This window comes from Harmonia axyridis, chromosome 3 (genome assembly GCF_914767665.1).
Source record: "Harmonia axyridis chromosome 3, icHarAxyr1.1, whole genome shotgun sequence".
Lineage (NCBI taxonomy): Eukaryota > Metazoa > Arthropoda > Insecta > Coleoptera > Coccinellidae > Harmonia > Harmonia axyridis.
In genome coordinates, this window is record NC_059503.1 from 30,632,784 (window position 1) to 31,176,008 (window position 543,225).

A 543,225-nucleotide genomic window follows, 5' to 3' on the forward strand; every position below is an offset into this window, starting at 1 on the left:
TCGACAAGCTGAAAAAAAAAGTATGAGAGTTTGAAGGCGGATTCAGATGGAAGAGAAAAACTAAGACAAAACGAACGCAATCAATATTTGGAGAAAAAGGAACACAAAATCATATGACCTATTAACGAACTGAGTAAAAGGGAACAAAGTTTTAAAAGAAGACAATGGCGTCAGAACTCTGAAATCCTATTGTATCTATTTTTTTAAATTCTCGAAAAATCTCACTAAACTAAAAAAAACTTGTCTGATCCTGTTATTATTTCGCATCAGGACAATGAATACAATTTATCTAAATTTTATCATCATACAACTCAAAGCTATAGTTTGCGTAGAATGACCTATTTATACACTGTGTCCGTTAAGTATGGAACAAATTCATTTTTAGCTAAACACACCATTTTAAGAAATAATCCTGTAACACGTCGATTTTTTTATTTTAATTTGCCGTATTTTAAATTAATAATCTAATATACAGGGTGAATTACTTTCAAGTAACGACATCACCGTCATTTTTTTTAAATTGAACACCCCCATTTTGTCGCAATTTTACAATTACTCTAGCTGAGTTGATTCCAAAAATGTATCACATGTTGATTTCAATTGGTTGTATTGGTAAAGTATCGCGTAACATTCTGTATTAGTTAAGTTAACAATATTATCAAAAATAAGTGTAGTCTAGCGGCAATAAACAAATAATGACATTTCACAAAAAACTGGAGGACATATTTTTTTTTCAAATTGATAAGAATTAATTTCTTTCATATTCTGTCTGCTGGACCACAATTACCAAACATGTTTGTAAACAGCTCATTTTTATTAAGTAATCTAAAGTGTAACAAACTACAGGGTGTAACATTCAAACCAATTGCCGCTAGACAATAAGTATTTTTGATAATATTGTTAATTTAACTAATAAAAAATGTTACGCGTTACTTTATGAGCACACACAAAACTATTGTATTTTTGTCCACCCTGTACCAATTGGAATCAACATGTGATACATTTTTTAAATCAGCTCAACTAGAGTAATCCGAAAATTGAGACAATTTAAAAAAAATGACGGTGACGTCATTACTCGAAAGAAATTCACCCTGTATATTAGATTATTATTTTAAAATACGGTAAATAATAATAATAAGAGAGTTTATTCAGAAAATTACATAAATACATTCTATAATACTGTAGAGTTAAGTTTAAAATATAAACTGTGCAAAGCAAATTAATAGTATATTCTAAAACAAGTTGCAGAATGAGATTCTATTCCAACACGAATGTAAAATTGTTGAGTGTTGGAATTGGCTTCTGCAACAAGTATTAGACGATATTTCAGTCAAGTTTTGTGAAATATTGTCAAAATTCAATGAAAAATTCAGATTATATATCCTAGTGACTTTTGTATTTTATCTTGGCAGTTGGTATGAATGTTGCGAAAATTGACAGATTACGGAATTTGGATATGAATCTTACGTTTCGAATTCTGAAATAATTTACAATTACGCATTAAATTAGTGATTTATGTCGAAATCAATTCAGCACCACCAGAATCAAGAGAAATTGCGAATAATGTTGCAAATCATTTCACTATATCCAAATTATATTATATTGACAATTATTGACGTTTGTTGAAATTTGATAGGATTGGAAGACAGTATAGACAACCACAAAACGAAAAATATAACTGAAAACGATGCTGTAATGAGTTCATTACAGCACTGTTTTTAGAACTGTAATGAACTCATTACGATACTGAAATAGAGAAAATCAAAAATCGACGTGTTTCAGGATTATGTCTTGAAACGGTCTGTTTAGCTAAAAAAGAATTTGTTCCATACTTTACGGACACAATGTTTATTTCTACCCATAAATTCACATACCGAAATTACTGACTTTAATAGTAGAGGCGAAATGTCAGAAATAGCATTCAGAACAATTCCGGTGACATATACGTTACAGCCCCATTTTTTTCTTCGTAGCTTTATCGACCACCCCTTCCTCCTATCCCTAGCCTGATGCTTTTGCAAAAAAAAAAACAAGGTCCGATTGTTGCTTCCAGGAATCCAGGTAATTCCTGGGTCTGGGACCCAAGAATCCATTGGCAACGGTCTAAATATAAACAGGAGAACGTCCGCTGACGCTGCGTCTGCGTCCGACCGGAGATGATGGGTCTTGGGCAAATTTCTGCGCGACCTCCGATTCGTCGGTCCGGCCTACAAGGCGCGAGGCACGTGGTGGTAAATCAATGAATCGGATAGGAAAAAATTTTTTTTTAAAAAAAAAAACACAAACCTCCCTCTAGCAAGATCAGAGTCGATTTTTTCCCAGGGGCGGGATGCAGTTATCCCAGGTGCCGGAGGGCTCTATAGCGTTTAAAAAAAAATGGATCGATTCTTCAGCGCCCCCGAACCGAGCGCCACGTACTGCATCGTGCATCGTATTTTTCAACACTGTATAGCAAGGTGTCTTTTCTTTGACAATGAAGTCGTTATTTGCAACTACATGATGGGGAAGTTGATTTGCAGCGTTAAAAATTATTCGTCTCAACAATAAACACACTCAAAAGATTTACCAGGTAAATGCACTGGTTCTCGACCAGTTAACAGAAACATCAATTTCGAGCACGATTTTTTCACACATAAAGTTATCAAATTTTAATGGTGTTGGTTTTCATCGATTCTTTGGCGAGTTTTAAATGATTTGTCATATAATTTTAAACCTTTGAAATGTGAAAACATAGAAAATCTCAATAACTTTCGGTTCTCGACCACGCCGCAGAGTTCTCGACCATTTTTGTTTGTTTTCGACCACTAATAATAGTGGCCGCTCCACTTAAAAATTTTATAAAAAACTTGATGAGTGATTAGTACTTACTTTCGTACCGTACCATCGACATCACTACCTATCACTCAGATGGGTTTCAGATGAGGTAATCAAGTAGGAAAACTAGGGGTGGAGGTACAGCCATATTCATACGAGATGATATTAAACATGACGCTATATATAGTTATCATGAAAATTTTGTAAACATTGTTGGTATAAAAATACATCGATATAAATTGAATCTATATTCAGTATACAGATCCCAAAAAAATCAGACGGAATGTTTTTTTCCCATACTTGAAAAACTATTGAGTAGAAGAAACAACATCATAATAGGAGATATCAACTTGGATATCAAGAGCCATAATAATACGACAACCAATTATAAAGAAACTGTTCTATCTAATACTTATAAATTTTTAAATACCAAACAATATACAAGAGTACAAAACGATTCGAAAACAAATATTGATCATATAATAATACCCCAAAAATTAACTGCATCATGTAAACTGTATGACACTCCGATATCTGATCACAAAAAAATTGTTGTAAATCTGCAAACGAAAAAGAAATCCTCCAACCATAAAGAATCTATTACTACAAAAATCTTGGATAAATCGAAATTCGTGAATATTGTAAAAGAAAAATTGGAAACTTCAAAAATGGACACGGAATTTAATGGAGAAACTTTTATTAATATAATCAAACAAGCAAAATCAGAGGCAACGATCATCAAAAAGTTCAAAAATATTGAAAATAACAAATGGTATAATAGAAGTATTGCAAAGGTAGTTGAAAAAAGAGATAGAGCCTATAAAAAATTCAAAAAACAACCGACAAACACGAAGAATAAGGAAAAATTCCTCGAACTTAAGAGAGCTGTATTCAAAGTCATCAGGAAATCTAAACAGAAATATTTTTGTAAAAAATTTATGAGTGCAAGCTCAAGTACAAAAAAACTTTGGAATACAATCAAGGAATTAATAAACACAAGAAATATAAATCGAAATATCATCCAAAAACTAAAAATAAATGGAAGAGAATATAAAGAACCAAATGAAATTTGTGATAGATTGAACAAATTATTCATACATGTTGAATCGGACATTAAATGGAGTCCAATAAAAAGTGGTGAGACTGAGTTGAACTGCGTTGATAGGTCCATATATTTGAAAAAATGCTCAGAAAGTGAATTGAAGAAGATACTACAAAATCTCAAGAAAAATGCATCTCCAGGAAATGACCAAATTACAGCTAATGAGTTAATTCTTTTATATCCAGTTATGAATGAACACCTGTTATATTATATAAACAATGCACTTAAATCAGGGATAATACCGACACAATGCCTAGAAAGCAAAATTATCCCAATATATAAAAAAGGAGATAAAACTGATCCCAACAATTATCGACCTATAGCACTTACATCAGTATTTTCTAAACTACTAGAGACAGTAATTAAAAACAGAATCTGCTCATACTTCAATTTTTCCAACTATCAATATGGCTTTCAGAGTAATAGCTCAACCCTTGGTGCCACAACAGATCTAGTACAAAGAATAAGTACAGGTATAGATGCGAGAAATTATGTGATAGTAGTGTTTATAGATTTGAGAAAGGCCTTTGACATGGTTGATCACGATTTACTGTTGGGGAAACTGAAAAAGATGGGAATAAACAATAAAGCCCATACCCTTATAGAAACCTTTCTAGGGAACAGAAGACATCACACAGTAATAGAAACGACAAGAAGCTCAGAGGAAAGGGTATTGAAGGGAGTACCGCAGGGATCAGTGATTGGTCCATTGTTGTATCTTCTGTTCGTAGAGGATCTCGAGACTGCGGGATTGGAGGCTCTGTACTATATGTTTGCTGACGACACAGCGTTGTTCTACGAGGGTAGGGATTTAGACACTTTACAGCAGCGAGTTGAAGTTGACCTTAGAAAGTTTCAGAAATGGCTGACTGAAAACAGACTTATCTTGAATGTGGAAAAAACGGTTGCTCTCCTTTTCAAACAAAAAAATAAACCCTCAAAGCCGCTAAACATCAAAATAAATGGAATCAAAATCAATCAAAAAAATTTGCACACCTACCTCGGATTGAATATCGATACAAAACTGGAATGGACCGAACATATAGAATATTTGTCACGTAAACTTACACCTCTTATTGGAGCATTGAGAACAGTTAGTCCCTATCTTAGTAAGCAAGCAAAAAAAACATTATATTACTCGAATATTCATTCTGTGCTGGCGTACTTGATTAGTGTGTGGTCGAATACATCAGTCAGCAATTTACAGAGGGTACAAAGATTGCAAAATCGAGCTTTGAAGGCAATATATAATCTACCATATGATACTCCAACAACTGAGTTATATGACACACTAAAGATACCCAACATGAAGGTCACAAAGGTCGTTGAGCAGTGTAAACTGATATACAAGATGGAGCATGGCCTGCTTAAATTCAACACAGAACTCAAAAAAAGATTAGACGTACATAATTACCAGACAAGACAAATAAACAATTACCATTTAGATAATATAAGAACAAATAGAGCCAAAAATTCACCGATCTACCAGGCTGTAATGGAATATAACAACTTACCAGAAGAAGTAAAGAAGAAAAATTCATTAAAATTATTTATAAGATCACTCAAATGTTATAAAATGACATATTCATAATGTGGGTTTTTTACTTTTGCATTGTACTAATTTTTAAAAATGAAACATATTCATTCTATGGGAACATCAATGTAATGATGATTTGTAGAATTAATGTATTAAATAAATAAAAATAAATAAATAAAAGTAAGAAACACTCGGAACGTAAAAAAAAAATATTTTGCAAAAGTTTCCACTTTCTATAAATATTTCAAAATAGCAACTCATACAACATTATTTGGTTATTTTGCACTTAATATCTATTTAAAAACTAATGAGTAAATAAAATATAAAACACAGACAACCAGTGGTCGAGAATTAAGTACAATCAAATTGATTCTCGACCGCGGTCCGCGAATAAATAAAGGGTAGAAATAAGTGTTTCAACGTTAATTCGGAATTCGGTGGTCGCAAACTAATATGCAGAAAGTAGATATATAAATGAATCAGGTTATCGAAAAAAACGAAAATGATCCAACAGGAATATATCGGTTGAAATTAACAATTATTGAAGTAACATATTGGTTCTCGACCACTTTGGTCGAGAAATAAAAGATACAAATTTTCCAATACCAGTTCGCGACCGCCGAATAATTAACAAAAAAATATACATTTATTTGCTTCTTGATTGAAATACACTCAAAAATATATCTTATAGTTGATATGGAACGTAATATACACACATAATTCATTTAAAATAAGAAATAATTACTATTTTCTGGTCATATATCACGAAGCACTTTTCTAAGACAGGACGAGAAAGAACCCTTTTCTATGATAGACGATTATAAACTAATATTTAGCGCAAAAACTTTGACCTATACCACTACTATGCAAACTATCTTGGAAGGGTAGAATGGTCGAGAACCAGTGCCGGTCGGCTAACCAGTGCTTTTATCCTATACAACAGGAACTCGGCGATTTCTACAGGAAATTCGCCCTATATAAGCGATGGCAGTAGGGATTCATCAAGCCAAGCAGCTTGACATTTCAACCAACTACTTGACTTGAAAATCGAGCTCCTCACAAATTACATACTTGAGCTTGGCTTGATCTTAGGTATTTATTGCTTGACTTGATATCAAGCTACTTGATATTACTTGAGCTTGGTATGCACACGTCGCAAGGCATATAATAGATATACACTAGGGGAATAAATCAAAGGATCAAAATAAAATTCGAAATATTTAGCGGTTTTTCAAATGGCTGTATTTTCGATAACATTGGTCGTATCTTAATTTGAAAAAAAAATTTTTTGAAGCTTGAAGTTTATAGTTTGAAGATCTCATGATGAAAACATTTTTCAAGCAACGCCGGGTACCGCTTAATCCTAATGAATACAGTATCTAAAATCATGGGCGCCCGCAGAAATTTTTCTCAGGGGGGGGCAAAATGAAAATTATTGAAAAACGATAAGGCGTCCATGATTGTCATTGAAAACCGGAAAATTGTTGAGAATCCATTACTTTCCTTTTTTCCATGCCCTTTGGATTGAGAAAGTAATATTGAGGGTGTTGTGCTGAAAAATGAGGCAATAAAAATCTCAGGGGGGGCCATGACAACTTCGTTCTAACTAAATCTAGCGTCATAGTGACAATAACACACTACAAAAAAATATAACATGTACAGCATGAAACAATGAAGTACAGCATGTCCCAACACTAATCCTGAAACACGTCGATTTTTTATTTCAATTTACCATATTTTAAAATAATAATCTAATATACAGGGTGAATTACTTCCGAGCAATGACGTCACCGTCATTTTTTTTAAATGAAACACCCCCATTTTGTCTCAATTTATTCTATTATTTTAGCTGAGCTGATCCCAAAAATGTATCACATGTTGATTTCAATTGGTATGATACAAGATGGAAAAAATACAATAGTTTTATGTGTGCTCATAAAGTAACGCGTAACATTCTTCAATAGTTAAATTAACAATATTATCAAAAATACTTATTGTCTAGCGGCAATCGGTTTGAATGTAACACCCTGTAGTTTGTTACATTTTTAGATTACTAAAAATGAGCTGTTTTCAAACATGTTTGGCACTTGTGGTCTAGCAGACAGAAAAATAAAAAAATTATTCTTATCAATTTAAAAAAACATAGTCGTCTAGTTTTTTGTGAAATGATAATTTTTGATAATATTGTTAATTTAAAATACGGTAAATTAAAATAAAAAATTGACGTGTTTCAGGATTATTTTTTCAAATGGTCTGTTTAGCTAAAAATTAATTTGTTCCATATTTCATGGACGCAGTGTATAATTCCATATAATAACTGTAATATATTTCCATATATTTATTATAATAAATATATGGAAAATTCACCCCCGATTTCAGATACCTCTATTCGTGTCAAGAAGTTCACTCACTATAGTTACAGGAATTCATTATACCGGAAATTCCAGGATTTCGCTTTTTTCAGTGCATCTAAAAATAAAACGGTTAGGATATTCGATATTTTGTTGCCAATAAGAATGCAGCTAATTCTTCATTATTCAAATTGAAATTCTTCGAATTTATCTACTCCATACTTTTTATCGACAGCGAAACTTTGCAAAAATCCGATTTCAGAGGCAATTAAAATGATTTCTCAAATAAAAAAAATTAAGCCGCTTTAGTCGCAATGAATGCTCGTTATAATAGCCTAATAATGCTTTATTATCGGTCGATCGAAAAATACTGTTTTGGCGGACATCTAGCGGTCTCGTTATACACTTTTAATTTTTGAAAATATAAAATAATGTTTTTTTCACAAACCTACGATTTTTATTTGTTATTTAAATGTTTCAGTTTGAGAGAAAATGCCATACTATTTTAACGGTTGCCTGTATCTGCCACAATACATACATCAATATTGTCATACAGTGGGATAGTTTGCAGTTCATTATTTGATTAACTTGCACTTCCAACAAAGGTATAGAAAATAATTCTAATATATGTTATTATTTACATAGGTTTTAGTGAGAACAAAATTTGCCATACCATTGACTAACCCATTTCCAACAACCGGCGTGAACTTGGCAGCCACTTTTCAGCAGCCGAATTCATTCTAGCAGCCAAACGACCAGTGGCGTCGGTAGAATTTAAAACTAACGAATCGATCTGTTTTTGGGGTGCAACGCAAGAATTTGCTTTTTGAGTTCACTTGGACGACTTTAGTCAAGTTTTGATGACATTTCAATGCACAAAATAATATTATAGATGAACTTGAATTATGCTGATCAATGAAACGACGAGGTACCTATATAAAAGTATTTTCACGAATGAAACCTTGAAAAATGTTTAGCCAAGTTGATATTTGGAATACTTACTCTTCAATAGAAACAGAATAACATATCCGAAGCACATTGATTTGCTGGCCGTCTAAGGGGTAGTTTACACTTGTGAATTTTTCGAAATTTTCGAGAATGACCCAGTCAGAAATGTTTAGCCAAGTTAATATTTTACCAAATATTAACTTGGCTAAACATTTAAGAGTAATAATACCTTATTACTCTTAAATAGCTACAGAATAACATATCCGAAGGATATTGATTTGCAGGCCGTCTAAGGGGTAGTTTACCCTTGTGAATTTTTCGAAATTTTTGAGAATGACCCTGTCAAAAATGTTTAGCTATTTAAGAGTAATAATACCAAATATCAACTTGGCTAAACATTTTTGACAGGGTCATTCTCAGAAATTTCGAAAAATTCACAAGTGTAAACTATCCCTTAGACGGCCTGCAAATCAATATCCTCCGGATATGTTATTCTGTAGCTATTTAAGAATAATAATACCAAATATCAACTTGGCTAAACATTTTTGACAGGGTCATCCTCAAAAATTTCGAAAAATTCACAAGTGTAAACTACCCCTTAGACGGCCTGCAAATCAATGTGCTTCGGATATGTTATTCTGTTTCTATTGAAGAGTAAGTATTCCAAATATCAACTTGGCTAAACATTTTTCAAGGTTTCATTCGTGAAAATACTTTTATATAGGTACCTCGTCGTTTCATTGATCAGCATGATTCAAGTTCATCTATAATATTATTTTGTGCATTGAAATGTCATAACAACTTGACTAAAGTCGTTCTAGTGAACTCAAAAAGGAAATTCTTGCGTTCCACCCCAAAACCAGATCGATTCGTTAGTTTTAAATTCTACCGACGCCACTGGTCGTTTGGCTGCTGGAATAAAAACGGCTGCTGAAAAGTGGCTGCCAAGTTCACGCCGGTTTTCCAACAAAGCTAGAAATTTTTTGAATAATAATTATATTATCGTTTAATTAATGAAATATTGTCCTAGCAATCTATACTAGCATCTACAATCTAGGGATTGTGTTATTCACATTTGAATTATTGAAAATGTCATACATCCAAAAAGCTAAATTTTGAGATAATATCCTTTAGATAGTTTAAAACGTATAGGTTTCTAGGAGATTCGGGATAGAAAACAGAAATAACCAGCCTCTTCTGGTTGCTGCTATTCTTTACCAGTAGACCTTTACAGCGTGCTTGTAAAAACAGGTATAGAAACTGCTGCTTGAAATCAGTAAATTTAGGGATCGAATCGGTAAATAGAATTGAAAATGTAAAGGACATATTACTTTTTGAAAGTGCTTCGTTTTAGGGGGCTACGGTAACATATGGTATGAAACCGCCACTAACAAATTTGAAAATCATTAATGATTTTGTCGCCAAATGTGATTTTGAGAACATTGTTGAACTATTATTTTCAGTGAATCCTAGCACACCTAGCTCAGCTATTTTTTTTATGCTAAAACAACGATTCATCGAACAATGACGTTGAGTTGAGAAAAACAACTAGAGAAGAGAGAGAGAAACAACTAGATTTAAAATCAAATAATTGGTTATTATTATTCAACCAAAATGAATTTATCTTCCCCTCAGAGTAATAAACATAGATAGAGGGGGCATATATCATTTACAGTATAAGCAAGTTTTGTCTCCAACATGAATTATCATATTTGACATGAAGCGTGCGGAAATGAAAACATATCAGTGATACGATATTTCACTCAATTCGCGAGTTTCTCCACGAAAAACTCACTTCTTATGTCCCATAGTGTATCAACGTTTCATATTAACTCAAAATACATTGAAATGAATACCTAAATATATCAGAAATTCAGAAAACAAACTTCAAGCGTGTCAATCAACGAGAAACAACCGATGACACTAGGATAGCAAAAGTTGCCAAAGATTGGCAAGAATTTCAGCAGGTAGATACCAGGGCCGTAGCCAGGGGGGGGCATTATGGGGCAATGCCCTACCTTTAATTTTCAATGCCCTACCTTAAAAAATAGTAACAATTTAAATAATATTCAAAGGAAATTTCATTATGTGACGTGAGGAAAAAATTATCACTCGCAAATCAATTCTGAATTAATCACGAGTTGTTAGAGATTGCGAACTACATCAATAGAGTGCACCGTGGTCATTGTATATATACAGCACGCTGTATTTTCAGAAGCACCTCATGTGCTTATTTTCTTGATTCCGCACATAGATGGCATTTGAAGTATGTATGGGACCTGTACTGGAATATACGCCCCTTGGTAGGGGGATCCCCATATAACCCAAAATAGAGTTTAGCGAAATAATTGTTTGTTTATTGAAGTGAAGTGAAGTGTTGATTGACTCATTTAGCGATGGATATAAGGACTTTCTTTACCAAAAAACGAAGAGTTGAAGAGGGAATTCATCACGATGAACCCCATTGCTCAAAACCCACTCCTAGTTCTATGGAAACTAGTTTGGCAAAACAGGTTGGTAGAAATAGAATTAACTATGGTATTCCTTCGGATATTGCACGAATCGGAGAACCGATAAAACAAATTATTTTAAATATATATCCCAAAGAAAATAATAGGGCCTTTGTTGCGGATTGGTTTAAGCGATATAAATGGTTGCAGTATTCGGTCGAGAGAGATGCTGCTTTTTGCTATCCTTGTCAACAATTTTTACCCCATGGAAGCAAACAAAGTTCTTATACTTCCACAGGATTCAGAAACTGGAAAAATGCCAGTGATACAAGAACTGGGTTTCCAAAACATGAGAAATCAATTCCTCATACACAAGCCATGGCGATGTGGCAAGACAAACTACGCAGAATATCTACAGGTAGCAGTGTCGAAACTTTGATAAATCATGAAGTTTTAGAAAAAAACCGGTATTACATGAAATCAATTGTTGAAGTTATACAATTTTTAGTTGTCAACGAGTTAGCTTTGCGAGGAAATTATGTTTTGGAGGAAAAAAAAGAACAAGGATTATTTCAGAATTTATTTGAATACACGTGCATGAAAGATCCGAATTTGAAGGAGGCTTTCAGCCATATACCACAAAATGCGACATATCATTCACCGGAAATTCAAAACCAAATAATTCAAGCAATGGTTCAAGTAGTACAGAACTCCATTGTCAAAGATATCAAGGAATCTGACGTGAATTGGTTCACTCTAATGGAAGATGGAACGAGGGATAAGAATAATCGTGAAAATATTGCTATAGCAATACGTTACGTTAAGGATGGAATCGTCAATGAGTCGTTGCTGACAGTTACAACAACTGAACATCTTGATGCAGCAACATTTACCGAATTAACTTTAAACACTCTTACGAAAAATGGCATTGATCTCTCCCGTATGCTAAGCCAATGCTATGATGGAGCAAGTGTTATGAGCGGAAAAGTTTCAGGAGTTGCGACTAGAATAGAGAATCAATTGGGCCGAAAAATTCCTTATGTCCACTGTTATAACCACCGCTTACATTTAATAGTTATCAGGACTATCTCTGAAATGACTTTCATCCGTTTATTTTTTGATCAATGCATCATGTTACATGAGTTCTTTCATCATGGAAAAATAGCTGCAATGTATGGTGGAAAAATAATTGGCAGATTACTCGAACAACGTTGGTCAGGACACTTGGCGGTTACAAAAGTTGTAAACGATAATTATTCAGAGATTTTGCTAACTTTAGATAAAATGAAAAATGACAGATTCAATGGTGACGACGTTGCCAAGAGTGTCGGCATCAAAAAAATTATGCTTAATTTGGAATTCCGAATGGCTATGGTTGTGGCCAAAAAAATACTATCCATGCTTCAGCCTGCAGATGCAAGTTTACAAGCCCGAAGCGCAGGATTGAAAGACGCCCTAATAATCATAAATTGCGTCCAAAATGAAATCACAAAATTGAGAACAGATGAAATGTATCATCAAATTTTGGAAGAAGCTAAATCTATGACAAGCATTGATTCTGAAAATAGGACTCACACCCAAAAAAGGCAAGTCAGAAGATCTAATCGCATGGATGACTACTTGATGTTTGACTCTTCCTGTTCCTCAACGAAACAAAATGAAGAAGATCAACCATTTAAATCTGAGTATTTCGAAACATTGGACATACTAGTTGCTGAATTACAGAGAAGGTTTTCAGACAACGATGATCTGTTAAATTCTGTAGCGAGTCTCGATGAGTTGGATGTGAACAAAATGGAACCTTTGAAAAATTTAGGTGAGTGTAAGGCAATTAACAAAATGATGTTGCTGCTTCTAAAATATTACGCTTGTTTATTCATATTCAATTCACAATTTAAATTAACTTTTCAGGTATAACAATTCCATCAAATGAAGAGGCTACAGTGGTTAAAGCTTATTTGAGTCGTCGTGAGGATAAAACAGAAGACATAGTGCAAGTTTTGTACAGACAGCGAGAGGCTTTCAAAGATACATATGAACTCTTTGCATCTGTGGCGACCATAGGATGTAGCACTGCTGTTTGTGAATCTACTTTTTCAACCTTAACTGCAATCAATAGACCTCAGAGGCTGTCAATGAGTCACGAAAGAATGGCAGGCATGGTATTTCTGGCCTTTGAAAAGAGAAGGACTCAGTCTGTTGATCTGAATGAAGTCCTTCGCATATTTAATAATATGACAAATCGAAGGATTCAGCTGTTTTGAGGAAGTTTTTTATCATCATTATATTAATCACAACATGTTGAAAGAAATAATATAAACTGAAGAAATAAATATTTTTATATATACATACTACCATACACTCAAAAGTAGGTACGATGAAAATTGATTCATCAGATCACATCGAGTACAATTTTTTACTTCTGCCCTACCTGTAACCTTCATTGCCCTACCTTAAATTCATTTCTAGCTACGGCCCTGGTAGATACAGAAAATAATAAATATTCTGCTCATTATAAATTCGTCAATTGAGACGAATATCTGATTTCAAATATTCAAATTTGCATATTGAATCGAGAATCACTCAAATAAATATATATCATTCAATATAATATACATTCATAATGATATAGAAAAATTGTGAATTTGTGGAATAAATCACAATCCGACAACGTTATTTAACCACGTTGGAGACATGTAAAAATTGCGTATACTCCCTCTATATTTGTTTATTACTCTATGATCTGCCACAATGAGTTTTCAAAACCACAAATGATGGTAGAGTTCCAATGACGCAACCCTGCGGAACCCCAGGTACCAAGAAGCCACCCGGTTTGCCTCCAACCTCTAACGCAGGTAGCCGCTCAATAGTCCCAAAGATCGGCCATGTTTTATGCGTGAACGCACGTGCGTAGGCCCCGTCAGTGCGTTTGCCGTCGTAGGACCAATGACCGTTGAGGAGAACGAAAAATATTTGAATGGCAAGCACCGGGACGCTTCTCCCCACCCCTCGGCGTCCTAGAGAAGGAGCCCTCACCCCACTCGAATAGTCGAATGTGCGTGCACGCTTTTGGAAATGTTGAAGAGAGGGCTTCAGTGTCGATTATTTTAAATATTAAAAATTTCTAGCAGACTTCGAAGTAATTTATTTTTATCATATTTAATCGGTAGCTATGCCTATAAAAAAGGGTGATAGAGAATTATTTTAAACAGAAGTATGTTGATCTTATATGCCCTAATAAACTACATCTGATGAAATGGCTTCGAAGTGGATGTTTCAAATTTTATGATGGGATCCAATATCAAGAAAGAATATCCAAAGCCAAGGACAAAAAAAAGGACACTAGATTTTTTATTTATTATGTCGCGTGATAAAAGGTGTCAACATCAGATTCTAATTATATTGCTTTATCAAAAGAGTTAAAAAAGAACAATTAAGAATAGGAGTAAATTATACTGACGTGTTGGGTGGTCATTCATTAATGCGCCAATTGCATCATTGGAGACCAAATAACACATAGGTATATATGTGGTCTCCAAGGGTACAATAGAAGCATAAATTAACGAGCGCTGAAAAATCTTCTGACTTCACGTCAGTGCTATTTTTTTTCGATATTCGATTCTGTTGTCACTGATGAAATGAATTAAATATCCTATATGCTTCTGATGATGCGATCAACACAAAATTCTGCATGGAGCTTGTCATAGGTATTCCATATATAGGTGAAATTGTTGTGTTACAAACAGTTACTAACGAGTAACGATGGACTTTTAAACCGAATTTTATTTTTCGAGAAGAATCGAAAAAATTCGTGAAGTTGGCACCCAGCGGAATGCACTATTTTTCTACCAGTATCCTCGAGGTACAAACCGAAATTTTTGTGTTACAAATAGTTACTAACGAACGCAAAAAAAAAATGGGCGCTAACTTCACGGACACATTTTCGGAGCTATTTTACATAATAAGTTAAATAAAAACTGAATTTTAGCTTAGTCGGATCTGTTGTTCGAGAAAGAAGGTTTTTTTTTCGTCATTCTGCTTGAATTTTATGCTTCTGGTGACGCGATCAATAAGAGTGTTTGCATATACGCTCGAGATCTAAAAGTAAAATGTCAACTCGGTCAGGTCGGTTGGCACTGAAATATTGAGTTTTTCTTTTCGATATGCTTGTGATCTTATATCGACAAACATAAAGGGCCGAACAGAAGAACTATCTCGAATTTGAATCTGAACTCAAAATCCTATCGTTTGAGACCATTTCCAATATATGTATTTTCCAATTGTATTGTATTGTATTTTCCAATACAACATTGTGAAGGAATTATGGAGCGATGTGTCCAGGCAACGAGAGCTCGAAAACTTCAAAGCCTATTGTCAGAGCAAAAGTAAAGCGCTCAACCACTTCATCCGCGCTTTCAGTTTTCCTATAGGTACCAACTACTAATAAATTTTTTTTTTCAAGCGATCACATTTTCTTTCAGCATAACAATTCTTATTCTGCATAAGATTTTCAGGAGAGGCTTACTGAAAATACAACTCAGAGACACGAATATGATGCTGACAACAGATACGAAGATTTGCACAGGAAGGGGATGACTCTTCTCTTCTTTCTTATAAGAATTTTATTGTTTGTGGAAGGAAATACTCTCTAACGATATAGTCCTTTTCTTTTTTGCATGTTTGCATCAGCAGAACTTTATGCTGACATAACGTTTTCAATAAATGCTAAATGTCCTAATGTAGATTCTAGAATGAATCCGTCATAGTAATGGAAACAGGAAATAACCCCTTTCATGTTATAGACAATGTTTGCTTTAAAGAACAATAAATGAATTGATCTTCGTTGGACACAGTAACTGAAATCAGCAGTTTTATTGAAAAATGTATGTGTGCTAATTCTTAGGAAATAGAACGTTAACAAATTAATAAACAGAATATATTTTACCTGGCCTGAGATAATATCAAATGATTGTTTTTCCAGTTTTTGATATTCAATTTTCAAAATTCTGACAATGATTTGATATAACTTATCTACTACATCTAATGAAATAATTTTTAGTAGTTATTTCTAAATGTTAACATAGCAATCGGAATAGGTAAGGTTCAAAGTTTCAGTCAGTACAGATTCAGCAAAGAGGAATTTTTTAAGTAAAAATTGATTAAGACCTATTCAAGAACCATATGATAAGCAAAGAGACAATCTGCGTTGTCAATTCTGTCTGATATTAATTTACATATATCGTAATATAAATTTGAAACCAAAGACATAGATTCGTTAGTTTTAATATAATTATATAGGTACCTATATAATTTTAATTAAAATGAAACTCAGAAGCATGAGTGTAGGTACTTCTATTTATAGTTTTCTTTCCGAATGGGAAAAAAAGGCTCTCAAAGCTGATGTTGTCGACGTCTACATTTGGTCTACGCCGCCACTGTATCAAAAAAATATTTGCCAAAGAATACTGCACACTTTATTAGAGAAAGAGGCCTCCTGTGATATTGGCTGAATTTTTGATATATTCAAAAGCTTTTCTATAAGCTAGTTTTGACCGAGGTTTTGAAGCTTTAGACCCCCTGAAATTCTCATCAGTTCTCCATTCCAATACAAAACGTTATTATCCAGAGGTAATCATCACTATTCTGAGTAATAAAGATACAATAATAAGTAGGGGTGCAACGAAACGCCATTTTCAAACCGAACCGAATTTTTCGATCCGGCTGTATTGGCCGGACCGAACCGAATTTGTAGGCCGAATCACAAACCGAACCGTTGGCCGGATCGCAGATCGAAACTCCTTCAAAGAAGCTTCAGAAAAAGGACTAGAGGGCGTTGCAAAAATCTAGTTTTTAATAAAAACTATTCCATAGCTACCTTCATCGACCCGAGATATAAAAATTTGTTTTTTTAACACATCGGAAAAAAATCAATTATTTCCATTGTGATCAAGGAAATAACTTCTATAAGTAGACTTACTGGAGGAAGCGATTCGGAAACGAATAACTCAGATGACGAACCATTAATAAAAAAAAAGAAGGCCAGTAACGAGACTTCAACTTTATGGCAATGCTTTGAAGACATTGCCAATTCCTCTAAAGAAAACAAAAACTTCGATGTTAAAAATCCATCACGGATGAAATTGGTGAAATCCTCCAAAAACCCATTTTAGATCGGAATTCGTGTCCTCTCGAATTTTGGAAGACACAGAATAAAAACTTTCCTTACATTTTCAAACTTGTACCGAAATTTCTTTTATGTCCTGGAACAAGTGTTCCAAGCGAACGCTTATTCTCAGAAATGAGGAACATTTTCGAAGATAAGAGAAGTTCGTTGGATCCCGAAATGGCCAAAAAAATAGTGTTCATTCATGAAAATGTTTAGTTGTTTTATTTGACTACTCTATAGAATCAGAAATATTTTTGTTTTCATCCTGATGTTATTAATTATGAATTATGTTATGATCCTTTTCGTGAAGAGTATTTTTTATGTTTTCAGCTGTGATAATTATGAATTACGTTCCTTTTCTAGAAGACTTTTATTTTTTAATCTGTGATATTTAGGATTGATATATCATATTTCTAGAAGACTTTATATTTTTATTATGCGAATAAATTATCAAAATTATCTCCTGTTTTTCTTTCAATTTTCACTTGGAAAAATTCGGCCGAATCGAATTGGAATTCGGCCTAGGCCGGAATTCCGGCCGAGCAGCCGAATCGGCCGGAATTGGTAGTTCGGTTCGGTTTCGGTTGCAGCCCTAATAATAAGATTACAATTTTTTTAAGGTCAATTATTCGAAAATGGTTACAAATCACCTTATCGATCTACATTCAAAAAATGTTTATGAATCCTATTCTACACCTTATTCTACATCACATTCGAAAAAATATATGGAGTGTTCCTTTCAAATGAAAATGAAAGTTACATTCGAAATGTTCCCTACTGAAAAATCCATTCATTTACAAAGGGGCACTTACTGAACGAAAAGTAAAATATATGTGCATAAGATTAAGTACTTAAGTAAGTATTTAATCGATTAATCTGATATAAAAAAATTAAAATTGAAAACATAAAACTTATTGTAGATATTGAACCATATTCGATATTGAGGAATTCATGGAATATATATAAAATATTAAAAAAAAAAAAATTTTGCAAGGACGTTTTATAAACGGATTTGTAATATTTCTTATCCTTTCTCATGCCTTGAAATTATTTTTTTTAAAGGAACACATATTTTCGAGTGTGATGTTAAATAAGGTATAGAATAGGATTCAAAATCATTTTTTGATTGTAGATCGCTAAGGCGATTTGTAACCATTTTGAACTTATTGAACCTTGAAAATTGTAAGTGTATGGGACACTCTGTATAATTGAACAAATGTAACAACACGAAAGGACAATACTTTTAATAGTATACCTATCTTATATTAATGACTGTTCACATCTTGATGATTACTCAGAATAGTGATGATTATCCAGGATAACGTTTTGTATTGTTTAACAATGGAGAACAAATGAGTTGTCATGGGATTCTAGCGTCAAATCTAGCCTATAGAAAATTTTTTACATATTACATAAAACGAGTTAACAAAAAATTTAACGCTTTTGCTATTTCGGGTGACATAACAGTTTTTTTTTCTGCCAGTACTTTTTGCTATTTTTTTTACTGTTTTAAATCAATTGATCGAAAGCTATCATTTTGTAATTAAATATCTATACTGGTGAGAGAATTCTTCTGTTCTGTGTTCTGTCGTTTGAGATATTGTCACAAAGTGTGATTTTTTTTTGTGTTTTTGAAGAGTATTTAAAATTGTATAGTAAATATTGTATTTATTTTTTTGTGTTTAAAAGAGTATTTGAAATATATTTATTGTAAGATCTGAAGTAGGATAATTTTTTTAGACTTGAGAATGGTTACAAACAATAGCCGAAACGTCGTCATTGCTGAATAAAAATAAAGAGTATTTCACTGGAATAAATTTGGTCACCTATACCCAATAACTCAATATATATTAAAGTAATTTTAGTGCAATAGACATCATTCAACTATGAAACAGTCTGTATAGTATTCTAATTATTGTTGTGCGATATAGGTAGCATGGAAATATACTTTTCATGTTATCATTTGCCACGGTAGGTACCTATCGATAAAATATTTCATGGTGCCTTGTAAATGCCTCACACTCAATAGATTACACAGAAATTGTTTTTCACTTCAGTTAAGTGTTTTTTGAATTATACGTTTTCTTATAGGTAGGTATATCTAAATATAATTTGATTTACTGGGAATTATTTTTTTTTTCATTTCTTCTAGTACTAATTCTTCATTTAATTGGCTAAGAAAAGTTATACATAATGAAAACCAGACCATAGAACTAAGGTAAATTCAAAGTATTGTCAAACGAAGAGAATAAAAATTAAAAGGAAAGCACTGGAAAACACTGTACTCGGAATTGTTCGATCGCCAATTGCGTTTTCGGAGACCCCATATATACCTATATGCAGTACTTTGGTCCCCACCAAGGGCACAATTGGCGAATGGATGAACTAGTGCTCGAAAACTCCCCACTTCACGTCAGTGCTTTCCTCTTCTTTTCCAAATTATGCTGGAAATTTCTGTGGTTCTGATTCAGCTATTAATACGAATTTTGGAATTTATATCCTACTAGCTGCCCGCACCGGCTCCTCACCAGTGGTGTAACTTCTTCTATGTAATCTTTTTTCTTTATCACTCGATTTCGAGAAACCTGAACTATGTGTTCGATAATTTATTCTCGCAATTAACAGAATTATGTGTTCCTAAATGCTTTTTATATCAATAATCCTCATAATAAAATAAAAGTAAAATTTTTTGTTTCAATTCAACCATCTAGTTTCTGTGAGGCAACTACAAATACATCCTTCGAGGTGTCAAATTATACTCTATGAATGTACGCCCGGTCGGAAGAAAAGGAATAGTTATTGATAATACAAGTGCAGAAGGCATTGATATTCTTCCACGATTTCAACATTCAAAAACGAGCCACGAAGTGGCGAGTTTTTGAATGAACGAGTGGTAGAATGAGCCTTCTGTACGAGTATTATACATTATTTTCTCTAATTCATTGCATTCTTATTGAAATTAATGAAATATTTCCATAAATACTTATCATTTAGTGATTTTTGGCTTGAAAAATGTTGGTTGGCAGAACTGATTTCTTTAAGGCAAATTGATGAATTGGCAGATAAAGCCGTGGCGGAAAGTTCGAAGTACCAACATAGAATAATAAAATATAACCATGAAAACTGTGCGTTTCTGATATATTCTCGCACGATTTTGTTCTACAAGATGTGGAAGAATGAACGGAGTAACCACAGAATTAGAGAAAAGACTTTTTTCTTTTCCGTGCAATTTTTTCGAAAATATTTTGTTGTACAAACCTTTTCATGATAGTAATGAACACAACAAAGAAGAAATCCAATGTGGGCAGTCTATTTCAGAAATGGAATAATTTTCTAAAAAAAAAAAATAAACAGTGGCCTAGATTTTCAGTAGAAAAGGGATAAACGCATCCCTATATCTACGCTTATGGATAATTTTGGCAGGAGATTATTACCTGATTCGAAACAATACATTATATAGACTTCAATACCCAAATAAAAAAAAAAAATGAATGTATAATAATACTAGAGTTATAGGTGAAAAACTGATTTTTTTTCAAATTATAACACCCTGTATCATGTTTATATGAACTTTTTTCATGAAACAAGTTGTTTTATCCGACGCCAAAGTTATTGAATTAAAATCTGGAACAACCGATAGTCTGATGACGTGACCAGCTTGACATTATTTTATATAAATACCGGAATACTCAACATCGTAAGTTTTGTGGTCTCGAAAATAGGTAAAGGGTTCTTTTTTCAATATTCTTCTCGAATATTCTATGGTTCTGGTTACGCTGTCCACGCGAAATTTTGCACAAAAAAGCTTGAAATTGTTATTTTATATATACAGGCAAAATCTCAACCTAATGTAATCATTGGAATCTCTGAAATATTTAGTATTTATTTTCCAATTCATTTGATTTTTCTATGATTCTGATGATGCGAACAGCTTGAAATTTTGCACGAAGCTTGAAATTGTTATTTTATATAAACAACCAGAAATCTAAACTCTGTTGGATTTGTGGTCGCCGAAGTATTGAGTTAATTTTTTTCGATATACTTCTTCTTGAATTTAGAGTGAAGCGATTAACATGATATTTCGTACAAATGCTTTAAATTGTTATTCTATACTACAAATCCAAATTTTCATCTCGATCGAATGTATGGTTTTAAAATGAACAGAAACACAAAATTTCGAACATTTTAGTGAAGGAAGCACGTTTTTGGGCTCATAAAATGGATTCTTCATTATAAATTGAGTATTCAACGGATCCATGTATCTATATCGCACATACTATATGTAGTATAGTATATGCAAAGCCACTTGAACTAGTCAATAAAAACGCTTGGCCATAGATGTCCCTGTGAAGTGGATACCGCGATCCGCTAAATACTAGGGTCTATTTGAAAGTATTGTTAGGCAATAAATTCACTGGCTCCAAGAGAATTTCTGGAAACTTGGACAACCTTTGCCTAATCAAAATATTCTGGTTTCCTCCAAGTGACTTTGGATGTATTATACCTATAAGCCCCTAGATCTACTTTTTTTGGAGTTTATTTTGGCGAAATCATGATAGGATATAGACATAGTTTATTTTCTCTCTACAATTCCACAAGCCAAATTTCTTTTGAATACCTCCAACAAAATGAACTTAATCAGAATCATCCTTCTGTATGAAATAGAGCCAAAGGAAAGGATACCCGAGTAGCAGAATACAGATGTCTAATATTATACAATCATCTACCAAATCACACAAAGAACATCACAAACTACAAAATATTTAAGAAGAGAATATTCTCGATGTTGGTGGATAAGGAACCCTATTGCCTACAAGATTATTTAGGAAATAACTAAGAATTATACTATTTTTTTTTACACTATTTCATTTCATTCTGTAAACTTGAGACGATTCTGAAATAAAGAGTATTTATTATTATTATTATTAATGAAAAGAGAACAAGATTAAGATGTCATGATGGTCAAGAGCAGCGAATCATTTCCATTACTGGAGAAGATCACCGAATTCTTCTCACTGCCTTATCTGCTCCAATCCTGCATTCTTCTCATTCATTCAAATAATAGGCATAGGAAATTCTTTTTCTACATGCTGTACGTGGATGTATCACCATCTCTGCATCTTTTGGGATCGGATAAGGGAAGATGTAGCAAGTTTACAAAAAAATCCCTAGTTTTTCAGAGATATTGGACTTCTTCATAGATCTTGAATAATTTTACGCCCCAAATAGCTAGAATTGATGAGAGATTCATCGTGAGATACCGGGCATTTCTCACTGTAATGGCTAAGCATCAATGCCAGCTTGACTCCAAAGCAGCCAAGTATTACTACCCCTTCAGAACTTATCTGCAGATACTCACGTGGGTAGGGAACTAGGTGAGCTATTTAATAAACGAATTAGAATTATAATCCAAATCATTTATACCGTACTTTTCCAATTTTCAATAACTTGATAGTTCATGTTAAACAGTAGGTAAGTCATAATTTGTTTGAAGGTGTCCATACTCATATCAACTACCGGGGACGCGACACTCCTGGGAGACTTTTGCGAACCATAAGTTGCAAGTGTACAACTGGTTTTGTCTCAGCAGGGTGCTTTTGCAAATAGACTGGGCTAAATGCACTGCTTTATGCAAGACTACGTGGATACCGCGTGCGAATATTCCCGACAATGACAATGATGCGACAACATTGATGACGAAGACGCCAACGGCCTGCTTGACAGACTATGCATGGGGAAAAGAGAACGAACGTAGATGCTGATAAGTATAGCTGGTTGAAGATAATCAAGATGAAGGAGAGGATACTGAGACAGTACGCACTAAGAAACTAAAAATGGTTTGAATCATTATCTCATGTATATATAAGCTTTATCATTGTAAAAGTATTTTCTCTATTTCTGTATCGTAATGAGTTCATTACAGTTCTAAAAAACAGTGCTGTAATGAACTCATTACAGCATCGTTTTCAGATATATTTTTCGTTTTGTGGTTGTCTATGCTGACTTCCAATCCTATCAAATTTCAACAAACGTCAATAATTGTCAATATAATATAATTTGGGGGTATAGAGAAATGATTTGCTACATATTCGCAAATTCTCATAATTCTGGTAGTGTTAAATCGATTTAGTCAGACATAATTCACGAATTTAATGTGTAATTGTAAATTATGTCTAAATTCGAAACATACGATTCATATTCAAATTCCGTAATCTGTCAATTTTCGTAACAGTCACACCAACAGCCAAGATACAATACAAAAGTCACTAGGATATATAATCTGAATTTTTTATTGAATTTCGACAATATTTCGCAAAACTCGTCTGAAATAGAGAAAATATCGTCTAATACTCGTTGCAGAAGGCAATTCCAACACTCATGCGTTCCAAAACTCGCTCCTTCGTCGCTCGTTTTCGAATTTCGCATTCGTGTTGGAATGGGAGCCCATTCTGCAACTTGTTTTAGAATATACTATTCTCCAATTCTGTGGTTATTCTGTTCATTCTTCCACATCTTGTAGAACAAAATCGTGCGAGAATATATCAGAAACGCACAGTTTTCATGGTTATATTTTATTATTCTATGTTGGCACTCCGAACTTTCCGCCACGGCTTTATCTGTCAAATTTGAAATTTGCCTTAAAGAAATCAGTTCTGCCAACCAACATTTTTCAATGCAAAAATCACTAAATGATATTTATGGAAATATTTCATTAATTTCAATGAAAATGCAATGAATTAGAGAAAATAATGTATAATACTCATACAGAAGGCTCATTCTACCACTCGTTCATTCGAAAACTCGCCACTTCGTGGCTCGTTTTTAAATTTTGAACTCGTGGAAGAATATCAATGCCTTCTGCACTTGTATTATAAATAACTATTCCGCTTCACAGAGGACTCCTGATTAACAATAAAAATTTCATGAATTTCAAAATACTTTTCACCTCAAACTACCTGGCGCTTGGACAATAATCCCGAAAACAAAGAGAAGGCAACGCAATTGGACAATTTAGTTATTACACAAAGACTCAAGATCAAAGTTCGTAATAATTTGAAATCGTTGATCTCTTATAAACAAATACAAAGATATCCCCATAACAAAAACAATGTGTGATAGCCGGCCTTAATCATCCTATGAAATATAAAAAACAATTTTATTCGATCGATTCTATTTTTGAGCGCTCGTTCCCTTAACAAATCGCATTATAATTTCGTCGATAAGGTTCGACTGGCTGATTATATGAATTCATGGTCAGGTTCAAGAAAGTCCGGCCGGCCAGTCGTAAACACGATAAATCTCGAACGAAAAGCTTTACAAGGTTGAAATTTTCAGCGCAGGGTAGGTTCTCGAATTGGGGCTCGAAATTTTGATTTCCTGTTAATTTTAAAACTGCAGATTCGATCGAGATGAAATTTGGTGTTTCGATGTAAAATGACAATTTCAAGCTTCACGCAAAATTTCTTGTTTATAGCGACATCAGAATCATAAAAAATTCAAGCAAAATATGGAAACTTTTAAGCGCATGTATCTACAACTGGATCTTTGGATAGGTATATTTATATACAGTTCTGTGGTCTCCAAGCCGTATTAATGAACGAACGCTTAAAAGCTTCTGACTTGAACTCAGTAAATCTATCCTCATTTTTGAGCGCTTGTTCTACCTACCTAATAATAAAATTCAATTAGTCTAAAGTCATTTTGACTGAAACAACTATTGTTTTGCCAAAATGTGCATGATGGTTTCATCAGGTTTTACATTAACCTCGAATTTCGTTTCATTGATAATTGAGACTGAAATTATATTTTCCAACTTTTCCCAAGTGAAAAACAATTTGTTTGAAACATGATTTAATTCTAATCAATGAGTTATCGGAAAAACGTTTCATGCTGTTTTTACTGTTTATATTCTGTTTAGGACACGTGAGAATTTTGATGCTATATTTGGAGATTTCAACGACCGATAAGATTCGAAGACAGGACCTTTTCCCCTTTTTTTTTCGAAAAAATTCCAACTGCCAACGTCGGATACCAGAAAAATTGGAATGAGTAACACAACTATGATACATTATTGAATACAAACTGGATCCTTTCACTGCTTAGTTCGAGAAATATTTGTATAAATTTCAAATGCTGATGAAAATAGACGAATAAAATAATGTCTGTCAAACACAATTATTGTGTTATTGCAGTAGGGACGTTTGAAAAGGAGAAATATGTATACCATAAATCGTTGTATATCTGTATTCATTTCTTTTCAACTTTATGAAAATGTATTTCAAAAGAGAAAAATGAATAGGTAGGTATATTTTGTCCGTCAACCTCCTTCGAGAAATTTCGTCTTCCCAAAACATCTCAACTATAGGTACGTTTATACTTACGAGGTATATATTTTAACTCGTTTCTTGGATCTCTCTATCATTTAATCACAAGTTCGGTCTTTGTAAAGCCGAAAATGGGCTCAAGGACTAAATAATGATGAACCCATGATAAAATTCAAGTAGGTATGTCCTTCCGGCCGCCCGTAAGCACATTAACTACCAAACGAAAAGACCTGGAAACTTGAAATTTTCATAGTTAGTTTGGATCTCGAATGCCGTGGTTGAATTCATTAGTACCTATAGTATTCCCATTAACGAACTTAACCATAGCATTCAATCAGATTGAAGGTTCCATAAATATCGCATTTCTGAATTTTGGTTTCTTGTTAAATTCATCAAAACAGCATATTCGATCGAGATGAAATATTGCATTTAGATGTATAATAACTATTTCAAACTCAATGCAAAATTTTATGTTGATCGCGTGACCAGAGCATCAAGAAAAAAATCAAGAGCTATCAAAAAAAATTACTCAATATTTCCATGGCCACAAAACCGACAGAAAGCTTTTTCGTGAAAAATTTCAAGCTGGTCACATCATCAGAATATATAAGAGAAAATTCAATAATACTGGCGAACAAATACCCTGTCCGTGACAAAAGATCTGATCTAAATGAGATTTTCCGAGTATACCAGTTAAAAATATCAATTAAAAGAAGTTTCGTGCAGTATTTCGTATCAATAGCATCATTAGCACCAATAAAAATTTCTTAAAGAATATAATAAAATACTTCAGTAACGACAGATCTGACCGAGATTTTACCGTATAATACCTGCAATTTTTTTTTTTAAGGCTATCGCAAGATTTCGTGCAAATAGCATCAGCAGAATCATAAAAAATCCAAGAACCATATCGAAAAAAAATTGGAAATCACCGACGCCGACGTGAAGTTAGATGTATTTGAGCGCTCGTTCATTAATTCGCCAATTGCAACCTTCGATATATATATATGGTTTATGCGCGGTTTTGCTATTTTCAATGGTTCAATTTGCTCATGAATGGGCAGGCGCTCAAAACCTCCTGTCTTCTGCCATGTCAGTGTTTTGCTCATTTTTTTTTTTACACAAAAAGCAAGATGTGTGTACCTACCGAATTTGAAACGTTTTCTTAGACGAATCGCGATGCAGTAATCTTTGGGAAACACCCATCTAGCCAGTTTTATTATAATAAAAATTCTCGGCATTTCTCATAAATGGATTAAATAATGAAAAAATAATGTGGTAATGTTATGTAGCATTATATTTCATCTGAGAAAAAGTTTCAAGAATGTTACCTGTTATTGAATGAAATTGGAAACAATATATAAATTTTTAAGTTCAAATTGACCAAATGAAATAGTTTTGGTGCTCTGTGAAGTCGGTACTATACTTGGAAGCTGCAGTTACCATCAAACTCTTATACGCGAGATTTTTCTATCAACTTTTGACGCGCGGTGCAACAACAAATTCAACATCTACAACTTTAATTTTCTGGTGATGACAACTTTGTCGTCAAAAGTCGCTTCAAACGGTAATTAGAAAACCCAGGTGGACAAGGGTATGATTACTTCAGCTTTGAACTCTTTGAAATAAACCTAGTTTGATGGCTTTCATCAATTGAGCTCACCTGAAAAATTAGTCAGAATATTGGAGGTTCAAATAATGAATAAATAAAACGTAACATACCTACATCTAACTGGATGTACTAATATTTGTCTATTTATCAAAAATGATCACGTAAATATAATATTTAATTATCAATTGGGCTCCAATACATATAGACTTGACAGGAAATGTTTTACAACGGTGGATGAAAAATGCGACCATAGTAGATCTAGCTATTTATTATTAGTATTTATGTATAATGCTGAAGGTATATTCTTGCAAGAGTACACATACACAATTCAAAAACGAACCACAAAGTGGCAAGTTTTGAATGAACGAGTGTTAAAATGAGTCTTCTGTACGAGTATTATATACACTTTTTTCTATAATTCACTGAATTTTTATTATAATAAATAGAATATTTCTATAAATGTCGTTTAGTGGTTTTTGCAATATGAAATGTGTAGAACAATTTTCTGAATCTCAAATTCGACAGATAATGTATAAATCCGTGACATGAGAGATTCCGAGTACCAACACAGGTGTACCTAATGATGAATTTAATCTGTGTGAATCTGAAATATTTTAGCTCGATATTGTTCAAGAAGATATACCTAGTAAAATGAACGGATTCACCACAGAATGAGAGAAAACATTATTTTTAATCTCTAGGCTGAAATCATCTAGAATCCTACATTAAATAGGTAAGGTATGATATTTGTTAAGCAATTGATGTTGCCAATTGAGTTCATGAATTTATTAAAACTATAGCTCTATATCCATAATACCTACATACAAACAAATACCGAATATATAGAAACATATTATTTCATTTGTTTTTTTTACGATTTGTTGGTCAGTTTTTCGAGACCTGTAGCACATATTTCGAAGCCATGCCTTTTTTATAAGATATTAATGGAATATTATTCTGATACTGGCAGATAAAAAACAGTGCAGTATTTAAGTTATTCATATATCATTAGATTACGAAAATAGGTAAAAGCAAATAGCGGGATGATGGTTTTGGCATTGCAGATATTGAAATCAACGATTGTTTCCACTCAGAGTTCATAAACATTTATACTTATTTATCGTTTAGGTATGAGAAAGTCAATGGGTTTTTATATCAGACTGATATTACCCGATTTTAGTTGATCGAAATATGGTATAGTTTTAGTAGTACCTACCTACATTAACTGAGATATCTACTTAGAATTTTCCTTTCTTTTCAATGTGCCCCTTCATCCTACTTCGATCTTTATCAAATGTAAATCGTTGCAAGATCTAAGTTTGGACGTGATTCTATGTAGAAATTGAACATAGAAAGTTACGAAGTGATTTTTTTCTTGATACCTATAACAAAAAAGCTGCAATCGGTACAATATATTTTTTATATTTTCATCAGATTTATCTGCTATATTCTCAAAAAGTAAACAGCGTCGGATAGCCGCGTTTTTATCAATTCCTACAAACAAAAGTAGGAAAAATAGCTCTATTTATCTTTATCGAGTGAATTACACGTCTCATGATAAAATGGCTAAAATGGCCGACATCCTATCACAGATCGAGCCAGTCGGGGACTTTCATGGCTTCTGCCACTTCGACAGGAGTTTTTGAAAATATTAAATACGTGCGTTAAAAATCGAATTTATTGATTGTTTATGAATTTTCATCCTACAATCGGAATATCGAACAACGTACAAAAATTTAAAATATATTATGATAGTGACAGATATTGTTGTAAAAAATCGAACGACCGTATGTTAAGGAAGGTTCGAAGTGATGATGTCGCAATTTTCGAAATCTCGAGGTCACAAAATATCGGATTACTCACCTATTCTATGCACATCGGCTCCTAATACCGCGTGAACGAAAGCACCACTTCTCTCCCGTTTGTCCCTGTATTCTATGAACCCAATGATCACCCCAACGACCGTTCCCTGCGACACCACCGAAAAATCTTGGAAAAATCACAGAGAACACGACATGTAAACGTTCATATTAACATTTACCCAAACTGTGCCTCGATTACACTGAACATAAGAGCCCGAAGGACTATCAACGCTTGCCCAGTGATCACGAAACGGACATTTTGTTTTTTTTTCGTGGTGTACGAAGGCAGAAATGAAGTACGGAGTTGCATTTCCAAGTGCAACGAAAATGCAATTCCCGATGAGACGTACGTCGATTCTATGACCATCCGACGGCGATGGGCGACATCTGCAGCGTTCGACGGCGAGTTAGGGCCCGATCGTACAAGAATTTGAAATCGACTATAAATCAGCGCGTGCCGTAACTGATGATCTCGCTTCTTCGAGTAAATGCCAGTTTATCACGGTTCTGACGTGAATGACAAGACATATGTAATTTTTATTCTGCTGCTTTTAAGGGAACGAAGATTGAAAATATGTTTGCTTTCATTCATTCTAAATGACACAACTTAATAACAATTTTTATTGTTATTATTATCATCAATTATGATTTCCAATTTGTGTTCACAATTTTTTGAAAATGAAAAAAACCAATTTTTCGGAATCTTATAGGATGTCCAGGATCCCAAATGATACACATTTACTTTTTTCTTGTTTCTAGGGAGATTTGTAAATTTGCGAGATCGATATCAACTGTAAACGAACGGAATCGGTTAGGTCCGTTACTTCTCGGCAATAAACAAAGGTAGCGTGTTAATTTCAAACCATGCAACGTTTTGATCGAAGATTTCCATTTGAACTTCTTGACACAAACTTTGATTTAATTCTTACTTCGAGCGAATATCTCGATAACACAGTTGAGGACAGAATTTAGACGAGATTCGTACGATTGTACGAACAAGAGCAACACGAGAGCTCTTTGAACTTCCAATGCTCCGAAATTTCTGATCTTGCTAATTCGTGAAAACGTGCATTGAGATGAACGACTTATGATCTTTGATCCAAACGTTTTTCGATCGACTTTTAAAAAAAGGTATTTTAGGAAAAAGAAAAACTTGACTCAATTTTCAAGCCCTTTAAGATTCGAATATTTGAAGAATTTTGGTTTGGTATTTGATGAAGTACCTATTGGTTGTTATGTTTTGTAAGTAGGTCAATAGGTAAGGGTCGAATATGAAGTTTTTCGAGTCAACAGTGGACATAGTATCTATTCTACTGAAGACCTAAAGTTATAGAGGCCACACAGAATCTTTACAAGGTTTCGAATATGATGTTGTCAAAAAGCTGGACGTTTTCGTTTCTGGAGATGAAAACATTGTTGTCGAACTATTAAAAATAAAAAATCGTGTAAAAATTAATAAGATTCTGAAGTAAAAGCTCCAAACTATTCGAATTGAAAATAAATCTCAAGAAGTGTCTGTAAATTCAAAGGACATCGGAAACGAATAATCAAAGTTTTTTTTATCCCCCTCCCCTCCAAATCTTATGTCTGAGTACGCCACTGGTCATGATATCCGTCATTTTCGAATTTTGAGCCGGGAAAGGTGTCAAAAGATAAGGACACAGTCCGACTACATCTTTTCCAATGGTAGTTCAGAAAATAAAAGGACATCAATTTCAGAAAAAGAATTATGTACCTATTTCAGAAAAGAAAATGTGATTCAGAAAAAAATTGGATTTGAGAATAGTTATAATTTAATTTCAAAAAAACGAAATTCAGATTAGCTATAGTTGGAAAAGTTGGAATTCAGAAAAACAAAGTTGTAATTCAGAATAATAAATTGAAATTCAGAAACAGCAAATTATATTTGAGAAAGAAAAATTGTATTTCAGATAATGTAATATCTTGTAATTCACTGAATTCAGAACAGCACCGAATGTGAGGTGGGTATACTGGTAAGTACAATATACAACGAAGGTATTACAAGATATGGATATTCATTTTTATTAATTCTGGAGTACATGTAATGTAACCAATTCTGAAATACCTATCGGATGTCCCAAATTCGTTTTCTACTGGGGGGATCTCAAAATCCCTTCTACCTAGAAAAAAATAAAATTCTTCACCTAGAAAAAATAAATGGCACATTTTCGGGCTCGATTTTTGAGAGAATTATATATTCAACTGTTTTCAAGCTATAAGGGATTATTATTGGAAAATGGCATGAACTGAAAAGTTCTCAAAACTTCTTTATTATTAGTGATATTAACATGAAACTAAAATATCCTGCAGGCTTTTTTTAGTAGAATCCATTGGTGTAATTTATTTTTTATCACAATTAGTTTTGAAGTCACAATACAAACTTGTGTTTTTTTTTAATGTAAACCATCCATAACAATTTCTATAATAAATAAAATCACCTTTTTCCTTTTCAAAAATATATAGATAATATGATAAATTTTCTATCAAACTACAAAAAATAATCAATAAGTTTCAGTTTCACAGGGCATATCAACCAAGTGCCTATCTATAATAATCTGTGAACTTCAGATAATCGAAATATTCGGTGGCCACCAAGGTCTCCGGATTCCACGACGTTAGATTTTTTCAACGTTTCTTCTTCTTCCTTTATCTAGGGAATTATCCCTGTTTGTTAGACCTTGGCTTCTATTCAGTAGATGAGCCTGTAGGATGTTTTTAGTCTAGTTTATTTAGTAATACAGCATCGACTGCAACTATAAGGTCATTAGCTGAGTAGGATGTTTTTGTTTCATGTTAATATCACCAATAATAAAGAGAACTAATAATATGAGGACTTTTCATTCGAGATGAACATTTTAATTTGAATGTGAAATAAAAACCTCGTGAAAAATTTCTCATTGATCGCCCAACCTTAGACAAAATCCAAAAAGAATATCGAAAAGAAACACCCGATATCTCCGTTATTTCGGTAGGTATTCATACAAAATAACAATTTCAAGCCCCGTGCAAAACTTCAAGCTGATCACATTATCAAAACCTTAGAAAATACATAATACATAGAGAATATCGAATGAAAAACCTAATACTTCAGTGATTACAGTTCTTATCGAGTTGAAATTCTGCGTGTATGTATACGGGGTGTGTCTGAAAAGGTGCTGAAGTTTTCAGAGGGGAGGGGATTTATATACGTGGACAAAAGCTCTAAGACCTTTTCTTGAAGAGTTATAAGCACTTCCCCAAATGACGAAAATCATTTTTTGAATTTATGTTTTAATTGATGAAAAACTGAAGGAATGGCGTTCTGTGATCGAGTTGTACTCAAAACGATTAAAAATATTTTATTTATTTATTATTACATTGAATCTACAAATCAACTTAGTTACCATGCTGGATTTAATTTTTTTATTATTTTATATTGCTTTAACTGACACTACACAAGAGTGAAAAAATATTTTCAAGTTGATAAATTTAGTTTCATTAAAAAATTGTGCAATAGGCGTTTCGTGTTTCGCCCCTTCAGAAAAACACAACAAATAAATAAAAAAATATCGATATGTAGCCTTTTCATTCGTGAAAGGTCCCACAAAATGTCATTTCTTCTATTTTCAGCATATTTAAGAAAAATTAAAACTTTTTTTTTGCTTCTCTTGGAACCGTGAAACTTTTCTAGGAAAAGCCTAGAAGCTTTCGCTGAAATATCCCTCTACTTTTCGACAAAGAGTAACCTCTTAAAAACTGTACCACTTATTTTGACACACCCTGTTTATGGAATACCAATTCCAAATTTCGTGTCAACAGCGGCGTCAAAATAATAAAAAATTAAAGCAGAATATCAATAAAAAATTAGGAAAGCACTGAATCGATGTCCAGGAGCTTTTGAGTGCTCAATCATCATTCATGATCCAATTACCCCTTGTACTTGTAGACCACAGAATTGTATAAAGGTATATTCAGTGCAATTTTATTTTTTTCCTGTTTACTTAATTTCTGAACTGTCCTATATGAATGTATATTTGTCTCATGGGATGTGATATAAATCATTATGATTTTGGGGTCTTCGAGGATGCAATTATTGCGTGAATGATCAAGCGCTCAAAAACTCCCGACTTCACATCAAAGTTTTCTTAATTTTTTTTTTAATTATATCTCGAAACAGGATGGTGTAACAGGCCAATTGAAAAGTCCCCGGTCTACACATTTTTTTGGCAAAATTCGATTTTATTATTCAACATAGTGGCCTTCAAGGGCGATACAGCGATTATAGCCTTCCAACTTTTCGATACCATTTTTGTAGTAGTCTTTCGCTTCAAAATAGACCTCAGTTTCAGCGATTACTTCTTCATTGGCGCTAAATTTCTTTCCAGCGAGCATTCTTTTCAGGTCTGAGAATATGAAAAAGTCGCTGGGGTCAGATCTGGCGAATACGGTGGATGCAGAAGCAATTCGAAATCCAATTCATGCAATTTTGCCATTGTTTTCATTGATTCGTGACACGGCGCATTGTCTTGATGACACAGCACTTTTTTTTTCTTCAAATGGGGCCATTTTTTAACGATTTCATCCTTCAAACGCGATATAATAATCGCTATTGATGGTCTGGCCCTTTTGGTGGTAATCAATGAATCTTATACCTTGCGCATCCCAGAATACTGATGCCAGAACCTTACCAGCTGACTGTTGTGTTTTTCCTCGCTTTGGATTCGGTTTATCGTGTGCAGTCCACTCAGCTGACTGTTGATTGGATTCCGGAGTGAAATGATGGAGCCATGTTTCAGCCATTGTCACATATCGACGCAAAAATTCAAGTTTATTGCAGTGAAACTGCCTCAAACACTGCTCAGAATCATTAACACGTTGTTGCTTTTGATCGATTGTGAGCTCGCGCGGCACCCATTTTGCGCACAGCTTTCTCATATACAAATATTCATGAATGATGTACACGTTCAGATGATATCTTCACAATATCTGCTATCTCGATCAACTTCACTTTACGGTCATTCAAAATTATTTTGTAAACTTTTTTGATTTTATCGTCGGTGACAGCCTCTTTTGGGCGTTCATTGCATTCGCCGTCTTCGGTGCTTATTTCACCACGTTTGAACTTAGCATACCAATCAATGATTGTTGATTTTCCTGGTGCAGACCCCGGAAACTCTTCATCAAGCCAAGATTTTGCTTCAACTGTATTTTTTTCCCTTCAAAAAGCAATATTTTATCAACACAAGAAATTCTTTTTTTCCATCTTTTTTCAAATAACAAAAGTAGCTTCACTCACAACGAAATATCTCACAAACTAATGGTCGGATAGCTGTCAAATTTTGACACGTAGATATCGTTTGAAGGTTGGTACTAACTAAAAATCATATATGGATTTGATACTAGCACCGCCAATAGCCTAATATTGTCAATACAAAAATTGATATTCATATTCTAGCTGATTTTATTGGAATATTCTATTGTGCTAATATGGAATAATAATTCAAAAAAAAAAAAAAGATTTTATATTTTGACGCAAAAGATTGAATTTCACTAATTTTGAAAATGTTTCCCATTGATTTTTTCCACTTGAATCATCCCTGATATCGTCAGTTGAGTGCAAATTCCAGCATGTAGGGGTCGTCTATCACCCCTCATCAGAATCACAAATATCCACGCAAAGGGTTCAAAGACCTCGACTTGCATAATTTCACGTTTTCTGAATGAACCAACGAAGAGGGAATTGTTACATAACTCCCAAATGCCGTGAATTTGGGCAATTTATATATTTCTTCGTGCAAATTGAAGGGGTGTCTAACATTCCGTTTAGTTAAGATTTCGTTCATCATAAAATCGTAAATTAATTTTATTTTCTTTTTTTTAGCGATCTTTCCCCAAACAGAGCGCCAAATGTATATGATTTCGTCACGATTCCTGTAACTTTGAAAGTCAAATTCAATTATGTCCGTCCGTAAACCCGATAAGTCTCGATTATGATCATGAGATGCGGAACTACCAAATCTGATACACAGCAAATGCGTGCGAATTTTTTAGGAAGTGAATATTTGTCGAAAATTGAAGGAAGTCTTTCATATAAACAAAAGATCTTAGGCCGTTCCTTAAAAAACTACAAATTGATAAAAGAAATATTTTCATTTTTTTTCTTGGAACTGCTGAAGAGTTGAAGGAAAGGCATTTTATCGGCATGTTTCATCAATGAAATATGAATATAGTTCAAATTCGTTGTGATCTTTTGAATAATAATAATAATAATAATAATAAATACTCTTTATTTCAGAATCGTCTCAAGTTCACAACATGAAATGAAATGAAATAGTGTCAAAAAAGTAGTATATTTTCTAGTTATTCCCTAAATAATCTTGTAGGCAATAGGGTTCCATATCCATCAACATCGAGAATATTTTCTTCTTAAATATTTTGTAGTTTGTGATGTTCTTTGTTTCATTTGGTATATGATAGTATAATGGGTGAAACATACAGAGCATAGCATTTTTTGACTCTAAAACTTTCTCAATTTGGAAATATATGTTGAAATTGAAGATTCACTGTAAAGAAAATTCAATAATTGAGTTGGGTCAGTGAACTAAATGGTTCCTAAAGAAAAAATAAAATAAAACTTAGTGCGTGAACGGATCTTCTGTAAATGGAATCGAATAAATCTGGTAGGTGAGAGTGTTTAGGTTTTTTTTGGTGGAACTCTTTAGTAAATTGTCTAAACTTTCGCACTTATTTGGTAACACCCTTTATATGAACTAATCTGTAGGATGGAACTGCACTCCCTTTTTACTGGTATTTCAACTATATATATATATAGGGTGTTTTTTTCGAGGTATATAACTTCAAGTTGGCATTACTGTTCAAGATGACGACCGATTTAACAGCTGTCAAGTGATTTATTTTCTCAGTTTGGTTTGGCAATTCATCATGAATAGACTCACGCCTGAACAACGCTTGCAAAAAGTGCAATTTTATTTCGAAAATAATGGTTCTGTGCAGAATACGTATCGCGCACAACGTCCATTTTATTTTGTTTAGCGATGAAGCGCACTTCTGGTTGAATGGCTAGGTCAACAAACAAAACTGCCGCATTTGGAGTGAAGCTAATCCTCAAGTGTATGTCGAAACACCATTACATCCAGAAAAACTGACTGTTTGGTGCGCTTTATGGGCTGGTCGAATCATTGGTCCGTACTTCTTCAAATGCGATGATGGCCAATACAGTCAATGGTGATCGGTATAGAGCCATCATTACTAACTTTTTCATTCCTGAATTGAACAACCATGATGTCCAGGAGCTGTGAACCCAACAAGACGGCGTAACATGTCACACAGCTCGTGCCACAATCGATTTATTGAAAGACACGTTTGGTGACCGCCTTATTCCACGTTTTGGACCTGTGAATTGGCCTCCAAGATCTTGTGATTTAACACCGCTAGACTACTTTCTGTGGGGCTATGTAAAGTCATTGGTCTATGCGGATAATCCACAAACCCTTGACCATTTGGAAGACAACATTCGCCGTGTTATTGCCGATATACGGCCACAAATGTTGGAAAAAGTCATCGAAAATTGGACGTCCAGATTGGACTACATCCGAGCCAGCCGTGGCGATCATATGCCAGAAATCATATTTAAAATGTAAGGCCACAAGATTATTTTGCGGATAAATAAAATTCATGTCAATCGAATAATCCATCGTTGTTTTATTGCAATTTAAAGTCCAATAGCTCTAAAAACATCCTTTACAAGTCCTCACTGGGAGGGGGTGTTTAATAAACCTGAACGACCATTGTTTGTCCCCCCTAATTTTGATCCTGGGTACGCCCTTGCCTTCCATTCAATTCCCCCTTGTGGAGGTACGGGGGGTCAAATTTGAAATTTTAAATGGGAATAACACCTGTTTTTTATTGCAGATTCGAGTTCTGCGGCGAAAATATAAAAGTGTTGTACGAACAATTTTTAACAAATTGAAACAGATAGCTCAGGGGGGGGGCAGGGCCCCCCCTGCGATTTAGATTGCCCCATTTTTCAGCACAACACCCTCAATATTACTTTATCAATCCAAAGGATATGGAAAGAAGGAAAGTAAAGGATTCTCAACAATTTTCTGGTTTTCAATGACAATCATGGACGCCTTATCGTTTTTCAATAATTTTCATTTTGCCCCCCCTGAGAAAAATTTCTGCGGGCGCCCATGGTTTGCATCATGTTATATGCTAATTTTGAATGCAAATCCACAGGGTGATATTTTTTTCTGGAAAGATGCCTGATTCATTCCTTCAGAACAATTTTTTGGTGAACCGCTGGTAGTTTAGAAAAATGTAAAAAGAAACTCTGGTCCAGCACTACACTTTTTGGTTTGTTATAGTTTTATCGTATCTGCTATAGATTTCAGAAAAAAAAAATTCAATCAGCTCTCTTATAATCCTCAGGAAAATCCAAATTATTATAAAGATCTAGCTAGTAAACTGTAATGAATGAATTAATTATAAGTATTTACCCACTTTGTGGCGAAGATTAATAAAGATTTGATAAACTGATATAAGCATCACTAAAAAGTACGACACACGACACACTAGAAACAACCTGTATCTTGAAAACAAATCGTTTGCTTAAATTTAATTCTTAAAAATTACCCAAGGAATCTCTTATTCTCCTCCGTAACTCTAATTCCAGTATAAGGTTAAGGACAACCGAATTGGTGATAAAAAAAATTATCTCGAGTAATTTGGTTCAAACTTCGTCATCAAACTTCTTCTTCTTACATAACAGATATTAGTAAACGTTGTCGTCAAAACATTTTTTCGATTTAGAAATAAAGTATATTATTACTAATATTACTGCATCAACCAGGGTATACCACAAGGAAGCATATTGGGTTGCATTACATTCTTATTGTATATAGATGATCTAACAGGCATAACTGATATGGGACAACCGATGGTATTGTTTGCTGATGATACAAATTTGTTGCTCTGGGATGAAAAATTTCAAAAGTTGTTGACCAACACAGCAAAGATACTTTCGTCAAGATAGAACAGTGGTTACAATGTCTTAAATTGAAACTTAATGCAGAGAAAACCCACATAATGTGCTTCAGAACTTACCATTCAAGACAGAGTATACCAGAGGAAATTAAAATCAAAGAATCGAACTTTAAGCTACAGAAAACAACTAAGTTCTAAGGAATAACACTTGATGAACACCTAACATGGAAAGAACATATGGAAACTCGAAATAACAACCTTAATTCAGTATGCTATTCCATCAGGGCATTATCCAAATACCTAAGCAAGACTTCATTAAAAAATGTATATTTTGCCAACTTTGGGTCGAGAATGAGATATGGTATGATTTTTATGGATCTGATAGGAACATCAACAACATATTCTTGAGGATTATATTCGGTCGCAAATATATAGAGAATCTTGTTGAGGTTTATTGAGAGACAATAAAATCCTTACAATCTATTTTTTTTCCGAGGCATCGACTACCATGGTCATTAGCCTGAAATATCTCATATTTCACATCGCCTTTCATTTAAAACAAGTAAAACAACAGAGAGAACATGAAAACAAAAAACAATCACAAAATAGAAATATAAATAGTGTAAAATAAAATGATTACAATCATTATGCAGTGTAACGGGTTTTTCACCTTAATTTGACCCCCTCCTTTATCTTTGTTACTACAAGAGGAACAAAAAAATGTTTTCTACAAAAGTTTCACGAAATCGACTAGTGTTTTTAAAATGATTTCACAAAACGAAATATATACAGAGTGGGCAACATATTGATTGCAACTTCATTTTTTCAAATGGAACACCCTGTATATTTTTCTATCTTTGAGTAGCTCTTTTTCCCTGATTTCGAATATATAATATATGTTTGGCCTATCTCTCTAATGCAGAGTACCACACACAGAGTTTCAAAGTTTAAGAACCACCTAGCATGCTCAGTAATCAGTTTTCAAGTGGTAGGCTGCGATAACTCAAAATGCCCTTTTTTGAATTATCTCGTTGGCAGCGATATGACATACGTTTTTCACTATAAATTGGAATTCGATGATTTGGATGCAACTCCATATATTCTCTCCTTGTAGCTTTCTTATTTTTTTGTTCTTCATATAAAGTGAAAATATTTCAAATTTTTCCGCTTCTGTGTAGTCCATATTTAATGAATATTTTCATTCAATAACAAACGTATGTCATAAATCGTTGACAACGAGATAACTCAAAAAAGGGCATTTTGAATTATCGCATCAACCTTTCACCTGAAAACTGAATACTTAGCTTGACGGGTGGTTCACTAATGATTCACAAAATGAATGCGGCTAGCGAAATGGTTTTAAGATGGGAATTATCGTTTTGTCTAATAATATCAAATAGCTTAGTGGTGTCGATTGAGTGGTGCTAACCCGTGATTATCATGATAATCACGGGTTTCACGGGTTCACAACCCAGCGCACTTTTTTCTTTTTACTGTCTTATTTTGCTATTATTAACAAAATATTGTCATTCGTATAAGTACAAAAAATGGTTGTTTGGGCAATCATGAGGTTTATTCGCCAAAACAAATAAAATTTTTGTACTAGTGAAAGAAATAAATATTTCAAAATAAGTCGCTCATTTTCCACTTTAGGAAGAAAGATGATATGAGCTTTGTTGTTGGGAATGTTATTACGAATCGAAATGCATGAAAAAATATAGGGTGTTCCATTGAAAAAAATATCATTTCATGAAATATTTTGACAACGCGACTGTCAATTTTTGTTTTGTCTTCGGCATCGAGAAGACCACTTAAAATGCTACTAGTTTGCCCATTGTTGTAGTACCCAAAAATAAAGATATAATCTTTTCTATATTATTAGGGTAAATGCACTGGTTCTCGACCAGTTAACAGAAACATCAATTTCGAGCACGATTTTTTCACACATGAAGTTATCAAATTTTAATGGTGTTGGTGTTCATCGATTCTTTGGCGAGTTTTAAATGATTTGTCATATAATTTTAAGCGTTCTTTCCGCAGATAACCTTTGAAATGTGAAAACATATTTAAATCTCAATAACTTTCGGTTCTCGACCACGCCGCAGAGTTCTCGACCATTTTTGTGTTTTTTTTCGACCACAAATAATAGTGGCCGGAGTAGCATTTTTAGTGGTCTTCTCGATGCCGAAAACAAAACAAAAATTGACAGTCGCGTTGTCAAAATATTTCATGAAATTATATTTTTTTCAATGGAACAGCCTATATTTTTTCATTCATTTCGATTCGTAATAACATTCCCAACAACAAAGCTCATATCATCTTTCTTCCTAATGTGGAAAATGAGCGACTTATTTTGAAATATTTATTTCTTTCACTAGTACAAAAAATTTATTTTTGGCGAATAAACCTCATGATTGTCCAAACAACCATTTTTTGTACTTATACGAATGACAATATTTTGTTAATAATAACAAAATAAGACAGTTAAAAGAAAAAAGTGCGCTGGGTTGTGAACTCGTGAAACCCGTGATCATCATGTAGCACCACTCAATCGACACCACTAAGCTATTTGATATTAATAGACAAAACGATAATTCCCATCTTAAAACCATTCCGCTAGCCGCATTCATTTTGTGAATCAATAGTGTCAATAAAAGGGATCAAATATGTGCTCAACAAGAAGGCGGTGTTTTTGACCATTTACTCGATATTTTATAGCGCTTTATCAAATCCGTTTGTTATAATATGTTTCCTATTAATACCACTGTCTGTATATTTTTCTATCTTTGAGTAGCTCTTTTTCCCCTGATTTCGAATATATAACATATGTTTGGCCTATCTCGCTTATTCAGAGTACCACAGATTTTCAAATTTTAAGAACCACCTGGCAAGCTTAGTAATATCAATTTATTCCCTGACATCCATATTTCGTGAAATCCACGTATAGACACCGTTCCCAAAGTTCATCGACACCGCATTTTCCCCCTTCAAGAACCATCTTCGTGGAGGGATTTCTTCTCCGCCGACGTTCCAGCGACGCGTCGGGCGCCGAGGGGTGAAGAGAGACGGGGGCACAGACGTTACGGGACGTCTGGACGTCGTCTAGACGCTGCCGGGATCTGTCTGTGCGCGTTGCTGCGAGACGATCAATACATTCACGCGCGCCCCCTTTTCACAACCGCCAGGGAATCCCCGCAACAAAGGGTTAGTTAGTTTCACGCTACGGCAGACGAGAAAAAATACACCTAATTTTCTTACCGATTTTATCACAAAATAATTGTCTGAATAAAATTATTTGGTGAATATCGAAAACAAATTTTCAAGAAATCATAGCTCCAAAACTAGATACTGAGTTTAGAAAAATTTGGTATGATCGTAGCACTATATTATATTCTTAATTTCATGTGTTAAGGCTTACACAGGAAGAATTTTATCTGTGGTTCTACTCTATGATTACTCGCACCATGCTCTCACCTCTAGAGAGTGCTTCCATGATTCAGTATTAATTAAAACAAGTATTCATTCATTAACTAAGTATCAATTCATAAGTTATCCATTCAGTATTCAATAAGTATTCAGTATTCATTAGTCATTACTATTATAACAATTACAGTGCTATTCAGTGTTCTCTCGCTTAACATATTAAACAAGTAAAAATCTTTAGCGTATTTTCCTTCATCCACAAATCAAGCAACATACAATTGTTCATCATGATTTTATGTAATCAAGTTTTCGAGATTCTCAATTTTCATCCTTTAAAATTCATGGATCATATAGGTAGTCGATCTAATATAGGATGATTGATGGTTCTATTTTTGTACCCAATCTCAAGAAAATAACTCTTGGATTTAGGTACTTGGAACATTTTGGATGGTGTACATTGATTTATAATATCATTGAATATTAACTCCAGAACTTATATTTCAGAATGTACACACTTAAAAAAATTTTAAAAAATGTTTTTTTCCCCTCGTGATACAAAAACCTGTTCGTTTCTGCCCTCTCGAACTAGGTTAACTTTTAGGGTTCAAAATCAAAAAATTAAATTGAAGATATTACCTGCGAATATCTTCGGTGAAAAACTTATAAGGATATTGAAGGAAGGATTTTTTCCATTCGATTTCTTAATTTTATGCCTGAATTATAAAATATAAAATGATAAAATTTCAGGGGGTTGAAATTTTTTCTATTATTGATATTTTTAAACCAAATCCGTGAGCTTTTATAAAAAAATGAAAGAATTATTCGCATTGTGTAGAAAAATCAGTGACTATATATTCCTCCTTGATTTACCAATAAAGAACTCAATCCACGATTTCAAACGTTCAAAACCAGGTAGGTAATCGAATTGTTCACATCAATTTCTCGTGAACTTGAAGAAATCCGATCATAAGAAAATGAATTTCTATACGAACTGAACACAATATTTTTCATACAAAGTCCTTACCTTGATAGTTCCGAAGTACTAAATTTTAGAAAAAATTTGATTCGGATATCTTTTATAAATTTTATAAATAGCACGTGAGCTGAAGTAATCTGTGGTATCAAAGAAAATAATAAACAAAAAGTATAGTGTTTTTCATTCAACTTTCCAATCCTTCATATTCCAATATGAAAAAAATTTCCTCCAACAATTCCCAAAACACTGGGAAAAACGAAATAAAATAAATAATGAATAGAAACGATAAATATTAAAAAAAGCCGATACCAATTTTAATGGACAGATGGGAGCATTTCTCAGAATACTTTCAATAAGTATTTATGTCAAGAAAGAATCAACAATTATTTCAATGTTTTTTAAAAATTACTTAAAGATTTCGAAAATATAGGTACCTGACACTGAGTAAGACTGTAAGTCACACAACACCCAGAACATATTTACACAAAATATATCTAAAACAGTCAGCAAAATTCAACTATACGCACTCAAAAAAGGTTGTGACGTTCCACTTTTGGAAAACAGGGCTAAAAGGTATCATGTCTTCAGAAATAAGAAATAACCTCGGATATAACAGAACATTTCGTTTCGTTTGTTAGGCAGAAGTATCATGCAGATGCCACCAACTTATTCGAAATTACTGGAATTATGAATTGGGTACGTTGTTTTTTTTCAGATATTTACAATAGTTCAGACAAGTATTGTTTTTATCAAAAAAAAATCTCACACGATATTTTATTATTTCCAAATTAATCGAAGTACTTAAAACTTTATGAATTAACAAAATGTATTCTGCGGCAAATATTGAATACAGATCAGTGAAAAAGCTCTGAACAAATGATGTCATAGATATTTATTTAATTGTGATATGAAACACTAGCTATGAAAATTGTTTAATCAAAACAGTTATTTAAATTCTCATCGAATCTGAATATGATGAAATAATTATACGATCAAAGGACGGCTGTGATACTTGCTTTTCAAAAGAAGTTCCCTTTCAACCCCCATTCTACGAAGACTGCATAAAAGTCATATGTAAAAAACGGCCCCTTCTAACTTCTCATTTTCGTTGAAAAATCAATACAATTCCCCTGAAAAGTATGAGCACCCTAAGCAAGTAGCCAATTCTCTACTCGCACCTGTATTGAATTATTTCTAAAGCCAAAAATGTAGATTCTGTTGAAACCCCTATAACAAACCCGTCCATTTTTAGTTTACCATAAAAATTACAGAAAGATATCTATCCAATGGGGCAACTTTGTCTAAAGCCTTAGGGGACGCATCCCATTTTTAGAACTACATTGGGTGGGGTGGGATACAAGTTCTATTGGGTCTAGATCTGGTCTGGTGTGTTGAATAGCCTGTAAAATGGCTGCATCGCCTCAATACTTAGGGATTATGTATCCAAAATAATAACAATTAAATAACTGACAAATGAAGGGATTACAATAATAGACAAAAATTCTTGAACTTTGCAATTGGGGTTGATTACAAGTTTGCCTCTAATTCAATTATGAAAAGAAAAACAAAGAGTTATTATTTGATTATAAATGGAAGGTATTAAATGCCTTTACCATCTAATTACCTCATAGAATTTGTTGCATATGACTGCTAATAAACTTTAGAAAAATATATTTAATTTTCAGTAATGAAGTATTTATTATATATAACAAAAAACATTTATTGTTACGAAATATTCATCTTAATTAACGAAATTAATTGATTCTATTACAAAATCAAATCAAATTTGATTTGTTACAACACAAGAAAAATAGCTAGGTAGGTATCTCAGAGCTATGTATGTATGTATCATGAGATAAAACAATATTTTTTAGTGTTAAATAGCCTATTCCAATTGGTAGAATCTCAGTGAATGGTGAGCTTGAAGGAAAACTATACTGTATAACTTTAATAATATATAAACACTTCGAGATTTCAATTAAAACTCACTGAGAATTTATTAAAAACCGTTGGCAAGTCAGTCAAATCCTCCATTGCTTAGCCATTGCAAGCTTTATGGAGTAGAATTCAATTTCCAACAAATACAGAATTTCAAGAAAATCGTTTGCCTGAGCATTAAATAATCGTCTTATGAACCTGGTGTTCAAATTGAATAAATTATTATTATTATATAACTAAATTCCGACAATATCAACATCAGTTATACCCACTGGTATGTAAAATGTTGACGAGAAATATGAAAATATAGGCCTGGCTTGGTGACTGTCTTCAATAAAGCATTTGAGCAATTTACGCCCAAAAATTCAGATCCCAAGCATCGAGAACACGCTGTATACCCCTAAAAATTCCTTCTAAAAATAACCTATAAAGCTCCAGAAAATATCAATATAGGAATATAGGGGGTAACATTCCACTATCCCAAAAGGATTTTGGAACAATATAAAGCCTTCGTTTTAATTCGCTTCGTCTGTAGACGTTAGAGAATTATATTTCGAATAGATTTCATAAAACTAGGTCACTTATTTTGCCATACCTTAAGAATTCGCCAAGGAGTTGTTAAAATCCTCATTATGAATCCTATCAATTGGCACACATGTCCCCACTCGTTTTATGAATGTTTTTTTTTCAAAATTCAGCTCAATTCCACAAGAAAATCGACTAGAATCGCGAAATTTGCAGAAAATCGCGGACACGGTTCTGCTGGCCTACTGAATTCGCGAATCGGACATATGCGCCACCTGCAGAATTCAACTCGTACTGAAATTCGCAAATAAACGCGGGAAGATTTCGAATTCTAAATTCAAATCAATATTTGAGAAATCTCTGAAGAAAAGTTATTAAACTTGAAGAACTAGAAATACTTAATGAAGTACGAATAAATACAATTATTAGTTTGAAGAATATGAAGCTAATAAGAAATTTTCTTCAAAAATTTACTTGTGAAGAAAAAAATCAACATAAGCTTATTCTACTCAAAAAAGCATCATGAAGTTCTTATCCACAAAATATCGCCACGTCAACTGGAAAAAAGGAGAATATTCGATTTTCTCATTAAATATGAAAAATATATCAATAGAATTTCACGGACTCATAAAATGTTATAAATATTATTTTGTGCAGTAAAAATTGGAAAAGGTATTAGATGAAGAAACGATTTCAAAGAATTTCCCTAAATATATGAATTATCAATTATGTGAAACAAAATAATTTTTTTGAAAAAATAGAATTCTTTATTTACTGAGACCTTGTACACTCATCTGTCGCTAGAGAACTCGTATGTCTAAAATCAACCAGAGACCTAACTTATTACCTATATTATTCTAACTCTATGAAATCGACACGTAAATTGTCTTTTATCTGTCAATCTGATCTGAACTCTGAACCGAAGTGACAGAAGACCATACCGACGTTGCCAAATTCTTATTTGGTTTTTCATTTTATTAAAAAAATATATTTTTAAACTACTTTTTTGAAAAATATTCAACCCAATCTAAATCCCAAATAGGATTATTAGGTATACCGACTATTAGTAATCTTGTATATTCTCTAATGACAGTTCCGAATTTGGTTAACCGACAACATCGTTCCAGTCACCAGTGGCTGAAAAATAAGCTATTTATAATAGAAAACTTATTTTAGAATTAAACTTTTGAAGGAAGAAATGGCAGAAAATCAGGAATTAAAGAACACAAAAGAAGACAAAGAATTGGCGGATTTGTTAGATAGTAAGTAGATAATTTTCATTACATTATATTATGGAGTCTATTTTTTATTGTATATTATTGAGGTATTCCATCAGTTCATAAAAATGCAGTCACATTTGCTGTACAAAATTGTTTCTTACATAAATTCTATTATATCTTCAAATCCTAAATAATCAAGATTAGTGTGGCCTAGGTTTTTGAATTCTACTTATCTTATTTTTAAACTGAAGGGTAATAAATGATTATGTGCAGGTGCTCTAAAAGATTTCTCAAGTTGTGGACAAAAAAAAGATGAAGCAGAATCCTGTTCAAGTAATAGTCAAAAGTCAGAAGATATCAAGCTAGAGACTGAATGGAATGAGGAACTCATTAAACAACTAACACAGTGTTATAATTCGGATATGATGAAAATCTTCAATCAGAATGCACCTACAGTATCGCAGGAGAACGTTGAAGATGTAATTAAACAAATAACAGGTACTAGTCAATCATTTCATCAATAAAGTTTTCATAATATTGATGATCAATTCAATAAGAAAATTTTCTATTTAGCTAATGGTCAAGTGTTTTTGAACCAAGATGGTGGTGAACTCTTACCTGATTTTGAAGAAACTATTTCACAAGCAGTACAAGAGCTAACTCAGGGTCTTGATCAGACTAAATTAAATGATATAATGGCTGGAGGTGATCCAAATGCATTGTTTTCATCATTTAATCAGAATATGATGGAATGTTTACTGTCAAAGGAGGTAAATCTGTTAAAGCTAAATTAAAGATATGAATAGCCTTTATTATCTTATGTAGGTACTTTATCCTGCTCTTAAAGAGATTTTGGATCAGTTTCCTGATTGGTTAAAGAACAATAAGGAAAAATTAAGTGCGGAAGATTACCAAAGGTATGAAACCCAAGAAAAATTGATTAGGCAAGTATGTTCTGTATTAGAAAAGGAGCAAGAGTCAGACACTTCGGAAGAGAAAAAGAAGAGATATGAGCAAGTTTTAGAATTAATGATCAAGGTGGGTAAAGTTTGAATTTTTTTAGTAGAATAGATAATGTATATACAAGGTGTCTCAGGAACAAACGAAAATCATAAACAGAGGTCATCAAGGTTGAATCATATCAAAATGTTTGAATCTCCTCAGAGCCTGGGTTCAGGATATACAGATGTTATTTTGATAATGAGTTATATTTCTAATTTCATTGAATCTTGAAGTATCTACAAATTTTGTAGTTGCATTATTCTTTTTGACTGCAACCATATAACATTTCTGAAATTGAAAAAATCAGCATAGGGAAATAAATGACTTCACCTATTTCCATTAATATCAGATGAACAGGATAATCTGTGTTCATGTGAATACTATTAAATTTCTTCATTTTTGTGACCCTAAAAAAGCAATTCCCTGTTACGGAAATACAAAAACTGTTTGAAATCAGTCTAGTGTTTAATTGCAGACTAATAAAAACTTTCAAATTAAAGCGATCGAAACCTTTCGACCTCAATTTATGGTTTATGTTTACCGCATTTCCAAAACACACTGTATACACATATTATGATCTTCTGAATAATACTAAGGTTGTTCAAATAATACTTTTTTTTCTACAAAATACTCAAATTTTATTTCAGCTTCAAGATTATGGTCAGCCTCCAGTTGAATTAGTAGGAGAAATGAATCAAATTGATACAAAAAATTGTGTTTTGATGTAATAATATTATTATTATTATTAAGCGAAATTTATATGAATAGATATTCTGAATTAGAGGAAACTGTGTGGGAAAACAACAAGGACTTTTTTTGAACAAAAACAAAATTTAATTTATCTTATTTATTACTTTTTCAATATTCATCATAATCTTGAAATGATTCGACAGATTTTCTGAAAAAAAATTGAAGGGTGTAATACAGTGAGTCCAAGATGAGGATAGGGTAACATTAAAATGAAAAAAATGCCAGTTAACCCGTTAACTGCCATCAAAATAGAAACTTAGTTGCTGACCCTGTAAACTACAATTGAGAGCAACATACATGCCAATAGGCATATTACTCTTTTTGGACTTATGGGTCCTAAAATAATAAAATTCACAATATCAGGAGTCTATTGCCAAAATCGAGAGGAATCATAGGAAGTGATTCAATATGACCACTGTCATCTTATGGGTCAGTCTATCAGAAAATTCAAGGTAGGTAGTTTAAGAATTTCCCCAAAAAAAAAATTTTAAAATGTATCATTTCCAATTGATGTCTGTTATATTCAATTCTTAAGTCAGTAGTGGTCTCAAACAATAAGTTTTGACTCACTAATGACAAATTCGATTCAGTTCGGCCAACCGTCACTTTTGAACAGAAGGACCTATAACCTGAAATTTTAGAGAATGATAATTTCAAGCCTTGTGCAAAATTTCATGTTGATCGTTTGACCAGAATCATAGAAAATTTCAAGAGAACATTGAAAAAAATTACCCAAATTTTTAAGTAGTCGTAACATGTCTGCAGTTTTCGAATTTTCTGCCGAAAGATAAGTTATGACTCACTGCTGCTGAATCCATTATCAAATTCGATTCTCCCCTCCGTAAACCCTTTAACCCTCAAACAGAAAATCTATGAACGTCAGGGTATTTTTTTAAAATAAAATTCAGTACTAGAAAATAATAAAACATTCACCAATTAAGATACTTTGAAGTTCAATATTATCTTCATATTTTGTATACAGTGCTGGCAAGTATGTAGGATGTCATATGTGTTACAAAGAATTGAATAAAGAATTCCGAATGTCAGATCCATCTGACTCACAACAGAGAAAGTCCAATATTATTATTAAATGATTTTGGAAAGCTTACAACGTGAATGAAGTGATTGGGTGATTTATTTCTGCTTACCCTGGTCTGGTCAACAAATTTCTTCTGTTCGAACAATTTTGAATATATATAATTATTTCAAAAAATTTGGTTGCAAGGTATATAATAAATTCTATCATGACGATAAAGGATCCATCCCAGGGATTGCAATGTATGTCCCTCCAAGCAATATTAAATATTTTGAAGAAACATGGCTATAAATCCTGTACATTGAAAACAAACCAAGAAAATTTTCCAAAGATTGTATCAGACGAATTCAATGAGATGTCATATCAGCTTTAATAAAAATTTAAAAAAATTAGCTTCAGTAGGATGAATGCTCTGCTCTAATATCTCGCGCCTTTTTGTTTTTAAACCATTACAAAAATATCTCAGATTTTTTGACCTCCAAAATCACCTGATCGGACACACCTTTGGGATACATCACAAACTTTGTATGTCAACATAAACGCCAAATGTGGTAATAATTAATCCACTGATTTCAGAAACACTTCAATTAATTACAGATGTGCTCAACAATCTTTAACTTTCCCGAGCTTTGAAAATGAAGATCATATCTTGCAATCACTGTAAGGGTCAACAATAAAGATTATTATTATTATTAAGCATTATTAACTAGAAGTATTGAAACATTTCTAAACTTTTTTGAATCATTGATCATATTTTATATTTACTCCCAATAGTAGTACTCAGGAAAACATCTTTGATGATAGCAAAAAAACACAAAAGTATCATCTTCTTATACAGAATATAAATAATAATAATAGTTTATTGTGACATAAACATAAATCGCAGAGGCTGAAGCCTGTACACGATATACAATTAACATATGAACAATTGTCCATTGCTGAAGAGACAAGAGGTTAGCCTCCAAAACCCATTAATTATGGATTTATAATTAAAGCTAAGAAAATATTACAATGGCCACATTTGAAATAAAATCTAATTCTGAATAAATAATGGAATTGATCGAATCATATCAAAATGAGGATAACTTGAAGTGTCGAGAACTCAGTGATGACTCTGTAGTGTTGTAACCTTGGTGACATGCAGTTGAGGATTACCGGTGGATCATCTAGAGGCCGATCTAAGGTAGGCAGGAATTCTTGGATAAAACTACTTTAGACTTTGTTTTTCATTATGTATACTAGATGAATAATTGGTTTCACGTCTGTATATTAATAAATAACAAATTAAATTCTCGGCGCTCAGACAATTTTTCAATTCTGGAAAAAGTACCTCCCCGAGATTCAGATATCTGAATCGAGTTGAAGTCGCGATATGTCGACGATGCGAGAAGAAAGGTTAGATGAATCGTAATGATCACTGACGCTGTTGTTATTATGTTATTTTCCATCAATTTCATCAACCCGTAAGGTGTATTAACACTCAATTCTGGGATTAGTGGTTCCTCGTTGTGGAGAATCTTCAGCTTCCCCGGTAGCTCAACGGCTAGAGCATCGGATATGTAATTCGGAGGTTGCGGGTTCGAGCCCCGCTCAGGGAGGTACTTTTTCCAAAATTGAAAAATTATCTGAACGCCGTGAATTTAATTTGATATTATGTACTATATTAATTGACGAAGAAACTGCAACACCCAGAAGGAGCAGTTTAAAATTGAAATTTTTTCTGGTAATACACAGAAAGTGTAACGAGGAGTAAGTGATTGAATTTGGAGAAAACAAACGTTGAGGGTTTTTTTATGTAAACAATTTTTGTTACTTTAATATTGTAGTCGTTTTTTGCAAGTTTTTTGACAAACCAGCTTTTTGAGGAGATCCAAAGTCGACGTTTAGTTGTTATTAAAATGTCTAGAGCACGTGTACGCGGAATTTATCGCCAGCTAAGTGAATTTGGAAGAGGTCGAATTATTGGTCTATAGTCTACGGTATAGACCTAATAAGTACTCTCCAGTCAGATGCCTGTCACCCGGGGCTCGGCGCATTAGGCCGGCCATCCACGTACAGTTGAAACTGTCAGTTTCGACTGAACAGTTAAAACTGTCAGTTTTAACTGTGAACTGATATGTGCACACATGTGCAGTTCAAAGCTTCAGTTTGTTCCATGATGGATTCGAGAAGGTCCGACGATCTGGCGGTCCTCGGTTTAATTTTTGCAATTTTACCAAAAATAAAGAAGAGAAAGCATAAACAGTGGTGCAAGCAGTGGCTACAAAAAAGAAATTTATCTTCACACATAAATTTATTGAGAGAATTAGGAGAAGAACCATTAGATTTTCTCAATTATTTGCGCATGACTGAAACAGTGTACCAAAAATTACTATTGTTGGTTTTTCCTTTAATTGTGAAAAAAGATACAGTCATGAGAACTGCAATATCTCCACATGAAAGATTAGCTGCTACTCTGAGATTTTTAGCCACAGCCACAGGACGCTCGATTTCTTGGTCGTACCAGGTTCCATTTCTTCCAACTTTTTCGCCAGTCTGCTGTATGCCGCATCTTTTTTGGCGCGATCGTGATAATCAGCCGATGTCACTTGCCATAAACAAGGTTCCGACCTATATAGTTCGATAAAATCGACTATAATCTGGTTATGTTTACGCGACATTGTGATGCGCACCCTTGCTCGACGCGAAATCAACTGAGAACTCCACAGTTGAACCCCCACACACTGTCAGTTCAGTTAAACCTTTCAGTTAAAAATATGAACAATTTCATTTCTCTCAGTTGAACTGTTCAGTTGAAAAATTCGAGTTGAACTGAGACTGAAATACCCACTCACGTAGAGTTTCGACTGACAGTTTTAACTGTTCAGTCGAAACTGACAGTTTCAACTGTACGTGGATGGCCGGCCTTAGAGCGTCGAGCCCTTGCTATGAGTGGAACGCGCCTAAATCAAACTGTCAAATTAAACGTAAACAAACCAGCGTTCTACAGCTGTTTCGTAGTTTATGCAAAGTAATGGTCTTCTTTCTCACACTAGTCCGGGGGTAACGCGAGGATCACACTGGTACGCTTGGAAGCTTCGAACGGTGGCTGGAAAGCAGCAATATTCATAATTTCATGTGAAATTTGAGCTAATATTACATTTTCCAAGCTTCTCTTACATCTAAACAGATGTAATTCAACATATCAAAAGCTATTAACATGAGAAATATTATTTATTTTGAACATTGTGAAAGAAAATTTAATATTCAATCCTTTGAACAGTATGAATGGATCTTATCAATTTGAAAATTTATGATATATTTAATGAATTAGGTGATCGTTTCCAAAAGATTTTTTTTTTTAAAGTTTATATTACAATTCCATAATAGTACATATGGAAAAAAGTTGAATAATTGTTTAAAGAATTTAGAGGTGGGAAAAAATAGAATCAATAAAATTGATGATTTTAATTTGAAATTATCAATATGAAAATAGCTATTAAAAAATTACATTTTTTTTTTTTCAGAAATAATATAATCAAATATACATAACTGTTTATGTACAACTTTCCAATGAAAGCAAGTCCTTCATAATATATACAAAGAATATGTTCAAATTCTTCACTGAAACATAATTAAAATTGCAGAATCTACGTAGATTCATAAATATCCATTTCTTCCATAGCAATGTCATTCCTCGTGTATCCATTTTCAATATTTTCTATCACAACCTCCTGTCCATATATAAACTCTGAACTCTGATCGGAACTTTCAGAATCGGTCCTTTCTCGTATTATTATATTTGAATTATTTTCTTCCTCTTCTAACTTCATTATATGTTCCTGTAGAACTACCTCTTCAAAAACGAGTTCATCATCATCTTCTTCTTCAACCACCACAGTTTTCACAGCTGTATTTTTCAAAATAACTGTGTCATGTCCATCTGTTTTAGTGTCATCTCTTGAAACCTTTCCTTCGCATTCGTGTTGATGGATACGATTGAAATAATTTAATTCGAAGCTGGCACTACAGTGGGAACACCATTTAATAAAATCCTTAGCATGAGTTTTTTTGTGTTTCTCTAATTTAGGTAAGGAATTGAATTTTTCATCACACTGATTGCAAGAATACGTCAGAAGAGTTTCTGGGTGATACTCAGCTCTATGCAAAGCAATCTCTCCTTTTTTATTGAATCTTTTATTGCACTGAAATAAGTAAATTCTATATGATTAATCTGCAGTAATTCATCACTGTAAAAAACGATTCTTTTTTTATCAATATCAAATTGACAAAAAACAAAATCGATTTAAGTATTGGAGTTAATTTCTTGATTGTTTCAGTCTCTACTTGACAGAAATTTATCTTTATATGATTAAAAAGTAAAACACTTCATTTCCGCTTATATTTATTGATTACACAACCGTTGTTTCGGCAAATTAAATTTTGACTTCTTCAGGTGAGTATGGTATCTAAATATAAACGGAAATAGAATGTTTTACTTTTTAAGCATATTGGAGTCAATTTATCAGGGAAATGTTTTTTTATTTAATTCCAATAAGTATGAGAGTGAAGTTAAATAATTACTATTGAAAATTGAACATACCAATTCGCACTTAACAGTTGCTTTGAGATATTCCCTATGTGATCTCATGTGATTTGACAAATGTGCTTGTTTGGAAAATGATCTGTCGCATATTTCACAGTTCAAAACTTTTTGATCCTTTTTCAATGCTTTCTTTTTAAAGCATTTATGACTTGTTCCTACTTTGAAGGATTTTTCACAATAGTCGCATACCACCATGGTAGGTACTATCCTGGTTTCTCTCATGACCTCCTCATGTTCTTCAACTTCATCCTGATCATCACGAGATTTTCTAGTTCCGAGAAGAAAATAAAAAATTATTGTTAAAACTGTGATTGAGATGAGGAATATGAAATATATGATAAGAAATATAGCTTCTTGTTAACAAATTTTTTTGTTGAGCTCTGCAAATCTATGCAATGCTCGATAATACTTACAAGTCATTTTTAAGCTTCTTACAGCCATTGTTATTTTGGTAGCTACATCCAGTTTGAACACCAGTAACTTGAGAGATCTCAGAATGTTCCATTGTCATAAATTTACGTTTTAAGCCTTTACTACCTGGTGGCCTACCCCTTTTCCTAACTGGTGGGGCGCCATTCACAGGGAAAAGGCCAGTGTTGGGAGAAGAGGTGGAACTCTTAGCTACAAAGCTTGATGAGGACTTTAAAAATTGCTCCAAATTGGAAGATGTTTTATTGATGGCTCTCTGCACATCCTCTAACACCATTTCTTGTGGGAGATAATATAGACGGGAAGGTTGAGCAGTACGAGGAACAAACAAGTGGCCAGCTATCGCAGTAGAAGGAGGAATGTAAAGTGGGACTGTTTTCATTCCCGGGATGCTGGGTATAATAGGTCCGCCACATTCGGATCCTTGAGAAGATACCTTCTTAATGAACTGGATTTCTTGAATTAAGTTTTCGGGCAAATCCTCCAACATCAAATTGCTGAGTATGTTCTTACTTGGAGGCTGAATTGCCTTAGGAGAGCTTTCATTGGTGATATCCAAACGCTCAGGAAGGTGTGAAGCAGAAGAATCTGAAACAAAAATGATTCAGCTCAAGAGGCATCGAGTCTAACTGAAAATAAATCAAAGAAAGAGTGCGATTTTTCTCCATGAATACAGAAAATACACGAGAAGAGGAAATTAAAACTTCAAACCAACATCATCAAAATATAATAAATACAGTACTATTTTGTAGTAAATACAGGGAAGGAAATATTTTTTTCTCTAATTCTGTGGTTATTCCGTTCATTCTTCCACATCTTGTAGAACAAAATCGTGCGAGAATATATCAGAAACGCACAGTTTTCATGGTTATATTTTATTATTCTATGTTGGTACTCCGAACTTTCCGCCACGGCTTTATCTGTCAAATAATCAATTCTGCCAACCAACATTTTTCCATGCAAAAATCACTAAATTATATTTATGGAAATATTTCATTAATTTCAATGAAAATGCAATGAATTAGAGAAAATAATGTATAATACTCATACAGTTTCGGTCGATAGCCGTTTGATGTGTAGTCAATAAAGTTTTCTCTCTCACTCTCTACTCATACAGAAGGCTCATTCTATCACTCGTTCATTCCAAAACTCGCCACTTCGTGGCTCGTTTTTGAATTTTGAACTCGTGGAAGAATATCAATGCCTTCTGCACTTGTATTATAAATAACTATTACATGTTGACACAATTTCACTTGTTTTTCAAGTAAAGATCATTCGAAATAAAGATTGTTATTAGTTAGTTAATATTTGCAACAAAATGTGAAATTCATTTATCCGGATAAAACTTGGTTAGTTGAAATGGACTCTAGAAAGAAGAAACCAAAAGGTTTGCCAAGTATATTCAAGGGTAAAGGTAGAAGGTACACTATTATGAATGCTGAATTTTTAGCTGGATGTTTTGACAGTGATGATCACAAGGATTACTATAAATCTGTGAATGGAGAATTATTCTATAATTGGGTTGTTAAATTGATACCTTCTCTGTCGATAAAATGTATTCATAGCTCAGATGATGAATTTCAAAAATTCTTTGGTGAATAACCGAATGGTATAAAAGCATTCCAATAAAAGATAGAATACTTGAATGAAAAAATCATATCTATATTTTTCATACAGGTTTAATCAATCATTTTCAACAGTTTCAATAAATAGTGACTTAAAAGTATTTTACAAACTGGCTGCTAAATTGGTTCCAATTCTGTAAACTACAGTACAACTGCAACGTTAAAATTCTTCATATACAAAATGGATTCTTTAATTTTTATTTATGTGTTATTTATTCACTTCATTTCTTCCATTCACTTAGCTACACTATTTAAATTTATCAACCAGTTTTTTCAGTTTTCTCCACTAGTTTAGCTACCACAGTTAAAATGATCCATAAAAGTTATATGATTAAAATCTTACAAGCAGGTTGATATCCAGTGTCCATCAAAAATGCAACAATTATTGAAGAGCCTTTGACGAAAAGAAATATGCATGTTTTAATGATCTTCAATGGGATTTTTCATGGGCGACTCTTAAAGGAATAGATATCTCTCAATTGGATTCCTTGAAATATGATAGCATTCCACTATTTATTTACGTTATAGAAGCTGAATTCCATTATATGAAATCATGATGTTGTATGCCTCCCTTCGTAAGTTAAAAATTTGGGATTTTTGTGATAAAAAAATCATGAAAATAATAATATATACTGTTATTTCTATGATGAAACCATAGCAATTTTTTTTGATTTTGTAACCAGAACAGCAGTCGGGCTGTTCAAGGCTTACTTCGATGTCAATAATTCCTGAATGGACCATAGTAAAACAGGCTTCAAATGAGAAAACTTAACATTATATAGGTTCCAATTCACTGATAAATAGTTATAGTCAGAAGAAGGTTTAAAATCAACAATACAGAAGTTGTAGGAATAACATCAAGATAACATCAAGCTGCGGTCCAGCTATGGGAGTTGAACAGTAGGACAATCCACTGGACTAACACTCCTAGACTTGCTCAGGCAAAGAAATTCGTGAAGATTTCACCTACTTACACCGAAAACTCCTGAAGCTGTCGCGAGCGGAGTTTCGGGTGATGGTGGGACTGCTGACGGGGCACTGTCGGTACAAACATCATTTGTACCGTATGGGAAAGTCAGCAGACGAGATTTGCAGGCTCTGTGGATGGGAAGTAGAAACTTCTGAACACTTGATATGCAAGTGTCCAGAGCTGGCTGGCCTAAGAACCATTCATGGGCAAGCCGGTCCTGGATACCAGAGAGGTAATGGCCAAGGCCCCTAGGGAGGTTGTCAATTTTATTAACGTCGTTGACGACCTCCCTGGGTTTCTATGAATGAGTAGGGTAGTGAACAAAAGATCTGCATTGTCGCAGTTCCCGGAAGGCTCACCGAAGCAAAACGACCCCAGTTCAAATAATAATAATAATAGTCAGAAGAAGGTTTAAAATCAACAATACAGAAGTTGTAGGAATAACATCAAGATTGGGGAGTAACTGTTAAAATATTAATATATCAAATGGAAAGAAGAAAAACCATATATGTCAAAATGATTAAAAAATGGCTATGAAAATGGATCCATCACGAAAAACAAGTAGGTGTAAACGTTGGAAATAATGCTGGTTTTTTTAAGTAAAAATAATGAACCAGCAAGTATATCTCCGAAAACGCGTAACGAAAAATGTATCGTTTCCAAGAGCAACTGATTACCTTGCCACTATTTTGATTCCTGGAAATTCTGGTTTCTGTAAGAGTTGCTTGAACCACAGCACTTAATTGAATTTCAAATAGGTTTTTCATTGATGAAGATGAAGAATTTCGATAGCACTATAAGGTAAACGTATTTCCGAAGTAAGAATGTCCCATATGTCCGCACAGACATCAGATGCTGACCTTTCAGATGTGCACCCTGCAGTACCCGTGAAATTTTAATTTGAACAATTGAAAAATAATTTAATTTGGCTCTTGAAAATAAGGAAAAAAATTAAATAAAAACTATTACAAATTCGGTAATTGAGATTCCCAAACAGTAAGAATATCAAGACCAGGACGGAGAACAAATGAATATGTCAAAGACTATATTCATAGTGTATTCGACTGGCTGCACCTGTGCAAATTAATTCGAGTTTTTGGCGAGCTAATTATGTTTGACTCTTTGTGAACTTAAAAAACACAGTCTAAATCTATGCTTGGCTGATCACGCATAATCTCACGACAGAGCAAAAAATGAAATAGAAATAACTAACATGGTATAGCATGTTCGCAAAATTAGTGAAAAGCGGAAAAACAAGAAAAAATTTCTTATGGAACATCAACAAGACCATGAGTGAAAAGAACATAGGAAAACAACTGTCAAAATAAGAAAAATGGAAGATAGATATAGAAAAAAAAAATATATATATATATATATAACTTACTATTCGTCATATCAATACTTCTAGAACTGCATAAACTTGATGGATGGCTATCAACAGAAACATATTCGATTTCCCTTTCAACTCCCAATTCTTTTATCAATTTATCCCTGCAATGAAAAAAAATCTTATAAGGAGATCAATGTATCAAATTGACTGAATCAGATGAAATTTGTCGCATTTACATTGGAATCCATTTTATTTGTTGTTTTTCCTTGGTGAACTATTCTATTTTTATATTTTGTTGAAGATTCTCCGAATCATGAACAATTTTTTATAATTATATGAATATAATAAATTCTAAATGCCCCCTCACTAATAATTTTGTCCCAAAATTTTTCTGCTGCTTTTTTATCCTTTGCATTTTATATCAACTTGTGTTTGCTGATTTTTTTAATTTTTCCTTAATTTGTATAATAATTACTTAAATAAATACTGAGGTCTATAGATAATATTTTTCAAAATAATATAAATTGATGCACTGCATAGTTGCCACAAATCCTATTCAGAGGACTAGGAGTGCTGGGATAAAAAACATTGAACAATTGTTGGATATAACTGAAATATATTATCTTATCCAACTTACTTGTAAGACTTCTGACCTTCCAGTAGAAAATCTCTAATAGTTGGCTCTTCACAATAAATATCATTGTTTTTGATGGACACTACGCTAACCTCCTTTGAATCATCATTTGTCAATGGAGTCAGAAGAATTTGGCATTCATCAACCTTATATCTTTTATTGTTCACTCTAATTATCATTCTCATCAAGTCTCTCTCAATGAAATTCAAACATCGCCCCATTTCTTCCTGTAAAAATAGTATTAATATGAATGAAAGCAAGTAGTGAAAAACATTATTATATAAACTTAGATAGAATTATTATATAATCATTATAAGAAATAATCATAATTTTTCACATATTATCTAATTCCAATTTATAATTTGTTTTCATGGTATTTATATTCAGTTTATATTCTGCAGTACCACGTCACTTAGAAATCCTGGGACTGGCGCACAGATTGCACACCACTTTTTTTTCTTGTAGGTACCCAATTTCAAAAGATGTGTATCAAAATTTTGGGAGAGTCTGTATTTATAAGTGACGCTACATTTGATGTTTGAAAAATGGATAAAACAAGTTTTGTGTATCAACAAAATATTTTATTTTGATGGGAAAAAATACTGTTCAAGTAGAGCAATGGATGAAAAGTATTATTCATACTCTGCTTCATGGACAACAACGGCTAAAAGGAAGAATGCTGACTTTGAACGTGAAGAACCATCGACAATGCCTGAAATCGGTATTTGTTTCAGAAAACATAAACAAAGGTTTCGAAATAGTTTTGAGCGATCGTAAATTGAAGTTGCGTGAAGAGCGTTAGAGTTGAAGATATCAGAAGGCACTGTATTCACTATTTTGCGGAATATTTGTTCATGGGAGAGCTTTTCTCGAAATTGGTGCTCGGAATAATGCTAGCAATTGGACAAGAACAACAATTCACATATCTGGGGGTAAAAATCGACAACAATGGAAAACAAGAACCTGACATAGGAGATAGAATCGACAAAGCGGGTAAACTATATCATCCATTGAATAGGAAATTCTTGAGGAAGAAGGAAATTAGCAATAAAACGAAGATGACAGTACATAAAACAACATTCAGACCTGTTCTGAAATACGGATGCGAATCATGGAACACAAGGAGAAGAACTAAAAGTCACCTACAGACAATGGAGATGAAACTTTTGAGGGGAATAAAGGGAATTACAAGAGCGAAGAGCTGGAGGTGAATTCACTAGAATCATATGTAGGAGAGAGAGACAGATGGGATGGTGGGGACACTTACAGCGTATGGAAGATGATAGACAAGTTGAAAAGGTATGAGAGGCGAGAATAGAAAAGAAGCCAAAAAGAGGAAGACCACAACAGACTTGGGATGGGGCAATAATGAGAGAAATACAGAGGAGAGGAAAGAACCTAAAAGAAGCAAAAGAGTTAGCAGAATGGAAGAAATTCATTAGATCATAGTTCAAGTTTTATTTATTGGAATGTATTTTTATATCAAACCCTAACACTGAAAGGTAAAATGGATATAGATTATATATAATAACGCTTGCTCAGCCCTGATCAAAAGCAGAAACGTATTGTCGATTCCAGCAGAATAAACAGGATTTTCGATATGTGACAATTAATGAAACATGGATTCATCACTATACTCCTTTCAAGTCAAAGAGAGCACCTGCTGAGGGGAAAGCAGTTGGTGAAAGCCGTCCAAAGCGATCAAAATCTCAAACATAAGTTGGTTAGTGTAAGGCAAGTCCATTTTGAGACATGCATGGTATATTGTTCACTGACGATCTTGACAAAGGTTAACCCATCAACACTGAATATTACATTAAGTTATTGTATCAATTGAGTGCAGAAATTAGAAAAAATACAATCTCATATGCAAAAGAAAAAATTCTCTTTTGCCAAGACAAAGTTCCTTGAGACAAATCAATAAAATCCATGGTAAAATTGAACGAATTGCACTTCACATTGCTCGACAACCCGCTCAATCTCCAGACCTCGCCCTCAGACTGACAGACCTCAAATCATCAGGGAAAGAAATTTGGCTCTGATAAAGAAGTGATTGCTGAGATTAAAGCATATTTAGAAAGCAATGACAAATCTTACTATAGAAGAGGTATAAGTTAGAGGAGCATTGGAGTACAAGTATCACTCTTGAAGTTGACTAAGTTGAAGAATCAAGTAGAATTTTTTACAAAAAATGTGTTTTTACTGGTTCGGCCTGAGACATCAGAAGTGAAATACTATATTGGCAACTGGTGCAAATGCATAGAGGTCCAAGTCTAGGTACTGCTTCTTAGATGCTCCAATCTTTACTTGCTGAGGGGCTTGGGGAAGCCTGCCATTGACCCCGTTCAGCATTATTTAGAAATGAGAACATGCAAAGCAGTTAAACAATAAATTACCTTATTATCTTTATGATCTTCACCATGGGAATATAGACTTTTCGACATTACAACTTTCTCTGAGAAGACTGAAAATTTTTCATCCTCTTGATGTGCTTCTACCACATTTTCATCCTTTTCTTCAATTTTTTTTTCATCAGAATTTTTGAAACCATTATTAATTATTGAAGAGTTTTCAGGGGTGTCCAATTTTTCTTCATCCTGATTTCTATTTAATGGAAATTCTGAACAATCCTAAAAAAAAAAATTAAATGAATTATAGTTATATTAGTTTCTTGATCAGTAGCAATGGCAGGAGCGGTATTAGGCGTCAGCATTGTCATCTAGGGCCTCCCGCCTGAAGGGGACCCCCAAAAAAATTGAAGTTATTATTTAGTTTAATCATAATTTGTATATATTTTCGTTTGCACGAGATATATTCCAGAATCACCGATTGATCTAGCAATACTACAAAAATAGACAATATCACAAATGATACTCTGGGAATCCACCAGTAAATTCGAAGCGATTTTTGATATTTCATCTAACTTGCTTCGTAACTTTAGTTTGACAAACAGCGGTCTGGAATTTAATATTTATAAAAACAAAAGCAATTCATCATATTGCATTATATGTATTAATAAAATAATTACGATGAGCATAATTAAAAGTTAAATAAACATCAGTTTCATGCATTTTTTCTTCATAACTAGCTATTCTGCTTCCAAAGGTATCTTTGTATGAACACTCCAACTGTCCAGTTACTAATCAATTAATTATACAAGCTGTTCCTAAATTGGAGGTAGGTAAAGTGGAGGCAAAAGAACTCATCTCTTGTTCTGCCATGCTTAACCAAACTGTTGTATCTGAAATGTTCTCTTTTGTTGTTTTCTTAGGTACGTTTTTATTAGCTTATGACATAGTTGAATTGTTGTATTATTAAGTTAACAAGATAATCTAACTCAAATTAGCTAAAAAATGTCTCCAAGGACCCCTATAAAAACGAAAACCCCAAAAGTAAAAATTTCAGATACAGCATTCTCATTTAGAATGGCAATGTTTGCATATTACATATATGATTGCAAGAAGATAGACCATGCAGAGATCCCATATTCAGAGGAATCTTTGAATAGGAGCAGTATATTCTAAAACAAGTTGCAGAATGGGCTCCATTACAACACGCATGCCAAATTCGAAAACGAGCGACGAAGGATCGGAATGAGTGTTGGAATTGCCTTCTGCAAGAGTATTAGACAATATTTTCCCTATTTCAGTCAAGTTTTGTGAAATATTGTCGAGATTCAATGCAAAATTCAGATTATACATCCTAGTGATTTTTGTATTGTATAATGGCAGTTTGTGTAACTGTTACGAAAATTGACAGTTTACAGAATTTGAATAGTATGTGTCGAATTTTGAAATAATTTATAATTACGCATTAAATTCGTGAATTATGTATGAAGAAATCGATCCAACACCACCAGTATCAAGAGAAATTGCAAATGAAGTTGCAAATCATTTCACTGGATCCAAATTATATTATATTGACATTCGAAGTATGTTGAAATTTGATAGGATCGGAATTCGGATGTCAGTCAATATAACCACAAAACGAAAAATATAACCGAAAACAATACTGTAATGAGTTCATTCCAGCACTGCTTTTAGAACTGTAATGAACTCATTATGACACTGAAATAGAGAAAAAAATGTTATTATTATTAATATCACACACATCAGTTGCGATCATAGAAGTGTAATATAAAATAAATCTCAGAACAATTGAAAATCTGAAAAAACAAATAACCCAGCCGAGAAAAACAAGGCTGAAAGCTTGAATAAAAACAAAAAAGAATATTAAAAAATGTAAAATCCCAATATAATTCACTAAGTTTTTTTTTTAACTATATATATTTCAGATCTCGAATTAATTCAAAAACTGGTAGCCAATTTATAGCAAGAGAAAAATTATATAGACATGAGTGGTTGTGCACTGTAGGAAATCTAACGTATTGCCCTTATCCTTATTATATCGACAAAGATGGTTATACACATTAAGAAAAATAACGTTTCCTTGTTATGCTTATTGTTTCATCGGTTATAAAAACTCAAGAAGCGAGTGATTAATTTACCTATGGAATATGTATTTTATTGCGTATAACATTAGCTTGTTTCAATTCATCCAAGTTTAACTACTTACTATGTAACATAATATATAAAACTCATACAAAATATGCATTACATATGGTTTTCTCCATGAGAAATACCAATTAATCAAATTTACAAGTAGAACTTCATCAAAAATGTATCTGTCAAGAAAAATCGAAGCAATTAATTATAGAACTCACCATTTCAGCAATAATATCTAAGTTCGATAATGATTTTGTTTTTCGAATTTTGAAGATTTCATTTTTTACTCCAATGGAACCTTCTGTAGATGAGCTCCTTTTCCATGATTTACTGACCTTTTGTGTCAAAGGACTAGTTTCTTTGATATGACAATTTTGTTCCAAAGTTGGCAGAAAAACATTCCTGTCCATTAATATATTACTATCCATACTATCAGCGTTAGAACAATTACCTATAAAAAATATAAGAATAAATATTAAGGATAAACAGAAATATACAAATAACCACCATAAAAGATATAAACAATATAATCACCTCTATTTGAACAGTCCTAACGTTTAGAACATAGCCGAATTTCTTGATAACCTGTTCAATTGAAGTGTGATAATTCACTAAGTTGAATTTTCGTCAATTTACTATCATATAAACACAAAAGTCGCAGTATAAGCACACTTAAAATGTTATTGAATACAGTATAAACAACGCCATTAAAACATCTTTGAAATTTTATTATACATAACCTGCAATTCAATTTTATATTCATTGAATATTTTTCTTCTTCTTTACACTACGTCGCATCATAGAATTAATAAAACCATGGAAGGAGTCTAGAGAGAGACTTACGGTAACGTGAATGAGATGGACAATAATCAGCTGTAAAGGGGCAAAACATTGCCTGCAGTGGCTAAATATCACTGCTGATGAACATATTTTGTTCCGTATGCAACAATTTAAGATTATTAGGATCATATTTTTTATTTTTCATCATGGTTAAATCCTGTTCTGTATATAGTCCGGTCAATTTAGACATTCGAAGTTACATAAAGTCCCAACAAGCTGAATTTCTGTGAAGTTGTTCAAAACATAATTATAAACAATGTCTAGAAGTTCCCCATCATTCCTCTGTGAGGAAAAAATTTAATTCAAGGTCAAATGTCAAAAAATGAGTTTTTCGCGATTTTCAGCAAAACGGTAAGTTCTATCATAAAAATACCTTAGACAAAAATTGTAGATCATAAAATTATCTATAAAAAAAAGTATCAATACTTTTTTTCTTACGAGCCACCGTTTCTGAGATATAACGATTCAAAAAGTTATAAAAGTTGTTATCGTCATAATATGCACACGTTTCCACGCCACCTATGAGGTAGTTTACTTAGCGCGTTTTTTCAACGTGGTTTCCCCAGTAGGCCTACTCCACGGGTCAGTTGTGATCCTGTTTAATGTAAAACTATCGCAAAATAACGAAAATTTTCAAAGATTGGGAAAGATAAAAGCGATGAAAATGAAAAAAAAGTGTTGAAGTTTATTCGTCTTATTCGTAAGTTTCAAATTCTTGTTCTTCTTCTCCTGCTTCTTCTTCATCTTCATTTTGGATGCAAGTAAATTGCGTCAATACCGATGTATCGCATGATACTTCGTCGGAGTCAAACGAATCCTCCATTCGTTGTTCTGCAGCTTTGATATTTCTCGTGCAATCGTCATAGCCATCAAATAATAATAATAAATATATTATATAGAATATTACAACTCTAGATGTATATACGTGGCGTACTCATGCATATTATGACGATAACAACTTTTATAACTTTTTGAATCGTTATATCTCAGAAACGGTGGCTCGTAAGAAAAAAAGTATTGATACATTTTTTATAGATAATTTTATGATCTACAATTTTTGTCTGAGGTACTTTTATGATAAAACTCACCGTTTTGCTGAAAATCGCGAAAAACTAATTTTTTTGACCTTTGACCTTGAATTAAATTTTTTCCTTACAGGGGAATGATGGGGAACTTCTAGACATTGTTTATAATTATATTTTGAACAATTCCACTGAAATTCAGCTTGTTGGGACTTTATGTAACTTCACTCTCATTTTTTGGTCTAAATTGACCGGACTAATAATTGTACGGAAAGGTTCAAGAAAGGTAGTGGAATATATTTTTTCTCGTAAGTACTTTCGCAGAAATAATACGTAAATATATTATGCAGTACTTACATACTTAATTCTACAGATTTCCCAGTGATTCAAAATTGAGATCTCAGTGGTCGTTAGCTATGAAAAAAAAAAATTCCAGCCGTCAAAATTCACTTCGTTATGCAGTAAACATTTTATTGACAGTGATATTGTGCATGATTTTGGACAGATAAAACTCAGAGAAGGTTGCATTCCCTCAATATATTGATTTTCCAGAACATTTGAAAAAGAAGACTTCCTTACCTAGATCTCATAGAAAAAGACCTATGAAGACTATGGAAGATCAAAATGAACCTAGTGATGATAAAAGGCTCTATCTTGAAAGTGTATTTTACTAGCACCAAATTTTTGGGTATGACTCTTGATTGCTGTCTGAGCTGCAACTGCCATGTTGAGAGGACTATTGAGAAATTGAATAGGGTAAGCTACTGCATAGGTACGTATTCTGAGGAGATATGTAGATGAAACAACGATTAAAATGGTATACCATGTTGACTTCGAATCAGTCTTCCGCTGTGGGATACTTTTTTATGGAAATAGCAGAGACAATGAACAAATCTTTGTCGTGCAAAAACGGGTCATTAGAATCATGGCAGGAATAGGATACAGAGATTCATGCAGAGGGTATTTTAGAAGAGCAAAAATCCTGACCCTGAGTGGAGTGTACATCCAGGAATGCTTGATGTTCTATAAGAATAGGGAACTTATTACGGAATATGAACCCCAACATTTTTATGGAACTAAAACAACTATTCATACCCAATCCATTACCTAACAATGACGAAAAAGACTGCCCTGTATAGCTGTTTAAAGTTGTTCAACAGATTGCCAGATAAAATAAAATAGCTGGTCCTATTAATAGGTTTAAAAAAGAAGTCCATACGTTGCTGATGGACCTAGAACCATATACAGTGGAAGAGTATTTATTGCATATATAGCATAGCGCTCACCGATTCTAGATTTTTGACATAAAAAATTTTAATAATTTGCTTATTTATGTATTCAGGTTATTCCTCAGAATGAAGATTATTATTACTTTAAGAAAACATCACAAAAGTAAATCTACTCTTGAAAATGAAGAGCATATTCGACAAAAGTACACAAAATTAATTCCTTTCAAAGGACAATAACTAATATTTTAAAATTTTTAATACGGTACATTAAATCTCAAAATCTGATGTATTAATTTTTTAAATCTTCATTAAATTAACTCTGTTGAATTTGTATTTTTTTTCAAATCCCTTCACTTTCCTACCATATTCATTCATTATGTTAACAATTGTTTTATGCGATTTTTATTCGCATTTACCAACATCTTGTGTGAATTTATATCATTTGCAAAATTCAATAAGAATTGAAAAAGTAATTTTATCGACGTTTCCAATTTAAAAAAATATTTTGTCCAAATTTGTATTTTACCAAGAGGAATTTTAATGAATAAATCGATAATTTTAAGCAATATTGCAGAAGTAGTAATGTTGAATTATCGAATTAGGAAGTCTTAATATGAATATCATGATTTAATTCTCCTAAAGTACCTATGATATTCAAAAATTACAAATTATCCTGTGGCGACCGTAACTCCGGTTCAAAAACCCGATGTTTTGCCCCGTATCACGTGGACTCCGATTGTTCATCTTTGTCAAACTAGTGCAATGCGTATTAGCTCTATTTCTCTCTAATGCGCGTTTCCATTCCTAACACCAAAATAGAAGCATAGACATGTGTTATTAGTTCAATGCGTCGCATATTTCGGCAAATCCACACCGGTGCAGAGCGTGCGGTGTAAGGTGTGAAAGAATGATACATCACCTGAGGAGCGAGCATGTTGAACGATGATGGTATCGAATAATAAATGTGTTTTGTGATAAAAAAAGAACAATTTCGTCGATTGAAATAGGCATCTGAAATTAAGAATGCAGCGCCAAGGTGAGCAGACGTAGAACTATAAATGTTGACATTGTCCGAATTGATCATACCACGTTACCCTTAAATTATTACAGTCCCAATAAAATATTACAAATGCTAATGTACTGAATATTTTTAGGGATACTACAGAAAGTCATATGTCCTTTTTTATTTATTTAAATATATAATAAATGAAATAAATTTATATATAACTATGCTTTTTAAAACTAATCATATTGATACCTATTTATCCAATTATATTATGGTTTGACTAATGAAAATTCAATTGAAAATATTTCACTTATGAAATGCATTCATTTCATTCAGTAATTCATCTTGAAAATATATTCCGCATATTATACCACTATTCTGAAATAAAAGAGTAGAGAAGTATTGTTTTTTTTTTTATCTTGTAAACTGAAAAGGTTAAGAGTTTAAGAGTAGCTTTAGCTAATCTTCGCCTTTTCGTTGCAAATGTATGTACATTTGTTGAATAAAGCCGATTTATTATTATTATTATTATCATCAGTATGCCTTGGAAAAAATATTTAGAATTTCATAGTACATGTCCTATTTCTAAGGAATTTTTCCAATATTGTGTAAAGGTACATTAGTTTTGAAGACTTCAAAATAAAAAATTCAGCATGATCTTTTGATTAACTATTATAAATTATTTTTTTGAGAAATCAATTTATAAACAACTAGACCATTTGCTGCTACTAATTGGGAAATGTTGTATTATTTTCAAATAATCTAATTCCTTAAAAATCTGTGTTCTGCAAATAATTCTAATATGTGAAAACATTCAAAACATTTTGGCATGTTTTTCTGTATTTTAGGAAAATCATCTCAGAACTCTACTCAAAATGGGTAGCATTTCATAAATGTATCTTTGGCACAATTCTTGTGAAATGCCAAAAAAAAAGAGATAATGTCACATATTATGTAAGATCACATTTCAATTTTGTTAGTACTAAAACAATACGCTGATTGTTGAACGATGTGATCTTTTATCACTGTAAACAGATTGTAATGCTTCTACTTTTGTATCTGATAACTTTATATTATTGAGACCAGTAAAACTGTTTAGAGCACTATCTGTTGTTATCAGGTCACACAAAGAAAAAACTTTAGGAGTATTCATTTGCACTTCAAAATTCTTTGAAAGTTTTAGGCTCATTTTAATCAGGCTGTAATAGACCTGCAACTTCGATTTCAACTTGGGAAGAAGTTTGTACAGCAGGTTTGATTTCTTCACAAGAGCATTCTTCAACAAGTTTTCTTTGTTGATACTTCTTTGTCTGAATCTTTCAGATCTACTAATAGAACATTCAGGTTCTTCCTTTGTGGTAGTAGATCCATAAGGAAGATTTCTGGAAGGCACATCAGTCTTTTTCAAAAACTTTCTTTGTGTAGAACTGGAATCTGTAAACGATTATCACCATGAATATAACCTAAAATTTCATGTATAATCCGTGCTTACCTCGATAAAATGCAGGGAATATACTTTTAAATCTCATGTCACTGGTTTACCGATTTTGAATTTCAGTTGCCAAGCTTTTTGTCGATCTATCAGCACTTTACTCCCTAATTTCCCTTCCACACAAACATGATAGTTATTACCAGTTTGAGAAAAAGCATGGAAATTAATATTTGAACTTTGTTTTTCCCAGGAAGAACACCGAGGAAATGAACAATAGTGATTCGAATCTCTCATAACCTTTAAAATGATTTAAAAATTTGTAGAATATCACACAAACACAAAGCAGAATGCAAGAACCTCAGAGGAATGAAAAGGACTGACTACCTCTGAGGCAAGAACCATGTCAACATTTTCAGTAACTCTGATTGTCACCAGGTGGCGTAGCGCTTTTATTGATTCGTCTATTGGGTATGATCAGACTAGATTTAATTTGGCTCCTCATGGTATCAGGATGTATTCTACATAATGTGTTCATCTTGGAAGGAGATAATACTGAAGATATTCTTAATAAAGAAGTTGGAAATTTTGATGACATCAAAAATATGCATAATGATTCGTAGAACCAATTAGAAGAGAAAAAGTAGTTTTTTTTCCAAAAGTCTCAGATTCATGCATGGTGCTCAAAGACAACCAATGCATGTACTTATTTTCAAACCAATCCTTAATTTCTAATTTCTTGATTCAAAGCTAAATACGATCTACCGGATTTCAAGAGAAATTTAATATAATCAAAAAAGTCATGAATTCTAATATCTGTAATTCCCAGTTCAATCTGCTCTATAAAGATATATTCATTTCATTTTGAGAAGACTCCAATTTTCATTTGTATTGTCCCGAATATAAAACTTGTCTGTGTTCGATATAACCTCGAAATCAAAAATTCCTATCCCACAGAATTCGGCTTACTTATTTTGTTCGTTTTCATGTTAATATTATTGTGATCTATGGTCCACAGTTCGCACCGTTTTCCGCCTATCTAGACGGTGTGAAAGGTTGAGCACCGGTGTAATCGGTTAACATTTACCGAAAGCAGAACAGTGCAGACGGTGTGATTTGAGGAACGCTTAGGGAGCTTGAGGTGGAAATGGTGCGAACCATAGACAAATAAAGATCTTTCATTTCTCTATGGTGCGAACCGTGTGGCATATACCGAACGCAGTAATGGTGGATTTAAGCACCACTCCTAAGAACTAAGACTAAACCAAGAACTAAGAATTGAACGCTAACAAATCAATGGGGGCGTTTATGCGCGTTTCCTAAGAACTAACACAAGCAGGTCAACTTTTAACTGAGAACTAGGGGCTCAGGTAAAATATAGAAGTGCGCGTGCACCGCATAGAATTTCAATATTAACGAGTACCAGTTTCTATCATTTTATGTTCCTTTATACGTTTATCGATGAAAAGTATTAGGTGTATTTGAGAATATTAAATTTAATTTTTTCACAGTCAATATCATTGTAAAACATCAAAGTATAGAACGAATAGAAAGTAGTTCGAGTACGTGCGCATGCCTTAACTAAGAACTAACAAGAGAGTGCATAAACGCAACTGAATTCTTAGGTTTAGTTCTTAGCACATCTTAGTTCGTAGTTCTTAGGAATGGTGCATAAACATAAACCCACCATAAGTGGCGACATAATTCACGAATTCAATGAGTAATTATAAATTATTTTAAAATTCGAAACGTACGATTCAAATTCCGTTATCTGTCAATTTTCGTAACAGTCACACCAACTGCCATGATATAATAGAAAAATCACTAGGATGTATAATCTGAATTATTCATTGAATTTCGACAATATTTTACAAAACTTGACTGAAATAGAGAAAATATCGTCTAATACTCGTTGCAGAAGGCAATTCCAACACGAATACAACACTCATTCCGCTCCCTCGTCGCTCGTTTTCGAATTTCGCATTTGTGTTGTAATAGGATCCCATTCTGCAACTTCTTTTAGAATAAACTACTATGCTCCTATTCAAAGATTCCTCTGAATATGGGATCTCTACATGGTCTATCTTTATTTGGAACTTTGTTAGGAATGAATAGACACACCAGTTAACATTTCAAATAAAATCATATTAGAATATCTTTATGAATGAAATCATATATGCAGGCTTGGTTAATCGATCGTCTAGAGGTATGATTCGATTACCTGGCCTTTCGTCTTTTTCTCCGTGACTTTGTTGGATTTGTAATAATTAAACTCTTTTTGAATTATTTACATCTTTTTACAAAGCCACAATTATACAGTACAAACTCAGTATTGAGAAGATCCTAATAACGTCCTAATTACAAGTTTCTCACTACGGTACTGAATTTCGTCTTTAACTCTAGTTTTAATTACCCGAAACGTCTTCGATTATCACGTCTTTGTCGTACTTCAAGTTTTCGGTAGTCTCGTCTTTGATTTGTTCGCGACTCTTCTTAATCTAGTTCGCGAACCGTCTTTTCGTCTTAAGTTTCAACCGACAGAACTTACTCTTACTTCGACTTAGACCGAACTTTTCTCGTCTACGTCTTAACTTGAACTCTACCCGTCTTCGACTTAATTTGAACTGACACTCTGACGATTGGAACTTACCCTGTCTCGAATATCGACCTCCCTTCTTTCGGCTTGACCACACCCTTAGGGAAAGTACCATCCCCTAGTCCAATAAGAATTTTGCCGTACCGCCCACAAAGATCTTCGCGGATTCCTGGAAATCGAATATTCTCGAAGGACAAGAACCTCATACACAGATGTGACACATCTGGTACGACCGTGTTGTCTTCGAACTTTCTCAACCCCCCAATAAATCTCTTCAAGATTTACAACTCCATGACATATCTTCGACACCTCGAAGAATTACACATCCTTTTTACATTATATGTACAATAACAATTCGTTCCCTGTAAATTCATTGAAACTGTCATGCCCTTGACACTTGAAAAAACTAATAGGTCTCCAAGCATCCGGTTGACCATCGCAATTATTTACAGGGAACAATAACTGGATCCTACATATATTTTTCAATATCTCTCTATTGAACAAAATACTACTTTTTAAATGATTCTTAGTGTAGTGGCTCTGTCTGCCTGAGATGTCGTTATGGGCTTCACGTCACAATTTAGTGGTGCCCCGGGGAGTATATAGAATCCTTAGAACGAAGGCGCACCTTCAAATTTGACTCGAGAACGACTCACATCTACATGTGTGAAATCATTCAGTCAGTTTGAGAGAAAACATTAAAATAAAAAATCATGTTATAAATACATTTTTTAGAATCTTCATTATCTTTTTCATCGAGGCATGTTATCCAAATTTACTACCCTGCTGGGCTCATGAAATTTCGTGACCCTGATTGAAATAAATACATACCTGAAATTAGGTCATCTTCCATACAGGTGATCGTACTGCTACTTCGTGTAGGATGATACTGAAAAAGTTTCGATAAATTAAATTGCCGAATTTAATTTCAAAAGTGAAACTAAATAATTAATTATTTGAAAATTAATTCGCACCATTTGGCTTGTAGGGAATCTATCGATTCCCTCGAAAATATTCCGTCCGAGAACGAAAATCTTAAAAACAGAAGAACTCGGTGTAAAAACTTGGAATAATCAAAGCCACACCCCTTAGGGATCCGTAGAAAGGCGTTGTGAATGGCGAATAGAAAACAGCCTGAATGCCCATAAAACTCGGCATTTCAGGGAGAATAATTAAACAGAGTTCAGACCATTCTACAAGAAACTACGACTTCCACAGATGTTCCACACTTGCACCGACAACAAGAAGATTGAAGAATATCACATCTGTTCCCGACCGGCGAAAAAAACTACCTGCGACCGAGCCACAACGACCCAAGCGTCCAGCGACCCTAAGAATCTAGACAAATACTCATCTTCTTCAAACGCTTTTAGTGGGTTGAAATAAATCGAATACGTATTTTTTATCCCGTTCTTTTATTTCCCTAAATTCCTTGGCAGTGAACTACTTGATAGTCACCGTATAAGGACTACAACCCACAAATTGGTGACCCCGACGTGATTTGAAGAAGAAGCGAATCCCGAAGAAAAATGCCACAAGAAACCGAAGTATCAAGAGTCGCCGTCCGGATGCCAGAATTTGTCGTCACCGATCCTGAGTTATGGTTCGCTATGGCTGAAGGAAGTTTCCACAGCGCGGGGGTGACACAGGACCGGACTAAGTTTGGATATATTGTGGGTGCCCTACCAGCTAAGTACGCAACGGAGGTGAAGGACATTATATTGAATCCACCTACCGACGAGGCCTTCCACAAATTGAAGACGGAGCTAATTCGACGTCTAAGTGCCACACAAGAGGAGAAGACCCGACGCCTCCTGGAGCGAGAAGAAATGGGAGACTGTAAGCCCTCACAGTTTCTTCGTCATTTACAGAGCCTTGCTGATCCAGCCGTTCCGGAGAGCCTCATGAAATCCCTCTGGATGAACCGTCTACCCAGAAGTGTCCAGGTGTCGTTGGCCATTGTGCAAGACAGCAGCCTCCAAGAGTTAGCTGTCCATGCAGACCACATCATGGAAGCAATCCGACCCCCCGTACAACGGGTGAACGAGACAACCAGCATCGAGGCCATCCTCAGTGCCAAGTTTGCCCAGCTCACACTCAGACTCAACCAGGAGATAGCAACCCTGAGAGCTGAACTGGCAGCCCAAGCAGTCCGATCCCGGAGAGACAGGAGCAGAGGCCACTCCCAGCATCGTCCAAGAAGTCTTAGTCGAGGCCGACAGCCAATCGACGGTAAGTGCTGGTATCATTGGAGATTTGGAGCCAGGTCCACTAGATGCAGACAGCCCTGTAACTACGCCTCGGGAAACGAGGGGGGCCTTCACTAGGAGCGACCAGTGATCCCAGCCCATCGACGCGCCGCCTGTTCATCACCGATAGGGACTCCAAGCTGCAGTTCCTGGTCGACACTGGAGCAGATCTGTGCGTCTTCCAACGAAGTGCAGTCCACGGTACTATGATGGGGATTTCGTCATCGCCGCTGCTGAATTTATTTTTTATAGATTGCTGGGAAGTAATATGTGCATAGTCCAAGGAGGTTATTCCAATTCAATTGATTTATTTTGATATAATCTGATGTTCAGCTCTATTCTGTAACTTTAAATCGAATAGAGATAGATGGTATATTTCGAATAGAAATACACCCGTCGATTCTCAATTGCTATTCTGTAACTCAAGTTGATTACGATCATCGAAATACGAGGCGTGTATTTAACGTAAGGTCTCCTTTTATTTTTTTCACATTAAATAACATTTATTTACTAAGTTTTGTACATTGCTGTAAAGCTTGAAATCTAAGCTATTTTTCTACGTAATCGCTATTCACTTCGATGATCTTCCTCATTCGTACGACAAACTTTTGTATCCCCCCCTCGAAGCACGATCCCGCCGCCTCGCGCAAGAACGAAATTTCATTCCTCCTAGATGTTTTTTAAGAGCAGGAAACATGTGGAAGTCACTAGGGGCGACGTCAGGACTGTAAGGAGGGTGGTCCAACACATCCCAACTAAATTCCGTAATGAGTGACGTTGTTTTGTTGGCCACATGAGGACGCGCGTTGTCGTGACAATTTTAGGTATAGCAGGTTATTCACCAAAATTGAATGAATAGAGTCTCTACTGCACACATCTTGGAGTTTTTCGGCCAACTCATTGAAAATTCACAGAAAATTCTCCACACCATTTTCGAACGTTTTTCACGTCCATACATTTCTCACCATACACTTCTTCCAATTGACGATGAATTTCTATAGGTGGAGTTTTTTTTTAGTGCAAAAACTTAATGACTGAACGTAAAAAGGATTATGACAACATATTAAAAGAAGAAAAACAAAAAAAAATTGAATGCAGACTACAGGCTTCAGAAAATAAAAATATATGCCTTTGGCAAACAGTGAAAGAATTAAGTGGACAGAACACAGGAACAGTTAAAATGCCAAATTCTCAAAATATGGATGATTTGGCAGAAAAGTTCAATGAATATTTCTCAACTATGGCAAGAAACCAAGTTGAAGACAAGGCAAAGATGAAATTCCAACATAATATTCCATACCAGGAAAATTCCTTTAAATTGCGTCAAATAAACAGCGAAGGACTACTGTCAACTGTCCGCCAATTGAAAAACAAGAGCAGTAGTGGCATCGATGGTGTACCGATGTATGTTGTAAAAGAGTGCATGACTGAGATAGCTGAGGCATTAACTTACATAATTAACAACTCTCTGAAATATTATGTTTTTCCTGACCAACTGAAGCAAGCCAAAGTAAAACCAATTTATAAGAGGGGACGAAGATAATATGGAGAACTACAGGCCCATAAGTGTTTTGCCATCTTTTTCTAAAATATTTGAACTAGTCGTATGCAAGCAACTAACAACATTCTTACTTAAAGAGGACATTTTATCGTCTACTCAGCATGGGTTTATGAAAGGAAAGTCTACTGCAACCGCTGTATTCAACTTCATCAAAATCATACTGGAGTCCTTAGAAGAAACAAACAGTGTAATGGCACTGTTGCTTGACCTATCAAAGGCTTTCGACACATTAAGCCAGTACGTTCTAAGAAAATTGGAGGCATATGGTATAAGAGAAGTGGAGTTGGAATGGTTCAGATCCTACCTCTCATCTAGAACCCAGAGAGTCAAATCCAATCGAGATCGATCTGGCCATACCCCAGGGTAGTATATTGGGTCCCATCATTTTATCCTTTTCATAAATGACCTCCACAATGAATATAACTGCCAAGCGGAAGTTGATGTGATAAACTATACTGATGATACAGATATTATTGTAAAAGGAAACACATACCAAGAAGCTGTCAAACTAGCAGAATGCAGCCTTAAAAGAGCAGAAGATTGGTTTTGTTCGAACAAACTGTGTATGAACACAAATAAGACAACAGCAATTTTATTCAAGACTCCCCAAAGTAGATTTGACACTCCACAGAATATGAACTTGGGACATCTGACGCTAGATTTTACCAAACACTCAAATCTTTTGGGACTTTAGATAGACGACACCTTGAATTGGTCTGAACACATTACAGTTTTGTGTGGCAAATTGAGCAATATCTGCTACTCTCTACTGCTGCTCAATAAAAACTATTCATCATGCTGTATTTGAGTCGAAACTCCGGTATGGCATCATGTTCTATGGATCATCTGCCCAGATCGAGAGAGTACTATGTCTGCAAAAAAGAGCCCTCAGAAAAATGCTGAAAATATATAGCAGAGAATCCTGCAGGGGAAGGTTCAATGAATTTGGAGTTCTGACGACACCAGCTATTTACATCCAGGAGTGCCTCATCTTTGTCCACAAAAATAAACACCTCTTTGAAACCAAAACCTGCGGCCCATATGATACCAGAACAACACAATTAAAATATCCCCGCCATAGATTAACCATCACTGAAAAGGGTCCCGAGTACAGATGCGTGAGATTTTACAATAGTTTACCAGCCCAACTAAGAACCATACCTGACTTAAAAAATTTTAAGAAGAGCATATATGAAATTCTATTAGACATTGAGCCATATTGTATTGAGGAATTTCTCGAGTATGTTTCAAAGTAAATTTGACTCAATTTCATTTCAAGTTTGTGAACTTTATTTCAAATAAAGATTATTATTATTATAACTCCCACCTGGAGGGAGCGACAACCGGCACTTCCATTGCAAATGGCTGCTACGTCAAGACTGAGCGTCCTAATGAGCTCTACCAGGTGTCGATTGGTGAAGGGGGGCCTAACGTATACAACAGTGTTGCCGGATTTCATCTAGCGCTACTTGCGGCGATACAATGGCCTTGAAGACCATACTTTGAATACACGCCTCGTATGTGATAGTTATCGAATAGAGATGGTTCCGATTGCCTAGACCCAGTCGGAGTTCCATTCCAAGATCGTAATTTTCAGGGGGGCGTGCGTTTTGTCACTGAAGTCATTCGTTACATTCAAATTCTGATGAATTCTGATTCTTGATAGATAATTACTGTGAATATCAATTACTAATTACATTTGGCGATAGAAGAAGAATTGGAATAGTAACAGTTCAAAATAGAAAGTCGCGAACTTAGGGAAACTAGTAATTGAGAAGTCTAAAACATTTTAGACTTCACACATGTCGTCCTGATCAGTTGCTGTAAATGAAGACGGATCTTTCGGAAATGCAAACATTTCTCACATTCTTCTGAGCATCCCAGGGGAGCATGCCCGCCTCGTTAGTTAGTCTTACTATAGATACTAAACCAGACTAAACAGACTTCATTTTTATGCTAAAATTTTAAATAAAACAGAAATTATTACTTGGAAATTTTATTGATGAATGGCAGGTCAAAAATAACTTAATTCTTCAATATTGAAGACTTCAACTATCTCATAATAAACTACCTAATAAATAATTATGAATTGATACATTTGCACTACATAGCATTTGTATTTCAATTTCTATACATACAAGAGCGTTGAAATAAAGTTTGGGATTGGTCGAGTTGACTTATCTATCCAAATTTCTTCCACAAGGGCTCATTTTTGGTCTGGAACAAATCTGCTCTGGTACCTACCTTTATTAATTTACTTCGACAATTTATTTTTCCTCTCGCCTTCTGAGATGTCATAAAAGACCAGCCCTGTTGCCTCCAAAAGCGAATTAGGTCAACAAGAACACAAAAGCTACAAATGTCAAATCTGTGCATGTCTCAAAATTTTATTTTTCGGTTCCTTCAATTTTAACTAATTCTTGCAATAATTGATTGGAATAGATACTGTATTCAGTCACCCTAAACTTTCAAAAATTAGAAAACTATAAAAAAAATCCACAAACTACACTTCACAAAAGCCAATATTTTGCTTCCAGCAACCATTTTTTTTTTTAAATTAGAAGGTTTAACAGCCTTTTCTGTATTTTATATCAGGGCGACTTTAGTAATTATTCAGAGTAAGCCTGGGAAATATCGCTCTGATCGAGATGACATTTTCCAGACTTACCAAATTTGAGGTGTAGCTTACGAATCAGCTGTGAAAAAACTGCAATCGCGTTAGGTTTTCCAAAAACAATTTTTTCACCATGGTGACTCACTTATTTCTTATATATGTACAGTGCATCCCATTTTGGGTGAGACAGCCAGGTTTCTCGCTTGTTATTTAAGATAGAGCCTTGCGATATTCACGTTCCTGTCCTACTTTTTCGTGAAACTCAAGTTGGTCTAATCAGATTTTGCATAACTGTTTCCGTTCAAGAGATACAGGGTGATTTTGGAAATTGATACTTTTCGGACCCCTCCTTTATCTCCGAAGTTATCAGAAATAATGCTGAGGTAAAAACTACGTCTGAATCAGAATTCTGCGTAGAATCCAGTGGCGTACTCAATTTTTTTTTTCGGGGTATGGTCTTAAAGATTCAACACAAACCTATATTTTTTTTTAATGGAACACCATGTATATCATTACTTCCTTGAATTCGTTATTTTTTTCCCTTCAAAATGATGTATGATACTATGTAGGTAGGAGGTTCAAAAATGTTAAAAAAACACTAAAACATCAAATAATGAAGATTTTTTGTTAATGGGCAATGGATTTCCTATATAAAAGAAGAATCAATAATAGTAACAATAATTCATAGCGATGACGGCTAGATCAGATTGGTTTTTTCCCTCCAATACCTACTTGATAAAATATTGCTCCCAAAGGCATAGTAGCCATAATAACAACAAAGATGTTTGTATCATCAATGACCTACTACTTTTAAAAATCGAAAGTAGTAATCCTCTTATTGATACATAGGAAATTCATGGCCCATTTACAAAAAATCCTCATTATTTGATGTTTTAGTGTTTTTTATCATTTCTGAACATCCTACTTACATAGTCTTATACATCATTTAGAAGGGAAAAAATATCGAATTCAACGAAGTAATGATATATAGGGTGTTCCATTAAAAAAAATATAGGTTTGTGTTGAATCTTCAAAACCATACCCCGAAAAAAAATATTGAGTACGCCACTGGATTCTACGCAGAATTCTGATTCAGACGTAGTTTTTACCTCAGCTTTATTTCTAATAACTTCGGAGATAAAGGAGACGTCCGAAAAGTATCAATTTCCAAAATCACCCTGTATCTCTTGAACGGAAACAGTTGTGCAAAATCTGATTAGACCAACTTGAGTTTCACGAAAAAGTAGGACAGGAACGTGAAAGCCGCAAGGCTCTATCTTAAATAACAAGCGAGAAACCTGGCAGTCTCACCCAAAATGGGATGCACTGTACACTGTTGATTTGTGGAGATATTCGCCCAACATTTAATATCAATTATGTTTTACGCAATTTCCAACATCATTATATCCAAAAAACCTAAGGAATTGTTATTTATTTTCGTTCGAATTCGCCCATGTGAATTTCCATAATGACATATAGGATACGATCCGTTTGCGCTATTGCCGATTCCAACAGATTTCAGATGGTCTAAGAATGTCAAAGATTGACAAAAATATATGTGTCATAGGTATCAACTTGTAAAATGAATTTACTTATTCATTAAAATTATAATTTATATGAGAAGCTTAGGTTACATTAGGTTTGGTTCATTTATCACGAAAAGTCTTAGCACTTCTTTGTTAACTTTTTCCAACACATTACGTAATGTATTTATATCGAAAACAGCTGATTTGACCATATCCTTTCCTGTCAAAGGTGGCTAGTGGTCTTTGCTGGCTAACTTTTCCAACTACATATATTATTTGTATTATTTGTAATTAAAATAGTAGAACAAAGCATGACGTAATGGAATATGTGTTGGAAAAAGTTAACAAAGATGGGCCTAATAATTTTATTAATACATTAACCTAACCTTCTCCTATGAATTAAAATTTTAATGAATAAGAAAATTTATTATAAAAGTTGATATGACATATATTTATCTGTTGGAACTGGCAACAACGCTAACGAATGGCGAGTTGATCGCATCTTATATGCTATTATGGAAATTCAAGATGGACGACTTCAAAGGAAAATATATGTTGGAAAATGCGTAAAATATGATTGATAGTAAATATTGCGCCTTGCAAATAAACCACAAATCAACAGTGTTTAAGGGGAATGAGCGGGTGAAAAATATCAATTTTTTTATTTTGGAAAAATCAAATACGATTGCGTTTTTTTTTAAGTGGATTCGTAATCTACACCTCAAATTCGGTATGTGTGAAAATAGTATATTGTGAAACAAGTGGGGAAAGTCCAACTTTTCTCGCGAGTGTGGAAGTTTGTGGCACGAGCCTAAAAGGCTAGTGCCGCAAACACACGAGCGAGAAAAGGAATTTTCCTACAACTGCTATGGAAAGTAGCGTATTCTCCACAGCTTACTCAATTTCAAAACTATTTGTTGCTCATACTGTGGGAAATATTATTCCCCACGGCACTTTGCCCACACCTCGCTTGGTAGACCAATGAAATTGGGCTTTTGAGTCGTTTCTATGGAAACGCAATAAATTAGCACATACTGTCAACGGAGGCCATTTTGATTTGAATCAAGTCCATTACTTGAATTATTGAAATTTGTGCAGTTGTAGGAAAAGGAAAGTGTGCAACATGTGGAGAAAGTCCTTTTCTCGCTCGTGTGTTTGCGGCACTCTCCTTTCAGGCTCGTGCCACAAACTTCCACACTCGCGAGAAAAGCTGGACTTTCCCCACTTGCACAATATACTTTTCCTATAACTGCACGAATTTCAATAATTCAAGTTATGGACTTGATTCCAATCAAAATGGCCTTCGTTGACAGTACGTGCTTATTTATTGCGTTTCCATAGAAACAACTATCAAAAGCCCAATTTCATTGGTCTACCAAGCGAGGTGTGGGCAAAGTGCCGTGGGGAATAATATTGGGCAAAGTGCCGTGGGGAATAATATTGGGCAAAGTGCCGTGGGGAATAATATTTCCCACAGTTTGGGCAATACATAGTTTTGAAATTAAGTAAGCTATGAAGAATACGCTACTTTCCATAGCAGTTGTAGGAAAACTTCATTTCAATCAGAGCATTATTTGTCATTAATGGCTTACTCTGAATAATTCCCGCGATTTTCATTATGACCAACCTTCTTGGATTCAAAGGACATTGACAATACTTCAGTTGTTTACCACATCATTTCCTATGGCGGTACCATGAAATTAAAGTAGTTGATTAAATACGGGGATTAATCATCATTTTATACCTTTTCAGTAATTTGAAGTTTCTTCCTATTCCTTCCTCTATTGAATCTTCCTATATCTGACGCCGTTTTTGTATATCCCATACTTATAGACGGTACCCAGTCAGGATTGCGATCATCTTCCAAACCTGCTGGTTTTCCTGAGAGAATTTATGAATATTGAATCAGTAAACTTTCAAATAATAGATGCCTTTACCTGTAACGAAATGCTTTGAACATACTACAGCATTTTTCAATTTCTTTTCCGTTAAATCAGCTCTTCTGATAGCTGATAGCCATTTTTCTCTCCGTAACTTTGAAAGCTCATTCAAAACCTTTTTATGGGTAAAATTGAGTATGGCAGGTATTCTAAAGAATTTAACATTGTCACGAGGTCTTCTATTACCACAATCAACCACGCAACAAAACGATGGCATATTGATCTAGAAAAAAAAAAAGAAGAAATACTGAAATAATTATTTGAAACCCAGTTTGTTTGCACCACAGCCTCCATAATTCAGCATCAGCTGATCGTGACCATAGAGACATACTTAGACCACAGAATCACAGACTCTTTCCTTTCTTTGTCTATGGTCTCTGCTATGGAACGAACGAAGGATTATAGACAAAGGAAGGAAAAGACTGACGACTATACAGAATGATTGTAAAGTGCTTTGACAAACTTCAGGAGGTGCCTCCTCCTGGTTAATATTTTAATATGATTGTCCAAATAAATATATGTGCGGAAATGTTTCGTTTCCAAGATACAAGTACTGCGTTCTGGAAGTTCCTAACGTTTGCACCGTGCGAACCAGGGAGTTGAAACTGTGGATTCTATAACCAATTGACTTTCTGCCTTAATTCTATCACATTCTTCAAACACCTGATTAATTTTCCGAACTGGCAACATAGCTACGAATTCGACGTAAAGCTCAATAATCTCTCAAGGTCACTTGTAGATTCGGCATGGCAATATTACCATTTTCAGTTTCAGAAATTAAGTTATTTCAAATTTAATGATTTTCGTGTTCTGATTACAATTTATGAAAAATATACAAATAATAACAAATAAAATATTCTACTTACATTTAATAATGCATTTACCATATCTTCTTCCACCAGGAAATTGTGTTGAATATTTTTCATCACTTCTTGTAATTTTGTCATGGGTGATTTAAGGCGTTTCACTTGATTTGTTAATAGTTTATTTTTGGTCTTCAAATCGGACAGAATTCTTTGAGATAATTCAAAGTATTTTTTTCGCAGCATAGGGTTTTCCAAATGACGATGTGTATAGTCTCCCATATAGCGGGGATTTGAGAAAAACCGTTTCTTCCTAGAAAAGTAGAATTTGAAAATGGATTCTAGTTTTTTTTTTCAAAATATCTTACTCTATTTTAGAGATTCTGTGTTCTCCAGGGAAAGAAGTGGCACTAGAGCTAAATGATGCACATTTTGAAGGAGAGGTTGAAGCCAGCACTTCTTCTGAATCATTGGTAGTTAGAGTGTCAAATCGCAATAGTTTTTTTGATGTAGATTGTATTTTAAAATCAGATAGAGATTCTGTAGAGTCATGTTCTTCAATACTTCCATTCCCTTCTGAGTAAGTCCTACAAATTGCTTTATGTTATATAGTAATATTATGAAGAAGATTTTCATTACAAGGAATTAATGAATATCACAAACTATGAAGAAAAGTTTTCGTTACAACTTACTGAGGTATTTCCAATTCAATTGCAGAAGGCAAACCTTCTTGGATAATCCTCTTCCTTATGTTCTTAGTGCCACAAGAGCTAGATGATGCACATTTTGAAGGAGAGGTTAAAGTAGTTGAAGTGTCAAATCCCAATCGTTTTTTTGATGGTGATTGTGTTGTTGTTGAGTGCTGTTCTTCAATACTTCCATTGCCTACTGAGTAGGTCCTACAAATTGCTTTATGTTATATTGTAATATTCTGAAGAAGATTTTCATTGCAAGGAATTAATGAATATCACAAACTATGAAGAAAAGTTTTCGTTACAACTTACTGAGGTATTTCCAATTCAATTGCAGAAGGCAAACCTTCTTGAATAAGCCTCTCCTTTATGTTCTTAGTGCCACTAGAGCTAGATGATGCACATTTTGAAGGAGAGCTTAAAGTAGTTGAAGTGTCAAATCCCAATCGTTTTTTTGATGGTGATTGTGTTGTTGTTGAGTGCTGTTCTTCAATACTTCCATTCCCTACTGAGTAGGTCCTACAAATTGCCCTATGTTATATGATATTCTGAGGAAGATTTCCATTGCAAGGAAACATAATAAATATTACAAATTATGAAAAAAAGTTTTCGTTTCAACTTACAGAGGTATTTCCAATTTTAGTGCAGAAGTAGAAGGCAAACTTCCTTGGATAAGCCTCTTCCTTAGGTTTATTATTCGAAAGCAATCTTCAGGAAAGTGATTTGAGCAAAGAAAATATTTTTTTTTCTCTAACATCGGTTGGTTCCAAGAAATTCTCTGCAACCATTTTTCTCGTTCGAGTTGATTCGATGGAAGTCTTAAAAAACATTTATAAGTCTTAAAATAACATATATGTTATTTTATTCAGTTATAATATATTATAACTGAATATATGTTTAAAGGAAAAAATCTGGATTCTGCACGCCTATGGATGGAACTCACCTGTGAAGACTAACTTCACCTCCCGCAATATAAGTGAAACCACACAAAAAACACTTGCTAGGCATGTCTCATATAACTTCTTGTTTTAATTATTTTCATTTATAACCGTTAAAGGTAAACATTAAACATGTAGAATAGGTATATGACCTTGAGCTCCTCGAATCCGCTACGTCAAAATGGTAGCTACGTTGCCAGGTCGAAAAATTAATCAGGTATTTAAAGAAAAGTAAGAAATATTTCACTAATTCTCGCCATCGGTCACGCCAAAAGAGTTTTACAGGGTGCACTCTAACAGGATATAATCTTTCTTCACTAACTTGATAAAAAAATTTATTGGAAAAATGAAACATCCAACAAACTGATATCTACATAATACTGTTTTAGGTCTATGGATACGATACGTTGTGTGTTCTGTGGTGTGCACAATCTGGCGACAAAAACTGTAAAATGACATTATCAACGCATGCTCATTTTATGTAAACATTGTAAACAAATCCACTTGTAGATTCGGCAAGATTAATTAGGAATAACGATGCACGATTACGAATTACATTTAAAGAAAAATTGGGACAGCAACTGTTGAAAATGAAACGTCATGGCAAGAAGAAAACGTCTCCGGAACAACTCACCATTTTGGTGAACTTTATATCGAAAAATAAGGTATTGGTACCTGGTAAAACCAAACCGTTGGAAGATGAGAAGAAGATCTTTGACAATTTGTGGGAAGATTTAACTAAACAGTTAAATTCCATTGGCCAAGGACCTTCAAAAACCTCATCTCAATGGAGAAAGGTACAATTGGTAGTGATTCAAATTCATTTCAATCTATTTACATATGGTTCGTTTATGTACCATTCCTAAGGACTAAGAACTAACAATTGAACGCTAACAAATCAATGAGGGCGTTTATGCATTTTACCTAAGGACTAAGAACTAACACTTTGACTAGAAAGTTGGCCAATTTTTAACTAAGAATTAAGCTCCTAGTTAAAATAATGAAGTTGGCATGTGCCGCATAGATTTTAAATATTAACAAGTACTAGTTTCTATCGTTTCATGTTCCATTATTCGTTTTTATCGATGAAAAGTATTCAGTGTATCTGAAAAAATTTTATTTTATTTTTTCACAATCAATATCAATGTCGAACATCAAAGTATAGAACAAATAGAAAGTAGTTCGAGCATGTGCGCTTTCCTTCACTAAGAACTAACAAGAGAGTGCATAAACGCCACTGAATTCTTGGGTAGAGTTCTTAGTTATTGATTCTAAGTTCATAATTCTTATGAATGGTGCTTAAACCAACTATTAATTATTTTATTTTTCAGACATTTATTGACTGGAAATGTCATACAAAAAAAAAAGCTAGGGATCTTCAAAAAGACAAACAAAAAACAGAAGGGGGAAGTTTCATTACCAAAGGGTTGACTCCAACTGAAGAAAAATTGATTTCTTTTTTAACTTGTATCTCTGAGGAAGGAGCAGACGTTGATGAAGTAGGATTAGGAAATGAAACTGTTGATGTTGAATTTCAGACTGCACATGTATTCGCAGAAATGCCCATTAATCAACAGTCTTCAAAAAGGCCCCATAGTCCTCCTGTTGTTGAGAGAAAAAGGTTATGTACTGATAGTGAAACGCCAAGGACTGAGGAAAAAACAGGTTGGTTTTTCTTCTCTCGATAAAAGAGCTTGAAGTTACTGTATTCAGAACTAGACTGAGGCAGTTATTGTGAATAAGGCTCATTATAGTATGAATGAGTATTTGAGAGATACTCAATACTTGTTTATTTTTGTTCTTCTTAAGTACCTACTTGCACATACATATAGATTGTATTTTTGTTTGTTGTAGTAGTGGCTGAGGTAATAATTTACCTATGTACGGAAAATTTCATCACTATCAGATCATTATGTTTTCTTGTAAATAATTACCGAGAAAACTCCCCTCGCAGTCAATTTTTCACTCCCCGCTATTATTATTATTATTTGAACTGGGGTCGTTTTGCTTCGGTGAGCCTTCCGGGAACTGCGACCATGCAGATCTTTTGTTCACTACCCTACTCATTCATAGAAACCCAGGGAGGTCGTCAACGACGTTAATAAAATTGACAACCTCCCTAGGGGCCTTGGCCATTACCTCTCTGGTATCCAGGACCGGCTTGCCCATGTGAATGGTTCTTAGGCCAGCCAGCTCTGGACACTTGCATATCAAGTGTTCAGAAGTTTCTACTTCCGATCCACAGAGTCTGCAAGTCTCGTCTGCTGACTTACCCATACGGTACAAATGATGTTTGTACCGACAGTGCCCCGTCAGCAGTCCCACCATCACCCGAAGCTCCGCTCGTGACACCCGAAGCTCCGCTCGCTAAGAAAACTTTCACTTAATCCTGGACATTTAAAATATCTGAAGGATAGAGCTTGATCTTGTCCATTTCTTGTGGTCCTTCTGTTATTATTATTATCATTATAAACATTGTATTAGGATTGTTTTATTTGAATATTCTATTTATTCTAGGTAAAGCAAGTAATTTGCAGAAAGCAGATGATGCTTTTCAAGCTGTCAATAAAAACAAGGACAAAAGAATAGAAAAAATATGGCAGACCAATTTTTTGGATGCTATGATAGAATTAGAATTGAAAGAAGTCGAATTGAAAAGGCGTCTCCTAGAAGCTAGGAATAAAACAAAAGAGTTGGAACTTCTAGAAAGGAAATTGAAGCTAGAAGAGGCCAAGTTTACGTCTGAACAAAAAACTTGAATGAAATATCATTACAGAAAGAGTTAAAAGAAATACAATATCTATGGTTAGAACTATTTAGAGGGGGACTACTGAGATTTCAAAAACTGTTAGAAATACAAGGTGGCTTGAATTACAAAAAAAGTTGGTTTGAGAGATAAGTGTGTTGGTGTAAACAGATCCAAAATATCTCCAATGGTTCCGGAGATATCTCCAAAAAACTAAAAATCGAGTTTTATTTTTTTCTTTATAATTAATCTGCTTCTGGAGATAACTTCAAAAAATCCGGTTTGGAACCATTATCAAATATATTTCGTGAAGTTATCTCCAGAAACAAATGAGTTACTCATAAATAAAAACAAGATATCTCGGGAACCATTGAAGATATATTGGATCTTCTTACACCAACCCACTCATCCCTAAATAACGCAACTTTTTTGTAATTTAAGTTTAAGCCACCCTGTACTTCTAATGGTTTTCGATATCCTTGTAGTGCCCTTCTGAATAGTTCTAACCCTAATTCAATTAAAAAACAAATTCTTCATTCTTATAGTAAGCTGATCTAATAATAATAATGTTTATTCAACATAAATAAATATGGTGAGTTACAGAGGTTTTCAATTCTAGAATTAACTATCTGTGCGTAACTGCTCCAATACTTAATAAGGATTTTGGTGTTTATTCACTCCGTGTCATGTGAATTAATTTTACTCTTATTGAATATTCTTTGTGAATAAATAAATAGAAAGTTATTATATTAGTAACATCTTTTCAGTAGAAACTGTTTTTTTATATTTGGCAATTATTTATTCATGATTTAAATAAAACTATTTTATTTACATTGCGTGTTGGTTAATTTCAAGACTTGATTATCACCTAGTGGCAAGAACGTTCATCCAAGTTTAATTTAATTTTTAAATAACGTGTATGAAATATTTCTGGTACCTTCTGAATAGTTACAATGTTTGGCGAGACATACTCGAACCAAGCCAATTTTTTGAGGGGATTGCGTTGTTCCATACTGAGATCACTAATGGAATCGTCAGTTTGGCCAATTGATCTTTGCCAATTTCACATTCCTGAATTTCTATAGCGGAGGACTTTGCCAGAAGGAAATCAACTTCAAGTTCTGCACGCGGTGGTACCAAGCGGTCACCCATCCAATTCCTAACCACGCTCGAAGCTTCTCGACTTCAGTGTTCCAAACGTGAACTGACAATTTCAACGTGTTATGGGCGACTTTGCTGGACTGGATACTATTGAAACCTCATAATATGATATTTAAAATATGAGGTTATATTATTCAAATATTTACGATGAAAATAATTTTTGAAATGTTCCAAAATATATGATTCGAAGATGTAAATGACTGAAATGTAAAGTCTAATGTTTTGAATATTCCTATTGAATTCATTTTGAAACGTTTCAAATCTTGACGATAATTATTTTTAAATGTTTCCGACAGTATATAAGATGTTTCAAAGGTTATAGAACTATTGTAAAATGTACGTAACAATACAAACTTCCAAATATTCACAATTGAGGTAATTTTTAAATATCTCATGCTCACTCTTACTGGGTTGGATGTCTAGAATTGGTGCATTAGGTATACATCCATTAGACGTGCACTGGACATCCAGAACAGAACACCATTTTGGACGTACAATGCAAGTCCAATATGGATTTATACTTTGTGCTTATCCTGTATGAATGTTCACTATTAGTTATACAAAATCGTCTAACGATCAATAAAATGCACGATTCATCAGATTTTATTTCAAGATTGTGTTTGAAAATACTATTGATTTTCAGTTGGATCAGTGAAAGTAGATGGGATTTGAATAGAAAAATTCATTTATATTTGTGGACATTGTATAATGGACGTAAATTCGTACTAACCGGTGGACGTCAACAATTGTATGTATACATTCAATGTCCATGGACGTTTGGACTTGAGATGGTCGTAAAATGGACGTCCGATGGATGTGTGCTCTATGAGATTATCTATTGTACTATCATTTTTTGTTCTAGTCATTTATTTTATGTGTTCGCATCTATTCATTTACACATCATGATTTTTTTTTAATATACATCCTGAGGGAAACTGAACTCGATATTAATACTGTGATAAAAAGGTTTCTGTGATAGAATATGAAGAGGAGATTCTTGGAATTAATAATAATAATAATAATAAGTAGATATATTTCAGAGAATGTTACAGTGTCATACAGATGTTAATATGGTAACATTAAATGAAACAATGTCACATAACCAAAAACAAAACAAAAAAACCGATCATCCTCACAATGCATATACTATACGCGCACAAAGTCCTCTATAGAATAAGGCTCTAAATCAATCAATAATTCCTTAATTTTTTTCTTGAACACTTTCATACTATTACACATTTTTAGGTTCTCTGGAAGTTCATTAAACAATCTAATACCCGAATAAGAAGGGTGTTTCTCCGTTATTGTGAGTCTATGTATCGGATAACTGATATTGAAATTTCTCGTACCATAGTTGTGCATAGAACCGCACTGCTCATAATGTTCCAAATTCTTAAACATAAAAACTAGCACTTCGTAAATGTAGAGAGCATAAACAGTGAGAATATGGTTCCCTTTGAAGACGCCTCTGCATGATTGACGGTAATCCAGACCAAATATAGTTCTGATAACCCTCTTCTGAATACGAAAAATCTCCAGAGTGTTTGAGTTGACACCATAGAACATCAAACCAAACCTCATCAAGCTCTCAAAGTTGGCGAAATAAAAAATCTTGAGTGAATTCACGTCTAAGTATCGACCTATTATTCTCAAACTATATGCGACAGAATTCAATTTCTTTCCCAAACCAATTATATGGTGGTGCCAATTCATGTGTTCATCTATGGAGATGCCTAAAAACTTAGTAGTCCGATCAGTGTTCAGATCTCTATTCAACAACCTCACAGTGGTTGGTGTCTCCATTCTCTGTTGTGGTGTTCTGAACAGTATCAGCTTAGTTTTATCTGGGTTCAAAGCCAAGCCATTCCTTTCAAACCATTGCTCCACTCTATTCAAACACATAGAAGCAGTACTGATCAGTTGGGGATAGTTTGAGCCAGACACTAGCAGGTTGGTGTCATCTGCATAATTTATGATGTGACAATTGGCCAGATTTTCAGAAACAGCTTCCCCGGTCACAGATTTCTCACATTCAAGAACATTAACAATATCGTTCATAAAGAGAACAAATAATATGGGTCCTAACATGCTACCCTGAGCTACACCCCAGGGGTTTTCTTTTATTTCTGATTTTATAAATTTCCCATTTTGTTTCACCATAGTTCTTTGTCTCCTTCTGATTAAGTAAGATTCGAACCAGTTCAGCACATTTCCTCGAATTCCGTATCTTTCCATTTTGATCAGTAAAGATTCATGATTAAGTGAATCGAAAGCTTTCGACAGATCCAAGAATATACCCAGCAAAATCTCATTATCTTCAAATGACCTGACAACGTTTTTTGTGAACTCTGTTATGGCGGTTAGTACAGATTTTCCTCTTATGTAGCCATGTTGATTGCTACTCAGTACACTGCATGAAGTCATAAAGTCAACCAGCCTACTGCACATAGCCATCTCGAAAATCTTAGAGAATGATGGCAAGATACTAATAGGTCTATAATTTTCAAACGAACTATGGTCCCCCTTCTTGTATATAGGAACTATTACTGCTAATTTTAGTTGTTCCGGAAAAATTCCATACTTGAAGGAATTATTCATTACATAGCAAAGGACCTCAGATATGGCATTTATGCATTGCTTGATGATCTTCACTGGTATTTCATCCTCTCCGCTGGTGTACTTATTCTTCAATTTACTTCCCATCAATTGGATTTCCTCTGTTGTTATGGGTTTCAGAAACATTGAGCGTTGATTATAACGAATCTTACAATCAGAGACAGGCCTTACACTGTTCAATAAGCTAGGAATCACATTGAGAAGAAAATCATTGTACTTGTTAGCCACATCTGAAGGGTTCCCCTCAAAAAAAGCACTGTCATGGTAATCCTCACCAACAACATCTCTGTAAATTCCCCACATGCATTTCATCTTGTTGTCAGATAGAGAAATCTTCTCACGGTAAATTTCGGAGCGCTTTCTTGCCAATAAATTGTTGTATTCTTTCTTGAATGCATGATAAATGTTTTTCGCCTCCGGACAAAACTGTTGAACCAACTGGAGTGCAGAGAGTTTATTCCTATAATTGTCTACATCCAAATCACATACTTCATTCCTTCTATGTTTCCTTGAGGTAACCAATCTTAGCGGAAAGCATTCCTGAAACAATCTCAAAAACAACCCTATGAAACAATTCCACTGAGAGTTCACCTCATCCTCTTCAACATCATATACATCAGACCAATCTTGTTCCACTAGTTTCGAGATGAAAATATTTATATTTTCAGATGTATAAAATCTCTTGTAAGATGTAACAGGTGAAACACCTCCTCTCAAAGAGAAGGAGAGCTTAAGGCCCAAGTGGTCAGAAATAGCAGTATATAAAATATGGGTGGTAAACACTTTCTTAAAATTTGTGATTATGTTATCAATACAAGTGCTTGATGTAGCAGTTACTCTTGTTGATTCACTGAAAGTTAAGTTGAATGAGTAGGAATTCAGTAGAAAATTTACCCTGACAATATTCCTGTGGTCCTTGAAGTCAATATTGTAATCACCCGCTATGAAAGCTAGTTTATTCTCAGAAATGATAATTTCCAAAATATCTTGTAGTTTCTTGTAAAATTCCTCCAATGTAGTACTATATGGTGGTCTGTACACACTGATAATGATAAAGTTTTCAACGCCCAAAAAACACTCGACAGCGGCACACTCGAGCACTTTATCTTTGGATAACTTGTTTATTTGATGGTGGACCCTCCCAGCAAACACAAATACGTATCATAGACATAACATATATATTACAACGATCTATGTTACATAACAATGTAACATACATGCGCCTTTCTAGTACCGCTCAACGACCGCTCTATGTCCGCCTTCCGTTACATAACATGTAACAAAATTGCCATGTATCATGTACAGATCATGTAACATACATGATACATCGCTGGTATATTACATCTGTAATATTTATGGTACATCCTTTATGTATCATATACGTAGCTTTTACATTTCATGTAACATACATGATACATCGCTGGTATATTACATCTGTAATATTTATGGTACATCCTTTATGTATCATATACGTAGCTGTTACATTTCTGTATAGATGATGTACCTTACATGATACATTGAAAGATATTGCTGGTTCATTACATCTGTAATATCCTTTATGTATCATTTACGTACCTGATATATTGCTGTTATATAATAATTTACATAGATAATACGTACCTTTCATATAACATTCAGATATCTGTTATGTTACTTTTATATATCATGTTTGTAGCTGATATATATCTCTAATATATCTCACACAGAACTGAGATATTGTTTTATATTGCATGGAGAATTTTTTACTGCGATTTTATGTAATATAAATATATACAGGCTGGCTCAGTTTTTTGTAGAATAACAGTTGTGAGAGTTTTCAGTTTTTAAGATGAAAACATAATATGAATATGGGTCGTAATTTCATCATAAGGAAGTTATATCGAGGTTGTTCAAGTTACCAGATTTATCAATAAAATCTTTAATTTTGAACAACCTGATGTCAATAACCTCCTTATGTTTTTGTGAATTTATTGACCTATAAAGTGACTATGACGCTTTCATCCTAAAAATGAATACACCAAGTTACTCTACAAGAACTGGGCCAACCTGTATATGGTTATATTACATAATATATACTCAGTAAAAAGTTCACCATGCAATATAAAAAAAATTATCCGTTCTATGTGATACAACCAAAAGAAATATATCTGCTACAAACAAGAGACATAAGAAAAATGTAATAGTTATCTGAATGTTTATATTACATATAGGTACTCAGAAGTAATTTCTCTATGCAATTCAAAAACAATACATACCTGTACAATTCTTTCTGGAGGAAAAACTAATCAAACTACAAATAAAAAATCTAAATATGCTGACACCACACAAATTATGTTTTAGTGAATTTGTTGGAATTTTTTTCAATACCTTCCAAACAAAAATATAACAAATGATACACAATACCAATTGAAACTAAAACTGCTGGTATCTAGCCAACATCAATTAATAAGAGATATATCACTTATAAATTACATGAAAAGAGATACTTATGAATTAAGGTGCATTCCAAAAATATATATTTAAACTCCATCTTTCATTTTTTGCTAGAAAGATATTTTTTAGTCAACAATATTATTATTTTGAACCTAAAAAATTCAACAAAAACCAGATTCCTACGTTTGGTATGCACCACATTTGAAATATTACAAATAATTTATGAATAGTAAAACAGGATTCAATAATTTAACAATTGGGTGTTTGTTAAATGAAAGATCATAGAATTATTGAAAATTTTTAATGTAATCAAAGTACCTACATCAACCAAAACTTATTTTTGTCTCTTGATCCTCAATGTGGCCAGCCTTATCCACTCGGCTGATATCTATCTTCCCAAAGTCTGCACATTGGATAAAAGACTGAGATGCAAAACCTAAACATATTAGAATGTTATTAAAAAATGGTATTTACAATTAAAATTCTCAGTAACGAGGTTTCCTGATTGGATAAATAACAAATTTCTTACATAATATAAAGTTATGAAAGTTTTGAATACATGAGTAAACTTCAGGAGGTGATTCCTCACTCTGAAACAGCAAAATTATTTATATCATACTAAAACATTTGATTAAACTTATCAGAATCTATTTCTCAAAAAGCATCCTTATGTGATCTGACATTGGTCATTAATAATGATGGAAGAAAAGTGTATTGTGCATATATGAAATCTAGATGTTTTAATTTCACGAATAGCAGAGAATAACATAGGTACATACATCACAAACATAAATAAAATATAGCAGAAAAATAGTCTAAGTAGTAAAAACTAGCGCACTATTCAGATAGGTACTTCTTATTTAGATGATAAAACAATTGTGGTATTACTTCAGAACTATATACACCCAAATGCAAATTACCATAAAAAGGAAAAATATCAAAATGCATATAATTTGAATGAAGAAGACAGAAACCATGCACACATTCCATTAACGATCCACAAAAACATGCAGCAAATATACCTATGCTATTAACAGGCATGCAAGTACAAAAGCAAAATGAAAGGCACATACAACAGCATTTATATATCTAAATGTAGTTACGTTGTCGAAGTATACTTATATTCACTTACCTCACATATTTTCACTATGAAACTAATCTGGAATTGGTGAAAAATCATCGAATGTTGAATATTATTATTACAGTTTTTCACTTCTTATCTCACATATTTCTACGATGAAAGTAATCCGGAATTGATGAAAAATCAAAGAATATTGAATATTATTATTATTATAGTTCATCACTTCTATCTAACAATCAAAAGTTAGAAAATGCATATCACTTTTCACTGCACTAGTCCTGGCAAAAATCTCTAAACAGTTCAACTTTAATAAAGGTTATGTATTATAAGAGTACTTGTATAGATCTGAGTAATATATCATGAATATGCTATATTTACATAGCTTTTACATAATATTAGCAATGTAAAATATATATTGCGAATGTTACATATATGATATGTAACTATATTACACACTAGTAGATATCAGAGTAATATTGTTTTTAGGGATGCTGGAAGATGTATCATATACGTAACTTCAGTAATATAACAATGTTACATATATGATATATGAATAAGTCAAATAATTTCATGGATATATGAAATGTTATGTATCAGATACATTAGTTTGAGATGTATCAGGTATATACCTCATTTCTTAGGGATGTTATGTAACGGGAAGGCGCATATAACAACATGGTTTGCTGGGCTGTATTTTGTACCATTCTTGATGTAAACTGCAGTTCCGCCGTGTTGACCTTCCTGTCTGCAATGAAAGGCGGCTAGTTTGAAACCAGTTAATTTATATTTTTGGAGTTGTGTAGCAGTTTTCCAATGTTCCGAGAGTGCCAGGAAATAGCATTCTGGGTTATCTCCGAGCATTGCATTCAGTTCATTCACACTATTTCCTATGGATTGGACATTCTGTGAAATAAGGCTCACTGAAAGCTGATACCTATTCTCCACTTTGAAAAGATTGTCCTCGTCCAAGGAATCGAAATCTCCTCACCAGAACACCTTGAGGCCACATTTCCGGCTTTTGTAATTCTTCCATCAATGAAAAATCAGCCGCGACTTTGAAGGCAATGCTAATAGCGTTTTCTCTTTTTGGCAACATTTCGACCCTGAATTCTCTATTGGGGAACTTTCGGGTGAGAAAGTTTTTTATGTTAGATTCGGTAGCCTTTAAATCCACTCTTCCCACATAAAGCCATGCTTTCCTTTCAGCACTAGTGAAACTAGCATTCTCTGGTAAACTTGTGATATCACTGTTTCCTTCTATCACGTTCTGCTTTTTTGTTTTTCTTTTTTTAGCCTCCACTGTTGTCCAAGCTTCATGTTGTATGTGTTCACTTGAGAGTCTATCTTTTTGTGGTGTATTCTTACGAGTTGGTTGTGTTGGTTCCTTGAACTCGTCTATAATTATTTTTGGAATTGTGCTTACATCTTTTGAATTATCTCTTTCTGTGCTATTTCCATCCCTACTTACTACATTTTTCATTATTACATCTGAGTATTTGAGAGTTTTAGAATCTTTTCTGGTTTTTCTATTGATGTCTGTAGCATGGTGCTCTATTGATGGTTTCATTTTTGGGTCGGTTTCTGATATTAAGCTCTCTTTTATTTGAACTAATAGTCTGCTGAATAATTTGCTCTCTAGTTTTGTGAATACCTCATCTGAAATTTCATTCTCATCTGCATTGCCTTTTTTTTGTGATTCTTTTCCATCTTCATTGTGGGAAATTTTCTTAGCAGATTTCTGCTGTTCTTTCTTCAATTCCTCAATTTTTTCCTTCAGTATACGATTTTCTTCAGTTATAATTTTTATTTTATCCTTTTCTTCTTCGTTCTCCTTATTGAGAGTCTCTACCATTGATACAAGGTTCTCATTTTCTTTTTTCAAATTTTTAACTTCCTCTCTAAGATCCTTCACGACATTCTCACTACAATTCAATTCCTCTTGCTTATTAGCGATCTTACACTCTAAATTCTTCACTAATTTCTTTGATTTCCTTTCGCTTTCTTCCAAGTTTTTTAACCTTTCCTCATATTCACTCTCTGATAGAAAAACATCGTTTTCGAAAGTTTCACTATGTCTTCTCAGGGTTCTTATTTGATGTTCTTTCTCAATGTTCAACAGACTCATCGTATCCATCTTCTTTATCAAATCCTTCTCTTTTATCTCCCTCTCTTCCTCAACCTGAATAATCTTCTCCTCTAACATTTGAATTTTCTCAGTATATTGCTGCAATTTCTTCCTCTGCAATATATTCTCTTCTTCTTCACGCTTATAGCTTTTTTGACATTCCACTGAGCATAGACAATTACCACCCTCTGTAATCTTTACTGATTTCCTTCTCTCTAGGCAACTCAAATGGAAATGGCCGAAACATTTTATGCACACAACATGACTGCTCTCCTTTTTTTTGCAGCACTCATAGGTGGCATTCATACTATGTTAGTACTTGATATCAATAATGCTTCCTTCCCCTGATTCCCAATGAAACACCATGAAAATAATTCAGAATGAACTGAAGTTCATTACCAATCCTGTCGGTGTATGTGAACCTTTATCCACTGCCAACCTTATCACCATCTGTCCCCAGATAATGAAGGATGGGGAAAAAAAAAGGATTATTCCAAGACGATTCTGAAATCTCCAGTAATTTGATCTGCTATTTTTCAATCTCAGAATTTCAATTTTACACCATCACATTTAGAAAGTCTTGTTTTCTTATCTGTACAAAATTCAAAACAAAAATTAACCATTAACGCGCTGATTTTCAGAGCTCAAATCGACACATCCGTTCACCAAAAAAAATCTTAGTATTATAAAAAACACAAACAAGGACAAGGACAAACTATATTATGAGTAAATGATTTTATTTCCTTTTCGCAACAATTGTTTTTGAGTCGTTATAGTTTATAAGCATGAAGGCATGGTATATTAAATTTATATTTTTTCTGTTTATTATGATCACAAATTTATTGAATGTTTTCTTAAGGAAAAAGGAGTTTGTTGTTTTTAAAATGTTCCTTGTTGTGTATATACATTTTTCCTACAACTGCTATGAAAAGTAGTGTATTCTTCATAGCTTATTCAATTTCAAAACTATGTATTGCTCATACTGTGGGAAATATTATTTCTCACGGCACTCTGCCCACACCTCGCTTGGTAGACCAATGAAATTGGGCTTTTGAGTCGGTTCTATGGAAACGTAATAAATTTTAGCCCATACTGTCAACGAAGGCTATTTTGATTTTAATCAAGTCCATTAATTGAATTATTGAAATTTGTGCAGTTGTAGGAGAGGTATAGTGTGTGGAGAAAGACCTTTTCTCGCTCGTGTGTTTGCGGCACTCGCCTTTCAGGCTTTATTTGTGATAAAATAATTTGTTCGATTACCGATCCCATGAGAAAGTAATGTTTATTCATCTTCCAAATTAATTTGATTCGTCACGAATAACTCAAACTTTTCTATTTATTTACGGCTTAGATGTTTTTCGGTGATATCACTACTGAAATAATTTTCATGAACTAATAAGTTTTTTCCAACTAGTTCAACTACAAATTACTATTCTAGAAAATGATTGGCGTAATAACTATACCTATATAGGTATAGTTATTACGCCAATCATTTTCTGGAATAGTAATTTGTAGTTGAATTAGTTGGAAAAAACTTATTATATTTGCTTTACATCATTTTTAGTTTTGAATATAATTTTTTATAGAATTATAACTGTGAAAAAAGTAGTGCTGATTTTATTATTTTTTTTTATCGTTTATTTATAGATGTTTCTAAGAATCTTAATTTTTGGAAGAACCATTTGTTCTTTCCTTGTTTGTATCGTTCTTCAAACTTGACTCTAGTTTGGAATCTCACCTTCTTCCTCTTCATTGGATCTTTAAGATCTTTAGGTGTCACTTTAAGGTCAGAGGTCAAATCAACACTGTACCTAGTTGGTATGATGTGATTGTAATTTATTGTCGAAAAGCCTTTATTTTGACGAAAGCCTTTATTTTGGATCTCTTGTAAATTTTTCCCATTCTGCTGTGTACCTTTCTGGGATATCTGTCAATACCTGCAACTAGTGCATGTCCGTATTGTTTTTCGGAAGTTCCATCATCATAGTTTTTTACGATAACGGCTTTCCTTCCCGCGTAACGACCTCCAAGGATCAGTACGACTTTACCAGATTTCATTATTTTACCCATTTTGATTGTTGATGTTAACTTGTTACCATAACCAACAATCCCCGACTAAAAAATGATGAATCTAATCGGTCGGAGTCATGGACCGGAAGGCGCATTGGTCGATAGATTGACCACCCCACAAACAACTGTAAATTAAAATCAATTAAGAAGATCTCCATAGCGCCATAGCGGTGCATGGTGACTCTGTAGTAGCATCGTTGGGTTTATATCTCATGCTGCCCGATTTGTCAAGAGATGCGCAGCTCACGACGCTATCTTTCGGACAAGCAGAGAGTAACTACAAGTATTTCTTCGAAAAAAAAAATAGTTATATGCATTATAAAGAAAATTCATTTAGATCCAATAGCTCTCAGGTTTTCAATTGATTGATGTTTTTATTTTACACCTCTCATTATATTTCCTCCATTATATCAATTTCAGGATAAGCATCATTCATTTTTATATTCGATTGTTACTTTGTATTGCTTTCTGTCAATTGAAAATTGAAAGTCCTTTTCATAGATTCTCCAGATTGTCTTTTTTTTACATTTCTATGTCGAAATTTGTCCTTTAATTCGACCTCTAATTGACATTTCGAATTTGAATCTTTTAGTTTTCATTGAAATTGAAGCCGTTTATATCATTCCTTTTTAACATGGCCTTAAACAAATTATCAATAGATAAAGTCGATATAAGTGGAAAGAGAATTTTTATGAGGTAAGTATTAAAATAAGCAATTCTATTACATTGATGGAAGTCCATATATATCTCCAATTGAAGCTATTTTTTAGAGTCGATTTCAATGTACCTCTGAAAGACGGTGTTATAACGAACAATCAAAGAATAGTCGCTGCCTTGGATACCATCAAATATGCTATAGAAAAAGGTGCTAAAAGTGTAGTACTAGGCTCCCATTTAGGAAGGCCTGATGGTTCTGCAATTCCAAAGTATTCCATGCAACCAGTGGCCGATGAATTGAAGAAATTACTCAACAAGTTCGTATTTATAAAATCAATCGGGTATATACTTATTTAGAATAATATTTCTAGGGATGTTACTTTCTTGAAAGATTGTGTTGGTCCTGAAGTTGAAAGTGCTTGTGCTAATCCTGTTGCGGGTTCTGTAATTCTGTTAGAAAATCTTCGTTATCATGTTGAAGAAGAAGGAAAGGGTGTAGATTCAGCTGGAAAAAAAATTAAAGCTGATCCTGCCAAAGTGAAGGCTTTTAGAGAAAGTTTAAGAAAATTAGGAGACATCTATGTAAATGATGCATTTGGTACTGCACATCGTGCTCATTCTTCGATGATGGGTGAAGGTATGTTTCAAACAATGTCTCTTAATCAATTACTTTTAACAAATATATTTAGGCTATGAACAGAGGTGTGCTGGTTTTCTACTAAAGAAAGAGTTAACTTATTTCGCAAAGGCTTTAACAAACCCTGAGAGGTGAGTTTCTTTACAGTTATGAAATATTTCTTTGTGGATTCAGTACTATACGTAAAAGTTGAAATGACCATATTACATGTCCACAGACAAAATTAAAAATTCCATCAATAAGATTGTGGTTACTTCATCTTTCATGATGGTTAATTGATATTTTATTTTTATTTGAATTTCTATTATAGACCGTTCTTGGCCATTCTTGGTGGTGCAAAAGTGGCAGATAAAATTCAGCTCATTGAAAATTTATTAGACAAAGTGAATGAGATGATTATTGGAGGAGGTATGGCTTATACATTCCTTAAAGTTACGGAAAATATGAAAGTAAGTCTATTTTTTGTTCCTATTTCCTTCAATTTTCAATTGATTAAAAAAAAATTGGTAGTGACCAAAATATGCTAGTAGTTTAGTGGTAGAATACATTTTATTGAAGCCACCAACAAATATTTCTTCTTGATCAGTAGTATGTCGGTAATGGATGTTCATTACTATGAGCGATTTCAAGCGAATAACGTTGTTATCGTTGGTAATTACCAAAAATAACCAACTGCATTCAAGCGCTTTTGGTCATTGTTATGTCACTTGACTTCATGAACTAGCTCTTTAACATTACCGATTTGGACCGGATTACCAAAGGTAACCAAACTCGAGAGCAGGGTTAAACTTCTGGTATTTAAGGAAGTTAGGTTAAATTTCATCGAAATAAGGCTTGATGAATTCCATACTCAAAAATATGCAATCCTACAAAATTCTCTTTTGATGGCGGGTTTTGTTTTATTAAAACAGACTATTCATACAGAAGGATATTAAAATAAAAATTGGTTGAGTTTGTTTTGATTACAGTATCCTGACCTACATTAACAAAAATTTGGTCATTCGAGGTTATTCCTAAAGGGCTAAAACCAAGAGCAAGACCCACAATAACCACAGTTATTAATGGTTATTCACTTGAAATCCTTTTATATCATATACTTTTAGATCTTCGAATTAATTGATTGGCTTCTAGAGCCAGTGCATATAGCAATTGCAGTACATATTTGGAAAAAAAAACATTGGACAAAGAGTTATGAAGAAACACTTTTAATTTCATTTTTAAGAATTTACACCATTCAAAACATTAATTGGACAATTAATATAAATATAATAAATTGATTTTACTCATGAAAATGTTACGCAATCCATTTTTAATAATTTGGGAGCGATAAGATGTGAATCCATTATTATTTAGAAAAAGTCATTCCTAGTTTTACTCATGTTGAATCATTTTTAAATATTTATTTCCTCCATTTTTGCTGCAGTAAGTAATTTATTTTTAAATGATTATCTTTAGTAGGGCTATCGCAAATGATAATAGCATTGAATTAACATACTTGAATTTATTGACATTACACTTGTATATTTACTATTATAAATAATTTTCTTGATACTTGCAAGAGAAATTCATTGATGTCATGCAAAAGTACACAAAGGCATAAAAAATAAGATAAAAATATTTCAAAATATTAGAATATCTGTCATCTTTCAGCATAATGATAGTTCTTTTGTGATCTAAGCTTGTGGTTTCTTTTTTCGTTTTGTTCTTTAAAGATATTTTTTTGTTAGATATAGATATAAGTTGCACTTCAGAAAACACCAATTTCACTTTTTTGTAATCTTGCTCTTTGTTTTTTTGCATTTCTGGTATTGATTGGTATATGGCTTTTGATTCCCTCAGGATATCTTCGGTGTTTTCCATTGTAGTTCGTTTTTTCTGTTCATCGTTTCGATGATACAGTCCTTCTTTAATGTCGTCAATTGAAGAATCAAGGTCTGTTCGTTTTTCTTCAATACCTTTATGGAATAGGAGATCCGAGAAGCTCGAAGTTGGGGTTTGGACGATTGAATGTTCTACAAGTAAAAAAATTAACTCAGTGACCTTTGACACTGTTCGATGTAGTTGAGTATTATAATACATAATAAATTCTATTCCTCCAATTACCTGAAATAGCTTTTGTGTTCTTCCTGAACCGAAGTTTGGTAGATCCTGCAATAGAACTGTGAAAGCTGCATCTTTTCTCAGGGTTCCACATTAACTGAACGTCCTTCATTGTAGTCTGATTGAAAGTCTCTTTCACCTTAGAAAGGCCCTCTAGGAAATCCAGGAGTTTTCTGAAGTTTGGGGAGGTATCTTCTATCGGAAGCAATTGGTGACGTTTCTCAAAGAGTCTGCCAGCCTTTAGATTCTTCAGAGCCTTCATGAAGGGCGTTAGATCGTGGGAGATATCTCCTTTTAAGGAGCATGCAGAGCATTGAAATTCCATTGGTTGAGATCTGTAATATCACCAAGGATAAGTTTTTGTTTTTAAACTAAGTTTGGTGATTCAAGGTTCCAAAAAATTACTTACAATTCAATCTTTCTCCAAGTGTAGCTCTCTGAACCGCTAAAACTGGTAATACTTCTTTCTGCGCAGCCGTTGGCGAATTCCGAAATTTCCGTTGTTGCAGCGCTCAGTGCTTCAGCACTTGCGTTCAATATACTCTCGAACGGCGCTTGATGGACGCTCACTATGGACGAAACGGTAGTGCTCATCAGGTCTGCCGTGGTTTTGGGTTTATGTATGGTAGTGATAACTGGTAGTTTGGCACCAGCCAGGATCGCTTGAAGAAGGTGTATTTCAATTAGGATAAGTTTTGCGATGGGTTTCAATAAGTTACCTGGTAGCGCCGACGTTATCTTGGGATTAGGCAGCATGTTACCATCGTCAACGTTTATTCGTTCTGTCATATCGATTATTAATCTTGTTTTTGTCTTGACCACGTCGGCGAATTTACCAAAGGCTTCCTTCGACATCTTCCTCAAGACCCTCTTGGTTTTTTGGCTCAGACTGGTGAAGGATGTTTTTGGAGTAGGACATCTCAAAATTGGACACAGGGGAATATCTCCCTCTTCACTTGCTATATGAGATGGGTAAAGTTCCAAATCTCTGAGGGAAAAGTATCGATTACAGTTAAACTCGTTTAAAAAAGGTAACATGCAAAAGAGCCAGGAAAAATACCAACTTTCTCTTCAACTCCTGTTCGGTTTTAATTTGATCTTTCAATTGGCAGTTATGTGTTTCTTCATTTTTATTTCCGTTTCCCTCGTTTATCTTGAACAGTTCTAGTTCTTCTGGTATGTCGAAACTTCTTTCTTCTTCTACAGTACTTGGTCTGCTGTGGAACTTCATTATTCTTGATATAGATCGTTTTTTGGGAGGTTTAGGCATCTTGAAACTGACAGCTGGAGTTATGAGGGCCTTCGTCGTACTAGAAATAATAAATTTGTCTATTCATCATTTTGAGTTAAAAACTACTCTACCAACCTTTCTTCCTCTGGTTCTTGCTTTGGTCTAACAATATCGCTTTTTGATGAGATCTTTCGAACGTTAGAACTTTCTGTGTCATCGACATTTTTGTTTTGTTTAGTATTTTGTTCATTTATCATCTTTAGTACTTTATTGATTTCTTTTTCCATCTTATCTATTGTCTTTTTCTTATAGATATGGTCATTTGTTGACAATACGTCCACCATTTTCTCTTCGATAATATTTATAGCTTTTTGAATGTTGCCTTGGAGCTTGGTGTTGCGGTTTCTTAGCATGTGGAGATGATCAACCATTACTTTCTGACTTGGACTCAACGGACGACATCTGTGTATTGGCGTTGAAGGTGTGGAGTTTATATTTATAAACTTAGGGTTTTTATGTTGTTTTTGTTCCGTCAAATCCATGTCGTAGAAAACTTTCATAGGATTAATTTCGAATCGGAGTTTCTTCTCCTTGTTGACCAGCGTTTGCATCTGCGGTTGCTCTTTGGTTTCTTGCATCGATCTTTGCCTTGGGGAGATCCTTCCGGTAGAAGAAGTCTTAGATAGATTTTGAATATTGTTCCTTTCGATATATCGCATGCCGATTGGCGATTTTGGCAACAGTGGGGTTTTTGGTGTTCTTGGACGTCTGGATGCCGGTTTCCAAGGATTCGGATTACTTAATTTCTTGCTCTGACATTGGAAACCTAAAAGAGATAGTTGATGAAAAGACGTTGGATACTGAAATTTTCTTCACCTGTATTATCGCTTTCCGTCGATTTTTCTAGGCTTTCTGATCTCCTGTATCTATTTTTTCTAGAAGAAAACTTAGAAAAATTTTCCTGGGTTTCGCCATCGATGATTTCCCGACTCTTTCGAGTGAGACTCACGTCGACGTGGCGAGTTTTTGTATTCTGAGGAAGATTGACGAATTTATTTGGATTCTGCCTTGATCCGAAGTTAGGAGTTTTGGGTGTACCTGTGTTAATTTGGTGATAATATCAACGGAAAATCTTGGGAAATCGTCCAACTTACCGACGCGCCTTCTACCGGCCGTTTTCTTCTTGGATTTCCTGTCGCCTGCAGTGGAAGGCCTTACATTTTCAACGGTGGATACCTCGAGTTCGTCGGTTTCCGACAAAGAGGTGATGTTTATAGGAGATCGTTCTAGATCCACAACTTCCTCTAATATTTTGTTCTCTGAATAATGTTTGAGCGGGTCGAAATCATAGAATACCTTCACTGGAAGAACAGTTATGTTTTGGAAGACCTTATTTTCCGGATCGTGTATGTACGGAAACAACTTGGCAGCTGTCGATCTTCTTCCTGTTGCCCTAAGGTAAAGTTCTGGCACCTTCAGAACCTTTTGCATTTGGTCAACACCTTTGAATACACACGTCTTCGGTGCCGTGGTCTTGGCCACGATATTTACGATTGGAACATGTTGGTTGAAGAAGGTCTTTTTGACCAAGTTCTCTTCGATCCTCTGGTGAACTGCTGATTTGGAATCTTGTGCTAGCACCTTTCTCGAATTCTTTCTCAGGCTTCGTTTAGACTTAGTCTCCTTTTGCTTGACAAGATTTTTATCGCTCGACTGTGATTTCGTCGAACTCTTTTTCGACTTGATTTCTCCGATGTTCTGAATTAACAGCTGGGTAGCGGCTTTGGGCGTCAAGTTCTGAAGTTCGTTGGTTTTCGTTGACGTGACAGAGTCATCATCTCCGGATTTTTTGGCACTTCTGATTTTTCTCGTTGATTTTTTGTCGTTTTTCTGTAACATAAGCTTAGGTGGTTCTTGTTTTTTATTATGTTGCTCACTTACCGATTTGAATCGGCAGAATTTGCAGTCGTTTTGCGTGCAGCTCAGCTTAGGTGCCACGAGTTCCATCAAGGTTCCGTCAGCATCTCCCTTATGTCCTCCGCATGCAAGTTTGTACAATAGGCTGCCCTGCAAACTTTCTGGTATATTCCTTTCGTCGTTTCTGGGGTATTCGGCGTTGAAAGGGGCCAAATCTTTGAGGGTTAAGTCGTCTAGTATGTCGCAATGGTGCAGTCGGGGCCTTTGAGAGTGCCCTCCGGCCGCCGATGGAGGTCTCAGCTGGATCCAACGTCTTGGGGTGTTAGGTCTTCTACCTAAAGGCGTGCCACTGCGCACTAAAATGCTGTAGTTGGAGGCTAGAAAAGTGAATTTCATAATCAGTATAGTGTGAAGCCACTATATTAAAAAACTTACCCTTCTTTCCTTCCTTAGAGGTCACTTCTCCGCATTTACATTTCGGTATCATAGGACCTTTGTGCAATGATTGGCAGTACATCTCCATTCTCTTCCTATTAAATATTCTGCTGTTCCTCCTCAGTTTGAAGTCTTTTGGGGAAAACCATAAACTGTTGATGAACTTCTTCTCGGGATCCTGCAAAACTCGACGTTAGAACCGTTCGAAAACTGGGAACGACGCAACCTTCTTCTCCTTGGACCTGTCGTACGCTGGTGGTACTGAGGCGGTCACCACTCTGAATGGATAGCGTTTCCTCAAGCAAGTCTTCATTTGACACCTCAAATTGTGGTCCTGCCTTTCAGCCTGTTTGATCAAAGCCTTTCCTGAAACAACAGAGTTAGTGTTTAGAAGTGAAATTTTGTGCTACTGTTACTCCTAGTTTTGTTCATCAGATTGAGAAAGCCGTCGAAGCTGTCAGTCTGTCTTATTTGAAACTCCATGCGCTCGTGAAGGTCTGACACTGCCTTCTTACGGTGGACTTCGGGTACTATTGACCTCAAGTCAGGGTCTTGGATGGGTGTATGGATTCTTACTGAGCGGGGTCTTTTTGGTCTACCAACAAGGCTTCGGATTAAGGTAGAATTGAAGTATCCATTCATGATCTGAAAAAGGACCATTGAAAATCGAAAAGATTGAGTTTGTGGCTTACATTTTGTAGGCTGACGTCTTCCACCACTACTAGATCGCCTATGAGTTTCTTGCACTGTATGGAAACCTGCTTCATGGGATCAATGGGTTTGACTTCCTCAGCTTTTGGAATCTCCTTGGCCCAGAACATGCTGTCTTCTAGGCTTGAGACGCTGGAATAACTTGAATCCTCACTGAAATTGCTCTCCAACTTCTTTATCTCTTTTATATCTTTTGGGCCTATAGGGAGGATTTCTATGGTAGGTTGGACAAGTTTCTTCGATTTTCTCTTTAATTTTGGTTTTATTTTGTTCTTGGGGGTGTCACCCGTGGAGTCTTCAGCGCTCTCTTTCTTGTCAATGTCTATGTAGTTTGCGTTATCGATTTCTTTTTCAGGTTGAAGGTGTTCTACTTCTTTCAGTTGAGATTTAGGTGTTTTTACTGATGAAAGTGTGGAATATAGAATCACATAATTTAATTAGAAATCTTTTTACCTTTTTCCTTGTTGATCGGTTTTGCCGATTTTTTATCCTTAATTTTCTTTTTTTGTTGCTTCCTGAGGGACCTTTCTTGTCTACGGTTGGCATCAAAGTCCCCAAGTTCACTTTCCGAAACTGCTGGCTCGGCTACATGTTTCTTAGTATTATCGCAAATGTTTTCTTCTTTATTATCTTTGGAGTCACCCTTGAGCGTTACCGTTATTTGCAGAGTTTCGTCATCCAGCTGTTCTGTGTCCACTTCTTGTATGTTTGGGACAAAATCCCTAGATTTTCTGAAAGAACTGAAAATCAAAAACGGTTATTATTCTCTATAATATTTCTGAAAATTTGGTTGCTTACTTTTTGATCTCTTTTTCCCCAGGTAGAGAAATTGTGATGATCTGTTCATTTTCTTCACAGTCATGGATGTTTTCTATTCTCGTGGGGACTAGTGCTTCCATCACTGCATAGTTTGGTTTTTCTTTTCCCACATCTTGTTTTAATTTACTGTTTCCTGTTTTATCGGAGGCGTTTTGATCTACTTCCTTTTCTTCAGTTGTTTTCACTGACAAATCAACGTTGCTACTAGATATTGTAGGAGGATTTTTCAGGAACTTACAATCGAAACTCATAGGATCCAGCTTATTCCAACTGGAATCGTTGAATATTTCCTCGTGTAGCTGATCGAAGGAGTTCTTCTTCGAAACGTCCTGATCTCTTTCTTCAGCTGAAAGAGATTTCCTAATCGTTGTACTCGTTTGGTGGAGTGACCACTTACCTTTGGTTTTTGTAGGTTTCTTTTTCTTTTCGGAAGTTTCCTGCTTAATCTTTTTCACGTAGGATTCCTTCAATTCCTGAAAAGATTTCGATATCTCGAACTTATCGGATTCTTCGCCGAAAAGAGCGTTTTCACTGTCTAAGGAAGTCGTAGAGCTTAAACATAGAAAAGAAAAATATTGCAAATATTTTGCAGACAATAGGAAGATCGAACCTCGTGACAAGTTTAAACTCGTCATGTAGAGTTTGTGCTCCTTCTTCAGATGTTAGCTTGAAACTAGCATCGGAGCTGCCCTGGGAAATGTCGAAATCGCTGGAAACCAAATTACCCAGTTCCATTACAGCATTATCGATCAGTGCGTCGATGTCGGATAGGCTGTCATTTATTTTAATCCTAGACAGAGGATTCTACGAAAAAGACTTTTAGATTTAATGAAGATCTATAAGGTTTATATATACCAAAGCTCGCTGCTGTTCGGCTTTACTCCTGGTATTGTTGATCGCCTTTTTATTCAGATCTTCAACCTGTTTAAACTGCTTGATAAGTTCTTCGTCCACACATTTCTCCAAATTTTTTTTGCAATCAGATTTTTCTTCAATTTGGCTAACTTCCTTCGCATCTTTCTTAGTTCTTCGTGGGACGTCTTTGGTTTCTTTCGGGGAGGTCCTGTCTACAATTTTCTTATCCCCTTTGATCTTTGCCGAGCTGTCGGCCCCTTCGGATTCGTTCGTTGATGTGAATTCTCCGTTAGATGCTTGTTTTGCCGCTTTAGCCTTTTGCTCGTACGATTTTTGTAATTTATTCTTACTTTTAGGCTGATCGCAGTGTTTCTCTACACTGCCTACTGTCTCCATAGAATTTCGATCTCCCTTATTCTTCTGATTCATAATCCTTTCGTTAACGCAAGCCATCATGCGTTCCACCATGCCGAGGTTTTCCACTACCTTTTGGTAGTCTCGTTCAATCTGTCCTAATCTCTTTTTGGCGCAAGCTGGCTCGGTCTTCTCGTCTTCCGCCACAACCGTCCTCTTCTTAGTCTTAGTCTTAGGCACCTTGATCTTCTCCGAACTCTTTTTGCCTTCGGATGTCTTTACAGTCTCGTTGAAAGATCTCGATGTGAGTCTCGGCGTACTGCACTTAGGATCGCTCTTTTTGACTTTAAGGCTCTTAGAGGTGGGCCTTGAGCGGGGTTTCATTCGTTTTGAAAGGGGGGGTAGGTTGTCATCTTTGGTGTCAGGGTTCTCTAGCACGCTCTGTACGGTAAATATACTGTTCTCGGTATTTCGGTGGAACTCTTTGATTTTCTCGTAGTTCATGATGAATATGGCATCTTGCGACAGGCCTGTGACTGTATTAAAGGTTAGGTTTGAACTTATTATTGATTCGACTCGTGATTGCTTATATGTTTAGGATACAAAGTCATACACAATATAGAAAGTTTTGGATCTCCCAATTATACTATGATATCTCTATAATTAGTCAATTCAACACAAAATATGTGCTATTCTTCCTAATATATTGCTTCGTATAGGTATCGGTAGTGCCTTACCGGAACTTGAACAAACGAGTAATTTAACAATTGAAAGTGCTGCAAAGTAATCCGAACGCTGTTATGGTTTTCAATCCAGATAGGCTGAAATACATTGGAAGTAATGGGGCAATGCACATGGGACGCCTTTAACTATTTTGTACACTCACCAACATATTTATGAGAACGCTAACTAGAGCATTGGAGATCATCACAGATCTCACACCTCTTAATCTTTTGATAGGAAGAGTAGCTTAGGAGGCCATTTTAAGACTATCCAGGGAAGGTACCGGCCATGAGGAAATTAGGAATCAGAGAGCCTGGTCCTCCCTGACCAATTATATACCATCAGCGAACCTTCCCAATGACGAGATGATTAGGAAAATTAGCATCGAAGAAAACTCAATAAAATTGGCCAGAATAACAAGGTCTTTTTAGTCTGGGTTTCCGGTCACTCGGGAGTTTAAGGAATGAAGAGGCCTACACACTTCCCATAAAAGGAGCAAAAACTCCTTTCATTGTCCCGGAACTTTTCTGTGTTATAGACAAATGAACCTATAAGAAAGAGTTTCAGGAGAAGAAAAAACCGAAAGAGAAACATTCTGACAGAATCTTCCTGGGTTGAATCATTCCAAAAAGAGACTTCGAAACTTTGATATTACGAGATCCAAGAAGTATCTGGATCTTAGCAAGAATATACTACACTCCTCCTTGGATTATTCACAGGGCATTGTCGCCTCAGGAAACATCTCCTAAGAATGAGTCTAGATGATGAGTGCAGATTCTGTGGTGAAGTGAAAGAAACTCCGGATCACCTGGTGACGGAATGTCTCGCCATCAATAGCCAACGCAAAATCTGCTTTGATCAAGAACCTTGTAGAAGTGAGGAAGTAGCCTCCTTGAAGCCACCCCAGATATTGGAGTTCATCAGAACTCTGGAACTGTAAGGCAAACTATCGATGACGTAATGGCGAGAATAGCTCTGAATGGGGGCATAAAAACCATTAGGTCGCAGTGCAACGTTGCGTAATTTCAAATCTACTTGTTGGGATGTGTTTACCTGAAGAATTATATTTTTTTTCATCGCTACAATGTAATATGTCTCCCGTTGCACACTTTTCCATGTAATTTCCTGTTCTAATCGTTTTGGTATCGTCGCGTATGGAACCTTTCACTTGCTTGCAGATATTGTCAACACAACCTAGACCATCTTGAAGTAGGTCGCTCATTCTACAGTTGAAATTTTTGAGGTTTTCGTTCACTTTACGTTTGAAGGATTCCACTGTAGTTTTTAGAGGTGCTGTAATTCAGTTTGTTAACATTACGTGTTTAATAGATCGTTTCATTCTTTCACTTACATTTTGTCGATATGTTCTCCATATTTGGGGAGTCTAATTCGTCGTCGGTGTCTATAATATGACCGGAAAAAGTTTTTTTTTCCTTCTCGTCTATGTCAGGGTCCAAGTACGGTATGTAAGAATACAGAGGCATTATTTTACCATGTATGGTTTGACTTAAGACAATTAATTTGATTTTTTTTCAATTGATTTTCGTGATTCTATCATTTCTCGTGTCTTCAAATTTTGGTTGATGATCGAAAGTTTTTTGCATGAATAACCGTTTTTTATTTTACGACAGCTTATGGTTGACGTTCTGGGCTTTCTATTTTTTTTTCTTAAAAACGTCACGAGAGTAAAGAGATGTCTTGATCTTTCAAAAATGATTTTTCGACTTTGAACCTTTATGTAAAACTTCTTGCAGATTGGTAATTCTCTATTTGATGAAGAAGGTGCGAAGATTGTTCCTAACTTAATGGCGAAAGCTAAAAAGAACAACGTGCAGATTCATCTACCAGTAGATTTCATCACTGGGGATAAGTTCGACGAAAAGGCTCAGGCAAGAACTTTTTTTTGAAAACTTTGCTTTTTGGCTTCATTTCATATTCATGAACTATTCTCAAAACAGTATGAACATTCTTTAGGTTGGCCAAGCTGATGGAAAGTGTGGAATTCCAGATGGTTGGATGGGTTTGGACGTCGGCCCCAAAACAAACGAATTGTTCAAGGCTCCCATACAAAGAGCAAAAGTCATTGTTTGGAACGGGTAAGATTTGGTTCATATGAATTGAATTTCTTGTTTAGAGCATAAAAGGCCATAAATTAGTTTTGGTATAGTTTGTTAACCTAAGTGATTAAGGAGAAACTTGCTGGTATTATATACAAGGTATATGTATTAGGCAATCCAGAAATCTATCCACAAATTACGGATTATCGGTAATCTGTGAATCTATCAAAAATAATGTTCAATATGGCGGGATTGTCATAAAAGTAGATACTGCTATTTTTGTTTATACTATACATGTTTGAATTGTATTTTTAACTTTTTAAGAGAATAATTTAATCTCAAACTAAACATGAATGCCTATTCCATGCATTAGTTGGCTGTGGATCTCATCATGGCTAAGATAGTGTCAGACTATGTATACCATACATTTTTATGGGGTTAAAACAGCACAAAACCAACTGAAAAAAATCAAGCTGAAAAGTTACAAATCGTCACAACATAAATTATGTTTTTATGACAATAACAAGTTGTTGTGCAAACCGAAACCATTAAAAAGTCCGTGATTTGGACTCTTTAATATAAATGCCGCTGTGAAAAGCTTGTATTATGTGTTCTTCTTCTTATTGGCTTTTATTCCTTTTAGGCCTGCTGGAGTATTTGAATTTGATAGTTTCGCAAAGGGTACTAAATCTCTCATGGATGAAGTTGTTAAAGCAACACAGAAAGGATGTATAACTATCATAGGTGAGAGTTCTTTGAAATTTCGGTTAATATGAGCACGCTTAATATATCATACTTGTCATTAAGGTTCAGTTACTCTCACTGAAGGAATTAAATGAGTTCTAAAAATTTCTATAGGTGGTGGTGATACAGCCACCTGCTGTGCTAAATGGAACACTGAAGACAAGGTGTCTCATGTATCGACTGGTGGTGGTGCTAGTCTGGAGCTTCTGGAAGGAAAGGAATTGCCAGGTGTTGCTGCTCTCTCCCCAGCCTAAAGTGAAAGTGAATACTAGGCATAAACCAAATTTTATGTTATATAAATTATTACTTTTTTGTTCGATTTTATAAAAGATATTTATCATTTCCTGGAAAACAATGTATAATAAAGATTAAATTTCATGTGAAATTTCTCGAAAGTACCTGATAACCAAACCTATAGTATATATATTTTAGCAATAGCATATAGTCACAGATGGCGAATTGGAGATGCTAACTGTACCCACCTTGAAAACGCATGGGAAATTCCTAAAGTTTGTGTTGCCAAACCTTTGCTATGTTGTCAATGTACTTATTCATTTTTTTCAATAATTGAGTTTGGTTGGTTCCAATTCAATATTCATGTTTATCAGCATTTATAAAATATTGATCTTATGAGAATTTGAATGAATCATAAATAATCTTAAAGTATACAATGGAACATTCAGAAAAGAATCTCGAAATTTGTTTTGAAAGTCCAGCAACAACATTTGATCAGTAAAGTCTTGTCCTTACTAATATACAGGATGGCCATTTGAAAACGAAACAGACGAGATTACGGACGAAATAAAGTTTTTCGATAGAAATGCTCGGACAGGTCGATTTCTGTTTCGAGGGGGACAACTTAAGATGTAGGTTACGGACGCATAGCGCTTCAACCCTTGCTACTACAACCCTCACCCCCAAATTTTGAATAGGGAAGATGGGGTGAGTGATACCTCATTTGAAAGGTATTTTTATACTGATTTCAGCACAGTAATTGTTTTTTCATTTTATGCATTAGTTCTCGAAATATTCTTAACTAAGTATTTGAAAATGAAGTAGTGTTTTCATGGCACTTGTAGTGTTTTGTGAAAAATCGACATTTTGAGCTTCAAAACAACCATGACTGTGGCTTCCTTCCTAACTAACTAACGCATGAATATTTCGAGAACTAATGCATAAAATGAAAAAACAATTACTGTGCTGAAATCAGTATAAATATACCTTTAAATTGAGGTATCACTCACCCCATCTTCCCTATTCAAAAATTGGGGGTGGGGGTTGTAGCAGCAAGGGTTGAAGCGCTATGCGTCCGTAACCTACATCTTAAGTTGTCCCCCTCGAAACAGAAATCGCCCTGTCCGAGCATTTCTATCGAAAAACTTTATTTCGTCTGTTTCATTTTCAAATGGCCACCCTGTATATTGACTGTACCACATACATACCAAAAGCTGGAAAGAGAGCTGGAGTTATATTTTGCAGGAAACTAAATATAATTTTTCTAGATTAAGACAACTTTTGTGCTATGGTATATTAATTTTATTATTTCAATTACATAAATTTCAATCCAATTACATTTCATTTGTATAAATAACAAATACATATTAATATTATAAATATAAAAACGGACGAACAACTATCAGAACAAATATAAAAAGCATGTTCCAACAAATATTTTGATCCTGCTCAAGACATAGCATTTAAAATAGTCTAGATTGTACACTATAATTGGTGTTTTTCACTAAATAGAAATCATCTTTAGTTATGACTCCTCTTTAAAACATAATTTGGCACCTATTGCACTTTTTCAGAATATGTAAAGCTTATAAAAATATTTCTATAAAATATAGCAAGGCAAGTTCTAAGTCTCTATGTTTATCTAGCTTATTATCTCCTTTCGTACATTAAATATATATATATAAAAAATCATCAAAAGTTATTAATAAAAAATATTCCAGTATCAAGATTAGTCAAAAAACAATGTCACAGATGTTAAAAAATGAAATTAATAAATACTAGTTTGTTACTTCCTTTTTAGCGTTAAAATTACATGTGAACACTTTTGAAAATTTTTGTTGATAATTTTTATATTTCATATGTGAAAAATAACTTAATGAAATTATCAAATATTGAACACATTAAACCCGAAATTCTTCTGATACCAATCGAACTAGAGAATATTTATTGTTTTTTCAACATTATGGACCTTAATTGATAATTTAACATAAAAATTAAAAAGAATATGATCCTTACATTGAATTCCGCATATATATGTTCAAAAATCTTGTGAACGGTTAAAAAAAATGTTAACAATATATGTTTTTGCTTAATATAATGTTCAATTGGTTCGAAAAAGATTTCTCTTATAGTCTTATTTTAAGCATAAGCGTACCATGGTTGTCTTCTGACCCATCTTAAACGACCGTGAGTTTGGGCATGAATCTTTACACTTGCTCCCTCAGCAGCCCTCACCGTCTCCTTTACACTTTGCATTAGATTCTGTGCATTTCCTTCCAACATTTCTGTGGCTTCTCTATCTTCTTCTGAACCTGTAAATATAAAGGAAATGTAGATGGCTCTACGCTAATATAAATAATACAGTGGCTATATAGAGTCACCATATTTTTATATATTGATAATCTAACAGTTTATTTATTGTATTGATAATTTAAATAAAATAATATACATCTGAGAATTTTGACATAAAAAAATATATAATAAAAAAATTGAAACCTGATTACAATTACGATTAATATGAATAATGAGAGAGCACTTAAGATATATTTTATTGGTGTTCCCTTAAAGTTGTAACGGTGTAGCTTTTTCTACCTCTTACAGCTATATGGGAAAACCTGAAAAATATTTGTCTGGTCGTTCACAGAATATGTTAGTTTAATTTAATTTTTATGGAGCTTTATCTGAACAGGTGTTGGTGAAATAATTTGTTTTTGAATAAGAACAAGATCTAATTACATCTTGTGTAATTATGAAGGTTAGAGGATTTGTGCGAGATTTTGTTGATGTTTTTATACACTATACTCCCATTATCAATAAGAAGTGTAAAAAAACAATGTTTTCAATTGTTGGAAAGCTATTTATAATAAATAAATTAACTATTTTTATTATAGTCTTTAATGTTTCTCACCTTTGAATGGTATTCCTCTTACTAAGGCATGCAAGAATTTATAAGAATTCAATAGTTAATTACAACATAGAGACAATGGAAAGCTATCTTACCTTGTGCACCCAACATTGTAGCTTTAACAGTACTCAGAATCTTCAACTGAGTAGCGATCGTTGGTATTCTTTCACATACTTGTAGCAAATTAGTACGAATCCTTTTATCAGTACATTCTCTAGCTAACTGCTTGGCTATTCTGGTGACATCGGCGCTAGCATCAGCTATAGCCTTAGCTGTGGCTATCAGTTCCCTCTTGCTCCCTATAAAGAAATTACCATAATTGTAGTTATGAGTGGAGGACAGTCGTCTTTCCACTGAATTGTTGCAGGCTATTGTGACTCAAAGAAAATAATACAAGTTTAAATGGTCAGAGTTTTAGAGTGTTTGATTGTCTCAGTCTTTACTTGTCGGAAATTCATCTTGATGATTAAAAAGTAAAATAACTTATTTCCGCTTTATATATTTATTTTCACAACAATTCTTTCGTCATGATAACATGACTTCGTCAGGTGAGCATGGTAACTAACTACATATTTGGGATACTGTATCCCAAATATGTAGTTAGTTACCATGCTCACCTGACGAAGTCATGTTATCATGACGAAACAATTGTTGTGAAAATAAATATACAGGGTGGCCATTTGAAAACGAAACAGACGAAATAAAGTTTTTCGATAGAAATGCTCGGACAGGTCGATTTCTGTTTCGAGGGGGACAACTTAAGATGTAGGTTACGGACGCATAGCGCTTCAACCCTTGCTACTACAACCCTCACCCCCAAATTTTGAATAGGGAAGATGGGGTGAGTGATACCTCATTTGAAAGGTATTTTTATACTGATTTCAGCACAGTAATTGTTTTTTCATTTTATGCATTAGTTCTCGAAATATTCTTAACTAAGTATTTGAAAATGAAGTGGTGTTTTCATGGCACTTGTAGTGTTTTGTGAAAAATCGACATTTTGAGCTTCAAAACAACCATGACTGCGTCCGTAACCTACATCTTAAGTTGTCCCCCTCGAAACAGAAATCGACCTGTCCGAGCATTTCTATCGAAAAACTTTATTTCGTCTGTAATCTCGTCTGTTTCGTTTTCAAATTTCAAGCGGAAATAAGTTATTTTACTTTTTAATCATCAAGAGTTTTAGAGGTTTGGTTTTATTGACTCTTAAGAAAGACCTTAAAATTTTTCCATCTGGTGTGGATGCACTATAAATTCAGTTTATCTCCCACTGAAATCTCTCATATTATAGTTTCATTTGAGATACCCATAAAAATACCCAAAAAATTTGGTCCCACTAGGCCTACGGGAATCCTTGCTCCGATGTGTGCCAATTTGGCCTACTTCTTCAATTCCTGAGAAGCCTGAATGACTTGGTATCCATGTAAGTTTAAGTTTATATCCAGACCAAGGGTCTCCCAACAATTCCAACTGATTTCAATGTATAGCAGTTGGATTCAGGTGCTGTTGAAGCAGAATAATTATCACTAAAAATTTTGATTTTATTGCCCGCCTTTCTATAGCCAGTGCCCAGCAGTTCTAATGGCAATGTAATATTGTTTTCTATATGCTCACTCAGTGATGACTTGTTGATTTTGGCTTCATTTTGCGGTACCGAAATCTATATATTAAAGTCATTCTAAAGTTGTCAGGAGCAATGCTAATCAAGCAATAATTTGTATTCGTTACCTTTGTCATCGTTGTGAACCAGTTCTGACAACCTGGCCATAAGAACCGCCATTCTTCTGGCTCCACCAATAAGTTCGTTATCTTTAGCAGACCACTGTCTCACCTCTCTATGTAGGTTATGCGCTGCAACCTGAAATCAAGATCGAAGTTTCAATTTAATTGAATTGATGAATCTAACAGTTTGAGCATCACCATTATTGGTTGACTGGAACTGGGAGCGTTCTTGAAAACATCGTCTTCATCATCAGTTTCAGGAGGTGGTGGACGAACTGGAGCTCCATCGCTGGGAAGAGGTGGCCTTGGAGGTGCCTCATCTATCAAGAGAGATATTTTTGAGAATATATAAAATATAAGAAACGTGAATTCTTGAAATGTTAAAATCATCATATTGAGAATGAAGCAAACATCTTATGACAACAATATGAAACAAGAAAATTACCATCTTCCAAAATATATTCCGGAATAAACTTATAACATCCTAAGCAAGCATGAAATCAATGAAAGATAATTACACCACCTTGAAATATATATATTCTGTCATCTTCAGATAAAAGATCAAGGATAGCAAAAGGGACAATCTTTTGAATCTTTGAAAACCCAGAAATGTTAGTCATTAGCATACTAGCAAAAAGCCATCAAGAATTTACCTGGTATAAGTGTTGACATGCAATGGTTAAAAAAATGGCATTTTAGTATTTAGAACAAAGATGCACTCTGAGAAGTTTTTACACAATTACCTCTTTCATTTTGATTGGGTAAAAGTTCTTGGTAGAGCAAATCTGAATTATCTCCTGATTTGTAAAAAAAATATATATAAATGAAAAGATAATTAAATCAATTGATATCAAATATGAAATGAAACTTTTTGAAATTGAAAAATGAAAAATCTTCCGAAAGATATTCAAAAATTCTCTTATACCTCTGGCCCATTTTGGCAATGGGCTAACCCTGCCCTGTTGGTGATGAGTGGGACTAAGTGTCCCCAAATTTCTGTCTCCTGGTGTAGGCGTTCTCCTTAATAGTTCTCCCACTAAAAAATTTTAGGCAAGTGCTAAGTTATAAGCGTTAAGAATCTAGAGCAAAGTAAGACTAATTTACAAGGCAAAAGACGATAGAAATGTTTTGTAAAAGAATACTTTTTCTGACATCTTTTTGGCATTGTATTAAAACAATTACAAAAGCAACATTGAAATACCTTTATCGACAAAGTATGTATGTGCAGGGGGTTCTGTAAGAAATATAAAAAAAAATTATTTGTCGGAAATTGCATTCTAAATTCATGGAAAATTGCCTTAAAAGAAATTTATATTCAAAGAAATGTTTATCAGTTAAGTAGAAAGCTCAATATGTAATGCATCTTTGAAGCAAAATTTATCTTCCACCAAAAGTATGTCCAGAGAAGTATGTCTTACCTAAATGAAGAGAATTCATATCGGGTAAAGGTGGTAACTCTGGATTGATCAGAACAGCCTTACGAACAACTTCCACTGCATTTAACAACTGCAAAAAATTTTCAATTATTTATTTACATTTACACAAGGCATTTGAAATGAACATAAATCAGTCAAATTAGTAGAAAAAAATTTTGTATAGAAATGTTGAAAGAAATTTTCTTTTGAAGATGACACAGTATTGTGTATTTTGGAAAGTTGTTTGTTTTTCCTCTAAAGAGGAGTTCCAGCTTTTAGCGTTCTTCTTCCTTCTCAGCATTGCCAATCCTGGCTGAACTGAAACCAACTGGAATGGCCCAAGTCTAGGTCTAGGGAGGAGTTCGCCTCAGCATATGTATATATAGAAGGTATTGTGTTGTCCTTAACACAGTAAGGTTAGCTCTGGCAAACAGAATATGATTCCCAGTTTCATCCACATTTCTGCACTAGTGGCACAAGGGGCAACATTAATTGATATTTAATATTTATTAAACAGGTGGCCAGTTAGCGCAGCAGTCATCAGACTTGGTTATCTCAAGGCTTTTTTTTTAAATCTCAGGCTTAGAGGACGGCCTCCCAATAAGAAGTTCTGATTGCCTGAGATAGTTATTCTCCATTTGAAGAACAATTTGCTGTCTAGCCATCTCATACAAATGTTCCTGACAGATGTAAGGCAACTTTTAGGTATAGATTTTCAGAGAAAAGATTTTCTCTATTGCCACTGGGATTTCTCTTTTTTTCAAACAGCTATAGCTCAAGGGTCCAAAATGACATGTAATTCGCCCCATCTTCCTAATTGAAATTATAAAAAGGGTGGCAACTCCTCTGTAGTGGGAAAACTTATGATGTAGAAATATATGTTTTGGTCATTTTTGGATATGAATTTTATTCTAATTTGACTGATATCCTTTCATATGAAACAAAATGAATGACAATGAATTTATGTGCACTGCTTCTATCAAAACTATCATTTTCTTCATTGGATAATAGGTGATTCTACCTATTCCTCATTTGGTCCTTATCAGCATAAAGAAAATTATATTGCACATTTGCCTTGATAGGGTTAATAATGTGTTTTTATATGAAAATTTTGAACATTCCAGATACTCACCATTTTGTTAGATTCTCTCCACCTTGAAGCAGCACCTACATCAGAAGGGTTTATGGCAACCAATTTTGCATCTTGTACCATTGGCGGAACACCTTCAACAGATTTTAAAAAACTTGTTCAAGTTTCATCCGAAAGTAGGGATCAGAAAATACATCAATTTATTGATTATACTCACAATTTTGCAAGTAATCAGATGCACGGTTCACGTCATCGATGAAATTAGGATCTTCAGAATTGTCACTCTCCTGTTTGGCTACCAACAACACCCTGTTTGCAAGACGAGCAATAGCAGAGGTATTGTCCACCATCTTTTGGGGTTGCTTGTTCTTAATAGCTTCTTCGCATAAGAATGTATGCTTTCTCATTTGTTCCTCTAGAACAAATGGTAAGCATTAGAATTTTGGCAAGAAAAAGAAGGATTGATTGACATAAGTTCCTTTCCAGTTACTGGATGGGGAAAAGTTGTTGCGCCCTCCTCATTTTTGCAGTTTTGGTATGGAGAGCATCGGACACCTTCCGAAACTCCAAACTGTCCATATACAAACTGACATAGAAACTTAATTGTAATGAATTTATTACAACCATTTTTTCTGGACATATCTTTTGAAGTTAGGTTGACGATTGATCAAAATTCAGAAAAATCTAACCGTTGAAAAAGATTTTATTTTCTTCATTAAATCTATCTTTATTATTTCTGAATAATTCAAAGATCTAAAGGATATTGTATGATTAAATTTTCTTCTCAAGTATTTAGCAACTTTTTTCTGAGATAATATTTATATGAGTTTATGAAAGAAAGTTTTTATTGATATTATATTTTACCAGAGGGTAATGTTTGTTTTATTTGTATATTAATAAAAATCTTAACAATAACACATGAGTCCTAACCTTTATTCACTGCGATTCGTTTGATTAAATTCAATTCTATACCAAAATTATCATGATTCATGGGTATATTGATTAATCTATGAATCATACAGGTATATCCGGCCATTTTATAACATGTGATGAGAAGTAGCATTGATCACTATGTGTTGGTTTCCTGAAAATATTGAAAGTATGCAAGATGTTTAACTTTTCAGGAAACCTAAACTTACTAATATTGCTATCCATGCTAATTCTCATCAAACAAATGGCAGTGAATAAGAGTTACAACCCATGTGTCATTGATAAGATTTTTATTAATAAACAAAGAAATCAAGCATTATGTCTAACGTACCCTATAGTAAAATATAATATCTATTAAAACTTTCTTTCATTAACTTATATGAATATTATCTCAGAAAAAATTACTAAATATTTGAAAAGAAGATTTAATCGCAAAATATCCTTTAGAACTATGAATAATTTAGAAATTTTTATCAAAAATAATAAACATAGAACTAATAAAGAAAATAAATCTGGTATCTACAAGTTGACTTGCAATGATTGTCCTTTGGTTTTTATTGGATAAACAGGAAGATCTTTCAAGAAGAGGATATAAAAACATCAAAGAAGTTATTCATCTGGTAGTTCATTTTCAACATATGCAAATCATATGGGACCATACTTCTAATATTTAATTCGAAATTCTTTATATGGAAAAGACACAAAATTAACAACCTTAGAATACCTTGCAATCAACAGGTATATTTCCCAAAAAATTCTTTTGAATGAAGAAGCAGATGTAAACTCATTCCTTTTATTAAATATCGTCAAATAATTTGGAGGTCCTCGGCGGCAAATGTCCGATATACCTGTAAAGTTTTAGTAATCATGTTTTATCGGTCAATGTTTATATTTTTGTCCTTATATCAGTTTGTCTTCAAGCTATGTTTTGGTCTAATCGATTAAACCTGATGAAGCAATAGTGTTGGCGAAACAATTTTTGAAAACATTAAAAAATTATTTTATTTTATTTCACCCCATCAAGCGGATGAGGCACTGTTGAGGCCCAAGAGGGTGTTACTTACTTCTATGTTACTTAGTTTGGCGTTTCGTTTATTGGCGTATTACTTTGACAGCGTTAAATTAGTTACCTGAAGCTTTGATGAAGTCTGCGGAGTCTGTTGCTTCGTCGCAGAGGTTTCTGACTTTGGTCAGGGTGTCAGCGTACTGATTTTTAAGGTTCTCAAAGTGTTCATCAGCCGCCTTGGATGAAGGATAGTTCATCCTGATACTTCCAGCTGAGGTCAGTTGAGGGGTTAAACTCTCCACTTGATTGGCAGCACTCTGTAAGGATTCAGCAATCTTTTTGTTGCCTCCACTGCCGCCTTGAAGATAAGATAAAAATATTCATTAAATTATGCTTTCCATATTGAGAAAATAAATTCTTGTAGAGAAATCACAATGTTTTTGGAAGTATTTTGACAGATTTCTGTAACATTTTTCTATTTTCATAAAATATTGAGAGTTTCACAATTTTGATTCTGAAACCTCTACATATAAAATTTTTATGCAATCTCACTGTTTGGCAAAAGTTTCTAGTTTAAAAAATTTAATTATTTTTATTATTTTCAAATTATTCCAAGGCCCTATATGCCAAAGTAATCCTTGAACCATAGGATATTGACTAGAAGGGGAATAGTCATGACTATTTCATTATATATTAATCAATTTTATTTTTGTACTCAAATCTGTAGTTAGAGTTGTTGATGTTGACTGATATTTACCATCATTATTTCCACTATTGATATTATTTTCACTATTATTTTGATCCAATTGCCAAGTTTAAGATAGCATTTAAAGACATTCTGAATCATGAGGTGCATTCCGAAATGAACACGTTAATATTAAATATTTCAAATTACCTGCAGCCACCATTTTAGCCGTCTTGACAGCTCTGTTAGAGAACTGCTGCAAGTTCGCTGCTTTGTCTGAAAAATTCTGATCCCTGTTGGGGGTGCCCTCCGGAACCATCACAGCTTCAGTGAACTGTTTCAACGGAGTGACGATGTCGATGAAATCCTCCACAACCCTATTTACAACTGCCTGATTGATCTTCTCCTTCAATTCATGCAGCTTTTGAGAGAGCCTCTTTGCCACTTCATGAGCCTGTGGACTGTCCCCTCGCCCTTGAGCGCAGAGGTCTGAGAGTTGATGCGACAAACCCTCCACCTCGTCACAAAGCTGGAGGACCTCGGTTTTTTGTATGCCGGGCAGACCGTTTGCCACCTGGAGAGTGAAAAAATTAACAAAACAGAACTGTACCACTATTTAGGTGAGTATTATCATTGTATATACAATGGCTTATGGATTGCTCTATATAAAACACTTCAATTGTCTGAAGTATTCTCAACTAAACATTCACCAAGATTTTTTAAATAAAATGAGAATAATTTATATATTCCCTCAAGTAAGTAACGGGAATTTATCATTCAAAAATACTACTTGAGGGGATTTTCCCTACTCATCAACATCTTCAACTGAACTTAAAACCAGCGTTTAATGAAATACTGACTAAATATTGTTGTGTTAGTTTAAGAGAAATAGTCGCTTAAATTTCTTTATGTACCTCACAAATTAGTTCCTACCAATAAATTAGTCGAACCAACACATTCAGTAAAATACCTGGGAATTCAAATTGATAATAAAGCTAGCCTAAAAATACATGCAAATAATACAAAGAAGAAAATTATCAGCAGAGCCAAACACTTCAGAACATTGACATACAGGAACGAAGGAATCAACATGAAAACAGCATCCATCATTTATAAATCCATATGCAGACCACTAATTGAATATGGACATCCCCTTTATGCTAACTGCAAAGAATCCGTGATGAAAATTTTAAAGGTGGCTGAGACAACATCCCTCAGAGCTATTACCAAAATGAGACACCCAAATAACAGACCCAACAAACTCCTTTACCAGATAACCAGGATAGAACCTATTGAAGACCGAATCAAGAAACTGAACACGAAATTTAAGCAGTACCTTGACGAACTCGAGGACATCAAGATTCTCATGCACAATGAACCGGTAGAACATCCCCGAAGAAAATTCCCAACCCAAACGTTAATACAGAAATTGAACTCCTATTAAAACTAATACCTTGTAAAATTGCAAAATGATGATTTTTTTTTTTTGTAAATCTGTTTAAATATTATTTTGATAACTTGTTATCAATAAAGATCTGTTATTATTATTATTAGTTCCTACCATGTCAAACAATTAAGCCTTTCAAGTGGTATCAAATGGTAAAGGACACTTAAGCATACAGGAATGAGTCAATTCACAAAACATTATATCTGGTGATGAGAAAACAAGCTTCGAGATAAACCAAAACCGAAAAAGCTTGTCAAAAATAAAAGTGATATTTAAGTATATGAGGAAAATTATCTGATAAAGAAAAACACAAAACAGCAACGTTTTTCACTGAAATATGTTCTTCCTGTTCTGATCATTGAATATTCAAGAGAATTTCCACTAACAGTGGTTGTCCCAAATGACATCTTCCTATTTTACCTTCTTATTTTATTTTTATGATTAATACTCACTTTTCTTCCTTCTTCTGCTATTAGAGCTATCGCTCTTTGTCCTAAACCTTTATCGTCCTGACCAGGATTGGACAACCATTTCCTTGCTTGCTCCAACCTGGAGATTCAAAATTAATGTGGTTATAATGTTATCTTGAAAATTAAAAGTTTATAGTTTACTATGTTCTAATAATATATTGTATTTCTTTTACTTTGAAATTTTATAATTCTGAAATGGTAAATAAGTTTTTCTCTGTGAGTATTGAATAGAGTGCAGTATTCAATAATTGAAATATCACTATATCCCTTAATATCTCGTATATTATTTTGATGTATGTACCTAATATTTATGATTAACTATACGTGTTTTCTTATTATAATCAGAATGTCTAACTGATTACTTGTATTTGAATCAGTGTTTTTGTTTTCAATGATGAAAGATAATGAATTTATTTATATTTTCAACAGAATTCAACCAATGAATTTTCAATTACTAATCCAAATTACGAAACTGATTATAACTTTGTAATTCAATGCAAAATTTTTTTTTATATACATATATTTAGTAGTATTGAAACAATAATGTATTAGATGTATGAGTATGTATTGCAATTGCTTAATTATATGTTTTATTAGAAAGTGTGTCAATTAAGATTATAATATACAGATTATCTTTTAAATTTCTGAATTTCAACAATATAGTTTATTCCTCACTCAAATTATCAATAATAATCATATGAAGAACAAAATATTTCCAAAACAAAATTGCTCCATATATTGAAATTGAAAAGTCCCCGATCTGATGCACAGATGGCGGTGCTAGTATTGAATCCATATGATTTTTAGTTAGTACCAACCTTCAAACGATACGTGTCAAAAAAGATATTTGAAAAAAGATGGAAAAAAAGAATTTCGTGTGCTGATAAAATATTGCTTTTTAAAGGGAAAAATACAATTGAAGCAAAATCTTGGCTTGATGAAAAGTTTCAGGGGTCTGCACCAGGAAAATCAAGCATCATTGATTGGTATGCTAAGTTTAAACGTGGTGAAATGAGCACCAAAGACGGCGAACGCAGTGGACGCCCAAAAGAGGCTGTCACCGACGAAAAAATCAAAAAAGTGCACAAAATAATTTTGAATGATCGTAAAGTGAAGTTGATTGAGATAACAGAGATTGTGAAGATATCATAGCGCGAGCTCACAATCGATGAAAAGCGTGTTAATTATTCTGAGCAGTGTTTGAAGCTGTTTAAGTGCAATAAACCTGAATTTTTGCTACGATATGTGACAATGGATGAAACATGGCTCGATCATTTCACTCCGGAGTCCAATTGACAGTTAGTTATTGGGTGGACTGCACACGATGAACCGAATCCAAAGCGAGAAAAAACATAACAGTCAGCTGGCAAGGTTATGGCATCAGTATTCTGGGATGCGCAAGGTATAATATTCATTCATTACCTCCAAAAGGGCCAGCGATCATTAGCGTTATTGGACAGTTTGAAGGACGAAATCGTCAAAAAACGGCCCCATTTGAAAAAAAAAAGGTGCTGTTTCATCAAGACAATGCGCCCTGTCACAAATCAATGAAAACAATGGCAAAATTGCATGAATTGGGCTTCGAATTTCTTCTGCATCCACCGTATTCGCCAGATCTGGCCCCCCAGCGACTTTTTCCTGTTCTCAGGTCTCAAAAGAATGCTCGTTGAAAGAAATTTAGTGCCAATGAAGAAGTAATCGCCGAAACTGAGGCCTATTTTGAAGCAAAAGACAAATCATCCTACAAAAATGGTATCGAAAAGTTGTAAGATCGCTATAATCGCTGTATCGCCCTCGAAGGCAACAATGTTAAATAATAAAATCGAATTTTTCCAAACAAACGTATTTTACTATGGTAGACTGGGGACTTTTCAATTGGCCTTTTATATGTATTCCTTTTATGCAGAAACTCATACTAAACGTGCAGTTAGATCAGTCTGATTTAAGCCAAGATAATAAATAAAAACACTTTAATCTTTCATAAGGGTTGAGATAGTAGTACATAAATCTTTTCAATTTTATCATAAAAACTCACCTTCCTTGTACAGTATGCGCTGTTTGTTGGAGACCAGTTTTATCAACTGCAACAACAGCATGAAGAACAGCTTGCTGTAAGTCGGTGAGTTTTTCCCTAATTCCTCTAGCTAGAGACTCTGCTTGGGGTGTATTTCCCTTGCCTTCTTGTCTCAATTCACACAAGGCATCTGTCATTGTAGTCAGATCTGAACAGAATTTGTTGATCATATTGGAATCGTGAGGTAAACATCTGAAAAAGCTACACCTTTGAATGTTATCAAAATTAAAAACTGGAAGATGTTACCTTTGTGATACTTTTTGTGCATCCTCTATAATTTGTCTTAGAGATTTTTCTCCTATTCCTCCTTTCACCGCATTTGAATCCTACAAAATCACAATAAGATTAGTATTGAATTCGGGTGAATTTAAAACTTTAATTTGATCAAAATAACTTTAGAATAGAGCAATCCATTGACAAAATAAGCGAATCTCAGAGTAATTTTGCTAATTGTTTTTCATTTGCAAAGTGCTAATTTTCATACAAACTAGATGCCATATCATTTACTGCTTCTCTGAACTGCTCTATAGTTAAATCAAGGTAACCAAAATGTAGGTATTTTCCTCTAGTATTTGAATTGGATTTTTTTAGTAATTTAACTGTGATTTTCTAGTTACGTTTTTCTATTTTTCTTATATATGAAAAAATGTAGCCTTTTTTACAGTTCAATCATGAAACCACACACAACTCAATATCAAATCAAACATATTCAATATTCAATGTGAACTTACCAGTAACCAATCATTAGCGGTGTTGATTTTGTTCTGAATAGCGTTCTGCAATTTTTTCAGTACAGTTAAATTGTCAAGTTCTGAAGTTTCCTCATCATAACTTGTTAGCTGAAGGACTCTTATTATCTCATTTATCTCATCAGTCATCCTCATAGCCAGGTAATTTCTATTTTCTGCTGCTTCTTCAGCCCCCTTTCCGCCTTGTGATACGATGTGAATGTAGATTTTCATGGAACAAATTAAGATCGGAGCCAGGGTTTTGATTTGCTCCAAACATCTGACGAGTATTTCGGCATGCACCTGTTATAATTATTATTAGTTAAATATAAAAGTGAATAATCAAAACCTCAAAAAAGAGAGGGTTCAGTCAATACTCTCATTAAGATTAATTTTTACCTGATGAGTGAGCTCTTTTTCTCTAGCGCTAACTTCTCTGGATACACGACTCAGGCACGGACTCAGATCTCTCAAAAACTGAACCAGTTCATCTAAAGTTTCAATAACTTCAGCAACAGCGAGGTAGTCTAATACTCTGTGACATTCCCTTATAATTTTTCTAACTTCAGATTCATCAAAGCACAACAATAAGGCAGAAGTGGCCTAAAAATAAAAATGATCATTAAAACTTCGTAATATATCATTGAATGGTGCTTCTACTAACCTGTAAAATGCCTCCACTTCCATCTATCAGTCGTTTTCTGGCTGGTGAACTATATGGATCATCTTTCAGCATACAGGAAGCTTCTTCTAATAATTTGGAAGACCTTTCTACTCGTACCAATGCACCTGGCATGTCTTGTTTCAAAATTTGATCATCTGAACTGTTTATTGTTTCCCTTCCAACCTGAAATAATTAGTGAACTGTGTCTTGCTTTTTTTATTGATTTGAAATCTAACCTTCACTAAATTGAGGACCGCATTGCTAACGGATCTAACTGGTTGTTGAAGATCGGGCATGGGGAGGCCATCTTCAGCTTCTTCATGTAAAATAACCAATTTTGATACCTGAAAAAGTTAATGACCACTAATGAAGTTTTATAATTTTTTGGTGACTATCTCACGTTAAGATTAAAGTAAAAATTGATAACAAATTCAATATTTGCATTATGGACTTTAACTATACTCAGAAAAAAAATATTATTGGCTACATATTCATCCTTCCCAATTTCTTAATTTGCCAAATTTCACAATTATTTTAAATAATGAATAGTTATTCATTCCTAACTCCAATTGAAATGTTCAAAAAGTTATAATTCTTAACTTATCAGGGAAATTGTATTTGTTATTTTTATACTTTTCAATTTCATGAATGTATTTTGCATAGTTTTCAAGGCCTAATTTTATTTACATTTTAATCTGTCCAACCATTTGCTTCAGTTAAACAATTAATAGAATGTGGCTGTAGTGATGATGAGACACAATAAAAGAGCCTACACAGAAGGTGTAGCTTCTCAGAGGTCTTATAGGCCTAGAAGAGTTAAGTTCAAACATTTTTCATTTTAAAACACTATTAAAATTAATAAAAAATTATAAAAATTATCATGTGTTTCAATGAAAGCTCTGAACATCATTTTAAAGCAAATAATACACACAAAAAAATCGTATTTCAGCGATTTTTTTCACAAACATGAATTTATACAAAAATTAATTGATTTAATAGAAAAATCATTTCGCAAAAATGACACTAAAACAATGAGACTGAAAATGTGATAACATGAATAGATGTTCTTCACCCAGTCTTGGCCTATAATTTCAAAAATATAGTATATTCTACTTGGAAATGGAAAAGAATTTTCAAGTCCTATTACAAAATATTCTGTTGAAATGTGTGAAATTTTCAGTGTTTTTGAAAATTTACATTTTATGTTGTCCTTTGATTACTAATTGAAGAAAAATGTTCTTAAAACTTTCCATCTATAGATCGAAAAGTAGTTCATGTAGGTGTTAAATATTCGCATAAATGATTTATAAATCAATTGAGTGGGTAGAAGTCTGAAGAAATAAGTTCATGTGATCCATATAAAGACAGGAAGAAATATAAACAATCGCTTATCTTTAAACAGTAAAGAAAGTGATTGAAATCCTTGCTAAATACAGTAAAGGCGTGATGAAATTTTCATAATAATCGATGTGTGTTTCCAGTGAAACAAATGTAAACAAAGTATTGGTCAATTTTCATGACCAAATGAAAATTTAATTTTATTAGGCATGATATTTAACATGACAACGCCTACATTTTCCGAAGAAATAATGAGAATTCTAAATGCGGTTTTGAAATAGAATGACAAATCCCTTATCTTGGGAAATTTTCCTGTTCATGTCTTAGAAGAGTCAGAATTCAAAGGTTTCCAAATCTACATATCAAGTACGAAAATAGATCATTTTTATTTATACGGTTACGGTGTATATGTAATAATTAGTCAGAAACAATAAAATTTGAGTTACCTGTTGTGCAACTGGGTCTAAAATAGACTCAATTGTCTTGGTATGAAACACTGGCATATTTATAGGATAATCCAAAAAAATTAAACACAATACCCGAAATCGTCAAACTTCACTATATTAAATTCGATGATATCTAAGGAATTCGATGTTCATAAATAGTATTTCATTCAAACCCGAGCCGAATTTTAATTCTTGAAACTTGTTGAAAGGCGGAAAACGGAAGAATATTGGGAAAATTATAAATGACAAATCAGCTCAGAAATGTTAAATTTAGAAGTGACTTGAAAACTGAAAGGTTTGCTGCCTATCTTACCTGTCATCCCGTTGAAGCGCCACCTCGTAATGATATATAGTATCACAGTTTCCCATCGAATTCAAATACATTTTATTATAAGAAATCTTAGATTTTCGATTTTCCAATTGTTCCCCCTGGGATAAACGAACTGGGTTTCTAATCATTCAAATGACAAATGGTTATACAGAATCTGCAACGAGATTGTATTGTTATAATGATAACTATTTCCGCTGGAAGTCGAATTGATAATATCGAAATTTTAAGGATACCACTCGCTTCTCTTCTAGTTCTTGTAGGCTTGTGCGAGGACTGAGCTTTTTATTTATAAAATTTTAAATTTGTACGAAAATGAAGTTATCATTCAGTATCTGTTTACTATTGTGTTTCTCTTTGCAGATGATAGAATCGAGGATTAGTTGTGAGTAATTTATCTGAAATCATATTGAGTTCGTATTTGAATCAACTCAAAAATGATTTAATTCTTAATTTTTGAAAATTTTCTAAACATTCGAATCAAAAATTTGCAGATTGTCCAACTCCAAAAATAACGAACGGAAAATTTAAATACCGACTTAAAGCAAAATTCGTTAAATATACCTGTAACCCAGGATTCATTCTATTTGGGGACAAATACAATAACTGCGAGCATGGCAAATGGGATGGCCCTCCACCAAAATGTGTCCGTAAGTTAAATTTTTATTTTTTCTGAGGCGAAAAGTTTTTGAATGATTTCTGATGACATTACTGAAAGTATGAGTAAAGAAAGTGTAAAGATGTCTAGAAATATTTTTATATAGACATCTTACTCATAGACCTATTCTCATAAAACGTTGAAGTGTTATAATACTTTAAAATCAACATCTACAATTTCTTAGACTATTTTCCTAATAATAATTAAGTCTATAGTTTTACTTTTTACTCAGGGTCCAGGGACAATCTGTCTCTGGTTTTACTGCCAGAGCCATATTGTTGTTAAGTTACATATCAACTTTGATTTCAATCATTTTCGCAATCTTTTTCAAGGAAATATATTCTGGTAATATAAATATTCTACCCAATCTTACTTAATCTGACTTAAAATGGATATTTCTCCTAGGTTTATTATTTTCCTTCATCTACCCCCTTTGTCAGCGTCCCCCTTGTTTTTCCCTCTGTGATTATTGCATTTGTCATCGGTAAACACTTACACGTTGTTCTCGGTTTTATATCATTTTCGTCACAAAATTTTAATACTGCAGATATCAAAGAAGTAAAGAACTGAACTGAGTTATTCGCATCGAAAAATTGTCTGTGCCGTGTTTTACATTTAATGTGTTTCATTCAAATTGCAAGACATCAGTTTTGAATTGACTACGCAGGGTGTTCCTAAATTGGAGGTACAAATGAAAATGACATATTCCTCGGATCATTTCAAGAAATAAAGTCCTATTACATGGGTTCGCAAACAATTTTTTTCCGAGATACAGATGTTAATGTTTAAGTTTTTTCCTCATAGCACTTTCCCTTCACAAGATATTCAACATAAATTTGGCATAGATATTCCATTTCGAAGTTTTCATCATGTGATGTGCTAATTTTGAATGCAAATCTACAAGGTAATATATTTTTTCTGGAGGAGTGCCCGTTTCTTTCCACCAGAACTTTTTTTTGGTAGGTAAACCACTGGTAGTTCAGAAAAATGTAAAAAAAAACTCGGGTCCAGTTCTACACTTATTGGTTTCTTGTCGGTTCTTGTCAAACAATTCTTCAGTAATCCTCGAAAAAATTCCAATATTTATATGATCCATTAGCTGTGATTAAGGAATAATTAATTATAAGTTTTGGTACTTATTCACCCAATCTATAGAGAAGAGTACTAAGGATTCAATAAACTTTTATAAGCACCACAAAAAAGTATGACTACAAAAAACACCCCGAATTTCGAAAATAAAGGGTTTGCGGGCCCATATATTATAGTACATTCTATTCTCAAAATTATTAAAGAAATTTCCCATTTTTCTTCGTACCTCCAATTTAGGAACACCCTGTATAAGGTAAGAATAATAAAATATGCTATTATTTCGAGTAATTTTTGGTTCAAATTTCGTTATCAAACCTTTCTTTCTCACATGGCAGATATGAGTAAACGTTGTCGTAAAAAATTTTTTTTTCGATTACCTACCCCTAAGAAAAAGAAAGATCTACGTCCTTGCTCCCAAAGATAACAAATGTTGTTATCTCAGGCTAGTCCCTTCAAAACTCGCCAGTTTCAGGTAAGATGTCTAAAAACATGGTGTATGCACTCGTCAATTTTTGAATAGAATGAAATTCGACCAAATTGAAAATATTAATAACAAGAATATGCCATAACTTGTTGATAGCGCTACCTACAGTTGACTTAACGAAATTTAACTTATATTCTCAAATTGGCAAAACAAAATCTAATCAGTCAATGCACTAGGTTTTTAGACATCTTAGTTTTAGCCAAAGAACCTGTATTATTTACTTACTTTATTTTATGGGTATATCCTGAACTTTTTGATTGAGTGGGCACACTACACCAGTGCACACCGTGTTTCTAGACCTTTCATGCGACTAATCGTAGATGCGATAGATAAGCTGTTCTATTATCAAGGCACTGTGAACCTTTTTTTATCGCCAATTTTCAGGTACCTTATTCATTTGCAGATTGGAAGTTTATCTCGTTTCATTCATTTAGGAAGCCAAATTTAGTTGATCCATAGACAATAGCGTCAGTGATACTGATAACAAAAACGCTTTTTATTGAATAATTGACATACAACATACAATGTGTATCATAAATAATAATTGGAAATATTTCAACTATAGAATCTTGAGCATAAAATATGAAGATTTCACTCAAATTACTTTGAAAAAAGCATTTGACACAAAAGAATTTTGACAACTGATGCATGTATAAAGTGCGCTCAAAAGATCTTGACTTTACTTTTGTGCTTTCCTCATTTTGTTTCAAATTTTATTCAAATCTCTGTTTATTCTAAGAAAATTTCTGACGGCTTACAATCGATAGACAAAATTTTCAAATCAGATTTTTCCATTTACGAAATACATATAAAATTTATTCTTATTTGAACTTCATGAACCCACCAGCAATAATTAAAAACTTCAATTTGTAATTTAGGACCAGGCTGTAAGAAAGTGAATGCACCAAACAATGGAATTATATACCCAACGCATTCAGGGGCAGTTTTACATTTCCATTGCAAATATGGCTTCCAGGTACATGGGCCGAATATGACCCTTTGCAATGGTACGATGTGGAGTTCTCATTTGCCCATATGTTTGCGTGAGTACCATATAAATGTAGAATTCTATAACTAGAATAGGTTAACTGCTATTTTTAGATAAAATAAAACGAAGTAATTTCCACTATATTATTTAATTGTTAGCAACAATTGTTTCGCCATACTGTGGCTTCATCAGGCTACATTTCTGAACTGATAAGAGTACAATATAAAAAAAACATATTCTTGCTTTTCAGCGTTTTATTATAAATTTTCCTAAACTATACATACAAGTCTATTTACAAGGGGAAATATACAAGAGGTAATCGCTTAAGTAATAGGTTACGTATTAGCACCTGATCATTGATCTTATCTAATATTATAATTATGTACAATGTTTTGGTTTCTAAATTTATTTGTGATTAATTTTTTTACAAGAGGTGTGTGGAGTCAATAAAAAACATATTCATCTCCGGTAGGATAAATGTTGATAGATTAGTCGTTTGGTCATGTAAGTATTAAATGATGTATCAGTCTATGTTTCAATTTAATGTTGGTGTTTTGAGACGTTGTCGTTCCTAAGTATTTTGTTTTGTCTAGTTTATTTGTTGTAAGGTTGAAAAACTTTTTAGTTTGTTTAGTTATTGTTTCCTGAATGGTTTCAGTTTGTCCGAGTTCATGGAGTTGTTTGATTGATGTGTATCTATTTTTGTTGAGTATGATTCTCAAAAATTTGTTTTGTAGTCGTTGAAGTTTTTTGTAATTTGTATCTGAAATTTTGCTCCAAATTGGATTTGCATACAAGAATGCTGACCTAATTCCTTGTTTAAAAACCCGAAGTTTGGATTTCCGGCTGAGTTTGCTGTTTTTACTGATCAATGGGAAAATTTTGTTGAGGATTGTGTAACATTTTCGTGAAATGTTACCTAAATGCTCATTGCTCATTTTATCTAGGGTGACCCCAAGATATTTAACCGAATTTTGAATGTGGATTAACTCGCCGTTGAATTTTACCTTGATGCTGATTGGTGGAGTTTTCCTTTTTTGGGTGAAGTGAGTTAGAGTTGTTTTTTTGGCGTTTATTTTAATTTTCCATTTATTATAATATTTTTCTAGTTCATTTACATGAGCTTGAATATATTTGTTGGCATAGTTTGGGTCTGATGATTCCGAAAGTATAGCCGTGTCATCTGCGAAAATTTTTATTTTTGTCTGGGGTGTTTTTGGAATGTCATTAATGTAGTAATTGAATAGGGTTGGAGATAACAATCCTCCCTGTGGAACTCCTGCAGAAATTGAATATTTGGTTGAAAGAATTTTTTCTACTCTTACTTGGTATGTTCGACCCTGCAAATAGGAGTGGATAATTTTGATTATATGAGGAGGGAGTTTGGTCATAAGAAGCTTGTAAATGAGACCATTATGCCACACAGTGTCAAAAGCTTTTTCAATGTCTAAATTCAGCATAGCAGTGATCTTTTTATAATGGAAATTTTTTGTTATTAGGTCTGTGATAGTTGCTAGTTGTAGAACCGTGCTATGGGATGTTCTAAATCCGTATTGTTCGTCTATTATTTCGTTATAATCATTTTCGTGGTTTTTAATGTTATTCAAAATAATTTTTTCAAAAACTTTTGACATTGTTGGCAATAAGCTTATGGGGCGGTAGTTGGATGCAAATTTTGGGTCCTTTTTAGGTTTAGGAAAGGAGAGGACTATCGCGTTTTTCCAGGAGTTCGGAAAATAACATAGTTTTAGACAGCTATTAAAGATATAGTTGAGCTGTGCTATAGCTTTCCTCGGAAGATGTTTCAGAGCTAGATTACTGATTTTATCTTCTCCGGGTGCTTTTTTATTTTTTAATGCCTTAATTATTTGTCTTATTTCATTGGGGGAAGTTGAATGATCTGGGGGAGTGTCTAAATTAGAGTTAATAAATGAGAGAACTCTTTCATCAACTGTTCTTTCAGTTTGACGGTCGGACATACCACGTGTTGAATTATGAATTTTTGCATAATTTTCTGCTAGATGTTCAGCCTTACTTTCTTCGTCGAAAATCAAACCATGAGGTCCGTGCAATGTGGAAATTCCACTGGGATTAGAGTTGTTTTTCAACGATCGAGCAATCCTCCACATTTCATCTGAATTGGTTAAATTTTTTGTAAATTTTTCCCATTCTTCGGTTTTCAGCGAGTTTAGCGTTGCCCTCACAAGATTCACTGAGTCCTTATACTGTTGAAACAAGCTCATACTATGATTTCGCTGGAGTCTTTTGCGTAATTTATTTTTAATTTTAATTAGTTCTTGAACGTGAGGTGGAATCTTTAAATAGTGGTATTTCTGCGTGTTAGTTGTAATCGTGGAATGGTGTAAACATTGTTTGATGATTTTGGTTAGTTGCCTAATGCAATTGTCGATGTCGTCCGTTGTGTGGAGGTTGTTATTCATTTTTACGTTTTGATTAATTAGTTCTTTGAATTTCTTCCAGTCTGTAAAGTATGTAGCTTTAGGTTTTGGTAGAGAAGAAGAGTTAGATTTGGGTATGGTCGTTAATACGGGAAAGTGATCAGAGTCTAATTCTTGAATTGTGAAGGGTTGGGTTATTGTTATGTTTTTGGTTGTCATTAGGTCTATTGTTGACGGTGTATTGTTATTTGTAGGATAATACGTATATGAATTTCTTGGAAAATTTAAGATGTAATTTGTACTATCCAAGTATCTTTTCAGAAGATTGCCGTTGGTGTTGGAAGTAGTACAATTCCAGGAACTATTTCGACAGTTGTAGTCACCGGCTATTATTACCCTTTCGTCAAGGTTCATCAGGTAGTCTAGTTCGTCAGTGTCTAATGGAGTTTGGTGACCGTTATAGAAATTTACAATTGTTAGATCGTTTATCTTAATTGCTTGGGACTCGGAATTCACAGTATGAGTTTGTATTTCAATAGGTTTCAAATGTTTCTTGTAGTAAATAATGAGGCCTCCACCGATATTTTTCGGTTTATTGATATACCTAGTAAAAGTTTCGGATTTTAGGAGGTTTACGTTTATTCAATTTGGATTCTTGTATGCAAATTATTTCGACCTTAATTTCGTTAGTTAGGGCTTCCAGTTCATTAACTTTATTAGTAATACCGTTGGCATTCCATGATATAAGATTAATATCTTTGAATAAGGCTTTAAAAGCCATATTTTTCTGATAAATTTAGAATTATTGCCACCTTATCCATAGGGGATGTGCAATTTTTAAGTTTAATTTTCAGCTCTCTAACTAACGAAATGAGTTGTGTTAAATTACAGATAGAATTTAGTTCGTTTAATTCATTCAGAAGAGTTTGGAAGTCGTCTAGGTTGTCTGTTTTAGTGATTGGTTTTGTCGTCGGAAATTGGTCATTTGTGACCGCACTTGAATAAGGCCCGGTGCACACATCCGATTTTTGTAGTTACGACACCGTCGTCGTGTCGTACTTGCGGCCTGTGGTACAAAGAATCAAATGGGAGCATGCACACTACCCGCCGTGCTGTTGCGACGTCGTAACTGCCAGCCTACGGTCGTTTTTTGGTAGCATGTCCCTCTAGGCCGCAACTGTGCCGCAGTCGTAGATGCGATCTCTCAGTACTCTATTCCAAATTGGCCCGCGCACACATACGACGTTTGTCGTGAGTTCGCATAAAATGGCGGAGAGGGAATTGGATATTGAGCTATTCATTGAACTTATAAATTTCTTATAAAATTATGTTTCTGTATCAAAAGATTGAATCTTTTTGTCAGAGATAACAAACTGGTAGAAATAAGACGTTTTTGTGTTACCTACTCGATTATTATTGTGAAAATTAAATTGTTCTCCGAAAATTCAATTAATGCAAATATCGCATTAGATTTATGTAAGCGATAATAAACGACGATAATTGGCAATCACTTATCAAGTCTAGACAAATTTTAGGGTTGAATATTCTCGAATGACCTATGTCCTATACCAAACAAAACGAACGAAATTTTTAATGAATTTTTTTAATTCTGTTGAAGGAGTTGAAGTTCGTTATAATTATTTTTCTGATGCCATGATAATACGAATAATTACTGAATCTCTTTTTGATCTTTGACTGGAATGATTTTCAGGATATTTTGCCTTCTTGTCGTGTTTTAACAACTATTCGAATGAATATTTATTTTTCCAGTTATTAGAAATACAAATTTTCAGATGGTGTTAACTTGGATCATTAAACGTAAATATTTGATTAGTTAATGAACTTAATTGGCGCAATTAGACCTCACACGCACATTTTAAATATCAAATCTCCTTTCATTTCGTTTTGAAAATTATGGTGCTAATGAAAGGACCGCTAACACCAAGGATTACACGAGTGCAAAACTCCTTTTATTCAGCATTAAGTATTGAAAATCGGCACTTCAATATCTTTGAATTTTTATCGAGGATATGGAAATTGAATTATAAGTATGTGAAACATGTCTCTTGTGGAAATATACAGAGTGGCCACTTTTTTAATGGGATTGTATTGGTAACTTTAAAACCATAAGAGTTAGAAGGTCGGTCAAATAGAGATGAAGTTGCATTCATAGAAGCATTATCAAGCAGTTCATTGAACAATTTTTTTGCGATGGTCGTCCATTATAATATAACTATATATAATTATATATTATATTATATAATAATATCGAGCGCCGATCGCACACACACACACTGGCAGTGTGAACTAGTGAATTGATCCGACTCCGCAACCACGCCGGTGTCGTATGTAGTGTGCATTGAATAGGTACGACACCGCAACGGGTGTCGTAACTGCAAAAGTCGGATGTGTGCACCGGGCCTAAGGGAATTTGTTTGATTCTATAATAGTCTTGGGGGGAAGTCTGGGGAAATCTTTTGAAGTAAATCGCGGTGTGTTTATTTGTTTTAAGGTTGTTGATTTGTCGGTGCTTTTTATTGATTCCACATACCTTATTAGCACAGGACATTTAGAGTAATTGGCCGTATGAGGCCCGTTACAATTCGCACACTGAATTTGATCTCGATCAATAAACTTCGCGCTACACTCCGAGGTTAGGTGGTTTTTCCCGCACTTAACGCACCTTGGCTTAATGTTACAATTTGCCGATCCGTGTCCGAATTTTTGGCAACGGTGACACTGCGTGACACTTTGTTTTTTTGTGAAGTCCTGCCACTGTACACGAACGTTGTCAATTACTTGGATTGAATTCAGATCCTGGGGGTTAGTTTTTTTGGGGTAATAGACTAAAAATGAATGGGGGTTTGGTCCTTTCCTTCTCAATTTGCCTACTTTGATTTCTTCGGGTTTGATTCTGCCTCCTTTTGATAGTTCCTCTGCCAGCATCGACTCCGTCATAAATGGGGCGGCTTTTATAACCAGTTTTTTCTTTGCATCCTCCTTGGCGGTGTGAGAGAAGTATTCAATGTCTTCAATCTTCAAGGTATTGATAAGCGATTTGTAGTCGTTCACGTCAGTTGTATGAATTATTGTTGCATTGGTGTTATACTTCACCGAATATTTGTTTTTAAGGATTGATTTAATTTTTGAATGGAACTGCTTATAGCATTCGATTTTTTGTATAATAGTTATAGGGGGGCATCTTACAGGTTTGTTCGTTTTAATTATTGGATTATTAATCGTCACGGGCGTACAATCCGTTTCCATCGCAACCTCTGACTCTAAAATCCCGAAGGTATTCTTCGTTTTTGGTGGAATAATTTCTTGTGGTCTTGGGGCACGTACCGTTTTTTTCGGAGATGTGAATTCTAGATCACTATACACATACGCCGTTGAAGCCATCTCGTCTTCGTGTGGAATAGTTTTTTGATTTTTACTAGATCGCAATAGGCGATTAATAAAATCACTTGAGACACATCCGCCTCGGTTAGTTTTTAATCTTTTCACTGAACACTGTTTAATTTTGCTGTTTAACCAAAACACTTTGCTAAAATTCAGAATGAATATCAGCAAACACACTGAATAAAACTTACGCTCAAGATATCTACTCAAGATCGTTCCGGTCGACTCTCGCTTTCCGGTGAACTCTGCACTACCTATTATATCTCCAGCCTCCGATAAGAGTACAGAGGTTTTCGGAATCTTATATAGGAACAAAATTGACAGAAAAATATTCGAAAGGGTATCATAAATTACAAAGTTATATTGGACAATTTACCACCTGGGATTTCCAAACTATAGGAAGAAATTCAATAAAGGGGATGAGTTTACATCCGTTTGTTCGTTTAACAGAATATTTTGGGTATTATACCTGTTTATTTCTAGGGATTCTAAGAGTGTTAGTCTTAAGCTCTTGTTTTCTAAATGAAGAATTTCAAAGTTATTATTGAAGGTATGGTCCCATTCTTTCAAGTGATTCGCGTAGGTTGAAAAAGAAATATCAGATGTATAACTCTTTTGGTGTTCCTTTATCCTTTTATTGAAAGATCTTCCTTTTTGTCCAATATAAACCATAGGGCAATCATTACAGGTTAACTTGTAGACACCGGATTTAGTTTCTTTATCTGTTTTGTCTTTATTGTTTTTAATGAACATCTCTAAGTTGTTACTTGTTTTGAAGGATATTGTGTAATTGAATTTTGTCTTTAAATAATATAGTGGAAATTACTTCGTTTTATTTTATTTATAATGAATTTCCGCCAAGTAAGGACCGAATCCATTAAATGCTATTTTTAGCTTCCAACACAAAGCCACCCTTGACCTGTGACTTTGAAAATCCTGATCTATGCGGCTGGACCCACGACCTTAATCACGACTTTGATTGGAGAAGGATGCAATTTTATACACCAAGTGGGGCGATTGGCACTGGTCCTTCTCACGATCACACCCTAGGAAAAGGAAAAAATGGCAAGTATAGACCAATATGTTACATTTGGAATTTCGATGTGCCTCTATATAGCGCCCGTAAAATATCATTGTATAGGTTCTCAAAGATATAAAGTAGTTACGACCTTTAACTATTTTGCCGTTTTAATGAGTTTATTGAGGCCCTATTATAAAATTATCCCTAAACACTTGGTCCGCACGCGCCAGCTGTTCAAGATCGTATTTTTTGAAATTTTGGACCAATTGTTTTGGGATAGTTTTATGATCCTCAATTTTTAATTTTTTGTTGAAAACTAAATACAATCTACCGGATTTTAAGAGAAATTTAATATAATGAAAAAAGGCATCAATACGCTCTATTAGTGATGACGTCACACACCGCAATTTTAGTTCTCCTGTCAGTGTTCGGAATCCAAACAAACAAATTGTCATTCAAATTAGTACGGTGTCGTTGAAGAAATTGGCTTATTTTGATAAATAAGATCATTTAAGGGACGATTTTACTATTAATTGATAGACAAAAGGCACGAGTGCCAGTACGTTCGAACTTGAAGTTCAACTAATAAACACGGCTTTTTACAAAATCTGGGGAATGATACAGGATTCAAACTTACTGGTATTAACCTCGTTCCTTCTGTCTATCAATTAATTCTGAAATCGTTCCTCAAACCTACTCTTATTTATGAAAATAAGCCAATTCCTTCACCGATACCGTACTAATTTTAATGACAATTCATTGGTTTGGATTCCGAACACTGACAGGAGAACCAAAAATGGCGGTGTGTGACCAGTGGCGTACCCAGACATAAGACTTGGGGGGGGGATAAAGACAAAATTTTTTCAATTTTTCCTTCTTTTGAAGAAGTTTTCCAAAGAATTTTGCTTACTCATAATAAGATTGTGATATACAGGGTGTTTCCTAAACATGCGGCAAAAATTCAGGGGGTTGTTCCTTGGACTATTCTAAGAATATTTTGTCCTTTGATGATTTTTGAAAAACCTATTTGTTTCGAAGATATAGGGGAAACAAAATTTCAGATAATAACATTTTATTATGAAAAATTACATGAAAATTCAACTCAACCTACAAAAACTGTTGAAAATGACCACCTCTAGCCAGCATACAAGCATCCAATCTTCTCCTCATTGACTGCCGAACCCTTTCAAAAACACCAGGATCATTTCTTATTAAGTTACACCCAGCAATGATCCGATTTCGCAACTCTTCCACATTTTCTACTGGAGTGTTTAATCTGTATTCCTTTACCATCTGCACTTATCAATTTTTAGTCAAAAAACTGGCCGTTTTTAGTAATTGGAATGTTGTTGAACAAATTTAAAAATAAATTGTACCTACTTAGTAAACACAGTGCGGTACGCATTTTTATTTAAACTATTATTAATTTTAAAAATATGAAAAATGTTGTTCGCCCTGTATCTTCGAAACAAAGAGGTTTTTCAAAAATCATCCAAGGACAAAACATGCTTAAAATAGTCCAAGGAACAACCCCCTGAATTTTTGCTGCATGTTTAGGAAACACCCTATATAAGGTTGTAACATATAATGGATATTCCTTCTAGGGGGATATATCCCCCTTATCCCCCCGTTGGGTACACCACTGTGTGTGACTTCATACTAATAGAGCGTATTGTAATACATATTTGGATTGGCGATTTTAGTCTCTTCTATAGAAATATACTCTGGCGGCGACCCTGTCTATAGACTATAGTTGTAGGACTTGTAGGTATCTACTGTGATCATAAATATTTTCATATTCTTTCAGGTTACTACATGTACATAGAATCTTCTTCGAGAAATGAGAATGACACGGCCAGACTGATCTCACCCGTCTATGAAAAGACTAACAACAACACTTGCTTCATCTTCTTCTACCATATGTACGGAACAACTATAGGTACTCTGAGGGTTTACCTGAAAAAGATTAATGAAAAATGGGATTTTAATCCCTCTGCTGCTTTTTTCCAGCAACATGGCGACCAAGGAAACGTATGGATCAGGTCCATTCATCTATTCAACCCCATACCGAATGACTTTCAGGTGAGAATGGGATAAATGTAAAATGTCTACAACCCTGGTGTGCTCACTCACTCCTGAAAAACCTTGAAATTAAAGTGGCGACTTTTGAAAGGATCAGCCCTCTTGGATTTTAATGGTATTGGTCCCTTTTTACTTGATTTCTGTTCCGTTTCTTATAGCGCTCAGGTCGTTCTGTAGTTTTGAGGTTAACTCAAAAGTCGATCAACTTTTGACAGAACAATTGATGAAAATTTCAAAATGATGGCGTTGATTGGTCAATTCACAGTGACTTTATTAATAAATTAATATATATAGGTCAATTCTTTGTATGGCGCCACCTTAAGGAAGAAAAAAGAAAAGGGACCTTTGCCCTTCCAAGTCGAACACACCAGTATTTTAGACATCTCAAATGAATGTAATTGATCCACATTAGTTTAAAAAAGCGGGAAAATCACTGACTAGATGTCTGGAGCTTTTGAGCTATCAATGGTACAGAGACTTAATGTGGCTGAGCCTAAATATGGTGGCTTTTTGTTTACATTCTCCATTTACCTGATTTTTGGGATTTATTCATTTTATTCAGTTACTGTAGTATTCTTCAGTTAAATAAATACAATATACAATCAAATAATATCAGGCTCAATAATTTTGATTTTGACGTGTGTCAGTTCAGTTCAGTGAATTGTATTCTTAATTTGTTTAGTTCTATGTCCATGGTCGCCATTTTTAGGTTCAATTTGAACGAATTGTCGCCACTGTGTATTATTAAGTCACTATAATCAATGGCACACGAGATCCGAACCTAACCCCTTAAATTTCAAGTTTCTGGGTTTTTCCGTTCGAGATTTATCGTGTTTACGGCTGACTAGAATCGAATTTGAGGACGGATTTTTCATAAGTGAGTCGAACCTTATCGTTTTAAACCATTTCCGACTCAAAATTCGAAAATGACAATGACGAAATTATACATAGAGCGGTCTGTTCTCACAAATTTTAGATCTCAAGATGTACCATCAATTGATAATTTTTTTCTAACAGATTGTCATAGAAGGAGCAAGGGGGGACGGCTACTTAAGTGACATAGCGATAGACGATGTATCGATAGTACATAATTGCAATTTAGCAGATTACGAAGATGCCGAATTGTCCACCACAACTGAGTAAGTATGTTTTTTGATTGTATGTTTAGGTATACATATATTAATTTTGTCCCTTTCAATAATCTTTTGACTACTGAGGTGGCGCAACAATCATGTATACTTACGCGGAGTTTGAGAATCATAGTTTATGAAAAAGTTTGTTTGGGCAAAGAGCTTTATTTTGTCCGTTCATTTCAGGGTTTTGCTACTTTTACAATAAATGAAATATTGTTCACAAACGGAACAAATGCCAATGGTGAAAAATTAAAAATCGTCGGTCATGTCTGAGAAAGATAGTCGCTGAAATTTCTCTACCTCACGAATAAATTCGTATCATTTGAAACAATACGCTCTATTAGTGATGACGTCACATACCACAATTTTAGTTCTAATGTCAGTGTTTGGAATCCAAACAAACAAATTGTCATTCAAATTAGTACGGTGTCGTTGAAGAAATTGGCTTATTTTGATAAATAAGATTATTTAAGGGACGATTTTACTATTAATTAATAGACAGAAGGCATGAGATTAATGCCAGTAAGTTCGAACTTGAAGTTCAACTAATAAACACGGCTTTTTACAAAATCTGGGGAATAATACAGGATTCAAACTTACTGGTATTAACCTCGTTCCTTCTGTCTATCAATTAATACTGAAATCGTTCCTCAAATACTCTTATTTATGAAAATAAGCCAATTCCTTCAACGACACCGTACTAATTTGAATGACAATTCATTTGTTTGGATTCCGGACACTGACAGGAGAACCAAAAATGGCGGTGTGTGAGGTCACACTAATAGAGCGTATTGTTCGAGCATGAAACGCGTAGACGTTAGTCTATGGTCCGTTCAAATATAAGACGGAGCAATATAAACAGAATAAATCGCATGGTTTACGCTTAGAGCAACTATTATTGGTCGAACAGTCGAAAATCCTATCACTCCTTCGTCCCTAACAAAGTGCCAAGATCATACTCGCAACAAAATTTGGATATCAATTGTGAATTGATGATTTATTGTTAGTTATTCATTATTATTGTAGTTTTAATACCCTTTTTTGCAGAGAGATCAGCAGTACAGATTTTTTACCAGACAACGTCTTTTCTTGTGAGGGAAGATGCTTTTCCGATGAAATACCGATAGGCAATCACAGGATGTGTTCTTGCCATGAAACTTGCTACTACAGAAGTGACTGTTGTCCTGACTTCGTAGATATTTGTGTATTAGGTAAATTTCAGTTTTGTTGTAAGTGTTTATGTAGGAGAGAATAATGGAGTTCGAGTGATCGCGAAATTTCATAAGCTTGCGCGTAAACAATGTCAACACTGATGACTCGGTCACAACACAACGCAAGATTATACATATGAATTCAATATAGATTTGATGATTGATTCATACATACTTCGCTAAAATTGTGCTAGACTTTCCCTGTTATTATACTGACTTTCCGCTTTATTTTCTTGAACTTTTATACGTTTTTGAATCACCCGCATTATTCATCGCTTTTGTCTTTTCGCTTACGCATTCTGGTAGTGTTTTTCCTACACCGTTTTTTGAAACCAGAGAGTTACCCTCACGTAGGACACAGCGATATGTCCTACGTGAGCGACTAATGTTACAACGCGAGCGACGCCAATTTTATGTACTACGCGAGCGATGTGAGCAGCGCGACTTTTTTTGTCCTACGTAGAAATCTACAAACGCGACATAAATATGGTTGGGTTGGGTTGGGATTGTGCATTGCGGAAGATCAGTCCGTTGTCATACGCTTGTAGAGAAACAGTTATAATGAAGTGGTCAAGAAAACGTAAATTATTCATATATGAAAATGTGGCTTCAAAAATGCTAATTGTAAGACGCAGAAAAATGGGAAGAAAGAGAAATCCAACAAATTAAATTTTTTTGGAACGAATGAATTTCACGAGTTTCACCACTTATATAAACAATTAAGGACTTCTCCAAAATTATTCCACAGTTATTGTAGATTGCTTCCTACAACATTTAACTATATAGAAACAACCAAAAAAAATCTAAGAAATACGTAAACCATTACTGAATTGAAATTTTTTTTTCAATCTGCATGGATACCTACGTATTACATATAAATAAGGTTTATTTATTATTACTCAATGATATATTAACCTCAACTATATTTATTTCCTTCAAATGAATATTTCTTCAGCATTAGTAATATAAGTTATGCGTAAATAAATGAAGTGGAATAATAAATGATGATTATTGGTGGGATTTCAAATAAATTATTTATTTCCATGAAACTAATATTTGTTTGACCATAGATCCAATAAATGATTCATTAAGTATACTGCATTTTCGATAATATCAAATAAACACTTCTCTCAGTGTATATAATACTATAGTTAATTTGTCAATCTCACTTGTTTCCCCCAGTTCATCGGCAATTCTACTCCATTCTCTATCCACCAACAGTCGATTATGATATCTTTTATCAGTCTTGTCCCAGAGTATACTGGAATTTCTAACAGCCAGTATTAAAACACTTCGTTTAAATCATTCATTGAAGAGCGGCCGAAGTAAACCTGCCTGCATCAACAAGAACTACTGAAGTTCGCGCGAATTCCGCTTGGAAATATCAAATAATTTGATCGCCGACAGAGCGCGAAATTTGCCTGAAACAGTTTTACGACCGATACGACTGCACGTAGGACAGCGCTATTATTTTCCAAGGTTTGATAAATCGCGTTTGGTCGCGTTGCCCTCATCGCTCGCAATAAATCGCTCACGTAGGACACAGCGTTAGAGCTGATAACCCGCACCAAAAGGGCCCTGTGAAGACCTGGGATTTGTACCTGATGGTCCTGATGGCCCATTTGGCAAAATCCAAGGGCGGCATTTCAAACTTGATAAAAAAAATTTGCATGTGTAGAAATTCAAAGTACCAAATTAATTCAGTCAGCAACAACAGGAAGGAATACCGACAAATTCTTTTAACATCAAAAACCATCTAAGGGGCCGCATTATACTCATAGATATCCAGATGTGGCGTGATCCCCGCATAGTGATGTTTACGAGTTATTGACGCTAAAAAAAACACATGCAGTCATTAGGCTTGTCGGCGTTCGCTTTGCGTTGCCGAATTTTATTGCCACTTGTGGTCCTGGATTATTTTCATTTCAATTCTCTAATCAGAATGTTGATTCCTCAGAATGGAATGCAAAATATAAGAAAACAATTCCATTTCATCTCTTCCAACTGATCCTTCTCGAGAAATATAAGAAGTTTTATTATTTCATACCACATTTCATTATTTTATACTATTCTTGATTTTTTAAATCAAATTATCTAGTGTTGGGTATGGGCGCATTCGAATTAAATTCGGTTCATCCGCATTATCCGATTATTTTACTCGATAGTCTCAAACAAACAAAAAAAAACAAATTTTCAAGCATTTTCTAAAATCGAAACTGAGCTAGGAACCTGAAACTGCAGGGCCCACTCTAGAGGGGCGGCAACTAATGAAGGGCGGCATTATCTACTTTTTCTGGTAAATCTGGATTAGTGGAAGAACGAATTAAATATATTTTTTTTTTAAACGAATTTCACTATTGATTTTTTTTATTAAATTCAATAATCTCAAACACTTTTGCATCGTGAATATCTATAACATGTATTCGAATTCAAAATAATTGTTCATTCGCATCATCCGGTTGTTCAATTCAATCATATCAAAGAAAAAAAAACGAATTTGTTGTTTGCCGAGGCGGTAGAAACGCTTGAGCAGACGCTGGACCCCTATCATCCAATATTAATATTTAGCATTCTGCAGAGTAAGCTTCTGTTAAGGCGGAAAAATGGGTCTCTGCTTATAGCGCCAAAATAGGTATCTGTCTAGGGCGGCAGTTTGGCTAGCAACGGCCCTGCATTTGGTAAACCATCATTGTTGACCACAATTTTTACAGTATTATTTTACATCATTATCGAATATTTCTCTGTCGCTCCAGCTTCACACGCACGCATATACAGTCCATTTTTCTCTATTTTACTGAGTTATCGCACTTAACAGTAAGAGTTAAAATAAATACACACAAAACGTACACCCATAGAATTAATATAACATAATTAATTACAGCATTATTTGACCCATTGGAAGGAACAACAATGGATTCATCTACTATTCCATCCACAACGACTACTCGAAAATTAACCTCTCCAACAACCACATCTGAAACAGATCAGACAACAAAAATGCCAACTTCAGCATACACAGAATACACTACAAATATAATATCTGAAACAAAAACGTTCGATATTTCAAAATCAGCTACTACAATTATAATTAAGACTACAGAAGAAAACGAAATAGATGAAATAACAGATAATCAAAGAACCGAATCTGAATGGAAACCATCTACTGAATTCTTCAAAAAAGTCCCCAACTATTTCGATGAGGACGTCTCAGAGAAGGATGTTGCCCGCCTGAAGAAAGGATATTCTAAGAAAAAAATAGTTATTTCGAATTTTGAAGATGAGGGCACTTCATTTGTTACTTATATCTTGTTAACGTTTGGAATTATTTTGATATGTTGCATTTTTATTCTTGTTATGACAAAGAAAGGTAACCGATCTAGGAAATTTAGATCAGGTTCTCACGGAGGCAGCGCTAGTGATGTTAGATTCTTGACCAGTGATGAACTTTTGGATCTTAACTTAGCCTATGAATGAATTATGAATTATGTGAATCAATTCAATTATACCAAATAAAATAATTTACTTATTTGTTAGTGAGTCCGTTCAACTCTATAGGAGTCGATGATTAAGACAGGAGTTTTGGATTATTATTTTCAATAGTAAAAGTTTGGAATCGTTCGAGAAAGACGAAAATTTTAACTCCCCTGGAAATTTCCTCAGTTTTCGTGTTTGCATCTAAAATTCGAATAAATTCCAATAAAAAAAAAGATTCTGCCATGTGCCGTCAGAACCTCTAAAACTATTAGAGCTATTTATTAAAATTTGTAGAAAAAATCGTTTGCTACAGCGCATAATCCATGATTTTTCAGGCAAACAGTGAAAAAATCATTTCTCGAGAACTTAACAAAACATAATCATTAAACTGAGAAAATTCGATGTTACGGTGATACTGAATAGTTATAATTTTTTTACCGTAAAGTCCTAACAAGTTTTTGCATATGTTAAGACCCTTTTTTCATTTTAATTCAGATCTCGAGTTTCAAGTCCGCAGCTGGATATTCGCTGAATAAGATCGATTCGCTTAAAGAATCGAAATTTTAATTTTTTTTTCACATGTCGAGAAATTCTATGTTGAAAGAGGAAATAATAAACGAAAAGGTAAAGTTTGGACTGTTGTCTAATTTTGTTCAAACAATCATTTCTAACCATTGTCTAATATAGTATGTATAAAGAATGGATTACACTATGCTAATATAAAGAGTGTTACTTAATTGGAGGTAGAAACGAAAATGGCAGATTCCTTGGATAGTTTTGGTACTTATTCACCCACTCTGTACTGAAGATTAATAAAGATTTGATAAACTGATAATTGATATAAGCATCGCTAAAAAGTACGACACTCTAGAAACACACCGTATCTCGAAAACAAAGCGTTTCATGGGATTTTTATTCCTAAAATTATCCATTTTCCTTCGTAACTCTAATTTAGTAACATCCAGTATAAGGTAAGAACAACCGAATTGGTAATAAAAAAATTATTTCGAGTAATTTGGTTCAAACTTCGTTATCAAACTTTTTCTATCACATTACAGATATGAGCTCGGATATGAGTAACCGTTGTCGTCAAAAAAATTTTTTCGATTAATTTTTTTTTTAATTCGATCGAATGAAAAAAAACCGCTCCATGGATTGAATTGAAATTCTTTGGGATTTTTGTGGTGATATCGAACTGTAAAACGCACACTCAACATTGATGGTTTTTTCGATATTTTCAATTCAGCGCTTGATTTGCCAAAAAGCCTCTAAAAGCTTTTCAAATTAATGTGGAGAATGAAAAGAAATTCTTTCCGAAAATCCTATAGCTACTTCCTGTAGAGAATTCATTCAAGATTTCAAAACATCCCTTAAATTTTCTGTGCAATCATTGATTGGTGACAATCATTGATTGGTGAGATATTGATGGTTAAAGACAAAAAGGTCCTTTTCAATTCAAAGTTCGATATTTCAGCGAGAAGTGCTCGTATCGAAATTTTGAAAAAATTATATTGAATCTGAATGAAAAAGTTATCTCATTCATACAGTGGTTATGTTGGGAAAAAAAATTTCCAAGTCTGTATGCCAAAAATGAAAACCGAAAAAATTTCGCAGAAATTTAGATAATGTATTCATTAGGATTGAGTGGTACACGTTGCTTGAAAAATTTTTTCATTATGAGATCTCTAAAGTATAAACTCCAATCTTCAAAAATTTTTGTTTCAAATTGAGATACGACCATTATTATCGAAAATACAGCCATTTGAAAAACCGCTAAAAATTTCGAATTTTATTTTGATCTTTTAATTTATGCCACAAGTGTATATCATGAATTCCTACATAGATTCAGTGCCATTTGAAGTGTCTATTTCCATCGATCAAGAAGTGAAAAAATATTGGATAGACATGTGCGTTTATTTTCAATATAAACTGGTATCGATTTATTCATCACCCCCTACCCTTCAGTCAATGTTTCCACAGCGCACAATGTTGGCCATGAACTGATTTCCAGGAAAATATTACCTTTTGGCAAGCTTTGATGGCAAAGCATTAGATTGCTGCAACTATAATCCTAATGATCAGGGTGGATAGTATATCTTTAACTTTGGTGGAAATATTTTCATTAAGTGAACCAGGATTTTTTTACATAAATATAGAAAATTGTTAGGCATTGCGAGACAATTATAAGATCGAGCTTATTCACTTCTTCTGTAAGAAAGATTTGTAGTTACAGTTTCCCGTGCGGTATCATCCATAGTGGAAGCTCAACCCTGAATTTCCTAAGGGTTGTTTTCTGGTTTTCATCCCCTTATCGAAATAAATTTCTGAATTTTACAGGAGACCGTATTTTGAGGTCTATTATGTGTTTCCAGTGGATTAAATATGAACCGATCGAAATAGTGAAAAGACCAAACCGACTTGATGTCAACATCTATTGAAAACTGGAGGACAGCTTTCATTTAAGAGGAATATATTTTTTCTTGTATTCACAGGTAAGATGAAAAATGAAAGCTTCAAGCATATCATCAGTAGTCGAAATAATATAAAATGTTATGATTCTATTACATATAGATATAAGAACTACCGCAGAAAAAACGAGTTATTATTTCTTATGTTTATTTATTCTATTATTTTTCTGTATAGTTTTGTATGATTTTATAGTAAAAAATTTTATGAAGAAAAAATAGATAATATTCATTGAACCAAATTTTGATGAAAATTCATAATTAAAACAATTATAAGTATCTAATTCGTGAAACATCTTCTTTGCCTAGATACTATTATATTATATTCTGATCTTATATCAATTTTCAGTTTCGACTTAACTACCACTACTTTAATATTTTAAATTTTTTTATGTTTGTCCTCTTCCAATAAATAATTATAAAATTAGTGTACAAAACTTGTAGCATCCTTTTTGATATTTATATATTCGGTTTTTTTAGGACCTCGGTTGCTTCTTTGATATTTACTATGTTGGATTAATAAAAGCAATGGGAAGCTTACCAAACCTACACGAGCTTGGAAAAGAAAATGCCATCTCAGGATATAAACCTACAGCAGCCCTAGGACATCTTTGTGGTGGTCAAGGGGGCTATGTCTTGTCAGAACACGAGAAAAATAAAATATTACATCGCCATAACAAAGTTGGGAAAACTAGAAGCTACGGATGTGAACCCAATAAGATAATAATTGACGATTCAACTTTAGAGGTAAGTTCCTATGAGGTTTGGATTTGCTTGATTGATATATCAATACTGTTGTTTTCAGCATATGGCTGGATATTCACCCGTTTCTAATCGTTCAATACGCCAATTTCATCAGATAAGAAGAAAAGATTCTCTGAGTAGTTCGATAGGAGCAACTTCAGTGAGACGACTTTTAGCTGTTGTTCGAAATGGTCCTTCGCATAAGCAAAAAGTGCACAGAACATCATCGCCAAGTAAACACAACCTCATTGTTAATTTGATACTTTTATCCATTTCTCATCTTACGGTAACTGCGACATATCTTCCTTACTTGTCATTACAAAGTTCTCTATCTATTTGGTCTAAGCCAGATGATTTGTCTTCTCTTGATGTGAATGTTGGACCATTGTTTTTGGGATTGGTAAGTTTGTAGTCATTTTCATTCTAAATTATTTTACTAATTTGATTTATTTTTAGAGTCATGTGCTTGCTAGTATTGTATGCTTGGCAACGTTACATTTCAATCAAAGGTTGGCCAGCAACATTATTTTAGCTGTTAGTTATCTATTGTTAACTGTACATTATATTATAAACCTCCATCCAGTTTTATACCTCATGATACCATCAACTGTTATTTTTGGTATAGCTTTGGGTTTGACAGTAAATGCTCAAGTCACTTGTTTCATGACCATAGCCATTAAATTGTCCAACAATTATAGAATGGTGGATGAAGATGAAGAAATAAAGAATATCAGGTATGTTCAACTGTTTTTGTTTACAAAAACAATGTTATGTTAGATTAGGTATTTCAGTTATATTTATCATCAATTGTTGTTCATTAATTTTGATCTCACCATGTGAGGTCTGATACATATTTTCCTCCTAATGCATGTGTCAGCTCTAACCTTATAACATTAATAATCTTTCTATATTCTAAGGCTCTAACCATCATGACCTAGATTATATAAATATTGTGAGGAAATTATTAGCGCTCAGCGCAAAAAGTTATGAGTTCTGGTAAACGGTTTACAATAAGGTGGACCTGTCTTAAATATAGTAACACAATATTACTGTATTAGTACAACATAAGAACCAGTTTTCACTATTTATAAATATAAATTTAATTTAATTAAAATTATGATAATGATCGACAATTTTGAATAAAAGAAAATACTGTTTCAGATACACTTGCCTTATAAGAAGGGTATCTAGAGCTTTCAGAGGCGCTCATGACATCGGGTTGATCTTGGGGTCAATTGTTTCCACATTAATTATTTATTGGACTATTGGAAGTGACAATTCAAATACCCATATCATAACGAATTCTACAGAAATCATGTAAGTATCAACAATCTATTAAATCATATGTTATCAAATGTGACATTGATTTAAGACTAAAAATCTTTTTGGCTTTTCGAATGCATTAACTGATCTTGTTGAATCCTATTTGAGTCATCGTCGGCAACTTGTTCAAATCGAAAATTGTAGATCTAGAGATATTGACGTTACTTCAGGAGTGCCTCAGGGGTCTAACCTAGGACCGTTATTATTTATCCTATTTATTAATGACCTTCTACAGATAATAAAGAACTTGAAATTAGCTTATGCTGATGATTTTAAAATTTATGCGGAAATTTCATCTGCTGATGACTGTTTGAGTTTGCAGGAAGACATGGATGTTGTAAATGGGTGGTGTAACAGTAATAAATTTCATTTGAATGTATCCAAATGTAGCGTAGTGTCTTACACGCGGAAGAAGGAAGTACATCTGTTTAACTATAACATTAGGGGTATAAATCTCTCTCGGCTTACTGAAATCAAGGACCTGGGTTTGGTATTTGATCAAAGATTTTCTTTCATACCACATATAACTCAACTAATTTTGTCGGCATGTAGGATATATGGTTTCATTGTACGGAACGCGAGATTTTTTGAGAATTCGTCAACAATAATTCACCTATTTAACGCGTTGGTCAGAAGAAAGCTCGAGTATGGTTGTCTTATTTGGCACCCAATCTATAACTGTCATGCTCGCCATCTAGAGACTGTACAAAGAAGGTTTTTGAAGTGGCTTTCATTTCGAGAGGATGGACTGTACCCCCTAGGGGATACGATCATAGTATCTTATTATCAAGATTCAATTTGAAAAGCCTTGAATGCAGACGAGGTTTACATGCCATCAAGTTCCTTCATGGTCTTCTGGGTGGTAGGATTGACTGCGTTGAGTTGCTGAGTAAGCTAGATTTTCTCGTACCTCGCCCGAATGCTAGAACCAGATACCTTTTCTATGTTAGTACACCAAGAACTAATTTGCTTTTGCAGTCACCACTTAGATATGCTTGTTCCGTTGTTAATTCTATAGCGGATAGATGTGATCTGCATTATCAATCTCTAGATTATATCTGTGATTTATATTTAAATGAAAACATCTGAAGTTAAGATGATCACACATGACATTGTATTGTATATGATTTCCATTTCTTTCTTGTGTTTTTTTTTTCCGCGGGGCCTGAAAACTGTCTGTTGGGGTGTATATGGGTTGTTTATCTATTAATTTTCATTGTTTTATTGGATTACGTTCATGATGTAGCATATTTTTTTTCTTCATAAATTGTTATTAATTTTATATTGATTATTGTTTTTGTATTTCCTGTAATTGGGTACTATAACCTGTAGGAAATAAAGACTTATTATTAAGACTTTATTTTTTATTATTTTCTTAGATGTCTACAAGCTTCCTTTGTGAATAAAACTTCTAACTGCTCAACTACCACAGTTGAAGAAATATCCACAACCTATGATTACGCATCTTTCTTGGATGACATGTTCGATACAGTGGAAGGCAACAGACTTTGCGGTTCCCAAGCTTGTCCCTCTAGATACTCCCTGAATTTCAACAATTCTATCGACACTCAGTACTTCTCGGTACTGCCAATAGGCACAGCGCAGGCGCTGACCGGCTTTTATGCTTTTCTTTGTGCTGCTGCAACTGCACTCATCGTAATCGGTATGGATACTTTGAATTTATATAACCACCAGGAAGGTTCAGATAAGCCACAACTGATGACCACCATCAGGAGTGTAAAAGAAACTTTCAGGGATTCTAGGATAAAGCTAGTGGCTCCTATGATGTTCTTCATCGGATTGGAACAGGCTTTCATCTATTCGGATTTTGGAAAGGTGAGTTTTTGCTACTAGGATTCCAAAGTTTCTACAGCCTTCAAATTTTAGTCGTATGTCGTCTGTACTTTGGGTATACAGCGTTTGAACCTAGTTTATCTAGCTATGGGATCGTTACAGTCGATAGCTGCCTGCACTCTGAGCATGCTCTTGAGATCTATCAGAAGGTATTATATAGTGGGTGAGTGTTCTTCATCTATATATGAATAGACTGTTCTTTAATATTTGGTGTACAACTTTGTTTCCGCCGTTTAGCAATGGATGACTGTAGAGGAAGATTGTAGTCGAAAAAGTAGATCGTAGCTCTCAAATACCTAGAGTGAGGCCGCTTTCAGTGAAAGAACGTGCCGAGAGTGGTTTCAACGCTCCAAGAATGGTGTTTTTCACGTCGAAGACCTGCATGGCGGTGGAAGAGAGAAGGTTCTCGAATATGCAGAATTGGAGGCATTACTAGATCAAGACTTGTTGCAAACGCAACGAAAATTAGCAGGATCATTTGGAGTGACATAACAAACCATTCCAAAACACCTGAAAGTCATGGGAATGATTCATAAACAAGGAAATTGGGTGCCGTACGAGTTGAAGCCGAGAGATGTTGAAGGGCGTTTGTTTGCATATGAACAGCTGCTTGCAAGGCAAAGACGGAAAGGATTTCTGCATCGCATTGTGACTGGAGACGACAAATGGGTTCATTATACTACCAAGCGCAGAAAATCAAGGAGATATCCCGGCCATGCTTCCAGATTGACGGTCATACCGAATATTCAAGGTTCCAAGGTCATGCTCAGTATTTGGTGGGACCAGCTCAGCGTAGCGTATTATGAGTTGTCGAAACCTACTGAAACAATCACAGGCGATCGTTATCGAACGCAAAATTTGAGTCGAGAAAAGAAAGACAAACGGCTGTAATACAACGAGAGACATGTTTAAGTTATTTTACAGCATGACAATGCTCGACCCCATGTTGCGAAAGTGGTCAAGACATACTTGGAAACGTTGAAATGGGAAGTCCTCTCTCCTATCTCACCCACCGTATTCTCCAGACGTTGCTCCCTCGAACTATCACTTGTTTCGATCAATGGCACATGGCCTGGCTGACCAGTTCTTCCGGTCTTATGACGAGGTAAAAAATTGGATCAATTCGTGGATCGCTTCAAAAGATGACAATACTTTGAATCATGAATGTATAACCATTTTTTTTACATTAAAGCCTCGAATTTTGGAAAAAAATGGCGGAATCAAAGTTGTACGCCTATGTACTTAGAAACTCATCCTACTATATCATAAATGACTGTATTATTTCAAGGAGTTGGTTTTACATTTCATTCTTGTTTGATGTTGGTTCTCATTCTCTGGAAGCCAATAGAAGATGATCCTGCCTTATTTTTTGTGATATCTGCAGCATGGGGAGTATGCAACGCTATCTGGGAAATGTTAAGCTTCAGTAAGTTTACATAATATCATCACTGCAATACATTATCTGCTTCAAGTCAGTTTATTCAGTTATATCAAATCAAAAGAAACATCCTAATACTCATCAAGGGGTGATGAAAAATATCAAGATTGGTCCTTAACAGGGGTAGGAACTACAGACATAAGTTAGGATATCCTAAATTCAAATATAAAACTCTATACGAAATGAATACTAGAAAAGCATAGGATTATAGAAGATATGTTTCATACAAAAATTCAAATGGTAGTGGAATGTCTAAAACTTCATATTCATTTTGAGTTTAAAAGTGTTAGGTACCCTTTTTCGCAACTTTAGAAGTGTCTATTTTTCCATGTAGGTCATTGATAACCCAAACCCGAAAAATAAAATGAAATAAATGCTTTACATTCGGTCAAATAAGCAAGTATGGGTCTACAAAATTGCCAAATGCCAAGCACATGGTGACAACAGTACGGCCCTTACTGCATATCATAAAAGATTTCGTGGAGAATACAAGAAAAAAATGAATCATTCGGTATGTTAATACCCAAATAAGGTACACAAGCTCTGATTGATAAACCACCAAAAACAATTTTTTGGTGGTTTATCAATCTTGCAATTACTGCATGTTTGTAAACACCCACATTTCTCGAAATTTGTAATTTAGAAAAAGCGGAACATGAAGGCCTATCTATCTTTAGAAGCAACAATAAATGAAATTATTGTCTCTACAATTGATAAACCACCTAAGTAGTACATTTTATAATTTGAATTTTTAAAATTTGTTTTTATTTTTCATTATTTTTCCTACTTCCGTAGAATTCATTTTATTTTCAAATCAGTTATGGCGAAAAAACTTAAGAAACCATTTTTAGAGAGAAAATTATTTGTGTTATTTATTGTTGGAAATAAATTCCTCATATGCAAAGGAATGAATTGTCGGAAGTCGGAACTCATACGATTTTTGAAGAGCGACTAACGCTGTGTCCTACGTGAGCGAATTATTGCGAGCGATTAGCGCGACGCGACCAAACGCGATATATCAAACATTGGAATATAATAGCGCTGTCCTACGTGCAGTCGTATCGGTCGTAAAACTGTTTCAGCCGAATTTCGCGCTTTGTCAGCGATCAAATTGTTTGATATTTCCAAGCGGAATACGCGCGAACTTCAGTAGTTCTTGTTGATGCAGGCACGTTTGCTTCGTCCGCTCTACAATGAATGATTTAAACGAAGTTTTAATACTGGCTGTTAGAAATTCCAGTATACTCTGGGACAAGACTGATAAAAGATATCATAATCGACTGTTGGTGGATAGAGAATGGAGTAGAATTGCCGATGAACTGGGGGAAACAAGTGAGATTGACAAATTAACTATAGTATTATATACACTGAGAAAAGTGTTTATTTGATATTATGCATTATAGTTAATGAATCATTTATTGGATCTATGGTCAAACAAATATTAGTTTCATGGAAATAAATAATTTATTTGAAATCCCACCAATAATCATCATTTATTATTCCACTTCATTTATTTACGCATAACTTATATTACTTATGCTGAAGAAATATCCATTTGAAGGAAATAAATATAGTTGAGGTTAATATATCATTGAGTAATAATAAATAAACCTTATTTATATGTAATACGTAGGTATCCATGCAGATTGAAAAAAAAATTTCAATTCAGTAATGGTTTACGTATTTCTTAGATTTTTTTTTTGGTTGTTTCTATATAGTCAAATGTTGTAGGAAGCAATCTACAATAACTGTGGAATAAATTTGGAGAAGTCCTTAATTGTTTATATAAGTGGTGAAACTCTCCAAAATTCATTCGTTCCAAAAAAAATTAATTTGTTGGATTTCTCTTTCTTCCCATTTTTCTGCGTCTTACAATTAGCATTTTTGAAGCCACATTTTCACATATGAATAATTTACGTTTTTTTGACCACCTCATTATAACTGTTTCTCTACAAGCGTATGACAATGGACTGATCTTCCGCAATGCACAATCCCAACCCAACCATATTTATGTCGCGTCGTGTCGCGTTTGTAGATTTCTACGTAGGACAAAAAAAGTCGCGCTGCTCACATCGCTCGCGTAGTACATAAAATTGGCGTCGCTCGCGTCGTAACATTAGTCGCTCACGTAGGACATAGGGTAATATTCAAGCCGCAGCGCTAATGCAGGCCGTAACTGTGACCATCCCCACTTCAACATTGCAAATAACTTTTTCATTCGATATGGTTTCATGCAGATGTTTTGATTGTTTCATTGTTCCAGTGGACCATAAGTATTCTCTGAAATAACGTTGAACATCCTATATTTCCGAATGTATTTACCAAACCTGTCCATATATCGACAGATAGACACGAACCCTAGGTTCGGTACAGGGCCCCCGCAAGGGTCATCAACGCCCGCGTGCCGAAAATATTTTGGCGCCCCTTAAGGGGGGAAAGTGGAGAAAAACGTCGCAGGATAATCGGCAAAAAATGTTTCAGTTTTTGTTAGGAATTTATTTGTAGGAGGGTTAAAAAAACTATCAGCAACCTTCATTGAATGCCTTAAGAACATTTTTTAAATGTTTCATTATTTTATTCAAGCATTCGATCAAAACCGCATTTTATTTTAATTTTGTAATGAAACTGCAGAGTTTTCAAAACCTGAGCTTTATTCTTCTTTAAATTATGCATAATATTATATTAAAATATCAATATTATTATTAATAATTATTAAATATTATTCCATACTCCCAGCCATCTTCTCCCTTTGTTGAAGTCTAGCTTTTTTTTGCTCTCGAAATTTTGTATCAGAAGGTCGTTTTCTCTTGTATGGCTCCTAGAATTTAAAAAAAACTTGATCCAAAATTGGTAAGGACATTCACCCATGATTTACTTTGCGCCATCCCTTTGAGAATAACCCGTATGTTTTTATTTTTATGAATTTTAACCTTAAATCCGAGCCTTTAAACCTAAACGGAGTTAATATTAATAATAATAATAAGTTAAGACCGATCTGAAGCACATACCCTGTTCCTGTTATAATAATTAATTTTTGGCAAAGGTGACATATAATTTTTTTAGAATGTCAAACGGCTACGAACATCAAATAAATAATACAGATCCAGGGTGCATATTAAAAAAAAATTAAGTATAATATGATGGTGGCCCCAGGTAACAAATTCAAAATATCAAAGTCGATTCAATTTTTTCACGATTACAAACAATACTTCCCTCTTCGTAGCAAATAAAAATAATATTATAGTATATAGGTATGGGCTAATTTAGGATGTGCACCATTTTAAACAGAGAAAAAAATATCGAATTTTATAGACTAATAGAAATGCTAATACTGTATGTGGATAGGTACTTACCATTTCATAAAATTTAATTTAATCACAACAAGAAACAGTAAAACAAACCATAATTACACAAAATACAAATCTTTCCAATTATCTGAGTATTTTAATTTTTTGCGTCTTGACCTCAACCCCTAAACGTTTCGAAACAAAGTAACTATTCTTTGGATAGGTTTCTGCTGTTATAGCATAGCAAGCAGATTTTGGTTGTTTCAGAAATTCTCTGTAACATGTAGTATTTTTCCTACAGATGGTGGCGAAAGTTTCAGTAATTCCCCTGGCTAAAAGCTATCGCTTCGGTATTTATGATTTTTTATGTCTACCATATGCGTTTTAGTGATGATCGAAGAAATGGTGCCCGCCGTCCGGTGCAAGGTGGTCCATAAAGAAATCCCGTACCGACAAAGGGATGATTATTTATGATTTGTTTACTCGTAAAGAATCGTATAATTGCAATCTGTGGCCGAGGTTATTTTATAGGGATTGTGACGTTCGGGAACTTGTTTGGATGTGTAGAAGATGTCTTTGCACGTTTAAAATTGTTGAAAAAATAAAAAAAATCTTTTTCAAAAACTTTTGGTCTTTCGGATTTTCATGCGGTCTATAAGAGATTTTGGCGTCCCTTAAGAGTGGCGCCCGCGTGCGGTGCACGCGTTGAACGCGCGGTTGCGGGGGCCCTGGTTCGGTATTGCTTCCGAGTCTAATATCCAACCTAGGGTTCGTGTCTATTTGTCGATATATGGACAGTTTTGGTATAGTTATTTATAATACAAGTGCAGAAGGCATTGATATTCTTCCACGAGTTCAAAATTCAAAAACGAGCCACGAAGTGGCGAGTTTTTGAAGGAACGAGTGGTAGAATGAGCCTTCTGTACGAGTATTATACATTATTTTCTCTAATTCATTTCATTTTTATCGAAATTTATGAAATATTTCCATAAATATCATTTAGTGATTTTTGCATTGAAAAATGTTGGTTGGCAGAACTGATTTCTTTAAGGCAAATTGATGAATTGACAGATAAAGCCGTGGCGGAATGTTCGTAGTACCAACATATAATAATAAAATATAACCATGAAAACTGTGCGTTTCTGATATATTCTCGCACGATTTTGTTCTACAAGATGTGGAAGAATGAACGGAATAACCACAGAATTAGAGAAAATACATTCGGAAATATAGGATGTTCAACGTTCAACTGAGAACAGTACTGTTCTCAATCAATACATTATTCATCCACCATTCATTTGATTAAGCAAATACATGAATATTATTGTGTTATCGATATTGGATCATGTAAATGCAATATTTCACAATCCATTTTTTAGCACTCCTAACTTGCCAGTATGCAACTGAACGATGGGAAGCAGCCTTCGCTGTGACATCATTTTACCGCTTGCTAGGAATAGGCATATCTTTCCTTCTCCATGATTACCTTTGTAACTTCGTTAAACTCTATAGTTTAACTTTCTTCATGGTGGTGGCAGTGATTACCTTCACATACTTAGACATCAGATTGGAGAACATGAAGAAATTAAAAAATATCTCCAGATTATGACCGTCAACAGTGCTGTGGTGATATAGGAATTTTTTGAAATCTAGAACGGTCAAACATAAATGCAGAAGTTATGTGACAGATAATTAAATTGGGAAATTACGAAAGTTTCGAAGGATTTGCAATTAAGGATGGATTGTCTCAAAAGAAAGATGCTCATGCACTTGTTATTAGAAGGCTCGATGTTAATGGATGGTTAGCTGAAAATGTATCAGAATGTATGTTGAAAATAGATTTCTTAGAAATTAACTTTAACCGCAACATAGAACTTGAATTCGACACATCAGTTGTTATAGGAAACATTTCTCTTCATTTAAAAAAAATCAAACTTTGATGATTTTATTTCTGTTGAGAGAATTCACCAAAAAGCTAGATTGCTGATTTGTGCCATAAGACAATCTTTATTGTAAATTTTAGATATAATCCTCTTTGATATATTCATACATTTTATTTTCATATGATCCAAAAGTTAATGACAATTCGTAGTTTACTTTTCAAAAAGGCTGTTTAAATATTAAATATTACAAACTGAACACTCTCAATTGAATCTGACTTCAGTTTATCCACAATTCTTGTGTTTCAGAACTACAGAAAAAATTATGTAATTTGTAAAATTCATGTATGCCACTTTGTAGCTGAATTTCACTTCTAGAGTCCTACTGTCTTTTATAAACTAATTAATTTGATTTCGTCAACAACTGCCACAAAGAGTTTAAAAAGCAGGATTTTGTGCCAAACGTTATGAGAGAATCTTTTATCTGTGATTCAATTTTTAAAATTTTACTATCTCCTTGAAAAATTTCCTTAAAAAGGAAATAGAAGTTGTCTTTTTCCCTTGACAGCACATGTGGAAAATTGCACTGATTAATGTTATATAAAGTTAACTAGGCGTATATGTAAAATTAGAAGAAAAAATAAGTTTCAGATATGGAATTGTTGACTTGTAAGGATATTTACAAGGTTCACTGATTTTTTAAGAGATGTATATACTATAGTTTGTCATCTATTTGTATTGAAGATGAAAATATCTCCGACTTGATACATTAGTCTAATAGAGATAATTATTGGTCAACTATTTGTATCGAAAAATAAAATTTGTGATGTTTCTTTTTTACTCTACCTTTAAATTTGCGAAACCTATGTTCTGACAAAGCCCGCGCTAGCTTTTCTGCCGTCCCGGCAAAAATACAAATCAGCACCCTTGCAGGTTCGGGTAGATGATGAATATGTACCTATATTCAGAGATTTTTTTTATAAAAATTTAAACAGTTTTTAGGGAAGGAGAATGTATTGAGTGTGATTATTTTATTTGGATTAAATTTTAATTAGAATAGATTATTAATTAATTAACGACTAAAGAAATCAATAAAAATTGTTAGACAGAAAAGATTAAAATTCCATTTCTTGAATATATTTGGTTTTTTCCATAGGCATTATTTCAGTATTTCCGTAACTTCAACCCCCTAAGGGTTTTAGCGCAACCCTTGATTTTGGATAGGGTTGTGGGTGTTGCGATATCTAATTTTGAAGATCGTATCGAATAAGTCATATATTTTCGTTGAAGTTTTAAAATAAGAAACAATATTATACGAGGTATAAATGAATAGTTGCAGAAAAATTCAGGGAGCAATTCCTTCAAAAAATAGGGGGGGTCTTTCATAAAAAAATTTTTTTCTTCCTCTCCCTAGTTACAGCTCCCTAAAGATGGCTCCCGAAAAGTAGTCTTCAATTTGTGAAAAGCTTATAATTGTTTTCTTTTTTGTTCTATTCATTTTATATTCTTACCATTTCTCAATAAAATTATCGTTTTGACATACGCCTATTGGATATATTTGAGGTCGAAAATAATTCCAAACTCCAACTCAGGCGTATTATCTATTTATATTTTCATTCTCAAAAACTGTGACTAATAGCAAAAAATTACAAGAGACCTTATTTGTTAAGAATGGATTAGTCTATCCAAAATTAATTCACTTATTGTAAAATATGAATAGAGACAAAGTTATTGCGGAACAAGTTTGGAGGGCGGCTTTTTCTACCCCATGGAATCATAGAAGAACACAACCAACAATTTTTTCGAATGCGTTCTCGCTCCTTTGAAATGTCAGCTCAACTTCATTTTTTGTGAATTCTTTGGTTTTCAATAAAAAATTTTGCCAAAACGGTATTTTTATTGAAAACTGGTACAAATATTTAATGAATGTAACAAAAAAAAAAAATTATTATTATTTTTTCACAAATTAAAAATTTTTTTCCGGGCGCCATCTTTAGGGGCCGTAACTAAGCGGGAGGGAGCTCAAATTAAAGTTTATTTGAAAGACCCATCCTATTATTTGTCGAAGAAATACAGACAAGTTCGATGAAGCGCAAAAAACTCGTGAAAATAGGGGTAATAACACATGTCGACGCTCGACCGTAATATTTATGATCTGAATGCGGCACCTTTGAACATGCCGACGCTCGACAGATATATTTATGACTAGATTACGGCACGATTGAACATAATTATATTATTTCTTCCCTTAAATTAGAGTTCTGTTGATCCCGAGATCATTTTAGGCTTAATACGCAAATTCTATGGAAGGCTAGCAATATTTTGAAAGTTTCCAGATTTCTTCAGCATCATTTGTTGCGGGGAGTATACATGAAAACCAAGTTGTGTTCTTTGGAATTATTTCGCCTGAAGCTTCAATATTTTTTTCTTTTGATATTTTTGGGCGCCCCTGTGGGCCTTGCGCCCGCGGCGAGTGCCACCTTTGCCACGCCCTAGATAAGGCACTGTAAGTTTGAATGAAAAAATACTAAGTATAAGAAAATATAATGGTGAAAAAAAAATCTTCAAAAATGGAGGGCGCTGTCTAACATACTGCCACAGGCGCAATAGTACCTAGATACGGCTCTGCGGATGGCGAATGACACGATCGGTGACAGATCATGTGAATTACTTCCTTAGAATTCTCTTAGAATTCCAAGATTATTTCATATGAAACGCATCAAATGATATTTGTCGTAAACGATACGCTTGATGTCTGAAAAGATACGTGTCGTATAATATGAATCGACCTTTAAGTAGTTGTGCTCTTTCACTATTTCACCTGTCATTTCGTTATCGATTGAAATTTTGAAGCGAAATTTCAGGATCGGATAGTGCTCGATAAGATCCTCAATAGAAGGTTTCGCAGCACCTCTTATTCAAAATCAAGGAGTTGTGCTCACCCCCCTTAGCGGGTTGAAGTTATGCGGATTAAAAATGAGGAAAAGTTGGTCCCCCTCGAATAAGATGTCTAAAAACCAGGTGTATGAACTGATTAGCTTTTGTTTTGCCAATTTTGAGAATATTAGTTAAGCTTCGTTATGTCAACTGTAGGTAGCGCTATCAACAAATTAAGATTGTTGTTATTTATTATTTACGAGTTTTGTGCCATTATGTATCTATATGTATATCTTTCATTATAGTTATGATCTATGGAAGTAATTCCTTTAATTGAAATACCAATAAACTCTCTCTATTACAAATATTTGAATTCATTCCAGTATTTCCAGTAAACGTTTCGTGTTTTGTTTCACGACTTTGCACGATCAAAATTATTTCTACCCATCAGTGACGGATCCAGGGGCGGCGGCTTGAGCGATGATGCTTCGTCTTCGCCCGACGTAATGGACTAGTTTTCATTTTTTTGTTAAGGATTAATTCTAAAAATTTAAGTGAAATGAAACAAAAATGTGGAAGAATCATTGAAATATCCCTAGAAATGAAAAAGTTATGGGACTTTGAAGTTGCGCTTGGAAGAATAATTTCATAGTACGCAGCGTCTAGTGTGACGTCACGCCACTTACACGAGGCGACTGGTATTCGCAGAGTGCTTACGAATTCATTGGTGTACAATCACTTGTGCCGTTCGTGTCGTGTTTTGTTATTTGTGTAAAATCGCGTTGTCTCAGGAAAGACACCTATTTAGATCGTTCCGAACCCTTACCGACAATATTGAAATCTTTAAATTCACACACAAAAAACAACATACTACACCACTGACATTGCGAACTATCTTTCTCATGTTTTAAAACATAAACAAGACGATATGACGCCCGTCAATATCAAGTCCACTTAGATGGAATTGATTCATACCGGATTTTATACGGGCAGTAAACATTACTTTTTTCTCTTTTTACTCCTCACATAAATATGTTTTGCCTTCGATAATGGTCAATGGATAGACTTCAACAACCAGTACTCAACTACAAACTGTTTATGAAACGTTTTTGAAATAAATCATCGTTATAAGTTGAACCATGATGAAGCAAACTCAAAAGTAGATACTTACTTGAAAAGTTTAACTCCTTTTATTTCAGCACTGACATAAAATGGATTTGAAGAAAAAAACTCCATCACTGCGAATATATCTATTTTAGGCAAATTGTCACTTTGTCCTTTCACGAAGCCTTCTTCCATAAAAACAAAACTCGAGTTAAAACTACACTGTACAACTACAAACGGCGCGAGAGCCTTGGCTCGGCTAAGTATTTAAATGTAATTTATGGTGTAGCGATCACAGGCAAGTGGTGTTATGTCACAGACCAAAGACGTTCCGCGCTAAAATACGTAAATTTAAATGATCTATTTCTCAATCATTTATTGATGGATTTTCAAAATTTTTTCACTGATTTATCAGTTTTGCTCTATATTTTAATTCTATCGTATCAAATATAGTGTTATCAACATCACTAAACTAGTCCATTCTTGTTGTAAAAATGGAAAAGAGACTTTCAATTATTTTGTACAATTCCTTCGTTATAACTTTCGTGTGAATTCGATCCTAGGCGCCCCCCTCTAAGAAATCCTTGATCCGCCACTGTTTCTACTCAGGTCCTTAATAAGTGAAAAAAATCACATCTGCATCGAGTTCATTGTAGACACATTTATTTTGTCTATTGTTATGATTCCGTCCCAGATTTGTGTATGGTATTAGATTATTTCATTCGATCTGAAACCTAAATATTAGAAAATACATCAAAGATGTTATTATCAATCTGAATCGGTTTAGTTTCTTCAAGTTGAAGTAAGTAAAACTTGTAAATGAACTATTCATAAAAACCGAAAATACATCACACAATAAGTTTATTCTTCGAACATTTTTGATTTTAATGCAATTTCAAGTGAGTAATACTTTGAAATAAGCATATTTGCTTCTCTTCAATAATTAGAAGTTTAAGGAAATAGAATAAAAATCTGAAGAAATAAATGTTAGTATTCTTTTCGTTCTCAAAATTTTTTATTTTACTGGTTTACAAGTTACTGTTTTGATAAAACTTATAAACAATTGAGTATTCACCTCATCAAAGCCAGGGGCGAATACAGCTCCTGCACTCCCTAAACCCTTCTGGCTACGCCCATGGTCAACTTCATATTTATATCATCTCGACTAAAATACTCTAGATTTTTTCAAAAATGTAATAAGTATATTTTATAGGTGGCTGTAGTTGCCAATTCCCGTAGCTTCAGAGGAGTATTATTGATTTCCATATCGATATTACTATTCATTCTAGATTATTATGAACACTAATCTTCTATCTAGATTCTAGACTACACAGTCTCATTCAAACGTAAAATGAGCAAATTCCAAAGCGGACGAAAAATACTTGCTTTCAATAATAACCGATTTTTCAGTCGGAAATTAAAACGTTATTTTTCTTGGAGGTCTACGAAAAAATTATTTGAAATAAAATCTAAATAGTGGACATGGTAGTATTTTTAGACATTTAAGCCTAAACTTATGTTTAGAACTCTGACACCTTGTTGCACGAACGTTTAATTTAATGCCATCATTAAAAATGTAATCCTTTATTAAACGGTGTATTCAATCTATTATTGAGGCAGGGCAAGTTTCTATTATATTCTATCGCTTGGAGTTGCAAATGTAATAGGACTTTGACACCCACCCCAATGTTAAATGGCTCCAAAAAGATTGCCCTTTATTCAGAATGAGGTGAAAATTGTAATTTTTGATATTAAATTCTGTAATTTGGACAGTCAAATTCGCATACGTCAGAAATTAATGAAACTTTTGAATTTCAATTGAAGAATAAATATTTTTTCAGAAATGTGAAGGTAATTATGGGAAACTATCGTAATTGAATTTGTTATGCCACCTAAACAAAAGACAGACAGGATATCTAGCGCTTGTTTACTTATAATATTAAAAAAAGTGAAATCTTGCAAGTAACAAACTAATATACCTAAATTCATATATCTGTAAATAAAACACATACTTAAATTTGCTCATTTAATGTTTAGCAGTTTTTGATATAATCGATATTTTTCCAGTATCATCAATAAATAGGAGAATTTTTTTCCAAGCACCCCTTAGTTAAGTCATTTGAAAGTTGGAGACAGAAATTATGTTTTATATTGAATAGCATTTTATTCATACTATGGAATAATCAATCTTTTTTCAAATGATAGGTATGGATCACTATTTCAAAATAAAAATATCCTAAAAACACTTAGAAACGCCAAAAAAAAATACACTTCAAGGAATTTTTCTGTTGATTTCACAATATATTCCAACAAAAAAAAAACTGTGAATAAAATGACAAAAGGAGAATGTTAAAAATCAGATATTATTTAAAACAAAAATGCTCGTCATCAAAAATTCCAATATTGCACATTTTAATTGAAAATTTGTTTGCGTAAGACTCACTTAATAATCTAAACTAAATTTTCCTGGTCTTTGGATTGAGCCATACCTTATCAAAATCGGAAAGAAAAGATACAAATGAAGAAAACAAAGATGGAAAAAATGACTATATATTATATTTAATTTCAACATTCTTGTTGTTTAGTTTGTGAATTTCTGAATCCTGGGGGACTTGTTATATTGTTTGTGTTTGAGAATGCCTCATTTGTGAACCAACTGTTCAATTGGTTTGTGTGTGTTGTGAAACCATTTAGATTTGGCTGTTGAATCTGTTGAGCGAAATTTGAAAATAAGTTCGCTGTACTAAAGTCTGTGGTACCATTCATGTAACTATGTGGCCTAACATTCTGTGTTGTTGGTGATGTTTGGGAATTTAGGTTGGCCAAACTATTGAGTGCCAAATTTGGATAGGTGCTGTGTTCTCTGATAGATGGCGCTGACATATTTGCTAAGGGAAAATGTCTACTGGAACTTAGGATTGCTGGATCTAAGTTTTTCCAATCATTTACATTTGTTGATATATCTGGAAAGAAAATAAAAATTTTATTTAGACATACATAACAATTATTCAGATCATTATGTGAATTTTGAAGTTTTCTGAACAAAAATTTTAATTATCAAGGCGAATAAACAAAACACATATGTCCAATAAACATATATTATGTCATCAACTTGATCATGTTTTCTTCATTTACATTGATGATAAAATGTGATATGATAGAAATATCTTTAATCATTGATTTGAAGTCAAAATGAGGTGCTCTATGTTGGTATAGAAGTTCTAGGTTCCAAAATAACAAATCATCACTTTTATCTACACAATTCATGAATCATATTATAACTTTCAAACCACGATTCCCATGATTCGAATAATATGTACATGCACAAGTAAATTTGAACCTAGTCAGTTCTGCTTAAAATTTCTATGGTTCTACTAATCACACGATCAACATGGAATTTTGCTCAAGGCTTGAAATTCTTTTGTACACACTAAATTTGATACATTTTAAATCGATCGGATCTGTTATCACTGAAATATTAGGTTTTTTTTTATTCTGCTTAGTATTCTATGGTGGTGATTAAGCAATCTGTTAAGAAGATAACCACTTGCAAAATCTGAACTTGGTGGGATGTCATAAAAACAAGAAGTAGTAAATATCAGTGTAAACTGAAAGTACACACAAATATCCTTTTACAACCTTTAACACAAAAGTCAACTAAACAAGAAGACTGCAAAGGAAATGGCCATCTGACCTGATGGACTACTAAGAGATTCTCCTAATGGGGAGAATATCTTCACGACATGTTGAAATAGTTTTCTTAAAATTAGCTCATAGAATTTATTCTGATTGCTGATAAATAAACACATATAAAAAAAAAAATTCAATTTCGAAATGTAAACTGTGAAAATTCCATTCACATATTTTTACTTGAACAATTTCAAAGATTCATTACTGATAATAAGAAATCAAAGAGAAAACTTTCAACAGAGCATCAGTGCTCTTCTGAATATTTATTATTTGGATTCGTTCTGATGACCACGGGAATAGGATTTGAAGGCTTTGCAATTATAATTTATAGATATTCTCAAAAATTTTGTTTTGCTTTTATTCAGTGAAAAAAAAAACTCGTTATAAGTGAATGGCGAAGAGCATTAATTATTCGAGTTTCTGGGCGAATTTAAATAAATAAGGTGTTCAAATTGCCAATTAAGTATTTCAGTATTAAAGTCTTCACCAGTACTTGTATTATTAAATCTGTATTCAATTCGTTAAATCGCAACGCTACATACGTTCTCACATAAAATGATACTGTCTGTCGGCTTGAGATAAATAGGTCCTTTCGACTGTCAGAACCTACCTGACTGAAAGAGCATCATAAATGAGTTAATTCTTTTTTTAAATATGTCCCAAATTTACTTGATAATATTGGCCAATACTTCAATTCCTTCGTTATTCAATCAGTCAGTCACAAGATGAGCGATATGATGCAACAACAAGATATCCTGAATTGCTGAAAATCGAGGTTTTTTATCTTCTACTCTTATTTGATGACATATTTCCAGTAGCCCTCCAAGATTGAAATTGAGGACGATTTCTGATAGTACCACGGCCAATTATTGAATTGTACACACATTGTAAGTCCATCAACAAAATGGGAAACTATGATTGTGGGTTGTCTTTTGGGGTTGAAGGAAAAATCTATCCTGCACTGCTGTTGTATAATATCAAACTCCTGGATGGTTTTAGGATGGCTTCCTTAAAAAGCCTCCAGAAGACTAATTACACATTATGAAAAACCCATTTGTTCAGCCGCATTTTCATAACAATCATTCATCTCAGACCTCATATCAGTTATACAATCCTGGTCTTTTGATTCATAATATATCAAACAGTGAGAGAAAAAATAGATCATAATTATTTTTGACTGTCTTTAAAATGTCTCTTGAGGTCAGTATACCTACATTATCCTACTTAATAAATAGTAGAAATTATTGTACTTTTCTAAACTGGTGCATATGTAATCCAGTTTCGCTATCGTATTTTCATTAGTCTCATTTGTTTTTGAGGTAAAAAAAACAAAGAAAATTTATTTGATAAAAGAATCTCTGGTATTTTTACGTTTGATTAAAAACTTTTTCTTTGGTACTTATCCATATATATTCTTTCAATATAGGTGAACTGTTGTTTGTATGTTTTTATTAAATTGGTTCAGTTTGTGGAATCCTTATTGCAATTTCTGTAGATGTAGACATGCGCGGTGTGCTGGGTTGCCTCGGACTGTTCAAGACAAACAATGAGGCTGTCGGTAAAATGGTTATAACGCAGTCCGAAATTTTGCAGATTAGATATGGTATTCTGTTGCACGTATTAAGCATTCGAGGTTAGCACCAATGGCACAATTTGCGTGCCGACACTCCGCGCATGTGTACCTCGGCATTAGAGGCGCTGCCGAGCAATAATGGTACCCAGCTTAAGGTTCATGCATGGTATTTTTGGCGTATTACTACTTCTTTTCATTGTAGGTTTCTATATGTTAAATATTTATTTCTAGTTGTATCTTTTCGTACATTTCATCCATGTCTTTGTTTTTTTTTATCACTTTCATTTTTTGTTTTAATGGATTGTATTCTTTTCAGGTTTATAATTTTTCTGATAATAATATGTGGATGCTTGAATTTTTGTTCCCTCTATTTCTTTGGTAATCTACTCTATAATCGACATATGTTAAGTCTATTGTTCGCGCAGATTAACAGTCGATTTTCTTTGAGTATCATTGATTTGAAGAGTTTGGTTTTATATTTCTTTTTCACTTTTGGCATATCTTCTTCCATTAACCACCGTATTCTTTTCTCATTTCGGTGTATTCTCTGTCACTTGAATAATTCTTGGAGTTTTCAAATTAAAATGAATCACTTCTTAACTCTTTTTTAAAGAAGCTCTGAAACAAGCCAGTACATGGCAGATACTACACATTGAATGTATATATTTTATTTTACTCTATTATTTACTATTTGCGTATATTTATTATTAAATTTGATATTTATTTAATCAAATGAACTAATAAAAATATTGTTGTATTTTATTTTGTTGTTTTATGGACTAACCCATGTGAATATGACATTATTTAACTCTTTATACGAATTCTTTGACCTCGTATGTAGTAGTGATTTTATTAGATTTTAAGTTTCTGAAAGAATTTTTGACGTTTTTTTCCTTTGCATAAATATATGTCTGTCCAGTCGTAAACACGATAACTCCAGAACGGAAACACCTAGAAATTTGCATAGTAGGTTCAGATCTCCTATGTCACGGTTGAGTTAGATTATGGACAAAATCTAAATAGGAGTTCCGTAAATATGGCCATTCGAAATTATGTTTTCCTGATAATTTCAAAAATATCGGATTAATGAATATGAAATTTTTCATTTAGACTTAGAATTATGGTTCAAACCTTCAAACAAATTTTCCTGTTGGTCAAGAACCGGAGAAAATCCAAGAATACAGGAAAAACTCAATATTATATCAGTGACAACATTGTTATATTGCAATGCCGCCATCCTGCATTCAAAATTTTTATAAAGATGGAACATTTCCTAAAATTGGGGGTTGCTAACTTCCAAACCAAGACAAGCACTCATTTGTGTTTAGATCAAATTAAGCATATAAAAAAAAATTGTTAATTTGCAATTTAAGAAAAAAATAAGAAATTTTCAACTTACTTTTTTGTGGATTCACATAACCATTAGACCAATTATTTTGTGTTGGACTATTCAAAGACTGTGGATTATTTGACATATTGAGATATGGTAAAATTTTACTACCTGCAAATACAAAAAATTTTTTATAATATTCCTTAAACTAGATGAGATTATTAAACTTACCAAATGAGTTCATATGTGCGGAATTTTGTGGTTGTACAAAACCTGGAGGTGGGGGTGGTATATGTCCCATTCCTGGATTTGACTGATTGTGTATTAAACCATTCATGTGAACTCCCTGTGTCATGTTAGCTCGTCCTACATTGTTATGAAAATTTATATGTTGTTCATTGATACGATATCTTCTCATACCTTGTGTTTGACTCTTTTCTGTTGCTATTAACTCTGCTAACCCCTTCTGTGTTTCTTGGAATGGATCAAAGTCCAGTTCATCCTCAGGATGCCTGATTTTATTCTGACTCTGACCTACTACCATTACTGGATTAGGTGGGATTTGCTGTAGTCCCACTGCCTGTGTCTGTGCTTGAACGGGAACGTTGTACAAATGTCTACCACCGAAAGGCGCTGGACTAGAGCTGTTCAGGTCTCTATTGTAATACCCATTTTGAAACTGGTAGTTCTAAATTTGAAAAAATATATGTATACACATTATTTTCTGTCAATGAAATACCCGAAATCAATCTTTCAGAAATCTCACTTAAAATATTGTCCAAATTCTATTTGCCGCTAAATTGGCACAAGCGCCTCCTACACCCACGCAAATTTGGAGTTTCATATATCATTAAACAGTTTATTTACGTACTCTCCATTTTGTCAATCTATCTCAAGTTAGTGTTGCGATTTTTACAAAGGACAATATTATCAGTATTAAAATTTAAAAAATTTGCAAATGGAATTTCATGCACAGTAGCACTGAAAATATTGCATATGCCTGACAGTGAAAGACATCATCAAAAATATATGCATGATACATGGTACATTCACGAGCGCTAGAGATTTCTCCTTGTGGCTGGCCATCAACTAAACTCAGCATAGCTTAAGTAAAGGAAATCGTACCCGAAAATCGTCGATTAAGATTAAGATAAATATCCATTGAAATTTCAGTGTTTCATTAATTAATTTTTACCGCTTTAAATCATTATGTCTGCAAAAAATTTGTTGCCTCTCAACTTGTGCAAAAAGACTGACATTTTTCTCTCTACTAAATTCAAATTTCCACTCTACCCATTTTCTATCAACATATGATCAGAATGCCAATTTTAATAGAATAAAATAAATTTTGATGAATAAAAAATATTTTCTCCAATTCTGTGGTTATTCCGTTCATTCTTCCACATCTTGTAGAACAAAATCGTGTGAGAATATATCAGAAACGCACAGTTTTCATGGTTATATTTAATTATTCTATGTTGGTACTCCGAACTTTCCGCCACGGCTTTATCTGTCAATTCATCAATTTGCCTTGAAGAAATCAGTTCTGCCAACCAACATTTTTCAATGCAAAAATCACCAAATTATATTTATGGAAATATTTCATTAATTTCAATGAAAATGCAATGAATTAGAGAAAATAATGTATAATACTCGTACAGAAGGCTCATTCTACCACTCGTTCATTCCAAAACTCGCCACTTCGTGGCTCGTTTTTGAATTTTGAACTCGTGGAAGAATACCAATGCCTTCTGCACTTGTATTATAAATAACTATTCTGTGTCATTGACCAATTCCGAGTACTTTTTTGACATAGTAGTAAATATGGAAATATTCACAATCTATACAATTACCTGTTGCTGCTGCTGCTGTTTGAGATTTAGATTCCTGAGTTGTTCTTCCAATTGTTTCTGTTGCAGTAACAATAAGTGTTCTTGCACAGCCGTCTGTTGTTGATAATAACCATTCTGTTGTTGTGTAGGGGGAGTCATGAGTGAATTTATACCATTCAACATGTTCAATTGTGTCTGATTCTTGTGAAAATCCATGAAAAATTTCGACATATTGTGATCCAAACCGTTCAGCCCATTAGTTCCATTAGATAGAACTTCTTTATTCGTTAAACCACCTAGAGAAACAATCAAGATTTTTATTGGAATAGAGTTATATGTTACAGAATCTTGTTATTACAGAAACAGAGTTATAGTTTTCACGATTTCTGCAAACTGAGTTTGGGGAATTGCAATAAACAATCTAGCAAGCTAAGAAGATACTTGCCACAGTAGTAGAATAACCATTAGGTGAGAAACCGTATTTTTTTTATACATGAATAGTCATCTATTATTATTGAATATTCAAAACATTGAAATATCTATATACAAACATTTTTTTTCCAGTTCTAAGATGGATCGACAACTGAAAAAAAGCTTCAAGCTTATATTGATGAAATGTTAGAACTAAAACCTTTCACACCTAGATCAAATGTCGACTAAAATTTTTTATAATTACCCCCAAAAAATAAATCATTCCAAAAATCCAATAAATGTAGAATGACAAACTTACCATAATGTGTATTGACAAAACCATTTGTTTTACTGGAATTACTGATGATCAAGTTATCCATTATGCCATTTTCATGTAATTTACCACTGTCCAGATACCTTCTTGATGATTCTAAATCCTCAAAGAATTTGGTGGTCCCATAACCCCCCATAAGGGCACCCTGGTTACTCTGACTGGGTACATTTTGATGAATATTTCCTAAAATGTTTCCGCTTGTGTTAATTCCATTGACTATGGTATCCAGGGATTCTTTTGGTGGTTTACCGGCCTGTCTAGTTCTAGAAGTCTGTTTGGCTAATTCTTCCAAGTGATCATTCTCGAAACCGAAGACCCAGTCTTCCGAAGTGTTCAACGAGGGGAAAGTATCTGACAGAACGCCAGGTGGTGTGGTCAAGTCGTTTTCTCTGGCAGAATGGTCTGGATGATGGTCTTCCTCCGTTGTTGATGATAGACCATTCAATGTGTGATTTACAGTTTGGAAACCTGATAGAAAATAAGCTTCTATTAATGTTTCAAGGGCGCATTTGGGAATTCCATATATCCAGTTTATAATTGTGCAGCGTCCATACAAGGTACACATGGGGAATAATCATAATGATAAATCTGAATTGGCAGACCATACTTTAAAAGCTGAGCATGCTGCAGTAAAAAGTTTGCTAAAACTTACTAACTGAAGTAGTAAAAAAATTTTTAGGTACAATGGAAGCTATTGAAATTTCTGAAAAAATAGATGGTTTGTTTAATTTTGACCTAATAACCAATCTTTGTTTACAGTTCTTAGTGTAAAAAAGAAAGCTAGTCTCAATAGACGTATTGACTAATGCAAGAGCTAAGAAGTGCATATTTTTCATTACAACAAATCCTACAAAACTTGAAATTTGATAAGAACAGTTGGATAAGAACTCACCTTGACTGAAAAAACTAGAATTGTCACTAGATAATCCTAATTTTGAATCTCCTAAACAGAATATACTGTGACCCTCGACTCCATTCTTGAATTTCTCTAAGTTATCCCTCTGAATTTTTTTACTGTGTAATTCACCTATATTTGAAATTTGTTCCAATTCTAATTTACCATCAACTTCCTTCTTATTTTGTTCTTCCAAATCAAAATTTTCTACATCTTGTCCTTTTTTCTCTAATTTCACTGTATTATCACTAAACAAATCGTTACAACTTGCAGACATATCATCTGCTGTACTGGCTTGAACACTAGGGGGTGATCCAGGGCAATTTTTCGATTTGGCTTTGTTTGATTTTGATTTGTCTTTAGCCTGGTCTGATTTTTTAACATCTGTGATTTTTTCTCCTTTTTCTATACTTAATTGTGGCCAATTATCCTGCAAAATATATAAGGTTATAATTAAGTGAGGACCAACATCTGAAGGCTTCTGCAAGTTATTTTCATATAAGCAGTATAAATCCATGTGCACCGACTTGCTTTCTAATACTGGGTTAAGTAATACAAGGTGAAATATTATTCAGAGATTAATTTTATTCCATAAGCACCGAGCACTTCATATGGAGGATTAGTAAATGCTCGATTATAACCAGCAAAAATATACAGTTTTGGGGATTTTTCCTCACTATTTTGTCAAAACTATGATCACGGTATAGTATATCTTTGTCTTTTGACATAGCTATAATATAACCTGCAATAACTTTCAGTGATCGCTTTGAAATCAAAAATTGAAACAACTGAGAATAATAAAAAAAAAGGTAAAACTTCAAATTGATTGGACAAAAGAGCAATATATTCATCCATTTTTTCAGTTTATACTCTTTTCACGATCTTAAGATTATAATTTGAGCGGAAAATAATCCTTCTATTTCGAGGGATTAGTTTAATCTTAATCAAATTTAGTTTAATGTGTGGTGCAACAGAAATTAAAGATTCAACTTAATAATCTTGGATTACATTTTTCGGTGCACATGGGGTGTTAGTAAAGTTACAGTATGACACTTTTGTTAAGTTCAAAAATCCTATAAATATTCTATGGAATATAATAGAAAGGTAGAATTTAGCAATTTATCATATAATTCGTATCAACTCAAATAAAATCTCAAAACAAAGTTGCAAACAGATTGAAAAATGAAATAATTTAATAATAACAATGAAGTATTTAATTCAACATATTTATTTATCTAGTTTACCTTGCCAGAACTTCCACCTGATGGTGGAGAACCTTCTTTTCCCTTTGATGAACCAACAGAACCAACTGAGCTGCTCAAAGAATGAGGATCCTTTTTGGAATATGCCTCATGGTTCTGCAAAGATGGGGGGCTGGAATTACAACTGGAGGCACCTTTTTCACATGGACCAATGTTACTAGGAGGAGTTGTAGTGTTTTGACGAGACACCAGTGCCTCATGTAGTTTCTTCTCATACTCTTGATGTTTTCCTGCATGCATCTGCTCCTTTGTGAAACTAGCCTCAGGATCTCCTTTTTGTACAGAAATAGAAAGGAATAAGTTCACTGTTAATAAGTAATGAGACATATGGGGCACAATAAGGAATATTGATAATGATTAAACTAATTAGAGGAGGGATTGCCCGTCTTTGGTCCAACTTCTATTGAGGAGCAACGACCCTAACACCTATATTTGCCCAAAATACTAACAACTTACGGGGACACATGTTCAAGTCTAAGAAAGAGATATTCAGAACCACCCACAGACAAACCTTCTTTTCAAACAGAATCTTCACGCCCAGTGAGTGCGACTAGTGTTAATGGCTTCAAGAACGGATATGATGCGTATTGGTCTCCTCCAACATCCGACTGACATGTGCGTGTTGATGTTTGGACTTACTGTTCTTTTTCATGCTCTCTTTGTGCTTATTTTGTGTTTGTTCTGATGATTTTTTATTTTAGACTGTACTGTCTGTATTTTTTGTATTTGTATTCTGAGCTACAAAGGCATAACCTCAGCTGATCAATTGACCATATTCACCGTCGCCATATTGTTGTGCGACAATACCAACTACCCAGTGTTCCCAACAGAGAAATATTGAGTTTACTTGAAAAATTCCACAATATAAAGTTTATAATTGTGGTTTATGTGTAAAAGGATAGCCTTGTTTGGGACAATATTTCGCAAAAATGTCACCTTTTGGAAATAAAAACATTAGTGAAAGGTGGTTTTATATACAAATTAACTGTGGCTGAGTGTATAAATGAAGGTTTCGCTCCATTTTTGGAAATAGTCAGTGGAAGAATAATCTCTATGGCTGATAATATTTTTGATATTAGCGGTATTTTTCTAGTAAACTCAATATTTCTCTGTTGGGAACATTGGGTACTTGGTATTGTTGCACAACAATATAGCGACGATGAATATGGTCAATTAATAATAATAATAATAGCTCTGAGGGGGGGGCACAGTAGACTATTAGGTGGCAGTGCGATGGAACCTCCTTAAATTAAATCTAATCTAATCTATATAACTGCTGATTGTATAAATAATCATAAGAATACATAAATATTCAAATGAATTAATCAGGTAACAAATAATTAAAAACAATCTGGGAGAAAAACAAAATTCAGTAACTATTTGAAAAGTTCCAAATTTAAACTCACCAAAATCATGGAGATACATGCAATCAGCTTTGGGACAAGGTTGATTCTTCATGAAATGAGAGCAATACTTGGTGGTACCTAAACTTGATTTAAGCATTCTGCCATCTATCATTATATTGTTAACACTTTGGATAGCACGTAGAGCGTCATCACTTTTCATGTAAGTCACATAAGCACCTAAAAAAATCCAGTTCAAACTTTGTTCACTAATTCAACAACTTTGTTTATTACTTGCACTAGGCCCCTGGGATCCCGCATAGGAAGTAGACTGATTTATAACAACTTTATGGATTTTACCAAACTTGCCAAAATATTCGTGTTTTTTAAGAAGTTCAGGATCAGCCAAACGTACAGGTAATCCCACTACGAACACTAGATTACGTTGGACAACCCTAACACTAGCCAAATGTTTTCTATTTTCACTCAATTTCGCTTTTCTTTGTTGGTCCCTATGTCGTTTTTCTGCTTTCAATTTTGCCACCTAGAAATTGAATTTGCCAAATACACTTTTCATTTGCTTTCTTGTGAGGTACTCACCTGCTCCTTGGATAAAGGAATAAAATCAGCTGGATCTTCACTATAGGCTTTACGACAAGCTGGACATAACCCATTTTCATCAGTTCTAATCCTATGCCAGCAGAACCTGCATATCTAAAAAAAAAAAAAAAAATAAGTAACAATGGAAAACCTCAAACTAACAGGGCAGTCACCTGATATCCACAAGTACAAGGAAAGAAATTAAGATCATCCACTTCTAATGCTTCCATACAAAGCGGGCATTCAACCGACTCCTCTCCACTTTGATTGAGTACAGACATCTTTATCTTTGAATATTTCCTGAAATAATGGAAATTATTAAACACTTAACTTGGAATTTTGCACTTTTTCATACATTATGTTCATTTTTCTTTGTGTCAAAATGATTGATTTTTTTGGATGACAAAATGGTTTATTTAGGTTAGTTTTTAATGAAGGAATATTAGATGGTATGTTTGAAAATCTAACACTAATAAGAGCGTATATTTCAAGTTCAACTTTGGAAATTCCCTATTAAAAAATAACGTCAAAAAAATTGGAACATCTGTCAAGTGCCAGGTAAGACCAAATATTTCGTTATTTCCAGACCATTTCGAATTTGGGTTATAGAATTAAATGAGCAATTCTGTTCTTTGGAAGTTGGTCCCTTATCCTAAGAAATTTAGATTCAACTCAACGAAGAACAGAATCAATGTAACACAGCAACTTTCATTGTTCAGATTTATGCAACAAAAATCACTATTCCAGCCCAGTTTTTGGACAAGAACGGAAACAACACTTTCTATATGATGCTTACTTACACGAATTTCGTCAATAAACTTCAATTTCTACAGAACTGATCTGGAAATTTGGTTAAAAACATTTAATAAATTGTATTTACTTACTTAAATTTTTCTGATAGACAGATTACTAATATGGCTACTACGATTAATATTGCTGACGCATGCGTGTACGTTGCTGTTGAAGCCACGTTTACAAGGCACAAATATTTTCAATTATCTACCTGTATCTTCTCTTCACTTATGTAGGCTTAACAATTAAATTGAAATTTCACGTTCATCGTATACTTCTTACAAATTGAAAGTTGATGACGTGCATCGAGATATTGGGTAAAAACATCCATAGAATAGGCTAAAAACATTGAAGAAAGAATTTGAAAGAATTTATTTCCATAAAATATTCATATATCTCATAAACATAAGTAAAGGGATTTTGTATTTATCTTGACCTGGACTGCGGAGTCTGACTATTCATTTCTAATTCTCCCTCTGAAAATATAAAATTAGGTATTATAAGATGAATGACTTGTAAATAACATAAATATATCTCATATAAATCTGAACAGAATAGAACACTCCATTGTACCTATTTTGATCTATTATTTCTATTCAATCGCACGTATCCGTAATAATTACAAAAAAAAGAATATTCGAGGAACCGAACAGATCGCTCAATTATTTCGTCACAGTGTATATTGTTTTCGAACCGTGGTCAGATTCAAGAATGTCCGTCCGGCCATAAACACGATAAAATTCGAACGGGAATGTCCTAGAAATTTAATTTTTTCAGGAAGGTTCGGATCTTGAATATATTACGGTTGAGTTCGTTCAAGGGCGTAGCCAGGGGGTTGTTGGGGGTTATGAGGTTGCGGTTTTCACCAAATTCATTCTGCCAAAAATCGGGCCCTAAAATTAGCCATTTCTTTATTTTTAGCTCAAAGGGATTCTGAGATTCTCTCACTAGACAATGAATTTGGGACTCCTGATACACCAAATTAAGGTATGAATTAAAAAATACCTCCGAATATGCAATCAAATTTTCAATTTAAAGAAGTTGAGAGAATTTTCGTTGAAATTAGAATCCTGAAAAAATTCAGCCATTTTAAATTTTCATAATATGTTGTGCCACCGCTGAAAACCTGCTCACTAAAGTTTTTCTAAAGATGAGGTAATATACTTTGAGTATAGCATAATTATTCTATACTCAAAAATAATACACATAAATATAGAAAAACAGAGTTGCATTCAGCCAAAGTACCCAATTTTTTTAATTTCGCAGATTTTTTTTAGAACAAATTTCGGATAATTCTTCTTTAAGATCAAATTATGTACGAGAAAATATGACGAATATTTTCATTTTTCAAAATGGTCAAATATGGGCGTTCAAATTAATTTTAATAGTTAGGTTCTTTGTCATGTTTTGTTATTATTATTACAAACATGAACAATTTTTCATTTTATTTATGCAATCTAAATGGCGGCCCAAAATTTAAAAACATGAACTTCTGTTTTTAAATTTTGGACCGTCATTTATATCCCATAAAAAACATTATGATTATAAAAACGACTGTTCTCTTGAAAATTCTAGTCCAAAAAACAGCAAAAAAATAAAGAATATATCTCATAAATATATGTAATTATGATTTTCTATGGAAAGTAATGAAAATTGGTTGATAATTTGAAAAAAATCATATCTCTGAAACTATTGGGCCTACATAGAGGGTAAAAAAATTCCTAGGAGGTCAGAGGTCGAAGGATCGACGGATTCCTAATAAAGAAACCCAGAAGGTGGACGAGGACCAGAGGGAACACGAGGACCGGACACGACCGAGCTCTATCCTTCTATTGTTTATTTGAAATAATAATTTGAAAAAAATTTAACAAAAATCTCTGAAAAGTAAATGTGATTTTTTACCTGAATCTGTTACGCTCTCAGAAGTTGAAGTCTGGAAATCGTATCCAAAAGAGTATGACGGTGCACACATAGGTCTCTGTAAAGAACTGGAACCCCCTTCCTCGAAATTCATTTTCCTAGAAATTTTTAAATTTGAAAAAATTTTTTCTTCAGATATTTGAATTCACCTTAGGCCACTACTATCATCTTCCAGAAATGATTCCTCTTCGGTTTCTTCAACATTGTATACTTCTTCTTTAACGGCGAAGCACATACAGTCCTGGAATAAGTCGAGAAATTAAAACAAAATCGATAATGAAGAACCTGATGAAAATAAAGGTGTGCTTCATTTTTATCAGAATGTCTAATCAAATAGAAGTAATACACTGGCGAGCAAAAAAAAAAGAAGAGATATTACACCGTTCTTCTTCCAATAGACTCACGTGTTCAAATTGATCCCATAATATTTTGTTCTTTTCTATCTTTGATTAGGAAATCAACTAAATATGCGCAAAATGTAGACATATGGACCAAAAAACTTGATTGAATATTTCAAATAATTTTTCACGATAAATTCATCGTTTATTAGTTGCGTTCAACATAGCTCATCGGAAAGTTTTTTTTTCCAGGCTCTGAAGGAAACAATTTCACAAAATGAGTTTACCACTTGAAGATAGTACGAGGATAGAGGCACTTATTGAGAATGGGCTAAGCCATGGGATCTGTTGCTAGAAGAATGAATGTTATCCTATCTAAAGTCTGAAGATTATTGACAAGGTATCACAAGGCAGGCAGGTTGACCAGAAGACCTGATTCTGGAAGAAGAAGATGCACATCGTTGAGGGATGACAGTTTCATGGTTTCCACAAGTCTTCGAAATCGCCATTTTACTGTTATTAAGTAAGTAAATGGACCGTGAAACAATGTCTCTCAGACCAGGTTATGAACTTCTCAGAGAGCATCGAATTGAGCGTCTTCCATTTGCCCGAGATTACATAAACTGCTAGAAGCTCGGTAGGCCCAGATACTTTTTTCTGAGGAATCCAGATTCAGCATTGGAGGAGCTGATGGTCGTAGATGCGTTCATATACGTCCAGGAAAAAGGCACGCAGATGCCTGTATAGAGGAGCGAGTTCCATTCGATCACAGCCGTCTTTATAACGTCTATAAAGACGTCTATGATTGGGTGGAAGATCTGTTATGGTCTGGGGAGTTGTGTATTCAGGCCTCAGAGGTCCGAACAGAGTTGGTTTCAATAAATGGCAAATTTAACAGCAGTAAGGTACGTAGAGGAAATTCTTATGGACCATGTTTTCTTTATACTTATATACCATTTCTGAGAGAGCAGGGAATTTTTATGCATGACAATTCACGCCCACATACTAATCTAATGGTGGCAGCTTGACTTGAATCCCATTGATCATGGTAGCAACTGGGAAGGCGAGTCAGAACTATGGTTTCATCGCTCAATAACGTGAAGTCATTCGTACTTTTGTGCCTCATGTGAGTGCAGTTGTTTCGGAGGGACTCCAGGACTCTCAGTTTCATACTCCAAATACTTATTCTCGAACCCTTTTACTCTTTGTTACAGCGCTTGTGAGGTCACAGCTAGAATATGTATGTATAGTGTGGAGCCCTGGATATAAAGTTAGTTTCAAAGTTGATGGCATATTATGGATGGAATATTTATTATATGAATAGATTTCATGTGAACTCCCTAGAGGTACGCCGGGTTCATTTGAGCATTATTTTCCTACATAATATTACATGTTCTCAAATTGATTGCCCTTAAGGCGGCCACTCACGAGGTACCCATGATCGAGCGTTCGGTTCATTTTACAGTCGGGCAGCTCTGGACACGGCCGCACGACTGTAAATCAGAGAATGAACTTGGCTGTCCGACTGGAATCTCTTGGGTGCCTGGCTTCCAGATGCTCGAGAGAATGCCTCGTGAGTGGCGGGCATTAGTCTAAAGGCTGCCTGTTCGAAATGTTACCACGTTCTACCTTCCTGTTCCGAGTACTAACGTACTTCGATTTTCGCCTCTGTTCAGAATGTCAAGATTTTTGCAATGTTCAGAATGTTTTGGACATTTTTTGATGTTAGTCTAAGAGCCAGTGGGCGGCAGACCACACATTTTTTAGAAAGTCTAAAATTCCCTCAATGTGTCTGTTGTTCCTACCAATTATGATGTGGGAGCTAGCTAAGCGCGGTTGCGGTGGCCTCAGCTACCATCAGGAGAGACAAGTGTGAATATTTCATGAACTGAAAGAGTATTTTAGGAAAGCTGCCGTTTGGATATGTCAAAATACACTCTTATAGCTATTCAAAAAGAAACGGCAGACGATCATCGCGGTTCTGAAGTGGTGGCAGAAATTTTCAAAATAAAAAAAAAATAATTTTTTGCAAAATTATTTTACGAAACTTGAAATTCATATATATTTTTCTTTGGAGTTTTAGAAGTTTAAACTTCTGAAGGCAGACCGGTACGTCGGTTCTTTCGACCTGGCAAACAATGAAATCTTTCTCCCCCGCGAGTATAAAAATACAGGTTGGTCCAGATTTTAGTTCAAGAACTTTGGCGTTGGATAGAACAACTTTTTTTATGGAAAAATTTTGTATAAACATATATCCTAACAAGCTTCGTTTTAGAGATACAGGTTGTTGAAGTTTGAAAAAAATCAGTTTTCTACTTATATTATTACATTCCTTGTTTTGATTTTTAGGTATTGAAGTATAGATAATGTAATGTTTCGAATTAGTCAAGTGTCTCCGACAAACATTATCCAGTGGCATAGATATTGGGGTGCGATGTTCCTTTTCCAATTGAACATCTACACCACTGTCTTTTTTTCGAGAATATTATTTTATTTCTGAAATCGTCAGAGCTTCACTAAAAAAAATCTACGCCACTGGATAATTTTGGCAGGAGACACTTACCTAATTCGAAACATTACAATATCTACTTCAATTTTTGAAAATTAAAACAACGAATGTAATAATACTAGTGCTATAAGTAAAAACTTTTTTTTTCATAATTCAACACCCTGTATCTCGAAAACGAAGCTTGTTAGGATATATATTTATATGGAATTTTTTTCATGAAAAGATTTGTTTAATCCGACGCCAAAGGTATTGAACTAAAATCTTGACCACAATTTCAACAAATAGGGCGCAAACATTTTATTTTGCATCGGGGCGCTGTATACACTGGAACCGGCCCTGATAGTTACTATCACGATAGCAGTATAGTGATCAGGGCCGCCACCAGGAGGAGCATACCGGACATTTTGCCGGGGCGCCAAATTGTAGGGTCGCAAAGTCAGTTAATAAAACAAGACTTACTGCACCTTTAAGAACTACGTTGTCTTTTTACTTTAAACTTATTTAAATAGAGCGCCGTACTATTGAACAATGCTGGACGTTTTTTGATGAAATCGACAAAACGTCCATCGTTTGATAAAGGACCCCGCACGTTTAGTATGGGAAATGGCTTTCCGTGAATTTCGCTGAATTTTTGATATGTTGTAGCTCTTGATGAACTGATCAGAAAAGTCTCTAGCCACAAAGCTCAAAAATGGGCAGTTTTCGAGATATGGAGCTTTGAAAATGGATTTTTTGCAATTTTCGGGGTTTTTGCTCATCAATCGGGGAGCTCTCATTTCTGGTTTTGATGGAATTTGGATGTACGGCGGCCAGAACCCGACTGAGAAATGATCATCCTTCGTTATATTAGGCACCGCCATCGATAATTTTTTATACACTGCTTCATATTGGCTATGAAATGAGATACAAAATCCAAGATCTTCCATACATCTTTTCATGCCACAAGATGACGCCAGAATAATTCACATGACCGAGAAACGACATATTGTGAGATTTTTTTAAGAGAGACCATAATAACTGAATCCTCATATATCTGATGTCCAATAATATCAAATATGTTAGCCGAAATGTTCATAACCAGGCATCGCGAGCTGTAATGGGGGAAAATGGGAAAATCATAATCATATATCCTCAGGGATAATAATTGTGATCACTATTGATGTCATTTACATATGATATGTGATTTGTTTCTCACAAATCTCGATAATCTGACTATGGGGTGCCAAGACTTTTTCCTCAGAATGTCTCGAAATTGATGATAGCATCCCACAGACAAACGAATCCGTGAAAATGTCTGCAGTTTTGATGCAATATAGTACTATACGGGTAGAATATAGAAGTCCAAGTGTTGGAAGCTAACTATGAATGGAACTTCCGATATTCACCCACGAATTCTTGAAAATAATTTTTTTTTTCTTTGAACTTTTTTTGTTTATTATCATTTGTTATTATTATTATGAATTCTACTCTCATTATTATATTGTTTTTGATTGATCTACTCATTCATTTTGCCAACGATCATATTATTAGATAGTATTCATTCGTATGTGTGAAGTTCAAAAAGGTCATAAGAAAAAAAAATTATTTTCAAGAATTCATGGGTTAATATCGGAAGTTCCATTCATAGTCAGCTTCCAACACTTGGACTTCTATATTCTACCCGTATAGTACTATATTGCATCAAAACTGCAGACATTTTCACGGATTCGTTTGTCTGTGGGATGCTATCATCAATTTCCAGACATTCTGAGGAAAATGTCTTGGCACCCCATAGTCAGATTATCGAGATTTGTGAAAAACAAATCACATATCATATGTAAATGACATCAATAGTGATCTTGGATTTTGTATCTCATTTCATAGCCAATGTGGAGCAGTGTATAAAGAATTATCGATGGCGGTGCCTAATATAACCAAGGAAGATCATTTCTCAGTCGGGTTCTGGCCACCAAACATCCAAATTCCATCAAAACCAGAAATGAGAGCTCCCCGATTGATGAGCAAAAACCCCGAAAATTGCAAAAAATCCATTTTCAAAGCTCCATATCTCGAAAACTGTCCATTTTTGAGCTTTGTGGCTTGGGACTTTTCTGATCAGTTCATCAAGAACTACAACATATCAAAAATTCAGCCAAATTCACGGAAAGCCATTTCCCATACTAAACGTGCGGGGTCCTTTGACAAGGTGATTTTAAGTTAAATACGATTTCATATGAAATTAAAAAGATGCCTGAGAAGAATAACTTTTTCAATAAAAATTCATATAAATTAGAAAAAGCATGGCGGCGAAATTTTATTTTACCGGGACGCTGAAATGCCTGGTGGCGGCCCTGATGGTGATAGTACTATCACTTGGGCTTAACAAGTAATTTTATCGTTCAATAATTCTTTTGTTAGGAATTCCAAGTATCGTAGTCATAAATATTACTCAAATTGAGTGGTTAACACGTTTTTCAAATTTATCTCCAGTCCTAAATGCGTATTCATGATGATCTAATAATTTCGAACTAAATAATTCTTCTACGTAAATATTTGTGAATGACATATTGCTTTCAATATCCTAAGCTGGACTCCTCTATCTCTATTTAGAGTAATTAAGACTATCAGTCAATTAGATTTTGATTTTCAAGTGAATTGGAAGACTAATAAAACGAAAGGATTTGATAGAAAGTATTCGGAGAAAATAAATCAGCAAAAAAATTGTTCCGATCTTAGGAAAGGAAATATTAAGTTATAAAAGGGAAATTAATAACAGTTTTGTTTTTATCACGATTATAAGAATAAGTTACCTCTTAGTTGTCGACTCGGATGTGTTCGTGAAACAAAAAAGAATTACACGATGATTTTAGTACAGGAAATACGATTTTCCGAAAAACTTTCATTTATCTATCTAGAAAAACAGGTCAAATAAGTTATAAAATTTGATTAGGAATCCCTCTATATCAGTGTTTCCCAATGTGGTCCACAGGGGTCTCGAAGGGGGTCCACGGTGTCGTGAAGCACAAATGGGGGTCCACAAGTTTTTAATGGGGTCCACGAAAATTTTTCTGGTTTCGATTGTAAAGAATAAAAATTTAGGCAGGGATTCGTCACCAAACTGCGCGTAGTGCCATAATAAAATCCTCAAAAAAAAAACAATATCATGTATTATTGTTTTTTTTTTGCAATTAAGGCGCTATTATTATTATCATTGTTTAAGGAGTTGTTCTCCTTAAACAATGTTATTATTAATTTGTAATATCCAATTTTATTGTGTTATTCGAAAATATTCAACGCTTTCAAATGAAAACTACCTGATTTTGCATGGTCAGTGGTCAATGATCAAAAACGTTATTCGTTTATTCCGAATTTTTTAGCCTTTTCTTGGTTTTTACTAAAACTCCTATTTATACCTAAATTCACATACAAATACTCTGATCTGTACCATTTGAAAAAACTTCAGTGTTACCGAATTTAATTTTATAGCCTTTCTTTGTTTTCCAAGCAATTCTTCAACTGAAAAAAAAGGTTGTAGATTTATATATTGTAGGGGTCCACCGAAACTAGTGAAGCTTTAAAAGAGGTCCACGAAAAAAAGTTTGGGAACCATTGCTCTATCTATACATATACCAACTAGGGAAGTAACAGTAAGGAGCTCCATCTTGTATTATCATTTGTGTAATTCTGAAACTTAAACGAGTGTTTTGTTTGACTTGGAATTGGTGACTTTTCGTTTTGTGGAATTGTCAGTTGATTACTACAAGACTACATATAAGTACCTATCATAACGTGCGTTCATTCAAATTCGTGGTCAAGAGTGCTGTGGAGAAATTAGAGTTGATTTTCAGTGATTACAAGTCCTCGAATTTGAATGAACGCTCTGCACAATATTCAGTTCTGTGGACTGCAATTGTGCAATTGGTTCATGAATTAATGAGCGGTCAAAAGCTCATGACTTCATATCAGTGATTTCCTCATTTTTCTACCCAATTTTCAATTGATCTTTCAACTATTCACTTGGGGAAGAATTCATTGAAATTAACAATGACAATGAAAGGGAAATACTCCCAAAGTTTGAATGAATGAATAAAAAATGGGTAATGGGGTATTCTGTTTAATTCCTCATTCCGGGAGACTCCTAAAATAGAACAGAATAAATAAATGTTCTATCCGCTTGAGATTACTTGCTCTAGATCTTATTGTGGACGCTTTTCTAAACAAATACCTACACCTAATAGCTTTATACGTAAAATTGATGAAACGTCCACAGAATGAAGTTGTGCGTAACTGTCTCACTCTTTGTTACTTCTTCCCATTACTGCATCACTAATTATTGTCTAGTTGAGCGAAATAGTTCGTCATCACTTGGAGCTCAGAAGTAAATACCGAACAAAAACTGCTTCAATCCGCCTCTGTTCTTTTTTAGGTAGTTCATAAAACTTCCGAAAGAGGTAGCTTTGCATGGATGAGTTTTCGCCGTTTTCGGATACTACATGAAACGAAACGCTACATTAAACGTAATTTTTCATTGTAAGACATATAAAATCTCGAGATATGAATGTATATTGTTCGCCGTGATTCCCAATAGCGCCTATTCCACTACAGATATAAAATATAATACAATATTTTCGCCCGGTCGGATATAACTAGATATACTAAATACGACCTCGCAAAAATATTTCTGCTAAGAGATGTAATATATTTTATATCTGTATGGCATTTCATTACTCTGAGTGAAATGAACATGAATCCCCCGTTTCTGACAGTTAAAGTCAGGCATCGAAAATTTTAATGATGAAGTTTCTACACAAGTATTCTATGGATGTCAGTTTGTTGGATGTTTCATTTTTTCAATAATTTTTTTTATCAAGTTAGTGAAGAAAGATTATATCCAATGATTATTATGATTATTTTTCTTCCATCATAAATCAAACAATGACATTTCTTGCTTTCAAACTATTATTATCTATTGAATAATTTCCCAAATATAGGTATCACGCTAAGCAAACGATTCCATTTCTTATGAATAGAGTGGCAAATATAATCAAAACATACCACTCATCGAAAACTTATATTGTTTTGTCATAATATTTAACATATTATTTATCAATGAATTTGATTCCACTTGATGACGTTATGTCAATTATATTTTCATCACTAAATTGAAATTAAGTAATGAAGGTGATAAAAATGAATACCCACACTATCTTTCAAATAAACATATAATTATTCTGAAATCATCCCAAAACTTAGAACAAAGATGCATCGTGCTCTGAATTCATATTATTCTATGTTCTAAGCTTCCTAAGAAAATATCATAGAATTTATCTTTTAGGTTAGAGTGTTAATATTCTGTGATTGATACGTTGTGATCACAGAATAACCTCAATAAGATTAATGTATCACGGTTCACTAAAATTCAGTTAACATTGACATATTTGTTTTTTTTTTCTGAATATACGTTAGTGAATTTCAATATTACCTTTTTATTGCCTGGGGAAGCACTTCTACTGCCACTTCTGCTTCCACTTCTACTTCTACAGCCAGTCAGGGTAGAAAGCGTCTTTTTAACACCACAAGTTATTGATTTTACTGCGCCTTAAAATGAAAAGAGAATATTTTAAAAATTTGATTGGAAAATGTCAATTCCATTTTCTTTTTTTTTGCTACATTCTACAAAAATTCAAACGATGAAAAAAGAAACTTAGAATCAGTTTGACATATTCATATAAAAAAAAGTTTTCTTACCTTTTAGAGTTCCTTCACATTTGCATGCCTCTACAATGAATTTTTTTATGATTAACTCAGAAATGCATTTCCTATCTATCATCATACTTACTTCTCGAACTAGAAAAAAAATGTTAAAATAATTATATAAAAGCCAAAAACCATAGTTTCTTACCCTCCATCGTCGGAACTGCACTTCTTGCCCCGATCTGAAATGAGCCGATTAAAAAAAAAAAAGAACACAACCCCTACAAAAGGTTACCTCTTAATTTGCAGCATATAAAGCAACAACCAACCATAAACCAGATGAATAGGAAAATCAAAATTGCCATAGCGATCTTCTTATGCTTCGTAAAGGTCCAAATCTGAAAGGAAAAAGAAGTTATTGCAGATGCCACACATAATTAGGTGGCTCACCGAAGTCCTCCTGACGTAAGCATCTGCCATGTGTGAATAGCGTTTGCGGAGAGCGTGCAGATCTATGCGTTTAGCCCCTTAATGAAAAAAATTCTAAAGGTTGGCTTTTTGAAAAGGAAGAAAACATATGTTGAAGATAAAATGGTATTTAGGGCCTTCAAAGAGGTATATATGTGAAATTGAGACAGAAAGTATTCACCGAGCCGTTTCAATGTTGCCAAAACCCTTAAGACTCCTCCGAACACTGTGTAGATCTCCTCGTCGCCAAGAAGTGGTATGACCTCCTCAATCATCCAGGAGTAGACTCCATTTTGGAACATCTTCATGGCTCTGGTATTCCTTCGTTTGGCGAGACATTTGTAACCGGTGAGGTAGTACTTAACCACCAGATTGAGGCCCCAAGGGGCCTGCATGCCCCTTAAAGGATAGCTCTTGAGCGGTACCGCCAACACGGTGGGTTTGATCAATCTGTCGAAGTAAGGGATAGGCACCGCCACATCTGGAAAAGGCGAGGGGATGGTTCTGTCAAAATTTTCAAAGCGAGGGCCATAGTACAGTGTCAAGGCTTCGCAGGCTTTGCAGTCCTTAGGGCAAGTTATGCTGAAACTGTGGGGTTCGCACTTGCAACCTGAAATATCGAAGATCTGATCAAAGAAAGGACATGAGGTTCAAGAAGATAGACCAAGAAGGTAACAAGAAAACCCAACAAAACTGGAAGATTTAGATGCTCACACGAATCGCACACAGGTTCAGCCCATCCGTGACCATTAGTTTTCAGTAGATTTTTGGTTTCTTTATAAAGCTCTTGCATCTTTTCCACGCTTGTATAGTCCAGCGTACCAGCATAAAAAGAATATTTGACGTTCGGAAGAACAACATGCCGCATATAACCTCCTAAAGACAGAATGAGGTTAGTGAAAAGGATCTGAAATTCTCTTTCTCCGCGATTTCAACCTCGATGAATTTTAGAAATTTTAAACGTGGTAGTCAACAAGAATCACGACTAGGCGCTGTCTCAAAATGATAAATCTATATGAATACTATCGTTTACAGAAATCGGGTTTTTTCCTCAAATTATATTCAAGTGTGTCACATTTTTCACCTAGAGCGTCACTGAAAGCCAGAAGTATAGTGTGTCTTTTGTTTCCACAAGTCTCTTTGTTGATGGTATGATATACCAGCTTCACATAGTCCAATAAGTTGCAGACGATCTCGTCGTCTATCATGTTTAAAATTGAAGGACAGGGCAATAGATCTTCGACTATCATTCTCGTTAATAAAAGTCTTGTACTAGCAGGAGACCAACATTTCCTTTTAATATCTTCATCCACGAAAAGAACGGTGCCTATGTTCATCTGAATTGAAGCGCGATAAAAGAAGGAAATGATGAAAACTGAACTCCATAAAATACTGATGCCATACATTTTTCTTATATATATATATAAAACTATTTTAGACTTTTAAATATTTATTTTGTTTGACAAAAGGAATATTGCGTTCATCTATGCTTTCATTTTTTTTTTCAAATGGCTCACAAAATCGATAAATCTGAAATCAACCTGAATTCAAACTGATCAGTTCGGCACTCGTTAATGCGTGATTACACCCCTGCATGAACCATAGAATTTTAAAATTTTATTCTATGTTCAGTTCACTGAGAAATTATTCATAGAGCAAGGTTTGTTATGACAAACATAGAAATGTGATCCATAGAAAACGCAAATTCAATATTGTTATCTGTGATATTCAATTCATGTTAATTCCAGAAAATTCAATGTGGCTCTCAATTGAGCATTATTGCAAAAAGAAATATTCGTTTCAGAAGTTTTTGAAAAAGTTGAGGGTTGTTTTGAAAAATTATATCATTCTGTTAAAGTGTTGATGAGCTTATAATCACAAGTTTCATCTCTTCATACCCTTAAAAAAACAAATATTTCCATGTCTCCACAAAAAAAGTGTGCAGTTCCTGGGTGTTATGTTGATCAGTCATGTTCAGGTATAAGATGGTTTAATATTCCTGAACACAATTCCCTAACTTCTTCTGTTCAAAATGGTAAAACTGTTTACTACAGTAGAAGAAGGATTTGGTTGGAGAAGCTAGGGATTTCTGATGGGCCTTCAGAAAGACTCGCTAATGTATGTTCATTGCATTTCAAAGAAGAAGATTTTACTGATCCTCAAGAAGGTACGAGAGAACTTTTAATTGGTTAGTTTATCTTATGTGACTTGAATTAATGTTCTTATGTTTTTTTAGGTGCTATCCTGAAAGAAGATGCTATACCTAGCCAAAATTTACCCAATAGAGCTCAATCAGATGTTGTTGCCACTCAACTTGAAACGAACGAAAGTCAGGTAAATAAGGAGCACTAGCAAAACTCATTTATTTTAAATAATAGAATGCCTACTTATTCAATGAGAATTTGTTAAGTATTTAAACAGCAATTTTCTAGAATTCATTACCTGTGTTGAATATAATTGTATCAAGTAATCATTTGCTGTCTAGTTGTGACACATGAGAATTTTTTAACCTATAGAAAATGACTGCTACGCCATCTAACAAATAATAGCTAAATCTTTTAAAGAAGGAAACAATTTTTTGGGATTATGACTCAAGCTCAAATAATTTTTGCCTATTTATTTTGTTGTTGAAGTGTTCACTTGCATTCCTCACATTTTCAGGAAATCAAAAAAAATATAAATGATATAGAGACTGTGGAGAAAAGTGATGAAGATGATGATGTTGAAATAATAGAACCACATAGAGAAATTATTACTGTGGACGATGATGACGTTGAAGCTGATTCATATGATAAGGTATTCATAATAAACTTTTGAGAAACACAGTGATAAATTAATTTTATTTTTTTCAAAACAAAAATCCAAAGGCTATGGAGAATGATACAGGTGTAAAGTCGGAGAAAACTGTAGCATTTAATAATGTCAAAGGACAAGAGACAGAGAGCAGTGGTAATCTTATGTGTATGAGTCCAGAAGCTATAACACATTCTCTTAAGCATGCTATAACAAAACAATCAGTCACTAAACCAGAGGTAAGCCTTTTTTTTTCATTCATAAGTAGTAGAATCTGGATATAACATCCTTCATACTAACTGGACGCTGCATCAAACAAAAGATAATGTGAGCTTGTGTTGTTATGATGCAATATTACTGTTGATCATATTATGAATTAATGATTAATATGCCTAATAGCATAAATTTTCATTCAAATATAAAGAATAACAATAAATTAAAAATCATTTTAATGGTATAGTCTTTTCTAAGTTGCCAACGTATATGTTGGTGAATGAAAAGTTACATCTATTTCTTTGATATTTAGCAATTTTTATAGGCATTCTTCATCTTCTTAGATCTGACTTTTCGATATTCAAAATACAAAAATTTTTGTATGAATTTACTTACTAGCAACCTTCTATCACCTTACCTAGCTAAATGAGGTAGTTCTCAGTATTGGTATAGGAAATATGGGAAAATGCTACCACTAGGTCACTCAATGAATATAACACATGGAAATGGAAACTGACTATATTTCTTTTAAAATGATAGGAATAAACTTAAAACAATTCCTAAATTTAGTGAGCCTCGAATTTGGGACACCCTGAACTTGGTCTTTAGGATCTGCGGAATTCCCTCTTCTCTTGACTTATCTCCGAAAATTCTGGAGGAAATGCTCTCATTATGAGGTATTTATTTGCTTGCTGTATTAGGTGAGATACAGAATTTTGCCAAACATCGGTAGCCAAATCATCGGAGACCTTTCTAGAATAATATTTATAATTCATTGGTTGGGAGGACGAGATGGAAGTTGAGACTCATCCTGGAGGGCATAATTAAAGAACCTCCGCGAAATTGAATTGATCTATCTCAGTGGTTCTCAGCCTTCTTTACTCAGCGACGCACACTCTCACAAATCCTCGACACTCCTTCATATCTGCAAAATACTTTGATTTAGGTATAGGGGGTATTCATTCTTGATGAAATCCAGAATAAGAATTATTCATTATCTTCCCATTAGCAGCGCAATGTCTCTAGATTACACAGGTTGTCTTGTAATTCGATTTCGGTTCGGAGTAGGCTAATAATTGCATAAGGTGCATCTAGGAAACGGAATGATGTCAGGCGCATCCTTTTCCTTATGGATTAGTGCACCTAGTTGCGCTTACCTAGTAATGAGCGATATCGTGATTTTAAAGCATGATGTGATCACGGTTTCAAATTAAATTTTGATACACCTACCTACGGTTTTGGTTTCAGGAATTGATGAAAAATTTAAAAAATTTTTTGTTTGTTCATATTTGTATCAATTATGTATGTACGTTTGAATAAATGTGTTCAAAAGTTGTTGAACTAATACTCTAATAAGAAAATAGATTTACATGCAGACAAATTTTCAATTCTGGAAAAAGTACCTCCCAGGGCATGTCTGCATGCCGTAAAACTATTTTCTTATATTTATCTCACAGACGTTAGAATCACTTTCGTATTAATACTCTAATGATAAATAGAGAAAAATATATCTGAGAATATAACAAAATAAAAAAATAAATGCAAATTCATACATTTCTTCAAATTCGATATAATAGTTCTAATGTTCTGAAGAACAATTCAATCTTGCATAAAATACAGGTCACATAAATTCCATCAACTAGAGTTCGCTAGTTTCGCGCCTTTTCACAATTCTAAAAGCACATAATCTTAATGAAAAGCTGGGTTCATATCTGGTCACTAATTTGTTATAGTATCAATTACAATATCACGATTCACATTCGCAGTATTCAGTAATATCTAATATCAAACTAATACGTGTTTGACAAGATCGTTACTGATTGTGTTGATAAGGCCCAAATTTCACATGTTATTCTTACAGTGATATAGGAACATCGCCCTTATTACTTCGTACGTCTCGCGTTCACGATAGTACATGAAATTCGCTGAATATTCCCCTGCATTATTCTCTGAAAGATAACCCAAAAATGATCCTCAATACTCTCTTCTGCTTAAAAAACTCTCTTAAATTCATAACGGGATCCTCAGAAAAGAATTCTATAACGGATATGTGTTTCAAAACATGACAAATATATTCTATAGATGGAGTAACTCACACCAATCAATTTGTTTCAAAGATTTATATGCTCTTTCGAATTCAAATCATCGTCTATTCGCAATCCAACTAATTTAGCCGTTGACGAGTGTGAAATTTGATTTCCATCAATGCATACAGGTATATGCATTGATGGAAATCAAATTTCACATAAATTTCCATAGAGGTGGTGAGGTACCACCACATTGTATGTTTTTTTCCATTTAAAATGTCATATAGACAGCCTCGGTAGTGCAGTGGATTGAAAAGTCGACTGTAGTGCCAAAGGTACCGGGTTCGAATCGGCTAGGTCATGGATGTTGAATATGTCTGGTGATGGTGTTAGGTAAGAGGCTAATGACCATAGCAGTCGATGCCTTCAACAAAAAGAAAAAAGAACACATGTCATATATACGCTGAATGAAAACAAACTTTTACCCTTCAATTATCCATGTTGTAAACTAGAGAAGAGTGAAAGAACCTGTTGAAAAATTCTAATGCAAATGCATTTTTCAAAAATTTTTGCGAATGATAACAGCACACTAATAGGTCTGTAATTTTCAACCAATGCAGGATCTCCTTTTTTAAAAATCAAAGTTACCAAGAGAAAGCTCGTGTTTAATGCTCAAGCGGTTAATTTTTTTGAGTTTGTGGTGTTTCTTTTGAAAATGTATTGTCGACATGAATTTGATTATTTGATTTATTTAGAGCTTAAAGCTTTATATTAAATATTGCATAGTTATTGCTAACATACAACATTTGTAAACTTCATATTTTTTTTATGCATGAAGCAAAATATGTAAGGGATACGAGAAATCCGTGGAGGTGGTGCTGGTAGTAGTAGTAGCGGTAGTAAAAATTTCATTAGCTTCAAGCGAAGAGATTATGAACAATAGACAACACGTCATTATAACTCGTCGATTTATCGTCAAAATAGGCACTTAAACCGCTGTCGTACCAAGCGGATGTGCATTCCTAGTATGCCAATAGGGAATTATTTGTTATGAACAGTTAGTTGTTATGTCCAGATTCTACTGTATATGATTAAACTTATTACATATAAACACAAACCTTTATATGACAATTTATTTTATTTGAATGTTTCACATAGAAATTAGTGATTACTTTTTGAAGATTTTTCTGTACTTGTAGGCAATTCCATCAGGAAAAAGTTTACTTATCAAGAAGAGGCGCATAAATGAAATGGAATCAAAAGATTTAAAAAATAGCAATGTGTGTCATTATATGACTCCAAATGGTAGAAAGTATTTGATTAAAATGGCTAAAGTAGAACCTTCAACAGCAGTGACTACTGCAGGCGTCTCCAACTCTCAAAACCGGCATAAATTGATTAAGTTTGATAAGGAACATCTACAAAATGAATTGTCTCGCATCCAAAACAAAAGAGGTTCTTTGTTAACTGATGCTGATTTGTCAGAGGCTCTGGCACTAAAATTATCTGAGAAGGTAAAGCAGACAGCCCAACGAAAAGGTCCATTAGGAAAAGACTTTATATCAAAACCATCTAACAAAAGTCCGTCTTCTATGTTGAAAGGAATTCGAATAGTTGATGTGCATCAATCTAATAATTACCAGCCAATAAAAAATAATAATGAAAGTACTTCTTCTCTAAAATTTGGAAAAGGACAAGTTGTTCAAGTTGGAACGAATTTAGTGGGGCAAAAAATTAATATTTTATCTCCAAAAAAAGGCCTTATATCACTACCTAATGGACTTCTTGGGAAAATCATTCCTCATAATCCAATTCCTTCGCTTATGAAAATGCCCCAAGCTGGGCGACTATCTGCAGGAGATAAAGTAGCAATACCCAGACTAAACAATAAAAAAAAGGAGGGATCTAATACACCAACTCAACAGGTCGAAAAGGACAATAACTTCAAGTATGTTAATATTGAAGAAATTATAAAGAATAAAATTGTAAAGGATGAACCTTTGGAAGAATCGGATAAGGAAGATTTTTTTCTGGTTCAAGCCACTAAAGAGAAAGGTGAGCAAACGGATCTACCTATTGGTATTGGTGAAATTTATAACTACATCCAGAAGAACATGATTGATTTTACTTATGAGGTATTTGGGAAAAAGTATGTACTGAGTCAATGCGCTTTGCATTTCAGACCGGTTGATAGTAGATGCATTGAAGAGGAAAATATTGTTTTTGTTTCTGATATGAACATGACCAGTACTGATACAACGTTATTAAGTGGAATGAATTTCAGCATTCATGGTTCTACTCCACTATCTGAATACCAGGATGTTGTCAAAAAAGTCTCTCATAAGCATGAAATAATTGCTAAAGCTTTCAAGCAAATGAAGACAAACAACATGACGAAGAACAGTAATATTGACAATAAATCACAGACTACAGAAAGAGAGAAAGTTGTGATAACTCCAAAATGTTTAAACACAGATAACAATAGTGAAAGAAAAAGGCAGGCGAAACCCCTCCCTAAAAAACAAGCAAAAAAGAATACTAATGGTAATGTTACTGTTGTTGAAAAAGATCAAAAAATTGTGATAACCCCAACATTTTTGGTCACAAGTGAGAAAAACATGAATGAACTGCCCACAGTTGGCATTAAAACATTTGAAGCGCATGAAAAAAAAATCGATAAGGATCAAATGATTATCAAAAAGAAGAGGATACCTAAGTCGTCATTATCACGTTCTAGGAGAATGATGAGATTACCCTCTCTCATCTCCCAGATGCAGCCTGCCTTAAGAGGAAGGTTGCCAGTTGATAGGAACCGATTCAGGAAAAATAAAAGACTTGGTATTGAATTGGAAAAGGAAATAAAAACCCCGGAAAAAACATCTACCCTAGAGGCCATGGAAATCGATAATAATGAAGGTGATAAAACAAATCTTTTCTATACATTTATACCAATTTTTTTTCAGTCTATTCACATTAGGTATGAAATGACGTTGCAACTAGTCAGATAGGGTGCGTTTTTATTTCCATCAGCTTTTTTGATGGATTTCATCTTACTATTTGTTTATGATTAACGTGACGTCTTCAAATTCATTGAAAAATGCAATTATTATCATTGTGTGAATTGAAAAAAAATTAATAATAAACCTTTTTTCATGCATGCAAAAATTTCTAGAAAATGATTCAACAACTAAAAAAAACAAAACTAATGTTAGGTTAAAAAATTAATTGGATTAATGAAAAAAAAATCTGATGAATTTCTGATTAATTGATTAGATATTTCGAATAAAAACGCATCAATATTGGTACGAACACAAAAACTAATTGTTGCTACTTGAAGCATTCTCTAATCTGTGGATATTTGCTTGCCATACTGTTACCCATGTTGTCGTTTTGTCATTCTGATTGGTTTGGATTTTATGCATCTTAGTTTGGTTCAATAACTCAAATATTACATAGTGTCTCAAAAGAAAGTTCATACAGGGTGTTCCTAAATTGAAGGTACAAACGAAAATGAGAGATTTGTGTTTCTTGGTACTTCTAATTTTTTGTGATGATTATACAAGTTTATATTTATAAATTATTACTACATATCTGGAAAAAAGCTCCAAACTAATGTATTTATTATTCATAGCTTCCTGATTGGATTTCTTCTTTGTGAATATTCACTTTATAGAACACAAACTGCAGGTTCATACAAATTCGAATCCATGCATACATTGGTGCTACAAAACTACCCACTCTCCCTATTCAAATTTCTGATGCGGTTGCAAACCTCTCCAGGGGGTTGCTAGTAGAAACAAGCTTTTTATCCCAGATCATGTCCCTCGTCATCAAAAATCGACCTGTCTGGGTGTTTTCACAAATTCTAATTCGTTGTTGAGTTATTGAGGGTGGACACTTTTAAATGGGACACCCTGTATGTGCTTTTTAAATTCTTAATGACGGCTTGGATAGTATGCCCCTATTTCATGTTGAATATTTTGTTTTTACTTGGCCAGGGAAGTTGGTTTAATAACGAAAGCTTAATATTTAAGGAATCTCCATAGGTAGAAGTCCATGGGTGTCAAATCAGAACTGGTATCAATGAATATCACTTCTCTAGGAGATTAATTTAACTGGAAATTTTTCACAAACTTGTGGTGGCATCCTCACATAACGCTCTGAATTTATAATAATAATAATAATAAGAGAGTTTATTCAGAATATTACAATAATAAACTCTATAATACTGTAGAGTTAAGTTTGAAATATTAACTGTGCACTGTTCGAAATTATGATTGCCAAAATTAATAATAATAATAATAATAGTGCCTTTATTGCAAAAAAATAATAATACATAATATAGGGGCGAAGTCTAGCTTGAGCTACTCTACTCAACCCCAAATCGGATAAGTACTTGAAGAAGAAGCTCTTTCTTCTTCGATAATTTCTTGCAATGACATTGTAGTCCATACCTTTGGCGAATGATGAGGTTTGTCATGCTTCCCTTTTTGGATTGGTTGCACTCAAGTTGCGGCTATTCTGCTTATTCACATGGTCATTGAAGTGAAAATGAGCTTCATCCGAAAATGAGATGTTGGTTATCATTTGTGAGGGCTCAACTGCCTGGTTCCAACCTCTGAATGACATCTTGGGGTTTCAATTCTTGCACCAATTGTATTTTGTAGGGGTGCAGCATCAGCAAAATGTGGTGTAGCGATGATCTATGCACATTCAAAGCACTTGCACGTCTACGAATGGAGAGGTGGAGAACAGATTGATCAACCCGTTCCACATTCCCTTCCGTTCTCAATAACCTTTGGTGGGTTTTGGTTTATCTAGTATTGAACCGGTCTTCTCAAATCTTTTCACCCATTTCCGAATGAGAGGAATGCTTGGCAAATCGTTTAAGAAGCGAAAACCTCGAATATTGGAAACATTTCTTCGCGCTATAGTCGCAGGATTGCCATTGTTGTAAAATTCGCGTACGCACAACGCGCAAACCGCTTCCGAGAAACGCTCCATAGCGACCCAATTCCTCGCGCCCCTCTGAATAGTTGCGTTCACTCAGTAAGCTAAACTTTCTTTTGAGACACCTTTTATTACTGTATACGGTATCATGCAAATTCCACAGTTTTTCGAATTCTAACACAGAAATTCAAAGCGTGAGATTACGTTAATAATCAATTGTTGACCTTGATTTTATGGTAAAAATTGGGACACAGGTCCGACAACGGTTCTGGAAAACGTTTTTCTCTAATTCTGTGGTTATTCCGTTCATTCTTCCACATCTTGTAGCACAAAATCGTGCGAGAATATATCAGAAACGCACAGTTTTCATGGTTATATTTTATTATTCTATGTTGGCACTCCGAACTTTCCGCTACGGCTATATCTGTCAATTCATCAAATTGCCTTAAAGAAATCAGTTCTGCCAACCAACATTTTTCAATGCAAAAATCACTAAATTATATTTATGGAAATATTTCATTAATTTCAATGAAAATACAATGAATTAGAGAAAATAATGTATAATACTCGTACAGAAGGCTCATTCTACCACTCGTTCATTCCAAAACTCGCCACTTCGTGGCTCGTTTTTGAATTTTGAACTCGTGGAAGAATATCAATGCCTTCTGCACTTGTATTATAAATAACTATTCTCTAATTCTGTGGTTATTCCGTTCATTCTTCCACATCTTGTAGAACAAAATCGTGCTAGAATATATCAGAAACGCACAGTTTTCATGGTTATATTTTGTTATTTTCTGTTGGTACTCCGAACTTTCCGCCACGGCTTTATCTGTCAATTCATCAATTTGCCTTAAAGAAATCAGTTCTGCCAGCCAACATTTTTCAATGCAAAAATCACTAAATTATATTTATGGAAATATTTCATTAATTTCAATGAAAATGCAATGAATTAGAGAAAATAATGTATAATACTCGTACAGAAGGCTCATTCTACCACTCGTTCATTCCAAAACTAGCCACTTTGTGGCTCGTTTTTGAATTTTGAACTCGTTGAAGAATATCAATGCCTTCTGCACTTGTATTATAAATAACTATATTACGTTATGGCCTTGCTAAAATTAACAGACTATACATTCTTGTCGCATTGGTGACTTCATTACTTTTCTCATGAAGTTATCGAAATTGTTGTTTTAATAGAACCATTTGAAAAATCATATTCTGCTCAAGGCAACAAAAGTTTTTTCATGTTACATAAGAAAATTATTGAGGATATTAATCAGAATTTATACCCATAGGGTGTGAAACATCTTTTCCCTCTATTACTTCCTTTCTTTCCTAACCTTCACAGTATACGTTGCTGTGGAAATTGTCGTTCCCTTTTACGCGCTTGGAACAGCGGCATACATTTTTGCGTAAATACCGGGTGAATTCTTTAAGTTGAATTATCGAAAAGAAACATCTAACGGAAACATGATTCTAATATAAGGTTAATAGTTTTGTGGGAGAAGTCCGCTTATGCTAAAACCTTCCATTTATTTCACCCTTGGTGGGGGCAGGTCTCGACTTTAGAATTTCAAACGGAAATCCCTGTTTTTATTGCAGATTCGAATTCTACGGCAAAATACACTAAAGTGTTATACGAACAATTTTTCGCGGTTTGTCACAGAGGGCCCTGAATTTGAGTTCGAACGACTTTAACGTACTCGTTTCATTAATCATTCACATGAAATTCGGAATTTTTTGCTGAACTGTTTGTTTTCAGTACAAGTCATCTCAGTCATTTGAAAATGGCGAAATTATTTGTTTTTGGTGTTTTTAGTTTAAAATACTTCCTATTAATTAAAAAGGATGTATCAATTCAAAGAAGATTATTTGGTACCTAGTAGAAATCTCTATCTTTATGCGCAGAACGTTTCGACTAATATTTGTACAATTTACGACTAAAATTAAATGATTAATGGAACGGATACATTTAGGTAAGATGCATAGAATACCTGGTGTGTCTACTTATACCTGTAAAACTTTCAGACAAAACGGGAGATTTTTCGGATTTATACCTACTTGATTTCGAGGGATCGCGGGCTTTTCAGATGGCGCATACATCGTTTACATTTGACATTTCTCTCAATTCTCGACTCTTGTGAACCAAGGGCGTAGATCTTTTTTTTCTTGGGGAGGGATAATCGAAAAATAATTTTTGACGACAACTTTTATTCATATCTGTAATGTTAGAAAAAGAAGTTTGATAATGAAGTTTGAACCAAATTACTCTAAATAATTTTTGTTGTTACTAATTCGGTTGATCTTACCTTGTTCTCAAATAAGAGTTACGAAGGAAAATGAGAAATTACTTGGATCATTTTGAGAAAAAAAAGTTTCATGAATATTAGCCCACAAAGGCTTTGCTTTCAATATACAGGTTGTTTCTAGTGTGTCGTACAGTTTATCAAATATTTATTAATCTTCGCTACAGATTAGGTGAATAAATACCAAACTTATAATTAATGCATTCATTAGAGCTTACTAGCTGGATCTTTATAATAATATGGATTTTCCTGAGGATAACTAGAGATTTTTCTCGAAATCGATAGCAGATACGACAAAACTATAACAAACCAAAAAGTGTAGTACTGGACCAGAGTTTTTTTTCTACATTTCTCTAAACTAACAGCCATTCACCAAAATATAGTTTTGGAGGAAGGAAGCAGGCATCCTTCCAGAAAATATATCACCCTGTAGATTTGCATTCAAAATTAGCATATCACATAGTGAAAACTTTAAACTGGAATATCTATAGCCATATTAAATATCTTGTGAAGGGAAGGTTATACGAGAAAATAACTTGAACTTCAACACATGTATCTCAAAACAAAATGTTTGGGGACTCGTGTTATAGGACTTTTTTTCTTAAAATGATCCGGAAATCTGTCATTTTCATTTGTATCTCCAATTTAGGAGCACCGTGTAATTACCCCCAGTATCCCTCTATTTCTACGCTCTTGTCGTGAACTTTGAGTATAGAACAATAATATTTTATATTCTATGGTCTGTCATTATATTCCATTCATTTGAGTAAAAATTCTATATGAACTGAATTTTAATTTATTGTGAATGTTTGCAGTGTCTAAAATCAGTATTTCCTTTTTAAACGGCTCCCGGCAGATGCGGGAATTCGAAAAATTTTAAAGAGCGCCACCTTACAGCACTCTGGTGAAGCAGACCACCAAAGCAACAGGTGGGTCTCTCAAAAAGTCTGAAACAAAATCGAATCAGTAAACACACCAGGTATTCTATGCATCTTACATTTAGGTCACTCGAAAGAGAAATGTCAAATTTGATTACAGAGCTATATGTGACGAATCGTGAAAAATTGTCTGTACAAAACTTCTGTGTTTTTTTACCGCAGAATATGAATCTGCAATAAAAACGGGGATTCCCATTTAAAATTTCACAAAGGTGAAGTAAATTGAAAAGATTTCAACATAAGTGAACTTCCCTCTCAAAACCACCTTTTATTCGAAACATTTTTTCCGTAAGATGTTTCTTTTTCGAGATTTTTGACAAATTCAACTCAAAAAATTCACCCGGTATATGCAATTTTTCTCATTTTGAGCAGAGAGAGGTCTCTAACGATTAGTATCGATCTCTAACGATTAGTATCGATTCGCTGAAGAATAATTCGAAGTCAAAATCGAATATGTCCTGAGACTTGTAATTTTCAGAATACTCAGTGCGAAATGAAATTTGAAAATCAGTTACGGAATAGTGAATTGAATCTTGTAAAATTTCAATGGTATCTCGGAACCCACCCATCCGACTTCACGTTCGGAGAATGGACTGCTGTGTTTGAATTGTTTCGATTATTTGCAGGAAGGGTCCAAGAAATTCCAAAATGCAAGAAGATACAACAAGAAAGGAATTTTCGTCGTGTGTCGAGCTCATGGCAAGAAGTCACTGCATTGATTTGTTCAAGGATTTCAAAAAACATCGATTTCATCTGTAATAGTCGAATTATAATTCGATAGACAATTATCAAAAGTGGAAAAGTCGAACTTTTCTAGCATGCATTTATTATTTTATGGGTTTCCTTGTTTCGTAATGAAAATTGTTCCAAAAAGTGATTGATGACATTGCATTAAAAGTAATCTTGTCATTCATGGTATGTCACAAATCAGGAATTCGAAGTCTAAATGCGAAATTTCGTGAAAAAATCATATGGATACAAATTTGAACAAGCGCGTAAAAGTTCCCAACTTCACACCAGTGCTTTCCTATTTTTTTTTATCTGCCTCTTCCATTCCCCACTTTCTGACTCCAAAATTCTGACCTCCAAGTCGTTCTTACTTTATTCTATTCCACAAACTCGCCTAAATATCCTAAAGGGGTTTAATATGAAAAGTCCACGATTTTGACAGCTTTCATTTTTTAACACTATTTTCAAAAAAATCTTACTCGTAATTAAGATGCATCTTACTCGTAATCAACTCCCTTTCTACAACGATGTTGTCACCATCAGAAACTAAATTCAAACTAAAATCTAGGAATATATTTTTTATTGTTATGTTAAAATTAGAAATTTATGTATATTTCCAGTACTTGAAGTAGAAGGAATTTGCACAAATAGTAAAGAAATTTCAATGTCATAAGGAAATTTTTTTACATAATTTTTTAAGCTCTTGTGTCCAGTGTCCATATTTCACACATAATCTGTTTATGATTAGGTTTGGCTAGGTCTATAAGACTTGGAATATAAGATTTCCTTCTCATTTATAATTTCTGGGTATAAATGATTTTAAATTGAATTAATTAATCAATTACATCAAGTTTATTCAGCAGAGCAAATTGATTGTTCCCCCATACTCAAGCGTCATCGAGTTTATTTGGGGCTTTCCATTTTGTCAGTTCACCTCAAATATCGAACAATGAAAAATTCTCTCCTAAGTTTTATATTTCTAATGGAATTTCATCAGTCACAGCGCTAAAACAGTTTGATAATTTGACAAAGAACACGACGTGGAAAGATAATTATCCAAATAAATTTTTTTCCTCAATCGGATGCAAATAAAAATTGAAAATAACAAACCAAATAGAATTCGTTTGGACTATTCCTTGCTGTAAGTATTATTGCAGGAGTCTAATCTACAATAAATTTGGATGAATTATATTTGTTTCATTGACCAATTACCGGTACTTTTTTAACTAAGTAATGCATAATGTATTGACTTAAAATACTACAGATTTATGTAACTTCAAAATGTTATTATTTTAACATTATTTTAGCTTTGACAGAAAAGACGAAAATAACAAATACCGACCCCCCTCAACTAGGGAATCCTGAAGATAGTACACAGAGTCCTCTGGGATCAAGGACCATTACTAGAGGTAAAAAGAAGGATTATAGAAATCTCAGTATATATGGTACAACAGAAGAAATTAAAAGGACTAAAACAAAAAGAAAGATTCTTTCTTATGGAGGAGGTTCACCAAAGAAACTGAAATATTCTGATAAAGTTGGGGATATTGAAAGCTTCCTAGAAGTTGTTCTAGAACCTGACAATAAAGGTTAGTATTTGAATAAGGCTTATTTTTCATCTACTTTATGTATTTTAGTGCATTTATTTGATATTTTTGAAATATTGAACTGTTTCAGCCGTTGTTGATCATGATTAAAACAAGTTTTATCCTTTCTATGTTTTTACTACCAAAAATTGGTTATTAACAATTTAATGTCTCTTGCCTTTTGATTCACATTTTCATGTTGTCGTTGTGAAAGGTGGAGAATCGCTTACTTTTGGTAACATTTATTCGATGTTTGTTAAATCTAGTTTTCAATGTCTGTCTTATGTATTTCATATTGCAAGTTGAATATGTTAACTCATAAACTCCTGATTTACTTACATGCCAATAACTTTTAAGTCTGGATGTAAAGAATATATCCCCCAAGTATTCCTAGAAATGAAACATCAATTCAATTTTTGAGATTCTGGAGCAATCACATGTAAATCCTGCAAGAAAAATTATATGAACAACTAATCGGCTTAGCTGTGGGCTCAGCATTAAGCCCATGTCTCACAGATATTTTCATGTTATATATAGAAAATAAAATTTTCAACTCAAAATTGCCAGTAAAAATATATTTTTGGTATCGATTCGTAGATGACATGCTTGCTTGCCTTTCTGGAACATCTAAACAACTGAATCACCCTTTAAACAAAAAGAATTTAACATGCTACATCCACTAATATATACATTCCAGTAGATTGCAACAACCCATGTTCACACAAAATTTCAGCATTTCAATCAATGATTCGTGTAGCTTTAACCTCACCGTTATTCAAAATAAATTGGGAAATTGAAATAGAAACTTTGAAAACAATACTTGCAGAGAATTTAGTCAATAAGAAATATCACAAATAGCCATAAATAGAATAACCCCATCATAAAAACCAAAGAAACAAAAAAATTCATTTATCTCTTGAACTTTGGTGATAGTGAAAAAGTAGCTAATAGTCTTTCCAAATTAAATCTGAATATTTCCTTCAAACCAATAAATAAAATGCAAAAGATTCAACCCCAAACACAAGTAAATCAGGAGTTTATGAGTTAATATATTCAACTTGCAATGTGAAATACTTAGGACAAGCAGGACATTAATTGAAAACTAGATATAACAAACATCAAATGGATTTTACCAAAAATAAGCGATTCTCCACATTTGCAACACATTATTTATTTATATACGGACAAGCCATTTTACATATTAAGAAATAAACCAAATGAACCGTGAAAAAACACACAATCGAGTGGGAAAACAAAATTCAATGAAAATTATTAAGTGATCTGATCATTACATAGATAAAGATCACCCTTTCCCAACAATTAATAACATGAAAATTATACCAGTGGAATCAAATGGCAGGACTCTCCCATTTAGAGTCCATTGAAACATATACAGAAATGGTTTCCAAATTATGAATGAATAAACAAAACTGTGTTATTCCGAAATATTAAACATGTTCAAATAACACCTGAAATTCTAGGCATTTGCATAACGGTCAAAAATGTTTTCTGCTTCTTTACCCAAAATTTATAGCCTTTTTTTAGTTTTTCCTTATCGAGCAAATGCCTTTGGATCGGACAGGAATTCCATACAATTACTTTGAGATATTTAAATATATATATTTTTTTTCTTTTATTGGAAAGTTGCAAGAAATATTTTTTGTTTCATTATTGTATCACGCACAGATAGAATATCTATCTCTGTGATTAAGTTTATTTGTAACAGAGCGTTCTCAAATAAACATTATTATTATTATTATCACCTTTTTTTCATGATACTCTGTATCATTTTTAGAACTTTCAGTGTCTAAAGTAGAATTCAAAATAAATTCAAAACTGTACGGGTTTACCATGTAGTCCTTAAATTGTTAATATCCCATTTTTGTTCGTAAAAACCAAATTGGTTTTAATTATTTTTGAAATAGATATCAGATGTAATGTCTGCTTCTAACAAACCTGAAGGATCCCACAAAAATGTTTCGCAATAGTGGATGAATGATCTATCAGAAAATCGATATTTCAATGGGCCAGTTTATGTATTTGTTATATTGTGATAATTAAAAGTTTTTTTCATGTATTTGTCTGGGTGACATGTCGTAATATATATTTGAGACTTGAAAAGCAACCCCTTAAGGAAGAGGGTGCTTCAAACCCTTCATATTGAATGGGAAAGAGGCATTCCATATTACATCTTTTGAAAGCCTCTTCACAAACTATTATGCTAAATCTGTTTTTACAAGTTGTGCTCATTAAAAAGTTTTATCCTTGACAAATTTTTATGACTGAGACAAAAATTTAGCTCTGCATGTAGTAAATTCCGAGGTAAATTCACCAATCACGAGATTCCTTATAAGAGAACTAGGTATTGTTACTAACAAGCATTCATTTGAATTCGTAGTTAAGAGTGCTATGGAGAAATTAGAATTGATTTTCTTTGATTACAAGAAGTGCTTAGCTTGTACCATATGTACTTCCCAAATTCAAAGTATGTAAACTAGTTAGTGATAAGGTACAAGCTAAGCGCTAGAAAATCCATTCTAATTTTTCCACTCTTGACCACAATTTAAATGAACGCTCGTTATAATTCGGAAGCTCTCTTCACTTTTTAACCGATTACATAAAAATTTTATTATTTGATTTCTGAAGGAATTTTTGTCCACGTTATAATAAAAATATAGAATTGATTGATTGGAAAAAATTACTTTTGGAGGATATGTGACAAGAAAAAGTTTCCCTATCTAAAATCTAATGATTGGTGATTTTACTGGTTTTTGATTGATGAGCGCAGGTGTACGAACAATTTTCTTCTAATCACCACGAAGATTGCGTGTTGACACATTTTTTCAATCAGAAATTATTCTAATAGACTAAAAACTTGAGTTCCTTATGAATGGTTTTTCTAACATACAATAGTTCATTTCTGAGAAAAAAAATAATTTAAAAAATGTGACGGCTTCCTACTACATATTTCATTTTTTTATTAGAAAACTGTTGATTTTACGGCACAACACAAGAGTTAAAAAAATTTGCAATGAACAGTTCTTTTCAACATACGTATTTTTAAATTGAGAAATTCTGGTTGGTTCAAATATTCTGTTGAAAAATGCAATAGGCGTTGCATGTTTCACCCTACAGAATACAAAAATTAAAAAAATATTCATAGATACCCTTTTCATTGATAAGGCTTGATTAATCTTTCTGAAACTGTTGTCTTCCTTTATTAAAGAAATATAACATGTTTGTTAACCTGTTTTTTATTTATATTATTCTTTTTGAGTTATTTTGAACTTCTAATTATTTTCTGTTTGGTCCTGTCCCTGCGCGTAATGAACTAAGTATCACTAACAATGAAAACACGAACGCAATTTGTATATACATCATTGTACCTTTTACAAACTTTTTATTTGATAGAGGTAGTATAGCTAATCAGCCATCACAATAAAGAAAAAACAAAAAAAATTACAGTGATCACGGTAACACGAAACCTAAAATTGTATAATTTCAATTGGGATTTAAGCTGGAATAGTTATTTTCAATTGTATTTGCCCCTTAAAGCCAAGCGAACACTTCTGTATAAAAAATTTCGAATACTACTTATGCAGTGCATGCTCCATGCCTACCCTTTATCTGGAAAATCCGAAATATGCATGTTACAAGGATGTGCTGACACAAAACCAAAGTTGTTCAGGTTGCTCAGCATTTTGCGAGTAGAAATTTTGAAATCAAAGAAATCATTTTTTTATTTCGAAGTGGTCACAATGCCTCCACTACCCTTGGTAGACTCTGAAACAATACGCAAACCTTGTTTTCAAATGAAAGCGTCGATCAGGCGATGCTTCATTTGAATGTACCTACACTCTGTTGATTGGTGTACTGTATACAGCAAAAGATCGGCCTAGAATAGGGGCGCAGGAGGTACAGTTGTTCATATAAATATCTTTTTATATCACTTGCTTTATTTCCATAAACATGATTTATTTGAAATTTATCTTCCATTTGCAGTTTCTCCTGAAAAATACATTACTTCATTCATAATGACTGGAAAAATTATTGAAGATTATTGTGAAACATATGTTTACTAATTTTTTTTTTTTACAGAGATCTCCAAAAATACAGATCAAATAGAAACAACTTTGAATAGTATTAATGAATAGTAATTTTGAATGTCCTAAGAATATGTCAAAGGGGAATCTTCCTTCTCTTGAAAATGCAAGTTGGAATATCTTTTTTTTTGTTGATGATCTTAATTCAAAAAAATTACATTTCATCATATATTCTCAATTGACCCAAATATTAAAACTTATTGTTGACTTATACAATTTAATTAGTTTTTGTAAATATAGCCGTTGTATAGTTCAGTTTTAAGGACTTTATATTTTAGAAATAAATATATTTTATGTATTTGTAAATAGTGATCTGGTTTGAACTCTTTTCTGTTATAATTTTCTACACTGTAAATTACATTTTTTCAAGAGAAAACTGTTTTTATTCTTCAATCTTTGGACCCTATTTTTTTACACCATATTATATGTTTATATATCCATAACAGTTTTCAAACTAATAAAATTGATGATATTTTGAAACTGCAATAGAATTAACTTTCATTTTTCTTGAATAAATTCATTTTTGACAAGATGGACTATTTAATATTGGCCGTTATGTTCATTATTATTTATTGTTCATTTTAAATTTTGTATTGTTGCGAAGGAAAGAACAAGTTTAAATCTTAGTAGTCACAAGATTTCATCATTATTTACAACTATCAACTTGATTTAACTGGCCGGTTCATTTTCTCTATCACAAAATATAGGAATTCAGAACATGACTTCATATTTGATATCTTTAGTTCAAAATCGCATTATATTTCAATATTGATTTTTATTTTTTTTTATAAATATTTCTGTTTGGAATATGTTCACCCCACTTTATAAATTTTTCCTCAAAAATTCTATAACATTCAGTAATTTGTTAAAAATTCTACATTTCCAATCTAGAAATTTTTCAAAGAGCTATTTTGACAACAAACATATAGGTACAGATTGAAAAATTATTCCATTCCTCAGAGTATTTGGAGTGACATGATATATTTGTTGCTTTCCATAATTTTTATTCAACACCAAAATAGTTCTCTGAATATTCTACTTTCATTACAAATACAATATTCATATAATTGATGTCTAGTATTTTTTGAAAACAGTATTTCATTTTATAGTTCTATAAAAAAATCTGTACTGTAGATTAACATATATTATCACAGTAGAAGACCTATATATCTAATTTTTAGTTATTTGATTGTTTGTAAATAGTTTCTTGAAAAGGAGAATGAAAGTTCTCAAGATATTATCTTAATTATTCATTATCCTTTGTTTCGAAAACTAATATAGAACTCAAACATTCTCTCATAATGAATTTTTCGTTTGTAAAACTTATATCCAATTTATCTCAGTTTTCCTAGATAATCTTAAAAAATTATGCCTCAATCAATTGAAGAAAAATTCATTGAATTGAATAATCAATTCAATAGCAAACTGTTCTGCATCACGTACATTGAAACAATTCTATATGAACTGTAAACAATTATTCTCCTAGTACTTATTATTATAATTATACCTAGGATCAAACACTACTTTCATTTGGCTTATTCATAATAGCCACATCTGATGGAAAGACGTGATTTTTCCGCTTTATGTATCCGGATGAACTTTCACTGAAATTTCCAGTCAATCCACTCAAAAGAGGTAGGGCCTCAGTCCGAGCAAAAAAATCCTCTTCGCTCTTTCTCCTTTTTGTGCACAAAATCGTCTTTGGGGGTTCCACTATTCTTGGCTTAAGAACCGTTAATTCTGAATTCATTTTGGAAGGATTACTTCTCGCCCGAAAAAACTGCCACCTGTCTTTTTTCTTAGGACTCAAAGGTATATGTTCAATATTTATCACTTGGGGGTTAAAAGTAACATTCTTGCTATCCGATGGGGTTCTGCAGGTGCTTCCAGAGTCTACACTATTGCTTTTGGAACTATAAATATGCATTGATCTGTTTGACTCCTGTAAATTCAGGTCTATGGCTAGATTAGACAGAAGATCCTGGTCCAAGTCCTCTGGAGTGTTTGGAGATAGCAGGGTTGGACTGCTCTGGTAGACTAACCTACAAAGTTTCGGATTTTCTTGTTGCTTGTCACCCTCAAATATGTCGAAATGCGTCTCTAGGAAGGAGGGAGTGCTGTTGAAGAACTCTTTGCAACCTGGAACACATATTCAACATGAAGTGTATCTATAATATTTATAGTTATCCTATAACTGGAATATAGGAAAGAATTGACATGATAATAATATTTAATATCCTGATAGACAGTTTCACAATTATGTGTTAATAAATATTAAATAAACGTGATAAAAATTACCATGTTAAAACTTGTATCGTGTAGATTAGCGATCGCAATACCTAATATTTCATCTTTCATAATTGGTTATTCAGGTAGATCAATCTTGCTTTAACCGATATCCTTGGAATTGCAGATAAACCTACATTCAATTTATTGGTGATTGATAGTGCACCAGTAATTGAGTACATAGTCGGATATACTCAATTATAATTTAATGATGGATTTTTCACTAAATAACATTTTCTAGCGCTCGCTCCCCGTACATTTCGCCACGATGTCTATAATTTTTGAATTTTGAGCCAGTAATGTTTTCAAACGATAAGCTTCCACGCAGTGATGACGAATCCGTGTACATTTTTTCCGTCTGGTCATTCCGTAAACTCGATAACTCTCGAACTAAGAAAAATAGAAATTTCTGTCTAACTTAGAATGTAAAATTTTCAGGGTAGGTTAGGATCTCGAACGCTGCAAACTAAGTTTTCGATATGAAATTTTGCATTCAGTAGAAGTATAACAATTCCAATCTGTATACAAAATTTCATAGAGATTGCGTCACCAGAAAAAATTCAAGAAGACCATCGTAAAAAAATATTCAATGTTTCAGTAACAATAGATTCGATCGAGTTGTGATATTGTGTGGTGATATAAAACAACAATTTCAATATTTTGTGTTGATCGTTTTAATGAGAATCATAGAAAATATCTAATAATATATCTGTAATAAGAGAATTGTCTAGGTTTAAATTTAGTTTACATGTAAAATGATCTGATGTTTATGTCGAAATTCAAGAGGATCCCATGAACTATAAAATGACAACTTTAGTCCCGATGCACATAATCTGCAAAGTAAGCAAATACCCAATAGTGTATTGTCTCAGTACTCCCAATATATTTCTGGCTATCTGGATTGAACATTGGCCAGAAGATTGGGAACCTGCGCTCATATAGCAATCATTTTATAGTTTCTAGGATAAGCGTGTCATCATCTGAACACAAAGCACCCAATCACAGCTTAGCCGGAAAATGTTCAAGATGCACCGAAACACCGTGCAAGACCTTCAAGTTGATGGGAATAATAAACGATAAAAAGGAACAAAGTTATCCATATCAACTTTGCAACCGACGATACTGGCTGAATCGCGCTTCAGAGCAGAGACTTGCTACTGCAAGTCTACATAGAACACTATACTTAGTGTTCCATTCAAAAATTCTATTATATTCTTTTGCCTTTAATTTTCATATGAAAATAGCGAAATAATAAACGAATAATAAAAATAAGACATTGTATGAGCAGATACGATTTTCACCTACTCATAAGTAAAGACGATAAAAACCTTAGCGATCAATGATGAATAGACTTTTTAGATGTGAAGTAGCGAAAAAACTATTCATGTTCCCTGGTTTAAAAATTAAGTTGTTATTATCGTTATGCCTACTTTGAACACCCTATTACTTGGCAGCCATCATTAACTAGAGTCTTCTGACCAGTTTCTTTTTTATTGAGGTTTTTATTGAGATGTCTACAAAAAACAATACTAACATTTGAAATTGAATGATCAGAGCCATATAAGTCAAGTACAGTGGTTGTTCGATAGAATTTGTTTTCAGCCAAAATCGTTATCATGATGTAAAAATCGCATTAGAGATTTGGCTCACGAAATCCTATTTCTAATATAAAATTTCAAATTGACACTTGTTGAATAAATTGTGTTAGATTCACCTGCAGAAATCAGAACGTTGTCCAGAATATCCTCAGCCGATTGAAAGTCATCTCTATCTGAGCCAGTCGAATTTATATCTGGAACCTTTTGAGATGTCTCTGTTATAGTGTCACATTTCATTAACCGAGGTAGCTCTCCATTTACTGCAGATTCAAAGCTCGTGTCAGAGTTGGAGGAATGACTTCCGCTCATTGATCTCTTCCTAAAATTCCACACAACCAAGATTAAGTTGAAATAAAGAACCTTATCACTCACCTAGCAAACGTCTCAACTTTCTGGAAGTTGCGCACGTTTACGATGTCGTCGGCACAAGTGCTGAGATTTCCTATTATTTTCAAAGTTCTCTTCATCAGTTTCGGTGTTTGGCACGCGCTTTCATCGGTAGAATTGATCATAAAACTAGCTCTTGAAGATATTACTGAAATTTCAGACAAACTTTCCGGTGAAGCCAATGGGGCAAGTCCAAACCAATCGTCGTGTATAAGGTCGAATTTATTAACAGGAGATGTAGTAGTCTTAATGTTCAAACTCAAACTCTTTGGTTGCCTTGAAGGAGCTATATTCAAATTGAAATCCGAAATCGTATCATGTCCAAGCATTGTTAACACGTTATTTATCTGTATGGGGCTAGAATGCGACTTGGCAGAGTGATATCCATTAGTAATCGAGGAGGCGTTGCTGGTACCGCCTACTGTTGGTAACGTAGGAGACTGTAGTGATGTGAAGCTAGTTTCTAGATATAGTCGGGTTTTTGGGCTAGATTCAGAAGACAATCTTACTGACGGTTCGTTTGAGTTTATTCCATAGTTATTTGAAGATATGCTCGATATTCTTTGTGGCTTTCTTGGACCTAGGGTTGTTATAACCTACAATTTGAGAAGTTAGAAATCTGATTGGGTTATATCTGGTTTCTACAAGATTGAATATTTTTTTATTCATGCAAAAAGCTAAGGGGTAGGCTGAATTATCAGCATTTTCTACATCCGAACTTCATCTTCAATAAGACCGCTTCGTAATAAAGTAAACATAACAATAAAATTTTTCCAGATATTTTAATGCCTTATATATTTTTGAGAATTAAAAATGGATCAAAAGAAATATTTCAGCAAATTTATAGTACTTAATAATTAATTTTGAAAAATGGAAAAAGCTTTAGAAAAGTCGAAACTGATATTATTCAAGGTAGTGCAAGTGGGTACAGCAAAAGGTGTACAAGATGCCCCAATATTCAAAATTTATTTTGCCAAAGTTTTCCAAGATGTTTCCTTTTGGGAATAATCAAGCTACAATAACTTGGAATACCAAATGTTTTAAGTGAAGGATGCAAAAAGAAAAGAGTAAATATTTAGGGCACCTTACTTTCAGAGAAACTACATCAAATGCGACACCTGAACTCAAAAAGGTTTCAAGAAGGGACTTGATACCTTATATCATATGGTGGAGCTCTTAATTCTGACGATCTAGTTGACGTTTTGCTCCTATTACTTCCTCTTACCGTCCCACCACGCACCACCTAGTTTTTATGGAAAAAGAAACAATGGAAAATGAAATAAAACTTCAAACAATATAAAAAGGTATATTGACAAATTAAGGATTTCAGTACAAAATAAATACAATAATCATGCAGAAATTGGGAATTATCACTATATCAGTCCAGAAATTGTACTAGACTTTCATTCAAAGTTAATTGAAGCCTTTCAGCTGATGATGTCAAAAACTTAGGACATAAATATTTTCTATTTTATTAATATATTCCTGAGATTTATGAGTCTGGTCAAAAGATTACTATAAACAAAAACAACACTTAATGACCAAATATAAATACAAAAGTCAACAATAAAATAAATAACTGATTATGAGTAGGTACATATATGAGGCATTACTGATATCACATTAGAGCTGGTACCGCTTAATACAACAATTTTTTCAAACGTCAAAATTAAAATTAAATCCCTTTAGGAAAATGATGAGTCCCAAATCTAGATTATAGTTGAATGAAAGTCCCAAATAATTAATATCAGATCAGTATTTGAAATTAATTGAGATCTCGATTCTTCCTTTCATTTCAATTCTATCTGTTTGGAAACATTTAAACAGTTAAAACTTCAAAACAGTCAACACCAATTCTATCATGCTATTTCTTCACACACACTGACTAAACTTGCCACTGTGCTCTCATTTCTTGAACGTACCTTCTGTAGTGCACTTAATACCCTATCTGGCATATGATCTTGTATCATAACTGGAGATATTATGACTTCATCGAAGTCGACATTTTGAGCCCATAAAGCTTGGTATACTGGCTGTTTCTTTGATATGGCCTGTCTGTGAAAAAAAAACCTTGTCAGAAATTGATTATAGTTTCTGAAATATTTACATTAGTGGATTAAAAACTGGACGATCTTAAACTATCAAATATGATGGAATCCATTCCCACTTCCAAAATATTTCAACTATTTACTTATTTAAGATAAATATAATGTAGTTCATTTGGAATTTCATGTCCAATCTTTAATACATTTATTTTTGAAAATGATACACTATATATATATGTATATATAATGGGTTTCTTCTGTTTTATAGGACTGAAACATTGGAATTGATTTATACGAACTAATGCAATATATGTATTATACACTGATAAATAACAAAATAAAGAATTAGTTATTAACTATCATTAAAAGCTTCAGTTTATTCGAAAACTGGTCTTTTCTTTCTGAAATTCATATACACAACCTGGACAGTTATACAAATCAATCAATGCTTTGTTTATACATTTCTTGGTAAGGCACACATTACTTGACAAATACTACTATAGATCGGGAAAGGAAAAAGAAAAGATAAAGAAAGAAAGAACCATGCATTCACTACCGTTCAAACTATGAAAACAAATTGGCTCTTTTTCAAATGTGCTATTTACCTCCAACGTTTGTCATATTTTTGTCTGAAATTAATAGAAGAAAGGTAGATTATTATTTCTGTACAGTTAGATTTCAAAGATAGCATTAAAAGGTAAAACAATCAGATTATTTCAAATGTTATCAAGGTGCTTTCAGATAATTCCAATCACCAGTGCATTTTGATTAACTACTTGAAGTTGAATCTAAAAAAGAATGTAGTGAGTATTTGACTGATCTACGTTTCAAAATAATCTACAAAAAATGCCTGTAACTTTCCAATAATACAGCTGTACAATCATTTTACACATTACTTTGAACTGAAAATGAAGCCATAAGAGAATAAGTATAAGATTGATGAAATTGGCTCTATTATACAATGTATGAAAAATACACAATATTATCTACTTACTCTCCTTTTGTCGGATGATGCCTAACAACGTGTATTATTCTACCAGGAGGGTATAAAGGATGGTGACTAGTTAAAGCTATAGAAGAGTCGCTGGGATGAAGGCTCTCTTTTCGAGCCCTCTTTTTTGACTTGGAATATTCACTAACTATTGTATCTTGTTCACTCATTTCTACAACTGAAGTCGGTTGGATGCAACCACAACAGATGATGGAGCAAGTTATCGTTTTCCACTGAAAACAGAATATGTATTGAAACTAGGACATATTAAGAGTAAATTTTTATTGATATTGTAGGACAACTAATGAATTTTTATAAATTTAATTACATACTTTGATAATTATAGTTCGAGTTATAATTATTTAGATAAAATCTCTACTCAAGTTAATCTATATGCAATTTATTAGATCACGCTATTGTTATAAGGAAAAAAGTGAGTCTTGCTTTCTTTACAGAGAGTTAACCTTAAGGCTGTACCACCGGACTAGGGTCGATTTTGCAATTAATTTTCACCATAAATGTTCTCTAACATATAAATAATCATCTGCTTAAAATATGTATTACTTAAAATATAACATTTTGCCCTTAAAATTTTTTTTGTGTTTTCGATCATTTATATCTTTCAATTTCAGCGACTTATATGTCAGAAGGTTTAGGAACTTGGAAGTTAACTCTGTGCCCGTTTATACACTGGGATCATGGGGCAGGCTCCTAAGGGCCTGGAACTAACCGCAATTTCTGGTTATAACCCAATAAATTCTTCAGAAAAATGGTAAATGTCTTATTAATATACCGAAATTGAAAGAATTTTTCATTATTTTTCAGAAACCGAGAGGTATCACAAAAAATTTTTGAGGATTTTCACATATTTCAAATTCTTAACTTTCTCGTTAGTTAATGTGTTATTTATTATACAGTCCGTGCAATACCCTTTAAGAATTCCCTGTGTCCCTTGTCTTGGATTTCTTCATTTAATTAGCACCATTTTTTTTTGGTCAGCATAATTCAAAGAGACTGTTCAGTTATTTATTTGAACGTTGATGGTAGAAATTAGTTAATTCAGTATTTATTGCTCAGCGGATGCGATATCCTGCCAGAGAGATACCTTGTGTCCTTTTTATGGCAGATTTCTTAATTTTTTATGACCTATTATCGCTTGCAAGTATTTATTTACTACCTAGCTTTCCAAAATCCCTACAAATGTACAGTGTTGCCGGTTATAATTGAGCATTAACTAATCCTTCCATGTGGAATGCTCAGTGCACACAAAATAAAGTTAATGACCAAATAATATTCAACCTGGTATTACCATTGTATAAAGAGGAATATAAAAAATTGAATATTCTCTTTACAATGGGATTACTTAACCCAGTATTAATAAGCAAGCTGGTGCACATGACTATAAGTAGCTAGAATATATCCTTTCCATTAAAGATCTTTCAAGTACTTATCTAGCAATGCATTTTTCATTTATTTTCATAAATTTCAATCCAAAACTATGAAACCTACCTTGGGATCTACACTCCTTTTGATGGCAGTTATGAGGTCTGCTCTTAGAGCTTCCATTTGATGAAGACCAATTCTCGGAACAACATCTTTCCCGACTACAACAGATATCGTGAACTTTTTACTGTATTCAACAGCAGGCATACTCAGCAAGCCTCCTGGGGGGGCGTAACAATAACATTCTAAGTTTTCATACTGCTGTCTGAGCAAAATACCAAGAATCGATGCTGTTCCTAGAAGTAAAAAAATGGTGAAGTTTTCCTATTAATATGTTCATTTTTTTTCTATCCCGACTCTCCTGGGCCTTTGAGACCTCCAATCATTTTTAGTCACCATTATTTGAAACACTTATATGCTGTTTCTTCGGTAAAAGAAATTCACATGCAGCATTTGCCGCTTCTTGAATTTCATCTTCTTTGGAATTCATTTTAGAGAAGGAAATATAGTTTGGACAACCAGCTAGGATAATTGAATTCTAATCACTAGACTAACCAACCGAAATAATAATAGTAGCCATCAATAGTTAATTAATAAAAGGTTCATGCACATTGATAGAAATACGAGATTTATTTAACTTACCAGCTCCTAGAGAGTGACCAACAATAATCAATTGGAAGGTATTGGTGCCCCTCTCCAAATTATGTTGAAGTGCAGCCTCTATGAGTCTCTCATTTTCCAAATGATTGTAAATGTATTGTGCAGCCTGGACCATACCTTTATGTCCAAGCCAGTCCTCCTTTATGGGATCTAGAGGTATGGTTTCACCTTCAGCATTCAAATCTGTCAAAATGTCCTGCAAAAATGCATACATAGATAGGTAGTATAAAAAATATGGCTTTAGTATTGGGAAGCTTAAAAATCTTCTTGTTTCAAGGGAACTGCTAGAGCTATCATTTTTTCCTAATGTCTCTAACTTGCTAATTTTTTTCTGAGAGTGGTCTTAAACGATTAGGTTCGATCCCCTGATGTAAAATTCATGGTTAAAATCGCAATCAAGGGCAGACCATTTTGAAGTATATTTTTGAGTGTTGCCTTTACTTAAACAAGGGCTGCATTCAAACAAGACTGTGACATTTTAACAGCGGACCCAACAAAAATACATCAATGATGTATTGATCAAATTTGGTATATCAAATTAAAAAATCGCAAAGAGCTCCAAGGTGGAAAACTTGAAACTTGAAATCCAGATAAATTGGAAAATATTCCCTACCAGAATCTAATTGGAGCGTTAGTGTATTTATCAACAGCAACTCGATCAGATATTCTTTTTTTTTTGTAATTTATTTCATAATATCATAATATACAATCTACTCATAATACAAGTAGGTATTAAGTAATTGTGTTCAGTGAAAAAAGATATTTCTCTTGAAGTCAGTTATTTGAACCAATTGAATAACTGCTAGATTTTGGAACATTGGACTGCTGAAAAAGGTGTACCAGATATAAAAAATTATCAACTTAAATTCAATAGTAATGGACAAGACATATGATAACAGGTTATGCTGATGCAGTTTGGGATTCATGTAAAATTGACAGAAGATCCTACACTGGTTATTACTCTATTTTTGCCAATTTCTCAATCATTTGCAAATTGAGGAAATAAAGAACCGTAGGATTATCAACCGCAGAAGCTGAGAACATGTTACTTACAGAAGCATTAAAAAAGCAATAGGTACGCCTCAAAAATCTCATAAATGATATGAGATGCCATCATAAAGGAATTTTAATATTCAACGGCAATCAAGCTGCACAAAAGTTACCATATGATCCGATTGTGAGAAAATTGATGTCAAAAAATATTTAATATTTAAATCAGAAAAAATGATAAAGCATCTGATTTATTCTTTTTGTTTTTTTGTAGGTATAACAAGATGGCAATAATTAAAAATGCAGGTACGTAAGTTAGGTAAAATGTGCTTAATACTGATGATACAATACTTTTTTGGCGAAGTGTATGTCTAGGTCATACTTATCACTTACTTGCATGCTCAAAGTCCCCCTAATACTAATGACCACTTTCTTTCTGTCATAGTCCAAAGCAATAAAGAAAGGAGTTTCCCCCACATCACAATGATAAGTGGCATACACAATTTCAATATCGCCTTCATCACAAAGCTTCTGTAATACGGCATAGTTACACCTGAAAAAGCAGTGCAACTAACATTTCCACAAGATTACCAAAATATGAAACTTCAATATTTGATGTAAAATCTTCACCTACTTGCAGCAATTGTCATTTATAATCTCCGGATTGAAGGTCATTTCTCCACTTTTATTACAGGGAAAACAACAACACGTCAAATTGGAGCAAACCTTGACGAATCCAAGTTTATTATTCATAACGTACATGGGCCAACCGTAAGCGTGTACAGCGAAATGGGCGAAGTGTATCACAGTCTGGAAAAGTTCCAAGTCTTGCCCACCTTCATGAAGCGACAGGAATTGTGTTCGTGGAGTTACTGGAACCCCTGAGAGGTATTCATACGTATCGTTCAGTTTCTGCAAAAGGAAATAAACAAATTATTCATATAAATAAAAGAAAAGAAATAAGACACTTGACTGTACGTTTCGCAATTTTCAATAAAAAAAATATAAAATCTTGTTGATATGCATTCTCATATTTTTATTAAGAGTTGTGAAACGTACAGTCAAGAGTCTAATTTAATTTCTTTTATTATCAGTTTAAAAGCCAGTGGATGGCAGGCCACACATTTTTTAGGAAAGCCTAACTAAGCGCGTTTGCGGTGGCCTCAGCTATCTACCATCAGAAGCGACAGGTGTGAAAATTTTATGAACTTAAAAAGTATTTTAGAAAAGCTGCCGTTTATATATGTCAAACTACACTCTTATACAGGGTGTTTCATTGGGAAACGGAAATACTTCACAGGTGCATAGGTGGCACCAAGGCGGTTCTAGATATACCCAATTTATTAGGTCTTACTGTCTTCGTAGCTGAGATACAGGGTGTTTTATTAATTTTGCCCGTTTCCTTCTGAGGCCATATCAAACGAACCACCCGGTATATTTTCTTCATATTTGGCAAATATCTTCCTAATTGAGAGCCCAAGCGTATCATGCAATAACCGCCTTGAAAATCCAGGTCCGGGTTAACAAAAAATTATGAATCGTTTGAATCCTCGAAACAACACCCTGTATGTACATCGGAATTTTGAAAATCTGTTGTAATATTCGGAAACACCACTAAAAACTAAACTGAGACGTGTACTTTCATAATACAGCTATAAAAAGCCAAACCAATGTAAAAATGAATTACAAAGTAATGTTGAAATAATTATAGATTCAATATTTTTGATAATTCATTGTTAAAAGTCACTTCAAACCACTTTCAGATATCAAAGTTCTTAAAAAGTTCACTTTTACACTGTAAATTTGTGAAGTAAAACTGTCTGCGCGAAATGTTTGATGTACATCACGTCTCAGTTTAGTTTTTAGTGGTGTTTCCGAATATTAAAACAGATTTTCAAAATTCCGATGTTTCGAGGATTCAAACGATTCATAATTTTCTCTTAATCCGGACCTGAACTTTCAAAGCGGTTATTGCATGATACGTTTGGGCTCTCAATTAGGAACATATTTGCCAAATATGAAGATAATATACCGTGTGGTTCGTTTGATATGGCCTCAGAAAAAACGTGCAAAATTCATAAAACACCCTGTATCTCGGCTACGAAGATAGTAAGACCCAATAAATGGGGTATCTCCAGAACCGCCTTGTTGCCACCTATGCACCTGTGAAGTTTCCCAATGAAACACCCTGTATCTATTCAAAAACGAAACGGCAGATGATTATCGCGGTTCTGAAGTGGTGGCAGAAATTAAAAAAAAAAAAATTCAAAAGTAGGTATTTTAGGAAACTTGAAGTTCTTATATATTATTCTTCGAAGTTCCAGAAGTTTAAACTTCTGAAGGCAGACCGGTACGTCGGTTCCTTCGACCTGGCAGACAGAAAAATTTTAGAACCGCGATAATCGTCTGCCGTTTCGTTTTTGAATAGGTATAAGAGTGCAGTTTGTCATATACAAACGGTAGCTTTTCTAAAATACTATTTTAGTTCATAAAATTTTCACACCTGTCGCTCTTGATGGTAGCTGAGGCCACCGCAAACACGCTCAGCTAGCCCCAACTTCATGGTTGGTAGGTACAAGCATAGTATAAGGAATCCTTATACTATGGTACAAGACTAACTGAGGAAACTTTAGGCTTTCCTAAAATTTGTGTGGTCTGCCTTCCACCGGCTTTAGAACTACACTGCTCAACAATTGATAGAGATCACTTACTTGTTCTAAATTTATTTCTGAAATATTCGCTCTAAGATTATAAATTTAGTCAGATATCAGAGTATTTTCAGTTGATAATATGGTTCACTTGAGAAAAGAATGAAAAAATGGAAAGTTGGAGAGAAAAAAAGACTTTATTAGGAACACTCAAAATTATGTGTTTGAATAACATAAAAATTTTATGATGAAACCACAAGAAGGCTGAAGTTTCGGTTGAGCTAGTACCTAGTTGGTCCCCCACGAGCTCGTCTCAAGCATTCTACCCTACGAGGCATACTTTCGATCAAACGATTTATAAAATTTTAGGGCAAATTCGTCAAAATATCCCATAAAGTGTTAGAAAGGTCCTCCAGGTTATTGATCGGTTGTTCTAAGGTTGACAATTGTCTAGACATCTCAGACCAGACATGTTCGATGCAATTCATGTCTGGAGAGCGAGCTGGCCAGTCCATCCTATCAACAGCATGAGTTTCTAGCGCTTCATTAACCAGACGACTACGGTGTGGACGGGCATTATCGTCAATTAAAATGAAATTCTCGCCCACGGCAGCAGCAAACGGAACAATTATGGGTTCAATAATCATATCGTGATATCTCTGGCTGGTCATGCTGGTGTTCTGCAGAACAACCAACTCAGTGCGTTGGTTCAAACAAATGCCTCCCCATACACATATTGAACCTCCGCCAAAAGCTGTTGTGGGTACCATAAACTGTTCTGCATACTTTCGACCTCTTTCCCTCCAAGCAAGAATACGTCCATCGGAGTTGACCAAACGAAATCTAGACTCATCCGTAAATAAACATCAGCTCCAATCTTCAAGTGTCCGATTTCGGTGCTCCTCAGCCCATTGCCGTCGATGAACCCGGTGTTCCCTATTCAAACGGGGATGTTGTACCCTCCTACGTGCTCTCAAACCACGAACATGTAGTCGTCGTCCTACAGTCTGGTTCGAAATTAGAACTCCTGTTGCAACTCTCAGTGATCTATTGAGCCGCGACGCCGGGTAAGTGGGATTTCTCCTAGCATTGAGGATCAAAAGACGATCTTGGGCAGCTGTTGTACTGCGCTGCCGACCTCCCCCATGAACATAAGCTACTGAGTCGTTTTGGATGAACCTATTCCAAGCCCGACTCACGACACTTTGCGAAACATTCAACCACCGGGACACTTCTCGCTGGGACAAACCTTCCTGTATCCACCGTATGATTTGGTTGCACAGGAGCCAAACGTCTTCTCGGCATGACTGATAAGCTGATATTGTTCTCATTTCTTCAATTATTGTCACCTTATGTGTTTGAACGAAAGAAAAAAACAGATTTAATAACAAATACCACATTGCTTTTCACTCCACCTGTAACAGCCTACAGATAATAATCGATTTTGTGAACAAGAGCCGATAAAGTGAGGAGGACTTTGATATAATCAACTCAAAACATCTTACTTTTTCCTTAGAGAACATATAATGTACAGATATTGACGAGATAACTTGAAAAAAATACAAAAGAAGAGAAGTTCATAAGTGATCCCTAGCAATTGTTGATCAGTGTATATCTTTCGCCAAGTGATAAGCGAGGAATCAATTTAAATTATTCAAATATTTGTTGTAAATATCGCAGATTCAGCGGAGTTATTGTAATTACCTGTTCTATAATATTTTTTCTCTCAATTTTCTGGAATTTCCTCAACAGCACCAGACCGACTAGAACATCTGAAGGAACAACATCCAGATCTCTGAAGAAATCTGACAGCAACTTGGCTATATCCGAGAATGAGTTTCTGTTCCTGTCGGAGGCCGAATAGCAACAAAATAGAAATTTACACCTCTGTTGCCAACGATCTTGGTAGGCCCTTAGCACTTTCCTAACAATGAAAGATTGCTGTTACTGTAATAGCAATAATGTAATTTTCAATTTGTTACCTCTGTCTCCAGTTTCTTGTACTGTTAGATCTTTTGTATTGGTATTTTGATTCCATCTCTCTCATAGACTTTTGGTACTGCTTCATTTTTACCCATGATCTGCCGGCAGCATCATAGGTACACCATACAGTTATCAGTACTGATAGGAGTAAACACCAGTTGAAAATTATTAGACCTAAAATGATAAATTCTTTCAATATCTTCAAACGATTATTAATCGAATATTTTTTAAGAGCTTGAGAACTTTAAATAATAATACAAGACAGAAATATTGTTAGAATGAATTTTTTATTATAATCTCATAGATGATTTCATGGTATTTTTTTGAAATATGATTTCCGGTATAAGTCCGCCGCGGCTACGAGTTACATTGTACAGGGTGTTCTGATTTGTTTCCGACAAAGTGAAATGGGTGATAGATCATATCATTTTAAGCAAAAAAGTTCCTATGAACATGGGTCCGGAAATGCTTCGTTTCCGAGATACAGGGTGTTTAAGTTGAAAAAATAATTCGCGTTTTCTTTAATATGTTTTGACTGCTTCGAAATCCTTTCATGAAATTATTCCTATTCAAATATTAAATTTAAATTCATGTTGAAAATTTCTAAGGCGAAATGCATGCGGATTTTCTATTGCCCACTAATAAGTAAAAGTGGTATGCTATGTAATTGTTGTTTTTAAGTGTTCTGAATATTCTGTTTCCTGAAATATTGCGTTTTTGGGATGCTTTACGAATACTGAGTTTTTATTTTCTTCGAAGGTCTGTAAAATCCTATTTCTCTGTAGATGATTTCTTCTTTGTATGCTTCCTTCGGGCCTTTGGTAACCAATACCATTTTCCTGTATTTGTTGATAAGCTATTAACTTAGTTAACTATAATTATAATTAATGACATCTGAACCTAACACACTTTAAATCTGTCATTGTGTATAGCCATTTTAAATCTATTGCCGCAACAATTGTTGAATGTAAAACAATCAATCATTCGAAGATGTCATTCGTGCATTCAACAGAACGGTGGACATTTCGAACACCTTCTTTAAAAATTATTATGTTATTTTGTTTTGTTCTAAATTGTTACTTCTAAAAAATATTTAATTTAAAATTATTACAGATTTGTTTCTACATGTTTTAGAGATTACAAAAATATGGATTTGGCTTTAAATGCGTTTTTCTCTGAAACGGTTGCCCCTAGCAACTTAAATGAGTTATACCTTTTTAACTAGAAAAGTCAGGGGAATCGATTTTTTTAGTCCAGGATGACGTACAGGGTAGCACAGAAAAGTTGGTACGGTTTAAAGGGGACGAAATGATTACCAGTGACGCCCTCTAGAAAATACAACCAAATCGACCACAAATTTGAATTTCTCACCTCAAAAAACCCTATGTACCAACTTTCATGCAATTATTTGGAATCAGTCGGAAGATATTCAAGAAAACGCGAATTATTTTTTCAACTTTAACACCCTGTATCTCGGAAACGAAGCATTTCCGGACCCATGTTCATAGGAACTTTTTTGCTTAAAATGATGTGATCTATCACCCATTTCAGTTTGTCGGAAACAAATCAGAACACCCTGTATATTCGATCAGTCCAATTTTTCACTACTTTTTCCAATTTATCTGGCTGTATCACGTCAATGGTGGCTTGAATATTGGCTTCCGATGCTTCAAGAGTTCTTGTTTTGTCAGAATAATAAAGGTCTTTATTCCTTCAGTTAGAATTGACAAATATGATATGTATTACGAAAGAAAACAAGGTAGGAAAAGGCGAGATTCAATTTACTCAATAAGTGCCCTGTTCAATCTAACCTGTAATCCACAGCATTGACGATGCCAAAATTAGCCACAAAAACAACTAAAACAAAAAAATTCAACTATTCTTAAAATAATAAATAAAATCTCATTTATAAATATGCAAATGAAAGAAAAAAAAAATATATTTTCATAAATCTACCATATAAGAAAAATCGAATCTATCCTGTCAAAACCCCCATCTGTTCATCAAACAACAAGTTGAATAGTGAAATTTTGAAGAGGCGTTTATTGGTAACTGCTCTGACATCCATTGGTAGGCCGTTAACACATTGCGCTATGTTATATAAAAATGATTGTTTGAATAATTCACTGAAACGAATAGGTGGCGTCAAGGTGCCCCTGAAACGAATGATCAAATTGTGGACGTCAGAACGATAAGTAATTTTATTGTATAGGTACGGAGGGGTCTTAGTGCTGATAATTTTCATGAACAAAGCAATAGAGTGCAAAAGTCTTCTATTCTTCATGTTGAGTCAATTGACGATGCGAAGTATGTGACTGATTCTTTCATAATTCTTTATACCAAGAATCAGACGTAGGCATGAATTTTGCAATTTTTGTATCCTTTGTTTACGTAGGCATTCAAACAAGGATTGTAGACAGCATCAGCAATTTTCAAAGTTCAACGTTCAAAAATCCACGGTTTTGATACATCAATCTCAACATACCGTATGCTTTTTGTAAGCAGGCAGTAACATGAATCATGATCAGTAAATCTCAAATCCTGATCAATCCACAAGCGCAGGTTTTCAACCTTCTTAGAGAATTTTAAATTCTCTTTACCAATCGTCAGCAACCCATTACAAGCCTCAAACCTCAATCTGTCAATTTTTCTTCAGAAAATCATAGCAAGAGTTTTCCTTGATCGAGTATTGTGTTTACGTCATAGTTTAATGCAGCAACAACCTGATTGACTTCATCAGGGTGAAACGATATATAAAACTGTCCATCATCAGCGTAATAGTGTACTGAGCAAGAAATTACAAATGAATTGGGAGACATAAAGATAAATAAAATTGGTCCCAAAATTGATCCCGAAGCTTGGATAAAACCAATACACAAGAAGGGAGATATGAACAACTATGATAATTACCGACCAATATCTATTCTCTCTAATTTGAATAAGATTTTTAAGAGAATAATTTTTGATAAGATCATAAACTTTCTTGAGACACAAAATATTTTGGTAGAACAACAATGTGGATACAGAAGGGGAAGATCAACAATAAATGCTATATATCAAGCTTTAAATTCAACCATGAAACCTTTAAACAGAAATCAAAAAACAGTGGCACTCTGTTTGGACCTACCAAAAGCCTTTGATAGAGTGAATCATGAGATATTGCTGAAAAAAATGGAGAAATATGGAATAAGAGGCGCTGCATTGGAGCTATTCAGATCATACCTAAAAAATAGAATTCAAAGGACGGTAGAAAAAGGAATAGATGGTACACAAATAATCTCTGATGCAATTCAAATAGAGAGAGGTGTTCCTCAGGGCTCGATACTAGGCCCACTACTGTACATAATCTACACCAATGATTTAATACAGGTCACAACAAATAATACTGTAATGTTTGCTGATGATGTGTCAGTGATTTGTTCAGGTACCACTGCTAATGAATGTAGAACTCGTTTGGAGGAGGACTTGAAGAACATGGATGAATGGTTTATAAACAATGACCTTGAAATAAACGTCAATAAAACAAAGGTGATTTTATTCAGAGATTGGAGCCAACAGGATGCTTTGAATGTTACTTATAAAAATAAATATATTGCAGCTGAAGAGTCCATATCATTCTTAGGGGTGTACACAGGCCTAGCAAGATATTGCTATGCATTGAGAAGCCTGTCGAGAACGATTGGTATTGAAGCGGCACTGACAGCATACCATGCCTATGTGCAGTCCAGACTTAGGTATGGAATAATCTTTTGGGCGAATTCGGTTGAAGTTGATAGAATCTTCATTCTTCAAAAAAGATGTTTAAGAAGTATTTTTAGATTGAGACCTGATGAGTCATGTAAAGGTGTTTTTATTGCTTATAAAATACTAACTTTGTACAGTTTATACATATATGAAAGCGTAATGTATATAATCAATAATTATAATGATTTTAAATCTTTCCAATTAAAACATGAATATAATACTAGGGGCAAGACCTATTTAAGTGTTGAAAAACCAAAACGCACATATATACAGAAAAATGTTACCCATTATATACTAACAATCTGGAATAAATTACCTCAATATTTTAAAAGTAGGCATATTGTACAACAAAAGAAATCGTTAAAAAAATTTTTGCTTCGAAAATGTTATTATAGTGTTAAAGAATTCATGGATGATGAAGATTTAAATGAACTTTAGAGTAATTAATTATTAGATAGTGTTAAGGATTTTTAGGATAGGTTGTAGCTTAAAGTTAATAGTAGGTTATAGGTTTTTTTTGAATTTGTTGTTGTAACGTGATTCACATCTGTAAGATATAATGGATCAAATAAAGTTAATCTATCTAAACCAATGACTTAACATAGACTCATTTAAAGTAATCGAGGCGTTGAGTGGCACCAACGAGGAGACCAGTTAACAGGACCACTGAAAATAAAGTTGTCACCAAATTGATTTTGCAATAAATTGATTGTTAAAGGTGCTGTACGGTAAGTTGCACCCTCTTGTTGGAACCAAATGTGGTCGATATTTAGGTGATTAATTTTAGGAAACAAAAAAAAGTCAGCATGGCCCGATAGCGCTCGCCATTCGAGAGAAATAACGACCGATGATGCCACCAGCGTGTGAACCGCATCAAACAGTCAATTTTAATGGTGTAATGTTGATTCGTTAATGGCTTACGTAATGTCTCTGATCCATATACGACAATTTTGCTTATTGATGAAGCCATTTAACCAGATATGAGCTTCATTACTAAACACAATATTTCGGTAAAAATGGTCATCTTCGGCCAGTTTGAAATTAGCCCAATCAGCAAAAATACGACGTAAACCTCAGAGGAAAGAAAAGAATGAAAAGATAGAGGTGCCTTATAGCATTTGTGGACATCGCTATAACATTTTTGTTTACAAACACTTATAATGTACTGCGTTGCCATTCTGAGAAAGAAGTAATCTTTTCTCCGTTCTGTGGCATAGATGTTTTGCGAATATTCTGAGGATTTGGCAACACGGTTCTGTTGTTGTTATTGCACGTGTCAACTAGAGGTGCGTTAGGGGTTAACTGTTCATTTTAATTTCACGTTTGTAATCGGCGTTATTTCATACAAGTTTGTGAATTTTAAGTTACATATTGTTAATTTTAATCATGGTAAATACTCGAAAAACATGTATAATGTGTGAAACATCGGAAATGAAAACCTAACCTATCATAGGTTAGTTCACGTTTTGAGTCCATAGGCGTAGAATATATCTCGTCTATGGCGTAGTATTTGTGAGATATCGAAAACTTAATTCAATGCTAACATTTGTAGGTTTCCTTCAAATAGAGAATTTAGCAAAATATTGTGCCACGTATTAATATTGCAAATGAACAATTTGCCGAAATATGCATATGTTTGTTCCAAACATTTCAGCACCGAAAACTTAATAAGAGGCAGTAAGAGAACCATTGACTACGCCACTGAAATGTTTACCGCCCCTCTAGTTGTCAATTTTGCAGGTTTGTTGTTGTCCTATCTCACTTTATCATCATGCTGTTGCAATTGATTACAATACAACGCTATTTACTTCTAAGGGCACCTCTATCTTTTCTTTCCTCTGAGACGTAAACTATGGTCATTTGGCATTAATTCTTGCACGAGCTGTATTTTATAGGCACGTAAGCCAAAGAAGTCCTTGTATTCAATTTTCCACGTAGTCGAAAGACAAATTCCAACAAGTTGAGAACAGCGACGTATCGTAATCTCGGCGTCTTCTTCAACACTTCGCCCTACAGCTGCAATATTCTGTTCGGTACGCACATTTCTTTGTCTTGTTGATGGTTTTAATCGGGAAGAGTAAAATTGGTGCGAAGACGATCAATAACTGCACTATCTGTTTGCCAAGAGGCTGATTATGTTAACAGTAAAAAGGAGAAGATGCTCTATGAACTTCGCGAACAGATTTATTTTTTCAAAGTAAATTTCCACAATTTGGAAGCGTTGTCTGGCGTTGAAAGATTCATGATATCAGGTGTGTGAATAAGTCTTTCCCGTTTTTTGTAAGAGATGGCGCCACCAATACTGTGCGAGTATTTAATGGTTACATATGTCATAATCAAAGCTTATTCATCTGTCAACAATTCCACACTAACACATTAGTTGAAATTTTTTCGCATCATAAATTTTTGAAATCGTGAAAATGTCGAAATTTGAGCCGAGTCGACGTCATTTGCGGGAAGTTTCACTTTATTGGTTCAATTTGAAGAAATCTGCTGCCGAGGCGCATCGGTTGCTTCAGGAAGCTTATGGAGAAGGTTGTGTCGATGATTCAAGTGTTCGCGGATGGTTTCGACGCTTCAAAAGTGGCGATTTCGACGTGGAAGACAAGGAGCGTTCCGGGCGGCCGCAAATCTTTGAAGATCAAGAATTGGCGACTTTGCTTGATGAAGATTTGTGTCAAACGCAAGAAGAACTTGCTGAAGCATTGGGAGTTGACCGAACAACCATTTCCAAGCGTTTGAAAGCCATGGGAATGATCCAAAAGCAAGGAAATTGGGTGCCGTACGAACTGAAGCTGAGAGACGTCGAACGGCGTTTTTTCACTTGCAAACAGCTGCTTCAGCGACATAAAAGAAAGGGTTTTCTGCATCGTATCGTGACTGGCGATGAAAAGTGGATCCGTTACGATAATCCGAAGCGAAGAAAATCATGGGGACTACCCGGCCATGCATCATCATCGACGGCCAAGCCAAATATTCATGGCGCCAAGCTCATGCTCTGTATATGGTGGGACCAGCTAGGTGTGGTTTACTATGAGCTTCTGAAACCGAATGAAAGGATCACAGGCGAGGTCTATCGACGACAATTGATGCGTTCGAGCCGCGCACTGCGAGAAAAACGGCCACAATACTCCGACAGGCACGACAAAGTTATTTTGCAACATGACAATGCTCGCCCACATGTTGCACAGCCGGTGAAAACATACTTAGAAACGCTCAAATGGGAAGTCCTACCCCACCCGCCGTATAGTCCAGACATTGCTCCGTCTGATTACCATCTCTTCAGATCGATGACGCATGGCCTGGCTGACCAGCACTTCCATTCCTACGAGGAAGCCAAAAAATGGGTGGATGACTGGATAGAGGCCAAACCGGTCGAATTTTTTCGCAACGGGATTCGTATGTTGCCAGAAAGATGGGGAAAAGTTGTAGCTAGCGATGGCCAATACTTTCAATAATTCATTTGTAACCGTTTTTTCACAATAAAGGCTCAAAATTTGAAAAAAAACGGGAAAGACTTATTCACACACCTTATAAATTGCCAAATTTACTGAACATTAAGATCCATAGAATCCCTGGTGTGTGAACTGATTCGATTTTGTTTCAGACTTTTTGAGATATTCCAACTGTTGCTTTGGTGTTCTGCATTCAAGAGTTCTGTAAGGTGGCGCTCTTCAGAAATTTTCGAATTCCCGCTATCTGCCTGGCGCCGTTTAAAAATGAAATACTGATTTTAGACTTTACAATATTTCACAATAAATTACAATTCAGTTCCTATCAAATTTTCAATGAAATGAATGGAATATAATGACAGAATAGAGAAGATTGTTACGAGCATAGCATATAAAACATTATCGTTCTATACTCAAAGGTCACGAGAGCCGAGAATCGAGAGAAATGTCAAATATAAACGAAGTATGCGCCATCTGAAACAGACGCGATCCCTCGAAATCAAGTAGGTGCAAATCTGAAAAATCTCCCGTTTTGACTGAAAGTTTAATAGGTATAAGTAGACACTCCAGGTTTTCTATGCATCTTAACAACAACCATCGAAACTTCTCATGCAGCTAAAAAAAACACCCGTAATAATAGACTTACCTAAAACATATTCTTTGGCTATTTCTATTTGGCAGGTTTTGTAGTAGGTTACAAGCCAATATACCCCAGCACTTAACCATCCACCTTCAATCAGCATCACAACTGAAACAAAAATTATCAGCTACTACCTAACATAATAACATTTTAATTTCAGGTATAATCGTAATAATTCGGATAGATTTTTAATGCAACTCACCAATTCTAACATACAGGACATACTGCATGGGTTCTCGTGGTTCTTGGTCGAGGATGGTGCCTTTTAAAGCAATAAATGCTACCATAGACTCGAGAAGCATCGAGATGACTAGAATGATCATATATCCTATGATGAACCACCATAACAGAAAAACGCATTCTGTTTTTTTATCGAAATGGACGAAAATTAGGAGGAGGGTCAGTACTATTGTCCTGTAAAAAAAGAATGTAGATATGTTAGTATTTTTCACGGGTGTGAACAGAAGGATTATGATGTCTTATTTATATTTATTAAAATATTTACTTAATGACGTTCAAATTCTTCAAGGAATGATCAATTTTCATGGACTGCGAGATATATTTGCAATCATCGTTTGAATCATCATAATAATCCCTTCAAATTTAACTACTATCGCAGCACACCATATTGAGCTGCCAGAGGTCTTGAAGGGAGAATACTTACTACTTACAGGAATTTGTGGTTCCAGTAAGATGCACTATGCCATCTCAATTAGAGGATACCTTGATGAGGAATACCCGGGCAGATAGATAGGACTGTCTGGTACAATCTCATGACCAGTCCGTTCACCTGACTTAAATCCATTAGATTTTTTTTACTTGGGAGCAACGAGAGAAAATGTTCATTTAGATCCAATTGAAAATTTGGCTGAGCTACGGCAATACCGTATTAAGTTCGTTAATGGGAAGATTCCGAGTTCCGTGAGTATAGCCGTTCGAATTTTTTTTCTGGTATTTTCAAAATTACTTGTGCGACCTTGATGAAAATTTTCTTTGGATGCAGAAAGACTTTTTCAAGGCTCGTGCAGAATTTTATATTGATCGGTAAACTAGAACCATAGAAAATTCAAGTAGAATATTAAAAAAATTTACCCAATATTAAGGTTGCTACAAAACCGATAGAGTTGATATTCTAAGGTGTACGACTTTGCTTCCGGCGTTTTGCAACAGATGACTGTAGCGGTGAGTGGTAGTCGAAATAAATAGATCGCAGATGTCATACAATAAGTTTAGGTACATATTTGTAAACATAACGCCATCGAAATATTAGTGTTTTGTGTCTGCATCATGAAGTTATTCTCGATAAAACATGACCGCTTACGAGCCAAATTCTCGTCATTTGCGGAAGATTTTAATTTTCTGATTTAATAAGAAGAAATATGGGGCTGCGGCTCATCGAATGCTCTCAACTACCTATGGTGATGCCGCTATTAGTGAAAGAACGTGCCGAGAGTGGTTTCAACGCTTCAAGAACGACCACAAGCATGGCGGTGGAAAAGAGAAGGTTTTAGAGATGCAGAATTGGAGGTATGTATTACTTGATCAAGATTCGTGTCAAATGCAACAATAATTGGCAGGATCTTTAGGAGTGACGCAGCAAGCCATTTCAAAACGACTGAAAGTCATGGGAATGATTCAGAAACAAGGAAATTGGGTGCCGTAAGAGTTGAAGCCTAGAGATGTTGAACGTGGTTCGTGGTTCGACTGGAGACGAAATATGGGTTCATTAAGATAATCCCAAGCACAGAAAATCATAGGGATATCCCGGTCATGCTTTCACGTCGACGGCCAAACCAAATATTCACGGTTCCAAGGTCATATTCAGTATTTGGTGGGACCAGCTCGGCGCAGTGTATTATGAGTTGTTAAAGCCGACTGAAACAATCACAAGCGATCGTTATCGAACGCAATCAATGCGTTTTAGCCGAGCATTGAAAGACAAACGGCATGGCAGCATGACAATGCTCGACCCCATGTTGCGGAAGTGGTCAAGACATACTTGGAGACGTTGAAATGGGAAGTCCTACCCCACCCGCCGTATTCTCCAGACTATCACTTGCTTCGATCAATGGCACAAGGCCTGGCTGAAAGCACTTCCGGTCTTATGAGGAAGAAAAAAATTGGATCGATTCGTGGATCGCTTCAAAAGATGTTCAGTTTTTTCAACGCGTTATTCGTACGCTGTCCGAAAGATGGGAGAAAGTAGTGGTCTACGATGAACAATACCTACTTCGAATCATAAATGTATGACCAGTATTTTACAATAAAGCCTCGAATTCCGGAAAAAACGGCGGAAGTACAGTTGTACGCCTATGTAAATGTACATATGAAAGCACAATATTCAAGCTCCGTGAAAAATTTCAAACTGATTGAAAATTGTAGAAAAATATTGGAGAAGGAATATCCAATATGTAGTTCAGAGTCCAATATTATTAATAATGGATTGGAAATCCTCTCCCCAGCCGAAAATCGCCTAAGTTTAAGTTCAAGAATAATTAGTATTCAATCCACAGACAGTGGTATATCACAACTGATCTCTGTTCTGTTCTTTCATTTGAACACTAGGAACAAGAAATTGTTCTCTACGTAGTAGATTTTTATTGGTCGTCAAGGGAAATATTAATCACAAATTTTCGAATTACTCCAAGGGAGAGCATTATAATTGAATTTCGTAAAGAGCATCTAGTTGAAATTGCTTTTTGGGTTCATACTTGATTGAAATACAGCCCTCGAAGATATGGGGGATTAGAAATAGGGTGGTATAATTGACTAGGGGGTTCTTTAAACGCCACGAGAAGATCAGTCGAAATTTGTTTCATACTATTAATATTTTAGGAAATCTATCCCGCAATTTATGTGAATACTGTTTATTTGGCATGACCAAATGTTGGAATCAGAACCTATAGAAACTAGAAGTTTCTTGTTAATTTAAAAACTGCAGATTCGATCAAGATGAATATGGATATAGAATGAAAATTCAAAAATTTCTCATAGGTCACTAGTCACTACTAGAGAATACAAACCCGTACCAAAATATTCCCTAGTCACTACATCACATCATCAGAAGAATAGAAAATTCAAGAGGAATATCGAAAAAAAATATCCAATATTTCCGTTTTACCACAAAAAAGACGGAGTTGAGATTTTGGTTGATGATATGAAATATCAAACTCAACTTCCGCGAAAGCTGATTACATCAGTCAGATACTAGAATATTCAATAAAAATATTTGTAAATAAATACCCATTAATTCCGTGATACAGATTGTTCCTAAATTGGAGGACAAACGAAAATTAGATATTCCTCGGATAATTTTATGGAAAAAAGTTCTATAAAGATGGTTGCGTAAACGTTTTGTTTTCGAAATACTGGTATAGTAGAAATTTGGCATAGTTATTCCAATTTATAGTTTGCATCACGTTATATGCTAATTTCGGTCGAAAATCTACAGGGTGATATTTTTTCTGGAACAGAGCCCGATTTTTTTCACCAAAAATTTTTTTGGTGGCCCACAGGTAGTTTGAAAAAATGTAAGTAGAAACTTTAATCTAGTTCTAGTGCTAATCTTTTTGATTTCTTGTAGTTTTGTTGTATCAGTAACCGACGAGGCTACCGATTTCGAGAAAAATATTTCTATCAATTCTCTAGTAATCCAAATTATTATAAAGATCCAGTTAATAAGCTTTGATGAATTAATTAATTATAAACTTTGGTACCTACTCATTTACCCAATCTGTAGCGAAGATCAAATAAGATTTGATAAAATGGTCATAACAAAAAAGTAGGACAAGTAACAGTAATCTCAAAGCGTTTACGGACACATGTTTATTATACTTTTTTTCTTAAAATTATCGAATAAAAATCTCATTTTCCTTTGTAGATACCTCCAATTTAGGAACACACTATGTACCCGCAAAATGTCCATACGACCGGATCGGTTGTCACGGCAATAATGGCTATTTTTCATCATTTTTCTGTGGTTTAGCCACAAATTATCATAAAAATCTAGTTAGTGAGCTGTGATGGATAAATTAATCATTAATCTTTTACTTTTCCCGATTTGCAGCAAGGTTCATAAAAATTTCTTTCTGAATAAGGTTATCACCTGTATTTTACCTCTTCTAAATCGTCACAGAATCGGCAACTTTTCGTAAGTAATTGCACAAGTGCATCAAAATTACCAATAATTTTGCATGACAGCGTGTTGTCATGAAAACTGCATGAGTTTGAGCGAATGTAGTTTTTCAAAGAAAACACGCTGGAATGCGAAATTATCCGGTCATTTTGATACACGAGTGTAATTCGGGAGAATATTTCCCGAATAAAGTGTTACATTACTTGTCAAACTGATGTTGAAAGGAATTGCCATAGATTCGATCTGTGTAAGATGCATAGAAACTAAGATGTCTAAAAACCAGGTGTATGGACTGATTAGCTTTTGTTTTGCCAATTTTGAAAATATTAGTTAAGCTTCGTTATGTCAACTGTAGGTAGCGCTATCAACAAATTAAGATTCTTGTTATTTATTATTTATAAGTTGTATGCCATTATGTACCTATATATGTATATCTTCCATTATAGTTAAGATCTATGTAAGCAATTCTTGTAATTGAAATATCAATAAACTCCCTCTCTCTATTTCAAATATTTGAATTCATTCCAGTAAACGTTTCGTGTTTTGTTTCACGACTTTGCACGATCATACTCGGTTACACATCGCTTTTGATTGGTCAGTATCGGGTTTTAATTAATGTATCCAATCAAAATCAACGAAAAAAGATCGAAATGACAAGTATGACATTGCGGCGCCGCCACGAACTAAAACTAATATTTTCAATTTGGTCGAATGTCATTGCATTCAAAATTTGAGGAGTGCATACACCATGTTTTTAGACATCTTAATAGAAACTATGCATCTATGAACAGTGCAATTATCGCAGGGCTATTTCGCTTCCTACAATGCAATTATCAAAGGTAATACCACGAGTGCTTCACAAATTATCGATAATATTTGAAGCACTCGTGGTATTACCATATTTATACCTGTAATGTTAAGAAATTTCAGAAAAAATTCTCTTACCAAATCAGATGCATGGTGAACAAAAAGACACCCGGCACCACTAGATCGTCGGAACCAACCGACCATCTCCTCCTGAATGCTACTAGCCCGGGCATTTTCGTTCCACAATTACTGTAAGTCTAAATACACCTTTAATAAGGAACTGCTCGTTCGAACGCACTGTTTTTTATTTGCTGGACACTGAACGTTCGAAACTCCCCTACGGTCCTTTTTGCGGGTAGCACTTCATACACACCATCCTGGTGCCGGAATCTGCGAACAAAAAGTGCAATTTTTAGGTCTGGATGCTCTGTCCGATTTCATAATCGGCACCTACTCGTAAGGAGTACAGAACCGTAATAGCGATTTTATGGGATATATGAAAAGATAATTGGATTTTGAAGGAATGTGGAGGTCGTCAAGTGTCATTTGAAGGTGCAGGTCAATTAGTTTGATGAAGACAATTCGCTAATCGATAAAAGCAACCTTCTTTGTTCGGTAAACAATTTAAGAGGTATTCCACTAATTCGAAAATAAATTCACGCAAGAATATAAAAAAAATAATTTCCATAAGTTATTAATAATTACATTTGTCATATTTTAAGACTTTATTTTTCATTTCTTGAGGAAAAAAGCTAGAAAGATATAAAGAAAAATGTACACAATTGGTTATATTTTTTTTTCGTATCCCTTTCTTTCATATCTCAATGCATAAAAATTAAATAATAATAATTTATGCAACAATGAATCAAAAGAATGTTTATTCACGAGAAGAAAGTTTAATTTAATAGAAAAACACTTATACATACATATACATACAGTTATACATTACATATACATAGGCGTACAACTTTGCGTCCGCCTTTTTTTTCCGAAATTCGAGGCTTTATTGTAAAAAACTGGTTATACATTTTTGATTCAAATTATTGTCCATCGCTGGCCATCTTCTCCCATCTTTCGGGCAGCGAACGAATCCCGCGTTTTAAAAACTGATCATCTTCTGAAGCGATCCACGAATCGATCCAATTTTTTACTTCTTCATAAGAATGTGTTCAGAATGTGTCAAGATTTTTGCAATGTTCAGAATATTTCAGACATTTTTTGCTGTACTCATTTTGATATAAAAAGGGCTGTTTTACAGTCGCAATTTCTTTAAGAAGCTATCTGTATATATACTATTTTGTATTGTTTATTATAATTTTGTATTTTTCCCCATTCTGTAATTGGCTTAGGCTGTAGATGGGTGTAGTAATTGAATAAATAAATAAAATAAATAAATAAATAAGACTGGAAGTGCTGGTGTTGTACCATTGATCGAAACAAGTGATATCCGAGGGAGCAAAGTCTAGAGAATAGGCCGGTTGGGAGGACTTTCCATTTTAATGTTTCCAAGTATGTCTTAACCACTTTCGCAACATGGGGTCGAGCATTGTCAAGCCGTAAAATCACTTTATCTTTCAATGCTCGGCTCAAACGCATTAATTGCGTTCAATAACGATCACCTGTAATTATTTCAGTCAGTTTTAATAACTCATAATACGAGTACACTACGCCGAGCTGGTGCCACCAAATACTGAGCACGAGCTTGGAACCGTGAATATTCGGTTTGGCCGTCGACGTGGAAGTATGGCCGGGATATCCCCATGATTTTCTGCGCTTGGGATTATCTTAATGAACCCGTCTGTGCCTTGCAAGCAGCTGTTCACAATCAAAATAACGCCGTTCAACATCTCTCAGATTCAACTCGTACTGCACCCAATTTCCTTGTTTATGAATCATTTCCATGACTTTCAGACGTTTTGAAATGGCTTGTTGCATCACTCCCAATGATCCTGCCAATTCTTGTTGCATTTGACACGAATCTTGATCAAGTCATACCTCCAATTCTTCATCTTCGAGAACCTTCTCTCTTCCACCGCCATGCTGGTCTTCAATATCAAAATCACCGTTCTTGAAAAGTTGAAATCACTCTCGGCACGTTCTTTTACTAATAGCGGCCTCACCATAGGTATTTGAGAGCATTCAATGAGCCTCGGCCGCAGATTTCATCATATTGAATCAGAAACCCAAAACCTTCCGCAAATGACGAGAATTTGTTTAATCAAAAATCACTTTATGATGCAGACACAAATCGACTAATAATTCGATGGCGTTATCTTTACAAATACCTAAGTTTATTGGTTGACATCTACGGACTACGATCTATTTATTTCAAATACCACTTACCGCTACAGCCATCTATTGCAAAACGGCGGAAGCAAAGTTGTACACCTAATACAAATTTTTATCCTGTTTGGATTTTGTATCTTATGAAATGAAATCAGAGGTATCTCTTCGATTGATGATTATGAGGGCACTAAGTATTTCTTTGTTTAGAATTATAAAAAACTTTAATGGTTTCGTCAAATAACTACTTTCTCGCATTGTTTTCGATTATGAAAGTGTCACTTTCCCGAAAATATTTGTTAAATTTGTGAATACCCTTAATATGAAACCTCTTAATCTAGTTATATCTTTCATCCATGTCAAACTGATTATAAATGCAATTTTCCGTTTGAAAAATATTGCATTTTCTATAAGAAATTGACATCCTTCAAAAATTATAATTAGCATTCATGGATCTTTGTATTAATTTCTATGTCATGATCTATGATTTTCCATAGAAACCAATGTGTCAAAACTAAGATGTCTAAAAACCTGGTGTATGGACTGATTAGATTTTGTTTTTCCTATTTTGAGAATATTAGTTATGCTTCTGATTGGCTAGGATCGGGTTTCAATTATTGTATCCTGTCAAAATCAAAGGAAAAAAGATCGAAATGAAAAGTATGACATTGCCGCGCCACCACGAAATAAAACTAATATTTTCAATTTGGTCGAATGTCATTCCATTCAAAAATTGACGAGTGCATACACCATGTTTTTAGACATCTTAGTCAAAACTAGGATGCAATTTTCTATGCATCTTAGTCAAAACTAAGATGCATAGAATACCTGGTGTGTTTACTGATTCGATTTTGTTTCAGACTTTTTGGGAGACCCACCCGTTGCTTTGGTGGTCTGCTTCACCAGAGTTCTGTAAGGTGGCGCTCTTTCAAATTTTTCGAAATCCCGATATCTGCCTGGTGCCGTTTAAAAAGGAAATACTGATTTTAGACACTGCAAACATTCACAATAAATTACAATTCAGTTCATTTCAAATTTTCAATCAAATGAATAGAATATAATGACAGACCATAGAATATAAAATATTATTGTTCTATACTCAAAGTTCAAGACAAGAGCGTAGAAATAGGGGGATACTGGGGGTAATTACACGGTGTTCCTAAATTGGAGATACAAATGAAAATGACAGATATCCGGATCATTTTAAGAAAAAAGTATTATAACATGAGTCCCCAAACATTTTTTTTTGAGATACATGTGTTAAAGTTTAAGTTTTTTTCTGGTATAACCTTCCCTTCACAAGATATTTAATTTGAATTGGCCATAGATATTCCAGTTTAAAATGTTCACCATTTGATGCTAATTTTGAATGCAAATCTACAGAGTGATATTTTTTCTGGAAGGATGCCTTCTTCTTTCCTCCAAAACTATATTTTGGTGAATGGCTGTTAGTTTAGAAAAATGTAGAAAAAAACTCTGGTCCAGTGCTACACTTTTTGGTTTGTTTTAGTTTTGTCGTATCTGCTATCGATTTCGAGAAAAAATCTTTAGTAATCCTCAGGAAAATCCAAATTATTATAAAGATCCAGCTAGTAAGCTCTAATTAATGAATTAATTATAAGTTTGGTATTGATTTACCCAATCTGTAGCGAATATTAATAAATATTTGATAAACTGATATAAGTATCACAAAAAAAGTACGACAAACTAGAAACAACCTGTATATTGAAAGCAAAGCGTTTGTGGGCTCATATTCATGAAACTTTTTTTTCTCAAAATTTTCCAAGTAATTTCTCATTTTCCTTCGTAACTCTGATTTGAGAACACCCAGTATAAGGTAAGAACAAACCGAATTAGTTATAAAAACAATTATTTTCAGTAATTTGGTTCAAACTTCGTTATCAAACTTCTTTTTCTAACATTACAGACATGAGTAAAAGTTGTCGTCAGAATTTTTTTTTTCGATTATCCCCCCAAGAAAAAAAAGATCTACGCCCTTGATTCACGAGAGTCGAGAATTGAGTGAAATGTCAAATGTAAACGATGTATGCGCCATCTGAAACAGACCGCGATCCCTTGAAATCAAGTAGGTATAAATCTGAAAAATCTCCCGTTTTGTCTGAAAGTTTTACAGGTATAAGTAGACCCCTGACCCACCAGATTTTCTATGCATCTTAGTCAAAACTAAGATGCATGGAAACCATGAGTTTCTATGCATCTTAGTCAAAACGAATACTTGCCAAAATTGTTCATCCATATTGAATTGTTTTTCGAATATTATTTATAAAAACAAGATTAAAAATGTATTCATCTGATGAGGATCTAGCAGAAGCAGCCAATAATGCAACTATGGATCTATTGCCTCAAAAATCTGAAGGTACGAAAAGCAATATTCTCATTTTTTAAACTGGCGCAAAGATGAGGATGTGAACAGCTTTAAAGAGGAACTACTTTTGGCGTGTTTTGTTGATCTTAATAATATCTTAATAAAGTGCCTACTCAATCCAAATTCACTTTGGTAACGTTATTCGATGATTAAATGTTTACTGAAAATAGGAGGAAACATTGGTAATTTTTTTATTTGATAATAGGGTTATGGAAAAAATTGTTCATATCTTGAGGGAATAGTTATTTTCCTTACAAGTGAGGAAAGTGGTTACTTACACGCATATGCATGCTGAAAAAAAATAGCAGGGGTTTTTCCCGCACTGTGTGTGAAAGTGACTATTTTTGACTCAAAAACGAGTAAAAAACTGACTCGGAAAAGGGTTGTAGAAAAATAACTATATTATCCTGGTGATTTGCTTTATGTGTTCAATGTCAGTTCATTTTTGCAAACTGCAATCAACGAGTTGATCGGTCAATCAAAGTATTATCAAACCCGTCGTAAGTCTTCAAAGAAATTCTGATACGTACCAAAGAAATCATAAGATCTGCATGAGAGGAATTTTAGTGTAGGTACAAAATGTAGGAATTGAGGGTGAATTACACCGAATTAGATAAAATCACGTGGAATTTAACGCATTATATGGGAATTGAAAAGAATTGAATGGGATTAAATGGAATTTTATAAGAACTCCATGGAATTGTAGGGTGTTGTGAAAGAATCAAACGGAATTGAATACAGTAGAAACTCCATTATCCGGACGAATTGTTGTCATGAGGCATTCGGATAATCAAAAATCCGGATAATCGATGAGGAGAGATTATTATAGGTAATATCACTACTGCTTCAAATTTTATCGAATATTTCCCTCCTGTCAAAAATTCTATGTATATGGAGAACAATTATCGAAAATTACAGCGATAATTGCATTGTAGGAAGCGAAACTGCACTGCGATAATTGTTCTGTTCATAGATGCATAGTTTCTATGCATCTTACACATTTCGAATCTATGGCAATTCCATTCTACATCAGTTTGACAAGTGTTGTAACAGTTTATTCGGGAAATATTCCCCCGAATTACACTCGTGCATCAAAATGACCGGATAATTTCGCATTCCAGCGTGTTTTCTTTGAAAAACTGCATTCGGTCATTTTCATTTTTGGAGAAAGAGCCCTCCACCTTCGGTGTCGGGCTCTTTCTCCAAAAATGAAAATGAACTCATGCAGTTTTTATGACAACACGCTGTCATGCAAAATTATCGGTAATTTTGATGCACTTGTGCAATTACTTACGATAATTTTTTCTTTTCCAGGAAACCTTGTTTATTTGGAAAACATATGAAAACACTTTTCTGAATTCGGTTCATTTGAATATTTTTGCCTCAAATAAATAAGTTTAAATGACGAGAATAAAAAATGATCTCATAAAATTCGTAGAACGAGTTGTATTTCGGAAGATTACTTTTTTCAACAAATGAAATATTCTCTTGGGTGATGTCATTTTTCAATAAACCTCGGAGCATTTAGAGCTGACAAATTCAAAGTAAAATTTTCACATTTCAATGTAAACAAGGTACCTATTATCGATGAGGAAGCAGTTTTATCTGTATAATCCTGAAGGTTTGGCTAGAATAATGCATTGCTATTAGTTGAAACCACCAAAATCTCAGATATTGACATGTAAAAAATAATCATACATATTGCAAAAATTATGATGAATATATTTATTGAGGGAAATAAAATAGCAACACAAACAAAATTGAAAAAAAAAATTGAGTAGATTTTTAACGAATATTTACATAATAAATATATTGACTTAATTCTGGGTTGAATTATTTCGTGATTTGTATATGCATCTAACTGAAAGAATAACGAAATAGTAGTGCAGACTGCAGATATCGGGGAAATTTCCGATCGACCAAAATGCTGCTTTTGACGAAGTTAAGAAATAAGAACCCTACAATTTTCAACAGACAAGTTTCCGAAGAAAACCCAACAATAATTAGAAAACTTCAGCAAACATTGAGATCAAAATTAGAAAATTATTAGCTCTCTGGAAAAATAGAAGAGAAATGGAATAATTATGAGATGATGAAGACCTTTTTGATGACACCTTCAAACTCTCTAATTTTGAAGCAAGAAATTGGGCCCATAAATTCTGACATTCAGAACGTGACAGATATATTCTTAATATACAGTCCTACCAGCATTGAAGGAATTGATTTTTTCAAATAACCAGATTGGTCTGAATAATATTAAAAATTTGTTTAGAAATTCAAAAAATCACTTGAGTAGGTACTACATTCAAAGTTGAAGTTTTTCATTATCACCTTTTTTTTTCAGTTTTCCATAACATTTAAAAGCACGAGTTCCTTCCCAAACTTAATGAAATGAATTCATAGTGTTCTACAGTGCTACAAGTATGTATAGGTATTCTATTCTGTAGGCTATTGTCGAGGCTATTGTGTACTGCGATGAATTGAGCGGAATTGTAAAGAATTGAACAGAATTATGATGAATTTGACGTGTGAGGAACTGAATGGAATTGCGGTGAATTGAACGGAGTTTCAGTTGAATTTAGTGGCATTAATTATTGAAATGGAATTTTAGGGTATAGAACACAGCAAGTGATAGGCGACGAGGTCATTCTCTAAGATGGCATCATAGAAAAAACGAATGCGTCTGCAAAAATGAAAATGAAGCGAAAATGAAGACTTTGTATGAAAAAGAATATGTGGCCGTTCTGTACTTGAAGAAATAATAAAAACGCCATTGGTGTCAACAAAAAAAGTCTGCCAACATTTTTTTCTAATAACATCGAAACAGACGAAACATTAGAACACGAGATATGGAAATACCGGGAATTTTACGTTTGTCCATCCTCAACGCACCTGGAAAAGCTGAAATTTGTATGAGACCATCTGAATAACTAGATATATCGAATTCCATTAAAATCGGATTAATATTTTAGAAGTTAAGGCTGACACTCATAACGACCGACAGACAGACAAGAAAACAAAGTTTTTCAGGATGTTCTGAAACGCATTTTGCTAGTGGAAATTTGAAATCGGAGACCAAAAATATGAAGAAAATATATTTTTTGAAAAACTGACAGCATACAACTATGAAAATCAAACAATTTAAACTCACATTTTTTGACAATTTCATTCTGATTGCGGATTGGATAACTCCATAGAGTAAATAAATAGATAGAGGAATTATACGCAATTTTTACATGTCCCCAGCATGATTAGATTACGTTCTCAATTAAATATGCAAATTTGAATAATAATAATCCGATATTTTTCGTAATTGTCGAATTTATAATAAGCAGAATATTTATTATTTTCTGTATCCACCTGCTGAAATCCAAGGTTTGGCAACTTTTGCTCTCCTATTGTCATCGATTGTTTCACGTCGCGTCGTCTGGCGAGCTTGAAGTTTGTTTTCTGAATTTCTGATATATAGGGGTATCTATTTCAATATAATTTGAGTAAACATGAAACGTTGATTCACTATGGGGCATAAGAAGTGCGTTCTTTGTGGAGAAACTGTCGAATTGAGTGAAAAATCACAAATATGTTTTCATTTCCGCGCGCTTCATGTCAAATTTGATAGTTCATGTTGGGGACAAAATTTGCTTACTGAAAATGACATATGCTCCCTCTATCTATGTTTATTACTCTGAAGATAACCCGGATAACCCTTTGTTAAAATGCCGCAGAGTAATATTAATAATATGAATTATTTTTAAACAAATGAAGATAAAAGGAAATAATAAACCATGCATTTTTCAGAATTGTCTGTTATTAGCTCACACTGTGTCCGTAAAGTATGGAAAAATTCAATTTTTAGCTAAACAGACCATTTTAAGAAATAATCCTGAAACACGTCGATTTTTTATTTTAATTTACCGTATTTTAAAATAATAATCTAATATACAGGCTGAATTACTTTCGAGTAATGACGTCACCGTCATTTTTTTTTTAAATGGAACACCCCCATTTTGTCTCAATTTTTGGATTACTCTAGCTGAGCGCTGAGCTGATTCCAAAAATGTATCACATGTTGATTCCAATTGGTACAGAGTAAACAACAATAATTAATTATATCTAAGCAATAATTAAAACATTCACGAATACCAAAAATATTGTAGTACTAAACTGTCATTGAACACCAATGAATTACTTAACAAATAATGACATCTCACAAAAAACTAGACGACTATGTTTTTTTTAAATTGATAAGAAATAATTTCTTTCATATTCTGTCTGCTAGACCACAAGTACTGTTTCCAAACATGTTTGGAAACAGCTCATTTTTATTAATCTATAAATGTAACAAACTACAGGGTGTTACATTCAAACCAATTGCCGCTAGACAATAAGTATTTTTGATAATATTGTTAATTTAACTAATAAAGAATGTTACGCGTTAGTTTATGAGCACACACAGAACTATTGTATTTTTGTCCACCCAGTACCAATTGGAATCAACATGTGATACATTTTTAGAATCAGCTCAGCGCTCAGCTAGAGTAATCCAAAAATTGAGACAAAATGGGGGTGTTCCATTTAAAAAAAATGACGGTGACGTCATTACTCGAAAGTAATTCACCCTGTTTATTAGATTATAATTTTAAAATACGGTAAATTAAAATAAAAAATCGACGTGTTTCAGGATTATTTCTTAAAATGGTCTGTTTAGCTAAAAATGAATTTCTTCCATACTTTACGGACACAGTGTATATACCAGAGTATTGAATTTGGTATTGTTTTTTGAAACATTTTTGTGTCAAAATTTCGAATATTACTCTGGCACTCAAACATTCCAGTGATGTTTATTCTACACATCAGTGCGTTTGTTCAATTAAAATTCGATGAAAACATGTTTTCTCCAACATTAAAATGTAAAGATACCTGCCTAGGTCAACAACAAAATAATGTCGTCATTCGAAAAATCCTCAAACTTCATTGAAATTCAACTTTCAAATAACAAGAAAATCCTCAATGACAACCGTGTGGGTCATACTGATTCCGCATAGAGTATTTCGTATTAAAACGTGAAGATTCTTAGAATAGTATATTATGTTGAAAAACAGCAAAATTTTTCCGTTGATTTCTTAACATAGTTATCTTTATTTGTCGTCGGTGGACACCTTTAAGTTAAAGCCTCGTGGGGTGCACTGCCTTAAGGCGGTCAATTGGATTGGATCGTTATTTTGTAGTTTGGTAGCCGATAGAAAAGGTCCCAGAGGTCGATGACAACACAAATTATTCAGAAGCGAAAATGCTACTCAAGGAGGAGAGAAATTAGATATTTGATAGTTATTTATATAACTTCATGAAGAATTGACGAATCCATAAATAACAATATTTTTTAAACGAGTTTTGTTTAACGATGTTGGCACTTAATAGCAATCATGACTTCAACATCCAATAACGACTTGCTAAATATAAAGTAATGAATCTCAAAAACATGGGCCGTTTCAATTAGAGTAGTCACAATACCGAAACATGTACGTTCCACTGGGCAGAATCAAATAATTTTTGAATGTCCACCTAAAATAAGACAAGAATCTTCAGCCTTTAATAAATTGTTCTTTTAAGCAAATTCCAAATTACCAGATATCTACTTATGATTGAATCATTCGGCAGTTCATGAACATAAGACCTCCGTTATTTCCCTTCAAACCTCCGAGGTAAAATGCAATCTAAAGAAATAATACAAACAAGAATATCTTGATGTGAAAATGAAGTGAATAGAAGTTCTTTGACACTTACCTAACAATCCCATTTCCCATTCATAAGTATTATTCAGTCTTTCTCACAAAAGTAACTACGTTATTTCCACACTCTTCCGATGCATCAAAATCGATGTCCGTAACCTAAATCACATGCATTACGCCACACTTCGCGCTTCGTATTACACTTTCAGCGGTTGTTTTTTGTGGAATTGACATATATTCTTTGAAATGAATCATCGTGAAGGTAAGGATTCCCCAACCTACATATCTTTTCGCGAGATAGAGGCAATCAAGCTTCCAGGCATAGCGGGCCTTGTTCAGGCTAACTGAATAGCAGCATTGTCAGATTGGGTGAATGATTTTTCACAAACCGCAATTTCGAGAGATTTTTTATGGATAAATATGAGCGATTATCAGTAAATGGAGGTTTATGTTGCGGTTTTTGCGGATTCGAATTATGTCGGTTGATATCCGACACAATTTGAAGAATTTTTTCAATTTTCTTATGAAGCAATATAATCTATATTTACTAAAGATTAAGAAGAAGGCGAAAACTTGGCAACGTCGCATCCCATTGACAGCATCTTCCATATCGAATATAATAACCAGTGCCGTTCGGTTCAATTGATCTATACTGTATCATTCATACATTGATTGAATAAGCACCGTACTAACGTATAGCACAGTAGATTACTTCTTTCTTCGGTACCTATACGCGAGTATGGCATAAAGGGCACATCCCTTACAATCTGCGCTTTCTTATGATATTGAAATATTGAAACGAGTCGAACCCCTAACTCGAAAAACTATATCTTTCAACATTAAGATTTTCGACCGGTCTAAATGGTAAATTATGTTTTAGAATGCACAATTTATTTTATTACTCTAAGACTTCTACGATATCTTTGAAGAAGAGGACTTGTGCTAGATAGGAAATCGACAGTGGCGTGGGGCGGAGGGAGGCAGTCTGATGTTTTAATTAATAAAAAAAGTAACAAATAACAAAATTGAAATATGAATATACATGAGATAACGAAAACAAATAATCTCATTTGGTATGTCACAAAAATTAGATGAAATATATTTTCAGTCAATATAATATGTGCTCAACGTGGAAATAATTGAAACAAGTATTTCTTTTCAGTCATTAAATTAATAACAAATAACTTTCACCATTTGCAAAATAAAGTAGATATCAGAATTCTAGGTATAACCGAAATAAGAAAAACAAATAAGAAATTTTGCGTATCGTAAATATCATAAAATCAGCCTTCATTACAGCAATAATCAAAACAGACAACATACTCACTGAATATAAAAATTAATGAAAACGTATTCCCGCATCTAGTGGTTATGAACATCAATTTCATATAACAAATTCCAATTTTCTTTCCATTCCTGAAGTACAGGGTGGGCAAATTTCGATGTTATAGCACTACAACTTTTCAACTAGAGGAGATAGACAAAATCTAATACCCACTTCTCGGTCTCTTTTTCTGAGAAACTAACAAGGGTAGTATTCATTTTTGGCCACCTTCTTTTTTTTTCGAGTTATAAGCGAAAATTGGAAAAATGGCGAAATCGAAAAACATTTATATCTCCGCTAATACTGATGATAGAGCTCTGAAATTAAAACATTATACAGGCACTTTTTACGTAGAATCCAGTGGCGTGGTCGTATTTTCAAAAAAAATTTTCCAATTTTCGCTTATAACTCGAAAACAAAAGAAGGTGGCCAAAAATGAATACTACCCTTGTTAGTTTCTTAGAAAAAGAGACCGAGAAGAAGGTATCAGATTTTGTCAATCTCCGCTGGTTCAAAAGTTGTAGTGCTAAAACATCTAAATTTGCCCACCCTGTACAAGGTTTTGGTGGGCGATTACCCCCTTTACCTTGCTTCCAGATCCGCCACTGGAAATCAGTTGTGTTCATTTAGAATTTTACTTTCGACAGTTCCATTATTTTGAATTTCACTATCTACTGGGGTCTCATTTTATTCTTTGTAGGTGTTGTAATGATGAACTCAAACGTTCAAGTCGATGCCATATTTAGTCCATTTTCTACACTGCTACATATGCTACAGTGTGGTCCAGATTTTAGTTCAATAACTTTGGCATTGGATAAAATTTTTTTTTTTCATGTAGAAAGTTCATATGAACATATACCTAACATGTTTCTTTTTCGAGATGCAGGGTGTTAAAGTTTGAAAAAAAAAACAATTTTTTTTTTCGAGAAAATTATTCTTCTTCTATTTGTTTAACTGAAAAAAAAGATCTCTTAAACAGCCAGAGAAAAAATGATATGTTCTACTCGGCAACAGAGTAGATTGACTGCTCTGGCTGAATCCCTAAGCTCGCTACTCTCGGCTATGAAATATCAGCCGCGGCGTCAATCTACTACTTTGCTGCCTAGTAAAACAAATAACTATTTTTTGTCAAATTTCAACACCCGGTATCTCGAAAACGGAGCTTGTTAGAATATCGGGTGTCCCAAGGTGAGTGGCCTATTAGATTATTATGGGAACTATTGATGGTAGAGATTTCAAATTTTGTAGATAGATATTTGACCATGTAAGGTACATTTTTAAAATAATTTCACATTTCCAGTGTTGCCGGATGTACGACAATTTGGCAACAACTTTGTTATTTTGAATGGGACATCAGGTATTTCTATTTTTTTTATGATACTCCATAAAATATTAAATCTATTCACTCTTACTTTTCCATCCCTATCTTTAACGGTTTTTGAGTAATTAATTATTTTTCGAAATTTTAGATCAAATTGGCGTATTACGAAAATGACTCTAGTTCGCTCAATATTTGAGATTCAAGTCAGAAATTTTGCAAGTCGCTAGATATTGATCTGATCTGTGTCACTGCTTTTGAATTATGGTTGTCAATAATACAGGATGGACCAAAAAAAATCATCATTTGCCAAGTTACAAAATTGTAAAAAAGTCTATTTTTTCAAATTAGACACCTAGTATATCTTTCAATTTTTAGAATCAATACAACACACTCTACAATTTTTCTTTTCACGTCCCTATACCTATCTCAACTGGATTCCGAGTAATATGCGTTTATTAGATTTCACATTGATTCAATAAGCGTTAATTTCTTTTGTATTGTTATTTTCTTTATGTCGTTCATAGATGGATATATCAATGAATCAGTTCAATCCATAAGTGTCAAAATAAACAATTATTGCCTAACAGGTGTTTTGTTCCGAGGTTTTTCTATAAATAATGGCTCAAGAAAGATATACACATATAACGCATATAACTCGGACTCCAGTTGAGATAGGTATAGGGACGTGAATAGAAAAATTGTAGAGTGTGTTGTACTGATTCCAAAAATTGAAAAATATACTAGGTGTCTAATTTGAAAAAATAGACTGTTTTACAATTTTGTAACTTGGCAAATGATGATTTTTTTTGGTCCGTCCTGTATTATTGACAACCATAATTCAGAAGCAGTGACACAGATCAGATCAATATCTAGCGACTTGCAAAATATCTGACTTAAATCTCAAATATTGAGCGAACTAGAGTCATTTTTGTAATACGCCAATTTGATCTAAAATTTCGAAAAATAATTAATAACTCAAAAACCGTTAAAGATAGGGATGGAAAAGTAAGAGTGAATAGATTTAATATTTTATGGAGTATCATAAAAAAAATAGAAATACCTGATGTCCCATTCAAAATAACAAAGTTGTTGCCAAATTGTCGTACATCCGGCAACACTGGAAATGTGAAATTATTTTAAAAATGTACCTCACATGGCCAAATATCTATCCACAAAATTTGAAATCTTTACCATCAATAGTTTCCATAATAATCTAATAGGCCACTCACCTTGGGACACCCGATATATGTTTACATAAACTTCTTTTCATGAAAAATGTTGTTCTAACCGACGCCAATAAAGTTATTGAACTAAAATTTGGAACACCTTGTATACAGGGTGTCCCATAAGTGGCACGTCACAGTGACGCCGGAGGTAGGTCAGCTAAAGAGGGGACCTAACCAGCCTAACATGACCCCAGTAAAAGTTGCATGGTTTTCGAGTTATTACCAAATTACGTTTTTTAGTGAATTTTCACCTTTTTTAACATTGTCAGGGTCAGAATTCTGCTGGAAAGCTCTCGAAGCTTATTTTTTTTGTTGTAATGGAATCTTAAATAGTTATTTAAGATGACATGAGTATGATTCTGTCAAAAAGTTATGTGGATTTCCGTAAATTAATGGATAAATCTTGATTTCAATTGCTAGCAAAACGAGAACTTCAACTTTGGACACCTGCTGTGAAAAAAATCCTTGAAACAAAACGAGCAAGTAACATCAAAAAATTGGGCATTTTAGACAGATTTAGAAATGGTACAATACACGAATCTTATGCCCATAAAACTAGGTATTTTCATCATTTTACCGATGCCCTACTTAACTAAGTTGAAACTAGGAACCCCGCTATCAGGTAATTTTGCCGCTTGCTATGACATTACATTTGGTACCGGGCTTTGTTATTATTTGTTAAAGTCACCATAGGGAAAGAGATGGATTAGGGGAAGCGAAAAAGGAATATTATTGAAAAAAAAGGTAAATTAATTAAAAACAGACTTAACTTTCGATTATTTATTTAATTCTTAAATCTAACTTACAGTAAATGTTCAAACTGTTTCCCTCGGACTCTAATGCATAAATGACACCGTTTTATAAAATTACGCTACTTTTCATAGCAGTTGTAGGAAAAATTTTTTTTTTTATGTAGCTACTTATGGAAAATTAGCGACTTCGATTTGTGCGAATTCAGAAGATGCGGAAATGTAGATTCTAATTCCGTTTACTATTTTGTTCCTGGTCTCGGTAGTTTTCAAAATTTGGTACTTGAAAGTTTGGAAGAAGGCAATAAAAGTTAGGCCTCTACAAGAAACGTTTTAACTCGAAAATTAGAAGTTATAAACCCCTGAAATAAAATCGATTTTTGTAGCTGTACTGGACTTTCTAGGCAGTATCATGGCTGATCAGGAAAATTTCTCAAATTTCAGTTTATACTCTATAATTTTTGAAATAATGGACTAATTTGATGACTGATAGTATTTTTGTTATCCCTGACATCGAATCAGGCTTTCAGATTCGTTTACATTTAGTTTAGTTGCCAAATTTTCTAAATCTTCATCTGAATCATAATAATCAGACTGAGCTTGTGGGGACAGTTTGTGACCATTTACAATGTGTGAAGTCAATTTTTCTTTAGCTGCCAAAATAAGGCCAATAAAGGGGGGAGATGGGGCCATAGGTCTGGAAAGATATTCGGGATGATATTGGACAGCAACATAGTATGGGTGATCCTTAAGTTCTAAAATCTCCATACGTTTCTGATCTGTGTCTACACCAACGAATTGAAGACCTAATTTTTCCAATTGTTCTACATATTCAGGATTTACTTCATATCTGTGGCGATGACGTTCTTCTATTTTCTCCTGAGAATTATACAAATACCTAAAAAAAAAATTTATAGTTAAAAATGAAACTTACACCGTAATCATTAAATGACTAACCTCAATTTTGAATTGAACTCTGGTTTGAAAACCGTAATTCGTTTTCCTAACCTCATTGTCGCACCCATTTGACCAGGATTGTGTTCTGGCATGTCAATGATTACTGGATAACTTGTAGGAACTTCACATTCCGTAGTATGAGCTCCTTCCATTTTTGCAACATTTCTTGCGAATTCAATGACAGCAGTTTGGAAGCCTAGACAAATTCCAAGGAAAGGTTTGTTATTTTCCCTGCACCATTTACATGCTTCAATTTTTCCTTCAACTCCTCTTTTACCAAAACCTCCTGGCACCACTACACATTCTGCCTTGCATAAATTCCTCCAAGCATCATGATATGCTACTGGATTTGTTAATAAAGTATCCTTTTCCAAGTCCGAAGCTTCTATGAATTGAACAGAAGCTTTATAGCCCAAATGATTACTTGCATGTTGTAAGGCTTTCAGAAGTGAAGCATACGCATCTTCTAACTGAGTATACTTCCCAACAATAACAATTTTAACTTCATATTTCAAATGTTTGATTCGTTCCACCAAATTCCTCCATTTCTTCATATTTCTGTGACTTTCTGAAAATGATTCAATACCAAGATTTAATCTTTCATTCAGGTATTCAATCATGCCATAGTTTTGCATTAAAACAGGTACTTCATAAATTGAAGATAAGTCTGGAATGCTTAGAATTTGTTCTGGATTTACATGACAGAAATTTGATATTTTTTCTTTCACACTATGCCCAAATGGTTTTTCTGATCTACACAGAATGATATCCGGAGACAATCCTAAACCTCTTAGCTCTCTTACAGAGGACTGTGTAGGTTTAGTTTTGTGTTCACCTGTAGAACGAGGCTGAGGAACTAAACTAACATGAGCAATACATATATTATCTCTTTTAACTCTGAATTGAAATTGCCTGAAAGCTTCTACAAATGCCATACTCTCAATATCTCCAATTGTTCCACCGAGCTCTATAATACAAACATCTGGTATCTTGCCATTCAAAGAAACAGGTATCGTTGCGACTCTTTCAACCCATTCTTGAATAGCATCAGTGATATGGGGGACAACCTGAACTGTCTTTCCTAAATATGTGCCTTTCCTTTCTCCGTCAATAACATTTTTATAGACTTTACCAGTGGTTATGTTATTATCCCTATGTAAAATTATATCCAGAAATCTTTCGTAATTGCCAAGATCCAGATCTACTTCTCCCCCGTCGTCTAATACATAGACTTCGCCGTGTTCATAAGGTGAAAAAGTACCAGCATCTTCGTTCAGGTAAGGATCGATTTTAATTGATGTGACTTCGAGTCCCGAACTTTTTAAGATTGTTCCAAACGAACTTGATATGATTCCTTTACCTACACCACTTATTACACCTCCTGTCACCAAAATATATTTCATCTTGTAAGAATATTATTTAAATGCCGTAACAATAAACCGCTAACCACGTTCTTTCGCAATGATTTGAGGTTATCCAGTAGTCACAGAATATATTTTGTAGTATTGGCGCTAAGTCAATAAAAATATAGAATGAAATTATTCTTTTTTTTTTAAACGAAATTATCAGTCTGAGAACTTGATAATAATTGTGTTTTGTCATAAATTAGACAGAATCATTAAAATTATTGTCCATTCAAAACAATGCTGAAATGTCCAATCATTCTTCTAAAAGCTTGGAAGAAATAAAGAAATACGATGAAAAACAAGTATTTATTACTTTATTATTCGAAAAGATTTTTAATAAAGTTGTTTTTAGGACTCAAATAAAAATAAGGTATATTCGCATTCAACTTCTGATCTGAAGAGAAAGAGGAGTTTACGGAGTGATATTCATACTGACGAATTGAATGGGAAATATTCAAATTACGATGTGAAAAGACGCAAGAAAGAGGAACAAAAACAAACCACTCCTGACGATGTACCGTCTTGTAGTAAGGATTAATGTTTACTTTAACGCCCCCTCCCCAATTTTGATAATTTTTCGTATAGTGATTCGTTATGATGTTTTCATGCTATATTTCCAATAAGAGCACTGGCAAATAAATAGTTCCCGAGATAATCGATGAAGAAAATTGCTATTTCTAACACTCACTCAATACTCAGTATTGAATCGAAGTGTAACCTTATAATCATATTCTTTACAAACTGGATCACGAAATAAATTAATAAAAAAAGACAATTTAATGAAACTAAAGATGATTTTCTTTCAATATCAATTATGCCCTTTTTTTCTACGTAAGATGCCTCCTAAATATAAAAGTAAGTATTTAAAAAAAACCGTGACATAGTATTAATTGTTAAGCCTGAAGGTCTCGTTAAAGAATTCGACGTCGCATGTAATGAACATTTAGCTTAAGTTTTAGAAATATCTGTTATTCTCAAAATTCAAATGAAAAGTGACAGTTTCTGATTTCAATTTCAAAATTTTTCAGTTTCCAATATAAATATAAGTGAAAACGGTTAAGAATATTTGAAAAGTCAATATAATATACTAAAATTATTTATGCATAGTGGACCATTGAAAACGAAACACCACCTCTGTAGGTCGACAGAATTGAATTATGTATACAGGGTGTCTCATTTAATGATACACCCTGTATGAAAACGATTGGACACGTCAACTACAATGCACCCCTCGGCATCATTCGCGATGAAATTCGCCTGAAATCTGAAATACATTCGATCTCTCATCGGAGTTGCGACCACCAGTCCTAAATTTTCAAATGGAAGGGGATACCCCATTTGAAAATTATTTTCTTTCTTTATATATCAAACAACAAAAATAAATTAATTCTATCGATTCGTTCGGAACTTCATGTTGGCAAATCACTTTTTATTCACACAATCAATAAAAGCAATATCTGATAAAGCTACTGTCGCAATAATTATGATTATAAATGAACTGTACAGAAATTGAAATCATTAAATTTTTGAGATAATTTGATGAAACTTGAGTCATGGAATACGAAACACGTATTTATTTTCTAATTAATTGCGAGATAAATCATTATTTTCATAAAATAAAATTACAAAATTGCCCGCCATTATATATCAGAGCGAATGACGTCATTCAGTAGTAGAAAAGTAAACAAACGGCTAGTTGAGGTTCTGTTCTGTGACAGATCTACGATCTACTACATGTTATCCAATATGGAAGAATATTCTTCCACCATGTGTTATATCAAGATATACTTATTTCTACCATAATTATATGAGGTCTATGTTTTTCTGGTTCTCTAAGTTTAGTTAACGATTCAATTTGCATCCTACCGAATATTAATTCGAAAGTGAAAAAACGTCAAACTATGATTTGACGTTGTTAGCGCCTCCATGACTCTGTCACGCGTTTTGGTGCGAATTTTAAATCTAAAAACTTTTCAAGGGTTAGAAAGTAAAGTTTAAAGTGGGATGCCACAGGGCACTATTGTTGGTCCTATATTATTTATTCTGTATATGAATGATCTTTTCAACTTGACAGCTTATGGAGATTTTGTGTCTTTCGCTGACGGCACAGCTATATTTTATTAGAACTCATCGTGGCACTCACTAAAATAAAAAGACGAACAGGATTTTGGATAAATAATTAATTTCTTACTTATAACGTTGCTCACGTTGTATACAAAGAAGATATTTTTCATGCCCTCTGCTAATTGTGGTCCGCAACCTCTGAGTTTTCATGAATTGAAATTAATCTTTGAGAATGAATCTGTTATTATGAAAAAAAACACAGTACACCATATTAAATATTTAGGAATTGAAATTGGCTGCCATTTGCGATAAACACATGCAATTTTTAGCGAATGAAGTCGGATATTTATTTGCTTCATACGACGAGCTGCCACCACACGAACATTGTTTTTCGCGCCACCTGCTGGCTTGGGATGATACTCTAGTCTAGAGTCTAGTGGGTCTGGCACCATAGATTAATAAAAAGTGGAACCCTTAATCTATGGTCTGGCACTGTAGGTCCAGAAAAACTCGGTTCATATTAATGTTCTGTGTTCAAAACTAGGAAAAATTTAAATTCAGTTTCGAAAAGACATGAGAAATAGAATCCACGGCAAACTATATCATGCCTTATGGCTTCAAAACGAATGATTAATTCAGATAGTTGAAATCACAGGACACTAATATATTGAAATTTCACATTCGAAAGCACCGAGAGATCTTAGGAACCGAATCCTTTATTCGATTTCTCATTGCCATAGATTTATAATTTCTATATTCATAGATTAATAACGATTCTATAGACATTCATTTCTCTATGAACGTTTCTATGTTTTCGTTCGAATTTGTCTGTTGGACGTTAAAATTTTTATTAGGATAATTTTGAAGTTTTTACTTTCATTGTTTGAACAGCGAGTTAAACAATTCTATGAATATTGAAAACTATATATAAAATGGAGATTTTTGAATTACCCTCCCATAAAAGTGAATTAGAAGTAGATAAAGATTTGTCTCGAAGCGACATAGTAAACTACCTGCAAGGTATTGCAATGAATGAATTTTTTTAAAGTCTTCAATGCTTTTTCTTTACAGAAGCTAAAACAAACTACAAAAATGGTATAGGGTATATAATCGAAGAATGCAAAGCATATTTTTCTGCTATTTACCATTGCGATATTCTTTCAATCGATATAATTCATTCAGCATATTCAGATTTACATAGAGGTAAATGATCTATATTCCGAAAGAAATGGTCTTTGTTAATGTTATATCCTTTGCGGCGTTTTAGGTTTGAAACGATTGAACGAAGACTTAGGACCTTTATTATCAAACTGGGATGATGAAGAAAATGAGGCATTGAAAGTACAATATTTGAATATAATCAAAATCCATCTTTATTGTTACACACAAATGATCATAATACTTGAATCTAAGGAAGAAGAAAAACACATGAAGAGTTTAAAATTGAAAAAAGAAAAGAAAAAACCTGAAAGCCCTTTTTATATGGATAAAAAGCAAGTTATTGTTCAACTCTATACCTTAATACAACATGAAATCAAGAACTTCTGGACTCCACCAATAGTAGAGGGAACATTTATTAATTTAATATCTGAAATTTGCTATCGATTTCTACAAAACTCTTCTATCAAAGGGGAGAAGAATGTTTTAACTGAAATATGGGGATTCTTAGGTAACCATACCGTTTATATTTATTCTTACTAAACAGAAAAGTTAATTCTTAAGGCACATTAATCAAGGATCATAATCATGGAAACTCATTTGTGATTAGAATTGTGGAACTTATAAAGTTACATGAGCATCTTGTTTATTGTTTACCAGAAGGGTTTAAATTTTTGGTAGAGAATTACAACTGTAATAGTATGATACACAAAATCATTCAAGAGGTGACAGAATGGCAGACAGATGAAAATTACCATGATGCACAAGTGAGTAAGAAGAAATATTACTGAAATTATCATGTATCAATGCTTCATTTTAGGGTGCTCGTTATTGTTCATCTTTATTGGTTGAAATGGCCATACTTATGCCAGATCTTATGTTACCAGAAGTAATGTATTTGACCAGATATCTGGATCATGATGTAAATTGATGCTTAGAATTATTATTCTTCTTTGGTAATTGGAATTCTTTGTTTTTTAGTCTCACACATTGAGGAATTGTGTATTGTCAGTAATCACTGAAGTTATTTCTAAAGTTTTGACCAACCATGAGCTTTCAGAGGAGGAGAGAGAATTTCGTGATGAATTTATAGCTATTTTGAAGGATCATATAGGAGATGTATCACCATTAGTACGAACTAAGGTAATATCATAAATCATTCACTGTTGGTATTTACATTTTCACTTGCTTCGCCTTTTTTAGGTTTTTCAGCAATGGGCGCGTTTGCAGGAAGAGAATGCCATTCCTTTAAAAAACCAGAATGAGATCTTAGAATTGGCTATTGACCACTTGAGGGACAAAGGTGCCCTTGTTAGGAAGAGTGCAGCAAGCTTGGTCACAATATTTTTGGCACATAATGCCTTCAGCTATGATGTATGTTTTCTGTAATGAAAATGTGATTGATAATCTTTATATGGTATATTTTAGTTGAAACTTTGCGAACGTAAAAAAAATGTTGAAATGGCTGAAGCTGAAATCAAAGAATTAGAAGAGGAAATTCAAAAGATTTTTCAGGATTACAGTATAGAAATGGAGACCAAATGGAATGCAGTTAAGGATGATATTATGGCGGTAGTCACAAAAGAATTTGAAGAAGGTTTGGAAGCTCACATTCTTTCAGTTATTGATGATTATATGTTTTGTTTTTTTTTATAGAGACGCAAGCAGTAGATATTCCAGAGGGTGTTGAAGACATTCCCGAACTAATTAAAATGTATTTAGAGGAGAAGGATTACAAGAGTGCTATTAAATTGTGTCGATCTGCTGAAAATGTACCCATATGGAAGAAAACTTTGTGAGTAGATTATTGTAAATAATTAAAGTGTCATAAACATTTTCATTTTGTTGGAAGTGAGTACATTCTTGCATTAGATAAATTGTTCTTCATTTTTTAATGTCTTAGAACAAGCAATATCTCACCTTAAAAGACATCTTCATCTCTATTTCAGTTAATTAATTCATATTATAGTGCTATAATAGATCTTTATATTTCAATATTACTTCAGTTGATATATTTTTTTAAACCAAAAGAGATTCCAATAATATTTAAAAATGATTTTTTCATTAATCTTATCATCCACAATGAATATCATTATATGCAAATCACAGGTCTATTGTTGTTTTGGACTATTATACATACATTGATCTTAATTTGAAAATAATTCAAATCTTTGTAGAGAAGAACTTGAAGGATCAGATAAGGTGGAACTCACGTTGGTATTACTTAAAAGTACCTTTTTAAAACCAAGCAACAGTAAAATGGAGCAACTTTACAAGAAACTGGGAATTCTCAAAGAAAAAGCTGAATATTTAAGAGATACTGTTACTTTTTTAACCCTTATTGATTCTGCAATTGAATACATGGTGAAATTGTTGGAGACACCTACTATTGGAGAACTCCATGAAGCTGTACAGTTTCTGACCACTGCATATCAATTCAACATTGATAGAAGCATGATGGGTATAGTAGGTAAGTCATTTCAACATATTTAATATTTGTAGTATCCAATTATAAAGCCAAGTAATGTTATGGTGTGAAGAATATAATATTGATAAGCCACATGACAAATACAGTTTTATGAGCATTTCGATATTTCCATGAAAATACCTCAAAACCATATTATATTTTTCATTTAATAATAAATGTTTATTATCTAAATGGAAAGGTTTCCCAATTACAAGACATTTATAATAATATATCAAAAATGACGAAAATAATCCAACTTGAAATGGATTCATTTTTGTAGAGCACAACACAACACATGTGCAGTAGCCTATCCTGTTCTCCAAAGATCAATTCTTGGGTAACGACATTAAATTTGAAAGCAAAATAGTTTAAAAAGTATTTTCTTTGCTGCAGCTGTAATAGTGCTAACATGAGGAATAAATGTTAACCTATTGCCTTGATCTTTTATTTGATATACTCTCGCCAAATTCAAATTATTCATGCAATTTTGTGCTCAATAATTATATTTATTTGGGTGTATGTTATGGATTTGCATTTATCAATATTTAGAGGAAGTTTGTTCATTCACTGAGTCTTTCAAGATCTTGCGACTTGGAGTCCTGTGAGGCGTTAATGATTCTGAACAATTTCAAATCATTAGAAAACAATAACATATAATTGAGTAAATTATCACCATTTACGAAAATCAAGAACAGAAGGGGTAAACCACTGGTTGCTGAAAAGACATGTGATCTTCTTCTTGCAATGCTTATGGTTTTAAGTCCAGTCCACTGTTGAATATTCCAAAACCACAACATCCTTTTCCTGCCAATGTGATTAATGACTTCTAAATTCCACTTGTAGCTGATTATTCATACCCTCACAAACATATTGCGTTAAAGTTGTTTAATCAGGTCGTTTTGATATAGGCAAAGAAGATTATTTTATACATACACATTTTGAAAGTTTTAGTGAAAGTGTACAGAAATATTATGGAACTCTAGTTTGATATGTTGTATATTTTATTGTATTTAGGAATAGGAAATATGATGGATATTTTCCACGGATCTGGAAAACAACTATTTTTTAGAGCTGCGTAGTGGCCTACATAACATTCAAGCATAATTTTATTGTATTTGAAAATAGGACATATGACACATATTTTTTTATTTTTTTTTTTTCATGTTACTAGTGGAACAAACAGTTTGTGTGAATTTGGAGCTTAATTTCTCATCAGTTTTTACTGCCTTAAGCTCCGGTTTGCAGACGTTATTTTTTTTATTGGTGTTATATTTTCTTTGAGCATTTATCTGTTATGTCATACTTCTGCAAATAAAGAAATTTATTATTATTATTATTATATTCACCACAGATCTGGAAAGCAATTATTTTTTAGAACTGCGTTAAAAATGATCTGTAGCGGCCTTTATGAGTTACATGACAAACAAGCACAATCGTTCAAAAGAAAACTTGGAACTCTGTCAATGCCACCAGTACAATTTGGCTTCATTGCTCTTGGACATTACAAAACTTCTCCTTCGTCCAGGGAATTCAGAGAAACAATTTGATTGTGAACAATTGTTTGGGACATGGCAAGAGATATTAAACTCATGTTCAGTGTAGGCACTTTGAAAAAAATTGGAGAAAGCATTTAGTAGGTGTGATGGAAACCAAAGACTCGTCACAGTTCTTGCACCAAAGATTTATAACATCCTACGTAATGAAATAAAGATGATAACCAATTACAAACGTTTTTTCAATGAATGCAGATGGATCATACCTGTAAATAGTGTTCAAATTCATAAATTGTCATAAGGGGTTGATTGATGGGGGTTTTTTCGATATGTAACGACATGTCAACGATGCTTTTTTTTATTTTTTGCATCTAGAGTATATTTCTGTCAAAAACGCACATACAGGTGTCCTCATCTAGGTGCATGAGTAAAGTAATTATGAACTAATGTATCGTAATGAAATGTAATCTTCTTTTGGTATTTTGCGAGTAATAATAAGTTTGTTTCTATTCTATAATAGTAAGAGGCCTAATGTATGCAATATATAGGACTTTCTTGTTATGAAAACTCTTCCAAAGGGTAGAATTTTCAGATCTGCTTATTAATTTTTTTTTCAGAAATGTTAAGAATCATGCAGAGAAATGAACAAGAAAGAAAAGACGCCATAGTGAAGGCATTTCATTCCATCTATTTGGTAACAGATGCTAAGAATATTACGTAAGTGCTAATTCACTCAAGTAAATATTGCTAGAAATATTAGGCGACAGTGCGCAGTAGCTCACTCTGAATGTCACAGGTCCATCAGAAGCGGCATACAGATTTTAACCATTTCTTGATATGCTGACAACATATTGACGAAATGTGCAAATAGCTGCTAGTGTTATTGCTATTGTTATGATACAAATATTGAATACCAATTTGATCATTGACTAGGTGTCGCAAGCTTTTGAGCACACGTTCATTTATATGCCTATTGCGCCCCTGAAGATTCCAAAACTTCATATGGGTATATGTATAAGAAATGTGATTTCTAATGATGTCATTTTTCCTAGTTAGTTTACTCAGTTATGAGTTTCTGATGATACTTTCTATCTGAAATTTTGCATGAATATTCAAACCATTATACACATACAAATTAAATTTAAACATGAGCCGCTCATTTTGAAAGTGGCCTAACTCCATTTTTCTTCAAATCGAGATATTGAAAGTTTTGCGTTTCAAACTACACGGCTCAGTTATTCAATTAATTCGGAAAACTTATGTGTAAAAAATGTATCGTATTTTCTCTGAATATAAGTCAATCTGAAGTGCGTCACTGATGAATAACATGAAGTTGTACATGTAAATAAGGTAACCGGCAGAAAATTGAAAAACGGAGTTAGGTTACTTTCAAAATAAACGGCTCATATCGGATCTGTTGTTATGGAAATGTTAGGTTGCTCGCTGTTTTCTTTAGCAGAGTAATTTTTCATAAAAATGCGATATCTCGCATCATTCACACTGGTGCAGTTCCTGATACCATACATACTAGCCGTAAATTCTTGAACGGTCTTCATTTTTTCATCAATGAAAATATCAGCAGCATCTGTTAATGATGCAAAAATGTTTGATATTTTTCATTTTTCGAAAATAGCTGAAAAGGTTTTACTTTTCCTTTATTATAAAATGCTGCCGTGTAATCGCAACCTGTAAATGCATGGAAGGCAGGAAGACTTTGGCATAATTTGATTCCTAACTTCAACGCTAAATCGGTGCAATTAATGCAATCGATTATTAGTCTTTCTAGTTGCTGAAGTGGCAAGCCAAACAGCTGCTATGCTGTGTCCTCTTCTATCGCATGAGATGGTTGATTGGGACCTCTCAGTCGCACACATTCACTCGCAGCAATATTTAACTTTTTAAAATTCGACAACCGGGATTCGGAACTGATTTTTCGCAGGCAACCCTATACCACCGTGTTCATAATAAAATAATCTTTGATTTTATTGATTTTGATTCAATAATCAGACCGTTGCAAAATGCTAGTATAGATTTACCTGTTTATACCTGGCTGCCCGAGAGTTCTGACCGGAAAAAAATAGGCAACCTAACGTTTGCACATTCTATGGGCTTCATACTTTCGATTGGTATAGAATTTATCTAATAATCAAACCGATGAAATGTTTTAAAAAATTTTTTTTTAATTATTAATTAAACCTACTCTGGACTAAAATTTGTTAGGCAACCCATATGTGATATATTTATTGACATGTTAAATTAAATATAAAATACGTTTTATCAAATAAGCATCACGGTGAAGGTCGTTTTATATCGGGATCCTATACTAAAAGCAACTCGTTCTAGAGTGAATTTATGCATTTGATATCTACCAAGAGCCAGTCAATTCAATTTACTGTTATATAATAAGCGAATACATAGACCCATAGTCATTATTTTTAAATGTAGTATAATGAATTTTTTTTTTATTTCATTTTAAGAGCCAACTTCTAACTAAAACTTTTTTACAGGGACCATGCTATGATAATAGTAAAACGTTTAATACAGTTACTGAAGTACATACCTGTCAATAATTTGGGAGATTTTCAGAATGTTTTGGCAGAATGGGCTAAGAAAGGTCTTATAGATAACAGTGTCATTGACATGTTATGGCAATATTTCACTAACAAATTACCCACTTCCGAAGAGGATAGAAGAGCCTCTTTAGAATTACTTAGAATGGCTGCTATCAAGAGAATTTCTATAATAAAGAAAAATATAAAACTTATTTCAGCCATAGCATTTGAAAGTAATATTTGTTTGTTTGAGTTGATGATATTATTCCTGTACTTTTACTTTTTTGTAGAGAAAGACGATAAAGTACAAAAAGACATGCTACTTGTCGGTTCAGCTTGCAAAGCTTTAGCAGTTGTGGGAAGGGAAAAGATAGATATGAATTCTAATGAGCCACCTTTCAAGATCAATGCAGACGATGAAGTTTTTCAGTCTCTGTTGGAGATCATGTCAGTAAATTTCTTTGAAAATGTTCATTATTATAGCAATGCTATATCGAGCGCCATTACTTGTGTTTATAAGGTAAGGAACAGAAAAACTCTTCAAGGAAGTTTATCAGAGATCGTTATTAACAATCTTGAAATGTACTCTTTATTCCTATTCTCTAAGCTTTCAGCTATTCATGAAGCCATATTCAAGGAATTACAATGTAATAAACACATAGAAATCCAAAATTCATCAACAATTATATATGGCTCACCTTTCAGTAGAGAGATGAGATTGTCCCTGTGAAATTACCTAAAAACAAATTCAATTCAATTTTATTCATCCATATGAACAAAAAATTCTTAAAAATTTCATCAAGGAGAATTTTCTAAAGCATGTGTATCATACTTGACTGTCAGTTTGAGCGCTGTTACAAATCTTCCTCCTTCCCTCTAAGCAAGGTACATATGAATAGATAGAAATAAGTCGGACAGGATCAGTCATTACATTAATATTATTTCTAAAATTATAAAAAATTTTAAGGTTTCAAGGAAAAATCTTTTGTATCTGTTACTTTGTAAGTATAAGACCTCAGGGTTCACACTTAATATTTATCTATTCATATGTAATTTCTTTCATTGTTGAGAGAGAGCGCTTAAACAGCTTTCTTTCTTCTAGAACCTTGGACACCATTCTGTAAAAGTATCATTGATTGATTTAAATTAGGGAATTCGATATATAAATATAATTTTGAATTACTATGTGTATTAACATCGTAGCTCCATCGAGATAGCTGTGTGAATAGCCAAAAGCTTGAAATAAAGAGTTCCAAGATCATTGATTACGATCTCCGATAAAATTGCATGAATTCATTAGGTGATCGATAACCATAACAATAAATTCTTCATTTTATACCTTCAAGGTTTGCTCTAAACCAGAGACGGTTTGCGAAAACCTGCTGAAGAATATTATAGGCACAATAATCGATAAAAAAGAAAAACTATTGTCTGAATTCCAATTGGTCCGCTTTTGTCAATTACTGGGTTGTATTGCTGTTAGTCATCTGGATTACATGGATAATATTCTATACAAAGAACTGAAAAGAAGGAATAACATGAGAGAGAAGAATAAAAAGAATGACCATCGCCCATCTAAGAATATTTCTAAGATAAATGATTCTGTACTGAATCATACGAATGTAAGTATTGTGAAGCATCAAGGCACATTGGAGGGGCAGCATTCAATGTAGTCAAGGCTTTCTTTACATATTCTAATACATTCACTATCTCAATTATACAAATTTCTCATAAACAGCGGAAATGCAGCTATGTATATCCAGAATAAAATGGCTCAAATCAAATGCAAATGATTAATTATTATTTTCTAAATATATTGAATACCCTAAAAATATAAATAATTTCAATCGAATATGTTGCTTCTACATTTTCCAAACATATTTTTAATCATAGAAATCTTTTTATAGCCTCATGAGGATTCTATCCTAGAGGGAGCCCAAGCAGAGGACTCCGATGCTGAATTCATTCTGAGTGTTTTAGAAAATGACACCGTCAATGGTTCAGGTTTACTTGGAAAGCTTTCTTTCATCATCAAAAACATTTGTCAGAGACCAGATATATATAATAATCCCATTACACAGGGCGCGGCTGTTATAGCCTTGATCAGGTAATTAATATTTGACAATGTATATACGCAGATTTCTTCTTAAAGAAAGAAACTTGAATTGTGAATAGAATGATTTTCATAGGCCTTATTGCCCATACCTAATGTTAAAAATTCTTTTGTTTATGTTTAGGTTTATGTTAGTTTCAAGTAGATTTTGTGAAGAAAGTATGCAACTTTTATTCACAATTTTTGAAAAAACAACACATGCAGATCTTAAATGCACAATTTTATACCATTGTTCAGACCTACTCACAAGATTTCCAAATATTGTTGAGCCGTGGACTCCCAGAATCTATCAGAGGTAAGTTGACTTACCTCCGTTATCATCTTGCTCATTTTATATTCCAATTCAGCCTTATGGATTCTTCATCAGACATAAGAAAAGCCACTTTCTTCACTTTGTCCAATCTGATCTTAAGGGACATGATCCGAATACAGGGACACATATCGACCATGGCAAAATGTATTATAGAACAAGACAAAGAACTGAATACTATGAGCAGAACTTTCTTCATTCAGTTGTCACAAAAAGAAAATAATCTGTACAATGTTTTACCTGATATTTTTTCTCATCTTGTAGAAACTACGGAAACTGAAGATTTGAGAGTTATAATGAGGTAAAATATCTATCTAATCAATTTTTTTTTCATAAATGATATAAAATTCAAGGTTTTTATTCGATCTGATGGACAAGAAGAAGTATATGGAGAATCTTGTGGAACGATTTTGTTGCAAGTTTCAAATGACAGAAAACATGAATATCTGTAGGAACATCATGTACTGCCTAACATTAATCACCTACAATGAGAAAGCTTTGAGAAAGTTACAGGAAAATTTTCCACTTTACAAACATTTGGTACATGATGATGAAATATACACACAACTGAAACAAATTCTCAGTAACTGTAACAAACAGCAAATTGGAAAAGCAGATCTAAAGGTACTTAATTCTGACTAAACATATTTTCCATTGGTCCCTCAAATAACACTTTTTCCATATATCTTGGAATAAGGCTTGATTGAAAATATTTTAAATATAAATGGAACACTCTTTACACCTTCTTCCTGATAAAGAGTAATATTTGGCTGTTTGGCATAATATTAATGATAAAATGTTGTTTTAAATTTGCAGCCTATCATCACTGAAATTGAACAGACCTTAGAGGGTGTCTTTGAAATAATGGAGGGGGATCAGAGACCCCCTCCCCGTCCTGCAATAGTTAATCGAAGAAACACTAAGAAAACAGCACCTAAGAAGAGTAACACAAGAAAGGCCAAGCGAAAAAAGGAAAGCAGTGAAGAAGATGAAAGTGAATAGAATATGCCAAAATTTTCCATTGAAAAAATTGCTGAAAATCTAATAAAAATTATTTTGTTTAAAAAATTCTTGATGAAAATTCAATTAAGTCCATCCTGGTTTCTACATATTCATTCATTATAAATATTACAATTGTTTAACTAATACAGTAGCTATGTGATATATTTGCATTGTGAATAACTTTGTGCTATTTTTCGAAAAAATTAATAACTTGAAACGGACGCATTATAGATAGAAAAGAATTTAAGTTAAGGAACATTTCAAGTTCAGACAATTAAATTGGATCAACAACTTGCACACTTGGAAGCGTGGTTGCCTTTCTAGTGTCATAACTTGTGACTTATTACATATATGCATTTTCAAAATATCAACCAAAATACACTGTTGATATATATTGGTGAAACAACTGTTATGTTAGAAATAATGAAAACATGTTAATCCGACATCATGTTAAAATATTTCCTTTTTAACGAACAATTCAGTTGAAAATGGATAATTTTATGATTTTATCAAAATCTATACTCGGAAGGTTAAAACAAACAAGAAAGCTCTGACTTTAAGGATACAAAATAGATTATATTATGAATAATTTCATAATAAAAGAAAAATACATAACTAGAAATCCATTACTTTAATCATAATAAATAAATTAAAAACTGAAATACACATACAGATATATTCATAAATGTAATTCTGAAAACGAATGAAAAAAGTTTTGTGGTAGAAATATCTTTGGAATATCTTTAAAAAAAACTAACCTCTCACTAAAAAAGTTAATTAATGGAAAAATTCCAAAATATAAACATCTGTTCAAATTAATTATCAATTTGTTGCATTTTTAACTGTCTTAACATCTTAAACCATTGAAAACTGTCTCAAAATTACAGATATTTAGAAATTGTACTAATATTGATTGGCAGCCTTATAATTCTGTATGTTGTGGTTTTAATTCTTCGATCCTTTTAATAAATTCTGATTTTTCTACGCAACCATCACAGTTTTCACCCCAATCATTAATTATTTTCTTGAGGTCCCTCACTTTCAATTTTTTCAAGTCAACGGTTCTGAGATCAATTTCAGGATCATAACGAAGTTCACATATTTGTACATCTTTTTTTTTGAGCTTTTCACACACTTTGTCTGCAGGCATAGACCACGACAGAGGTTTGGACATCTCCCCCAAAATACCAGTTGCACTTTCTTCTAAACCTCCTAGGTAGTAACACTAAAAAACATCCAAGCATTTATATATTTCCCAATAGATAGATAGGTTTTTACTTACAAATCTATTCTCTTTGTTTTTGAGGTTTTTGCAAAATTTTCTAAATTCATCCTCTATTTTTTTTGGGTCCTTTTTTTGTGCCTCCGACAATGTATTTGAGAATTTCGTTAATGTTTTCACACAAACTAGGAATAGTGAGTATGAGTTTCAAATTAATGGGGCAAAATAAAGATTCTTACCTTCACATTCTCCCTGTTTCAAACTATTAACAGAAACAATGATTGCTATCAAAGATGTCAGGCAAATTTCTAAAAACCTCATTTTCTCAAAATTTCTTTCTGAAAATAATTTTTTGCGATAAAACTATATACTCTTGAGTATTCAAATGGTTTGGAATTCGTCAAGTAATATGTAAATTACTTTTTTAATTCAAAAAATTATTGAGGCTAATTTTTAACACTAACCTTTATAGCTAATTCAGTGTCTGATTTTCGTTTTATTATACTTTTCAGTTAGGTTTACTAGCCGCCTTCAAACTTCTATATTTTTGACAACTTACGTCATATAATATTTGGCACATTCTTATTGGTGCACGTCAAACCTGCTTACGACTACTAGGGATTTTCACTTTTCATTACTTCTTCTTCTTCTTCTTCAATCCTTTACTATGTGCTGGGTTTGTCACCATCTACACATCGAACAATTTGGACCATCGAGTGGGGTTCAAGTTTTCTAAATTCCAAAAATATTGGCCCCAATTCAAGGTGTTAAATACTGAGCTATTATTGGAGATCAACTTTCTCACGTTACATTTATCTCTCTCTCCCTTTTTTTTTTTTTTTTTTTTTTTTTTTTTTTTTTTTTTTTTTTTTTTATTATAATTTTTAATGCAAGGTTTCCGTGGCGCATGTGAAGGTAGGGAAGGGTTCCCTCATGCACACAAAATACAACAAGGAAGGTATCATGAGGGGAAAACCAATTAGGGAACAGATGATACACATAACACATTTATTTTTATTTTATTTTATTTTTTTTTTTCTTTCCTTTATTTTTATAAATGGATTCCTGAGGCCACCAGGAAGTTGTACAATAACCTATAAACGAGAACATTTTCAGAAAAGATCAAATCATAGATGTTAATAGGGTAGGATTTTATGGATTTAACCTCATATAGGTCACTGCAAAACTTCAAACAATTCGACAAGTTTACCCGACAATTGAAGAATATGTGAGGGATATCACCCCTGTCTCCGCAAGCACACAAATCGGTCTGAGCAACATGTATCCTATAAAGATGACAAGGAGAAGAACAGTGGTTAGAGCGCAATCTATTTATAGTGACCACATTGCCTCTAGAGAGCTCCGCATCCAGAAACCAAGGGCGATTGCCTAAGGATCTGGGGTATACATATTGCGAAAAGGTACGGTTTCCCATCAATTCCCCCCATTCACGCTTCCACCTTTCCCAAATGATTCGCTTGAAAGAAGGCCAGAACTCACTAACATGAGCCCTCCTAATAACAGAGTTTTCTGAAGCTGTTTTTGCAAGATTGTCCGCTTTATCATTACCATCTATATTAGTGTGACTTGGAACCCAAACTAGTTTTACATTACAGGAATTATTGCAGAGGTACAGAATATTGTCTCTAATCGCTAGTGTAATATGATCATTACTAGCGGAAATCTTCCACTTAGTAATTTTCTCCAACGCACTCATGGAGTCCGTGATAATAAGAACCTTTTTAAAATTTCTTCTTTTGATTTCCCAGGTCGCCTCAAGGATTGCAATCAGTTCAGCGGAGCAGATGGAAAAGTGATTTGGAAGTCTTTTCGATATTGAGATACCCGTAGGGCTATAAATTCCTATGCCTGTATGAGAAGGGGACTTGGAAGCATCAGTGTAAACTCTGTCGAAATTGGGGAATTTTTCCAGACAAGCAACCTCAAAGGATAAAGCGTTGTCCTGTGAAGACTTTGAGAGCCCAAGGGAGTAGTAGCCAATATGTGTGGTATGGACTTTTAAATCTCTGTCAAAGCAGGGCAGATGAGAGGAGGAGTAAAAGTCTTCGGAGTTAGACAGGAGCGAATGGACCTCTACTATGGGAGGGGGATTACCCAGAGTTGACCAGTGTTTAATTGAAGACACCTTTGATAGAACAGGGTCATTATGAAGTCTATACAGCTTGGATAGAAACTTTAACGCAAGGAACTGACGACGAAACTTAAGAGGGAGCTCGTTGCTTTCTGCAAGTATGATTGGGATAGGAGTGGACTTCATGTAGCCCATAGCCACTCTCAAAGCGGCATACTGGATCCTGTCCAATTTCTTCAGAAGAACTTTGGAACATTTTCCGTAGAAAAGGCTGCCATAGTCGAGGAAGGGTCGAATTGTGGCCCTGTATAACAATAGCTGAGTTGCTGGATGACAGCCCCACCAGGTTCTGCACAATGCTCTCATAACATTTATACCCTGAAGAGATTTCGAGCACATATCGGAGATATGTAAAGACCAATTCAAATTCTGATGAATCGAAACGCCCAGGTATTTCACGGAATCAGCCCATGGAATGGCAGTTTTAAAAAGGCGAAGAGGAGGCTTAAGTGGAAGGACCTTATTTTTATGGCAGCATAATGCCTTGGATTTTTCCGGAGATAACTGGAGGGATTTTGCCATTGACCATTTTTCTACCAATACCAAGGCTTTGGACATTTTTTCAAATGCAGAATCAAAGGTAGGACCAGAAGCAATTATTGCCTTATCATCTGCAAATTTCAGAGTTGTAACTCCTGGAACATTCACAACATTTGGGAGATCACTGACGAATATGTTAAAAAGTATTGGAGCCTTTGGGGAGCCCTGAGCCAACCCTATATTCGATTGCTCTGGACCAATAAGTTCCTTTGTAAGGGGATCAACCAGGAATATGTTTCTCTGGACTACAAGAGATCTGATAAGTTCAATAACCGAGAGTGGGAGATCCATAGAAAGTAAAGTACGTTCGAGAAGATCAAACTGAACCGAATCATAGGCCTGTCTGACGTCCAGAAACACCACTATCACGAACTCGTTTCTGAGGAAGGAGGCATAAATCGTTGAAATCAAGAATGAAAGGGCATCATTAACGGACTTTCCCTTACGGAAACCAAACTGTAGTTCACGATCGTCTATCGATTTCTGATACACTCTCTCTAATCTGGTTGCTAACAAAGATTCAAGAACTTTAAGGAGACAGGAGGTGAGAGCAATGGGACGAAAACTCAAGGGGTCCTCTGGGGATTTTCCCGGCTTGCATATGGGAATGATGATAGTATCCTTCAGAGATAATGGAATCTGAGGTGATGAAAGCTGATCATTAAATAACTCAGCTAGCACCTGTTTGGAATGGATTGGGAGAGACTTCAACATATTGTATGTTATACCGTCCTTGCCTGGAGCTGACTCCTTCTTGGACTTAATACACAAGGACAGTTCATCGAGGGTGATAGGGGGAAAAGGAGCAGGAGAGTAGTTAGTGGGAGCTGATGACTGAACTGAAGCAGGGGTTGAAAGAGGGCACAGGCGAGAAAGGATTTCTTGACCACAAGTGGGAGAGGAAGTTCGAGGAGCAGAGGGTTTACAACCATATTTGAATCTGGATATATCTGACCACAATTTTCTGCCATTACAAGGCGACAGACCTTCGCAGAAACTTCTGAATGATTCTCTTTTGGCCTTTCTGATCTTAGCTTTGACTGCTGATTGGATGCTTTTAGCTGAGAGAAAGTGCTCCATTGAAGGATTACGAAGGTAAGCTCTGAAAGCATCAGATCTTCTCTTAACAGCTAAAGAGAGATCATCATTCCACCACGATTTCCTATATGTTGGTGAAGAAGGTTGGAAAGGTCTCCTCAAGGGAATGCAGAATTCAGCAGCCTCAACAACTAGATCTCTAAATTCTAGAATGGAATTAGGGCGATTATTCCTAATATTATTGTCAATTACCTCCTGAAATCTGAACCAATCTGCCTGGGCGGTGTTGAACCTTCTGGAGGAAAATCGGGAATGAGAGGGAGGGGACGAGAGAGGGAAAAAACAGAGAGAGGTCATAAGTGGAAAATGATCACTTCCTCCAGGGTCAGAAATTACTTCCCATTGGGAGTTAACTCTAAGACAGCTAGAACATAATGTGATATCTGGGGCACTAGGATTTTCGCCTGGTGGGGAGATTCTGGTAGGAGAGCCATTGTTTAGGATACATATATCCTCACCTAGAATAAAATCCTCAAGGACTTTACCACTGGGATTCCGAAAACCAGAACCCCAGATAGGGTTCTGGGCATTAAAATCACCACCAATCATAAATGGGGTAGTTATACTATCCATCAGGTTGCTCCAAAAAGAAATGGGAAGATTGATGTTGGGGGGACAGTACACATTAATGATAGAAAGCAGAGGAGAGGCTACTTTGATACCTTGGAGCTGAACTCTATCAGGAACAAGAAGGTTGGAAAAATCAATTGGAACAAATGGTAGGTCAAGTTTGACTAGAAGGGCAATACCACCACCTCTATCGCTTCGATCCTGTCTGAGAGAGTAGAATCCTGATACCCTGAGATTATGGGATTCATTAAGCCACGTTTCCTGAAGCATGACTACACTGGGGGAGTTCTCTTCTATTAGCAATTTCAGGTTGTCAATGTTAGAGTGAATTGATCTTATGTTCCACTGTATAATGTCTAACATGGAAAGGCCGAGGGAGGTGAGGGAGACTGAGATAAAAGAAGAGAACAGTCGAACAAATTTTAGAACTATATGGACTCTTCAACAGTGGGAATGGGAATGCTATCTTCTAGAACATTTGAAGGATAATTGTTTTTAAATAATACAGAAAGACTCTTTATAAACTCGGAATTTTCTTTATTTTGAAGACGCTTGGAAACAATTTCAAATATTAATTCATCTGAGAGAGGGGAACCAGAAAAGGAAGGTATTTGATCACTCTGAGAATGAGAAGGGCTCCCAAGTATTGGGGATAAGGGAAGGGAAGTGTTGTATAACTGAGATTCATGAAGATCTCGGTCATATCCTGGAGATTGCGGATTTTTCTTCCTTTTCTTATTCAGGGCTGTGGAATAAGAAAGAGGGGTGGAAGTCCCATTGTCAAGGAGATTTCTTCTGTCATGGACGGAAATAACAGCAGAGTCCCTAACCGAGTTAGTGAGTCTTGAGGGTAGCTGTGGAAACAGCTGAGGCCTCAGATCAAAAGAGAATTGGTCATTACGCAAGAGGGGAGAAGTTGCATTATAATTTTTCGGGATCATTTTAACAGCCTCAAAATATGAAATGTTCTCTATCGCTATTAATCTATTAATTTGTTTCTGGCGTAGAAACTCTGGGCAGGAGCGATCAGTAGAGGCATGTTCTCCAGAGCAGAAAACACACTTCGGATGGGAGGGGTCAGGACATTCTTGTTCCTCATGATTCTCAGCGCAGTTCCTGCAACGTTTAGATTTGGATGGATTGTTACAATTGGCCTTGGTATGTCCATACCTCAGACAATTGTAGCATTGGATAACTGGTCCAACATATAGAGAAACGTGCCTTAAGCAGCCCCAAAGGGCAATCTTTTCTGGGAGATTTTTGCCCTGGAAAGTAAGAATCCAAGTAGAAGAGGGGACGTAGGAAACTATGCCATCAGTGACAGTTCTTCGGTTGAGTTGTCGGGCATCTAATATTTTTACTTTGGAGTGGGCATGAAGCTCAATGTCTTCCTTAGTAATTTCTGAACCAACATTTCTAATGATACCTTTGCTTGTAACCATTCTTGAAGGAATAAACACGTCTATTGCAGGGTCACCAGAGAAGGGATTCTCAGTGACAAAATTGTTCGCCCTATCAGGGAGATCAAATTCAATAGATATTCTTTTTTTACCTCTTTTAGCTATATTTTTAATTCCTTTGACATTTGAGGCGGCTAATTTCTTGGCAAAATTCATAGGATGGATATTACCGATATTACCAACAGCATTAGATTCAATTATCACCATAAATGGTCCAAAGTCATTCAAACTGTATTTCAATTCAAGTTTAGATTTTTTGGGGGCATTAGCATTCGATCTAATTAAACGAGAAATTGACTGGGAGAGCTCTTCAGCCTCATTGAGAACTTCCAAGTCATCGGTAAAAATTGCTCTAACCGACTGAATTTCCCTTGAAAGGATAGTTAAGTCAGCTAGGGAGTGATAGTCCTTATTAGAACCATCACTACCTAGGTTCAAATTGTTGAGTATTTTTTGAGATGTAGGTGTTAATGCATTAAACGCTTTGGGAGACAAAGGCGATCTAGGGGGGTCATTAGACCCCCCCGGGTTCCAATCCATTAAAAAAGGGAACTCTTATCAGTAGGTAGAGATGACACCAGAGTTAATATAACTGACCCCAGAAAGTCCTACCTTGAAAATTCAATATACCACAAATAATTAGTGGGAATTAAGAAATTTACTCACACAAATATCAATATATGTTAAGATTATTTAATCAATTTAAAGGAAAATTTATAGGAAGCACGCGCTTATGTCAACGGTTCCACTTTTCATTACATGAGTAATTTCAACCACAGAACCCAATATAGAATTTCATTTAGTGTTCTGTGATTTCAACCCTTTTTTATAAACCGCTTATAATAGACTACTCTTTATAATACATCGATAAATACAAAAGTAGGGCCCCTTATCAATAGATAAGGGGTCCAACTTTTGTATTTATCTATGTATTAGAAAATCTAAAAAGATTTCCTCCTCAAAAACAATTTAGAATTAGATGAGACGTTAAAAACTTAATACGAATTGTTTTCAAGGAGGAAATCTAATGGCGTCATTTCAATCCATTGCAAGGTGTTTTTCATTTGAAATTTTGCTTTCCTGTTCCGTATGCATTGCCGTTCAAAAAATTTCTCTATTTCAGAGGTCAAATATTATTTGATTCTGAATTGCGAACCAACTAGCCTTTCTATTCTTTGAAATCTGGTCTCCAAAAATGTACACACATCAATTGGAGCAACATAGAAAATCTACGGCGTAAATATACGCCGTAGATTATCCAATATCCAAAGATTTAAAATCCACTAGAAAAATAATCAAAACAAGTACCCCAAAAATTGTCTGAACTAGCAAAAAGTATCTATGTATGTAATTGTATACCAAAACAACATCAACTTCGTCAAAACGCGCGTCTACAATTCGAATGTAGAATCTTATATTCAATTTTATATTGTTTCATTGATAAAATCCTAATTCTATTCATAGAAATAACTACCAGTTTCTACTATTAAATAAAATAAAATGTAAGTACCCCTATTGAAGCATGGAATGAATAATTTGAATTCAAATTGTATCACATCAGTTTCAATATACATATGTAAATTTCAGTATTTTTAATGTTAATAAAATTAATACATTCGATGTTGAGCATCTGTCAGGATCAGATATCAAATACGACGGTCCGCAAACGGTGTTGATAAGTAACGAAATTATTAATCTCTGTTTATGATGAATTCTTCGAGTGATGGTGAATACTCTGAAATAGAGATTGAAGACAATGGAGAATGGAGAAAAGTGCGCCACAAAAGAAAGAGGAATAGAGATCCAAATTCGCCCACTCAGCTAAATCCCAACAAAAAACAATTTCCGCCTGTACAAGAAATTCCTAACATAAAAATGTCACCTCCTATCAATTATCGGAGCCATGTGAGGCCCACAAAAAATGATCAAACAACAGAAGGGAATTCCATTATTCACACACACGTTCAAAATAACTCTCCAGATACACTGCAAGCCACCAATATTGAATCAACAAAACTAATCAACAAAAGAAACTATTCCGCGAAAATGAAAGAAATTACTATAATAAACAATATAAGCACTTATTTTATATAAAAACTGCTGAATCCTTATTACCCAAAGATCTTTCCAACATATGGGAAGGCGAGTACCCAAACTCAGAAGATTCTATTCTATCAACAAAACAAGGATTTCTACTTAAAACCAATCAGAATAAAGACTCAATAGTGGTTACCCTCAATAAACTTGTCGCAGAAGAAGAAAAATTCAAAATTTTAAAGAAACACATCCATCCCAAAATAAAACCAACACAACAACAACCAGAGAATTTTATGCTTCATACAGTGTAGTGGTTGGTTCGGTTGAACTTGATATTTCAGAAATAGAAATCAGCGAATATCTCCATCGCATGCAGGTGGAACATCGATATTGTAAACGGATTATAGCAAGAGCAAGAAATGAACCAACCTTGATGATTCGAATTATAACACCCTGCTTAAAATCATCCGAGAGACTACTAAATGAAGGGTTATTCTACAAGCACAGATATTACCCAGTATATCCTAGCAATCCACCTGCACCAATCCCACAACCTTGCTCCCGTTGCCAATCTTTTGCACACACTCGAGAAAATTGCACCAGTCCCATCAAATGCACCAAATGTGAAGGCTCTCATCAGTACAGCAAGTGTAGCAGTCAACTTCTTCCAAAGTGCGTTTCATGTGGCTCAGAGGATCACGCAGCTTGGTCGCTAAAATGCCCCCGTAGACCAACGAAACAGATAGATGGCATACCCAATAGCCAAATAAAACCCCTCAACAAAAAGTCTATGGAAATCGATAAAGAAATAAAGAGAAACACAAAATTACATTCAGTCGTAACGATACATGACATGATAATCGACACATACATACACAAATTGAACAAAAGTAAAAATACAAACAGGGAAGAACTAATTGCCAAACTTAGGAAAAGATTTGTTGACCAATACTCAATCGATACAGTGGCCCATTTTTCAGGAAACAGGCATTATCTTCTAATGTTCTATCTGGAAAGTCCTTCATCTATTTCACCCACACAACCCATCGGCGGAGGTATAAAAATGCGCCCTTTTTGTTGAAACAAAAACAAAAGAAAATACCAACACGAAATATAGAAACTGGGATATAATACATAGAAATGGGATAGTCGTCAACAAGAATACTCGTGGTGGAAGTCTAATTCAGACACATCCTGGTTTAAGGATGACTAGAGAAAATCCCCCAAAAATGAACAACCCTTTGAACGAAGCAACTCACTTTTCCATCCCCTTTCTTGAAGATAAGCTTCACATTTTTCTGGTGTATTGCCATCCAAATTCTACTATCGAACAAACCATCTTCAACAAAGTTTGCCTCTACAAATATTCCATGATAATTGGAGATCTTAATGTCAACCCCAGAAAAGACAAGCAGATAACTGAGTTTTTAAAGAAAGCTCCATTCAAAATGGCTAATACACCTCCAACATTCAGAATGGCCAACAATCCAGATACTACCCCTGATCGTGTGATATATACCAGAAACATGGAGAATAATATACAGTCAATAATAACACACCCTGATCTCGGTACCGAACATGATGCCATCGAAATTTATATTGATTTGAACAAACCAATCCTTCAGGAGTACCCAGCAAGAAAGAACATAAGGAAATGTAACATGGAAAAACTTAATGACGATTTAGTAACTTACGTCAATGGAGTTTTAAAAGAACATATAACACAGCAAAAAATTTTCCAATTCAGTTCTATTCTGACATCTCCAGTGCATGAAAACAGCCCTGACCTCCGAACCAAATATTATGTACATGAATTACCACCATACATCATCAAACTAATAAATAAAAAGAGGAAAATGCATAGAGATTATCTAAGAAGCCCCAGTACTGAAGTCAAAAAGGAGATCAATTACTTTAACAAAAATATCCAGACCCTGATACAACAATATAAAGAGCATAAGTGGATGGCAGTTTGCGATGAAATAAATGATAGTAGAGGAAGTGATTATTGAAAACAAATAAAGAAATTGACTCGATATAAGGAAACTCGAAATACTGGACCAATCGAAGAAAACAACACTTTATATTCAACAAATGAAGAAAAAGCAGAAATCTTTGCGACATATTACAAGGACACTTTCAGTGAGAAAAGCACTCCACAATATGACAAACAAAAGTATGATGATGTAAACAAGTGGTATACAGACTATTTTCGAAGTGAGCCAGTAATGGAGTTGATGTGCTTGGAGGAGGAACTTTATTATGAAACAATGTACAAAGGAAAAAGCACAGCACCAGGACACGACAATATCACCAAAGAACTTTTACGCAAACTGAACCCAACTGTACACGAATATCTCATCAAAATCTACGAGTTCTGTATCAATTCACACTACTTTCCTAACGAATGGAAACACGGAATAATCATCACGATTCCAAAATCCAATACTGCAGGTCGTGCATTGGGAAGTTATCGTCCAATAACGCTATTACCTGTTTTGGGAAAACATCTCGAACAAATAATAAATAAACTTGTTCAAATGGAAGTCAGCCTAAAATTCCAAACTATCAATTCGGGTTTAAGGAAGGGAATTCAACCATTCATCCGTTAACTTTACTAACTTCGAATGTCCAGGTGAACCGTTTAATGGGAAATCACAGTGCTGCTTTATTCCTGGATATTACAAAAGCTTTTGATAGCATTTGGCATAGGGGTCTTCTATACAAGCTTAAATTGTTGGAATGCCCAGCGCACTTAATCTGGCTCATAAGGGCCTACCTGATGAATCGCACCTTTCAGGTGAGAGTGAATGGCTGCTTATCTACAATATTTCACAGTGAAATTTTGAAGAGAGCCACCTTACAGAACACCAAAGCAACAGGTGGGTCTCTCAAAAAGTCTGAAACAAAATCGAATCACACCAGTGACCAGGGATTCTATGCATCTTAGTGTATAGCCATAGTATAAGGAATTCCTTATACTATGGTATAGCATAGTAACTTTATGAACGCTTCTGAGTAATTCGAGCTTACTCGAGTAAGTTTATGAACGCACCCCCTAACCAGCAGCTGATTTGTGACGTCATTTGACACTCGGTGTCCTTACATGTAAACCAAAATATGTCAATTTAAAACTAAATCCTCCTAATTCCTTTTTATTTGCTAGAATTTCTATGATAAACGTCAAATTCTCAATAAAATTATTCTCATGTTTCATTTCTTCAGTAAATTAATTATAATTTAAAATAAAATGGGCGAAACATCAGTAGACTTATCAGGACATATTGAAAGTACTCCTGTTTCAGTAGATCCAAAAGTAACACAATTTCAAAGGTTTTTCATAAAAATGCCTTAGCAATGTCATGAATATTATTCGAGTATTTTCCAGATTTTTCCATGTACCAAATGAAATTCCGGATTTTAAAGAATTGATTAAACAATCCAGTCAAAAAGTAAGACCATGGATGGAATTCATTAACACAAGCAATTTCAAAACTGCACCCTCTCTTCCAAGAACAGCTAAAAGGATAAAAAAAAATATAGAGTACTTTTATGGAAACTATATATTTGTATCACTAGGTTTAGTAATTTATTGCCTGTATGATTCATGAAAATTATTTTTGCATATTGTTTATTTAATTTTTTTAGAGTTACTTCACCACTAATACTTCTTGCCCTTTGCGGAAGTTTTTACATCAACCGATATGTGAACAGATGTTATGAAAGTAAGAATTTGAAAGTATTTGGACTGGAGATCTCAAAAAATCAGAGATTTTTGGTTGTTGGTATATTAACGATGCCATTATTATATTTGGTTGGTGTACATGCAGCAATATTTTGGGTACTGGGTGCTTCCTTTATGATTATCATGCTTCATGCTGCATTTTATAATATTGAAGTTGTGAATCGGAGTCCAGAAACAGAAGCATTATTTGGTGAGGAGGTGTAATTGTTATGATTTTGCATTTATTTTATGAGGATATGAATAAAATGTTTTATCTTTCTATTTCTTTATAATTCTTAATAAAATTCATATATTACATATTCATAAACAATATGACTGAATGTTGAGTTATTCATTCAAATAAACAAATAACGGAACAGCAAATTCTTTTAACAATCGAATTGAAAACTTTTCAAGAAATTTTTCAGAAAATAGAATAAGTTAAACAATAAATATGTCATTTTATGAAATAATTGTAAATACCACAAATATCGATATCACCAAATGTGAAAACAGCATAAAATATCTATAGAATAATTAGTTTTACAATAAAAATTTTAAATTAATATAAATAAGGGAGAAATTCACTCCTTTAATCATTAGTTCAAAAATTCTTCCTGCATTTGCTGTTTCACATAAATTTTATTCAATTGTTATCAAAACGAAGAGAAATACACGCAACTTACACAAGATTAGACACTGTCCTGCCTCATTACCGACAATTCCACAACAGACCTGCTTGTTATTGAATACGAACTTCCTTAGTTCATTAATAGCATGGGTAAATATATTTAAATAATTTCAAAATCTTTCAAAACAATCTAGTTTGTAACCTGCATTATCCAGCAATATAACATGCTCATTGTTAATTGTGAAAAATTATTTCAATTCTATTTACCAAAGCCATAATTCCATTTTCAACCTGTATTTCATCGAAGAAATTGAATTTTAAATAGAGTTTTCTTCTAATATTCCCACTATTAGATAAGAAAATGTCCTAATTTGTTTTGGAGATTCTGGCTTATTCATCAACACATGCAATAATTTATCTCCACCTTCCTCTTTAAGCATAGTGCAGTAACGTTTTGCTGGAATAAATAGTTTATTATCAAGTTTTCGTCTAACATAAAATATACTACTCAACAATTGGATATTACCAAAATATTAAAATTTTCTGTGTCGATTTTTGGAATAAACAAAACAAGGAATGTGCAAAAAAATCAATTTTAAATGATGATATTGAAATAATATTTGCTATTTGATTTCAAAATTTCAGACCATTCTGAACAATTTTAATTTCGTGTCAATTTGTGACTGCATATCCATTCTATTCTAGAGTTATTTTCAGATTTTGATGAAAATTGGTTGGGTGTAAAGTCCAATACTAAATTCATTTTTTTTATATAAAGCATGCATGCTGAACATGCCAGAATTGGATTGTTCTGTATGTAGTTTTATAGGAGTTTCAACTTTTTTCTGCAGACAGTACGCGTTGTGCATGAGTAAATTAGAAACTTATATGTAGATAATAGTGCTACAACACCGAAAACAATATACTGTGGTGTGCTGCCTTCTTAAAAGAGAACAAGTCAATGCCTACTATGCATCAATTTATTGACATTTATCATATAATGTCATTAATTTCAGTAATGATTAAAAAAAGTTACGTTACGGTACATGCAGCGCCCTTTATGAGAGTCAGACTTAAGAGGGGTTTATACAACTTGGTATTCTCGTGACCTGACTAAGTTTTACTACACCCTTTTCATTATGAGTGCAGTAATTTCAAACGTTCCTCTGATTTATTGTTCTTTTCTACCACATGCAAGATTCAAAATACACTTTGTCATCTTTATTTTTAATTTTAGAAGAACCGTATTTTCAGCATTTGACAAGACTTTTTCTATAATATTTTTATGTAAAAATTTTTACAAAAATAAATGTTTGTTCGAAAAGTTGTATCATGCATATATTTATTCTTCAATAAAGAATTCATCTAATTATTTTTTCTTCCATTCCCAAAAAAATGATAAATAAGGACTTTTCGCAATGACAAAAATCTTTTAAATAAATAATAGTGAAAACCTCATATAAATCTAGCGTAAAATAAAGCTATTTTTGAGCTTGTCGCTGAAACGGTATAGACCCCTCTTAAAAACATACTCATACCATGTGTAAGGTGCCATAATATATTCATGAGGAATTTCATTACAATGATGCCAGTGGTTTCGATATAATCCTAAAAAATGTCCGTAAAATTTTTCGTTTAGCAACCTGAATATTTTGAATGGAGATGCAGTAACCAGCATTTTTCACTGAAAAAAAAAACAGCTTATTTGGTAGTGTCCCACCTATCCTAACAATGAGGGCCACCTTTTTTTTTAACATCCTGATTAACAAATGATTTCAATCAACTTACGAATCTTTGTACAAACATGATGAATCGCCCACAGGGCCCAAAGTTGTACTCTATAGTCCATGTCTATATTTAATAATGGTATAAAGGGTTTAAAACTCCTATAAGCGACCATCTCACTTTGAGGGACCTGCCACTGCATAATAGCATCTTCAATTTCTCTTAACATTTCCTCCCTAGTATGACTAGTAGCTATCCAATTTTCATCTCCATCTGAAGCGAGATTAGCAACGATCCCAGCAGCAAAATAGCTAACATCTATATTATCTGATCTCAATAAACCATATAATTCGTTGATCAACTCATTCAGCATTAAACTTTGTCGGAGATGTGTAACTTCCGCTATATTATTCAAGAGCCCCAACACTTTAGGCTCAATAGTACTGTCATTTTTGAACTTCTGAAGAACTTTAAGAAAAAGGACAGCGCCATCCTTAACTACGAATACTGTACACCAATCTGGACTATCATCTGTCAGATTCCAGAGAGCGCTAAGAGTAAACTTCAAGGTAATGTCTGATAATTCATTCTTCACTCTATTGGCCACCATTTCCAATAACTTGCTCATATATTTGATCTTAGATCCTAGTTGAGAAGTTTCTCTTGATGAAATTTTCGATGCTAAAATGCTGCATATTGCTGCAGCCATTCGGCAGACGTTGTCATCTGAAAATTTGCATAATGCATCCAAGACTAAAACAGCACACTTGGATCTGTTGAAACTGACTTCCAACAAAACTCTGTCATTGTATAATGTTAGCAAAGAATTTTTCTGCAGTTGAAACTCTTTTGGGAAATTACTCATTGCATTCAGAGTAAGATTTATACCCTTACTGAGTTGATTAGGGTGAATGTTTTTTGAAAGTTCACCCTTGGTGAGATTGTAGAGACAGGCTGTAGCTGCCATCTGAACTCCAAACACTAGAGGATGATTTTCCATCACGGGAAGAACTAATTCAAACATTTCTGGAAATGGTTCTGGTGAAGCCCTGTTTGTAATCTGGAAAAGATGATATAATGCCTTCTGGATATAGGTTGCTCTATCTTTATATCTCTGTAGAGCCACCTGAAAAGGATTAATCCAATAGTTTTATTTTTTTAAGAAATTGACATCTTGACAGTTTTACTTACTGCAATCTGATCTTTATTTCCTAAACCACTAATAACCAAATGGTGTGGATATTGGAAATACTGTTGTTCACTGAAAGCTGGTTCAAACATCAATTCACTGAACACAATACCTAAGAACTCTAATTTAGGATGAGTCATTATGAAATTATATAGAACATCTTTAGGGATGTGTTCTTTCCACCCTGATATGTCTAGTGAGATCAAACTAGGCATATTATCCTTGAACTGGAGAAGTTGAGCAACCTGAGACTGTCCTAAATCAATATCATCTACTTTTTCATCCACTATACTAACATCTAGATATTGTAATTTGTACATTTCACTAAGAACTGAAGCTAAATTATTAACATTAGGTAGATCCTGAAATGTATTGTGTTCAATGAGTGTTGATAAACTGTAGATCTAATTTAAATGAACTTACAGCTAATACTAAACTTTTAAGTTGATGTTGAAGATTTTTTAAGGGCTCTAAAGAGGTTATATATGTCCCAGACACATCCAATCTTTCTAGAAATTTGAGATCGGTACAAATCATGTTGAAACAAAATTGATTTAATTCTGTATAGGCCAGACCCAAGCTTCTTAGTTTATTGAACGACAAAATTTTTACCATATAGCAAAAATTTGAAGAATCCATAAAGTGACATTTAGCAAAGTTTGCACTACTCAAGTTTTGAATAGACCAGCTACTCAAACAATCTGAAACCAATTCATATACTTCCAGCTTCAAAGGATTCGAAACATGATTTTACTGACCTATAATATCAACTATGCTAATAGTCTTCATACTGGTACATTCTAAGTCTGTAATCTTATGACTTTTCAAAAACATCATTCCACCTTTGTTCACCCTAATATCTTTTATTTTTACAGTTCTTAATGTAGTATTGCGTCCTGTAAATAGGTATAGGGTGGAGTTGGAGAGAATTTTTTTTTCAAGCAATCTGTTCATTAACTTTTCAGAAATTGGTTGAATTAGAAATATATTTGGATCTTTAAAAACACATCCGCATATAGCATCATCATCCTCCCTTAAGTCTGATATAAGGCTATATGAAACATATAAGTGTATATTATCTGCAATTATATCGAGGCAAATGTCCTCGAGAGAATTTGGACTCCTTTTCATATTAATTCACCTAAATTAGTGAATTAAAGTCTTGAACTTTTATTCGATTATATTGATAACTGGGGCCAAAAAGAGTTCAAATATTCTTGGAATAATTTTACGTAGGCATTTTGTTATTTAAATAAGAATAAACTGTGTAAACAGTAAACACAGTCGATATGTCAGTTACTCTGTCAGTACCACAGATTACGGATAAAATTATCAGTAATCTGTGGTTTTGTGTTTATTTTTAAAATTCGGTGTTTCATAGATCATAGATTAACGAAAAATATATTTTAGTGTTTAGTGTTCTGTGGTAGAATAGTGTGCTATTCTGTCCTAGCACAGAATATAATTAAATTTAAATATAAAGAGATCAAAATAAATGGTTTCGAAGTCACCTAATAAAATTTATCATAATTCTCATTTACCAATTTCATTTATTATTTTATTGTCCAAAAAGTCTATCTAAATAGAATATATTAATTGGGGCGAGTTCGGAAAGTCAGCCGTATAGCTCATTTTTTTATGAGATAACTTTGTAACTAACAACTCCTCATCTGAATCCGAACAACTGCTACTATCCGAGCTGCAACTCAATGGATCCGATAATAATTCAAGTAAAAGATCTTCCATCATAATTCAATATTTTTCAAATACACATACACAGCCGTCGAATGTAAAAGCACAGACTAGTAATCTGTGGTAAAAGGTCAATAATAAACATAACCAAACTTATATTGACAGTAATTTATCTATGGACGAGACCACCCCTCATTCAGCAAAAACATCGGTCTTTCGTTTCGCTGGAACCGATGAAACATCGAATGAACCAGCGCTGAATTCGAGAAACGTTTAAGAACCCGATGGATCCATCGTACGCTGAACCATCAATAGTTTACGAACGCGCTGTTGACACAGCGTTCAACAGCGCTGATTTTCCGAACTCGCCCTTGCTATTTTCAAATTTGAAAACAGAATTTAATTTTCAAATATATATTATAATATTAATTTTTCAGCTACTTTTTAAATCTTCATTTCTCTCATGAAAAAAATATATGTAGATATGGTTCGCTCTAGTACACATTCAATTTATCAACTCATAATAAAACATTTCTGTTACCATCTATTCATTCAAGTACACTTCTTGTGCCTATTTGTATATGCAGTGTACTGCTGGTTATACTTTTAGTTTGAACAACCTCTATCGTTTTTCAATTAACTCTTTGATAATTATAACCGAATAAATAAAAATATTGAAATTCTAATTTGCCGCCAAAACAGGATTGTTCAGTAACAAATCCAAAGTCACTTGTTCTTGTTATTGTCCCTTTATTTCACAACTTTAGTGGTGAAAAGGTTGCTCGTGCAACAGTTGAATGCATAAAGTGATCAAGTAAACTGAATTGTTCAATAGACGATGTGTTTTTGAATGACACAAGGACGGAAATGTGAACGAAAAAAAAAATTCTCTTGGGATATTTATCTCCCTAAATCCAAGGAAATGGTTAGGGACATGCGCAGTTATATATCTATGGATTCGCTGTTCCAATCCCCTCTCAGTCTTTTCGGGTACATCATGTTCCCCTTTACACAGTGCAGACTCGAGAACTGCACAAAGCGCAATGTACCAGCGCCATTATTGTGGAACAGAGCTACTCAAAGTTCTGGCAAAAATTATTCGGTTTTTTCGTTACAGATCAACTTTAAATGCAGAATAACGTAACAGAATTAACTCAGAGATTACTACGATCACTGGACAATAATTATAATGTAAGAATTAATGTTGAATTGTGAAATATTAACTATTTTGTGTTCACCATTACGAGCTTCTGAACCAGGTGGATTGTGATGTGCTGGAATTTCTACATTATCTAAGAACTGAGTGTTTTGAGTGTTTTAAATTGATGTTTCTCATCAATTTATTCTAAATTTTCATTAATTTGTTATTAGGGTTTCCAAATATAGTGATAAGCAGCTAATAGTTTCGCAACGTCAAATAGAGCTCGTCAATTTACAGCTTTACATATGAAAAGTCATTATGAATCTAAATTGAGAGACTTTTTAGTGATTTCATTCTTTTTATATAGATATCTACAAAAAAATATTGATTTAAGTTATAGTTGTTTATTTTTCCATATTTACTAAAACTTGTAGAGTGTGTTACATTTATTTGAACAAGTTTCAATTTTAATTTTTGTAATTATTTGTTGTTTCAGGTCGTCGATATGCCTGCAGTCGTTGAAATCATATCTATTCTGGAAAAAGTTTCTATTACCAAAGAATTACTGGAGGTAAGATACCCATTCATCCAAAAGTAGAGTACCCATTTCATTTAATGTGTATTGGTAGTTAAGTAATTGAAATATTTTTCACCAAGAGATTTCTTAGTAATTAGTTTCATCCTTATGGTACCTGTATGATAAATATTAGTTAATTTCATCAGGTGTTCTTCGATTATAGGTTATACCAACTTTAGATTACTATTTGTTTTTGTGGTTAGCCAATATTCTATGCCTTTTCTGTTCAATTTTCTCTTGATAGTCTGAATTCAGATTCAATTTATGTATTGTAGCTTGAAACATCTCTCATGTTATTCATATAATTCATGTGTTTTTGTGTTTTTCGATATAGTGATCGATGAATATCGAAATTTGAAAAATAATGTATGAAAATAATATCCTAATATATATCGTAGTTTGAAGTGAAAAATAAAAAATATATTCAAAATACTAGCCTTTTTCTGGTTCTTTTTAACTCTTACCTGCTAGATGTGTTCCTTGATATTCAGTAGAATCATCTCAGAAAAGATATTAGATATGTCAAACTCACCGTAATGTTTAGTCCTTTTATTGCCATTTAAGAAATTAAATTGAAGAAAAACACATGACATTTATTGTAATTACTTCTGAGAAGAAAATTATTCCTTTTCAAACTGATGTTGATTTCATAATAAACTCTCTGTTTTGGAAGTTAATTAAGACTGTTTTAAGCAAATTTTTTCACCTGAAAGAAATTGCAATTTACATTTCAAATAAATTGGATTGATTTCTAACATGAGCAGTCTTTGAAACACATACTTTTTGAATTGATAATAAAAAACATATTCAATGAATCATTGTTTTCTAGACCACCAGACTGGGGAGATATATCAATGAATTGAGAAAGAAGACGTCAAATGAATCTTTGTCAAAGAGAGCAAAAGAATTGGTCAAAAAATGGAAGAACATGTTGTTACCGGATAACAATGGTCAGATTAAATCTGCTTATCCGACAGGACAATTAACAGATTTAGATAAAGGTAGAAAAAGACCTGCTCGAGAAACACCTGAACATGTTTCTCAAGCAAAAAGGCCAAAAATGAACGGTCAGTCAACGGAATTTGATTTTTCTGACAATTCAAACTGCAGCTTCAAGGATGCAATACATGTGAATAAGGAACTAAGGACAAATTCGGGGGTGATTATGATCAATTCTGACTCAAACTCTAGTCTTCCTGATGCTCTTAGGCAAGATCCTCCCTTAGAGCAGCAGTTACCTAAAAAAAGGGGGAGAAAAAAAGGTTCTAAGAATCATCGGAATTTGCTGGATGATGCAGAGTCGTCTTTAGCAAGTAAATTGGCAGTTTCTAGGTGAGTCTAGATGCTGCCTTTGCTAATTTTTAATTAGTGTCTATTTTCCTTCCAAAAATTGACCTTTTTGTATTGTTACACAGCAAATAATTTCTGAGAATAACTAGTATTAAGAACCTGAATAAAAGGTTGAAGTGTGAAAGTGACTTTGTGATGTTGCAGTATAACGTTTTGACCTTTCAATTACAAATTCAAACACTAACCTTAATTATTTCCCTAACTTAAAATTGTCCTTTCATTTATTGAAAAAATTAATCTTCCATTATAAGCTTTGAGCTGTTAAGGTTTTATATCTTCAATTTAATTTTTTTTACCATTCTGAATATGCTGTGTAATTTTTCTCACAAGGTCAATTGTATATTATTCGGTAGATTTAAAAATTGCCTCTTACCAAGTTCTTTAGATACTCCATATAGATCTGCTCTCTTTTGAAGGGTATTTTAAGTAAGCTGTAATAGCTTAAAGGTGGTTCTTCTGCTGTGTTTAATAAATACAGTCATTTCTGTAAATACTTGAACACAGTCTCCATTCATGAAAGCAATAAAGATAATTACCTAATGGAGAATTTTTGAAGATCTATACCTCATGATATACATTATGATATATTTAGTATTCCATTGTACTACAGTACTCTTCTGATTATCTTATTATGTAGGGTAGCAACAAGTTAAAATCTTTCTGATACCAGAATAGAAATGAAATTTTCCAAGTAAGATATTTTAAGCTGATGATCCAATCAATTTTTTTATCATTTCCAATTTATCAACTTTTTACTTGTTGAATATGGAGAGTAGCTCCATTTTGACCTTGAAAAGTATGATGTAAATGACCTTAACTGTTGACAGTTCAATAAGTGCCATTTCTAAAGTGCCTGGTAGTCTTTGCATGTCTCGAGGCAACTCTAAAGTGAAGACTACCCAAGAGCTCATAGCAGGCCTGCAGAACAAAGGTTCTTCTTCTATTCTGAGTCTGCCTCCATTGAATTCGAAGCCAAAGGAAGATCTGAACGAACGAGCCGCCAAGTTAACGGAACGCGTGTCAATGATTGACCAGAGGCTCTACACAAACTCTAATAGATCCAAGCAGAAGAACCGATTCACTTCGTCGAAGCCAAGTATAGGTGAGAGAAGCGATAGGGTTATCGAATCTGGGTCTGTGATCAACGACAAGAGCTTAAGTAACCAAACTAAGGCCAAGGAGGAAGAGGAGGAAATCATAGTTGTTGATGATATCAATGCCAGTGAGAAAAAGGTCAGTTTTAACATTTGCCATTGCACTCCTAAAAATAATTATAATAATAAATTATTATTATTATAAAACATAAGCCAACCTCTCAATCTCAGCGTAATTCTGTTTCTAATGAGTACTAAGTATGAAAGCTACTAAATAAATAAATGTATGTGATTTTATACTTGATCAGTTCATATTTTGGGGTTAACAATATTATTTGTATTACTAAGTTCTAAGTTACTGCGAAAACTACTATACAGATAATGTTCAATGAATTATTGCATGGGAATATCAACATTATGATTTTTGAAAGAACTTCTTTAAAGTTCATTTCATACTGGATCAGTTATTTTCTAGAAAAATTTATTAAATTTCAAATGACAAATATTTAACATTTCATTTCAGTGCAAAATTGAACTTTGTGTTATTAAAATTGTTGATTTTATAAACAACTCCATACTTAGAGACAACTAATTCAGTTTTCTTTAATCTTGTTCAAGTCCAAATTATTTTCTGTATATCTATTTTCATACATAATTAGAATATAAAATTAGGTCTGTTAGTCTAGATTCCACTAATCTGCTTAGTTGGTTTTACGGTAATAGCGAATTTGTTTACATTTTTCAGTCTACTTCTGGTTTTATATACAATATAATATGTATGTGAATTTTGGTTGATTACATACATATTACTTTACATTTATTATCATTGGCAATATTTTTTATTAACTTCTATGTAACGAGCGCTCATTTAAATTCGTGGTCAAGAGTGCCGTGGAGAAATTAGAGTTGATTTTCTGTGATTACAAGTAACACTTAGCTTGTACCATATTCTTCACAGATTCAAAGTATGCTAACAAATGTTAGTGATATGGTACAAGTTGAGCGCTCCTGGTTATCATAAATAATCATCTCTAATCTCTCCACAGCACTCTTGTCCACGAATTTAAATGAACACTTGTTAATAGATTGCTTGCTAAACCCCAAAATCCTCTTGTCAATTTGGTGTGGTGACTATATATTGTTTCTATAATATATGTTGGTAATCACAAATAACTAATACATGAAGAACTGTATCAAGGAATCTTTCCTGAGAAACTGTTATGGGGGGGTTTCTAGATGTTTCTTCACTTGAAGATAGAATCATAGTTCAGTGGTGGTGTAATATTTATTTTATGAGTAATCAAATTTTTTTATTTCTGAATGAATTTTTATTTTTAGGAAGAGTCAGAGCCTAGCAATGAGGCTCCAGCAGAACCTGAGGGCCCTCCACCCCTATCCCTGGAGCAGATAATGGCTCAGTTGCCACCAGTGGACCTATCCTTCTTGAAGGAAGAGGATGAGGAGCCTAGTTGTTCTTGCATTCTCAAAGAAAACCAGTCTGACTTCTCTGTAGAAGAAGAGCCAGCAGAGAAAGAACTGGAGCCATCTTGCAAGTTCGAATTTGTTGAAGATGACAAGTGCCCTGCTAAGACTTTTTACGCGGACATGTATTGTTTAGACAGTGTAGACGAGTGTAGGGTTAAACAACTGAGCGAAATGTGTCTCCCAAATGTCAATGGAAACCCTCTAGTGGGATCCAATGATGAAGTTATAGACAAAGACGAACACGGTCTTTACGTTAACGTAGTGCCTAATGTATATAGCGAATGCAAGTTGAAAGGTGACCTACCAAAAGAAAACTACAAAAAGTACAGTATTTCAGAAGGAGAGTCATCTCCTGAGGAACGGACGACAGGTGATAGTGAGTACAGAGGCTTTGCTGAGTGGCATGAGTGTATTGAAAGGCCTTCTTATAACGGTGAGACCCTAAAGATCCTGCCGTATGTTGTAATTGATTGAACCTAGTCTGCATTATGAATATTGATAATTGGGAAGTTTTTTTAACTTTTCCTTTTCTCTTTATTTTTGATCTTTTACCAAATGGGGCACATTTTTCTTTTTCAGTTGTGTCCTTTAAAATTTTTGCTAGTTCGGTTATGTAATGTTCAAGATGATTATGTTTGTCGCCTATTCTTTGGTTAATTTTGAGTGAGGGTGGTTGATGATCTTGGAATTTTTCAGGGACGGTCTATTGTTAAACCATTTTCATTTTTTGAAAATTTGCTTCACATATATTGGTTTTGTTGATCAAAATATGTAGTTGACAGATATTGCCAAATTTTTGGTGATACTTATGTGTCAAACCACTGTGGTAGTTGAAGAGTTAAAAACTCCTAATTATAAGATGGAATCTTCAAATAATTTTTCCCACCACTTGAGATTATTATATATAATTGAATAAACCAATCTGGCAAAAGTGTTTATTTCTCATTGAATACAAAATATTCCTTTATTTATTACCGAAATATATTTATTTTATTTTTTAAGTATATTTCTTAGGCCAAACCAAGAATTTTTCATGATTCTTTTTATGGGAAAAAATGAATAGGGAATCTGTTTTATCATTCTGGAGTCTATAACTTCAAAACTTTACTATTTTTTCCTACCTTGCCAAAAAAAAAACACAATATAAATACAATATAAATATTTACAGGATTTCAGTTAATGTAAAACAAGTAAAATTAGTGTTTCAAAGATGCTTCTAATCATTTCAAAATTCTCCAGTTTATATGGTTATAAAGTGGTCTCCTTATAGGCAATTTTGTTTATTCAATTCTGGAGTCATTTTATAGAACTTAATTTCTTTTTTACTGTAGAGTGCCATAAATTGAGTAGATTTCAGACATGTCCCTAGACAGGAAATAGACTAACAAAAAGTCCTTCCTGGAGAGCTACTTCGGATATAATTATGGATTTCTGATACCACCTATCACAAATGTTTGATATTGATGTAAAAATTTATTTATTCCATATGAATTGTTTGTATGTTCATTATTTATTCAGAAATGGAGCAATTAGAATCTGTTCCTAATCAAGAAATGCTATCAGTAAAGGGGTTTTACGAAATGTTATGTTGATTTACATATTTGAATTAGTTGATTGAAATTTATTTCTCCTCTATACTGGTACAAGACTATAGAAGTTTTACTAACTGTTTTTCAATTAAGTTGGGATGAAACAGTTAAACAAACACTTTTATGTATCAAGAAAGTAGAAAATGAGAATTTGAGAATATTTTTCTTATCTATTTGTTATTATAAATTGAAGATTCAGGTTTTAATCTAAATTCTTGGAAAACTGATCAGATGTTGATTTTTATATTAGATTGATTTTTCCTTGTACAAAGGACTGACATATGGAAAATAATTGTATATATTTGTTGATAATTATTTCATAAATATTAATCATTTTACAATGCGTTTTAATTATGAGTACTTTGAATGACCAAGTAAAACTTTGCCTTATACACTGTTTTCAATTCTTAATTAAAGCCATATTGTTAAACTTGTGTTCAATTGATTTTCCGCAATCTTTCATGAGAGCGTCAACTGATAATAAGAAAATATTTTGTCTCGATGAAATTCAATTGTAGCACAAAAGACTGATACAAGTTGGGGTACTTTTTATAAAACTTTCTACGTTGTTGACCTATCATTCTCTGCTGGTACAAGCTTGGATGAAAAGTCAGTCAGGTACCTAATATTTCACCTCCAAAACTTTAATGCATTTGAAAATGTTAAAAACCATGAAACAATTCTCAAAATCAAATTATGTTTAATTCCCAACGATATAGAATGTTATACTATTGTAAAATAAAAAACTGTTTTACTGTATATGTTTGTATATTTGTCTTGAATATATCATTATTCTACAAAACCAAATAAAACTAATGAAATAATTTAAGGTGATAATGATCATTCATCGATATATTGATTTTTCTGAAATAAAAAGCCATTGTTGACTTTTAAGTCATTTGTACCTTTTTTGTTGATAGAACAAAAATGTTAAGATTTGTTATTACTGTGGAGCTACAATTTATACTTTTCCTAACACAAATAGTTTTCTGCTAGATCATCCTAGCAAATATCTTCTTAAAATAATATTCCTTGAAAGGTTTAGCTCTGTGAGAAGAATTATGTTGATCACTGATTTATTATAAATTGTAGTTTGGTTTTATTCAAACCAACTTTATTTATGCTAATTATTTGGATTTCAACTAGAAAGAAATAATATTTCATTAAAAAAACGGAAAAATCCACTCTTTTCTTTGGTTTATTCAAATGGTATAATTATAATTTTTGAAGGATCTCTTCCATGTTATCTTGAAATGTGTTTGGGATATCACAAATTAATCAAAACTAAATATCTAAGGTGCTAGGTAAATGAGCCAATAATTCTTCAAATATAATTGTCGAAGCATTCAAACTATTTCTCCAAAGATTATTTATATCACAGCTATATTTTTGAAATCTCAAAATATTTCAAGGAAATGGAGTTTTATTATGTACTATTCAATTGATATATCTTTATGAAAAAACTGATCTACTGTTTGAAAATTTACGGGAAAGTGCCTAACTTAGTCAAGATAATTTTGTGGAGTGTGATATAGGAAATATATATTATGTACCCTTTTTAATTTAAGGACCAGAAGACTTCATATTCTTTTCTGGAATTAAAAACTGAGTATGGTATTGTTCAAAATAAAAATCATAGTTGATCATCTGGCTGTTTCCTTTATTTTCCTTGAAGAGTTGCAATTTATAATATGAATAAATTGCTTTAATATTAAAATGTCTATTTGATATTGCTAGTTAGTTTCCTCGTCCGAATATTCATGTTATGATCTGCTGCCATTTAAAAATTCTGGGCCATTTTGTCTTTCAAAAATTGATTCCATCCATCATCGGATTGAAAGTCACTTGATAAAAAAGCAATGTTATGTGCAATCTCACGATTGGATCTCCAAACATTCATATTCTGTACAATATATTCAATTAAGTGAACAAATAACCTAAAATTTACTTTATAAAACACAAATTCTATTTTGTACAAAGTGTTATTGATACATTAGGTTTTGGGATATTATCTGGCTTACCATCAGGTATATCTTCACTGCATTCTTCCTGAAACTTCAGTTCAATTGAATTGATTATTATATATATAATAAGATGTCGAAAAACATCTTAGGTATATACAGGATGTCCCGTAAAGACCACGTCAAACCGTGGGAGAATGTAGATCAAAGGATAACCCACCTGCTATGAAATAATGAATTTTTGCCCCTTTCAATAGTTTTGTCTTTACGGTTGGTACAATTTTACAACTTTTTGGTTAATTTTTTCAGTAAAATATTGCTGAAGAATGATTTCAACGTTTACATTAAAAACATTATCCGAACATTTCAAAGGGGTCCGTGAGAAATATTTTTAATGAAAATTTTGATAGTGGATTCTTTTTGGTTCATGAAGTTTAGCGCATCGTAGTGGAACCAAAATCTACTGAGCTACTGCTGTACATTACATCAATAAATTGTCTATTTTATAGTGGCTTCAAAAAGGTATCACACAAATCATTTGTTATTCAAAGAAAAAAGATATGGCTGTTTCTATCCAGCAGGGTACGTTTCTGACTATAATTTGACGGTTATTATTTAGGGTAGGTACTAATATTTTTAATGACATGAAAAGCATTTACAATCATTACAGAACATGTTCAGAATGGCGACCTCCTTCGCGTATTCAGACTCTGCATCGACTGAGAAACGACGTTTTCACTGCCCTCCAATGGATGGATATTTACGCTGCAGCAACTCGGATGCGTTCTCTCAATTCGGCTTCATCACGTATGGGTGTTGCGTATACTTTGTCTTTTAGGCAGCCCCAATAATAGTCCAACAAGAGGATTTAGGTCAGGTGAACGAGGAGGCCATAAAATTTCACCTCCTCAGTCCTCTTCCAATCCACCGGTGGGGATAAGTTCTATTCAAATGTGCGGTAACTTCCCGTCCGTAATGTGCTGGGCATCCATCATGTTGAAACCACAGACTACGTCGCAGCGCCAGTGGCACATCTTCCAATAAAATGGGCAGCTGGTCGGTTAAAAATTCCAAATAATTGTTTGCGTTTAGAGATGGCGGCAGTTCGATCAGGCCCAAAATTGCACCATTAAATATACCAGTCCATAAAGTGACCTTGATTTTTGTCATAGCAGGTAGGTTATCCTTTGATCAACATTCTTCCTCGGTTTGACGTGGTCTTTATGGGACATCCAGTATGTATACGTTGAAGGCTCGAAGGGTGATACTGAATTCTTGGGTTTTTTTGTTAAATCATGGGAAATCCTCATGGACGAACTATTTTATGGGTAGATTTGATGAACGGGTTTTTTCGGGGAGATTGAGGGATACAGTAAACCGTTAATTCACTAAGGCCCAGTTTCACCAAATGCTTTAATCTTGACTTAGCTCTTAAGTGAGGCTTTAGATCACGATTAATGTAATGTAGCGTTTCACCACACTCCAAAGCGCCATTTAATCGACCAATCGCGATTTAGCACTAATCGGCCATTTTTGGAGGATTATAACACAGATTACTACAGATGTTTCACTCTATGCATTTACAAAGGAAATCGTCACCGGCGTTTCGTTGACCTCGAATTCGCTCTACTCGTATTTATGAATGAGTTCGGGGTGATTCGGGGTGACCAATCAGAGAGCTAGATTGATTCTTTCGACTAATCGCAGCGATAGTTCAATTTGAATCGTGGATTTTGCGTTCGCTTAGGTTATGTTATTGAAAATGACAGTTCTAAGAAAATAAATTTTATTTTGTTCTTGCTTGATTTAAAATATTAATCGCAAATAATTCTACATTCAAATATTTCTCTCAATGTAGGATCGCTGCTCGAGCTCTCCTTGCAATCATAGTCTGCCGTAAACAGAGGAGTCATTCATCAGTAAGACGAAAAAGATTTTTTGAATCTCAGAGATACCAAGCAACCCTTAGAACATTGATAAGATTCTAAGAAGCAACCAATAGACGTTTTTTTTTTAGAATCATGCTAGTATTCCAAGGAATTTCATTATGATACATACTTTCAGATACAGATTCAATGTTGGAATTGCATTTTTCGATAAATGGTGATTTGTCATTAGGTTGGCATCAAAGTGGATACTGCATATTCTGTTATTTGAATATAACAGCATTGCATCTTTGTTCATTATTATGTCATCACTACAAGCCAATTTCCATTGCATAACTCGGTCCTTATAAACTGGATTAGGAATCACTCGGTCCTTATAAACTGGGGTTAGGAAATCTGAAGAATCTTATGGAATTCGTAGAAAACCCTTGATATCTTGCTCTATTACAATTTTTAACAGAACACTTCGTACATATTTTACCTTGACCGGCTACCATATTTACTAATTTCAAATATATTAAAAATAATAAAATATTTAGTTCCTTTGTTGTTTTAATTCAAAGAAATATATTTAATGTTTATAAAAAAACAGGTATTTTGAATACTTTGATAAATTTAGCTTGGTATTCAATATTCAAAGAGAATAGGAGTTGAATATAAGCAGTCGGGTGAATTCAAAAATTTGAATGGGTTAATCTGACAAATCACATGCGTTTTGAACCTTTTAGAAAGAGTGGGAAGTTCGGTTATCTTTGTCATTTTTTACTACAGTAGTTCATAGTGAAATTCAAGGTCAACGAAACGCCGTGCCTAAAAACGGCAGAGTGAATTGTCTGGTTAGTCTGTGATTATAACCTTTCAAGCTGAGATTAATAATTATTTGGAACTCTTGTCTATGTAATTATTTTTCCGGAAATTTCGTTAAAATGGCCTTTCGACGAGTATATGATCTTGCCTTTGAAGATGATGATAGTGATGAAGAATTTGTCGTTCGACGTCCTCGATGGATCCGAGAAAGAGAAGATCATTTCCAAAATTTGGACAATGCGGATTTTGAGAAAAGATTCCGTCTCTCAAAAAAAGCTGCACTCCAAATACTGGGTTCAATTGAGGAACAAATTGAATTTGCAAACGAGAAGTAAGTTTTAATGTTTCATTTTCCTTTTGAATTGGCTACTGATATTGTTGAGGTTATGTTTGCAATATAGTTTGATACACTGATTTTGCGTTTCCTATTGATTTCCAGGAATAATTCTGTTTCTCCAATGAATCAGTTACTATGCACCTTACGATACTATGCTACTGGTTGTCACCAAATGACAGTTGCAGACTTCACTGGAATTAGTAAATCGACAGCCCACAGAATAATTCATCGAGTGAGTACTGCTATTGCCTCTCTCCGTCCACTGCATATAACATTCCCTGAAACTCAGGAGGAAATTCGAAGAACACAGCCTGAATTTTTCGGAATTGCAAGCTTTCCAAGGGTTTTGGGTGCCATCGATTGCACTCATGTTAAAATTAAAACTCCAGGTACGTCCTTCTTTCCTCCTACATGTAATGATTCTTCTCCCACTGTTTCATTAAATTTATGTCATTTTTCAGGTGGTGATAATGCAGAGCTGTTTCGTTGCAGAAAGGGTTACTTTTCACTGAATGTTCAGGCTATATGCAATGCCAAACTTGAATTCACAGACATAGTTGCGAGGTGGCCTGGAAGTAGTCATGATTCCACCATATTCCGTAATTGCTATCGGAAAGCTATGTTTGATGATGACAGATATGGAAATGCTGTCCTAGTAGGAGATAGTGGATATTCCTGTACCAAGTATTTCATGACTCCTTTTGAAAATTGTTTGAACCCTGCGGAACAATTATACAACGAATCTCAAATCAGAACGAGAAACCCTGTGGAAAGAATGTTTGGAGTTTGGAAAAGACGCTTTCCTGTATTATCGTTAGGTTTTAGAATCGATTTGGATAAAGTATTTCCTGTAATAGTGGCAACGGCTGTACTTCATAATGTCCTACGAAGACGTGGGGAAGATGTCCCACCTTTTGATGCTGAGTTTGAAGCCAACCTACCAGCTGGGATGTTATAATAGCTCAGGGAGACATGGGACAAAATCCCATAGCAGTCTTAGGTCATCCATTGAACGAGAGGAGAGATTACCCTGAGCACCGAGAAAGACGTACTATGGTTCATCAATACTTCACAAGGTTTGTGTCCGGCCTGAAGATTATTGAACATATTTTGGCATTTCTATAATAGCAAAGCAAATGCTAATTTATATGTATATTTCAGGCTGGTAATGCTAGAGCGACAGCGCAGGGAAATTGGAAGGGTTGTAGTGGAAGAACATGAAGAGATTGCGGAAGATCCACATCCAGAAGTGAGGCAGGAACAATAGGACTTAAGACATTGAAAACAGCTGACAAAGAAAAAAAAATCACTCGCAGCCAGCAAATTTTTTTCTAATTTTTGGGTCAATTTTATCAAAATATGACTATATGTATAGGCACAATATTTCCCATTTAAAATAGCCGTAAACTTTGTTTTTGTGTTTTATGAAATTTATTGCAAAGAATAATTTATTGATATGTTTGATTGAAATATTATTTAAGAAGCAGTTAAACTTGTTAATAAAAATAAATAAGTTAATAAAATTACTTAAATAGTTTTTTTTACAGAATGTGTGGTTTTGTGAAATGGGATAATTAAAGCTCTCAAGTACAAAATCAACTTTAATTGTATAACAAAACTCAACAAACAGGAAGTCACTTAATAACGTTCAAACATAAAATGTGAATATTTTTTACATACATTCAGTCAAAAATCATTAGAGGAAACCAATAATTTACATTAAAAAATATAAATGAAAATCTTGTTTACTTATTAAAAAAGTGATAAATAATTAATTTCTTATACAAAGGCTACATATTATTTAAGAAGCAGTTAAACTTAAAAATAAATAAGTTAATAAAATTACTTATATAGTTTTTTTTTACAGAATGTGTGGTTTTGTGAAAGGGGATAATTTCTTTTTAACTTCTGCAAGTTTCCGACATTTCGAAGCACATCACTCGACATTTTCGGCAAAAATTAACTTTGTTTTTTGTTTACAAGATGACAAATGTTTCGAAATGTTATGAGTTATGAATGAATGACACCTGACACCTAGCGCCAATGTTGGTCATCACTGCTAATACGATACAGAACACTGTTATAACTCTTTGTTCACAACGTTGCCAAATGGTCCGACTATTTAATCGCGATTTGGTTAATCGCGATCATCTTTGGACGGGTTGATGCATGGTGAAACAGAAAACACTGTTAAGCCTGCTTGAGTAACAAGCGGAGTTTAATCAATCTGGGATCAAGTGCTGTTTGGTGAAACTGGGCCTAACGGTCGTCAAAAGACTCGATTTGAAGTGCAAGATTTCGATGATTGGATCTGATAGAAGTCGTAGTCTAGGGATCATAGATAAGTAGATAGATGGATTCTCTGACTAATCGGTTGGAGTGTTTTATCGATTTCCCAAGAATCTTGAGAGCGATTTCATGAATAAATTTCTTCAACGGTGGTTGGTTTGCCTCACGATGGTTTTGATCTCATTTGTAACTCATTGAATTTCGTTGTGGTGCGAAAGCCTCTTTAACACGTTGAAGCTCAAGTTACAGTGGGACGAACAATGGTACATGATAAGCTTGTTCTGAATTTTTTGTTTGTTCTGGTTCTCACGAAAGGAGATATCCTGTAATTTTTTTTTATACGCATCTCTCGGGAAAAGACTGAGCTTATAACGCCCTTTCAAGCGCCCCGAGATGAATTAAGAAGAAATCGGTTTGTGCGTGTCTTAAACTGCTGTAAGTTGTAACCAAGGGGGAATACATGTTGAGGTAGGGTATTCCATAGCCTTGCAGTTCGGTAAAGAAAAGCCTTCTGATACACCGATGTCCTAGCTGTAGAAAGATGCACGACAAACTGGTGACTATTATCGGCTAGCCTTGTTCGATGTTCAGAGAACATCGTGAGAACCAATGAAAGAAGGTAGGAATTGGTGTTCTTTTTGAATTTATGAAGGTTATATGCCTCGGGGAACACCTCCCTAGGCAATGTGTTCCAGAGCCTTGCTGTTCGTTGGATGAACGAGTCTTTGAAAAGATATGTACTGCAGGTCTCCAACGCGACCACAAAGGGGTGTGAAGACTGAACTTGACGGGTTAACCTCGAAGAGACTGCCAAAGGAGGAACGATTGTTGATATTTCAGAAGAGCATCGCCCATGAAAATATCTATAAAATAGAGACAGATCGCTAACTTTTCTACGGTGTTCCAAAGTGGTGAGCGAGTTTGTAAGCGAGGCATCACCGACGAGACGAATTGCCCTCCTTTGGACAGAATCTAGCAGTTTCAAAATATGTTTAGGTGCCGCACTCCAAACATGTGAACAGTATTCCAGGACAGGTCGGATCTGCGCCTTATAAGTCATAAGAAGCTGACTGGAGGTGAAATAGTTCCTAGCACGAAACAGAAAACCAAGTTTTTGGGATGCACTTTTGGCAATTGATCTCACGTGATATTCCCAAGAAATTATTGCTGATAGTAATACCAAGCATCGAGATGGATGACTTCAAAGGCACAGTTACTCCTGACAAGCTTATGTTGGGCATACTGAGATCGGCCTTTCTAGAGAAAAGACATGCTTGTGTTTTGTCTGCATTGAAATCCACCAAGTTATTGGATCCCCATTCAAGAATTATTGCCAAGTCCATATTTATGTTATTAACATTTCTTCCTCGTTCGTTACTGCGATTTGGCGGGCTGGTATTGGAGCCCTGGAAGAGAAGGCGGTATGGAGGGTACTATCATCCGCAAAACTGTGTACTGGACATGAATTAAGTTGCTCCCAACAGATCATTGATGTGAAGTAGAAATAGTTGGTGCTAGAATTGATCCCTGCGGAACACCAGCATTTAGATTAGAGAGTCAGATGGCATGTTGCTGCGACGAGGGCGAATACAATTTGCTTCGAAATTGTTGGTTTTTTATTAATGACTATTTTCTCTATGTTATTAACAAAATGTTTCAAAGAGATGCCTTCGATTTTTTCACCACTCGGCAGAAGAACCCAATTACTCAATATCAATTTTTTCAAGATCTTCGGTGCATTCTATTCATGTAGACTATTGGAACTTGTTTTCGATTATTTCTTTCCTTTTTTGTTCTTGTAATTTTCAATATGCATAAGCACAGGATTATGATTCGAGCTTAGTGCGTTCTTGGTTGTAAGGTCGATTTCCTTGTTGATCGAGCTGTTGATATAGTGAAGAAAGTCAGAATTTTTGAAATTCCTGATGAACAGTGGCATGATGGTTGCTCTGGGGCAGTTACCTCAATATCGGGGTTCTGCGTAGTGACCGCTTTTAGGGTGATACCATTGGATAGAAGCACTGGTTTGGCTATTCCATTGAATTTTTGGCTGCAAAATGTTTGGTTTTGAAAGCATTCAGGCCGTTTTGTCTTTTTCATTAACTATTCCAAATTTTTTTTATCGAATATTCATATGAAATTCAACTTTGGGAATTTGATTTTCTTGTTGTTAGATTTTCAACAAAACTGGAACTAACTGGCTACCTCACAGTAAAATAGCAGTTACTGTCAAAATCAGCTGACTCGAAACGAAATACCTAATCCTGCCCAGATTCACTCTATGGTTATTTTTTGTGACACATTCCACGTAAAATTTGATTTTTCCATATATATCGCAATCTAAGGATTGAGCTAAGTATTTGTTGAGACTTATTTGTCCATAATAACGATAAAGGAAGAAACGAAGTAAGGTGAATAAATCTCAAGATACTACTTATAACCTGATTTTCGTTATTGGCAAAATTTTAGATATATTTCCTAAGTAATTATTTGGGGATACCACAAAGGCAATGAGTGAATCAAAAACAATATTGGTAACAGGAGGTAGTGGCTTAGTTGGAAAAGCGATAGAAGAATTAGTTACTTCACAAAAAAGAGAGAATGAAAAATGGATTTTTCTTAACAGTAAAGATGGAAATTTATGGTAATATATTGTGTTAAAATATAGAAACTTCATTCAATATTAATTTTTTTAGTGATATTGTGCAAACGAAAAAACTTTTTGAGAAATATAAACCCACCCATGTAATACATTTGGCTGCTAAAGTTGGAGGCCTTTTTGATAATATGTCAAACAATTTAGATTTTTTAGTAAGGGTTTTGCGTATATGTTTCAGAGTTACTACATGATTGTTAAATTTTCAGAAAGATAATCTTCATATAAATGACAATGTTCTTCAAACTAGTTTTGAAAGTGGAGTGAAAAAGGTTGTGTCATGCCTTTCAACTTGTATATTTCCAGATAAGACTAGTTACCCTATTGATGAAAGTATGGTAATGAGAAAAATTCATAAAATACCTTCATTATATTCTTGATGAAACAAATATTTATTTAAGGTACACAATGGTCCACCTCACACTTCTAATTATGGATATAGTTATGCTAAGAGAATGGTGGATGTGATGAATAAAGCTTATAATCAACAATATGGATGTCAGTTCACTTCAGTTATACCTTGTAATGTTTTTGGTCCCAATGATAATTTCAACTTAAAATCAGGTCATGTCATTCCTGCTTTAATAAGGAAATTTTTTGATGAAATTCAAGCAGGCAAGTACATTACTCATACAAACTAATTTTGATGGTAAAAATATAAAGCGGAGAATGATCATCTTGTATATTGTAGGTGGGACCAGTTTTACAGTTTTTGGGTCAGGGAAGCCAGTCCGACAATTTATATATTCAAGGGATTTGGCCAAGCTATTTCTTTGGGTTTTGTATGAATACAATGAAATAGAACCTATTATTCTTGCAGGTATGTTATTGGTTATAAAATTATTTTCAGACTGAAATGCAAAATGTTATATTTTAGTGGACGAATCAGATGAGGTTACAATCAAAGAAGTGGCTGAAGAAATTCTAAAAGCTTATAATTGCAATTCAACACTTTTATTTGATACTTCAAAAGCAGATGGGCAATATAAGAAAACAGCCAGTAATTCTAAACTGAGAAAATACTTACCTGATTTTGAGTTCACTCCATTTTCAAAAGCTGTAAAGGAAAGCGTGGACTGGTACTGCAAAAATCATGAGATTGCAAGGAACTGAATGAAATTTCAAAAGTTTATTACAAAACAATAGAAAATTATCACTTGATACAAACAAAACAAATAAGTCCAAAACTGAAAGAAAAACATTCTTGTGAACAATAACAAATTATTAAAGTCTAAATCAACATTAAACATTTCTATTTGAAACAAATAATTTTTCTAACAAGAATATTCAACATTGTTATTTATATAAATATATGTTTACTCTACAGTGAATGATTTGTTTGATATTTTGATCAATCAAATAGCAAATAAATCTGATCTCATCAAACTATAATAAAACATATCTACAATAAAGTTATATGATAACAACAAACAAAATATCATAAGTGAAAATATCCTTTTCAGTCAGCCTTTATTGCTATATTCCTTCTTATCAGTTCTTGATCAATAAAAATATCTTCATCTGTTGTAGTATCTATGAGGGTAAGTTTCAGTACTGGATCTGACTCATAAAGTTCATCTTTTTCAATGTCCATGAGTACAGATATCAAGGCTTTCCCTTTCACAAGTTCTGAAAAGACCTCGCAATCTTCCATAGACCACTTATTCTTCTTTGGTTTAATGCCTTTGAATTGGAGTAAATTAAAACATTTGGTAAATACAGTTGCATTACAACAATGAAAAAATGAGTATCCTAATTACCTGATAACTTGGCCTTTAGTGCTTGGAATGGCAACTTTGTGAATTCTGCGTCAAGAGGTATCAGTTGGCTAACAGACAAGTTTGAGTAATAGCCAAAATCACAGTAAAACACGGATATAGATCCAGAATGTATAACTTTCAACACGCTTGTCCTAGAAAAATATGATTCAAAGAAAAAATTGAACATTTCATAACTATTCCACATTTGAATATTCACCTATACCAAATACCATCAGTGTGCTTGGCTGCAAATATCTGACCTGGTACTATATTTTTTGCCTGGGTAGAACTGCATGTTGTGTTCTTGTATCTCTCCTGAAGTGCAACCATCATACTGTCCAGTTGATCTTTGGAATTATATGGCTGAACCTGAAAATATCCATGCAAGTTGAAAAAAATGCAATGATTCTCTATTTTATCAGAATTGGGGTTTTGCATCAGATGATTCAATAGTATTGATGAATCATTGTTATTGATGAAAGATATAGCGTTTGTTGACTTACAAAATAATTCCAAGGATTCACTGTGAAAGGTATATTGACTCCAAAATAAGCTCCCATCTCTGGAAGTTTGGGGCTCATCAATGAGCCGCTAGATGGCACTTTTTCTTTCTCTATAAACAAAGGGAAGATAATAACAAAATGTGAATCAGGAGCATAATTTGCATTGAGTTAGAAAAATTATACAATATTTGTTATCGTAGAACTTGTGTTCAACATATGTGTCTGATAATTTTGATTAATTCATGAATAAATTTATTTATTTTAAATTGGCGCTGGAATTCAGAAGAGATACAAAAATACATTTTTAATTTTCTGTATTCACTCAACTGCAAAACTACAGCACAGATTTTATCGTGGTTTCCATGGTTAGATTAAGATCAGCTTGGAGTAATATCCAGGAGACCTTTCATAATGGAATATAATATATCCTGAGATATAAATTTATGTTGCTACCAAGCGCTATCCAATAGTGCCTTTCTCACAACAGATCTAATATACAGGGTGGCCATTTGAAAACGAAATAGACGAGATTACAGACGACATAAAGTTTTTCGATAGAAATGCTCGGACAGGTCGATTTCTGTTTCGAGGGGGACAACTTAAGATGTAGGTTACGGACGCATAGCGCTTCAACCCTTGCTACTACAACCCTCTCCCCCAAATTTTGAATAGGGAAGATGGGGTGAGTGATACCTCATTTGAAAGGTATTTTTATACTGATTTCAGCACAGTAATTGTTTTTTCATTTTATGCATCTCGAAATATTCTTAACTAAGTATTTGAAAATGAAGTAGTGTTTTCATGGCACTTGTAGTGTTTTGTGAAAAATCGACATTTTGAGCTTCAAAACAACCATGACTGTGGCTTCCTTCCTAACTAACTAACGCATGAATATTTCGAGAACTAATGCATAAAATGAAAAAACAATTACTGTGCTGAAATCAGTATAAAAATACCTTTAAATTGAGGTATCACTCACCCCATCTTCCCTATTCAAAAATTGGGGGTGGGGGTTGTAGCAGCAAGGGTTGAAGCGCTATGCGTCCGTAACCTACATCTTAAGTTGTCCCCCTCGAAACAGAAATCGACCTGTCCGAGCATTTCTATCGAAAAACTTTATTTCGTCTGTAATCTCGTCTGTTTCGTTTTCAAATGGCCACCCTGTATATACATCTTATAGTAGACATCCTTAGGTTTTACAGGGTATAATTTGTATATGTTTTATCTCGTAATAAAAAGTAACCTAATGGTTTGTACAATTTTAATCGGATAGAAGTGAAATAGTCATTGTCTTGTCAAAACTGTCTCATTCAGCCTAAAACCAGTTATTAATGAAACGAAATCCATTTAGAGAAACATTTATCTTAGGGAGTAAGAAAGTTCTGCAACCCAAAATTTTTTTTTGAATAATGTATTACGCCCTTCTATTTGCTAGCTACTCAAAAAATAATTGTTGTCATGTGTATTATTTAGAACTCTTTATATACTCCAAGTTCTTGTATTTTGCCTAACTCTGTATGTACAATTCTTCTAATCCAAGTAAGGTTTTCACACCCGGTGACTATAATTTGGGAAATGTTTGGTTGACATGTTAACTGTTTCAACGGAGTCTCTGACACCAACAACACACTCTTGTTGTTGGAGATGCCCTTGGTTTTAATGATCAAACCAGGTAAATTCGGTCAGGAACTCTTATGGGGATTGTTGGATCTCGTCTTCTCAGATAGTGCTGATCTTGTAATAGAGTATGCCTTGGATATTCTTTTCAGGATAGATGCTTGCCATCCTGTCATTAATTCATTTAATTAGGAGGGAACAAGTTTATGTAGTTCATACTGATATTTCCAAGGCATCAATAAGGTGGATCAATGTGTTTTGAGACGAAGCTATCATCATTTGGAATCACAGCCGATTGCATGATTGGTTCAGGCCATATTCGACTGTCCGAACCCAGGTTAAAATTCCTGTATCCTTGTCAGCAGGGTAGTCATTTGGGTTCTTTTCTGTGCATAATGATCCAGTACTTGTTTCAGATATGCGAAGTACCTCATCTCGCATACTGCCAAAACCAGATAAGTAACCTTTTATTAGTTTTGTGTAAATAGGTTTGAAAGTTTCTGCCTTCAATAAGACAACTTCATGAGAGAAAACCTTTAATAAGTAAAAATATTCATTGATTGTGATGCTGTGAACACAATTAATGCCAGAAATCAGGAAAATTTGGTTACGAAAATGCACTTAACGCAAAAATGACAAAAAATGTACTCATCTTGTTTTGGCAGTAAACCGACGATATTTGCTGATGATTTGAACATTTTTTGGTGGTCAACAGATTAGCTGAAATTTCAAATCGTAATCTGATCTGGAGAGACTAGAAGAATGGTGTGAGCTCAATAAAATGTTCATTTACATCAGTAAGTGTAAGCAAATATCTATATCCGTTTCAGTCAAGCTACAATTTGAGTGGAAAACAGGGAGTGCAGTCATAAAAGATGTGGGTGTCATGTACGATTTGAAAATGTGTTTTGGTGTGCACATTGACAGCTTAGTAAATAAGAGTCTGAGAATATGCTTAATCTCATTTGAATTGATAAGTATGTTGGCTTAATACTTACGGACATTCTGAGTCAATTTATCCAATTTGCTCTTTGTACCTTTCAATGGATTACTTTCATTTCTTGAGCTGAAATAAGTATGAGGCATAACTTGATCATTTTGCAAATAGACATAGTTACCTTATTTCCATTTCCATAGCAATGGATTTATTGATGCACAGCAAACCTTCCTCATTTGATCTTCTATAGAATTCTCCAATAGGTATACCATTCTCATCTGTGCCTATAACTTTCAATAGAACAGAAGAGCCTTCTTTTAACAATGCAGCAGCTAGATGAGCAAAGTTCTTAGGAAAGGCTTCTAGGGCCATTTTTACCATAACCGCTTGAGGAGGAAACTGATAGAGTACTTCACTGATGTCTTCCAAACGGTAGAAAACTTCTTCTGCTACCTTGAATTCAAACGTTATTCATTGTATGTTTATGTTAATAATCTATTTTTTCATAAATATATGTCTAGACTTCACTGCTTCTAAACTTTCCCCCAATCAATTTTTTTTTATATGCACTTAAATAAGCCTTTCAAAATTAAATCAATGAGAGCTAAAAACAAACAGCAGTTGAGTTAAATTTTCTAAACCCATCCTAATACTAATCTATGGAGTAGTATATTATTCAAAAATGACAAAAAGGTATAAAACTCTTGCAGAAGACGAACACTCTTCCTTAAAGGTTTAGAAGATAATTTCATCAAAGTAAACAACACCACACCAAAGTTTAAAAACTCACAAAATGCATACATGAAAATAATAGAATCCACAATATTGACCACCTATAGCTTATAGAATGGTAATGAAACACTTTCATTCAACAGATATTAATAACATTAGAAAAGAGCTGCTCAACGACAAACATCAAGTTTTGAACATAATCTATGCTACAGGCTTACTAAAAAGCCATCAAATCTATGTTTAATTGATCAAATTTCCCTTTTTCCAATTCTGTAATCTTATTTATAATTGCTATTTCTCCATTAGACTCCGAGATTATTATTTCCTAGGATCAGTGATTTGGATGAATTGGTTGGATTCTGAACATTTTGATGTTATTGGTTGATGCCAATAGTGTTAGTGATCTAAAACCTAGTTTGATGATGCGGTGGATTCAAAATGATTTTGTAACAATGTGTGTAAGCGCTCAATTGCCTGGTTTACGAATTCTAAACTCTTAATATCATTCTTGCGTTTTTAATTCTTACACCAATTGAATTTTATAGGGGTGCAGCTCCAAGTCTTTGTGCAAAATGTGTTGTAACGATGATCTATCTACATTCATAGCACTAGGTTCCAAATGGAGTTTGGGATAATCATGAACATACTGTTCAACCTATTTCATGTTTTCAATAACCTTGGGCACCTAGGTTTTGGTTATCTAGTGTTGAACCAGTCTCACCCCAAAACTTTTTTTACCCATTTCCTAATGAGAGGAATGTTTGGCGCATCAGTAAAGTGATAAAAACCTCGAATATTGGAGATATTTCTTCTTGCTATAGTAGCAATCATTGCATTCACGCAGTGCGCTAAACAAATATAAACTTTCTTTCGAGACACCTTGTATATTGTACAAGTAAAATTTCATCATTTCATAACAAACTTCACGTATTCAGACATAGTACAGATTAATACTTTTCATGTGGTACATGATACCATAATCAATTAAAAAATATTTAGTTTGGGTCTTCACTTAAAGGAAGATCTTAAATAAAATTGTTATTATTCTTGCTGTGATACTTAGATTAAACACAAATAATAATTACAAGACAAGCAAGTTTAGAGTCCCATGTACTAGGTAAGTATCACACAAAACAAATGTTCTTCAATTGTGGATATTTTGGTAAGTGCTACCATCAATTTGAAGGTAGTTTTCTTATGTATTTATCTACATCAATATTAACTCTCAGCGCGCATACGATTGAAGAAGACAATTATTTGGAAGAATATAGAATAATAAAGTAACCTCTGCAGAAACTGCAAAATCTATAAGAGATTATTGCAATATGCTTACAATAATTCAAGACAAATGACAATCTATTAGAAAAGATGCCAAGGAAGGTTGGATAGTACACAACAATTTATGAGTAAAAAATAAAATGCTATAATTTTTTTTTTCAAATACCTTGACGACGTTGAAGTTGCCTCTGTCAATAAAATAAACTTGAGCATGTTCTCCGTCTGGGGACATATCAAGAATTTTGCTTCTAAACCAATGCCCTTGGTCTTTGGAAAGATAAATCTTATCCTTATTGAGTTCCCAATTGAATCGGTTTATGCGCTCTATATAATCACTTGATGAAACATGGTTTATGGCCACCTCTATATGTTGCATAAGGCATTGTAGACTTGTGAAGCCTTTGGAGTGTATTTGTATGTATACAATCCCATTGTCAGACACATGGGATATATATACAGTCTCTATTGTGTTCTGAAAGTAAGTTCAAAAGTTGTGATTTCTCATATTTATTTTCAACACAGATTTTCTAATTTTACTTGAAGAAATTTCATCAATACTCACTTGTCTGATTATAGGTGTAGCAATTTCAATTGTCAAAAACTTAAGAAGTTGTTTGTTAATACATACACCATCATTCAAGTCATACATATCCACAGCTACAGTTTGATCTGCTTCTGTGACATCTAGAAAGTTAATTAATTACCATTAATAAATACTTTTCAATGTCTGATATATTTCAGGTAAGGACCAGGGTAATTAAATTTACTATGTACATACTGTCAAAAAATTACTGGTTCAATAAAAAATAAAATATTTAGAATTATTAATATTTTACTGCTTTCAAAGTAGGACAATTCTAAATACTTCATTTATGTACTACACAACATCATGGTTTGAAAAAAAAAACCTGTCATCAATCTCTTCACTTTAAATCGGACTTTTTTTTTTCGGATTTTGCTCATTTTGAAGCTTGTTGACTGATTTAAATATTGAACTAAAATAATCATTCAAATTGACACTGCATCATATTTATTTTTGAGACAATGAAAAAATTTCATTAGGCATCTCTCTAAGACTTAAAGGACTATTTCCAATTACCATTTCATTTATTTAAGAGATGTTGCGTTAAGCATGTTTGTGGTTAGCTCAGGAAATTTCGTTTCCTATTCAAAATAGTTGCTTGGTCCGGTATTTCATCTTTCGTAAAAATCGAAAAATACACTCGAGGTAAACCGACAAAAAGAACAAATCAAATGACAGATGATATTAAAAATTAATGACTTGAAGAATTTGAGTACTCTAACATGATATAATATTTTTTTAATAAACTCACCTGATGCAGACTGTTCAGTCAAAATAACTTCTTTACCAATATAAGAAACCAACTTTTCTAACTGCACATTGGCGTCGTATAAGTCCTCTAATCCCGCTAACCGGCAAACGAATGCCTATAAAAAAGGTGTAAATATACTTTGTGAATCTAATTTTGCAAAATCCACTGACCTGAGCGGGTGATATTGCGAATTCCCTTTTAATATCACAAATCATGTCCTTTTGTATAAGATATTCATCACCGTAGTCGATCAGGAAACAGTTCACGCAATCTTCCTTCACCTCCAATGCCCTCACACGATACCAATTGCACTCGTACAGAGCAACGTAAAATGAACCTATCTGTACATCCTTCGCTCTGAGTTTCTCACCTTCTTCACTGTAGTAATTTTCCATCTTTGTAATGACCTCATTATGGGTATCCTGATAAAGAAGATATTGAAAATTCTCTACTGCAAAATATACTTGGTGACATATTTTCAATCATGATTAACAAAAACGTTAGACAACTCACAATATATCAAATTAATATTCCACAAAAAAGTCTAAATGCCTATTGTCCACTCGAAAATTATTTTTGATTTTGCTCTCAAAATCAAAAAGTCTTTTTCTTTGGGGATGTAATACCCCCCTGGGCACCCCTTGGATTCAACCCGGCCCCTAAACCTGCTTGGGGTATCACGTTGACCATTCTATGTAAATCAAGAATATGGGATTGTGTCTGTGTACTCTAATAAATTTCAGGTTAGGTATCAAGTGAAATGTTTATTTGATTTCTAGTATGATTTTTCTTTTCTTCATTAGCTGGTCTAGGCCCAAATAGTCATTATCAGTACCATTATTATGAAGTAAAAATTGAATTCAAGTATCCACATGGAATGAAGATCTCGTAACCTCAGAAATAATTAAAAATGTTATTATGAACGATGTATGTACGGGCAGTATTGAAGTTAAAAATTGAAAAATCAGTTGAATTTTTTTCAGTGAGAGGAGAAGATTAGGATAATTTTGTTTGATTCAAAAAAACAAAATTCCTATTCTCAATTGAAAATTAATTTAATCATCTTCTCCTGTTACTGAAAAAAAATTCATCTGATTTTTTGATTTTACAAGGTCCTCATTCCATGTGAATACAATTTTTACTTCATAACAATGGTGCTGATGATGGCTTTTTGAGCCGAAAGCACTATACCTTTCAATAAAGAGAAGAAAAATACACATTTCACTCAAAGCATTATACATAACAAATAAAAGCCAAAAATATAATAGAATCAAAATATAACGAACACTAAACACGATAAATATGATAGCAAAAATGCCAAATAGTTTAAAGCAATAAGTTTAATTCCCACTTCTTCATATAGCAGTACTCATTTCAGTGAATATACACTGTGTATGAAAGTATGGAACAAATTCATTTTCAACTAAACAGACCATTTCAAGAAATAATCCTGAAACAGGTCGATTTTCGATTTTAATTTACCGTATTTTGAAATAATAATTCATTTTACAGGGTGAATTACTTTCGAGTAATGACGTCATCGTCATTTTTTTTAAATGGAACACCCCCATTTTGTCTTAATTTTCCGATTACTCTATCTGAGCTGATTGCAAAAATGTATCACATGTTATTCCAATTAGTACAGGGTGGATAAAAATACAATAGTTTTGTGTGTGCTCATAAAATAACGCGTAACATTCTTTATTAGTTAAATCAATAATAATATCAAAAAAAAACTTATTGTCTAGCGGCAATTGGTTTGAATGTAAGACCCTGTAGTTTGTTACATTTTTAGATAGTATTTTTGATAATATTGTTAATTCAACAAATAAAGAATGTTACGCGTTTTATATTAGATTATTATTTTAAAATACGGTAAATTAAAATAAAAAATCGACGTGTTTCAGGATTATTTCTTAAAATGGTCTGCTTAGCTAAAAATGAATTAGTTCCATACTTTACGGACACAGTGTATAACAGTCTCAAGATATTATTATTTGTTCTTATGTAATAAATAATCTTCACTTACGAATTGAGAATTGTCCAACTGCTGACACCATATCTCATTGAGGGACATAATGCAAGTTATCACTGCTAATAATCTGTTGTCCTCACCAAAATCTACTGTAGTTGAGGGTATAGACACATCCGGTGGTAAAATAGAACCAAACTTTTCTCCCTTCTGTAAAGCCTATATGGTTAGGGAACAAATCATTCAAAGTTAATACACCGCAAGCCAAGCCAGGAAAGCATCTAGAGAGGAAGAGTACATGCAAAAATAATGGTGAAATGACAGAACTCTGTTCTTTAAATGTAGAGATCCTTTGATATAAAATCCAAGAAGTAAGAATTTGATGTGAAAAATATTCAAACTTTACACTATGTATAGTTTATTATTTCATACTACATAGTACAATATCTTGAATAAAAATAAGCGGTTTAAAAAATGAGAAAAAATTTGGAGCACCCTAGATTCGAAACTGATTTCTTTGTGGCAAATCCCAGTGGCCTTCACTGAGCCACACATCCATTAAATTATTAAAGCCTTCACAGTCATTATTATGAAATAAAAAACAATAAGTACTTTATTGATAAAAATCAATAGGCCATCGACCGAGGTCCTTCAGCCAGTATTATGAAATATTAATTCATAATTTCAAAACTATTAGGGTTGGGGCTATGCAGCCAACATATTGTCATAACAGTTGTTTAGAATTTCATCCGTCGTTATTTTTTGGAGATAAATCAACCTTTAAAATTTCGATTTCTTGAATTTTTGCCTTTAAAATACATTGTGTTCTCAGAGCTGGGAAGATTAATGCATTTTAATGATTTTTCATGATCTGGAGAGGCACATTTTTAATTGGGTTTTCGGATTTTACTGATTTCACAATGTAAATTATGAAAACTTCGGAACTAGGTTTAAATTTAGTTTGTCTATTTAAAATAACCACTCAAATGATTATGCCGATTTCAGGAGGATTCTTCAATCAGAAATCATTATCTAGATTAAATGACCGACAACAATGAATCAAATCTCATCTTTCATCACAGTTTGGAGCTCCGAAGCGTACCAATCCGCATTTTTACTGTTCCGGTAAACAGAGCTTCGAGCCCTGACAAGTATGAGAGAAAGAAGACCGTTACTTCGCATAAAGTACGAGACAGCTGTTGAACGCTGGTTTGTTTACGTTTAATTTGACAGTTAGGGTTTGGCACGTTCCAGTCATAGCGAGGGCGTGAGGCTCTAGTGCGCTGAGCCCCGGGGGCATGTTTTCGTTTCCTATAGGACTAGCGCAACAAGGTGCTCTAATGTATTAGGAAACTTATATGCGCGAGAACCCTGTTCCCTATAGGGTTTGCGCACCTTTTGCAAATTTGAATAATTTTTCGCCTGAAAACAATTAAGAAAATATATACATATTGGCATGACCAACCGAACAATAATAAGCCAAAGATAAATTTGAAATAATGATGACAATTTTGCGGTTGGAACATTTAGCTTCCTCGGTAGCTCATCGGTTAGGGCGCTGGACTAGTGATTCGGAGGTCTTATTCACTTAAAACTTAAGTTGTATATACAAACATTATAAACGTTTTGATTGATTTTTTCGGAGGTTGCGGGTTCGATTCCCGCTAGAGGAGGAACTTAAATATTTTCTATTATCATACCAATATGAATTTTCTCTTATGAAAATGTTGCGTCTGCCGCGTTCGTGTCTTCAAGCCGTATATATAATTGTTTGTTCGTTTTCATTGTGGTCAAGCCCTATTGCAATGGAAATTATGGAAGGTCTCATAAAAGAATTTGATGGTGAATGCCACATTCTGCAATGTGATATGACAAATGAAAGCAAGTACTAGTTACTAGTTAATACCAAAATGTCTACTGAGGATTGTAACACCCTGTGTTTTAATTGGTCAATAAATTTTCTGCTGCGACTAAAACACAATAGATTGTGCATCAAATTAAAATAATAAATTTATTTATTTGCATGTGAAAAAACCGGCCCTAATTCTCATGTTTACTAGAGATACTTTCAGTGGAATTTCAGAATTTGGAATACCCTGTACATTTGAAATAAACACACCTATAAAGTTCATGGCATTGTTAGATAAATTTAGAAATGACAAACTATTTCACAAGAATGTGAAATCAGAAGTATGTTCATAAACCGACTATTCATATAAGAATTAAAAAATTAAATTGTGTTGCCAATCTATCGTGAAAGGACTTGAAATGAACTACCAAATGATCTAAACAATTATAAATGCAGAATCAATTGACTGACAGAGCTAAATTGAGAAATTAAACAATAACCCAATATGCCTGATCTCAAGAAAAAATGAAAAATTATCATTTTAAAGATAAACAGAAAAGTATGGGTGTATGTGCACAAATTTTTTCATGTACGCAGAAAGCATGGTTAATATTAATAAATGTGTGAGGTGCGTAAACCACTTACAGAACGGAATGATTTCCTAATGGAACGGGGCACCTAGTTGCGCTAGCCTTATAGGAAACTGAAAAATGCACCCCGGGGTGACACGCACTTGACTGGAAAGCACTTAATATTTTACAAAAGTTTTGTGGTCTCCAATAGACGCTCAAAAGCTCCTGACATGAAATTAGTGCTTTTTTCAGTCGCTAGTACTAATTTTGAATTATTCAATAGATACAGTAGTGGAAAAATGTTAACGATAAATACTATTTCCAATGCAAAGAAACCTTGAGACACATTCTACCAGCACAAATATAAGCGATGGATTCCCATTTTGCAGACTGCTTGCTTCTTACTCATAGCTACTGGATCAACAATTTCACTACCCTGCGCATTGGCAATTTTACATTTAGAATTTTCCGCACTTGTATGCCTTGAAATTGTTATTCCTGTTTCAGAGTAATTTCAAACAGTTGAATATCAATATCCTTGAAAATCTACATAGCTTAAGAAAGTACCTGGTTGAGTTCTACCATTATTATGTACAAAAGCATCATGACAATTCGTTTAGCGAATGATGAATGTGGTGCAATTTAGTAGAAAAGGAATGAATTAATGGATAGATTACTACAGAATGCAAATGCTATTTTCAGCCAAATACATAAATCACAAAATCCTAAAATTTCAACATAACCACCAACATTTTAAAATTAAATATCAATTAACATCAAATGGTAAATGGCTGCATATGAATTTGATGAAAATAATATTAGAATACCAGTGAAAACATTAATATTCTGAACTGAAGTTCAAGTAAAATCAAACTCTCAATAACCTTTTTTTCAGAGCAATTCATCTGAATAAAAATGATATATCTTACAATACTCATGCTCTATACATATAAACACGCATCACTAAGAAAATTCCCAGCTAGGAAATCTACATTTTATTAGAATTTAGGTCTCTTAATGAAAATTGGAAAATATAAAACATGATTCTTATGTTATCGAAGGAGAAGAATAAAACATTTTCAAATAATTTATTCAACTATTAAAATGATTATAAAATATTATATTCCTCTCCTTTTTTGACTATGTTGTTTGAAATGTATTGTATTATATTGAAGAAGTTCAAGTTATACTATTAAAAAGTAAGTATTAAATTAATTGAAAAAAAAAAAATTGTGAGAACTTTTGTGATTAAAAAAACCTCTACATGTTATTCAAAACAGGCAACATCATTTCCACTGTTATTATAGAATAAAAAAACATATTACCATCCCTGGCTTGCAAAATCTCAAAACATATCTATCATCTTGAATTCTTTCCACAGCAACACATTCACAAGAATCAATAATTTCCAACCAATTTGTAGGAAGTTGCTCTAAATATAAATCTGCATAGTCTTCTTCTATTCTTGAACTCCATATACCCTAAAAAAATTAATCTCAGGTACAACTCAAAATATTTCAATAGAATTATACCAATCGATGGTTTCAAAATTTCATGCAACTTACCTGAGCATGCATTTGCAACATTGGTGGAATTCTCTCTTTTATATCCTTGCTAGTAGCTAACAATAACTTTCTTTTTCTGGCACATTTTGGTAACAGTTCATCTAGTGCTTTCTGGGCACAATAAACTTGTGCAGAATTAGCATCGTGAAATTCTTCCGGATAACTAAGATACGTTTGACCATCAACCTGAAATTAAACAGACCTTTTTATATTGAAAAAGGAATATAATTATGATACTTACAGTTATTGTACAGTTATAGAGAGCCTTGGCATATTTCTTCTTAGATTGCATAACTGTATGGTTAACATCAATTTTTCCTAGTTTATATAGATCAACAATGGTCTTTAAATCGTCTATTGCATTTCCTGTCAACAGATCATCGACAGGTACCTATAATTTACATTTTATATTATAACCCAATTTCTACAAAAAAATTCAGTGTATAGCTATGAAACAAAAACACTAAGAATAATTATTTTTCAACTTGCCAAAAATATTTAATTGTCTCTTTATATTGAGTAATTTAGTTGATTTAACAATGGAATGGAAAAAGAAATGAGGAAACTGAAGTCCACACTGCAGCAAATTGGATATCTTATATGACAAAAAAAGGAATTATGGAAATCAATCAAAAGTAATTCAGGCTAAAAAAATTATACTGCATAAATAGGATGTAGTGTGCAGTGGATGTATCAAGTCAGTGCAAATAATAATGTATTCAAGTCTTACAAATGACATAACAGAGTAGATTTAAAAAGAAATACGAGAAATAATGAAATGAATGAAAATGTTATATAGCAAAAGAAAACGATACACAGAATAAAAAATTGAAAGAAATAGGTGAATAATATAAACATGAATTAAATTTTCTGTAACTACAGTAGATGTTTTTACCCTGACATCATTGGTAGGACTGCTGTTACCACTATCTCTATCCAGGGATGTTTCGGACATCATTTTACACAACCTTTTCCTGGACGTTTTCACCAAAGAAGTGGAAGATTCCACCGTAGTCTTGGAAGATTCCACCATAGACCTGGAATTTTCCATCAAAGAAGCCGAAAAGGTTGCTAGATCAACTGGGCTCTTGTGATCTTCCACATTTGATGATCTCATTTTACCGACTGTGTTATAGTCATGGGAGTTTGGGAGTTTTGCAGATAAACTGGGGGTTCTATAATTTATTCTGAAGGGAGTGGTCAGCAGTATACCACTAACAGGTTCAGATATTTTTGAAGGAGGTATCTTTTTGGGAGGATCAATAGGATCAATGGGTTTCCTAAAAAAATAAAAATGTTGCAATTTTAAATGTGATGAATATTTGATAGTTACTCACTTGTATTCAGTCTGTTCAGTGATCGAGGGTTTAGGCTTAGAGGTGTTAATTTTTGTCTTTATGGGACTTCTGTTGATGAACTGATTGTGAGACAATGCAGCTGTTCTTTCTGAATCATTATATTTTTTCGGCTTGTATTTAGCTGTTAAACTATTCCAATTCTTTGGCGGCGATATATTACTATGCATTGGCCGAGTTAAATTACTATACATTGGCCGAGTTATATTACTATGCATTCGGTAGGGTTTGAGTGTGGGTCTGAAAAGGAGGCACAAATTAGACTCATTCTATAAATTCTAAGAGAAACTAATATAATGATAATCGCAAATGGAGAACAATGAATTGACAGACTATAAACTAGTCTTTGAAATGTAATCATACCTTGATATTGGTTTCTTTTTCGCGTTCTTCTGTTTACTGACCATGTCTGTTATATGTATAGATTTCTCAGAAGCTTGTGCATCAACAAAATATTCCCCTGTAGAAGATTTTGTCAGCATCAAGGATGGTATTGAGGAAATGAAATCCTGGATGGTTCTGAAGCCTAAACGAGAATATGGAATCCTTTGCCCACATATCACCCTGTAATCAGCTGAAACACAATATTTATTAATTTCACATAACAAAATTTCAAAAGATGTAATTTCATTTAAATATTGATAATAAAACGTCGCTTGACGAATTTTCCTTTTAGTCTCAAGAACACAAACGCACTAGGAATCTTAAGAACGATGAACCTTCTAGCTAATATTGACCCTCAAATAAATTAAAATTTACGTTAATATAGGTTGGCAACAGATCACAAAATGTTTAAGTAATAGAATGAAAATATGCTTCATTTTTAGTCTCCAACTGCTTTGAGAATCCGAAAAAAAAAAGCTTCTCCGATAGGAAGAATACAATAATGATGAATTACTTACTTTCGAGTTGTCGCAAGGATACTCTGCCTTTTACAGAAATAAGACAGGCTCGTATGTTGGAAATCACTTCGTTTTTCTCTTTATCTTCATCCATATTTGTCCGAATTCTATAAAAAATAGTTGCTCATTAATGACAATGTAAAAGTCCGAGGAAAAATAGTTTGCTAATGTATAATAATTGATATATGTGCGAGAATAAAATCAATGATCAAAATGAATGTACAAGACAGTTTTCAATTCAAATTGCAAATGCAAACCAACCTTTTTGCTTGCATGACAAAAATTTACGCTTCTTCTGAAACGAGCAGACAGCAAACTTTATCGCGAAGTAGCGTTCTGTGTGAACTGAGTTGCTGAGCTGACAGTTCTACTTAAAAGCAGTTTCAAACTAACAAACGCATGCGCATTAATTCAAAAGTTATCTACCCCTCTGAAACTCGATACTATTGGTCAAGTACTAGTGAGATTACTGTTTTGTTATACATGTGAATATTTTGGAATGGAACTTTGTTCAATAATAGATTGTATTATTTTATTGGAATGACTGTTAATATCTGTAATCATACAACAGCAAAATTGGCATTTCGGTTGATTGTTTCTAATAATGAACATAATTAAATTAAATAATCCACCTGAAATTTGTTGAAGTTTTCGATAATCGCCTATATTTTCGCCTTTACCTATAGGATTTTATATTTGGTAAAATTTGAGGTCTCATTGTTCACTTTTCAATATTTTTTCAGTGAACTGTAGATAAAATTATCAATTTCAACATGCATATTCACTCTTTTGTTAAGTGCTGTCCTATAAGTCATTATACAGGGTTAATCAGAACTTTGTTGTTAAACCCTAATTTGAAAGATCCTGTAGAGTGGTCAAATTACCAATTTTTATTAAGAACCATTCCTTTTCAACATTTTGATTTTTGGTTCATGCCTTCAAGTATACTATTTCATTTTCAAGACACAAATCAACTTAAATAAATTAGAATTCTTCTCTAAATGAAAATTTAAGAAATTCTCAAGAGTAGTTGAATATTTATTTTCCCAAATGTAAATTTTAGGAATCCTCATTCATTGAACTGCTCCTAACATTTTATTAGATGTAATACCAAACACATTTCAGTAAAAGTGTTCCGAAAATGTTACGACAAAACATTGTCAGTATACTATCACTTACATTGTTATTACGATTTACGAAGGCATTATTCACAGGAATTGGAATAATTTTGGGGTTTCCAAAATCTTGAGAATGGTCCTTTTATTACATCTTTTATTGACCCGTTTAAAACTTACTGCATGTTATTACTGTACCGCTGTTATACGTTTGGGATCCTTTTTGAAACAATTTTGTATTTTATCTCCTGAAAAAACAGGCGATCCCACTATAAGGCTAGAATAAAAAAAAAGTATTCTTAATATTTCCGGATGTATGTGTTGCTTTTGAAAGATGAGTATTTTAATATTAATTTCTTGATTTTTTGCCTTCAAAATTTAGAAATCGTGCTTCAGAACTAAGATGATCAATGCGATATAGGAAACGATTTCCGAGCCAAATTTCATGTAAATACCTCCTAAATTCCTGGATGGATTTTTTTATAATGTCTAGTTTTGGAATGTGTAGATTTCCAAAAACGAATAAAAAATCCATCCGTCCTCCGTCCAGAGCTTTTCTCGGAAACTATAGTTGCTACAAAAATTGATTCCTATACTGCATTGATCCTCCTCGAGAACTCGATTCATGAATTTTGAATGGAAAAAAATCAATGAAATAAATTTTAAAAAACAATGTCCTGGAAACTTATCATCATAATAAAATGAAATTAAAAATATCTATTGATACGATGATACTTAATACAATATTTTTTTACCGCAAAGTCTCTTATAGCTTCGGATTTCAATTATTTTTATTGAAATTTTCATATTTAGAGATAGTTTTCGTTGAAAAAGGAAACCTTAATATGAAATTTGTATTGTTTTTGGATTTCACATATTTCAAAACGTAAGCTGTGAAAATTTCAGAGGGAGATAAAACTTTTCTGAAGGTATACTATTTATTGGAAAGAATAAACCAAAATTATTTAAATACGCGAGGAAAATAAATAGAATTTATGTGAAATTAGCAGTGTTCAGCATGATCAAGAAATTTACCGATGAAAGTATTTTTGATTTGGACATTTTTCGAAATGGAGCTAAATCAACTCACTCTTACAATAAATTTAATAACAATTCTCATCAATATTGTTTGAAAAAAATTGATGAGGACTCTTATATACAGAATGCTTCTTAAATGAAACGTTTCATCAAATTCTTTCCTTCACGCCATAGTGGGCATTGCTCATCTAGGAACATAAATGAGATACTAGAATATGAACAATTTTAGTTCCGAAGTAGGACTGATTTTTTTATATTGAGAATTATGGATAGGTTGATGAAGCAATAAAAATGCGTTATATACACCGCGTTTCAAAATTAACGCACCGCTAAAAATGAAGGACAAATTCAAAGTTCGTTTTCTCCTGAACCGTTTGAACGATTTTTGTAATTTTAGTGTGCAAACGTAAGAGTTTCTCCAGCTATGATGCTCTGATATGAAATTTTAACAACATTTTCATCTTTCACCAAATACAGAGTGCAAAAGCGAGGCAATGATTTTTTCACAAAATTTGAAACTTCCTGTGGGGTGCTCCAGCCAAAACGCCGATTGAATACATTGATCAAATTGTAGCCACCTAATTTTCTCAACAATTCGTTTTTTGATTCATTCCATTATCCCCGTTATTGAAACAGATACACGGCTTCTAAATGTACCCAACACTTCATCACAAAAAATAAAGAACAGTAGCTTGTTGAAAACAATATAATAAACAGTAATAACACGAACGAACATCATTAACACAAACATCAAAATCAATATCCTGTATTTCCACCTCTTCTTCTAATGATGGCTTCTACTCATACTAAAAATCAAACCTCTAATATGATCTTGCTCAATGTTATTCCATATTTCTGTGAGCATATTTTCAATATCGTTAAGGCAAATAGGTTGACGGTTTCTAAGTTGTCTACCCATATCATTCCATAAATGATCTATTGGGTTGAGATCTGGGCTGCATGCAGGCCAATTCAATATCTCAATGTCCACCTGTTGCAAATATTTTTGCACTATAGGAGTTTTGTCGTGCATTAACAATTGTTGCCGATATATGGTGCAAATGGAAGAACATGCTCGAATAAAATATCGTTCCAAGTCATCAAGATTCCAATCCACATGTTACCGAGCGAATTTTAGTCTTCCCCCACGATGGTTCGCGCCAAAATTTCATAATGAAGTGTGAAGTTTAAAAGGAGTGTATCGTTTTTTAATAACAGACATAATAGAATGAATCAAAAAACCAATTGTTAAGAAAATAAGGGCCTACAATGTATGCATTCAGCGATGTGGCTGGAGCGCCTCACAGGGTGATCTCGCTTTTGCGCCCTTTTTTTACTCAAATATAAAGTGTTCCTAAAATCTCATATCATAGCATTATTACTAAAGAAACTTTTACGTTTTGACACCAAAATTACAAAAATCGTTCAAACGGTTCACGAGAAAATGAATTTTGAGTTTGTCCTTCATTTTTAGTGGAGCGTCAATTTTGAACCACACTGTATTATAACTTTTCGTAGGAAATTTCATGCACGTAGCTCCTAAAATATTAATGATACTCCTTCATTTCCGTACAGAGATAAACAAAGACTTAGCTCAGGGGAGTCTACCTCTACAGTACAGGGTGGGCAAATTTCGATGTTTTAGCACTACAACTTTTAAACCATAGGAGATAGACAAAATCTGATACCCTATTCTCGATTTCGTAGTATTCATTTTTAGCCACCTTCTTTTGTTTTCGAGTTATAAGCGGAAATTGGAAAAATGGCGATATCGAAAAACATTGATATCTCCGTTAATACTGATGATAAAGCTCTGAAATTAAAACATTTTACATGCACTTTTTTACGTAGATTCCAGTGGCGTGTTCGTCTTTTCAAAAGGGTCTTCTATTACGAAGCTACGACCCAAAGTTATGGTTTTTTAAATGAGAACACTAGATTTCTGTGCCATTTTTGAAAGCTTAATTTTTCCTGATTTCAGAAATATATAACATCGTATGGTTTGTATTAAAATAAATAACAGGAAATGGTCAAAAACCTTTTTTTATCTAAGAGTCCCAATATTTCTATGGTTTCAACTGTTGATGAGCACAGAAAAATTGAGCTTTCTATAAAAAGAGCAGTGTCCTTTCGGAAATCTGATTATTTCTATGATTTTTACTAATTTCTACAAAATTCGAATCTATATATGTTTTATAGAAATAGTTTCGAAAATATAACTCGCAGAAATTTTCCTAGGTTGCTTGAATACAGTTTCCAATATTCATCTATTGAATTCGGTGCGAAATATCGAGAAGATGTGTGGACTGTGCATTGTTCAATTATGGTCATTATTAGGTTGAATATGTTTTCTTGTTTCTTCGTAATTATATTGTTCAGTTCAATCATATATGCCTTGTTTCATATGATAATTAAAATGGATTGGTACTTGTGCGAATTCATTCTAGAGACCTATGAAAATAATCTTCAGATACATCCATCTCATTACAACTTTTCCGATTGAAACATTCGATCTTGTGGGTCTTTTCCTTATTTCCAAATCAATTTTTAGATCACAATTTATAAAACATAATAGATTCGAATTTTATAGATATTAGTGAAAAGCATAGAAATAATCAGATTGACGGAGGGACACTGCTCTTGTTATAGAAACCTCAATTTTTCTGTGCTCATCAACCATAGAAATATTGGGACTCTCAGATAAAAAAAGGTTTTTGAATATTTTTTATAATTTACATTAATACAAACCATACGATGTTATATATTTTTGAAATCAGGAAAAATTAAGCTTTCAAAAAATGGCACAGAAATCTAGTGTTCTCATTTAAAAAACCATAACTTTGGGTCGTAGCTTCGTAATAGAAGACCCTTTTGAAAAGACGAACACGCCACTGGATTCTACGTTGAAAAGTGCCTGTATAATATTTTAATTTCAGAGCTCTATCATCAGTATTAGCTGAGATATAAATGTTTTTCGATATCGCCATTTTTCCAATTTTCGCTTATAACTCGAAAACAAAAGAAGGTGACCAAAAATGAATACTACCCTTGTTGGTTTCTCAGAAAAAGAGACCGAGAATAGGGTATCAGATTTTGTCTATCTCCTCTGGTTTAAAAGTCGTAGTGCTAAAACATCGAAATTTGCCCACCCTGAACAGCGCAAATGGTTCTCTGGTCATTCAAAAAAAAAAATTGGAGTTATTTCAATAAATGAATCCGTTGCGTTGATTCTGAATGCTGATAATCAAATAAAACAAAATCATAATATGAAAATATATGTTGAAAATATACTTATATTGTTTCCTGAAACCCCAATAGTTTTGCAGGTATGAACTTCTTAATTTTGCAATCAAAATTCGGAAATATCGTTCCAATTTTTTTTACATTCATTTATTGCAGACTTCAAATCAGGTACAAAACTGACAGCGACGAATTTGAATAGAAAATAGGTATTCAAATTAGTCGGTGCCAGTTTTGTAACTGACAAAATGCAGTCTAACAATGTAACTTGATTAAATGCAGGTACAAAAATAAATCAAGTCTGTTTCCGAAGGTATGCTTTGGTTTTTCCAGGACATAAAATAGAAAACAGCTCAAAAAAAGATTCCAAACGTATATTAGCAGCAGAGTAGTAGCATGCAAGAAGGTTCAAACGGGCCAATAAAAGATGTAATAAAAGGACCATTCTCAATATTTTGGAAACCCCAAAATTATTTCAATTCTTGTGAATATTTCGTTCGTAATAACAAGGCAAGTATAATGACAATATATTGCCATAATTGAAAAATTTTCGGAACACGTTTACAGTTGTTCATGTTGGTGTTTGGTTTATTACATGCCATAAAATGTTGGGAGCAGTTCGATGAATGAAAGTATTCAACCACCCCTGAGAATTTCTAAAATTCACATTTGGGAAAAGTATAAGTACTCAGTTTTTTAACTACGGAACTTTTACACAAAAGGAAGTAAGATTTAGCGACCAATTCATCGTTACATCTACGGCAATATAAAGAAAAAAAAGCACCGAGTTGGTGTCGGGAGTTTTTGAGCACTCGTTTACGCATCATATTTTCAAAAAATTAAAGAACCACGCATTCTAACCATGTTAGGAAATAAAAAAAAAATTCAAAATTTGCAATTTCGTCTTGAGAATAAACTACTTTTTTTTTAGCGTTGTTAAAGTTTTATAGATGAAAAGTTGAGATATGCAATTTCTGAAAAGCGAGTGGATCGAAATTCCCTTGGGTATATCAACTTTATTTCGAATTTAATTTGGTTTCTATCATCAAGATCTTGGAATAAAATTACAGAATCGCATTAGAAATGATAATGATATGTTGAATTGATTAAGTAAATAAAAAAAAAAATAATTTTTTTTTTAATTTTCAAAAAATTTATTTCATGAATTCTGTTATTGTTCTGTTCTGTTATTGATAAAAATGCAGATAAAGAAACTTGAAAATTTAATTTCTTCATTTTGTTGGAGATTATGAACATTTGAATCGAAAATCAAATGAAACAAAAAAAACCGCTCCATGGATTGAATTGAAATTCTTTGGGATTTTTGTGGTGATATTGAAATGTAAAACGCACACTCAACATTGATGGTTTTTTTGATATTTTCAATTCAGCCCTTGATTATCCAAAAAGCCTCCAAAAGCCCTTTTTTTTATCAACTTTTCAAATTAATGTAGAGAACGAAGAGAATTTTTTCCGAAAATACCATAGCTGCTTCTTGTAGAGAATTCATTCAAGATTTCAAAACATCCCCTAAAATTTTTGTGCAAACATTGATTGGTGAGATATTGATGGTTAAAGACAAAAAGGTCCTTTTCAATTCTAAGTTCGATATTTCAGAGAAAAATGCTCGTATCAAAATTTTGAAAATAAGATATTGAAGCTGAATGAACAAGTTATCTTATCCATATAGTGGTTGAATTGGAAGAAAATTTCCAAGTCTGTGGGCCAAAAATAAAAATGAAAAAATTTCGCAGACATTTTAGATACTGTATTCATTAGGATTAAGTGGTCCACGTTGCTTGAAAAATTTTTTTATCATGAGATCTTCAAGCTTCAAAAAGGTTTTTTTCAAATTGAAATACGACCATTGTTATCGAAAATACAGCCATTTGAAAAACCGCTAAAAATTTCGAATTTTATTTTGATCCTTCAATTTATTCCACTAGTATATTATAAAAAAAAGTGATGTGTAATAACTCGAAAACCGTCAATATTTTCGAAGTAAGGATTGTTGTCACAATCGGGTGTCCTTTATTTTTCGTATTATATAAATAAATGAATATAGTATTTTTCATATAGTGTATAAAAAAAGGTCTCTCATCGAAAAAACAAAGCTGGGACCAACCCAAGAAAAACATCCTGTGTGGCCGAAAAAATGTTTATTTGTTTCTCATTTGTAAACGTCAGTTTCCAAAAGCACAATATTAATCAAGAAAGTTTATTTTATCAAGTCACTATTTTGTAAAACTGACAGTTGACTTGCAAAATTTTTACAAGTTAGTAGTATTATTTACATTAGAAAATTTTGTTTTATCGTCATATATGTTGAAAATCATGGTACAATTGTTATTTCCAGTTAACACAGATTTTTGATGATGAAAGAGTTGATACTGAAGATGATGAACCATCTGTTGACTCAGAAACTGCTGAACTCGAGGACTGCAGAACATTTGTACTCTCCTTACTACCAAATAATTTGCTAGACATTTTGATTTTTTGTTGACCGAATCATCTACATAACTCATCGCAATTTCGGTGCTCTTCCACCCTCCTGCACGCTTTAGTGCTGAAATATCTCCACCCGAATCCGCAACCATAGTGGCTCCAGTTCTGCGAAAAGAGTGGCCGGTGTATAACTCTGGGTCTTTTAAACCTAAATATTTCGCTATTTGCTTTGGGATACCACCAATAGTGTGCTGGCCAGCATTAAGGGAAATGCACTTTCCATGTCGGTATGTCAAAAAAAATCTTAGGCTTTCTGTTCCAGGAGGCCGAAGATTTACATATTTTCTGTATAACATGCAAGGCTTGAAGCTGCAGCCATCATCGGTTATGGTGAATCTTCTTGTTGTTAAATTTTTTGTTTGCCGCAATGTCACAATAATGTATTTTCCCATATCTTCTACATCATTCATGTTTAAGGAGAGAATTTCGTCACATCGACAACATCCAAAAATCCCAAATATTGTTACAATTTTCGCCAGCAACCACTGGTCATCAGGAGCATGTAAAAGAAATTGTTCAGCCTCTTCTTTACTTAATACCTTGGCCTTTTTTGGTGTATAACGCTCATTTTTTCGTTTCAGAAACGCTATTACCTTTTGAAATCTGCAAATGACAACTAAACGTCATATTTTTCAATAAATTTTTTAAGGAAAACAAACCTGCGAACAGGGGCATTTTCTTTCATTTCCAAGCAGCTTTTCAGCATAGACCATTTCGCCCATAAAGTATTAGGGCTGAATCTAGCTGATAGTTGATTCAAGTAGACCAACAAAACATCTTCAGTTACCCCAATCACACTATTTTTGTTTTGCCACTTTTTGAAGTCGTCGTATTCTCGCTCGTACCTTGAAGCTGATTTTGCAGGTAATAAACTTGAAGCTACACTACTGGCTGCCTCAATAATTTCTTTTGGTACATTCATTCTCGTTTTCGCCAAAACAAAATGTAAAGAAAAATAAACAGACATGTTCATGGCAACGCTTCCATAGCTTACATAGACTTATGTCTATGATAGCTTACGACATTTGAGACAAATTATTGAGATTTTTTTGGAATTTATCTAACCTTTTTACAAATGAGAAACAAATAAAATATAAAACAATACACGCAAGGTAACGGGTTTTACAGGCTCAAGGGGGTAACTGACTCGCCTGCGGCTCGTCAATTATATCCTCCATTCGCCAGTAAAAACCCTCTTACCTTGCTAGTAATGTTATATACTATTATTAAGTAGTGCCCACCGATAAGGTAACTTTATAAAAAATAAGATAACTTTCACAACTAGAGATATGATCATTGTACTACATAACTATTTTAATTCTTTAATTTTCAGCGAAAAATCTCGATCGAATTTTGAGTTTTCAGGTTCGGTTCGACTGCAATCAATTATTGTGGTGCAGTTTTAGAGGAAATTCGCGCTGTTTGAAACCAGAGACTCACAATTAATAGAAAATACAAAACTCATAGAAATAAGATTTCGTGGTAGTAAATATTTTGGTTATTTGATTGTGTCGGTTATGATTTTTATTCCACTTTTTTTTGTAAAGGGCAAATTTAACATTATTGTTTGTAATATCTGATTAGCGAAATTAAAAATTATACGTCTTCTGAAATTTTAACGATTCTCAAGTCTACCCATCCAAAACAGAAAAATTGGTAATTTTCTTAATACAGAGCAAATGTATAAATGGAAATGTTAAACCAAAATCATTACACATCCCATTTTTATTGGCGCCAAAATCGAGGTGTACTACGTATTATAACAAATACAAGAACCCATAGGCGACCCTAGCGAGGGTTTGAAATTCGAAAAATGCAGATACTTGACCCCCTTGTGAACCAGAAAGATGGGTGATCAAACAAGAAATTGTATTGCTAGGAATTCAATTTTGATTATAAAATTCATACCAGAAACTTCACATCCTCCCGGCCAGCAACTAACTCATTTCCGTAATTAGTTCATTCGTCATCGGGAAGTTTAAAAAAAAAAATTAAAATTCGCAGTCAAAATTTGTTACCATTGTGAATTTACTAAATAAAGGAAAGACTGAGAATTTTCAGTTTCTCCTTTGATAAAACGTTAAACCTTTCGAAAATAGTTGGTGAGACCTTTCAAACTCGATATCCCATGTTTCGAAGATAAATTTCATATCAACCCCCTAGAAACACCAATTGACGTATGATTTTCAAATTTTTTATGACACCTACGTTTATGACTTACAGGAGATTTTCGTTGGAACACCCTGTAGAGTGCTCTGTTCGGGGAATGAGCTTTCATAGACTTCAATTGTAATAAAAGTAGAGAAAATGTGCATGGAGTCCAAAAGATAACTTAATCCAAAAAGTTTCATCAAATAATAAAAAATCTATTCTTCAAAGGAATATTATGCTGATGCTAGCAATATGATCCTCTTAAATTTTTTTATAGATCCTTTTGTTACCATTTTTTAGGTTCTGCATAAAAATGCAACCTATAGTAAAAGGCTATCAATCAACAGAAATACAGTTACTTCTATTTCCCAAAACACCTTCTCATATTTATTGTTAATTTTTTACGTGAAACAATTGAAATATACAGGGTGTTTCGAAATAGACGTGAACCTTGGAAGATGTTTTAGTATGCTTCATTTACTGTCCTTTGAGCCATATTTAGTGATAACCAATAATCAACAGTTCACGACATATTTGAGTTACTCACCTTTCTTACTTTTTTGGCAATTTTTTCTACGTTGACTAAATTTGATCATAATTTTGGATTATTTTCGTGACCTGCTAGAAGTCCGGATCCAACACCGTTAGAATAGACGAAGCAGCGAGAAGACTGAGAGTAAATTTGAGACGGAAAGTAACAACTGAAGAAATAAAAAGTGTTTCTATAAGAAATGGTGGAGCTCATTTCAAACCTAATTTATGAATACATTTTCTACTGAAATTTTGAGTTTAATTGCAATTAAAAAGTATTGAATTTATTACTTTCCTTCCTTTGCTCATTTCCCCTTTCAAAGCAGAATCTGCTGAAACAAAACTAGTGCCTGCATTCTAACGAAAATTTTTTTAGGAAATGAAGAAGGAATTCGGCAAGTTTTAAAATAATTGTTTCATACATAAATTAGGGAATTCGGAAGTTGCAGGCAAATTTATATTGGAATTATTCTTCTCTTCATATACCAACTTTCAATTCGTACTAATTGTTATTCAACATCTAATACAGCATAATTTTGCTGTTTTCATACATATCTTATCCTTTTCTGATGAAAATAATCTAAAATTTAAATCAAACTTGGTCCGGGTAGAAAAAATTGACGAAAAATGAAATAAGGTTAAATATATTTAAAAAATATAAAAACCCAAATACTTATATCGGAAACTGTTGACTATTATCGGTTATCAATAAATATGGCTCAATCGACAGAGAATGAGTGATACTGACACCTCCTTGAAGGTTCGCGTCTAATTTGGAAACACCCTTAAGTAAAATACAGAAATGTTCAATAACAAAAGAAGCTATAAATGTTATAAATCACATCTCTCGCTCGGCATTTGAACGTGAAGATTAATATAAAATTCTATTTTTGAATTCGTTGAAGATTACCACTCCACCTCCCTGAAAAAAAATATACGTAACGTAGTGAACAACAAATATTTTATGTGATGGAAAAGTGTAAGAGGCACGTTCAGTTTTCACCTAGGAGGACCGCTGGGATTGCTCTTCGTCTAATTAATTTCTAACACCCAATAAGTTATCTTCTTTTAGCCTGTAACTGTAAGTATCAACTTTCCAGAAATCGATATTTACATCATTTCGTCCAGAATCCCATAAATATCGTAGTGTCTAAGTGCCTTTTAGAGCAGTAGTCTGCGTATCGTCTTCGAAAAAGGTCTCGTCGTTCCTACTAGTTGACGTTTGTGTCCAAATAATCGAAAATTTATAATTACGCAGAACAGTTTCATCTCATACTTTTTCCTAACATAGTATTCTATTTGAACGTATGAAAAAAATTAGTGGTTGTCACATTTTGATTATTGGTGATTTGGTGAAGTTCATTGTAAAACGCTTCTCAAATACTGAGGTGAGAATAACTTTCATTTAAGTATAATATAACAGTTTTTCTTTAATATAACTTTTTCAGTTTCAAATTGAGCAAGAAACAAAACACTCTACTAGGTTTCATCGACAAAAAGAAAAAATAAGCGAACCACCGGCTACATCTTCAACCTCAGCTTTACATCTAGTGAAGAGACGATATTCCATCAGAAACCCAAATCCCCACAGTTAGAGCACAGTATAGAACTATACAGGGTGTTCCCAAATTAGACGTGAACCTTGGAGGACGTGTTAGTATGACTAATTTTCTGTCGTTTGAGCCATATTTAGTGATAGTATTTGAGTTTTTGTGATTTTTAGAAGATTTCTCACCCTACTTCATTTTTCGTCAATTTTTTCTACGTTGACTTGTCCGGATCCAACACCGTTAGAATAGACCAGGGGTTCCCAACCTTTTCGTGGCCGGGGACCATTTTCATATTATTCTTGTTAGCACGGACCTCTATGTTGGTATAATAAAAATAAATCGTTAAATTCAAACTAAACCTTTAATTGAGAGAATAATAGGAAATTCCATAGAAAAAATATTTTTAGTATAAACTTCTGTAATTTTGTATAAATATTAATGTGATTTCTGAGCTTGCATCTTCTTCACGAGTTCAGCTATCCTAGGACTAATATTGTTATTTAAGGCTACACGCAAATCATCAGTCACTTTCATACGATTCCTAGCCTTGTTTTTAATTACTAACAAAGCAGAAAATCCTTCTTCACACAAATAAGTCGTTGAAAAAGCTATAAAATAGCGCAAGGCGATTTCTTGAAGTTTGGTATAAGAAATGGCTTTTTTACACCAAAACGACTCGGGTGAATTTGATTCAAAAGCATGCTTGCAGTTTCTATCATTTTGAAATTCAACGAGTTATTCCTGAATTTCTTCCGTAACTTCTCCAGCGTTCGTGCTAAAAGGGTCACAAATAAGGTTTTGATCAACTTCAGCTTCTGTGGTATATTCTGGGAAGTAACGAGTGAATTCATCAATCAGCATTTGTAAAAGTGTCTTGATGTTTTTCTTTGAATTTGCCTTACTTTTATCATATTTCGGATCTTCCACAAGTGCTTTCAATGTCGCAAACGCAGAATAATTATTTTCTTAAATTTTACGCAACCACATATGAAGTTTGCAAATGAAAGATCGAAGTTTATCTTCAAAAATGAATATATTGGCGAAGTTTTCCAATTTTTCATTTCCGGAACCTTGCAGTTGCATATTCAATTAATTTGAATATGTGAAAATATCCACAAGATACGCCAAATTCATCTGACATGCCGCATCAGTGAACTGTTCAACAAATCATTAATTTTTTTGTCATCCAAAAAAATAAAAAAATCTCAACCTCCGCTCTTAGTTCATATAAATTTCCCAACATAGTACCTTTGGATAGCCATCGAACTTTTGTGGGAAAAAGAAGTGCCTCATGACCAGAGTCCATTTCAGTGCATAATTTTTTGAAGAGGCGTGTACTTAAGGCACTGCTTTTTATAACATTCACAATATTTATGGCCATTTGCAGTGTACAATTGAGGCACTCAGGAAGAGTTTTAGAAGCTAATGCCTGGCGATGTATGATACAGTGCGTTGTTATTATCTTCGGATTTTTTTTTATTAACGTCGCCAGCCCGGAACATGATCCCAACATCAGTACAGAGGCCAACGAGTTTATCCAACATAAGAATATGCGGATATTATTGAAAAACTGTGAACCATTCGCGGACCATATTTTGACCTCTGCGGACCATCGGTTGGGAACCCATAGAATAGACGAAGCAGCGACAAGATTGAGAGTAAATTTCAGGTGGAAAGTAACAACTGAAGAAAGAAAGAGGGTACGTGTATAAAGATTGGTGGACGTAATTTCAAACATAATTTATGAATACATTTTTTACTGAAATTTTTTGTTTAAGTGCAATTAAAAAGTATTCAATTCATTACTTTCTTTCCTTTGCTTCTTTCCCCTTTCAAATCAAATTCTGCTGAAACAAAACTAGTGCCTGCATTCTGACGAATTTTTTTTTAGGAGATGAAGAAATTTGGCAAGTTTTTAAAATGATTTTGTCATACGTAAATTGTGGAATTCGAAAGTTGCAGGCAGATTTAAATCAGAAATTTACTATTATCTTCTTCATATACTAACTTTCAAAACATACTAATTCTTATTCAACATCTAATACAAAATACAGCATAGTTTTGCTTTTTAATACATATTATATCATTTTCTAATGAGAATAGTGCAAAATTTAAATCAAATTTGGTCAACGTAGAAAAAACTGACGAAAAATGAAGTAAAGTGAAAAAAATTTTAAAAACCACAAGAACTCAAATATCTCAAAAACTGTTGATTTTCGGTTATCAATAAATATGGCTCAATCGACAGCAAATTATTGATAGTAACACCTCCTTCAAGGTTCAAGTCTAATTTGGAAACACCCTGTATATGGTTTATGTACTGTGGTTAGAATATTCACTGCTTGTTCAATAGAAGTAGTTTGATTACTGCATAAGTATTTGGAAATAGGGCTATGACCAGCATGGCTTTGAATTCTGAGACGCGTAATGTTGATTTTGGACTTTATGTGACCAACACAGGCTTCAGTGACGCGGAAAAGACAAATTTCTACATATCCTTTCAGCAATCACAGAAAAAAGAACTAAGACATAAAATTTTAATTGCCAAAAACACACCTTGATCAGTTTACATCCTTTAGGTACATATTCATGTCATTTACAGAGCTCATTTCGTAAAATATGCTCATTATTTGCAAATCAAGGAGATGTCTAAAAAAACAAATCAAATAAATTGCTTAAATCTCATTTAACGAAATTTTCCAAGCTTCTGGGCAAAGATGGAGATTTAGTTAAACAAAACTACCATAAGGAGGCAGCAGGACAAACACAGTTGTTTAAAAAAATTATTAATCCTCAACAATCAATTGAAAATTTGTTAGATAGAAAAAAAATAATAAGATTCGGCAAATTCATAAAAATTAAAAACTATGATCCAGGGCGACATCTGTAGTATCGGAAAGACTTAGGATGAAGGGTTCTTTGGCCAGGAGAGCACTCATTGTACTTCAACTGAAGGGCTTGATTAAGCAAATCATACAACACGGAGCGCAACTCATTTATACGCGTATCACAATGGGCGATGAAGCTGTTTAAAAAAAGTTAATAAAAATTGGAAGATCTCATCGTGATAATGGTTTCCCTAGTATTTTGAACTTAAAAAAGGAAACTGAAGAAAATCAGCCTTGGAAGGTTCTGTCGTCAATCGCGGCAACAAATATTGGAAATGAAATCGAGAGCTGAAATTGAATTGTGGCACAAAAACTTCGAAAAGGAAGAGACTCTTGAAGAAGATTCAGTTCATTTTTTTACACTCAGTGTGATAGAGCTTTTTTTTCAGGGGAAAAATTATTCTTCAAATTTTACTAATATTTCCCGTGACAGAAAAATTATTCTCGGTCCTAAAACGATTAAAAACGTGACTTGATTTTGCACTTGTGCATAAAAAATACTTCTAAACGGGGATAAAATATAGAACGATTTGCGAATAACCGACGAAAAGTGACTGATTTTGTCATATAAGAGCGTTCTACGAGATCGTTAAATTTTATTAGTCCTTATTATTACTTTTTTTTGTTCCTAGATATCGGATAATTTTACATTTTTTATTTTTGACATCATTTGTTGTGCTATCTATTTGTAGGAAATATGTTTTCCTACAACTGCTATGAAAAGTAGCGTATTCTTCATAGCTTACTCAATTTCAAAACTATGTATTGCTCATACTGTGGGAAATATTATTTCTCACGGCACTTTGCCCACACTTCGCTTGGTAGACCAATGAAATTGGGCTTTTGAGTCGTTTCTATGGAAACGCAATAAATTAGCACATACTGTCAACGAAGGCTATTTTGATTTGAATCAAGTTCATTACTTGAATTATTGAAATTTGTGCAGTTGTAGGAAAAGTATAGTGTGCAACATGTGAAGAAAGTCCTTTTCTCGCTCGTGTGTTTGCGGAACTCGCCTTGCAGGCTCGTGCCACAAACTTCCACACTCGCGAGAAAAGTTGGACTCTCCCCAATTGTTGCACAATATACTATTATTTGTATTTTCAACCCACAATATTTTATATATTATTTGTATTTCAAAGTTTATCTAAGGTGATTAAAAGAAGTGTATAGTATATCCAAAGTCACTTGAACTAGTCCGTAAAAACGATTGGCCAGATGTTATTGCAAAACAGTCATAAACCACGCTTTTTAAACCCTAGATTTGAAATTAATATTTTTGCTTATGTATGGGATTCTGGTGTTGACTTTCAGAAAATTTGCGACGTGAATAGCTTTTGTTATAACATCAAAAATGATAGTATGCCATTCTACTGTGTTATACTTCCTGCCTTGCTTGAGGACAAAATGTTGAACCCCTATATATATGCTGATGATACCAACGTCTTAGTGACAGCAAAAGATAAAAGTAATCTGATTTCCAGGCTGACTGAGGCAATGGAGATCATAAATCAATGGTGTCAAAACAATGGACTTTCAATAAACACAAGTAAAACCAAGAGCATAATTTTTGAGAGTAAAGCAAGATCAGAATTATCAACAAATTTCAGTTTTAGGGATCAAGATATTGAGGTTACAAACGTATGCAAGGTGTTGGGTGTTATGGTGGACCACCAGCTCAAGTGGAGATTTCACTGCGAGGAACTGTGTAGTGGTCTTAGCTCTGTTGTTTACTCTCTGCTGGCAATAAGGAAAAAGGTGGAATTTAACATACTTAGAACTGTCTATTTTACATGTTTTCAGAGTACCTAAAATGAATTACTGTATCTCCCTTTGGGGTAATCGCACGTCGGCTGAACGAGTTTTCTTGATTCAAAAGCTGGGTATCAGAGCAATGTATGGACTGAGGTACAGAGAGTCGTGCCGTGGTGTTTTCAAAAAGAACAACATACCAACATGTTATGGTCTATACATTTATCGACTGCTAATTTTCTTCTTAAAGCATAGTCAATATTTTGAAGAATGTAGGAATAAGAACGAGACCAGGCGGAACATCAGATACTTCTATCCATTGCATTCCAGAAACCTGACTGAAAGAAATATGTTCTATATGGCAATAAGACTTTTTGAATCTCTACCAGAAAGAATTAAAGAACTTAGTAACCTAAGGTCATTCAAAAAGGAAGTCTACAAGCAGATTATAAGCTGTGAACCATATTCTGTAAAGGAATTCTTAGATAATGTAGGATTGTAAAGTTTATTTTTTTTTTGACATGCCTTCCTTTTATTGTTTGTAATGTACAATGCAATGACTGTGATAGTGAATAAAAAATATTTCTATTTCTATACTTTGATTATTCTTTATTCTCGACCTGTAATATAGGTACTATAGAGATGGCCTATTAGACGTTCATGGTAAACTAATATTTATTTTGTGCTAACAATTTGTATATTGGGGTTAGAGATGATAATCTTTCTCTTTAAAATATTTTCAATTTTTCGTATTCGGTATCAGAATAAATATGCAAAGATATATGTGATCTATTGTTTTAACTGTCCCGACTTATGGCGCGAAATTTTTTATAAAATACTTGGTTGATTTTTCGATCTGGTTATGTAGCTACTATCATTACCGACTTTGAAAGTAAATGGAGGAATATATTCGATCGCAATATATTCATCTTTTTTATATGAGCCATAGAAAGTTGTCAAATTTCATAGTCGAAATCATTATACACATCAGTCACACAACAAACTAAAACTGAATAAAAATGTTCATTTTATTAATTGTCATATTTCTCCTATGGTCCGCACTGGTCTATGCGAATCATTAGAAAGTAATTAAGAAGTGATAGATGCAGCCAATGAGTGTGACCAAAAACGCCCCCGAAGTGGGCGTTTCTATTCAGCCAATAGAAATTGGATTTGGTTAAATCCAAGACGATTTGTTACATACCAGGGTTTATATGAGAGTACCTATTGTTAGGCAATAAATAAATTGTTCCAAAGAAATTTCAGAAAACTTGGACAACCCTTGTATAATTGAAATATTCTGGCTTCCTTAAAGTGACTTTGGATATACTATATCTGATTTATTGGTTCTCATTCGTTATTACCCCTCCCACCAAAAAATACCCTTGAGCGGTAGAGCATTGACTCAAATATTAAAGTGAGCATAATATCACGTGACCACGAGGAAGAGGATAAAGATGTTTGAAATTCAACCAATGATAAGGGGTGCCAAATCACGTGATCTAAAATCGTTCAATGATTCTATTAGCGATTGGTTCAATATGTCCAACCAAAAATGTCGTTTTCTTGCTTTGCACAATTTATCTGGCTCACTACAGATAGTATTTTATTGGACTATTTTAGGTTTGGGTTTGTATTAGCAAAAATGTAAAACTAACACGGATCCACTTGAGGTTCTCTATTTAATAAAGTATATCATACCCAGAATATAGATAAGTAAATTATGAACATTGATGCGACCATTGTAAATATTGTATCCAAAACCGATAGGAAATAAAAAAATACAATTAGGTATAGTTAATAACTTTTATTAAGAAATATGTAAAGTAAACTTCAAAACATACAAAAACTGAAAATTTTATAATATAAACTTTGAGAAAAAAATGAGAATAGACCATCTGCTTTCATTTTTGTTAGAGATAAAGTCGAGCGTAGCGAAATACCGACTGGAAGTTTGACGGTTATTTTAAATATTATAAAGAACCTTTCTCTAAATTTCCAGTCCAATTGTACAGGGTGTTTCACGTAAGCGGGTCACTGGATTTTGTGGCTTATGCTTTGAGCAATATTGAAAAGTGACTCATTATATATTATATTGAGGAAAAACTATTTTTTCCAAAAAAATTTTTTTTTCCAAATATGACTGATTTTCAAAATAAGAAAACCTAGAGACAATTTTCACCAATTGTTTCTTCATTTGAACATCCCGTTTTTTAAAGAAAAACAGAACATTTTTTCTTGCAAAACATAATAATATTTCCCCATATTTTCTGAATGCTCAATTGATTCTGAATCCGAATATGTAAATATAGTGGTAGTTTTATTTTTATTTCAAGCATTTCCATTCAAAATCAGCCTGAGAAATTTCAGAAAATATATCCATTTTGTCTGTGGTTCAATAAATATTTGATTGTAAAATGTTGAACTTTTAATTCTCGATTATAATATAGCTAAAATATAATGCATGAGTTTTCATTCGGAGGTCTCAATATGTTTACTCTTGAAGAACTATGTCGAAAATAACACTTCCTTATTCAAGAGTAAACATATTGAGAGCTTTGAATGAAAATTCAGACTTTCAAAATTTGACAATCAAATATTTATAGAACCATAGACAATATGGATGTATTTCCGAATATGGAATCTGAATTTCCTCAGGTTGGTATTGAATGTGAATCTTGTAATATAAACCTACCACTATATTTACACATTCGGATTCAGAATCGATTGAGCATTCAGAAAATATGGGAAAATATTATTAAGACTATTTTGCAATAAAAAAGTGAACCGAAAGTTCAAATGAAGAAACAATTGGTGAGAAATTGTCTTTAGACATTCTTATTTTGAAAACCAGTCAAAAAAAAATTTTTTTTGAAAAATGGTTTTTCCTTTCCATGCCTTGGTTCGAAGGTTTTTCCCACAACATATTTGGATATCCCGTGGAAAATACTATCATTGTGATGGGTCACTTTTCAATATTGCTCAAAGGATAAGCCCCAAAATCCAGTGTCCCGCTTACGTGAAACATATGTATCTTCATTGGTTGCTATATGTTGTTGTACATATTAACAGAACTGCAGATTCTTGAATTTGCTTTGAAGGAGCATCTGTTATTCCTCTCAGGCATCTTTTCAATTTCATATGAAATCGTATTTTGAACTTCACCTTGTTAAATTTATCAAAGGACGTTTTGTCGATTTCATAAAAAATAACGTCCCGAATTGTTTGAAAGTACGACGCTCTATAGTCGACACAGTTCGTGAAGGTGCATTTTAGTACCTATTTGTAAGTATTTTCATGACTAGCTTCGAGTGTCTATTCGATTTCAATCAAATTGTCGCTTGGCAATCTTTTTTATTTTACTATAAAGACTGGTATTTTCACTATGAAAATATTTTTGTGCCAAAAAGTATGTCTTGTTTTATTAACTGACTTCGCGGCCCTAAAATTTGGCGCCCAGAAAAGTTTCAGGTATGCAGGTTCTGCTTCTGGTAACGAGGTGTAAACATCGTACCTTTTTGTTAAAGTTGATTCCTCTCTCTCTCTATGCGCTATATACTTATTATTAGGTCATTGGTCGTGATGCCATTCTTTTGTTTGTCTCTATCGGGCTCATGTCTGGTGAATTCCGGGAAAGAACTCTGATACACAAATGAAGTAATACTACTGGCTTTGTGGCACGGGTCAAGATCGTCTGTGCTGATCTTGTCTCACAGTCCCTTCTACAAGGTATAGGGTACTCCATGCCTTTGGTTGAGAAGACTGCCACACCATTACACTAACCGGATAATCAAAACTCTCCACAAGGCAAACTACATTATATTTTTATTCTTGGGCGTCTTCTGACAAACGAACTTCTGGATAATACTTTTGAAATGTCGACTCATCGGAGAAACACATCTGTGAAATATTGAAATAATTATAAGAAGGTCATAAATTATGAATTGAACTATTTGAAAATAAATAGGTATATTTACTTGACTATAGTCTGCAACAGACATATTTTTGTGTTGATGAGTCCGTTCCAGCCGTTTCTTCTTCTAGTCTCAGTTAGACGTGGTTTTTTGGCGGGCTAACGACGAATCAAATTCTCTTCGGTCAACCACCTAGTAGGTTTCTAGTAGAAACTTTTATGCCTTCCTCGTTCATCAACGTAGTGGGCGAACAAATACTTTTTTCTCCATTTACCAAACAGAAAACTCGAATTTTCCGATCGATACGACCAGTTGTTGTGATCCTTTTCCTGTCACATTTTTCTACTAGGTCTGATTCCATATCTGATTTTCATCAATTTCAATGCGATTGGGAACAGACTTTGAAACACCTGCTATACAGTTGCTATATCTTTCTCTTTCTGGGAATAAGAGGAATGCGATAACAACTGATATGTTTCTCTACATTATTTGGAGAAGCCTTGCCCAAAGTACAAAGAAGCAAAGTTTGAGGTTATCACGCCAAACCTTTAAGAAAATTTGAACTCGCAGATGAAACTCTGCTGGATTGTTGTAATAAGAGGCAATACTTACTTTTCAATTAATATGAAATACCAAACTGAAAACAAACTTTTTCTACAAGCGTGCGCTTTCAACTCTTTTTCCATTCGAGTCACAAAGAGTCACTTTCCTACACAGTGCGGGAAAAACCCGCAAGCATATGCGTGCGAAAAAAAATAGCAGAGGATTTTTCCGCACGCAAGTATTAAAGAATAAATTAAATTCTGTAATGTCTCTATGCACCGAACGCCCAATTAACGTCAAGGATGAGATAACTATTGTAACGACATGCAGAATTACGTCTGTCATTCATGTGTGAATGATTAATCAAATCAAATTTGATCTGTATATCAGTGTATTCGTTATAATATCAAAGTTGCTAAATTTGTGTGTTGAGTTATGTTGTCTAGTGATGAAGGAGAGTCGATAGCGTTAGTTTCAAAAACATAGTTGTGAATTTGTACTGAAAAAATAAATATTCAATAATTGTATTTCGCTACAACAATACAATATTGATATCTGATGCTGAACTACCCTCTGAAATATTAGCAGCAGCTAATGAAGCCGGTTTTCATTTGCTACCATCAAAGCCAAAACAAAAATATATGAGAAGTAATATATTCTCATTTCATTTATTGCTGTTTTACTGAAAAGGTAAAACCGAGAAAAGGAGGAAGTGTTTTCAGATTATTTTTTGGAAATGTCTAAAATTTGGAAACCGATGGCCATAATGCTTGCGGAGGTTCAGGCCATTTTGCGAGAAAATCGGGTATTTTTTTTCTATGGTCGTGATGAAGAAATGAAATCTCGCACTAGTTTCCGTTGGGGGAATGTGATCATAAGTGCAAATTTTCATCATAATCGGATGAGTACTTGCGGAGATTCAGGACATTTTGCGTCAAAATCGGGTAGGTTTTCTTTGGTTGTGATGCACCTACAGAAATGAAATTTCGCACTAGTCTCTGTTGGGGGACTGTGATCATAATTGCTAAGTTTCATCATTATCGGATCAGTGCTTGCGGAGATTCAGGCAATTATTTGTCAAAATCGAGTAATTTTTTTCTATGTTTGTGATGCACCTACAGAAATGAAATTTCGTACAAGTCTCCGTTGGGGGGACTGTGATCATAAGTGCAGATGCATAGGATCCCTGGTGTGTGTACTGATTCGATTTTGTTTCAGACTTTTTGAGATATCCACCTGTTGCTTTGGTGTTCTGCTTACAAGAGTTCTGTAAGGTGGCGCTCTTCAGAATTGTCCGAATACCCGCTATCTGCCTGGCGCCGTTTAAAAATGAAATAATGATTTGAGACACAGCAAACTTTCATAATAAATTACAATTCAGTTCATATCGAATTTTTGATGAAATGAATGGAACGGCTATTGGCCTATTCAGAGTATAGAAGATTGTCACCAGCATACAATACAAAATTTTATTATTCTATACCCAGAGGTCACAAGAGTCGAGAATCGCGAGAAATGTCAAACAAACGCTGTATGCGCCATCTGAAACAGACGCGATCTCTCGAAATCAATAAGGTATAAATCTGAAAAGTCTCCCGTTTTGTCTGAAAGTTTTACAGGTTTTCTATGCATCTTAGTTGAACGTCATCCTAAACGAGCCCCCCAAAATAAAATCAACAACCATTTTTAGTGAATTCTGATCACACTATCGGCACGAAAATTTGCGAGAGGCGTTGAAATTGTCATTCTTTACATACAATATTTTAACTCAGTTGGTTCTATCGTCACTTGAATATCTGTTTTTTTTTTATTCTCTGCTTGAATTTTCTATGCTTCTGATGACGCTATCAACACGAAATTTGACAAGAAATTTAACGATTTTTTGGTAACGGAAATATCGAGTTTTTTTTCGTTGGATATCCTTCTATAATTTTCTATGGTTCTGGTTACGCAATCAAATTGAAATAATAGACTACCTCGGTAGTATGGTCGACTGGGAGGTTGACTGTGGTGCCGAGGGTACCGGGTTCGAATCCCGGCTAGGTCATGGATGTTGTATATGTCTGGTGATGGGTAATAAAATTGAAAATAGTCTTGTAGAAAAATGAAATGTTCGTTGTGTGGATGGTTAAGCCTAGCACATATAAAGGAAATAAAAAAAAAATTGAAATATCGCACGAAGCTTCAAATTGTAACTGTCACAAATCTAAATTTCCATCTAGATCGAATCTGCAATTTTGAAATCAACAAAAATACACTATTTCGAACGGCCATATTTACGGAACAACAAGTAAGATTTTGCTCATCTACCAAACTAAACTACGGCGTTTAAAATTCGAACCAACCCTGAAAATTTCAAGTTTCTAGGTCTTTCCGTTCAGTAGTAATCATAATTAGAGCCAGCCGTACGGACGGACAGAATCGAATTTGAGGACGGTTCTGTTATAAGTGAGTCGAACCTTATCGTTTGAGAACATTTTCGGCTCAATATTCATTGTGACGAGCTCTCAAGAACATGGAATTACAATATATCAGATTTAGAAAATTAACCATGTGTAATTTAGAGTTTAAAACTGGTAGACTTTACTTATAGCAACAATTAGACCTGTAGCGTCACCAACATTATTACCAGCTAAATCGAGGAGAATTTACGAAATCTCGTATTCAAGATTTATGGAATGAAAAACGAAAAAAAAAAACAGTTGATTCTAGTAGACGGTGTTATCCGTTTATTCTTCGAAAATGGTAAAACAACAGTGTGAGCGAATCATTCAATGTTTAAAAGTATGTTAAAATACAATAATAATGCAGACATTTCATTTTTGAAGAAAAAGAAAGTGTATTTTTAATATAATATACACACTGCCTAAATTATGGGAAATGGACAATATTCCAACGAAGTTTCAGTTCATTTTCTATTGAATCCTTTGGCCTATTTTCGCAATTATTTTTTTGCTTGATTCCTCGGCAACATAACTGTTCAGATGCCGGTCTCAATTATTTTCTTTATCACATACAGGGGGAACAAAAAAAAATTGAAGCGATTCGTTGACAGACGAGATTGTTTAGGAACACTCAAATGTTGCCTTATCTCATCCGAACATTTTTATTCATTGGGTTATCTTAATTTTGATAGGAATTACAGCACTACATAACTCTTAAAATTAATTTTAATCCACTGAACAAATGTGTAGATAAATTCCATGAAAAAGTTCATTGCATTGATAAATTCAGTTATTATTTTTTAACCGATGAACAGAAACATTAATACAATTCATCGTATCGATTCATTGAACCAAGGAATTTCCATTAAACCAATGAAATGTCCATTGAAATTGTCCAAAGAAGTTAATGTATGACTTTATACATATAATGAACCAAGTTCTTCTATCGGATGAATTTTTCAAGCAATAAACACTCAAAATCAATTTCAGAATCCTCATATCGATGAACTAGAATTCATAATATAAATGAATAGGAGTATTCATGCAATTCTTTAATACAATGAACAAATGGTTTTTCAGTGTACTGAAACCACTCAAAATGCTGGAATTTCTTTCAAAATTAAGATATCGCAATAAATAGAAAGAGGAAATGTTCAGAAAAGCTGACACAACATATGAGTGTTCGTAAAAAATCTTGTCTGCCAACAAATCTCTCCACATGGTCTTCTTAATAAAACCTAATTTTAAATGTTTTTGTTCATCCCTGTATTTAACAAAAATCAAAGTTACTGAGGACGCCATTCGAATAGTTAAATTCCTGAGGAATCAAATTACAATTAAACAAAAAAAAAATTGCTAAAATGGTTCAAGAGAAAATGAACTACAAACTTTGTGAAAATTTTGTCCACGCCCATAATTTTGCCAATGTGTATAATAAAATAAATTTGATCATTCCAATCCTTGAACATACAATTCAACAATTGGTGGAAAGGTTTACAAAATATATTAAAATTATATCAGTCAGCATTATGCGGTATATTACCTTCTAATTTTGCGGCCAATTTTGAAATTGAAGAAACAATTTGTCTGTGTTTGCAATTGTGAGTGCTTCCCGAAATCAATACATCTTTGGTTAAAGCAGAACTTAAGTGTGGATAACAGTGATTTTATGAGCATCCCCTACCCCAAAATCTAATCTGGAATTCCGAGATTGCTATTTTGGCTACCATTAAATTTCCACTGCTATCCCAGAAAGACTATCTCAATCCTAAGGAGACTGAAAAACTATTTACACAACACTATGAGTGAAAACATATTTAATGTTCTGGTAATAGTCCATCGGTGGAGTTATCGATCATCATACTTAATGGTTCAGCTTTCATGAATATTCACCATGAGACAGAAATTGATGCTGATGAATTGGTAAATGTATGAGAAAATCAATTAGTAATTATTATTAAAATGACATAATTAATAAATTTAGCCAATCAAGTTGAAATTCTATCTGGTCTTGTTTCATTACTACCTTTATCTATGTTTTTTATTAGTAGATACAATAAGTAAACATTAGAACAATTACACACTTTATCATTCAAGATGAAAAATATTCCACATTTTTGGAACACAAATAAAAATTCACAATAAATATAGGGGTTTTACCTAAAACACAGATAGAGGAACAATTCGAAATATTTGGCCTGATTTACAAACCACAAACTTTCGTTTAAGAATTAGAATAAAATTTGTAACACATATTTGATAAGATAGAAATCATTGAATAATACAATTTTCACTTACTCGAAATATATCGGAAAGCTCCAATGCGAAAATTATTTATTTAATGTTTTGCGTTTTTAAATTGCTAAGATGACAGCTGTTTGTGAATTCGTATTAATGTAATTTGGGAAATAATAAAACTAATTGTTACTTTCACTCTACAACATAGAATAAAATAATGGGTAAACTAACCTAAACCAAAAATTAGAATGAGGAATTATTCTATGTTCTAAGAGACCACAAAGTAAAAAACCTAATGAAAATGTCTGTGATATGAACACATTTGCTAGTCAAAGGTCAAAAAGATCGAATAATTATCCGCAATCTGTATTGTACTCTATGATTCATGAAGGAAAGATCATAGATAAACACAAAAGGACCCATAATCACAGACTAACCAGACAATTCACTCTGCCGTTTTTAGGCACGGCGTTTCGTTGACCTTGAATTTCACTATGAACTACTGTAGTAAAAAATGACAAAGATAACCGAACTTCCCACTCTTTCTAAAAGGTTCAAAACGCATGTGATTTGTCAGATTAACCCATTCAAATTTTTGAATTCACCCGACTGCTTATATTCAACTCCTATTCTCTTTGAATATTGAATACCAAGCTAAATTTATCAAAGTATTCAAAATACCTGTTTTTTTATAAACATTAAATATATTTCTTTGAATTAAAACAACAAAGGAACTAAATATTTTATTATTTTTAATATATTTGAAATTAGTAAATATGGTAGCCGGTCAAGGTAAAATATGTACGAAGTGTTCTGTTAAAAATTGTAATAGAGCAAGATATCAAGGGTTTTCTACGAATTCCATAAGATTCTTCAGATTTCCTAACCCCAGTTTATAAGGACCGAGTGATTCCTAATCCAGTTTATAAGGACCGAGTTATGCAATGGAAATTGGCTTGTAGTGATGACATAATAATGAACAAAGATGCAATGCTGTTATATTCAAATAACAGAATATGCAGTATCCACTTTGATGCCAACCTAATGACAAATCACCATTTATCGAAAAATGCAATTCCAACATTGAATCTGTATCTGAAAGTATGTATCATAATGAAATTCCTTGGAATACTAGCATGATTCTAAAAAAAAAACGTCTATTGGTTGCTTCTTAGAATCTTATCAATGTTCTAAGGGTTGCTTGGTATCTCTGAGATTCAAAAAATCTTTTTCGTCTTACTGATGAATGACTCCTCTGTTTACGGCAGACTATGATTGCAAGGAGAGCTCGAGCAGCGATCCTACATTGAGAGAAATATTTGAATGTAGAATTATTTGCGATTAATATTTTAAATCAAGCAAGAACAAAATAAAATTTATTTTCTTAGAACTGTCATTTTCAATAACATAACCTAAGCGAACGCAAAATCCACGATTCAAATTGAACTATCGCTGCGATTAGTCGAAAGAATCAATCTAGCTCTCTGATTGGTCACCCCGAATCACCCCGAACTCATTCATAAATACGAGTAGAGCGAATTCGAGGTCAACGAAACGCCGGTGACGATTTCCTTTGTAAATGCATAGAGTGAAACATCTGTAGTAATCTGTGCCATAATCCTAATCTATCTATGCATGAGTCAGTTTCAGACATAGATAAAGATAAGTAGGTGTCAGAAAGCTAGTAGCCGTAGACAGGTATTTATAATATTAAGGTCTATGGTTTTAAACTAGTTTTTTGATAATCTTTGTAAAAGAATTTTTCATAAGGATTTTTCTCAAAGCTATGCCAAAGTAAAGCTAGTGAATCCTGTTCTCGTTCTGCTATATTATCATCCAGTAATTGATTGTTGTATACTAAAATGTCTGCAACTTTAAAACCTTATTTAACAGCGGTTCGACACACCCTAACCGCTGCTATGTGTCTGAAAGATTTTTCTTCGCAAAGGGTGGAAAGGCATAACAAGCCAGAAGTTGAGGTGAGGTCTAACAAAGAACTACTTCTGACACCAGTTGTGATTTCTAGGAACGATAAGGAAAAAGTATTAATTGAATCATCAATTAACTCTGTTAGAATAAGCATTGCTGTTAAACAAGCAGATGAGATTGAAAAGATATTATGCAAAAAGTTCATGAGATTCATGATGATGAGAGCTGAAAACTTCATTGTTTTAAGAAGAAAACCTGTGGAAGGATATGATATAAGTTTTTTAATTACAAATTTCCACACTGAACAGATGTACAAACACAAATTGGTTGATTTTGTTATAAATTTCATGGAAGAAATTGACAAGGAAATATCAGAAATGAAGTTGGCGGTTAATGCAAGAGCTCGAATTGTGTCAGAAGAATTTCTAAAGAGATTTTAATGTATACTGGAAAATTACAAGCCTTTTTTATATGATTCTCTTTATCTATTTAATCCAAATATATGTTATTCTAATTTTATTATATAGAGTATATTTTAGTATTGAATAAAGGTTTTTTATTTACTAGAGATGAAACCCAAATGGAAGTTGATATTTAAAATTTTTACAATATAAAATTATTATTTAAAAATTCTGTTTTGAATACCTCCTCTATAAATCTATGACTTATACAAATAGGAAGTTCAAATAGATATTTTCCGAATAGAGAACTAGAGACTTAGAAGATTAAATATTTCCATTAAGCTTAGTGTGAAAAACTAATTAATTTGAAGACGTTGAATTATTCTTGAAAAAAAAAGGTAAATTGTATTTGCCTGTAATGTCAGGATTAAATAAAACAAATGTGAGATAAGAGTTCAATAATGTTTATGAAAAAAAATTTTTCAATCAATATTAAAAATTAACATGATACGTGTTATAATATATAATACTGTTTGTAAATAAGAAGCTAAGAGACTAGACTGAAAAAAGGTTGAAAAAAAAAAACAACTATTCTAAATTATTACTATTAAGGTGAGTTTGGGTAAGAGTGTGTCTCTAATGACGCCTATAAAATATATTTTGAGAATTTCATTAAATTAGCTGAATCCCGCAATTTTTCGTAACAACTCGAAGTAAATTTGACATCGCTTCCATGAAGTCTCATGAAATGGTCGTATTGTGTTTATGACCTGGACGGAATAAAGGGTGTCGAGAGTATAACGTCAAAAATTCATAAATTCTTGGAGCTAAAATAATCTAATGATAATGTATATCAGGTGTTTTATAGTTTAGATTAATACTGAATATTGATGATTTAACTTTTGTAGTTAGTTTTTAAGTTATGGCCCATTAATAATCTGCTTACGGGGCAAGTGCGATATTTGCCGGTAGTGTGTGTTTGCAGGCGCACTTGCCCAAAACATTTTCGTATCTTGAATGAATAAGCATGTACATACTTATATTTCTTCACGCATTTGATCAACACAACTTGTTTTCTAAGAAATAAAAATTTGTAGGAACACTCCAATCTTGTTTCCATTTAAAAAGTTTCTGATTTTTGAACACGTACAGATAAAAATGTTCTGCAAAAACCAAAAATATTATTAAGAAAGAAATGAAACGCTGTTGCCTCGTAAAAATATATATACATTCAGATCTATTTACTATAGCTGAGCTCGCATTTGGCCCAAACTCGAGGGCTAGTGCGATTTTGGTCATTCAAAATTGAAAACATTTCTCCAAAAAATAATTTTATAGATTCAAAGTGATTATTCAGACAGTCAATAATAAACACTCCGAAGAAAACAAAAAAATTGAGAGCAATTTAGATACTGTAATTAATATTTTTTTGTACTAATGAAAAAAGTGGTTGCACTTACCCCAACATACCTTATAGAGTTATAATAAGAGCACTAGCTACATTTTCGAAGCTCAAAAAAAAAGAGAAAACACTTAAATCTTGTTCCATAAAAAAAATTGTTTATCACAGGCACAACTAAACTAATTAAAGAATCTTATGATGGTCAATCAAAATTAAATCATCATCAACCTTTTGATAGGAACATTTCTTCAGATAATTATTTTTTTTCAATAAATACACGATAAAACATAAAAAAATAAAAAGGAATATAACAATAATTACAACTAGTACAAAAACCTTGTGAGTGCTGAAAAAAATGCAGATCTTTGGTGAAGAGTGATGGATAACTATTTTACAGTTTGCTTCAGTTACTTCAGTAGTTATTTCTTCATTATAATTACAGCTCAGAGATATTTCCATTATTCTTTTTGCGATTTGTTCTGGCAAAATTGTAGAATTAGCTAAAAGAACACATTAAATTCAACTGATGACTACAATAACTGGTTATTGACTAAAATTAATACTAACAAGTGTTGTCATAGATACTTTTGAAAAGAATATAGTTAGTTACAAGATAATTTATTTGTGAAAGAGTATCAGAAGTTACTATGGGTATCTAGTTCCTCTTTTAAAGACACTGGTTCTCATCGTATAAACATTGAGCTTCTGAGAGGCCAATGATTGTTGGAACAGAAACATTGGAAGTTCTTTAAAAAGAGAAGTTACTTTTATGATTCTTGGTAAGAAACTTTATTAGTTCCTTTAAAAATTAAGTAGGACTTTTTGAAATTTTAGATGACAGGTAAGATATCCAAGATACTTTTCGATACGCTTTCAAGTTATAAGATCCAATTTCTTTTAAAAAGTATCCAAGACATTAATTTCTTCTTGCCAAAAAATTAAAGGTAATTCAGTACTTTAAAGTAGCTAGGATACTTTTTTCTTATAGTTTTGATATGAACAACATATTTTAAAGTTACCTTTCTCAACAACATGACAAATTTCCTCAGTGAAATAAGTCAAAATAATAGAATTTTCTTCATAAGATACATCAGGACACTTTTCTATGAAACTTAAAATGTTATCACCATTCTTGCAGATAAATCCTGAGCATTTAGGTGAACTGCCATTGAAGTTGAAGATGTACATAGCATCGTCTACTTTGAACTCCTTGTACTTCAAATCATTTAAATCGAGTAGATTTTCATGAACATTTACTTTACTGCATCTGCTATTTGGTGAACTGAGACTTTTTCCAGAAGACGTAATGTTTTTTTCATACTTCCGTGAATGTTCAGACGGATCAGAATTAATATCGATTTCCATTTCTTTAACTTTTGACGATTTTTTTGTTGTTGGTTCATCATGTAGAATATGTTCTACTATTTCATTGCTTTTAACCAAAACATAACTAACATTAGCTACAGGGACCTGAGTCTGAACTATAGATACAGATATATCTCTTTCCTTCTGATCATTTTTTTTCTCATTTCTGGTTGTTTGTGGAGCTATAATTCAAAAATGTGAGGAATGTCTGAATTACAAACAAATTGGTTCAATATTCTCTAGATGATTATCAAATTAGTGGTAAGAATAAGAGTGGTTATCACAAATTTTGTAAAATATAATGAAAATATGAGAACACAAAGGACATTAAAATAGGAATCACTATCTGGAAAATGAAAGTTAATTATGCTGTTGATTAGTGCAATCCACATCATTGACAAAAGCTATATTGACATATCTACCCAGATAGTAGACTAAGCAAACAAAGCAACTATTTTTTGTCCACTGCTACACGATATAAGAATTTCTTTAAACAACATTCATTGCTGTGTCTAACGATATATAGCAAACAAAGCTTGTGGGGTTCCAGGTTGGTAATGACAAATGAGGAAAAACTAAAACAAGTTATTCAAGATATCCTACAACTTATTGGTGCCAATTGAAGCCAAAAAAATATCAGACCAACCTGACTTCTAGCACCTGACCACTCTCCAATAATGTTTGGAGGTTGGTAAACCAATAATAATAATAAGAAATCCAAAACTACATAATTAGAAAATTACAGTACAGACCGATGATAGAAAACCAAACCTAACAGTCAGACAACAAAAATAGACAGAAGTAAAGAACTTTTAAAAACATATCGATGAGCTGATGAGGTAATTAAGAGAGCTGAGAGTGTCAGATACCTGGGTATTATACTTGACAGGCATCTCAGATGGAATGAACACGTGCTGTACTTGAATAAAAAACTCAGGAATACATTCTATAAATTTTACCAGCTCCGAAATATTCTTCCTAAAACAATGTTGATAAATGTTTATAATTCACTTGTTGAATCCCTATTGCGGTATTGTATAATTGTGTGGGGAGGTATGTATAACAGTAATATCAGAAGACTTTCGATTTGTCAGAACGCAGTGTTGAAGATCTTATTGAATAAAAACTCGTTATATCCAATATGCTTGATATATTCTGAGAATATTCTGCTGAGTGTAAGGAACCTTTATGTATGTTGTGCGCTAGTATATTTGTTAAAGATGGAAAAGAAAATAGTAGCTGAAGAGCATAATCATTCAACGAGACTTGCTTCAAATGAAAATATTGTTGTTCCGCTTATGACAAGTTCATTCTCCCAACGTTTCATCACGTATTTCGGCCCATTACTTTTCAATAAATTACCAAGTGCCCTAAAACAATTTAAGAAAAATAAGAAAAAGTTCAGAGATGAAATCAATCTTTTTCTGCATAAAAATCCAAACTACTTCTCGGACGTTTTCGCATAGGTAACTGTTGGTAAATGACCATATACTGCTCTCGGCTTGCGCATGTCCCTGCCTTCGATTTTGATTTTGATGAGTTCAACCTCTTAAGTTAAATTGAACCCTGCTATTTTGGTATTTTTTTTTCTCTTTTTCTTTGGAACTGCGCTTTGCCTAAGCTTATGAGGGGGCACTTGCAAACAAGACATTGTCTTAGGTAACGCCCTCTCTTTATGCTATTTATAATGGATTGAAATGTGTACTGATTTATTTTATTTCAAGTTTTGTAGAAAATTATGTAGAAACTGAATGAATAAAGTTTGATTGATTGATTTGATATTACACTAGTCCCTTTTCCATGTTATTCTGACAACTATTTTCAACATTGAACCCAATTTAAATTTTTTTCCTTGTTAAATTTTCATGTGAACCTTGACATAATATACATTTTTTAAATCAGCTTGCGAAGGATCATAAGAGATTTGTTGTGGTTATGTCCAACCTTCATTAAATGGAGACGGCACCTTGAGAAGAAGAACAAAAAAGCTCCTGGCCATGACCTAACATTGCATAAATCCTAAATAACTGAACAAAAAGTGTCAATAGTATTCTTAACTACCATCTTAAACCTCATGCTTAATTTGGGTTACTTTCCAGTCACATGGAAATACGCCAATGTGAAGATGTTACACAAAAACGGCAAACTTACACATTGTCCAGTATCATACAGAGTCCCCCCCTTGAAAAACCTTAAAAAAAGCTCAATACAACCCCAGGCTGGATGATGATAATCTTGAATCAAAGAAAATAGATACAAATAATCACTAAATTAGGAAGAGATCATACTCAATGGAAAGACAGATAGCTCTTTTTCTGATTGATAAAGAGAAAAAAGAATTGTGTTGGCTTCAATATGGCTCATTTCAAAACACAATCGATTATTCTAACTTGTACAAGTTATAAGCTTCTAAATGTCTCATCCAAGCTTTCTAGGATCAGGATAAAAAAATTGAGAACATATTCTATATCGGTAAATCTCAGATATAAGTGTTTCAAGCAGCATGCAAGAATTACCCCACTCCCAAACAAAAAAACTTTAGCCAAGAAGAAATACATTAACATTACATACCATTATCACAAAACAATTTTGTTTTTATGAATACATCAACATGCCCATTGTTCCTATTTTCTATATTAGTGAAGTTGAAATATGTGTGACGGTCACATTCAACAATCAAGTTAACAGTTCTCAATATTGAATGATCTGTATCACTCAGAATGTATTGGATGGATCCATTCTGAGTTTTAATTTTATTGGATAGTTTTTTTGTTACACATAAACTAACGCTTCTGCAAGAAAGGTATTGGTCAAGGCACAAACTGAAGTAATATATATGGTCTTGATTAATCGTCAACTCAATTGGATCCCCAGGTACTTCAATTGATATATTGCCTGTAAACATTGATGAGATTAGTGTTTTGTGAGGATTTGGGAACCGAGCATAAAACATTATTTCACTAAGAGGTGCACTGGCTCTGGATGAGTAATATGCTGGCAAGATTGTTCGAACTTCACAAAGAAGTAAAACTATTTTTAGAAAAACAAAGTGAGTTGCACCACGAATTCAAAAATCCAAGTGTCCAAGTATCATTGGCTTATTTATCCGATATATTGAATTCATTGAATTCTTTGAACTTGAAGCTTCAGGGTGGAGACTCAAATATAATTAATCATCATGATGTTATTAAGACTTTTACGAAAAAGCTGTAGTTTTGGGAACGTAAAGTTAATACAGAGTCATCTGATTACTCGTTTTTTCCCAAATTATGCAGTATTTTTAATTAAACGTGTTACAAGGAGGTTTTTGAAGATGTTGAAACAGAAAAAAATGGAGAAAACATTGTTTTGGATCAAATACATCAAAATCTACAACAAAATAGCAGAAAATTCACTCAAATTGTATTAACCCTTTTATACAAAATATTTGTGCGATTTTCTGCTCTAGTGGCAATAAAAACGAAATATAGGAATAAACTTGACCTGGCACATTAAGGTCTAGAATCGAAATCTCAGTAAACAAAATGCAATCTCATCCGTCAAATTCTGATAATTAGAAATTTATTATTACCTAATTATTATAGTTTTTGTATGATTTTTCATTTATTATCATGGCGGAGGGCGCAGAAATTTTTCTTTGCCGGAAGGGGAGCGACCTGAAAAAGTTTGGGAACCATTTGCACAGGACCATTTGCAGCAGCCTGAATGTCTGAAGATAAGCTAGTCAAGAAAATAGGAGACTAGAATTTGTTATTAACTTTTTAATGTTTGATCATATGTTTTCATTTAATAGTAGTAGTAAAAATTAATCCATTATTTTTCCAATAGATGGCTTTAGTTATCTGTATCGCGCGTTGTACAGGGTGGGCAAATAAGCGAGGTAAGCGGCTATATCTCAGGATACACTCATCGTAGAGACTTGCGGTAAAAAATTTTACCACTAAAGTAAACAAAAAAAAACACTGGAAATTGTTTTGAAGTTCATACCTCCACCGCTAGGGGGCGTAATAGCTATTGTCGAGTAGAAAAATGCATTTTACTCGAAAAATTTTCATATTAAGTTGGAAAAAAAATATCATCACTGTAAACCTTGGAAAATTTTCTATCTGTTTGAATTGTCACTTTCGATTTCACGACATCAAATAAGGGTGGGGGAAAGATAGAAATCTGACTGATTGAAATGTCTGTAACTTCAGTTTGGCTCAACATTTTTGAGCAAATTAGATCTTATTTGAGAGACAACATCTTGTTGATTAAGGAAAAAATATACTCATGATGAATTTGATTCAGCTGCTTCCGATAGGGAGCGCTAAGTAAGAAGTTCATTGTTTTGTTCATTTTTCTCTGAAATTTCAAATGTAATGATAGGATTTTCTTAACAGAAACAAAAATTTCATTGAATTTGCATGAAAAAACCTAAAGGTCGCAAAGCGATAATTTCAGGCGTTCTGAAGTTATGGCCGAAAGAAGATATTCTTCAACTGATGCACTGCGAAAAACCAAATTGAGTCTTCAAGTTCTAACAGAAACAGAAATCCCATCAAATTTGTATGAAAAAACCAAAAGGTCGCAAAGCGATAGCTTCAGGCGTTATGGCCGAAAGAAGACACAATTTAGTTTTTCAGTGCATCAGTTGGAGAATATCTTTTTTCGTCCATAACTACAGAACCCCTGAAGCTATCGCTTTGCGATCTTTTGGTTTTTTCATACAAATTTGATGGGATTTCTGTTTCTGTTAGAACTTGAAGACTCAATTTGGTTTTTCGCAGTGCATCAGTTGAAGAATATCTTCTTTCGGCCATAACTTCAGAACGCCTGAAATTATCGCTTTGCGACCTTTAGGTTTTTTCATGCAAATTCAATGAAATTTTTGTTTCTGTTAAGAAAATCCTATCATTACATTTGAAATTTCAGAGAAAAATGAACAAAACAATGAACTTCTTACTTAGCGCTCCCTATCGGAAGCAGCTGAATCAAATTCATCATGAGTATATTTTTTCCTTAATCAACAAGATGTTGTCTCTCAAATAAGATCTAATTTGCTCAAAAATGTTGAGCCAAACTGAAGTTACAGACATTTCAATCAGTCAGATTTCTATCTTTCCCCCACCCTTATTTGATGTCGTAAAATCGAAAGTGACAATTCAAACAGATAGAAAATTTTCCAAGGTTTACAGTGATGATATTTTTTTTCCAACTTAATATGAAAATTTTTCGAGTAAAATGCATTTTTCTACTCGACAATAGCTATTACGCCCCCTAGCGGTGGAGGTATGAACTTCAAAACAATTTCCAGTGTTTTTTTTTGTTTACTTTAGTGGTAAAATTTTTTACCGCAAGTCTCTACGATGAGTGTATCCTGAGATATAGCCGCTTACCTCGCTTATTTGCCCACCCTGTACAACGCGCGATGGTGATGAAAAGTGGATCATTTACGACAACGTCAAGCAAATACGGTTATGGTCGAAACGTGGTGAGCCGTCGGAAACGGCCAGGAAGGTTTTGCTGCGTGTTAAGTGAGATTGGCTGAGAATTATCTACGAAGAGCTGCTCCCCTAAGGCACAACTGTTAACTTGGAACTGTAGTTATTAAACGAAACAACTCATATTTGACCTAAATTTGATTATTATAACTATGGTAATTGACGCCTTGTTCTTCATGCAAAAATAATTGTGAAATAAATTTGATAAATGTGAAATTTTTGGAACTTATTTTTGTCCAACAAATATTTTGGAAACTGAATTTGATATGATTTACTAAAATCCATCTTTCTATAAAAAAAAAAACATTTAATTTCAGCTTTTTGGCCAGCCTATATAAGCCGTGACTTTCTATGCACCCCCTCCCCAAACATAGCCTGGATCCGCCCCTGATTTCAATGTAGGAATGATAATGGTTCAATTAATATTCACCTTCAGTAAGCATGCAGCTCACATTTTCTTTCATTTTAGGGCAAGCATGTTTTGTTTTCCATGTGAATTCAAAATGATCTTCTTTATTTCCTAGTATAGTGGGGGATCCATCTTCATCTGAACATTCGAAAATTATTTTGCTTGATGGAGATGTTCCGAATGTAGCCACAACTAATTTATTTGTATCTTTTTCAATGGTTGGACCAGCTATAGCACCTAAGGAGGTAAACCTACAAAGAGTATACCATATTATTCAAAGTTAAATATTCAATTCAACAAACAAAATTAAATCCAGCGTAAAAAGCTGTATGTGCACATAACTTCGATTTTTTCGTTCAGAGCTATTTTATAATTGTTTTTATTATAAAAAGCTAACTTTTACCCTTTGTTATGCTCTCTGAAGAAATTTGGTATTCTGTATCCAATTCTTCTTCGATCGCCAAATGTAATTCGTAATTCATATTCTCTATTCGATTTGAAGTTACAGAATAGGATGAAACATTCATTTATTTCATATGACATGAAAATTTGATGAAACCCTCAACTCAAAATACGAATGGAAAGAATCAAATGATTGGGAAAAAATTGGAGGACCTAACCTAATTGAGAATATTATCTTGAATATCAGCAGCCTTTTAATATCAATCCCTGAATATACTCAAATGCCAGTCCCTTTTTGAAATTTTTAATGGTCATCCCTTTCCGATTAGATGTGCATTTTGATTATAAATTTATATTTATGCCATTGCATTTTTTAAGTTTTTGAATGAACGAATGAGAGATGTACGAGTATTATACATTATTTATTTATTCCTGACCCTTAAACAGCTTTAAGCTGGTATCAGAGCCTACATTTACATTATATCTCTCATAAACAACAACATTTCTTAAATATAATTCAATTCATATCAGCCTTTTGAAAAAAACAAACATTAATGCCCCATATATAAAAACAATAATAATAATAATAAATAAAGAAATTATCGAAGTTCAAGAAACTCCTTGAGGTAATGGCACATTTCCACTGCACGTTATTTCCACAGGAATAGAATTGAAAACACCAACAGCCCGAAACATTGGATTACTATCTATAATTCACTGAATTTTTATTGGAATTAAAGAAATACCTATTTCCATAAATATCGTTTAGTGTATCAAGAAGGGGAGAGATATCTCTACCCTCCATTAGTGATATTCGCATTGAAAAGTGTGGGTTGGCAGAACAGTTTTCTGTATTACAAATTTGACAGATAATAGATAAATTCTTGGCAGGAGAGTTCTGAGTAGGGATTCATCAAGCCAAGTAGCTTGATATTTTAACCAACTACTTGACTTGAAAATCAAGCTCGTGGAAAATTACGCACTTGAACTCGACTTGACATGACTTGAACTTGATACGCACGAGTCGCACAGTATATATTTCTGCAAGCTCATGCGCGCTTACACAGAATAAGGGAGTTCCCCGAGCTCCAACATGACTAAAGCGATCACCAGCAGGGGCGTAACTAGACTTGACTCATGGGGGGGCTTACCCCCACTTTGAAAAAGCAGAATCTTTGAATGTTTTATGATTTTTTCAAATTGTTAATCACAATTTTTTTATTTCTTCTAATCAACCAATATCCCCTCTCGTTACACGTATGATTGCCAGTGTGACTATTTTAGTAGTTTTACCGCATTTCTATGAAATTTTTATTAGGCAGAAATCTCAGGTAGATTTTGGTAGTTTTTGAAGTCAAAAATTTTTAGTATCAGCTCTATCGACGGAATCATAAAACTTCTTTGGTGGCTGTCGGCTGAGGACAACTACAAAGGGTGTGGATACGAAGGGTATTTCATTAAAAACAGATGGTGTAAATTTCAGTTGAAAATATTCCATCATCAGGTATTCTATCACGTGAAAAAAAATTCATCTAGAATTTCATTGAAAAAATTGGCAGAATATTTCCGATTTATAGATATTCATTTCACATAACAGGACCATTTTTTTTATGACCTCTATTTTACAGTGAATTTTTAAGTATATTTGGATTCCCTATCAATTCAATAATTATTATTTAGATCAATATAAAATGTTGATATGAGACTATAGGCGCATAAGTTCAATTTCTGAATTTTAAGGGAAGAAATAATCACAAAAGTAAAAAAATCATCAAAATATTGATAATCATGAATTGATTCGATTAATTCTAATTCTGAAAATTAAAAAAACATTTTCATGAGATATGTATTTTATGTTTAGAATTTCAGATCCAATTTCGAAAAGTATTAATTAATATTCATTGATTATTCAATGAATATTCAGTTCATATTTATTTGATATTCCACACAAAAAACCTAGACACCGATGACAGGACTGGATCTTCGTTAATCTTTAGCAATCAATATGCAAAAGTATTTGACAGATCTATTCTACCAGCTAATTCTGAACACAATGCATAAATGTAAAAACGTGCGTTATTCTTGGTAAGTTGTAACCTGATTATACCGAAAAAATGGTCATATTTTTATAATCAAATGGTCGTTTGGAATATCCAACAATTACATATTTTAATGACAAGAGAAGATAATTGATCCTTTAAATTACCCCTTGGTTAAATAGAAGTAGTAAAACCTTCATTGATGGGTCTCTAGACCTATTACAGGTATATAAACAAATTATACACTGTGATTCAAAATGAGTATTATTCAGTATCAAGATTTCAGGACTGTATTTTTCAGATCAAACGCTTCGTTACCGAACTGCAGAGCGTTAAAGTTTCAAGTTTTTTTTAGTTTTTTCTTCAAAGCTCATAGTTTTTGAGATATTAAGATCAAGTTCGAAATATAGGTTCGTTTGGTTTCTTATTTTTAGTTAATGTTTAAGGAAACGTGTAATTCAGATCACAAACCAAATATGTAGAGTTTTTTGTTTTCATTATGAATTTTAACGAATTACAAAAAAATGATTTAACTTTTTTCTCGCCATTTGGAATCTCTGAAACCCTTTGACGTCGTCACCAATTTATTATTTATGGAATCTCAACCAATGCTTTCAATGATCATGCCGATAATTCAATCATTATCACAAAATTTTATTGACAAAGAGAATGATCAAATAGATTCTGAGAACATTAAATCCTTCAAAAATACATTCGTGTTCGATACTACAAAAGATTCAACAAACTTTGTTTTTCTCATTCAGTTTAGTAGGGGAGAATGTTACTCCAATTGATGTGTGTACATTTTTGGAGCCCAGATTCAAAAGAATAGAAAGATTCGACGGTTCGCAATTCAGAATCAAACAATATTTGACCACTGAAATAGAGAAATGTCTAGAAATGGCAATGCATACGGGACCGAAAAGCAAAGATTCAAATGAAAAAACTTTGCAATCGATTGAAAAGACGGCATTAGATTTCCTATTCGAAAACAATTAAGATGAATCGTTTAAAAAAACAAAACGAATTGTGAAAATGAAATAGATATTTACGCCGTAGATTATCCAACATCCAAAGATTTGAATTCACTAGAATGGTGGAAAAATAATCAAAACAAGTACCCCAAAAATTGTCTGAACTAGCAAAAAGTATCTATGTAACTGTATGCAACATCCACTTCCTCAAAACGCGCGTTTACAATTTGAATGTAATTCAATTTTTATATTTTTTCATTGATAAAATTCTAATTCTATTCATATAAATAAGTACTTGTTTCTACTATTGAATGCAATACATTGTAAGTACCCCTATTGAAGGATGGAATGAATAATTTGAATTCAAATGTTATCACATCAGTTTCAATAAATGTAATTTCCAGTAATTTTAATATTAATAGAATCACAATAAACTACAAAAACCAGTTTCAATTATTCCTGAATAGTGAGTTAAATGACTACTCAAGCTTTCATTCGTAACTTCAGGAATGATAAATTACTCAACTAACTACTCATCACCAGTTCTCAATAAATGAATAGTAACGAATATTCACCGAATACTCAGCTCAACTACTCACTGAATATTCAACTATTCAATGAATGGTCATGAATAGAAAACTATTCATTGAATATTCAACAATTCAGTGAATATTATCAAATATTCGAATAATGCAATCCGTAATTATTGAAATAAATATTCAAATCATTCATTCATGATTCAGCGATTCGAGTTGCGTCATAAATGAATAAGTGTATACAGGGTGTTTCCTAAACATGCGGCAAAAATTCAGGGGGTTGTTCCTTGGACTATTTTAAGCATGTTTTGTCCTTGGATGATTTTTGAAAAACCTCTTTGTTTCGAAGATACAGGGCGAACAACATTTTTCATATTTTTAAAATTAATAATAGTTTAAATAAAAATGCGTACCGCACTGTGTTTACTAAGTAGGTACAATTTATTTTTAAATTTGTTTAACAACATTCCAATTACTAAAAACCCTTAGATTATTTCCTATGGGGCCATCTAAAATCATTAGTTTATACCACTCCAGTAGAAAATGTGGAAGACTTGCGAAATCGGATCATTGCTGGGTGTAACTTAATAAGAAATGATCCTGGTGTTTTTGAAAGGGTTCGGCAGTCAATGAGGAGAAGATTGGATGCTTGTATGCTGGCTAGAGGTGGTCATTTTCAACAGTTTTTGTAGGTTGAGTTGAATTTTCATGTAATTTTTCATAATAAAATGTTATTATCTGAAATTTTGTTTCCCCTATATCTTCGAAACAAATAGGTTTTTCAAAAATCATCAAAGGACAAAATATTCTTAGAATAGTCCAAGGGACAACCCCCTGAATTTTTGCCGCATGTTTAGGAAACACCCTGTATAATAAGCTAATAACGAGGAAGAATTACGCCATACACATTGGCACATTCTTTTTATTGAATTAGAAATTAGAAGTTGTGTTTTCATTGAAAAAAAAGGGAAAGAAAGTATGTACTGACCTTTTTGTTATTAAAGCAATAGAGGAGTTTTCCATGTAAACCATAGAACCAGAAGAGAATAATAAATTTTCTCTTGGTATAACTGGAGCACACAGATTCAAAAAATAGGTGATATTGCTGTTACTATCATCCTTAATTTCATAATTTTCATTTTTTTTCATCAGTGGACTTAGATCATACCTGAAGTTTTCTTCATCAACAGTACAGTTCTTTATTTCCCATTGTTTCAAACATGCAGAAGAGCTGACAACTGTAGCTGTGAAAGTACAATCATCAACTTTCGAAACATTTGGAGAAGAAGCCAAAAAGCTAGGAGATTCGACAAAACTGCAGATCATATTGATTATTAAGGAATAAGGTTTATTCTGGCTGACACATTTTTCCCCTGTATATTTCAACTGAAGTTTACCATCAATGAATGACAAATTTGGCCAGTTCCAACCTATTATTTTCTGTATATTGCCATCTATGAAGCAGGCAGTAACATCCGCTGAATTGGAACACATCGAATGGAGTCTACCGCATATGTTGAAAATGAGGTTTTGGCTTGGATGAAACTGCTGCGTGTAATCATCATTTCTGTATAGTTCTGCAAGATCCACATTGCCTTGAGATGAATGTATTGAACAACTTGTTTCGTTTATCTGATACTTTGGGCATGCCTTCTGTGTTTCCCAATATATTTTTGTTACACAACCCTCTTCAGAGACCAAAGTAGGTGGACTATCAGTCAATGAACATTTTAGATCAAGAACAGTTGAATATGCTTCATTTTCATTACATTCTTGTCCACCATTGAAAGTTACTTTAATATGATCGTCTTTGATTACTTCAAAATTCGGAATACTTCCTACAAAAATTTAAGTGATAATATGTCAATTATTATGAAAAACAATGAGACAATACATAGTTGTTAATAGGTACATCTGTTTTATAATTAACTCGAAATATTGGGAATATAGGAAAGTACCAATGAATCCTAACATATTCCTTTAGTGTTATTTCATACAGTAAAACAGACAGCAAAATGAGAGCTTTAATGACAAGAGCTAACAAACACCAACACTGTTGAAAGGTCAGAAACAAAAAAGGTTTATTTTTAGAAAGAACGACACTACCAGGAAACAAAGAAAGTAAAGGCCTACAGGACATTTATAAACTTATTTATAAACAAGTAGGCAGTTTACGAAAATTGCAAAGACAGGGTAGAAACCCCTTCATAAAAACATTTGTTATTACTTATTTGAAATACCTTGTACATTATAGTTTATTTTGATGATGTATGTAACCTTCAGATGGGTAATATAATTGACAAGTATAAAAAGTGTTATAAGATCACAAAAATATTGCATTTATTGCCTGAAAAAAAAAAATTTCGAAAGAGGACTTGAATTTTGGTCCGATGAGCTTAAAAAAACCTGTCCCTGGATGATTTACGAAGAACTTTCACAGAGAAATTCGGGGGAAAATAAGAGTCAGCTTACTGACTTCACATGGCCTGTGGAACGGAGCACAGCTTCGTTAAGCGCTTGTGGTAAATTATCGCCGGTCGATAGTAATATGACAGTATAATTAGATATACCACTGTAGGTTGTGAATTAATGTTAGAGAAAGGATGCATTACAGAAATTTGGTTGTTAATGGAAATAAAAAGCATACCTCTATTCAAGTAGTTCCTTCCTTTGATTTCACAAACTTGCGAATTTTGCAAATGGCAACTGTTATTTTTAGGACCTTTTAAATCCAAGTCGCCACAAATATGAAATAGAATTGTACTATTTGTCACAATAGTTCCATTTTTTGTAGTCAAACCTGCCAAATTAAAGGTCAAAAAATCTTTTTTTTGTATACAGGATACAGGTGTTTTAACACAACCATATGATGATTGCACTTCGAATTTATAGTTTGGTCCTTTATGCAGCAATTTTGGTTTTTCAAAAGATTTGACAGTCCAGTTACATTTGAGTAATACTTCCATACTTTTCTTAGGCTGAAATAGATGAAATTTACTGTGATTTATCTCAGGATATTGAACTGAACCATCATTCTGAAATATTTTCAGATTTGGTTTACTACATTGGAAATTATTTTATATTATTCTAATAATAGAAAAATATAAAATATGTATTCCAAAATATTTATGACTATTCTGTGAAACCTGAGATTTTAGTAATTATATATGTTAAAATCAAATTAATATGGGATGAACTTCAATATGTTGATAGTTATTTGGGAGTGGCTGATAATAATATTAACTGTAATTTAAAAATCATGCTATTCGGGAAGAGTTTCTAGATCACTTTCAAATAATTTTAGGTTGATTGTTCTAAGACCACATTTTGAGTATTGTCCTACATTTGAGTACTATGTTAACAGAGGTAACAAAGGTAAGTTAAGTATTGCAGAACAAGCTAATGCATATTCTTAAAGGGGATAAATATACTCCTATTATTTTATATTGACTACTCTGACATTTCTTAGTGTTGAATATTTCTTATTACTTTTTTATGTGTAGAGTTCAAAATTGGTTCATGAAATGTAACCACTTTATTTAGCAGAAAAATTTATATTTGTAATTGAGATCCACTCCTAAAATACAAGGACAAGTTCTACGTACAAGTTTTTATTTTGTGTGGCTTAGCAAGTATAAGACATTGCCAATGTTCATTTGATCTTTTTTTATATTATTGAAAACAATTTAAATATGATGAGAGAAAGTAAACCATTAGTGACAATTAAACTGAAAATTTTGTCTACCAAACAACTAAGATCAATAACATGAAAAATTGACAGAGTGGAATGGATTGCATCTCAATCAGTATAATCAAACTCATTTATTGAGCAACCTTTGAAGTTTATTCTAATAGTTCTAGTAGTCATTGTTCCAATATATTAAGGTGAGGATGAAACCTATTATGGCAATTATAGACCTATCAGCTCAGCATATTAACCATGTTTTCTAAAATCTTTGAGCTAGCCTACTATACTCAGTTATTGAAGTTCCTAACAGAAAATGCTCCTGCTTACTGCTTCTTCACAAAAATAGGCGTATGTTTGAACAGTTTGGAAGTGACCATGCATACAGAACAAAAAGCCAGAATTATAATTACCTAAAATGTAACAAACAAAGCAAAAATGGCTAGATATAAATGTTTCAAGCTTTTCAATTGTCTATCTCCAGAAATCAAAAAAATTGAAGACAAACAAAATTTTAAGAAACATGTAATATACTAATAAAATCTATTAGAATTAGAACTTTTCGGTATGGATGACATCGATTTGAGTTCATAGTAATTATTTTTTCATTTGACACTATTTCATTTAATTTAACTCTTTGTAATTTCAACACTGTGAACAAAATAATTTGAAAAATTATTATTATAATTATACATATATGTAAAATAGTTTCGTAAACCTGAACTAACTATACCTTTATTGATGAAACAACAGACACTTCATTCGAAGAGAATTTCACTTTCTGTTTTTCCACTGAACCAATAAGTGTTGTTTCATTTCCTGAAATCTTACATCCAGCTTCACATTTGGGTACTTTACCACATAAAGCAATTTTGAAATTATCCTTGTCATTATTCAAAGATATCACATTTCCTCTAAGGGGAGACAAATCTATAAACCATTTACCTGAGAGATGCTTCATGCATTCAGGATCATATTCTGGAAGTGTAAGTTCTATTTCAACCATACAATCCTGTACAATATTGAGGCGTACCTATGAATTCAACATAAAAATATTACTTTCCTTCAGTTATTTCATAAAGTGAGAAATATAATAAAGATGACTATTCATTACGAGATGATATAGTATATATTACATCTGGCCAATAGAAAGGATTTCTACTATGAGATGTAATATCTATAGTAAGAACAGAACTATTAAAAAGCATGATGTACAATATAATCCATATCCCAAGACATAATAAAGATCCTATAATGAAAAGTCACCTTTATGATGTTAATTTACAACAAAGCTTTGAGTAACAGAAATTTCACTAATCATTATCACAAATATTGTGACTTCATAGCTTCAGAAATGTATTATTGTCAAGATGTGTTTAATTTTAGTGAAATAATTAAAATTGAATAAGTTTCAATTTTGGAAAAAATATATGCATATCAATTTTGATTGAATCAGTGAGTTTGAAAACAGCATAAGACCATAATTCGCTTAAAAACAGTACTATACTTTTTACCTATATTTTAACAAATAGATTCAAAGTATGGTTCACGAATCCAATCAAACAGTTGCTATATTGGTATAATATAAAACTTTAAATTTATCTTACAAACCTTATTGTATGTCCCCAGGATGATTGATATTTGATAATTTTCATTATCGTTACATTTGATTTCATTTTGTAAAGTGATTTCAATGTCTTTTTTAACCTTCGCCACTTCATATGGTTTTAAATTAGCAGTGTTATTCACCCACAATTTAGTAGTCTTATTATATAAAAAAACTTCAGAAAAATTCGATTGACCTCCAGAAACAAAATTGTTTTCGGTACAGAGTGAAATAATTAACCGTAATTCATCATTTTCAGCATCTATTTCAGCCGGAACCAAATATGATTTATTTTTATTTTTTAATTTAATAGATATTTCACAAGTACTTCGTTCCTGGAAAATTTGTGATTTCTGATAAGTAAAATGAATCAGAAATATAGATAATACAATGGTATAAATCAAAAAACCTTTCATTTCTATTTTAAATGTAACGATAACGAAATAGAATTTCTCAATAAATTAGGTTAGAACATAGATAGAGTCATTGAGTAAAACATAGAAATATTGAAATCCCATTCTTTCCCCGGTTTCGAAAATTATTGAGCACCATAGAGTACAGATAGACATTAGTGTTCTGTCAGTTCTGTGTGTTTCACTACAGGATACCCGACTCAAGGCTAGGCTGCGCTCTCCACAGCATTCGCTTTCAGGAGTAGGTGAGATCAGTAAACACAAATTTTTCGTGGTTACTTGTGATATTTATTCAGTTTAACTGATTATTTCCGCAATTTAGAAGCAACTCAAAGTAATAGGAATGTAATAGAAGGTTAAAAAATATCTTCATATTTCAGCAGAGCAAGCCTTTATCGTGGTGAATTCTAAATATTCAATTGAGAAAAATGATGATTATGAATTGAAAAAACAACAATATTACTTCGCCCAAATAAAGCTGAGAATGACAATTACAAATTTAAATGTTTGTTATTTCATTGTTTTTGTTTCAACAATAATTGTTTTTCAGAAATCAATCATACTAATTTTATTTCGTTCAGAGAGTTATGCGATTATATAGGCATAAACAAATAAGTTGAAATACCTACTAATGAAAAAGCTAAATATCCTAATCTGCGCCTATGGAAACGCATGGCTTGTTATTGCTTGCTTACCTTTACTCACTTTACTGTGGATTTTTCTGCATACCGCAGCGATTGATCTTTTTTTTTACTCCGACTATTAATCATCCAACATTGTTTCCTCACTTAATAACATCAGAAGATGCGACCAGGGGCGGATCCAGGATTTTTTCAAGGGGGTGAGGCACACAGTACCGAATAGACATGAAACTACAGAAGGTAGTTTTTTCCATTTTTCAACAACCATTATCGCCCAAGAAGGAGGGGTATTACAAGACACAGTCAGTTCACTGGACTCAGTAACCAGTAGACTCTATCTAGTACCTGTAGTAAAAGTAAAAATCACAGATCACGGATTATATCCGTAATATGTGGTAAAAAGTATCTTTATATCTGAATGGTTTTCGTTTGATAACTTTCTCAGTTTCAGGTATGTTCTTGTTTGCGTTTCTAAGAATTTTGGATCAGTAGTTTTACGTTCTTACAATCAACTTTGATTCAAAATCTGCGACTGCGATTGGAATGGGCCAATGAGCATGTGAATTGACCATATTCACCGTCGCCATATTGTTGTGCGACAATACCAACTACCCAGTGTTCCCAACGGAGAAATATTGAGTTTACTAGAAAAATACCACTAATATCAAAATTACTATCAGCCATAGAGATTATTCTTCCACTGACTATTTACAACTTAGAACATTAATAATATAATATAATATCTATATTCTAAGATTTACAAAAATGGAGCGAAGCCTTCATTTATACACTCGGCCACGGTTAAATTGTTCATAAAACCACCTTTCACTAATGTTTTTATTTCCGAAAGGTGAAATTTTTGCGAAATATTGTTCCAAACAAGCCTATCTGGCGTAGCAGCCAGAAAAGGTACACATAAACTTCACTTATAAACTTTATGTAGTGGAATTTTTCTAGTAAACTAAATATTTCTTCGTTGGGAAGTTGGTATTGTCGCACAACAATATGACGACGGTGAATATGATCAATAGGCATCTGAGATTAAGAATGCAGCGCCAAGGTGAGCAAACGTAGAACTACAAATGTTGACATTGGAGTATTTTGTTGTATTAGTTGTGTTTTGTGTATTTTTCCAATATTATGTAAAGGTACCTTAGATTTGAAGACGATGTATATTTGGCACAATTCTTGTGAAATGCCAAATAAAACAGATGTCACATATGAAAGATCACATTTCAATTTTGTTAAAACTAAAACAATACACTGCTTGATTGTTAAACGATCTGATCTTTGATCACTGTAAATAGATTGTACTGCTTCTACTATTGTATCTTATACCAGTAAAACTGTTTAGAGCACTAACTGTTGTTATCAGGTCACACAAAGAAGATACTTTAGCTTTAGGGGTATTCACTTGCACTTCGAAATCCTTGAAAGTTTTAGGCCCATTATAATCAGGCTGACCCTGAAGAAGCTGTAATAGACCTTGTATAGCTTCGATTCCATCTTGGGAAGTAGATTGTAGAGCAGGTTTGATTTCTTCACAAGAGCATATTTCAGCAACAAGTTTTTCTTTGTTTATATTTATTTGTTTCAATCTTTCAGATCTACTACTAGAACATTCAGGTTCTTCCTTTGTGGTAGCAGATCCAACAGGAAGATTTCTGGAAGGCACAGCAGTCTTTTTTTTCAATCATTTTTTCTGTGTAGAACTGGAATCTGTGAACGATTATTATTATTATTATTATCTCCATAAATATAATCTAAAATTTCACGTGCTGTCAGTGCTTACCTCGATAAAAATAATCATCATCGATAAAATGCAGGGAACATACTTTCATATTTCTTGTCACTGGTTTATCAATTTTTAGTTCAGTTGCCAAGCTTTTTGTCGATCCATCAGCACTTTACTCCCCAATTTCCCTTCCACCCAAACACGATATTTATTACCAGTTTGAGGGAAAGCATGGAACTTGATATTTGTACTTTTTTTCCCAGGAAGAACACTGAGGAACTGAACAATAGCGATTCGAACGACTCATAACTATTAAAATAATTTAAGAAAAATATAAATATTTGTAGAATATCACACAAAACACAGCAAAATGCAAGAACCTCAGAGGAATGAAAATGACTGACTACCTCTCAGGTAAGAACCATAGCAAACCATGTCAACATTTATAGTTACTTTGATTGTCACCAGGCGGCGTAGCGCTTATCTTGATTCGCCTATTGGAACGATCAATGGAGGTCTATTTCTCATAGATGAGCCGAGATATGGACGGTTTTTAGATAGTCAGCGTGTTCGGGTGTGGACACATCCTCTGGTGCTCAGAAATCGCATATATATCCAGGAATTTAATCCGTCCAGAGGTGGTACAGTTACTGTATGGGGGGGCATTTTTTTAAATGGACGTACAGAATTATTGATGAATGTGTAAATTTACAATTATCAAGTCAATGACAACATTATTTCATTGTTTCATGCTGCTATTAGGCTAAATTTCTTGTTTTTGAACGATATAATGCGGTACCCCATCGTGTGAGAATTGTCCATGATGCTCTGGAAATCCCCATTTGGCCTTGCCCTCTCGATCGCCAGAGCTCGATTTCATTGAACACGCTTGGGAACAGCTACAAAGAACTTTAGATTCTCACCAATCACCTCCTCATACGCTTCAAGATCAAGAACTCAGACGGCTTTTACCACCACTCCGGAGAGAAATTGATTAAGGCTGTTTCAACTTCAACAATCTGATCGAAAGTATGCAAACGCGTTGTCAAGCTCTGAAACTTCCTAACTTTTGTGGAGCAGTATATGTCAATTCTATGGAATTAAGTGAAATATCGTATCACTGCTTAGAATATATGTAGATAATAGACCTAATATCAAAGGTCTATGATGTAGATAGATATTAATGTTCTAAGTATCACTGATTATGTTTTCATTTCCGCGCCCTTTATGTCAAATTTGATAGTTCATGTTGGGGACAAAATTCGCTTACTGAAAATGACGTATGCTCCTATGCTCCTCTATCTATGTTTATTATTCTGAGGTTAATGCAAATTTAAAACTAAAAAGGGGGTTGTGTTATATGAATTTTTTGAGATTTGTAGAATTTATAAAGTTCGTGAAATTGAATTTCCTCTGTAAAGTTAGGACGCCTGAAATTATGTCAACGAGCCACTATCCTTGTTTGTTAAATCTTACTAATAATGAAATTATCAGAATCTCTAAGAAAAAGGTGAGAAAAAAATGTATGGTAACTTTTAACTCGATTGTTGTTGATGTAAATTTCTTAGTTTTCAGTTGGTCGAAGTTTGAAATCTGATTATGTTCTCAACGGCTCGTCAATCTCAAGAATACATTTTCACATTGAGAAAAGAGAAGAAACATGGATTCTACAGGATATTGTAAGTTACTATAAATGATTTCAATATTTGTCAGTATCCTTACCAGGTGCAATAACATTTAACTTTGAAATTTTCGGTAAAATGCTTATAAAATTTATCAGTATCTTTACCAGGTGTCAAAACATTTTACTTTATTATTTTGGGTAAAATGTAATTTTAGAACAATTTATAGATTTTGCCGAATTAAGTTTTATAAACTGATAATGTATTATTCCATTTATTCCGCAGAGTACAAATGGAACTTTAGTAAACAAAATTCTTCTTAAATCTGAAATTAAAAATTTACGTAATGGGGATTTAATAGAATTCGTTGGAGGAACACTTCGTTTGAAATATAAAGATTCAGAGGAAGCAATGATTGATAACGACTCAATTGCTATTATTGATCTTGACCAAGTTATTACTTCACCAACGGGGAATAGTTTGCCTAGTGTGTCTAATGATCATAGTTACGAAAGAAGAGAAGCTGATAGAGAACAAACTTCTTCAGGTTAAGTATTTATAGTTTTGTCATTTGATAACTAGTAATTATCAACAATTTTTTATTTTATTCTTCAATTATTTTCCTTTTAGTGGGTGATGTAATAGATCTCACATCTTTCCCAGATTCTCCATCTTCTACTGGTCAAAACAGAGGTCAGAAAAGAAATAGTGTAGAAGTACCTAAAGAAACTCCTCTCAAGAAAAATAAACATATGGAAGACTCTTCTGAGGAGCCAAAGCTAGAGTGTAAATTGGAGGCTTCTGAATTAGAGTGTAGTATTTGTCAAGAACTGTACATTAACGCCACAACATTGAATTGTGCTCATAGTTTCTGTAGTTCATGTATAATGAGGTGGAGGAGTCAGAGGAACCACTGCCCAATTTGTAGGAGACCCATAGAATTTGCAAACCCATCAATGGTCCTTGATAACTTGGTCAAAAAGGTGAGAGATTGAAGTTGATTTTATTTATTTTTATAATATTGTGCTATGAAGTTGTGTTTATAATTTCTTGTGTCGGCTATCTGACAGATTAAATTTGGTATCTTGATAGTTAAATGTAAATTTCATCCGTGATCATTGATATCGAATGAAGAGAGATTGAAATCATTGTCTATAAAGTTGAGATCTTAACACTCATCAAGGAAAATTTTGTCTTGTATCTATATTTTTGCGAAAAGCAGAAATAAGAACAACAAAAACAAGTTTCTTGTGAAGTGATAACAACATAAGTTCAATAGATGAATTATCCAATGGGCAATGACATAGATAAATTGATAAAATTGGTTTTCAAGGTGTGTTTCACTAACTTTTAAGGTCTCATTAGACTAAGGGCCAATTTCATAATCCATGTGAAAAGGCTCCCCTTGGTAAAGATTGCTTCATTAGAAAGAAGCCCTCATATGAAGCTTGAATGTGACTCCTATGTTTTGAACATATTCCGACCGTCTTTTAAAAAAATAATTTTTTTTATTCATAAGAGTCAAATTTTCTACGGTTGGCTGCTCTGAGAACTAGTTTGCATTTGGTAATATTTCATAGAAATTGAAATTTTGTTGACAAAAAGGAGAAAAATGGGTATAATATTCTGTGCATAAAGTGAAAGGAAATGAAGGTTCTTAATTTCAAATTTTCAAATATGATAATTTTAATAAGAAATCTATATCTTCCAACCACAGTATAGAAACACACAGTGAATGAACTGAAATTTTGTTCAAATCGAGAATTCGCGCATTCCTTGCAGCACAGAAGGAAATCTTTAGAATATTTATTCATTTGAGCAGGAGTTCGAAAGTATATTAGAATTTTCGAGGATATCTTAAGATTTTTAATGAAAAGCTTGGCTTTAGAAGTCAAAAACAACTACAAACGCTATTTATTGACCAAAGGCCAATTGGCCATCGACAGTAGTAGTCCTGCAGTCAGAGCTTTGGAAGTCATTTTTGAGTATTTTTAAAATTCATGTACCAATGGTTAGTATATTCCTGGTAATAGTCCATCAGTAGAGTTATTGATAATAGGTAAAACAAATACCTCTTAGTATATTTATTATAGTAACACTAGAAATAAAGACATATTTAATAATTATCTCATACAAATTGCGAATTTTTCCTCAGAGATACTTTTCAATAAATCAGTGGTACAATTTGATAAAACAATGAAACTTTTATTATTACCAGTTGGCTTGCAACCAATATTTGATGAATTCTTTTCAAGTATTTCATTCCTATAATAATTCCATATTATAAATACCAATTCCCTTTTCAACAAAACAACCGATTTCGAAAAATATAAGATATTGTAACATTTATAATTAATCAATGACTACATTCCTCGATGTTCAACTAAGCAGTTCAAGATACTAAAATATTGCATTATCAATGAATAATCAGTTCACGATTTTGGCATAACATGCCGAGTTAGTTTGATATAATTTTTTCATAGCAAAAACGATCAAAGCTATCCAGCTTTGATACAAAATTTGATAAAATGAAAATGTAAGAACTATTCCGTTTTTCTGAACATACCATAGGTATCTTGCAAAATCTTTCACCATGATGGGTAGGTCGATCAGTCTGTACTTTTCGATCGAAAGAAGAATAACAAATTACCAACATTTGTAGCTGTGGCACGCAGAATAATGACTAAGGTGTAGATTTCGATGATTTTCATAAAACTGTCGACATCTCGAAAACTAAGACACTTACTAAAATCAAATTTGGATTTTCTGGTCGGGTATGACCTAAGCTATCAGCATGCGCCGGGTTGACGTCGGTTTACGGTACATCTTGTATAGTTCATTCAGGAATAATCGACATCCCGGGCGGCTGCGGAAAATCGAAGTTGAGTTGATAATGGCTTGATAGACACCGTACCAAAAATTGAAATCGGTCTATAAGTTTGTAAGTTCAATGGATCGCCTTTTTAAAATATTGATTGTACTAGTGATGTTTTTATAACCGTTGGAAATTGACCGTTGAAAACTGCAGAGTTGGCCAAGTAACAGGGATAGTTCATGTCGGCACTCCTTGAGAAGCCTTACAGGTATTCCGTGGACATCCTGAGATTAAGAACTTTTCATAGCGATATTGTTTCAGGAAATCTTTGGGTGAAGCATTTAAGCATAGAACTAAATTGACTGGAAGATTGAGAAATTGCCCTCTGTCATCCAAAATCAAGTCATCAACTGTTTGTTTCACTTGTTGTCTAGCAATTTGAAAATGACACTTCTTGGACAACAGAATTCTATATTCCTACATTTTACAGTTTGAAGCAAGTAACAAAATCTAATTAAGAATTTGATTTTGTTTCTGGTGAATAATAGTTAGATTTTTCTTTCAAATATTAAAAGAAATAGTATGCAAGGCATTATCATAAATTTAATATTGTTATACAACAAGAATTTTCTTTAGAATATAATAATATTGCTTTATTGCCATAACAAAGTATTACATCTTTTATTATATTGAGCAAAAGGTGAGCATATCACTAAAGCAATATATTCCTGCCTACTTCAAAATTGTATAAAAACAAGATATGATGAGACCTATTGTTTATGGCCAATAATTTTACCAACAAAACTAAAATCTGACTACACAAGACTAGGGATACAGAAATGGAAAGAAAGTAGAAGGGAAAAGTGAAATTTCATGGCGCGATGAACCCACTTTTATTTTAAAGTTCGTTAGTAAGTAGTAAATAAAACAATAATCTCACTCAAATACGAAACGAGGTTGATTACTGCTTGACAAATACATAGTACCAATATCGCGGACCCGATTGTAGTTCAGTCACGTGAACTTATCTCCTTTATGTTTTTATTTATGTTCTGTTATTTGTGGGAATCCCGAAAAATGCGTTTGTTTTTCAAACATCAACAATGTAGGGGTTGTCATATGTGTGAAAAAGGTGTAAAAAACTACTACTGACGTTATCACCATTCATAAAAAATAAGCAAAGCAGAGCTCCCCTGTGTTCCTATAGTGCTTAAGTTATACTTGAACGGTCCCAATAGAGTTGGAAAATTTTGTTCTTTTTACGATATTTCATTATACCATAAATAAGTAATAGAAAACGAAGTAATACCATTTGATATGAAATGTCACAAAATAACGGGCTACTCCATCTAATAATAACAAGCCTTTGCAATCATCACATCAAACTATGACCGTTCAAGTGTTATTTGTTCATTAAGAGAAGCTGAAAAAATGTAGGCAAAAGACAAATCAGCTGTTATTAAATAATCCCTAAATAGTGGTAAGTTGTTGAAGTGTGCTGTTTTTTATTGCAGCTTGTGTCGGCGATGGACCAAAATAATAGAGAACAGAGGAACAAAATGGTTGCGGACAGGACAGCGCAAATAATCCCTCCAGCCTCACCTAATGCAGAGTTCGACTATAACACTGCATCTGAGAGGTCGGACGATTCCGACTTTTCTTTTGGTATGGAGGAAGATAGTGATAGTGAGGATGTAGAAGAAGTATATAGAACTTATATATGGAATTCATGGGTTGTTGATCACGACGACGTAGAAGGATATGATTTTTGAACATTTGAACTTTTTTGTATATACCTTTCTATGAGAAATATGAATTATTATATTATTAATGTTGTTTAGTGTGAATGGTACACTCCCCTTCATTTATCCTTATTGAAAACACATCTTACTCAAATTCAAATTTGGGGAAATGGGTAATCAATGATCGATAATGATCAAGTGCGGAGACCTTTTTTTTTGTGGGGGTAATCGAAAAAATTTTTATAACACCTGTATCTCAAAAACAAAGCGTTTGCGGACTCATGTTATAGTACTTTTTTTCTGAAAAGGATCCAAGAAATCTGTCAATTTAGGAACACCGTGTATAGGTAGATATAGTCAATTCAAAACTGATATCTTCACAAATAAATTGCAATTTGAATGAAACACAATAAATGGTTGGTTAATTACTTCCAGTACCTCCCCATTTCTACGCCCTTGAAAATGACTAGGCGTCAGTGGGGGAAGGGGCTGTTTGTTTGGTTGTCGGTTGTATGGAAATATAAATATGAAAAATTCATTTTATAATTCGGCTATCTTTGATATTTAATAAAGAAATGAAGTTTTGGTATTAGTGGGAGTTTGTTGTTAGTGCTTGGTGGTTTGCTGGAGCTTCAAAACTCCACATCCTCGCTAGTGCGGTCATAATTAATCATAACAAAAAATATTTCCTTCCTGAATAATTAAAGATTTTTGGTATTTCTTTTGGTGGATCTCATAATACTTTATAGTGGCTATTTGCTCATTCAAATTTTGGTTGGCACGAAATCGTAGAGGAAAACAAATCAGATCAATTAATCAAGAATTAATTCAAACAAGAGACAGATAATCATTTCTGTGTTCAATTTCAGTTGGTTTTTGACACTTTCTTAGATTTGAAGCTACAACCAATCAGTTGATCGGTCAATCAGGGTTTTATGGAACTCACAATTTATCTTTTTTGCAAGCAATTGAACAACTCCTTACTCATGAAGTGCACCACGCTCTGTGATCCCAAGTTTATAAAATTTTAATCACAAAGTAAGGCGCTATGCACGTGCAGGGGATGCCCTCAGGGAGGGGTTCTATCACCCTTGCTGTGGAGCTTGGTCATGGATGACCTCTTGGAGAGGCTTACAACAGGCGGCTTTAACGTCCAGGCTTACGCCGACGACATAGTGGTGACTGTTAGAGGCAAGCATGGGGGCCCAATAAGTAGCCGAATGCAACTTGCTCTCAGAATTATTGAAAATTGGTGCGGGGAAGAGGGGCTTACTCTCAACCCCTCGAAAACATCAATAATTCCGTTCACTAGAAGAAGAAATCTCGACCTCAGAGCTCTGGTCTTAAATGGTCAGACTCTGCACTTCTCTAGTGAGTGTAAATATCTAGGTGTTATCCTGGACAGTAAACTGAACTGGGGGAAACATATAGATAAGACTCTTTCCAGAGCCACGGCGGCTATGTGGGCATGCAAAAGACTCTTTGGAAAGACATGGGGAGTGAAACCGAAAATGGTATTGTGGTTATACACAGCGGTGGTACGCCCTATTGTCACCTATGCATCTCCACCATGATGGACAAAAACCGAGGAGGTCACCACACGCATCAGGTTGCAGAAACTGCAAAGGCTGGCGTGTATTGGTGTCACAGGAGCTATGCGCACAGCTCCCACGGCAGCGCTGGAGGTCATACTAGACTTGCCTCCCTTACACCTACATGTGAGGAAATGTAGCCTGCTCGAAGCAATAAGAATTTCCCTTAATGGAAAGCTCCTTCCTGGAAACTGGGTCGCAGTTCCCGGAAGGCTTACCGAAGCAAAACGACCCCAGTTCAAATAATAATAATAAATAAATATATAGCGCCAGTGGGAAATGATATCAACGAGAACTATTCCAATTATCATCTCAACAACAGGAATAGTACCCAAAAATCTCAAGAGAAATATCAAGCAACTAGTATATATGTAATATAATACAAAAAGCTGTTCTTTTAGGTACTGCAAGAACGGAAAGAAAATTCCTAGGAAGCGAAGGACAGGTCCAAGGATCGCGTGTAAGAGGACCAGAAGTTCGACGAGAACCAGGGGGACCACAAGGACCGGTCACGACCGAGCTCTACCCTTCTGATATTTTAAATATCTGGGATTGAGTGAATGTTCCTCTTAGCGAGGAGTGAGAAGCCGAAGGCGAGGAGAAATCCTACGCGTATAGGCAAAAGTCGGGATAATAATAAAGGCGCTATGCAGGTGGAATCTGATCCAATTATATTAATCTACACATAAAATTAGGTTTCTTTGTTTTTTTTACATAATTCATTCATAAAGAAGTTGATATACATATTAGACAAACTCTTCAAGGTTGAAAGGGAATAGTAAAATTAAATCAAACAATTATTGCGTTGGTGTGAAAACTTATAGTTACTATTATACAGGGTTAGAATTTTTTAGAGGGGCACTACAAGTATATGGAAAAGTGAAAACCGTTAGAAATACAGGATGGCTTAAATTACAAAAAAGTTGCGCCATTTAGGGATTAGTGTGTTAGTGTTACAGATCCAACAGAAAATATATCCAACAACATGGATATATGTTTTTCGAATATTAAATCTGATTTTTCTCAAGTTGATTTTGAATAGAATTGCTTAAAATAAATAAAAAACTACCACTACATTTACATATTCGGATTCAGAATAGATTGGGCATTCAGAAAATATAGGAGAATATTATGAAATATATTTTTTCGGCAACCGTCCGGGAAGTGCTCACTTCCCGGACGATTTTTCTCGAAAGTAGCATTTCCCGGCCTAGTCCGGAAAGTACGTACTTCCCGGACTAGGCCGGAAATAAATCATAGAATCCATAGCAACCGAGATAACGGCTGACACTGCTGACAGTTCATATGAAATTAGTTTTCAAAAATTTGCATGTGTTTTGATCGCAATCGTAATAAAATATGGAAAGCAGCAGCGATATTGTTATTTTACATGGTTGCCGAAAAAATATTGTACGCAACACGCCCGAAAATGTTTTTTTTGGACTCACAGACGTCTATTTCGTCTATTCGTCCAAAAAAACCCTATTTTCCGGACTTGTTACGTAAATTACTATTGCAAGGAAAAATTGACAGTTTTCTAGAAAACCGGAAGTTCAAATAGAGAAACAATTGGTGAAAAATTCTCCCTAGACCTTCTTATTTTGAAAACCGGTCAAATTCGCAGAAATTTTTTTTTTGTTTGAAAAATGGGTTTTCCTCAATAACGTTCCATGCCTTGGTTCGGTAGTTTTTCCAATAACATATTTGGGTAGCCCGTGAAAAGTACTATCATAGTGATGGGTCACTTTTCAATATCGCTTAAAGGATAAGCCACAAAATCTAGTGACAATCATGACAACCATGAGTGTCAAAGAGTCGACTGGTACCCAAGTGGTACGTCTTTTTCCTTAGAACATTAATATCTATCTATATTCTAAGTCTTTTTCATTGCTGGTTAGGCTCTTGATATTTTGATTTTACATTACAACATTTTTAGAATAAGTCAAAGGCCCTAGTTCAATTCAATACAAATTTTACCAAAATGCAGTCAGTTTTACAAAAAATTTCATTCCAAAATCGTCGGTCCACAATTATGGACAAATTGAGTCAGGGGAAACAAAATTAATCTTTTACTTATAGGGAGATCCAGTGTATACGTACAAAGGGGAAGATTCCGAGCAAAGTTCGGACGATGACGGATTTGGTGTGAGCGTAGGGTCAAAACTGTTTTTTACTCTGTTATCTGTGAACTGTTTCTACTTCTATCTTTGACAAATCTAAAACTCAATTCATTGAATACGGGCTAGGGATGGGCAAAAAATATCGAAATATCGATATTTTTTCAGAAAATGTTCGATAATATATCATCGATATTTTCAATTCAGATACTAGCGATAGTCGATATTTTCAATAACGATATTATCGATATATATTATGTAACGGGTGTTTTTTTTCGAGGTATATAACTTTAATTTGCCTTTCTGTTCAAGATGGCGACCGATTTAACAGCTGTCAAGTGATTTATTCTCAGTTTGGTTTGGCAATTCATCATGAATAGACTCACGCCTGAACAACGCTTGCAAATAGTGCAATTTTATTTCGAAAATAATGGTTCTGTGCGGAATACGTATCGCGCACTACGTCCATTTTATGTTCGACAAAATCGTCCATCAGAGCAGTTAATTCGATTAACCATGGAACGTTTTCGCACCACTCTTATTGATAACTCGCATCCCCAGAGACGCCGTACAGAAGAAGCTATTACTGCTGTAGAGCCTAGAGCGTAGCATTGAGGAAGACCTGAATGAGTCTATCCGCCATCGAGCACAGGAATTGGATCTGTGTCCATCCACTTTATGGAAGATTTTGCGGAAGGATCTTGGTTTGCGTGCTTACAAAATCCAACTCGTGCAAGAATTGAAGCCAAACAATCATCAAGTAAGGCGTAGATTCGTCGAATGGGCCCAAAATGAGATTGCCGTTATTCCCGATTTTCATAAGCGAATTTTGTTTAGCGATGAAGCGCACTTCTGGTTGAATGGCTACGTCAACAAACAAAACTGCCGCATTTGGAGTGAAGCTAATCCTCAAGTGTATGTCGAAACACCGTTACATCCAGAAAAACTGACTGTTTGGTGCGCTTTATGGGCTGGTGGAATCATTGGTCCGTACTTCTTCAAAAACGATGAAGGCCAGAACGTTACAGTCAATGGTAATCGGTATAGAGCCATGATTACTAACTTTTTCATTCCTGAATTGAACAACCATGATGTCCAGGAGCTGTGGTTCCATCAAGACGGCGCAACATGTCACACAGCTCGTGCCACAATCGATTCATTGAAAGACACGTTTGGTGACCGCCTTATTTCACGTTTTGGACTTGTGAATTGGCCTCCAAGATCTTGTGATTTAACATCGCTAGACTACTTTCTGTGGGGCTATGCAAAGTCATTGGTCTATGCCACAAACCCTTGACCATTTGGAAGACAACATTCGCCGTGTTATTGCCGATATACGGCCACAAATGTTGGAAAAAGTCATCGAAAATTGGACGTCCACATTGGACTACATCCGAGCCATCCGTGGCGGTCATATGCCAGAAATCATATTTAAAATGTAATGCCACAAGATTATCTTGCGGATGAATAAAATTCATGTCAATCGAATAATCCATCGTTGTTTTATTGCAATTTAAAGTTCTATAGCTCTAAAAAAAAACACCCTTTATATCCAATTCAATATATATTTTTATATTTCGCATTATGATTTCGACCTCACGAAACATATACTCTAGTTCTATTAGTCGAAAATCCTGATTTAGCGGATTCTAATAAATATCGAATATTTTCGATATGTACCAGTTTTGAAATTGTACATACATATCGAACATTAAAAGTTATGACTCAATATGGCTGAAAGCTCCAGAAATAAATAGACACAATAAAATTGGAATATTATTCAACAGCCGTTTTCAAGTATCTTTATTATTTATTGCTGGAACTTCCAAGATCCCTTGTACCTACTCCATATTCACCTATACAATAAGTAGTATTTTCAGTTTTGAAATTATTTTATAAAAATGGAAGCAAATAACCACTAATAAATATGTGTTTTCAACTGAATCTGGCCACGATAAATTTTTGACTAATGCAACTAGATCATAATATGTTTCGTGTGATCGAAGTCATAATGCGAAATATCAAAAAATATCGAATTTGATACTATAAAATAAATTTCGAAATGTAGAATCGCTAAATTGAAATTCTGCATAACGAAAATATGAGCGAAATGGGAGCAAACTACTAAATATCTTGTTTATATCGATATTTTTACCATAATGTTACGTTTTTCGGTTAATTAAATCGGTACTTCTGGCTAACACTAATTTATTTCAAGTACACAACTATAAGTAACTATTTACAGATGATTTATTTCAACTATAACACTAATTTATTTTCACTACTACATTAATTTATTTCTACAACTTATATCTAATGGAGTGTACGGCACTGACCGCCGATTCCGTCACACTGCCCTGCTCTGCGGCTTCGATTGGTTATATACCGCTCGCATCTCTCTCTAGAAGCGTCTTGATCTTTCTATCGTGCTCTCGGTGTGTCCGGTTCCTTCTAGAAAGAGGCAGTGGCGTAGGGCTTGCGAATTCGTTACAATAAGAATCCCATTAACCCATGAACCGTTGAGTTTTTACCAAAGTTATGGCATAATGCCGAAAAGGTCGTTAATAAAGCTATCTAATGCTGCAATAATATACTAGGTGTGCCATTTGAAATAAGGAAGTGTAGTAGTCTGTTTCCAGTATTACCGAAAGTTGTAGAGATTTGAAAATATTTTAGGGAGAAAGATCATTGTCTCAAACCCATTATGCAAATTTTCAACTCAAAATTATGATTAGTCGTCCATAAACGTCTAATAGTCCATCACCCTGTATATATGGTCATAGTATATATCACAGAATACTAAATATATAAGAAGTGCTAACGCCGTGTTAAAGCAAGGCAACAATATGGCAGATATTTTGTCCGCCATCACTAAGTGTTATATGGCGGGAAAATTTGAATATGAAGGTATGACAATTCATTGGAATTGTTGGAATATTATTAGTATTTATTTTAAGTTATGTTGTTATAATTTCGAATTAAAACAAAAAAATATCATTGAAAGTTTTATTTATCAAAGGAAATTTACATATTTGCTTAAAATAATAATTATTTATAAAAATCAATACATAATATTAATAATAATATATTCCATTATTTTATTTACACTATACCTGACTGAAAAAAAAAATATCTTTTTATACCTACTTCATGAAATTCTATCTGATGAACAACTGAATTGATATATTTCTGAAGCAATATTCAAATTTCTACACACACATGAAAGATAAAAATCTTCAGTTGGTTTAATCTATCTTCCTGCGTTACAGTGCTCATTTCGTAATTCACTTTATTTATCACAGGTCTTCTTTGGTACTTTATTTTCAGCTCATTTGGAGGTTGTAGGTGGATATGAAAAAAGATTATAAATAGCGATCAATTAGTAGGTAATTCATTTTAATTTGATATGATAATTCTGGATCACGTAGATGGTTATTGTTAGAATCATTAATATTTTCCATACAAGAAACATTTGGGGAAGTTCTTCAATCATAGGGCTGATGATTATAAATTTGATACTTCGGTAAATGCCGAGGAACAGAATTTAACTTTAATATAGTTGGTTCTGAAGGATTATTATAATCACAAGTAAGGATCTCAGATATATTAGAACATTGAAATACAATATGAGGAAAAACCCGGTCTTATTTTGTTCTAAATTTATTTTCTCATGGATTACCTGACCTTACCTTACCTGAAACCTAAAACAGAACTTGTAATAAATAAGTGACAATAAAAACTACTTTTCTATGTTGGCACTCCGAACTTTCCGCTACGGCTTTATCTGTCAATTCATCAAATTGCCTTAAAGAAATCAGTTCTGCCAACCAACATTTTTCAATGCAAAAATCACTAAATTATATTTATGGAAATATTTCATTAATTTCAATGAAAATGCAATGAATTAGAGAAAATAATGTATAATACTCGTACAGAAGGCTCATTCTACCACTCGTTCATTCCAAAACTCGCCACTTCGTGGCTCGTTTTTGAATTTTGAACTCGTGGAAGAATATCAATGCCTTCTGCACTTGTATTATAAATAACTATATTTGTTCATTGCCACCATACAAGAATAACAAAAACAAACACAATTGGCCATATTCACCGTCGCCATATTGTTATGCGACAATACCAACTACCCAGTGTTCCCAACGAAGAAATATTGAGTTTACTAGAAAAATTCCACAATATAAAGTTTATAAGTGAAGTTTATGTGTACCTTTTCTGGCTTCTACGCCAGATAGGCTTGTTTGGGACAACATTGTGCAAAAATTTCACCTTTTGGAAATAAAAAGATTAGTGAGAGGTGGTTTTCTGAACAAATTAATTGTGGCCGAGTGTATAAATGATTGCTTCGCTCCATTTTTGGAAATAGTCAGTGGAAGAATAGTCTTTATGGCTGATAGTATTTTTGATATTAGCGGTATTTTTGTAGTAAACTCAATATTTCTCCGTTGGGAACACTGGGTAGTTGGTATTGTCGCATAACAATATGGCGTCGGTGAATATGGTCAATTTATTGTTGGTTATAAAATCATATTGAGAAATTCGAACGCTGATTGGCTTATTATGAGAATAAAATTTTTACATCGTGATATGTATGCATGATGTATACCGTGTATGCTGAGTGTATGACGTCACATCGGTTGCCAACATATATATATATATATAATAATTATTATAGGTCTATGGTATTGGTTGCCAACAGGGGGGTGAAACCGCTAGTGCTAGCATTGGCAAATGGCAACAGATGTGACGTCACATACACTCAAATTACACGGTATACATATCACGATGTAAAAATTTTATTCTCATAATAAGCCAATCAGCGTTCGAGTTTTTCAATATGATTTTATAACCAACAATAAATTGTGTTTGTATTTGTAATTCTTGAATGAACAGATAAAGTGGTTTTTATTGTCACTTATTTATTACAAGTTCTGTTTTAGGTTTCAGGTGAGGTAAGGTCAGGTAATCCATGAGAAAATGAATTTAGAACAAAATAAGACCGGGTTTTTCCTCATATTGTATTTCAATGCTCTAATATATCTGAGATCCTTACTTGTGATTATAATAATCCTTCAGAATCAACTATATTAAAGTTAAATTCTGTTCCTCGGCATTTACTGAAGTATCAAATTTATAATCATCAGCCCTATGATTGTAGAACTTCCCCAAATGTTTCTTGTATGGAAAATATTAATGATTCTAACAATAAACATCTACGTGATCCAGAATTATCATATCAAATTAAAATGAATTGCCTACTAATTGATCGCTATTTATCATCTTTTTTTTTTCATATCCACCTACAACCTCCAAATGAGCTGAAAATGAAGTAACAAAGAGGACCTGTGATAATCAAAGTGAATTACGAAATGAGCACTGTAACGCAGGAAGATAGATTAAACCAACTGAAGATTTTTATCTTTCATGTATGTGTAGAAATTTGAATATTGCTTCAGAAATGTATCAATTCAGTTGTTCATCAGATATAATTTCATAAAGTAGGTATAAATAGGTATTTTTTTTCAGTCAGGTATAGTGTAAATCTCCCAATATAATGTATATTATGTATTGATTTTTATAAATAATTATTATTTTAAGCAAATATGTAAATTTCCTTTGATAAATGAAACTTTTCGATGATATTTTTCTGTTTTAATTCGAAATTATAACAACATAACCTAAAATAAATACTAATAATATTCCAACAATTTCAATGAATTGTCATACCTTCATATTCAAATTTTCCCGCCATATTACACTACATGATGGCGGACAAAATATCGGCCATATTGTTGCCTTGATTTAACACGGCGTTAGCACTTCTTATATATTTAGTATTCTGTGGTTGCCAATGCTTCTTCTTCTTCTTCGGGTGCCTATTCGTTCCGAATATTGGCGATCATCCTGGTTATGATAACTTTATGCCAATGCTAGCACTAGCGGTTTCACCCCCCTGGTGCTAAATAGCGACCAACTTTTAGGCTCGCCGTTTACAACTGAAACAACAGATGGCGCTGAAATCATCTAACGAAAAGGAAATCTATATCTGTCGCGAATTTCAAATCTTTACAGTATTCCACATTCACTAGTAGCTTCTATTTTTTATACCATATTATAATATTAACATATTAAGAGATTATTTAAATAAAAATGCATTGTCAAATTAGTGGAATTTTTAATTCAATTAAATAATAATAATAATAATAATACGGGTAGCGGTAGGTGAATTCCTAGCGATTCACCTATCAGGAGAGTTGAATCGACTCCTGCCCACCGCAGATTCCAGGAGCTCCCTGACCCGGGAAGCTTAAACCTGTCGAAGGGTCCCTGTCCAGGGTAACGGACGAAGCCGCGTGGAAAGCAGCTCAAGAATTCTCCCACCGTAGCTCTGCGGATCGTAAAAAGCGATCAAAGGCCGTCTCCCCCACGACACGGGGGAACCCATGAATGATGGTGAATTTGAGGAATAGGAATATAGAGCCGCTGCCTGAGGTTCGTCAGGGCGTGTCTGGAGCCGGCGCTGGACATGACAGTATGCGGGACGTCGGTGACAGAGTGCTTAGGAGACGGGCGTCTGTCGAACAAAATGCTACGCCTCCACAATCTCAACATTCTAGGAGAAGAATAACACGAGTTTCTCCGACCGCTGAAGGTGCTGCGCAGGATCCCCAACCAGCACTCACCCAAGCAGGTCTACCAAGAAGACGCATGAAATGGACAAGTTCGATAAATGAAACGATCATGCGCATATACTATGAAGTGACTAATATGGAAGAGGATAAAATAGGCTACCAGCAAAAATTATTTGCAGAATTCCACAGAAACTATCCCGAACTCCAAGTTTCTGAGCAAAGAGTAGCCGACCAATACCGGGTCATATTGAGAAATAAACTTGTACCCGATGAGAGACTTAACACCATAAAAAATGAAGTCCAACTGAGGCTACAGAATAGAGACCTCACTAACAACGAAACGACAATTGAAGAAAACTACGATTGTGCTGAAAACCAACAGAACATCAATGCACAAAAGAACACTGAGGAACAAAACAACGCAGATGTGATAGCAATAAGTGATGCTCAACGACGGAATATATATGCTGCACCCGTCGAAAATCCAGAAGAAGACCAAAGAGAACTACTGGAGCGATTATCTGCCACAATGAATAGATGCGTTATAGATTTTGAGGGCACAGATCCATTGAGACGACCGATTCTACCAAGATTGAGGACATCCAAGAAACTATCTCATCTTCTGGTCATGACCAACAAGGAGATTATACCAAAGTATCTTTCTGACTACCATGATCTCGAATCATTACACCTCATCTTATACTGTGCAGCATTTTCAATAGCAACAGTGCTAGGTGTGAAGCCAAAACCTAAAAGTCAGCAACCAGCCAGAGAAAAACAACAAAATAAACCACATTGGCAAAAAAGGCTAGAAAATAAAGTGCATAGCATCCGCCAAGATATTGGGAGGCTCACCCAATTTGCAAAAGGTTCGCCGTCTAGAAAATTACAAAAAATGGTGAATATAATAATGGATCGTCATCGGCAACATACAACATATGATCCAAACAATGAAAATGCTCAACAAATTTTAGACACACTGAAACAAAAACTTAGTGTGTACTCCGAAAGACTCAGAAGATACAATGAGAGCTATAGAAGAAAACAGGATAATATGATTTTTGAAAACTCCGAAAGAAAATTCTATAGAATGTTAAACAACAATATGTCAGCAACACCAGGAAGTTATCCAACCGTCGAGGATATTGAGAATTTTTGGACAGATCAACTGGCTTCACCAACCCCCTACAACTCCCAGGCTGATTGGATAAGAAGTGAAGAGAAATCCTGTGAGACAATAGAACACATGCCGCATAACGCAGTTTCTATAGAAGAATTCCATGAAATATTGAAAAACGCACACAATTGGAAATCACCCGGCCCAGATGGAATCCACAACTTTTGGTTGAAGAAATTTTGGTGTATACACGGCAGGCTAGTTGAAACCATAAATGAGGTTATGAGGAATCCAACGGAAATGCCCAAATTTCTAACAACAGGGACCACTTATCTCCTACCGAAGGATCTGCAACAAACAGCGGATCCATCGAAATACAGACCCATTACATGTCTACCAACAATATATAAAATCATCACATCATGTATAGCATCTCGTATCTACAAACATTGCGAGACAAATAACATAATGACAGCACATCAGAAAGGATGTTCCAAGAATGCACTAGGATCGAAGGAACTGCTGATCATAGATTCCATCATATGTAACCAAGCCTTCAAAAAACACAGAAATCTTTTTATGACATATTTTGACTATAAGAAGGCCTTCGACTCTATTCCACATGGATGGCTGACAAAAATTTTGGAAATATACAAGATCGATCCAATTACAATAAACTTTCTGAAGTATGCAATGTGCAACTGGAGAACGAATATCGAACTCTCTACGGCGAACATAACTACTAAAGAGATTCCAATAAAAAGGGGAATTTTCCAAGGAGATTCATTGAGTCCCTTATGGTTCTGCTTGGCGCTGAACCCCCTTTCTAAACAACTGAATGTTACTGAGAAGGGTTTCAATGTCAAAGGAAATAGAAATACCATTGCTCTCAATCATTTGCTATACATGGATGACCTAAAACTTATAACAGGCAACAGAAACCACTTGCAAATAATGGTCAAACTAGTGGAAAATTTTTCGGAAGACGTGGGGATGAAATTCGGATTGGACAAGTGTCGTACGATTAGCGTAGTGCGTGGAAAAATCCAAGATGAACCGATAGCTCTCTCCAATGGACAGGAGATAGAAGCAATGAAATCGGACGATCTTTATAAATACTTAGGAATGAAACAAAACCGACGAATAAACCATCAAAGAATGAAGGAAGACTTAACAACTGAGTTCATTAGGAGAATCAACAAAATTTTAAAAACAAACCTCAACAGCAAGAACATGACGAGAGCCATCAACACATATGCATGTTCAATTCTCACATACTCTTTCGGTATCATTCCATGGAGCAAAACAGATATGGAAAACCTGCAACGCAAAATGAGAACCTTGATGACGAAAGCACACAAGCACCATCCGAAAAGTAGCATTGAGAGGACGACACTGCCGAGGAATAAAGGAGGCAGAGGTCTGCTAGACATCATGGAACTTGCCCATGGTCAAATTGAATGCCTACGAACATACTTCAAACACAAATCAGGCACGTCAGAGATCTACAAAGTACTGTGTGAAGCAGACGAATCAACACCTTTGCAACTGCACAAGGAGCAATTGTCATACAACCACCAGACAATCCAAGAAAAAATGCAAAGATGGAGAGAAAAGCCCCTACATGGACGACATTTCAACGAGGTGAACCAGGATCATGTCGACATTGAAGCGTCGAACTATTGGCTCACATCAGGTGCGATGTATCCAGAAACGGAAGGATTTCTTTTAGCCATCCAAGATCAAGTGATCTCAACAAGAAATTACTGCAAGCATATCATAAAGGATCGAACTATTACTGACGATCGATGCCGTTATGGGTGTCCAACGAATGAGACAATCCAACATATCACGGGAGGATGTCAAATGTTTGCAGGAAATGAATATAAAGAGAGACACGATGCAGTAGGAAAGATTCTACACCAAGAAATGGCAACTAAATTAACACTAATTCATTCTGAAAAAGTGCCATACTACAAATACCGACCGGAAACCATCCTGGAAAACGAACGCTATAAACTGTACTGGGATCGTACAGTTTTGACTGATAAAACAGTCCCTCACAACAGGCCAGATATATTGCTAGTTGATAAACATCAAAAGGCAGCAATACTCATCGACGTAGCAATACCCAATAACAACAACATGCGTCAAAAAGAGGTCGAAAAAATTTCAAAATATAGGGACCTCGAATTTCAGATAAAGCGCCAGTGGGGAATGATATCAACGAGAACTATTCCAATTATCATCTCAACAACAGGAATAGTACCCAAAAATCTCAAGAGAAATATCAAGCAACTAGGTCTTAGTGAGTATATATGTAATATAATGCAAAAAGCTGTTCTTTTAGGTACTGCAAGGACGGTGAGAAAATTCCTAGGAAGCGAAGGACAGGTCCAAGGATCACGTGTGAGAGGACCAGAAGTTCGACGAGAACCAGGGGGACCACAACGACCGGACACGACCGAGCTCTGCCCTTCTGATATTTTAAATATCTGGGATTGAGTGAATGTTCCTCTTAGCGAGGAGTGAGAAGCCGACGGCGAGGAGAAATCCTACGCGTATAGGCAAAAGTCGGGGATAATAATAATACTCTTTATTTCATATCATGTCTGTACAGTGTACTATACATAAAAGAAATAGTGTCAAATTGCCAAAATTCACAAAAATACTAAAATTAACTCAAATAATCATTAAGACAATATGGTTCCAAACAAATCAAATATTCTCTGACATTTTTCTTGAAATTCTTAAAATCATCCATCTGTTTTATACTATCAGGTAGTTTATTATACAATTTAATACACATGTAAGATGGGTGCTTTTCTGATAGAGATAACCTATGTATAGGATAATGTAAGTTCTGCGATCTTAAAGGGTAAATACTTTTAATTGTGTGAACTGAAAAAATATCTTTGTTCTTGAAAAAGAAAAGCAAACATTCTAATACATATATACCAAAAATTGTTAACATTTTATTTCTCTTAAATAATCCCCTACATGATTGAATTGAAGTCATTTTAAAAATATACCTCATCACCCTTTTTTGTAACACAAACAATTTATTGACCTCTGAGCTTGATCCCCAAAATATAATTCCATATCTTAAAAGGCATTCAAAATTTGCAAAATAAACTGTTTTCAAATTATTTAGACTCAAATACCTTGATAATGTTCTGATTCCAAATCCTACACGACATAGCTTCCCTGACAGGTAATCTATGTGATATGACCATTTAAGGAAACCATCCAAATATACCCCCAAAAATTTAATTGACTCTTCAATCTTGACATTACAAACTTTTAAATCCAACACATTTTCCCTCATTTTCTGCGATCTGCTTGTGCTAAATAGCACAGCTGATGTTTTATTTTCATTCATTAATAATTTGTTCTTTGTAAACCACGATTTTAATTCATTATAAATTGAGAGTGTTTTTGCCTTGATATCATCAAAATCATTTCCACCAATCATCAAATTTGTGTCATCAACAAAAGAAGTTAACAATTTTAGGATGTCTTCAAAAACATCACATATATCTATTATAAAAATTATGAATAGGATGGGTCCTATAACACTGCCTTGAGGTACCCCATAATTTGATTCAATTATATCTGACTTTACATCTTTGCCATTTTTAACAATAGACACTCTCTGCGATCGCTCGGAAAGATATGAAGCTATCCAGTCTTTTGCACTACCTCTAATACCCAGCTTTTCAAGTTTTATTAAAAGAAAAGGTCTGAACAAACAGTCATAAGCACTCGCCAGATCAACAAATAAACCCAACCCAAGTTTATCCTCCTCCAGAAGTCTTATAACCCTTTCCGTAAACTGATATAATGCAGTCTGAACAGATCGACCCTCCAAGTAGCCATGCTGAGAGTCATTAAACAGATTGCACTCCTTCATAAATATCAACAGTCTTTCACACATTACATGCTCAAATATTTTGGAAAAACTGGACAGTATACTGATAGGTCTGTAACTTTCAAAACAAGTATCATCTCCTTTTTTATAAATGGGTTTTATCAACGCTAATTTCAAATTCTTAGGAAAAATTCCAAACTTAAGAGAATTGTTGACTATATATGAAATGACACCCTTTATCTCATCTGCACAATATTTCATAATATTGACAGGTATACCATCATCGCCACTACAGTATTTATTCTTTATTTTATTAATTATTTCGACTATTTCATTAGGATTAGTTGGATGTAAATCAATTGACCTGGGGTTGTTTGGTAAATTACAAGAAAAGACCTCATCACCCAAATCACTTAGCATAATGGGAATTTTATCAACTAGGAACTTATTATATTTTTCAGCTATACTATCAGGACCTTCACTAAAAAATTTATTTTTATTTTTACTTTCTGTACCTCTAATATCATTACAAATCGACCACATTGTTTTATTTTTATTGTCCGATGACTGAATTTTCACATTATAGAAATCGGTCCTAGCTGCTGTGAGGAGTTTATCATAATTTTGTTTTTCAATATTGTATAAAGCTTTACAAGAACTATCATGTGATTTTAAAGTGAGCAAAATGTCTAATTTACGCTTACTCTCCCTAACCTCCTTTGTGTCATAATAATTTTTCAAATTTTTTTTACCCAATTTAACCAATTTCAATGGAAAATGCTCCTCAAATATTAAAAAAAAGGATTTCATAAAAGACTCCCACTGTAAATCAATATTAGATTCTTCAATCGAAAATACTGCTTGCCAGTCCCCCTGCTTCAGACCATCACAGAAATTAATTTTATCCTCTTCATTATAAAATCTACGATAGACTAACCTATTGTTATTATTTTCTTTACTCATGACAGTAAAACTTATTTTTTGTCCGAAATGATCTGAAACAGTAGTACTGAGCACTTCTGAATCAGCATTAAAATTAACAAAAATATTATCTAAGCAAGTACTTGTACAACTTGTAACCCTAGTAGGAACATTTATTGTGGGAAAAAGTTGGTATAAACACAATAATGTAAGGAAATCCGACCTTTTACTAGTATTCTCCAAAATGTCAATATTGAAATCTCCAGCCACAATGATGAATTTGTTTTCCTCAATAATCATAGCAAGAACTTTTTCTAGTTGTGATAGAAACACCTCTATGTCACTTGTCGCACTGCATGGTCTGTACACTGACAGCACAATAAAACTTTCACTGCCCAGTGATAACTCAGCAGATGCGCACTCAAACTGACCAATTATGGAAAACTCTTCTAATTTCTTTCTCCGCTTGCACTTGACTTCTTCATGGATGTATATTGCTGATCCACCGTGTTTGCCTCTGTCTCTGCACACATATGATATCAAGTTGAAGTTATTCAACTTGTGCACTAATTCATCTTCACTTTTCCAGTGCTCTGTTACACAAACAACCTTGCAGGTAGGTTGAGTCAAGAGAAAATGTTGAAAAGCGTTGATACTATTGCCCATAGACTGCAGATTTTGATGTATAATACTACACTCTCTATTGGCTGTTTCATGTCTGGTTTTGACTTTCTGCGACTTGTTTCTTATAAAAAATCAACCGCAGTATTATTTTTTTTATACACATGCATGTTGAATCTTTTTATAACTACATTTTCGGGCCAAAATTCGGGTTTGTATAATTCATCCTTTTTAGTAAAAGGAACTTTCACTAGGAAACTCTTTTGAGCACTTTTTTTATTTTCAAAATTTAATTGTTTAATTTCCACAACCTCTTTAGCGAATCCTGGTTTCTTTCTTATATATTCCTCAATTATAGGTTCAGTGACATGAGCTTTTACTCGGCTTATGAAGAACCATGCTCTTTTTTCTTGCCCAACGAAGCTGTTTTCTGCAATATCTTCTGTCATCTTACAGGTCCCAAATCTAGTTGGTCTGAATTTTCTCTTCTTTCTGCTATGCATTGTTTTCCATTCTTCTTGATTTTCAGGCGTTAAATGATTTCTGTTATTAATTGAGTCTGTGTGTTGACCCAGATTTATTACTTCTTCCATTTTCTTTCTCTGTGCTGTTTCTAACTGATTGTAGTTGTCCGTGTCTCCAGAATTAATTATATTTTCATTGACAGAGTTTACATTGGATTTGCTAAGAATACTAAGGTTATGTTTTTTAGGGTTAGGTCTCATATCACTTCTCTCAGATGTTTGAACTACAATCTGTGGAACGTTTGGAACTATTTTTTTGACATCATTATTATTTACGCGCTTGACAACGTTTGCATATTGAGATTCACTTTTTGTCTCACTTTTTTTATGAATGGAGTTTAATTGTAATGTTAATAACCTATTATTTTCTTTCAATAGGGAATTATTTTCTTTTAAAACATCATTTTTATCTTGACATTCAGCTAGCAACTTACTCAGATATTCAATTTTCAGTTCTAGTATTTCTTCTTTATTTAACTTTTTGTTTTCATCGGGAATCTTATCACAGCATTCAATATGACGTTTGCTTAAAACTTTGAAATTTTTCTTTTTCACGCAGGAACCATGAAAAATTCCTTCGCAATTTATACAAACTTGTATAGTACATGCCTTTTTGGAACAACATTTATAATAATTGTCTATTACACTGCTACTTTTATCACTTCTTACGCTCTCGTCTTCACTACGATCATCATCGCCTGACGCCATCTTAACGAATAATAAAATGTACAGAAGAATATATACATAAAAATAAGTAATATCTTAAATGTGAATCATTATTCATTGCAGAGATTTCGGAGTTTTTGATTTTTTGTATTGATTTTAGCCTTCATTCTTTTAATTCTCTGGTTGGTTAAGGGGCTCAGCTTACTACCACTACGTTTGGGGGTAGCCGAACTGCTATAGTGGCTTCTATAAAACCTTCTGATTCCAGTGTAACATCTAGAAAAACGAAAAACAATTTCATCTTATTGCAATTATCACTAATTTGAATTGATATTTTCAATCAACAACTTCAAGTAAATAGACTTACAAATATGATTTGCATTCATGTGTCCTCTTTTGAAAAATTTTCATTTGAGTTGACAGCAAACGCAGAATCTTTCTACAAAAAAAGAAATTCAATGTCACTCAGTTTTCAATTCCTTTGTGTAATATTTAATCTATACATTTGTGATTCAATTAATAACAGGAATAACTCACCAATATTAGATAGAGGTACGTTTTGATCCGTTTTAACAGTTTCTTCATGGATGATCATCTCAGACTCTGATTCAGGAAGAACATCTGATTTAGGTCCATTCACATGAAGAATACTTCCACGCCAAAGCAATGTCCGTGCATTTGAACTGGTTTTCTTTAAAAATGCTCACTACACATTCTATAGTCTTTCGAAGCACCCAGGTGATCTTTGCGTCCAGAGAATTCGATCCATCTTTTGGCACTGAATAATAATAGAAATTAGATGATTTTGTAATATTGAATTCACTACTTGAACTTACATTTTCATGTCCTTCGGTAATGTAAAAAACGCGAGCTTTGGGTTTTTATTTTTATTGTTCGGGCAGGTTAATACCAAACAATATGAACCACGACTCATCTTGACAAGAACAGCAAATTAATATTAATCTTTGATGAACAGTTCAATAACACGTGTGCTTTATAACCACAACAATACTATAACGTCTTTGTAATATGCCACAAGATAGCACCCAAAGATTAGAAATACACAGCACGATTAAAAACAAAGATTTAACCTAAAAGATGTTTAAAGACTTCAGAAATGTGATTCTAACCTTTTCTGACAAAAACGTCAAAAACAACCAATTTTGTTTACAACTGGAACACCAGACGTCGCTGGTGTCGTCTTGGTCGCTTCGTTTCCCTAATCTTTGGGTACAAGATTGGGTATATATTTAGTATTCTGTGGGTACAAGCTTAGCACATATTTAGTGTTCTGTGCTTAGCACTACTTGTAATCACAGAAAATTAACACTAATTTCTCCACAGCACTATTGACCACGAATTTAAATGAGCGCTCGTTACATATTGAAAAACTCGAACGCTGATTGGCTTTTTATGAGAATAAAATTTTAAATCGTTTTATGTATATCCTTTATTTTTAAGAATTTTTTTGGATTTCAACATTTATGTAAATAATGAAAAGGGTCAAAAAATGGTTGAACCCTTGAATAGTAAAACAAAACTGGCGACAGGCCAATATTTCTCTCGTAGGGCCAGTCCATTTGATATTAGGTTTATGAGAAAAAGAAATATATGTTCTATGGTTTCCGATTCAATGATTGATCACGATCAGCTGCGGTTGCAAAAGCAAAACAATCCAAAGGTAAAATGGAAGTCGTGTTGTGTGAATGTTTCGAGATTTGTTGAATTTATAAAGTTTGTGAAATTAAATATCTTCTGTGGAGTTATTGCAAGCTGCTTGAAATTATGTCGGCGAGCGTTTATCCCTGTTTATTAAATCTTAATAATAATGTAATTGTCCCAATTACTAAAAGCAAGGTAAGAAAAAATGAAAAAAGCATTTTACTTGATTGTTGTTGATGTAATTTTCTTAGTTTTCAGTTGGCCGAAGTTTGAAATCTGATTATGTTCTCCATGGCTCGTCAATCTCAAGAATACATTTTTACATTGAGAAAATGGAAGATATATGGATTTTACGGGATAATGTAAGTTTCTATAAATTATTTTAAAATTTGTCAGTATCCTTACCAGGTGCAAAAACATTTAACTTTAGAATTTTCGGTAAAACGTAATTTTAGAATCATTTATAGATTTTGCCGAATTTAATTATGAACTGATAATTTATTATTCCTTAGAGTACAAATGGAACTTTGGTAAACAAGGATCTTGTTGTATCTGAAATTAAAATTTTAGAAAATGGAGATTTAATAGAATTCATTGGAGGAACATTCTGTTTGAAATATAAAGATTCAAACTTACTTTCTGAATTAATGACTTCACAAAGGAGGAATAGTTTGCCTAGTGTAACTAATGACCATAATGACCATAGTTATGAAAGAAGAGAAGCTGCTGTAGAACAAACTTCTTCAGGTAAAGTAATTATATTTTTGTCATTTAATTACTAATAATTGTCAACAATTTTGTTTCTTATACTTGAATCAATTTCTTTTTAGTGAGTCATGTTGCAATCGATCTCACTAGTCAAAGCAGAGGTCAGAAAAGAAATTATTCAGAAGCAGATGAAGAACCTCCTGTGAAGAAAAGTAAATACATGGAAGAGACTTCTGATGAGCCAAAACTAGAGTGTACATTGGAGGCTTCTGAATTAGAGTGTAGTATTTGTCAAGAACTATACATTGAGGCCACAACATTGAATTGTGCTCATAGTTTCTGTAGTTCATGTATAGGGAGGTGGAGGTGGCAGAGAGACGACTGCCCAATGTGTAGGAGACCCATAGAATCTGCAAACCCATCAATGGTCCTTGATAACTTGGTCAAAAAGGTAAGAGATTCAAGTTGATTTTATTTATTTTTATGATATTATGCCATGAAGTGTGTTCATAATTTATTGTGAATTACCTGTTGGCTATCCCATTTGAGCAGTTTGATTTGGTATCTTGATAGTTATATGTAAATTCCGTGCGTCATCATTAGAATATTGCCTACGCAGTGAAGGTCTTGATACTCATCAAGGAAAATTGTTTTTCTATTTATATTTTCTCAGAGAGGGTATTAAGATCTATACAAACAGCAAGTTTCTCGTTAAGTGCTAACAACATAAGACAAATTATCCAATAATATGAAGCTGTCTACACACTGAGAACATTCATGTCCCTTGATAAAAATATTGTGTCTTCACCTAAGATAATTATTCACCAGAACCTATGTAGTCATTTAGGTTTACCAACAGATAATGCCTGTAATGCAGCGTCACAAAATTTAAACCGAACAACCTTGATAATGCGAGTATATAAACCAACCACTCATGTTAATCAACAATACCCAATACTATGATATCACCAAGAACAAACAACAAGCCCACATAACTATCAACTACCAATAAGGATTTATGCAGATGCAACCGAAATCAATTTGGAAAAACTAAACAATATTAACATTTGAAGCGATCTCAAGCGAATCCCTGGTTACGAGTATCATAGGAAATTATCAACAATAACCAGCTGCTTCAAGTGATTTTGTTCATTGTTGGTCATATCACATGACGTCATGAACTAGCCCTTCAACGTCTCCGATTCGGACCACAGATAACCAAAGGTTACCACACTCCAGAGCTGTGTTTAACTTCACTGGTCATTGAAGAAGTAAGGTCAAATTTGATCGAAATAAGAAATATGCAAGTCTACACAATTCTCTATTGATGGCAAGCTTTGTTTTATTTTTGGTTGAAGTTCAATTTACAGAGTTAGCACTATCGAAAATCAGGCGACCAATTTGGAGCAAATATTCTGAACTTTGACTCTGTTGTCTTTATACATATGTGTCGCTTCAACTCATACCTATTTTGTTTGGTTCTTTCTATAGCATTGATAAAGTCTAAATATATAGATGAAACATTGGCTTAATCCAAATTGGTCGCCCAATTTCGATGGTCCTAACCGTGTAAATTTAAGTTCAACATGTTATCTCAAGGACTTGAAAACACCGAACCTTTGTTTTATTAAAACAGAGTGTTAAGTTTAGATACAGAAGAATGATGTTAAAATAAAAGTTGGTTGTGTTTGTTTTGATTACAGCACCCAGTCCTACATTAATGAAAATGGTGAATCATAATCCACACAATATTGAAGGGGAAGTTGGTTATTCATGATTATTCCTAAAGTTCATAACCAAGAGCAAGACCAACAATAACCGGAATCATAAGTGGTTATTTGCTAATTTGATAAAAAAAATGATGCTGAACATGTAGTAACTTCATTAGAATTGCAGGAGGTAATTCCTCATATGACATAAAAACGAAATAGCAGTTTTTCTCCATCACCCCGCAACACTACGAATTATACTAAGCATACAGATAAAACTGCTCACTGATTGAAATCGAAAACAAACAGAAGAATTTGTATTGGGTTGAGTAAAATATATAATTAGGTCGATTCTTTCTAGTATAAAATGTTGTGTACATTATTTTAATTTGATACAATTAAACAAAACCAAAAGATTCTAAATACTGTACTGAAAGAAGAATAAACTACATAAACAGCTGGAAATATCCTCCATTTTAAGTTTGGATACAAATCTTCATAATTGTTTTGTACAACAGCTTAATGGAAATAGCCACAATCCAAATTCAATCACTATGTAGTTCATACAGGAATTATAGACATCGAATAAACCTAGTGTATTCGCTTTACTGCTGGTTACAAAAAAATATCACTAAGATTTGCAGTGGTTGCATCATAGAAATAATCAGTTTATATTATTTTCATCATTTTTGTATCTGAAAGATCCCAAATTTTCGAAATTACTAAGGGTACATACAGTTATGATTTTATAAATTGGAATTCAGGTTTTATAACGTAAAAATATAGTGGAATGCTTTCACATTTCAAGAAAATCCAATGAATGATATCTATTCATTTAAGAGTCGCCCATGAAAGACTCCATTGAAGAATTGAAGACCATTAAAATATAGTTCTTTTTCACCGAAGATTCTTCAATAATTGTTGCATTCTTGATGGTGTTTGCAAAATTCTAGTCATATAACTTTAAATGTGCTTTTTCATCCCAGGATTTATGGATCATTTCAACTGTGGTAGCTAAACTGGTGAGGATAATTTGTTGACAAATTTGAATAGTGTAGCTAAGTGAATGGAAAGGCAATATCATAAGACAGAAATAAAATTTGAAGAATCCATTTAGTATATGAAGAGTTTTAAAATTGCAGTTTTAACTTTCAAAATTAGAACCAATTTATCAAGGTGTAAAATACTTTCATAAGCCAATAGTTAATAAAACTGTTCATGACATGAATGATTGGATTAAACTTTTATGAAAAATGTAAATACATATTTGTACCAAGTTTCCTTTCTTTTATCTGTTATAGGAATGTTTTTATACCATTTGCTATTAAGGGTGTGATGCATACACTCACATTATTTTTTAACGTAGATTCAATATCTGCCATAAAAAAATTGGGGTTCTAATTTGAAAAAATTGATTTTTCACGATTTTGTCATCCCTAACTTTGAAAGCGATTTTTTCACCCCCTGTATCATGAATCGCGATTTCGATTTTTAAAGTGGATACATCAATCTTACATCTTGAAAAATCCCAAAAATGAACATTTTCCATCCAAAAACCTCGAAGTTATTCTTGTTTCAGCGGAGCTCTATTTTCGATTTTTTTTTCGAATTTTCCAACCAAAACTGAAAAATGTTACATCAAAATAACTTGAAATTTTCTAAGGAATCTATTTCCGCAATAAAAAAATGGTGTTCTAATTTGAAAAACGGAAGTTGACGTCATTTCCGGAAAAACCGGAGGTGCTCATGCCTTGAAAATATTTTAGATTTCATCAGCATCGTGAAATACTTATAAGTGCTGAATTTCATGAAAATACGTTCAGTAGTTTCCCGTATAAATATGGGTGAGGTTCCTCGGGAAAGACCCTGTATAGCTTGATATCATGAAGTTTCATCCAGATAAATGTATTTCACATTGTGTTTCAAGTATTCTCTGTATTTACCATAACATCATACTCTATTAACTATATTATTATTATGATTATCCATAAGAATTATCCTTTGATCAATTGTTTTGAACCAATTAATTTTATGTAATGTAATTTGATTGTTTGAAATCCAGGTGCTTTTTGGTTAGTTCAAATGCTTTCTAGACTGATATATTCTTGCTTTGATTTTGGTAACAATAAAATCACTCAATAATTATTTGAAGGTGAAATCGTATTGTACAGGTTTTCTTCCACTTAAAATCCAGGACGTAGTGACTTGACTTCTTCTTTTTCTCAAATACTTTTAACAGTACTGGCGGAAATACTCAAATTAACTAATCAATGACTACCTCGGTAGTACAGTGGACTGAAGAGTTGGCTTTGGTGTCGAAGGTACCGGGTTCACATCCTGGCTAGGTCATGGATGTTGTGCATGTCTGGTGGTGGTTTACGAATTCGATGTCTTATATTACTTGATTATGGGTACATAGTATTACTGCTGAGCCCAACTGATGAGAAAAAAAAACTAATCGATGGGTATTCAAAATTGATATAATTAAGCTTCACAATTTCTTAAATGAAAACAAATAACACAAACTGAACTAAATTCAACCTTCTGTCAATGACATTTCCAATACCAACCCAAATTCTGCAAATTAAAATATTACTGAATTCAATTAAATGGGACACCCTTTATGACTGGATTACAATAATAATAATAATAATAATATTTATTAATCCTCTACAATCATTGTAAACAAAGAAGAGATGACAAGTCCAATATATTTCATCTAAGATTTATAAATTATCTCTGCATTCATCAAAATATTCGTTTAAGCTATATGGTTCACAATTCATAAGGTGCTTGGTTAGTTCTTTTTCAAATATTTTCATGTTACTTATAACATGAAGGTTTCTGGGCAGGGAGTTCTAGATCTTCATATACATATATTCCGTGCTACTTTGTGTGAGTGATAGGTGTCTTCTGAGGTATATGTATGGATATGTTCTCCTTGAATTATGTTGGTTTCTGTATTTTTCAAATAGTTCCCTGTTCCTGAGAAGAAAAGAAAAACTGAGCATCGTAGTACATAGATTGCTGTCAAAGTTAGAATACCCTCTCTCCTGAAAACTCCCCTACACGATTCCCGGTACTTCATACTGTAAATTGCCCTCAGGGCTCGTTTTTGCGTTGAAAATATGCTGTTTTGCAGTGTGCTGTGTATACCGGGTGTAACAGGATCATGGTACACCCCCCGTATCTCCCTTAGTTTTAAAGGTAATAGATTGAAATTTGGGATATCCCATATATTTTTTTTCACTTCCGGTTTTGCCGGAAGTGATACCAACTTTCGATTTTCAAATGGAACACCCTGTATATTATTACATTTCTGAATTCTGCATAATTTTCTGAATCCAGTGATACCACGTAAGTGACATTTCAAACGTAGAAATTTTTTATAATTCAATTTTTAGTTTTCCATTCAAGTGTGCCATGAAGGTTCAGATTCATTCCAATTGACACGTCTAATATTAGGAAAATCGAAATCCCGTCCAAAGAACTAAATTGCGTTTTTTATGAGCAAATAAAGTTAATCGTAATCGTTTTTGGGGTAAAACTCTTCAAATAGAACCATATTGGTACCGTGGTACCATTTATTAAACTTCTTAGTATTAAAGTAGAACAAAATAATTGTATTTTCTTATTTTCTTTTAGCTGTAATTTTGATTGTATTGATCGCACATTTTATTATAGTATATCCAAAGTCACTTGGAGGAAGCCTGAATATTTCAATTATACAAGGGTTGTCTAAGTTTTCAGAAATTCCTTTGGAATTTATGAAAATATGAGAGTATCAATACTGTCAAATAAACCCCGGTATTTAGCAGATCGTCTTGGAAACAAGAATGTCCCGATTTGAATGATCTTATTGGCTGAATATTTCCCCTCGTATTCCCCTTTCCACTTTGAGAGCGTTTTTGGTTACACTCATTGGCTGCATCTGTCACTTCTTAATTACTTTCAGCACAAAATTATTATTACTTTTCCATAAACGTCTAATAGGCCATCGTGGTGAATCACCCTGTACATCATTATCATTTAGCCTTCTGCTTCCACTGAGGGACATAAATTTCGCCTTACAAGAACGAAGAAATAAAATTCAATTCGGCAACGTAGCTGCTAATTTGACGTAGAAGGATGTCATTCAAGGATCTCAAGGTCATGCACCTATTCTACCCTAGTTTGTCTTATCTATCTTCAGAGAGAACATTTCCGAATTCATCTCAAACACTTTCGTGCTCTTATAATTCTATGCAACGATCAGTTCATCATCGTTGATAACGTTCCTTGATAGTATATTACATGTCGAGAACAGTGGCGTAACTAGAGTTGAATCATGGGGGGGGTTATGGGTAGTGGCAAGTTTTAGCGAGTGACCTGAACTGAAGTGAAAAGCGGGGGGGGAGGGGGGGTTGGATGGGTTAGATATCGTTTCCATTCGAAGATTTGTGTGAAAAACTCTTTTAAAAAAATTATTTCATCATACAGGCCACAATATATATTATACTATTGAATGCTACACTTAATAAACAATGAAATACGTGTTAGAATGAATTAAAAAAAGATTGAAAATATTCTAAAATATAAATGTATAAGTGGAAATTGCTATCACGCTCCTCTATACATCATTCATTCACACTCCTCTATACATCATTCATTCTATACATCATCCTCTATATATCATTCAAGAAAGTCTAAATTCAAGACGGCGAGGTGTTTTTGCCAGCTCGTCCAACACTTCAGCAGCATTGATATCTAGCTGTATATTTTCAATCTTCTAAGAGATGACAAGGACCTTTCACTGGTTGATGTCGATACAGGAAGAGTGGTAAGAATTTTCAGGAGGGTGTTGATAGTGGGGAAAACATCCTGATGGCAGGCAGTGTAATAATTGATTGCCTTCCTTGAGCTAATTTTCAAATCTTTCACCCTCTCGTACCACATATAGAGTTCCCCAATGGCAGCGATGTCGCCAATTTGAATATCTTCCTGATAGAAATTCAGGAGCTTTTTAAAACTTTCTTCCTGTCTTCTGGTGACTTCAGCATTACTGGTAGAGGTCGGTATAAGGCACTCAAAACTTTTCATTACGTCTTGATGTTTCAGAAAGCGACTATTTAATTCACTTAAAAAGTGATCTAAAAATGGCAAAAATAGGGATATCTTAAAGTATGATTGAGAATTGTCGGTTTCAATGATGCACCTAAGAGTTTGTCGTCCAGTTCTTCTTGGGGCTTTTATTGAGGTACTGAGTAATTCCGCCATAGTCTCTGATGCGTTAAATATGGTTGCGAATTCTTCTGCAGCATTGGTTCTGATTTTTTCTATCGTCCCTTTTAGATTAGTCACCATGTTCATAGCATTTAAAAGATCGATATGTTCATGCTGCAAAAATCGAGCAAGGGGTAAACTTAAGGAAAATAAGGTTAATACCAGTAAGTTTGCATCCTGTATCATATCCCAGATTTTGTAAAAAGCCGTGTTTATTAGTTTAACTTCAAGTTCGAACTTACTGGCATTAATCTCGTGCCTTCTGTCTATCAATTAATAGTAAAATCGTTGCTTATGATCTTATTTATCAAAATGAGCCAATTTCTTCAACGACAACGTACTTATTTGAATGACAATTTGTTTGTTTGGCTTCCGAACACTGACAGGAGAACTAAAATGGCGGTGTGTGACGTCATCACTAATAGAGCGTATTACACGTCTTCGTTCAGTTTTTTGTGCTCTCTTCAAATCTAAAAACGGATTTTCAAAATTTCGATATACGTTATTTCAAGGATACAATAGTTCCATTATTTTTTATAATCCGGACCTGGCCTTTTCTTGTGATCATTAAAAGATTCATTTATGCTTCAAATAAGAAATATGTGTGCAAAATATAAAGTAAATATCGGGTGTCCCAAGGTGAGTGGCCTATTAGATTATTATGGAAACTATTGATGGTAAAGATTTCAAATTTCGTAGATAGATATTTGACCATGTAAGGTACATTTTTAAAATAATTTCACATTTCCAGTGTTGCCGGATGTACGACAATTTGGCAACAACTTTGTTATTTTGAATGGGACATCAGGTATTTCTATTTTTTTTATGATACTCCATAAAATATTAAATCTATTCACTCTTACTTTTCCATCCCTGTCTTTAACGGTTTTTGAGTTATTAATTATTTTTCGAAATTTTAGATCAAATTGGCGTATTACAAAAATGACTCTAGTTCGCTCAATATTCGAGATTTAAGTCAGAAATTTTGCGAGTCGCTAGATATTGATCTGATCTGTGTCACTGTTTTTGAATTATGGTTGTCAATAATACAGGACGGACCAAAAAAAATCATCATTTGACAAGTTACAAAATTGTAAAAAAGTCTATTTTTTCAAATTAGACACCTAGTATATTTTTCAATTTTTGGAATCAGTACAACACACTCTACAATTTTTCTTTTCACGTCCCTATACCTATCTCAACTGGATTCCGAGTTGATTCAATAAGCGTTAATTTCTTTTTTATTGTTATTTTCTTTATGTCGTTCATAGATGGATACATCAATGAATCAGTTCAATCCATAAGTGTCAAAATAAACAATTATTGCCTAACAGGTGTTTTGTTCCGAGGTTTTTCTATAAATAATGGCTCAAGAAAGATATACACATATAACGCATATAACTCGGACTCCAGTTGAGATAGGTATAGGGACGTGAATAGAAAAATTGTAGAGTGTGTTGTATTGATTCCAAAAATTGAAAAATATACTAGGTGTCTAATTTGAAAAAATAGACTTTTTTACAATTTTGTAACTTGGCAAATGATGATTTTTTTTGGTCCGTCCTGTATTAGTGACAACCATAATTCAAAAGCAGTGACACAGATCAGATCAATATCTAGCGACTTGCAAAATTTCTGACTCAAATCTCGAATATTGAGCGAACTAGAGTCATTTTTGTAATACGCCAATTTGATCTAAAATTTCGAAAAATAATTAATAACTCAAAAACCGTTAAAGATAGGGATAGAAAAGTAAGAGTGAATAGATTTAATATTTTATGGAGTATCATAAAAAAAATAGAAATACCTGATGTCCCATTCAAAATAACAAAGTTGTTGCCAAATTGTCGTACATCCGGCAACACTGGAAATGTGAAATTATCTTAAAAATGTACCTTATATGGCCAAATATCTATCCACAAAATTTGAAATCTTTACCATCAATAGTTTCCATAATAATCTAATAGGCCACTCACCTTGGGACACCCGATATAATGGGTGGTTTGCTTGTTATGACCTCGGAAATATATGAGAAAAATTCGGTAACCAAGGCAGTCAGACCCAATAAATGGGGTATATCTAGAACTGCCCCGGTGTCTACTATTCACTATTCTAGTTTTTCTGTTTACTAATGAAACACCCTGTGTATAAGGTGACTCATCAAAAAATGAAGTCGAAAACCTAAATGTCTATTTTTGAAAAACCGGAAATTCTCGACAAATCCGCTGCTAAAAAACTGCGTTGAAAAATATAGGGTGTCCCATTCAAGAAACACCAACTATGTTATATATCTCTGAAACGGTTATAAATTTATATGATATGTTATCATATAAATCCTTAAAAACTACAAAAAAAAAACGTTTTGAAATCTCGAACAAAAACCAAGATATAGCGAAATTTTGAAACAGTCATTTTTCAGAAACGACCTGTAACTCGAGAACGCATCGAGATATTCATGGTCTGCTTTCTGATGTCTTATTATTTCGAAAAAAGAGCTCGGGGTCCTTCCAAGATTTTTTCTCTAAGTTTTATATTTTTAGAGATGCTTTCAGTGAACATCGAATTTGGGACACCTTGTACCTTATATCGAGTTGGCATCAGCCAACACAAGGTATCACCCCATGCGGCTCTTCTTTCACTTGAAATGAGGAAAAACGCATGTGTGTACTTATTTTTCGTTTTGTCAAATTGCAGTGTATTTTTTTAGGTAAGTGTGTAAGCTCATTATTTAAACAATTATTATTTGATGCAAAAGTGGATTAAACCAGGGGAGAGGTGAGTTATTTTAAAATCACTTATATTAATTAGAAACATTTTCTGAAAAACAATATACAACTTGGGAATGTATGGGAATTCAATATGGACCATCAGCATGATGCGAATATGGACCATATTACAAACAGTGGCGTACCCAGACTCAGGCCTTAAGAGGGGATAAGGACCTAAAAACGAAAAAAAAATTGGTTATTAGTTTCCAATGTCCTTTGAATTTTAAGACACTTCTTGAGATTGATTTTCACCTGTTGAAGTGTCAATTGTTGCAATCAAAGACAAAAAACTTGAAGATCTGCCTGCATCAATTTTCCTTCTTTTGAAGAAGTTTTCCAAAGAACTTTGCTTACTCATAATTTCGATTAGTTTCGAGAACATGCAACATACATTAAGAGTTAAAAACGGAAAATAATAGAGAATATAATAGAACAATTTCACGTCATTCACTTCAAACTAGTCAACAGAATATATCTAAAAATGTTTTGGTCGAAAACTAATTAGATTAGAAGTTATGTGCAAGAAACTGAAAAAAGTCCGAAAATGTTGAGGTTCTTCGGCTCTCCTCAAGTTAGCATAGAGTCCTCGTGTTGGATAACTTGACAGAGTCAACTCACAACACCCCCGTACAACTTTTTTCCAGCAGACCCACCTTTTTTGTATTTTTCTAGTGGACTAAATGACATAAGCAATAAAAAAGAATTAATCTGTAGAAACTCATGCAAACTGGAACCACTTCATTAGGATATACCCGAATTATTAAATTTGGTTGAGCTCGGTAGAGCAAAACGGCGCCCATTACCGCAATCCATGAATTTTCTACTCTGAAAGTTGACGGAAATAATCAAGCAAACCCGCGAATCAAAGAGTTAACTACCACCATGGATGAGTGAATGGCTGATCTCTCCTTCAGAACGTAGTATGGCTGAAGGTGCTGCAGTCACTGCTTTAAGAAAACTGTCAGCAACAGAGAATGAAGGGCCACTAGATCAATAATTATAAGCGAGAATTAGAAACTTCAATAAAAGGGAAGTAAGAAAAAGATAAATGGAAGATCAATATCGTTCAACTTAATAAATAAATTATAGTAATCGCCAAAAAATGATTACGGCCGAAGGAAGGGACATAATCGAAATTGAGGCTGGATTCGTTATCAGACAGGAACCTTCTCAATTGCGACCTTTCTTCGCTGAAAATTGAGAAAGACATTGGAACAAAATTATTTTGGGTTCGGAGAAACCAGCGTTACAAAATTATTTGCTCAGGAAATTTGCAACACAAGACAGTAAAAACAAATATTGTAAGATGATACTGTATAGAATATTTTTTTTATAAAAATGTCACCTATAGTTTCAATTTTTCATTCGAATTTCGTAATTTATAACGACAGATTCGAATTCTGCCGCTGAAATTCAATTGAAAACTATTTGTTATATTTATATTTACTATTTGCCTTTTTTCACGTTTCACTTTGGTCGAAGTGAACGTTTTATTTAGCTGCTTTTTTCGTTTAGTATTGATTAAATGAAATGTTAGGTTACATATATTTCGTTGGTTTTTCTTTGTTTCCCTCTTTTTAAGGGAAGAATTGGGCTCTCCTATTGGACAAAGACGTTTTACTTATCCTTTACGTCATAAACGGATACAATGGAGCGTTTTCTTGCTAGATTCGAAAAGAGCCTCAATTTGGATCAAAATTAAGTTTATTGCCGAAATAAGGTTTTTTTCGAAATAGACCTATTTCTACATTACATAAAGGGATTTCAAAATATTCTAGCCTATTGTTTAATATAACTGGTAAATTTTAGGCTCTTTACGATGATATTGACACTTCCATATTTAGCATTAATTGTGATAATCGATGTAACTTATGGAAAATAAAAATTACCACTACTACTTCACTATATCAGTGAATAAATGTTAGTTAATAAATAAGTACCTACTACAAAACGAAGTAATTCCATTAGATATGAAGTGTCAAAAAACGGATTTGACCTTCTAATGTATTAGGAATAAGATACCTAGAAACCCAGGCGTGTCTACTTATACCTGTAAAACTTTCAGACAAAACGCGAAATTTATGCCTACTTGATTTTGAGAGATCACTAGAGTTTCAGATAAGATGTCTAAAAGCATGGTGAATGCACTCGTCAAATTTTGAATGCAATGACATTCGACCAAATTGAAAATATTAGTTTTAGTTCGTGGCGGCACCGCAATGTCATATTTGTCATTTAGATCATTTTTCCGTTGTTTTTGATTGGATACATTAATTAAAACCCGATACTGACCAATCCAAAGCTTTGTGTAACCGAGTATGATCGTGCAAAGTCGTGAAACAAAACACGAACCGTTTACTGGAATGAATTCAAATATTTATAATAGAGAGACAGTTAATTGGTATTTTAATTACAAGAATAACTTCCATAGATCATAACTATAATGAAAGATATACATGTATAGGTACATAATGGCACTAAACTCATAAATAATAAATAACAAGAATCTTAATTTGTTGATAGCGCTACCTACAGTTGACATAACGAAGCTTAACTAATATTATCAAAATTGGCAAAACAAAAGCTTATCAGTTCATACACCTGGTTTTTAGACATCTAAGTTTCAGATAGCTCATACATCGTTTTTATTCGACATTTCTCGAATTAGAATAAAAATATTTTATATTCTATGCTCGTTGAAATTTTCTATACTTTGAATAGACCAATAGCCGTCTGTTATTATATTTCGATAATTTCATTTTAAATTCGATATGAACTCAATTGTAATGTATTGCAAAAATTTGCAGTTTTTTCATTTTTGAACGCGACAGATAGCGGGAATTCGAAGAATTCTGAAGAGCGTCACCTTAAGGTGGGATTAAACCAAATGGACAAAGAGCAAGGGCTTCAACAAGAACATTCTTTGTTGATCTTTTAGTGTGAACGAAAGCATTCATACAAAAATTACCGCGAGCAAAAACGGGAACTAAGAACTAGAATTCTTGCACAAAAATCTTGCCGAACGAATGCTCATTAATGTCAATTATAATACAGCGAAGTATATTGGATAATGTAGGTGAAACTTTAACAGATATGAAAGAACGAAAAGAAAGTGATCAATTCCAAAATTTTTATAAAATTACTTCAGAGGATTTTGACCATTTATTATCTCTGATCAACGACAAAATTCGAGAACGAATTTTAGAGACTCAATTCCTTCATATGAAAGGTTGGTAGTAACTTAAAGATTTTCTTATGGAAGCCTGATGTATTTTACTAAACAATCTCTATCCAAAATATTTAATAGTATATCTGTGAATCCAGAATATGTAGTACTATATCTGAAGTATGTGCTGTTCGTTCCTTCGCACACTTGCAAATTTTTAGTCTCGGTGATTAAATTATTCAGTCGCTTGAAAGTTGCCTGCCTGCTTCACAGTTGACAACACCATTTTGAAAATAAATTTCGTTTAGACTGCGTGCGTTTGTAGTACACTTGTCCTTAGGAAGAGAAAAAGTTACAGAAAATATCGGGTCCATCCACTTATCAGTGCAAGGCTTATCAATGGACAATTTTACAGGTTGTTTGAAAATTGAAAAAACATCCCAGTAAGTTTTTCAATTATTTGAGTTCATCCCATTTCACGACAAATTCGCTCGTTTGATGTAAATCAGCCTTTACAGAACTCTCGTAAGTTCTAGCCTATCTCAAAAAGTACGAAACAAAATAGAATCAGTGCACACACCAGAGTTTCTAGATATCTTAATTGTGAAGTACGTGAATACAAACTATTATTATCATCACAGCCTTTGAGTATAGAATAGTTTTTTATTTTCTATAATCATTGCAAACTATGAACGTTCAAAGTGTTATTTGTCCATTTAGAGAATCGCAGATAATGTAGGCAAAAGACAAATCAACTGTTATTAAATAATCTCTAGTAGTGGTAAGTTGTTAAAGAATGATATTTTTTATTCCAGCTGGTGTCGGTGATGGATCAAAAGAATAGAGAACAGAGGAACAAAACGGTCGCAGAAAGGTCAGTGGAAATAATCATTCCACCTCCACCCAATGCAGAGTTTCCACCTCCACCCAATGCAGAGTTCGGCTCAGATTATCACACTGCATCTGAGAGATCGGACGAGTCTGACTATTCAGAGTATGATATGGAAGACGATTTAGACTTTCTTGAGGAAGAAATGTTTGGATTTGACGACTCTTGGGATCCATGGACTATTCAAGAATACATAGAAGGATTAGAATATTGAATATTTATTATAATTATTTAACATTTGAACTTTTCTGTATATATTTTTCTATGAGAAATATGAATTGTTATATTATTAATGCTGTTTAGTTTGAATGATTCCTTTCCCTTTACAAATTATCCTAATTGAAAACCAGGCACCTGTAAAGCACTTAAATTTATACATATATTGGGTAATTGGCAATTATTAAACATTCAATAGATCAGGATCACTGACGCCACCGAACAGGGGTTAGGGAGATATCAAATGCTTCATATCATTGGAATAGGCCTCTGATTGGTCATGACTCTTAAGATCTACTTCAAATAAGTTTAACCCGTGCAATGGACTATGCTTAATTATGCTTTATTTGTTGTTACATGTACCCCCAGCGGTGGACTATAGATGGCTGATAGTATTATATGGATGATAGTGGTTTTTAATAACTTTTTTGACTTAGTGTAATGAACCCCCTCTTTTTTGAGGGAATAGCGGCTTTCTACTGACTATAAAAAATGATGTTATTATAATATTCCTCAGAGTGAGGAATATTGTGAGCAACCTTGTACAATCATAATATTTCGGCTTCCTCCAAGTGAATTTGGATAAACTATACCTCTTCTCTTGTTTTCGAATGTCTGCGATGTCGCTATTCGTAAAACGTACATAAAGTTCTGTATCTGCACTAAAGAAAAATGTACAGGGTGGGCAAATAAGCGATCAAATTTGCATGAAAAAACTCGAAGGTCGCAAAGCGATAATTTCAGGCGTTCTGAAGTTATGGCCGAAAGAAGATATTCTTCAACTGATGCACTGCAAAAAACCAAATTGTGTCTTTAAGTTTTAAGAGAAACAGAAATCCCATCAAATTTGTATGAAAAAACCAAAAGGTCGCAAAGCGATATTCAGGTGTTCTGGAGTTATGGACGAAAAAAGATATTCTTCAACTGATGCACTGAAAAACTAAATTGTGTCTTCTTTCGGCCATAACTCCAGAACGCCTGAAGCTATCGCTTTGCGACCTTTTGGTTTTTTCATACGAATTTGATGGGATTTCTGTTTCTCTTAGAAATTAAAGACACAATTTGGTTTTTTGCAGTGCATCAGTTGAAGAATATCTTCTTTCGGCCATAACTTCAGAACGCCTGAAATTATCGCTTTGCGACCTTCAGGTTTTTTCATGCAAATTTGATGGAATTTCTGTTTCTGTTGAGAAAATCATTACATTTGAAATTTTGGACTAAAATGAACAAAACAATGAACTTCTGACTTAGCGCCCCCTACCGAAAGCAGCAAAAACAAATTTATCATGACTATATTTTGTCCTCAATCAACAAGATATTATTTCAGACGAGATCTAATTTGCTCAAAAATGTTGAGCCATACTGAAGTTACAGGCGTTTCAATAAGTCAGATTTCTCCCTTTCACCTACCCTTATTTGATGTCGTAAAATCGGAAGTGACAATTCAAACAAATAGAGAATTTTCCAAGGTTTACAGTGATGATATTTTTTTTCCAACTTAATATGAAAATTTTTCGAGTAAAATGCATTTTTCTACTTGACGATAGCTATTACGCCCCCTAGCGGTAGAGGTTTGAACTTCAAAATAATTTCCAGTGTTTTCTTTTGTTTACTTTAGTGGTAAAATTTTTTACCGCAAGTCTCTACGATGAGTGGTTCCTGAGATATAGCCGCTTACCTCGCTTATTTGCCCACCCTGTACAATACGATTTCACTTTCAAATAATCATTGAGTGATTTTATTGTTACCAAAATCAAAGCAAGAATATATCAGTCTAGAAAGCATTTGAACTAACCAAAAAGCACCTGGATTTCAAACAATCAAATTACATTACATAAAATTAATTGGTTCAAAACAATTGATCAAAGGATAATTCTTATGGATAATCATAATAATAATATAGTTAATAGAGTATGATGTTATGGTAAATACAGAGAATACTTGAAACACAATGTGAAATACATTTATCTGGATGAAACTTCATGATATCAAGCTATACAGGGTCTTTCCCGAGGAACCTCACCCATATTTATACGGGAAACTACTGAACGTATTTTCATGAAATTCAGCACTTATAAGTATTTCACGATGCTGATGAAATCTAAAATATTTTCAAGGCATGAGCACCTCCGGTTTTTCCGGAAATGACGTCAACTTCCGTTTTTCAAATTAGACCACCATTTTTTTATTGCAGAAATAGATTCCTTAGAAAATTTCAAGTTATTTTGATGTAACATTTTTCAGTTTTGGTTGGAAAATTCGAAAAAAAAATCGAAAATAGAGCTCCGCTGAAACAAGAATAACTTCGAGGTTTTTGGATGGAAAATTTTCATTTTTGGGATTTTTCAAGATGTAAGATTGATGTATCCACTTTAAAAATCGAAATCGCGATTCATGATACAGGGGGTGAAAAAATCGCTTTCAAAGTTAGGGATGACAAAATCGTGAAAAATCAATTTTTTCAAATTAGAACCCCATTTTTTTAAAGGAAGATATTGAATCTACGTTAAAAAATAATGTGAGTGTATGCATCACACCCTTGCCCTAAAATGGATATTTTCTGAGTTATTCACAAAAAACTGTTTTTCGTCTTGAATTTTCAGCTATTTCTTTTCCCTTCACGCCAAAAAGATGAAATTTTCAGGAACTGTTATTTGAACCCCTTCTTGAAACCGACTTCAAGTTACTATTAGGAGAACCATGGCAAACTCTCGCAGTTATAACTGGAGAGAAAACCGATGGCCGATTAGTTGAAATAAAGAGGTTTCCGATACAAATTCGAATCAAAATTCGCCAACTATTTAGGAACAACCTGTAACTTTTTTCTCTTGCATATTAGGGTAGTAAAATCTAAAACGTGGTTTAAGTAACAGTTCCTGAAAATTTCATCTTTTTGGCGTGAAGGGAAAAGAAATAGCTGAAAATTCAAGACGAAAAACAGTTTTTTGTGAATAACTCAGAAAATATCCACTTTAGGACAAGGGTGTGATGCATACACTCACATTATTTTTTAACGTAGATTCAATATCTGCCATAAAAAAATGGGGTTCTAATTTGAAAAAATGGATTTTTCACGATTTTGTCATCCCTAACTTTGAAAGCGATTTTTTCACCCCCTGTATCATGAATCGCGATTTCGATTTTTAAAGTGGATACATCAATCTTACATCTTGAAAAATCCCAAAAATGAAAATTTTCCATCCAAAAACCTCGAAGTTATTCTTGTTTCAGCGGAGCTCTATTTTCGATTTTTTTTTCGAATTTTCCAACCAAAACTGAAAAATGTTACATCAAAATAACTTGAAATTTTCTAAGGAATCTATTTCTGCAATAAAAAAATGGTGGTCTAATTTGAAAAACGGAAGTTGACGTCATTTCCGGAAAAACCGGAGGTGCTCATGCCTTGAAAATATTTTAGATTTCATCAGCATCGTGAAATACTTATAAGTGCTGAATTTCATGAAAATACGTTCAGTAGTTTCCCGTATAAATATGGGTGAGGTTCCTCGTGAAAGACCCTGTATAAATAAGATCTGTAAACAAAGTCTTTGCATTGCATATATAGTTTATTTATAATAATAATTTATTTATTTAATAATAACTGATCCTTATTGATAACTGGTTATCAAAGGGCATGAACTTCAAAACAATTTCCAGTGTTTTCTTTTGTTTACTTTAGTGGTAGAATTTTTTACCGCAAGTCTCTACGATGAGTGGATCCTGAGATATAGCCGCTTACCTCGCTTATTTGCCCACCCTGTACATAAAGAACCTGCTGCTGTTTATAAGTTGCATGTCGAACTTTTACAGTTACAGCGAGCTGATCTGCTACCTCTGCCCGGAATAATAAGTTTTGAACAACGACATTCAGTACAGATGCCCTCAGCCTTCAGTATTTTGGTGCACCTAAGGAAGCGACATCACGTGTGCGACGTTTGCTTTAAGCTGTGCCATAACCAGTACAAGCTTTCGTATCACGCCTGGAATCACAAGTTTCATCATTTCTGGTACCTGTGCAGGATCACGTATAGAAACAAATAGGACATTAACAGACATCAATTTTGGAAGCATGGCATCGAGAGCGCGCTAGACAAGAAGTGGCCTCACGTCTTATAATTCTGCTTACCACCCTCGGTCTTCATCTGCGAAGAATGCGGGTTGTAGGGATGTGTCGTTCACGAACGAACGAATCAAAAGACCCGGGTCTTCAGAACGAATGGTTCGATCGGGTCGTCTCTCTGAAAATGATTTGTTCGTTCGTCCGAATGAGCCAAACTCACATTCAGTTCATTCAATCTGAGGATCTTTTAGGACCCAAAGATCTACAGAAAGAATGGTTCGTTATCCGAGCCTAGGTAAATGGGTTTCGGTTTGGACTGACCTTGAAGGAACATATGGTTGTAATAAAATACATCCATTTCGCAAATGAATCATCGGCTCGGCACTTGGCACCCGGTTTTGAAGAAAGATGATAGATAGTAAAAGAAACTGGGCTCTGTAATTGCACTCTCTTAGATGCACCAATTATTATTTCTTGAAAATGTTATGGTGTTAAATATTGTTCATTATATTTTGAGAATTTTTTTAACTATATATTCAAACCTCACTTTGTAAAGTTGATCAAAATGAATATTTTTCGGGAACAACATATATTAATTAGGGTTAATATCAGTTTGAGGGATTTCAGATCTTCTGTATTTATTTGGTTGGAATGGATGCAGGTAATGATCATTAGGTAGTTTTCGTTAAAATTAATAATTCAAGACCTCGTGACTTTATGATAATGGATTATCTCCTTCATGTTTATGATTATGTCTCAAAAAAATCATTATCACAAATTCACGATCCGATTAAAAACATACCAACTCACAAATACAAAGGTGATGTTAACTTTATTTCATACTGATACATTACAAAGGAATAAATGCTTAGTTACCGTAACTATAAACATTGTCATAACTCCCTTGGGAGTTAAACAGGGCAGTTATAGATCTTTAACTCCCTCTAAAGTGTTCACAAAAACAAACCGACAGTTGTCGAATTTACCACTAAAGTTGTTACTCGAATTGCAAGGATTTTCTATTAAACGGTTGTCACTGTTAATGACTGTATTCAAACATGAAGTTGTTTCCCTTCTTTCATCTGACATGCCAGCTAACATTCTTGCAGTTTTGTTTTTCAATTCCATGCTGTCGGACAAATACCCTTCTGCCACCGTTGAACTTCGCCATCCACCATGTCTCTTCAATGTTGTCATATTTGCTCCTGCATTGACCAAGGCAGTCGCAGAAGTCCTTCGCAGACAATGTCCTGTGAATGTTTCTGGATTCGGCAATTCGAAAAAACTAGCAATTTTGCTTGGAATTTTCCCGAATGTATTTTTTCCAACCGGTTGAACTGAGCAACGTTTTCCGCGATACGTTAGAAAAAATCTTTCCGGGCCCGATGGACGTAGAAGCATATAAGTTGTCCTCACTAGACTCAATGCAGAGAACTCGTTTTCTTCCACAATAGTAAATCTCTTACGAATATCTGTTTTACTTTCCGGAATGTCAACCACCATAAGAGCCCCTATCTTCGATGTGATTAATTTTCATATTCAAAAGTTCTTGACATCTACAGCCCCCGAAATAACCCATAATCAAAACTACCTGTGAAACAGAACAATAAATGTGCAATCGTTACAGTTTGCATTACATGCCTTATGAAGTAAGTATTCTTGATCAGACGCATTCTTCAAAAATTTGACAATATCTTCCCGACTAAACACTTGAGACTTTTTTGGCTCATAGCCTTTACTTTTGCGTTTGAGAAACGCTTCCAATTCATGCAATTTACTTCCATCTATGTCATCATGTATTCTCATCATCAATTTTAGCATTGACCACTTAGTCCACAGCGAACTAGGACTATACAATTCAGACTGTAAGAAAAATAAATCAATTCACATATTAGACTAAAAGAATAAATAGATACCATCTCTTGAAAATACGCCAACATTACAGTTTCACTCGTGTTTTACTATCCATACGGTTAACTTCCATCCACTGCAGAAATTTGTCATATTCCTTTTTGTACTTAAGTTCCGACTTTGTCGGTAGTAGTACGGAACGAGCTTTTTCAGCCTTTTCCAACAAATCTCTTGAAATCTCAATTTTCTCTGAGTTTCCATTCATTTTCACAAATTTGAATATGATGAGAAACACGATATGACAAATATCTACAATTTTGTCAGTGATATTTCCATGGCAACCATGCCTACTTAATTCTTAATAAAGATAATTCGTTATGTTCTGAAAACCAAAACAATTTGGTTTTTATATTTCATGCAGTATGAAATAAAATTAATTATCTATCTTGTGAGTTATTGGATTTCAACCACCTCGGGCAACGCAACAAGCCCTCGGGACTTACGTCCCTCGGGATTGAAATCTGTTGCCCTCTGTGGTTAAAACCCTCATAACTCCCTTGATACATAAATAACTATAACATTCTTTACCAACAAAAAAACGAAAGAACCAGATCTACGGATCTTTGAATCATGCGCAAATCGTACATGATTCGATCTGAGTTAGTGAGCTGAAAAGAACCATTGGGTCAATTGAACGGGTCTTTTGAACCGGGTCGTCTCAGCAATGGATCTGGTTCGATCCGGTTCGTCGAAATTGAACGAACCACACATCCCTAGCGGGTTGTACTTGACCAAGGCCATCTACCTGAAGGTCCAAAAGAGGATCCATGCCGACGAGAAGTCCCATCTTTGCTAGAATGAAGGTTACGGGCAGGGTTTCATATCAAAGAAACTGCTGCAGAAACACGAACGACAACTAGTAGTCCAAGAAAATGGCCAATGAAATACGAATTTTGAGGTTAAAACTTGAATTTTGGATATAAGTTACATTGAAGCATCTAAAAACGAACTGTGAAAGGTTTTTTTAAATTCACCCCCGGGAAGGGGTGAAAAAAAATAAAAAAAGGGGTTTTTTTGAAATTTTGGGGAAATGGTAAGTGTTAGAAAAAAAAGTTTCGAATAAAAGTTGTAGAGCGTAAAATTTTACATAAAAATGTTCTCACAACTTTTTTTCCTAAAATTGAAATTAACTGAGATATGGTAGCTAGAAGCTAGGGGATGATAACAGGAACTTTAAAAAATCATAAGTTGTTGAAAAATTGAAAAAACTCATAATTTTTTTTTTTAAATTACTTATATGATTATAAACTTTAATTCTAGAGAAAAAATTTTTTTTTTTAATTGTTTATAAAAAAGTTATAACAATTTAAAATTTTTATTTTCAAATTAAATCAACTTTAACTGATGAAAATATATATATATTTTTTTTAATAGATTAATATTTTAAGAAATTGACCATACGCGTTGAAATTTAATTTTTACCTGTTCTTTTCAAGCAGATATAAAATAATTTACCTGGTTAAAGATATTGTGTGGCGGCCATTTGCTTTCACTACCGACTTCGGTACCTCATGCGCATGCGCCAGTTGTTCTCTGTGTGTTTACAATATTCTCCATTTGTTTTGAGTGAATTGATTAGTGCTGTTAATTTGGAAAAGGTAATTATTCAAGTGATGTTCAATTTTATATTGAGAAACCGCATGGTCAAAACATAAACACATGCTTTTTATTTACTTTGTTATAAAAATCACCATCAATCATTTTATATTATTTAATTTTTTAAATACTATTGTTGAAGTATCTACCTAGATTAGTTGATAATGAATTAATTTTGTACTTTTCTTGTTTATATAGGTTGAAATTTCAACATGGATCAACAAGCATTATGCAGTATTTGTGACACAGTTTTGATCAATGACACCGACACTGTTGTTTCAGTGAAAGAGAGAGGATTAAAAAAGTTGATTGAGAAAAGCATTGAGAAGGAAGACAGAAAAAGAAGACAGAAAAAAAATTACTTATATGATTATAAACTTTAATTCTAGAGAAAAATTTTTTTTTTTTAATTGTTTATAAAAAAGTTATAACAATTTAAAATTTTTATTTTCAAATTAAATCAACTTTAACTGATGAAAATATTTTTTTTTTTTTAATAGATTACAAAATTGTATTACAATCAAAAAAATTTGAAGAAACTTCCTAAGAGTAATTGATTCTCTAATTATATAATAAATAAAAAAATATAGATTTTGCAATTCCAAAAATTATATTAAAATTTTTCAAAGTTAATATAAATTTCATCAAGTGGACTGCTGTCTCTAACAGTTGAGCTTCCTTCGTTTTCTTCTTCAGTAGGTGTTTCTTCGTCTTTATCGTTAGCTTTTGTATGTGTCTCATATTCACTATCTTCATTGGTATCAACGCCTGCATTTATACTGTTATTGCATGTATCACCATGACAAAACTTGCATAATTCATTACATTTGAGAGAACTTTTTCTACAACTACATCTTGCTGATGCACAATTGGTTCTGCAACCACAAAAAATCTGTGAAGAATACAAGAAAAAAATTATCGTCCATAGCGTAAAAATTAACTAAAGAAGAATTTTATTTGATTGATATTATACCTTTTGTGTGGATACTTTTGAACGAGTGTTTTTAACAGTTTTACGTCCTGTACATATAGCTTCATTTTCTTGTTCTCCGTCTTCGACAGTAGTTTCTTCTTCACCATCATTTTCATCCTCATAAAAATTTCCATCATCATCATTTTCATCTCTTTCTTCATCTTCTTTATCTTCATTTTCATCATCCTCAAGATTAAACGATCTTGCAGAAGCGTTATCACAGCTTTGGCCTTGGCAACTTTTACAAAATTTATTGCATTTTAAACCACTTTTTTTGCAACCACATCGAGCTGATAAACAATTCGTTTTACAGCTACAAGAAACCTGTTAAAATAAAATGCAAAATGAATAATTTGTTATTACTATTGGATAACACTAAAATAAGATAAGTTGGTGTGAATTGTAACTTACTTTATCTATTAACTCCTTTGGTGCTGGTTCCGCGTTTGACATGATAGGTATCATCATAAATAAGGTTCTTCTCCAACCCCAATCGTCCGGATTTAGATTGTTGCCTAACCACTGTTGAATTTGATAATACACTCGTTTTGTATGTTCTCGTAGGGCTGATTCAGTCGGTGGTAAAGAAGCTAAGATAACTTCTTTTTTAAAAGCAGCAGCCGATAATGAAAATATCCTATATCTTAATTCACCAAGTGTCAGTTCATCTGTAATACTTTGACCATAGAGATGGAATATAATTTTTTCAGATACTGCGTATAATTCCTCAATTGAACGATTAGACTCATAGAAAACAGAAATTAGAGCTTGCAAATCAGGTTTTTTTTTCAGTCAACTAGGTTGATGTCTTTAATGCGTTTAATCAATTCAGTACTAAACTCATCATTTTGCCTCCTGGCAATATCCAGTATCTGGTCTTGTGTGTACTTATTAGCTATCAAATGGACCCGTTTATGTTTGCGATCCAATGACATTTTACAAAAAAAACATAGATTTACAAAATCAAAATTCAAATTTGTTGAAGTTGACGCTGGTAGTATACTTGGTCCAACTACAGATGATGTAAAATGTGATGAAGATGGATCAGTAGATAATTTTGATTTTCTCTTAATTGAAGAGGTAGACATAGGATACGACTTCCTACATTTTTCATGAAAACTTACTTCAATCTTTCCGAGCCATAACTCGCTTTTTCTGTCTTCCTTCTCAATGCTTTTCTCAATCCACTTTTTTAATCCTCTCTCTTTCACTGAAACAACAGTGTCGGTGTCATTGATCAAAACTGTGTCACAAATACTGCATAATGCTTGTTGATCCATGTTGAAATTTCAACCTATATAAACAAGAAAAGTACAAAATTAATTCATTATCAACTAATCTAGGTAGATACTTCAACAATAGTATTTAAAAAATTAAATAATATAAAATGATTGATGGTGATTTTTATAACAAAGTAAATAAAAAGCATGTGTTTATGTTTTGACCATGCGGTTTCTCAATATAAAATTGAACATCACTTAAATAATTAGGTACCTTTTCCAAATTAACAGCACTAATCAATTCACTCAAAACAAATGGAGAATATTGTAAACACACAGAGATCAATTCACTCAAAACAAATGGAGAATATTGTAAACACACAGAGATCAATTCACTCAAAACAAATGGAGACAACTGACGCATGCGCATGAGGTACCGAAGTCGGTAGTGAAAGCAAATGGCCGCCACACAATATCTTTAACCAGGTAAATTATTTTATATCTGCTTGAAAAGAACAGGTAAAAATTAAATTTCAACGCGTATGGTCAATTTCTTAAAATATTAATCTATTAAAAAAAATATATATATATTTTCATCAGTTAAAGTTGATTTAATTTGAAAATAAAAATTTTAAATTGTTATAACTTTTTTATAAACAATTAAAAAAAAAAATTTTTTCTCTAGAATTAAAGTTTATAATCATATAAGTAATTTAAAAAAAAAAATTATGAGTTTTTTCAATTTTTCAACAACTTATGATTTTTTAAAGTTCCTGTTATCATCCCCTAGCTTCTAGCTACCATATCTCAGTTAATTTCAATTTTAGGAAAAAAAGTTGTGAAAACATTTTTATGTAAAATTTTACGCTCTACAACTTTTATTCGAAACTTTTTTTTCTAACACTCACCATTTCCCCAAAATTTCAAAAAAACCCCTTTTTTTATTTTTTTTCACCCCTTCCCGGGGGTGAATTTAAAAAAACCTTTCACAGTTCGTTTTTAGATGCTTCAAAGTAACTTATATCCAAAATTCAAGTTTTAACCTCAAAATTCGTATTTCATTGGCCATTTTCTTGGACTATAGAGATGAGCGATACCGTGATTTCTAGATCACGTTGTGAAAGGTGAACGTTACTTTATGATATCAGTGAAATTAAAGCGTGACGTGATCACTGTTTAGGTTGCTTGTTATTAATATTTGTATGAATCACCCAAACCTTAGTTCATTTATCCTTGCAACTCGAATTGGTCACTCTTATCATTCAAAGCAAAGCAAAATTAATGAAAAATTATTATGAAAACATACATTTTTCGTACATTTTCAACTCTTCTCCTTATTTCAGCTTTAGTTAGGAACGTAACAGAAGGATATCTATTTTTCAAATGTTTCCTTAAATTTGAAGAGGTGGTTTTGAAAGATAATTTCAACTTGCATAAATTACAAGTAGCATAATTTACTTCAACTTTTGTGAAGAAAGCCGAAAGATTGCTGGTCTTTCGCCTGTTATTATTCTTTCGTCTATTATTATTATGTCTCTGACGTGTTTTCGTTTATTTTTGATTATACGAGTACCATTTATTGCTTCGGTCGGCAACTTCAATATAGCAAGAATTTTTTTGGGGTTGTTTATCAAAGATAAGCATAAAATTAGAATTTTATTGCCACCACCAATTATGCAGTAATTCAGTAGTTATTATTTGTTTGTAGCAAGTATTTATTGTTTAACTAGTCCTACAAAAATACTTCCTAAAGCAGGCGAAGTTGCCTACGATGCTGGGATTGTCATAAAAATATGCAATTATGTTAATCGAAAAAGGTTCCGAAGCAATAAAACATCAAGCTGCCTTCATAATTTACGACTGCAACGGACAATGATATGTGAAATGTTCAAACTGTGATCCTGTCATGCTCTGTATTCGTTTTTCGGAACCGTGACTACCTGTGACATTCTGATATCAGTGATTAAATCCCAGTTCGTGAAATATCGCTCATCTCTAGCAACAACACCTCGAACCTTTCGAGAAGGGATGGACACCGAGGATAATCGCGTCGAAGACTTAGAAAACGTCGACGTGGTGGTACAAGATGTGTTGGATCTACCGGAACTGTCCGAGAGCATCTACATCGAATCGTCAATCGGAGAACGAGCACCAGTTTAGTTGATTTATTTCTTGATTGAGTTGTATGACATAGACGTACAACTTTGCTTCCGCCTCTATTTTCTGAAATTCGAGGTTTTATTATGAAAAACTTGTTATACTTTTTTGATTCATAAAATCTCGAATAACTCTTGAATTATTGAATTTGGGAGCATAATCATGCTTGGACATTACCCTTATTTTCCTCCGTGGAATCTAACGCAATCATAAAAAAATAGGGTTCTAATTTGAAAATCGAAAGTTATGATCAAATTTTGTTCAAAATTTTTGGCACAATATTTGAAACACCCTGTGATGATATTTCTCAAGTTCAAGATATGCACGATATTCCTACATCATTTTAGTTTGCGAAAGTGAATTGAGTATACGCATAGGATATTCACAGTAAAAATAATTCACGTAATTGTAACTAAGGAAATATTCTCTTTTTTTCGGTTTTTTCTTAATATTTTAAAAACTATAAGGACTACCGCAATAGTTTTAGGAAGGAGTAATTGAGAATGGAAATCTTGATAATATCTAAGACATAAAAAGAAGAAAAAAGTTTTTTTTGAAAAAATCTTTTTCATTTCTTGTATAACCGGAAGTGCTGGATTTTCGAAAATATTTTAGCTGAATAGGGCATCTTGAGAAATTTCATATTCCGAATTTTCAGATCTGTAATCCGCCCCGTTCTCCAGAAACGTCTAATACGCAGTCGAACTTGAAATACACTGTATTTATGTATTTTATAATAGAAGTGATTTTGTTGGTACCTATTACAGGGAATTGTGTTTTTGAAACAGCAATGAAATCATTCCCAAAAACACTTTTCATTTTATGTGTTCTACATGCTCAGTAATAAAAAAAGGTTTTTTCACTTCAGGTTTTGGAAACAAAGGACGAGAAGGTCAGGAAAGAATGGAACGAAGTCAGACAAGACAGGATTAAAGGGAAAGAAACGGAATGGTTATACAGATTGAACCGTATGGCACCACGTAGAAGATCACGAACACCTGACTTCCTTACTGATGGGACTTTTTTATATCCCACTGCTGAAGTGATTCGGCTAGCTGTGGCTGGTTTTGTGATTCATGGTGTACAATTTTATTAAATGAAAGTATAACTTCATTTATAAACATCTGAATTCGTCAATAAAAAATAAGAAAAGTAATGAGATGAAGTCTTCTTATTTCTCTTCATATTTCTCTACTCCTGAACATAGGTCCTTTTTTAATATTTTGGAACCGCGGAAAATGTTGAAAACTCGGTTGGATGTATTGTAGGGGAGACTGGGGAGGATTGATAAATATTTTACATAATTGTTAATACAAAATTTGTGTTTAACATGTACCAAGCCATTTATGTCAGAGTGAAATTAAAAAACTTCGCTTAAACGTTTAGCAATATTTAATAACTGAAAATGGAAATTTCAACCTTAATTATGAGTTCTTGAAATTATCGGTGCAGAGTCTCAAACCTCCCTATATAAGGGAGGCTTTATACACTAAAAGAGAGGTTTGATACAATAAGGAATGAGGTACAAGCAATAAGAAGAAATCAATCTTTTATTATCATAACACTACCTAATACCTACATAATAATAATAATACTTTATTCATCCAGTCAGACAGAAATGTATAGGATAAGTTAAAAGAGAAAATGAGAAAATCAAAGTAGATAATTATTCACAAAAATCGGAAAAATATACAGTTACAGAATAATAACATTTACTGACTAACATAATCTTAATTGTTTTTTTAAATTCATTCAACTTGAGACTACGCAAAGATTTAGGTAAGTGATTGAAAATTTTTATACACCGATACATGGGTGAAATTTCGAATCTAGAAGTATTATGTTTTGGTATACACAATAATCCATCATTTCTTGTACTGTAGCTATGAAAGCTCGAAAGTTTGGCCATGATACATTCGTTTTCTTTGGGATAAATCAAACATTTGAAAATGAAAATCGAGGCCAGAGTGAGGAGACCATTTTCAATGAAAAATGGTCTACAGGAGGTCCTCGGCGCGATATTAAATATCATACGCAGAATCCTCTTCTGCAGAACAAAAACTCTGCCCACGTCCGATGAATTACCCCATGAGCAGGATGTTGTAAGATAGGTGACTATAAACTAAGCTGTAATAGATGCTCAGGATAGATCGCAAAGGAAGTGAACTACGAACTCTACCTATGGCTAAGTAAGATCTATTGGGTCTTTTGCAAACAGCGTCAACATGAATCCTCCAATTCAAGTGGGAATCGATATGGATGCCAAGGAACTTGATATAGAACAACTTTATCAAAATAGCGTACAACCAATCTGGGTTCATTGCCTCTCAGTGCGATATGAACGCATTAAGTTTTAGTAATATTGATCATGATTGAATTGAAGCGACACCAATCAACAAAGCACCGGATCAATAGACTACACAACCTCTGTAACTCTTCAAAGGTCTGCGCAGTAACTATTGCTGAGGTTTCATCAGCGAATAGAATTATTCTCACTTTGGTCAAAAGAGGAAGAAGATCCCGGCAATTTGTAGCACAAATCATCATAATAATATAATAATAATATATATTTATCCTTCAAAACCACATATTTACATGTATGAATACAAAAAAATATGAAAAAGATAAAGGATATGTCCAAAATGATTATACCTATACAATCAAGTAACATCTGAGAAGCATTCCTGAAGAGAGTAGAAACACTTAGACAATAAAAAACTAACCAATAGGTTAGTTTTTTATTGTCTAAGTGTTTCTACTCTCTTCAGGAATGCTTCTCAGATGTTACTTGATTGTATAGGTATAATCATTTTGGACATATCCTTTATCTTTTTCATATTTTTTTGTATTCATACATGTAAATATGTTGAGTTCAATAGAACTCACGTATATTTTCAATTCTAAGGGGAGTGCATTATAAATTTTGATTCCCATATGTCTTGGTGATTTTTCTAATCTTGATAAGTTATGATTTGGAATTACCAAATCGTGCAATTGTCGTGTAAAATATCCATGATTAAAATTCAGAGGCAGGAATGTATTGATTGGGGGCAGATCGTTTATAAAAAGTAAGAATAGAAGTGGTCCCAGGACTGAACCCTGAGGGACACCTAAATTCACCTCACGTTCATCTGAGAATGAACTGCCGACTCTAACGATCATAGTTCTGCCCTCAAGATAGCTGGAAATCCATCTCAAAAACACACCCCTGATACCCACACTGTAGCATTTGTCGACTAAGAATTGGAAGGTGATACTGTCGAATGCCCGAGACAAGTCAAAAAACAATCCCGCGACAAACAAACCATTATCCAGGCATTCATAAACGAACTCAACAAAATAGAGAGCTCCGGATTCGGTTGAGCGGCCCGTTCGAAAACCGTGCTGTGCGGTGTCAAGTACCTGATATTTATCCAGGAAATTCATCATCCTGTTTGAGACAACCCTCTCGAAGACCTTGGTAAAGACACTGAGGATGGAAATGGGCATGTAGTTAGCGATATCATTCAAGTCATTCTTCTTGAATATGGGTATGACAATAGCTTTCTTGAGATCCCTGGGAAAGATGCCACTACTTATTGAAAGGTTGATAATATGGGTAAGATGTGGAGCAATGTCAGTCCCAATCAATTTTAAAATTCTTGCAGAAATAGAATCTACGCCACTGCTTTCATTATTTTTTAGAGATTTTATTACATCAATAACTTCAAATTCCAGTACAGGATGAAAGAAGAAAGTTGAATTATTCATTGGGGATACAGTACAGTGCATCCCATTTTGGGTGAGACTGCCAGGTTTCTCGCTTGTTATTTTTAAGATAGAGCCTTGCGGTTTTCACGTTCCTGTCCTACTTTTTCGTGAAACTCAAGTTGGTCTAATCAGATTTTTCATAACTGTTTCCGTTCAAGAGATACAGGACGATTTTGGAAATTGATACTTTTCCCGAGGAACAGAACTATAATAAAAAAAATGATGAAGACCAAAGGGTTCAAGAAAAAATGAACGACAAACTTCGTTGAGATTTTGTTCCTTTCCCTAATTTTGTAGGTGTGTGTATTTAAGTAAGGTGAGCAGGGCCGGCGTTAGGGGTGATACAGTGAAGCGACCGTTTCAGGCGCCTCTATTCGAGGAGCAGAAATTCGACCCAGTTTGTTGGCCGCCTCTTCATATTTCAACCTTCATTTTTTAAAATAGCATAAGGTTGTTCTGCTTCGCTGCGTTTGTCAACATTCTCTGCAATGAAAATCTCCAAACCCCCCTTACTAAGCCGCATGTACACACATAGCTGCCCAACGATTATAAACAGAATTCCTTGTTACCCCCATTGAAAGAGGGATAAAATCATTATGTATTTCACAAAGTCGAAAAACAACACTACCTTCGCTTTCGAATTATATGGAAACCGATATTTACATATTCATCATATGGAAAATTTTTACGATTTTGTATTCGAAACTAGTTTCGTCGATCGTACGCAGTGTCATATGGATGTGAAAATCAGATATAGTACCTACTTGCGCATTATTCATTGACGTTCAAAATTCTTCATTCACCAGAATAAATTTTTTTTTACGCACGATTGCAAGATCGGGTGCTGTTTTTTTTTGGAGGGGGGTAGTTTATGAGGAAGGTCATGTTTTTATTGATGATTGATTTATTTTGAGCAGGGGCGCCGAAAAATTCTTTGTTTCAGGCGCCAAAATTACTCGCGTTGGTCCTGAAGGTGAGTAAGATTGGCAGTATGTATTATTATACACTTTTATTATTAAATTATTAATCACATTTCTTCCAAAGCAATAAAGCTCTGGCCTCTGACAAATATATAATCTAACATCGAGAGAATATGACAGCCAACATTTGAATTTCATCAAAAACTTCTTCAATTGCATAATTCATTCCAATTGAAGGACAATTTTTTCAATGAAATATATACTATGTACAAGAAAGATAACAAAAATCTGATATGATTGATAACCATTCGGTGACCAATTACGTTTGTTTACTTTTCCTCTGTAAAGGGATTGGTGGATGCAGTGTTCTCATTTTTGCAACAGGTTTGCTTTTATCCGCACAATGATAAGTACTGAACTTGGTATTTTTGTAACTAGAACAATTGGAATCTGCAATGCTTCTTCCATCTCCTTCATCCCTCCTAGCGATTTCTGTGAATACTGCTGGTATTTTGGCTTCGTTGTCTTCTTTTTGTTTCAGGTCGGTTCTGAAAAGAAAATTTCATTCTTAAGTTTTTGTTTAATGAATATTCGAAATACCGAAATTTAATCGTTATTTTCATTTTGATTTTAATAATAAATCTCATATTTTATTCAAACTGTTGTATATTATTAAATCATTGGTTTCATCGGGATAGAAAACAAAACTAATGTAGCCACTGTTACAAAAATTTTTTTGTGTTCAATTTCAGTTCATTTTTGGTTTCACTACATAGGCGGGTGTTTCAAAAATAGGTGGGGTCGGTAGAATAATTCTTTGTTTCATAATGAATTTAAGCATTGAAAAAATGTTATTGTTTTCAATAAATAGGTAACTGTTCTTAATAATACTTAATTTATAATAGCTTAAGAGTCTGTTTACACCACACTGCTTGGGAAGCACAGGGGTCGCAACGTGAAGGGGCAAGAGCGGGTGGGCGTGGTCTATCGTAGTAAAAATATAGAGAACGTATTAGCCCCTCAGCCCAGATTGAATAAATTTGTAACGCATTGGGATGATCTCGTTTCTTTCTCGAGTTCTACTAGTGCGTGTCGGAATATGCAGCCGCATTTTCGACATTTTGATGAAATGAAATGATTGTCAAATGGTCACCTATGATTATGGTTGTAAAGACGGTTTCTTTATAATAAGAACAGAGTTTAGAAACAAGAACTGTCTTTTAGGTTTTGAAAATATCCTCATTTTTTGAATTGTTAAAAACCCTTATGAATTGAATGGAATGAATTTTGAATATCTAATCCGAAATAAAAAAGTGTCATTGCGAATTTTGATGAACTCATTTTTAAGGAATAGTACTTTGTTATAATTAAAAAAAAATCAGCTTGGTTCATAAGGATATATTTCTAATTGCCTTCTGTTTTCTTCAATTTTTCTTATCCTGAAGATCTAGTTTGTATTGAGGATCCTTATTTTTAAGCCTCTATGTCTTAGGTCAATTATTACAGGTAAAACACAGTTCTAATGAAATTTTCCTTCGAAAAACTCTTCATCGATGTTGACTTCGATGAAAAAAGTGTCCTTCAAAGTTTACACGGCAAAAGCATTTTTCTCTTTCAGCTATATTTAATTGTCCTTGAAAATAATAATTCTGACTTTGTTTCAATCGATATTCCTGATCATCATTTTTTCCAAATATGTGATTTGTTTCCTTTCAATAGCGTCTTTTATCATATTATTTCTTGCTGAAAAAGGGCATTTGATTTTAATTGAATGATTACTTTTTTCAAAAATGCCATCTGGAGAAGGACCTAGACCTTTTTTTATTAATAAAAAGGCCACTGTTTGTGATCTTCGAGCACAATTCATTCTCTAATAGACGCTTCGCTCGATCTTCATTATTTTTCCCCAATCTATAGGTTTTGCAGAAAAATGTTTATATAAAATGCTTTCAACTGTTGAGCAATAACTTGACATAGGAGGCATTTTACACAAACAAAAAACAAAATCCTTCAGCTGCCATGGCGGTCGAAGATGAATTCCAATTTTTATAGCATGTATGCTCTGTTGGTGTGTCATTGTTAGTTTGAACTCTTTGACATATTATGCAATACTTTTTTTTCACACCCAAGTATAAAATTTTTCCAGTTTGCATCCCAACAATTGTAGGAACTCCGGGAGTTAATTATAATTTCCCCAGTTTCGATAAGATCGTTTAGCCCAACTATCATCACAAAATACCGTTATTGAAGGTGTACCATTTATGTCGATACTTCCACATTCGATCGCTTATTTCACTTCTTCTGCTGCGGCTTCTTCCATAGATTTCAACGCTATCTGTTCCCAGGCATTACATACATACTTCATTGTGTACTCTTTTCTTTTGAAATTATTATAGTTATGATCATTGTAAAAAATTTTGAATGATTTTCTGTTACCTACTTCTGAATAAACTTTCTTTCTTCTTCTTTCTTTATTATAGTGAAAATGAAAAACAAGGGAAATTCATATCATTTCTATTTTCTTCAGCTGTGCATAACCATCACCAGGATTCATGACACTACTGACGGCGGATGTGCTTATATCAAGTATTTCTGGATGTTCTGGACAAGTGAATATTGTTTTCGAAATTCTACACATATCACGTATAAAAACTAATTTCGACTGAAACCAAATTTTCATTTCCTTCACCAAACGAGTGATTAGAAAGTTCTTTCAGGTAATCTATGAATTGCAGAATATAAACAATTCGGAATTCATCCAAAGATATTTCCCAGCAAAAAATGTTCGATTCAATACACATTACCAAAATATAAGGAGAACTGCACAGGCCAAATAGATATGAAAACTTCTAGTAATAGCTCATCCCTAAATTGAAAATACCATTCTCGAAATTTCAGTTTGAAAATGCGTTATTTTAATGTCAGGTATAGTTAATATTCTTCATTTCTACATAAAATCATTGAGTAAGTAGAAATATACGTATCGGTACAAAAATAGACCATTTGAAATCTTTACTCCGAAATTGCCTTCTTTCAGGTACCTGCAATGCTGAACCTACCTAGAAATAACTGTCAAATTGTCCAGCAATGAAATAATACGGTACACAAAAGAGTAGGTACCGAATATCCTTCATTTACAACTGATGTTTATCTTATGTGGCAATCAAATAAATTTACACGAAATCACTTCTTGTTAACTTCCAAAGTATTATCCTCAAGCACAATACCGAATCTAAGAGAGCTTCAGAAATTTTGTATTATATGAAATATGGTAAAAACAAGGTAATTTGCCAGCCATCATTACATCCGAATCGCTTTCCTTCATAATAACAGACATTTACTTTTTCCCAAACTTACGAAACCTTCGGTCCGAAGTAATTAATTGACTATTGGTTCCAATCCAAAACTGTCCATGAGGAATCCATTTTTTAATTCGAGAAAGTTACATGAAAATCGGTCGTATGGCTCTAAAGATAATCAATGCAATGCGCCGCGTGAACGGACTCTTAATCACTACTTCATCATTTCCAAATTGAAATATTCCGAAAATCGTATACAGTACCCAGCAAGTTTTGTCACTAGCACTTTTAAGGTATAGAATTGAATAATGTTCATAATCACATAAAATCTGCACTGAAAATTTCAACCTCAAACAAGATATCTGTATTTTGAATACGGATGATATTTCATTTTTTACTGTACCAACCCAATATATTTTACAGTATTCCATTTATCCTAGCACACTCATTGTAGATTTTTAACCAAATTCTACGAATAATCTATCGATCAAACTTGTGGAACCAACAATATATCAATTGGGAAAATTTTGAGGTGGAGAGCAGGCTTAATGATTAATATTATTTATCGATGATCAAAGTACAAAATGCTGAGTAACATTAGCCAACTATTTAACTACTAGTTGCCCACCCAGGCTTCACACGGGTGGTGTAACGAAAAAAAAATTGTACAATAATATATTATGAAATAAAATAACACCCAAATACTTTATTGCAATGACCTATAATGTAAAACATTTTTGGTTTTCCTTTCTGGACAGAAAACGAATAGAGCAGATGGTTTATCAACTCTCAAGCATGCAACATACAATTGCCAATGCGAAAAATAGGGTAATTCAAGGTTTATTCCACAAATTTTAAACGATTGACCTTCGATTTATTCATTTAATTTGACATTTCGAAGGATGTATTTTGATTGAATTGAAACGAAAATGATTCTTTCTCATTTTATTATAAGGATTATTGATAATATGCAAAAGCGTTTAGGAACATATAATTCTGTCAATTGCGAGAATAAATTATCGAACACATAGTTGTCCAGGTTTCTAACAACTACTTTCTGTCAGGCAACCAAAAATACATCTTTCGAAGTGTCAAATTATACTCTACGATAGTCGCTTGGTCGGAGGAAAAAGGCAACCTTTTATTCTTTTGTGTACAATTTTTTAGAGAATATATTATGTTGTATTAACCTTCTCATGACAGTAATGAACACAAGAAGAAAATAATAATTATTTAACTATAAGTAGTTATTTATGAATCAAATCCAAAAAGTAACTGGTTAACAATATTTACCTGAGCCCTTTTTTGTTCATAACTTCCCTTTCTAAAATATCCGCCGTTGTCAAGTCAGAACTCTTAATCTGCTGCAGAGCACTAGCGCCATCAGTCAACCAAGGTTTCCCGATTCCTTTACTACAGCAGCAGTTATCCATTTTACATCTACCGCAAGATACACCTTTGGACGAATCCTCCAAACTAGTCTCTAAGATGCCAAGTGTGATCTTATCCAGAGCAGAGTCATTTACATCTTTGGATGTGTTGGCTGAGGGATTCAGCAGCAGTTTGGCTAGAGGAGGGGCCAGTCCCAATCCTATGTTTCTTTCGTGGTACACTTCAGAAATGGTAGGTGTCAGCTCCCTGTTAATGTGTCTTAGTTGCGTCGCCAATATAGTATCGTGAATACTTGTGGAGTTTGGCCTGGATTCGTTTTTTTTTGGGAATTCCTGGATGAGTTCGTCCTCCGCTTTTTTGTGGACCTAAAAAAAAGTGATTCTTGCTGCATTATTTATGTCGAATTCTTGTAACCTTTCAAGAGCGAGTTATTGAATTGCATGATACAGAGTAAAAGCTCCCACAAACCAACGCGGCAAATGCGAATCTGAGTCATTTGAGTCTAGATCCTACTAATTTAATGATAATTAATATCTTCTCTGAAGAATTGAATATTTCCATTATTTAATATATTCATTCAACGATGAAAATCTTAATATGAGTTGGTATAACACTTGAGAATAATGAAATCGTCGAAACTTTAAGTTGCTTTGCCCGATTTTCGAATAGAATACCTACATATGACACTTGCGGATATCTTATTTCTTCCCAGCTATTCATTGAAATTTCAGAATTTTATAGTTCAATTGCCCGTCAGAGGGGTTTGAAGTTACGGGGATGAATAAAGCAAACGAGTTATTTTCCCAAGAATCAGAAATCAAGGGGCACTAGCGTTTCTTAAAGCTGGCAAATTGGTTTGTAAAGTCTGTTGGCTCTCCCTGTATATACCTATGTCTATTTTATTGAGGTGAATTGAAATTACCTTAATAGCAATATCCTTATCGTTAGGAGCGAAATACAACAGTCTCTCATTACTAGGAAGTGTCTCTTCGCTCGGCAGCGTGATGTTCTTCCTGGGATTTTGAGACATAGCAGTTTGCCCTGAACTCAATTCGGATCGACACCTCAATCTATCCAACGTTGATATGATGTTTCTGCATTTCTTGTAGGCCATTTTGCTTCTAGTATTGAACAATTTGGCCTCCATTTTTTCTAACTCACTATCAGAGCTGTTCTCGAAGCCTAGGTTGGCAAACATTGCCAAGTCCACGAGAGGCTTGGTCCTTGTAGCATTCATCTGAGGCACATTTGGTTGATTGTGGGTCTGATTCTGACGTCGCAGCACCGTATTGAGGCCACTATCCCAGTCGGTGATTGAACTAGCACTGCTAGAACTATCCGGTCTGTGCTCTGCTTTGGCGTCGTTCTGCGAGTATAGATTTCTTATCCTACTCTGGTGAGCCAAAGACATAGCCATCGCGGTGTTTTCCGATTGTAGTACTACCGGGGGACTTGGTGTGAAGGCTTGATCCGATACGTTACCCCCTGGCCTGGCCAGAACGTTACTTTTCTTTGGTTTAGGTTCACCTGTGGATGTCTTGGTGCTCTCGTTTGTTGATGTTTTACCGTCTGGTTCACCTCTTCTTCTAACATAACTAGTGAATGCTCCTCCAAGTCGCTTATTGGATAACAATGATCTGGATATGAGAGGTGGAATTCTGGACGATTTCTTGGTAGGAGAGGTGGAAGCGGAGCATATATTCATCTCATTGTCTGAGTGGGAGAAGTCGTTGTCCACTGAAGCTAAGGATTCTAAGCTACTTGAAGAATCGATAGTTAAACTCTTGGGAGCTTCTTGTGTATCTAGATAAAAAAAGATTCAGTGAGATGTACTCTTAGTAATTTTTTTAACATACCGAACAAGGCAAGCAGAGCCTGATGTGTAAACTGTATATTCCTTCTGTTAGATTGTTTTCCAGTTCTTAGGGTAACTTTGTCTTGTCCAACGTCACATAGGTCGAAGCCAAGAGATGCGAGAAGTTCATGACAACCGGGCACTCTCCACAATCTGACGTTGAGAGCAACTTCTACAGACTCGTGTTCCATACCTTTGGAGGTGAATTGGGAAAGAGCAGATTGTATAACTGCAATTATGTCATCTGATACATCAGATGTGGCTGTAAGTTTGGAGAGGGCTTGTATAGAGGTACTACTCAAGGCTAAAAGAGCCTGAAGACTGGCAGAACACTGGGTTAATCGTTCGTCTGGGTCGGACTGAGGAAAGAAAACGCTACTAGGTATGCCATTAGAAGCGGGTTCAAAACGAAAGCCAACAGACATCAATAATTCTTTCCATCCGTTTATTAGCCCAACCTGTGAAAAAAAAGTCACATTTCACTTTGTACGATATATTACTGTAAGTATAATTATGGTTTTCAGACTGGCAGAAATAAGTCTATTTTATATTTTCATTTGATATTATACCTTATTTTCAATGGATTTTTGGGTAGTATACATTGCGTTTTTCTGTCCACGGTGTATCCTCTGGAGACTTTTCTCTACTAAATGTAGAGATACTCTCAAAGCGTCTCTACATTTATCAGGAACTTGAAGTAATTCACAGAGAGCTTGCCCCATCAAAGCAACCTAAAAAATAGCATTAGTATAATAGAAAAATAATTACATATGTTCTTAGATATTATACCTTATTAGATAGTCTAACATTAGCGCCAACCAAAAAGAATCCAGCCCAGTTTGCTGGATGCGCGAAGTGTTTTGTATGCTGTACAGTTTGCATAGCTTCCGCCAAGGCTTTAGAAGCTCTTGTACCTTGAAGAAGGGCCGAGTAGAACGCCCTTAGAAGTATCTTGGTAGCAGTATCTGGTACAGGCCATAAGGATACAAGAACTGCATGAGCACCAGCTGCTAGAAAAGCTCTAACTAGTGCTACCAGTCCATCAGAAGTTGCCCATCCCTGTTGGTCTCTAGTGTGCGATGAGCTGACCTGAAACCAAATATTAAATGCAGTTTGATCAGTTTTCAGAGTATTAATCAGAGTATTAAAACTCACCACGACCAGCTTTGCCGATAGTTTTAGTGATAAAATATCCGCTGCACTCAATAAGAATTCGGATAAGGGCGGTATTTCTGCACTTGTTGATAGTTCACTACCTTCTTCATCTTCTGCATTATCTGATATGTACATTCTCTTGGATTGGGTTTGGTCTAATACCTAATAAGTTCTTTATAATTAACATCTTCAAATTTCCCTTAAGAAGATATCTTACCTCTCCCGGGCACAAAACTAAAGATGACAATTTCCAGGATACATGAGTGGAAAAATGCATACATTCAGCCTCTTCCATTTGGCTCAAAACTTGTTCTTTTGTAGCCATGCTTCCTAATAGAACCTGACTCTGTAGTAGTTCAGCAACCATAGTTGCTTCTTGTTCGGACTGAGGTATATCTTTCCACCCATAATGGTTCACTATGCATGATGGTAATTTGGGGTTACCCACAATAAGACTTCTAACATTCTGTTCTGGATCTCTCTTCTTCAATCTGGTTGATCTGAGTGTTGTAAGGTTGGGTAAAATCAAAAGAGAAAACCTTTCACATAGGTACTCTGAGTTGTCAGATGCTGATCGGAGTACAGGGAATGGTACTAGATATAAGTCTCCCTCAAGGACTAGTATTAACTCTCTTCGATTCGTGTCATCTTTGCCTACTATAGCTAAAAAGTAAGGATTTAGTCAAGGAAGGTAACAGAAGGAGAAATATCTCACATTTGTTTGGCAAGAACTCCTCGAATGGCTGAATCAATAACTGATAGAGAGCGTGAAGACAAGAAGGACCTTTCCAACTTTGCCTTCTATTTACTCTGGTAGACCCTTGAGTGCTAGCTGAAGACCTAGTGGAACCTTGAAGAGAAGCAACTGATCCACCGACGCTGCCCAAAGAGAACAAAGAACTCAAGGAATAATTACTGGAATTCATCAGGTGTTGTCTGTTAACCATCCTTAAAAAACCAGTTCTTTCAGATAAGGTATCATCATTATACTGATCTTCCGCTATTGTGGTGCATGGTGACATTTCAACACCTAAGCTATCGCGAACAGAAGACACCAGTTTCTCTAAGCTACCGCTACCAGTTGGAATCGGATCCGAATTTTTAACCAAGTCTTCACCAGATTCCAGAAGAGATGAGGAATGGAATTTGACGATACCTGAATATAATCGCAAAGGAATCAGTATTGAGACGAGATAAAATTTCATACTGACCTTTATTAGGTACAATCAGCCAAGCATATAAATAACCAGCCGCTAAACTGTAATAGAGTACCGAAGCTTTCTGTCGATTAACAATATCTTGGATGTGCTCTATGGAGTTTACATATTCATCCATTCTTCCATTCTTCAGTTTATTTCTGGAATCAGAAAGTCCCTGTCTCTCTAACAAGAGATCCACAAAAGCTCTGTTTCTACCTCTCTCAGCTACCACTAGAGCCTCTTCTTCTCGTTTCAATTCTGGAAAAATAACCGGTATACTTAAAGAATACTATGGTAGTAATGAATAAATACCTATTAGCACTCTTTCTAGAACTTGGTAACTGGAGGATTGCAACTCGAACAATGATAACTTATAATCTTTTACGATTTTCGATTCTCTTCTTATATTTTCCAGTAAGTGTGTTGTTGCTTCTAGTTGTTTTTGAGCACCTTCAAGATCATCATTAGCCCACAAAGCTAAACCTAGTCTGTGTCTTATTTTCGCCTAAGAAAGAAGGTTTTAATCAATAGAATTTTGAGAACTAAATCTTACCTCTTCATCCCTCCTCCCTAAGGCTTCAGCTATACAGAGACCTTGTGAAAGGTAGGCTACAGCCTGACTGCGATTGCCTAGTAACTGGTGAACTCTTCCTAAAGAACTGTAAGCAAGGGTTTTCGCTAGTTGGTCATTTGTACTAGCAGCAATCTGTAGGTGTTGTTCTTGATACTGAACAGCTTGTTCTAAATTTCCCATGCTCTCATATACAGCTCCTAGGGAAAATACATTTTATTCTGTCCGATATTACAGAACTGCCTAGTTTTACCTATATTTCCACAAGCTCTACATTGCATCGAAGCAATCTCCAATTGTTCCGCAATCTCCAGATCGTTTTGGTGATATCTGAGGGCAGATAAATACTCCCCCATCTGCTGGTAAACGTAGCCTAAGCCAGAAATTGAATCTGCTTCCATGATTTTGTCGTCTGGAATATTGTTATTATTCATCTAAGGCCTCAGATAAAAGTAATTGAACTCACTCAATTCCCTAGCGATGTTTTTTTGATGATCAAGACAAGAGACTGCCTGTTCCAAGTTTCCAAGGGTGGCATGCAGTTGTCCAAGTTCGCCGTAAGCAGCGGCTTTGGCTTCTGGAACTTCCAATTCATGGGCTACAACTAACCTCTTCTCCAAACACACTAAGGCTTGTTGTAGGTTGCCAAGGGATTTTTGAGATTGGCCTTTGAGAGAAAATGGTTAACGATGACTTATTGGTTTTGAATAATCATAAATAATATTACCTAGCCCTCTGTATGCTCTTTCTTGGTCTTTGGCGCTGGTTAACTTCAAAGCTATGGCCAAATATTGTTCATGGCATTTGGATGCCTCTTCCGGATCACCTAAAGCTTCGTAACAATCTCCTAAACTACCAAAGGCTCTACCTTTATCCAATTGAGCTGTAGGAGTGCTCAGTCTTTCTAAAGTAGCCAATTGTTGTTCAAGATATCCTATGGCATCTTCGTAATGTCCCATATTAAGCCTGAATGTCCGTTTCATCATTAATATAAAACTTAATTTGAATTTTGTCTCACCTTGTGATTCCCAAGTTTCCGTAAGCTTGGGCTTCTAAAGCACAGTCTTGTTGTTCTTGAGATCTTTGGAGTTGTTGTTGATAGCATTTAATAGCGTGGTTGTAATTTCCCAGAGCCATATGTACCGACCCCAGGTGCCCGTGCGTTCTGCATTCCCCTTGCAGATCTGATATTTCTTGTCTTAGGGTCAGTTCTTGTGTGTGATAACCTATAATTTTAAGTGTTCGAGAGTTGATACATTAAACTTTGTTGGTTTTATTGGACATTACCTAGGGCCTTATCAAACCTCTTAATCATTCTATGAGCCATTCCTAAAGCACCAAATGCACCAGCTTCCAGTTCTCTATCTCTTACAGTACGCGCCAGAGACAACTGTCGGTGATACATCTTGATCGCTTCTTCCAATTCGTTCATCTTGATTAAAACGTCACCAATGTTACCAAGAGCCCTGAATTTCCCTGAAGAGTTATTAGTCATATGTGCTATCGCTAAAAAGTATTTTTGGCATTCCAGTGCTGTATCTAATTGGCCTAGAGCCAGGTGAGCAAGACCCAAGTTACAGTATGCTCTACCCATATTCATTTTGTCTTGTAAATCTTTGGCTAAAGCCAGGTCCTGATCGTAGTACCTTACAGCTTCTCTATAATTTCCTATACAATAATGTGCGTAACCTAAAACAAAGCGTTAATGAGTTTTAGTATAATTTCCTCTCTAAAAGGTATACCTAAAAAGTGACAAGCTTTGGCTTCTCCTTCGACATCAGCTAACTCCTGCGATAACATCAAGTACTGCTCGTAGTAAGGGATGGCTTCCGAAAACTCTGAACGTGAACTCAAACAGTTGGCCAAGTTAAGCAAAGCGCAAGCTTCTCCTGCTGCGTCTTTCAATTCCCTAGCTATACCTGAAAGGAGATAATATTCAGATCCAATACATCAATGCCGTTTGAGGTCTTATTACCTAAGTGGGCTCTATAATGCAACAATGCCATGTCATGAGCACCTAAAGCTTGGTAAGCAACTGCTAAGTTTCCATGTGTACTAGCTTCTGAACTTCGATCATGAACCTCCTTGCTGATGGTTAATTCTTGCTTGTGGTATTTTATGGCAGATTCATAGAATCCAGCAGCAGAATAGGCGTTTCCAATGTTACCATAAGCCCTACCCATACCAGCTCTATCCTGTAGACTCCTTGCTATGTTTAAATGAGCTTGATGGAGTTTCAGTGCGGAATCATATTCCCCTAAAAAAAATCACTGTAATGAACAGTTTCACGGGTGGATCTTTCAAGGGGTTTAAATAATTCCGGGCTTTCTATTGGTGGTCTAGTCAGACTTTTACATAATGTTTCGCCTACAGTTGCGATGGGTATCTTCATAGGTTTCTCGTTCGCACTCATCGAACCGAGGGATGCAACATCTTGTTCTCAAATATAGTAATTCTCTCAAATATCAACAGCTAGTAATCAAGAAGGAATATACAATCTATCGGAATTTACAAGCATTCCAATAACAATGAAATAAACATCTATTGATTTTTCTTGAAATATAATGTTTTTTTTCTAATATCAAAATAAAATCTCTTATTGGAAAACACTATCGAATATGAAGAATTTCAATATCGAAATAGTGCTCTTACCTAATAACTGATACACTATTCCTAAATTTGAACATGCTCTTCCTTCTCCGACTTTATCCCTTGTAGAAAGAGCAACATCCAATTGTCTTTCATGCCATTGTTTGGCTTGTACGAAATCTCCAGCGCATCTTGAAGCATGACCCAAGCCTGCATAGGCTCTGGACTCCACAGATCTGAAATAAGGAAGAAGTATTATTGGTGAATCGAATCAAAAACACAGAAAGGACCTACTTATCACCAATAGCTTGGGCTAATCTCAATACTTTTTCGTGATAAACTATGGCCTGTGAAAAGTTTCTTTTGTAATGGTGACTTGATCCTAAGTTGCTATATGCTCTGGCTTCTTCGACCTGAAAGAAATAGTTATTTTAATGGAAAAAAAAATGAATTCCGATTCAGCTTACCTGATTCCCTAGCCTTTTGGCTATCTTTAGATGTTGCGTATGACAATCTACAGCAGAGTCGAAGTCACCCATTGCCAAATAAACGGCACCCACGTTTCCAATCTCCCTAGCTTCCTGTAACTTATCACCCATCTGTTTGACTAATTGGACGCATTGCTTATGAGAAGCTAAAGCATTTGGGTAATCCCCGATTGCAGTATAGACATGTCCTAATGAAGTTAATGCTGAAGCAGCTGCTTGGGTGTCCTATAATTCAATAAAATTAGTTGAACCAAACACTGATTTTCTGGGGTTTTTTAAACTAATTATTTTCCTCACCTTACACTTCATAGCGAGGACAAGCTGATAACGATGAGCTGTTAAAGCTTCTTTGTAAGAACCTTGGCTGAAATAGGCTGAACCCAAATTACCATGAGCACGACATTCACCGGAGGTGTCGCCCAAACTTTTTGCAATAGCCAAATCTTGTTGCATATACCTGTGAAGATGATGAAATTAAAAAGATTTCTTTCAAGAAATATTAGACGCTTACCCTATAGCCTTATCCAGTTGGTTCAAGGCCCAATGAGCCGAACTCAGTGCGCTGAATACTGATCCTCTCAGCTTCAAAGAACAAGAACCGATTCTCAAAGCCGATTCAAGAACCGTAACGGCGGAATTGTATAAGCCATGACCTAACAGTTCTTGTCCTACCACTGATATCAAGACGAAAGGACTGCGATCTAGTTTCATAACCTCCAACTGCTGAAAGGTGGGCTCTAATGTATGTCTTAGTGGGGATTTGATTGAGGCCTCGATCAGACCACCTAATAATTGTTGGGAGGTTGGATCTTGGCCCAGACCTTGACTGAAAGTTGCCAAGGCTTCGCCATGCCTTCCCATGCACTGCAAGGCGACACCTTGTCTGTAGTAGGCTTTCGGCCAGGTAGGACAAAGGTCTCTGGCGGCGATTGCATCCTGCAGAGCTTGTGCGAACAGGCCCATCTTCAATCTGGCTGCAGATCGATTGGAGTAGAGGATGTGATTCGTTGGGTCCAACTGTAAGGCATCTGTATACAGAGCAACGGCTGTTGAAAAGTCCCCATTTTGACAGGCTGCATTTGACTGTCGGACTTTTTCGAGAAATAGAGTGCGGTTTGCGGCGGATAGTTGAGTTGTGCCTTCTGGTTCCACCTAGAAGCGTTAAAGAGGAAGTGAGTAATGCAAAGAACTTGTTTAATTTCGATTGAATTATGTTTGTTTTCCATATTGGTTATTTTGTTTTCTCATAATTCTTGATGAAAGTTTTATAAAATTTGAAGGATTGTTTACAATCGGTAGAGGGTATTTGTTGAGTTTTCAGATATGAGAAGTGAGGACATAAAGAGATGTATTTTAACACTCTTATTCTAGACTTATAGAGAATATAACAAAACGAGTTTTGGATAAAATTTCATGTGTTTTGGCATTATTTTTGTGGTGATGAGTTTGAAAAAGAATACAGGCAAGGTCAAACCTGAAAGACGTAATCCTCCTGTGAAAGTGACGATTCTTCATAGTTTAGCATAAACGATTAAGACAAAGATTCTCTTCGACGAACATGATGATAATCTTCATAGCTTGATCAAAGTTGGATGAACTTGTGCGGTCTTTTTTGGCATTATTATAAAACCTTGAAATATAATTCTAATGGTATCTATTAAGCGTTCACAGTTACTTAATCTGTTGAAGACTATGCAGTATTTAATGTCATATGCACCCTCTCTGTTCGAGGAATGAGCGATCAGAAAATTACTGAAAAAATAAAGGAGTTTGGAAATATAAAAGTATTTTTCTTAAATAATAATAGCATCCAAGCATCGAATTTTTGAATAGGCTGCCATTGATTTAAAAGATGGCCACCAGGAGTTTGAGAACAGTTGTTTGTCATCAAAGTTTATGAAATCAGGATAAATCAAAGGCAAAATGAATGAGGTAAGTTTATTGTTTATATTATTGATGTAATTTTTTGAATTTTTATATAAATTTCATAAGATGCCAGGATTGCAGTAAACGACTCTAATAATTATCAGTACTTCACAGCTTTTCCAATTGTAGTTCAGAAAATCAAATTTCCTAAAGGAGAAATAGTATTTCAGAATAGGAAAGTATAATTCAGAAAAGAAAAATTGGACTAAATCTCCAAAATTCATATCACTGGAAGAACGTACCGGAGGATAACCATATTTGATATATAGATTACTAGTCGCGATGTGAAGGGTTAGTTTCCTCAACCCCTAAATCTCGAACATTCATATCTCCGGAAGTACGCGTTGGAGCTTAACCATATTTGGTAATTTGGCATGTAGATTACTTGTGAATGAAGAGTAAAAAAATGATTGACTTCCTTTTATAAATTTCCTTTGGGATCCAGAGGTAGTTTTTTCATATCTTTTCTTTAACGCATACTCTACTATATGGAAACCACATTCGAAAGTTGTATCCGATCTAGTGAATATGTCAATTAGAAATCTATTTCGCTGCACGCCACTGCTCACCGGGTGTTTACGTCAAACGATCTGTTAGAAATGATAGTATTACCTGATATTTCTGTGGTGCTAGTGGTTGGTAAGATCCCTGAATTCTAGCTCAAAATTCCGAGTTAATCTACTCCTGGATGTTCATAATGGTTGAACAAAATGAAAAATACCCCTTCTAGCATTTTCATCATACATGAAGGCAAATAGGAATCAGGTCAAAATTCAGTTCTCAAAACCACAGTACGAAACATTATTGACAAAAACTTTGTAATTAATTGATTTGAATCAATATCGAATAGAATAAATACCTCACGGAATACTTATTGCTTCATATGTAGAATATTATTCAGTTGAACTTTTCAAAAGAATATTATATTTATATTATCATATTTTTTCTAACTCAATATTTCGACTTATTATTATACAAATAAATAAATAAAGAAATAACTCAAAAACTAGAGAAAAACTGATTTTTTTCAGCTCAAACATCATTCTGAGGAATAATTTACTTGAGCAATCTTTTTTTTTTTCATAGCAATACCATCATGAGCATTATCCAGTGGCGAAGAAGAGGGATGCAATTTTCGTATCGAATATCTAAGTCTTTTTTTTCTTAGAGAAAATTATTCCATTTCTGAAATCGACAGAATTTCATAGCAACACCATCATGAACATCATCCAGTGGCAAAGAAGAGGGATGCGATTTTCGTATCGAATGTCTAAGTAATTTTTTTTATTAGAGAAATCAAGGAATTATTCCATTTCTGAAATCAGAAGTGTTTCACTCAAAAAGGTCTTTTGAATTTTTTTCTTAGATTGTCCTATTTTCGAGATGATCGTGTATAAAGAAAACTCTAGCCACAAAAATCTACAGAAATAAATTTTTCAAAATGAAAATACAAGAATTGGCGTAGTTTATTATAACGCTTTCAGATGGTATCCAATTGAGTATTTCAGAAAAAACATTTATCAGACACTCAAACGATGAAAAATATTTACAAAAATTGTCCAAAATGTAAGCTATTTATTTCAACACACACCTCGCACCGACGCAAAATCGAAAAATTCAAATTTTCTGAATGAGGAACCATTTCATCGCAATCATTTCTAATTTGAATAGTTTATTTTTGTAGATATTGTCTGCAAAAGACCTTTTCTTTCAGTAAAACCCTATTGATTTCGGAAATGGAATAATTTTCTCGAAAAAAGACAGTGGCGTAGATTTTCAATATGAAAAGGAACATCTACATCACTGAATACTTTCAGCAGGATATTATTTTCACTATATGCAGTTTTCAGTTTTTTTCGTTTTTCGAAAAAAGATCCATAATGTGCCATCCGTTTTCTTCTAACTTCTATTTTTTATTTGAAGCATCCTTTACAGAAGAATTCCTCACACCAACGCAAGTTTCTATCGGAATATTTTGAAGGAACTCATTTATTAAATTGGAAATAGGTACAGAGTTATTCACTACAGTGGCGTACCCGGACATAGACCATTAATCGACGTCTAATAACTCGAAAACGGTATAAGATAGGGGTAACATATGGTATATTTTTTGAAATCAGGCAAAAAGACCATTCCAAAAATTCAATAATATACAGGATGTGCCATTTAAAAAAGTATAAAAAATGTTGTATACTCTGAAATCTGCACGCCACTGGGTTTTTGATAGCATTTTATCATAATTTAGTCACAAGCACGCAACTTTTACATTCAATTTTTTTTTTCTGTAGGCAATAATAACGCTGATAAGGGGTGGGTAATTTATAGTGAATAACCCTGTACCTACACGAATTAATTTGGTGATTGTATTCATAATCATCGATCCCTGTTCAGATGATGAGAAAAGAAACTGCGGAGAAAATAGTCCGTCTGGAACCGTCTTCTTTTTTACTACATGAGCGTAGTTTTGCGGTCGGTGCCCATGACAATGGAACCCTCTGACTCTTGACGGCTAATATCCTAATGATATCGAGTCAAAATTGTTAGTTTCCGGTCAACGTTCTTTGAAGCCTGCAATTATCATACACATCCAATACGACCATCCAAACAACAAAACCGCAAATTCTCTGTTAATGATGGGTGTTGCACTAGGCTTCCTCGTCCTTCGCTACTAAAATTAGCCCTCTACTGAACCTTATTGTCGGTCTTTTAACACTATTTTTCGCCTAAAAGTTTCAACTTAGGCATTTGTATTGAATCTAGCGAATTTTTCAATAAGAAATCAGTATTTCGCTGCACGCCAATGGTCAAGGCATTCGGGTGTTCCTACAAACTACTAGTAAACAATATAAAATTTCAAGGAACCTGAACAAACAGTTAGGAATTAAAAAAAATATTAGTGTTGTCTAGGTACATACACTGTGTCCGTGAAGTATAGAAGAAAATCATTTTTAGCTAAGCAGACCATTTTTAGAAATAATACTGAACACGTCGATTTTTTTATTTTAATTTACCGTATTTTAAAATAATAATCTAATATAAAGGGTGAATTACTTTCGAGTAATGACGTCACCGTAATTTTTTCAAATGGAACACCCCCATTTTGTCTCAATTTTTGGGATTACTCTAGCTGAGCTGATTCCAAAAATTTATCACATGTTAATTCCAATTGGCACAGGGTGGACAAAAATGCAATAGGTTTGTGTGTGCTCATAAAGTAACGCGTAACATTCTTTATCAGTTAAATTAACAATATTATCAAAAATACTTATTGTCTAGCGGCAATTGGTTTGAATGTAACACCCAGTAGTTTGTTACATTTTCAGATTAATAAAAATGAGCTGTTCTCAAACATGTTTGGTACTTGTGGTCTAGCAGACAGAATATGAAAAAAATTATTTCTAATTTTTATACATTTTTATTGATCTAAAAATGTAACAAACTACAGGGTGTTACATTCAAACCAATTGCCGCTAGACAATAAGTATTTTTGATAATATTGTTAATATGTATAGTGATTTGTTCGTTGATGTGCGTTCAAATACTAAGGAAATTTCGCATTCTGCAGTGTTCTATTCGAGGCCCGTTTCGATTCATTTACCTTCTAAATTGACATCCTATCTCACGTACCTATCAACCAAAAGAAATTCCTTCGCTAGTTTTAATTACCTTCGAACAGTAATTAAGTGCAAAGCAGGCAGATTATTATTATAATTATGATGGGGTATATGTAGATCGGGATCGACCCACTTACGTCACGATTTACAGCCGTACGGGCCCAGTCGACGTGCGCTTATCTGTCGGGGGAACGATGCAATCTCCGAAAAGCAAAATCCAATCATTCTCACGAAAGATTTAGGGCCGGGCTATCGACATAATCAAGATTGACTATACCGGGGTTAAATGGTCATCAATAATTCATGAGCCGGCTATTAGGGATCTATGAAATTGAGAAGTTACAGAATCGGATTTCAATCCTCTTCATTTTGGGACAACAAATACACTGGCCAGGACCGGCAAACCGGACATTTTGCCGGGGCGCCAAATTTTAGGGGCGCAGTCAATTAATAAAACAAAACATATTTTTGACACATAAATGAAAATATTACTTGTAGTAGTAAAATAATAAAATCATCAAGAGCCATTTTTTTTCATATACAATAAGCGCTCTGTACTATATAGTTATCAAAATTCAAATAGGTACTTAAATGTGCCTTTAAGAACTACGTCGGTTTTCTACTATAAACTTATAGAGCGCCGTAATTCTAAACAATGCAGGGCATTTTTTGTTGAAATCGACAAAACGTCTTTTTCCTACAACTGCCATGAAAAGTAGCGTATTCTTCATAGCTTACTCAATTTCAAAACTATGTATTGCTCATACTGTGGGAAATATTATTTCTCACGGCACTTTGCCCACACCTCGCTTGGTAGACCAATGAAATTGGGCTTTACAGTCGTTTCTATGGAAACGCAATAAATTAGCACATACTGTCAACGAAGGTCATTTTGATTTGAATCAAGTCCATTACTTGAATTATTGAAATTTGTGCAGTTGTAGGAAAAGTATAGTGTGCAACATGTGGAGAAAGTCCTTTTCTCGCTCGTGTGTTTGCGACACTCGCCTTTCAGGCTCGTGCCACAAACTTCCACACTCGCGAGAAAAGTTGGACTTTCCCCACTTGTTGCACAATATATATTAATAAATTTGACAAGGTGATTCTAAGTTGAAAAATACGATTTCATATGAAACTGAAGGATGTCTGAGAGAAATAACACAGGCTTAAAAGAAAACCCAGATAAATAAGGGAGAGCGGCGAAATTTGATTTTGCCGGGGCGCAAAAATGTCTGGCGGCGGCCCCGACACTGGCGAGCAGAAAAACGGACCACTTGATCATTGGGTACTGTCCAAAAAAGGGCGTAAATCATTTTCTTTCTTGGGAGGGTAATCGAAAAAAAATATTTTTTTACTCATATCTATATCTAATGTGAGAAAATAGTATATTATTCAACGAGCGGTAATGTAGGTCATAACTCACGCAGATGAAGTTTGCAGCACGAGCCGCAGGCGAGTGCTGTAATTCATCAAGTGAGTTATGACCTACATTACCGCAAGTTGAATACTATACTTTATCTACGACTATATCAATAAATACTAAGAAAAAAATACAGACTCATAATATAGACAGAAGGAACGGGAAATAAATATATGTGCTCGATCCCGACTACAAGAGAAATGGAAACTTAGTATCACCAATCACAATCGAACTAGCTTCGGCTAGCTCGAATCCAGTAAAGAGTACAGACATAGAACTATATTGAAAAACCTTAATAGTTGCCTATAAAAATGCATTAAAACATACCAAAAAACATTCCCTGTAGACAACGACTTAATGACCTTACTGATACAAACTCCTTTATATTTCTTTCGGGCAAGTAATTCTGTATGGTGAAATTAGCTGTTTGTCTTTTGGAAATGTATACCCATATAATATTTCATCTTCACTATCTGAATTAATCGTTTTCAGCAAAACATTCACAATAATTAGATATCAACTTAATTTGAAAACGTCAAAATTATTAAAGTGACATTCCCTCGGACATTCCTCCCCTCAATAACAATAATGGAATGTCCCCTTTCGGCCAATCGAATAGATGCAGAGAAGTATAGAAGCACAGATCCATATTTTCCGATTTATTATAGTGAGTTATAGCAGTGAGTTATTATAACTCACGGTGTTTGTTAATAGATACTATTAATTTCTCAAAAGCAGTTGAATAATGAATATATAATTCAATAGGAGTAGATAAAGAGGTTTAATAACGAAGTTCGAACCAAATTACTCGAGATAATTTTTTTTTATTACCAATTCGATTGTACTTATCTTATACTGGGTGTTCCCGAATTGGAGTTACGAAGGAAAATGAGAGATTCCTTGGATAATTTTTAAAATAAAATGGCCCATAAACATGAGCCCGCTAAGGATTTGTTTTCGAGATACAGGGTGTTTCTTGTAGTCCCACTTTTTTGTTATGCTTAAACAGTTTGTCGAATCTTCATTAATCTTCGCTATAGAGTTGGTAAATAAGTACTAAAACTTCTATTTATTTGTTTTTCACAGCTACCTAACTGGATCTTTATAAGAATTTGGATTTTCCTGAGAATTACTATAGAGAGCTGTTTGAATTTTGTTTCCAAATCGATTGCAGATGCGACGAAACTACAACAAAGCAAAAAGTGTATTACATAACCAGAGTTTTTTTTTAAAATTTTCCTAAACTACCAGTGGTTCACAAAAAATAATTCTGAAGGAAAGAAGCGGACACCCTTCCAGAAAAAATTCAACCTGTAGATTTGCATTCAAAATTAGGATATTATATGATGAAAACTTTAAATTGGAATATCTGTGCCAATTCAAGCTAAATATCTTGTGAAGGGAAGGTGTTATGGGAGAAAAACTTGAACTTTAACACCTGGATCTCAAAGACAAAGCGTTTGCGGACTCATGTTATAGGACTTTTCTTGAAATGATCCTAGAGATCTGTAATTTTGATTTGTACCTCCAATATAGGAACACCCTGTAGATATAGTCAATTCAAAACTGATGTCTTCACAAATAAATTGCAATTTGAATGAAACACAATAAATTCTACAGCCCAGACAATTTTTCGATGTGAATTACTCTGTTCAGTTTTTTTATGGGTATCCCAGTAATGAAATTTTGTGACGAGAAGGATATAAAAAACCGAAAACAACGGGTAAGTGTTTAACGATAACGAATGCAAAAATTATAGATGGAAAAAAGGGGCGATGCCGAGAAAGCGAATAGATAAAGGAAAATAATAAACATCGGACAAAAACGAGCTCGTATACATAAAAGTACTCATCTTGAAAGCGATAATAAACTCATGAACCGTGAAGGGGTCCCATTTGTCGATTTTAAAGGAAAGTAAAATGATTATTATTGGTTCATTTTATGGAGAAATTTTCGTTCTTCGTCTCTGCTAGATTTCTGAAATTTTGTATGTTGAAAATCTTGGGGGTTATTACCCCCAGAACCCCCCCATTTCTACGCCCTTGTGTCCAAATACCTTTTTTACCTCTATACCGTTTCAGCGATCAGTTCAAAGATTGGTATGTTTCATTTTACGCTAGAGACAATCGATTTATATGAGGTTTTCACTATTATTCATTTCAAAGAGTTCGTCATTGCGGAAAGTCCTTATTTATTGATTTTGTTGAGATGGAAAAAAATGAATTAGATGAATTTTTTATTGAAGAATTTATGCATGACATAACGTTCCGAACGAAAATTTATTTTTTTATGAATTTTCACATGAAAATGTTGAACAGAAAGTCTTGTCAGAGGCTGAAAATGCGTTTTTACTGAAATTAAAAATACAAACGTAAAAACGAATAATGAATACTAGAATTTGGTAGAAAAGGAAGGTGAATCAGAGGAACGTTTGAGATTGCTTCAATCATCAAAAGTGGTATAATGTCAAAAACGCTGAGGAGAGAGGAGTTTAGTTAAACTTTGGCAGATCACGAGAATGTCACGTGGTATGAACCCCTCTTAAAACTTTTACGAGAATCACGAATTTTCTGAAATGATAGGGAAAAGAAAATTGCCCAAAGAAAAATGAAACTTTTATCCGATTTGCACAAAAATAATAAGCTATGTTTGAAAAAATCAAAGTAGGTACCCAATTTTTTTAACTCCACAGATGAATTTTTTTAAGATGAAATTACTGAAAAACGACGCATTATACGAGAAAATATGAGGAATCCTTTTATTTTTCAAAATGGTCGACTATCCATCAATAAACGTTCAACTTATATTCAAAAGTTGGGTTCTTCGTATTTCTGCTATTTTTATGAAATGTAATGGTCACTCATATTGAAGAAATTGGAAGATGTGGATGGAATTTTGTGTTTGGAGAGAATTCATAACATCAAGGAAAAGCTATATTCAGAAAATCATTTCCTTCGATAGAACCATTTACGTGATAAAGCCGAAATAGTAATTTACGTAACAAGTCCGGAAAATAACGTTTTTTTGGACGAATAGACAAAATTCCAGGACGAGCGTAAGCGAGTCCTGGAAGTCTGTGAGTCCAAAAAAAACCATTTTCGGGCGTGTTGCGTACAATATTTTTTCGGCAACCATGTAACATAACACTATCGCTGCTGCTTTCCATATTTTATTGCGATTGCGATAAAAAAAAGATGCAAATTTTTGACAACTAATTTCAAATGAACTGTCAGCCGTTATCTCGGTTGCTATGGATTCTATGATTCTTTTCCGGCCTAGTCCGGGAAGTACGTACTTTCCGGACTAGGCCGGGAAATGCTACTTTCTCAGAGAAAAACCGTCCGGGAAGTGAGCACTTCCCGGACGGTTGCCGAAAAATTACATTTTTTTTTATCAATTTTCAAAAACCTGTATCTTTTTCAGTGAGCCGGAAAAAAATGGTAAAGGAAAAAAGTGTTTCTTTTGACCACAGGAATCTTCGGTTGAATTTTATGTACAAGTCAAAGAAATCACCGAACATAGTGTACAATTATCTGCATCAGTAATACACTTGGGTAAGAAAGCTTTTGAACCTCTCGATGTGACTAACTTACAAAGGGATGTATAATATTTTCCTATTATGTAGGCGTCTAAAATTTTGAATCTGTTCCTGACCCTTTATACTTAGGGGTAGGAATAGGTAGATATCTACTCAGAATTTCCGTATAAGTTTTCACAAGAAAATATATAGATAAGGAAAAGGATAAAGCTTTCGAAAAAAATACTTTGAAACGCACAAACATTTTCATAATTTCTAACTGTGTAACTTGAAGATGTACTCTATTCCTCAATCCACATTTATTTTCAAGAAACTATAGGTATAAGTATATAGGAATTCATATAACAATACAATCAGGAGTTAAATAGGTATACCTATTGTGTGGAAATTGATATTAGGGGAACTCCGAATACCAATTTTTTTGAGTCAAAAACCTATAATTTAATTCCAAACGTTTCTCATTATATTAAGATCAGGTTTTTCATCAACCTATTATCGAAATCCAGAATTTTCGCAGGAATTCCAACAATAAAATTATACCTTTTTTAGTAGATAAATACTTGATTAACTGTAGGTTTCCTAAAAGCCAAAAATTATTCTACAAATTTGCACGAAAATTTATTATTTTTCAATCTATCTATCATCCCTCCAAGTCCAAGAATTCATTGTAATTCAATATTAATTATGAACCAAATATTCATTATATCACAACTCTCAGACCATGATTCTACGAGAAAAAATATTATGGTTTCAACATACCTATATACTTTTCATTGTTTTATGTAAGTCAAAAATGATAATTTTCCAAATTTATTTCTTCGGTTTCGACCACTCAGCATTTAGTATTTATCGAATTTTCAAGCTAGTTCAGATCCAAATTTTATGCAAATAGTTCCTATTGTTTGGATGTCAGATCCATTCGTCGGAGTATGCATTCAATTTTAATCGAAAAATATATTGTCAGGGAATAACAATAGTGGCATGTTACATGAAAAAAAATTAGATTGATAAATAACTTGTTTCAGGTAGATACGTAATTTTAGTAATGTAGGTAGGTGTATGTATGGAATTTTTTTTCGTTAGGGTCTTCAGAAAAGTTATAGCAAAAGTAAAGGGTAAAACCCTACTTGAACAAGAACTTCTACCCATTTCATAAATGAAGTTGCTTTCTTGACCGATCATTGAGGTCTCTAGAATTTTATTTGTGATAGATATTGTGATAAAATGAGTATTTTGGTTGAGTGAACTGATTTGAAAAGAACCTTGCATTAAATTCTACCCATTTAATAAATGTAGTTGCTTTCTTGACCGATCATTTAGGTCTCTAGAATTTTATTAGTGATAGATATTGTGATTAAATGAGTATTTTGGTTGAGTGAACAGATTTGAAAAGAACCTTACATTAAATTCTATCCATTTAATAAATGTAGTTGCTTTCTTGACCGATCATTGAGGTCTCTAGAATTTTATTAGTGATAGATATTGTGATAAAATGAGTATTCTGAATGGACTGATTTTAAAAGAACCTCACATTAAATTCTATCCATTTAATAAATGTAGTTGCTTTCTTGACCGATCATTGAGGTCTCTAGAATTTTATTAGTGATAGATATTGTGATAAAATGAGTATTCTGAATGGACTGATTTTAAAAGAACCTCACATTAAATTCTATCCATTTAACGAATGAAGTTGCTTTTTTCACCGATCATTGAGGTCTCTAGAATTTTAACCGCGATAGATATTAAATATTGTGATAAAATGAGTATTTTGGTTGAGTTAACTGATTTAAAAAGAACCTTACATTAAATTCTACCCATTTAACAAATGAAGTTGCTGTTTTGACCGATCATTGAGGTCTCCAGAATTTTATCCCTGATAAATCATGTGATAAAATGATGTCTATTTTGTTACTTAAAATGAACTGATTTGAAAATAACTGCACATTAAATTCTGTCCATTTAATAAAGAAGTTGCTTTCTTGACCGATCATTGAGGTCTTCAGAATGTTAACTGTGATAGATATTGTGATAAAATAAGTATTTTGGTTGAATGAACGGATTTGAAAATAACCTTACAGCCAATTCGAATCATTCAATTATTTCAGATGAGAGTTCTTTTCGCGGTTTTTATCTTGGTCAACCAAAGTAGCTTTCAAATCAAGATATTTCTACGGAAATCATGCATAGGTCTTTTTTAAATCTGTCATTGTCATTGGCTCGAATGAACCTCGAAAAGCACAATTCCAAACAATGTTTTGCCGTCGCTAAATGCAAATCACGTCCAAACAAAGAAAAACATTCAAATAACACACTATTGCCTTTCCTTTCAGAGCTCCAAGACAACTCACCTCAGTAAAATCTCTATGGGACATCTCGTACGAAAACACCACTCATTTTCCCACGAAAAGTTAAATTTAACTGAGGAAATTCGAAAAAACCCACACCACAAGAACTGACGCACTCTGTTCACTGAAAATTGGGTATCGTCTGTGGAACTTGGCAATTTCAGCTATCTACCGGGAAATCTCAAGAGGTGAATGATATTAAAGGGGAAACAGTGCAGAGTGCATTCTCATTGCGAACAGTTATTCACACATTCTTGAAGACGCCATGTTGGAATGCAACTGGTGAGGCTGTAAGAAGGCGATCTGTGAAGACTGACGATAGGGGGCAATTCCACCACGGTCAGGTGTAATGCGACAGGTACTTCGGCTTGGAACTAGGACATTCCACCAAGGACGATTCTATAATTATTTTTTTTTCACATGTCAAAATCTGACATTTTGGTGGTTTCAACTAATAGCAATGAAATCACTCGTCCTAACGGACTCGTGATTTTATGTAAATTCGGTTTAGTGTTTAGGGACAGTTTTATGATAGGGTCTCCATAAACTCATCAAAACGGCAAAGCTCCTTAAGGTCGTATTTACGGTATATCTTTGGGGAACCTATATCTACCTATATTACCTATACGTTATACAGGGGTATCAAAATATTACATACAGTAGTAAGAAAAAATCGAAACTGTGATTTTTGAAAATATTTTTATCAGAAACCCGTCAGGTATCTTTTGACTTCACAAAATGATAACCAAATTTTTGCAATTTTGGAATTAATTAATTATCATTTCATACACACTTTCTTTTGATATTAGGAAATGGTTTTAGAGGGCATAACAGAAAGAAATGTATAATTCGATTTTATGAAAATATTTCTAATAAAATTAGAATAATGAACATATAATTTTTATTTACTCAGTTGATCGTTTTACAAAATAATCCTCGAAGAATGTAGTTGAAACATTTTTTTAATTTTACATTGGATCTATACAAAGCCATTTCAATCCTCCATAAAATGGACTAAATTTCATCCTTGGCCACTTTATTTTCTGAAAATATGAAAATCTTTTCCTGCGTCGGCAAGAGATCATACAATCTTCGAGTTGGGCCCTTAGAGATAACCAATGTGTACGATAAATTTATTATTTATAGACTTTATTTTCCTCTATAATATGATTTAATAGTTATTTATGCAACAAGTGCAAAAAGTGAATTTGCACGAGTTGCATACAACATTTTTTCTACGTTCATGCAAAAACCAAAAAATGATTCATTGAGGTGCGGCACTAGGTGTAAGAAAATGAAAAGCGCAACTTGAATACTTTATTATTAATATCGATTTGCATTGAAACAGGAACTAATACGTTACGAACAATTTAACTCAAACTTTATTTTTACTCTCAATGTTGAAAGTGAATGAACAATTGGTGCAATTTTCAATATGAATATTTCGTAGTGAAGTACTTTTTAAATCCACTTCTTGATTTGTTACTGCTGTAAACGTACTAGTACTTGGTAACTGTACATCGTTATTTCCTTCAGGCTGAAATATTTGTTTTGCAACACTGAGTTTGTTTGCATGTGATTCCTCTACGTATCCCTCCGCTACTGTCGACGATTTCCATCAGCACGTTGAAGTAGAATGACAGATGAGTGCAATAAAAACTTTATTGCACAAGTGCAATAAAGAACTTCTTTTTCCACTAAATATAGTTAAATAAAGTTTTGATTTTTGCATGAATGTAGAAAAAATTCATTCTTGACCGCTCATTCGGAAAATATAAAAATCATAAAAATCTCTTTGACCGGCATGAAATTCCATTGGGATCTAGATGTAGCCTATGTAAACTCTGTAGCCTCTTGCTAGATCTTTTATTACTCTATAATATGAACCTAATTTTGTTATGTTCGCGCATCCAGAATTTAAATCGAAAATGACGAAGTGACTGTGGCCGTGGTGGAATGAAAAGTTCCCGAGGAGCTAGCCGGCCAGTCTATTCATTTTGTGAAGGCCACAGGTACCTAAAGGTGTTCTAACAAAATATTTTCAAAAATCACAGTAAGTCTCAATTTTTTTTATTATTGTATGTACCTATAATATTTTGATACTCCTGTACCCACAATACCTATATGTTCGTATAAATAATGTTTTTGAAGTTGATTCTCTTCATGTATTGAACTTTATGCAATTGAATTTATTTATTTCATCTTATTTAAAATAATGTATACCTATTAACATTAACTAATTTTCTACGCAAATATACTAGGTAATAAGAAAATCCGTGAAAACGAAAAAAAATTTTTACGACATTAACGTTTACTCATATTTGTATTGTGAGAAAAACAGGTTTGATAACGAAGTTTTAATCAAATTACTCGAAAAAATAGCATTTTTTTATTACCGAAAACAACGGGTAGGTATTTGTATAGCGATGAAGAATGCAAAAATCATAGACGGCAAAGCAACAGATAAAGGAAAATAATAAACCTCGGACATTAGACAATAAAAGTAATAATCTTCAAAGCTACAAAATAAAGACATAAACCGTAAAAGGGTCCCATTTTTTACTGTCATGTCATTTTCAAAGGAAAGTAAAATAAATAAGGATAAGAATCCTGAAATTTTATATTTTTGAAATCTGGGGGGGTATGGTAATTACCCCCAGTACCCCCCACTTCTACGCCCTTGATGCCGGAGAAAATTAATGAGCGCTTAAGAACTCCTGATGAACTTCATGCCCGCTTTCCTCTTTTTTGAGCGTTCGTCTCCGAATCCATCGTTCTATAATTTCGTCACAATATCTTATTTTGAGCCGGGATGGGTCTCAAACAATAAGGTTCCATTCTCTGATGACGAATTCGTCTTCAAATTTAAGTTTGTTCGTCCATATAGGGAATGGTTCATTCAAAATTGAATATAATAACAATATGAAAGTGTAAAATAACAATCAAACAAGGTCTTTATATGCCATCTCATCCTCAACACTGTGGATGAGATGGCATAGGTACATGATAAATTATGACCTAGGTACATATTTCGCAAATACATTTTTTTATTTTTTTTTTGTCAACTCCTGTCTGTGTCTGCATGACACCACTGGTCACATCCATTGCATTTGAGCCATATTTTTTGGAACGAGATCGAGAAAACATGTCATTGCAGTATATACATGCAATGTCGTAATTTTCATCGCCATTCCCATTGAAAGGATCTTCTGTGTCCATTGTCCATTAATTCATTTTTCATATTTTTCCTTGGGAAAATGATAGCTGGTGGAATGTAAGTCCCAACGGCATTCATACCGCAGACCACAGTGAAATGATGTCCTCTTTCAGCACTAGTCAGGACTCCCACCTGTTTTCGGCCGCGTATGGCAAAAATTTTAGTATTTTTCGAAGGTACTGTTGAAAATCCTGATCCGTCGACATTCCATATGTCTTTAGCCTTCAAATGATGCTTTTCCGGTACAATAGAAAGAAGGGCAAAATATTTTTGAATCTTCTGCTTGTTGAAAGCACTAGCTATAGCGAATGAAGTTGATTCTGGAGTTCGAAGGCTTATACTAGGATTTCTATCCCGGAATCCTTTTAGCCAATCCCATCCTGCCATTTTTTTGATATGGGAAAATCTGGGGGATTTTTTTTTGCTTCCGTCACTTCATAAGCAAGCTTTCTGACGTTGGTTGTTGTAAAACCAAAAAATCGTATTTCTAAATTTTTTAAATGCTCAACAATTTCCCTTTCTAAGGTTTCATCGAAAGTAACTTTATGACCCCCCATGTAATTTTTGCACGTCGGCCTAATGTGCTAGGCACATTGAACGTCTTTGAGGCTATCAACCAGCCCATTTTTTTTTCCTGAACTGCCTTTATCGCTTCCTTCATATTCTCTTCGCTCCAGGAATGTCTTGTTGATTTTCGTTGATAACGCCCTATTCCTTGAAAAATCATGCCTGGGTGAGATGGCATACCTACACCATCTCATCAGCATATCACGTATGCCAACTCACCCAGAAGCAAACACCAGCACTTTTTTCTTTCTCAATAACAATGGTGGATACTAAGATGAAAAAAAAAAATATTATTCTGAAACTAAAGTGTATGCAGAAATAATAGAAAATATTTGCACTCACCGATATACCTGTTTCTTTCAAATATTCACCGAAAACTCTAGCTGTTGTAAAATTTCAGCCGACTCGATAAACTTTCCTCGCATGCGCTGACCAAATACTACTGCAGAATTTACTAAAACTCACGCAGACGTTTAACTACGTCTTATTCTATAGTATGCGCATTGAACTGGCGCCTAATTCTGAATGTCAACCGAGAAACACGTTGTATGCCATCTCATCAGCTATGCCGTCTCAGACACATTTCCCCTATACGATAACTTCCAGACGAATTAAATTACCTAGAAACATGCAGGATAGCTTTGGATCTTGAATGCCGCGGTTGAGTTCGGAAAAATCTGACTAGGAATACCGCAATATGGTCGTTTAAATCTTATTTGTTCAAAATTACAGTTAAACAATAAAAAAAATTTCCTTTCTTTATCGACATTTTGAAAAAAAAAACAGAATTCTGTTGGTTAACTCTAATGGTAAATGTGTTTTTTCTGTTCAATGTTATCTATCCCGACATTGTAAGACTATTTCAGAATTTTAAAACTTCTTCGATTTAGGATTCTAATGAAAAAAGTCGCTATAGACATAGAATGTTTTTGTTTCTTGTAAATAGCACCAATTGGCTAATTATATACAATCAGCGAACCTTCCCAGTGATGGGATGATAAAGAAAATTAGCATCGAAAAAACATTCATTACGATACTAAGTAGAAAAAAGGATTGTTCTTAAAAATAATACCATCAAATGGTATACAGATGATTCCAAAACCACGACGGGGACTGACGCTGGAGTATTCGGGGCTGGTACCAAATGCTCAATATCGCTAGGCCACTGTCTAAGTGTCTTTCAGGCAGAGATACTTGCAATAGAAATATGTGTAGAAATTAACATAGCAAGAAACTATCGGAAATGTGACATAGCGATACATTCCGATAGTCAGGCTGCACTGAGCTCACACGTCGAATCTAAGATGGTATTGGATTGCCGAAGAAAACTCAATGAAATGGGTACGGGGTCTTTTCAGTCTGTGTTCCCAGTCACACGGGAAGCAGAGGGAATGAGGAGGCCAACACACTTTCCAGAAAAGGGGCACAAACTCTTTTCATCTGCCCGGAACCTTTCTGCGTTGTAGACAAATGTACCTACAAGAAAGAGTTTCAGGAAAAAGAGGTAACCGAAAGACAAAACTCTGGTGGAATCTTCCTGATCTGGATCACTCCAAAAAGTTTCTTCGAAACTTTGACTCTACAAGATCCAAGAAGTATCTGGATCTTAATAAGAATATGCTGCACCTCCTCACTGGATTCCTTACAGGGCATTGCCGCCTTAGGAAACACCTCATTAGAATGGGTCTAACAGAAAATGACGAGTGCAGATTCTGTGGGGAGGAGGAAGAAACTCCGGATCACCTGGTGACGGAATGCCTCGCTATCGCTAGTCAACGCAAAACCTGCCTTGGACACGAAACTTATAGAAGTGAGGAATTAGCATCCTTTAAGCCATCCCAGATATTGGATTTCATAAGAACTCTGGAACTGGAAGGCGAGCTGTAGATCACGTTATGGAGAGAAGGGCTCTGATGGGGGCACAATAGACCATTAGGCCGCAGTGAAACGTAACCTCCCTAATTAAATCTATCTAAATAGCACCAATAATAAGAAGTTATTAGAACTTTTCATTTCACGCCATTTTCCAATTTTCTCTTATAGCTTGAAAACATTTGAATTGGTAGTTGTCTCCAAATTGATTCAAAAATCGAGCCCGAAAATGTGCCATTAATTTTTTTCTAGATCGAAGGGATTCTGAGAACCCCTCACTCGCCAATGAATTTGGGACATCTGATACAAGAGTCAGAAATCCCAATATGATGAGGATTTGACGCCGAGAGTATTACACAATAAACTGTAGGAATTATGATTTGGGGGTTATTGTATATTTATTAACAAGGTAAAACCAATTTGAATGGCAGGGTATCTGAAATCGTAAAAATCGATGACTTTTCAACTGGCTACATTAACATGTTTCGAAATTATGAGAATTTGGGTCACTCTTGATAATTTTACCCCTAAAAGAAATATTGAACGAAACAGATCTAATAGAGTGATATTTGGAAACCTCTATAATATCCACCTAACAAACAATAATAATAATACATAATTTCTCATTCTACGATTAGATAAGTAAAGAACTACCCTCGTATGAGTTATGGAGAAATTAATATGGGGCTGCTCAATTTATAAGACAGGCCAAAAAGGAATCTGTCCGGACACTTTCCATTCAAGCATATGGACATCAAATACAGGAGGCAATTTCCAAGTGAGGTCTAAGCTCTAATAACACTAACAGATTGGTTTGAGGTCTTTAATATCTCTTAATTCGTGTGAATACCTCAAAATAAAATCCAGCATTCTTAGACTCTTGTTTACTATACTGTCAATGTGCATCCTAAAGCAAATTTTCGCATCGTAAATAACACCCAAATCTTTTATTATAATCTTAGAAATGCAGGGAACGGTGCTGATAATACTAATTGGTCTATAGTTATTGATGTTGGATCTATCACTTTACTTGTAAAAGGGTTTTATCATGCTACACTTTCACTTTGTTTATGCTAGCTGATTACCATTTCCTTTTATTGGAGTCAGTATGATAATATTCTGCTGATTTTCGTGTTTTTATTTTAAATAAACAAACTAGACAATAACAAAAAAAGGTGACATAAATTAATAATACTATATTAAAATAATCAATACCATCAGTCTTTGTATACGGTAAATAATTACTCTCTGAGAGTATCAAGTTTAATTATTTTATTTATAACAAAAAAAAATTTATGCGAGATAAAATTTTCTTTTGCATGAAGTACCATAACTAAAAAAGTTATGATACACATATAAAAATAAGTCTTTGTTTCTCGTATGCTACATATCTTCTTCTAGTTTCTTCTACAGTAGGAAGTCTTCAATAATTGTGGAAGGCCTTGTCCGTGATATTTGTTGTATTTTTTGTTATAGTATAGTTTAAAACAATAAGGGACAATTCAACGACACAATAAATTATATTTTTGCTTGGTGCCCTGAGTAACAAATTGCGATGGAATGAAAATAATATAAATAATATATTGTACAAAAGCTTATACTCAACTTTGCTAAAAGTGCTAAAGTGATCTTAGGATTTCTTCACAATGTAGAAAACAAATAGTAAAATACATTAGTTTGAAGCGATTAATTATCGAGTGAGATTTTGATTCCATTATGTTGTCAATCCTCTAGATTTTCTCTTGATTCTCGCGTATGGTCCCACTTCTGGATCCATTACAAAATCATACAAAACCGCAGACCAAGAATCATGTTGCGGAAGATTATCATAAAACTCTGCAGCTATCCTCTTGACCTGTAAAAATGAACAACTTAGGCAGGATGTCTGAAATTGATTTTTAACATATCCCCTTTATTAGACAACTGTAACAGTTGACATATTTGGGAAATTTTTAATATCAATGTAAGTGATAAATGCAAAAATATTTTCTTACTTCGGGTAATCTGGATCCAGGAACAGCAGGAAAGTCATGATGTTCATTATGATATCCCACATTGAATGTTATCCAGTTGAGTGGTCCATAATAACTGTATGTTTCATAGCCCTTCTTGAACATATAATGTTCTGAGATAAAATGTCCTGCCACAGGATGTAAACCCATAGCAAGCATTGAGCCGATGAGAAGATAACCCAAAACTCTACCTCCTAAAAAAATTTAAAACTTTGAAAAAAGACGTCTGGAAGGCACCATTAAGATATAAAAAAAATAAAACAAGCAATATTTAATACTTTGGTCCAAAAAATGTCAGGGATAACTGGGTTAATTTTTGGTGGTAACAAACTCAAGTAACCTACTCTTATGGTGATCATTTGAATTTTTTGGCATCAGGAAAGACATCATTAAATTTGATTAAGAATTAGAGATGGGCAGAATCGAATTCTTCCAACAATCAAGAAAAATATCATCAAAAATTGAATGAATACTTGAATATAGAAATCATGTATTTCGATTACCATTGAAATAATATTATTTCAACTCTCTATGGTATATCATAGGATAACACAAAATATTCTCTAGTGAGACTAAAGCCATTGTAGTGATGAGTTTCATTTCAACTATTTTGAAGCCGACAGGAAATTTTACATATAAGAGTGCGTCTTGGTTGCAGAAGCAGAAATCATACCATTCTATTTGTGTGATTTGCATATCAGAGTTGTTCATTATACGTTGTGTCCTATGAAGTACAGTACAATACAACATATTTTAATGTTTTTTTGATAGTAACATGGGAGTTCTGTTTGATTGTTCTGACCAAAAATCCAAAGATTTCGAGAACCAGATAGGTATGATTTTTTAAAAAGTTTGGTCAAAACAGAGAAATTGAAATGGTCTCAAAATCTGATATTTGATTTTCCCCATCGCTACTGAGAAGGGCAAACCAATTTTTAGCTTACAATCTGTAAATTACATACATTTGGAGAAAATGATAGCACTCTGTTTTCTGGTAAAAATCAGAAAAATCTAGATATGTAATGCTTATACTTACCAAAGAAGTAAACAACCACAGCATTGAAAATTAATTGAATGACTAGATTAACATATTCCAAAAATGTAGGAGGCTTCAGATATGTCACAAGAGGCCTGAAGGCATAAAAAAATGGCTGTAGACAAACCCAACAGAATTTTCCGAAGGAAGTGCAGAAGAGTTTGGCCTCTATGTATGTAGGTATGTCTGTATCTTTTTTATCATCTCCTTGATACTGAAAATATTGCATTTTTTAAGCGTTTCCTTCAGCAAAAGTTGATTCACTCACTCTGTGATGTTCTAAATGATATTTCTTGAAACTGACAGAAACAGGAACCCCAATGGGAAGATTGGCAAAAAAACCAAATAGTCTATTATGCATTGGTCTTGCATGTCCGAAGGCTAGATTGTGTGATAATTCATGAATGGCTAAAAAGTCATTTAGGAAATATATAGCAATTCCACTTCTTGATTACTAATTTTAAACTGACCTAACATAAGGGAATGATTGATAACACCTCCGAAAAAATAAGCTACCAGAATTATTACAGGCCATGATCTATCTTTCATAATAAATAGCATCAATATTTGGATGAAAACCATTCCTGTGACCACCCATTTGAAATTTGGATCATAACCAAACAACTTTTTGATTTGAGGGTATTTTTCTGAAAAAATTAGTCATACAATAAGTGGGTACCTACATTTCATTGAAATTCAGTTATAGTTTTGTACTAGAATATTTATTTAAAAAGAGGGTTATAACTTAGATCCAGATTATTTTTGTCAGGCAAAAATTAAAATACAATTCAGAATATTTTCTTGTTTGCTGCAAATTTTTTTTTCTATTGTTTCTTTTAAGCTTTGAGTCCTCCTAAATGATTTCAGTATCCTAAAAGGATACCTACCATAATTCTCCCAGTTTGTTTAAACATTGATTGTTTTATAAGAATAGAGCATTTTATTTATTTTGGAATATTTTAGATATAGTTATGGATTTTAGTCAAGCATCAACCAACTCAATTAAATATTTTTTTAATACCTATCCACAAAGTGACAGCTGTTCAAATTATATTATTCAAGTAGTGTTAATAGAAAAATACTAGTAACCTACATCAAGTAATCCAATACATTATGCTTCACTGTCGTGATAGAGTTTTTATTTCTCAAAAAATCAAGTAATGAACATCAGATTTCAGTAATTCTGCATCAAGGTCAAGAGATGAAAAATATAAAAATTAATAGATGATACAAATTACTTCACACTAACTAATAGATTAATATATAAGTATCGATTACTGCATAAAATGTATTTGAGCAAGCAAAGATAACAGAAGCATCATATTATCATTATATAAAGACAATGATATCATGTCCCTAAAAAGTTTTTCATGATCATCTTTGGTGAACACATACCTAAAATAATTTTTCTTCTGCTTGCATGAGGTTCCTCTGTGTAAACCCATTCAAAATCTGTTCTCGAGTTATGTTGTCCCATAATTTGATTTTATTGAAGGAATGTTTAGTCAAGAATGATCATCACATACTAACGTTTCTTTGATTAGGGTTTAAGTATTGGATCAGCGATAAGAAACGGTCCGATCGTGATATGAATAACAATAGCGCAATTAACGTATTTTTCCTAGCGCACCATACTTAAAATTGACGAAATTAATTTTCATTTAATTTCGTAGCGCTAAAATATTATCTATAACATTTTTCTTATTTGTCATCAATGTCAAGGCGTAACCGGCATATCATAACCTAAAACTAATAAGTTCCATTGAACTACTATAAATTATATAATTTTCTAACTACTTCGAAATGCACATCTGGTGTAGTATTCAAAATTTCACTAATATCAACTGAAGAATATTTCAGTCTAAACATATGTTTTCTCGTGTATCTCAAATTTGTTCAATATGTTATTTATTTCCTATTATTATTGATTATCTCGACCATGTAATTTAATAACGCAATAACAAAATTAATTATTCGAAGGCAATTGTGATTTTTGAAGATGTTTAAATTTTGATTTTTATAGTACTCCCTTATTACACTCTTAAATTTCATTTCTGTTGCCAAGGCGCCGTGGCTTAGTTGGTTAAAGCGCCTGTCTAGTAAACAGGAGATCGAGGGTTCGAATCCCTCCGGGGCCTAACGTGAATGTGGAAATTTTTTGAACATTTCAACAAATTTTATGAATGAATCTCTGATAAAATAAATATGTATATAATGAAGATATTCAATCAATTATTCCACTTAGAAATTTTCGTGACTATTATCATATTATTTTGGGTCCCATAAATTTGGTAGGTACTTGCTTGACGAACATAATAAAATTTTAAAGACAGTGTTGTATCAACAAGTAGGTAACCTTCCGCTAACGTCATACTGATTCAATAGACATTATCTAGGTATCAAACATTTTTACGCCAAACGTGAAGTGGTACATCGCAGACGGTGATAATTTTTATTATTAGCGGTATCAACTTATTCTGACATAACCTACTAAAAAGACTCGGTAATAAGCCGACCAAGTCCGCTGAGATGAAAAGTTGAGAGAGATTTCTCGTATTCATGTGCTTGAAGACTTCTAGAAATTGAACTAATAACAAACAGTAAGTCTGATTTTCAATTCATCACGACTGACACGTGTGATAGCGTTATCATAAACTGTTTAAATGCAGGAGAAAAATTTATAGCGATAACTTCGATTTTGAAGGCCAAATATGAATAGAGTATGCCATAGACTAAAGGTTCTCGTAGTGTACTGGATGATCGGGCAAGACTGATCTACAGGGTGAGTCAAAAATGTGCACCGAGCTTTTTGGGGGTGATAGTATATTTAAAAATGAGTATAGTTCCATGGATAAACTTAGGGCCTAAAATGCATATTAAGGGAGTTAGATCTTTCCAAAGTTGATAAAATTAAAAAAAAATCGCCGCATAACGTCAAAACGGTGAATGCTACCAGATTGAAATTTCGTGCATGAATGCATGTTCTTAAAATACATTTTTTTCATAACATTTCTACATTTCTGATATTGTTATAAAGAGTGTTTTTTGAGGGTGAGTCACTTCTATGGTTATCGATGAATCTCACGATGAATGAATCTGCTAACATCATGTCATGTGACCACAAAAAACTGAAATATCTCGAAAACGGTTCAAATTTTTTGTATTTGGATAAAATTACCTTTCTTCTCTTCATCGAATGCTTTTATTTTTTCATAAAAACGAATACAACGAAAGAATTTGTCCTAAAAATTATGACTCACCCTCTGAAAACACCCTTTATTTCAATATCAGAAAGGTAAAAGTGTAATAAAAAAATGTATTTTAACAATATACAGGGTCATATTTGTAAAATATGTAATAAACATTTATGTACGAAATTTCAATCTGGTGGCATTCACCGTATAGATGTTATTCGGAGAAATTATTTAAATTTTGTCAACTTTGGAAGGATATATCTCCCTTAATATGCATTTTGGGCCATACTTTTTTTCTTCAAACTATACTTATATTTTAATGTAGCTCAGAAAGCTCGGAACACATATTTGACTCACCCTGTATAACAAAATGTGAAATTAATGATATTAATATTATTTTCTGAAATGGTGCATTTTTGAAGAGACCTAACATATAATAATTTCATGGATATAACTTATTTATGACTTGAAATTATTGTTTTTGAAAGTTATTCATATATTATAGAGTATAACAAAATGTGATACTAATGATATTAACATTATTTTCTGAAATTGTGTATTTTTGAAGAGACCTAACATATAATAATTTCATGGATATAACTTATTTATGACTTGAAATTATGTTTTTTGAAAGTTATTTATTATATTTCAAGAGTTGAAGGTTTAGTTTTGCAAAGGCTGTAGGAACTACATCTTTTGTTTAATGTTAGATATTTTTATCCCGACTCTCCTAGGCCACTATGAGACCTCTCTGAAGATTAGGAGTTTGTACGGCAGGGCTTTCCACTTTCCAAGGTTCAAAAAATTCTTGGACTAATTTGTCAGGAGTAAACCAGTTGAAGAAAATGTTGTCTCAAAATAAAGGAACAATAAAAATTTGATTTAATTAACACTTTCGACGTTTTGGAGTCTAAATCAGACTTCTTCATTAAACACTCTAAACATTTGATTGAAATACTCATGCGTACATTCTTGATCTAATTTGTCAGAAGTGAATCAGTAAAAAATGTTGTCTTAAACAAACGAACACTAACACTTTGTAGAATTAACTCTTACGACGTTTTGGTATCAATTGGCATTTACCGACACACAGAGACCTTGATCTATCTCATTTTAAAATTTTTTATTGCAAATTTATTTTTCAGTAAATTAATCCAAATATTTACTCCTACTATAGGGAATAAATATCACTATTCTTTACCTCTATACTTTGAATTTTAATTGAGTGCACTTCTATATCTCATAAGGCACCTCCGTAAGTCGAATTCAATAAAGAAAGACCTGTATAACTCGAACAATACACTGTGTCCGAAAAGTATGGAATACATTCATTTTTAGCTAAACAGACCATTTTAAGAAATAATCCTGAAACATGTGGATTTTTGATTTTAATTTATCGTATTTTGAAATGATAATCTAATACACAGGATGAATTACTTTCGAGTAATGACATCACCGTCATTTTTCTTAATGGAATACCCTACTTTTGTCTTAATTTTCCGATTACTCTAGCTGAGCTGATTCCAAAAATGTATCACATGTTGATTCCAATTGGTGCAGGGTAGACAAAAATACAATAGTTTTGTGTGTGCTCATAAAGTAACGCGTAACATTCTTTATTAGTTAAATTAACAATATTCTCAAAAATACTTATTGTCTAGCGGCAATTGGTTTGAATGCAACACTCCAACACTCTGTAGTTTGTTACATTTTTAGATTAATAAAAATGTATAAAAATAAGAAATAATTTCTTTCATATTCTGTCTGCTAGACCACAAATACCAAACATGTTTGGAAACAGCTCATTTTTATTAATCTAAAAATGTAACAAACTACAGGGTGTTACATTCGAACCAATTGCCGCTAGACAATAAGTGTTTTTGATAATATTGTTAATTTAACTAATAAAGAATGTTAGGCGTTACTTTATGAGCACACACAAAACTATTGTATTTTTGTCCACCCTGTACCAGTTGGAATCAACATGTGATACATTTTTGGAATCAGCTCAGTTAGAGTAATCGGAAAATTGAGACAAAATAGGGGTGTTTCATTTAAAAAAAATGACGGTGACGTCATTACTCTAAAGTAATTCACCCTGTATATTAGATTATTAGATAAATTAAAATCAAAAATCGACATGTTTCAGTATTATTTCTTAAAATGGTCTGTTTAGCTAAAAATGAATTTGTTCCATACTTTACGGACACAGTGTACGTAACGCGAAGAGAAATCTTGGTCCGGTGGTGTTTCGACTTAACGAGAGTCCACTGTACATATTTTATTGATGTTGATTTGTCCATTTTTATCATTCTCTGTTGATTGATTAATAACATACACATCAGTTCTTCCCATGAAATAATAAGAAGATGTACGGGAGTGTTTATGAAAGATGCGTATGTAAAAAATTTGGAATATTTAAAATATTCTATATTCATTTTTGCTGTATACCTTTAATTTTCGTTATAAATCCACTGAAATTGTTTGAAAAATGAGAAAAACACCGATATGAAGTCTGTAGCTTTTGCGTATTCTTTCATTTATGCGCCCTTATAGACCACATAACTGAATATCGGTCTAAATGTCTCCAAGTGTGCATTTGCGCATGAATTAACAAGCGCGCAAAAGCTCATGTCTCCTGTTCTATTACCGAACTTGAACCCAGCATTCGAGATCCGGATCTAACCTGAAAATTTGAAGATTCTAAGTCCTTTCGTTCGAGAGTTATCGTGTTTAGCGGACTGATTCGCATTGGAGGATTTTGGGGGGGGGGTTGTGCTGTGAATATCGAACGAATTAACCGAACACCGAGGAGGAGGGGGGTGTTGCTGGTGTTGGATGTAGGTTGTCGGTTGTATATTGTATATAATATATGAATAAATATGCAATATTTATTCTATAATTCGGAGAGTGAACTGAAAATCGAAATAAATAATAAAGATAAAAATGCTAAATATTCACCGAATGATGCGGGTAAACCATTATTTCAAATTCGAATGAGCCCACGCCCAATACTAGTTAATTTTATATAAATAATGGAAAAGGTTATAATTGTATAATGGAATGTGGTATGAAATAATATAATTTCTTAAAAAGGATGAGTTAGAAATTAAGAAATATAAAATAAATTAAATAAAAAAATATATTTTTCATTTAATTCTGAGTAATCAACTTTCTGATCGAAGAATTGAAAAAAAATAATACAGAAGCCGCCCCAAGTGGCAATAAAATTCTGCAAAGTTTTGCAAAGTGAAAGCCGACGAGCCTGATGAATGTATGTGTTTTTTTTTAGCGTCAATAACTCATAAACAGCACTCTCTATGAGGGGATTACTCGACATCTGGATATTTATGAGTATAATGCATAATGCGGCACCTTGGATGGTGGTTGATGTTAATTAAATTTGTCCTTTTTGTTCCTTCATGTTGCTGCACATGTGATTTTGTTGATCAAGCTGGAAAAGCCGTCCTTGAATTTTGCCGCCCTAGGCGACCGCCTACCCTGGGCGTGAATTGAAAAGTTCTCATAACTTGTTTATTACTGGTGCTATAAACATAAAACAAAAACATTCTACAGGCACTTTTTTCAGTAGAATGTATTGTTGTAATAATTTGTTTTTTATCAATTAGTTTCGAAGTTATAATACAAACTTGTGTTCTTTCAAATGTAAACCATAAATATTTCATAACAAATAAATAATGATAATTTCTCATCAACTATAAAAATCATCATAAGTTTCAGTTTCACACGAAAAATCAACCACGTGCCTATCTATGATAATCTGCGAACCGATAATTAGAATATTCGGTGGCATCCAGGTTCTTAACACCTTATATTTTTTACAAAAAAAATTGTAGTGTCTTTCGGACTACCTATAGAGTGATATCTATGTAAACTTTCAGGAGATTTGAAAACTTTTCTGGAATTCAGTAAAAAAAATTGTACAATTACATATCTCGAACGGTTTTCAAGATACGTTCCTTAGTTTGAACATTTATATCCATGAAATTTGTCGAAAAAAGTGGCCTATACCAAAAAATACCACAGATAAATGATGACAAGTGGGTTATTTCGCAATCAGAATTTCATGGTGCATTTTCATTTGAAAAAACAGAGTGGTATCATAATTCACCCTTTCGGACCAGCCTTTAGTGTCAAAAATAATTTTAGCTGATGCGTTGAGTACTGTCGATTCCGTCAAAATTTGAATCATTCTCCTAGCCCAAAATTTCAAAGATTTATCGACCAATCAAACACTACTGACTCACCTGTATTTAAAAACACAAGTTTGTATTATAACTTCAAAACCAATTGTAATAAAAACAAATGATTACACCAATGAATTCTACTGAAAAAAGTGTTTTGGTTGCATGTTTATATAGCACTAATAAATAATAATCAAGAAGATAGGGAAAATTTTCATTGCACGTCATTTAACAATTTTCTCTGAAAGCTTGGAAATTTTTGAATTTATGAGGTTATTTTTTTTTTTAGCTCAAACTTCTACTGAGATCCTCTCACCAGTGGCGACGCCAGCTTTCAAAAACAGGGGTGGCCAGATTTTTTTTTGTGGGGGCCAAAGTTAAGCGAAACTATAGTTCTGCTAATCTTTTACCTCAGTATATCAAATTTTAGGGGAGGGGGCAGTTGAATTTTAGGGGGGCCCGGGCCCCCCTTGGTCCCCTCCTAGCGTCGCCACTGCCTCTCACTAGACAACGTGTTTTGGACACCTGATACATACCTAGCTAGTAGATATATAATTTTTGGGAATGGAAAATCTTAATTTTAAATAATAATAATTAATACAATATTTTCGAAATTTTGCAGATGAATGAAGATTTAGAAGAGTACCTCTCAGAAGGACATGAGCAAGTGTTCATAAAAAGTCAACAAAAGGAGGAGGCAATAACCTATAAAGATGCTACATGTCAAGTTAGTGTTTTAATGGAACGAAGAACCAAGTTTTACTAATGCGCTTCTTTTAGATAGTCGCATCGTGCATATCTTTCTCAATTGTATTGCAAGTAGGGGCAAATATGTCGTTTAGTTCAGTTTTGGTACCACAGTTGGCAGAAAAGGATAGTCCAATACACATCACTAGATCGCAGGCTTCGTGGATAGGTAAAAAAGAAAACAATGTGTTGCCATTTTTCTATCTTTCTTTCTTTTCAGCTAGCATTGTAGCAATTGCTTTACCATTAGGAGCTTTGTTAATAGGACCATTATTGGATATGTATGGCAGAAAAAGGTGTTGTATATTGATAACAGCACCTTTTGTCCTGTCTTGGATCTTTCAGATCTACGCCACTGAATTGTGGCACTTCTATATTGCCAGGATTATAGCTGGATTTTCAGGAGGTAATTAATTTCGGTTCAAGATATACTCAATGACATTGAAATTATAACAACCAGTTGAAATAATTACTTCTTGATTTTTGGCAATATAATGAATATATTTAAATCAATCATATCTACTACAGTGAAGATGACAACATTTCTAATTTTTTTGGCGAGAATAGTATATTCTAAAACAAGTTGCAGAATGGACTCCTATTCCAACACGAATGCGAAATTCGAAAACGAGCGACGAAGGAGCGAGTTTTCGAACGTAAGAGTGTTGGAATTGCCTTCTGCAACGAGTATTAGACGATATTTTCTCTATTTCAGTCAAGCTTTGTGAAATATTGTCGAAATTCAATGAAAAATTCGGATTTTATATCCTAGTGACTTTTGTATTGTATCTTGACAGTTGGTGTGATTGTTAAGAAAATTGACAGATTACAGAATTTGAATTTGAATCGTTCGTTTCGAATTTTTAAATAATTTAAAATTACGCATTAAATTTATGAATTATGTCTGACATAATCGATTTAACACCACTAGAATCAAGAAAAATTGCGAATAATGCTGCAAATCATTTCACTATATCCAAACTATACATTATGTTGACAATTATTGACGTTTGTTGAAATTTGATAGGATTGAAAGGCAGTAGAGACAACCACAAAACGAAAAATATGACTGAAAACGATGCTGTAATGAGTTCATTACAGCACTGTTTTTAGAACTGTAATGAACTCATTACGATACTGAAATAGAGAAAAGAATATATACCTTTTAATATGCTAAAACAATATCTTCGTACTCGAGCCTCTTGATTTCTTTATATAAGGTGTAGTAAGAAGAAATCCAATAGTTTCGCATTAAAAACAAGCCTTAAATTACCATAGTCAAAATGATACGATTTAGGTCGGATATGCGACGTTTTGTTCGAAAACTTGTTGCCATTTTGAAGGTAATATCATTATGTCTCTCTCATAGAAGTCCTAGTTTCTATTGGAAAGAAGGTAAGACAGTCGATTTTCACAAGTCTCTGTTGAAGCGAATTTATCATCAGAAAATTGTTCGCCACGGACAGGAACAGATGGTAATCACATAGTGCCAGGTCCGCAGTATAAGGTGGATGCATAAGAACCTCCCAACCAAGCTCATGGAGCTTCTGACGAGTCACTATCGATGTGTGTGGCTCCTGATGGAGCACAATTCCTCTCCTATTGGACAAAGCTGGTCGCTTCTGAGCGATTGCTCCCTTCAGACGGTCCAATTGTTGACAGTACAGTTCCAAGTGAATAGTAGTGCCGTAGGGTAGATAATTCCCTGCCAATCCCACTAAACACACAGCAAAACCTTCCTGGTTGTCAAGCCTAGATATGCCATCGTTTTCACCGGCTCACCACGTTTCGAGCACGACCGTTTTTACTTGACGTTGTCGTTAGTGATCCACTTTCCATCACTTGTCACCAACTGCTTTAAAAAAGGGTCGATTTTGTTGCGATTCAGCAGCGATTCGCAGATGAAAATTCGGTCCATGAGGTTTCTTTTGCGTTAACTCGTGATAGGTACCCTTACATCGAGCTTCTTCTTGAGGCCTGCCTTATGCAAATGATTCCAAACAGTTTTTTGTGAAATCATTAGCTCTTGGGAAATCGAAGCAGTGCCCACATGACGGCGGGACTCGACAATTCTAAGCCGCCTGGCTTAGAATGTAAATCTTATCTTTATCGACGAAAAACTATAAAATATAGCGTATTTTCTCTTTGCTAGTGTCCATCAACCAATCACAAAAATGCAAGAAAAGTTTTTGTAGTATGAAATCTCATCTTCCTGACGCCATCTAGGCGAATCCAATCTGACGTTTGCAATGCGATGCAGATGACTAAAGCCATCTATTGGAAAAATAATAATAAAACAGGAAAAATAAATTTTCCTCATCTATTCATATGGCAAAAACCTCCTTAAAATACAAGAAGAATCGCAAATCCTACTTAATTTGGAGCATAATCCATCAATCTGTCCTCTCCGATTCAAATTATTATCTAGTTGAATTGAGAAATTCCAAAAAACTTGCGGAATTTGATAATGGTGCGCACTGGCCATCAATACACATTTCTTTACGCACTTTATTTTCATTTTGAAAAAAGAACATACTTAGTTTTTGACGCATTTATAATGTATTTATTTGTTGAAGACCACTCATTCAAAACCAACAATGTTTTGTTTGCCCCTTCAACTAAACTTTCAACATTTTTTCCCTCCACAATCAAATTGGTATCATCTTCATAATTAATGTATTTGATGTTTTCATTGTTATTGTTGATATAATTTAAATACATTATCAAAAGAAAGGTTTCAACATATGTACTTCCTTGGGGCACTCCTGCTAATATCTCCTCAAAGCCTAATAGGTAGCACCTCCCTTCTTTTTTAATTAAACCCATTGTTTCCGATTTGAAAGGAATGATCCAATCAATTTCAGAGCAATTCCTCGTATTTCATATCGTTCCAACTTCAGTAATAAAATTTCATGGTTCATGCAATCAAACACTTTCGTTAAGTCAATCAGTATTTCTAATGGTATATTATTATTGTTCATAATCTCATGAATTTCTTGAATATAACTAAACATAGCAGTATTCACACTCTCACCTTTTGAAAATCCGTGCTGAGAAGCAGAAAAAAGTGAGAATTTATTGAAAAAAACCAAATTCCTTTTGAATATCTCACTTTTAAAGATTTCCGAGAACGAAGGCAAAATACACTGATCAACAATTGCTAGGCATCACTTATGAACTTCTCTTCATTTGTATTTTTTTCAAGTTATCTCGTGAATATCTGTACATTATATGTTCTCTAAGGAAAAAGTAAGATGTTTTGAGTTGATTATATCAAAGTCTTCCTCACTTCATCGGCTCTTGTTCACAAAATCGATTATTATCTGTAGGCTGTTACAGGTGGAGTGAAAAGCAATGTGGTATTTGTTATTAAATCTGTTTTTTTCTCTCGTTCAAACACATAAGGTGACAATAATTGAAGAAATGAGAACAATATCAGCTTATCAGTCATGCCGAGAAGACGTTTGGCTCCTGTGCAACTGGACCAAATCATACGGTGGATACAGGAAGGTTTGTCCCAGCGAGAAGTGTCCCGGCGGTTGAATGTTTCGCAAATTGTCGTGAGTCGGGCTTGGAATAGGTTCATCCAAAACGACTCAGTAGCTTATGTTCATGGGGGAGGTCGGCAGCGCAGTACAACAGCTGCCCAAAATCGTCTTTTGATTTTGCTAGGAGAAATCCCACTTACCCGGCGTCGCGGCTCAATAGATCACTGAGAGTTGCAACAGGAGTTCTAATTTCGAACCAGACTGTAAGACGACGACTACATGTTCGTAGTTTGAGAGCACGTAGGAGGGTACAGAATCCCCGTTTGAATAGGGAACACCGGGTTCATCGACGGCAATGGGCTGAGGAGCACCGCAATTGGACACTTGAAGATTGGAGACGATGTTTATTTACGGATGAGTCTAGATTTCGTTTGGTCAACTCCGATGGCCGTATTCTTGCTTGGAGGGAAAGAGGTCGAAGGTATGCAGAACAGTTTATGGTACCCACAACAGCTTTTGTCGGAGGTTCTATATGTGTATGGGGAGGCATTTGTTTGAACCAACGCACAGAGTTGGTTGTTCTGCAGAACACCACCATGACCAGCCAGAGATATCACGATATGATTATTAAACCCATAATTGTTCCGTTTGCGGCTACCGTGGGCAAGAATTTCATTTTAATTGACGATAATGCCCGTCCACACCGTAGTCGTCTGGTTAATGAAGCGCTAGAAACTCATGCTATTGATAGGATGGACTGGCCAGCTCGCTCTCCAGACATGAATTGCATCGAACATGTCTGGTCTGAGATGTCTAGACAATTGTCAACCTTAGAACAACCGATCAATAACCTGGAGGACCTTTCTAACGCTTTACGGGATATTTGGACGAATTTGCCCCAAAATTTTATAAATCGTTTAATCGAAAGTATGTCTCGTAGGGTAAAATGCTTGAGACGAGCTCGTGGGGGACCAACTACGAACTAGCTTAGCCGAAACTTCAGCCTTCTTGTGGTTTCATCATAAAATTTTTATGTTATTCAAACACAGAATTTTGAGTGTTCCTAATAAAGTCTTTTTTTCTCTCCAACTTTCCATTTTTTCATTCTTTTCTCAAGTGAACCATATTATCAACTGAAAATACTCTGATATCTGACTAAATTTATAATCTTGGAGCGAATTTTTCAGAAATTAATTTAGAACAAGTAAGTGATCCTTATCAATTGTTGAGCAGTGTACTTATAGGTCTATAATTTGTAGACAATGAAGGATCCCCCGTTTTGAATATCAACTTTAAGGCTCCCACAAATCAACGCGGCAAATGCGAGTATTCGTACTAATTCATTATCGAAAAAAGATTATCAATCGATAATATGTACGATTATCATACTATCAATCGATAATGAATTAATATGATCCAGACTCAGATGCTGTACGAATATTCGCATTTGCCGCGTTGGTTTGTGGGAGCCATCTTTAGTGTAGCCGGAAAAATTCCATACAGCAACATGTTATTCAAAATGAAACATAATGGCTCAGCATTCGTCATTCATTTATTCTCAATATTTCTTACTACATCCGTAATATCGACTTGATCGACGGGCGTTAAAAATATAGATTTTGTACTGATTGCAAAATTCAAATCTTAAGAGATGAATCATTAGCACCAACAAAGAGATTTTTCGAATCTTTGACCAAATAACAGCCCAATTGGAAAGTCCCCGGTCTACCATAGTAAAATACCTTTTTTGGCAAAATTCGATTTTATTATTCAACATAGTTACCTTCGAGGGCGAAACAGCGATTATAGCGATATTCCAACTTTTAGATCAAATGAGGCCATTTTTTAACGATTTTTTCTTTTAAACGATCCAATAATGCTATATAATAATCGTTGTTGATGGTCTGGCCCTTTTGGAGGTAATCAATGAATATTATACCTTGCGCATCCCAGAATACTGATGCCATAACCTTGCCAGCAGACAGTTGTGTTTTCCTCGCTTTGGATTCGGTTCATCGTGTGCAGTCCACTCAGCTGACTGTCGATTGGACTCCGGAGTGAAATGATGGAGCCATGTTTCATCCATTGTCACATAACGACGCAAATATTCATGTTTATTGCACTTAAACAGCTTCAAACACTGCTCAGAATCATTAACACGTTGTTGCTTTTGATCGATTGTGAGCTCGCACGGCACCCATTTTGCACACAGCTTTCCCATGTACAAATATTCATGAATGATATGATGTACACGTTCAGATGATATCTTCACAATGTCTGCTATCTCGATCAACCACACTTTACGGCCATTCAAAATTAATGTGTGATCTTTTTAGATTTTTTCGTCGGTGACAGCCTTTTTTCGGCATCCACTGCGTTCGCCGTCTTCGGTGCTCATTTCACCACGTTTAAACTTAACATAACAAATCATTGATCGTTTATTTTCCTGGTGCAGACCCCGGAAACTCTTCATCAAGCCAAGATTTTGCTTCAACTGTATTTTTTCCCTTCAAAAAGCAATATTTTATCAGCGCACGAAATTCTTTTTCTTCCATCTATTTTCGAATAACAAAAATAGCTACACTCACAACGCAATATCTCACGAACTAATGGTCGGATTGTTGCCAAATTTTGATCGTTTGAAGGTTGGTACTTACTAAAAATCATATAGATTTAATGCTAGCATAGCCATCTGCGCATCAAACCGGGGACTTTCCAATTGGCCTAATATATCCGTAATATCGACTTGATCGACCTGATTGCAAAATTCAAATCATTAAGAGAAGATGAATCATTTGCACCACCAAAAAGGTTTTTCGAAACTTTGACCAAATATCTATTTATTTGATTTTTAACTATATTAATATCACCTGATACCCCTGTTTCGCCACATTTTAGTTTGCTAACTCCCCCTATTTCGCTAACAATCTGCCAAAAAAAATTAGAGGCGTTGTCTGATGTTATTATTCGTTGAACATAAGATTGAGATCTGATATTTTTGAGAAGATCATCATATTCCTTATTTTTCTGTGGATATTAATTTTTATATTTCAAATTTGAGTTTATCAAAATGAAAACTCTATCTAAATCTTTTTCACAAGATCTAATTTCTGCATTTTTTTCCGAACCGACAATTACTCTTTGTTTTTTCAAAATTTTTTTTGAAAGGACACATTAAAAATTATCATAAACGTATTCATGAATTTCGACCATTGGCAATTCACATCGTCAGAAGGACCTTCTTCCAAGTTCCAATCAACCCCAAACAATGAATTTTATATTTGTAACTTGCCATATTCAGTGCAAACTATCCAAAAAAAAAAAACAGTGGAAAGTAGTTCGAATAACCCTCTAATTATCAATTTTGTAGGTCTTTCGACAGCAGCCATCGTGTATGTCTCAGAAATAACACATCCATCACTGAGACAAGCCTTGTTGTCCCTCAACAGTGTTTTTGTATCTTTTGGGGTGCTCTTGACTTATTTATTTGGTACATTGTTCAGATGGAGAATGACTGCCATATTGTTATGTGCTGCATCCGCGTTGACGGGTATAGGTATGATATTTCTACCAGAAAGTCCTTATTGGTGCCTCATATTCAAAAACGAGTATGGTTCCGCCCAAAGAGCCTTCAGATTTCTCTACAAGAGGAAAGAGGTGAGTACAAGGTGAAAAGCACTCTTTGGACTGTGAATTCTGCCATTATCCTGGATAAGGCGCAGAAATAAGAATTTTCAATGGATCCTCACTGCAAATTCATTATTAATAAAATAAAATAACTTCTACAGATTTTTTATTTTATGGCGATAATTGTATTGCCAAACTTTAGCTTTAGCAGGCTGCATTTTTGACTCAGTTCACAGTCAAAAATGTAGCCTGATGTAAGTGTGAGGCATCTTTGAAAATGCAGTTGAATTATATTTAAAACAAGATGTCACTCAACCCCCTTCTCATTTAAGATTTTAGGGGTTGCTCTCAATTGTCATCACCAAAGTTCACTTATTTTTGCTTTTTCTCGGCATGGGGGCCGAGATATTAAGGGTGGTACCTTTTCAAATTGACACACTTCATATGTATGTATGTTTCTAAAAAAAAATTTCAGCTTTTCGTTGTTATGGCCACGTATTTTTGGAATATGGGTTAATCTTTTTTCGAACTAAACTGGCAAAAATCCATTTATTGATTTAAGAACAAAAACTAAACAATTAAGAACTATATTCTGCCACACTCTCGACTTCAAAGTATTCAACAGAATTCTCATTGCTTTATTTTGCAGTCTTTGTTTCTATTTCGTTTTATTCAAAGCAAATAACAGTGTAGATACATGCAATTTGACAATGGTATTTCTATCACAAATGAAAAGAGACGTTTTCACATTGAAAATCAATCAAGTTTCTAAAAATATCGTTTTTTGAGACTCTTCTCAGAAAACGATATTTTTAGAAACTTGATTTTGCATGAAAACTTAAAATATTACTCAAACTCAATTTTAATTTTCAGATATACGAAAGCCAATATCAACACCTCCTTCTTGTCAAAAGTAAAGCCAGAAATATTTCAAATCAAGAAGAAAACAACATGGAAAAGCTGAAAGGAAAAATAAGGATTCTTTGCGAGAAAACCGTCTATAAACCAACGATCATTCTCGTGCTGATCTTCTTTGCTCAGCAGATCACTGGTGGTTACGTCATCATCTTTTACGCCACTGACATCTTCAGAAAGCTGGATGGACAAAACGAGAACCAGGGAATGTCTGAAATGGCTTCTTTGGTCCTTCTAGGAATCATAAGGTTCCTCGCATCTGTGGTAGCAGTATTGGTCTCAAAGAGCTTTGGCAGGAGATCCATCCTGATGACGTCAGGAGTGGGTATGGCCTTTTGTAGCTTCGTGGCAGGGTTGTACATCTATTTCACAGTATTATCGAATGAACAAATAGAGGCGATGAACTTGACGACAGGAGATAAAACCTATAACATCGCTTTCATTTTCGTTTTGGGTTACGTAGCCTTCGGATCTCTAGGATTCTTAGTGATACCTTGGACACTTATTGGGGAACTTCTTCCTGTAAAGGTCAGGGGATTGATTGGAGGGTTCTTAGTGTCCTTTGCTTATATTATGATGTTTATGTTCGTGAAGATATTCCCTACTATTTTGGCCTCTATAGATATCCATTCGATTTTTTGCGTGGTGTCTATTTTGAATTTGGTTAGTGTGATGTTCATTTATTTTTTTCTACCTGAAACCCTCGGCAGGAATTTCACTGAGATTGAGAACTATTTTGAAAGATGAAAATATTTTTATACGTAAATTATGAATAAAATTTGTACTGAAGGCAATATCTTGTCATTTCAAATTCTACCCTTCTAGGCTTAGGTTTAAGAGTTCGACAAAAAAATCTATTTCTAGTTTTGTAGATAATAAACTAGTAAAAAAAAAATTAATTGCGAATTTTGCACGATGTTTTATTATTTTCTTTGTTATTGCAGAATATGTTAATATTCTTTCAGGAGTTTGTTGATAAGAGGGGTCTATAAGAAACCATCGATTCATATGAGATTTTCACTATTATTCATTTTGAAAAATTCCACCTTACGGAAAGTCCATAGATATTCATTAATTTTTTCTCTGATTGAGAACAAATATTAATTAGCAAAGTATTACTTTTCCTGCCTAGGCAGTGAAGTGAGGATTCTCCTGCCTAGGCAGCAAAATGATTATTCTCAATGGGAATAAAATATTTCATTAGTTGTCAAACTATTATTATTATGGACATACATTTCCATACATTCCAACAATTGCGATCTGTATCAAATTCTGTTTCAATTTATCACTACAGAAGATTGTGTGAATTGTAATAATTTGCAAATACAATATCCTACATATATCATTATAAACAATCGGAGAAAAAATAACTCGGCAGCAAAGTAGATTGGTTGCTTTAGCTGAAATATATGCCGCGGCAACTACTTTGCTGCCTAGTAATGTAGTACCTAAAACAAATAACTATTGATGGAATGGAAAAAAATTAGATGACTTTTTTATTGAAGAATAAATATATGTCCCCTATCACTTTCCTAACAAACATTTCTTTGTTTTATGAATTTTCACATAAAAATATTATACAAGAAGTCTCGTCAAAGGTCGTCAAATAAAACGTAAAAATATATTTGAATTCTTGCATGTGGCAGAAAAGGACGTTAAATCAGAGGACCATTGATATTATTTTACTCATCCTGAAAAATGGTGGGATTTCAAAGAGGCTGAGAGGTTTGGCAGATAACGAATGTGTTGTCACGTGGTAAGAACCCCTCTTAAGAATATTGTATTCAGTATCACCTAGCATCCTAGTAATGCACTGTAGAATTTGAGGAATGCTTTTATTTTGAAAATTCATGGATCGTGTTTTTCAATCAGAAGTACCTATCCATGTATTACAGCAATCAATATATACATGCAATTTCATGTAGACATAGCTCTTATAGTTTTTGAAGAATTATAGTTTCTGTGCTACAGGGTGATTTTCAAATTTTGCCATTTTCAAACATTGTCAATATTGTAATAAACATGTGTGAAGGATAACAAGAGATTATTCAAACTATTCGGCCATCATCAGTACGGTGAAAAAGTATTAGGATGAACATCACTTGGAGGAAAACAACAAACATAGGGAGTTTACAACAGGAACCAGACGCCCATTTGCGTTTCTTAACTTTAAGTGTATTAATTTTTGAAGATTTGAATCACTATATTTGTTGGAAATTTAAATTTCGTCTTTTGTGAATCTGCTCAACAATTTTTCAGTATGTTGTTATTTTTTTTGAAAATGGACTCTTATGAATTCGAAACATGTCTCATTTGATAATTTGACTGAATGGAGTGGACTTTCGACTGAAACTTGTTATTTTTACTATTTTCTGACATTTAAGTTTCAATTGAATAATTCAAATCAATCTAATTTCTAGTACAAAGCTGTATTGATCGATTCATTCATGTATAATGAATTAACACTTCAGTATCCTGAGCAATGTGTTGCCAATTAATTTGAACCCAACAACACTTGTATTCTTAAGTGATTTCAAGAGGCTTTATTTCCTTTATATAGTTGCAACCAACACATCACCTACATTAGATTTTTCGAATGTGTATGGGATGATGGTTCTTATATTATGTCCTATTTTTGTTTATCTGCTGTTCTTTATAGAAGTAGAGAATTATCAAGGAAGACTTGAACGAACTGTTTCATATAACAATGCGAAAAGGTTTTACGATTGGTTTTTTCAAAATGTTAGAACTCTTCATGTGGTGAAATTGATGGATGAAAACAGGAATATAAGCTGCTTGGTCAATCTGGATGATTTATTGATTGCTGTAGGTGTCGCTCAAAGAAATATCCAAATTTTTGAAGAATCAGCCAAGGAAGACGAGATAGAGAACGATGAATATTCGAATGGAAACTTTTATTTCGAAAGAAATCATAGCGATAAATTCAAGATTGAAGATGAAAATGAACTAAGGATGTATGCCGATTTCAACAGAGGTTTCGTTCTGGTATCTGCATCTACCATTTTGGCTATTGATTACCTGAACCATAGAGAAAGAACAAGAAAATTCTACCACAGAGATATATCTGTCGTTCTTATAACAGATACAGCCTGTCGAAATAAACATTGGCAACGCCAAATATTCAGATTTCTAGAAACAGCATGGAAAAAACATGGACTCCTCAACATGATCGTTCAGACCGTATGCAATTTCACTCACATGTTCTACGTATATCGCCCGTTAGTTTTTCAAAATGGTACTTATGGTTTACTGGATAAGTACCAGCTGGAAGACATTTTAAGCGAACCAAGAGTAATCTTGAACTCCTTGAAGTGTCTCAACAATATTTCACTAAAAATTAATATGTTTTATAGGTACCCAACAGCTGTAGAGATAAATACTCCTCAGCAGCTCAGTGTCAGCACTTGTTTCGATGTTCTTTCATACTCTCGTCATGTAGGTGGGATTGATGGTTGTACATTGGGTCATCTAGCTAAATATCTGAATTTCATCGCTATAATAGAAGATATAAAAGGGCAAGGAATCAATAGATTTGGGCATATTTTACCCAATGGGAGCTCAACTGGGAGTTTGGGAGATATAATTGGAAGAAAAACAGATATTGCCATGAACGGTGTATTTTTAGAATACAAATACTCGTACTTCAATGTTGAATTCAGTCAGGTTACTCAAAGTGACAGAATATGTCCTGTTGTTCCTAAATCTGGAGAAATCCCAGCTTGGGCTTGTATTTTGAAGGTATTTTCTGTATTATCTTGGATCTTCATTATTATTATAGCAGTAATAATGTGCATCTTAATTGATCTTCTATCTTCAAGATCCTCTACAAATCTATATTACGTGTTTTTTAAAACAGTATCGATCGATTTTACGAACAGTTTAGAATACAGGGTAGTTTTAGCCGTCTATCTTTTCGTCTTTCACGTGATTTTGGCAGGGATCTTTAACGGGCACTTGTTCAAGAGTTTCTCGACAGTATCCTATTATCCAGACATCAACAGTTTGCAGGACTTGGCGGATTCAGACTTACTGATCGAAACGACCTTAAATATTCTCGACGATAACGAGAAAGAATCACATTTGATGAGGTTACTATCAAGGAAAGTAGTGAAGAACTACGATGGGGTAAGTCCAGCAATAGAGAGAGCCGCCTTCTACAAAAACATCGTTTCTTTGGAGCGAGAGGGTGAAGCTGTATTCAAAATCAACACGAAATATCTGGACCAGAACAGCGCTCCTCTTTTACACGTCTTGGACGATTGTATTATGACTCATTTCATCTCGAGGATATTGCCAGAAGGTTCGCCCTTTCTCTTGATATTCAACGAATGGTTCTCTAGATTTCAAGAGAGTGGCCTCACTTCGAAATGGTCGACTTCTCCCTATTTGCCACGGAAAAATGTTACTGTAATAAGCGGAGTAAGTGCAAGGCTTGGTTTGAATAAATTGGCGCTTGTTTTCGCTATACTTTTTACCGGATTGGTAGCATCATTTTTGTGTTTGATTATTGAATTGGTTGTTCATAAGATACAAATTATCCTTAAAAAGTGATTTTTTTTTTGAGTGGTTAATATAGTTATTACAATCTTTTATACACATACTGGGGAACTTTAGCATTTATTGGATAAAATATAGTAGAAATCAAGTTGACGTAGTCTACAGATTTTAGCAAGGCGTTTAATTGCGTATCGTATAGACTACTACTCAAAAAGACTTTGGAATATTATGCATCCTCAGAAATTTCTGGAGTCTTTTCTATCGATTCAAGAGCAGTTTCTTTGATATGAGGGTATTACATTCTTCTTTTATTTTCAACTTCAGGGGTTCCACAAGGGTCTTGACTGATTTCTTGACTTTGCAGAGTGACCTCATTAAGCTGTATGAGTGGTGTATAGAAAATAAAATTAATTCAAAAAAACAACATTCACGAGAAAACTGGATGAATTTTTATATAATTATGAGCATTGGTAGCTAGAGCAAATTAAGTTAGAGACTTAGGAATTTTTTTGATCTGAAATTTGCTACTGCATGTCATAAAGAAATTTAACAGCTGGTGCCATGAAAATACGCTGCATTTTGATCATAAATTGTTAAGTTTTTTCTTCGTTCATCATGCTTTTGTGAAAATCAAATTACTAGGTACCGGGTTTTTCACCATAATTTGATCCCCCCTTTAACTTTGTTACTGAAAGAGGTACAAAAAAATGTTTTCTACAAAAGTTTCACGAAATCGACTAGTGTTTTTTAAAATGATTTCACAAAATGTAATATATACCGAGTGGGCCACATATTGATAGCAACTTCATTTTTTCAAATGGAAGACCCTGTATATTTTTCTATATTTGAATAGCTCTTTTTCCCCTGATTTCAAATATATAACATATGTTTGGCCTATCTTTCTTATTCTGAGTACCACAGAGTTTCAAATTTTAAGAACCACCTGGCATGCAAGCTGGCAGTTTTCAAGTGGTAGGCTGCGATAACTCAAAATGATCTTTTTTGAGTTATCTCGCTGGCAATTTGACTATATGTCATATCGTTGCCAACGAGATAACTCAAAAAAGAGCATTTTGAGTTATCGCAGCCTACCACTTGAAAACTGATTACTGAGCATGCTAGTTGGTTCTTAAAATTTGAAACTCTGTGGTACTCAGAATAAGAGAGATAGACCAAATATATGTTATATATTTTAAATCAGGGGAAAAAGAGCTAGTCAAATATAGAAAAATATACAGGGTGTTCCATTTGAAAAAATGAAGTTGCTATCAATAAGTGGCCCACTCTGTATATATTTCGTTTTCTGAAATCATTTTGAAAAACATTAGTCGATTTCGTTAAACTTATGTGAAAAACATTTTTTTGTACCTCTTTTAGTAACAAAGTTAAAGGGGGGGTCAAATTATGGTGAAAAACCCGGTACATTTCAGTTTGAAATCCTTGCCTCTTAAAATACATTGATTGTATTGAAAGAATGTAAAAGAAATTTCTTAAATTCCTTCAACTAAAAAAAACATGATTTGGCAATGGGATAAAAAACACGAACATTGCAGGTTTACGGCAATTATGAAATTTTTTTCAGAGTTCTTTTATTTCTGAATTGAGCACTCAAAAGTACATTGATGTGACCAGAAATCATAACTTCAAAGGTTATACATAACTGACCACTCTCAATAGAATATTGCTCAGAAATGATGATGAACACTCTGTATCTCGCTTATGCTTCGAAACGAGGTGAATGACACGAGGCAAAAATGATTCTCCGGTGTTATCTATACGATTATATATCAATTTTTTTAAGAAACACCCTGTATAAACCCGTGGTTTCCAAGGGCGCAAAATGTGCATGAATGAACGAAGTTCCTGATGCTTTCAGTGCTTGTCACCAATTTCTTGAGATATCATCCTCTCAAGGGCAGAAATCTGGGTGGAACTTGGCTCCTTTTTGAATGTGTTTTTTGTTGTCAGAACATATTTCGAAGTGGAATTTATCTTTAATAGAAAACCCTTCTAATATATACCTACATTAATTTTAGCTAGTATGCTTTTTTATTGCCAAGTTTATATAATTCGTTTCATGATATATTGTTATTGTTTGATTGTTTTATACCTACTTTTTACTTTTAATTATTTATAAGTCATCAATGCTTCCATGACATGTATACTGATTTTTTATTTGAAACAAGCATGGTTAATGACCACACTAGTCGATACCCTCTTACTAAAAATTTAACAGTTTGCACCAACTATGGAGTTTTGCCGAAAAAGGAATTATTCAGAATCAAATAGAATTGAATTCTATTTCTCAAATTATATAACATAATATTTTTTATATTATTTTTCTCTCGTAGAATGATTCAAACTGTCGGTTTCCACCTTCCTACCATTACCATAAACATATCCGGAGTCAATACCCAATGCTCGTAAAATTTTAAATTCCTCTATTGTATTCAATTTTTTCGTTATATTGTAACAATCGATAAACCCTTCGAAGGACAAGGATTCTTTTCTGCCTTCCAGTCAACTTGAACCTGAAATCTTGAAGAATGTACTATGTAGTAATTAATAGGACGTTACTTATCAAACAGGTTATAGGTTCTTACAAAAATTAAGTGATGGTTTTACATAACAACTGAACAAAGTAACAACTTATTTGACAATTCTGGCACCCGCCTACTACTTGAATAAAAATAATAATAATACTAATAATATATTTATTGATTCCTTAAGACATACAAAATGCATAGGATAAGTCAATTGGAAAAAAGGAAAAATGAATTTTCTCAAACTAATTCTACAACAAAAAATTCTCATTAAGCTGTGATAACATACTTGTCATCTAGATAGTTCTTAACACTATAATAACATTTGTTATGTTAAATACATTTGATAGTTTTTTTAAATTTTATTTTATTGAATAACTTAACAGTATTAGGCAGATGATTGAATAATGTTATGGCCTGATATACTGGGGAAATTTTATATTTGGCTGTTGCATGTGATGGAATGTACAAAGTAGTATTATTTCTGGTAGAGAAACCATGAAAACTAGATAATGTTACCATTAAGTGTTCATGTTCCATGATATAGGCCAAACATTTATAAATATATAGAGAAGGTAGCGTCAAAATCTTATGTTGACGAAAGGAAGGCCTACAGGAATCACGTGGATGTAGGTAGAAAATCAGACGCATAATTCTCTTTTGAATAACAACACCCTTTTACAATCGACAGAGTTACCCCACAACAGAATATTAAAGTTCATATGACTATATATCAAGCTATAGTAAACAGCTATAACCGACTGGAATGGTAATGAATTATTTATCCTACTAATCCCATAGAAGGAACTACACAATTTTTTGCAAACAGCATCCACATGGAAATTCCACCTCAAAGAACTGTCCAGATGAATACCTAGAAAATTTAGTCTCTTTTGAGACAACATCCTGGTCGAGGCATTGAATAACTAATCGATTATTATTTATATTTCTGATAATGAAATAAATGCATTCGGTTTTGTTTCCATTGAGAATGAGCGCATTTGAACGACACCAATTTACAAAATTGAGAATCAATGTATTGCAATGCTTAGTGGCTTAGGCTCCGAGCCGAGATCAACACTGACTTATCATCAGCAAATATAATCATTAATTCCGATATAATGTGTTCAGGTAAGTCATTGATGAACAAAAGAAATAGCAACGGACCAAGGACCGAGCCCTGAGGCACCCCCAAATCGATACTAAATTTCTCTGACCAACATTTATCTACTCTAACAGTCATCCACCGATCGGTAATGTAGCTTAAAATCCACTGGAGAAAAACACCGCGAAAACCAATGTTACACAGCTTGCTCTCGATGAATTTCCAAGGAAGAACATCGAAAGCACGCGAGAGATCGAAGAAGAGACCTGCAACATGAAGGCTTCTATCGAGGCTCTTGTACACGTAATCAGCAAACGAGAATGCTGCAGTCTCTGTGGATCTACCCTCTCTAAAGCCATGCTGGCAGTCACTTATCACATAAAACGGTTTAGAAACGAGATCATACGACCATACACGATTTTTTCAAACACCTTAGAGAACACACTTAAAAGTGAAATGGGTCGATAATTGGCTCTATTTCTGGGATCATTTTTCATCAAAACAGGTATAACCGAAGCAGTTTTCAATAAAGAAGGAAACTTGCCTGTGTTGATAGATACGTTAATGAGATCAGCTAAAGGATTGGCAACAACATCAATTGGCCTTCGATATGCTAACAGATATCTGGTCAATTCCTGTACTTTTCGAGAATATTTTTTTGACGACAACGTTTACTCATATCTGTAATGTGAGAAAAAAAAGTTTGAAAACGAAGTTTGAACCAAATTACTCAAAATAATTTTGTTTAATACCAATTCGGTTGTTCTTACCTTATACTGGATGTTCTCTCTCATTTAGGAACATCCAGTATAAGGTTAGAGTTGCGGAGGAAAATGAAAGATTCCTTGGATGTTTTTAGGAAGAAAAGTCCCATGAATATAAGCCCGCAAACGCTTTGTTTTCGAGATACAGCGTGTTTCTAGTGAGTCATATTTTTTAGGGATGCTTATATCAGTTTATGAAATCTTTATTAATCTTCGCTAGAGAGTGGGTAAATAAGTACCAAAACTTATAATTGATTCATTCATTATAGTTAACTAGCTGGATCTGTATAATAATATGGATTTTCCTGAGGATTACTAGAGGGTTGTTTGAAATATTTTTCTAGACATCGATAGCAGATACGATAAAACAAACCAAAAAGTGTAGTATTGGACCAGAGTTTCTTTTAACATTTTTTGGACTATCAGCGGTTCACCAAAAAAAAGTTCTGAAGGAAAGAATCAGGCACCCTTCCAGAAAAATATCATCCTGTGGATTTGCATTCGAAATTAGAATATAACATGATGAAAACTTTGTATATCTATGCTCAATTCAAATTAATTATCTTGTGAAAGGAAAGTTCTATGAGAAAATTTTTTTAACTACCTGTAGCTCAAAAACAAAGTGTTTGGCGACTCATGTTATGTGTCATGTTATATTTTGGGACTTTTTTTCTTGAAATGATCTGAGGAATCTATCTTTATCATTTGTACCGCCAATTTAGGAACACCGTGTAGATATAGTCAATTCAAAACTGATGTCTTCACAAATAAATTCCAATTTGAATGAAACACAAAATGGTACAACACATCCCACTCAAATTTACTCAGTTCAGATCTTTGATAACTACATCATTGAAATTTTGTGATGAGGATTATAAAAAAAACCGAACACAACGGGTGAGTGCAAACCGATGACGAATGCAAAAATCACAGATGGCAAATAAGAGGCCGAGAAAGCGGATAGATAAAGGAAAATAAATAATCTCGGACATAGACGTGCCTGAAGTGCAATAATCTCTTGAAAGAGATAATAAACTCATAAACCGTAAAAGGGTCCGATTTTTTACTGCTGTGTGGATTTCGAAGAAAAGTAAAATGATTATTGGTTCATTTTATGGAAAAATTTTCGTTCTTCGTCTTTGCGAGAATTCGCGATTTGGTAATTTAGAAAATTTTGTGGGGGGGGGGGTTAATTACCCCCAGTACCCCCCATTTCTACACCCTTGAACGGAACTAGATTACAATAGATTTCGTGTGGACGAAATCATAATGCGAAATATCATAAAATATCGAATTTGGTACTCTAAATTGAATTGAAAATATCAACGATATTTATCGACCATTTTCTGAAAAATATGAATATCTTATTTGATCATCCTTAGTTGAAAGCCCCTAATTCCCCAACAAAGATATACTGCAGCTTCAAAATCAGCTTTGTATTTGTATATAGGTTTTTTGCGAGATCATTACATTATAATAACTATAATTTTCCAATTTTGATCCATATATGGTCTTAAAGGATTAAGTTTGACTCACTAATGATGAATGCGTCAAATTCCCTTCTGTCTGTCCGTCCAGCTGACCGTGAACATGATAAATCTCGATTAAAACGACCTAAAGACTTGAAGGTTCATAAATGGTCAAACTCCGATTTGGAAATGTTGTTTTTCTTGAAATTTCATAACTATACGAATGCGATTGAGATGAAATTTTGCATTTTTGATGTAGAATAACAGTTCGAAGCTCCATACAAAATTCCATGTTGATCGCGTTACGAAAATCAGAGAAGTCAAGAAAAAGAATTATCCATTATTTACATAACCACAAAATAGAGTTGAGATTTTAGATTTTGATATAAAATAACAATTTCAAGATTATCACAAAATTTCAAGGAATTGCATTGATCGATGAATAAAAAAATATAAATACATTCATTCCAAAATGCATGAGAATATAATTGTAGAGAGGTATTCCCTTTTTGGACCGATGAGTGGATTGAACTGATAAAATATTCATTAGTTTCAGGTAACAGCCATCCTACAAATTCCTATAGTAGTATCCCTTATACATCATTGATATTTCTTGAGACAACAATCAAAACATGCGGAAGGTTCATTATACTCAAGAGAAATAATTAAAATCAGACAGTTCCCTTTTTGAACTATCAGAAACTACTGAACTTTATTGTATTCAAATGAGGAACTATCTACGAAAAAAAAATCTATAAATGTCCTACCCCTTAAGATCGATTGAGATTCCCAGTTTTGGTTCACTGCCAGCTAGTTTATTTTTTCTATCTTCAGTTTAGTTTTTGTTGGTGTGGTTGTGTTAGTTAAAATTCTTGGTTGTGGTCGGTTTTTAATTTTTTTACTGCTTGGTTGCGGATATTATTTTTATAATTTGAGGTAAGCAAAATAATATCTTATCCTTCCATTCCTTCCATTGGAATAAAATTTGAAGTTTTCAAGATTTCTTGTTCTAAACTAATTTTTTGCAGTTGAATTGAATTACCATCGAATTTTCAAGTTCATTCAAATTTCAACTTCTTTTTTGATTTCTAACAATAAAAGAGCGGCTATTTTATTTATTCTGCATATATTTTTTCAATTATAATAGTGAATTTAACAAAAATTTCGTTACCACAATTGAATAATTTGTGAATTTCAGTTTATTCTTGGATTCATCGAAGAATTCATTTAAGTTTTGTTTGAATTCATTCAAGTCCAAACCTGATACCCTAGTTTTAACTTTTACATGTTATTCACTGTGATAATTTTTAAAAACATCCAATTTTTGACACATGTTTCTGTTCTCGCTGTTCAAATAATTTCAGAAATAATTTACTCAAATTATTTATATTTTTACAGCCTATCTACTCATTTGAAATATGGCTGACAATTCTAGTGCAGATAACGTACAGTCTCAAGATGAAATCATCGATGATCCTTCTATCGATAATGGGAGAATTCTGGCAAGCCCTGCTCCAGGAGAAGAAGTTTGTATATCAGGTAATTCAATTTGATTTGACTCTTTGGTCATCGAAAAAATTTAAAAAAATTATCGTTCTAATCAAATTATGATATTAGTGAAGAAACTACCAGGAATTGTTTATTGAACTCTTTTCTAGACTCACTAGGATTCTATACCTGTGTAGATAATAATCAATCGTTCAGTTCATTTACAGAGCTGCATTTTGTTAATTTGACTTCCAAGTTTCTTACAATGGATGAAATATTCATATAGAGTCTTTCTTAAATTTGTCATCGCAAATGAGATTTGTAGCACAAATACGCTGAAAACTACCATTATTATGATATGGCTCCGACAGGATTCTTTATTCGCTCTAAAACTCAATTTACTACTTCGAGTCAAATTTTTAACTTTTACCAAGAGTTTTACTATTGCCGGTGTTTCACGATGACCCAAAAATGTTTCAGTTTGTACATTAGTTTACCATTTTGTAATGAATTTTAACGATTTCAATGCGTTGTTGAAGCTTGTTTCGTTCTAGTTTTAACTTGTCAAATGTCAAAGGATGACTGATTTAGAAGTGGCAGTTGGTCAGATAGCGGGCGATTCAAAATGAAACCAATTATTAGAAACCCTTTATCACTATGGTCACTTAGGTAACCATGGAAGATTTAAGTATTGAAATGACGCAATCATTTCTCTATTTGGCAACAGATATATGAATTTCAGTTAGATTGTTTAAGTACTTTTTCTTTATTGGAAAAATAATATTTTTAATGGGTATAGTTCCGGAACCTTAGAATGGATTATGACCATTAACGAACTTAAAAGAGAATTTTTGTTCTGAAAAAAAAATAAGAACTTGTATTATTATTATTATTATATTCGATCATTGAACTTAGAATATACAATTTTATTATTTGAAATACATGTTATTATTCAGTATAGTCTCTCTGAACATCAATACACTTCTTCCAACGAGATAGAATTCATGAACTCTATACCTGATGTGAGAAGCTGGAAGGTTTTCAAAATACGCTTCTACAGCTGTTATGATCTCATCATTTGATGAAAAACGATTTCCACGCATACATTTTCAGTTTTGGAAACAGATGGAAGTCGTTAGGCCAAATTTGGTGAATACGGTTGATGCTCTAAAAATCCAAACTGCATGGTTCATTTCATTCATGGATTTTAGACTTTTCGAAATGCTCTTGTGACGGTGTATTGTCCAGATGAAAAAGAAAATTTTTCTTCTGCAAACTGGGTCTTTTTTCACGAACTTTATCTTTCAGCTGGTTTAAAAGGATACAATAATATTGAGAATTTATTGTTTTATCAGTTTCCAAGTAATCCACAAACAAAATTTCTTTCGTATCCCAAAAACCTGATGCTAACACCTTCTTGGCCGATTTCTGGACACGAACTAGGGTCGTAGCAGAAGAACCAGGCTCACACCAGGTTTAGGATCATGGTGATAGACCCAAATCTCATCCATTGATGAATCGGCACACAAAATCCACTTTATCCTTTCAAAAATGCTCTAAAGGTGGCTGAGAAATTCGCATTCGAATGTGTTTTAGTTCTATTGTTAGCTAATGCTGTACCCATTTTGCACATAGCTTTCTGAAACCCAATCCTTCAGTCAAAATATTGCTTATACTGTATATGAGATACCTAGGGCTTTTACTAAATCTCTTTCATTCGCCAGACGATTTTCTAATACAATATACTGTATTTTTTATACGATTTCTGGTGTTGTTGCTGTTTTTGAACGTCCTTGTCGTGGATTGTCTTCAAAGCTTGTACGACCAGGTTTATATTCAGCAACACATCTTTCTACTGTGGGTACTAATTCAAGGCGTAGAGTCCTTATACACTTTCAAAATTCCTTCATAAATTTCCTTTACTTTTAAATTTTCCAAAAATAAAAATTCAATCACTGTACGATACTTGATTTTTTCCATTGTAAATTTCAATGTAATTTTGTGTCACGTCGATATTAAATGGCTTGTATTGAACGAATAATGAATTGGCAGATTGAAATGAAGCTTATAAACGGTTTACCAACATAACAAAAAAAAATGAGGCTAGTAGCAAACCGAAAAACTTATTGAACAACCCCTTGTCTCATTCGAAGTACACTGTGGCCGGACGAACAGACAAAATAGATTTTGACTTTGAATTTTTCATCAGTGACTTGAATCTAATTGTTTGAGAACAATCTTGTCTCAAAATTTTTTTGGACAAGCGATCAAAGAGAAAAAGAAAAACAATAACTCCCCATACTTTTTTGACTTATTTGTTTGGAAAATTCGAAACAAAATATATGCTACTCAATCGAATAGATAATGATCCATATGAATTTTTTTGTTAATTATGGATAATTCATCATGAAATGATTGTTTCATTGACTACGAGCAAATAATTGAATATATTATCATAATATAAATCTGGAATGTTTTGATACTGAAACGAAAGTGAAAATACATTGTGATTTGAATTTCAAGTTACTGTCTAACCAAAAATCTAATGCGATTTGAAGGTAACCGAAATCGAGGAATAAAATTATTTTCGACATAGAATTCATTTCCTAAATTTGAGGATGGCAGGAAGATACGTGTACCTCAAAATATCTGCTTCCTTATACAAAGGGAGTAGATATTATCGTAATTCAATATTTGAATTAGACGCAATTTTGACAATTAATTATAGAAATATTGATTTGGTCATGGGCGATATCTCCAAAAACCGTGTCTACTGAATATTTAGGATAATTATGGCCAAAGCATTTAATTTATGATTATGGCTACTCGAATTCTGGATTTACGGTACTACCCTTTCTTTCTGTAGGTGGCGATATATAATGAATTGGCCATATTTTCATAAAAACAACAGCAAAAAATTCTTTTTTTCCTTTTTTTAAGTTGAATAAGTTGAAATCTCTGGAGGAAACTTCTTACAAGAAAATGTTTCCGATAAGACATTGATGGTTTCGAGTGGAAGTCCACTTATTCTACAACTTCTTACATTTCCTCCATCTTTAAAGCTGGGGTCGGTAAACTTAAGAATTTTGAACCTCCGTTTTTTATAGCAGATACGTATTTCATTCTACGGCAAAAATAAAAAAAAAATCCTACGTACAATTTTTCACGATTCGCCACAGATGGCTTTGCAACAGAATTTTAGTGTTCCGACCTTAAAGTATCAGTTCCATTAATCATTCATATGAAATTTTTGTCCATGTATTCGTTGAAACGATGGAAAACGTTCTGCGCATAAAGATAGATGGCTCCCCTGAGATTTTTACTAGATTCCTAATAAAAGAGATCCATTCCGATTTTTTCATTTCTTTCAATTAATAGTTCCTTTTCAAGAGTATTTTGAACCAAAAACAAATAATTTCACCATTTCTAAATGATCAATAGTAATACATGTACTGAAAACAAACAGTTCAATTTCAATAGAAAAGGTCAGAATTTCATGTGAATGATTAATGGAACTGAGAAGTTGAGGTCGTTCAGACGAAATATTCAAATTCGATATCAGAACCATTGGTGACAAATCGTGAAGAATTGTTCGTATAAAACTTTGTATTTTTTGCCGTAGAGTACGAATTTGTAATAAAAAAACAAAGATTCCCATTTGATATTTCGAAATTGAGCCTCGTCCATCCCATAAGGGCGAAATAAATGGAAGAGGTTATACCATAAGTAGGCTTCCTCTTGAAAACCATAAATCTTTCACAACATACATTTTTCTGTAAGATGTTTTGTTTTCGAGATTATTGACCGATTCAACTTAAGAAATTCACCCGATATAATGAAATGGTCAGATTTCCATGAAAAATTTGAAAGTATGCTAGTATGCATCATAAGAAATCACAGAGAAACCTTTAAATCTTAGAAGACTGTTTCCTTCAAAAATCGCCAGTTTTATCATAATTTATTTTTTCTTGGTCTGATGAAAGAAGAATTTTTAGTAAAAAGGTGCCACCTTCATAGGTCCTGGTACGCCGGTACACTCTATTGAATTATTGAAAAAAGGAAGAAATTAATACAAAGAACCAATAAGAATATTTATAATCCAAAATTTCAATATAAGGTACTTTATCAAATTGAAGGAGATATCGTAAATTCCAAAATGATGTTATAATTTTAACATTTGTAGGAGATTCCTTACTCAAGTAGACTCATTTTACTTTTATAACTCACAAGATTTTATTGCTTAGTGTCAATTTAGATTTTTTCCTCAGAAGCCTGTTTCCTGTTTTTTGAAAGGTGTTGTTCCCAATTTAGTTTTTCGTCGAGATAAAGAGCCAAGTATCGCACTGATATACCTATCGTATATATTGTATCGTACGATATAGATGGAAGCCGCCTCAATCCATGAGAGATGATCCAAGAATTCAAAGATGCTTCCTAAGCTGTGGGCCTTAATATAAACCTTCAAAAAACCAAACTCATGAGCCCTGACAATATAAATGTCTCAATCGATAATCATCATCTGGAAGTGGTTAGGGAGTATGTACAGGGTATTTTTAAAACGGTTCAACTTCAAGGGGAGATCAAAAAAATGTCATATAATACATGGAAATTCACGGAATTTATCACTTTTTTTCATGAAACTAATTATATCCGGTTGGTCGGAAGATTCAGAAACCTGAATCAAGCTGAAGGCGCTATATGTTAACGATGCGAGGTGAAAGGTTAATAGAGTGGCGATGATCACTGACGATTTTAATGTTCTTTCTGAACAAATTCAACATTCCTCAAACATTGCGAATTATATATATTGTTCGTAAGGTATACTAACACTCGATTCTGGGATTAGTGGTTCCTCGTTGCGGATAATCTTCAGTTTCCTCGGTGGCTTAATGGTTGGAGCATCGGACTAGTTATTTGGAGGTTGCGGGTTCGAGTCCCGCTCGAGGAGGTACTTTTTCCAGAATTGAAAAATTGTCTGAATGCCAAGAAATTAATTTCGTAATAATGTACTGATCTGAATTGATGAAGCTTGTAGGTGGCTTTTGTAGTATCCCTGAAGTTCGGAGTGTTTGATATATTTTTTTAAAAGAATTGCACTTTCTGTATGAAGGATATTGTGGTATTCTAAAATATTCACGGATATGTAAGATGTCTATTAAATTATCATTGAACTATTTCGATTTATTTTTGGTGTTGTGCTGTGCCATTCGCATTTACCAGGGTATTGTCCACATGCTTAGCATGCTATGTATTTTGTAGGAGCTGCTTGAACAAGTTTTTGAATTAATCCAAAATTGAACAAAACTGATGATAAAATTTAAAACTTTTTAATGGAAGTATGAACTGATTTTTTATTTCATAAAATTTTTTCGCTTAAATATATTTTTGTCGTTTTTCTAGGAATATCCGGAGTTTTCCCAAATTCCAAAGATGTTCACGAATTCAGGGACAATTTGATGAACAAAATCGATATGGTGGATGGCGATTCCAGGAGATGGGACCCTATTCATCCAGAAATACCCCAGAGAACTGGAAAAATCCGCAATATTGAAAAATTTGACGCTGGATTTTTCGGTAGGTACAACTTCTATTGATATATACAGGGTGGATCACGGTTGATGGAACCCCAGACTTTTACGGAGAACGAATTTAATTGAAAATTTGTGTAGGAACGACTGCTCTATAGATATTTTCAGCACTGCGGTGTGGCCACTTACCTCAAAAAGTACTGATAACTTTGATATTTCAAATAGAATACCCTGCATATTATTACTATTATCGGTTTGACGTATTTCTTGATTATTCATGTATTAACTTCCTTGTCCTCGTTTTTAAGTAATTTATGGATTTAATTCTTTTTTCGTGCAAAACATAGCATCAATAGCATCCATAGCATGAATTGAAATTGAAATTTCGGGTATACATAGATCACAAAACAATATCCCACGGGATATTGTTTTGTGATCTATGTATACCCGAAATTTCAATTTCAATTCATGCTATGGATGCTATTGATGCTATGTTTTGCACGAAAAAAGAATTAAATCATAACGTATCAGGACGTATCTTATTATTCACGTAAATGATTCACGAATCATTTACGTGAATAATAAGATACGTCCTCAATCATACAGAGTTATTGAAAATTACAGACTTCAACGAGACATAATAAACTGATAAAAAGTACGTTTTTTCAAATGCAACGACTCGCATATCATAAGATCTATCGAAAAAAAAATGAAATTTCCTTCAAGACGATATAACATCTTCTAATACCTAACTTGTAAAGTTTCCTAATTAAAAGCAAGTCTTCATCCCAATAGCAAAATTAAGATACATTTGTTTTAGATTTCCATGAAATGTTACAGAACTTATGAATTATGATAATTTGACTATCGGCATCGCTTGTGAAACATTATTTGTTGTATTTAATAATGAATATTTCATGAAAAAACGATTCAAATGGAAGGCAATGAGTGATATACACAAATTTTGATGAAAATGTTTATTCTTCATGGTTAATACAATCAAATTGTAGTAAGAACATGCAGAATGTATAATGAGATGTGTATCATTAGAACCAATGACAAGAGTGAATTTCTACGCATTGGCTGTGAAGAATCATCTATCAATTGATAAATATTCGTTGATAAATTCGACAATGCTGTACAAGCGGTGCTGATCGTCAAATTAGTTAGTTTAAAAGTTCTCTAACATTTGAGGGATATCTAAAACAAATGTATCTTGATATATTGCCATTGGGATGAAAACTTGCTTTTAATTAAGAAACCTTACAATTTATATGTTTTTTTCTCAATTTTATTTCAATACATCTTATGATGGGCAGGTTATTTCATTTGAAAAAAACGCGCTTTTTTTATCATTTTACCATGTCTAGTTGGAGATTGTGATTTTCAACAAATCTGAAAGATTAGGGACGTGTTTTTTTACACGTGAATGATACACGGGATATTGGTAAACCCTATTCTAAATTTCAGCTCTCTAGGATTTTAAGTATCGAAGTGATGAATGTTTAATTGATAGATACTTTTTTTCGCACTCGAAAACTCGAAAACCGCTAGAAATAGTGACAAGGAAGTCAATACATAAATAATAAAGAGGCTACTTCAAACCAAAAAAAGTAATAATATACAGGGTGTTCTATTTGAAACATTGACGTTGTTGTTGTTAGTACTTTTCGATATAAGCGACAACATCGCAGCACTGAAAATTTGTTATATCGATAGAGCAGTGGTTCCTACCCAAGAGACAAAATTTTCAATGAAATCGTACCTTCCGTTCACCGTAAAAGCCTTAGAGTATCATCTACCATGGACCACCCTGCATAAATATTGCGAATTCTCGTACCAAAATGTATGAAACACGTATATTCCTGTAGGAATTCACCATAGACAAGCCAACTCTATGGATCCAATGGTGAGAATCTTCCTGGAGAAGTCTGTAGAGGCCATTTTCGATGCTGGATTACATCCTTCTGAACTGGAAGGCACCAACACTGGAGTTTTCGTTGGATCTTGTTTCTCAGAGACCGAGAAGGATTGGTTTTTCGAAAACTTGGAACCTGAGCAATTTGGAATCACAGGGTGAGTTTGCATAACGTAGTTCAATGTAGTAATTCGATGTATAAAGACCTCTGGTCTCCAGAACTACAGCAGTTAGAGAAAAGTGGATGGTCACTTCAGAGAAATTTTTTCGACAAAGAAACTGTACCTAAAATGCATGTATTTTCATATTCTTGATATGAACTAAAATTGGAATTTTCCAATTACATCAAACCACCATAACTCCCACTCTCTTGATGGAATGCTTGTGAAACAAAGAGATTATTGAAGGGAAATTTCTCATAAAATCTTTAGGTTATGTCGAAAACATCAGTCTAAATAATAGTTTGCCACTAAAAAACATATCTTTTATTATAAAAGGTTTTCCAATAAGAGATTTTATTTTGATTAAGAAACAAGTATCTATATTTTGATAGAAATCAACGATATTTCATTTTGAGGGGAAGGTATATCGGGTGTCCCAAACTCGATGGCCTATTAGACGTTTCTGGAAAACTAATCATAATTTTGAGCTGAAAATTTGCATATTGGGGTTTGAGACAATGATCTTTCTCCCTAAAATATTTTCAGATCTCTACAACTTCCAGTTATACCGGAAACAGACTACTACTTCCTTATTTCAAATGGCACACCCAGTATATTATTGCATCATTAGATAGCTTTTTTGATGGCAATTTCGGCAATGTGCCATACCTTGGGTAAAAATTCAACGGTTCATGAGTTATTGGGATTCTTATGAAAAAAAAGGTGGCGATGAGGACTCACATTTTTTTGAATATTTCAGCAGAAAAAGCCTTTTTCGAAAAAAATTTGTTTCGTTTCGTTTACGCAAATAGGTAGTATTGTAAGACTGTGTTTGGCTCGGACCAAAAATGTACAGGGTGTTTATAAGAGGATCATGAACTTGGACAACTCAAATTCTTCAAAACTCAAGATTTTCAAATTAGAACCTATATTTTTTATTATTTCAGTCGATTCTACGTAAAAAAATAGTGGGAGTTACTTCAGCAAACCCTATACCTAAAATTAATACTTCAAGAGTTATCGGGGAAGAACTTCAAATGAGGAAAAACCGCTATTTATAACTGTGGGAATAACTGTCTGTTACTTCCGTAAAACACAGAAAGAAAATAAAATTCGATGTTTCCATAACTGAATTTGACATATCAAGAATTGTAATGAATTATTCGTAATTGAAAATTGTATTGGTTTATGGATTTCTCAACAATATCAACGAAAAATTAATTAAAATTCATGAAATGTAAAATTTAGTTATCCAAACATCGAATTTTATTTTCTTTCTGTGTTTTACGGAAGTTACACACAGTTATTCCCACAGTTATAAATAGCGGTTTTTCCTCATTTGAAGTTCTTCCCCGATAACTTTTGAAGTATTAATTTTAGGTATAGGGTTTGCTGAAGTAACCCCCACTATTTTTTTACGTAGAATCGACTGAAATAATAAAAAATATAGGTTCTAATTTGAAAATCTTGAGTTTTGATGAATTTGAGTTGTTCAAGTTCATGATCCTCTTATAAACACCCTGTACATTTTTGGTCCGAGCCAAAAACAGTCTTATAATACTACGTATTTACGTATTTTTCATGACCAATTAACACATTTGTGGCTTTATGTCCTCGATAACTTCACGAATTCTATATTTAAGGTCTTGAATCGATTGTGGAGCACTGGCATAGACCTTAAACAGTGTGAAGGTGTTAAATCGCAAGATCTCAGTAGCCAATTGTGACTTCCTCTTCGAGAAATAACACAGACAGGAAGCTTTCCTTTCAAAATTGTGATTGTTTCGTTGTTTGTTTGACCTGTAGCACCAACTTGTTGAAAATAAACTTCAAAATCTAAGCCTTCATGCAAAATGCGGTGTAATATCGTTTGTGAAATGCCTAATTACCAAGATCGAAGATAAATCGACAAACGAGCAATATTTTCAGTTGTACTTGAGCGACGCACATAGTTTCAATTCTTCGCCCAAGAGTGCTTTAGTTCTACGAACTGAGACATTTTTGTAACATTGTAATAATTTAAATGCGTGTCGAAGCTTGTACCTATTCTATATATTGTATATATTTAGTAATGACTTAGTTTTTACTTGTCAAATGTCGAAAGATGACAGCTTCAAAAGTTTGAGGTAGTCAGAATGAAACCTCTTATTGGAAAACCCCGTATATAATTCAAGAACTAATGAGAAATTGTTCTGTTCTTTAGCAAAATCAACTGAAAATTCAAATTCAATAATGTTATTATCTCGAAAACATTGAGAATATGGTAATTATGATGATTTCATGAAAATTCCAATTTTTGTTGATAAGTCGAATATAAGAGGAAATATCGCTATTTTTTTTTTAGAAAAAAGCTTCAAAATATTTCATTAATTTTTTTTCAACTGTTATAGTTCTTATCTAAAAATTCTTTTCTAGTTGCTTGAGGTCGATGATAGCAAACAGAGTCAGTTATTTTCTGAAGCTGAAAGGAGTGTCTCACATAACAGATACAGCTTGCAGTAGTTCTTTGTATGCCGTTGAAAATGCCTACAGGGCCATAAGATCTGGAAAATGTGACAATGCTATAGTCGGTGGAACCAATTTAACCCTTCATCCATTTGTATCTCTACAATTCGCCAGGTAAATTATCAATGAATTAAGTCGAGTTGTCATTAGACTCGGTACCTACTAACTTGAATTTGAAGTAACCACTACCGTCTATAGAGGTGGAAACACAGTTTGGCATCGTTGTATCTATGCTGAGATTTTACTAATTAATTATTATTTATCAATCGCTAACGTTACCAATGAATAATAAATCAGTCTGATTCCTGCCCTTTTTTGGTGTGATAAAGTGAATATCAGACACTACTTAGTGGATAAATTGAATAAGTATCTCAGTTACTCCTGCTGAATAAGCTCAGGATAAAAGATAAAATTGAAATTGAATGCTATTTGTTTCAATTTTCAACATAAATATAAACTCCTGAAAATAACAGAATATATGGAGTAGAGATTGATGAATATTTCGAAAAATTCATAATGAAGTCAAGTAATTTTTTAATTTGGACTATACAATAATATTGTAGAAATTGATTGATCATTCAAAATAAGTATATTCAAAACTCGAGCATTATGAAGAAATTTACGGATTATCCGTAGAAGCTTCAATTTCTTCATTTCTAGTAAACTGGAAATGAACCACCTTACTTCGATCTCTGAGATAAAATCTTTGCTCCTGCATTTTGGAATAAATGTTCGCACTTTCCCAGTAGATAATCTCAAATGTAGTCTCCGAAATTATCCATATTTTACGTTATTTTAAACAATCCTGCCGTGCACTATCGTATTTATTTCACTACGTTTATGCATGAGAAAGAAAAGATTTATCAAACAAAAACACGTGTAAAATTTTCATATCTATGATTACAATCGACAATCACCAGCTTAATTTCTCCTGTTCTAAGCTTGTACTTTATCTGGCTGTAAAGCCACCATCTTCTTGTCCGCGGGATTTTTTTAATTAGCATTTAGCGCATATTTCAACAAAGAAGTTATAATAATCAAAATGTGTAGTTACTTCAAGTTTCAAGGTAAATAATCGATGTGAAATATAACAATGAAACGAAATCATTTCGAATTTCTTCCAGATTGGGTGTATTGAGTAACGACGGTTGTTGCAAGTCCTTCGATGCCACTGGAAACGGCTATGCTAGATCAGAAGCTGTGGCTTGCATACTTTTGCAGAAGGCTAAAGAATCTAGAAGAGTATATGCTACGGTATGTTGGAATTATTTTATTATTTTGAGGAAATTACTGATTTCATTTCATCTCCATAGATTGTACATGCTAAGACGAATTGCGATGGTTACAAGGAGCAAGGTATCACTTATCCTTCTGGGGAAACGCAGAAGAAACTTCTTCAGGAGTTTTATAGGGAGTGCAACGTAGATCCAAGATCTCTCAGTTTTCTGGAGGCTCACGGCACAGGTTAGTTATTGAATAATCTTAATATATTGATACCTACAACTTGGGTAACATTTTTAACAACCGGGTATCAATGGCGGCAGGTGACAGTATAAGATGGTGAGGCACAGAAAAACAATATTATTGAAATACAAATATATATTTTTAGTTTACGAACGAAGTTTATCTAGGGAACTTTACTTTGTCAGTTGTATAATAATCATTATAAAAATTTTTATTACTAATACATAAGTAATTAATAATAATATGATGAAATCTTGGAAGGGTTGAGAAAAAACTTCAACCTATTGAAGAGATGAATATACAAGAACCGTGAGATTGAGATCGATATTATGGAACAGAGACCCAGTGCCGTACCGAATGATGTGAAATTGAGGTTGAAATGGACTTATAAAATATTCGATTAATACATGTAATTAATTTGGTGAGCCACTGCCTTACTTGCCTCATAGGACAAGCCGCCAAGAATAAATTATTTTCTCTCAAAAATTACAAAATTGTCGTTCTTTGAACACAATGCTTTGAGTATAGTTATCCTGTTTCTAGAACATGAAGAAATATTTCTTGTGGATGTAACATTTTTGATCTCTAAGAGTGTATTTTGCAGCATATTTTCTGTAGTTACATTAATATCATTTATCGAGCAACATATTCTACTCAATAATTTGATTTCAGGTACTAAAGTCGGAGATCCTGAGGAATGTTCAGCAATAGATGACGTCTTTTGTAAAGGTCGCGAAGAACCTCTTTTAATCGGATCTGTGAAGTCCAATATAGGACATTCTGAACCAGCTTCTGGCCTCTGCTCGATCACAAAAGTATAGAAATCATATAATATTACCGACGATATAATTAAACTTGATGTAACTTTTCAGTGCATAATCGGTTTTGAAGAGGGATACATTCCACCAAATATCCACTATTCCAAGGCAAGAGAGGGAGTACCTGCTTTGGAAGAAGGCCGTATCAAGGTGGTTTCTGAGAAAACGCCATTACAAGATGATAGAGGACTCATGGGTAATTTTTTTTCTGAGCCACTATATGAATACGGTACACAACGGTAATTGAGGGGAGGCCTTTCACTCGTGTGATTGCAGCACTCGCCTTTCTGGCTTGTGCCACAAGCTTCCACACTCGTGAGAAAAGTTGGAATTTCCCCATTTGTTGCACAATATACTATTTTCTACAAGCGCTTGAAATAAATCGAAAAAAAGATTTGATTAAATACTCACATATACCTGAATCACATACGTAATTCTGCATTCAGTTACCATAGTTATCTCATCCTTGATGTTAATTGGGCGTTCGGTGCATATAAAATAAAACAAAATTCAATTTTTTAGAATAGAATAGAAAACACCTCTATTTCTAGTCACTACAAATAGCAGAAAGGACATAGTGTCAAAAAGAGAAGAATTATCTACAATTTATTATAAAATTTACCTAAATCATAAGGCTCCAATGTTATTAGCATTTCATATATTGCTTTTTTGAATTTTCTTCTTTCCCTTCTAATGTAATTCGGCAGTCTATTGAACATTTGCAGGCAGGAATAGTGGCACCTTTTATCATTGTGAGGTGATGCTTAGGATATAACGGGTGTTTTTTTTTTAAGTATATAACTTTAAGTTGGCATTACTGTTCAAGATGCTGACCGATTTAACAGCTGTCAAGTGATTTATTCTCAGTTTGGTTTGGCAATTCATCATGAATAGACAAACGATTATCAAGTAAGGCGTAAAGCGTCGAATGGGCCCAAAATGAGATTGCCGTTGTTCCCGATTCTCATAAGCGAATTTTGTTTAGCGATGAAGCGCACTTCTGGTTGAATGGCTACGTCAACAAACAAAACTGCCGCATTTGGAGTGATGCTAATCCTCAAGTGTATGTCGAAACACCGTTACATCCAGAAAAACTGACTGTTTGGTGCGCTTTATGGGCTGGTGGAATCAATGGTCCGTACTTCTTCAAAAACGATGATGGCCAGAACGTTACAGTCAATGGTGATCGGTATAGAGCCATGATTACTAACTTTTTCATTCCTGAATTGAACAACCATGATGTCCAGGATCTGTGGTCCCAACAAGACGGCGCAACATGTCACACAGCTCGTGCCACAATCGATTTATTGAAAGACACGTTTGGTGACCGCCTACTTTCACGTTTTGGACCTGTGAATTGGCCTCCAAAATCTTGTGATTTAATACCGCTAGACTACTTTCTGTGGGGCTATGTAAAGTCATTGGTCTATGCGGATAAGCCACAAACCCTTGACCATTTGGAAGACAACATTCGCCGTGTTATTGCCGATATACGGCCACAAATGTTGGAAAAAGTCATCGAAAATTGGATGTCCAGATTGGAATACATCCGAGCCGGCTGTGGCGGTCATATGCCAGAAATCATATTTAAAATGTAAATGCCACAAGATAATCTTGCGTATAAATGAAATTCATGTCAATCGAATAATCCATCGTTGTTTTATTGCAATTTAAAGTTCTATAGCTCTAAAAAAAACACCCTTTATGTAGTGTGGGCCTCTTCTCTCATAACTGCTTTGGCTCATAATTTATTCTTTGATATTTGCGTGTGGGAAAATTACTGCTAAGTCATTCCCGCATCGTATACGTGTTATATATACGTATTATTTTCCAATAGTTCCATTGAATTTGCCATGATTCTGCTTATGTTATCAGTTTGATCTACTTATTGCGATGAAGCTTAAAAAATTTATTCTGTATCTATACATTCAGAATTTCAACTAGGTTGGTGTTGTAGTGACGAAGAGATTAGTTTTTTTCTCAATTTTCTTTTTCGATTTTATCTTGTCCTAATGACTCAATCAACATAAGTTTGTACATGGAGCTTGAAATTGTTATTTTATATCTGAATGTGATATTTATTTTCGATCGATTTTTTTGTTCTGAATTCATAAGGTAGATCCAATTTTTGAACGGACAAATTTACGGAACCTCTAGTCGTATTTATCCGCTGCATCCAAGATCTAAACTTTCCCTGACAATTTCAATTATGTGGGTATTCCTGTTAGATATACGGAGGAACAGAATCTTATTTTGAGACGAATTCATCATCAGTAAGTCGATCTTTATTGTTTAAGACCATTTTCGGCTAAAAAATCGAAAATAACATGTATTGTGATGAAATGATAGAGCGATATGTTCAGGGAATGGGGTTCAAAAATAACGTCCACACAGATTATAGTTTTTCAATGAAAAGGTAAAAGTCTAAGAGTAGCTTTAGCTAAACTTTTACCTAATAAAGACGGTGATTATTATTATATTTTGAAAAATGGAAATATTTCAGGCATAAATAGTTTTGGCTTTGGTGGTGGAAACTGCCATGTACTTCTTAGGTGGAACTCGAAAACCAAAATTAATGGGGGTCAGCCTACAGACAATCTACCACGTCTGTTATGTATTAGTGGCAGAACACCAGAAGGTATAACTTCACTCACTGAAGACGTGAATTCAAGAAGTCTTGATGCTGAACACATACAACTTCTTCAAGAAGTTTTCAAGTAAGTATTCGAACTATTCTGAAGAAGATTCGAGTCGAATAGACACCTAAACTTACAGGAAGGATATTGAATCTCATCGATACCGTGGCTACACTATTGCTTCCAAAGATGGCGAAATCAAAACTTCAGTGAGAGGTTTCGAAGGTATAAGGCCACCTTTAGTACTGGCTTTTGGAAACTTTGAAGATTCTTGGCAATCTCTCGCTCAGTCCTTGTTTGCTATACCTGTTTTCGCTGCTACGATTCAAAGGTAAATAACACTTCCCAGTAACCACAAGCGTTCACATATTTCATATCTTTTTCCACAGAATTCATGATGTTTTGAGTACCAAAACAGGTGTTAATATCACTGAAATAATAGAAAACAAAGCAACTGAAATAGATCCTATAGTGAAAAACGTTTTGGGAAATATTACGCTGCATATTGGAATTGTAGAAATTCTGAAAGATTTAGAAGTGACTCCAGATTTCATCATTGGATATGCTATTGGGGAACTTGGATGTGCCTACTATGACGGAAGTCTGACTCTCGAACAGACTTTATTGACAGCGTTTGAAATTGCTAATCAGATCAAAACCATAAATGAACCGTCTACAACTTATCTTGTTCACCTTGGAGAAGCACAGGTACATTTTTTTTTCTTGTATTAAAATTTTAATACAGTCAATTTTCTTTTGAAGGTAAGAAAACTGTTACCTCCAAGTATTGAAATAATATGGAAAAATACTGAAAGGAGTGTGACTGTATCTGGAGCACATAAAGTTACTCAAAACTTCGTTGAATCACTCAAACAAATCGGTGTCCAAGTGGAACAGATCAGCAATGTTGCAGTAACGTGGCATACAAAAAAAGTCGCAAAAATTGGTAAATCAATTGGTCTCCTTATAAGGTGATGAATTTATTCATAAAGTTGATTTTACAGAATCAAATCTTCTACAAAGACTTAAGAAGATCATTTCGAAAACCAAACAGAGGAGTAGTAAATGGTTGTCGGCGTCAACAGAGAAAGTAGCATCTCCAGAATACTTCATAAAAGCTTTACTTTCCCAAATATGTTTCCAAGATCTTTCTAGCCACTTTGAAGAGAACCAAGTTATTTTGGAATTGGGTCTTGGTGGATTTTCTCAATTACTAAAGAGCACAATTGGATCCCCTGTTGAAATCGTTAAGTTTGAAGATAATTCTAAGGAAAATGGAGTTATTAGACTTCTGAATGTGTTAGGAAGGTAAGATAATATTGGAAGAGAGCTGTCCACTAGTCTCTTCTTTCAAAACTCGAAAATAATTTGTTCATGTATATTTTCAGTCTGTACGAATGTGGCTTCAATCCTCAAGTACAAAACTTATATCCAAGAATTCAATATCCAGTAAGCAGAGGTACACCGATGATTTCACCAAAAGTCAAATGGGATCACTCTAAAAACTGGTACGTTATGTTCTACAGAGAATCTGATTCTTTGAAGAGTGGCGAAAGAGTACTTGGTGTTACATTGAAGCAAGAAGAATGGCAATATATATCAGGGCATGTTATTGATGGTAATACTGGTCAATTACTTTGTTGTCAATTTCATTCAACTATTTGCCTTTTCAGGACGTAACCTCTTCCCAGCAACTGGTTATTTGCAGGCTGTTTGGGGAACTTTATCTCTTACAACAAGTCTGTTAGAAAGTGAAATGTTCTTGGTTTTCGAGAATTGTCGTTTTAACAGGGCGACCACCGTCAGCAAAGAAGTGACGGAATTTACTATTATGATTCAAAGAAATAGTGGTAATTTTGAGGTGACTTTGTTTCTTTTTTCACCTGTAGTATCTGTATTGACGTAAAATTTTTAGGTGATAGAGGGAGGCACAGATGTTGTGAGTGGAAGGGTGTATACTTTGTCTGATAGTAAAGAGGAATATATTGATCTTCCTCAACCCACGGAAGGGATAAGAGATGATTGTCTCTCTTTGAAAACGAAAGATATCTATAAAGAATTGCGTCTTCGAGGATATAACTACAGGTAAAGAAAATGCACTTTTTGTTATTGAGAATTTTGGTTTTTTATTCACCTGAATAAACTCATGTTTTGGATTGTACTTAATCTAACAAAATGAGGAAAGCACTTAGATATTCGAAGTCAGGAGCACGTGTTTATTCATGCGCTACTGTATATAGGTATATGTGGTCTTCTAAGGCGCATGAATGAACGAGGACTCGGAAGCTCCTAAAATTTTTTATTTTAATATAATAATAATATATTGATGAAGTGACATGTGCAGGGCCGTTAATTTCAGCCAATTTCAAAGGTGCGTCCTTTCCGAGGATTGCATCTCCAGTATGGAGTATGGTGACTCTAATTTAGTGCAGTGGGTTTTATATATCCAGCGCTTCCGATTTAGAGAGTGACGCTAAGCCAATAACGCCATCTCTCGGGCAAGCACAGATTCACTACAATTGAATTATGTTTTTTGAATTGTCTTTATGTGAAGATAAAATAATGATAATTATATGTATCTCTTTAGAGGTGCTTTTCGAGGTCTTCAAGAATGCAACCAAGATGCTACAGTTGCTTGGTTGAAGTGGGACGGCAATTGGGTATCTTTCATGGACAGTATGCTCCAAATTAAAATTCTTCAGCTTGATACGAGGCTGTTGTATGTTCCTACAAGTATTAAAAAATTGACGATTGACGCCAAGAAGCATCTACAGTATGTGGAATCTTTCGGTGAGAACCCAGTTCTTCCAGTGTATGTCTACAAGGATGCAGATATCATAAGGTAGGAAGGAATATTATCATCCGAAAATAGTTGATATTAAATGAAATTCTATTTTTAAAGATGTGGAGGTGTTGAAATAAAAGGAGTTATGGCTAGTTCCATTCCTAGGAGGAAACAATTGGGTCAACCCGTTTTAGAAAAATACGAGTTTGTACCAAATGAGATAAAGCTTCCAATTGAGCAATCATTACGTGTAAATATGCAGATAGGCCTGGAAAATTTGTATGCCATTAAGGTGAGTTGAAGTATTAAGGGTGATGGGCCACGGTCGATGGTACCCTGGACTTACGGTAGTAGTATCAGAAAGTACTATATAAGTATAACTTTTTCGGTTTGCTGTAGCCTTTATAATTACCTTCCTTGTCCCTATCTCTAGCTGTTTCCGAGTAATCGATTGATTCGAATCTTTTTTGTGGAAAACATAGATTCAATTGAACATTCATCGCTTCGGTACTTGTAATTCTAGGAAGCTAAATTTCTGGTATATTCCTACTATGTTTCGTTGATTTTAAACAATTCTCTACGATTAGAGGCGTTTTTTATTGTACATAAATGATACACTGGATATAGGTAATCCATACTAGAAATTTCATTGACCATGATACATTCTGCGTAGTACTTATATTCATGATCAAATGAATTGATTTTTTCTTCAGATCAAAGTGGTTGAAGTGTTAGATGAGGCAACAAAAGAAGGTAGCGAACCTTTAGGACCTTCTATTCACCAAGTTTTCAATGATCAGCCACTTATTCAAACCAATATTGTTATACTAAGCAAAGAAAAGCTTGACCTGCAAAACGTCACAGTTGAAGACAAGAAATTAGTTTCCGAAAATGATTGCAATTTCATCGTGGGAACTAAAATTCTCCAGAGAGCAATGGTAACATTATTAAGAATTTCAGAAGTGTGAAATACAGAAATGAATTTTTAGATTCTTCAACAAGCTTTCGGAGCCTTGAAAGATAAAGGATTCATTTTATCACGAGAAGAACCAGATTTCGATATTTCTAAATTGACAGAAGAAGATCTTGCTGGTATAGATGTACTTAGCATTCATGATGTTGGCACAGAGAAGCTTGTCTACTTCAGAAAAGCAATACAACCAAAAGAATATAAAATTATCAAAGTTTCTCAAGAGGATGAAGACTTCAGCTGGTTGCCTAATCTGCAAACTTCTATGAAGAGTGACAGCGATGTTATTATATATGCGCAAAACGAGGAATACAGTGGCATTCTTGGTCTTTTCAATTGCATTCGAAGAGAACCTGGAGGTATATTTATGACACAAATTCAAAAGCTTTTGTTAAATTAGAAATTTCAGGAATGAATGTGAGGTGTTTCCTTATATTTGATGCTGATGCTCCACCATTCGATCCAAAACATCCTTTCTATTCTGTTCAGATGAGGAGAAATATGTCTGTTAATATCTACAAGAATGGACAATGGGGAACTTATAGACATTTGCTATTAGATCAAATCGAAGAAGTAGAAACTGAACATTGCTTTGTGAATCCTTTGAGAAGAGGGGATTTGTCCAGTTTGAAATGGATTGAAGGAGATCTGAACTCGAAAACTATTTTACCTCCAGAGAAGAAGCTTGTACAGGTCTGTTAAAATAAGGAAACTTTAATAAGTGGACAATATGATATGAATTTTTTTCAGGTATACTTCGCATCATTGAACTTCAGAGATGTTATGACCGCCTCAGGCCGTATCAATGCTGATGTTATCACCATGGATAGGATAGAACAGGAATGTGTTCAAGGTTTTGAGTTTTCAGGAAGGACTCCTAGGTTAGTGTACTTTCATATGCCATATACATAATCTTTTCATAGAATTATTGTATTTCTCAACAAGATATTGTAGCTGTTTAAATGATGAATTGAATTTATTACATGCTGTGCATCATGATAATATTTTTTCTGATCATTTAAAAATTTTCAGTGGTCGAAGAGTTATGGGAATGGTAACTTATGGAGCAATGTCAACACTCATTGCAGCTGATAGTTATCTACTCTGGGATATCCCAGATTGTTGGACTATGGAACAAGCTGCTACGATTCCAGTAGTTTATGGAACAGTAATTTATGCCCTTATTCTGGTGAGTAATTGATTTAAAATAATGGTTTTCGAATACTCCAATTATACTTTTTTAGCGAGGTAAAATCAAGAGAGGGAACTCCGTTCTTATCCATTCAGGTACTGGAGGAGTTGGACAGGCTGCCATCAGCATAGCTTTAGCCCACGGTTGTACAGTGTACACTACAGTTGGTACACAGGAAAAACGAGATTTCATAAAAAAATTATTCCCTCAACTAACAGGTATGAATCAAAGATTTCTGGTTATATATGATAATCTGAGAATATTTTGATAAATTCCGCTCACTTTCATTTAATTTCAATTTATCAGATCGCCACATCGGTAGCTCTAGGGATTTGGCTTTCGAGAAACTGATTAAACAGGAGACGAAAGGTCGTGGTGTTGATTTGATTTTGAACTCCTTGGCCGAAGAGAAGCTCCAGGCCTCAGTTAGATGTTTGGCAAAAGGTGGAAAATTCTTGGAAATCGGTAAATTCGATCTGGCAAACAACAACAGTTTGTCTATGAAACTACTATCCAAAGGCTGCTCTTTCCATGGAATCATGTTGGATCAGCTCTTCGTTGCACATCCGTCAGTCAAGACACGAGTTGGTCGTATGATGGAAGACGGTATGTTAATTTTTTTTTCGGTGTCATTAGGATAATTTTGATTTTACCTTGTTAGGAATCAAGAATGGAGCTGTAAAACCATTGACAACGAACGTTTTCAAAATGGACGAGGTGGAGAAAGCCTTCCGTTTTATGGCTACTGGTAAACATATGGGAAAAGTAATGATACAAATTCGAAAAGAAGAACCTGTGAAGCACGCAATTCCACCTGTAGTTCTCAGTAAGGCCTATCCAAGGTAAATATAACTGTTTCAATGAACGATATACCAACTTCCTTATTTTCACTGTTTAATAGATTTTCATGTTGTGACGGAAAATCATACATTGTAACTGGGGGCCTAGGAGGATTTGGTTTGGAGTTGGCTGATTGGTTGATCATACGTGGTGCTAGAAAACTAGTTTTGACTTCCAGAAGTGGAATCCAAACAGGATACCAGTCCTCCAGAGTTAGGTAAGATCTAATTCAAAACTATGACTCAAGGGACTCATTTTGTATTTTTGTGATAGAACTTGGAATTCCTATGGTGTTGTGGTCAAAATATCAACTGCTGATATCACTACCAAAGAGGGATGCGAACAACTGATCTCAGAAGCCGAAGAATTGGGACCCATAGAGAGTATTTTCAATTTGGCTGTTGTGCTTAAAGATTCGCTGTTAGAAAACCAGAGTCCTGAAAGTTTCAGAATATCTTTGGGACCGAAAGCAGTAGCCACTAAATATCTCGATGAAATTACCAGATACCGGTGTCCAGATTTAAGGTATAGTATACCATCCAACATGATATACCAAAACTTATTCATCTATATTTGAAGATTAACTAATATAAGGAAATATGTCTACGACGAGTCATGATTTTTTTGGGACAACTTGTTTCGTTGTATTCGTTTTGGTGAACAAATAGAAACATTCGATGGAGCGAAGAATATTACATGAAAAAAGTACTCTTATCCAAATACAAAAAATTGAACCGTTTTTGAGATATTTGGGTTTTTGTAGTCACATGATTTCAGCAGATTCATTCATCTCTATCAAACTTTATTGCCAAGACATTGCTTTTCTTCAATTTTAATAGATGAAGGATTTATTTTGCTTTTCAATTTTTGGTTACTGAGAGTTTTTCATTAGTCAGGCTTTTCATTTCGAATCAATGCAGTGATTACTGAATAGAATTGATTTGTTTGATATCCTCAGTTAGTATTATGGATATATTCTTATAATCGCTTTGATGCTCTATTGAAGAAGAGGCATTGCTTTCTGTTGAATAGTTTATATGTTCAAAAAGATACAAATATGAAGTTGAACATTACTGTATTTAATATTTTTCTGTAGAGATTTTGTCATCTTCTCATCGGTATCTTGTGGAAGAGGAAACACAGGACAAACCAATTATGGAATGGCCAACTCCATCATGGAAAGGATTTGTGAAAGAAGAAAACTGGATGGTTATCCAGCCTTAGCTATTGAATGGGGCGCAATTGGAGATGTAAGTCGAGGAATATTATATGTTTCGCATCAATTGAAATTTTTTTTCGTAGGTTGGTTTAGTAGCTGAGATGATGGAAGATCATACTGAAATGGAGATTGGTGGTACTCTACAACAAAGAATATCTAGCTGTCTTCAAGTGATGGATACCTTTTTGAGGCAGAAAGAAGCTCCAATTGTTTCTAGTATGGTAGTAGCTGAGAAGAGAAGTGGTAGTGGAGGAGCAGACAATATTGTAGATGCTGTTGCAAATATTTTAGGTATATGTTTTCTTTTGTGTGAAACAATTCCATAATAATGGGAGAATCTTTTAGGAATCAAGAAACAGAGTGTATCGCCACATGCTACTTTAGCAGAGCTTGGTATGGATTCTATGACTGCTGTTGAGATAAAACAAACTCTAGAAAGAGAGTTTGAGGTATTTTTGACCGCTCAAGATATCAGAAGTATGACCTTTGCTAGGTAAGTTTGGTATGGTATTTCTTTCAAGCATTCATGAACCTAATTATAAGAGTGTTGTGTGAAACGTTTATTTTTCTGATTTATGTGTACATTTTATCTGCCTGAAAATACAACTTCAGCTGAGAAAAGATTATTCACACCAAAAGATGATACAAAATCGTATAAAACTAAACAATTAAATAAGAGCTGATAAATACAAATAATAAATACATGTACGGGCATACATAGTGAACTGATGTATTATAGTTCGTATAAAAGTTCCAAAACTTACTGAATAAACATAAAACTTGCATATCTATTTCACTTGACATTTAACCTAAATTGAGTGATTCTCTGATATCCTTCACAGAAGTAACAACACCACTAGGGAAAGACATAGACCGTCCCTAGATTATTTTGTTTAATATCATCTTTTGTCAGTTGAAATTGTATGTCTAGGAAAATAAATACGTAGGTGTACTGTATTTATTTTCGATATGATGTAATAATTTGAAATGTATAATAAATAACATTTATCAAGTAGATTCTTTTGATCTTTGTAGGTTACAAGAGATCCAACAGTCCAAAGAATCAGATCGCGAAGCTGGTATCGTCCATCAAAGACTTCCAACAGGAATTGAACTAATTTTACGCTATCTAGGTGATGAAGCAACCTCTACTGTTCCCGTGATAAAACTACCGAGTTTGGTAGAAGAAAAATCAGACGCACCTTATATCTTCTGCTTCCCCGGTATAGAAGGTTTTGCAACAACTTTGAAGCCTCTTGCTGCTAATCTGAGGGCTAAAATAATCGGTATCCAGTTTTGTTACAAAAATCCAACCAATACTTACGCTGATTTGGCAAAGGAAGCTGTTATGGTAAAAATCATTACTTTGTTTTCCAGATATAATTAACAGTTTGTTGTTCTGTTTTCCTAACATCGAATGTTTTAGCAAATCGAGAACTTACTTGGACCAAATGAACCACTCAATTTGATTGCCTACTCTTGGGGTTCAATCATAGCTTTAGAGACATTGGCTATGATGGAGACCAAGGGACGTAAGGGAACATTGATATGCTTAGATGGTGCACCTGGTATGCTCCAGGAAATGTGCAAACAGGAGATGAAGACAGGTTCAGATGCAGAATTCGAAACTGTTATCCTTTGTCATTTGATGGCGTTATATCTTCCATATGAAATCATTTTGAAGAACAGGGTAAGTTAGGAAATCAAAATCTTCCAACTGAAAGTAACTAATTATAATTCTTCAATAGGAGAAACTCTACAAATGTAATACATTCGAAGAACGTCTTGATGTTGCTCAACAAATTGCTTCGAAAGACTCAACACATTCCCCACAGTACCAGAGGAAGGTTGCAATAGCTTTCCATACCCGTATTAAGGAGTTGAAGACGTATGCCCCAGACTATCCAAAGATACAATCTACTGTAAGACTTTTCAAACCTTCAACCCTGAGTGTCCAGAACTTCGCCGAGGACTACAAACTTTCAGACCTTTGTGCTAACCTCTCTGAAGTCAAAGTATTCGAAGGAAACCATATAACTATAGTGGAAAACGCAGAAGTGGCTGAAACTATCAATGGACTTTTCGGCATGAGAGCCCCTATTGTACCTGCCAAGATCGAATCTAACGAAACGTACGCTAAGGAAGGTTTTACCGAAGGTTTAATATCGAAAGAAGTAACGGAAGTGAAACAAATTTGAAAGAGAAATGAATGAAAAAATGAACATTGTAGTGATATATTAGTTGAATTTTTTTCAAATAGACATTAATTTTGTTGTGTTTCTTCAATGAAAATTCGTTCATTCCATTTGAAAGACTTAGCGTTAAATTAAGAATTTGAATGTTTCAAATTTTATGGATTTTTTATCAAATTGATATGGATAATTAAAATTTTCCTATAAAGTTGTTGTTTTTTTTCGTCATGTCTCCCAAATATTTCTATAGGGATTACCATTCACATGATACAAACATTGCTGATTTCACACAATGATTTATTATCTGAAGATCATTCAATAAATAGTAAATAGTGAAATTGTCAAGTTCTGTAAATATAAATTTTTCAAAATTTGAGTCTTCAGAAATTCTTGAGTCGAAATCTCGAGCTTGGAGGATCAATCCCTTATCAAAATTTTTTATATCAAATTTTCTGCGAATAGCTCTCACAGATTTCGGGATAAACTCTGGACTGCGTACGGCACACGGCCAACGGACATATATTTTGGTTTACCTATTATTTTTAATGAATGTTTAGAATTGAACGGGAAAAAATTCGAACACTATAAAAGTTTTCATAGACTATGTTTTGGAATGAATAGAATCTAAAAACTGAATGAAAAAATCCGCCTGATCGCTATCCAGAGTATTTCTTCGAAAGTTGTTAGAGCAGGAAATCTGGAACAATTGGTTTTTGCACCAAATTGATCCCCCAAGCACCAAATTGAGCAATGAAGAAAAAAATTCTCAGAAACATGACAATATATGGAATGAAATTAAAAACATGATGCTACTGAATATAATATTTCTCACCTCAAAGTTCTAGCTTTCCTTGTGATGATATCAGTACCTATGTAACAGTGGGTAACTGGCTTCCACTATAAACATGCGTGGCAGTGTTTAATTCAATAAAAACTTTTGTTGGAATGATTTGGATATTTTTTAAGATAATAGGAAATAATGTACCTCAATAAAACATTTCTATCGATTTTCATTCGATTTGTGTAATCTATACCTTCCAAAACGTTAACTGTAAAGATTTTATTTCCTAGAACAATTCCAAAGATTTATAACAAAAATATCCAAAATAGAAATTCCTTGAAAATGTGAGATATTTACTGAAGAAAGTAGAATATGAAATACCTCATCAAGCTCAACCTAGATATGAATCATCCCTTGTTCGAATTCTGATATGACATTCCATAGTGGAAAAAGTAAAAGGAATAGTAATTCAGAGTTTAAATTCATATTGCCAATCAATGCCAAATTGTTTATTTTAGGAATTTTTTTGTCTTGATTATGCTCAGAGGACAAAAATTGAATTTTGAATCGTCTGTACCAAGGAGCTTCATTGTATTCAAATGGGGTACAAAAATTTCTATAAGATCTGCTGACTTACCAAACTTAAATTCAGTTAGGTATATTCTTTTTTTTCGGCGCAGTCTAATAGCAGTGATTGAGTTTTTTTTAGGGTCAGTCACATAACCAGAATTTTTTTGAAGTAATTTTGGTAGATTATTCGGATTTTCAAGAATAGGGTGAGTTATAGAAATTAATTTCTCCAGAATAAGTAGTGATAATGGAAGATCATCAGTGAATGTGTCATAGAATTTCTGATGAACAGAATTCCGTGAAAGCAATTGATGATTATCAGAGATAACAGGAAATTCATAATGGTGTGTGCAATGCTGAAAAATTCTTTTTCCTCTAAGAAATCGCTAGGAGAAAAAGAAACTGTTGATGAACGTTACAGAGTGTTGTTATACATGAGTATACCCGGTGTACCATGATCCTGTTACACCCGGTATAATCTGATAATGGGGAAATATACAATTTTTCACAGAGGTTCACCATCCTTTCTTTCCCAACTCAATCAAATGCGAATTCAATTTCTATTCTTCAATTATATTTTTCCATGCTTGCGTTGGATATACGGTAATTTTTAGTAATATCTCGCAAATAGAATGCAATCGATGGTAATGATTTTCGGAATATAGGTTTTTATTGATGTGATGAATCTTTTCCGAACATAAAATTCTATCAAAGCTTGGTCAACATAGTGTCTGGTATACTAAGTGAGAAAAAAAAATCGAATCGGAAAAATTAGTGAAGAAAATATGTGTTTCTTTTGACCTCAGGAATCTTCGGATAAAATATATGTACAAGTCGAAGACTTACCCTGTATATCCTGAGTTGTGTTGAAGTCATTCGGCTATATAAAAGAAATTTACCAAACCTGAAAAACGTTTCTGCAAAATAGATGATAATACTTGAAAAGCTATGCTATCGAAATTAATTGATTACCTGGTTAGATTCTTATAGTTTTATGCGAATATCAAGTAAACACCGAGAATCCTAATAATTTTCTCACCGATAAGTTAAATTACATATGATATAAGTCAACTTCTCGATTATATGAAAAAAAAATATGAGAAAACTTTCCCAAATCTATTAGCCGAATTTGATTGTGGAATAATGGTGAAAAGAACCGTATTTTATTTGTTTTACTTTATTTAGAATCATATTTCATTTTATAGCTGTAAATAGTTACTGTAGAGATAACTCACAGTTTTTTTCTGAGTTTAATTCGAAAATATCTTTGTTGAAAGTCTTCATTGAATCTTCCAGAAGTGGGGTCAGGAGGCTAGCAACTTCGAAGTATCTTCGTGGATGACTCTGACCGTACAATGTTTTTATTTCTGTAATAATGCATATTCATTTTATTTTCAGATTTCTGGCACGTTCAAAATATGAGTCCCAATTGCGTTGCAGATAATATGTCGTCACAAGATGAATCATGTGATGATCCATCTATATTGAATGGTAGAATTTTAGCTAGCCCTGAACCAGGAGAAGAAGTGTGTATAACAGGTTTGTGAGAAGATTTTCATTGAATTTTTGTACTTTGCTTTCCTAGTACAATTTAATTCTTTTTAATGATATAAATGCTTTTAAATGTAGCACTAATTTTGGTTAGTTTTCTGTTTCAATTCAATTATGCAGTAATTATGAATTCTTGATTGAATTTGAATTAATTGTTTATTGGAATAAAACGATATATTGACTCATCAGAATATTCCAAACTTTAAAGAATTTATTACAACGCAACACATATTATATAGAAAAATGGGTAGAAAACTTGAAACTGAATTGAAAGCAAGTCAAGTAAGAATTCGGAAGCATCAGAAGACATCAAAAGGATCACAACAAATGCAATTTTCCATAAATTGCAATTTTCCATAAATGCAATTCTCCATAAATTGCATATGCTGGAATAGTTGAAAATGAATAAGGCCATCAATTCTCTGCCAATATATTCATCAGACATTCAAATATCATGGAGATATATGCAAGGTGCATACACTTGCCGATTCAAAATTTACTGATTCTCTATGGTATCTAGAAAATCGATTAAGGAATAGCCCAATTGAAAGTCTGTAGCTTATGGCCTTTCTTAATAAGCAATTAATATTCATCCACTCCCCACTCCTCGATCTGTTAGCTGCTGATTAAGCTGAAATATGAAATATTTTGGTTCGTAGAGTGGTACTGAGGTTAAAATAATTTTACTCACTCTTAATCATGTAATCTTTGTTATCCTTTAACGTCGTTTCGACAAAATTTTTTCATCATAATAAACTGGAACTATTATTGATATTTCTAAAATTGAATGAATGTTTGTGATTGCACTTAGTTGAGTTAGTTTGAATTGTACAGGATCAGAATGAACTGTGATGATTATTGCTGTTATTTTGGTCATTTAAAGGTGTCTCCGGAGTCTTTCCAAACTCCAGAAATGTCCATGAGTTCAGGGACAACTTGATAAACAAAATTGATATGGTAGATGGTGATTTCCGGAGATGGCAGCCAATTCATTCTGAAATTCCCCAGAGGATAGGAAAGATTTATGACATTGAAAAGTTTGACGCTGGGTTTTTCGGTGAGTACTTCAATTTTCAGATGAATTTCCAGGAATATAACGAACTGTGCTTTTTTTGAAGGTATTCATCATAGGCAAGCTGACTCTATGGACCCAATGGCGAGAATTTTCCTTGAGAAAGCTATTGAAGCCATTTTCGACGCTGGCTTCCACCCTTCTGAGCTCGAAGGCACCAATACAGGTGTTTTTGTCGGAACGTGCTTTGCCGAAAGCGAGAAAGATTGGTTTTTCTTGAATTTGGATCCTCAGCAATACGCCATCACCGGGTCAGTTGAATTTAATTTTATAGTAATTAAATTTCACATCAGCAACGCATTTTGATGAATTCAAGGAGATATCTTGAATATTCTCTTTGAGGTCAACACGAGATCTATTTTGAAAACATAATTCTAAGTCATCTAGGTGTGAATATCCCTTATATAAGATTTTTTTCATTCGAAGTTTTTCTCATTCAGTTTCTATACCTCTCATTTTTAGTTGCTTGAGATCGATTATACCGAATAGACTGAGCTATTACTTGAAATTGAAGGGTGTTTCCTGTGTAACAGATACAGCCTGTAGTAGCTCTATGTATGCCCTTGAAAATGCATATAAAGCCATTAGAACAGGACAATGTGATATGGCTATTGTAGGTGGAACGAACTTAACCCTTCATCCATTCGTATCGCTACAATTCGCCAGGTAATTTATTGATGTTCAATATACAACGAAGAATTAAACCATGCTGAATTTTTCCTAGATTGGGTGTACTGAGTAAAGATGGTTGCTGCAAGTCTTTCGATGCTTCTGCAAACGGTTATGCTAGATCGGAAGCTATTACTTGCGTATTCTTGCAGAAAGCTAAGGACTCCAGGAGAATATACGCTTCGGTAATTTAGTTTCTGCTGAATTCCTATAACTTCATCATTTTTTGCTTGATTTCAGGTTGTTCACGCAAAAACTAATTGCGACGGTTACAAGGCACAAGGTATTACTTATCCTTCTGGGGATATACAAAAGAGGCTTCTTCAGGAGTTTTATGAAGAGTGTCGTGTCGATCCAACATCTCTCAGTTTTCTTGAGGCGCATGGTACAGGTGAGTAATTGATTTTCATAGATAAAAAGGAGAATGAAATGATATGATGATGTTTTCGATTCAGGTACGAGAGTGGGTGATCCCGAAGAATGTTCGGCTATCGATGAGATCTTCTGTACCGGACGAAAAGATCCTCTTCTGATTGGATCTGTCAAATCTAATATAGGACATTCCGAACCTGCTTCTGGCATCTGTTCTATCACAAAAGTAATTATTATTAACATACAGTAAATACAGTCCCGGGATTCGATCCAAAGTTTTTTCAAAAAGGTTAACGAATTAGATTAATGTACACAGTGCCTATAATTCGTAGTGAAACGTATACAGGGTGGCCACTTTTTCAATGGGATTGTATTGGTAACTTTTAAACCATAAGAGTTAGAAGGTCGGTCAAATGGAGAAAAAGTTGCATTCATAGGAGCATTGTCAAGCAGTTCAAACAAATCGAGATTATCAGGGCCGGTTATTGAGATATCATAGAAAAAGTAAATTCTGCCATTTTGATTTTTCTTTTTTTCCCACTTTATTTCAAATATTATCAAAAAATGTTTCAGGAATTCTTTATTCGACAGTAAATTATCCTTAATTTGACGTAATCAGATTTCGTATCCAACGTTTCGTACTCCCTGGGCCACCCTCAACCTCATTATTTTCAATACGGACCTGCATATTTTATGACACTTTTCGAAATAACTTTTAACGCTGAATTCAACGATATATCATACGATGTCATTTAAAGTTGATTTTCAGGTGATCTTGACCCTTATCCAAATTTCTTTGGGTTGGATCTGTATCACATTTAGGTACTTTTAGTTTAATTAACAACATGCAATACATTTCGATAAGAAAATCAACTAACTCATCTTGAACTGAATGGAATATATTAGAATCAAAGCAAGAAACAAGTAAAAATTATTTACATATTTCAGTTCATACTAATTAAACGGAACAATCATTTAATCAAAGAAAATCAAATAATTATTCGGAAGTAAATGAAAATTAATGAAGTAATTGTTCGAAGTGCCCATCATTTTGTAAAATGCACTTTAAGGTTCTGGAACCCATACTTCTTAGACATTTGCTTATTTCATCACCTTGAATACATTCTCAATCTTCTCGCGAAGAATCTCGGATTCGTAGTATCATAAATTTTATTTTTGAGATATCATTAATTTTCATTTAGGTAGTTACTTTCGGATAATCATTTGATTTTCTTTGATTAAATGATAGTTCCGTTTAATTAGTATGAACTGAAATATACCTTTATAATTGTATATATATGTATTTCCGAATAAATATTATTATTATTATTATGTAAATAATTTTTACTTGTTTCTTGCTTTGATTCTAATATGTTACGTCAAATTGAGGATAATTTACTGTCGAATAAAAAATTCCTGAAACATTTTTTGATTATATTTGAAATAAAGTGGGAAAAAAAGAAAAATCAAAATGACAGAATTTACTTTTTCTATATCTCAATAACCTGCCCTGATAATCTCGATTTGTTCGAACTGCTTGACAATGCTCCTATGAATGCAACTTTTTCTCCATTTGACCGACCTTCTAACTCTTATGGTTTAAAAGTTACCAATACAATCCCATTGAAAAAGTGGCCACCCTGTATGTATTTCGTCATGGTAACATGTGAAATATAATGGTAGGGACTTCTTGATTAATGGTGACTAAGAGGTCTAAATATTTTTCTGGCTATTTTGTAGATGAAATGGCTATTCTTAATTAAACGGTAAGGTTTTTTATTTTTTTAGGGTTATTTATCGTTATGAGTTACCTACATGACTAAGCGAAAAACGTATCCGCTCAGTTGTTTTGCTAATAGAATGTTGTATTTTTATCATTCGCTTAATATTTCGCTATTTTCATTGGAATATTGAAGGCAAAATAATATAAGAACAAAATCAGTATTCTTGAATGGCGCATATTCCAGGAAGTTTGTCTGTTTTTAATCGCGATTCAGGCAGGGACCGTATTCTCGACAAGTGATATCTCGAAACGTATACGTTCTTTCAGTGCTCCGAACACTGAATGAACGTATACGTTTTGAAAGATCACTTGTCGAGAATACGGTCCCAGTATCGAGCTACAATGTTGATATGGGTAACACTACTTCTTTTTGTTTCTTTATTATTGGCAACAACTTGGAGGTCTTGCAGTGTATATCATGAGACGGCATCTTGGACATTTCCAGCAAAGCTTTACTAGGGTACTTCGTATTCAGTTGATGCCTCGCCTATCCTAGAAACCATAAAATAATTGCGATGTGAGAGTAGGTTCCCAACATTTTTGCTCCTCTTTAACATGTACAGTGCATCCCATTTTGGGTGAGACAGCCAGGTTTCTTGCTTGTTATTTAAGATAGAGCCTTGCGGTTTTCACGTTCCTAACCTACTTTTTCGTGAAACTCAAGTTGGCCTAATCAGATTTTGCATAACTGTTTCCGTTCAAAAGATACAGGGTGATTTTGGAAATTGATACTTTTCGGACCCCTCCCTTATCTCCGAAGTTATTAGAAATAATGCTGATAAAAAACTACGTCTCAATCAGAATTCTGCGTAGAATCCAGTGGCGTACTCAAATTTTTTTTTCGGGGTATGGTTTTGAAGATTCAACACAAACCTATATTTTTTTTAATGGAACACCCTTATATGATTACTTCGTTGAATTCGTTATTTTTTTCCCTTCAAAATGATGTATGATACTATGTAGATAGGATGTTCAGAAATGTTAAAAAAACACTAAAACATCAAATAATGATGATTTTTTTTGTTAAGCAGCTTTGACCAGATTGTTCTGATCAGTTCTTTTTATTACGGGTATAAATGTGTACAAAAAGCAATACTTACATTTGAAATTAACCGTTACATTCCGGTGCCTGGTCCTTTATGGGGAGATAGCAGATTTGTGCAAAAAACCCATGTCAATACACTGATAAGGCAGAAATTGTGAATGAATATCTGGATGGAAACTCAGAAACAGGAATAATCGATAACATGGAACCCAAAGCGAGCTAAGTATTGAAGTCAATTCTTGAAAATTTGTTCAAAAACGTTTTGCTGATTTAATTATTATATTGCTCACCGTGGAAGTAATAATTTTTGAGCAATAGAATTGAATATCAGTTACATTGATCCGAGCATTGCTTCATTCTCGGTTTGAGATGCTTTTGGGCATTGTATTCCTAAACCGAAGGTAAAATGTACCTGAACTTAAGGTAAGGAGTTGGCTCGCCAAACTTCATATTTCATAGATAGAGCCTTACTTCAATCGAGATAAGAAATTATGTATTGACATTTCAGTGTATCATAGGCTTCGAAGAAGGATACATCCCTCCGAATATCTACTACTCCAAGCCGAGAGAGGGCGTTACTGCATTGGAAGAAGGACGAATTAAGGTGGTTTCTGAAAAAATGCCGTTCCAGGATGATAGAGGGCTTATAGGTAAGATCGAACCCAACATTCGGGATACTTTTCAAGCAACTAAAATTTTCTGGAACTCCAGGTGTCAACAGTTTTGGTTTTGGAGGAGCTAACGGTCACGTTCTCCTCAAGTGGAATAAAAAATTCAAAATCAATGGAGGCCAGCCTGAAGATAATATTCCACGTCTTGTTTGTGTCAGCGGTAGAACACCGGAAGCTATAACTTCACTCACTGAAGATGTAAATTCAAGAAGTCTTGACGCTGAACATGTCCAACTACTTCAAGAAATTTTCAAGTGAGTTAACAATAAACCTTCATGTAAGTTTTGAACTATTCCTTAATTTTCAGACGGAATGTTGAAGGCCATATGTATCGTGGCTACACTATAGCTTCGAAAGAAGGAGAAATCAAAACTTCAGTCAGAAATTTCGAAGGTACAAAGCCACCTTTAGTACTTGCTTTCGGAAGTTTTGACGATTCATGGCAATCTCTCGCTCAGTCCTTGTTTTGCATACCTGTTTTCGCTGCTACGATTGAAAGGTTGATAACATATTTCTACAACTATCAAGCGTTCACCTGTTCCCTTCTTTCATTTCAGAATTCGTGATGTTCTGAACAACAATAATACTGGAATTAATATCACTGAAATTATAGAGGATAAAGCAACTGAAATAGATTCTGTAGTAAAGAATATTCTGGGAAATGTAACTGTGCATATTGGAATTGTGGAAATTCTAAAAGATTTAGAAGTGGTTCCAGATATCATCATTGGATATGCTATTGGGGAACTTGGATGTGCCTACTGTGATGGAAGTTTGTCTCTCGAACAGACTATATTGACAGCATTCGAAATTGCAAATCACGTGAAGACTATAAATGAACCGTCTTCAATTTACCTTGTTAAACTTGGAGAAGCACAGGTTAAGCTGAAATTATCATTAGAATATTAATCGTTTCTACTTTTTCACTTCATTCAGATTTCCTTAAAATGATTTTTATTTGAAGGTAAGAAAACTGCTTCCACCTAGTATCGAGATCATATGGAAAAATAATGAAAGGAGTGTGACAATCTCCGGAGGGCATAATATTACTAGAAAGTTTGTAGAGTCCCTTAGAAATATAGGAGTCGTTGTGATACCCGTTAGTTCTGGACATGTTACTTGGCTCACGAGAAGTATTTCAAAAATTGGTTAGCAAAATGTGTTTATTTTGGTTTCTTTATTCATCAGCTCACTTTTTTTAGAATCAACTGTGCTACCACGAGTTAAAGAGATAATTCCGAAACCAAAACAGAGAAGTAGTAAATGGCTATCAGCCTCAACAGAGAAAGTGGCATCTCATGAATATTTTGTCAGAGCTTTACATTCCCAAATATGTTTTCAAGATCTTTCTACCCAATTTGAAGAAAAACACGTCATTCTTGAATTGGGCAATGGTGCATTTGCTGAATTATTGAAGAACACAATTGACTTCTCTGTAAATATTGTTAAATTTGATGTCAAGCCTGGAGATAGTGTGAATACTCTCTTAGAAGTTCTCGGAAGGTGAGAAAACCTGATTAAACAGTTTACGTTTTTATCTGTTAATACGGGACCTGAGAAATCACTCAAACATTCATATTCTTAGTTTATACGAATGTGGCTTCAATCCTCAAATCCAAAAGATGTATCCAAGAATTCAATATCCAGTAAGCAGGGGAACACCAATGATTTCTCCAAAAATTAAGTGGGATCACTCCAAAGACTGGTATGTCATGTTCTACAGAGAAAGTGATTCACTGAAGAGTGGTGAAAGAGCGCTTGGTGTGACTCTGAAGCAAGATGATTACATGTACTTAGCAGGACATGTAATTGATGGTATTTAGTTTTTATATTTATTTATTATTATTTGTATTATCATTGGAATTCACTTTAATTCATTGTATTTCATAATAGGACGTAACCTACTTCCGGCTACCGGATATTTGCAGGCTGTTTGGGGCACACTTGCTCTAATGCTAAATATGTTGGAACAAGAATTGATTGTCGTATTCGAAAACTGCCGTTTCAACAGAGCCACTACGGTCAGCAAAGAAATTACTGAATACAATGTCATGATCCAAAGAAGCAGTGGCAATTTTGAGGTGAATTTTATCCCCTGAAATGTTTTCGTTTTAATGTTTCTAAGCTTTTTTAGGTCATAGAAAGTGGTGTGGATGTAGTGAGCGGAAGAGTGTATTCAATACCAGATGAAAAATTGGAGCAAGTATGTCTTCCACAGCCTTCTGAAACTATTGGAATGAATGAATTATCTTTGAAAACTAGAGATATTTACAAAGAGTTACGTCTTAGAGGTTATAACTACAAGTAAGTAGCTGCTTCGATTTATAATTCATTTGCATATTCATTGAAAAATTCATATTTACTGGTTTGATATTGATTCGGAATGAATCAATAGATTCAGAGATGATTTTGTCAATAATTCAATAATTTTCCTGTGTATTACACTTTCACACTATTTTTTTGAGGTACATTCCACTTGACCAATAAAAAATTGGGTTCTAATTTGAGAAAAAAATAGTTTTGAGGTTTTTGTCATGGCTGAATTTGACAATCGAAACGCCCTATATGTTCAATTGAATTTTTAGTTAATGGAGGAGAAGCATGGATTTGTCTTCTGATAGAAGATAGAAAAATAGAAATATTCATGCATAATGCTAAAATTTATTAACATTGGAATGAAGCTCTATTCGGAAAAATTTGAAGAGTTTTCAAACAAATTTTCTGAGAGAAATATATGATTCACGTAGAATTCAATTCAACTTTTTTCCTAGAACTCATCCCTTCCAACAAAGCTTTTTCATAAATTTCAATTGTTTACCTCGAATCTTTCTTTTAAATATTCTAAGCAACGTTCTTCTTGAATCACCCTATTTATAGAATTACAATTCCAATTTTTGTGCAAAATGTTGTGTTAATAGAAGAACAAGCGAAGTGGAATATAAAAAAAAAAAATTAGGAAAGCAATGACGTGAAACCAGGAGTTTTTTACTCTTGACTTATCGTCAATGCTTCTCTAATTTTGCAAAACTTTGTATCATTGGACGATACAGCTTTACTATCTAGTTCAGAATATTCTCACTGCCTTGGAGCGAAAGAACGATATTGTTCATCTTTAAAAAATTTTTCTAGGAAAACTAGACGTGTGCCAAATAAAATAAAGACGCTTCAGTAATGTAAACTTATGGTAGAATCTGAAGCAGAGAGCGAATTCTTGAAAACGGAATGAACTTATCATAATTCCCACCCTGTATTTTTTAAGAAGTGTTGGAATTATCGAAAGTAGACAATCATATTGTTCTATACTGAAAATTTTATCAATATTGATCGAGCCATACCAAAGTTATGAATAAAAGAAAAATCGGTCAAATCGGACAAATCACCCTGTAGACTGTCAATAAAGGCCTTCAACCATGAACCAAACATTTATTCAAAACTGCCTTGACTAGTGTAAACTTCTCCTAAAATCTGACGGTCTCCTCCGGAATCATCCTGTATAGGGGTGTATTATAATTTTCTTCGGAGATTCAAATGAATATTTTTATTATCAGAGGTGCCTTCAAAGGTCTGCAGGAGTGTAACCATGAAGCTACAATTGCTTGGGTGAAGTGGGACGGCAATTGGGTATCTTTCATGGACAACATGCTCCAAATAAAAATTCTCCAATTGGATACGAGACTATTATATGTTCCTACTAGCATAAGGAAGATGACAATCGATGCCAAAAAACATCTTCGATATGTGGAATCTTTCGGTGAAGATCCTGTTCTTCCGGTTTATGTCTATAAAGATGCAGATATTATAAGGTAATGTTGCCGGAATTATTAAAATTATATCTGTGAAGAACAATGTTTCTCAACAGCCATTGTACTTTCAAGGTGTGGAGGTGTTGAAATAATAGGAGTTATGGCAAGTTCGATACCTAGGAGGAAACAATTTGGTCAGCCTGTACTGGAAAAATATGAGTTTGTGCCCAATGAGATGAAGCTTTCAATCGAACAATCCTTGCGAGTCAATATGCAAATAAGTTTAGAAAATCTTTATGCCATCAACGTAAGTTAACTGGTCCTAACCAACATTGTTAAGCATTGAATTGAATAATTTTTTAATGATAGATCAAAATAGTTGAAGTGATAGATGAAGTAACAACAGAAGATAGCGAACCTTTAGGACCTACTATTCATCAGGCTTTCAGTGACCAACCACTTATTCGACCAAATATTGTTATATTGAGTAAAAAAAAATTTGATCTGCAAAACATTACAGTAGAAGAAAAACAATTAGTTTCAGAAACCGACTGTCATTTAATTGTAGCCACAAAAATTCTTCGGAGACCATTGGTATGACTTATGATAAATATCGGAAATATCAAGATTTCAGTATTGAATTTTTTAGGTACTTCAACAAGCTTTTGGAGCTTTGAAAGATAAAGGGTTCATTTTATCACGAGAGGAATCAGATTTTGATATTTCTAAGTTACCAAAAGAAGACCTTGCACTTTTTGATGTGCTCACAGTTCATGATGTTGGCTCGGAAAAGTTTGTCTACTTCAGAAAATCAATAAAACCACGAGAACACAAATCTATAAACGTTTCTCAACGGGATGAGGAATTTAGTTGGTTAACAATACTGCAGAGTTCTATGAAGAGTGACAGTGAAGTTATTCTATATGCACAAAACGAAGATTTGAGTGGCATTCTTGGTCTCTTCAATTGCATTCGAAGAGAGCCTGGAGGTAAATGTAAGGTTTAAAAAGACTGTTTCTGTATGTATATGATATTTCAGGAATGAACGTGAGATGTTTCCTTATATTTGACGCTAATGCCCCACCCTTCGATCCAAAACATACTTTTTACTCCAAGCAGATGGCGAGAAATATGTCTGTCAATATCTATAAGAATGGACAATGGGGAACTTACAGACACTTGCTTTTGCATCAAATCGAAACATTAGAAACTGAACATTGCTTTGTGAATCCTTTGAGAAGAGGCGATTTGTCTAGTTTGAAATGGATTGAAGGTAATCTTAACTCGAAAACTATTCTACCTCCAGAGAAGAAACTAGTACAGGTTAGTGAAAATAATGAGATTTCTACTGAGTGGACAAAATCTACTCGAATTTTTTAGGTGTACTTTGCTTCATTAAACTTCAGAGATGTTATGACAGCCTCGGGTCGTATCAATGCCGATGTTATTACCATGGATAGGATTGAACAAGAATGTGTTCAAGGTTTCGAATTTTCAGGAAGGACTACCAGGTCAGTTTCTTTTCGGTTGGAAAACACTTTAGAATTGAAACTTCTTACTTGATACTGTTTCGAATGAATATTGAAAAATTATGAAGAATTATTGAAGAATGTCCAGTATCGGAAAAATATTTTTTTCTAATTATTGAAACATTTTTAGTGGTCGGAGAGTTATGGGAATGGTTACGCATGGAGCTATGTCAACACTTATTGCAGCTGATAACTATCTTCTCTGGAATATTCCAGAAAGTTGGTCTATGGAACAAGCCGCTACAGTTCCTGTAGTTTATGGAACAGTTATTTATGCTCTTGTTTTGGTGATTGAACTATTCAAAGAAATAATACTTTTCAAATACTAAGATTACAATTTTGCAGCGTGGTAAAATCAAGAGAGGGGATTCTATTCTTATCCATTCAGGTACAGGAGGTGTTGGACAAGCTGCTATACGCATAGCTTTATCATATGACTGTAAAGTATATACTACAGTTGGAACACAGGAGAAGAGAGATTTCTTGAAAAAATTATTTCCTCAACTCACAGGTATCTTAAATCCATTATTATCATAGAGATTTGTATTCATTTGCTCATTCATCAGATCGTCATATCGGTAGCTCCAGAGACTTGACTTTTGAACGAATGGTCAAGCAAGGAACAGGAGGTCGTGGCGTCGATTTGGTATTGAACTCTTTGGCTGAAGAGAAGCTCCAAGCGTCCGTAAGATGTCTAGCGAAAGGTGGCAGATTCCTGGAAATTGGTAAATTTGATCTTGCAAATAATAATAGTTTGTCGATGTTGATGCTCTCCAAGGGTTGTTCGTTCCATGGAATCATGTTGGATCAATTATTTGTTGCACATCCGTCGGTAAAGACAAAAGTTGGTCGAATTATGGAAGATGGTAAGTCATTCCTAAGTTCAAAGTCTTCAGTATAAATTCGATTTTGTTTTGCTAGGAATCAAAAATGGATCTATAAAACCATTAACAACAAACATCTTCAAAATGGATGAAATAGAAAAAGCATTTCGTTTCATGGCTTCTGGAAGGCATATGGGAAAAGTTATTATTTCAATACGAAAAGAAGAACCTGAAAAGAATGCGATACCACCTGTCGTTCTCAGTCAGGCTTATCCAAGGTGAACAATTTATTTCAATATTGAGATTATCATAGGAATTCTTTGATTCTTCTCGCAGGTTTTCTTGTTGCAACGAAAAATCTCACATTATAATAGGCGGTCTTGGAGGATTTGGTTTGGAGTTAGCAGATTGGCTTATAATGAGAGGAGCTAGAAAATTAGTTTTAACTTCCAGAAATGGCATAAAGACTGGGTATCAATCCTACAGGATTAGGTAAGTTTGAAATATTTCATTAAGATCAACCCTCAAATTTCAACTCATTATACAGAATTTGGAAGTCTTATGGTGCTGTGATAAAATTATCAACTGCTGATGTCACCAACAGAGAAGGTTGCGATCAGCTGATCTCGGAAGCTGAAGAACTGGGACCAGTTGAGAGTATTTTCAATTTGGCTGTTGTGCTTAAAGACTCTTTGATAGAAAACCAGAGTCTGGAAACCTTTAGGATCTCTTTGGGACCAAAAGCTATAGCAACCCAATATCTCGATGCAATAACGAGAGACAGATGTCGGAATTTAAGGTAAAAAGAGCTTTAATGAATATTCTGCATAGACAGGACTAATATCGAATGATCCGATTATTTTTTCACAAGATTATAGTTTTAACTCTTTTGTTATGATTTTTTGTAGGCATTTTTCACAGATATTTTAAAAATATATAAATTCAATATTTTTCTGCAGAGATTTTGTCATCTTCTCATCTGTATCTTGTGGAAGAGGAAACGCAGGTCAAACTAACTATGGAATGGCCAACTCTATCATGGAAAGGATTTGTGAAAGGAGAAGACTGAATGGTTATCCAGCTCTCGCTATTCAATGGGGAGCAATTGGAGATGTAAGTTGATGTACAGGGTGGGCAAATAAGCGAGGTAAGCGGCTATATCTCAGGATCCACTCATCGTAGAGACTTGCGGTAAAAAATTTCACCACTAAAGTGAACAAGGGAACACACTGGAAATTGTTTTGAAGTTCATACCTCTACCGCAAGGGGGCGTAATAGCTACCGTCGAGTAGAAAAATGAATTTTACTCGAAATGTTTCATATGAAGTTGAAGAAAAAATATCATCACATTGAAGTGCCTGTAACTACAGTTTGGCTCAACATTTTTGAGTTAACATGCTATAGTTGAACAATATTTTTATAGTTCGATTTTGGAACACTTGTATTGTCATTTGATGCTACATAAAAACAGTGCACTTATAAATATCTTCTTCTTCTTCTTTCAATAGGACCAGAATCCTCTACATTTGGCCCTCGTCTGGGATCCTTCTGAGATACCGAACTCCTGCTCTCGTACCACCTTTTTGGTGGTCTGTGTGTGTTTGGTCTCTCAGTTTTAGCCTACTCCGAACATCTGTCTTCTGGCATTCTTTTACGTAATCTATCCATAATTTTTTTCGTGTCCTTACCCATCTCACCACATCCTGTACGCCCAATTCTCTTCTTATGTCATTACTCCTTATTCGGCCCCTGAGTGTGACTCCCTTGAAGATTCGCAATATTTTCATCTCTGTGGTTCTCATAACTCTGTTTGTTATGTCTCGTCTCTGGTTTCTGATGCATATGTGAGAATAGATCTCACACCCTTTTTGAAGATTCTGGTCTTGCTCTGTGATCTCATCGCTTTGTTCCTCCACACTATATCTCTCAAATAGCTGCTGACTCGAGATGCACTCATCGTTTGTGTTCGTGTCTCCTCTGTCAGTTTTCTTCCACTCGATATATTCACTTCCAGGCAATTGAATATTGATACCTGCTGTATTATTCCGCTATCGAATGTCAATTTGCATCTTATAGGATTTTTAGAGATGACCATTAATTGTGTCTAATTGATTGAGATGCTCATATTGAATTTTTCTGCATAAGTTTTCATCTTATATGTATAGTAGACGTAAGTATGCGTAAAATAATACCTTTAGGGAGCGGTGACCCATTCTGTATCCAGTGTATTCGATATCCTCGATAATTTGGTTATGAAGTTGAATAGGATTGGGCTAAGACTGTCTCCCTTTCGAATACCAGCATTGATTCGAACCTCTTCAGAGAGTCTTTTCTCATTTTTAATTCTTGTTCTGGTTCTGCTATAAAGTTCTTTGATGATTCTTTGGTACTTATAGTCTATATTGTTTTTTCAAGCCACCTAATTACGACGTATAATTAAGTTGTATCCTATCAAATGCTTTGGTGAAGTCAACAAAACGGACAAACATGAACTCTATCGACTTTTCTACCAGCTGACGAACTATGAATATTGCGTCCACCGTTAATCCTTGTTTTTCTTCGGATGTTGGTACCTTATTCCTTTTTTTATTTGCTATGATCTTAGTAAAAAGTTTAATTACAAAACAGAAAAAAGTTATATTTCTGAAATTATATCTCTTTTTTTCCCAGAATTAATGATTTGAAATGAACCTCTCCAGATTCAATCTTCTTATATTATGATTTAAGTCAACTATTGAAAGATTTGAGTTTCTCAATTTACGGGATAAGGAAAACAATTAATATTCATGTAAAATGTGTTTGCTTCCACAGGTTGGTTTAGTCGCAGAAATGATGGAGGACCAGACCGAAATTGAAATTGGTGGTACTCTACAACAGAGAATAACTAATTGTCTCCAAGTAATGGACACATTCTTGAGACAAAAAGAAGCTGCGGTAGTCTCTAGTATCGTTGTAGCTGAGAAGAGAAGTGGTAGTGGATCAGCAGACAATATTGTAGATGCAGTTGCGAATATTTTAGGTATTTTAAAACTTATAGAAAATTCATTGACTGCAATAACATTTTGTAGGAATTAAGAAGCAGAGTGTATCACCACATACGAATTTGGCAGAACTGGGTATGGATTCTATGACAGCGATTGAAATAAAACAAAGCTTAGAAAGAGAGTTCGAAGTTTTTCTAACGGCTCAAGATATTCGAACGATGACATTCGCTAGGTAAATAATACGAAATTCTCTATTGATGATGTTTCAGACAAAATAAAATGGTAATATTATCATTTGTTTTGATTAACAGATTGGAAGAAATTCAACAATCGAAAGAATCAGACCGTGAAGCAGGTATTGTCCACCAAAGACTCCCTACAGGAATTGAACTAATATGGCGAAATATAGGTGATGAAGAAAACTCTCAAACTCCTATTATTCATTTACAAAGTTTGGTTGAAAAAACAACACAAGCACCGTATATCTTCTGCTTCCCCGGAATAGAGGGATTTGCTACAACTCTGAAACCGCTTGCTGCAAATTTGAAAGCTAAAGTTATTGGTATCCAATTCTGTTACAAAAACCCAACTGATTCATATTCTATTTTAGCATCAGAGGCTGTTATGGTAATATTCGGACTGATTGGTTTTTTTTTCTAATCAACAATTCATTCCTTTTGAATTTTTCAGCAAATAGACAAGATACTTGAACCAAATGAACCACTCAATTTGATTGCCTACTCTTGGGGAACCATCATAGCTCTAGAGTCGTTAGCTATAATGGAAAAAAGAGGTCGTAGAGGCACCCTGATATGCTTAGATGGTGCACCCAATATGCTCCATGAAATGTGTGAACAAGAGATGAAGACGGGTTCAGAGGCGGAGTTCGAAACAGTTATTCTGTGTCATTTGATGGCGTTATATGTACCAGTTGAAATCATTTTAGAGAATAGGGTAAGAATACCAAACATTTTCAATGAAAAATTACTGATTACATTTTATCAATAGGAGAAAATCTACAAATGTAATTCTTTCGAAGAACGTCTTGATCTTGCACAAAAACTTACATCGAAAGATGCAAAACACTCTCCAGAATATCAAAGAAAAGCAGCTACTGCCTTTTACACTCGTTTGAAGGAACTTAGGAATTACTATCCAAAATATCCAAAGATTCTGTCTAGCGTAAGACTCTTCAAACCCTCAAACCTGAGTGTCCAAAATGTTCCAGAAGACTACAAACTCTCAGAACTTTGTGCTAACCTGGCTGAAGTGAAAGTTTTCGAAGGAAACCACCTCACCCTAATTGAAAACACTGATGTTGCAGACACAATAAACAATATTTTGAGTTTAAAAGTCCCATCTGACAATTCAGTCAGAATCAGTTGAAGAAGCAGTTATTTAATCTTTTTGCTTATTTTTGGGCAGTTGATTATAATTATGTACGTTATTTCTAATAAACAACTCTTTTCGAAACGTTTAATTGTCTAATACCTGCCAATGTCATTATAAAATGACAATACACTAGCGCAGAGGGTATGGGGCTGTAGCCACCCCTCCCCAAAAATGCCAACAATTCAGAGAAAGTTTGTCAATGAAAACAATAAATGTCTCTGATGAATTTTCGTTTATTATTTATTATAACTCAGCATAATTTCTTGCTTTCATAGGCAACTTCAATAAGTAAAGAATTTCTTGAGGGTTTCTTCTCAAAGATAACCATAAAAATTTGAATTTTAATGTCACTAGGTAGTAGTTCAGTACTTGAACTGAATACAAGGCCGTCGCTTGGGGCGGCAAAATTCAAGGGTGGCATTTCAAGCTTGATCAACAAAAATTATTTATGTAGAAATTCAAAGTACCAAATGAGATTCAATTCAGTCAGCAACAACAGGAAGGAATACAGACAAATTTAATTAACATCAAAAACCATCAAGGATGCCGCATTATACATTATACTCATAAATATCCAGATGTGGCGTGATCCCCCCATAGTGCCGTTTACGAGTTATTGACCCTAAAACAAACACATGCACTCTTCAGGCTTGTCGGCGTTCGCTTTACATTGCCGAATTTTTTGCCACTTGGGGTTCTGGATTATTTTCTTTTCAATATCCTCAAATCAGAATGTTGATTCCTCAGAATGGAATGCAAAGTATAAGAAACCAATTCAATTTCATCACTTCCAACTGATTCTTTTTGATAAATATAAGAAGTTTTATTATTTCATACATCATTCCATTATTTTATAATATTCTTCATTTTTCACATAAAATTATCTAGTGTTGGGCGTGGGCGCATTTGAATTAGTAATGGTTCCTCAGCATCATCCGATTGCTTTACTCGATAATCTTAAACAAAAAAAAAACAAAATTCCAAGCTTTTTCTAAAATCGTAACTTAGCTAGGAACCTGAAACTGCAGGGCCCATTCTAGAGGGGCGGCATTATGTACTTTTTCTGGGAAATTTGAACTACTGGAAGAACGAATTAAATATTTTTTTTTATTTGGACGAATTTCACTTATGATTTTCTTATCAATTTCACTAATCTCAAACATCTTTGCATCATGAATATCTGTAACATCTATTCGAATTTAGAATAATTGTTCATTCGCATCATCCGGTTGTTCAATCCAATCTTCAAAGAAAAAAACAACCAAATGTTCTAGCGTTATATGTAGTCAAAACTCAATAGAGGGATCTGAAACCTGACTTCAATTCATATATTTCAATCATTTATTCATTAGAATTCAGATGACCACGTTTATTGTTTATTGCATACCACTCATCATAAATCATCTTTTGGATTAAAATTTGAATCCATAACAAATAGGTAATTACAATTAAAATACATTTTTTCCTTCCTAAAATTTTTTTTATGAAAAAGTGTGGATTTTTTCAAACTTCCATACCGAATCTTTGAAAACAAATTCACCAAACCAACATCCACCACTGGATCCCGATTATACAATATCAATTTTTAGCATTTTGAAGATTAAGCTTCTGTTAGGGCGGCAAAATGGGTCTCTGCCTAGGGCGGAAGTTTAGCAAGCGACGGCCCTGATTAAATAATATTATTATTTCTTTGTATCAACTATGATGGTTGAACACATCCTACAAAAATACTTTTTTAAGATGACGAAGTTGCCGATGGATGCTGAGATTGCTTGGTCATAAAAAAAATATAGATACAATTGATACTTGTGAGGTTCCGAACCAATAGAAACATCTGACTTCAAAATTTCCGATTGAGTCGCTTGAGTGACAGATTTCCCAAACATCAATCTCTGTTATTATCATTTACGTATTTGATTGATCGGAGAAATAACTCTTTGACTGATTCAAAAAATTTACAATATTATATGAACTGGATTTAGAAACATCCAACGAAATAACCCTTGAATGAGAATTCAAGATGTGGAAGGAATTATTCAGAATTTCCCATTCAAAACTTGATGCAATATCGGTACTTTCTAAATATGATGTGCAGTTATTATTACGCATGTGCAGTTATATTACGCAGAATGTTTTGTACGTTACCAGTATCGACGGCCACGCAGGGACTGTATTCTCGACAACGTATTCAAAACGTATACGTTCTTTCAGTGCTCTGAACACTGAATGAACGCAAAGATTAATCTTTGAATGAACGTATAAGTTCATAAGATCACTTGTCGAGAATACGGTCCCTGGGAGGCATTTTTCCGTTTCCTATAGAGCTAGCGCAACCAGGTGCACTAATCCATTAGGTAACGGATGCGCGCGAGAGCAGAGAGATGGACTAACTAGGCTTAATCTGTCGAATTTTTTTTATGATTAAGTATTGATGAATTCGATATTGACAATGTATTAGGTATATACCCTAGGAACATCTGTAAGAAAACTGAATATATGAAATTATTTATTTTTATTAACTTCAGTATTTACTTCAACCTTCAGTCCAATCTCCAAATTATGGAATGAATTTTTATATTCAATTAAATTTTTTATACAATCGACAACCTATAGCTTACATACCTACAATATCTCCACCCCCACCTCCAGATGTCGATATTCAGCCCCCCCCCCCCAAAAACAAAGTTCTGGCTGCGCCATACAGCGATTATAAGAACATAATTGTGTATTATTCATAGTTTATAGATATAGTATATCCAAAGTCACTTGAACTAGTCTATAAAAACGCTTGGCCAGAGATAATTGCAAAACAGTCATAAACCATAGGCGCACAATTTTCGAACCCTTGAGTTGAAAATAATATTTTTGCGTAGATATGTATGGGACTCAGATGTCGATTCTTTCAGAAAATTTGTGACGTGAGTAACTTTTTCTGTTTCATCAAAAATGATACTTTGTCATTCTACGGTGTTATAATTTGATTATTCTTATCGTTATCAACGAAGATGAACTGATCGCGTTGCATAGAATTATAAGAGCATGAGATGAATTCGGAAATGTTCTCTCTGATAAGACAAACTAGGGTAGAATAGGTGCATGACCTTGAGATCCTTGAATGACATCCGTCAACGTCAAATTACGTATATTATTGCATTATCAGATAGCTTGGTGGATGACAATTTCAGCAATATGGCAATACTTGAGTATAAGCTCAACGGTTCATAAGTTGAAGAGATTCCTATAGATATCTTATGAAAAGTTTTTTGCAAAAAACCTATATTTTTTATTCGTTTAGTTAATTTTACGTAGGTATGAAAAGAGAGGGGTCTCAAGCAAATCCTATACTTAAAGGGTTATCGAGGAAAAACTTGAACTAAGGAAAACTGCAATTTCTCATTGAATGGAGTAGTCTATGACTTCCAGAAAACATAAAAAGAAACTAAAAAGTCGAAATTTCATGAATTGTAATAAATTATTCGTTGAGATGGTTGAAAATCCATAAACCAATAAAATTTTCAATTACGAATAATTAATGACATTTCATGAAATGTAAAATTTAGTTATCTAAATTCCAATATTAGTTTCTATGTTTTCCGGAAGTCATAGACCGAGTCATAGACTACTTCACTCAGTTAGAAATTGTAGTATTTTCTTAGTTCTTCCTCGATAACTTTTTCGTATTCAGAATCAGAATGAATATTCAAAGATATATGTAACATATTATTAAAACTGTCCCGACTGATGGCAGGAAATGGTGAAATATTCCTATTTTCTATGAAATACTTGATTGATTTTTCGATCTGGCTACGTAGCTGCTAATTTGACGTATAAGAGCCTCAACATCATATGCCTATTCTTCATGATTTCTCAAACCAGTAATAACATTGCTAAAAATCAGAAAATGTATTGAAAATTTTGTTGGTTAATCTCATTTTAATCAATTCTGCCTTCAGTGGAATGAAGATATTTAGGATGCGAAATCATTTTCTTCAGAACCCGTCATATATCAATTCCGACTTTGAAAGTAAATGGAGGAATAGATTTGATTGCGAAATATTCATCTTTTTTTACATAAACCGTAGATTTGTACCAAACATCATAGTCGAAATCATCAAAAGCATCAGTCACACAACGAACTAAAACTACGTAAAAATGCATTTCAATAATACCCCTATGGACCACACTGGTATATGCGAATTATTGGAAAGTAATTAAGAAGTGACAGATGCAGCCAATGAGTGTATAGTATATCCAAAGTCACTTGAACTAGTCTATAAAAACGCTTGGCCAGAGATAATTGCAAAACAGTCATAAACCATAGGCGCACAATTTTCAAACCCTTGAGTTGAAAATAATATTTTTGCGTAGATATGTATGGGACCCAGATGTCGATTCTTTCAGAAAATTTGTGACGTGAGTAACTTTTTCTGTTACATCAAAAATGATACTTTGTCATTCTACGGTGTTATAATTTGATAATTCTTTATTCTCGACCTTTCATATACTATCAAGTATCAAGGAACGTTATCAACGATGATGAACGGATCGTTGCATAGAATTATAAGAGCATGAGATGAATTCGGAAATGTTCTCTCTGATAAGACAAACTAGGGTAGAATAGGTGCATGACCTTGAGATCCTTGAATGTCATCCTTCTACGTCAAATTAGCAGCTACGTTGCCGAATTGAATTTTATTTCTTCGTTATTGTAAGGCGAAATTTATGTCCCTCAGTGGAAGCAGAAGGCTAAATGATAATGATGTACAGGGTGATTCACCGCGAAGGGCTATTAGACGTTTATGGTAAACTAATAATAATTTTGTGCTGAAAATTTATACAATTTCCTTTTATACCGGAAACAGAGAAATACTTTCTTATTTCAAATACTCAAACATAAAAAGAAACTGAAAAGTCGAAATTTCATGAATTGTAATAAATCATTCGTTAAGATGGTTGAAAATCCATAAACCAATAAAATTTTCAAAACGAATAATTAATGACATTTCATGAAATGTCAAATTTAGTTATCTAAATTTTAATATTAGTTTCTATGTTTTCCGGAAGTCATAGACCGAGTCATAGACTACTTCACTCAGTTAGAAATTGTAGTATTTTCTTAGTTCTTCCTCGATAACTTTTTCGTGTTCAGAATCAGAATAAATATTCAAAGATATATGTAACATATTATTAAAACTGTCCCGACTGATGGCAGGAAATGGTTAAATATTTTCTATAAAATACTTGATTGATTTTTCGATCTGGCTACGTAGCTGCTAATTTGACGTATAAAAGAGCCTCAACATCATATGCCTATTCTTCATGATTTCTCAAACCAGTAATAACATTGCTAAAAATCAGAAAATGTAATGAAAATTTTGTTGGTTAATCTCGTTTTAATCAATTCTGCCTTCAGTGGAATGAAGATATTTAGGATGCGAAATCATTTTCTTCAGAACCCGTCATATATCAATTCCGACTTTGAAAGTAAATGGAGGAATAGATTTGATTGCGAAATATTCATCTTTTTTTACATAAACCTTAGATTTGTTCCAAACATCATAGTCGAAATCATTAAAAGCATCAGTCACACAACGAACTAAAACTACGTAAAAATGCATTTCAATAATACCCCTATGGACCACACTGGTCTATGCGAATTATTGGAAAGTAATTAAGAAGTGATAGATGCAGCCAATGAGTGTAACCAAAAACGCTCTCAAAGTGGAAAGGGGAATACGAGGGGAAATATTCAGCCAATAAGATGAATCAAATCGGGACATTCTTGTTTCCAAGACGATCTGCTAAATACCGGGGTTTATTTGAGAGTATTGATAGCAATATTTTCATAAATTCCAAAGGAATTTCTGAAAACTTAGACAACCCTTGTATAATTGAAATATTCAGGCTTCCCCCAAGTGACTTTGGATATACTATAACCAAAAACGCTCTCAAAGTGGAAAGGGGAATACGAGGGGAAATATTCAGCCAATAAGATCAATCAAATCGGGACATTCTTGTTTCCAAGACAATCTGCTAAATACCGGGGTTTATTTGAGAGTATTGATAGCAATATTTTCATAAATTCCAAAGGAATTTCTGAAAACTTAGACAACCCTTGTATAATTGAAATATTCAGGCTTCCTCCAAGTGACTTTGGATATACTATACCTACATATATTGAAGTCCTTATGCCGGCAATTTAGGAATATTTGCTTTGGGAGAATGGTTGGTACATAAAAAACCCCTCATCTATTTGATTGATGTATTATCGAGAACACTCGAATTGATAAGAGGGGCTAAATGTTTTTTTAATGAACTTGTGTTGTGCAACGATTCAATTATGTTTTCACGCTAACGTCAATAAAATGCGAGCAACTCGTAACTTAATATTATCTGTTGAAAAAGAACAATACTCATCATGTCTCAAAAAATGGACAGCGTCTACTTTTGTTACTAGATATTAAAGTTAACCATTCATTATGACTGCTATTACAATAATTATGTAGATAGGTTAACAGGGTTGATATGACTCTTGGTGACTGAAACACTTTTCTTTTATCCTATATACATGTTTTACGAGGAGGACGTTGTCTAAATTATTTCTTTGAATAATAATTTCAATAGTTTGTTCTGTGTGAAGGTTAAAATGATTATTTTTAACTTACCAAAATCTGAAATTTTGGTAGTTTCAACTTATACAAATGCATTATTTTAGCCAATCATTCGGCATTATACTGATAATACTACTTCCTCATCGATAATATCCTGTTAACATTGGAACGTCAAAATTTTACTTCGAATTTGCCGTTAGTGACAGCTTAAAGTGCTTCGAGGTTTATTGAAAAATCAACACGAACCGATTCAGCGCCATTGCTCAAGAGAATATCAAATATTTTAAATGTTGAAAAAAGTGATCTTCCAAATACAACGCGTCCTTCGAAGTTTTTTTAGATAATTTTTTATTTTCATTACTCAAACTTGTTTATTTGAGGCAAAAACATTTTAACAAATATTTGTTTTCATATTTTTGCCAAATAAACAAGTTATCGTGGAAAATAAAAAATTATCGTTTAAACTTGAAGCACTACTCGCTTTGTCACCCCTTGTTTTGCCATCTGCGATTTTTTCATTCGTGATCGGTATACACTTACCGAATGTTTTCGGCCTTTGTATCATACTCTCCAGGCAATTTCAAAGTTCAATGCTACAGTTGTCGAAGAACTGATTTTATTTCCCTTTCACAAAAATTGTTTTTGAGTAATCAGTTTGTAGGTATGTTATATTAAATTTATGTTTTTTCGGTTCTTTGCATACAAAGAACTGAACTGATTTATTCGCTTCGAACAATATACCACAACAATATACATTATATTTGATCTCTGTAATGCGTGTAAGTTTGGCGATCTGTGAGAGCAGTTTTTCGACATGGAAGAAGTTGAAAACTTTGGCTCAGATCAACAATGGGGTCAAGAACAATTGGCAGATTTGGCCTTGATAAACAATCATAGGAAATGAAACTCGATATTGATAGAAATATGAATAGGAGATTCTTGGAATTATGAGTACCTAAATGATTTTATTTCATTTTCATAACAATTGTTTTTGAATAATTATCTCATAGGCATGTAGTAAACGTTTTGTTACAGGAAAAATTTTGTTGTTGTTTCTTAAATGTTCCCTTTGTGTATTTACGTTGTATGTAGGTATTCATTTTTGATAAAATATTTATTTCGATGAAATATTTTCGATTTCGAAATCATAAAATGAGTCCTATATATTCTTTGATTTATATTCTAGTAAACTTTCGGTTATTGTTCATTATGATTTAATAATTTTAGATGGAGTGTTTTGAAATTCCAGATCTCATTCACTTGATGTATCCATTTTTGTTCATTTCAACGCTAAATATATTTCAAAATTTTCTAACACGCCTACCTTTCGCTGGTGCATAATCATATGAGCAAGTGAAGTTGTTATACCAATGTGATGAGGCGAATTTTTTTTTGAGGTTAATCACAATAGTAATAACGATTTCACATGTCAAATATTGGTTATGCTCCTGTGAACGGTTTCGGTGTTATTAAATGTTGACATATGAGGGATGAAGAATCACCCTATGTTTCCCTCTACCACTTTCTGATTTTATTTGTGGACAATCACATTGCTATAAAAATTCAATTTCTCAAATATGGTTATCTGACGAATACTTTCTGAAATAGTAAAATATAAATATTCAAGAATGAAAACTTGTTCAATGGCCCGAAATAATTTCGATTATATAACACATATTTTGATGAACCAATAGAATCCGTGAATTCCCCATATTTACGGCGTATTGATAAGTGGATTTACTCTTGACGATGTGATATAATCGTTTTAGTGTTACGCCTCTTGTCATATTGGGATAATTTTCATAGTAACATTCTTGGACGTTCGCCAAAATAATGAAAGTAAACCCAGTGAAATGTCATCGAATTATCAAAATGCAGTGCTTTGGTTATAGTTATTGAAATTATTCGTTATATAATAGTAACGAATACCACTCGAACATAGACAATATACACTGATCAACAATTGCTAGGGATCACTTATGAACTTCTCTTCATTTGTATTTTTTTCAAGTTATCTCGTGAATATCTGTACATTATATGTTCTCTAAGGAAAAAGTAAGATGTTTTGAGTTGATTATATCAAAGTCTTCCTCACTTCATCGGCTCTTGATCACAAAATCGATTATTATCTGTAGGCTGTTACAGGTGGAGTGAAAAGCAATGTGGTATTTGTTATTAAATCTGTTTTTTTCTCTCGTTCAAACACATAAGGTGACAATAATTGAAGAAATGAGAACAATATCAGCTTATCAGTCATGCCGAGAAGACGTTTGGCTCCTGTGCGACTGGACCAAATCATACGGTGAATACAGGAAGGTTTGTCCAAGCGAGAAGTGTCCCGGCGGTTGAATGTTTCGCAAAGTGTCGTGAGTCGGGCTTGGAATAAGTTCATCCAAAACGACTCAGTAGCTTATGTTCATGGGGGAGGTCGGCAGCGCAGTACAACAGCTGCCCAAGATCGTCTTTTGATCCTCAATGCTAGGATAAATCCCACTTACCCGGCGTCGCGGCTCAATAGATCACTGAGAGTTGCAACAGGAGTTCTAATTTCGAACCAGACTGTAAGACGACGACTACATGTTCGTGGTTTGAGAGCACGTAGGAGGGTACAACATCCCCGTTTGAATAGGAAACACCGGGTTCATCGACGGCAATGGGCTGAGGAGCACCGCAATTGGACACTTGAAGATTGGAGCCGATGTTTATTTACGGATGAGTCTAGATTTCGTTTGGTCAACTCCGATGGACGTATTCTTGCTTGGAGGGAAAGAGGTCGAAGGTATGCAGAACAGTTTATGGTACCCACAACAGCTTTTGGCGGAGATTCTATATGTGTATGGGGAGGCATTTGTTTGAACCAACGCACAGAGTTGGTTGTTCTGCAGAACACCACCATGACCAGCCAGAGATATCACGATATGATTATTGAACCCATAATTGTTCCGTTTGCGGCTGCCGTGGGCGAGAATTTCATTTTAATTGACGATAATGCTCGTCCACACCGTAGTCGTCTGGTTAATGAAGCGCTAGAAACTCATGCTATTGATAGGATGGACTGGCCAGCTCGCTCTCCAGACATGAATTGCATCGAACATGTCTGGTCTGAGATGTCTAGACAATTGTCAACCTTAGAACAACCGATCAATAACCTGGAGGACCTTTCTAACGCTTTACGGGATATTTGTACGAATTTGCCCCAAAATTTTATAAATCGTTTGATCGAAAGTATGCCTCGTAGAGTAGAATGCTTGAGACGAGCTCGTGGGGGACCAACTAGGTACTAGCTTTACCGAAAGTTCGCCCTTCTTGTGGTTTCATCATAAAATTTTTATGTTATTCAAACACAGAATTTTGGGTGTTCCTAATAAAGTCTTTTTTCTCTCCAACTTTCCATTTTTTCATTCATTTCTCAAGTGAACCATATTATCAACTGAAAATACTCTGATATCTGACTAAATTTATAATCTTGGAGCGAATATTTCAGAAATAAATTTAGAACAAGTAAGTGATCCCTATCAATTGTTGAGCAGTGTATCTCGATTATACGTACCTCTTCACTCGACGTAGTTTGCGAAACATCACGAGAGCGCAGCTCGATTGGTGTATAATCGAATACTCTCTATGATCTTGTGATAATATAACTGATAATTCATTCTTCTGTAATCCATTTTATTGTTTCACTTCAATTTCATCAACTCCCAGATCCCAATGTTTTCTATTGCATGCTGCAACGATATTCCAATATAAATTCCGGCTTGCGTCAGTCACCCCCTCGCTTGTTTCCGTAAAACGGTCTGCTAGAAAAGCTCTGCCAAGATGACAACAATGTATTGAATTGAATTGATTCTTCTTAAATATTGAAAAGAAAATGCCTAAAAATATACAATATTTCATCATCAGTAAAACATTTCTTGGTTCTTGGCACGAGCCAATAAACTTCAGAATTCCATCGACCCTTCCAGTTTGTTTATCAAGAAAAACTTAAACATTGCATATTGGTGAAGTGTATTTCCTCCTTCATAAAAATAACAATCTTTTTATAGCCTTACTGAATTTTTTCTATGCAGAGTATGGAACGCCTCAATTATCTCGGAAACGGATCGTACGATTTTTTATAGTTTTTGTGATATGGCCAGTGGCGTAGCACCAAATTTGAAAATTGAATTCTAATAATAATAATATTATATAATAATATATATTTATTCCATGAATTATAAACAATATTACATAAACATATTACAAAATCATGTTCAATCATCGGAATAAACAAAATACCTACCACAGAAGCTCTAGTTAGACTATTACTTGTACTTGTACTAATTATTTATTTCTGAAAACTTTACCACCCTATACTCGAAAATTAAGTGAAGTCTTTTTTTCAGATTGGACCCAAAAGGCACCCCCTTAAATATTGATACTGCATTATGACAGCCATATGAGAAGCTCGCATTTTTAATGATGTGAAACATTAATTCTCGGAAATTGATCTCAATCAAATAGAGATATTCAAAACAATCAATTATTTCTTGTTACAATCTATTACATGGCTTCACAGCATGCTAAAGAAAAATTTATATCTCCCACACATAGAAAAATGTGAGTAAATTTCGATTTTCGAAATTGAGATTTCACAAATGATCACCTACTCAGATGGAAGTACCCATCCATACCCCCTTTCAACTGAAAATCTCGTTAAAAATCTTCGAAATTATTTTGGCATTATAATATCGAAAATTATATTCAAATAAGTAATGACCTACCTTCTTGTTTTCCACTAAATAACATTGAAGATTCAAAAATATCAGAGGAGCTAAACGGATTAATTACATCATAGAGCTTACATTTAATAACTCAATTTGAACTCCTGAAATCCAAAAACACTAGGAAGTGTCACGTGACCCAGTTCTTTTTTTTTCTCTTTGATGTTGGACAATGCAGGGCCGATCAAAAGTTCATCTATGTATTATTGGATCATTGGCAGAGGAGGAGCGTTAAAATACATGTACAGGGTGGGCAAATAAGCGAGGTAAGCGGCTATATCTCAGGATCCACTCATCGTAGAGACTTGCGGTGAAAAATTTTACCACTAAAGTGAACAAGAGAACACACTGGAAATTGTTTTGAAGTTCATACCTCTACCGCTAGAGGGCGTAATAGCTACCGTCGAGTAAAAAAATGAATTTTCCTCGAAAACGTTTCATATGATGTTGAAGAAAAAATATCATCACCGTAATCCTTGGAAAATTCTCTATCTTTTAAAATTGTCACTTTCGATTTTACGACATCAAATAAGGGTAGGTGAAAGGGAGAAATCTGACTGATTGAAACGCCTGTAACTTCAGTTTGGCTCAACATTTTTGAGCAAATTAGATCTCGTCTGAAAGATAATGTTTTGTCGATTGAGGACAAAAAATACTCATGATAAATTTGTTTTTGCTGCTTTCGATAGGGGGCGCTAAGTCAGAAGTTCATTGTTTTGTTCATTTTGCTCCGAAATTTCAAATGTAATGATAGGATTTTCTCAACAGAAACAGAAATTCCATCAAATTCGCAAAGCGATAATTTCAGGCGTTCTGAAGTTATGGCCGAAAGAAGATATTTTTCTACTGATGCACTGTGAAAAACCAAATTGTGTCTTTAGGTTCTGACAGAAACATAAATTCCATCAAATTTGTATGAAAAAACCAAAAGGTCGCAAAGCGATAGCTTCAGGCGTTCTGGAGTCTCTGCGATGAGTGGATCCTGAGATATAGCCGCTTACCTCGCTTATTTGCCCACCCTGTACAGGATGTCCCAAATTGGATGCTCACTGAGAGCATCTCGAGAACTTTAAACCTTGGAGAAAATTCTCAAAGGTATCCCGATCTCATTTTTCGAAATAATAAGATATCAGTAATCAGAACGTACATATCTTGCTTCGTTTCTGAAAAAGACTGTTTCAAATATTTCGTTATATGGTTATATTTTGGTTTCTCTTCGAGGGTACATGCAATAGATATATGACCTTGAGACCCTCGAATCTGCTAGGTCAAAATGGCAGCTACGTTGCCAGATCGAAAAATTAGTCAGGCATTTGAAGTAAAGCAAGAAATATTTCACCAGTTCTCGCCATCGGTAGCGTCAGTTATAATAATTAATATAATAGCTTACCTATATCTCTGAATATTTATTGTGATTCTAAATACGATTGTTAATGCAACAAAAAAATTAATCCTAGCAGCCAAGTTGATTATGGAAATGCATTGGAAACTCAGGGAACTTCAAATGGAATAGTTAAGAAAATATATAATCAAATTATTCCAACATGATAATTAATTTACGTATATATTTTTATAAACTAACTGTAATTATGTATTTTTCGTGAATCAAACAGAACGCTTGTTAGCAGAAGTGAAGGTTTTTTTTTTTGCTTAGTTCTTTCCTCTGTAAGTTCTACGAACTAATTGATTAAAATATTCAAATAAATTTTCTGAAATAAATGTTTCTTTAGAGGAAGATTATTGAAAAATTGCAGCTCCGAATTTAATGGTGGTAACATATCAACATGATGAAAATAGACAAAAAGACTTGTGGAGTGGAGACCAAGACATGAGGCCTATAGAAGTAAAGGACAATATCCTAGTCGGAGGACAGATGACATCAAAAGAATTCCTGAAACTAGATTCAGGTGGCATGAAATCAAACAAGATGGCTACAGCAGTGGATAGGATATGCTTGATGAGGATGATGAATATATCATCATCATACAGCCCTCCACTTGACATAAGCCTACCCTACTGATATCTCATCATTTCGAAAAAAGAGATCGGCGGTTCTCGAAGATTTATTCACCTATCTCATAGCTCAGAAATGCTTTCAGTGAGTATCGAATTTGACACACCCTGTTTACATGTATCACCGAATAAAGTCGAATTTTCAAGAAAAAAATGTGTTTTTACTGGTTAGATGTTATTTCTTCGACTAGTATGTTCGCCATAAGTATTCCATTACACTCAGTGGCTGTGCCAGAGTGAGGCCAGGGGGGACAATTCCCCTCTAAATTTTTGATGCCCCTCTGAAATATCGCATCAGCAAAAGATACAATATGAATTTAACGACAACTTGATG

General features: G+C 33.8%; 33 protein-coding genes, 4 long non-coding RNA genes, 1 other non-coding gene and 1 pseudogene across 65 annotated transcripts; 22 read left to right on the forward strand and 17 right to left on the reverse strand.

Moving 5' to 3' along the window:
• Window positions 1–10,732: 10,732 nt before the first annotated feature.
• On the forward strand, window positions 10,733–13,549 carry LOC123675145 (zinc finger MYM-type protein 1-like). The gene is made up of 2 exons (XM_045610425.1): window positions 10,733–13,018; window positions 13,114–13,549. Exons 1-2 carry the CDS (start codon window positions 11,149–11,151, stop codon window positions 13,464–13,466), a joined length of 2,223 nt encoding a protein of 740 aa, XP_045466381.1. The 5' UTR covers window positions 10,733–11,148; the 3' UTR covers window positions 13,467–13,549.
• A 32,379-nt stretch (window positions 13,550–45,928) lies between these two features.
• Window positions 45,929–48,052, forward strand: LOC123675147 (peroxisomal biogenesis factor 19). 2 transcript variants are annotated; one of them, XM_045610428.1, is made up of 6 exons: window positions 45,929–46,085; window positions 46,211–46,296; window positions 46,528–46,752; window positions 46,828–47,024; window positions 47,080–47,292; window positions 47,904–48,052. In XM_045610428.1, the coding sequence occupies exons 2-6, from the start codon at window positions 46,233–46,235 to the stop codon at window positions 47,982–47,984; spliced, it is 780 nt and encodes a 259-aa protein (XP_045466384.1). In that variant the 5' UTR covers window positions 45,929–46,085; window positions 46,211–46,232; the 3' UTR covers window positions 47,985–48,052. The 2 variants fall into 2 exon arrangements, with proteins under 2 accessions (XP_045466384.1, XP_045466383.1); XM_045610427.1 differs by having other exon boundaries at window positions 45,938–46,085; window positions 46,169–46,296.
• Window positions 48,053–52,474: 4,422 nt separating this feature from the next.
• On the reverse strand, window positions 52,475–83,833 carry LOC123675148. 4 transcript variants are annotated; one of them, XM_045610430.1, is made up of 16 exons: window positions 83,571–83,833; window positions 83,251–83,445; window positions 82,940–83,146; window positions 82,628–82,834; window positions 82,304–82,522; window positions 81,999–82,248; window positions 81,130–81,355; window positions 80,937–81,073; window positions 72,074–72,131; window positions 63,339–63,571; window positions 61,012–61,245; window positions 58,619–58,842; window positions 58,036–58,142; window positions 54,041–54,644; window positions 53,625–53,895; window positions 52,475–53,226 (listed from the first exon to the last, which is right to left on the reverse strand). In XM_045610430.1, the coding sequence occupies exons 1-16, from the start codon at window positions 83,633–83,635 to the stop codon at window positions 52,672–52,674; spliced, it is 3,792 nt and encodes a 1,263-aa protein (XP_045466386.1). In that variant the 5' UTR covers window positions 83,636–83,833; the 3' UTR covers window positions 52,475–52,671. The 4 variants fall into 4 exon arrangements, with proteins under 4 accessions (XP_045466386.1, XP_045466385.1, XP_045466387.1 ...); XM_045610429.1 differs by having other exon boundaries at window positions 53,625–53,901; XM_045610431.1 differs by lacking the exon at window positions 82,628–82,834 and having other exon boundaries at window positions 53,625–53,901.
• A 114-nt stretch (window positions 83,834–83,947) lies between these two features.
• On the forward strand, window positions 83,948–87,144 carry LOC123675149 (myb/SANT-like DNA-binding domain-containing protein 4). The gene is made up of 4 exons (XM_045610433.1): window positions 83,948–84,012; window positions 84,076–84,362; window positions 84,897–85,230; window positions 86,083–87,144. Exons 2-4 carry the CDS (start codon window positions 84,156–84,158, stop codon window positions 86,322–86,324), a joined length of 783 nt encoding a protein of 260 aa, XP_045466389.1. The 5' UTR covers window positions 83,948–84,012; window positions 84,076–84,155; the 3' UTR covers window positions 86,325–87,144.
• A 10,187-nt stretch (window positions 87,145–97,331) lies between these two features.
• Window positions 97,332–97,812, reverse strand: LOC123675151 (annotated as a pseudogene).
• Window positions 97,813–98,431: 619 nt separating this feature from the next.
• On the forward strand, window positions 98,432–100,077 carry LOC123675253 (phosphoglycerate kinase 1). The gene is made up of 6 exons (XM_045610599.1): window positions 98,432–98,493; window positions 98,568–98,771; window positions 98,826–99,091; window positions 99,144–99,222; window positions 99,402–99,540; window positions 100,060–100,077. The coding sequence occupies exons 1-6, from the start codon at window positions 98,432–98,434 to the stop codon at window positions 100,075–100,077; spliced, it is 768 nt and encodes a 255-aa protein (XP_045466555.1).
• Window positions 100,078–100,572: 495 nt separating this feature from the next.
• Window positions 100,573–109,901, reverse strand: LOC123675254. The gene is made up of 21 exons (XM_045610600.1): window positions 109,588–109,901; window positions 109,290–109,529; window positions 107,160–108,049; window positions 106,915–107,108; window positions 106,702–106,856; window positions 106,543–106,650; window positions 106,284–106,488; window positions 105,939–106,225; window positions 105,467–105,885; window positions 105,191–105,419; window positions 105,001–105,140; window positions 104,775–104,952; window positions 104,364–104,716; window positions 103,577–104,312; window positions 103,299–103,520; window positions 102,558–103,248; window positions 102,256–102,501; window positions 101,911–102,179; window positions 101,601–101,853; window positions 101,195–101,526; window positions 100,573–101,103 (listed from the first exon to the last, which is right to left on the reverse strand). The coding sequence occupies exons 1-21, from the start codon at window positions 109,718–109,720 to the stop codon at window positions 100,622–100,624; spliced, it is 6,762 nt and encodes a 2,253-aa protein (XP_045466556.1). The 5' UTR covers window positions 109,721–109,901; the 3' UTR covers window positions 100,573–100,621.
• Window positions 109,902–110,041: 140 nt separating this feature from the next.
• Window positions 110,042–111,291, forward strand: LOC123675255 (phosphoglycerate kinase 2-like). Its single transcript, XM_045610601.1, has 4 exons — window positions 110,042–110,125; window positions 110,211–110,332; window positions 110,937–111,037; window positions 111,152–111,291. Exons 1-4 carry the CDS (start codon window positions 110,042–110,044, stop codon window positions 111,289–111,291), a joined length of 447 nt encoding a protein of 148 aa, XP_045466557.1.
• A 1,259-nt stretch (window positions 111,292–112,550) lies between these two features.
• LOC123675152 (vinculin) lies at window positions 112,551–131,088 on the reverse strand. Of its 4 annotated transcripts, none has more exons than XM_045610435.1 (20): window positions 130,976–131,088; window positions 126,644–126,751; window positions 126,408–126,590; window positions 126,143–126,346; window positions 125,747–126,046; window positions 125,262–125,341; window positions 124,977–125,207; window positions 122,924–123,020; window positions 121,235–121,598; window positions 120,464–120,697; window positions 118,621–118,818; window positions 118,446–118,537; window positions 117,317–117,404; window positions 117,100–117,132; window positions 116,824–116,934; window positions 116,642–116,695; window positions 116,097–116,218; window positions 115,905–116,034; window positions 114,272–114,475; window positions 112,551–113,583 (listed from the first exon to the last, which is right to left on the reverse strand). In XM_045610435.1, the coding sequence occupies exons 2-20, from the start codon at window positions 126,701–126,703 to the stop codon at window positions 113,411–113,413; spliced, it is 2,958 nt and encodes a 985-aa protein (XP_045466391.1). In that variant the 5' UTR covers window positions 126,704–126,751; window positions 130,976–131,088; the 3' UTR covers window positions 112,551–113,410. The 4 variants fall into 4 exon arrangements, with proteins under 4 accessions (XP_045466391.1, XP_045466393.1, XP_045466390.1 ...); XM_045610437.1 differs by lacking the exon at window positions 130,976–131,088 and adding an exon at window positions 128,505–128,646; XM_045610434.1 differs by lacking the exon at window positions 130,976–131,088 and adding an exon at window positions 128,192–128,466.
• Window positions 128,744–146,514, forward strand: LOC123675153. The gene is made up of 8 exons (XM_045610439.1): window positions 128,744–128,904; window positions 129,014–129,169; window positions 131,629–131,793; window positions 138,434–138,604; window positions 140,368–140,642; window positions 141,660–141,781; window positions 142,823–142,986; window positions 145,868–146,514. Exons 1-8 carry the CDS (start codon window positions 128,835–128,837, stop codon window positions 146,458–146,460), a joined length of 1,716 nt encoding a protein of 571 aa, XP_045466395.1. The 5' UTR covers window positions 128,744–128,834; the 3' UTR covers window positions 146,461–146,514.
• Window positions 146,515–148,640: 2,126 nt separating this feature from the next.
• Window positions 148,641–160,291, forward strand: LOC123675154 (UNC93-like protein). Its single transcript, XM_045610440.1, has 9 exons — window positions 148,641–148,952; window positions 149,406–149,672; window positions 149,731–150,069; window positions 150,126–150,403; window positions 150,831–150,986; window positions 152,372–152,828; window positions 152,880–153,009; window positions 154,135–154,272; window positions 158,951–160,291. The coding sequence occupies exons 2-9, from the start codon at window positions 149,454–149,456 to the stop codon at window positions 159,178–159,180; spliced, it is 1,947 nt and encodes a 648-aa protein (XP_045466396.1). The 5' UTR covers window positions 148,641–148,952; window positions 149,406–149,453; the 3' UTR covers window positions 159,181–160,291.
• A 3,831-nt stretch (window positions 160,292–164,122) lies between these two features.
• Window positions 164,123–172,664, forward strand: LOC123675159. Its single transcript, XR_006746760.1, has 3 exons — window positions 164,123–164,234; window positions 172,218–172,325; window positions 172,422–172,664. It is a non-coding gene; the product is annotated as an uncharacterized LOC123675159 (long non-coding RNA).
• LOC123675156 (CCR4-NOT transcription complex subunit 4) lies at window positions 165,445–177,720 on the reverse strand. 4 transcript variants are annotated; one of them, XM_045610448.1, is made up of 14 exons: window positions 177,058–177,206; window positions 176,876–177,002; window positions 176,703–176,816; window positions 176,397–176,646; window positions 176,166–176,342; window positions 174,742–175,031; window positions 173,495–173,927; window positions 172,852–173,070; window positions 172,588–172,785; window positions 171,879–172,153; window positions 170,446–170,713; window positions 170,257–170,391; window positions 170,095–170,196; window positions 165,445–166,395 (listed from the first exon to the last, which is right to left on the reverse strand). In XM_045610448.1, exons 1-14 carry the CDS (start codon window positions 177,066–177,068, stop codon window positions 165,998–166,000), a joined length of 2,997 nt encoding a protein of 998 aa, XP_045466404.1. In that variant the 5' UTR covers window positions 177,069–177,206; the 3' UTR covers window positions 165,445–165,997. The 4 variants fall into 4 exon arrangements, with proteins under 4 accessions (XP_045466404.1, XP_045466402.1, XP_045466403.1 ...); XM_045610446.1 differs by lacking the exon at window positions 177,058–177,206 and adding an exon at window positions 177,587–177,720 and having other exon boundaries at window positions 172,588–173,070; XM_045610447.1 differs by lacking the exon at window positions 177,058–177,206 and adding an exon at window positions 177,503–177,617 and having other exon boundaries at window positions 172,588–173,070.
• A 131-nt stretch (window positions 177,721–177,851) lies between these two features.
• On the reverse strand, window positions 177,852–189,875 carry LOC123675158. 2 transcript variants are annotated; one of them, XM_045610451.1, is made up of 12 exons: window positions 189,487–189,875; window positions 189,117–189,278; window positions 188,584–189,012; window positions 188,385–188,461; window positions 188,230–188,332; window positions 188,143–188,176; window positions 188,080–188,087; window positions 187,989–188,018; window positions 187,723–187,838; window positions 179,564–179,655; window positions 179,397–179,512; window positions 177,852–177,970 (listed from the first exon to the last, which is right to left on the reverse strand). In XM_045610451.1, the coding sequence occupies exons 1-12, from the start codon at window positions 189,806–189,808 to the stop codon at window positions 177,921–177,923; spliced, it is 1,539 nt and encodes a 512-aa protein (XP_045466407.1). In that variant the 5' UTR covers window positions 189,809–189,875; the 3' UTR covers window positions 177,852–177,920. The 2 variants fall into 2 exon arrangements, with proteins under 2 accessions (XP_045466407.1, XP_045466408.1); XM_045610452.1 differs by having other exon boundaries at window positions 188,584–189,028; window positions 189,487–189,874.
• A 196-nt stretch (window positions 189,876–190,071) lies between these two features.
• LOC123675157 lies at window positions 190,072–208,188 on the forward strand. 2 transcript variants are annotated; one of them, XM_045610449.1, is made up of 7 exons: window positions 190,075–190,569; window positions 190,639–190,736; window positions 191,064–191,198; window positions 191,270–191,434; window positions 194,635–196,351; window positions 203,669–203,950; window positions 208,046–208,188. In XM_045610449.1, the coding sequence occupies exons 1-7, from the start codon at window positions 190,323–190,325 to the stop codon at window positions 208,099–208,101; spliced, it is 2,700 nt and encodes an 899-aa protein (XP_045466405.1). In that variant the 5' UTR covers window positions 190,075–190,322; the 3' UTR covers window positions 208,102–208,188. The 2 variants fall into 2 exon arrangements, with proteins under 2 accessions (XP_045466406.1, XP_045466405.1); XM_045610450.1 differs by lacking the exons at window positions 203,669–203,950; window positions 208,046–208,188 and adding an exon at window positions 202,259–203,626 and having other exon boundaries at window positions 190,072–190,569.
• Window positions 208,189–208,319: 131 nt separating this feature from the next.
• Window positions 208,320–246,610, reverse strand: LOC123675155 (diacylglycerol lipase-alpha). 3 transcript variants are annotated; one of them, XM_045610441.1, is made up of 16 exons: window positions 246,313–246,610; window positions 235,998–236,249; window positions 231,120–231,331; window positions 230,924–231,025; window positions 223,081–223,255; window positions 222,803–223,022; window positions 219,085–219,362; window positions 218,844–219,003; window positions 217,443–217,656; window positions 216,867–217,096; window positions 215,361–215,590; window positions 214,972–214,995; window positions 214,244–214,376; window positions 212,307–212,917; window positions 212,051–212,253; window positions 208,320–210,189 (listed from the first exon to the last, which is right to left on the reverse strand). In XM_045610441.1, exons 2-16 carry the CDS (start codon window positions 236,090–236,092, stop codon window positions 209,564–209,566), a joined length of 3,513 nt encoding a protein of 1,170 aa, XP_045466397.1. In that variant the 5' UTR covers window positions 236,093–236,249; window positions 246,313–246,610; the 3' UTR covers window positions 208,320–209,563. The 3 variants fall into 3 exon arrangements, with proteins under 3 accessions (XP_045466397.1, XP_045466398.1, XP_045466399.1); XM_045610442.1 differs by lacking the exon at window positions 214,972–214,995 and having other exon boundaries at window positions 246,313–246,605; XM_045610443.1 differs by lacking the exons at window positions 230,924–231,025; window positions 231,120–231,331; window positions 235,998–236,249; window positions 246,313–246,610 and adding an exon at window positions 225,038–225,258.
• Window positions 240,297–243,652, forward strand: LOC123675160. Its single transcript, XR_006746761.1, has 3 exons — window positions 240,297–240,519; window positions 242,873–243,079; window positions 243,140–243,652. It is a non-coding gene; the product is annotated as an uncharacterized LOC123675160 (long non-coding RNA).
• Window positions 246,611–250,982: 4,372 nt separating the features above from the next.
• On the reverse strand, window positions 250,983–253,291 carry LOC123675161 (CTP synthase-like). The gene is made up of 2 exons (XM_045610454.1): window positions 251,835–253,291; window positions 250,983–251,775 (listed from the first exon to the last, which is right to left on the reverse strand). The coding sequence occupies exons 1-2, from the start codon at window positions 253,235–253,237 to the stop codon at window positions 251,379–251,381; spliced, it is 1,800 nt and encodes a 599-aa protein (XP_045466410.1). The 5' UTR covers window positions 253,238–253,291; the 3' UTR covers window positions 250,983–251,378.
• A 108-nt stretch (window positions 253,292–253,399) lies between these two features.
• On the forward strand, window positions 253,400–266,465 carry LOC123675162 (condensin complex subunit 1). Of its 2 annotated transcripts, XM_045610455.1 has the most exons (20): window positions 253,400–253,542; window positions 253,593–253,767; window positions 256,376–256,507; window positions 256,572–256,973; window positions 257,027–257,229; window positions 257,283–257,384; window positions 257,444–257,605; window positions 257,666–257,836; window positions 257,891–258,059; window positions 258,119–258,257; window positions 258,640–258,932; window positions 261,040–261,139; window positions 262,930–263,207; window positions 263,265–263,494; window positions 264,321–264,596; window positions 264,882–265,081; window positions 265,212–265,382; window positions 265,435–265,698; window positions 265,751–266,021; window positions 266,214–266,465. In XM_045610455.1, the coding sequence occupies exons 1-20, from the start codon at window positions 253,486–253,488 to the stop codon at window positions 266,397–266,399; spliced, it is 3,981 nt and encodes a 1,326-aa protein (XP_045466411.1). In that variant the 5' UTR covers window positions 253,400–253,485; the 3' UTR covers window positions 266,400–266,465. The 2 variants fall into 2 exon arrangements, with proteins under 2 accessions (XP_045466411.1, XP_045466412.1); XM_045610456.1 differs by lacking the exons at window positions 253,400–253,542; window positions 253,593–253,767 and adding an exon at window positions 256,104–256,324.
• A 550-nt stretch (window positions 266,466–267,015) lies between these two features.
• Window positions 267,016–268,244, reverse strand: LOC123675163 (mesencephalic astrocyte-derived neurotrophic factor homolog). The gene is made up of 4 exons (XM_045610457.1): window positions 268,086–268,244; window positions 267,861–267,959; window positions 267,682–267,806; window positions 267,016–267,624 (listed from the first exon to the last, which is right to left on the reverse strand). Exons 2-4 carry the CDS (start codon window positions 267,940–267,942, stop codon window positions 267,322–267,324), a joined length of 510 nt encoding a protein of 169 aa, XP_045466413.1. The 5' UTR covers window positions 267,943–267,959; window positions 268,086–268,244; the 3' UTR covers window positions 267,016–267,321.
• A 10,429-nt stretch (window positions 268,245–278,673) lies between these two features.
• LOC123675165 (prenylated Rab acceptor protein 1) lies at window positions 278,674–279,484 on the forward strand. Its single transcript, XM_045610459.1, has 3 exons — window positions 278,674–278,811; window positions 278,867–279,076; window positions 279,127–279,484. Exons 1-3 carry the CDS (start codon window positions 278,729–278,731, stop codon window positions 279,425–279,427), a joined length of 594 nt encoding a protein of 197 aa, XP_045466415.1. The 5' UTR covers window positions 278,674–278,728; the 3' UTR covers window positions 279,428–279,484.
• Window positions 279,477–284,054, reverse strand: LOC123675164 (protein zyg-11 homolog B-like). Its single transcript, XM_045610458.1, has 5 exons — window positions 283,506–284,054; window positions 283,171–283,448; window positions 282,750–283,109; window positions 281,622–282,684; window positions 279,477–280,290 (listed from the first exon to the last, which is right to left on the reverse strand). Exons 1-5 carry the CDS (start codon window positions 283,876–283,878, stop codon window positions 280,151–280,153), a joined length of 2,214 nt encoding a protein of 737 aa, XP_045466414.1. The 5' UTR covers window positions 283,879–284,054; the 3' UTR covers window positions 279,477–280,150.
• A 1,349-nt stretch (window positions 284,055–285,403) lies between these two features.
• On the forward strand, window positions 285,404–292,434 carry LOC123675168 (mediator of RNA polymerase II transcription subunit 26). 2 transcript variants are annotated; one of them, XM_045610465.1, is made up of 5 exons: window positions 285,404–285,630; window positions 286,077–286,151; window positions 286,987–287,489; window positions 288,335–288,740; window positions 289,940–292,434. In XM_045610465.1, the coding sequence occupies exons 1-5, from the start codon at window positions 285,568–285,570 to the stop codon at window positions 290,558–290,560; spliced, it is 1,668 nt and encodes a 555-aa protein (XP_045466421.1). In that variant the 5' UTR covers window positions 285,404–285,567; the 3' UTR covers window positions 290,561–292,434. The 2 variants fall into 2 exon arrangements, with proteins under 2 accessions (XP_045466421.1, XP_045466423.1); XM_045610467.1 differs by having other exon boundaries at window positions 288,368–288,740.
• An 880-nt stretch (window positions 292,435–293,314) lies between these two features.
• Window positions 293,315–293,869, reverse strand: LOC123675170. The gene is made up of 2 exons (XR_006746762.1): window positions 293,697–293,869; window positions 293,315–293,612 (listed from the first exon to the last, which is right to left on the reverse strand). It is a non-coding gene; the product is annotated as an uncharacterized LOC123675170 (long non-coding RNA).
• A 2,505-nt stretch (window positions 293,870–296,374) lies between these two features.
• LOC123675256 (putative nuclease HARBI1) lies at window positions 296,375–297,624 on the forward strand. The gene is made up of 2 exons (XM_045610603.1): window positions 296,375–297,055; window positions 297,128–297,624. Exons 1-2 carry the CDS (start codon window positions 296,788–296,790, stop codon window positions 297,622–297,624), a joined length of 765 nt encoding a protein of 254 aa, XP_045466559.1. The 5' UTR covers window positions 296,375–296,787.
• A 3,579-nt stretch (window positions 297,625–301,203) lies between these two features.
• LOC123675169 (GDP-L-fucose synthase) lies at window positions 301,204–302,942 on the forward strand. Of its 2 annotated transcripts, none has more exons than XM_045610469.1 (7): window positions 301,204–301,361; window positions 301,425–301,599; window positions 301,652–301,766; window positions 301,821–301,949; window positions 302,013–302,226; window positions 302,303–302,431; window positions 302,489–302,942. In XM_045610469.1, exons 2-7 carry the CDS (start codon window positions 301,466–301,468, stop codon window positions 302,722–302,724), a joined length of 957 nt encoding a protein of 318 aa, XP_045466425.1. In that variant the 5' UTR covers window positions 301,204–301,361; window positions 301,425–301,465; the 3' UTR covers window positions 302,725–302,942. The 2 variants fall into 2 exon arrangements, with proteins under 2 accessions (XP_045466425.1, XP_045466424.1); XM_045610468.1 differs by having other exon boundaries at window positions 301,208–301,366.
• LOC123675166 (tudor domain-containing protein 7) lies at window positions 302,726–344,108 on the reverse strand. Of its 5 annotated transcripts, none has more exons than XM_045610463.1 (19): window positions 343,957–344,108; window positions 317,988–318,094; window positions 317,449–317,659; window positions 317,068–317,325; window positions 316,626–317,010; window positions 315,972–316,121; window positions 315,731–315,916; window positions 315,491–315,646; window positions 311,802–311,963; window positions 309,943–310,194; window positions 309,773–309,887; window positions 309,001–309,122; window positions 308,605–308,910; window positions 306,610–306,881; window positions 306,490–306,557; window positions 303,875–303,984; window positions 303,589–303,740; window positions 303,372–303,523; window positions 302,726–303,294 (listed from the first exon to the last, which is right to left on the reverse strand). In XM_045610463.1, the coding sequence occupies exons 2-19, from the start codon at window positions 318,079–318,081 to the stop codon at window positions 303,071–303,073; spliced, it is 3,375 nt and encodes a 1,124-aa protein (XP_045466419.1). In that variant the 5' UTR covers window positions 318,082–318,094; window positions 343,957–344,108; the 3' UTR covers window positions 302,726–303,070. The 5 variants fall into 5 exon arrangements, with proteins under 5 accessions (XP_045466419.1, XP_045466416.1, XP_045466417.1 ...); XM_045610460.1 differs by lacking the exon at window positions 343,957–344,108 and adding an exon at window positions 343,202–343,424; XM_045610461.1 differs by lacking the exon at window positions 343,957–344,108 and adding an exon at window positions 343,202–343,423 and having other exon boundaries at window positions 311,802–311,954.
• A 1,432-nt stretch (window positions 344,109–345,540) lies between these two features.
• Window positions 345,541–346,371, forward strand: LOC123675172 (actin-related protein 2/3 complex subunit 4). Its single transcript, XM_045610473.1, has one exon. The coding sequence runs from the start codon at window positions 345,759–345,761 to the stop codon at window positions 346,263–346,265; it is 507 nt and encodes a 168-aa protein (XP_045466429.1). The 5' UTR covers window positions 345,541–345,758; the 3' UTR covers window positions 346,266–346,371.
• A 303-nt stretch (window positions 346,372–346,674) lies between these two features.
• On the reverse strand, window positions 346,675–365,013 carry LOC123675171 (cation-independent mannose-6-phosphate receptor). Of its 3 annotated transcripts, none has more exons than XM_045610472.1 (8): window positions 364,133–365,008; window positions 363,255–363,499; window positions 361,484–361,814; window positions 359,825–360,674; window positions 354,907–355,136; window positions 351,565–351,888; window positions 348,648–349,175; window positions 346,675–348,128 (listed from the first exon to the last, which is right to left on the reverse strand). In XM_045610472.1, exons 2-8 carry the CDS (start codon window positions 363,480–363,482, stop codon window positions 347,812–347,814), a joined length of 2,808 nt encoding a protein of 935 aa, XP_045466428.1. In that variant the 5' UTR covers window positions 363,483–363,499; window positions 364,133–365,008; the 3' UTR covers window positions 346,675–347,811. The 3 variants fall into 3 exon arrangements, with proteins under 3 accessions (XP_045466428.1, XP_045466426.1, XP_045466427.1); XM_045610470.1 differs by having other exon boundaries at window positions 363,255–363,554; window positions 364,133–365,006; XM_045610471.1 differs by lacking the exon at window positions 351,565–351,888 and having other exon boundaries at window positions 363,255–363,554; window positions 364,133–365,013.
• A 2,477-nt stretch (window positions 365,014–367,490) lies between these two features.
• Window positions 367,491–373,184, forward strand: LOC123675174 (E3 ubiquitin-protein ligase CHFR-like). The gene is made up of 5 exons (XM_045610474.1): window positions 367,491–368,426; window positions 368,485–368,595; window positions 368,824–369,085; window positions 369,169–369,521; window positions 372,868–373,184. The coding sequence occupies exons 1-5, from the start codon at window positions 368,199–368,201 to the stop codon at window positions 373,123–373,125; spliced, it is 1,212 nt and encodes a 403-aa protein (XP_045466430.1). The 5' UTR covers window positions 367,491–368,198; the 3' UTR covers window positions 373,126–373,184.
• An 18,053-nt stretch (window positions 373,185–391,237) lies between these two features.
• Window positions 391,238–392,400, reverse strand: LOC123675177. Its single transcript, XR_006746763.1, has 4 exons — window positions 392,005–392,400; window positions 391,706–391,946; window positions 391,536–391,607; window positions 391,238–391,444 (listed from the first exon to the last, which is right to left on the reverse strand). It is a non-coding gene; the product is annotated as an uncharacterized LOC123675177 (long non-coding RNA).
• Window positions 392,401–392,809: 409 nt separating this feature from the next.
• On the forward strand, window positions 392,810–420,630 carry LOC123675175 (E3 ubiquitin-protein ligase rnf8-B-like). Of its 2 annotated transcripts, none has more exons than XM_045610476.1 (5): window positions 392,810–393,025; window positions 393,082–393,192; window positions 393,343–393,577; window positions 393,661–393,989; window positions 420,334–420,630. In XM_045610476.1, the coding sequence occupies exons 1-5, from the start codon at window positions 392,954–392,956 to the stop codon at window positions 420,559–420,561; spliced, it is 975 nt and encodes a 324-aa protein (XP_045466432.1). In that variant the 5' UTR covers window positions 392,810–392,953; the 3' UTR covers window positions 420,562–420,630. The 2 variants fall into 2 exon arrangements, with proteins under 2 accessions (XP_045466432.1, XP_045466431.1); XM_045610475.1 differs by lacking the exon at window positions 420,334–420,630 and adding an exon at window positions 407,259–407,625.
• LOC123675176 (transcription initiation factor TFIID subunit 11-like) lies at window positions 415,646–417,720 on the reverse strand. Of its 2 annotated transcripts, XM_045610477.1 has the most exons (4): window positions 417,583–417,720; window positions 417,213–417,382; window positions 416,089–416,412; window positions 415,646–415,990 (listed from the first exon to the last, which is right to left on the reverse strand). In XM_045610477.1, exons 2-4 carry the CDS (start codon window positions 417,366–417,368, stop codon window positions 415,964–415,966), a joined length of 507 nt encoding a protein of 168 aa, XP_045466433.1. In that variant the 5' UTR covers window positions 417,369–417,382; window positions 417,583–417,720; the 3' UTR covers window positions 415,646–415,963. The 2 variants fall into 2 exon arrangements, with proteins under 2 accessions (XP_045466433.1, XP_045466435.1); XM_045610479.1 differs by lacking the exons at window positions 417,213–417,382; window positions 417,583–417,720 and adding an exon at window positions 416,500–416,883.
• A 3,579-nt stretch (window positions 420,631–424,209) lies between the features above and the next one.
• Window positions 424,210–449,821, reverse strand: LOC123675178 (tetratricopeptide repeat protein 28). Its single transcript, XM_045610480.1, has 25 exons — window positions 449,530–449,821; window positions 437,195–437,835; window positions 436,981–437,140; window positions 436,663–436,908; window positions 436,490–436,608; window positions 436,259–436,431; window positions 435,582–435,863; window positions 435,349–435,525; window positions 434,894–435,295; window positions 434,625–434,832; window positions 434,334–434,572; window positions 434,073–434,273; window positions 433,860–434,018; window positions 433,589–433,806; window positions 433,348–433,540; window positions 433,048–433,293; window positions 432,552–432,992; window positions 432,054–432,499; window positions 431,837–431,998; window positions 431,471–431,770; window positions 431,251–431,412; window positions 430,683–431,139; window positions 429,749–430,629; window positions 428,728–429,191; window positions 424,210–424,683 (listed from the first exon to the last, which is right to left on the reverse strand). Exons 1-25 carry the CDS (start codon window positions 449,551–449,553, stop codon window positions 424,455–424,457), a joined length of 7,230 nt encoding a protein of 2,409 aa, XP_045466436.1. The 5' UTR covers window positions 449,554–449,821; the 3' UTR covers window positions 424,210–424,454.
• A 6,862-nt stretch (window positions 449,822–456,683) lies between these two features.
• On the reverse strand, window positions 456,684–459,969 carry LOC123675180 (sphingolipid delta(4)-desaturase DES1). Of its 2 annotated transcripts, none has more exons than XM_045610483.1 (6): window positions 459,626–459,969; window positions 458,701–458,877; window positions 458,499–458,638; window positions 458,231–458,444; window positions 457,177–457,388; window positions 456,684–457,037 (listed from the first exon to the last, which is right to left on the reverse strand). In XM_045610483.1, the coding sequence occupies exons 1-6, from the start codon at window positions 459,705–459,707 to the stop codon at window positions 456,897–456,899; spliced, it is 966 nt and encodes a 321-aa protein (XP_045466439.1). In that variant the 5' UTR covers window positions 459,708–459,969; the 3' UTR covers window positions 456,684–456,896. The 2 variants fall into 2 exon arrangements, with proteins under 2 accessions (XP_045466439.1, XP_045466440.1); XM_045610484.1 differs by lacking the exon at window positions 459,626–459,969 and adding an exon at window positions 459,324–459,473.
• A 325-nt stretch (window positions 459,970–460,294) lies between these two features.
• Trnat-agu lies at window positions 460,295–460,368 on the forward strand. Its single transcript has one exon. It is a non-coding gene; the product is annotated as a tRNA-Thr (tRNA).
• Window positions 460,369–460,588: 220 nt separating this feature from the next.
• LOC123675179 (solute carrier family 2, facilitated glucose transporter member 8-like) lies at window positions 460,589–475,195 on the forward strand. Of its 2 annotated transcripts, none has more exons than XM_045610482.1 (6): window positions 460,589–460,830; window positions 466,252–466,356; window positions 466,410–466,545; window positions 466,597–466,782; window positions 473,235–473,521; window positions 474,365–475,195. In XM_045610482.1, the coding sequence occupies exons 2-6, from the start codon at window positions 466,252–466,254 to the stop codon at window positions 475,151–475,153; spliced, it is 1,503 nt and encodes a 500-aa protein (XP_045466438.1). In that variant the 5' UTR covers window positions 460,589–460,830; the 3' UTR covers window positions 475,154–475,195. The 2 variants fall into 2 exon arrangements, with proteins under 2 accessions (XP_045466438.1, XP_045466437.1); XM_045610481.1 differs by lacking the exon at window positions 460,589–460,830 and adding an exon at window positions 463,754–463,820.
• A 10,398-nt stretch (window positions 475,196–485,593) lies between these two features.
• LOC123675181 (fatty acid synthase-like) lies at window positions 485,594–510,729 on the forward strand. Its single transcript, XM_045610485.1, has 35 exons — window positions 485,594–485,741; window positions 486,204–486,344; window positions 491,694–491,867; window positions 493,693–493,897; window positions 496,316–496,519; window positions 497,530–497,659; window positions 497,719–497,869; window positions 498,542–498,684; window positions 498,742–498,883; window positions 501,191–501,404; window positions 501,463–501,654; window positions 501,713–502,031; window positions 502,086–502,269; window positions 502,328–502,631; window positions 502,712–502,941; window positions 502,997–503,184; window positions 503,239–503,408; window positions 503,911–504,165; window positions 504,226–504,400; window positions 504,822–505,046; window positions 505,098–505,437; window positions 505,488–505,771; window positions 505,829–505,959; window positions 506,111–506,267; window positions 506,323–506,488; window positions 506,577–506,876; window positions 506,932–507,112; window positions 507,172–507,327; window positions 507,384–507,635; window positions 508,207–508,360; window positions 508,413–508,620; window positions 508,675–508,822; window positions 509,365–509,680; window positions 509,756–510,019; window positions 510,078–510,729. Exons 2-35 carry the CDS (start codon window positions 486,224–486,226, stop codon window positions 510,525–510,527), a joined length of 7,233 nt encoding a protein of 2,410 aa, XP_045466441.1. The 5' UTR covers window positions 485,594–485,741; window positions 486,204–486,223; the 3' UTR covers window positions 510,528–510,729.
• A 1,221-nt stretch (window positions 510,730–511,950) lies between these two features.
• Window positions 511,951–529,584, forward strand: LOC123675183 (fatty acid synthase-like). Its single transcript, XM_045610486.1, has 35 exons — window positions 511,951–512,078; window positions 513,271–513,411; window positions 514,307–514,480; window positions 514,542–514,746; window positions 514,958–515,161; window positions 515,220–515,349; window positions 515,405–515,555; window positions 515,620–515,762; window positions 518,873–519,014; window positions 519,076–519,289; window positions 519,343–519,534; window positions 519,593–519,914; window positions 520,000–520,183; window positions 520,238–520,538; window positions 520,621–520,850; window positions 520,929–521,116; window positions 521,170–521,339; window positions 522,584–522,838; window positions 522,911–523,085; window positions 523,148–523,372; window positions 523,428–523,767; window positions 523,818–524,101; window positions 524,159–524,289; window positions 524,438–524,594; window positions 524,653–524,818; window positions 524,874–525,173; window positions 525,229–525,409; window positions 525,468–525,623; window positions 525,679–525,930; window positions 526,091–526,244; window positions 527,943–528,150; window positions 528,200–528,347; window positions 528,427–528,742; window positions 528,806–529,069; window positions 529,124–529,584. Exons 2-35 carry the CDS (start codon window positions 513,291–513,293, stop codon window positions 529,499–529,501), a joined length of 7,161 nt encoding a protein of 2,386 aa, XP_045466442.1. The 5' UTR covers window positions 511,951–512,078; window positions 513,271–513,290; the 3' UTR covers window positions 529,502–529,584.
• Window positions 529,585–543,225: the final 13,641 nt, after the last annotated feature.

Coding starts and splice junctions, on each gene's coding strand:
- LOC123675181 (XM_045610485.1), top strand. CDS start 486,224: ATGGCTGACAATTCTAGTGCAGATAACGTACAGTCTCAAGATGAAATC. Junction 505,047..505,097: donor AAATTCTCCAGAGAGCAATG/GTAACATTATTA, acceptor ATGAATTTTTAG/ATTCTTCAACAAGCTTTCGG. Junction 507,636..508,206: donor TACCGGTGTCCAGATTTAAG/GTATAGTATACC, acceptor ATTTTTCTGTAG/AGATTTTGTCATCTTCTCAT.
- LOC123675255 (XM_045610601.1), top strand. CDS start 110,042: ATGGCGAAAGCTAAAAAGAACAACGTGCAGATTCATCTACCAGTAGAT. Junction 110,126..110,210: donor AGTTCGACGAAAAGGCTCAG/GCAAGAACTTTT, acceptor AACATTCTTTAG/GTTGGCCAAGCTGATGGAAA. Junction 110,333..110,936: donor AAAGTCATTGTTTGGAACGG/GTAAGATTTGGT, acceptor TATTCCTTTTAG/GCCTGCTGGAGTATTTGAAT.
- LOC123675145 (XM_045610425.1), top strand. CDS start 11,149: ATGGATATAAGGACTTTCTTTACCAAAAAACGAAGAGTTGAAGAGGGA. Junction 13,019..13,113: donor GGAACCTTTGAAAAATTTAG/GTGAGTGTAAGG, acceptor TTAACTTTTCAG/GTATAACAATTCCATCAAAT.
- LOC123675161 (XM_045610454.1), bottom strand. CDS start 253,237: ATGAAATATATTTTGGTGACAGGAGGTGTAATAAGTGGTGTAGGTAAA. Junction 251,776..251,834: donor GAGTTCAATTCAAAATTGAG/GTTAGTCATTTA, acceptor TTTTTTTTTTAG/GTATTTGTATAATTCTCAGG.
- LOC123675153 (XM_045610439.1), top strand. CDS start 128,835: ATGAAGTTATCATTCAGTATCTGTTTACTATTGTGTTTCTCTTTGCAG. Junction 129,170..131,628: donor CCCTCCACCAAAATGTGTCC/GTAAGTTAAATT, acceptor TTTGTAATTTAG/GACCAGGCTGTAAGAAAGTG. Junction 138,605..140,367: donor CCTAGGAAAAGGAAAAAATG/GCAAGTATAGAC, acceptor ATATTCTTTCAG/GTTACTACATGTACATAGAA.
- LOC123675179 (XM_045610481.1), top strand. CDS start 463,794: ATGTACGGGAGTGTTTATGAAAGATGC. Junction 463,821..466,251: donor GGAGTGTTTATGAAAGATGC/GTATGTAAAAAA, acceptor GAAATTTTGCAG/ATGAATGAAGATTTAGAAGA. Junction 473,522..474,364: donor TTCTCTACAAGAGGAAAGAG/GTGAGTACAAGG, acceptor TTTAATTTTCAG/ATATACGAAAGCCAATATCA.
- LOC123675147 (XM_045610428.1), top strand. CDS start 46,233: ATGGCAGAAAATCAGGAATTAAAGAACACAAAAGAAGACAAAGAATTG. Junction 46,297..46,527: donor ATTGGCGGATTTGTTAGATA/GTAAGTAGATAA, acceptor GATTATGTGCAG/GTGCTCTAAAAGATTTCTCA. Junction 46,753..46,827: donor TGTAATTAAACAAATAACAG/GTACTAGTCAAT, acceptor TTTTCTATTTAG/CTAATGGTCAAGTGTTTTTG.
- LOC123675166 (XM_045610460.1), bottom strand. CDS start 343,335: ATGCTCATAAAATCACTGTTATCCACACTTAAGTTCTGCTTTAACCAA. Junction 310,195..311,801: donor AGTTGGACAATTCTCAATTC/GTAAGTGAAGAT, acceptor CTTCTTTATCAG/GATACCCATAATGAGGTCAT. Junction 306,882..308,604: donor GCAACTTCAACGTCGTCAAG/GTATTTGAAAAA, acceptor TTTGAATTCAAG/GTAGCAGAAGAAGTTTTCTA.
- LOC123675172 (XM_045610473.1), top strand. CDS start 345,759: ATGTCTGCAACTTTAAAACCTTATTTAACAGCGGTTCGACACACCCTA.
- LOC123675180 (XM_045610483.1), bottom strand. CDS start 459,707: ATGGGACAACATAACTCGAGAACAGATTTTGAATGGGTTTACACAGAG. Junction 458,639..458,700: donor CAATCATTCCCTTATGTTAG/GTCAGTTTAAAA, acceptor ATGACTTTTTAG/CCATTCATGAATTATCACAC. Junction 457,389..458,230: donor TGTGGTTGTTTACTTCTTTG/GTAAGTATAAGC, acceptor AAATTTTTTTAG/GAGGTAGAGTTTTGGGTTAT.
- LOC123675158 (XM_045610451.1), bottom strand. CDS start 189,808: ATGTATGGCATCAGTATTTTATGGAGTTCAGTTTTCATCATTTCCTTC. Junction 189,279..189,486: donor GGCTTTCAGTGACGCTCTAG/GTGAAAAATGTG, acceptor TTCTGTCTTTAG/GAGGTTATATGCGGCATGTT. Junction 188,177..188,229: donor TATATGCTGCAAATTAAGAG/GTAACCTTTTGT, acceptor GGCTCATTTCAG/ATCGGGGCAAGAAGTGCAGT.
- LOC123675157 (XM_045610449.1), top strand. CDS start 190,323: ATGTCTCCACAAAAAAAGTGTGCAGTTCCTGGGTGTTATGTTGATCAG. Junction 191,199..191,269: donor AAGCTGATTCATATGATAAG/GTATTCATAATA, acceptor AAAAATCCAAAG/GCTATGGAGAATGATACAGG. Junction 191,435..194,634: donor AATCAGTCACTAAACCAGAG/GTAAGCCTTTTT, acceptor CTGTACTTGTAG/GCAATTCCATCAGGAAAAAG.
- LOC123675156 (XM_045610444.1), bottom strand. Junction 173,071..173,494: donor TTCTAGTTTTTTCAGTCAAG/GTGAGTTCTTAT, acceptor ATTTTCTATCAG/GTTTCCAAACTGTAAATCAC. Junction 170,392..170,445: donor AGAAAAGAGTCAAACACAAG/GTATGAGAAGAT, acceptor ATAACAATGTAG/GACGAGCTAACATGACACAG.
- LOC123675148 (XM_045610429.1), bottom strand. CDS start 83,635: ATGCCTAGCAAGTGTTTTTTGTGTGGTTTCACTTATATTGCGGGAGGT. Junction 82,835..82,939: donor ATTGAATTGGAAATACCTCA/GTAAGTTGTAAC, acceptor AGCAATTTGTAG/GACCTACTCAGTAGGCAATG. Junction 58,143..58,618: donor GAAGGTCAGAAGTCTTACAA/GTAAGTTGGATA, acceptor TTTTCATTGCAG/GGATAAATTGATAAAAGAAT.
- LOC123675256 (XM_045610603.1), top strand. CDS start 296,788: ATGAATCAGTTACTATGCACCTTACGATACTATGCTACTGGTTGTCAC. Junction 297,056..297,127: donor TGTTAAAATTAAAACTCCAG/GTACGTCCTTCT, acceptor GTCATTTTTCAG/GTGGTGATAATGCAGAGCTG.
- LOC123675174 (XM_045610474.1), top strand. CDS start 368,199: ATGCTCCTATGCTCCTCTATCTATGTTTATTATTCTGAGGTTAATGCA. Junction 368,596..368,823: donor CATGGATTCTACAGGATATT/GTAAGTTACTAT, acceptor TTTATTCCGCAG/AGTACAAATGGAACTTTAGT. Junction 369,086..369,168: donor TAGAGAACAAACTTCTTCAG/GTTAAGTATTTA, acceptor TTTTCCTTTTAG/TGGGTGATGTAATAGATCTC.
- LOC123675178 (XM_045610480.1), bottom strand. CDS start 449,553: ATGTCCCATAGAGATTTTACTGAG. Junction 435,864..436,258: donor AATAGTGTATCAGTTATTAG/GTAAGAGCACTA, acceptor GATTTTTTTTAG/GGGAATATGATTCCGCACTG. Junction 431,771..431,836: donor TATCGGCAAAGCTGGTCGTG/GTGAGTTTTAAT, acceptor ATTTGGTTTCAG/GTCAGCTCATCGCACACTAG.
- LOC123675176 (XM_045610477.1), bottom strand. CDS start 417,368: ATGGATCAACAAGCATTATGCAGTATTTGTGACACAGTTTTGATCAAT. Junction 416,413..417,212: donor TATGGCTCGGAAAGATTGAA/GTAAGTTTTCAT, acceptor TTATTTTAACAG/GTTTCTTGTAGCTGTAAAAC. Junction 415,991..416,088: donor CAAAAGTATCCACACAAAAG/GTATAATATCAA, acceptor TTGTGGTTGCAG/AACCAATTGTGCATCAGCAA.
- LOC123675183 (XM_045610486.1), top strand. CDS start 513,291: ATGAGTCCCAATTGCGTTGCAGATAATATGTCGTCACAAGATGAATCA. Junction 519,015..519,075: donor GGATGATAGAGGGCTTATAG/GTAAGATCGAAC, acceptor CTGGAACTCCAG/GTGTCAACAGTTTTGGTTTT. Junction 520,539..520,620: donor CTCTTAGAAGTTCTCGGAAG/GTGAGAAAACCT, acceptor TCATATTCTTAG/TTTATACGAATGTGGCTTCA.
- LOC123675149 (XM_045610433.1), top strand. CDS start 84,156: ATGAAACGTCATGGCAAGAAGAAAACGTCTCCGGAACAACTCACCATT. Junction 84,363..84,896: donor CCTCATCTCAATGGAGAAAG/GTACAATTGGTA, acceptor TTTATTTTTCAG/ACATTTATTGACTGGAAATG. Junction 85,231..86,082: donor AAGGACTGAGGAAAAAACAG/GTTGGTTTTTCT, acceptor TATTTATTCTAG/GTAAAGCAAGTAATTTGCAG.
- LOC123675164 (XM_045610458.1), bottom strand. CDS start 283,878: ATGAAAAGGAGTCCAAATTCTCTCGAGGACATTTGCCTCGATATAATT. Junction 283,449..283,505: donor TAGCATAGTTGATATTATAG/GTCAGTAAAATC, acceptor AATTGGTTTCAG/ATTGTTTGAGTAGCTGGTCT. Junction 283,110..283,170: donor TTAAAAGTTTAGTATTAGCT/GTAAGTTCATTT, acceptor AATACATTTCAG/GATCTACCTAATGTTAATAA.
- LOC123675163 (XM_045610457.1), bottom strand. CDS start 267,942: ATGAGGTTTTTAGAAATTTGCCTGACATCTTTGATAGCAATCATTGTT. Junction 267,807..267,860: donor GAAACAGGGAGAATGTGAAG/GTAAGAATCTTT, acceptor CACTATTCCTAG/TTTGTGTGAAAACATTAACG. Junction 267,625..267,681: donor AAAACAAAGAGAATAGATTT/GTAAGTAAAAAC, acceptor GATGTTTTTTAG/TGTTACTACCTAGGAGGTTT.
- LOC123675165 (XM_045610459.1), top strand. CDS start 278,729: ATGGGCGAAACATCAGTAGACTTATCAGGACATATTGAAAGTACTCCT. Junction 278,812..278,866: donor AAAGTAACACAATTTCAAAG/GTTTTTCATAAA, acceptor AGTATTTTCCAG/ATTTTTCCATGTACCAAATG. Junction 279,077..279,126: donor GGTTTAGTAATTTATTGCCT/GTATGATTCATG, acceptor TAATTTTTTTAG/AGTTACTTCACCACTAATAC.
- LOC123675253 (XM_045610599.1), top strand. CDS start 98,432: ATGGCCTTAAACAAATTATCAATAGATAAAGTCGATATAAGTGGAAAG. Junction 99,092..99,143: donor TTCTTCGATGATGGGTGAAG/GTATGTTTCAAA, acceptor AAATATATTTAG/GCTATGAACAGAGGTGTGCT. Junction 99,223..99,401: donor GCTTTAACAAACCCTGAGAG/GTGAGTTTCTTT, acceptor TTTCTATTATAG/ACCGTTCTTGGCCATTCTTG.
- LOC123675171 (XM_045610470.1), bottom strand. CDS start 364,543: ATGAAAGGTTTTTTGATTTATACCATTGTATTATCTATATTTCTGATT. Junction 361,815..363,254: donor CTGTTGTTTCATCAATAAAG/GTATAGTTAGTT, acceptor CATCTATTTCAG/CCTAAGAAAAGTATGGAAGT. Junction 351,889..354,906: donor GAGCTGCATGCTTACTGAAG/GTGAATATTAAT, acceptor CAATGTTTACAG/GCAATATATCAATTGAAGTA.
- LOC123675254 (XM_045610600.1), bottom strand. CDS start 109,720: ATGCCTCTGTATTCTTACATACCGTACTTGGACCCTGACATAGACGAG. Junction 108,050..109,289: donor AAAAAAATATAATTCTTCAG/GTAAACACATCC, acceptor CCTTTAATACAG/TCACAGGCCTGTCGCAAGAT. Junction 104,717..104,774: donor CTCTAAGGAAGGAAAGAAGG/GTAAGTTTTTTA, acceptor TCACTTTTCTAG/CCTCCAACTACAGCATTTTA.
- LOC123675168 (XM_045610465.1), top strand. CDS start 285,568: ATGCAGAATAACGTAACAGAATTAACTCAGAGATTACTACGATCACTG. Junction 285,631..286,076: donor CACTGGACAATAATTATAAT/GTAAGAATTAAT, acceptor TTGTTGTTTCAG/GTCGTCGATATGCCTGCAGT. Junction 288,741..289,939: donor TCAATGCCAGTGAGAAAAAG/GTCAGTTTTAAC, acceptor TTTTATTTTTAG/GAAGAGTCAGAGCCTAGCAA.
- LOC123675175 (XM_045610475.1), top strand. CDS start 392,954: ATGTCGGCGAGCGTTTATCCCTGTTTATTAAATCTTAATAATAATGTA. Junction 393,578..393,660: donor TGTAGAACAAACTTCTTCAG/GTAAAGTAATTA, acceptor ATTTCTTTTTAG/TGAGTCATGTTGCAATCGAT. Junction 393,990..407,258: donor TTGATAACTTGGTCAAAAAG/GTAAGAGATTCA, acceptor TTTTTATTCCAG/CTGGTGTCGGTGATGGATCA.
- LOC123675152 (XM_045610434.1), bottom strand. CDS start 128,248: ATGCCAGTGTTTCATACCAAGACAATTGAGTCTATTTTAGACCCAGTT. Junction 125,208..125,261: donor GCACAAAAAGTATCACAAAG/GTAACATCTTCC, acceptor TAGCTTTTTCAG/ATGTTTACCTCACGATTCCA. Junction 118,538..118,620: donor ATCTGATTACTTGCAAAATT/GTGAGTATAATC, acceptor AATCTGTTGAAG/GTGTTCCGCCAATGGTACAA.
- LOC123675169 (XM_045610469.1), top strand. CDS start 301,466: ATGAGTGAATCAAAAACAATATTGGTAACAGGAGGTAGTGGCTTAGTT. Junction 301,600..301,651: donor AGTAAAGATGGAAATTTATG/GTAATATATTGT, acceptor TAATTTTTTTAG/TGATATTGTGCAAACGAAAA. Junction 301,767..301,820: donor CAAACAATTTAGATTTTTTA/GTAAGGGTTTTG, acceptor TTAAATTTTCAG/AAAGATAATCTTCATATAAA.
- LOC123675162 (XM_045610455.1), top strand. CDS start 253,486: ATGTCCAATCATTCTTCTAAAAGCTTGGAAGAAATAAAGAAATACGAT. Junction 256,974..257,026: donor TGAAATATGGGGATTCTTAG/GTAACCATACCG, acceptor TTAATTCTTAAG/GCACATTAATCAAGGATCAT. Junction 264,597..264,881: donor CTGTACTGAATCATACGAAT/GTAAGTATTGTG, acceptor ATCTTTTTATAG/CCTCATGAGGATTCTATCCT.
- LOC123675155 (XM_045610441.1), bottom strand. CDS start 236,092: ATGCCCGGGCTAGTAGCATTCAGGAGGAGATGGTCGGTTGGTTCCGAC. Junction 219,004..219,084: donor ATAAATGACAATTGCTGCAA/GTAGGTGAAGAT, acceptor CTGCTTTTTCAG/GTGTAACTATGCCGTATTAC. Junction 215,591..216,866: donor AAAGGAGTGTAGATCCCAAG/GTAGGTTTCATA, acceptor TTCTGTTTTCAG/TGGAAAACGATAACTTGCTC.
- LOC123675154 (XM_045610440.1), top strand. CDS start 149,454: ATGGGAAGCTTACCAAACCTACACGAGCTTGGAAAAGAAAATGCCATC. Junction 150,987..152,371: donor ACGAATTCTACAGAAATCAT/GTAAGTATCAAC, acceptor TTATTTTCTTAG/ATGTCTACAAGCTTCCTTTG. Junction 152,829..152,879: donor TCTATTCGGATTTTGGAAAG/GTGAGTTTTTGC, acceptor TTCAAATTTTAG/TCGTATGTCGTCTGTACTTT.